The sequence below is a fragment of the Erpetoichthys calabaricus genome, chromosome 11 (genome assembly GCF_900747795.2).
Source record: "Erpetoichthys calabaricus chromosome 11, fErpCal1.3, whole genome shotgun sequence".
NCBI lineage: Eukaryota > Metazoa > Chordata > Cladistia > Polypteriformes > Polypteridae > Erpetoichthys > Erpetoichthys calabaricus.
The window spans coordinates 31,782,989-32,306,898 of record NC_041404.2 but is presented as its reverse complement, the minus strand read 5'-3'; the positions used below and the strand labels follow the sequence as shown (position 1 = coordinate 32,306,898).

At 39.5% G+C, this 523,910-nt stretch overlaps 3 protein-coding genes across 8 annotated transcripts; 2 read left to right on the top strand and 1 right to left on the bottom strand.

Annotated features, from left to right (window-relative positions):
- The first annotated feature begins 161,824 nt into the window (after positions 1-161,824).
- On the top strand, positions 161,825-376,723 carry ppargc1b (peroxisome proliferator-activated receptor gamma, coactivator 1 beta). Its single transcript, XM_028812910.2, has 12 exons — positions 161,825-161,921; positions 323,681-323,863; positions 329,317-329,511; positions 338,009-338,131; positions 338,280-339,234; positions 339,582-339,627; positions 346,404-346,468; positions 352,354-352,924; positions 353,190-353,241; positions 356,549-356,667; positions 358,202-358,338; positions 367,311-376,723. The coding sequence occupies exons 1-12, from the start codon at positions 161,844-161,846 to the stop codon at positions 367,400-367,402; spliced, it is 2,616 nt and encodes an 871-aa protein (XP_028668743.1). The 5' UTR covers positions 161,825-161,843; the 3' UTR covers positions 367,403-376,723.
- An 11,909-nt stretch (positions 376,724-388,632) lies between these two features.
- pde6a (phosphodiesterase 6A, cGMP-specific, rod, alpha) lies at positions 388,633-490,313 on the bottom strand. 4 transcript variants are annotated; one of them, XM_051933837.1, is made up of 23 exons: positions 490,248-490,313; positions 487,216-487,295; positions 444,003-444,155; positions 443,506-443,595; positions 440,685-440,825; positions 439,257-439,331; positions 431,841-431,905; positions 427,944-428,010; positions 426,566-426,613; positions 426,328-426,477; positions 425,945-426,088; positions 422,940-423,005; positions 422,302-422,448; positions 419,824-419,931; positions 417,818-417,927; positions 413,180-413,267; positions 408,475-408,575; positions 406,424-406,531; positions 405,830-405,893; positions 405,280-405,354; positions 404,095-404,178; positions 393,736-393,904; positions 388,633-388,864 (listed from the first exon to the last, which is right to left on the bottom strand). In XM_051933837.1, exons 3-23 carry the CDS (start codon positions 444,081-444,083, stop codon positions 388,821-388,823), a joined length of 2,025 nt encoding a protein of 674 aa, XP_051789797.1. In that variant the 5' UTR covers positions 444,084-444,155; positions 487,216-487,295; positions 490,248-490,313; the 3' UTR covers positions 388,633-388,820. The 4 variants fall into 4 exon arrangements, with proteins under 4 accessions (XP_051789797.1, XP_051789798.1, XP_028668739.1 ...); XM_051933838.1 differs by lacking the exons at positions 487,216-487,295; positions 490,248-490,313 and adding an exon at positions 462,045-462,291; XM_028812906.2 differs by lacking the exons at positions 487,216-487,295; positions 490,248-490,313 and adding an exon at positions 461,443-462,026.
- On the top strand, positions 489,590-515,697 carry slc26a2 (solute carrier family 26 member 2). Of its 3 annotated transcripts, none has more exons than XM_028812907.2 (4): positions 489,590-489,786; positions 508,064-508,691; positions 509,348-510,087; positions 511,295-515,697. In XM_028812907.2, the coding sequence occupies exons 2-4, from the start codon at positions 508,086-508,088 to the stop codon at positions 512,088-512,090; spliced, it is 2,142 nt and encodes a 713-aa protein (XP_028668740.1). In that variant the 5' UTR covers positions 489,590-489,786; positions 508,064-508,085; the 3' UTR covers positions 512,091-515,697. The 3 variants fall into 3 exon arrangements, with proteins under 3 accessions (XP_028668740.1, XP_028668742.1, XP_028668741.1); XM_028812909.2 differs by having other exon boundaries at positions 489,782-489,912; XM_028812908.2 differs by lacking the exon at positions 489,590-489,786 and adding an exon at positions 490,200-490,331.
- Positions 515,698-523,910: the final 8,213 nt, after the last annotated feature.

The window sequence follows — 523,910 nt, the reverse complement described above, 5'->3', positions numbered from 1 at the left end:
AGATGTAGCCAGTTTACGGGGGGGGGGGGGAGTTTGGGGTGTTGATTTTATCCAGCCTCATGTTTTTCATCAAACTTCACAAATCCAAAGCTCCAGAACTAAACCACCAAGCAGGCTCAGACTTTGCACACCAGTACGTTAATTGGTGTGACGAAATTAAAACATTTAGTCCAGATGACCCTGCATGGTCAAAGCAGCCCCTTGAAATTGACCAAAATTTAATTTGAGTTTTTGGCTTAGCTATGTTTACGCCTCAGAAACACACATTTGTAACCAACGCACACTTTTTGATTTTTTTTCCTTATTCAGATAACTATATAAGCTTTCTGAAAAAGTAATAAACAGAAAAGTAACTGTATCAGGGTTTGAATAGCAGACCTCTCAAATCCAAAAAAGGTGCTACAGTGTCCCTTCTTTCTCAAAACACAAACTTACTTTTCTTCTGCAAATCTTTCAAGTTTTATTTTCCATCCTAAACATAAGCTGAATGTGCCTTGTGTCAATAATGGTAATCATTGAGTTTTCAATCAGTGATTTATCAGAAATTTCAATTTTTTTTTTCATATCAAATGACAATGTTCTATCTCATGTTGCTGAACAGAGAATGTGATTCTTCCCGGCCTAGAATTCCTTTGGGGATTTATTTTTTCCTTTAATTCCATACCCAAGTTAGTGATGAAGAACTTAATAGTTATCATTACTGGCAAATGTGAATATAACCCATGTTTAGAATGGAAAATTAAAATGAAAGATTCACAAACAAAAAATGTAAGACTTGTTTTTTGAGAAAGAATGACCATGTAGGATTCAGGAGAAATTATTTTAAAAATGTCATTCTATAGTGCATTAAGCTGGCCTGAAAATTTGACCCAAAATAATTATTTCATATTTGAGAGGTCTGCTGGTCAAACCCTGATGCAGTTTGTTTGTGTATAACCAGGATGTATAACCCTGTGTAGGTATCTAAACATGGAAACGATTTCAGCAGGTTGTATCAATTAGAAGTATGCTTTCTGAATGCTTAAACATGGCAAAGCCAAAGATGCAAAATATATATATCTGTTGAAGGTCTACTCTTACCAAATGCTGTCATCTGAACCAAATATTTTGCTTTGGTTACAGTCAAAGTAAAAAGTATGTGAACCCTTTGGAATTATCTGGTTTACTGCATGAATTGGTCATAAAAAGTGATCTGATCTTCATCTAAGTCACAGGTACTTGTATACACAATGAGCTTAAGCCAATGACACACAAAAAATTCTACTCTTTCATGTCTTTATTTTACAAATGCATTCAACATTCACAGTAGTACTGGAAAAAGTAAGTGAACCTTGGGATTTAATATCTGGTTGACCCTCCTTTGGCAGCAATAACCTCAACCAGATGCTTCCTGTAACTGCAGATCAGACCTGCACATCGTGCGGGGTAATTTTAGCCCATTCTTCCCTGCAGGACTGCCTTAACTCTTCCATATTCTTTGGTTATCTTCTGTGTATGGCTCTCTTCAAGTCATTCCACAGCATCTCAATAGGATTGAGATCTGGGCTCTGACTGGGCCACTCCAAAGGGCGGAGTTTGTTCTTCTGAAGCCATTGTGCTGTGGATTTGCTGCGGTGTTTGGGGTCATTGTCCTGTTGCATCACACAGCCTCTTTTGAGCTTAAGTTGATGGACAGACACCCTCACATTATCCTGGAGAATTTGTTGATAAACTTGTGATTTCATTTTCCTCTCAGTGATGGCAAGCTGTCCAGGCCCTCACTCCACAAAACATTTTCCCAGTACCGTTGTGGATTGTCCAAGTGCTCTTTCGCAAAATTCAGGCTTTCAGCAATGTTTTTTTTTGATAGCAGTGGCTTCCTTCTTGGTGTCCTGCCATGGACTCCTTTCTTGTTCAATGTTTTGCGTATAGTTGACTCATGAACAGAGATGTTAGCCAGTTCTAATGACTTCTTCAAGTCCTTTGCTGTCACTCTAGGGTTCTTCTTTACCTCATTGCTGACTTTGCGTTGTGCTCTTGGGGTCATCTTGGCAGTATGCCCACTTCTAGGCAGAGTAGTCACAATACCAAATTGTCTCCATTTATAGACAACTTGCCTAACAGTAGACTGATGAATATCTAAAATCTTTGAGATGACTTTGTATCCCTTTCCAGCCTCATGTAGATTAACAATTCTCGATCGTAGTTCTTCAGATAGCTCTTTTGTGTGAGGCATGATTCCCATCTGGATATGCTTCTTGTCAAAAGCTCAAACTCAAACCTCATAGTGTTTTATATCAATCAAAGTAATTCAAGGCCACACCTCTGAACTCGTTTAATTAAATGGACTCCAGGTATGCTAAATTCTGACTGCAATGAGCGTTTTAAAAAGACATTAGCTTAGGGTTCACTTACTTTTTCCAACCTTCAGCTGCACAGTTTGAATGATTTATTCAATATGGTCAAAAATTCTCTGAAAAATCTGTGCATCTTTAGTTATAGGAGATTGTGTTTGTTCATTATTGTGACTGTCATGAAGATGCGACCATGTTTTATATGGGAATTAGACATATAGATAATTCCTAGGGGTCCACATACTTTTTACTTTGACTGTATGTACAATACCTATACAGGTACCAGTATGCAAAATTTCAGCCTGCTAGGTGGTTTAGTTCTTGAGATATGGTCACGTGAAATTGATGAAAAAATAAAGCTGTGTCAAATTTGACACTCCTACCCCCACTAAACTGGCTGTATATTGATCCTACATAAAAATTATTTTACAGGGTGTCACCTGGATAACATGGGTACACTTGGTATTTTTTTGAGACCGAAGAGTTTGGAAAATCGGTTGATTTGAAATGGAATGACCCAAATGTACTTTTTATGGAAGGTCCAACTTGTGGCGAGTCAGTATGGTGGCGTCACGTACACAGTATAGACAATACAATAAAACACAACAAGCCAATCCCTGAAGAGGGGATTGAAAAGCTAAAACTCTGAAAGAGTTACAAGCTACAGCAAAGGAGATTGGAGAAACAGTTGTGTCTTTATGGGAGAGTGACGAAGAGTAAAAAAAAAAAACACACACACACACAGAACATCTCACCACATCACAGAACCTTCTTCCAGCCGATTCCAGAGTCTTCCATGTGTCTTCTGTAGAGATGCCATGTGATTTCCATTAACTTGTATTGGGAACATTTTTGCCAGCGGCAATTGGAGGTGAAAAACATACAAGATGGTGTAACCATTGTCAAGGTAAATCTGAAAAACTAATTCGTAGTTGAAGTTGCACAAAGTGTTTCTCTGTTGTTTAAGATAGACAGATTCGCAAATGTTTTGTAATGGGAGATTTTGAAATTTCAAAACTTTGCTGTGTGCCTGTTTGAGATATGTCAACAAAAACTGAACTGGTTTGATAACTTTCTTTGAAGAACAAGTGGTTCATATTTCAACAAAGTTAGTCCAAGTCGTTTCAGACAGACATGACTACCACGTTATATGCTACTGTACCTTAAAAACAGTAGAAACAGTAAAATATATATTTTTTTGAAACAGTGCTTTTCTCTTTGCCATTCTCTAATAAAGTTAAACAATCTCCCTAATCTTAGCCATTACAGCTTGTCACTCTGAGTTTTCATAGGTCTTTTGGTGGCCTTCCTCATTAGTCTTCTTTTTGCACAATCGCTCAGTTTTTGTTGACAGCCTGCTCTGGGCAGATTTACAACTGTGCCATACTCTTTCATTTATTGATGACTTATTTAACTGGACTCCCAAGATATATTCAGTGACTTTCTTGTCTCCATCGCATGGCTTGTGATTTTCAGTCCCCTTTTCACTTATCTACGTTGTGTGGATGAAGCCACCGTCCCGACTCGCCACAAGTCGGACCTTCCACATAAAATGCACTTGGACTACAATCAGCTGAGACCCCAGACAAGTAATCTCAATTGAACTAATTCTGCGACTTCTAAAACCAACTGGCTGCACTAGGGATGATTTTGGTGTGTCATTTTAAAGGGGTGAATACTTAAGTGATCAATTATTTTGTTTTCACTTTCATATTAAAGAGTGTTTTTATGTTGACCATTGTCAAAAAGGCAAATAAAATCCACTGTGATTCAATGTTGCATAATAGGAAAATATGAAAACTTCCACGAGGGTGAATACTTTTTAGAGGCTCTGTATGTACACATGTAGCATTATGTGCTTCTTTTCAAAGTAGATTCCTGAGAGTACAGAAATAATATTCATATAAAAAAAGATAATGGATAGACAACCCAAGTCACATTTTTTTCTGTTTGTACTCAAAAATATTGTCTATAATAAAAAAAAAATCTTGCATCGATACAAGACATTTTTCCTGCGATGAGACGTGATCTTTTGAAGAGAGACAGAGAGACACTTTCACATCACTTGAGACGGACAAGTGACGTCATACTTACAACCTTTGGAAGCAAGTCCTGTGATACACAAGCAGAGCAGGTTAGAGATAATGGAAGTAGGAAAATTCGAAAGTCTCAAAAAAAAATGAGAGCAAAGATCTCGTTAGCACAAACAAACGGAAAATATTACTTGGTGAAATAACGGAACAGCGAACAGAGATCAAATAGTGTTTGAGGATGTCTGGGGGACAAGAAGGTGCTGTACAGGCTTTTAAACGATTGCAGTGCTGTACGAAATGCAGATCACACGGCACGGCAGCAGCAGCAAGCCAGCAGCTGATCGAGCAAAGGGGAGGTAAAAAAACAACTGTTATTTGTTTCCCATTGTATCACCGTTTAAGAGGGGGTTTCGGAGGAGTGGCCACATCTCCTTGGGGTGTGTTTAGCCCCCCTCTTCACAACGGTGCAAAGCGCAGGCGGGGGGGAATGGGTTGGCGAGTGAAGCAAGCAGGGGGCAAAGCCCCCTAGTTATTAATATTCTAATCCCTACATAATCCTCAATCAACCTCACTTCTTACAGGTTTCCTCCCTTTCATAATTAACTAATGTTGCTTCTGTTTTAATGGCTATATAATTATTTTGTGACAGTTTGAGCTGTTTGAATTTCACAAAGCAAACCAAATGTTGTCTTAAACCACTTTTTATGATTTACTTAATTGTCCGTCAATGTGTCCAGCAGGGGCCATAACGTTATTATTCTTTTATTAAACTACCAGCCTGGGCTTGTCAAAGGAGAGATCACCTAATGGGTTTTGATAGAGTGGTACTAATTCACACAGGGTCCTGGAAAATCTCCAGTTGCTTATTACTTAAGACTTTCACTTCGTGTTGGTTTCAGTCCCAGAGGCCACACTTCATAATGAACATTTGCGCATTTTATTCCTTTCTTGCAGAAAAAACTGTCATCTGTTAGAGAAAACAATTGATCCAAAATCCAGTAAACCTCTTCCTGCTCTTTAAGTAGGCGATTGCTTGGCAAAGTCACCATTTGCATGTGCAATACTAATATAAACAAGTTGAAAATTATGCAGGGCATAGCATTCAGATGTCTCTGAGGACTGTGCAGGCACTGTAGTCCTTGATGGACTGAATACAGTAGAATGCTTCTAGAACCTTCTCAATCCATTTCAGGGTTGCAGGGGCCAAAAGCTTTCTCATCTGGGCTGGGCAGAACTGTAGCTCACCACAAAGACAACTCTTGCTAACACACCCCACATTCACGCACAGTGACAATTTGCAATTAACATAACCTAATTAAAAAAAATGTAATTAACTCTTCTTTGTTTGAGCATGTCAAGCTGTGGTAATTTTCATATAATGAGACTTACAAAGCTATTCAGTTATGACAAATGTTAGGGAATAATAGAAGTGAAAGGCAAACTTTAGTAAACCAATGGCCATTATGGATATCGGGTGAATGTGGAAGCTCTGATCATAAATTATAGTGTCTGTGAAACAGTGAATCATTATAATCTTTACATTAACGTTGCTGGGAGATTGCAGTTTAGTGCAGGGATCTCATACTCCAGTCCTGGAGGGCCGCAGTGGCCAGGGCTGTCTTAACGCATGGGCACACTGAGCAGTTGCCTGGTGGCACCATGCTAATCTATGTATGTTGTGACTTGTTGATTAATCTTTGCTGTATAGCATGTTTTTTAATGTTTAAACACTGATTTTGTTGGAAGTACCAATACAATACTGTAAATATGTTTAATTTTATTGACCATTTACATTTTTATTCCTGTGAGTGGTTGTGTAGGTAGGGGCCCCAGTGCACAGCTTTGCCCAGAGGCCTATAATGCTGTTAAGACGACCCCGGCAGTGGCTGCAGGTTTTCATTCTAAGCCTTTTCTTAATTACTGACCTGTTTTTGCTGCTAATTAACTTCTTTTGAATTAATTATAGTTGACTTGTTTTTTAAGATTTGTTCTCTGGAATTATTTTCATCGTTCCTCTGAATTACTTCATTTCTTTCCTTAAACAGAAATGAAATGTGAAGTGAGTGAGCCAACAGAAGACCAACTAAGTCAGGGCCTCAAACTCCAACCAGTTGCTTAATTAGGCACCGATGCTTGTTGTTAATTAAACCCGTTCTTTAATTCCATGACTTGTTGCTGCTCTCTTTGTGCAATTGCAAAATTGCTGATTTTTTCTTTAGTTTTATAAGAGCTCTGTTAAAATGTTTTGGGGACCTGAGCAAATCAACATTCCTGAGACCTTCCCCTTTCTTTATTTTCAGATATTGTATGATGGGCACAGTTTGCTGGTCAGGTTTTGGTTCACTTTGTATCTCATTATTATTTTGCTGCGAATTATGGAAAAAGAAACAATTATTGGGTCTGACTCTTCATGAGCAAGTCAATTAAATTAATTCAAAAGAAGTTAATTGGCAGCAAAAACAGGTCACTAATAATAATTATTATTATTTGCATTTATATAGCGCTTTTCTCACTACTCGAAGCGCTCAGTAATTGCTAATGAAGAAAAGGGTAAGAATGAAAACCTGCAGCCACTGCGGTCCTCCAGGACTGGAGTTTGAGATCCCTGGTTTTGTGTAAAGTTAATCCTGAGTGAATGTTGATTTGCTCTGTGCGCATAACGGCTTACACGCCACAAGTGTGCTTCATTTCTAACCATTTTGTTTTCCTTGCTTGCTTTTTATATTTTTTACAGTTAAGAAGATCATGTAACTTACCTGTTATGACATTATGCATTGGTTGGAATGGGATGTGTTGCAACGGCTGTCATCCGTTTACGCTCAAGCTGCTGGGCGGACTTTATGAAGGAGAAATAAGCTGATGATGCTGACGTTTCCACGCGCGTCGAGCTTGACTGGCAGAAGCAGGATAGTGAGCGCGTGCGTGTGTGTGTGTGTGCGCGCGCGCGCGCGCAAGCATGCGGAAATAATTCGTGACTTCAACTTCCTGCCCGCGCACGCAGTCCGCTGGAGTTTCATTAACTTGGGCTGGAAACCTGTTTGCCGTTAATAGCGGCAATCGGAGCTGTAAAATATACAAGTTGGTATAGTCGTTATCAGGGTAAAATTGAAAAAGTAAACTAATTTGTGGTTGAAGTGGCACGAAGTGTTTCTCTGTTTTTTTAAGATGGACGGGTTTGCAGAATGGCCACTGTTTTTCATTTGGGGATTGTCAAAACTTTGTAGGTTATCTGTTTGGAATATCTCAACAAATATTGAACTCTCTTTACAATTTTTTTTTGAAGAACAAGTGGTCCACATTTCAACAAAATTGGTCCAAGGCTTGTCATACGGACAGACAGACCTGGCTACTGCAATAGGTGGTTCCCGCATTATATGCGAACGCATCTAGAAAACAGAGTTCAAACAACAAAATATTCACAGAAAGATTTCTAAATCCGGTGTATTCTATGTAATAACTGCAAGACTTGACTCTTATTAATTATAAAGATAACTGTACACGAAGGGGCATGGTGGTGCAGTGGATCTAGTGTCTTTGGCTCAAGTCCCACACTTGGAAGTTGTCTGTGTGTACTTTGCACATTCTCCCTGTGCTGTCCTCTTACATCCCCAAAGATGTGCTGGTTAAGCTGATGTCCCATTACATGACTTCTCATTAGAGGGGATTTAAAACTTGACAACAGCAGTTACTGGTCTCAGTGCTGCAGGATATCAGATTACAGGGCATGACAAATTAGATGACTGCATGAAGACTTTCCAGTTTCACAACTTCACATTTCCAAAGTCTCGTGCTTATTCCTGGAGCCGGTGCCCATATACAGGCTTTACAGGTATGGTGAGTTCACTCACGATCTCTACCATTTTTTCTTTTTTACATTCTGTTGTGGTATGTAAATCATGTTACATCAGACAGACCAGTCGGACTTCTGTCGTTATGGTCCAAAACACTCCGTATTCCTCATAGCTGCATTATATGCATTATGTTTCTGGCTGTGATTGCCTCACACGCACACAGACCTACAGCTATGATTTAAGACAGAAGCAGACTGATTAGACCGAATCGCTGGGTATGTCAGACTACAGGATGGGAGATTATGGACTGTGCCCCAACAGCCTTTATCTCGCTAATATTGTGTAAATGAAGTTTAGGACTGAAAATTGCCAGAAAAGTTTTGTAGTGTGACATTTCCTGAAGATTGACTGGCAATTCAAAATATCCCAGTGTGATTGTGGATTCATTTATAAGTAGGCTTTTTGATAGACTTGCTGTTTCCTGCCTTTAGCTGGGTGCTGCTAGGCCCCATGCCACCAGAGACCATGAATTGGATTAATTATTATTTAGAATTTTGTATTGTTTTCTTCATTTCTATTTCAGATTAGAGGTGTGTCTTACCAGGGAGGTAGGCCAAAAGTTATTGAAAATGTCACTGAATGTGTAGGCTATTTAATCGTGAAAAGTTCATTTAGCAGCAGAGCACCCTGCAATGTGTGTTGTGTTCAAAGCCTAATGCACTCAATTACTGTACTTACAACAGAGTATCAGTTGACATGGAGTGTTCAGGTAATGAACGGTGCTGTTGGGATTGTGTTTGAGGTCAAAGTCCCCAAGGTGAGCCTCCTGGACAAAGTCTGAAAAAATCTTTGATGTGAAATATCATATTCATAAATAGTTATCAAATATTGTTATGCATTCAGTTATTCCAAGAATCATTGTAGTGAATTTTTAAATTAAATTCCACATTGCTGTAGATATGATGGAATGTGGTAGCTGCCCTCCTATAGTTAATATGTTGGCAACATTTAGTACCAGAAAGTAACCAACCCTGAATGGCATCCCGGTCTGATATCCTCTCAGTTTAGAGATCCTCATTAAAGTGATGTATGTGTTTAAGTTGTGAGGAGCATTAGGGGAAAATCCACAAAACACAGGGAGAGCATGCAGACAGTAGCAGGTAACAGATATTTCATTCAAAACTACAGTATAATGAAGTTCCTAGCTTCTGCAGTCTCCCATTTACAAGCCTTCTATATTTCTAAAGCACTGGTAGTGTTTTTTTTGGTATATTTTGGGTGATGGTGCTGGTACTCCTGCTTCACCGATCCAGCATCTTGGGTTCAAATCCTGTGCCTGGTCATTTTCAGTGTGGTGTTTGCCTGTTCTTTCAATGTCAGTGTGGGGTTCCTCCAGTTATCTTCACACATCCCAAGCCATTTGGGTTTCTATGTCTCCTCTAAATTGGCCCCAGTATGTGTGAGTGTTGTCTTGATGCGCCCCTGAGATGGATTAATTGTGTTTGATAATGTATGAGTACACATTAAGCCCACCAGGTTGCCCAAATATTAACAGAAGTTTGTTTAACCATGTAGTAAACATAATGGCGCACTGCACGATAATGTGCAGGGAATACACTTGACTTGAGCATTCCTAGTTGTCATCCTCTTTCTCTGTACGTTTAGCATTTGTTTGCTCAGAGGTTGATGCGCTTGCTGCTTCCTAAGCAGCTCTTCTTTTCTCCACCCTAGCAGCCCGCTTCTTCTCTTCTTTTTCTGTTAATACTGATTAAATCAGTGTTTGTGTTGCAATTATTTAGTACGTTTTCTTTAATTTTTCACTTAAGCTGGCACTTAAGTCTTCAATCTGCCTCAAGAATGATTTAAGATATGAAGAGGTAGGAGAAGTGATGGAGAAGGTGGCAGGGATGAGAACGGCGCCCATACGCATTCGCCGCACGGCCACCCTGTTGGCTGCTGCCGAGAGTTGATTCTACAATAAAAAAAAATAAAAAGAGGAATAACGTTGGAGGTCAATCATCACCCCAAAAGCGGATAGTAGACGTCGCATAGTATATGTATACCAAATTTTAGGTCAATAGTTCAAACGGTTTGCGAGCTACAGGTGATTTAAAATCCTGGACAGACAAATGTAGCATATTGTATAAGAAGATCGGCATACCATTGGCACACTTCTGGTTAGTACGTCTGCCTCCAGCTCCAAGGATTTGGGTTTTGTTCCCACCTGGTCACTGGAGGTGGTTGTTGAAAGCCGGAGATTGTGCATCCATTATTTATAGGATTACAATTCAAGTTTGGTGGCTTGTTGGTTAAGTGGCCTCATAGCTTTTCTGACTTCTGTTCAATTCCAGGCCCAGTGCATTTATATGCACCTCAGTAACTCAGCTAGTCACAGAAATAAAATGCTATGTAAACCCTTAATTCCAGTTCGAGAACCTGGGTTAACAGATGTAGATTTCTCAGGGAATAACCCAGTTATGCGGCCATGTAAACCCTTAACCGAGTCACTGTTACGGATTTTGTAGTTTGCACATATCAGTTGAACTCTGTCAGTCTGCGCATGTATTTGTTTCACATACACTTTCAGCAGCCATGGAGAGATGCATCTTCAAAATAAATTTCCTTAGGTAAATGCACCAGCAGTTGTATTATTCCTTCTCCCAGCTGAAATAATCTGTTTTAGTGTTTCAGAAATCGTACATTAATATTGATGAGCTGTGCTAAACTCCGCAGCATAATATTGAGATTATTAGTGTAACATGTTAAAAAGTAATGTGTGTTACATTGTCCAGTAAATTTATAAAGTAACAAGTAATCTAACACAATACAGTACTTATTTTATTTAAATAAAAATATATATGTTACTATTATTCCATCAGTACTGGGTGTAAGTTCAAGAAGCCCACATACTGGTATGCTGGCCTTTTGCAGGGCTCATTTGCACAGACAAGCAGAAAAGAGTGTGCTCTGCGTAATTGGGTAACAGAAACCTAAAAATAACGCATTCATGGTAAAATATATAATATATATAAAACGTAAGACAATGATCACACTTGTTCTGCTTATTTTTGGAGTCACTGTGGCTGCTGCTGGTTTTTAACTGTTTTCTTTGCGCATTTTAATGATGTCGGTGCGTTTTGACAAAGGAGAACTCCTGAAGATTACTTGCCCATGTAAATGTGCATTTTTAAGAGGCCATGTTTCTAGCTTAACTTGGTTATGTGTGTATATGTAAACGCACTTACTGTTTTTATGAAGTTGGCACATCTTCCCAGTATTTTTGCTTGGGTTTTCCCAAAGTAATGTTAATTGATGTCAATAAACTGTACGTCTGTGCCCCGTGCTGGCCTAGTGCCCTGTCCAAAGATGGCTCCGGCTTGTGCTTAGTTACCTGTATTCTGTTTTCTTCATACGCATGATGGTGCCATCTGGATGTCATTTACCTTTCTAGTGGTACAAAAGGTGTTAAGGAAAGCATCACACATTCAGTCTGAAGTTACTATAATATCCTACTGATTATCTAATTAATCCTAGTACCTAAGGATGGCCAGATAGATAGATACTTTATTAATCCCAAGGGGAAATTCACATACTCCAGCAGCAGCATACTGATACAAAAAAAAAAAAATTAAAGAGTACTGTAATAAAAATGCAGGTATACAGACAGACAATAACTTTGAATAATGTTAACGTTTACCCACCCCCACCCCCCCCACGAGTGGAATTGAAGAATCGCATAGTTTGGGGGAGGAACGATCTCCTCAGTCTTGCAGTGGAGCAGGACAGTGACAGCAGTCTGTCGCTGAAGCTGCTCTTCTGTCTGGAGATAACATTGTTTGGTGGATGCAGTGGATTCTCCATGATTGATAGGAGCCTGCTGAGCGCCCGTCGCTCTGCCACGGATGTCAAACTGTCTAGCTCCATGCCTACAATACAGCCTGCCTTCCTCACCAGTTTGTCCAAGTGTGAGGCGTCCTTCTTCTTTATGCTGCCTCCCCAGCACACCACCGCGTAGAAGAGGGCACTCGCCACAACCGTCTGATAGAACATCTGCAGCATCTTATTGCAGATGTTGAAAGACGCCAGTCTTCTAAGGAAGTATAGCCAGCTCTGTCCTCTTGCACAGAGCATCAGTATTGGCAGTCCAGTCCAATTTATCATCCAGCTGCACTCCCAGTTATTTATAGGTTTGCACCCTCTGCACACAGTCACCTCTGGTGATCAAGGGGTCCATGAGGGGCCTGGGCCTCCTAAAATCCACCACTAGCTCCTTGGTTTTGCTGGTGTTCAGGTGTAGGTGGTTTGAGTCACACCATTTAACAAAGTCCTTGATGAGTTTTGTGTACTCCTCTTCCTGCCCACTCCTGATGCAGCCCACGATAGCAGTGTCGTCCGCGAACATTTGCACATGGCAGGACTCCGAGTTGTATTGGAAGTCAGATGTATATAGGCTGAACAGGACCGGAGAAAGTACGGTCCCCTGCGGCGCTTCTGTGTTGCTGACCACATTATCAGACCTGCAGTTCCTGAGACGCACATACTGTGGTCTGTTTGTAAGATAGTCCACGAACCATGCCACTAGGTATGAATATACTCCCATCTCTGTCAGCTTGTCCCTAAGGAGCAGAGGTTGGATGGTGTTGAAGGTGCTAGAGAAGTCTAGAAACATAATTCTTACAGCACCACTGCCTCTGTCCAAGTGGGAGAGTGATCGGTGTAGCATATACAGGGTAGATGATGGCATCCTCCGCTCCCTGGTATGCGAACTGCAGAGGGTCGAGGGCGTGGTGTACCTGTGGCCTCAGGTGGTGAAACAGCAGCCGCTCCATAGTCTTCATCACATGTGACGTCAGAGCGACCGCCTGGAAGTCATTCAGCTCACTAGGACGTGATACCTTTGGGACTGGGGTGATACAAGAATAAGAATATGAAGTGGAGAGGGAGTTTACCTCAGGACTTGATTGTGTTGATATCCCTGATCATGTGCAGTAAGTCAGTAATATTATAATAAAAGATAAGAGGGGCCACTGCTTAGGTGAATAACTAGAGTCACTCTTAATAAGCACATTGTCCTCAGGTGTCCAAGACAAAATGATGTCAGTCCTTAAATTTTGTAAATGTCAGTTGTGAAAGCTCTGCAGTTATTGTGTTATGTTTGTCATATACTGTATAATATATGTAGTTCCAGAAATAGTTGCGTTCTTTAATTTATTCTTGCATTCATATACTGTATTTTTAATTATTTACCTCATAGCGCTCATTTAAGATATTATTTTTATTATTATTTATAATTAACCTTGTGTGAACTTTTCACATGTTCATTTGCCATTACTTTGGTCTATTGTATTAATTGAAGACCTACTGTGTGTACATCCATTGTTTGTTTGAGCATTTATTTTGGCATGGTGGTTTTTCTTTTGGGGGGTCGCCAGTGGTGACTCTTGCCTAGGATGCCACATAGGCTTTGACCAGCACTGGGGCTCCCAACCGCCACTTTCAATCTGTAACACAAGAAAATTGGAACAGAAAAAGAAAGGATGCATTTCTGATATGAATCAGTCTGACATTAATATTTATGAAAGATAGCAAAGAAAAAGGCTAAAATATATTCTTTAAAAAATAACCAAACGCGGATGTCGCATCAGTTTATGTGTCCAAGAGCGGTATCTAAGCATGCTGCTCTGAATGTTCAAGGTCTGACAACATCTTTGCCTGAATATCACAGAGCAGGTTAACCAAAGCTGGCATGATGGATTAGTGGTCAGTGCCCCTGCTCTACAGTTCTAGGATTCAAATCCCAGCCTGATCCCTGTCTGTATTGAAATTGCTTGCTTTCCCAGTGACTGTATAGCTTTTCCTCCAGATACTCCAGTCGTCCTCCTACACAAAGCCAGCAGACAGATTAAATTGATTTAATTCAGTCCACTGTGCTCACCATGATGAACTGCCTCTCTGTCTGCACACTTAGAAATATTGTTTCTTTAATACGAGCACTTTACTGGGTCGTGTGGTTCCCTATAGAGCCATTGACTGACGAAGAACCATTTAATTTCTGTAAGGGTTCTTTGCATATGAAATTATGTTCTTTGGGCTTTGTAAAAGTTCATAATATGTGGGCAAAGCAGAAACCCTTAGTGTATATTAGGTGCCCTAGCAAGATCCAGAGAGATCAAGAAAACCTGACCGGATTTGCATTAACCAAATTGTATTTTAGATAGATAGATAACAGATTTGTAAAATATGAATTTCCCCTTGGGATTAATAAAGTATCTATCTATTCATGTCTATTTACAAAACCTGTTATGAATCTAAATAAATAAATAAATAAAAGTTTGATCTGGACCCTTCATGTGGATTGTTCTTTTCGAAATCAAAAATGGTACTTCTGTGTCGTAGTCCTGAAACAGAGCTTTGGCATCTTTAGTCCTTTAGGCCTTGCTCCCAGTTCTGCTTGGGGATAAGTCCTTGTCTCCCTGTTGCCCTAAAATTACGTATTAGATTAAATGGATGGAGGGTAAAAGAAAAAGAGAGCTTGAGATGTGTATGGGCAGTCAGCCTTTAAAAAGTGTGCTTGAAGCATCAGGAGCTAATCTAATGTAATAGAAGTTTGCCCTCAAAGATGATGCAATGAGCAAACCTCAAATTGTTGCTAAGGATGCCATTTACAGCATGACACTGGGACAGCAGGTAGCTGGTGCCAAACTCCGCTCCCAAAACCCCAATTACCCCTCCCTACCACCACCACAGTGGTATGTGGCTATGTGGCAACACTCTTGTGATGTCCTGTGCAGTGGTATGAATCATTGCTACACAGCTACAACAGATCTGTTTTGAAAATCTCAATTTACTTAAATGGAGAAGCTCATTATTATACGAACCATGGATTTTTCACTCTTAGACATTTTTGTTATTTTCCTGGCTCACAGCACAGATGAGTCAAATCATTATCTGCTCAAATCCTCAGCAGTTTGACTCATCACTGCAACTCCAAGACGTCTGACAAATGATTCACTCAGGGACTAAGATGAGGGAGTGCTTTGTCTGTGGAGATAACAAAAAAGAAGTGAAAATCATATTTTTCACAAGTCTTGATTTACAAAACACATTGGCGCCTGCTGCCTGCTCTCCTCTGCTGCTACATTGGGCCAAATGGATAGGCTGTCCGCCCAAGTCATCCCACCAGGAAGATAAGAGTGCATTCTGCTCTTTTTATTTTTTTTCAATAACAGTTAAACTAAAATTTAAGTCAGCACTGCTGCAGGGTATACTGTATGTATAGTAATGAAGTAGAAATACTTTGTTACTGTACTTGTGTATGTTTTGAGAATATTTCTACTTTACCGGAATACAGTATAACATTTTCTGGCTATTTTACTTCACAAACACAAATGACTACTTTTGCTCCAATATATTGTGCTGCACACATTCGTTACCACAATATTAAACCAGATAGCAAAAAGAACTGTGTAAATTTTAAAAAACAGCTAAAGACTTTTATATTTATGGAAGCCTATTAACAAGAGTGCTATAATTATTGTTGTTTTATCTTGCTTTGTCTTTGTTTAAACTTTTTATGTAGCACTTTGAGATTTACTGCTAATGTAAAGTGCCCTATAAATAAAATGCATTATTATTATTATAAATTTGCATAAGGCTTACTCAGTTATTAAGGTAAAATACAGGCTTCTCCCACTTTAGGAAAATTCACGTATACGAAGAATCTTGGGATGATTTTCAAATACGCACCACAGGCACTGAAACCTGGTTATTTCTGCAGTCATTCCAAGTAAGGGTCTAGCTTGTGCTGAACTCTGGAGCTGTGCAAGTCAGCAGGAGCTCAGCTGAACAGCCAATTGGATTGCATGATTATGATATCAGATGTCACATGATTTACACAGTACAAACTCTGAAAAGTGTATGGTGACCCTCGCAGCCTTGCATGATAGTTTCCCTACACAAAACAGAGTTTTACGACATGACATAATAATACAATAATTTATACATCGTTCTGGGGGGATTTTGAGGCCCAGGAATCAAATGTTCATGTTTGTTTTTTATTTCAACACATCTTACTTGGTTTTTTTTTTTTTTTTTTTGTTTATTTTTTTGCAGTTGAGCTTTATTTGCTCACCTTACATAAAGCAGAAAAAGAAACAGGGCGTCACACTAAAAATCAACTCCTCTTTCTAGTCAAGTGTCAGGCTGCCATATCTTTCACTGACATTGACCACAGACAGACCAAACCAGGATTTACTGCATGTGTCATTTATCATTAACTTACTTAGAGACAATAAGCAGAGTGTGCAGAAGTGGGTGCAATGCCTTATTCACTCATTATAAGTCATAAGCATAAATGACCTTAGTTACTAAATGTGTGTAAAGCTGAAGCAAAGGAATTCTGTATAGATGTGGCATTTACCCCAAATTCAACCTGGATGGACAGCAGTGTTTCCTATTGCAGGCTAGACACCAAATGTGCCTAGTGCTCCCATGGTAGGTCTTCTTCCATTTAACAGTGAGCTGGTCATCTTTTTCGGGCAGGTTCCTTTGGCTCCAGTGGCTGGAGTGAAACCCAGACTCTCAATTTACCCTGGTATTTATGTATTTTTCATGCTTCCCTACAGCATTTTTGGGCCAACTGGGCATCCAAGAGTAGAGGCTGACAACCTTCTTATGGTGACCTCTGGCCCCTCGACCAGTCCCTTCCAGGTCCAACCGCTCTTCTCAGCTTTTCCATTAGTCAGTGTTTTATCCATGAGAGCAATCCCACAGTTCCTGCTTTGTAGTTTTTCCGACAATCACCTCAGACACCTCTCATTACTGATTCTAAACCAGTCATTCCCAAAGCCAAGCAACTCGGCACATTCTGTAACAGAGTAATTGCAATGAAACCTCATTTCCGTTTTTCTAGTACATGCTTTCATCACTGTTGTATTATGTTTCTAATCAATACACTCATCAGATATAGAAAACATACAGCACTTAATCATCATAGTCCATTCACATATCAATGTTGTGACGGATGGCCGGGGTCCTTGCCCAGTCGGGACGCCCTTCAGGGGAGAGGACATGTCATCAGCAGTATCTCCCCCGGGACACGAGAGGGGGCAGCCCCCTTAGGTTGCATCGGGGCCACGGGCTTGGTGCTTAGAAGCTCAACCCTGCTGGAGCCCTTGGCCACTGACAGGGGGTGCCTGGACAGCTCCGAAGCCTTGGCATGCAGCACTTCCGCCACCCTCAGAAATGCTGCCGGAAGATCACTATGGAGCACCTGGACCACATCTGGGGCCGCCTCACTCCAGTTGCAGAGCTGGAGTTGGGAGGAAGAGGACGGAGAGGGCTAGAGGCAGCAAAAGAGTTGAGAAGAGTTGAAAGGAAAGAAGGGGCTGTGAGCAATTGTGGCTTTTAAGGCAGGAGGAAAAATAAACGTGTCTGTCTGTGTTTGGGGGCTGAACTTCCACAATGTATAAAGTGTCTGTCTGAGTGCAGAAATGCATTATATAAATCTGTCCCAAATCTACAGTAAATGCAGCAAAAAAACAGTAGATTTTAAAGAGTTAGTCAGCTTTGGAGTAGGAGGTCAAATCCTCTTGCTGTTGGACTGATTTGATGGTGTGCAGTAATGTGTATCACTACAAACATTTTTAATATTTTTAACAATTTGTCTGAATGCTCTCAGTGTTGCTGGAACAGGCTCAAGCTTTTATGAATTAATCAATGGCCCCAGTACACAGTTGTGGAGTGCTAGAGCCCATCCTAAATGGCCACAGTTGTCAAGAGCACTGAGGTAATGATGGTTCACAGGGTCAGGCATAAGTGGAATTTTAATGCTCTTTATTGTGCGCTTGAATACAGAAGGGAGGGCATGCTGGAGTTCTTTACTTGTGTTATGTGGCCAAGGAAAAAAAGCAGATATGAGTGTCTGGAATTCCCTTTAATCCTTGTTCTTTAGTGACACTATGAAGTGGGTCCCTCCTCACAGAGAGGATCTTCATGTTTCACTGTTTATTTTCTAAAAGGAACTTTGCACCAGGTGGCACAGGTTAGCATTACCACCTCACAGGTCCAGATTATTGGGCTCAAGTTCTAGGTTTAGCCTGTGTGGAGTTTTCACATTTTCCCTTACACGTCCCAAAGAAGTGAGGTGTGAATGGCAGTAGAGAACCAGATCGGAACAGGGAGAATAGCTGGGGTATTAATCCAGTAATCCCCATTTAATTGTAACAAAGGGAAAGCAAAAAGGGTTCACAGTCGAATAATATAAAAGTGGCTGACCAGGAAATGAGCCAGCGCACAGTTCTCTGCCTGCATCGTATTTCTTAGCTTCTTGCTTTAGAGCTTGTTCAAACTCGAGTCCTGGTCGTCAGTGAGACACCATCTCCCACCTAATTATAACAGTGCTTTACAAAACTGTCCATCCCTCCATTTTAAGATAATGGAATCTGCAGTGGTCAGTTGATATACTCTATTAAATAAAATGGAGTTCTGAATTTAAATACATTCATGTGTACTATGACACCTGATAGTGATGACTTATTGGTGGTTGGTTGGACATGGAAGTAAGAATTTCAATGTATCCTGTGCACATATGACTACAATTCCAGAATCTTGAAAAGAAACCCATGTCACTGGATGTGTAGGCGGCAGTGCCAACCCTTATGTCACCTCTTGTAAGAATAACTTTCCATCCATAAGTCCAATTTAGAAATCTGTCTTATTCCTATAGACTTGAAGGGAGCTGAGGCTCACATGAACAAAACAGCACAAGACAGGACCCAAGCCACGAGTGGGTACCACGCCATCCCAAAGCATCCACCCATCCATTTTCAAGTTTGCTAAAGTCATTTCAGGTGCAGTTGCAAGGGAGTGTTCAAGGAGTCCACTGCAGGCAATCACAATGCACCCTCAACACAAGCATCTATACTTGTCAGTTTAAAGTTACTGTTTAATTGAACTTGCTTGTCTTTTGGATTTAGGATGAAACTGAAGTACCTGAAGAAAACCTGTATGGATTAGGAAATAAAAATTGCAAACCCCACACTGTTATGACGAAATTCTCAACTTTAATTTTTCTTTACGATTCCTGATAGTCTAAAAATAATTTATACATCGTTTTGGGGGGATTTTAAGGCCCAGAAATCAAATGTTTACATTTATTTTTTATTTCAACACATCTTTACGTGTTTTTGTTATTTTGTTTGCAGTCGAGCTTTATTTTCTCACCTTACATAAAGCAAAAAAAAAAAGAAACAGGGCGTCACACACCTCTTTCTAAATTCCCTTCATCGTTCACCCCACATCTTCCATTTCACAACATGAATATTATAATATAACTATCTACATGGGTGTTCAATAAACCAATTCACTTTACACACAAATCTATTTACATAGATGTAAAGCAAAAAAAAAAAGAATCTGGGGCATCACACAGGAAATCAACTCCTCTCTATAACTCCTACTGCAATAAAAATACAATAGAAATATTTCATATTAAAAATAACACATGATATTAAAATGAAAACTGAGTTCTGTGCCATTTCAATGCACCACAGATGCTGAGACCCCATGGAGCAACAGCTGCGTGTGTTTACCTTCCAAATATTACCTTTAAATATAAAATAAGTACACAACATTAAAACAAAATGCTACGGATTTTAAACACTTATGTCTTTCATTTACAAGAAAAAAACTAAAATACTCCAGTTATGTGAAAAATATAAACAGTTAGAGATGAGAGCTTGGAGCTTTGCATGTCTTACCCCTTCAGTGTTCACACAGCATCTGGCACCTAATGATGGGCAACTCACAAGTGAGCCATTGTTTTTCAACGACTGTTTTGAGTAAATCATATGAATCAAATCACGAGGACATCAGGATTAATTCAAGGAAACTCGATGGGAGTGCTAAAGTTGCATGCATGTCCTATGTGATGTCATCAGCATCTTTTATTTTCGCTAACACTGGTAGAAGTTTAAAGCACATATGCAAGAAGCGCTTGAATCATTAGTCATGAATCGCTTCCATTATGATTCTTCTGAGTTCAAACTATCAATATTGGCAAAGGAAAAACTCCTGTCACTGATGATTCTGTCATTCATCATACAAGTACAATACAGTAACAACACATTTATATTAGAATGTATTAATTCCTTTCTTTTATACAATTAATTATTAAAATTATTTTCACCTGAATATATAAACTATACTAAGATTATTTGTTTATGTCCCTTTGTACATTCAACAAATTAGTCACACAAAACTGAACCTTGTCATAATATTCTAATTTTAACTTCACTTTATCACCCATTTTTTACAGCTCATTGAATGTAGTATACATGCATCAATCTCTGATTCTTTTGAGTTCAAATTCTGTCATTACTTGAGAACTAGTTGTGTGATTCTTGTTCATTTGATTAAATTACTATTAACTTATTACATATTTCTGATGTGATCAGAGGCCCCCCCCCCTTTATATACAGAATGTACTGCGTTTAAACCTAAAAATGAATCACAGGAATCAAATTAATCAAACAAATTGATTCACTTAAATGGGTTGTTTGAAACAATCAATTCAGTCAAGTGAATCGCAATGCCCTTTACTACTGGCACCCTCAATGAAGGAGCCGATGTTGCTGGGGTTCAACATTAATTAATTCCCCATGACAACAAAGAAATGCACTTTATGAATTAACTTTATACATGCAAATTGCTGATTTTGGGAATGTTTGCCAACTATATACATATTAATGAAAATCTAAATAAACACTTGGCTACACTATCTTGCAGCACTGTCTTGTTTTTTTCCATGGGCCTGCCTCTTTGGGACTTTTGATACAGTAGCTGCTGTTTAGTTGTAGGGGGTGACATCAGGGGTCACAGATGATGTAAAATCATTGGTGAAAGATTTTTAAAAAGTTCAGCCTCTTGAACTTCTGATTTGTCCAAGATTGTGGATTATACAGAAAACTCTACCTCAGTTATTGTTTGTTAACATTTATTTATATAGCACATTTTCATACAAATAATGCAGCTCAAAGTGCTTTACATGATGAAGAAAGAGAAAAAAGACAAATAAATAAAAATTAGAATAAGGGAACACTGATTAACATAGAAAAAAAAGCAAGGTCCGATGGCCAGGGAGGACAGAAAAAACATAAAAAACTCCAGACGGCTGGAGAAAAAAATAAAATCTGCAGGCTGTTTGGTTACAAATTAATTTTGGTTGTTACAATTTTTATCTTAGGTTTTGCCTCTGGTTACGTGAACGTTTAGTTACTGATCTTCTCGTGCTGCCTCTTGAATGATTTTTGTTCCACGCTCTGGACCTTATTAATTAGATTTTTTGACTCATGGATACAACCTTGGCTGTTTTTCTTTTCAACCTTTTTCTGTTTTCAATTCTATTTCCTTAAATCATCCCATACAGTTCAAGTACACACACAGACAGTGCCCAGGATGGGACTCTAACCCTGGTCATTGCATCTGTGCTGCCAGTTCTTATCCTGGTGGTCAGACTGAGTCTCACAGTAGTATTTGATACATGGATATACTCATCTGAATGAGCCTGACATACTGCTGCAAGCAGTCTTCTGGCAATAAAATACTGACAGCCCCTAAACAACAAAGCCTGATGGGTGGCATTGCCACCTGTTGCTAATTTCTCATCATTTGTCCCAGGAGAGCCATCCTTCCAGCCTCATCTCCTCTCCACTGTGAGTAGAAGAGGGAGTTTTCAAGCTGGCACCTCTCTCCCAGTGGGAACTGATTCTGCAATATGTTGCTTCTGCTCATTTTATGTCTAATTAAATAGACTAATGATGGGGAATGAATGCCTGATTCCCTTATGCTTTTCAATTTCACCATCTGAGAAGACTCATAGTTTTGATTAATACTGTTGTCCAGATGGCAGGGAGTCTCCAGAACCAATACTTGGAACAGTGTGGCACACTTGGAATGGGAGTGAATGGCTACATGTGAGTGTAGGAAACGGCCACCACTAGGGGGCAGTATGTATGATTGTCCAAGGCTGTCCTAAGTGACCCAGTCACAGGGGACAGATTAGGTGTGAAGTGGGTTGTTAAGAAACCAGAATGCCCCCCTGGATAATTGGGATCAAGTTGCTGTTTTAACACTGGGATCCAGGAAAGACTGTCGGATCCAGTAATCACATTCAGTGCATGATGGTGGCCCCTAAAAAAAAAAAAGACTAGGACTGTTTTCTCTTTTAATTATAGGTAGCCCTTAAACTGAGCAATGAGGCTCTTCACAGGTTTTCTTGGATTTGGGGACACTAAGGGCAACCCTGACCCCAGAAGTGTTTCCTTTGTTTGGCAGGAAAAAAATGCTGGGGAAGATGTAAAGCTGTAACTGTGTAGTCAGTGTTTTATTCAAGTGTGTTTGCTCAAGTGTGTTTTCTTTATATTTAATCTTTTTGTTGTCTTATAAATTAATTATGTTCTTGTTTTCATTATTTCAGCATTTTCAGAATATTTTGGTGTTTATTTTGTGTTTCTGTCTCATACTATTAATGTATATATTTGTTCACAATACAGGATGCCTGTTGTGAGCTGTTGGAGCCAGGGCTGTGGAGTCGGTAGATAAATCCTCTGACTCCGGCTCCTCTGTATTTAATATGCTAATGTATTTTCCATGTTGATTAAAGGAAGGCGACATACACGTCATTTAACCACAGAACTACTGGCTAGGAAGCTGACTCTCACCTGACCAATTTAAACAAAAGAAATGAACCCCTGAACACACATCAGGCCATAGCACACACCTCCACCTACATCATTACACTTGTTACACTCAAAAGAACTTGTTAAACACACTATATCTGAAATAAAATGAAAACACTTTTTGTAATGTACCATAATCCAGATTACAATATGTGAATGTCTGATTGTTGAATAGCTCATCTGAACTTCACACTAGTAGTAACACAACTATGCTCTGGGCTTTATTCTTACATCAGAGAAGTACTTAATTATGACTGTTGTTTGTGAAATGGGACATTTGAACTTGCGGTATTTTTTTTTCATTACAATTTAAATTTATTAGGAGTCTGAGTCGGGACATTTTTGCCGACTCCGACCCCGACTCCAGGTACCCAAAATTGTCCCCGACTCCGACTCCTCGACTCCGATTCTGACTCCACAGCCCTGGTTGGAGCATCTCAGAGCCCCAAACACAGCTACGCAGTCCCAAGTCCTGGGTTCAAGCTATGTTTATTTTATAGGGAATACCTTAAACAAACTTCTTCCTCTTACACAATGTACAATTGCAATATGATTCTTTTCATCTTTTATTTCTTTTCTCCTCTACATTTATTTGCCTGGCAGATGCTTTTATCCAAAGTAACTTACTAAAGTGGTAAACATAACAGAGTGTTAGGTGTGGGCCTGTTTGTTCAGCAAGTGTAGTAGAACAGGTAACAAACGTTGATTGCCACAAGTGAAAAGATGTAATAACCTATGACTGTAAATCTATTAGTTACAATCAATTAATCAATTAAACTTAATTTAACAACAAATTAACCAACAATATAAAATTTCACAGATAAAGTTTTTTTTCCAGTCAATTAGACACATATTCACAGAACAGATGGGTTTCCAATTGCTTCTTGAATACAACAAGGGAGTCAGTAGTACAGATGAAGGTGAGTAGCTTGTTCTACCAACTAGGAACTACACAGGAAAAGAGTCTGGATTGAGACTTGATACTACGCAGAGGCGCCATCACCAGACACTGTTCACTGGCAGACCTGAGTGGGCAAGAAGGAGTATAGGGCTTCACCAATGTGTCCATATACTCAGGTGCTGACCCATTGACTACCCTCTAGGCAAGTATTAGGGATTTTAACTTAATGTGTTCTGCTACAGGGAGACAATGTAGCGACTTGAAGAGAGACTAGTGACATGTGTCTGTCTTGGCTGGTTAAAAACAGAATGGGCCACTTCATTTTCAGGACCATCTGCAGTGTCTTGATAGCACATGCGGCTACTCCTGCCAGAAATGAGTTGCAATAGTCCAGATACGACTGGACTAAGACCAAAGCTTGGACCTCTTCTCCTCCCTAGATGAGTATTGTCCTTCTCCTCTCCTGACTCCAACTCACCTCGGTGTGCTGAAGCAGATTCCCTTATATTACACCCAGGAAGCACTTGCGGATCATGCAGAACCTCCTTAAAACAAGGAATTATCCTCCGTGTAGCTCCCAAGAAACCCAGCAGGGCCAATTACTGTACTGGGACTATAATCCCCATGTAACTCTGTGGGTGTCCACATGCAAGATCCACTAGAGGGATGCTGCCATTTTTTGTGTTAGGGAAACCCATAGTACCAATCTCCATCCATCCTTTCATTATAAAGAGTTCCCGCTTGGGTAAAGAATCATCCAGCCTGGTGTCCTTTATGACACTAGATAAAATGAAAATAAATAAAGATTAATAGTAAATAAAGGTAAATAGTAGTAGATAAATATGAAGATACTGGGAAGAGTCCACAGATTTCCTGACATGAGCTTGGACTTGAATGTAAACAGTAATTGAGCAAAAGTGACATTTTACAGATGGCACCGTTGAGTCAGCATCAGAAGAGGAGCCTTACATGAATATAAAGTGCATATCATAAATTTAAAAGAGAAAGCGGCAGGACTTCAGTCAAGGTTTATATATTATGGTTGATAGAGAGACCTGGGCAGAAACCACATGACAGGACATGGTGTGTTAGGGATCAGAGGTGCTAGCAAAAGTTTGACTGCCTGTCCAGTCTTGAAGTGGCCTTCAGTTCATAATGGATACCTATTAAATCTTTACCTGGATTTTGTAATGCCTATCAGCAACACTAGAGGGTGCTTTGCAGTTGTAGTTGCACTTCTAGGGGTATGCAGACTGTTTCTGAGATACTGAAGTGTGTTCATTCGGCTATAAACGTGAGAAAATTTTCACAGGCATGGTTCTCGAAATATCAGCATTATTTGCCTTTAAAGAAATACTCGACCCAAAAATGGTATGTTTTTTATATGCTACTTACCCCATGAAGTTGTAATGGTACCTGAAAAAAAATTGTAAATCTCATATTTTCGTGAAGAAAGTACATAACAGAAATTCATATTGAACAGGACTGAATAGTAACCAACTTTGGAAAACAGCCAACGATGTAATAAAATGTTAATGAGAGAGAAGAAAAAACCACCTCATATAGCTCATGTTGCATAATTCATACATCCATGATCCATTTGTATTATCACAATATGCAAAATACATGCATTTTTGGCTAATAAACTATTAATAGTTCCAAAAAACTCGGCATTAAAGATAAACAGGAAAGCTACATTCCCATAATACTGTACATCTCATTTATTGTTCAAGAACCGAATGTTCAGTTCAAATGCACAGTATTATGGGAATGGATGTGTACTAAATCTGCATCAGTACAGCAATGGACACTAGACATACCTTCTTTACTGTATTTATGTTGAGATTTTGGTATTTACATGTTACTTGTACATGTAATAATGTTTTTTTTTTGTTGTTGAAAAAAATAAATCAATGTATTTGGCTTATTGTTTCTGGAGTGAACATAATGCAAAGATGGTTAAATATGAATTACATTTTTCATGGGAATAAAGTGCAAAATAAATGTATTAAATTTACTATGCTTAATATGAAATTTTTTCCTCTTGGTTTAAGTTGTTAGTTGCACATTAGATCGCTGCATTTATTATTTTGAGGTCTCTGCATCATTCAAATGAATGTGTCCATATAAATATGTGAAAGTTAAGCAGAAATAGAATGAGTTCATGATTCATCCATTATGCAGAGCTTAAGGCTTTTGAAATCTTTCAATATGCCTTAGGAAACCATAACCCTTGTCGGCAGCAAGCGCTTGGCATTCAAAGAACCCTGGTGAATTCTGGGGGAGGAGATCCTTATCAGGGGGTCCCGGATTGCCTTTTCCTACTTATCATTATAAAATAGATGAATGCATTTAGCAGAATAAAGAAGACGGAAATCGGAAGCCAACCTAAAATGCTGCATCAGTGTAGACTCATAAAAAATTCAATTGTATGGCTCGACCAAGCCGGTTTATTAGGTTTCTCTCTGCATTTCTAATGACCAGTTTGAGAACAAAGCTTCAAGACAGCAAGCACATTCACAGTTCTGTCATGGGGGTGGTGAGGGGTCTCTGAAGTAAAAGAACAGTTGAGTTACTTTTTTAATAATGGGGTTCAAATGAAATCTATCTGTAGGTCCATGAATTATCAAACCTGCTTAATCCAGTTCACGGTCAAAGAGGCTGGAACTGACCCTGAATGTGGTACCAGCTCATCACCTAGCACCTTAGAGAATGAAAACTCTTACAAAAAATTCTTCATGCGGAAAAAATGACAAATACAAAACAAAATTAAATTAACAACACACTGAGAAGCTGCCTCAACTAGCTCCACATTAAGAACTATTATGTCAAAGGAGGAACAAAATCATACAAAACACATTGGCACTGGTTCCAGTAGTAGGTGTCCAAACTATGAAAGTAAAAACTGCAAAATTGAAACCTTTCTCCTTTAGAAATTAAAGTGCCCTCCACTGTAAATTACCCCATAACTACACCAAAATGAAGAAAGGATTGGGCTCGTGCATCAAGTTGCGGAGTACCAGCAGTTGTATTGTCACATGTACACAGTACAGTGAAATTTTAACTTGCATGTCGGACCAACAAGCCACATGTTACCACTCTCCAGTGCCATGATAAACAAGAATGTATTCAAATACAGAGCTTAGCTGCTAAACTCCCAAGACTATGCATCAGAAGAAGAATATAAAAAGACAGTAAACAATAAATACACAACTGTATAAATACTGTATGAATACGTGTTAGATTGTACAATGACAGTATAAATGAATAACTTAATATAAATTAACAATGGGGAATCATGTAGCTCTAGACACTATCTTCATTTAGGTTGTGGATAGACTGATGATACCAGCTCCTCACCAGACTCTCTGAACCGTAGTGTTTCCCTGACCGCAGAAGAGGCCATTGTTGGTATGGCTGGTATCTGTGATGATTTTCTTTGCCCTGGTTTGACATTGCTTATAGATGTACAGTAGATGTATAGAGGAATAGATGTCTTGCATTTAGACAGTGGACACCCGGTGATGTGTTCAGGTGACCTCACCACTTTCTGCACAGCCTTGTGGTTCTGTTGCTTGCTGTTTCCATATCAGGTGATAATACCTTTCAGGATACTTTTTGATGGTGAATATGTAGAAGTTGTTTAGCAACTAGGAGTGAAGCCTAAAATCCCGGAGACATCTAAGGTGGTAAGGACATTGAAATGCCTTCTTCACCAAGCTGTCAGTGTGCTTGGACCAGGTCAGGATCCAGGATGTAGACACTGAGTGTCCATCTGAATGCTTTTAATTCCGAGGGGGTAGTAGTGCCTCTGCTCTTTCCTGTCAAAGTCCACCATCAACTCCTTTGTCCTACTAGTGTGACAGATTCTTCACTTCATCCAGGTAAGCCTGCTGATTGTTGCTAGAGATCAGGCCTACCACAACTATGTCATCAGCAAACTTGACAATGATATTAGAGTCCTGTGCAGCCATGCAGTCAAACATATAGAGGGAGTATAGCAAAGGGCTTGAGTATCTGTGTTGAGAGTGAGGGATGATGAAGTGTGGCCACCCACATGAACCACCTGGGGTTGAAAATTCAGCTGCACAGTGAAGTATTTAGATAACAGGTGCCTGGCAATGAGCTTAGAGGGATTTACTGTGGTAAATGCTGAATATTAGTCTATAATTAGCATTTGCACATAATTTCCTCTCTTGTTGTCCCTGGTTGAGCCAGTACTGTATGTAGGATCAAGGTGATGGCCTCATTCATGGATCTACTGGAGTGATATGCGAACTGTAATGGATCTAATTCTTTGGGCAGTGAAGAGTGTATGTAATTGTTGACTAGCCTCTCAAAAGACTTCATTTTATGGATGTTAGTACAACTGGATGGTAATTGTTCTGGTGGATTGGATGTGATTTCTTAGCTACAATTTTGGATACAAACAGACAGTTCTTGACATACAAGTAAGGAAATCAATAGGACAGCCTGTTTTTATTTGGCTTTTCACTTTATTTAGTGCATCTATAATAAATTTAGATGATTTCTTCTGCAGTACTGCTACTGATAACTTGGGTCACTTTCTCAGACTCATAGTGGAATTTGAACCATCATTCTTACGAGTTACAGTACACTTATTCTCCCACTTTGCTACATTGTCGACACTGTTTATCCGTGTGACCTAAAAAATAACAACCACATGAAGCTAAGTGCAATGGAAACCAAATAAATGGCCTGTTATGAGTATAGTACTTTTAGAAATTGTTTTCATGTAAGTCATACAGTAGTTTAAAATTTAAAGTAAAATACAGAAGTCAAGCAAAGCAAAAATTTACCCAAGAAAAAGTGTCAGTTTGTTCATCAAAATACATAACTGCAGAAGGAGGGAAGGAAGGAACAAAAGTCCCTCACCAGGAACTAACACATATGTAGCCAGCAGAGGGCAGTGCAGACCCCAGACCTGATGTTTTATCTGAAAGGTTCAGCATAAAAACAGGAAAAGAAAAGGAAAGGTAAGTTAACCTTCTTAAGTCTCCAAGAATTAGTCAATAGCATTTTCTTACATTTTCTTAGAGTATGCCACTAAATTAGCATAAGACCTCAGGGAGGCACAGATTATCCATTTTAACAAATCAAAGTAACATAGCATCACATAACATTCCTAAAGCTGCTTAATCCAGTTCAGGGCAGCACTGGGTGCAACTACAGTTGATGAGAGTATACGTTACCCATTCATTACCAAACCTGTTCAACCCAGTTCAGGGTCATGAAGACCAGAATCTGTCCTTAGGCATCAGTCTGTCTCGGAGAATTCATTACAGTACACTTGGGAACAAAAAACTTCAACTGTATTGGTGTCATATTTGTGCTCCTGTGAGTCAATTATTAGGGATTCACTTTTACTGTATTAATAGTCCCATATTAAAACCCAAAGAATCACTCATTCATTCATCTTCTGAAACCACCCGTTGAAAATCAGAGTAGCTGAAGGGCTACATAGAGGCGTCAGGGTAGAATCGACCCTGGACAGCAAAGACCCTAGGTAGTGTAGAAAGTATCCTTCAGAGGTATGGCTGCATGTCTAAGCCATTAAGGCTGTAATAGCACTAAGAAGTCTTATTATAGTTGAATTGCATGAGTAGAGTAGAGTGGGATGGTGCTTAACATGATTAACATGAACAGTGGAGTTTTTGGCATAAAATGTTCAGTGAGGCCACACAGTCCTGGGATGGAGCTGCTGTTAAGAGGGGCAGAACCATCATGAGAGACTGTGCAGACAGTGTGTGAGTGAACCGGACTAAGCCAACAGATGACCAACTAACTGAGGGGTCTCAAACTCAGCTCCTGGGGGGACACTATTTTCGATCCAACCAGTTTCTTAATTAGAAGCCACTTCTTGCTGGTATTGAAACCTGCTGTTTAATTGTATGGTTTCTTAGTGGTCTCCTACTTCCATACAAGACATTTACAAAACAGTTGATTTTCATTATTTTCTGAGGATGCCGTCCAAATGTTTTGTGGACCAAAGCAGATCAATATTTCTTTGAATTTCACTTTGTTTTCTTTTGATGGACTCATAGGTGCAATTGCAGTCAACTTATCTGGTCACTTTGCAACTCAGAACTAAGGAAAACAAAACTAGAGTTCTGAATCTTAAAAAGAAAGTCAATTAAAATGAGAACAAAGGAAGTCTGTTCCATTAGCAACACTAATTGCTGACAATTTAAAAAAGTGGCTGGAATGGAAAATTGCAGCCACTATGGCCCTTCAGGATTAAGTTTGATTCCCCTGTCTTAAGATGTTAGAGGATTTATGGTTTTCTCTTCTGTTTAAGCTGAGGTCACATTTCGCAACTTTGGCATGTCAGATTTGCTAACAGTGGCTATAGCCTCACCGCTGAAACACATCAGTTTAAATGTTTGAAAATCTCTGGGCATGCCAAATTTAACGACCATGTACTAACATTCCAGGACAGTTGTGCTCACCTCTTTTGCTGACAACCATTAGCATGTTGCCTGATGGAGTCTGTGCAGTATGAAGGGTTAACAGGTATGGTGTGTTCAGGCAGACAAGCCTTTCTTCTGTATGTGAGGTGTAAAGCCCTCGTGTTCCTTATTTCACGACACTGCATTATCTGCATTGTACTTCCAGGTGAGCTTTCACTGGTTGTCAGCTCTCATGCACATGAGCTCACCCCTAAAACTAAAGATGAAATCATACCTGTTTGCTTTTATCTGAGTGAGCTGCTGACCATTTGGAGTGAGTTACTTGTTAGGTCAGACTTGGTGACAGGAGGTCAGGGTAGCATGCCGCCAACTGCCCCTGACTCGCTAAAATGATGTAAAAGAAGGCTACAACAGAAAATCAATGGAAAAGTCATCTAACGTGACATGACCATAAGATGCTAATTTGTGTTTTGGCTACCTTTTTCCTTTGCTATCATTTATTTATCTGTTTAAGAAAATATCTATTTTAATATTCCTTGGCCTCCTTGACGTTATTCTTGGCATGAGCCACTACCATAACACCGTCTCCTGGAGAGACAAAATCATTGGTTTTTGACTAAAGACATTTTGCTTGGAAGGCCACAGTGTACTACTTTATGCTGGAAGTGTTTGAAGTGCTTAAAGTATTTACATGCTTAAGTTATAAATGCATCTGCCTGTGATTTAGTATATAAGTAATAATTTCTAGTGAACCAATTATAACTCATTTTATGTTGCATTCAGAAATTTTGTTCAACAACATTTATTTATATAGCAGATTTTCATACAAAAAGTAGCTCAAAGTGCTTTACATAATGAAGAAAAGAAAAATAAAAGACAAAACAAGAAATTAAAATAAGACAACATTAGTTAGCATAGAAAAGGAGTAAGGTCCGATGGCCAGGGTGGACAGAAAAAACAAAAAAAAAACTCCAGAAAGCTGGAGAACAAAATAAAATCTGTAGGGGTTCCAGGCCACTAGAAGTGTTGTAGTATTTGCCATCACGAACTTTGTCAATTAAAATGAAAATCTTTGTATTCACAATCCATAAAGTTAATCGGAAACAGAAAAAGAACATGAAGCTCCAAAGTGCTTGGAGAGGAACAGGGGTGCAGGGCTGTGTAATGAGAGTTTCCTAGTGAATTTTCTGTCTTTCTGTGGAAAACATGCATCATATCCCATTTTCAAAAACTGTACTGCCCTCCTCCATGGCAATGTGAACAAAAGGCATAAATTGAATTGATCACAACTCTTTTTAACGAGTTTTGTGTTGTGTAATTGCAGAATCACCTGCAAAACAAATTTTAGTGTTATTTTTGTGAAACTGTATGTGAATCAGTACTTACCTGTTACACTGGGCCAAATGGGGATTGGCTTCAAAAGTTAAAAAAACATATATATATTCTTCTTCTTTCGGCTGCTCCCGTTAGGGGTTGCCACAGCGGATCATCTTCTTCTATATCTTTCTGTCCTCTGCGTCTTGCTCTGTTACACCCATCACCTGCATGTCCTCTCTCACCACAACCATAAACCTTCGCTTAGGCCTTCCTCTTTTCCTCTTCCCTGGCAGCTCTATTCTTAGCATCCTTCTCCCAATATACTCAGCATCTCTCCTCTGCACATGTCCAAACCAACACAATCTCGCCTCTCTGACTGTCTCCCAACCATCCAACTTGAGCTGACCCTCTAATGTACTCATTTCTAATCCTATCCATCCTCGTCACACCCAATGCAAATCTTAGCATCTTTAACTCTGCTACCTCCAGCTCTGTCTCCTGCTTTCTGGTCAGTGCCACCGTCTCCAACCCATATAACATAGCTGGTCTCACTACCGTCCTGTAGTCCTTCCCTTTCACTCTTGCTGATACCCGTCTGTCACAGATTACTCCTGACACTCTTCTCCACCCATTCCACCCTGCATGCACTCTCTTTTTCACCTCTCTTCCACAATCCCCATTACTCTGTACTGTTGATCCCAAGTATTTAAACTCATCCACCTTCGCCAACTCTACTCCCTGCATTCTCACCAATCCACTGACCTCCCTCTCATTTACACACATGTATTCTGTCTTGTTCCTACTGACCTTCATTCCTCTCCTCTCTAGAGCATATCTCCACCTCTCCTGGGTCTCCTCAATCTGCTCCCTACTATTGCTACAGATTACAATGTCATCAGCAAACATAATAGTCCACGGGGATTCCTGTCTAATATCGTCTGTCAACCTGTCCATCACCATTGCAAATAAGAAAGGGCTCAGAGCCGATCCCTGATGTAATCCCACCTCCAACTTGAATGCCTCCGTCACTCCTACCGCAGACCTCACCACTCTCACACTTCCCTTGTACATATCCTGTACAACTCTTACGTACTTCTCTGCCACTCCCAACTTCCTCATACGATACCACAGCTCCTCTCGAGGCACCTTGTCATATGCTTTCTCCAGGTCCACAAAGACACAGTGCAACTCCTTCTGGCCTTCTCTAAACTTCTCCATCAACATCCTCAGAGCAAACATTGCATCTGTGGTGCTCTTTCTTGGCATGAAACCATAATGCTGCTCACTAATCATCACCTCACTTCTTAACCTAGCTTCCACTATTCTTTCCCATAACTTCATGCTGTGCCTCGTCAATTTTATTCCCCTGTAGTTACTGCAGTCCTGCACATCCCCCTTATTCTTAAATATCGGCACCAGTACACTTCTTCTCCACTCCTCAGGCATCCTCTCACTTTCCAAGATTCCATTAAACAATCTGGTTAAAAACTGCACTGCCATCTCTCCTAAACACCTCCATACTTCCATAGGTATGTCATCGGGACTAACGGCCTTTCCATTTTTCATCCTGTTCATAGCTGTCCTTACTTCCTCCTTGCTAATCCGTTGCACTTCCTGATTCACTATCTCCACATCATCCAACCTCTTCTCTCTCTCGTTCTCTTCATTCATCAGCCTCTCAAAGTACTCTTTCCATCTGCTCAATACACTCTCCTCGCTTGTGAGTATGTTTCCATCTTTATCCTTTATCACCCTAACCTGCTGCACATCTTTCCCAGCTCGGTCCCTTTGTCTAGCCAATCGGTACAGGTCCTTTTCTCCCTCCTTAGTGTCCAAACTCTCATACAACTCATCATACGCCTTTTCTTTAGCCTTCGCCACCTCTCTCTTCACCTTGCGCCTTATCTCCTTGTACTCTTGTCTACTTTCTGCATCTTACTGACTATTCCACTTCTTCTTTGCCATCCTCTTCCTCTGTATACTCTCCTGTATTTCCTCATTCCACCAACAGGTTTCCTTTTCCTCCTTCCTCTTTCCAGATGTCATGCCAAGCTCGCTTCTTGCTGTCACCCATACTACATCTGCTGTAGTTTTCCAGCTGTCTGGTAATTCTTCACTGCCACCCAGTGCCTGTCTCACCTCCTCCCTAAACTCAACCTTGCAGTCTTCCTTTTTCAACTTCCACCATTTGATCCTTGGCTCTGCCCTCACTCTTTTCCTCTTCTTGATCTCCAATGTCATCCTACAGACCACCATCCTATGCTGCTTAACTACACTTTCCCCTGCCACCACTTTGCAGTCTTCAATCTCCTTCAGATCAGCTCTTCTGCATAGGATGTAATCTACCTGTATGCATCTTCCTCCAGTTTTGTACGTCACCCTATGTTCCTCCCTCTTCTTAAAATACATATTCACCACAGCCATGTCCATCCTTTTGGCAAAATCCACTATTCTCTGACCTTCTTCATTCCTCTCCTTGACATCATATCTACCCATCACCTCCTCGTCTCCACTGTTCCCTTCACCAACATGTCCATTGAAATCTACTCCAATCACCACTTTCTGTCCCTTGGGTGCACTGTTCATCACTTCATCCAACTCCCTCCAAAAATCTTCTTTCTCACCCATTGCACACCCAACATTCATCATCACACCTCCAATTTCCAGCTTCATAATCATTACTCTGTCTGACACGCTTTTCACCTCCAAAGCACTCTTGACATACTGTTCCTTCAGAATAAGTCCTACCCCATTTCTCCTCCCATCCACAAAATGATAGAACAATTTGAATCCACCTCTAATCCACCTGGCCTTACTCCCCTTCCATTTAGTCTCTTGCACGCACAATATATCAACATTCCTTCTCTCCATCATATCTGATAACTCTCTCCCCTTACCAGTCATACTGCCAACATTCAAAGTTCCTACCCTCAGTTCCACTCTCTTTACTTTCCTCCTCTCCTCCTGCCTCCGAACACATCTCCCCCCTCTTCTTTTCCTTCTTCTTCGGCCAACAGTAGCCCAATTTCCGCCAACACCCTTTTAGCTAACAGTACTGGTGGCGGTTGTTGTTAACCCGGGGCTCGACCAATCCGGTATGGAAATTTGTATTGTTGTCCACATATTGATTTGGCAAAATTTTACACCGGATCCCCTTCCTGATGTAACCCTCCCCATTTATCTGGGCTTGGGACCGGCACGAAGAATCACACTGGTTTGTGCATCCCCTATGGCTGGGTTTAAAAAACATATATATATATATATTCTGTATATATATAATGTCTCAAAATATACAGTAATCTAAATACCCTCACATGAAAGACGATTACCTTTAACCTCTGACTTATAGAAAGGTGGATGAAACAAGAATCTTTGTAATTGGAAATTTATTAACAAAGGTAAAACAAAATGCTGAAAAGAGTGAAAAATAGGAAAAACAAGTTGTCAACTAGGCAATCCAAAAGCAAACAAGTTCCAGTACAAAATACCAAACTGAAATCCTTAGACAGAAGCAGAAAGACTCAAAAAAACAAAAAAATCCAAAGACAGTAGTAATAACAACAGACCACCCAAGCAAATACAATAAACCGCAAGGAGCTCCACTTCCTAGCCTGCCGTTATAGGCAAAGCAAGGCTATGAACATAGAAACTACATAATAAATAGTAATACTAGGGTGTTGTACCGTGTTAGCCATTATGAATGTAGAGAAAAGCCAAGCAAAATGACACCTTTTATTGGCTAACTAGAAAGATTACAATATGCAAGCTTTCGAGGCAACTCAGGCCCCTTCTTCAGGCAAGATGTACTTTCGAGGCAACTCAGGCCCCTTCTTCAGGCAAGATTACTCTTGCCTGAAGAAGGGGCCTGAGTTGCCTCGAAAGCTTGCATATTGTAATCTTTCTAGTTAGCCAATAAAAGGTGTCATTTTGCTTGGCTTTTCTTAATAAATAGTAAGTAAGTAAAATTTATTTGTAAAGTGCTTTTCTCAGACAGGCGTCAAATAGTGCTGTAATATAAAATAAAATAACAGAAGTTATAATAAAATAAAGTAAAAATATACTAACAAAAACTACCCAAAAGCTTTAAAACTGTGCTTTAAGCTGTTCAACCAATTGTGTCGATCTCAGTACAGGAGGAAGACTGATTGAAATGCTCGATCCCCACATGTCTTCAGCCTGGAGTGGGGGACAGAAAGAAGGCCTTGCTGGCTGGATCTCAGGGCCCGACTAGTGGTGTAATGGTGCAGGAGATCCACAATGCATTGAGGAGCCAGACCAAGCAGGGCTGTATAACTGAGTATGAGAATTTTATATTGCATCCTGAATTCTACTGGAAGCAATGCAAAGAGAGTAAGAGAGGAGTAATTTGAGTCCACTTGTGAGAGCGTGTTAAAAGCCTGGCAGCTGCGTTTTGAATGGTCTGAAGGTGAGTTAAACCAGATTTGCTCATACAAGTATGAAGAGAGCTACAAAAATCAATGTGTGATGAGACAAAAGCATTTCCATCTCATACTTAGAAGCAAAAGTCCTTAATTTGGATAAAAAACAGCAGGAGTAACTAAGGGACCTCACATGGGCATCAAAATTCAGGGATTGATTGAAAACATCACCTAAGTTTTGTAGAGTGACCTGAGAGAAGCTAGAGAGTGATGAAAGCTTTCTGCTAATTGCCGTGTATAGGTCAGGAAGGGGAAAAATTAGAAGCTCTGCTTTCTGAGAGTTTAGGTTTAAGTTGTTGGCTAAGAGCCATTTATTAATCGCCATCAGACAATCGATAAGAAAAGCAAACTTGTATAGTTGTTGACTTGTAAAAGAACAATATAGCTGGATGTCATTGCCATAGAAATGATAAGAACTATCCTTAAAAGAATTGATAATATGAGCTAACAGTAGTATATATGAAGTAAAAAGAAAAGGCCCAAGGACAGAACCCTGAGGACAATGAAGCACTGACTGATGTGAACTCGCCCACACAAACTGAAAAACCCCTATCAGATAAATAAGATGAAAACCAGGCTAAAGCTGAGCCAGTGATACCTACAGAGTGGGACAACCTGTCTAAAAAAATGTTATGGTCAACAGTATCAAAAGCTGAACTAAGATCAAGCAATACTAGAACAGAGGACGTGCCAGCATATGCTGTTAGTAAGTCATTTGAGACTTTTGGTAGGGCTGTCTCTGTGGAATGATTCTTTTGAAACTGTGATGGAAAAGGGTCCAAGATCTTGTTTGTCTCAAGAAAGATGGCCATTTGTTGCTCAAAAACTTTTCTAAAATATTTGAAATGAACGGCAGTTTTGAGATGGGCCTATAGTAGGGAATATAATTAGGCAAAAATGAACAACAATATTAGTGAAAATAATTACGGAAAAAAAGATTGAACAAAAAAGAGATTTAAATATAAGCCATGGAAGGAACCCTGATTAAAATATACCCTCTACCTAGACAATCCATACAGCAGGAGAAAAGCCATGTGTTTTTGTGAATTGCAGATGGAGGTCACGTATGCTGAAATTTCTACCTCATTTGCTATACAAGGATGATAGCACGTGGCATAACTGCTGCTTGTTTCTTTTGTTTTCGGTCTAAACATTGAATGAAATGTGAATCCAGGGATGTTCCCTTGAGCTATTTGCCAACCCCTCTGTGTCTGTAATTTTGTAACTTTATATCTGGGTGTTCCAGAAAAACTGGTAACCAATTTTGGAGCACAGTTTTTTTAAAGTCTGGTTAAAGATGCAACTGGTGACAACTAGTAGGCCGTCTGTGACTGACAGCCATCTGTAGTCAAAGGATTTCTTAGATGTAATTATTAGAAAATGATGAGGCTTTGCAGTTGGCTTTCAGTATTAGAAGAGAAAATGGTGACTGATAGCTGAAAATTACAAATGCAGTTCACAGCACAAGCCAGCTGAGAGCAAGAAATGACCCCAGTTGTTTGTGGTCAGTGTTGGTCCTGGATCATTTGGTTCCTTAGGCGAGACCACACAAGGTGCAAGGCAAGTGCCTTTCATGGACACACAGTATTTTCGCTATTACGATTTGTCTCACAAACTGGCCAAAGTGGTGTGAGGCTTTCAAAAACAGCCATGGAAACAGGATGAATCCCACCAGCCTGCCCAAAGGAGGTACACCAGAAGGCAGTCTAGCTTCCACTAGAGTGGCTGGCTTTGGTCTACACCAGGCCAAAATGAGCCTCAAAATAAGTCTCTCATACATCACTTGTAAAATAAAAGGTGGGTGCTTTTACTAAGATTTTAAGAAGTGTTTTTTGAATGTTGATTGATGAAAAGTGCCCACGCTTTTATTTCACGAATGATGTATGAGAGACTTATTTTTTACTTTTTAGTACCCTTTTTGACTTAATATAAGCGTGGTTTTTAAAAAGTATTATTTATATATATATTATTTTCAACTTTTTAGTCTTGGGTTTGTTTTTAGTATAATTTTGTAATCAATATTTTAACACTTCCTTTAATACAGTAATTCTATCCGTTACTAGCGCCATCTATTGGTGAAATCTTTATTCTTCATTTGAAAATTTTGTTTTCTTAATTAACATGGATTAATTGATCAGTTAGTGAAACTGATATTGATTCATGTATTGTCATCGGAAGCGAGTAAGTGTGCAAAATTTCAAGTCATTTGGACAATAGGATGTGGGTTAAATATTGATTACAAGATTTGTACCAGACAACAAACAGGTGAAGCTAAAAGAAGTGTGGTTAAAAAAAAGAAAAAAAGGACTCCGCTAACCCACAATTCAACACAAACAAGTAGTAATTAAAAAAAAAAAAATCCTAGTAACAGGAAAAAAAATAGTTAGGAGCCAGAGATCAAATCAAAGAAACCACAATGATTACAAATCCCCTCTAAATCTACCAGAGCAAATTCAAAATGAATTGCATCAGACTTCAATTTCCAGCCTGCCTTTAGAGAGCTGGGGGCGGCCCCTTAATTATAATTGGGGGAGTAATTCGACGTTTTCAGGATCCACCCCAATGTACAAGAAACGCAAGAGAAACACAAAACACAGATAGACACCACATAATAACAAAACAGAGAAAAAATTAACAGATAATACAGAGTGGCGCAGGGAAATGGGAAATTTTGGAACTAGGTGTTGGCGACCCTGTGGCATCGACGGTTGTTGGGGACCAATGTGACCTTGTTTAGAACCCCTTGCCATTAGTTATAATGGAGCAGTGGAGTGGTGCGCAAGAAGCGTTCGCTGTATAAGCCTTTTATAACAATGGTGATAGTGTGACTGCTGCGCAAAGGGAATTTCTGTGTCATTACCAGTTAGGACATAATGATCGTGTCCTGTCTGCTCATGTGATTACAATATGGGTACGAAATTTTGAAAAAAGGGGTTCAGCCTTAAAAAAAGAAGTCCCCAGGTGGAGCCACTTTGCATACTGCCTGACAATCGATGGCAGCTATTCTATGATTGTTTGGAAGGTGCGTCATTTCACGCAACGGTGACATTCCATGGCCTCCGAGATCCCCAGATCTCACTGTTAGTGATTTTTTCTGTGGGGACATTTTAAAAACCAAGTGTACCACACACGTCCTGCAACCATTGCTGAACTAAAAAGGAGGATTGAAAAGGAAATTGCTGGCATTCCTCTTGACATCTTACATCGAGCAATGCAGAATTTCCACAACAGGCTGTCAGAATGTGTACAGAAAAATGGACAACACCTTCATGATGTTTTCTTTAAAACATAAAATGGATATTGAATGAATATTGATTACAATCATTAATTGTATATCCTGTACAATACATTTCATCATTAAATGTATTTTATAATGTGTCTATTCGTGTATTGAATGTCAGTTGCCAATCTGTACATTAGTAGATTAATAATAATAATTCTTTGCTTTTATATAGCGCTTTTCTCACTACTCAGAGCACTCAGCAATTGCAGGTTAAAGGCCTTGCTTAAGGGCCCAACAGAGCAGAGTCCCTTTTGGCATTACAGGATTCAAACCAGCAACCTTCTGATTGCCAGTGCAGATCTGTAGCCTCAGAGCCACCACTCCGCTATACTATAATAAATGGATAGAACAATATAATAAAAAAATAATGTAAAATGGTGAACAACAATGAAAGATTAACAAAGAAGATAAAAAGAAGCAATTTCAGCATATGCCTGACCACAACACTCAGGATTGCCAAAACACTGGGTCATTAGCACGCCAGTTTATTGTAAAAAAAATTCTTTCAGGAACAAAAACAAGTGCAAAGTTAGGTAATACATTTGACCCTTTAGACAGCAGTCTCTGTATTTAGTCCTAATATAAATAAAAACAGTAACACTGAAATAGGAAATATCGGACATACAAAATTTTAAAATACAAAAGACAATAAATAAATATATTGAGCACAGTGCCACTGAAATTTGACACTCCTGGTTTTCTGTGATGCAGAGCCTTTCATGACTTCATTATACAACATATGTCTGGCAACCATATGGTTGATGCTAATGACAAGCAAGACCACTGAGGCGATTGTGTGTAATGGTGGACCCAGGTATGTCTTAATGTGCCTGAGCTTAGAGAAGCCCCCCTCTGCTCTTCTCCTGTCACCGGATGCTTCACAGCAAACCTGAAGGCAGTTCATAGGTTTGAATATTTTTTTCCTTTAAGCTGCTTTTAACGTATGAATGTCAGCGGCTCAAGTGATTTCATATTCTTGGATGGCAAACCAGGCAAGTTCTTGAACTTTTGTGATAGCTGTCTGTTAAACTTTCTTGTGAATTACAAAGCATTTGGCCCTCATCTTGAACTAGATCATAATTTAGCTTTATGCCGGTAGACATTAAAATGAAAACTGAGGATTCCTTCTGCTGAATTGGTGACATCAGCATGGAATCACAAACTTAATAGTTTAGCCTTTTTGCTGTACCCTGCAGAAGGCATTTTAAGGTAAAGTTCAGCTATATTATATGGGATAACATCTATAACATTTAATAATATTAATTAACCACTGGTCTAATTCTCATTTAGAACTACCATTTAATTATCCCAAAACCTAACGTAAAAATGTTGATGATGGGGTTGTGACCTGACACCTTCTCTTTCTCTTTAGCTTTTTTCTTATCTTCTGCTTTCTTAGATCCTAAACAAAGTGCCAGATGGCTTTATCCTTTTCTAACTGATTATGACCACATTTACTACTCAGTCAAATTTTTCCATCAATTATAATGGTTATATCACCTAAGCTTTATCACTATAGGATTGCCTGTAACCCAATCAATCAGAGGTAATTTCTTGCTAAAGCTGATATCATATTACACAACTTCTAGTCAGTGGGGACGTCAAACATGACAATTGCCATTGCTGGTCTTGTTGCCTGAGTATCTCAGATTGGATGACTTGATTTGCAGGGGATGTCAAAGTAGATGATTGGGTAACGACTTTCTAGTACAGTTTCACATGTACAAAGTATCGAGAGCTCGACCCCCTTTCTCACTACCAATAATGTATATGACAGAGCTAGTGATTGTGTGAAGTCTTTACAGGTACATCAAGTTTGGTTGCAGTTTCTCTGCATTTTTTGTTTTCCTTTCTTCTTTCTATTGTTTATCAGGTCCAAACCACCCAACTTTCTTATTCCTTTTCGCTGCATTCTATGCATTTAACTTCAATGTAAGTTCTCATTGGTTATCAGCTCTTGCATACACAGAGTCCGCCCCAATGACTTAAGACAAAATGAAATTGGTTTGATTTTGTCGGGGTGAGTTGCAGCCTGGTTGGACTTAGTCGCTGAGGATGTCAGACTACATGAATGGAAATCATGGGAATACACAGCAGAACTTCTTGAGCATTACAGCTGAAGCTTCTGGTTACTCATCTTTACTGCAGCTCAGTTTCCACATCTGGTCAAACTACTCTTGAGCCCCAAATAGAAAAAAGTGAGGAACTGAGAGCAGAATGTGACTGTCTTCCATCCTTAAGACTATTAGTCACAGGTCTGTTCATATTAGAGCTCTTGTCTCGAAGAAGTTCACCTTCCTAAATGGACTCTATTTAAAAATATGAAAATTCCCCATTTCAACAAACAGAACAAGGTTGCAAAATGTTCTTGGCAGGAGGTTGGGGTGTGACAGTTTTTGACTGGCAGGTGGTCAGTTTTCTCCACTTTTGGAGTGAACAGTCATGTCTGCTTTGCTCTGTCAGTAGGTTACTAAGCTTTGCTCTTCTGCACATTTAGTATGGACATGCCAATTAATAACAGACCGCTCAGTCACAAGTGAATCCTGAGTCAGTTAATACTGTCCATCCATTTTCTAAAGCTTTTTCATTATAGTTTTAGAGGGTACTGATGGTTATGCTGGACTGAGGGCCTTTGTGTTACAGGGTACACACCCACACCAGGCTGTCAGTTACTGTAACCTAAGTGCTGGATTGTACAAGGAAAACCTGAGAATACCTGAAAAGAGAGCATGTGGAATCATGGAGAATACAAAAGCTCAACAAGATGCACTAAACACAGTGGGAGCTGCACCCGTGTCACTAAAGCTGTGCAGTGATAGTTCTAGCCACTCTGCAATTGAATGAATCACAAAACATGACATAAGTTCTAGTCTTTAAAGGATATGCTAAATGCAGTACTGTTGGAAAATCACATAAATAAGATAGTCTTAAAAGTATACACAATTAAACACCTGCCAGAACAAAACTTAAAAATGGAGTATAAGCCTCAAAAATCATCAGAGATGAGATCATGAGATGCCCTGAGTTTCTTGAGCCCCAGCACAATTACATCCTGGGCATTTTGTAGTTTATGACAGAGGCAATCAGGGGGGTAGAGATTGACAGACATCGAAAAACATGAAAACTGTTTATTTGATGCAGTGCAAAAAAAAAATCACAGTCCGTCATGGCAATGAATTCTCTGTGAAAACAGCTCAAGTGTAATGATACAATCAAAAACAGGGCTTAGCTGTTGGGGGACTTATGCAAGAAGTCTGTCTGGGGGCCCCTATTTTATAAAACTGCGATGGGGGGAAGTTCAAACCCTTTAAGATGATCCATGGCGATGCATGAATCTGTTACAATTTAAGAAGAAAACAGTCTAGATTTGTAAGTTTAAAATTCAACTTAATGATCTCAAGTTGACCCAAGCAATTTATACCTACAGAAAACTGACAATAAAAGATAAACAATAAGGGTCCTCTATATGTATAAATTCAACAGATGCAGCATTTTCCTCAAACTTTCAATTATGTTACACCAATACAGAAATGTATTTCTTTAAATAAATATAACTAAACATTATGATATACAGTGTTCTTTTAAAGCAAGCACCCAATTTCAAAGTTGTCACTTTCCGACTTCTGCTTTTATCTCTGTAAGGTAATACAAATGAGTAAATTAATGATATAGAATAATATAGAGGGAGGGAATCATTATGATCATAGCGATCAGTAATCAGAGAGAGAGATAGACAGAGAGGTGAGTATCAAGGCATTGCACAGCTTACAATTAATAGACGTACTCATTGCAGAGGTGGCAGAAGTACAGAAATGCATTAATTAAGTACAAGAGCAAGTCCTCATCTTTAAAAATACTCTGGTAAAAGTCAGAAGTCAAAGTATGTGTTAACCATATTTACTCAAGTAAAAGTATAAAAGTACATGTTCTTAAATTTACTTTTGAGTATAAAAGTAGAAATTTCCTTTAGTTGAAAATTGCTCAGATTAAGAATAAGGTATAAGAAAGATGTTTAATATGCAATTATTCATTTCAAGTGGTAAAAGTGAAAAGACATAATGAGAAATACAATTAAAACAAACATGTATTAAGTGCTTCAGTTACAAAAATCTGTCAAGAAATGTTATAAATCTGATAACTAATCTTGAATTAATAATAAGCTTAATTTTAATATTAAAATTAATTGAGCTTAAATTTATCTTATTTCTTTGACGTCCATTCCAGTTAATTATCTCCCCATATCTCTGCCATCTGATATTATTATCAGCATTAGCCTATATACGAGGCGAGACACAAAAAAAAACGGACTGGGCTTGGGGCTTTCCTGGCAAACCGTCTGGAAGTCGGCCGAACGTGAATCTTAGAACTATATCCCTTCCTACACGCTCTCTCAAACTGTCTACCGGCTAGGTATATCCTGTGAATAGCCCAATCAGTATTAGCACGACAATCGCTACACGAGTTGTCATGACAATGTCAGGTGAAAAAAAGTAAACAGCAACACAAGACAAGACAACGCTCCCACACACAATGCTTTTTCCGTAAAGCAGTTTTTGACTGACAAAAACATTTCTGTCCTCGATCATCCTCCCTATTTGCCAAATTTAGCTCCCTGTGATTTTTTACTTGTTCCTGAAAATCAAAAGTGACCTTAAGGGAACACATTTTTCTTCAGTGGATATAATGAAGACAGAAACGGCAAGCCTGTTGAAGAGCCTCAAGCAAGAAGACTTCCAGCACTGTTTCAATCAATGGAAGATATGTATGGAGCGGTGTAGAGATCAGGAGGGGGAGTATATAGAAGATGACAATGTTTAGAATGCTGTAATTCATCAATAAATACTTTTTTTTTTTTTTTTTACCAGTCCAGTTATTTTTGTGTCTCACTTCGTATGTGTGTACAAAACATCTCTCATTCTGTTATTCTGACTGCAAAACATCTCTCATTCTGGCACTAGTGTGGTCCACCAATGTTACTGTATTTTTAGTTTTGGTAAACTTGTTTGTCGTATCATCATTTTCAGAACAGTTTTTAGAAATTGACAGACTAGCACAGAAGAATACACAAAGAGGAAGAAAGATGTATGTTAACAATTAATAATAAAATGCACATACATGACATTTTGGTTTAATGGTATTAATACAATATTAATCAATAGTGGAAAGATTTTGCTAATGTTTGTTTGTTAACGAATGTTCATCAAAAATAAATACAGTAACAGGCTGAACCAAGAAGCAGACTCCAGTAGCCATGAAGCAGACTCAGCCTTTTACATTGACTTGGAACCATCCGTGAGTTATTTTTCTTTGTTTTTTGACAATAAGTTGTATGTATCTTTTGATATGGATTCATATGTAGCTGTATATTTTTCATAGATGTATTGAAAGTCCTTTTTTATTCCATATTAAATCACACTGCTGTTTTTACATGAAAAATAATTCATTAAAAAGCATTTGGCATATACTGTACATGGGAAAAAACAGACCCATACAGAAAACTATCACATTCCCAAATCAATATGGGGTGGGGGTTGAAGAAATACCTGTGCTTAACAATTTAAGAAAAAGGGTAATACTTACATTTTAATTCCTGGAGGTGGTATATCAAGGAAAAATGTTGAGTACCCCAGCCTAGAGATATCACATGATATCTGATCACATATATGTCACTAGTCTGCTAAGTTAAGTATTTGCTGTGAATTAAGTGGTCTGCTGTTGCCCAGAACAATGATGTGGGATTACAGTTAGCAGAAACCAAGATCCAAGATTATGCCCCGCTTTGCAGCATTGGTTTATATATTTAGAAGGGGATTTTGACCAGTTGGTACAACATTTGGGGAACCTTGGCTTAAAAAAATTTGTGAACCCCTGTTTTAGGAAATAGCCATGGGCTTATCAGTGGCTCATTTGTCTTTTCCTTTTATTTACTCACATTGTCATCTTTTGAATTTAATTATGTAATTTATTCATAATTGAATATTATTTTGTTTATTGATTATTCTGTATTTCTGTATGTTTATATCTTTATTTGTTGTATTGTGTCTCCTCTACTTTGAGCATAAGGAGGCAGGGCCTTTTTGTGTGAGTCATTTTGACTACAATTTAAATTGGCCTTTTTTTTTTGTCAGTGTGGTTATAGTGACTCTGTGGCTTTAGCCCTGATAATGTTTCTAACCAGAACTTTTCTCTTCATTTCCTGGTTTATCCCTTATTTGTTCTGGCCGTTTTTGTCGTGACAAAATACCCTCCAAACATTATAATGGATGAGTAACTTGGTTCAGCTTGTCCCGTCAGTAGCCATGTGCTGACACTTGTTGCTCAAAAAATCAACCCATATTCACTCTCTTTTTTTCTGGCACCAGTTCCAAGCACCTTTTGAGGCATCCAGGACTCATGCAAAGTCAAGTTGTAGTGAGGCACAGAGAAGGTCAAGGGTATAAAACCATTTCTAAAGCTTTGAGTGTTCCGGGGAGCACAGTGGTCTCAATAATTGTGAATTGAAAGAAGATTGGAACCTTCAGGACTCTTCCTGGACTTGGCCATCCAGCCAAACTGAATATATGGGCAAGAAGGATTCTTATTCAGGGAGGTGTCAAAGAACCTAATAACCTGTAGTACTCTAAAAGAGCTTCACCCACCAATGGCCCATGTGTTAGGACCGTTCCTGCTACCTCAGATGTTCTGCCTCTCCCCTGGAGATCTCCTGAAGGGCTTCACTGAACCCCCCACCCCATAGTGAAAAAATGGGAAGCACCCTCTTGCCAGATGGACACTCTTTAATAATAATATTAATAAGTAAGTAAATGTATGCAATGCTTTTCTATCATATTGAAAGTGCTATACACTGACAGTAGGGAGCCACTTCAGCCACCACCACTGTGCAACATCTACCTGGAAGATTCAATGGCAGCCATTATTGTGCCAGTACACTCACCACAATTTAACTATTTGGTGGTGAAAGGGTTAGATAGATAGACAGACAAACAGACAGACAGACACAGGGAATTATTTGGGGGCCAGAATGGACAAGGCTGTGGTGGGCAATTTAGCCAGGAATCAGGATGCACCCAACTCTTTTTGAAACATGATCAGGGATCTTTTATGTCAACGGAGAATTAGGACCTTTCTTTATGTCTCATCCAAAGAATGATAGTGTCCTCGTCACTGCACTGGGGCAATGAGATCCAGATACAGACCACTGGGTAAACACCCGGGATATCCACATCAACATCTTTTCCAGCTGCAACCCAAGCTCTTCCTTGATGGCCTCCCATCCAAGTAGTGGCTGGGCCCAAACATGCTTAGCTTCAGGTAGATAACCTGTTCTGAAGTGCAAGAGATAAGGCTATTTAGCATATCATGGTATAACACCAAGACAGTAGTTCATGATTATTCTTAAACAATACTGACAGAGATTGTATATGGTTTTGATATTAACATTAATTAACAGTAACATTAACCAGAACAGATGCAGTGCATGCTGGGTTGTAAAGTAAACTTGCTTCTGGAATAGCAGGTCTCCTTGTTAGATCCTGAACAGGTGTTGTGAACACTTAACATCAAGATGCTGCTTAAGATGGCCTCCACCTTGTATTGAGCATTAGGGAACTGAGTCACAGCATCCATTATGGGTGACCTGCTGGGGCTACTAGCAACATTATTTTTTAATAAGAAACCTTTAAGTGAACTTGTTGTGTCCTGCAATTACTGAAAGTGGTTCTTTATAGAGTCTGTCATGTGTGAGACACTGTTTGCTAGGACAGACTGATGTATCTTGTTGCTGCCATGTTCTGCACGCAGGATTCTGTTCACCTCTTCCTCATCAATTAATTCTATCAGCGTTTCATTCACTAGCCTAATTGCTCAAATCTGCCAATAACCAATAAGAAGGCACCGGTGGAAAACAATAATGCATCCAATCGATAGGCAGCTAATTTATGAACATCATGTGCACACATTACAGTGTCCATTTTGATTACATTCATTTTCATTACAATTTAATCCATTTCAGGGCAGCAAGAAGCTGAAGCCTATCCTGCTATCACTTGTCATAAGGCAAGAACTAATCCTGAATGGAGCACAAACAACATTCATGTACACATTCTCAGAGTTGGAAATGGTTAAATATTTATTTATTTATTTTTATCGATTGGCCACAGTAATTGTGTAGCTTTCTAAAGTGGTGGGCTCACAGTACATTTCACTGTACTGTATGGTATACCAACAATAAATCAAACTGAAGTTATTCACATGGTGTCACTTTAGAGACGTCAAGAACCTGATGTGTATGCCTTTGGAAAGTGTGTGGGAAAACTGGAGAAAATTCTGTTTAAACAAAAGGAGAATATGCAAACCTTACAGAGACAGTGATTTGAACTGATAGCCTTAGGACTGTGAGCGAGCAATGCTAACCAATGTGCCACCCTTATTATAATTGACACAGCACCATCAAACCTCTTTTATCTAACTCAGGCCCACTGGAGGCTAGAGTCTATCTTGGTAGCATCAGGAACAAGATTTGAAACCAAAATATCCATCACAGGGCCCATTCACAAACAAACTCACCCTAACTCCACTGGGGCCAATTCAGAATTGCCTTACTTGCTCTTTTTTTTTTTTGGATGTGAGAGGTAAGATGGAGAAACCCACACAGACTTTAACAGAGCATGCAAGCTTAACCCAGTACTCCTGTGAGGCAGCAATATTGTGTCATCATGAAACGCCTATTAAGATGCCATTGACTAAATTCAAAACAAGCGACAGAGTGAGGCTTTGACCACCAGTTTTGCAAACAAGTTCTTCTGTTTGTGGTGACGATCATCAGACTTGCTTTAACTTTGTAAAAGACAGAGGAAGCAAATGGATACCACACTCAGCACTTTACTGTGTAAGTCTCTACACTGAATTCACACTAAGTTCATAAGCAATCAATGTGGTAGAAGAGAACTGGATGTGATATATTTCGTTGATGTACTTTACTTTCTTAAAATGTCTGAACTATTTTGATGAAGCTTTTTCCTGCATTTCCACCCAATGATTTTCCTCAGAGATTTCTCCGCAAAGCAGACCCCCGTGACCCTGTAGTTAGGATATAGTTGGATGGATGGATGGATGGATGGATGGATGGATGGATGGATGGATGGATGGATTTCTCCACAAGGTTTCTTGAACTAGAACACACAGTGGATTCCGAAAGTTATCAGACCCCTGCACTCTCTGCACATTTTATTGTGTTGTAGATTTAATCTTAAATGGATAAACTTGGCATTTTTTGTCCATCAATCTACACTCAATCACCCATAATGACAAAAACATGGTTTCAGGTTTGAAAATTTATTATAAATCACAAACTGAAATCTCATACTCATATAAGTATTCAGACCATTTACTGCTGCACTCCACATTGTGGTCGGATGCATCCCATGTGCTAAAAGTCAAGGGGTCTGAGTACTTTCAGAATTCACTGTAACTAACCTGAGGTAAGCTGTTCTGTGCTCTCTATCTGGAGAGCGGTGACATGTTGTGGGTTGAATCTAAAACTATAAAGATGACTGTACTCTCTACACGTGACAGTATAAGTACCACTACTCCATTCTTACTGGAGTCTTACAAAATAAACATCTGTTGTGCCAGTAAGTTTTTTTGTTTTAACGCTCTCCTTTTCAAATATTCCTGTACTCTAATAGAGTCTATGGTTAGTGTATAAATTCAGAAGCATCGTCTGGAAGTGGCTACCTAGCATTAAGCAGCTCTCAGAGCTGAACTACTCCTTCCACTTCATTTACCCCCACCATGAAATCACCCCACCTCTCCTCTCTTTATTTTACAGCACAATCATTCAAAGTTTCCTTAATGCTAACCATAGTGTTTCCTGATGCATGTTTCACAATCTTTCACAAAATATTGTGGCTTTACTCTGTCTACGTTTCATGAGTCTTGTCACGTAAGCAAAGCAATCTCAAAAATCCCCACAACTTGCTCAGTTTCAGACTGAAAGTGCGGTGAACACTTAATGGTGCAGATTAAAACATACTGCTATTCTGTTGCTTCTTATTATTCAAATTATGTGACATGACACTATATGTAAGAAAAAAGCATTAACATTTTTTTGACATCCTTTTCATTCTGCTCAGGGCTGCTGAAAGCAACTGTACTGCATCACCCAGCTGCAGTGGGTGCAAGTTAGAATGGGAGAGGAGACACTGCTAAACGAACTGTATTTTGTATAATGCCATCCTTACGCACTTTACTTAGATAACGGCACAAATGGTCATGTATACAGTTACAACACATTTACTATTGTAGCACAGGCTGACTATGTGACCTTCACCAGGTCATGCAGACTCAACGGTGAGGAATTAAACTGCTAGTGTAAGATTTCATAAGATTTAATGGAAATGTTTGGCTTTGCTCCAGTGGATATTATTTCGTATAATCATAGTATACATTAATTTGCCACAGGAAATTATATTATTAAAAGAATACTCCACTCAATATTTTATATGTTAATTACCCCATGCAATTTGTGATAATGGTTGAAAAAAAATCTTAATTTCATTTTTTCATGGAGAATGATGATAATAAAATTTCTGATAGAACAGGCATCTAAGGAGACCAACAACATCAAAAATGCTCCTGTTGCATAGTGTACACGATAAGTCATCCAGCTGCATGCTCACAATGTGAAAAATGCATGCTTTTTTTGCAAAAATCTTGTTAAATAAATACTTTTGGAAAATTAGAGAAGTCAATGAACAGGAAGCTAGTTCAAAGGGGTCAAGCTTTTCAACTGAAGACAGGGCACTTGACCAATGAATGTGGGAGGGAGAAAGATCTTCAGTTCAACAGCTTGATCCCATATGAATATTCTATCATGTACTGCTCTGATTTTCCAGACGCATTTATTAAACAAGATTTTGGGTGGAGACAAGCAGCATTGTTAGTAATTGTTTGCACTTTCCTTTGATTACTGAAAGATATTTTTCTAGAAAGAGAAGGTTAGTATTTTCTTTTTAACTATTTTTTTTTTACCTTTGTTTTTTTCTGACTTTGAACCTGTCTGTTCCTCTTCGTTTGGTGGTTGATCGTTTTGCACTCCATTGCTTTGCCCTATTATAAATCAAGACTACTGTTCTAATTTTTGTGCTAAAATACCTCTACATCACTCGTGTACTTGCATCTCTTCCAGGTTCCCAAAATGAGGAGTTACAGAGTTGCAAGGTAGGATACTACATGAGTCAAACATGTAACAAAAGAAACTTCTTAGTCCAATGAAGTTTGTTTTAAAAAGGTTTAGTGAAAATTTAAAAAAGAAACAAATCACAAAACATTAGAGAAAAATTATTACACATGCAGAAAAATGCAAAAAAAAAGGATAAAAAAGGGTTCTTCTCTGTTTCATTACAATCTTAGCTTTCTTGTGTTAAACTTCAGTTACTTTCTATACTTAAAGGTTGTGTTATTTCTCAATGGCAAACTTACATAGGCTTCACTTAGTACATTCAGTACATTCTGTACATACATTTTGAAAATGACAGATCATAAACTGAAACTAGTCTGTAGTCAGAGGGACAAAAATAATTAGAATGTTCCATTTATAATTTACTTTGTGGGGGTTATAATAGAACCTCCCATTGACTATGCACTAATATATTGGCAAACATTTTAACATAACCTAACTAACTAACAAATGGGTCTTAACAACACAGTTCTTTCAGACTTTCTGATCTGACATTCATGGAGAGATCAAAATGGTTGCAACAAGGTTCAATGACTAAGTAAACAGGCCACAATGGCTGCCCAAATATCGTTTCTCCTCCTTTGGAACTTAAGATTATACAAGGAGAAAGTGGGAATGTGTCATAAACATGCTAAAGACAGTGGGCTGGGAACAGAGTCAGAATCCAAGTGCTATGAGGTGGTAACTCTTCCTGTTGGGTTAGCATGCTGAGTAAGGCTTGAATGTACAGACCCACAGTAGAATTTGCAACTCCTGATCATCCAAGATCTGAGCTTTTAGACAAGCATTTCCATATTCAACAAGGGGCTTGGTGAGAATGCAGCTGCAGGTGGTTGCAAGTAAGCCACAATAAATAGACAGGGTAAGTGTACTGATGTGTCAGGATGCACTGCTGTAGCTTCTGTAAGCTGGAGAGATGTGAAGTGCAGCCACTACTGCCCCAGAGGCCAGCTCCACTTCTCTGTTTCTTACCTTCTTAATAAAGATATCTGGCCTGGTCATCATTTGCTGCTGAGGTTGTCTTGCTGTTCACTATGTGCTCCAAACCTCGTGGTTCACAAACTTGCCAGTGCAATATTCATAACTAGGGGGCTCCGCCCCCTGCTCGCTTCGCTCACCAACCCCTGGTCTTGGGTAACCCGAAATAGATTTGAAAGAGATTATTGTCGGCGTAACCCGAAATACATTGATGAATGTATGCGATATGTGCCTGCATTGCTTGCGGCATTTCAGACGCGCGCTGTAGGCGCCTGCGTTCATTGATTATATCCAGGCGGGCTCGTGTTTGTATCTCCGTCAGTTGTGGTCTTTCGTTTTGAACCCGTGCCTGCTTTGCTTCCGCAGTTTCTGACGCGCGTTGTAGGCGTCTATGTACATTGTATTTGTTCATGCGGAGCTGTTTGGTTTTGGAGCCAAGACAGTTTTGCTTCCGCGGTTTCAGACGCGCTTTGTAGGCGCCTACGTCTATTGTTTTTATCCATGCGTGCTCGCTTTTGTAACTCCGTTAGTTGAGCTGGATCGTTTTGGAGCCGTGACCGTGACTCCATTAGTTATCCGTTGTCTACCGTTAGTAATATGGATAATTGCACTTAACTGTTAATACGGAGCATTTTCTGTGGTTGTACCGTTAATAATGCATCACTGTAATGTGATTCACATATGCTATATGGTTTGGACGTGTCAGGATGCCGTACATTTAATACGGAGAGTTTGTGGCGTGTTGTTGCTTCATGTCCTATTCAGAAGCGCGTTTTGGACGCCTGCGCCTTTCGTACTTTCCCGCGCCTTCCATACTATCTTTGTGGACCTGTGGGGCCTCCGTAGCCTCTTCTGTTTGACTCTGGGGTGCAGCGCAGAATCCTCTTTTTTGTGTGGCTGTGTCGTTAGTTGTTAGCTATGGGCGCGTTGTTGCTTCATTTCTCATTCACGTTAGTTGAGCTCTTTCGTTTTTGTGCCATGACTCCTTCGTTCGCGGTGGATAAGACTTCGCTTGGGGTTTATGAGATGCGCGCTGTGGGCGCCTGCGCAGTACGTCTCATGGTCCCATCGCCGTGTACCTGCGTCCATATCCGGTTCATTCTCGGTTAGTAATATGGATTGTTTGGCTTGGGATTAGAGTCAGGGCCTTATTTAGTGCAGTGGCTTTTGTTGTGTGACGTACTCTGCTATACACATCTGGTCTCAGATGAAGTAACTAGCGGATTAACAAAATGATATTTATTAGCTTCCATCCATTACACCATAATTTTTTAGTAGAATCATTTATGTGGGTATGGGTGTGAATTTGTGGTTTTGTATCCAAAACAACGCCAGTAGTGTTAACAACAGCCTTCTGTCCTCTAATGCAAGAAAACGTATAGTCATTAAATTTTAAAATTTACTGTAGTGTTAGAAAGCTTGAGAACCCTTTAGAATGGTCTCAGTTTCTGCATAAATCTGACCTAAAATATGATCAGATTTTTTTATTTAACCCAATTAAACAAATGACTTTATTGAAAACTGTGATCTAATTTTACATATATGTGTGTGTGAACCTCTTATTATTAGTTCAAGATGTAGTCAAAGACTAAAAAGAGTCAAAAGCCAAAGTCAAATGCATTGTTACCAAAACCAAAAAAAACATAAACAAAATCCAAAATACCAGCATAAGTTGAGTCCAGAGAAAACTTTTACAAAAAGATTTCATTTGAAACAATAACAATTAACACAAAATGTTTTGGAATCTAGCAATTTGGATAGAAAGTGTACTTTGAAAATCATTACATCATTGACAAAGGTTATGACCTCTGAGGACACACCCCTAAAAACGAGCGCACAAATAGTGATGATCATGAAACAACAAAAATGGTAGTGAAATGGCAAAAATAAGTTTATAGAATTGAAACCAAGCCACTAATACACAGACTGATGGTAAATCAAATTTTAGGTATAAATAATTCCCAAAATGAGTTCAAGAAACTCACAGAAAGGTGACAGATTTCATGCAAAAAATTAAAGAAAACTGCTAATTGTAACACACATAATAAAATGATTTACAGTAAACAATGCAAAAACAATGCAAATAAAATAAATTAAAGCCGGGGTGAAGCCCTTGCTGTTCTGCTACCCAGAGTGAAAGCAGATATATTTTTTGAATGAAAGATTGGGAGATAAATCATAGTCAAAAAGCCAGGCCAAATTGGGTACCAAAAAAAAAAAACAGTAAACCAAATTTCTTAGTCAATAAAACACATGCAGAGAATAATTAGCCAGAAAATCAAGAAAAGAAAAACTGTACTGGCAAGTCATTGTAAATGGCATCAGCAGTCTCAATCAGGAAATGTACATGTCATGAGGATAATATTATGATAAAAGAATCCATTTAAAAAAATACTCATTAAACCGGATGTTGTAATTCCTACAGGTCAGAACTAGAATAGATGAAATCTCAGGAAAGACCTGTTAAAAACCATAAAGAAAATAATAGCAATAATGACAACTGGCAAGGTCTGGCCAGCTGTCCTGAGGGAAAACAGGTGGCTGAGATGTCAAGCCAGGAACTGAATGGGGGCTATGTCATGTCTAATTGGTCCAGGAGGTACATCAAGAAAGTCAGACTAGTATAAACTAAGACTAACAAAGCGACAAAATGTCTCTCTCCTGCTTTCTTCAGGCAGAGGGCCATGTTACTCTGTCTGCCATTCTGTCCAAGGGCCATGCTGGGCCTCAGACCAGAGCTCAGTCAACATACTAAGACAGAGAGCCACCTGGTAACCTAATCAAAATGAACTAATTATTATCCAGGTTATAGTGACATTATCACACTAATTTGTACTTTGCTTATATTTGGGGCACAATTGGAAACTTAAGTTAATCTATGGTTGAATAAAAAATATATGTCTGTTCTCTATCTAAATTCCTGGGATCATAGATGTAAAAGAAAAGGGGGAACTATTGAACTACTGCAGCCAACCCTGACAGTGACCACCTTGGTAAGAACAAACATACAAAGGATATAGGTGGGTTTTAGGAAATTCTGTTTAGGTCTACGCAGTAAAGACTCTAAAAGAGAAAAGAGGGCTACCATAGGGCCCTACAAGGACCAAACAGTATGACACTGACTTTTATACCTTTGACCCTGTGATGTCACATGCTGCACACTTCCAGGTGACCTTGCATAACAACGACATATCAATTATCAACAGGAATTCCTGAAAATGGCAAAGCCCACGGGAAAACAAATGGCATCATGGGAGAACTTTAAAAATGTTTTAACATAATGATAGTTAATATGGAACACAAAACAAATATCAGAAATAGAATTCTTTGGCTTCAAAACGCTATTCTGTTTGTGAATCTTTAGGCAAAAAGCCAAGGAAAGCACAAAAGAAAAAAATTAAATAAGCCATAACATGGACAAGACAAAAGTCCAAGCTTATCCCTGGTACAGCAGCAGCATCTTAATTAACAAATTTTCATTTACCGTAATTGGGAGCAATCAAGAATGGCTTGGCTTAATTGTACAGTATTTATTGAAATATTAAGTAAAGTTTTCCGTTAACATAATTGAGATAAATGGAATTTAACAAAACAAGTGGTTAGCAAAACAAAAATAAATAAATAAAATTAAATATTTAAGCTTAATAATTAGAACATAATCAAATAAATATAACATGTCAATTAGCATTATATTCTAAATAAACCAAAATTATTCAATGTTCTCTACTTTGAATTTTTAAACTAAGACTCAAGTAAATCACTTTAAAGCCTTTGAACACTCTGAAGGACACCTCTTAATGACAGCAAAAGAGCAAATTGTAAAACTCAATGATAAATTCAATGCAGAAAAATAAGAACACTGGAGAACTCACAACAGGGAGATCTTTAACAGGAAATGAACCCCAAAACAAAGAGAACCCATTAATTCAGGAGACTAATCTTCAGTGCCTTGATTCAAAAGAGACAACAGGATATCAAGAGAAACATACTTGAGAAACTCAAAGGCTGCACAACACACGCAGAAGAATACTTGGGCAGTTCTTTTTGACCACCTTTTTTGGCACTGATGTTCAGTTTTTCTTTTCTCTTTATTTTGTATTTTTAGCCTTGGCTCATTCCTTATACTAAGGATTCATGGCCTGATCATCTCCAGATGTAAGACTTGTTCTTTCTTTGAATCATAACCAGAAGGGATGTGGACAAGAGGCCTGAATACTGAAGCAAAGTTAATAGGCTAAAAGGGTTATGAAAGAGATTACCACAATGGGCAGAGGCCCAAAGTAAATATCAAACAAAGACATGTTGGAAGAATGCTTAAAGACACCAAAACAGTGGATCACTTAGCAAAGCATGGAACATTGACTGGATGGATGGTTTCAAGTTAATGATAGTAACAACTGGAGGTTGAAGCAATAGGGTCAAGCAGGAGAAGCATCAGTGCTTAACCTCCTTAGCGTTACGTTTTTCTCAAAGAAAATGCAAAAACGGTTACATTTTTTGGCTTGAAAAATATATATTTTTTAAATTTCGTCTTTCTACTGTGAAATATGCAAAACACTAAAAGTACAAAGTCAGAAGTGGAAAACATTTCTTTCAAGACACCATTATGAGGCTAGGCGAAGGTACGTCTACATCATATATTGCTCTGATGCATACTGTATGTAAGAAATGCCTGTACTGTTGCCTGAACGGGGCTAAAGCTATTAGCACTTTTAAAGCCAGAGTAATCCTCGGGTCTAACACTTACATGATACGTGTCTATATAGTTGCTCAAGTGACACTCAGGACTAATGCTTTTAACACTATTTTCAAAGTGACGCTCGGGTCTAACGCTAAGTAGGTTAACTGGTCATAAATAAGTATAAGGCAGCAGGTTAAAACACTGTCAAATGTATATACTGAAGACAAAATCCAAAGAGCAAGTGCTGGCCAAAATAAAATGTGAAAGAAATATAATAAACATGTTATCTATCTATCTATCTATCTATCTATCTATCTATCTATCTATCTATCTATCTATCTATCTATCTATCTATCTATCTATCTATCTATCTATCTATCTATCTATCTATCTATCTATCTATCTAGGAATATTTTTCACAGAATGTGATAGAGCACTCCATAAAGCATTGCTTCAGAAAGCAAATATTTCTTTGGTGTCATATCTTAGATTTACAGAATAACAGCCTTTAGAGTAAAATCATATGTGGTTTTTACAGTTTATTTCTTAGATGTGCTGCTGCAGCCTAAACACTGGTCCGTGTGGAGGTGGCTTTATTTGAGATAACTCTGAAAAGAAATAGACAACTGCAGTGCATACCTTTATTTTAAGGTTTTTAAGTTAGCGATGGTAGACTATTAGTGTTTTTCCAAATGATAATAAAATATGCAGAAAAACCTGATTAAAAACTATATGAAAGAAGTGGCATAGATGAACTGTGGAATATGGCATACCAAAAACAGTAATTTCCCCAAATATGTTGGGTAGCAGTATTCTCCAAAGCTGCCTCCAGTATTGGACACCGACAGGATAACATGGGATGTGTAGTTTGGAAACACAGCCCTATTGGGTTGCTATCTATTTATTGTCAAGCATTGGGACATGTCTCCCGGGTGTCAGGTTGGCTACTATTACAAAGGAAGGATTTATGTGTGACACTGCCACTAAATGAGTTTCTCTTTGCCTTAGAATGGATGAGAACCATCCAGAGGACTGATGAGTTCATTCCCAGTAAAGACAATGACCGACTTGCCTCTTCTCCTTCCGTTGCCACAAAAATATTTCCTGAAAGAGGAAGATGATGTCATTTATGACCAGACTTTCATCAAGAGTGCTACTCGACTGAGGGCTCATCCAACCTTGGAATCGTGACGAGCCCAGCATTTCTTTTCCTTTCTTTAATTTTTTTCTCCAACAAAAATGGACATTAACTGGGGTCACCCCAACTCTTCTTTTTGTCTCCTTTGTCTATCTATCTATATAGAACATGATACACTCAGTTACTGAGCAGTAATCGAAAGTCTGCAGTCTGTGAAAATAATCAGGCTGATGAGGTTGATAGCTGCAGGACACTGCCAGGTAATTACAGTTTCCAGGCAATGGTAATAGCAGGTGTGGCAATGAGCTAATAAATAAAGTTGTTATGGATTTGCATTATGACTTTTCTCAAGTCATATTGGTTAAATTTTTTAAATCATATTTTAGTAATTCTTTGTTATGTATTAATTTTTACATTATGATATTGTGTTCTCCAATATCTGCATCCATTTTGTGACCAAATATTTTTAACATACTGAAAATGAACCCATTTAAAAAGCCAGTGACAAAAATGAATTCTACATATACGGAAATCTGTAATAAGATGAAAAAAACTTTACTGAAATACATAGAATAATCATAGAGGAGTAGTAAAACCGGTCTATACTTATATCAGAAAATAATACTCATTTTTGCAAAATAAATCCCAAAGTGATTGTGACAATTTCAAATTGTTGTTTCAAAATAAATATCTTAATCATTGGCCTAATGAATACATTTGACTGATTAAGTCAGGAATTCTGGATTTGAGTCCGGTCTGAGTCATTCTGCTCTGTGATGCACTGGTATCCCATCTATGGTGGGTTGTGGCCTTAGGCCTGGTGCTACCAAAACAAGCCCAGAAGTGACATGAAACGATAGATTTAAATTTTGATTTTTCAACTGTCCGCACATCCTTTTTCCCCACTGTAGTGATGCAATCCAATGTCATGGGTCTGTGCTTCTTATGTCCTTTACCAATTTGTTTAGAGTTTTGATTCTTGGTTCAATACCTACTGGTGGGTATCGCCCTGGCTATCAGTTTTAAGCTGCAATACTCTGGCTAATGATTTCACTGAATCTGCAGCAGTGTAAGATGACGTGGAATTGAAAAGGATGAAAGACTCTTTAAAATAATTCTAGGTGACCTTTTCACCAATAGACTGTGTATAGTCAGCACAGCTCCTGTATAAATTTAACCAAATGCTAAATGAGAGATTCAGGGGCATTGTGGGATGGGAAGGGGCAATGACAAATCACCATTCCATTAGCTTTATCACTTGTCTTGGACCATTTTCTGTTTCATCTAGTCATAGGAAAAATATTGGATCATGTTGGCCATTGTCCAGCATCTGAGAATTGCTCATTCTAGTGCTACTCCATACATTTCTCTAATGCAACTTAACCTGGACAGGAAAAATGGCTGAAAATACTAGTAATTTCAATAAACTTCTCTAAATTAAAAGTCGATTTTCAAACCTGTGTCAGGCATATTGATGCCACTGTCAAGGAGCTATCTAAATAATTTATTTTAAAGCAAACCTAAGACCTGTTTCTAAATCATTAATGGTCATGCACTTAGGAAAGAAACAAGAAAAAAAGTGCTTGAAGGTGAATACCTTGCAATTTTTACTTCAGGAGAGTCTTGGGACTGAAATATCAATAGCAGTCTAGTTATAGTGTGCTTTCATGTGTCACACAGTTGCCAGTCATATGATGGCCTTTCCACCTGACTTTGGCAGTTATGAAACCCACATGATGGCTCTATGTGGCTGGTTTGAGCATAATGAACCTGGGCTATGATGTGGCAGCAAAGTGAGTGGATTTAGACAAGTAATTAGGATGACCCTTGAGCATCAAAAGGGCTGCATACCAGTCATGGCCTACTTGGTGAAAACCTGGAGCAAACCTTGGGTACACTCAGCTGGCCTTAGAGTATTTGGGAATTCTCCAGGAGGAACTGTTGCTAAGGAGAGAGCAGTCCAATCTGTACATCTCAGCGTGCTGCCTCTGTTTGACCCTCACAAGAAAATGCAGATTAAAAAAAAAGTGAAGAGCTTGAGTGCAATAACAACATGATCAGCCTCTGGGTTTTGGGGTGTGCTTCACAAGGTCAACGTGTCTTGAATGAGGGTTTTTAGTTAGAAACCATGAGACTTACACAGACCAGGTACACGTAAGAGCACCCTCCATCAACCAGACATCAACTTTATTCGGGTTGAATGCAGAATGATTCCCCATTACGCTTGGACAGCATGGCCAGCCAGTATATTTCTTTAATTTTGCAAAACAGTAATAGACTGGCATGTTGCTTGAGAAAGATGTTTTTTTTTTATTTTTGAACCCAGAACTGAACATTAAGAATGCCAGTTCATTGAAACCCAACGAAAGATCATTTATTTGCTTTATTGAGCAAAATAACAGGTTTTAACTGTGCAAACATAATTCTAAAGGTTTCTCTAATAATCAATTAGCATTTAAACATGATTAATTAAGGATTAACTAAGAGAGTTGACCATTAGGAAATTGAAGGAATGGCTGCTGAAAATGAAACTTTAAAGTCAACTGTAAATAATAAACAAATAAAATATTTTTAAACAGTAGTACCTGCAGCATTAGTAAAGTCTTGACTATGTTTTTAATTTTAATGGTATTTTGATAAAAATGTATCTATCAAAAACATGAACATTTCTCTGTGATTAGTCTAAACTTTTTAACTCTAGTATGTAGACAATGCCCAAATCCTGCAAAACATGCCTGCTATTAGACATATAAAGATATTGCAAATTTACATTGCCAAGGCATCCATCTTAAATTTGTTGACACTCTTTGTCTAGACTGCTCAATGTTTTCAAAACTAAAAGATTGAATTTATATGCTTCTCTTTTGGTGGGTTAAACTATGTACTATTAAAAAATCTGTCTAGATTTTCTAACCAACCTGACTGTGCGGTAATCATTTTATGATGAACAAGTGGCTATATTTAGGAATTTTGTGAGTAGAATTGCCTCAGATTTATCATTTAGTCTTTAGCAGGGCCAATGCAATGTGTTTGTTTTTTCTTTTACTGTAAGGAGAAATAGTAGATATTGCTCTTTGTAAAAACATTCTCTATGGAGCATCTATCTATCTATCTATCTATCTATCTATCTATCTATCTATCTATCTATCTATCTATCTATCTATCTATCTATCTATCTATCCAAATTCATATAGTGCTTTTCCTCTTTATCTATTTATCTATAGTGCCTTTCATATCTATCCATCCATCCTAATTCATATAGTGTCTTTCATAACTATTTGAATTCATATAGTGCCAGGCTTTCATATATATCTATTTATCTATCCATACTAATTCACATACTGCCTTTCTTATCTATCTATCTATCTATCTATCTATCTATCTATCTATCTATCTATCTATCTATCTATCTATCTATCTATCTATCTATCTGTCTGTCTGTCTGTCTGTCTGTCTGTCTGTCTGTCTGTCTGTCTGTCTGTCTGTCTGTCTATCTATCTATCTATCTATCTATCTATCTATCTATCTATCTATCTATCTATCTAATCTCATATAGGGAAACAGATGGCTCAGTAAAACAGTGCATTGCAGGCATAAAGGGAGTACTACAGGACAAAACCATGGTCTGACTTGGATTTAATATAAGAAAAGACAAAGCGCAATGGCAATGGGGTACAAAGTATAAGTTAACAGATGTTCCCCAAACCCCATTGTGATAGGATTATGGTCTTTTGATGCATACATGAGCCCCACCTGCATAATATAGGATACTGGCTATGTCAGGAGATACTTGGCCCTTTAAATGATTGCTGTCAATCAGAATTGTTTGAATACCCATATACTTACTTGGGTTGATACAGGATGGTTTTTGAATGATAAGGACCAGGGAATGAAAGTAGTCAGAAACAAGCTAAGTTTAATACTGAAAGTTAAACCCATCTGTCTTCAAATGTAAATTACCAAGCAACAGTCGAAGATCTAAACCGAAAGCTAGAATGTTTTAAAGAGGAAGACAATGATCAAGGATTTTAGTTTGATTTTTAGATCTGTCTATTGGCTATTTTCCAAGTAGACAGAGGCATGTCAAAGGTAGTATATTATAAATAGATGATCTTCCTATGGTATAAAAGTCTTATCCTTTTCATACCCTGTGGTCATTGCAGGTATCTGAGGCTTTACTTTCACTGGCCTGAGAAAGTAAATGAGTTACAAATTAAAAGAATTTAAAACTAGTCACAAATAAAATATAAGACCTAGTCTTTCTTCTGGTTTTATTTTTAGTGTTTGTGCTTATTTAATTTTCACAAGCCAGCATCAATGTTTGTCTTATCTATTTCTAAGGCACCTTAGGGTCTCCAGGAATCAACAGTATGAGTCATGGCTATTGGCAGAGGATATCACAGTCTTTTAGCTGGCAAGACTGTAATGTGTGCAAATGTAACCAGATGCTATTCAATGTAAGCCGACTGTGTTGAAATGACCTTGAGCATTGCTTGAGTACCTAGCATTAAGAATATTAGCATTATGGATACATATACTAGAAACGACAGATTTGTTCCCACATCACTTATGTTCCATTTTATAAATAGTTCCATCCTCTGCAATATAAAGTACACACAGTAAGTAATAAGCAACAGCAAAATGTTTTAATTTGCAAATAGTATGTAATAAACAGCAACAGGAAGTTTTAATAAGTGTTATAAATAAATACATCTATCTATCTATCTATCTATCTATCTATCTATCTATCTATCTATCTATCTATCTATCTATCTATCTATCTATCTATCTATCTATCTATCTATCTATCAGTATTTTTCACAGAATGTGACAGAGCATTCCCTAAAGCATTGCTTCTGAAAGCAAATATTTCTTTGGTGTCATATCTTAGATTTACAGAATAACAGCCTTAACAGTAAAATCATATGTGGTTTTTACAGTTTATTTCTTAGACGTGCTGCTGCAGCCTAAACACTGGTCCATGTGGGGGTGGCTTTAGATAGATAGATAGATAGATAGATAGATAGATAGATAGATAGATAGATAGATAGATAGATAGATAGATAGATAGATAGATAGATAGATAGATAGATAGATAGATAGATAGATAGATAGATAGATAGATAGATAGATAGATAGTTAGAGTACTAGGGTGCTGTACCGTGTTAGCCATTATGAATGTAGAGAAAAGCCAAGCAAAATGACACCTTTTATTGGCTAACTAGAAAGATTACAATATGCAAGCTTTCGAGGCAACTCAGGCCCCTTCTTCAGGCAAGATGTCTTGCCTGAAGAAGGGGCCTGAGTTGCCTTGAAAGCTTGCATATTGTAATCTTTCTAGTTAGCCAATAAAAGGTGTCATTTTGCTTGGCTTTTCGATAGATAGATAGATAGATAGATAGATAGATAGATAGATAGATAGATAGATAGATAGATAGATAGATAGATAGATAGATAGATAGATAGATAGATAGATAGATAGATAGATAGATAGATAGATAGATAGATATTTTATTAATCCCAAGGGGAAATTCACATAATCCAGCAGCAGCATACTGATACAAAAAACAATATTAAATTAAAGAGTAATAAAAATGCAGGTAAAAACAGACAATAACTTTGAATAATGTTAACGTTTACCCCCCCGGGTGGAGTTGAAGAGTCGCATAGTTTGGGGGAGGAACGATCTCCTCAGTCTGTCAGTGGAGCAGGACAGAGATGTCTGGAGATGATACTGTTCAGTGGATGCAGTGGATTCTCCATGACTGACAGGAACCTGCTGAGCGCCCGTCACTCTGCCACAGATGTCAAACTGTCCAGCTCCATGCCTACACTAGAGCCTGCTTTCCTCACCAATTTGTCCAGGCGTGAGGTGTCCTTCTTCTTAATGCTGCCTTCCCAGCACACCACCGCGTAGAAGAGGGCGCGTGCCACACCCGTCTGATAGAACATCTGCAGCATCTTATTGCAGATGTTGAAGGACACCAGTCTTCTAAGGAAGTATAGCCGGCTCTGTCCTCTCTTGCACAGAGAATCAGTATTGATAGTCCAGTCCAATTTATCATCCAGCTGCACTCTCAGGTACAGTATTTATAGGTCTGTACCCTCTGCACACAGTCACCTCTGGTGATCAAGGGGTCCATGAGGGGCCTGGGCCTCCTAAAATCCACCACCAGCTCCTTGGTTTTGCTGGTGTTCAGGTGTAGGTGGTTTGAGTCGTTTATTTGAGACTACTCTGAAAATAAATAGACAACTGCAGTGCATGCCTTTATTTTAAGGTTTTTAAGTTAGCTATGGTATAGATTATTAGTGTTTTTCCAAATGATAATAAAATATGCAAAAAAAACTGATTAAAAACTATATGAAAGAAGTGGCATAGATGGACTGCCGAATATGGTATATCAAACAGTCATTTCCCCAAGTATGTTGGGTGGCAGTGTTCTCCAAAGCTGCCCCCAGTTTTGGACACCCACAGGATTACATGGGATGTGTATTTTGGAAACACAGCCCTATTGGGTTGCTCAGGGTTTCTCCAGGGGACACTGATCGGAAAAAAAGTTTGCTGCTCTGTTTAGCTTCAGCCTGACCCAGTAATTCTATGGCATCAGAAGTATTCCCAGGTCAAGTATAAAAGAGGCCACCTTAACTCACTCAAGAGGTTGGAGCTAGATGGAACAGAACAACACTTGGTGGAGCAGTTAAGGAAGAGGGAAGGACAAAAGTACAGATGATGCTGTGGGTATTTGTTTATAAGAGCCTGTAAAAGAAACTGTTTATAATAATAGCACTCTTGATTTGAACCCTGACCTGAGTTGGTACAATTGAATCTGAGGTTGTATATAGGGTTAGAAGCGATCGCTAACCACCTTTTCCCTCTTTCCCGTCATCTAGAGGATGATTCCCAGGATGCAATGTATTGTCACTTCCAGTACAACTCTGTAGGTCTGGACCATGCTTGTATAGTGTAATGGACTCTGCAGTGGAGAAGCCATTTGAGACTTGACACTTGTAAGGACCTATTCACTTGATAGCTTTACCTGGATGGTTTCCAACCTTTTCAAATATTCTGTTTATTTATTTACACAGCATTACTAAATTACTATATACTAGCCAACCTGCGGAGTAGCATACGCCGCATAATCAGGCCGCTTTTTTAATGATTTTTAAGCACAGGGAAAAAATTAACATTTGAAAAATCCATAATTTAATAAACCAGCAAGAAAAGTAACATTGTAACAATGCACGGTACGAACCAAAATACAATTGTCCGTGACTGAAAACTGGAGGACCGCTGTCGCGCCTTCTCCTCCCAGAGCAAGGGACGGGGGTGGACGGCGCTCGGGCGTGGAGGGTGGAACGGGAGGAGAGGGGAAGGACACCCATTCTGCCCTCTCCGTCATGCTAGTCTGCCGATTTCTCATTCAGTATGTACTGCCTGCTCATGTGCCCACCCCCAACTCGTCACCTGAGTCGTTTTCGTCTTTGCACAGTCTACATGCACCTGTGAGTCACGTTGACTGTTCATTTTCCAAACAGCACCTCATTCGCTTTTGTCTCTGGTACAGTCCAAATGCACCTCTGAGCCACATCGACTTTTCATTGTTCTTTGCGGTTCTGGCTGCTTTTCTATATATAATCCACCAAGTCACCCGACCATGGTAGTAGTGAGGGTGGGGGGGGGGAGGGGTTTGGGGGTGTACAAAGGGCAGGAACGTAATCAGTGCGAGCGTATGACCCGCACTTACTGGGAATTCCTCGTTCGTGGGGAACAATTGCAAGCCCCGGTTTCCATCACAAATGGGGTTCAACGGCTTACCCACGCCTCTCTGTGCCAGGTAGACACACATTGATCCATTCAGTGTAGCACGCGTGCAGTTACCTGATGGAGGAATCTGTATAACATTGAAAGAAGTGTTGTTTCCATGAAAAACATTTGAAGCGGTAGCCATGGAGGGCAAATGAACAGTCAACGTGGCTCACAGCTGGATTTGGACCGCAGCACAGACCAAAGTGAGTATGTGTTTGATGAGATGTTCGAGTTGGCGGGCAGTGCTGTGAGGTGCGTTCCCTATCACGTGGGAGGAGGGGGTAGAGTTTCTGGGCGGGGCTTCGTTGTTCCTTTCCCATGGTTTTTGATGCGTCCGAGTTGGTGGGCATAGCTCTGCAAGTTGTCGTCGTATCCAATGGGCTTAGAGTTGGTGGGCATGGCTGTCTTGCGTGCTTTCCATGGGTGGCTACTTGTCGGCGGCTTAGTGAATTATATATATAGATACTTTGTTGGTTTCTGTGGCATTATTATGGGTAAAGATTTGAGTGTAAACTGCCATTAACTTTTGATCCCTCCATTTCTGCAGAATGGAGGAAGAGAAATTGTCGGACGAATATTGAGGTCACTTCCACCAATATTTAACTGTGGGATCTCGTTATAACGAAGTTCATGGAACAATATAAATATTTTGTTGTAACGGAAATTTCATTCTGATGAATATAGGGCAAATAGGTATACTATTGTGATCAGAGTCACCAGCGATTTGCCTTCTCTAACAGCAGTGTCCCAAGGCCAGCTCTCTAGCTGCTCTGCTGCGCTTGGTAAACAGTTAAACAATGGCAAAGTAATTGGTTGTCCTCTGAAGGATCCGGCTTACCACATAATGTGCTTGTCGCACGATGTTCAGAACATTTAACACCAGACTTTGACCTGCATTTCCACGCACTCTCCTGGTCTGCTACAGCATTGATTCTGAGTTACTGGTGTTCTTCTAATCTGAAGATGGGAGCTAAAGCAGGATCATTGCCCCTGTGTCATGGCTCCTATCTTGTGCGCTTGAGTACTGAAGTAACAGCTCATAGTTTGAGTGAAGTTTTGAGACTGTACCTGCCTTCTCTATAGAGTAATAAAGTACCAGTATTTTATTTTATTTGAAAAAGAGATGTTAGATGTGATTTTGTTTATAGAAATACATGTACGAATATAGAATTAAAATGAGACGTTAGATGTAACTCAGATTTCAGCTATTAGTATGATGTCACTCCTACACTCTTGCAGAGTCTGTTTGAGATGGTAAATTTCGCAACAGACTGTCTTTTTCTTTTGGTCTAACAAGAAAGAGACAACCTGTTTCAGGGTTCCCGAGACTCAGCAGAAAGCGTAGGCATAGCATTAAGTAGTTTTTGCATCACATTATTATCTTCAGTATCTATTTTTGGTCAAATAAAACATACTGAAATTTACATTTAAAAGAAAATCTGTTAAACATGATATTGTATGTACGTTTGTCTGGGCCCGCAAAAAGTATCTGTTATTTTGAAAATTTAATTACTTTGGTATTCACTATATTTGACCTGTATATAGGTTGTACAAGTAACTACATATTTGTTCCCACATCACTCCTGTTCTGCTTTATAAATTCATCTTCTGAACTACACATGTAGGATGTGACATTAATGACTCTCTAAACCTAATAAACGGCAACATGCACTGATAGTAGATATAACAAATACATGCATCTTTCATTCACCTTTACTCTCTTTCCTCTTTTCTTTCAATCAATCTATCTATATATGGAAAGAGTACAAGAAGCACTAGAACTCAAACATAGTCTTCGGGAGGAGCAAAGAATTGGAGAAAGAGAAAGAGAGACTTTGGCAACAGGAAAAATCCAGCACATACCAATGTGGAAATGCATGGGCTGCCATGGGGCAGTATGTAAAGTAAATGTCCACCAAAATACAACAGGAAATTAAAAAAAAAGAAATTAACATATGGCGGTTGGTTGCAGAGGCCGATGAGGTACACCATCAATGGATATTGGGATGGGCAGTCAGCTATTAAGAGCAATAGAGGCCAGGGTCTTAAAGAGAAGAATGAAATAAGGAGAAAATAAGGACCTCGAGGTAAAAAGGAGGGGTTTCATATCGTGCTGTTTTTGCTAAAACGATGTGTTAGACTAACCAGACAGATAGAAGCAGTGGTTTAACTGCAACTAGAACATTAGAACATTACAAAAATACGTGTTGAGAACATGTCATTCAGCCCAACAAAGCTCGCCAGTCTTATCCACTTAATTCTTCCAAAATATCATCAAGTTTAATTTTGAAGGTCCCTAAAATCCTACCATCTACCACACTACTCGGTAACTTATTCCATGTGTCTGTGGTTCTCTGTTTGAATAAAAACTTCCTAATGTTTACTGTTTACATGTTTCCAACCATGCTCCCGCGTTTTCCTTCAGTTCACTGTAGTAATTCGTGTCATTATTTTAAACATTTCTTTTAGGTCACTTCTTAATCTCTGTTTGCTTAAACTGAAAAGGTTCAGCTCCTGTAATCATTCTCATAACTCATTCCCTGCAGTCCTAGAATCAGACTAGTTACTCTTCTCTGGACTTTCTCTAGCTCTGCTATGTCTTTTTTGTAATATGAAGACAAAAAACTGTGTAGAGTACGCCAGATGAGACCTCATCAGTGCATAATAAAACTTAAGCATAACCACCCTTGACTTGTGCTGTACACCATGACATTCTATTAGCCTTCTTAAAGGAAAGGTGCCCTGTCAGTTTTGGTTAATGTTATACTCTCATTTTTATTTAATTTCACGCTCTCACTTTTTATTGTTAATTTTATATTGTCATTTTATAGTTAGTTTCATTGTATTATTTTTATTTTGGGTTTGCACTTTCTGTCACTTTTAGTGCTTGTTTGTGTTTTGCCCTTCAGAGCCACTGTACCCATGCCCCTTTAGCCTGTATTCTAAAGTGCCAGTGAGGGCAAAATATTTTTTAAAATTTATAGAAAATGCTGGACTTTGGAACACATTTCTTATGGCAAATGCACATATACTATGTTTGTGAAGAAATAACTGACTTGAAAAATACCAAACTTATCCTTTATTGGCTTTTGAACACTTCTGAACTTGGGGGCTGACAATGATAAGTCTACTATGAATTCTAAATTTTTCTCATAAGGTGTATTTTTGATTTTCAGACCTCCTATTGTGTATTCAAACCCAACATTTTTACTTCCTACTGTTTGTGTAATACTTTGCATTTACTGACATTAAATTTCATCTGCCACAAATCTGCCCAAGCCTTTATGCTGTCCAAGTCCCTCTGTAATGATTCAACGGATTCTAGATTATCTCAAAATCCACCTAGTTTGGTATCATCTGCAGACTTAACCACATTGTTTTTTATTTTCTTATCCACATAATCTATATGTATAAAAGCCAAATACCACTGACTCACTCATCACGAAATCTTCTGAACCATGAGGACTTGGGACTTGAAATTTGGAATGTAGGTTGCCCTTGGTCCATAGGTGCTCGCTAAGAAATGGTTTTAAAAATTTCGTGGTCCAAGCGCAAAATTTCTTATACTTTTTAGACCCGTTTGTATGTCTGTCTGCTTTTCACGAGAGAATTACTTTTTTTTCTATAATTTGCTTGAACATTCTGTTGATTTCGCGACTTTCTCATCGCGACTTTCTCACTAAGTGTCATAGTTCGCTTGCGGTACTGATTTATTAATGCGAATCCGAGAGAGACTCGTTGGGCTGCGGGGAGGGGGGCGGGGCCCTACTCACTCTCGCGTCTGCCTCAGGGCGTAACCTTAGCTCTGCTTAGTTAGCGAATGAGAGAACTGCATAAGGGATTTAGATCTTTTTTTTTCTATAATTTGCTTGAACATTCTGGCTGATTTTGCGACTTCTTTCATTGAGCTAAGAATCAAAGTTCTCTTGCAGAAGCGATATATTCGTGCTAATCCGAGACAGAAGCTGCGGGCCGAAGGGAGGGGGAAGAGTGACGTCAGGAGTAGAGAGCTGGGCGGGGCCCTCCTCACTCTCCTGTTTCACTACTCTGAGGGCGAAGCCACAGGGGATGGCTAGTTTATGTATATGAAAAAAAGCTGTGTTCAGGGCTGGCTGTAGAATTTTTATTGGAGTTGAACCTTGCATGGAAAACCTGGGAGTTGGTGGCAGGATTCACACATCGGCTACTGTAAAAAACCTCACACTGTAAAGTGTGGTGCTGAGGTGTCACCCATTGCACAGCTGCACTTGGATCTCAATCCGGGTGGTTCGCCGTGTGGTGGATGCTCCCAACCTCCTCCTCCTCCTCCTCTATTGCATCTAAGTATTTGTTAGGTCAAGTCTTTAACTGTTAAAAAATGGCACTTTAGGCAACTGCCTACTTCGCTTACATGGTTGAGCTGGCCCTGGCAGTGCCATAGCACTGACCCTGTTGGACACCACTCTTAACATCACCCAATTCTGGTAAGATTCCTTGCACCATAACTCTCTTCTTCCTCTACATCCTGAGTTTTTGTTAATTGTGTGCCCAGGTGCACCCTGATATCTCACTTCTTTTAGTTTGATGGCCAGCCTCTCATGTGGTTCGATATTAAATGCTTTTTGAAAATCAAGATAAAATTTAGGCAACCCTAAAGAATCTGCACCATTGTGGTTTTCCTGTTTATTTTGTGCTCTGTGCTACTTCCTGTCCGACTTCATATGATTATTCCTGCTTAATAAAGGTGTCATTTTGGTTTGGTTTCCCTGGTATTTTTCTCGGTGTACGGCTGCCTGTAATTATAACATATCCTGCCACAGTCCAAAGACATGCATGTTATTTGGAATGGCAATGCTAAATTGCCCACTACTTGTGTATTTGTGTGAGTGTGTTCACCCTGAAATCAATTGGCGCCCTGTCCAGAAATTATTCCTGCCTTGCACCCAATGCTTTCTGGGAGAAGTTCCAGCTGCCCCATGACCCTGCACAGGAAAAATGGGTTTTGCAATAAATAGATTGTTAAAAGAAAAAATGAAAATATTAGTAAAATGATACATTTTAAATATTGTCCCCTTTACTAATTTATGATGTTTACAAATGTAATTCTCTAATAATTACACAAATCCTTGTTTTTTGCCTGAAACCCTCAAAGATATCCTAACCTTAATTTGCATTCTGATTTGCTGCTTATAAATCACTGCCAAGGTAAAAATGAATATAATGTGAACCTGGAGTTCAGTTTTGTGTTGCTGCTGAAAACACAACAGACAAGATGTTTGGGCCTAATTTACACCGACTGCCTGTTGTAAATAAATGAACACAACTTTCCTCATGGAATCTTTTGGGCCCTTTTCAAATTATGGTGCTGACATGATCCTGAGCCAGAGGCTAATAAATCATTTAAAACCAATTCTATTCTTATCCTTCACCTTTTAACTGAAGTCTTCGCTACCCTAGTGGCTTCAGATTTGTACAGATTTATGCTGTTAGATATTTATAGGTCAAAGGCTGGTGTGAGGACCATCTCAAAGATGTATTTTAATGCTGGGGGGGGGGCTTATCGTAGCTCCCATCTGACAGATTAGCTCTTCTAAGCTCCTATCTGCTGCGTGCCTGTCAGCCTACACTAAGACGAGTACTACACATCCACAGGGTGTGCTGTTACTCACTCCGAATGACATACCTGGTCACTGTATGAAGTGTCAGCGTTGAGCTGCACATCCCTCTGCTTTTAGATGAGTTCTTCTCGCTTACACAGGGCGGACTTGGCAGATGTGCTGACAATTTCTTCACCTGCTGAGCTTTCTCATTCCCAAAGCTGAATTCCATCACTATGATATTAAGAGGCATAAAAGGCCAGCAATGACTCCATCACTAGCCTTACCCTAACACCTTGCCATTTCACGGACAATAAACTGCCGGCCACTGTGCTGAGAATAGCTTAGTTCAACAGAGCAGAGGGGAAGCAGAGGCAGCCACCTGCTAACGGGCAGAATGAGGGATCGTCTTTTAGAATCTCCAAAGCGTACTGCCTGCATGGCTTGGCTACAGATTTGAAATGGGTTTATTAAAGTTAGTCCTAATCTTTCTAGCTGTTGAGAATGAAATTTACTTCAGAGTGATTTATACAGTGATGGAGAAGGGGGGATCATGTTTACTGAGCTGGTCAAGCCAAAGTTCCCAGAAAATATGGACTTAGTTTACCGAGACAGAAAAAAAGCAGTCCCTGTCCAGATGGTGGGAACGTGATGAGAATATGCCTGTGTTTATATTAGACATGTTTGCAGTAAGGCACAGAAGAGTGTAATATATGTAGGTGGTACCACAGGGCCAGAAGATAGATGTCCTGACAAAAAGAAATATTAGTGTAATGTTGGGCATGTGAAATTGTTACTGTAGCTTAATCAGAGGTAAAAGGGATGTTGTTCCCCTTTATAAAGCAATTTATAACACGTGTGCCAGAGGGAACAAGTACATATTTAGGCAACTATTGACAGCAAACACATCTTTGGTCGTAGTGGTGTCAACAGTGAATTTAAGTGATGCGGTTTTTAACAACATTCTGCATGAAAGCTTGCAATGGTATAGTAACAGAGGCAGCCCTGCAGGTTACAGCAAAGCTGTCTGGCCTAGCTAACCATTCTAATTTGAATGATTTACATGCTTATATTTCTGATTAGAAACAGGATTAAAAGTGTGAAGACCAGGGGAACAAACCATAGCAGGTAGTGCAGAATGGGTAGAGACATCCCCATCCAACATTGGCAGCTACAGTTCTGTGAAGTCACACAGGTCTTGCCAGTCCTCATGAGGTGCTGGGAAAGAAAAATTCTCAGAAGCCGACTGCACAACAAATTTTCAGTGAAAATTAGGGAAACCCAGCAAATTCACTGCAGGAAATACTTGGGTGAATTTCACTGGTAACATTGCGCTGACTGAGGTACCTGTCCATGGGAAGGTATGCTAATTTGTAACAGTAGCCAATTATACCAACCTTCATACAGTATATGTGCTATCTGGAAGCAAAGCCAGTGTACCCATTGAAACAAATCAATCAGACATGGGAGGGATAAACAAGCTTTGTAGAATAAAAACAAGTAACTGAGCCAAAATTTGAACTCATGAAGTTGGAGCTCTGAGACAGTAGTGCAAACCACATCATTATAATATACATATAGTTTAAAATTTAAAAAGAAATACCAATAAACTATTGAGAACAATTAACTAGAGCGCTGGGTTACTAATATAGCTCTTGGTGCCATTGCTCCACTTTCAAGAACTGACACGTATTCCAAATTAATGCATAAAAACATTTCCAGACAGGAACTATTTGCCTTCCTTCTTGTGTGAATGGTACGCACAAGAGTACACAGTGCAAGTTTTCAAGTCCTTATACTGGCCTCCAGTTATTCTTAGGGCTGATTTCAAAATCCTCCCTCTAATTTACAAAGCCTTAAATGGCCAAGGCCCTGTTTACTTATCTGAGCTTATCATTACCTACAAACCAGAGTGCACATTAAGATCTCATGATGCCAGATTACTTAAGAGTTCATGGATTAATAAAATAACAGTGGGAGGTCTAGTTTTTAGTTATAGGGCCCTGAAGCCATGAAGTGACCTGTCTGCTAATATGAGAGATGTCCCTTCAACCTCAGCTTTTAAATTCAGGCTGAAGACCCATAACTTTAATCTGAAATACCCTGACTAGAGCTGCTGATTAGCTGTGCATAACATATCTCTGTTTGTTAGTCACTTGTAACATTTCAATAAAGTTCACATTTGACTAAGTCAAGTCTTTATCCTTAGGCTTCATTTAGATGACAACATATAGAGAGTAACAAACTAGCACACTGTAATATAACCTCCTTAAAGCTTTTTAATTCAGTTCAGAATCATTGGGGTCAAAGACTATTCTGGAAGTACAGGTCAAAAGGTAGGAACTAGCCATTATCAGGGTGCCAGTCCACCACAAACCTTGTTAAAATATTAAAGTTGTATTATAAAGTTCACCTTTACCTTGACCTTCGCTGCACCAGGGAAACAGGGACTCTTCAATTCCACCCAGTGGAGTAAACGTTAACATTATACAAAGTTACTGTCTGTTATTCCTGCATTTTTATCAGTCTTTAATTTAATATTGTTTTTTATCAGTATGCTGCTGCTGGAGTATGTGAATTTCCCCTTGGGATTAATAAAGTATCTATCTATCTATCTATCTATCTATCTATCTATCTATCTATCTATCTATCTATCTATCTATCTATCTATCTATCTATCTATCTATCTATCTATCTATCTATCTATCTATCTATCTATCTATCTATCTATCTATCTATCTATCTTACATGACTAATCAGCCGTGATCAGTGACAGAACAAAGTCATCTGAACAACTGAAATTTAGTTCATCACTATGAACCATCTTTTTGTGATTTGCTGGCAATATATAAAATAAAGTTTAATTGACTAAGGCAACATGCATATCTTGTGAACTAAGTTATATATGGTTGCTATAAAAATTGATTAATCATTGTTTATTTCATATATCCTCATTTGGAGCTTATCATCCTCAAGTACTTCACATGAATCAGCCAAACCATCTTTCAGAGAGATGTGTAATATGATCATGGCAGCTCAGGGAGGTTTATTGACATAGGCAGCCAGAATCAGAAATTGGATTTTTGTCTTTTTAAAGACAAGGCAGGGACATTTTTTTTAAATTGACATCCTTTGGATGAACTGACTGAAATGTAAAAATGAGTAAAAGCGTGAAGGGCTCAGTTAAGGGACACAGATACTTAATGTCTGTTTTTGTTGCTGGATACTAAACTAAAAAAGGACAGTTAGCTTGTTAGAGGTGCGTTTGCACAGACTGGAGTAGTAAGCAGAGATCAGTGCCCAGTAGTAGAAAGCTGTAGCACTCGCCATTCTGCCAGGCATTTCTAGCTGAAGCTTGCCAACTCTCTGATACTCTTTTAGACAGATAGACATAAAAGGCACTATATTATAGATAGATAGATAGATTACACTATATTGTTATAGGTTTCATCATAGTATCATGACAACAAAATGCAGTTTTGCAACTAGGCAGAAGTGCAAATAGAAGTTAATTGCAAGTAATCAGATAAATGGACATGAATACAGCAGTGAGAGACTGTAAAGACATGAATGAGTCAAGAGTATATACAGAATGATTAGTGAAAGTTAAAATACAATATGGACAGTATATACAGTAAGTACAGTATAGGCAGAATTGCATAAGTACTGTAAAATATGAAAACAGTTTAAGTTACAGAGCCTGTAGACAGTAGCAGACAGGTATGCAGGTACAAGCACAATAGAGCCCTGATAGTCCTGGGGTAGTAATAGTCCAAGGTTATAGTGCAAACATGATAGACTTGAAGTGGGTTCAGAGTCCCAGGCTGTACATGTATGGTCTTAAGATGAGTTGAGTAAGGTGTATTTTGAGTTCATCAAGGTGTCTTCAGCAGGTTAGATACTGTTCCTGTGCCTGCTGATCCTGGCATGTAGGCTCCTATACTGCTTCCCAGAAGGTTAAATGGTAAATAGATCATGCCAGGGCTGATAGGGGTCCCAAATGATGATATGTGTTCTCCAAGATACTGTTTGCACTGGAGGTCTCAGTGACAAGTAATGAGGTACTATTGTTGTGCTGGGTAATTTTCACCACCTTCTGCAGAGACTTCTGGTCTGAGACTATGCAGTTACCCTACAATACTGTAATACAAATGGTCAGAATGTTCTCAGTGGGGCAGTAGTAGTGCTGCTGCTTTGCAGTAAGGAGATTGTAGGTTCGCTTCTCGGGTCTTCCCTGTGTGGAGAGCGCTTTGAGTAGTGAGAAAAGCGCTATATAAAAATAAAGAATTATTATTATTATTAGAATTTCACAGGAATCTGACTAAACAGTTGGACTTTCCTCAACATTCTTAGAAAGTAAACATGCTTCTGTGCGTTTTTAACCAGGACAGAGGTATTGAGTAACCATGAAATATCCTCTGAAATGCAAATATCTGTTAATGAAGATGGGGGTGTGCCTGCAGAGTAGGGAGCTCAGCACATCACCTGGTGGGACCTCAGAGTTCAGGGTCAGGGTGGAGGAAATGTGGCTGTCTAACCTAATAGACTGTGGCCTGTTGGTCAGGAAATCCAGTTACAGAGGGAGGTACTAATACCAAGCTAATAGATAGATAGATAGATAGATAGATAGATAGATAGATAGATAGATAGATAGATAGATAGATAGATAGATAGATAGATAGATAGATAGATAGATAGATAGATAGATCAGTTTGAATGACACTATATAAAATAGACATGTTGGCTTACTCCATTTATAACATAAAGTCGTACTACGAAATATAAATCAAAGATACGTGCAAACTATTATATACAGAAAGTGAAAGACACTTGTGCCCAGCTTATATTTAATGTATGTGTGTAGTCTAGCAAGTTGTAACTTCCTTGTGTGAAGATGGGCATAATTGTGTGAGGTATTACATATTCAAACTCTTGCTGATGTAAGACCTGCCTAAGTACAGCAACAATATCATGCACAGGCAAATAAGAAGCTGACAAAAGTAAGTTTTCCTCTGGGTATTACTCGCATATTCTTAATTCCTAATTGGCATTGTGTGACTGTAGGAGTATGTAATTGGGCCCTGCAATGGTCTGGCACTTTGTCCAGGGATGTTTTCTGTGTGCTCTCATTGCTGCCAAGATACAGTAAACTTGAACTGGATATGGTTTGAGAATATTATGTAAATAAACTGAAAGGGAGACTGTTGTCCAAATTTAGGATAAAATTTGATATGTGGTTTGTCTTTACATGATAGGATATGACTCCCAAAATTGGATTGCACAGCTTAGAAAATAAATTGATATTTGAATGTTGGGACAACCACATGATCCTCTGCATCCTTTCCCTCATTTACTCTATCTTTGACTCTGCTCAGGCTGTTGTTATTTTCTCTTTCATCTCTTTCATTTATCAGATGGGTCAAAGAGTCAATATTGTGACATGTAGAGGGTACTTAAATTTTCTTATTTGTATGTGGTAATCAATATACAACATGTCACCACTGTCTGGTATCATGATCAGCAAGTATCAATGCCTTACCTTGAAGTTTCTGTTTTCCTTCTTGAATTAATAACAGATATGTCAGGAATATAGAATGCTATCATGTATATAAATGTAAAGAATTATTATTATTATTATTATTATAGCAGGTATACCAATTGAGCATTAGGGCCCATTCACACTTGGCACATTGTATATTTCCAGTGTTTATTTATCACATTCAGGCTTTTTAATGGTGTTTTTCAAGTGTTTATCAGGCTTTTTCAAGTGTTTTAAAGAAGCATTAATAATACGAATAAAATAAAAAAATATAAAAATAATAAAATATGTTTGACATCATTTTCTGTCACCATTTTGTGGGTTGTGAGGTGATCTAGTGTCGTGGTGGTTGCTGTGTTCTACAGAATGTCTTCTATGACTTCTATCCTGGTCATGAAGAGCAAACTGGGCTGATATCACAGTTTCTAATTAGGACTGTGAAGAATCATGTAAGATATATTATAATCTTTAATTTATGTTGAATTTTTTAAACGTATAAAAAGATTTGTCTCTCTCTGTCTTCGAAATCCTCCATGTACATAGTTTTTCTACTGACATGCATGAAGGGAATGTCCTATATGTTCTGATGAGTTTGACTATTTGAAAAGGAGCCCTCAAAAAATGTTCTTTGATTTTATTTTTAATATCATTTTACAAGTGTTATTCATTTCAATGGAACAAGCACATAGCTGAAAGCATCCAAAAACTGCAGCTGAGAGGAGTTTTTTAAACAGTTTCCGGCTAATAAATACGCTTAGATGTGAAAGGTGTCATTAATAATTATGGCAAAATTCTGAATTAGCATAAGCTGCCCTAATTCGGGTGTTATAAGAAATGTAATGATTCACTTCATGAGGAAGAAGTACATAATAAACAAGTTGTATTAAATATTCGAAATATTAAAATGTGTTCTTTTATTTAAATGTTTAATGTCTAAATATTCTTGATTATAACTGAAATTTGTCATATATCACCCTCTAATAGAGGTCCATAGAGGGCTAGATGCCTAGTAAAGGATCAAAAATTAAAAATAATATTATATTTGTAATCACTGACCTTGAAATAGTCTAAGACAATTCCCCACATGCTTATGTTTGAAATTTGTCATTTTCATACTTGTTTGTAGAGGGCTAGGACCACCAGTAAAGAATCAAATAGCAAAAATATCATATCCGTCATCAGCAACCTCAAAGTAGCATAAAATGACACTCCACATGCCTTTATTATCAATCCCCCATTTTTTTGTGAAAAAGAGAAACTTTATAAGGGGTCAGTCCCTGGGGTCAGTTGATGTGACATGTAAAACTTCAAGTACTTCTGGTCATTTTTGCTAAAGATACCTAATGGTTCACTCTTTATCATAAGAAGATGGCCCAAAAATGGCCTAAAAATGATTGTTTGCAGGTCTAGATGGCCAAAAATAAGCAGCAAACCCAAAAGCTCAGTGTTTTACATAACTAGACATCAAGACTAGTTGAACAGTGTACCATTTTTGGGGGTTTTCTCACAGAGGTGAATCAGGAGACAAAAAAACTATAGTGATTCCAAAGCATTCATAAGTAAATCTCATGAACAGAGTAACTTTACACATGGTGTAGAAGCATTCTGGTCTAGCATTTAAATGCTAGAAGAATGTTTAGGTGTAAATGGGCCACTACTCACTTTAAGCAGACATGATGCTTGGTTGATTGTTGCCAAAAAGTGACATATTGTTTTATATTATTGTTATCCTTCACCAAAACACCAATCACACCATCACTTCTGAGTTTTGCTCAACGTTAATGTGAGTGAAAACTCAGCAAGTTTTACATTCAGTGTGTTTTATGAGCTCACATTTCTATTTCAAGCCAGTGTAACTTGTACTTTTCAATGGTTGGTAGGTTGACCAGTTTAATATTTACAGGCTGTTGTGTTATTGGGGGTGTATTGACTTTCATGCTAGTATAGTAAATCCAGTCTAGAACCATTCTTGGGTTGAGTGACATTTGTTTAATTTGTCTTATTCCAAAGGTCATGTACAGGCCAATGTGGGTAGAAAGTGGCTACTTGGGGTTATTAAGCCCTGTACTTCCACAGGGTGGCCCTGAAGGGATTCCTCTGGGGTTATGATTATGATTGAGAGGTACTGCTAAAATGGAGGCATGTCATCAGCATCCTCTCAGTACACACAAATATATACTGTATTTGCTAAGCTGTAACTAACTAAAAGCGGTAGCCCAGAATCTGCTAAAGAGGCCACCAGAGAGTACTTTGATATAAGTACTGTGTGGTTTATTTGACTCTGGGTGGGTGAAGAGGTCCATTTGCATGGGAAGATGGATGGAAAACACAAGAGGCAAACAATTAAATATATTGAAAAAAGGCCTGTGATTTTTCTTTAGTTTCTACTGATGGTACACTCAACATCAAGGGAGCAAAAAGGCTTTTTTGTGGTTTATAATTTAACACTTTTGTGCTTCCTTTGTTTATTTCTCTCCAGCCTTTTCTTAAAAGCATACTCCACCCAAAAGTTATATATTTTATATGTTAATTACTCCATGTAGTTTGTAGCAATGGTTGATAAAAAATGTTGAATCTTATGTCTTCATGGAGAATGAGAATACAAACTTTCTGACAGAATGGCCATCTATGGAGAGCAATGCTGGACCCCAACAAACAATATAAAACATCCATGAAAAAATCTCATATTACTGGTGTCACAAATTCTACTCATCAAGTCATCCAAAGAGCAAAACACATATTTTGCAAAAATATTGCTCAATTAAAAATTTGAGAAAATAAGAGCAGTGTGCACAGCGGAAATGTACCCACATGGGGAGGAGCTTTTGAATTGAAGAGAGGGTAACCAATCAATGAGGGGAAGAGGCGGGTCTTCACTACTATCAGAAACTTTGGTTTCTCCATGAAAACATGAGATTATAATATTTTCTCAGCCATCACTGCAAACTACATAGGGTAGGTAACATAAAAATATAATTTTAGGTGGAGTATTCCTTTAAAATGAAAATGATTATTTTGAAAGTAATTGCATTAGGTGGAGTTAAGTATGTTAGGTTTTGTTCTTACATTGTACAATGTGTCCATTTTTTTTACAGGTTTTCTCTTTCATCTCCTTTCTTAGGTTTTTCAAATAATTAAAATATTTATTTTTGGTCATTTTACATGTTATCTGGCATTTTTACACCTGGCTGGACACCCTCTAGTTGGTGCTTCTAATACATTTCCCTCTGGGATTTTCCTTACTTTCCTTACTTCTTCTCAGAAAATTCATTGCCTTGTGCATTTTATGCTGTGAGCTCTACCACAAGCTTTATCATTGTTTTCATTATTAAATTCACTATAACAAATATTAAATAATTACACTAATTTCTATTAATGCAACCTGGTACTTACAGAATGATTTAAATCACCTTGCAATCCAACATCTGTGGCTTTTCATGCCTGAGCACCAGCAATATAAAACAAATGGCTGGAGGCTTAAATGCTATAGGACAGCAATCACTGTAAAAGGTTCAACATGGACTAAAGCTTGATCGCTGTATAGTTAATTGAACTGAAAAACAAGAAAGTCCTTTGCAAAAATTCCCACCACATACTGTAAAGTTAAGTTACAGAGACACCTGTCAGCAAAGTCATCCAACAGAGGCCGAAAGAGAGAAGACCGAGGTTGTAACCTTGACCTTGGAGGATTAGTCTGTGCATTAATGGCGTCAAGAAGGATTGACACAGTGCAGTGGAAGGCTTTCACAGCCTGCTGTAGCCTTTGTAATCTCTCTAAGTCCAGGGTCATATGGACAAGAGATGTGAGCTTTAGATATCTTGTCGGAATGCTTTATATTGAAGCAGGGCCTTATCCGAGAGCACTGCTGCCACAGTTTAATGAAAGGCTTTCACAACTCTTTTCTTTGGCATGTGACTAGTTAACTATTACACACAGAACAAATAAAGTGGCTTCAGCTCTCCATATGACACTCAAGAGTTGTCTAGGCTAAAGTTTTGAATTATTCAATGTTTGTATTTAATAGTGAAAGTAGTAACGTTTAGTGTATATATCATACTCATTTATCATATGTATGATTTTATGATATACAGTGTATAAATATTTATTTATATATATTTGCTGTATGTACACAGTATACACACACAAGCGTACATGCAAACTCAGTATTTCCATTTGCTATGTGATTTCCCAAAGGAAGGTGACGGAAACCTGTCATGGCACCTCCATTTTATTACACTTGTGACCTTTTGTGACTGATGGATGTATGACTGCAGTTTTGATCCTAAGCATTCCTGTCAGCACTCATCGGCCTTCCATGCCCTTCTGCCAACATGCTTTAGATTTTTGGTATTCAAATGCCATGCCTTCTGCCTTTTGGGTTCTGATCTGAACCAGCAAATAACCTGTCTAGAGATTGAGAAAAATGAAGGGCACACACCTTTGCAATTCAGACAAAAAAAGAGCAGACATTCTATTTTGTAAATAAGTACATAAATGGTCATTTTTGTAACACAAAGAAAGTTTTACTCTGTTGGCCTGGCCTTCTTTCCCATGCATGGTTGATTTAATTCAAACCTAGTTTTGTAAAAAATGAAATAAAGGAAAAAAAGAAAAGGAAGTTTTCTTAAAACGTATTGTCCCTGTCATACTTTTGAAAGTGATAGTTAAGTGATCCCATGGTCTAGATAGATAGATAGATAAATAGATAGATAGATAGACAACTCATTATACAAAATATAAACAGACAGATAGTAGATAGGAAAGGCACTATACAAAATGTAGATAGATAGATAGATAGATAGATAGATAGATAGATAGATAGATAGATAGATAGATAGATAGATAGATAGATAGATAGATAGATAGATAGATAGATAGATAGATAGATAGATAGATAGATAGATAAGGAATTTACACTGTCTGCCTGTTTAATCAGCCTATACTCCAATCTATATAAATACAATGATAATCTGTTTCCATTTGGATGCTTGCTTGTTTGTCTATTTGCTTGTTTGCTAATCACATAAAAATGGCTCAACCGATTTTCACAAAATTTTGCATGTACCTTGTCTTTGATCCAACTTACAATATAGGCAGTATGTAGAATTGGGATGTGTGGTTATAATTGAAGGGGGAGTCTCAAAAAACAGTGCTGACATGTGGACTACAATTCCCATTAGGCAGCATGAGTGCATTGGGGCGAGCATATCATCATCAGCATTCACAAAGTTTTATAGCTGCCAAATCAGAATCTCATCTAAGACCACGTGTACATAAAGTGTTTTATTCACAATTAATTTGGCATTGTCTTGCAGTATTACAGCTTTTGTCTTAGCCTACATGTTTTGTATCATCATGGGTTGTGTTTATCCATATTGAGTTCCCAAAACATAGTTTTTCGTCATTTATTTATACCCAGTAAACACTGGGTATTTTAGCTAGTTGTAAATACTTGTATGTATGTTTAAACCATTGTATTTTAGCTGTTGTAATGAGACAGAAAACAAAGACAAGATAAAGGTTTGGGGAATCACCCTGCATACTTATTATAAAATAGCAATACAAAATGAGTAGTCTCTTAGAACTGAGGGTGAAACAGAGGAGTGGAAATTTGATAGAGGAGAGGTAGGAAGAGGCGTGTCTTCAGTGGTGCACCCGGGAGTGAGGTCAATGATGGGGTTGGATAGGAGGTCTGTAGTGAAACCAGAAGTGAGATCAGTGGTGGAGCTGGAGGAGGAGCTGGATTGGGGTCAGGTGGATTTTCCTTCGGAAGATCTGTGGAGGAAGGAGATGAAGCATTAGTGTGCACTGCCAACTCTTGGTCCAGCATATTAACACATTTAGTCAAGCCCATCGACTGCCTCCCATGTGTGCGTGACACTGTATACATATAAAAAGTCCCTAAGGATAGAGTTGGCTGTACAAAAGTATTTCACAAACTAGTGGTTGCTTATTTTTATTTACTTTGTTTAGTGCCTTTAACGTCTGTTAATCAATTTTTAATCCTGCTTTTCTCAATATATGGACAAATAATGTTAATCAATATCCAAGTACCAATGGGCAGGGTGCTCACAGTGCATTATCTATCTATCTATCTATCTATCTATCTATCTATCTATCTATCTATCTATCTATCTATCTATCTATCTATCTATCTATCTATCTATCTGTCTAATGTGACCCAGTGCACCAACATGCCATATTTTTATTATTACATAATGTATTATTTATTACTTTTCTCAACTGATTTCTAGTTTTTCTTGTTCTGGACCAGAGGTTTCCATTCCCAGTCCTTGTTTGGTTCCAGTCACTGATGTTTTATATTGTGGTAGCCATCTCATATTTATATTGTGAGAGAAGTCCCAGAAGTTTCATGAAATACATCATGAGTACAACAGTTTAAAGACTGGCAGGATGAAACCATAAATATCTGAGATTATAGGATTCCAAATAAACCTTTATGCATATTCTTTACTTAAAAATGCATTGTAAAGATCCCTTGGTTTCTGACTTTTGCTTTATTCTTTTCTACTATGAGTTATGGGTTACTTTTTTGGGGTTTGATGATCTTTCTAGTAGTCTTCTAGTTATACTGTAATTCCTTGCTTCTTTTATGACTTTTCTAATGGTCATCTCATTCATTTTAGTCATATTTTGGTGTCAACATTAACTGGGTAAAATGACACTGAATGCTGAAAGGCTAAAGCTGTTTTGGTGTCAGACCTGCCGTGAGTTTATTAGGAAATAACCTCTTAAATAATTAGAACATAACTGATGATACCGATAAAAAAATTAACTCGTTTATTTTCATATAACAGACATAAATGCTTGCAATAAATTTTAACAAACCCAGTTTTGAAATTTCTAGTTTCATCATTCTGTGTCGTTTGGCCTGGTATCTAATTGCTTTCTATTAACCGCCATCATTAGAATACAACTAAGGGAGCAGAAAATAGGTGAAGTAATATGAAACACACACATGAGAATTAAAAACTTAAAACAAAGGTAACAAATATTTCTACAATTCTTATGAATGCAAATCTCAACCTATGCTGTTTTCTACTTGTAGAATAAGAGAAGAAAAATAAGACCAACTAAGTAATGAATGAAATCAGTTAGAGGAGGTTAAATGAATTGCTGATTATGAAACTGACTAGAGCAAAAACTTGCAGTCACAGGGGGTCCCTCAGGATAAAATTGGAGATGACTGTTTTAGACACATCGGGAGTTAATGTGATACCCTGACAATTACTTTAGATTAGATAATCTTTATTAATACCCAGCCTAAATTTAGATGCATACAGTAGCAAAAACATAAAAAAAACAAAAATACAAACTCACTGGGCAAATAATACAATCATTCAATAGGAGGATAGATTAAAAATAAATACATACAAATAAATAGAAGATTGAATTAAAGTATATTGTTCAGAAAGAGAAAAATGAAGTTAAAATTAATAAGCGTCTAGTCTGGAATGCCAGAAGGAAGCATTGAATTGGCTGATCGCAGTGGGTAGAAAACATCTCTACAGGAGCTTCTTAGCACAACGTGGTGGAATGCTCCTCTACAAGAGAACACCTCCTGGAGGGGATGGAGGGGACTTTTCATTATGGCATCCAATTTTGCTACCACTTGTTTTTCCACAACAGCTTCCAATGTGTCCAGGGTTAGCACTGTAATGGAGCAAGCTTTCCTGATTTGTTCAGACACTGAGCGTCTTTTGAACTCAAGCTGCTACCCCAGGAGACCACAGCATAGAACAACACTCTGGCTAATTTGGACTACTAAAACATCTTATGCAGCTTGCTGCATGCATCAAAAGGTATCAGACTCCTCAGGAAGTACAGTCTGCTCTGACCCTTCTTGTATAGCACCACTTTGCTGTCAGTCTATGTCACTTTGCTCTTTATATGAGCTCCCAGGTAGTTGTAGCTCTACACCATTTCCATGTCCTCCCCCTGAATTGTGTCTGGTCTCAGAGGCCCTTTGGCATTCTGGAAATCCACTACAAACTCTTTTGTCTTGCTTGAGTTGCAGATGTTTCTCCCTGTACCACAGGACGAAATCCTCCACAAGCCTCCTGTACTCCGACTTGTCTCCATTATTAACACAGGATTTAATGGAGGAGTAATCTGAAAATTTCTATAGATGGCAAGCACTGGTATTGCACAGGTAGTCTCTTGTGCAGAGCGTGAACAGGAAGGGAGACAGAGCAGTTCCCTGAGGTGATTCAGTATCACACACCACAATTTCTGACACACAGTCCCTGAACCTAACAAACATCTATTGGTCAGGTAGTCCATGATACAGGAGACTGTGGCGGTATCAAAATGCATAGCCTTGAACCTTTTCTCCAGTCAATGTGGCTGAATGGTGTTAAAAGCACTGGAAAAATCAAAGAACATTATCCTGACTATTGTCCAAGTGAGATTAGACTCTGTGGAGCATGTCAAATAGATCAGATCATCCTCTACACCAAACTGCAGAGGAATAAGATGGTCTGAAACCAAGGTTCAGACCTTTTTCAGGACCAGCCTGGTCTTAATGATGTATGAAGTAAGAGCAATTGTGTTTTAACTCCTTGCAATCACTGGAATGTCCTGTCTTTGGCACAGGGACCACACAGGATGTTTTTCCACAGATGGGAAACCTGCAAACTCAGAGAAAGGCACTGATGGGCATGTTTTGAGCACTCTGGGGCTGATTCCATCCAGTCCTGCAGCCTTATTTGTCCATAGCTTCCCCAGTTCTCACCTCATTTACTCGGCAAAGATGTCAGTCCAGGAAGTTGACTGAAGAACACAGATGTAATGTCATTGTAAGGGAGCGTTGTGCAGGGTAGAGATGGCAATTGTGATTTCAGAAATTTCTCAAGCTTGCACATTGAGGCTAACAGTTTTGGGGAAGGGCTGAACTGACAAGAATGAATAAAACCTGTTGAAGAACGTGTTCAGTTCATTAGCTCTGTTTGCGTTTCCTTCTTCTGTAGGCTTTACAGCCTGATTGATGCCAGTGATAGTTCTCATCCCATTCCACACTTCTATCATGTTGTTCTGCTGTAACTTGTCATCCAGTTTGTCTGTGTAGTGAACTTTCCTCTTCAATTAACCTGCCAGCTTCACTGCTGTAGAAATATAGAAGACATTGTGCCGTCCTGTAGACTGGAAACACCTAAGGATGGAGTTCATTATGAAGGGGTGCTACGACGTAATGTGGAAAGTGCCCACCTAGTGCTACTCCATACTCAAAAATCTGAAAACCTCATATATTCAAAATGATATGTTTTTAGTAATTTATAAAACACTCGGATTTGCACTCTAATGCAAATCACAAAATGCAAAAACGCTGCCAAAAACAAAGCCTGTTGGCTCTTTTGTCTTTTACATAAATAATCACTTATGTCTTCCAGGGAAGCTTGCAGACTTGCCCAATACATCCAGAGTCCTCTTCCTTCTCAGATCTCATGCACATTGTTCTCCTTCCAGTAATGCCTTGGCTCAAATCTGTTTCCTATTCTAGACACATTGAGACCTCTCAGTGTCACATCTGGGCCACTTCTAGGGTCAGGGGTGACTTCTTTGACTACAGAAATAGCTGACTAAAAGTTGATGGCAGGGTCAGTGGCTGGCTAAATGCTGTACTGACAACTGTGAGTGAGGAGGATTTGTGGCCTGTTGCCAACCATCCATACTGCTTTCTCTGTACGTAGACAGTCAATTGCCTGTGACTTCTGATAGATAACTAGCCTTCATGCATCCTGTTTCCCTTCAGGTCGCCCATCTGACCTCTTCCAGGGTACCATACATAAGATTTCCTTTCACTGCCAGAGTAGTCAATGCTTCAATATGTCAATTTTTGTTAATTTTTCTATTCTAAATCATTTTTCTTCTGATATCTAGGGAGCATTTTCTGCGATTTGTAACTTCAGAGAATGTTTTTGATATTAAGGTTTCTTTAGTGTGTTGTGATTTAAGTGAATTTTATTTTTATTCACATTATAATATGAAAATACATGCAAAGCCATTTTGTTTTTGTGATCACCACCATCTTGTTGCTACAACACTATGAGCCATTGGCAGAGGGCATTTCCCAGAAGCCATCCTGTGTGACATCATTAATATGTCAGATTTTAAACTTAACTAGCGCTGTTAGCCTTGGGTTGCCATTTTAGGCAAATTCCTTTTGACTTAGCTGTGATATTTGTCCCTTGCTTGTCGTTTTCTATTCTTCCTTTCATTAACATAAATGCTGTAAGTCCATTACTTAAAAAGATTTTTTATTAGCCAGACTTTTTTTTTGGTTGACCCCCTCTCTTGAAGGTCATTTTTGTATATTTGGGTCATTTGAAATACAGTTTTGAATTTTTAGGCCAGTCCCCCATTTTGGACTTGTGGAGTCCAAAGCCTGCCTGTTGAGTTAGTGGTCAGGCTGCCTAAGTCCAGGTCTGTCTTTAAGCAGGCCAGTGAAGGTCCTGGCCTGGTTTGTGGGTCTTTTTGGAAGTCTTGCATCCTTTTTTCCATGTATGTTCCACCTGTTCACAACACTTAGAGTACCTTTAGAAAGTATTTAGACTTTGTCACTTTTTTTTTACTTTTTATTATGTTGCAGTCTTATGCTAAAGTCCTTTAAATTCACTTTTTACCATCAGTCAACATTCAATATCCCAGAATGACAAAGCGAAAACAGAAGTTTAGAAATGTTTGCAAATTTGTTAAAAAAAAAAAAAAGTATATTACATTGACAAGAATTCAGTCCCTTTGCTATGACACTTGAAATTTCAGATGGATCCCATTCTGTCAATCATCGTTGAGGTGTTTCTATACCTTGTTTGGAGTCCACATGTGGTCAATTCAATTGATTGGACATGATTAGAGAAGGCACATACCTGCCTATAGTAGGTTCCACATTTATCACTGTGTATCAGAGCAAAACCCAAGCCGTGAGGTTGAAGGAATCACCTGCAGAGTTTATGGACAAGATTGTGTCAGCATAGACCTGGTGAAGGCTACAACAAACATCCTGGAGCATTGAATGTTTCCAAGAGCTCAGTGGCCACCATGACTCTTAATTGGAAGCCATCTGTAACAATGGTGACTGTTGCTAGTGCTGACCACTTAGCCAAACTGAGTAATTGTGGGTGAAAACCCATGGTAAGAGAGGTGACTAAGAATCCAGTGGTCACTCTGACTGGGTTCCAGAGAATCTAATTGAAGATGGAAGAAACTTCCAGAAAGACAACCATCACTACAACACTGCACAGATCTCAGCTTTATGACGGAATGGCTAGATAGAAGTCTGTCCTCAGTAAAAGAAACCTGAAAGCCCATTTGGAGTTGGCACCTAAAGGGCTCTCAGAATGTGAGAAAAAAGAGTCTCTTGTCTGATGAAACCAATATTAGCATCATATCTGCAGAATTCAGGCACCCATATAAACTCATCACCTGTGCAGTACAGTACTATTCCAGTGGCGAAGCATGGAGGTGGTAGCACCATGCTGTTGGGTTGGGGACTGGAAGGCTAGACAGGTATGAGAGAAGGCTGAACAGAGATATCCTTAATTAAAACCTGCTCCAGAGCACCTTGGACATCAGACTGAGCTGAAGATTTACAATAGGACAATGACCTTAAGCACAAAGCAAGACAACACAAGAGTGTCTTGGGGACAGGGCCGGATTTTCCTATAGGCTAACTAGGCTTCAGCCTAGGGCCACAAGATCAAGAGGGGCCTACATTCAAATTGTTAGCAAAATTTTATTATCTCTCATGTAATTTACAAACTTAAAAATGGAAGGTGAAAGGGCCTCATAAGTGGAATAGCCTAGGGCCTCTTTTCATATAAATCCGGCCCTGCTTGGGGACAACACTGTGAATGCCAGAGCCTGAACCTGAACCCAGCTGATCATCTCTGGAGAGACTCTACGACAGCTGTCCAGCGACAGTCACCATCCAATCTGAGAGGACTTGAGAAGATCTGCAGAAAAGAATGGCAGAAAATTTCCAAATCCATGTGTGTTGAAGCTTGTTGAGTCGTAGCCAAGAAAACTCCAGGGTGTAGTTGCTGCCAAAGGGTCTTAATATTTGTGTGAATGGGATATTTCAGTTTTTTATTTAATAAATGTGTAGCCATTTCTAAAAATCCTGTGTATGCTTTGTCATTTTGGGATATTAAGTGTTGCTTGATGTGGGAAAAATTTATTTAAATGATGATAGCACAAGGCTGCAACCTAACAAAATGTGAAAAAGTGAAGGGGTCTGATTACTTTGTGAATCCATGGGACAATGTTCTCTTTTGGTATTCTTGTTCTTATTTCAATGTTTTGTAATTAAGTGCTCTAAGCCTGTAGAATTTTCTGCTCTGGATATTCTGAAGGTTCCCCAATTAGCATATCCCCAGAAATTCAGATCTGCTGGGCAACTATTTCTTACCATTATTAAATGGAGACTCAATAGCAATCACCAGTAAGACTCTCAAAAAACATGTTTGCCTTTCCATAAAAAGTTATAGCTACATGTTCATTTTTAAATGTCATGGTTTTCTTTTGAAACTTTATACCAATCTTGCATGTAAACAGAATTTATTGTTCCTGCTGAATTGAGGTTTAACTGTAGTGCAGTGGATAGTATGATGATGTCACAACCTTAGCAGACTGGTCACTGCCTGTGTGGCCTCTGAATGTTCTTCCTGTATGTGTTTCTCCCATTTTGCGGTGCATGTTATCTGAAATTGGGTCGCTTAGAGTTGTGATTCCCAATAGTACTCAATTTGAAAGAGTCACATGCGGTTTGTGGAGTGTCTTGTGATGGGTTATTGGCGATTCTTCAAGTGGAAGTCTGGGATAAGTGTTGGCAACAATTCTCCATAGGGAACCACCCTATAGCCACTGGCGCGTCTGGGTCTTGAAGAAGCAAAAAGGGCAAAATTGGTTTGCAAGGAAAAAATTGTTTAAGAATTGAGAAGTCTGCCCAGAGTGTGTCCTGTGAAGGACAGGGACTGTCACCAAGATTTGTCCTTACATTGTACCCAGTGCTGATGGGATACCCTAAGATTAAAGTGTCTGTTTATTCCACTGTTCAGCATTCCACATCAACATGTATTGGATGGACAAATGTATCTTGCTTTAATGAAACGGGAACTGCGCAAGATGATTACTGAAACTTCAATCACTTGCTTCCCACATGTTATGGAATTAATATGCAGAATAAAACTAAGGTTGCTTCTCAATTTTTCACCCTGTTTATACCCACTCAAGGTACTGACCTCATTCTTTCTACATATTCAGTGCACTCTTTCCATGTTATATTTTGCTTTTTAAAACTTGTAGACAGTAAGGACTACTACATGAAATCCACAGATGTATTCATTCTCAAACCTGCCTGAGTGCAGGAGGTAGATCCTATCTGGGCAGCACTGGACATAAGGCTGCCAGTGTATCCTGAGCAATATAAATGAGCTTATTAAACTGGTAGAATTTTCATAAAACATCAGTATATACAGTAGGGTATTAATCTCTCTGCGTTGTGGCATAATGAGGCCATTTGATATGCTGGTAAAATTACTTGTTAATATGAAGGATTCACAGGTTTTATAATTAAGTATGTAATATCAAAAGAAATAAAAGTAAAGATAAATCCATAAAGCTACCTCTGACCTTTCCAAAGTGAAGTTTTTTCAGTAGGCCATATTAGATAGATGAATAACCACTTTACTGATGCCTTATATGTGTTATTAAGACCCAGAAGCCATTGTTGAGGTATGTTACTTCAGAGTAAATGAGTAATTTTAAACCTAACAGGTGAAAATACTGATTAATAATACCCCCCATGTACTGTCTTTGATTTTCAGGGATGGAATCATGGGAACGCTTACAAGCAAAACACTCTGTTCATGGATCATTATACTGCAGTGCAAGAAATGTTGAAAACTGAAGTAGGTGTCAGGTGTGACAGGCTGCACACTTAGAGGAGTGTGTCCTTAGAAATGAATGGAAGGAAGAGGGGGCGAGAATGATCCACAGCCAACTGGTCAATGGGCAGTGCCCAGAGGCCCACTTGAACTGAACTGTGCAGTGGTGATACTTTATTATTCTATCCTGTTGTTCTCCTCATTGTTCCCCAAACTAGGATTTTTAATGCTTGCCTTAAACACGCATTTCTAGGATTTTGTTTTTTTATTTACAGGCAGAAAGTGTTTATATATAAATGCAATTAAAAGTAGCAACAGAACAGATTATTAAACAGGACCTTAGAGTCATTTGTTATCAAAGCCATTATCTCATCCTGCTAGAGGTTTCAAAAGCAGCAGTTATTAAATTGGGATCAAAAGTTTGTCTTATCTGCAGTGATTCCAGGTAAGCGGTATCCCTAAGGTTACCTAGTAAAATGATACACTCATCATGCTTTTAGTTATTTCAGGGGAAACGCTTATCTGGGCTTCTTTTTTTATCTAAATGGATGCCTGTGCTTTCCCAGGATCTCTGTAATCCTCTCCACCTGACTGAACGAAATGTAATATTTCAATATGACATTTATTCACAACGGGTGACGCAGTGGATAGCATTGCCACCTTTCAACTCTAGTGTCTTGTGTTCAGAATTCATGCCTGGTAGCTGTCCATGTGGAATTTGCACACTCTGCTTGTGTTGGAATGGGTTTTCTTCTGCTGGTTTACCTCTTGCATCCCCATAGATGTGTGTGTTAGGTTAATTCATGGTGTGTGTGAGTGAGGTCAGCAATGCATTGGCGTTCTGTGTGGTGCTGTTTCATGGCTCTCTAAATATGGTCTGACTCTGGCAACCCTAAAATGGATTCAGAATGTTGTATTACTTTCTTAATGCGGTTTCTTAAATGGATACAGCAGTACCTGATGGAAATGTACCAGCTTCCATATGGAAGATAAGAATTCAGCATCAGATGTAAACTGAATGGCCAGATTCTAGTATATTTAAGACAGAATCCAGGAAGTACTTCTTCATGCAGTTGGTCAATGGGATCTGGAGCAAACATTGAGCCATGGAGTTGAAGTTGAAACCTAGACAACTTTTAAAAAGCATCTGGATGAAATTTGGGTTGAGTAATGGACTGAGTGATCTCCTCTTGCTTGCTAACACTTGCGTGTAGTTATGTTGTAATGTTATCAAAATACAATACTTGAAGATAATATTTGAATAATAGTTCTAATTCTGAATGTTTTGTGCGTAGCGTATAAAATAGTGCGGAGCCACATCACAGTTATTGTATACTGGATTCAAATACCAGAGCATATGGAACCTACATGTTGTTCTGAGGCTGTGTGTGTTTATATGGGTGCTCCAGTATCCTCCTGTGTCCAGCATATGTTAAGTTAGCTGTCAGCTTTAAATTCACTCTGCATGACTGAACAGAGGTGTATGTGAGTGTGGCCTATGATCAGATGGGGCTCTTTTCAGAGCTTCGTCTTGTGATGAATTAGCGTGATCAGCAGACTCCCATGACCCTGTGTTAGGATATAGCGGGTTGGAGAATGACTGACTGACTGATGTCCCAGGATAAGTTCCTACCTTGTCCATGATGCTGCTGGGACACCTATGACTGTGAATTGGATTAGGCAAGTTTGAAAGTGTTATATTATATCAGGCAGAATATTCTTTCTCAAAAGAACAGATGACAAGCTTTTAACTTTTTTTTATTTATTGCACATAAGGATACCTCATTAACGTTAATCAGTATCTTCAGTGCTATCTCGTGTGTGTGTGTGGGTGTGGGTGTGTGCACATGTATGAATGGAAATTGCTGCTCTTTCTGGTGTAGGTGGCCACTCTTGATACTCCCAAGCTGTTTTCAGTGTTTACCAAGCTCTTATCGACTTCTCCTCGTAAATCCAGGGACTCTCACTTTTCACTCTGACACCTGAGACGTTCCATACATTCAAAGGGATTTGAGGTTTACTTTTTAATTTGATAAAAATAATGAATGTGTTGGTATAAATCACTGACAAAAATACAGAGGGCTTTATATTGTAGAATGGCCACGGATGATAGGCTTGGGTGCCCCGTTTTCCTGGGTCAGTTAGATTTCCACTTTATCTTCTCCCAAGGACCTTCTACCCTAGTGATTTATTTTCTTCTTGGTCTGTTTAAACTGGAGTTCTGACTTCTATGTTTTACTTGGCAAATGACCTTAGACTATCTTCCCTTATGGCAACTTATTGTAAACACTTTACCCTTGAAAGATCGGAAGAACATCTGAAAAAATTAAGTGTAGTTATAGTATTTATATTAGTGCCCATATACAATGGAGTAAGAAGGACTTCAGAGCTCTTCCCCTTCCAAACACTTTAATGGTCTATAGATGTAGAGAAAAGCCAAGCAAAATGACACCTTTTATTGGCTAACTAAAAAGATTACAATATGCAAGCTTTCGAGGCAACTCAGGCCCCTTCTTCAGGCAAGATGTCATTTTGCTTGGCTTTTCTCTACATTCATAATGGCTAACACGGTACAACACCCTAATACTATGGTCTATAGATTTAATTTTAATTGTATAACTTTACCATTTCTGCTTATCAGACTTCACTCAGTACCTCATAAAGACAAATGAAAACATGTTTTCAGAAAGATTTACAAATTTATTAAAAATCAAAAACTGTCCTCTTGCCTTCTGTCAAGGGAAAGAAAAAAGAGGCTAAGCAGTTGCTGGCAAGAAACCACATTGAGGCTGAAGCCAGGTCACTCCTTTAGGGTCAAAGCTGGGAAGTGTCAGAATTGAAGTGATTTTATTTCATTTATTTTTATTGGTGTTTATTTTGATGGCACTGTTGTTATCACCAGGGTCATTTCAGAGTTCAAACCTTTCTAAGGTTGCGGGAGCACTGCAGGTTTTGAAATCATAACGGCTGGGTTTTTTAAGGTTGAGTTGTGTTCAGTTTAGAATCTGCATTTTGTTTTCAAAAAAAGGAAGGACTAGTCAATGAAATAAGACTACCTTCTTGAGCAACCTAATTATTTTTAGGTTTAGTGGTTTTGTGATCTTCTGCTTGTTATATGACTTATGCATTTGTCAATCTGCATGGTTTGGTTGCAGTTCTTCCTTAATTGTAACAACCCTTGCCTGTCTGACTATTCTTCAGATTCACTCTTAAAATGCGTCTCACCTCTCTGTCAAACATAACTGTCCCAGTCTACGCAATCGCTACACAGATGACTCACCACAGTAGGAGACTAGTGCTATTTTTTGGGGGGGGGGGGGGGGGGGGGGTTTGGGGGTGGTTTTTACCTCTTTAAAAGAAAAAAGATGTAGTCCGAGAGCACAACCCCTTAACGGCTAACCCCTAAATGGATACTACTGACCATCTGAAAGATTTCTTGTCTGGTATGCCTCTAGGCAAAACAGCTGCCTCCCCACGGGTCTCATTTATAAAACTTTGCATTGATTTGCGCGTTAAACTATTTGGTGTCATTTTCTAACCTGTTTAATCCAGACCAGGATCATGGACGGGGACTGGAGCCAAGAACCAGGATATGAACCCAGCATCGTGAGGCAACAGTATTATCACTGTGTCAGCCATAAAAATATGCACAGGCCAAAAAACAGGAACATGCATACGCAAGAAAAGTTATAAAACCTGGTATACGCACATTTCCACCCAATTTACCTTTATATATTACAGTCAGTCATTTTCCAACCCGCAATATCCTAACACAGAGTCACAGGGGTCTGCTGGAGCCAATCCCAGCCAACACAGGGCGCAAGGCAGGAACAAATCCCGGGCAGGGCGCCAGCCCACCACATTATAAATTACAATCATCTAGTAAATGTGTGTACATGAATGTGCCTCTATATCCACCCAGTTGCTACCCTGAAACAACCATATATGGAGCATGCTAATCAACCTCATACATATTATGATGCTGCAGAACTTCATTGGCTGGTAGAGAGGCCATCCTCCTGACACATCAAATTCTAGCTGTGATCCACAACTGAGAACACAAGATCACGTGCAGCATTATAGCGCCTCTCCTCAGCATTCTGGGGGTTGGAGAAAGGCGTAAAGCGCTAGCATCTCAGTGGGTAGCCACTATCACCTGGCACACATAATGTCACAATTGCTGTTAAAATAAATACTACAGGCCATATAAAAACTGAGGGTTCAGCCAGTTAACTTACCAACAAGCTAGCCACCATGTACAGTACCGTCACGTCTGACAACACTACTTTGCCTCAAAATAAATGAATCACCGATTGACCCAGGCTACCGAGCCATGACACTTATCAGTCTCACCTTGCCCTCACAGGTGACTTGTGTATTAATGAAATGTCACTACTTACAGATAACAAAGCAGCTTCACTCTTGCTAGGTGGCCTTATTGCAGTATGAGTGCTGTAAAGTGCACTGATTATGTCAGGAAAACTGGACACTGCTGCAAATTAACGTTTTGGCAAACATAAAAAGACATGTTTTATATATGTACACCCACACCATATGAAAACTGGATGTAGCTTTTTGTCAGTGAGTTAATGGGTTACAGCATAGCTGGCATGATGGAGTGAAGCTTGGCTGAGGTATTCCTGACCTGTTGTCTAGATCGCTAAGAAAGTACAACAGAGAGCCAATTTAAACTGATGAAAAAAACAAAAAAGTTTGCAATACAAAAACATATCATTGACTGTCTTAAAAGGGAGCAAAAATAGAGTCTGTGCATCATATTCATCACTTCTTAGGTTTAATATGTTTGTCATGTCAATGCAAATTGTAATAATGCGTTGGTGATGTGAATTATAATACACTTGACCTGTCATTTAGCTGGTTTGACTGCATTTCCCTACATGATCACAGTTGTCATCATTCATTTTCCACTTTCTGCAAAATGTTGTGTACAGATGGGTCAGAATTGTTGTAAATATACGCAAGTTCTCTGTCATACTTATTTTTATAAATCATGTCTTTTACATGTATACATACATTTCGGGTCTCTTTTTGTGCATACACAAGGTGTACTACTTTTTAGTTGTTTCTTTGTATTATTTTTGTGATAGGCACATCACATTTTTAGTATCTTTAGCTCACTTCCAATTATTCAAACATAATAACAAGCTCTATAATGGGAGTCGGTCCTGTTTAATACAAAAATAAGTAAATTTAAGTTAAATTACTCAATTTAAATAGAAAAACGTAATGTGTGGTATATGAAGGAATTTTTACTATGCGTGTATTTGTATTTTTTTTTAACTGTCGGTATGGTCATTTGTAACACTCATGTAGATCTAACATACAGTATAAAATCAATTCTTGTTATCCACAGGGGCCTATATTTCTGAAAAACCCCATGGTAATGGAAACTGTGGATACTGATTCATTGATCCAATGGGAAAAATAGATTTAGGTTCTGGTGGATCCTATTTACTATGCACTTTTGCTCTGCCAGTGGATGATATCAAATTTCCAGAACAAGCAAGTCAAGCGCACAAATCTTATCAACTAAGCTTATCACAAGGGTTGTTTGTACTTAGAAGTGCTTGGTGAAACACTTTCATTAGCACTATGCTTCAGTGCCATTGTTGAAATTTAATAAATCTGAAAAACGGAAAAATACTGAGAACATGTGAAATGTTATCAGAATGACCTGGAGACTTGTTAACACAACAAGGAGCTATAAGAACAAGACCACAGCTTCATTTTGTTATAATTTCTGTTTTAATTAAATGTTTCTGAGGCTTTCCTGAAGCTATAAAATAGTTCATGATTATTTTCTGGGATTTTCTGATCTAGAGATTAATTTTCTGGAGCCAGTTTTTCATTCAGGGTCTTAATTTAAAAGTTTACAATTTTTTTCCATCTTTGTTGACATCATTTTGCTTTTCTTCTAGGCACTGTTGTGTTGAGGTTTATGCATTGCACTTTATCATTGGAATCCTTCCCACAATGCACTCGGGTTGCACAACAGTGACATAATTGGCACAACTGCATAAAGGTCACCTAGAGCAGCTTCATATTATCTCAGATTAGATTCATTATTTGCAAAATACATGCTTTATTTTGAAAATTTTTGAAAATAATGTAGGTGTTGATTATTGGATTAGTGTTTTAGGTTTTGTCATTTGTCTCTTTGATCTCTAATTTTGACCATTTGCTTCATTTTCTTTCCTAATTTTTCCTTACGGCCTTTTCTCATAAATTGAAGTCAGTACAGTGTTGATTCTGAGTGTACGCCTTTCAGAATTTTTTATACTGCTTCTGGTATGAGTAGACTCTGGGTATCAAGAAATGGCTTAAAGTTTTATAGAAGAGAATAACAGAATCCGCTGGAATTAATTTGCAGATAGTGAGGATTTACTTAAAATTCTGTTCTGTGCATACTCATTCATTCATTCATTTATAATGCATACCTGTTTTTCCATGACAGGGCACACTCACACACAAACACCCACTCTCACTTACATCAGGTGAAGTATAATTAATTCTAAACAGCTTTAAATATTCATTCATTAATTGTGTGACTGTTATGATCTTGCCAAACAAAAGTGTCAAAAAGGGGCGCAAGCCTCAAGAAATACAAAATGCACTTCACTGTAACTTAGGTCTGCACCAAAAGAGCAGACAGCCTCACCTGCTCAGACAGCCTTGTCCCAAACTCAAAAGGCCGGGTTGAGGCCTGCATGTGCCCAAAAACTGGTAAGTAGTTTTTAAATAATTTGATACTCCCCACTGCATAATTAGTGAGTGAAACATAAAGGGGGCAGGCTAGAAAACCCGGAAAACATAAATATAATATGAACATAACACAAAGTTTCTAAGTAATTAAACAATACAATATTAAATAAATTAAACATGGAGCAAAAACAAGAACTGAGCTAATAACACAGCATACAACACAATATCTCGAAGATAACAAACAGATTAAATAAAAAAGAAACACATTTGAGCCAGACATGAGACCCTGGATGGAATATAACACTAATTTTGTGTAGTCTATGAATTAATTACTGAAAGTTTAAAATATTTTTGTCATACTCTTATCATATATTGATGGACTTTTGAATGGAGATTTTAATCTATTAAGAAATAGAGTCAAATTTGTTATGGTCTGCCTATGAATGTTTTATTGATTGGCAGAGACAATAATCCACAAGTACTGCACCAATCTGTTTTTGACTATGTGAACATTTTGAATATTCTATCTTTGCTGTTTTTTCATCCCACTCTGCATTTTAAAGTTCCAAAATTCCAGAAATGCCTCAGAAGAGGGAGAAACTGTGAAAACGCGGTTTGTAGAGATAAACCAAAATGAAGAGTCTTTATAAAAAGAGATTTTATTAAGAAAAATAGAGTGCAAAAACAAAATATACTCATAAAGAGGATGTGCCTAAGAAAGCAGATCATGGCAACTAGTCCAAGGTCATAATCCAACAAGATGGAAGCAACAAATTCAAACACCAGGAAAATCCACAGAAAATTCAAAACTTGTGATACATTCCAGTCGTAACTTGGTGTTCCTCTGCTGGGTTCTCTTTCTAACCACCTTATAAAGCAGCTGAGACATCATGGTGGTCCTGCTTCTTGAGGTTCTACTCACAAAGTACATGGAATGGCTGCACATTTAAAGACATAGTATATAATTAAACTGTAATAACACAGTTAATGGAAATAACATGAGAAATAATAATTCAGGGCGGCACGGTGGTGCAGTGGGTAGCGCTGCTGCCTCACAGTTGGGAGATCTGGGGACCTGGGTTCGCTTCCCGGGTCCTCCCTGCGTGGAGTTTGCATGTTCTCCCCGTGTCTGCGTGGGTTTCCTCCAGGTGCTCCGGTTTCCTCCCAAAGTCCAAAGACATGCAGGTTAGGTGGATTGGCGATTCTAAATTGGCCCTAGTGTGTGCTTGGTGTGTGGGTGTGTTTGTGTGTCCTGCGGTGGGTTGGCACCCTGCCCGGGATTGGTTCCTGCCTTGTGCCCTGTGTTGGCTGGGATTGGCTCCAGCAGACCCCCGTGACCCTGTGTTCGGATTCAGCGGGTTGGATAATGGATGGATGGATGGATGGATAATAATTCAAAACTGACAAAAATGACAATGAAACAGAAAATAAACATAAGCCAGCAAATAAAGCCTAGCTGTAACTTAACAATAGCCCAGGTTTTGTTGCCTGACTTATGTTTATTTTCTGTTTTATTGTTTTTTGTCATTTTGAGGAGCTGTGATATTTTATGAGGAAGTCGGGAGTGGCAGAGAAGGACGTAAGAGTTGTACAGGATATGTACGAGGGAAGTGTGAGAGTGGTGAGGTCTGCGGTAGGAGTGACGGATGCATTCGAGGTGGAGGTGGGATTACATCAGGGATCGGCTCTCAGCCCTTTCTTATTTGCAATGGTGATGGACAGGTTGACAGACGAGATTAGACAGGAGTCTCCGTAGACTATGATGTTTGCTGATGACATTGTGATCTGTAGCGATAATAGGGAGCAGGTTGAGGAGATCCTGGAGAGGTAGAGATATGCTCTAGAGAGAAGAGGAATGAAGGTTAGTAGGAACAAGACAGAATACATGTGTGTAAATGAGAGGGAGGTCAGTGGAATGGTGTGGATGCAGGTAGTAGAGTTGCCGAAGGTAGATGAGTTAAAATACTTGGGATCAACAGTACAGAGTAACGGGGATTGTGGAAGAGAAGTGAAAAAGAGAGTGCAGGCAGGGTGGAATGGGTGGAGAAGAGTGTCAGGAGTGATTTGCGACAGATGGGTATCAGCAAGAATGAAAGGGAAGGTCTACAGGATGGTAGTCAGATCAGCTATATTATATGAATTGGAGACGGTGGCACTGACCAGAAAGCAGGAGACAGAGCTGGAGATGGCTGAGTTAAAGATGCTAAGATTTGCATGGGGTGTGACAAGAATGGATAGGGTTAGAAATGAGTACATTAGAGGGTCAGCTCAAGTTGGACGGTTGGGAGACGGTCAGAGAGGCGAGATTGTGTTGGTTTGGACATGTGCAGAGGAGAGATGCTGGGTATATTGGGAGAAGGATGCTAAGGATAGAGCTGCCAGGCAAGTGCAAAAGAGGAAGGCCTAAGAGAAGATTTATGGATGTGGTAAGAGAGGATATGTAGGTGATGGGTGTGACAGAGCAAGACGCAGAGGACAGAAAGATATGGAAGAAGATGATCTGCTGTGGCAACCCGTAATGGGAGCAGCCGAAAGAAGAAGAAGTCATTTTTATTAATAGTGTTATGTTAACATATTATTTAGTGCTGACGCATTGTATATTGAAGTTGTTGGAATATAAAGTACTCTTTGTGTTTTGTGGATGGAACTGCAAGAGGTGGCTTCATCATGACATCACTACTGTGGGATCACCCACATCATTTACAGTATATAGAGGTTCAAGAGATGGTCCCAAAAGAGTGTCATTGAGGTTGGTGGAAAAAGGATATTTTTTGTGTATTTATTGCTTCAGTTTTTGGATTCTGAGTACTGCATGGGGGATTTGGTATGTTACCCTTGTTTTCCCTTTTATGCACATCCATTATGCCTTGTTTTGCCTTTTTTTCTTCCTTTGTATATTTGATAAACTATTTTGAATTCAAAAAACATTACTTTGGTTTTGTCCTTCAAGCCAGAAAGTTGAGAATCACCCTTTACCCTATTGCCCTTTGGGAGATTTTAAAGTAGTTTTGAGCTTCTTTGTGTATTTGGGACATTTTAAAGCTAGTGGCCTATATTGGATGTTTCTGTTTGTTTTGACAATAGGTGAATTTAGGAATTACTTAGGGTAGGACAAATTTAGCAGTCATATTTGTCGATTATTAACATATTTACAGTAGCTGTGGTCTTAAAATAACTTGATGGAAAAATGCTGTTTATTGGTGATTTATTTAGTAACATAGTGCATTGATTTAAACATTGTCTGTGCCAATTTTTGGGTCTGTGCAGGACGCAAGCTTACCATTTGAGTTTGGAGCTAGTCTGTCTCAGGTGCTGAGGCCTGCTTCTTTGCGGCAGACCTGTGGAGAGAGAAGGCTGGCTCTTGTTTGCTGAGACCTGCAACCCTTTTTGATATTTTAGAGTGTTTGGATCATAACAGTGACAGCTGTGAACAGCTTTGCAATAAGCAAGCAAGCACTTTCCTAGTCTTAAAATCATGAACACCCTGTACCCTTAGGCATCCTGCACACAGCAAATGGTAAACTTGTCCTTGAGCTGTCTACACTGAGAATCCCAGACAGCAGTTGATGACACATTTGGAAGTGAATTGAGCCACACACTCACACACACACACACACACACGCACCCACACGCACACACATATACACACACAACCGAACTAGTAACGTAAAGTATTTTACAACTCTAAGCTTCCTCATTCCTCTTCCTATTCTTTCAAGGTGGCAAGTTGATTTTGCCAAAAAAAGTCTGGCAGTGGTGCACAGTTTTTAACCATCCCACACAAATGAGAAGGTATGTGGCACCATGTGCCTGCTTAGCAGTGAGTGTTGACCTGTTTGCACTCAGTCACCCCTCACAGGGTGGTCCTAATTATAAAAAGATCAAAAGACAAACCTGAGCAGACACAACAAGCTCCATTTTGACTGGTTCGGATTGCTTTCACAAGGAGAAATAAAGTAAACAAGTACAGACTTTGTCTTCATTGGTGAAAATAAATGGAAAATGGGACGAGACGACGAATGTACAAATGAATGGTAACTGCAAGTCATGTTTGAGATCAGCTGAGCTTCCTTGTCATTTTGAGAGTTTATTGCAATATGGGGCAGTACCACATTACAACATTTCAGACCCACCTCCACCACCGCCACACACACAACCTGCTCCACCTTCATTTCCTGGCAGTAATTCCTTTTTTTCATGTTATTTGAATTACACAATTGCTAAAATATCCAAATACTGGCTTTCTGTTCCTTAAGGCATTACAACATCCACTAGCAAATTAAGAGTTTGTTTGTTAAGAAAGCTGTCTTCTGCAGAACAAAAGTGTGTTAACTCCTAGGGAGCCATGTGCATGTCATTGATTTTTAGAAAGAAACGCAAAACGAGGAATACAAACAGCCCAGAGTTTTTTTATAAGGGGCAGCACAGACACAAATGGCTTCTGTTGTGTTGATTTATTCATTCACTTTTTCTCTGAAAAATGGTAACATTACACCCGCCATCTTAGCACATAAATATATCCATTACATTTGTAGTAGGGGGGCACCCGAAGAGCAACCTTTATCGATTTGACCCCAAGCTGCACTTTCCTTAGGACTTTGAAGAAAGTTATTCTGTCTTAGTTTTTAATTATTTTTCAAGAGGGATGAAATCCCACCATGCCTTTAAACTCGGACTAGACAATTTAGAAGCATATTTACCCATCTATTAAATATTGAATTATTGCTCTACACATGTTTTTGAGTTATGTTGTTTTTCTGTACTCTGCTTGATGCAAGGTTGTATAGTAGTGAAGTAGAAATACTTTGTTCTGAGTTTTGAAGAATATTTCTACTTTACTTGAGTATTACATTCTGTGCCTTCTTTCACTTTTACTTCACTATGTTTTCAAACGCAAATGGCTACTTTCTCTATCTTATATTTTTCTAGACACATTTGTTGCTGCATCATTAAACTGAAAAACAAAAGGGCTACACAAATATGTGCAATGTTTTACTCAGTCAGTTATCTAAAATGAAGGCTTCTCTGCTTTCAGAAAATTTGCCTGTGCAATAAATCTTTCAAGTGGGCTTGACTGGAGCATCAGGGCAAAGGCAGGAACCAAGCATGGAAAGAATGAAAGTCCGTAGGATTCTGAATGAATTTATTGACACAATATAAGCTAACTGTGTTTGCCAGTTAGCACACCTCCTGTGATAAGGGTTCGATTAACACCATAGACCCTATTTACCTGTGTTAAGTTTGCACTTTATCCCTCTGTTCACTTGGGGGTTTTCTGGGTACTGCAGTTTCTTCCTACACTACACCTCAAAGATGTGCTTGTTAGATTATTATTCTTGTCCGCAGCTCACTTCCCAGAGGAGAGCCATGTACCCTGCTAGGCACTTTGAGTTGCGTCACTTGCAAATATGTTACCAATAATTCCCTTGTATCTGGTCCCTCTTGTGAATTCAATATTAAACAACTGACCTCTTGTCAGTCTAAAAATCTTCTTTACTGCATTTCTTGTAGGAAGTGTCTAGCCGTCTACACGGGTAGAACAAGAAGATGGCTAGCAGACTGTTTTAGAGTGTACGTCTGAGCTGTTAAAACCAAAAATCTTACAAAGCCTGTTGCACTTCACATCTCTTGATCACAGCTACACTGATCTCTCTGTTTGTGTTCTTTCACAGGACATCAAAAACACTTTTAAAAGAAAATCAGAAGAAGCTAAGCTCGTTCTCAGCCTGGATTCACATATTGTATTTCTCCAGGTTGTAATGACCAAATAACTGTTTAGTCTCTCCCTCCACATTCTCTAATGGCAGCTTTTTCTCACCTTCCCTGACCTTTCCAATTTTCATCTGCCATGGGTTTGTTCCCTGCTTCTGCTCCTGTAGATGCTTCACTTCAGTTTCATACCTGAGAGGCTATGCAGTCCAAACACCATGTCTTTTAACTTTATTCCTTTTCAGCAATGAAATAACCTTAAACTTTTTTTTTCCTTTGAAGATTATTATTATCATTATTACTCTTTACATGGCAGAGGCCTTTTAGCAAGGTGACTTACAAAATCAATATATGTAAAATAAACTTGAGAGATTAGAAAGGACAAAGTTAACAAGCAAAAAAAAAGAATTGATTAAAATAGTGCAGTGCTGTGGTTCATCAAATTCAAATTGGGTAAAGTACAGTGAAATCCTTACTTGCATGTCGCCATACCTGCAAAGAATGTCTGTCAAAGGTTCAGATGAGCTGTTTTATCATTCCTATGGCAGAGATGTTTTAGGGATTAAGCAAAGGCAACGAGAGAGGACATGTTAAATGGTTACAGCCAAGCCATAACCAGAATTCTTCAGAAAATGCAGACTTGTAGCTGTTTCCTTCATTTTGTAACACTACTTTAATCAGATAGCCATCCTATATAGTATGGCCATCCTGTATGTGCATTCTATGCCTAAAAACCGCACAGCACCCACACAAACACATTCATACAAGTTGGCAGCCTTGACAGAAAAACTGTAAAGTTGTAAATAAATGATAACACAAAAATGAAAAATTATACACAGTACCTAATATAAAGTATTCACCCTGGGGAAGTTTTCACATTGTATTATTATAAAACATTGAATCAATGAGGACTTTATTTGGCTTTTTTGATAATGATCAACAGGAAGAAACTACTTAATGTCAGAGTGAAAACAAATCTCTGAAAAGTGATCTAGAAGAAGAAGACATTGCATTATACTGTATAGTGCTTTTCAAGACCCTCAAAGTGCTTTTATAGAAAGGAAGGAGCTACATCACCCACCAGCAACATGATGTGACTGTTACCATTTTTGAGCCAGTGCTCCCACCTCACATTTATGTATTAGGTGGTGAAGAGGTGAGAGAGATATTTTGCCAATCAGAGACGCGGGATGATTAGGAGGCCAGAATGACCAGGCCTTGATGGGCAAATTAGCCACTATATTGGGATATACTGTACCGTTTTTAAAGCAAACTCGAGGATCTTTTATGACCAAAGAGAGTCAGGACCTTTATTTTACATCTAATCCAAAGGATGGGAGCATTTCTGCAGCACATCGTCCCCATCACTGCAATTGGGCATTGGAATCCAAACATAGACCACAAGGTAAGCGTCCCCTGCTGGTCTCGCCGACGCCTCTTCCTGTAGCAACCCAAGTTTTTTTTGGTTTGACTCCCAAACAAGTACTGGCCAGGCCCAAACAAGCTTAGCTTCAGGTGGATCATTTGTTCTAAAGTGCATGTGGTATGGCTACTGGCATAAATGGATCTGTCTAAATTTATTACAAATATAAAGCACAAAATCATTCATTGTATTGGTATTCACTCCCTCTAATTTGACACCCCTAAGTCCTCACTGCTGCAACCAATTGGTGTTAAAAGTCACAGGATTTGTTCAATGGTGATCACCTCTCTGGGATCTCACCTTATTGTGGTATAAATATATACCTTATCTGGAAGGAACAACTGTTGTGATGGTCTGGACAGGGCAACTTTGTCATGAGTCAGTATGGTGGGCTAACCTACATCATGAAGACATGGTAACACTCCATACAACTCAGTGAAAAAGTGATTAAAAAGCACAAGTCAGAAGATGGAGACAAGAAATTATTCAAATTGACTGAACATCTCTTGGTGTCTGGTTAAATCAATTAAGTAATGGAAAGAGTGTGGCACAGCTGGAAATATGACCAGACCAGGCCGTCCACAAAAACTGAGTGATTGTGCAAGAAAAAGACTAATGAGAGAGGCCACTAAGAGACCCTTGTAGCTCAAATGGAGTTACTAGCCACATTCCCTGAGACAGGAGAGACTGTGCAAGAATAACTGTTGGCAGTCACAGCTTTAAGGAAGATGGACAAAGAGAATGTCACCATAAAAAAAAAAAAAAAAAAAACCTCACATAACATCTTGGCCATTGAGCTGTTTGGTCATCAGATTTAATGCCATGTTTGAACCCTGCATATTATCAGAAACCCATCGTCCCCAACGTGAAGTGTGGTGGTGGCAGCATCATGCTGTGGGGATTCTTCTCTGCAGCAGGCCCAGGACGGTGTCTGGGGGTAAAATTAATGCAGTAAAACCAGAGGCGGCCTTAGGAGTACGCGGGGCCTTGGGCGAGTGTCATATGCCGAGAGCCATAAGTGTGGGCTATATACCGTACCACCACGCTCACGGGCTTGTCCGCCTCTAATGCTGTACGCCTTATTATTGTTAAAAAACATGGTGCCTTATGTAGGTAACATTGGCCATTTGATTACATTACGTATTATAATTGTTCTTATATTGGTTTAGTGGCCTTTAACCAACTTAATTAATGATTCAGAAACATTTTGCACGCAAAATTAATAAACTAGATAACAGTCGTTTCTGCCGAACCTGCTGGAGTCGGCAAATTTATTTAATTACAGAGAACCAGAACACTTGTAATAAAACGAACACTTACCAAACAGCTGCTTTGACAGTCACAGACGGAAGTCCACTTTTCTGGCTTTTCGCTGAGCAAAATCGTTGATAAGATCCTCGTAGTCCAATGTTGAGGCAAGTTCCTTTTCGATTGACAAAACAGCTAAACTGCACAGTCTGTTTTGTGACATTGTTGATTAGAATCTCCTATCGCGGGGCCTGGGGCGATTGCCCTAGTCGCCACCCCCAAAGGCCGCCTCTGAGTAAAACACAGCAGATCCTGGAGGAAAATCTGATGCGGTCTGCCAGAAAGCTGCACCCAAGGAGAAGATTTTTTCTAGCAAGACAACTTTTACCTCAAGTATAATAAAGCCAAAGCTACACATCCTGGAATGGCTGAGTCAGAATCCAGATCTGAACTTGACAAAGGCTGTCCACTTGCAATTCCCATGTAGCTTGACAAAGCTTGAGCAGTTTTGCAAAGAAGAATGAGGAAAAATGTCTAGATGTCTAAAGCTGACAAAGATGCACACAGACTCAAGTCTGTCATTGCTGCCAGAGGTGCATCTACCAAATACTGACTTGAAGGGCGTGAATAGATGTGATCAATTATTTTGTGTTTTATATTTGAAATTAACTTAGATCACTTTGCAGAGATTGTTTTCACTTTGACTTTAAACACTCTTTTTTGTTGATCAACACCAAAAATAACAAATTAAATGCTGTATAACAATAAAATATGAAAACTTCCAAGGGGGTGAATCCTCTTTAGAGAGGCACTGTATGTCTAAAGGTGTGATGGAAACTTGTAGTATAACAAAGCCAGACTGGTTAAAGGTTGGTTGTGTCATGTTGACTTAATTGGCCCCCAGTGATTGACTGAGTTTGCCCTGTGAAAGACAGCCATTCTCTCCAGTGTTGGTTCCCACCTTGCACCTAATGGTCCTGGAGTAGGATGAACTTCCTGCAACCCTATAATGATATTCATTTCACAAAATACATCTGCCTAAGCACTTAGGTACCTAATCCATGATGCAACTGGATTAATAGGGTGTTTCTTTTGTCATCAGACCCTGTCACCCATGTGCGCTAGCTTATGTCTAAGTAGCAATTGTCCACAGGTTGCTCCTCCTTAACCATAGTCACCTTAAAGCTCTCTCTCTCTGTTGCCTCTGTCATAATTCTGATGGCTCCCTTCCTTGCATGCATTTGTGACACCTAGAAGATTGAATGGCTTACAGTGGGATCTCCCAGTAAACCTCCAGCATCCCCAGTTCAATGGGCTGACACTGTCCCTGCCATCTCTTCCTGCAGTATTTTCATACCAATTCCTGGTACTCTACATACACAAAAGTATGTTCAGACAATGGATACTTGTAAATCAATGTTTTCTAAGTTCTAACCTTCTCTTCCAGTTTAAAATGACAGGAACCTAATGCCTATCCCAGCAACAATTGGCACAAGGTCTTGACAGAACAAACTCATGCACACCACCACACTCCGTCATACAGACCAGTTTAGGGTTGTAAAATAACAACATTCATGTCTTTGGGGTGTGGGAGGAAAACCAATAGGGGAAAAAAGAAAACATGGAAACTCCACACAAGCAGTACCCGAACTGGATTCTGAACTTGGAATTTTGGAGGTTGGGGCAACAGCACTAACCACTGCATGAAACAGTCAAAAATGAAATGTGATGTCACTACACGCTACCAAAGCTGTTATGTGGAAGATGACTGCTATGATAGACTGCTAGCCAACTAAATTTAACCGACTAAAGGCCATTTTCTATGTCTACAATGTCTGTTGATGTGAATCCACATTGTATCTTCCACCACCTTTCTTAATTTGGACAAGATGTAATTTGATGCCCGAGTGACAGAAACTGTTACATGCTTTATTTACCTAAAATAACAAACAGTGCCCATACAGTCGTGGAGTGCACTTCTTTATGCATTCCTCCATAGACTACAGGCTCTTTTCAGCCTTCTCTTTCTGTACCTGAAACACTATGGATGATGAGTCACATGAGGAAACAGGAGACCTGGCAGGCTGATGACTGTGTGTTCCCTGGAAGGGTGCCAGCCAGCACGATCCCAAGTGCCGTCTGCCTCAGACTTGCTGTGACTGGCCTTGAGTAGAGGAGGCGTGAGCCAGGAATGGCTTCAAGGGAGCAACGTATAGCCAGGGCCACACGGGGGCTTTGTTCTACAGACAAGAGACAGAGATGAAGCCTCTCGGCAGGCATGATGGCACGCACATGCAGTAGGGAAAAGAAAAGATGAGCTTCTTTTCCACTGAAGCACTGCATCTTGCAAGCCTTGATTTTCATTTACGTTCCCCCCATCATATAGCAAAAGCATGAAGAGTGTGACAGTCAGTTATTCACGTATTAAATGCTCTTTGCTTTTCATTAGTTGTGCCGCACGACTGCTTGCTATTTTCATTTCCTTGTCAACTATTTTCACTGCAGTAGTTTCCTCATTACCTGTTTGACAAGACAAGCACATGCTGGAATACGTATGCTCACACTGAAGCTCCCTCTTATTTTTGTGCATCACCAGACATCACTGTCCAAAAAATCTGTGTGGCATGTGAGGAGTGTAAACTTTGCTCCGTTCCTGGCTTGTTTTTGCAAGAGAAAGCGACTTTAAACCCTCGATCATCTGAGCCATTCAGTGAGCTGGTTTGCTTCAATAGGGCAACAAAAAAGATTAGTGCCGCATAATTGAGCAAGTTGTACAAACGGCCAGGGTCACATGTCACAAAGGCATGTGCAATGGCAGCCAGGTGAAGGACTAAATGTTAGTTAAGTAGACTAGAAAAACTTCATTTGATTATGTTCCCCTCATGGTCATGATCATAGCAGCAACAGTAATCTTAGCAACAGTAGGATTATAATATGTACAGAGTACTGAGAAATTCTTACTTACAACACACAGCACATGACCTCCCATGGCTCTTTGATAAACAAGAAGGTATTAAAATATTTTAACTTATTTAGTAGAAAAAACAAATCAAATTACCTGATGTACTCTGTACCTGTTGGCAGCAGTGAAGATTACTAATATTCATTATGTCACTGTGGTCTGTGCATTTAATAAGCTTTGCACTCATATAAATAGCTTGCTTATAAACTATTATTCTTTCATATACAATACACAGTATTGTATACACAGTATTGTGCATATTGTGGAAACACCACTGTCAATACTAAGAACAGACTGCTTGTATCCTAATTAGACAGGTTGCAAGAGGGGCCATTCCACCAAGGAGCCTCTACTTACAATTGTAGACACATTATGGCTGGCTAGAGCAGGTTTCACCAAAACTCTGAAGATGATTCAGAATACAGTGGAATCCATATTACTAACCGAGAATGGTAAACCGGATGGCATGGACCCAGGTACACGGCGGTGGACGCAGGAGACGTACTGTGCAGGCGCCGACAGCGCGCGTTTCATAAACCGCCAGCGAAGTGTGATCCACCGTGCACGAAGGAGTCACCGCTCAAAAACGAAAGAGCTCATGTCGTGAATGAGAAATGAAGCAACAACGCGCCCATACCCACATGGACACACAAAAAAAGAGGATTCTGCGCTGCAGCCCAGATTCAAACGGAAGAGGCTACGGAGGCCCCACAGGTCCATAAAGATAGAACGGAAGGCGCAGGCGTCACCGCCATAATGTGAGTGGCACTACTGCGGAGTGAAGGCGCAGGCGTCACCGCCATATTGTGCGTGGCACTACTGCGGAGTGAACTTAGGAATAATGTGCTGCTTGGGATTGTACAAACCGCTGAATGCTTTACACCAAATTCAAACACAAAACAGCCCAACGATACAAACACGAGCCCGCCTGGATAAGATCAATGAACGCAGGCGCCTACAACGCGCGTCTGACACTGCGGAAGCAAAGCAGGCACGGGTCCAAAACGAACGACCTCGACTGACGGATATACAAACACGAGCCCGCCTGGATAAAATCAATGAACGCAGGTGCCTACAACGCGCGTCTGAAATGCCGCAGGCAAAGCGGGCACGGCTCAAAAACGAATGAGCTCGACTAATGTATTTCAGGATACCCAACGCCGGGGGTAGGCGAGCGAAGCGAGCAGGGGGCGGAGCCCCCTTGTATTTGATGTCTGGCTATGTCACTGCTCCTTTCAGATCACTACATTGACTCTCTGTAGTAGCACATATTAACTTCAAATCCTGGATGCCTGCCTACAGAGTAGTCATTGGGTCAGTAGCTGTATGCATGGAGGCACTTGTGAGGTCCTATGCTCCTTCTTTACCACTCAGGTCTGCTGATGAATGGTATCTGGTGACACCACTTCAGCGTGGCATCAAATCTCAGTCCAGACTTTGTTCAGTTTTTTTTTAGCTCCTAGCTGGTAGAATGAGCTGCCCACCTCCTTTTGAAATTCTGACTTTTCAAAGTGTTTAAGAATCGTTTCAAGGCCCTCTTGTGTAGAGAATTTCTGTCTAATTGATATTAGCTGTTAGGTTTTATAACCTAGGAATTGAAAGTCATTTGTATGTTTGTTCTGAGCTCTTCACTTGTGGTGATCAATTTTATAACCATTTTCTTTAATGTGTGTTCCCAAACAGTCACCCAGACAGATGTTTACTCGATTATGTTGACCTCTTTTGTAATTTGCATTGGATAAATGCATCTGCTAAGCAGATAAATTTAAATAAATGCCTCTGGGTAGGCATAACTTGGAGGGTTGCACCGACCTTTATGTGCTAGGCACTGTTAGGTACTGGGTTGAACTCCTCAGAACCATTATCAGATCTTACGCTGGTGTATTGGGTCCTGGGTTCCTCCTTGTGCAAGATGATGTCCAGCCTCATGTGGCCAGAGTGTGTAAGCAGTTCCTGAATGACGAAGGCACTGATGCCATTAACTGGCCCACACGTTCCCCAGACCTGTATCCAACTGAGAACCTCTGGGACGTTTTGTATCGGTGCATTCTGGTATCTATCTATCTATCTATCTATCTATCTATCTATCTATCTATCTATCTATCTATCTATCTATCTATCTGTCTGTCTGTCTGTCTGTCTGTCTGTCTGTCTGTCTGTCTGTCTGTCTGTCTGTCTGTCTGTCTGTCTGTCTGTCTGTCTGTCTGTCATCTCAGATCTAGTCTATTTATGCCTCTTGCAGTCTCTCCAGTTCTGATGTCACTACGTTGGTTACCTGTGTCATTTAGAATTGACTTTAAAATACTGCTTATAGTTTACAAAGCCTTAAATAATTTCAATCCATCCTATACTTCAGAATGCCTTTCACCTTACACTCCAAATCGTAACCTTAGATCTTCAAATGAGTGTCTGCTTATAATTCCAAGAGCTAAACTTAAAAGAAGTGGTGAGGCGGCCTTCTGCTGTTATGCACCTAAAATCTGGAATAACTTACTGATAGAAATTCACCAGGCTAATACAGTGGAGCATTTTTAAAAAACTGCTAAAAACCCATTATTTGAACATGGCTTTCTCATAGCTTCATTTTAGTTTAATCCTGATACTCTATATATGCATTTAATTATGATTATCAATCCTGGTGGCTCTGTAATCCATACTAACACCTACTTTCTCTGCAGTTGTTTTTTTCTAGTTTTCTGTGGTGGCGATCTGTGCCACCACCACCTGATCAGAGCACCATGCAGTCCTCACATTGATGGATTGAAGGCCAGAGGTCCACATGACCGTCGTCATCAAGTTCTTTCATGTGAAGCCTGAATACCATGAGGACTGATTGAGGTCATTTATGTTAGGTAGAATGCCTAGAGGGGACTGGGTGGTCTTGTGGCCTTGGAACCCTTGCAGATTTTGTTTTTTTTTTCTCCACCCGTTTGGAGTTTTTTTTTGTTTTTTCTGTCCTCCCTGGCCATCGGACCTTACTTTTTATTATATGTTAATTAGTGCTCCCTAATTTCATTTTCATATTTATTTTGTCTTTTTTCTCTTTCTTCATCATGTAAAGCACTTTGAGCTACATTATTTGTATGAAAATGTGCTATATAAATAAATGTTGTTGTTGTTGTTGGATATTTTTCATACAAAGACCCACTAACATGCAATGGCATGCACATTACTATGCTTTTTCCACACGTAAATCTCACTACATGGTAAGCCATCAGCTAGCATGTGGCTTTTCCTTTTTCTTGATGCCTGCACAAGATGTTTTGAATATGAACTGTGAACACTGTGAAACTTCAGGTTTCTTTTCTGCCTCTGCATCTTTATGATTCTAATTGTCAATACTGAAATCATACTGTAACTGACAAAGTGGGGATTGCACTTCCTCAACAAAATACAGTATTTATATGTGTTCTAAAATGATTTCAGTGTTTTTTTTTCACTTGAGATCTTTTTTAATTACTGACAGGCAATATTGAAGAGTGTAAACATTTCCAGACAGGACTAAATACGTTTCTTGTGCCAATGGTACAGATTTTGCTGGAAGCAGGATGCAGTTTGTTTGGCACCTTTTTTGCAAAGCGTACCACAAAATTTTACTGAAATTCAATTTGGTGTGAATTGTTTAGCTCATCACTGAGCAGTACCATCTGATATTCTACTCTCCAATCATCTTCCTCTGTGTAAAGGTAACACAATTTAATTGTTTTTTCCAGTCTAGTGTGTACCACTGTGTAGTGCTGGCCTGTAAGTAGTACAAAACTGGAACATTTAATATAAATATCTCTGAACTTTAACAGCATTTGGACTTTGATTCTGGGCTGGGTTGCCATTTGACAGCTTGCTGCTTGCTTAACCCAGTTCACACTGGGTCTGCTCCTCCTGTTTAGTGCTTTTTACATTTTCATGTATTTTTCTTTATCCAAAGCGAGATACAAAAGAGGTCAGTCTAATCAAGTAAACAACAGTCTGGGGGACTCTTTAGGCCATCACATGTTACAGGATGTGGATACATAATTGATCATCACAAGTAAAAAGCTCAGAACAAAATACAAGATGGTTACATTTCCTAGATTAGAAGAACTTTTCAACGACATTAGTAGTCACTGAGGTGACTGGCCTCATTATTAAATAGTAGTCTGCCTCTAATAGTCTAAGGATAGGAAGATTTTGTCAAGATAGAAAAATGTCAGCATCCACTAAGTGAAAGTAAAGTCACAAAAAGAAGTAGACAAGGACAAGAATAGCAAAAATAAACACAATCAAGGTCAAAACTACTAAGCCTAATCTTTAAGCATCAAAGCACTCAGGAAAGGTGAAAGAACACAGAACATCTCTGACTTAAAAATAATGTCACCCAAATGAAAACAGGAAAGATATGATGACAGAATGTAAGAGTTAAATAATGAGTCAGATAAGCTTAAAATGGGTCAATATATGGCCGGCCATTCCTTCTGGCTGCAAATTGCCCTTGGCCCCATTAAGAACATGTTAGAAAATGGAGAGTGTCCTGAAAAGAGCAGATAGGAAAGAGGAGGAGGAAAACAAGAACTGAACATGAAAGCCAAAGCACAAAGCAGAATCATATTTAAGAAACAAACAACAAGTACTAAAGTCTAAATTCTTTGTGGAAGCACCTTTTATCAACCTCTCTATATGACAAAGAAAGCTAAAGTAAATAATGAGAGAGATCTAAAACGAGCAACAGTAAACAGCATGACTGCAACCGCGTTGAAATAGACACAAAATGCCAGCGAGCTTCAATAAAACAGAACACAAAATGAAGTATTCAGAATAATAATACATAATAACAATAATCACAAAGCTGAAATTAAAGGTGTAAAAAACTTAACAAACAAACAGCTGTGGCAGATGGCTGGGGGTCCTGCCCCGCCAGGACTCCTGGATGGTCCTGGAGAGGAGCAATACCTTCCCTGGGCCACGAGAGGGCAGCCGCCCTGGTGTGCGTTGGGGGTCATGGGAGCAGAGCTCCGAAGCTCAACCCGGTTGGGGCCAGCAGTCACCGCCAGGGGGCGCCCAGATACTTGTGGAGCCCTGGAAGGCAGCACTTCCGCCACACCAGGAAGTGCTGCTGGGAGAAGATCAGGAAGCACCTGGAGCACATCCGGGGAAGGTATAAAAGAGGCCGCCTCACTCCAGAAAGGGGCCGGAGTCAGGTAGAAGTGGACAGAGCTTGCCTGGGAGGAGTTGGAGGGGATAGGGAGAAGAAGGAAAAAAAGGAAGTTTAAAGGACTGTGTTGGTGATTACTGCACTGGGGCTTGGGTTTGTAAATAGGGATTGCAATTAAAGCGCATGTGTTTTAAGACATACTGTGTCTGCCTCTGTGTGTCGGGGCCGAGCCTTTTCCACACAGCGAAAACTCTGAATTATGACTCTCTATGTAATAATTAGAAAAATAAAATGTACAAAACACAAAACATAACACTAAACAAAAATAAGTGGAATATCATGCAATATATACAAATATATACATAAATACAGGGTGGTTTTAAGTCCAAATTGTTGATTTGCTGTTATATGAGAAGTAATGGGCATGGGGGGCAGTAATGGAGAATGATCCTACATTAAGGGCCATATTGGCAGAACCCCACCAAGATGTTGTGCAAAATAATAATAGGCAGACCTCAGTAATTTAATTTTTTATTAAAATGTTTATAACAACCATCAGCTTTGTCGTCTTAAGCTTGTTTTCTAATTTATCATATCATTTATCTATCATAAGGTCATCTTGCTTCTTGTATTATGTACAATTGCATTCAAGCCTATGTTCTTCTGGGCCCTGCAGTGTTCTGTATTCCCTTGGCCATTGTGACAATAGATGGTGCTATACCAGCGCTTGACCCGACACAGACAGACACAGGAGGCACACTAATAAAAACACAAGTTTTTAATTTTCTTTTTTTTCGCCTGTGGGCAACGCGTTCCTGTTCCCCACAGGCATAACAGAGTCCCAACAAACACTAAGCCACACACTATACTTTATCTCCTCCACTCCTCTCTGGCAAGCGTTGTCTCCCTCCTCCCGATTCAGGCTCCCGGAGTGGTGGCTGCTGGCTCCTTTTATAGCCAACCCGGAAGTGTTCCAGGTGTTTGATGACCCATTTCCGGCTGCTCTTCCAGATGTGGCAGAAGAGCCGCACACACGGGCACAGGAACAACTGCAGCGCCCCCTTGCTGCACCCCCGGATCCCAACAGGGTTGTAGAGAACTCCATCTCCCATGGAGCCCTGTGGGAATCTGAGGCACCACTGCCAACGAGGGGGACTGCCATATAGCATCCTGGGGGAGGTACTATTCAGTCCATGCTTGTTCCCCTGGACCATATAAAGAAGAGACTTCCGTCTGCCACAACATATTTGTGTATGCATTTGCAGTGTGAACTGTCCATGTAGCAATGTGGCTTGAAGATCATCACTCGTATTAATATTAGGATTTTCTACTGTTTTTTAGTTTCTTTTTTATACATTTGCACATTCGCACTTTTTTTTCAAGACTTTACATGCTAACATGGTGTAGCACACATAAAGCCCAGTAGCATTTTCTACCTTAAAGGTAGTCACATTAATTTAAAACAAATAATAAAGATCAATATCAGGAATAATTTGAGCACAAGACATTATACCACATCTTGATTTTCACCATTTAAAATCTGATAAAGACACCAAGAAAGCCTACAGGTGGAGTGGTGGCTGTGAGGCTAGGGATCTGCACGGGCAGTCAGAAGGTTGCTGGTTCGAATCCCGTAAATGCCAATAGGGTCTGTGCTCTGTTGGGCCCTTGAGCAAGGCCCTTAACCTGCAATTGCTGAGCTCTTTGAGTAGTGAGAAAAGCGCTATATAAATGCAAAGAATTATTATTATTACATGTATTCCTTCCACTTTGTGGAAAAAAGCCAACATATAATGTTCCTGTTCCAAAAGTGCACAGAATCCTTTTGTGGAAAGAACAGGTACGTATGATTTATAGAAAGTCGCTTTCTCAATTGTTTACTGGCCTCAGTTGACCAGCAAACATCTGAGCACACAGTAGTTAGCGTTGGTGCCAGACATGCAGTGTGCACTTCGAGTCCAGCAGTGTGTGTAGTCCGCGTGTTCTGTCAATGTTACTGCTTCTTGACTTTTATCACATCAAAGCCATTTAATTCTAAACTTGAGGTGTTGCCATTTTATTCTAGGCTGTTTTAATTTTCCTGTGCAGAGGGCGAATACGAGGCTAGCGTTTAAATCTCTGTCTCTGTATTTTATCAGTTCATGACTTTGTCAGGGGGTACCACAATGACCTCATACCAACAGAGACAGACTTGACACTGGCATCCTGCTGTTTGACTGATTTTTTGTGATAAGTATGGTGTGTAAACTTATAAGTCTTGATAGTCATTGGAAAAAGAGGGACAGACATTGTTAATTAGGAAATTTATTTTTCTTGTTAGAGAAGTTTGCACACATGAAAACAAATCTACAAGGGCCCCATCAAAATTTCTGATAGGAACAGCACTGGCCGTGCCCAACACCAAACTAATCAGCAGTTGTGAAAATGGATGGATAAACATTAAGGGCAGTGCACAACACATGGAAATTCAAATGACACTCACATTCTTTAATGAATGTTTATCAAATAGTTTTTGGAGCAGTTTCTGAGCCATGCTGAACTTGAACTCATTAGGTATGTGAAGTGCTCTTGTACACCATTCCTAGAGAATGCATTGATGGAAGTGAAATGAAGACAAACATGTACTACTACACTACACTACACTACACTACACACTACACTACACTACACTACACTACACTACACTACACTACACTACCGTGGTCCACAGTGTATGCTGTTTTTTCTGCCAGACACTTTAAAAGAGTATTCTTTTGAGTGTCCCTTTGTGATTTGTCTTTGTTTTTTGTTTTTTTTTCCCAGAGGTCCATCACTGCCAGATGTGTTGACATTTTCTGTAACTGTTATACTTCCCTGCCTTCACCAAGCTTTACCAGAAGATGCTTTTCATCATAGTAAAGATAAAAACAAGACAGCTGGCTTCATGAACTTTAGTGTGACTGTTCAATCCAGAAACTTGGGGATTTACTGATCAACTGACAAAGCTGTCACTACAGTAGAAGATAACTGTGAGAGCATTTCCACTCTGAAAACTGTCAGATTATGAAAGTTATGCGCAGAAGCTGCTTGAAGATTTTACTTTGCACTAAAGCACTGCACACATTTTCATGATGTTTGAAACAAAAGGCTGTCATATGAGACAGCACAGAGAACTAGATGTGTGTAGATGGCACTGCTTTATCTTCTAGCCATTTATACAGCACACAATATGAAGAGAAAAGGTACTGGAAATTGTGGAACAGTAAGGGGAAAATCTCAAATAAGCAAATCTGTTATCATACATACACATCTGTACCTGCTTACATGCAGGATAGGATCTCACTAGATTTGGCATACCATGCATTTAAGGGAAAACAACCATGGGACACCAAGGTGAACACAGGGAGCAAATGTATCACCTTGGAAGAGACCACAACACCCATGAGATATCGAGGTAAACTAAGGGAGAACACCTGCTTCACCATCATCGTCCCGTAAACCAGGCAGATGAAGGTTTTAGCTGGAGTTCCCTTTTAATAATCAACTAATTTTAATTACTTCATCTAGTTAATTGTCTAAGTAGTTTTATTAATTTAATTGTGTATATTATATTTCATATCACATTTTCTCTGATGTTTTCCTTCCTGTACTGATGCTGCAGACTGAATTCCAGATCTCAGTATCGAGACTCTCCAGCAACTCCTCAAAAGATCCCAAAAAGTTTATTTTGGGTTTCAATGGCCTTCAGCGCTTTGCTCACATGGACTGTAGGTCTTTTCTTCATCCTGTTAATGACACTAATGTAGCACCAGCACCGATGGATTCATGGAATGCTAATGGATTCTTGCTCCTAACATCATTTTTTTTGTATTTATTTACCGTGTCTTTAAATGTGGCCATTCCGTGTACTTTGTGTGTGGTGCCCAAGAGGCAGGATCACCCTGACATCACTGCTGTTGGCCTTTTCCTCTGCCTTTATCTACAGGCTCTATTGAGAGAACCAGCCTGTGGCAGGCTGGCCAAACAGTCAATGAAGTTCAAAAATGTTGATATTCAAATCCCATTAAGTATGGAGGCAGCAGAGGTCATAATTAAAGGTCATGTTTGTGCTCTTTGGCAGAAGTTATGGGACACACAAATAAAGAACAGCCGTTTATATGGGATTCAGAAAACTGTTAAAGCACTTTATAAGGAAGGGAGGCCAAGAAGGGAGGAAGTCATAATCAGTAGCTCAAGTCCGTGCCGCTCGTGGGCGGGATGGTGCTTCAATTTGCCGCCCTTCAACATATCTGAATAAGTTAACCTATTTAAAAAGAAAATTAAAATGATGTATAGGGAAAAATTAAGATAAATTTTGCATAGATTTATTCATATATAGAGAAACTGCAATAATGTTTCACATATAATTATTTATAAGCATCAACTAGACAAGAATATAGTATAGACACACTGATAAGCCGTGTTCTAATTATTAGTTTAATATAATTACACTGCGAAAACCAGAACCAGTGTAGTGTGCAAGTGATAGGTGGAGATGTTTTCTGCGCAGAGCAAGAATGCATTCGGATTGATGACGAAATGAAATTATAAATTGTAGATTAGTTGTTTATCTTCCTGGAAATTATTATTGGTGTAATGTTTATGTTTATTTTTGTTATTGCCTTATAAATTTCAACTGCTGTGTCTGATTCCATCACAGGACAATCTGAAAATGATTTTTGAAGCATTTGTGGATAACAACAACAACAATATTTATTTATATAGCACATTTTCATGCAAATGATGTAGCTCAAAGTGCTTTACATAATGAAGAAAGAGAAAAAGGACAAAACATATTAAAAAATAAAATTAGGTAATATTAATTAACATAGAATAAAAGTAAAGTCCAAAGGCCAGGGAGGACAGAAAAAAACAAAGAAAAACTCCAGACAGCTGGAGAAAAAAATAAAATCTGCAGGGGTTCCGAGGCCACGAGACCACCCAGCCCCCTCTAGGCATTCCACCTAACATAAATGACCTCAATCAGTCCTCATGGTACTTAGGGTTCATGTGGAAGAACTTGATGATGAGGGTCATGTGGACTTCTAGCCTTTAATCCATCAATGTAGGGACATCACGGTGCTTTCATCAGGTGGTGGTGGTGCAGGTTGCCATAGAAAACTGGAAAAAGAACAGCAGAGAAAGTAGGGGTTAGTACGGATTGCGGAGCCACCATGAATGATAATGATAATTAAATGTATATACAGAGTATCAGGATTAAGCTAAAATGAAGCTATGAGAAAGCCATGTTAAAATCCTGTGTTTTTAGCAGTTTTTTAAAGTGCTCCACCGTATTAGCCTGGTGAATTTCTATCGGTAAGCTATACCAGATTATAGGTGAGAATTTTACTTTTTTCATTCATGAGTGATATTTTTCCAAACTCTGCTGCTTACATACGAATTGTAGTGAGCCTTTTGGCCAATCATGCCGCCCCCAAAAATGTGCCGTCTGGGACAGACCGCCCCCTCCGCCCACCCCTAGCTACGCCACTGGTCATAATTACCGGAATCAGGATTGGACAAACTGCTCTGAATACAGCGTTATATAAATGGGTGAGCATGTACCAGAGAGTCAACGTCCAGTGACAGTTTTACATGTATTATTGGAATTTAAAGCTTATGAAAGGTGCTATGTAAATAAAATGTATTATTATTATTATTATTATTAAAAACAGAGAAAGTAGACTATAGGTAATAGATATGGAACACTGGATACTTGGTTGCATATGGTCAAGGATCCCAAAGGAATTGTAAAAAATACTGAAGTACTTAAAGCTTATTGGGTTGTATAAGGCAATGTAATTTAGAACGGGTGGGTGGTAATTCAATTATGTAGGTTGTGCATGGTAAGTGTTGGGTTCACTATCTTGACTCCTCTTCACACTCCAGTTCAGTTAGTGGCTGTAATGCACCTTTACAGTTGGTTTGCCAGCTGCCAGTAAAAAGAAGAAGATGAAGAACCAGCCAGTGGATCATCATGACTTGTAGTCTGAAGAATCTGTAAGTAATTATTGCTTTCTTTTGGTATATCCTAGTTTTGGATTTTTGGTTGTTTTTGGATCTTGGTTTGTGGATTTCATATTGGGACTTGTTTACCTTGGATTATCTTAGTAGAAAAATCGTGTTTTGAGCATTTTGTTATATTTTTCTTTGTTTTTTGCAATCAATAATTTCCTTAATAAACATTCTTTTTTGGACTTGTCTCTTCTACTTAGATGTTTGACATTTTATCACTCTAGCAAGGCATTTTTGTATTTTCTGGGACTTTTATATATATATATATTTTAAATGTTCTAAGCCAGCTGCTCATTTTGGGGGCCTGTTAGTGTCATGATTAGGTGTGATTTTGGGTCCTCAAAAGCTCCCATTGTTCATTTCTGTCGTTAGGTCCACGTCCAGCATTGCTAGGAGTGTGGTATCTGAGGTTGGTATCCCTGCATAATCAAGGCAACGGGTTTAAAGGATGGCTATGAGTTCAAATCCATATCTCAGCTTATGTTCTGTTGGTGAACTGGAAGATAAACTTTTTGAGCAAAAACCGTGAGAGGCGCATAAAAAACACAAAACAAAACAAAAAAAGTCAGAAGCAAAACAAAACCGAAGCTCAATACAAGAGACAATAATTATGACTGAGAGAACAAGAAGGTCAGAACCTAAAACTAAACTAATAATTCTTTTAAAGATTTTTGTTTTGTTTTATTTTTTTTACATGCATGTCACGGTTTTTGCTCAAAATGTTTACTTGCCACTTTACTGACAGAACAATTAGATCGGAAGTTAGCAGGTTGTTTACTGGGCCAGCTGGTCTGAAGTGAGCCTCTTCAGGGCTGACCAGAGAAGGTTCCCAGTTTGTTTTAGGGTAATTTTGGGGGCCTCAAACCCCTTTTTACCATGTTTGTGTCACCATTTCACAACAGTTACTAATTGCTGATACCATCCCCAGGTAGATGTAACTTGTCAGCACTAAAATTGTCAATTATGGAAGTCTGCTGTCTTAGGGCTTCAGGGGTTGTCCCTTGGATAATGCTCAACTCATATTATAAAATGTATAGGAATCAGAGAATGTAATAAAAAAAGTTTCAAATCCATAACCTGAAGGCATCTTATCTCTTTTGGGACACTTTTCATGTTTGGAAACATCTAGATCACAGATAGCCAACATCAGACCTTGACTTAGGCCACAAGTCAAAACAATTCTCATTGAAACAATTTTCACCTTTACTGGAAACCTTCACTATCCAGTGGAAACATGTGAGGAATGTGTAATTCTTAACCATCGCTAACAGAATGGTATGGAAACCATCTACAGTATAAAAGTTACCTGTCTATTCATTATCGAAACTGCATAACCAATGAAAAATTACACAAAATAATTTAAAAGCAGTGTTTTCTCAGTAGTATGAAAATGTACAAAGTTTACACATAATTTTGTGGTAGGACAGGAACACTTTTGAATTTCCCACTACAAATATAACTTCCCCGAAACCAAAACTGGATAAACAGGCTAGAAAATGGTTGGATGGAAGTCAAATTGCAAAAGTCTTAAACAGTTAAAGTATTTGTTTGCCCTAAGGCTTCTTGATACACAGCCATAGAGCTGAACCTACAGTAGAAGTTCACAAACTGACAGCAGCACTTAGGCTATTGTTTATTATTTTTAACAAAGTTCAGGTTAGCCGGTCATAAATTCAATATTCATCCAACAATTCTGAGATGATGCTTTATAGATAATGCTGTTTTACATAAAACAACAGTAGGTTTTTAAATATTTATTTGGAATGGTTACTATGGAGCCATTAAATTCCATAAGTAGAACAATACACCTTTTGTAATACATTGATCTTTATTTTACATGGTACCTTCCCCTGTGGGACTTGATTTTGCCCTGAAATAAGTGATGTTCTGCTAAAGGTACTGTATTACATAACCCCATTCTTTCCCCTTGATTAATGGCACATTAAGTACAAGCACTCCTTTGTGTGCTCAGGACTGTTGTCTACTCACTGCTCTTCATTATTATTTCCCAGCACCTTTACCTTTTTTCAACTATGCAACAAAAAAAGTTGAAATCAATAGCAACACTGTGACGTGGAAGACTATTGCCAGAACAAGAGTGTGGCCATGAACTCATTGCCTGCCATTTAGTTTCATGTAAATGTACTGTACTTGTGTATTGGAATTCAGTTGAAAGTGCAGATTATTTCTCCAGGGAGAATACGCATACACCTAATGGTAAGGAATGAGATATCTGTCTAATGTGTATGGTTAGTAACACATTGCACATGTAAAGATTGTCATACAGAAGGAATATTCAGTGTACTTGAGCTCTGTTATGTGACAACATTTAATAAGAACACAAAGGAGGGCAGTGTCTCCAGCCTGAAGGCTTACTGGTACATCTGTTGTTATATCAGCAAAGGAATGACTCCACTGCTTACAAAACATTGAAAAGGGGCTCCCAGACATTCTGCGTGGGTCTACAATAGTCCAAGAGTCACATTCTGAGACGTACCTGAGGAAGGGAGAAAGAGATTGAAAGAGAAAGAAAAATGTAGAGGAGCCACCAGACCAATATGCTTCTCGGGATTGGCTACATTTTAAGAGGAACTCCCTGCAACAGTGACACAGTTTAAAAGTGACTAACAACACATTTGAAATCCTCTCAATTACCTATGAAATAGGGACATGGGAGTCTTCCCAAATCTTTGTCAGCCTTCAAGTGTGTTCCTGTTAGACATAGTGGATCCATCATTCTGGGTTTGAATCCTTCTCACGCCTGTTCACTGTCCATATGGAGTTGGCAGGTTCTTCTGTGTCTGTGTGTTTTTGCCTCTGGATACTCTGGTTTTTCTCCTGCACTCCCAAAGATGTGTTGTTTAGGCTTGGCTCTGAGTGAGTGGGAGCGTGGGTGTGGGTGTCGTCCTGCCCAAGTTTGATTCTTGCTTTGCACCGAGTGCTACCAGGATACGCGCCATCCCCCAGCAACCTTGAACTGAAGTATGTGTGTTTGAGAGTGTCATTTTATGTTTTACACATATAAATATGTTGTTTTTATTATAATTCCCACACTGCTGTTATGAGGATCAAAAAAAAGGGAACACAGGAAGTGGCATTTGAAAAAGTCACAGTCACTAGTGTAACATGTCTGTCTGCTTCCTTCATAGTCTGGAGGTCAGTAACCCACAAGAAAAATAATCTCAACTCACTAGTTCATCTATAAAAGCAGCCTCCAGTCCATCTAATGGTAGTGTGATAACCCAGAAAGACTAATCATTTCACTACAAATTGTATTGTATATATAACATGTCTGTAACAAGCAAAATTAATTTAATTTGATTAGAAAGCAACTATTAACAGTCTATAAATTGGGAGTGCAGCTGGATGATAAATTGGACTGGACTGCCAATATTGATGCTCTGTGTAAGAAAGGACAGAGCCGACTATACTTCCTTAGAAGGCTTGCGTCCTTCAACATCTGCCATAAGATGCTACAGATGTTCTATCAAATGGTTGTGGTGAGCGCCTTCTTCTACGCGGTGGTGTGCTGGGGAGGCAGCATAAAGAAGAGGGACACCTCACGCCTGGACAAACTGGTGAGGAAGGCAGGCTCTATTGTAGGCACGGAGCTGGACAGTTTGACATCTGTGGTGGAGCAACGGGCGCTGAGCAGACTCCTATCAATCATGGAGAATCCACTGCATCCACTGAACAGTGTCCTCTCCAGACAGAGGAGCAGCTTCAGCGACAGACTGCTGTCAATGTCCTGCTCCACTGACAGACTGAGGAGATCGTTTCTCCCCCAAACTATGCGACTCTTCAATTCCACCCGGGGGATAAACATTAACATTATACAAAGTTATTGTCTGTTTTTACCTGCATTATTATCAATCTTTAAATTAATATTGTTTTTTTTTTATCAGTATGCTGCTGCTGGAGTATGTGAATTTCCCCTTGGGATTAATAAAGTATCTATCTATCTATCTATCTATCTATCTATCTATCTATCTATCTATCTATCTATCTATCTATCTATCTATCTATCTATCTATCTATCTATCTATCTATCTATCTATTATATAGTGCCTTTCATTTCTATCTATCTATCTATCTATCTATCTATCTATCTATCTATCTATCTATCTATCTATCTATCTATCTATCTATTGTACTGACTATGTTAGTAACAATAAATCGTCATTAAAATTAATTATACTCTTAAAATGTGTTAGTGTTATTTTTCATTGTTTATATCATGCTAAAAAGGCTTATATTTTTAAAGCACACATACTTTTAATAGCTGCTTATAATGAATGCCTAAAGTGTTATCGAGAAGTATTTAATGTATACACACACACACACACATACTGCATATAGAATTTAGTGACTGTCCAACTTCTATGACCCTCACCAATGCAAATTTTTTATAATGTTGTGAAATAAAGTATTTTTGTAAGTAAAATGTATTACTCACAATGTAAATGCTGCTTCAGGTGTAATGCAGTATGTTCATAATGGCTTACAATGCCTTTTTGAAAGGAAGGAAAGGAAGGACAAGCTAAACTGTAAAATGAACTAAAAAGTATATCACACACACATATATGTAGTAGAATAAAGCACAAAAAGAGATTGTAAAGAGTTGGGGGCATCACTGGTGACCCAGTACAATTGATGGAAAAAGAAAAAGCAAATAATGTGCAGTTCAAGAGATAATGTTTTTTCAGACAAGGGGTTCTTTTGATGGCCTCCAGAAGGCAGTAGTACTGGTTATGAAGCTGAACAAGCAGAAACGGCGTGTCAAAGAGGCCGGAAAGCGGTGACGCCGGATGTCTTTCGGCCACCAATCTTTAGATCTGCAGAGACAGGAACAGGAGAGTTTGTTAGATACAGCGCCACCCCATGGCTTGGAGTAAAATTACCATCTGAGGTCAGTAATGCAAGTGCATGTGTGTGATTAGGGGGCTTACCCCTGCTCACTTCACTCGCCAACCCCCCTTTTCTGCGCTACACTCCAGCCATTTCACGTCTCTGCCACTCGTGTTGTGAAGAGGGGGGCTGAACGCACCCCAAGGAGACGTGGTCGCTCCCCTGAAAACCCCCTCTTAAACGGTGATACAATGGGAAACAAGTACAGCTGCCGTGCCGCATGATCTGCATCTCGTATGGCGCTTTGAACATTTAAAAGCCTGTACAGCAGCTGTTCTACTCTTTGTCTTTTATTTCCGGCCCCGGCCGTGGTTAAATCTCTTGGCACAAAGTCTCGTCTCGCAGAATGTGAGTTCTTGATATTTTTTAGTTTATAATTTAAAAACGGAATAAGAATCTGAACATCTAACAACATCACATTAAAGTTCGATAAGAATTCTGAAAAGAATGATACCAAACAGATATACAGTGAAATACGTTTGACGCAAAAACGCTTAAGATGAAATATCGGTTAACACGAAATAATACAACGGTCCCGACAAACTACTATGTATTTTCATGCATTTTTTTCTCTTAACACGAAACGAAAATCGCTTAACAAGAAAAGATTTCCCTTCTGGGAATGAACAAAATACAGAAAACACCAGCCGCGCAGGCGAGATTTAAGAGGGGTGTGAAATGAAAGAGAGGTGGTTTCACATGTTTCGTAGAAAGGAGGCTAACTTGGCTTTGAAATACCCTCGGAATAGCCTGTGACACGAGCCAATTTTGTTTATCTAATCTACTTTCACCCTCCACCCATACAAACGCCACACAAAAACATCTCATCTCTCATCAATCAGCTTTGGAATTCGGTGACGAGTACATCGCAGTGTGAGTAAAAATCAGTGAGTTTGGTTTGCGTTTTTTTTTTCTATTTTAGAAGAATTTTTTTTAAGAGCACAATGGCAAAGAGCTCAGGGGGAAAGCAAACTGCTATTTCGCTTAAAATGAAGATGGAGCTTCTTAAGGCTGTTGATCAAAAACAGAAGACGAAAACGGAAATCTGTAAAGATTTTGATATTGCTATCTCTACATTATCAACAATACAGTAATTAAAAAAAAAGAGAGCAAATTACGGAAATGTTTGAACGGAGTAAGTTTGAGCCAGAGCGAAAATGGATGAGAACGGCCAAGCACGAGGATTTAGAGACGGCTTTACTTGTTTGGTTCAAACAAGCGAGATCTCAGAATGCTCCCATTTTTATTAAATACATGCATATATACATATCTATGTAAATAAAATGTACTCTAATAAACTTAATTTTGTTGAATATACTGCATGTTTTTTTTTTTGTAACATCCTTTAACACGAAATTCTTTTAACATGAAAAAATATTTCAGTCCCCTCAGTTTCGTGTTAAACGATTTTCACTGTATATAGGTTTTAAAATAAGCCCGTTTTAAAGCTTGACAAAAAACGTGAGCTAAAATCATTGCACAAAATCATTGCACTTTTAGTCTTAGGATTTTATATCTATTTATATATATATATATATATATATATATATATATATATATATATATATATATATATTGTGACAGATTAAGGGTCTCTGTGACCCCTTGAACCCTCAGACTACACGTCAGACACCAGGTAAAAGTCCAAATATGAATATTTATTAGGACAATAACGTGCACAAAGCACCCTCCTCTCCACAATACTCAATAATAAATCAATAAACAATCAATAATCCTCCACACTCCCAGACGCGTTGCCACCCTTCCACCCAGCTCAGCTCAACGTCTGGGATTTCCCATCGTCCTTTTATATTCCCTGACCCGGAGGTGTTCCTGTCCAACAGTCCACAGTTCCTTTTTCCTTCCGGGTCAGGGTAAACAGTCCTTTTCTTCAACCCGGGAGCACGTCGCTCCTTCCTGTCACGTGACTGTGACGTACTCCCAGGTTATAGGGCACAGTAGAGTCCATGAGCCCCCCTACAGCGACTCCCGGTGGCCCCCAAGGTATCCAGCAGGGCTGTGTATGAAAACTGCATAGTCCATGAGGCCCTGCTGGAACTCGGGGCACGTCCACGCTGCTGGGAGAGCTCCTCCTGGCGGCCTGGGGGTGAGGGCAAACCTTCACAATATATATATATATATATATATATATATATATATATATATATATATATATATATATATATGCTGTATATATATTAAATACATAAATACACACACGCACAAAACGCCGCACAGTGACTGCTGTTTTATCTGTGCTGGTACAATGTCACTTGAGCTTTGTTAAGGGCTTACTTCTCTAAAGGGTTTACAGTGCCTTCTGAAAGTACTCAGGTTCCTTCAGTTTGTTCACATTTTTTTATGTTGCAGTGTTGTGCTGAAATCATTTAAATTTTTTTTTTTCGACATAAAGCAACACTCAATACAGCAGAATGACAAAGCAAAAACAGGATTTTAGTATTTGTTTTTCAAATTTATTAAAAATAAAAAACTGAACTATCCCATTGACACAAGTATTCAGATCCTTTCCTTTGACTCTCAGGTGCATCCCATTCTATTTATCATCATTGAAATGTTTCTGTACCTTGGAGTTCACCTGTGTTCAATTCAGTTTATTGAACATGACTTGCAAAGGCACGCACAGCTGACAATGTGTATCAGAGCAAAATCCAAGCTCTGAATTTGAAGGAATTGCCTTTAAAGCTTAGAAATAGGATTGAGTTACGGTACACATCTGGAGAAGGCTACAACAAATCCTGCACCATTGAAGGTTTCCAAGAGTGCAGTGGCCTCCACAATTCTTAAGTGGAACACATTTGGAAACACCACAACTCTTCCTAGTGCTGGCCACCTGGCCAAAATGAGCAGTCAGCGGAGAAGCATCTCGGTAAGAGAGGTGAACAGGAACCCATTGGTGTCTCTGGCTAAACTCCAGAGAACCTGTGTGGAGAATGGAGAAACTTCCAGAAGGACAACCATCACTGCAATACTTCATCCATTCAGGGCTTTATGACAGAGTGACCAGACCGATGCCTTTCCTTAGTAAAAGACACATTGAAGCCTACTAAGAGGACTCTCAGACTGGGAAAAACAAGATTCTTTTTTTGCGATGAAACCAGTTAAGCATAGTGGTGTGGGGTTATGTTTCAGTGGCAGGGACTGGGAGCGTAGACAGGATAGAGGGGAAGCTCAATGGAGCAGAAATATCCCTAATTAAAACCTGCTGTTAGTACTCTGGACCTCAGATTGGGCTGAATGTTCACCTTCTATTAGAACAATGACCTTTAGCAAAGACAATACAGGAGTGGTTTAGGGACAACTCTGGCAATGTCCTTGAGTTGCCCAATCAGATCTTGGAATTGAACCTAATCGAACATCTTTGGGGAGACCTGAAAACAGCTGTCCACCGATATTCTCATCCAACTTGACAGAGCATGAAAGAATCTGCAGAGAAGAATAGCAGAGAATCCCTAAACCCAGGTGTGTGAAGCCTGTTACGACATATCCAAAAAGACCTCAGCCTGTAATTGCTGCCAAGGGGGCCCATTAACTAAGTATTGAGTAAAGGGTTTGAATAGTTGTGTCTGTGATGTGTCATTTATTTTTTAATAAATTTGCAACAATTTTTAAAATCTAAAATCTGAGGTACTACGTGTTGCTTGATAAGAAAAAATGAATTTAAGTGATTTTAGCACAATGTTGCAACATAACAATATGTGAAAAAAGTAAAGGGGTCTTAATGTTTGTACAGTTATATTGTAACTGTGAGGAGTCAGTGATAGATTGGCCATCTAGCTCTGTAAGCTGCGTTTTGTGTTTTATATTTACCCCATTTTCTGACACCTACTACTTGGAAGGGGTCTTTCTTTGAAATACCCTTTTCAAGATTTATTCCATTTTTATTCCTACAACGTTATTTTTTGGAGTTTTTCTTGTCTTCTTAGAAACTCAAGGCTGGGGTCGGCCAAAATCAGGGCATGTTAAAGCCCATTGAGACATTCCTTGTGTGATTCAGGGCTATACAAGAACTAAATTATTGTTGTTGTTGAAGACTTTCTGTCAAAGCACTGTAAATGTAAAAATAAACAAGTCTTAACTCCATTACCTTATTTTCAGGTATTTCTTGAATTTTATATGCAAACTGATTCCTCAGCAGGTCTGGAATAAATATCTCTGTGTTTGAAAAGGTTCCAGTTTCCGTCTGTGATGAAGCTGCATTTCTTCAGATTAGACAGACAATATACAAGAGATTAGTGTTGTCACTTCCTGTGGAATTTCAACACACACACACACACACACGCACACACACACACACACACACACACACACACGCACACACACACGCACACACTCCCTATATTTAAAGATCTTCCTGGATTTCAAACTGCAGTTTGTTCAATCGAATTAACATTACTAGGTTTTTTTCAATATGGTGCAGTAAAAATGATGAACATGTCAGCACATTAAGCTGTATATGTGAAAACTCGTCAGATCAGCAAACCCATCCTTAACTAGCTATTCTCTTTTTCTTACCAACTACAAGTAGCTTTGTTTTACCCAAAACTGATTTGATAAGGTCAATTGAATTGTTTCAGGAGGCTAATATGAGTCAAACTGGTGTCAACCAGCCCTCATGATTGTGAAAGACTCTGCTTGAGTGCGATTTAGAATGTATAAAACACAACCGCAGGCAAGCATTCATTTTCCCATTGTACTTTTTCTATTACATGATAATAAAATGACCAGAATCTGTCTTCACAGTAACAAGATTCAGACTATGAATGTAGTCAAATGCAGAGTGGATGCGGATTGACAACAATCAGAGCTATTAATGAGGACCAACAAATGGAAACACTTTTCTAAATGGACAGTGCAGCACCATTCGCCTTGTCCACAAGTAGTTTAATGAAATCACAGTGAACTGAAGTATGTTTGAACATGAAGTTTAACGAAACATAAGAAGTTTGACAGACCTGTGGGGATCATTCACTCCATCAGGCTTGCTTGATTATAGCTGACAGCTAAGTTGTCCCAATATCACATCCAGGGTTTTCAAAGTTTCCATAGTTTGTTGTAGATTCAGTACTTTGCCCAAGATTTTCATAATCCTTTGCTTAAAGAAACATGTCCTTAAGTCCATTTTATAAATATAATATCCACCAATTATCCTTGAGTATGAGATTCACGATTTAACTGAAGACGTTTTGTTGGATTGGTTTTATTGATGCTCTTGAATTTTTTGAACGGGTGGTGTTGATCCCCACATAGTCTCCTCTCCTCAAGACTAAAGAGGTTTAATTTCAGCCTGTCACTGTGAAATTAGGTTGTTATTGTTATGGAGATCTACTGTGTGTGTACGTGCATGTGCCATCAGAGGCCCAGTCATGTGGTTTTGACAGCCATCTTATTTAAGACACTAACATTGCAATAAACTTTCATTGCTCTTTGGTACTGTCAGGATGAAATGTTTTGTGTGAATTTGTAAAGTACTTCTAACTGAGACTGTCTGTTGTAAGTGCCATGGTGAATGGAATGGCATCCCAACTGGGATGGAAGGTGGATGCTTGCCTGGCTGGGAAGAAATCACGGAAGGATAACGTGAGAGGGGGCTTAACCTGGCTGGGATGTGGCTTAATTATTATCCCACTTGTGGTGGAAGATTAATGGACGGACTGGGGAAGGTTGTTTGTCAAGAAACGTTCCTTCTCCAGTACGGAAACTGGCACAGTCGGCAGGATTTCCTGGCTATGAATTTGGCTGGGACCTGTATCAAGAATTATTGTCACTAAAATGCTCAGACACTGCCTCACCCAATAGCAGACCAACGTGACTGTTGTACCTCTTGAAATGGAGAGGAAATCCTGCTGACTACGCAAGTTGTGACCTCCAGGGGGTGCCCTTGAGCCCCCAAACCCCCAGACACAACCACACCAAGACAGCCTCAGGTGCAAATACGTTTTTTTCACAAGTCCACACCACAATCTTAAATTCACTATAGCTCCTTCTACTTCTCCAGGTGAGCTTTGCCTTCTGCATCCCGACTCAGACTCCTGGATGAGGTCAAGAGGCACATCCACTGCCATAGCTAAGAATAGCAGAAGCACTTCTGGGTTATGTGGAAGCCTCATGAAACAAGGACTCCTTCTCCCTGCAGCACCCTCTGGTGGCACCCAAGGACCGTGACAGGGTTGTCCCTCAGGACTACATATCCCATGGATCCCTGTGGGTGTCCATACTAGGTCTATGCCAGAGTAGTACTGCCATCTATCATACTTGTAAATTAAGATGGTAATACAATTATTCTCTGTAAATACAAATCAAAACCTGTACACTGGTACTGTGAGTGCTGGGCAGAGTGGAGGCAGAACCTCTGCATTTAACCCAGTTGATTCTGGGGTTCGTCAGGGGTGTGTTCTTGCCCCTACATTGTTCAGTGTTTGTATGGACTGGGTTTTCAGCAGGGTAATGGGGTCCATTGGCTGTGGGGCATCTGTTGGTGAAGAAAGATTCACTGATCTTGACTTTGCTGATGAAGCTGTGATCTTCACAGAGTGAATGGAGGCTCTGATTGAGGCTCTCGAGAGATTGAGCAAGGAGTCTAAGTGTCTGGGGTTACTAGTGTCCTGGATAAAAACCAAGATCCAGGCCTTCAATGACCTCTTGGGCATAGCCATTAGCAGTGTGTCTGTCTGCAGAGACAGTGTCAACCTTGTCAAGAGGTTTACTTACCTTAGCAGTGACATTCATGTCTCTGATGACTCTTCCTATGAAGTCAGTAGACAGATTGGCAGAGCATGGGGGGGTCATGAGGTCGCTGAGAAGGGTTGTGTGGCGCTCCCAATATAGTTGCAAAAGAATGAAGGTTCAAGAGTTTAGAGTCCTGGTGCTTCCTGTTTTACTGTATTGTTGCGAGACATTGACGCTGTCCAGTGACCTGAGACAAAGACTGGACTCCTTCGGTACAGTGTCTCTTCGGAGAATCCTTGGGTACTGCTGGTTTGACTTTGTGTTGAATGAGTGGTTGCTCACGGAGACCCAACTGAGGCACATTACCTGCATTATGAGGGAGCGTCAGTTATGGCACTACGACCATGTGGCACGATTCCCTGAGGGTGATCCGACTCACAGGATCCTCATTGTTGAGGACCTGAGTGGCCTGACCAGGCCAAGGGGATGCCCACGTAACACCTGGCTGTGGTAGATAGAGGGTCATTTCGGGAGGGTGGGACTGGACCGCGTGTCTGCCTGGAGGGTAGCCAACTGGGATCCCAAGCTGTTTCATTGTGTGGTGGGTGCCAGTGCCTGCTCTCCAGTTTGACCACATCTGTAAAATCAATTCTATCCATGCCTCTTCCTCTCTTCCACATCACCTCAGTGGAGTACAGTACTTTTTTTAATATGATAATGTGCATATTTTCCACACCAAAACACACCATTGTGCACATTAGTGAGTGTTTTCAACAGCAAAATTTCATGGAATGTCACCGCAGCTAAACTCCACTCTGTTCTGTTGTTATCCAGGTTGAAGACTTGTGTACTTCCATTGATTTTTTTTCACTAAATAGTAAATGACAAAAAGACATATGTGGAATTAATGCACATAAATGCTTCCAGATAGGAACCAAATGTCTTACATCTTGTGAGAATGGCTCGAATTTCACTGGAAGTGAGACACAATTAATTTGTTTTTATATTTTTTGCAAAGCAAAACACTGAATTTTGCTGTGAATTCAATTCCACGTAAATCATTTTACTCACCACTACTGCCAGCTCTCTTGCCTAGCCCCTTAAAGACATTTTAGTACAGCACTGCCACTCTCTAATACATACTGGTCTAATTGGATTCAGTGTTTTGTCCAGTCATACACATTAGTGAGAAGGTGGACAACCTGAGCTAACTGGTATAGTTATGAAGGTGGCAGGGGCCCCACATGAAGCTGAGGAGTTACTCCTGAAAATGTTGATGTAACAAATGACCAGGTTAGTATTCATTTAAAAGAGAATTGCCAAAGGACATCATGCTAAATGGACTGGAGCAATGGACAATTTGTTAACAAGTCTCTGTGCATACACTGGAGTGAAAGGAACACATCTATCTCAAAAGTCATAAAAAACATTCTGTGGATGTTCTACAAGCCATAGTTGCATTGAATACAGTAAACTTGTCAACATAGTTTTCTGTGATTTAAAGCAATCTTAATACATAAGCACAAAATCATATTAGAAGAAATGCATAGCCCATCGATAGCAGGGCAACAAGATCAATATTAAAAGGCACAGAGAAAGTCGAAAGGGCTTAAACCTAAAGGGCAGATGGTACCAATGGGCAAAATCCTGAACAGACCTCACAGAATGCAGCAAATCCCTTCAATATAACTAAGAGCTGATACCAAATGGGCTGATTCCCGAGGGGAAGACAAATCAAATTGTTTCAAGTCCAAAATGGCGGCCAAATGCTAAGGGACAGACAATACCAAAATCTTAAAATGGTACACAGTACTCTGTTCTTCTTCTTCTTCCTCTTTATCTTTACATCTTGCTTGAGTTGTACTACTAAATACTGAAAAGACCGAAATCTGATAGGGAGAACAGTTCTGAATGGGCAGACAATCCTGTAAGGCTAAAGGACAGATTGTGCCAGGGTCTGACTCTGTAGTTTCACAATGGCTCCCACCGGATGTGACACCTTCTTTTTGTGATGATGTGATAATGCATGTCATGGCATTGCCCACACCAGATGGAATGACAATGTGGCAGCAAGAGTTCTTGCATGGTTTAGATCAGATTGCTGTCATTGGCACATGGCAATGCTAGTCTCAAAGGCTGTTAATTGACTTGTGGTGGTAGCCATATGTATTACACTTGATCCTAATCCCAGGAATCTCAGCATGGGCAGGCGGTGAAGAAAGGAGTTATTGTGAGAAGGAATTTTTTGGCTTTCTCTTGTTTTCTTTAGTGTGTAATCCTATTAACTGTTAAACAATTTTTTTGCTTTGTTTTGAATGGTATCAACATTTTTTTCTGAATTACCAGTGCTAAAAATAGAACTAAATAGAAAAATATACATTTTTGAGATAGAACATTTTTATATAAATGATTTCTTATGAACTGCGGTGGGTTGGCACCCTGCCCAGGATTGGTTCCCTGCCTTGTGCCCTGTGTTGGCTGGGATTGGCTCCAGCAGACCCCCGTGACCCTGTGTTCGGATTCAGCGGGTTGGAAAATGGATGGATGGATTTCTTATGAATGGTTTCTGGAAATTACAGGAAAATGTGAGAAGAAGCACAATGTGAAAATGCCAAAAATCTAAGTTGTAGACACAGCCAACAAATGACAAATATTAAAGTAAAGATACTACGCAATTGGTGAATTCACCAGAATGAGCTCACTACCATTATTCAAATACAGCAAGAAAGAAAGAAAGAAAGAAAGAAAGAAAGAAAGAAAGAAAGAAAGAAAGAAAGAAAGAAAGAAAGAAAGAAAGAGAAAATTACACAAAATATTCTTATAATGTTCTCGCATGAGCCGCAAATAGTCTAATGAATTACATGTCACATCTTACAATATTCATTATAGAGACCTTTGTAGTGGTTCTCAACTTCAAAGTGTTAAGAAAATGTGAAACTCAAGGAACAGCAGTTGTTTTTCTAGAGATAAATTCTTCTTTATACAGAGCCTATACAAAGGATTCGTTGGACGTTTTTACATTTTCTTGTTAAACAACATAACTTCACCGTAAATTCAATTTGGATTTTTGACACTGATAAACAAAAAAAACACTCTTTAATATGAAACTGAAAACAGATTTCTGCAAAGTGGCCTATATTAATTACAGATATGAAGGGTCGCACAGTGGCACAATAGTAGCACTTCTGCCTCGCAACAAGAAGATTGGTATCCTAGGTGCTCCCTGCGTGGGCTTTACAAGTTCTCCCCATGTCCTTGTGGGTTTTCTCCCACAGTCCAAAGACAGCTGAATTGCCATTGCTTATCTGCGCCTAGTGTGTGCTTGTGTGTGAGTGTGTTCACCCTGCGATGGACTGCTACCCTGTCCACAGATTGTTCCTGGCTTGTGCCTGATGCTTTTTGGGATAATCTTCCTTGTGATACAGTGACCCTGTAAGGCAGCGGCACTACCACAGCACCACGGTACAAATGTGCTGGTTAAAATAATACCACCTGTTAATAAGCCATCAGGTGGCTGTCTGTCTTGTTAGTCTTGAGTCTGGCGTTGTCTTTTTTTCAAAGTGGTCCCGCATGGCTCTTGGAAGGAATGGAAGACAGCATGGTCTGTCTGAATATGGCCACTGTGTGGGATGACCGGCATCCTTACCCAGCCGGGATGATTCCTTCATAATGGAAGGACAGGAGGAGATGGCATACACAGAGAATTATCTTCCCTGGAATGCCAGGTGGCATCCTCCCTGGGTTGCAGCAGTGCCCCAAATTCCCAAACGGGACTATGGAAATGGTGTTCTTTTTTCTTGTTTAGTTCTGTAGGTGCCATCAGTGGGTGCTGCTGCTCTACTTTGCGGGGTTCCCACTTTACCCGGAAGTACTCCCGGGTCAAGGCTTTGGGACAGTGGAAGTACTTCTGGGGATCACTTAAATGAAGCCAGCTGCCTCAGCTCAAGGAACCAGAGACAGAAGGTGGAGGGCAATGCTTGCTGGAGGACCGGAGGAGGCAGTGACAGAAAGTGAGAGACAGAGAAGAAGAGAAGAGTATTGCTGTGCTGCTTGTGCTCTTATTTGTATGGTGCTTGGTGCCATGGGAAATGCTTACAAAGAAGAATTTCCCACAATAAAAACTCTTTTTACTTTTACACTTGTGTCCAGAGCCTGTCTGTGTCTGAGAAGCTGGAGTGCCCCCTACTGGCCACACCACTAAGAGAGATGCTCTCCTAAAGACAGAAAATGGCAAAGAGAGATAGAGAGAGAGAGTAAGCCCCTGTATTGGGATTAATATAAAGGAATCTTGTGGTGTCTTAACAATCACATCAATTCCTAATAAAACAGTTAAGGCATAACTCAGCATGTTGTGCGGGTTGAATGCAGGGGTGTCATCAATTTTGCGTTTAATTTTAGCCCACCTGTATTCCCCCCGGCTAGCTGACTAGTCAGTTTTCTAAGATTTTTATCTTTACTGTTTATAATCTGTAGTAAGTACAACAACTGTGTTTTTTTCTAACTACTTATTTTTGTCATAATATTGCACCATGACACCCGGGATTGGTTCCTGCCTTGTGCCCTGTGTTGGCTGGAATTGGCTCCAGCAGACCCCCGTGACCCTGTGTTTGGATTCAGCGGGTTGGAAAATGAATGGATGGATGGATGGACACCTGGCTAATGACATCCATCTATTTCTTTAACCTTGATTTTATTGCATGGTGGTGGGGGTGGCTGAAGTCTATCCCAGTAGCACAGAGCCGAAGGTAGGAACTAACCCTGGACATGATGCCAGTACATCACAGGCCTCTCGCACACATGGAGTAGCTCATACACGTGGGCCTCATTAGCCTAACATGCATTCTTTTACAATTTTAGGGACCAAAAAAATGAACACAGACACAGGTCCCATGTTACACCCGGGTTATTCCCCAGTTTATGTTTGCTTTCTATTTAGTTGTTTTTGAGTTATCATTTTCTCATGCTTTTACTATTGAAAATGTATGTAAATTAAGTTCATATTGTTAAGTTTATTAATTATGTATAACAAATGTATTGTGTACCTAAGCAGTTTCTTTTATGTTTCTTATGTCCTTTAGTTATGTAGTAGATTGAAATTATGTGTATTTTAAGTTTTATTGCTGTCTTTAATTTTAAAAGACTGATTCTCATGCCTTTGTTTTATTTCTGTTGGTTTTATGTGGGATGTTCTGTCCCTATAAACGTTTTTTTTTGTCTCTTTTGTTTTGTGGGGGAGCTCAAAGAGGCGGAGCTACCCTGACATCATCATGTCTGTGCCCCACCCCTGCCTATTTAGGGCAAAGCCAAAGGAGAACTCACACATGGTATGCTGAAGTCTGTTGGAATTGTGAATATTGTTTGTTGTTTGAATTTAGTTTTTGATATCTGGATGACATACTGGGACTTTTAGGCAATTATTTTTTCTTGTTTTTGAGCCTTTGTGGCATTTTTTGCTTTTCCAGTAAATATTTCTGTATTTATGCAGATTCTATGCTCAGTTGGTGTCATCAATGAAAGGTTTTTACAGTTTTCTTTCTTTGAGAAGCACTTGTGATATATGAGGACATTTAAATTATTTTTGAGGCTTAACACATTGACTGCAAGCCTATTTATTACCAGCATGCTGTAGTTTAGGTTTGTGCATGTATGATAAAAATTCTGAACTCTATCAAAACTTGTAAAAAAGTGTTTTAGAAAGCAAAGGTTTTATTATCAACAGTAATTCTGTCAAAAGTCAGAAATGTAAATAAATCCAATGAAAAATAAAAAGAAGCTGTTAATTACTTTATTTTCACCAGCAACTTGACTAAAAGTCTGCATTTGAATGAGTGTCCATGCAGAGTGCAGGCTTAGAATGTATATATCTGCTTCAATATATAAATATAATCATTTCTTTGCATAGCTAATGCTTGTTGCACACACAACATTTGGTAGTTGGTGAATGTTTGCACTCAGTGGATGGCAGAATGTCCATGCAGTGCTGTTGTAACAGTTGTGAGAGGTCAGACAACTTGTGATAAAAAAATGCCTTGGGACAACTGAAACCTCAACTGGTCAATCCTGAGTAGTAATGAGAGAGCAGATTATCTGAAAACAAATCAGAATCGCTATCATTATTAGCAGCTGCAAATGAGGGGTTGAAGACCTCAGTCGCCTCACCTTCTGCATCAGTACCATAGCCTACAGGCAGTGCCGTATGAAACCCATTTGGAGACCTAGGTGGTGCTGATGGACAGTACCCCTCATTTCTATAGCTGGTAGTTGGTATTATTAGACTTCGATGACCAATAGCCCCAACAACACCCCATGGAGCTTATACTGTATAGCAGACAAATGGTTTCCTCTCAGTATCATCAAATTTTACTTTGACGACTGGGTAAGGGGGGGGGGGGGGGGGGTCCCCTTGGTGTCTGAAGTGCCACACCTTTAGAATCACATACGGTGCCCCTTCCTATACATTCCACTCACATTATTATTATACAGGGGCCAGAGTATGCTCTCCTTTCATAAATGGCATCCCTTAGATGATAGAGGCCTAGGCAGCCACCATCAGGTTTCACTTCATCCAAAAGATTGTTGCTACCTTGGTCACTGTCATTATCATGAAAATATTCATCTTGCAACAAATCTAGTTGTTTAAAAACATCAGCAGCTTTACACCTTTTTGCAATGACGTAACTATAGACTATTTATAACACAATTTTTATAACAAGTTGTGTCACCAAAAATTAATTCTATGGCTATCTACTCCATACTGAGTTAACTCGTACTTTGCATTCAAAGTGTTAAATCCCTTTTGGGCCTGCAAGACAAGAAGCAGGCCTGTGTGGTTAGGAGTCAACCCCATTTGGGGTGAGACCTAATCCGGACAGGCAGAGGAGGCCTGGCCTGGCTTTTGGAGGCCTCACACCCATTTTGCTATGGATTATTCAATTCCAGTTCATGATACCTGAGAGGCAGGTCCACCCTGGCGTTACTGCTGTTTGGACCACTCTTATATTCGAGTGGAAGAGTTGGCCCCAGTGGAGGTTAAGTGATTGCCATGGAGGGCATTTTGTTTCTTGCTGTTTGGATTTTGCTGATAGTTTGAGTATTTTGTTTCTGGGTTCTGTTTTTCTTGGATTGCCTTTTTAGGCATATTCTTTTTGCCTTTTTCTCTGTTTGCCATATTTCAATTTTTCAAGATTTGCCTAAAGAGCAATCCACAGCAATCAAGTCCCAGACAGTATACCATTGTTGACTTAAAGTATGCTAAAACAGTCTCGATGGTTGAGTGGTTAGAAGATCAACAGCAGCTTCCCCTTCATCCTTTGGAGAAGTCCTGGGAAATGCTGGGACATTCTGACCACCGCCAGAGTGTTTGCTGTCCAGGACACCTCCTAGGAACTTGAAGGAAGTGACCCTCTCCACCAAGTCCCCGTTGATGTATAGAGGGGCTGGCCATGCTCTGTGCCTCCTGAAGTCAATGACAATCTCTTAACTTTTGCAGGTGTTGAGTGACAGGTTGTTCCTGAAGCACCACACTGACGACTCAGCGAACCTGATGATAGTGTTGCTGGAGTAATCTGATGTACAGTAATAAGTGTAGCTCATGTACTTGAAGTGTCTCATTAAAGGTGGTCATTTTATATACATTACAACTTTAGAATGCTAGAACAATCTAGAGGAGAACAGGCCATTCAACCCAACAAAGCTCGTCAGTCTTATCCACTTAATTCTTCTAAAAAACATCATCTAGTTTTTAAAGTTCATAAAGTCTTACTGTCTACCACACTACTTGGTAGCTTATTCCAAGTGTCTATGTTCTCTGTGTAAAGATAAACTTCCTAATGTGTGTGCGAAATTTACCCTTAACAAGTTTCCAACTCTGCCCCTGTGTTCTTGATGAACTCTGTGTAGTTTGATTTTAAATGAGAGGAGGCATTTTTTTGTATAAAATCCCCACAAATTCTAATTAGACCTCTGCAGAACACAGTTGTTTAAAATTTAGCTTTTGTTGATATAACCACTTGCAATCAAGGAGTTTTAAACATTTAATAGGATATTGTTACCAACAACATTTAAGAGAAAAACAAATAATTTTTACTAAAAATAAAGATTTAGGTAATACCTGAGTGTCATACAGTATGTGTACACACCCTTGTAATGGGAGTAGCCAATCACATTCCAGATTATGCTCAAAGGTAATTGGTCCTCACCCGGCATCAGCTGAGGTTAACTCTAAATAAAATAAAATGTCCATGAAAGTTCTTTATTGCAGAGGGCAGCTTCTCGTCCTCCTCTACAGAGACTAGCAATGGTGTGCATTTTCCTATTAAGTGCACTTCCCCTTTGTTACCACTAGGTGTTCTCAAGAGCAGGTTACAAAGTTAAGCTGGAAGAAATCTGTTGCATGTCATTAGTACTTGGGATTTAGGACATCGGAATTAGGTCCCTAAGAAATCTTCTCAGCTCAGGCCTGAAAAGAATGAGTTCTTGTAGCCTGTCTGAGAAGGTGATCAATTTTTAGCCAGCAAAGCTTCAGATGCAAGAAAAATGCATAACCACACAAGATGAAAGCCTCATTAGTGTATTAGTGGTATAGTGATTAGTGTTTCTACCTCACAGACCTGCATTTTGGATTTAGATCCCATGGCTAGTTCTTGTCTGTGTGGAGTTTACAGGTTCTCCTCATGTATGATATTTAATTCTAAACTGAACCTATGTGGGTATGTGTGAGAATGGGCCTATAATGGACTCTTGGATGGTTTGCTGCTTTGTGTCAAGTGCTGCAGGGATACGCTCTGGACTCCAGAGAACTGGATTAGGCGGGTATGAGGGTGTCATGTACGTGCATTGTATTATTTAAGTACAGTATTATTTGCCGGGATTCATTTTAAATTTCTTTTATATGTGTTTACAGTGCATTCGGAAAGTATTCAGACCCTTTCACTTTTTTCACATTTTGTTATGTTGCAGCTGTGTGCTAAAATCATTTACAGTGTCACACATGGGAGGCAGTTTAAGGGCTTTGGTGATTACCCACCGAACTGGGGTTGGTTCTGTGGTCTAATACCTCCTCTCATCCTTCCTCTGCAGAACAGAAGACTGACAGCCACTCCGGTGCTGACGTTACTTCCGTTGTCCGCCCAACTGGACCCGACCCTTCCTGTCGAGTGACATATAACCCGGGAACTGGCCATCATGTTCTGAGTTCTGTTCTAAACTTGCATCCAGAAAGATGTCTCTGCAAATTACTGAGTGTTGCATTTTTGTGCATTCTTTCAAATTATACAGGGTCACCAAGGTGGTGCCAGAACTCTTTCACTTTGTTATGTCTTCTTTTTTTCCCCACATCAGCAGCACTCAATACCCCAAACTGACAAAGTGAAAACAGAATTTCAGATGTTTTTGTAAATTTATTAAAAGTAAAAATCCGAAATAGTCAATTGACACAAGTATTCAGACCTGTAATAAGCTCCTTTGGTAATGACGACACCCTGAAGTCTTCTTGGGTTTGACACAACAAGCTTTACACAACTGCATTTGGGGATTTCCTGCCATTCTTATCTATCTGTTGATCCTTTGAAGCTCGGTGTGGTTGGATGGACAGATGTTTTCAGGTCTCTCCAGAGATGTTCAGGCTTTGGCTGGGCCACTCAAGGACATTCCCAAAGTTGTCCTTAAAATACACCTTTGTTGTACGTGCTTTGTGCTTAGGGTCATTGTCCAGTTGGAAGGTGAACCTTTGGCCCAGTGTGAAGTCCAGAACATCTCTGAATAGCATGTCATTATTCATAAAGATATCTCTGCCCATTGAGCTTTTCCCTGCCCCTGATTAGTCTCCCAGTCCCCAAAACTGTAGCAGGTTGCTGCCAACATAATGCTTAGACGTTGGAATGGTGTTATGCAGGTGGTGAATAGTGCTTGGTTTCCTACAGTCATGATGGTTAGAATTGTGGTCAGACCGTTTAATCTTAGTTTCTTCTCACAGTCTGAGATTACTCAAGGTACCTTTTTGTAGCAGACGTTCATGTGTCTTTATCTGAGGAGAGGTTTCCATAAATCCCAGATCAGTTGACATTGACATGACACCTTGATTTGGGGATTTCTTGCCATTCTTCTCTGCAAGTCCTCCCAAGCTCTGTGTTGTTGGATGGACAGCAATTTCCAGGCCTCTTCATAGATAGACTCGATTGAGTTCAAGTCTTGGGCACCAGTTGGGCAGCTCAGGGACATTCCCAGTGTTGTCCCTAAGCCACTCCTGTGTTGTCTTTGCTTTGTGCTTAGGGTCGGTGTCCTGTTGGGAGGTGAGCATTCAGCCCAGTATGAAGTCCAGAGCACTATGGAGAAGGCTTTCATTAAGGATATCCCTGCTCCATTGAGCTTTTCCCTTTTCCTATTTAGTCTCCCGGTCCCCAACTCCGTAACAGGATGCTGCCACCACAATACCTCACCTAATCATGTACAATCAATTGAATTGAGAACAGGAGAAGTCCAAAGAAGGTGTAGAAACATCTCAGTGATGATCAATCAAATGGGAGTGAGAGTTCAAGTGTCATACTAAAGAGCCTGAATACTTGTGACCATGTGATATCCATCCATCCATCCATTTTCCAACCCGCTGAATCCGAACACAGGGTCACGGGGGTCTGCTGGAGCCAATCCCAGCCAACACAGGGCACAAGGCAGGAAACAATCCTGGGCAGGGTGCCAACCCACCGCAGGACACAGACAAACACACCCACACACCAAGCACACACTAGGGCCAATTTAGAATCACCAATCCACCTAACCTGCATGTCTTTGGACTGTGGGAGGAAACCGGAGCGCCCGGAGGAAACCCACGCAGACACGGGGAGAACATGCAAACTCCACGCAGGGAGGACCCAAGAAGCGAACCCAGGTCCCCAGATCACCCAACTGCGAGGCAGCAGCGCTACCCACTGCGCCACCATGCTGCCCGACCATGTGATATTTCAGTTTTATTATTTTAATCAGTCTGGGAAAATGTCTAAAATCCAGTTTTAGTTTTGTCATTTGGGGTATTGAGTGTTGCTTAAAAAATGAATTTAAATGATTTTAGCATGACTGCAACTTAAAAAATGTGTAAAAGTGAAAGAAGCGGTCCAAAGACTTTTGGAATGCACTGTATTTAACTAAAACTTCTCTCTGTAGTGGGGTGGTATGATGGCTCTTATCTCTGCACTCCAGGGGACTGGTCTCAGTCCTCAGGCCAGGTGATGCCAGTATGGCGTTTGCATGTTCTTTCTACTGAGTTCAAGTATCCCAAACACATACATGATAATGTGTGTGTGTGTGTGTGTGTGTGTGTGTGTGTGTCTTGTGATGGACTAACATCCAGTCCAGGATTGGTTGCTGTCCACCAACCCTGAAGTGGTAGCACTTGGATGGATTGACAACTATTTACTCCATTTAATTGACTAATAATATAATCTTTCAGTTCATTACCACATTTATTTTCCTGAGAAGAATTTTGTGCTATTATCTTAACATCAAATGACAGATTGAAATATTACTTCAGACTGAAACTAAAACATTTAAGCAAGTAATTCAGTGTTCATTTGTGCATCAGTAAGTGGCCACAGAGAAGGTCTCATGGGTCACCCAGGCAGGAAATTGTGAATTGTCTTCTTTTAGCATCAGGCGATGCCACAACACTATGTGTCAATCTATTTTTTTGGTTTCTCTTCTTTACAGACCTGCCTCTGGACCTGTCCGATCTGTGCAGGGCATGATGAGGAGCTGAGCAGGATACAAGCAGTCAATGTTTACATGTCACCTTTCACAGTTACTACTCCCACCAAGTCTCAATGGCACGCCAGGCAGTTGGAGGGCACACACACACCACATACCCAGAGTGCTTCAGACATTCCCTTGACATGGCTTGGGATTTAAGCGGCTAATTGAAACTAGCTGAACAATTTTTTCTGTGCCCTGTCAGCTGCCAGTGATTTACATTTCCCCAATGTGGGAGAAACTGCAAGCGTGAGAGGGGCAGGGAGTTCAAAATACCCCACTCGCCCTTCAAGTTCTTAGCTCCTTTTTGTGGTAAGTCCTTTTTCAATGCTCAAGTCAGAAGGAATAATTATCTGTTTCTGCGGAAATAGTGGGAGTTGGTTGCAAGATAAGGACATTCATAAAACTTGTAGAAAATGGATCAATAGTCCTACGTCACACAGTAATTGGTCATTCAGAGCAAGTCAGAAATGAAAATGTGGTGTTTAGAATGGAGGTGGTAAGATGGACAGCATGTGATTAAAAAAAGGGCCGCTCTCTCCTGATAAAACTTCTGTGGTTATTATATTTATTGAGTAACTCACATAATGGATTGCAGGGCATAATGCTCTTCATGGGTGGGCATGCTTTTAAGAGGAAAAAAAAATTAAAATGACATTACTGAATGAGTGGTTAAGACTGCTGCTGCCCAGCTGCATGGACCTGAGTGCAATTTCCAGCCCGGTCACCGTCTGTCTGTCTGTCTGTCTGTCTGTCTGCACAATCACCCTGTGCCTGCTTGTGGTTTTATTCCCACATTATGTAGACATTCACTCATGATTAGGAACACCTGTACACCATCTTATCCATGTAATTATCTAATGAGCCAACCATGTGACAGTGGCACAGTGCATAAACTCATGCAGATACAGGTCAGGAGCTTCAGTTAATGTTCACATTAGGCACCAGAATGGGGAAAACGTGATCTTAGTGGCATGATTATTGGTGCCAGACAGGCTTGTTTGAGTATTTGTTGGTCTGTTTTAACAGCTGATGTCCTAGGACTTTTCCTACTCTACCGTTTACCCGGAATGGTGTGAAAAACAAAAACATCCACTGAGAGAAGTTCTGCGGACAGAAACGCCTTGTTGATGAGAAGGCCAGAAGAGAATGACCAGACATAAAGGCAATGGTAACTCATATAACCTTTCTGTACAAGTCTGGTGAGCAGAAAAGCATCTCAGAATGCACAACACGTCAAACCTTGAGGTGGATGGGCTACAACAGCAGAAGACCACATTGGGTTCCACTTCTGTCAGCCAAGAACAGAAAGCTGAGGCTGCAGTGGGTACAGGCTCACCAAAAGTGGGCAGTCGAAGACTGTTAAACATAGCCTTGTCTGGATTTCTGCTGAGGCATATGGATTTTTTGGGTCAGAGATTGCTACTAGCAGCATCTTTCCATGCAACTAACCAGCCTTGTGTCAACAGTCCTGGCTGGTGGTGGTTGTTGTGTAATGGTGTGGGGAATGTTTTTTTGGCACACTTTGGGCCTGTTAATACCAATCAATCATTGCTTGAATGCCATGGACTATTTGAGTGTTGCTGCTGACCGTGTACATCCCTTCATGGTCACAGTTTACCCACCTTTTAATGGCTACGTCCAGCATGATAATGTGCCATGTCACAAAGTAAAAATCATCTCACACTGGTTTCAAGAACATGACGATGAGTTCAGTGGGCTTCAGTGGCCATCCCAGTCATCAGATCTGAATCCAGTTGAACGCCTTTAGGATGTGGTAGAAGGGGAGATGCACAGCATGAATGTGCAGCTGACAAATCTGCAGAAATTGCAAGAGGTAATCATGTCATCATGGACCAGAATCTCAAAGAAGTGTTTCCAACATCTTGTGAAATCTGTGCCATTGAGGAAAAGGAGCCCCTCACCCAGTATTAGTGTAATACTCCTAATAACTTGCTCAGTGAGTGTTTCAGCCTGGTTAATCTACCTTGCCCTGCAATGGACTGCCACCATATCCAAGACTGGTTGCTGCCTTGCATTCAAAGATAATAGTCTGGCTTCATTTGGAATAAGTCGGTTAGAAAAACTGGATTTTGAGTTATTATTAAAGCACGGTTTGGTTTTTTCATTGCTGTTTTTGGCAAACCTCACAATTATATTGCTAATAAAAAGAAAAAAGAAAACCCACCTTGCTCATTTAGCTTTGAGGTTTCATTCCACTGAACTCTGAGTCCTGTCCATGACACTTCATCATTCAAAATATTTAACTGTGCCGGTACTCCCTTTCCCTTTCCATGTCAGATCTGCTGCCCTGTAGGTATTGCAGTCTCTTTTTGCTGTCATCTCTCTACTCACCACACAGACACTGACTTTACTCTGCTGTCTGTCAGGTCTTACTGCTGATCCCCTCCTGCGTACATTCAGTTCGTTCTTTCTCATTCAGGAATTACATTAGGAGGCTCTTCCCAGCATGTGAATATTTCTCAGTACATTATCATTTATTTATGACACGCCACACAGCTGTTTAATCCAACATCTCATGGAATGTCACTTCGTTTTATAATAGCAAACCACACTTTAGCTGATCCTTCCTGAAATGAGGTTACCATCAGGTCTCGGGACTCTAAACCACAGCTCTGCTGGCTCAATCCCTTACTCTAATTTGATCTGGGACCCTGAGCAAATCACTTAACCTGTCTACATTCCAGTTGTAAAAAATGTATATACACAGTATAAACAAATGTAATCTATATAAATAAAATCTCAATATCCTCAGTCTTTCTTTAGAATTATTTGGCTTCATTTGATATTTGTTAAGCATTTTGCACACTAAGGTCCTCATGTCAACCCCTTAAATTGTGTCTTGTCTGTTTGTTTGTCTATTTGTTCCCAACCACACAAAATCGACTGAACAGATTTTCATTACATTTTCCATATATGTTGCCATTGGACAAAATTAAAATATAGGCAGTATATTACTCATTATTCCAAAGTAGCTTAGCTAATATGAATGAAGTTTTGTATTTATAATAAATGTGAACCAACTTAAAAACCAGGCTTCATGGTGTTTCAAAATTTTTATCGGAAAGGGTAGTTAGTTATAATGCGATGAAGGCCAAAAACTGCATCACTCCAAAATGTCTGTGTTAAAGTTCATGAAATTGTGCGTGCATATTACTGTTGATACAATCTAAATTGGTTCCACCGATAAATGGGGTTTTAATGCGGTGTTGTTGCAAAACCATAAAGTCGTCACCACAACAAATTGGTTCAGCCAATGATAAATAATTTGGCAAATTGTTTAGACTTGGCTATACTCACAGTGGAGGCAACATTCCACATCAATGATTTAATGTAAATGATGGTATGGTGTGATGGGGGACAAACAAAAAATATGTATTACTTTATAAGAGCTACTATATGTTTGTATGTCTTCCTAATTTGGGGTGTTCATAAGAAATGTCATGATGTAGAATGATGCATAAAGTAGGATCCATTGAATCATTACTGAGAGACTTGGACAGCATACAGGCTTGGGCAGATTTGTGGCAGATGAAAAGTACTCTAAGTAAATGTAAAGTATTACACATAGGAAGTAAAAATATTAGGTTTGAATAATCAATTGAAAGTCTGAAAATCAAAAGTATCTCATATGAGAAGGAGTTGTAGTGGACTCTACATTATCAACTTCCCGACAGCCCTTAAGAAGGCTAACAGAATGTTAGGTTATATAGCACGATGTGTGGAGTACAAGTCCAAGGAGGTTCTGCTCAACCTTTACAACACACTGGTGAGGCCTCGTCTGGAGTCCTGGTGCAGTTTGGGTCTCCAGGCTACAAAAAGGACATAGTAGCAGTAGAAAAGGTCCAGAGAAGAGCAACTAGGCTGATTCCAGGGCTACAGGGGATGAAGTATGAAGAAAGATTAAAAGAGCTGAGCCTATACAGTTTAATCAAAAGAAGATTAAGAGGTGACACGAATGAAGTGTTTAAAATTATGAAAGGAATTAATAGATTGGATTGAGACTGTTACCTGTAAAGGGTAAATTTTGTACAAGCTTTAGGAAGTTTTTCTTTACACAGAGAACCACAGACACATAGAATAAGCAACCAAGCAGTGTGGTAGGCAATAAGACTTTAAGGACCGGACTGTCAAAACTAGCCTTGATGTTATTTTGGAGGAATTAAGTGGGTAGGATTGGTGGGCTTTTGGGGTCCGAATGGCCTGTTCTTGTCCATAGTATTCTAACGTTCATGATGTAGAAGTACATAATAAATAAGAATAGTTGTGTCAAATATTTGAAATATTAAAATGTGTGATTCAGTTTAAATGATTAAAGTCTAAATATTCTCAAATGTAATTGAAATGTGTTATTTTTCACCTTCCAATAAAGGTCCATGGAGTGTTAGATCCCAAACAAAAGATAAAATATAATCTCATATTCATAATCACCTTGAAAGAGTGCATACCCCACAGGCTTATGTTTGAAATGTGACGTGTTTTAAACTACTAGGAGTTTAGAGGGCTAGGATCACCGCTAAAGAGTCAAATATAAAATATATTGTCATGTTCATGATCGGCAATCTTGAACTAGTATAAAATGACACTCCACATTCCTGTATTACCAAACCCCATTTTTCCAAAGTCTTGTGAAAAAGGAGTAACTGTGAGCCTTCATTTCCCTTTATGAGATGAACCCGGGAGGTCGCTCGATGTGGCACGCACAGCTTCAAGTTCTTCTGATCGTTTTTGCTGAAGACACCCATCGGCTTACTTTTTATCATAAGATTGTAGTTTCCTACACAATATTTTACCCAAAAATGGCCTAAAGGGGATTTCAGGTCTAGAGCATCAAAAATAGGGGGGACTGCAAAAAAGTTGATCTTCTGCATAACTAGACATAAAGTTGAATAGAATGACATATCATACAGTATGTGGGGATTTTCTCATACCAGTGAAAACTGAAGTGATTTCAAAGTGTTTATAAGGAATTCTTATGGATATATTGTGGGCTTCCTGGCATTTCAAGAGTTTCATTGAGGATTCATAATGGGAGGACCAACACTACAAATCACACTTTACTCCAAAACAGCTCAGTGGATGCTCATGAAAGCTTGCAGGTATATTACACTTAACCCAACTTAACATACAGAGTTTAGATTCAACAGTTTCATCGTGACTCAGGGTTTAAGAGAGGGACCAAGACAAAAAAGGTCTTTCGCCCATCTTCCTTGCCTTATCATTAAATCAATTAATCAACAAGCTGTCAAGTTTATTAATGTCGGATTAAATATTGTGACAGACTGCTGTGGCCCTTTCCCAATATATTGGAAAGACCAGGGGAGCAGACGTGCACAGAACACAGCCTCCCCCAGAGCACTAGATGTCAGCCCCACTGGGTTGCAGCGTCACCTTGGATTCCCGCAGAGCTTCATGGGAGTTTGCTGCAGCCCTGCTGCCTTCTGTGGATGGCGCCAGGGGGAGCTGTTGAGGTAGCAGAGCCCTGCTACACTGGGCCTTCACCACATCTGGGGGTGACTCCAGGTCCAGCTAACAAGCCACCTGGAACACTCCCAGGAGCAGCATAAAAGGAGGTGCCTCACTGCAGATCTGGAAGAAAGAGGGATGAAACTTGCCAGTTGAGGAGATGGAAGGACATGATAGAACTGAAAGCAAAGGGTGCTGTGTGCTATATTGTGCTTGGGATTGTGCTTGGTGCTGTGGGGATACATTTATTTGGAAACGCGTCTGCAAAAAGGGCAGAAATAAAAGCCTTGTTTGGTGCAACATTTGTGCCTGTGGCTGGTGTGGGTGTTTGGGGAGCTGGACACCTACCCTGGTGGTCACAATCTGTTGGTAAAATAAAGAAGTAGAGCTCATGAGTCCAGCCTAGCAAGTTACATTCACAGCAATTATGGGATCCTATCATACCCAAGAAGAGCTCATGAGAGCAGACCAAGTGATAGGGAGGATGTGCAGATGACAGATGTGACACTTACATATCAGCCAGCAATGACACAAGAGTCAGCATTTCAAAAACACAGAAAAGCTTAACTTAAATCATTATGCAAAAATACCCAGGCCAGTGTAAGCCACTTAAGTTTAAAAGTATCTGCCAACTACATGATATTAATAATGAAGGACACTCACTCATAACGGGCGCTATATGCACATCTTTGGAATATGGGAGGAAACGGGAGAGACCAGAAAAAAGCCACATGAACACATAGATCAGGACCTCATGCATACTCCACACAAACAATCAAGCCCAAGACCTGAAGTTGTCAGGCAGCAGCACCAGTCCCTTGTGCCAGCTTGCCACATGCTAATCAAGAATCCTTGAAAAAAAATCAATACACAGAGGTTAAAATACACAGAAAGCAAAGAGACATAAATTGAGAATTAGTAGGTGTGGAATTAGGATCATGACTACACCTAAAAATGTTTGCATATACTGTCTTAATTACTGCTACTAACTGAAACACCTAAAATGTTGATGACAAAGTAGATGTTTACCCGACAATTAATTCTATTCAAAGTGAAGAGCTTGACATTATTTAAATTGTCTTGTATCTGATTGTCTTGGTACAGTATGCTGTAAATTTTATTCCTGTGGTCTTTGCTATACCAAATGAAGATTTCTTGTTAGCTTCCATCAGCGCTTCATTCTGGATTAAAGGGTCTTGTAAGCAAGGCCCTTCACTGAGACCTATTTGCTGTTCATTCATTAACAGTTTATAATTGTGAATTTTGAAATTAATTTGTCAAAATGGACATGCGTACTAGTACTAACACTCTCTTCAGGGTTGATTTCTGAACTGCGTCTTACGCTATGAGGATTGTGTCTGATGCCCCCTGAACAAGCATAAACTGCGTGGGTGGGAATAAATATCGCCCTGTCATCTAAGAATGGTTAATTGTGTGCACTCAGTGCTGGTGGGATAGGTACTGGATCATAGAGGCCTCCATCCATCCATCCATTATCCAACCCGCTATATCCTAACTACAGGGTCAGGGGGTCTGCTGGAGCCAGTCCCAGCCAACACAGGGCACAAGGCAGGAAACAAACCCTGGGCAGGGTGCCAGCCCACCGCAGGGCTCATACAGGCCTTTGATTGGTATTGTTATATTTTGGCAAGGATTTCTCTCCTGGCTGGGATTCATGCCCTTATTTTACGTATTTTTATTCTCTATTGGGTCGTTGTTTCATGTTAATGTTGTTTCTGTTATGTTCCATGTGTTTAGTGGGTGGTCCACCAAAATCAACCCCAGGAACTGCCCTCTTCCTTATAAATTAGAATGGTCTCCCACCGTTTCTGGTGGTTCACTTTTGAATGCACTTGAACATGTTTGGTGAGTTCTGTGATTCTTCTGTGCTTGTTGTAATTTTTGGATTTTTAGCCCTGTGTTCTCTTTTTTGACTTTACTTCAGATATACTGGCTTGTTGACCTTCTTTGCTTAGGATTGACTTCCTGCTTCAGGCAAGTCCTTTAGCAGTGGTTTTAACAATGGATGGTAGGGACTACTGAGGGTTCTTGCCTTGTGTTCCATGATTCCCTTTACCTTGAATTGGAATCAGCAGGTAAGTCTGTCTGGTGATCGACTGCTGAGCTGGACTCAGCCTATTTCTTAATGCTGCTGAGATAAGCTCCAGCTTCCTAAGGTTAATAATGGAATCTTGGGTGGAAATGCGATGAGTACATGTGGATTAGAGATAATTTACAGCAAAATTGAGCTCAGTATTTTACTTTGCAAAGAAATTCACTATGGTTCACTTCCAGTGACATTTGTGCGATTGAAACAAAAAATAAAGTTGTATGGATGATTGGAAAGGCACTTGAAATGTCAAGGAAATGTTGGGGTGCAGGCCAGGTCATCCCCTTTAATCCAAAAGTAATTAAATTCAAACAAAAAGAATGCCCAATGGTGTATACAGAAGTAATATAAGGTAAACTAAATAAAGAATTTTTGTGACACCTTTAAAGGGGATCAAATGGGTCATCTTCTGGACCCCCATACTGTTCACAGTTCAGGTCCAATATGAGGTGCCATTATCTGGGGTGTCTGTTCTTTTATAGTCCTCTGGCCAATTGGGGCAGAGTCCCAGCTTCCAAAAATGTCCACTAGAAGAGAAAACTGCCAAACCCGGCTAGTAACGGGGCAAACACATAACTTTATAAAATAAAAACTTTTATTTCCACAAAGATGCTCTAAAACAAAAGCAAGATGCATACAGCACAAAAGGCAAAATGAAGTTTCTTAAAACAAAAGACAATCCAGCTTACGAAGGTCTTCCAGAGCAAGGTCAAAAACAGAGCAAACAGGTTGAAAATCCAATAATTCACAAGTTACAGAAAAGGGCAACAGTAAACTCACTACTCCCAGACACGTTCAAAATGAACCACCAGAAACTGTGGGAGACCCTCTGGATTTATATGGCAGAGGGCAGTTCCTTGTGGTGATTGACAGGTGGCCCTGCCTCTTGGCAGACCACCAACAAAAGACATGGGTTATAACACAGGCAGCACATACATAAACAAAAACAAAGTATAATGAACACAAACAACATAAATTATAGAATCAAAAATGAACAAATGAGACATAAAACACAAATGTGAACGCCAGCCAGAGGACAAACCCTGGCTGAAACATGACAAGTTCCACGTATATATATATAAATATATCTAGTGGGGAAAAAAATCACCAGACTGATTTCCTGTTGTGTTTAGACATTTTGTTCAGCAGCCATTGTTGTTCTGGTAGTATGATGCCCACTTTGCCAATTATAATGGCAGTCTAGGTACTTGAAATCCAAAACCTGCATTGGAGACATCAAAGAAATTCAAAGCTCCACAGTGTTTGGTGAGTGCATGTCCTTAACATCTTCTGCAGAAATTAAGAAACAGAAAACAGTGGCTTAAGGTAATGGGTCGGGGGGCTTCCTGTGTGGTGAGTTTTACCTACAGAGAAAACACAATAATGTGCACAACGGTGTGCTTTGGGGTATCTCCATGTAAAGATTCACATTTTTAACAAATGAACTGCACTTCTCTGTAGTGACGTGAACGAGGGTCATCAATAATGTTGATATTACAGTCGTGCAGGCAATCACCTGCATTGAGCAGCAGCTGAAACGAAACACAAGTAAGCATGCAAATGGGAACAAGACTTTAGGGAGCAACATTCCTTGTTTTACACTCCAGGAAAACCTTAAAATACACAAAAAAGTGAGTTTTGTGATTTGGTATAATGAAATTGCCTGCAAAATAAATTTTGTAAACTGTTTGTGAAACTAAACTTGCCTGTTTCACTAATTACTAATGTGGACTAAAAGTTAATGTAGCTGCTTAGCCAGTTACTCCAGTACAGAATAAGGAAAATTAAGCCTGAAATATAATTAGAAACATTACAGTCATTCTCGAACATATTTTTGATGGAGTATTAAATTGGGTGTGAGATCTTTTTCAGATTCTCATTTAAATAATAGTTTTGGGTGCAGACCAAGTGTAAATCTGCTTTTGCTGCAGGGAGACACTTTCAGCAATCCATAACCTTGAAAAAGAAATTCAGACCAAAGCCAGGATTGTACAAAATGGGAAGAGAAGTGAATTGAACAGTAGAAACAGAAGATCAATGGTGAGAGATCTCAAAAGATGAAAAGATTAAAAAGGAGTCACGTCTCATCCAGAGATCCCTGCCTTGTGACTTATGCTTAATGTAATGTATAAGCTCTGGCTGCATTTCACCCTGAAAATCGTAATTCTAAGTAATCTAGAAAATGGATAGATGGGTGGATAGTGTAAAATAGGACACAAATAACGATAAAGTGTTTGGGCACCACCTTGGTGTCCCCGTAGGTTTGAAAGGCCTAAAGCAAAGAAAAGCAGGCAACAATTAAGGAAAAGTCTTCACAGACGCGAGTTCATAACAGAACTGACTCCAGATGGCCGATTTATGAGTTATGTACGGAGTTCAAGTGGCAGGAAGGGGAGGGTCCAGGCGAACGGACATGGAAGTGATGTCAGAGGTGCAGTGGCTGTCACTCTTCCTTTCTACAGAGGGAAGACAAGAGAAAGCATCGGTAAACAGCGCCAACTGGTGGTCTGGCAGTCCACCAATGCCTTTAAACTGTCTCCTATGTGCACATGCGTGAGAATAGGTAAATGCTGTCCCATCCTGGGATGGCCCCTGCCTTTCCCTTGTAGCTGTTTTAATATACTGTGACTCCCCAACCCTGAATCAGAATAAAGGTGCTTAAAAATAAGAGAAAGAATGAATGATTCTCAATATTAGGAAGATACATACTGTATATATGACTAAAATGAAAATGGTAATGATTGCCTGTACAACAACAAATCGCATCAAAATTGATGCTCCTTTGTTATGGTGTTGATACAAATTTTTGATTTTAATGTCTGAAATATTTTAGATTGCTTTTTGTGAAATTGCCAGGATTTCACAGCATTCAAATTACATTGGTTTACTGCTGACTAGATGCTGACTCTTGTCCAGTATAATGTTACAGACAGAATATTGTTTTTTATGATGGAGAGGAAAAGTACATCCAGTTCTTACAATTTAATAAAAAAAGACAATTAAGGGAACAAATCCAAACTTTTCTTTCTTTCTTTCTTTCTTTCTTTCTTTCTTTCTTTCTTTCTTTCTTTCTTTCTAAGAAAATTCACCTACTCTAACACAAAAAAGCAATTAAATAATGCCAGAGCACTGATTGAAAACTAATAATAATTCAGCTTTATGTTGTTTAGGGCATGGGCACAGCAAATTCACACTATCAAATGTATTATTATTATTATTATTATTATTATTATTATTATTATTATGTATTGTAAAAAAGATGGGACAGACAACATCTGTCCAATCAGGAAACATCATTTTTAGCCAATTGGCAAAAGGTAAGATGTCAAAAAAACATTAGGATTTGCTTGTGGTTTGTGTTTGTTTTATTGTAATGGTCCCTTTTCACAAAATTCAGAAGAGACACATTCACAGGTGAATAATTTTATAGTTCAGGGTTGCATGGAGCCAGAGCTTATCTTGTCAGCGCAGGGCATACGTGAACCACAAAATCTGGAGCAGGCACCAATCCGTCAAAGGTTATGCTTACACACACATGTCCATCAAGCCAAAATAAAGTAACCATTTAAACTGACACTGTCTTACAACATGGGAGAAACCTGGAGAAACTTGCACAAAGGGGTAAGAAATGCTAAATACTTGGATTTCCTGAACTATGTGGTAGCAGAACTTACCACAGTGCCAGTGAACGTCCCATTTGTTATCAAACTAGCAGTTGCAGTAAACCAAAGGATCCAAGATGAGAATGAGTTGTTCCTGCCCAGTTATTGCTTTATTATAATATGTCTCTCTCTCTCTGAATGTAATGGATACGAAAACCAAATTATTTTTAGATAAAATGATAAAACTGCTTTTGACTACAACTATTTATTATTAAAGAAAAGATAGATAGATAGATAGATAGATAGATAGATAGATAGATAGATAGATAGATAGATAGATAGATAGATAGATAGATAGATAGATTATTGAACACTGTATATGCGGCATGCAATGTGATGGATGGCTGGGGCACTTTCCCGGCTGGGAGGCTGTCGTAGAGGAAAGACTGGGGGTTCAGATGTACACAGGGCACTGTCTCCCTCGAAGCGTCAGATGGCAGCACCCCTAGATTGCACCAGCACCCCAGGTCCCTGCAGGGCTGCATGGGAGTTGGAGTCCGGCACAGCCTTGTTTGGTTCCATGGCAGCTGCTGGGTCCCCACTTTGGGCTTTCACCACACCTGGGAGTGATTCCAGACCTCCCTAACGGGCCACATGGAGTACTCCCAGGTGGAGCATAAAAGGAGCCACCTGCCTTCATTTGGGGAGGCGATGCTTGCTGGAAGAGGAGTGGAGGTGCAAAGACTTAGAAAAAGAGAAAGAAGAAAATAAAGTGCTCTTTTATTGTACTGTGTGCTGGGACTGTGCAGGGGGGAACATTTGGCAAATGTTTCCCCAGTAAATAAAAACATGTGTTGTGCTTTGAACTTGTGCCTGGTGTCTGTCTGTGTTGGTTTTGGGTGGCTGGTGTGCCCCCTGCAGGCCACAGCACAGGCCATTGTGTTTTTTTCTCTTGGCACTTTAGAAGTTCATTATTATGCTTTAGATCTCTTTCAACATTGGCTTTTTTCAAATTAAATTGTGACTCCTGTGAAAGAAAAACAGAAACAGGAAATTGAGGGTTGGGGTCTTGGAGGATGCCCTGTTTAATTTTATTGTCCAAAGGAAAAAAGTGAAAGAAAACACCAGCATGCTCATCAAGGTTTGGATTAACACCATTAAATAAAGAGGATTCAGAGGCAGAGCTCTATTCTACTCTGAAGCTGGTCCTACGGTGATCAGCAGCTTCTGGGGGAGGCTCCATTTGTATATGGTTGAGACTGGAAGGGGTGTGGCTTCATAGATGTCGGAAAGTTCTTCATTGGCCTTCCGGTGGTTTCTCTTACTCCATTCTAGACAAAAAAAAACCAAACAAAGTTTAGCGGAAAGGTTACACTCTTTTCCTTCCCCATATTAGTCCAGCATAAGCCTGTAAAGTGATCCTCATGCTCTCGTGTTATTTGGCTCTGACACCCACTGTCAAATTTGGATAGGTGAAGATATGCATGAGGAATCAAACGACCAACCCTCATTCTTATGCACATAGGGAATACACACCATTTACTTACACACCTAAAAATTTGGCCAGCTCTGTGATGAAGCAATAGTGTTGCTGCCTCGCAGTAAGAAAACCCAGGTTGGCGTCCCAGGCGCTCCATACATGGATTTTGCATTCTCTCCCCATGTCTACATAGTTTTCCAATAGTTTCCTTCCACTTTTCAAAGACATCCATGTTAGGTGAACTGGTGACGCTACTGTTAGTTGGTCCTGGTATGTGGGTGGGTGTGTTCACAATGTTGTCCTGTCCAGGGTTTGTTCTGCCCTGTAATCCTATGCTAGCTGGGATAGGAGACCCTGGTCTGGAGTAAGTTGGATAGAAATGACCTGACAGTTTTATTCAACACAAGTTCCATGAATGGTGTCAAGCTAAGCACTGTTAAATTATAAACCTTGGTCAGTTCTGATCTGTGAGTTGACAATTGTTGAACAGATAATTCTAACCACAGTTTTGACCATCAGCTACCACTCTATACTAATACTCAAACATTTATTCAATAATAAATTTCATGACTTAAAAAGAAAATGCAAACTAAAAGGACATGCCAGGGGACTCATAAAGCTGGCATTTAAACGTGGCTTTTATTTAAGTTCCCAACACACCACATTGTCTGCTGATATTGTATAACAGTTATAATAGTTTTTTTTTTCACTGAAGTGGGAAAAGAGTCCCTTGAGAGTGACCATTTTAACAGAGACACGTGGCCCAATAGTATATTCTGCTGCTTCACATTTCAAAGAGTTTCATTGTGAACCTTGGCACAGACTTCAGCTATGTGAATGAAGTTCTCGTCTGGGTGTTTCCTCTTTAAATTATACGCATTAGATTGCCTAGCATGAGCATGCACTGCGTGCACCAGGGACGTGGACAAAGCTAATGCCCTGAATCGATTTTTAAATAGATATTCCCAATTCCACCTTCTTCCAATGACCAGTCTTCCTACACCATCCCTACTATAATAACAATTCCTTAAACATCAACTGGAATGGCCAATGACAAGTCCACCTCACACCATCAATATGGAGACAACTGAGGAAGCTACACACAGGAAAAGCCACTGGACCAGATGGGGTCAGTCCTTGAGTTCTTAAGGCCTGTGCTCACAAACTCTGGGGTGTCCTCTGTCACCTGTTCAGTCTGTCCCTAAGGCTTCAGAAAGTGCCACTGATGTGGAAAACATCCTGCGTGGTTCCTGTTCCAAAGATGGCAGGCACCTCTTCACTTAATAAATAAAGACCAATGGCACTCAGGTCTCACGTTATGAAGACCTTTGAGAGACTGGTCCTGGACTATATGAGTCCTCTTGTGGTAGACCACATCAGACCCACTGTGGTTTCCCTACTGAGCAAAGACTGGAGTGGAGGATGCAATTATCTCTCTGCTCCACAAGGCTTATTCTCAACTAGACAAAACTGGCAGCACTGGGAGGATTATGTTTTATGATTTATCCAGCTCCTTCAATACCATCCAGCAAGCCCTATTAAAGGGTAAACTCAGAGATATGCAGGTGGACAAACCTGTGGTGTCCTGGATAATGGACTATCTGTATGGCAGACCGCAGTTTGTAAGGCTCAAGTACTGTGTGAGCAACACTGGAGCAGCACAAGGAACAGCCCTGTCTCCTTTACACTTTACTCTGTATACCTCAGTGTATAGATACAACAGCAGGTCATGTCACTCGCAGAAATGTTCAGATGATTCTACACTTATGGGGTGTATTGATAAAGGGGGATGAGGCAAAGTATAGGGGTCAGGTGGAGAACTTTGTTTCTTGGTGCAAAAGAATTTTCTGCATCTTAACATCAGCAAAACCAAGAAACTGGTTATTGACTTTCACCACACCAAAGAGCCTCTGTGTCTGGTCTCCATACAGGGAGTGGATGTGGAAGTGGGTGGAGGGGGTCCACATCAATGACAGGTTGGACTGGTCTCACAACACTGAGGATCTATAGAAAAATGGGCAGAGCAGGCTCTTTTTCCTTAGGGGACTGTGTTCCTTTAATGTGGGTAGTGACAACCTTCACATCTTCTATAACTCTATGATGGCCAGTGTGATTTTCTATGCTGTGGTGTACTGAGCTGGTAACAACACTTCCAGAGAGGCCCACCAAATCAAGAAGCTGATTAAAAGGGCAAGCTTAATTATGGGATGGACTCTGGACCCCTGGAGGTCGTAGCAAAGGAGAGAATGAAAACAAAACTGAGTGCCCTTATGAACAATGCTGCACATCCTCTGAGAACTTTCAGTCAATTAATTATTCAACAGAAGTGTGTCAAGCTATTTCAAAATGTAGACTTTAAGTGATGTAAGAATAAAATATGAAATGATGGGTTAGCAAGATAGCATCTGATTGAAAGCTTGGTTGCAATGAACACCTGCTCACAGGGGTTCATATTGTTCACTCCAGATCTCCACACTTCTTCTAGTAAAGAATTGCTTTCTTGCTTCAGTCCTAAATGCACTTCCCCATAATTTCCACTGATGTCCTCAACTACAGGGTTCATCTTTAAGATGAAAGAATTCTGCTCAATCTACTTTATCAATGGTTTTGAGGATTTGAGGTCTGTCACAATATGACTGGTCCTTAAGTCCTGGGATACACTTGGTTGCTCTCCTCTGCACAGTTTCAAGCGCTGCTATGTTTTTCTTGTAGTGTGGTGACCAGAGGAGGTCTCACGAGTGCATTACAATATAGTATAACCTAATATTGTGTTTGCCTTTCTAATCACTTCTAGACATTGCTTAGACAATGAAAACTTTGTATCAACATAAACCCCTTAATCTTTTTCAGACATTGCTTCCTGTTTGACAGGGTCTCACATCTTGTATTTATAACTGATGTTCCTTTTGCCCACTTGCAGCAGTTTGCCCTTTTCTACATTAAACTGCATTTTCCAGGTGTCCGCCCAAGTCCAAGCCTTTTTGAATTCTTTGGCTGCCTCCTCACTGTCTGCCATTGCTCCAATTTTAGTGTCATCAGAAGTTTACTAACTATACCAGATTCAATGTCATTAATATAAATTACAAAAAGTAATGGTCTAAAGCCAGACCCCTGAAGGACTCCAATGATGACTTGACTCCATGTGGCATGTTCTTCTCTTGAGATCCAGTTTTCTAGGTTCCCTCTGATGCTTACAGCTTCTAGTTTCCAAATTAATCTTCATTGTGGTCTGCAGCAAAAGCTTTTTGAAAGTCTAAGTAAATTATGTCATTTGCTTTGTTTTTGTCAACTACTGCAGTTGCCTGTTCAAAAAAAATCTAAAAAGTGGTGTGACGGGATCTTCTTCTCATAAACTCATGCTGACTGTTATTTAGAATATCATTTTCATAGAGGTACTTTTCTACCTTATCCATCCATCCATTATCCAACCCGCTATATCCTAACTACAGGGTCATGGGGGTCTGCTGGAGCCAATCCCAGCCAACACAGGGTGCAAGGCAGGAAACAAACCCCGGGCAGTTTTCTACCTTATTTCTTATTATAATTTCCATAATGCTTTATGACACAGAAGTAAGACGTATTGGTTTGTGTGTACCAGGATTCATTTTGTCTGCCTTCTTGAAGATTGGAGTCGCATTTTCAACTTTCCAGTCCTCAGGTATTTCTCCTTTCTCAAGTGACAGTTGAAATATGAATTGGTAAAATCCCATCAGGTCCATGGGTTTCATTAGTCTTCAATGTATCAAGGGCTTGAAGCGCTCTGATAAGTCACGCCACAAGCACATCTGAATCTTCTATTTTAAAATCTTCGTCCCACGCAGGGGATTTACTTGTGTCAAAAATAAACTGAATAAAATACAACTGGGAGTTTCTGGAATGTTTTAATTTTCTTTCCTTTTTTTTGGCGAAGGGGGATCTTGAATACTGTTGTTCAATTTTTTATTACTTTTGACCAGTCTTTGATTTTAATTATAAGGCAGTTTGATGATTCTTGCCATGAAAGGTGCTATATAAAATGAACGTTGATGTGCATTTGATGACATTTACTAAATTGTACATGTATTGGTTCTCCTCAAATTGTATTATGTTAGGCCTTTGGATGGCACTCTCAAAGAAGGCTGCTGTTTAAGAACTACCTCATGTTTGGTTCTGTTTAAATGGCCTTGCGTTGGAGCTCCAACTCTATGGTTGCTACATAAAATCCAGATTCATTTACCACTTCGTCTAGTAAGACAGCAATCACAGACAATGTAAGGTAATAACCCATCTTTGATTCTCATTTAAGAGTTATAAATTCATGGTGATCAGAAGGGGAGGGGGTGTAATTTAAAAGAACAATAGGTTGACTAACATGGTAACAGTATTTTTTTCTTCTGCTCAATAGCTCCAGGGGATGAGGTTAGAATCCCGGACCCAGTCACTGTCTGTGTGGACACTACACGTTCCCTCTGGTTCTTTGTGGGATTGCCTCCAGGCCTTTAATGATCTCTTAGGCACAGCCATCAGCAGTGTGCCTGTCTGTGAAGAGTTACTTACCTTGACTCTTCCTATGAAGTCAGTAGACGGATTGGGAGAGTATGGGGGGGGGGTTCAGGATGTCAATGGAATGAGGTGTGTGGCGCTCCTGATATCTCTACAAAAGGATGAAGTCCTGGTGCTTCCTTTCTTGCTATATGGGTGTGAGACATGGATGCTATCCAGAGACCTGAGATGAAGACTGGACTCCTTCTGTCCTGTGTCTCTTCGCTGGTTTGACTTTGTGTTGAATGAGCATTTGCTCACTGAGTCCTGAATGAGGCACATTACTGTACCTGCATTGTGAGAGAGTGTCAGTTATGGCACTATGGCCATGTGGCGTGATTCCCTGAGGGTGATCCAGCTCACAGGAACCTCATTGTTGAGGGCCCGAGTGGCTGGACCAGGCAAGGGGACACCCACATAACACCTGGCTGCGGCAGATAGAGGGTCATTTCTGGAGGGTGGGACTGGACTGCGTGTCTGCCCAAGGGAGTTGCCAACCAGGATCCCGAGCTGTTTCATTGTGTTTTGGTTGCAGTAACGAGCTGTAGCAGTGCATGCTCCCCAACCTCACCAGACCTGACCTGACCTTCCACAGGTCAAAGACATACATTCACTAAGCAAATTCTTAGGGCCGCTGATACTGATACTGGGTAGGACCTCTTTTTGCTCTCTTAACAGCCTCAGTTCTTCAAGGCAAGGATTCAACAAGATACTGGAAACATTCCTTTAAGATTCCTGCTTAATGCTGACATGACTGCAGTTTCTACAGATTTGTCAGTTGTACATTCATGCTGTGAATCTCCTGTTCTACCACATCCTAAAGGTGTTCTACTGGATTCAGATCTAGTGACTGGGATGGCTATCATCATGTTCATGAAACCAGTTTGAGATGACTTTTGCTTTGTAACATGGTGCATTATGATGCTGGATATAACTACTGTATTTGAAGATGGGTTAATTGTGGGCATGAACTGACAGAAGGTTCTGCAGCACCTGAGCCAGTTCTGCCAGGCTCTGCAAAAGCTTCTGCTCCTTGGGTGTCTGGACTCTGAACTCTCTGCTGCCCTCAGACCTGCTCCTAGTAGATTATTTATATGCTGTACATTTGTTACATTTTCTGCTGTTTTTTTATGATTATTAGATATTTATTGATTTATTAGTATCTATACATGTATCTACTATTATCTATTTACATTATGGTATAGAATAGTACTTATCTTGATCTTCTCCTGTGTTTATGTATATGTTGGCATACTTTAATTCATGCCACTGTATACTGCAATATAGTATATGGATGGTATGACAATAAAGCCACTTGATTTGACTTGCTTGATCCATCTAATTTGGCCCAGCATGGGTGAACATGGATGTATGCAGACTGGTGCCTGATCCAGGGTGCATTCCTGCCTTGTGCTCCAGGTTTCTGGAATTGGTACTTAAGCCCCAACCCACAAGACTAAAAAAGTGTATGAATAATTACATTTTTGTTAAGTAACCCTTAAATTAATTTTATTGTTCCTTAGCGCGATAGGATTCACGGACGATGCATGATAATTACAAATTCCAATTAGGATTTTGACAGCATTCCTAGTGAAAGATAAAATATCGTGAAATAAAAACTGATCTCATTTACATTTTCTCTTGATATTCCCCAGCAATATACTGACCCCTTGCCTTACTCAAACTGAAAGGCCTTTGATCCTTCACGCAAGTGAAAGGTGCCGTATTAAACTATTACTGATCGATCCTCGTTTTCTCCCAGTAGAGCAGCGTTCACAAATGAGCTAGCAGGAGTTGTTCTCATTCTTTTCCCCCGTACGTTCTTGGCACACCGCGTGCTACGATTCAGCTTCGCCGCGTCTCAAAGTGTCGCGCCCCCTGCCGGAGACGAGAAGGCCAGCTCCCTGTCTGTCTACCCGACTCCCTCAAACTGCCGGCTCTCATTCGCTAGAAGATGGCGGACTGTGCCTCTCTTCTTGATGATGAGCTCTCCTTCTTTTACAAATTCTTGACAGAAAATGACGGGAGTGAGGTAAGGAAAAGGGGTCCCGATGTGCATATCTAGGGTGCAGGTTGCAAGGGGGGCCGGTTGCCGGAGATATGTGTCACGTTTGCTGGAGCGTAAAGAGATAACCTGCGGAAGCCGGTATCCCGGAGCCTCAGCCGGCTTCTTGACGTTGAGCTTGCTTCACGTGGGGGATAAACGAGTAATGTCATTTAAGCTTCAGTTGCGGCGCTGTCACATGTATTGGGCAGCTTTGTGCATCATGTGTGCAGATTAATATAATAATGAAAAAAATAATTTCACTGAATGTATAAATGTTTTTACTTATTTTTTTCTTTACGTAGGCGTTACAAAAAGCCGAAAGGCAACACGCTCCCCGCTTCGGACACGTGGGTGCAACTGCCAGCAGGAGGATCGGGGGGTCTCCAGTTATTTATTTAAACTATCTAGAGTTGTATAATCTTGGTTTATGAAAATATACATATATTTATGAACGAAAAAACTATTAACTTGCGAGTATTTTATCACCGGTTATAAACTAGTAATGAACTTGTGCACATTCCTAGTCGTTAAGACCTTTGCGCCATAATAGCGCCTAATTGTCTATTCTTGCAGATTACAGGATATTATTTTTGAAGATATGCAGTAAGATTACACAAAAATGAAGAGTAAGATCTAAGTTTAATTTGATACGTGGCGGCGGGTTTTGGGGGTGGTGGAGGGTCCCATCAGTTCCTTTATTACTTTAACGGTCCAGTCTTGATATTGCTGCCCGAGTTGGTTCTTTTCGCTTTGAACAGTTGTGTGCCTTCCTGTCGTGTTCTTGTAGTACTGGCGACCAGTTACGTAAGCCAGTTTAACGCTGATGCACTTTGCGCACCGCAGGCACATTATTTCCCGTTTGGACTAAAAGGAAAGACACTGACCCCCTTTGCTGAAAAGAAAAAAAAATCAAAACGACCTTCGTGCATTTATGGAAGACGCCTGGCGGTTCAATGCGTCTTTTCTGGTGCGTTTAATTAAATCAGTTAGCATTGCGAGACTAAAATGAACAGTGCGCCGTTATTAATTTCTGGACAGTTTAAGGCGTTCATTTTAAACAGTCAAGTTTATCAGTATTTTAAACGCCAACTATCTTTGTTTGGTTGGGATATAAAAGAAAGCGAATGTTTAATTAATTTTGGATTTGATATATTTAATGGCATTAGGTATCATTTTAGCCATACGCTAATCGAATCCCGGATTGATAGGTCCCAAAGCCTGCATTATGGATGTTAAGCAACACTCGGTCGCACCAGTAAACGTGATGTGCCGGCTTTCAGTCCAGGTTGGGTTATCCACATGAGTAGCCGGCAAGAATTTAACTGTATGCAAATAAAGTAAAAATGAAGCAGTGTTCGCTTTGGTACGTTAACATCCACGATCTTCTAAAATTAAAGATACGTTTAAAAGACTCGGGGAAGTTAACCGAGTTAAGAAAATCATTTCCACGCTGGCAAATTCATGCCATTAATGCGAATTATCGCGCGTTATTACTGTACGTCCTGACAGGTTTCGGTACTTGATACCAGATCGCCATGCGAATCACGCGCGTGCCGCTCCAATAATGCTGGCGCTGGAGCGAACCTCCTAGGCGTCATGGACTTTCACATGGTACCTCTTCTAAGAACTAAGTAACAGATTCACAAAAAGGGGGCAAAGGTTAACTTTACTGAACAAGCAAAAAAAAAAAAAAAAAGTCTTCCTGATCCCTCCGCCGAGGGCGTGCTCACTGTTGGCGACTCGGAAACAGCTTGCGTAAAGCTGCACGATTGATAGTAAAACCCCGAGTCCAAGACACTGGAAACGTTTTCTTTGTATTGGCAAACCGCCAACACCAATTTTGGCTGGCATTTGTGCAGTCAAACTGACTGGCAAAGTGTGACTTTAACGTGCAAGCGACAGGGTAATGAGAGAGGCTTTTACTGTCATTTTACACTAAAATCGGACTATACTTGAGAGACTCGCGCTCGTATAACATAATGCAGTCGACTTCCTTCGTAACCAGGGCAAAACCTCGTGATTTTCCCAAGCGCTTGCCAGCTCTGCTGCAGTCATGTGCTCGGCCGTAGTACCGTATGCGTAACAGGAGTAAATGGGGCGGCTCCTCTGACGTCGCTTTGACGTCAGACGCACGCCCCTCTACTCTTCCTACCAACCCTCTCCACCGCCCGCCCGGAAAGCGGACTGATTCGGACGTGTTTCATTTTTTTTTTCTTACGCGATAGCCATGTATTTTTTACGGCCGTAATCTTTCCGAAAGTGTCATGTTTCATTAATGGTTTGCTCCCTACTGAATTCCGGTTGAATATCGTTTTACGAAAGAAAAAGTGCCAGAATGCAAGTTAAAAGTAAAATCTGAAAAGGTCAAGCATATGGATCACTTGTTGTTGCCAAGGTTGTATATTAACACAATATGTAATAAGGAAATCAAGAGAAGGATTGCTATCGCAAAAACGGCTTTCATGCAGTTTAAACACATATAAAGATAGGATATCTTAGTTTTAATAATGATAAAGATTCAGAAGTTAGTCGACAGGGAGAGCTACAGAAAAAAGTGGGGAAGTTTAAATACTGTATGTAGGAGAATTAGATGGAAGATGTAGCCCATAGAGTGCTGTGTGGATGAAACAGTTGAAAGGAGATATCAGGAGTATTGTGTGATCAAAGAATTAAGGCGAAGGTAAATGGTGAGGTTTTAAGACAGTGGTAATTCCAGCAATGATGTATGGAGCTGAGGCATGGACAGTAAAGCAAGAGCAGGAGAAGTTAAATGTGGCAGAAATGAGAATATTGAGATGAATTTGTGGAATTACAAAAAAGGAAGAATAAGAAATGAGAGCAGACCCCCGTGACCCTGGGTTAGGATATAGCAGGTTGGAAAATGACTGACTGACTGACAATCAAAGGTGGGCAGCACAGTGACAGTAAGGAGACCAGGGATTGCGTTTAGGATCCTCCCTGTGCCCGCATAGGTTCCCTTTGGGGTGTCTGGCTTCCTCCTATGGTCTAAAGTCATGCAGATTAGGTAGTTTGACCCTAGTGTAGTGTGAGGGTGTTCACCCTGTTGATAGTCTGGTGCCTTGTACCCTGTACTTTCCTGAGATGACTTAATTCTGAGCATTGTTTGGCTAAAGTCATTGCATGTTTTTGTGTACTTGCGCAACTGTCTAATTTGCCTGTCTGGTTTATATGATGTGTTAGTTTATTGTTGCATAGTACTGTACTGCTATGGCACACACCTCTACTATTAACTAGACATTTAAAACATATATTAGAATAAAATACTGGGAAAACTTGGCTAATGGCTCAACAAATTAGTTTGATGGATTTAATGGTCTCTTTGTCATGTATAAATCTTTTCTATTCCTCCTGAATCTTGGAATGGAACCTATCATTAGATGACAGAAATTATACCACCAGAGACAAACTGCTGTGTCAGATGTCATGATACCCCCCCCCCCCCTCCCCCCCCAGTTTTGTTTGCACATCTGAAATCATTGACTAAGGTGAAGTGCCCATTGAGAGGGCTGGATGGTTGTTTGGCACGGGTCAACACAGCTTGGAGTTTTCTGAAACACCGTGAGCTCTCAGGGTTAATCATGAATCCATACAATATATATTTTATACTCTATAATTTGTTTGGTGTATACAGAATCTAAATTATAATTGTTGTAGTGGTTCACAACAAGCATACCATCAATAATCTATATTCATGTGTTTGTGTGTATGTAAATGTGTATACAGTATGTTGTACTGTGTATACAGTATGTTGTACTGTACAGTATATATTTGTGTGTGTTTGTGCGCATGTGTGGATGCATTACTTAATGCATTTAGTTACAGTCATATGAAAAAGTTTGGGAACCCCTCTTAATTCTTTGGATGTTTGTTTATCATTGGCTGAGATTTCAAAGTAGCAACTTCCTTTTAATATATGACATGCCTCATGGAAACAGTAGTATTTCAGCAGTGATAAATTGAGTTTATTGGACTAACAGAAAATATGCAACATGCATCATAACAAAATTAGACAGGTGCATAAACTTGGGCACCCCAACAGAGATATTACATCAATACTTAGTTGAGCCTCCTTTTGCAAATCTAACAGCCTCTAGACGCCTCCTATAGCCTTTGATGAGTGTCTGGATTCTGGATGGAGGTATTTTTGACCATTCTTCCATACAAAATCTCTCCAGTTCAGTTAAATGTGACAGCTGCCGAGCATGGGCAGCCTGCTTCAAATCATCCCATAGATTTTCGATGATATTCAAGTCAGGGGACTGTGACGGCCATTCCAGAACATTGTACTTCTCCCTCTGCACGAATGCCTTTGTAGATTTCCAACTGTGTTTTGGGTCATTGTCTTGTTGGAATATCCAACCCCTGTGTAACTTCAACTTTGTGACTGATGCTTGAACATTATCCTGAAGAATTTGTTCATATTGGGTTGAATTCATCCCACCCTCGACTTTAACAAGGGCCCCAGTTCCTAAACTAGCCACACAGCCCCACAGCATGATGGAACCTCCACCAAATTTGACAGTAGGTAGCAGGTGTTTTTCTTGGAATGTGTTCTTCTGCCCTGCAAAGCGCTTTTTGTTATGACCAAATAACTCAATTTTTGTCTCATCAGTCCAAAGCACTTTGTTCCAAAATGAATCTGCCTTGTCTAAATGAGCATTTGCATACAACAAGTGACTCTGTTTGTGGCGTGAGTGCAGAAAGGGCTTCTTTCTCATCCCCCTGCCATACAGATGTTCTTTGTGCAAATTGCGCTGAATTGTAGAACGATGTACAGATACACCATCTGCAGCAAGATGTTTTTGCAGGTCTTTGGAGGTGATCTATGGGTTGTCTGTAACCATTCTCACAATCCTGCGCATATGCCGCTCGTGTATTTTTCTTGGCCTGCCAGACCTGCTGGGTTTAACAGCAACTGTGCCTGTGGCCTTCCATTTCCTGATTCAATTCCTTACAGTTGAAACTGACAGTTTGAACCTCTGAGATAGCTTTTTGTAGCCTTTCCCTAAACCATGATACTGAACAATCTTTGTTTTCAGATCTTTTGAGAGTTGCTGTGAGGATCCCATGCTGTCACTCTACCTTTTCTTATGATTGGACACACCTGTCTATGAAGTTCAAGGCTTAATGAGCTAATCCAACCAATTTGGTGTTGCAAGTAATCAGCATTGAGCAGTCACATGCATTCAAATCAGCAAAATTACAAGGGGACCAAAATTTTTGCACAGCCACTTTTTCATATTTGATTTCATTTCATACAACTAAATACTGCTTCACTAAAAATCTTTGTTCGGAAAACACCCCAGTACTCAGATGTTCCTAGGAAATGAAAGACATACCACTGTTATCTTTTTTGTTGAAAGTAGAGTCAATTATTATGCAGGCTGAGAGGGGTTCCCAAACTTTTTCATATGACTGAATATTGTATATATTCAAATATATTTGTTTGTGTATACAGTATTTAATACACCAAAACAGTTGTACTGTATATATTCATATGTGTTTGTGCATATGTAAGTGTGTATACATTACTTAATGCACCCACACCGTTGTTCTGTATGTATTCATATGTATTTGTGTGTATATAAATGTGTATACAGTATTTAATGCATCCAGACAGTTGTACTGTATATATTCTCATATGTGACTTTTTCTTTTTTCTGCATGTTTACAATGATGTATACTGTTTGGAATTGCATGTAGTGTGAAGATTTTAAAGCAACCTCTCTGGCATTCATTGACAATGTTAGTGCAAGCTGTGTGAGAAGCAGTAAAAAGTGAGACGTGGCCAGTGAAGGCAGAACAAGAAACAAATTAAGAAAAGACCGATATGGGAACGATCGGATGTCTGTGGAGAATCTGTCTGAGAAAAAGGAAAAATGTGGAAGTGATAAATGTGTGAAAAGGAGAAATGGACTGAGGTGCTTTAGTAATTTCCAGCAAAGGGTGGCTATTGACAAGATGAAACAGTGCAGAGTGATAGGGGGGAGAAGAGGTGAGTTCAAGAGGGTATATTGTGTCTGGTTACCAGTGAATATTCAAAGGGAGAAGAGAGAATGTAGGACAGCACTATAGCAAATGGCAGTGTGCAGTAGAGAGTGTAGTGATATTTGACACTCTGTCTCAGGATTAAGGATAGTGGTCATACGATCAGGTTGCCCCAGTTACTCTTAATTTATATCACTTACAGATAAAAACTGTTGTTGATTGCAGTGGCCTGAGAAGTGCACCCTCTTTTGAATATATCATCAGTGTTTTCAGAGTATGTATGTGCACACATCACTAACATGTTGTGTGTGAACAAAGACTCCTTAAATTCTTATTAATGTGCAATCCCATTTAATGTACAGTATAAGATTACTGATGTGGCCATTACAGAAAGGATGTGTGTACAGCTGGGATCTGAGTACAGCATCATGTGCCACGTGTGAGCTGTGTGTTAAACAGGCCGCTTACTGTGGTCTTCATGCAGAAGGAACTGTGCATCGCACGGCATGCATATAAGCACATTTTAAATCTGTTATAGGCAGAATGCCGAGTTCAGCAGTTATCAGATCTTGCTTGGTGGTTTGCTAAATAGCAAATGTCATATAGTCTGTTTAAAAGATCAGCTCATTGTGTAACATTTTTACCATATTCGTACATTTCAGTCCTGCACTGCTTGCATAATGCTAATAAAGATTTCTGTATCACAAGGGAACAAGAGACTCTGTAATTTTGAACATTTTGAAAGCCTGAGTTGCTGTCACAAAACCAACAACATTAAAACTCAGAAATGTACATAAAAGGCTGTGTTGTGTAGCCCAAAAAAAGCACAACTTTAAATTTATTGGTAAACCACACAAGAGAAAGTTGTGTAATATATAAGGGGATTCTTAATGCATTGATTGAAGTAAAATAAATGTATGCAACTGTTTAAGTGATTACATATTAGATTCTGTATTGTAACAGTTCACAATTAGGCCTTGGCGTACTGAAGGTAAGTCCTCTATGGTAAATAAAAGCAACGGTTGTTAGATAATACCTTATAATAGTAATGTATTAATTTCTGTGCGAGTCAAGTGTCATACACACTTTTGCAGTACGCATCTATTTGTACATGCTGTACGTGACATGGTTCATTTGAAAGAACCTCGGCAAGCACAAAGGACAGCATGACACTATAGGTGCAGTCCTACTACAGGAACGTTTTTCAGGAAAAGGGACTTTTGAGAAATTTAAGAACTTTGGTAGTGTTCCCATAACAGGAACTCGGGCCATTTGTAGTTCCTGGTACTTCTTTTAGCTCCTTCTCTGGGATATGTACTTTTCGTTCAGCCAGGAACTATTGTGGGTTTATGGTACGCCGAAGAATTGTGCTGATTGGTTGACCACAAGAACTGGCATCTTAGAAATATGTTAGTAGTCTGGACTTTTTGGAGACTTCAGTGAAGATGGAGCAGCACTTTGCAACGCATTTCTCTTCATAGCCGCATTGAAACAATAATCCCCCCTGTGAAGCTGCGATTGCTTTAAAGCAGTACAGTGGAGGGGTCCCCTGTGAACTCCTGAATGGGATTCCTTTTGCACCTCATTTTACATAAAGGTTACAGTTTCTATTGTTCAGTTGAAATGCAACACACAAAGTGGCCAGGGATCTCAAGTGGTCCGGGGCCTACAACGTACAGGACCTCATTGATTCCAGCGGTGGAAAAAAAAACCCTTATAGTATTAAAAATAACAATAAAGTAGTCTTCCTCAGTATATTTTTGTTAAAATGTAGCCAGAATGTCTCTGCCAGTCCTTTCCCATTGAACGTTCATGCTCCTGTCTGGCTTCACTCTTTCCTTATCTCCAGATTAAGATCAGCCAGCTGAATTGGTCTTCTGTTTTTCAGGTTCTGACTCTGAACAGCTGCTCAGGTTTTTCTGAGAGTGTGTGTGTCTACGGTGGATATGTATTTATATATTTGTTAATATGTAATATACATGCAATGCACCATCTTTTTTTTTTAAACCTGGCAGGAATTAAGTCTCGATGGGACACCACTTAACAGTTCGGCACACTTACACATAAGCCCAGGTAAACTTGGAGACAGCAGTCAGACTGACCTGTGGGTTTTTGTGATTTTTGGGGAAACTGGTGGTGCCCTCAAACAAAGCAGAATATGGATATGGGATAAACTGGATGGAGACCAGGCTATGAAGCAGCTAGCATGCACCGCGCTATATGTACATATTTGTACATTCAAAATGCGCAGTGTATGTGTTTTTACAGCATACAGTTCGCAGCCTGAGACGTTCAGTGGCCTTGTCATACAAGAACCATTTTAAATTGCTTTTTGTATGCAGTGTGGGTTAAGACAGGTTTGTGTGGAGAACCTTGACAGTTTCCTGCAAGGAAATATAATTGTTTTTTAACTTTAGATGGTTTCAGATACAGCATTGCTGAATAATAGATGTTTGTATATTCTTTTCACTTAGCCACATGTTATTTCTGAGAAACCTGCAAACTTAAGTACTAATTTTTTTTCTTCCCAAGTAAGGGTACAGATAACAATATGAGAAAATGAAAAACCTCAATTTTGTGAGGCTTAACCAATAACTGTTTCTTTTATTGGCCTTTATACCACACAGGCCTTTCCATATAAGCCCCAGGCAGCATTCCCAGGCCTGTTTCTACCTTCTAATAAATATGGATTTCAGAATCTGTTATTGTTTCTGTAAGGCTGCCTTCATGAACACAGCAAGTCATTTTTAAAGTAGGCTTACTGAGTTTCAGATTTATTGGATTATAAGACACAGCCCTTAGATTATGAATATAGAATGAACCGTAGTAGCTTTTGCCCTTAAAAAGGTATGCATTGCCTGCCAGAACTACTGCCAGCCGCTTTCCATATGAGGCATTCAGACGTGCCTTTGTCCAAAGTATAAATGCAAAGACCGACATCTGATCGGATTTGAAGTTATTTAAATGCTTTAAGTGTTACAATTTAAAATGACACTGAAGACAAATGTTTGTTATACAATTTCTAGTTTTTCTTTATATTTTAAAGTAACAGATGACTTGCTGTTGCACGTGGCCTGTTCACATTCATTTTATGTAGTGCCTTTTGCAGTGCATTAGACATTTAATGTGCAGTGACAAGTGAATCAGCAGTCTGTATGTGACAGGAACAAACTGCACAGTCAACAGAAGTCTGCCTCATAGATTATAATGAAGTAGATGCAAGAATAAGAGAGAGAAAAAAATGAAATGGTGGTATACAACAACAATTTATTTTTTGTACAATCCAAAATCACACAAGGAGTGCCTCATTAGGCTTTAACAGGTCCTGCTTTTTGACAGACCCCCAGCCTTGACTCCCTAAGAAGACAAGAAAAAAAACTCCAAAAAAATCCCTTGTAGGGAAAAAAATAGATGAATTCTTGGGAAAGGCAATACAAAGAGAGACCCCTTTCTGGGTAGATGTAATGGGTGTCAAAATATGGGGTAAATACAACACACAAAACAACTCAAGTAATCTTTTTCACAGAGCTACAGTTGATGACCGATTTGTCACTACCACCTCAGGAATACAATACAATAGCAATAGCACAAGCTACAAAGCAAAATGCAAGAGTGGATTATATCACATATGAGGATCCCGTTTTGTTTCGAGTCCTGGAGACCTCAGTCAACAAGCTGTCTCCCCACTACTGACCATTCCACAGCTGAGTCAGTGCTGGGCCAGCCAATCTGATTAAAGAACCCATGCACCCAATGGTTTCAGTGCTCCTCCATCAGAGATGACTTTTCCTTAGGCAGGCAAACACCTTAGTAGTAGGGCAGTGGCACCAAGTGCCACAGTTGAGTACCAAGAAGAGAAACAGAATAGGTGAGAGTTAATAACAAATTATAAATACCATATTATTTATGTTTTAGTATTATTGACTAACAACAGAGATGCAGTATGCACAGTTAATCAGCAGCTCTAGTCAGGGTATGCTAAGTTAAGTAGTGAGTCTTCAGCCGGGATTTGAAGGCTGAGACTGAAGGGGCGTCTCTTATAATAGCAGGCAGACCATTCCACAGTTTAGGGGCCCTGTAACTAAAAGCTGAACCTCGCACTGTTATTTATTAATCCTTGGAATCATAAGCAGTAAGGCATCTTGAGATCTTAATGTGCTTTCGGCTTTGTAAGTCATGATAAGTTCAGATAATTAAGCCAGGCCTTGGCCATTTAAGGCTTTATATGTAAAAATGAGAATTTTGAAATCTGCCCTAAACTTAACTGGGAGCCAGTGTAAGGATGTAAGAACTGGAGTTATGTGTTTATAGTTTCTTGTTCTTGTAATATTTTTTGCAAAATTGGATTGACTGAAAGCTATATAAAGAAAAAATTGAAAATCCAGTGAACACCACATTGCAGTAGTCAATCCTACTAGAAATAAATGTATGAATTAAACCTAATGGATCAAATATATTGCCTGTGAATGAAATAACTATTGTTTATTTTAGATGTTAACTTTTTGTTTTGTGTTCAGTACATAATGCATAATTACACATGCAGGACAGTTAACAAGGCAATCAGTCACATAGTGATAAATTAAAAACCAAAGTTACATTACATTTACTTACTTGGTCCACGCCTTAATCCAAGGTGACTTCCATCATTTATGACACAATTGTAGGGCTGGGCGATTTGGCCTAAAATCAAAATCTCGATTAATTGAACATTTTAACTCGATTACGATTAATGAACGATTATTTTATTTTATTTTATTTTTTTTTTTGCCCTCATAGTTCACTGACAAGTTTTGTACAGTAAATATGCTCACATATTACAAGTGAGAGATTTTTGAATGAAGGGTGCATTACTTGATTTTAAAATAATTGAAGGAAACACACTATCTACTATCTGTGATTATTTATTGAAAATCAATGTTGAACAACTGAAATTAAAGCACACATTGCCTAAAACGAACAGTCACTTTGTTCTTATAAAAAAAGTAAAAATAAATAACTTGCACTTTTGGAAACAAAATAAATTATTTTCAATGTTTTTCTTATTAAAAGTAGAAAATAAGCAGTATCTCTTCTAAATAAAATAACTCTTATATATCCTGTAAATAATATTTTAAACAGTGCATTTCTTGCATCTTCTGTAAACAAATATTTTAATGTTGTAATGAAAATAGAACTCTCTAAACACTGTTGCATGAGGTGATCTTCGCGATCTTGTCATGTCACTATATGAACATGAATTTACTCTAAGTTCTTACTAAGAAACACGAGCATGTTAACCTTTTCAGGTTTCAGGCAGGACCTGAGGCATGTAACAATGTTTCCGCCCGAACTGAAAACCCGCTCTGATGGGGAGCTAGTAGCTGGTATGCAGAGATACTTTTTTGCCACCTTACTTAGAGTGGAAAGTGTACATGATGCTTCCTCCACCAGTCCAGTGGATTTGCCTCACTATCCAGCATGGGGGACACCAAATAGCTGCTCATCTCTGCTTCTAGCGATTGCTGAAGTGACAGAGTGGGTGTAGCTGAACTTGCTGAAGGTGTTGCCTCACTCCCTTTAAAAAAGCTTCCTAATGACCTCTTTTTCTTTTATGCTATTATATTTAATTAAGCTGACGTGTACTTACCAATTGCAAGGTGTAGTCGGTGTCCAAAACACTGCTGCCGTAACCATCCATTAAGCGCAGCAGCTTTGACAACATTAGCACCGTTGTCTGTCGTAATGGCTGAAAGTTTTTCTTCCGCGAGGTCCCATTCAGAAAGCATATCTTTCAGACCTTGCACAATCATATCTGCCGTGTGATCGGCTGGAAAATATGCCGTCTCAAGGCATCTCTGGCGCAGCTTCCAATCGTCATCAATGTAGTGCAAAGTAAGGCTCAAGAATGGGTCCATCGTCCTACTTGACCAGAGATCAGATGTGGCTGCAAAGTGTTGAACATTTTTCAGTTCAGCAGCTACATTTTTACAACATGTCTTGTACATGTCTGGCAGCGCAGTTTTAGAAAAATGTGATCGCGATGGCACAGTGTATCTTCTGTCGAGAGTTTTAACGAGGTGTTTAAACCCGCTTCGCTCCACTGTAACCAAGGGAGTCCTATCCTTTGCGATGTAATAACAAATAGCGTCAGTTATTTCTTTCCATCTTCTTGAACTCTTCTCATACTGTGTGGCATTTGTGAACGCTTGTGTTATCGACATCTGCTTTGCGGAGGCACTTGTTGCTGGGCGCTTGTCAGTCTCTTTTTGTTTTTTTTGAGCCATGCACTGTTCATATTCAGTAATGTGATTGTGTTTCAAGTGTTGAAACAAATTGGTGGTGTTACCTTTGGGCGTCGAAACTGTTTTTCTACAGCGTCTACATCTGACTTCATTTTGTTCGATGTCATCCTTACTGAAGCCAAAATGTGTCCAAATGACGGAGACTGCGTTTTTCTTTGGTACAAGCTGCTCTTGTTGCTCAGTTGTGTCAGTGTTTAAGCTCTCCATGCTCGACATGTCGACAGAATAACGTAACGTAACGGAGCGGGGGTCACGTGACTCCACACGCGGTAGTGTTTTTAAAGGGAAAGTAATCCAAATAATCGACCTGGAAAAATTTGATTGATTATAGGTTCTGAATGTCGATTTCGATTACTTTTCGATTAATTGCCCAGCACTACACAATTGGTTACATTTCTTTTGGTTTTCCAGTTGGAGCCCGGCAGGTGAAGTGACTTGTTCACAGTCACACAGTGTCAATAGCATGATTTGAACCCACAACCTCAGGGTTTGACGTCCAAAGTTTTAACCACTACACCACCTGCCTGTTTGGGATATAAATCCAAGTCCCAGTCCTTGATTGCATTCTGAAGAGATTGCACAGCAGAGCTATAAACTGCCATGAGCTGGACATGCACAAAAATTAGAGTGGTGCTATAAAAACTAAAATAAAAGCAGTGAAAGATAAAAAAAGCAGAGCAACTGTACTTTTATTTTGTGCAGTTGTACACTTCCCAGTGCAGCCTTGAGGATGTGAATGTCTGTTAAGCACCACTTCCTCACCTGCCTTTACTTGTTACTTAAAGTTATAACTGGTTTCTTGTTCATTTTTGAAGCACATCCTTATCATCTGGTCGTGTACAGCTGTTCATTTCTGAGTGCCTTTTGGAAGATTCTAAACTGACATATTTGTCATCGGGTATAAGGCTGTTGCCAGTTCTCGGCTAACGTGCATTCAAGTGATGTTGCCATTTAAAGACCTCCTGAGCTCGGCGCTTCATTATTGAGTATTATGATTCTTGTCACTTGTAATGAAGCAGATAATTTTACCTGCTCATTGGAAGCCAGAAATGAATTACTGTTGCTTCTTAATGTGAAACATATTTGTAGAAAAACAGATGGATACATTCCTGTGAAACTTGGATATGATTTCCAAATTTTAGGTTTCAACCGTTCTCGCTATATCTGTGTAGCACCTTTCACAACTCATATCATGGCAGAGCAGTTCACAGTTCACACAGACATAAATGTGCCCTAAATTGAACACTTCTGTCAGGCCAGTATTATTTTTACATATATATATATTTTTTTATCTTTAGCCTGGTGTTAAATCGACGCCCTTCTTTGTTTTGCAATAATGAGGATGAGACAGGAGAGTTACATCTCCGCAAGCAAGTTTTACTTTCCTGGGGTCAGAACACAAAGGGAGGATTGGTGGAAGGTTCAGGTCATATCAATAAATTGAATTTAAGAAAAATCAGCATGCCGCAATTAAATGTGTAATCTTTCTAGTTGTGTGTTCAGGCCTTTGCCTCCAGTCCACTCTAAAATTAGCTCTGACCCTCAACTTTATTTTCAGAATCCCCTGGTCTTTCTGAAGTATTTCTGCCCTGGGGATCCTAGTTAGCAAATAAACATGTGGGCACTCGTATCATCACACATTTTCATCATAAAGAAATGTTACAACATTATGAAATGTGTTTACATGTTTAGAAATGTCTTCTTCTGTAGAACATAAAGCTCACATTGTCAGAGCACATCCTGTGTTGATCTTTGAGCTAATTTCAGATGATCCTTTCTACATTTTTGACATCATGCAAGTTTCTTAGGATGCTATTTAAAGACTGCTTCTTTAATATAGTATTGCTAATCAGTTTATAAAGTGTTTTAGGTGGTATATTACTGCCTGACTTGAAACTGCATTGTCTCATGGTGAGCCATACTGTGTGATGCTGAGCAAATTCATTGCCTCGTCTGTGTTCCGAGTTTACAAATATGTAATTTCCATTGCTCATGAAGCCAAGTGTTGTGAAGTCTAGGAAAAGTCAATTATAGAGTTAAAGGTTTGATGTTTGACTGAAACATTGTCTTCTTTTTCTTTTACACCATCATAAGACATGGAGGTTGGCACAAATGTTCTCAACCCCCAAACTGACTAAGCTAATGGATGGAGCCATTCTGTCTTGTGTACAGATGCAGAGGGTATGTCACCTCTGTTTATGTAACAGCTCATATTGACATGAATAGGCATAAGGGGGTAGGCTAGATGATGACAGTTAAAGGTAGTGACCTTAGTCCAGATGTTGTCAGGAGTAAATCTCTAGACCAGCAGTAGGCAACTTCGGTCCTGGAGGGCCGCAGTGTCTGCAGGTTTTTGTTTTAACCCTGTTTCTTAATGAGAGGTCAGTTTTTGCTGAAGAAGCACATATTGCTCAAGTGACGTTTTGATGCTTAATTTTAGTAGTCTCGCTTAATTGCTTATTTCAGTCTTAAACAGCTGCATTCACTGTCTTTAATGGCTCCTTATTCGCAACAAAATGCGAATGACAAAGGAGGAGGAAGCAGTTCTCCATCTGACTTCTTTCAGTTTACCCCTGAGTGGATTCATCATGCACTGTTTGGTTTAATAAAACGTCTTCTTCTTCTTCTTTCGGCTGCTCCCATTAGGGTTTGCCACAGTGGATCATCCAAAATTGTTGTCCGCATATTGATTTGGCAGAATTTTACACTGACGTAACGTAACCCTCCTCATTTATCCAGGCGTGGGACCGGCACGAAGAAACACACTGATTTGTGCATCCCCTGTGGCTGGGTTGTTTGGTTTAATAAAACAATTAAGATAAAAATGTGACAAACTGAAAACTATCCATTTTAGGCTTCAAATCATTTGGATGCTATCCCTGGAAAGGCAAAAAAATCTGTGATATAAGAACCTAACATTGCAGACTAACAAGAGTGACAGATGTTTGTGTTTGTGCCGTCATAGTGGAAGGAATGGGGAAGCAGATATACACAGGGCACTGTCTTCCCCGGAGCACTAGATGGCAGCCCTCCTGGGTTGTTGTGGCACTCGGATCTCCACAGGGCTCCATGGGAGTTGAAGTCTGGCACAGCCCTCTTGGGTTCCGTGGTAGCCGCCAGGGGGAGCTGCAGAGCTTTACTTTGGGCGCTCACCACACCTGGGAGTGATTCCAGACCTCCGTAATGAGCCATCTGGAGTACTCCCAGGTGCAGCTTAAAAGACGCCGCCTTCATTCTGGGAGCCAGAGTTGGGAGGAAGAGGACGAAGCTTGCCGGGAGGAGTGGAGGTGGAGGGGAAGACAGAAGAAGAGAAGAGAGAAGACACAGTGCTTGGTGCATTAATTGTGTTTATTGTGCTTTGGACGGTGCACTGTGCTAGCCAGGTGGGAAAGCAAGAGAGGAAAGTGTTTCCCACTAAAAATAAAAGACTTGTGTGTGCTGGACTTGTACCTATGTCTGTTGTGTCAGGTCTTGGGGAGCTGGTGCATCCCCTGGTGGTCACACAAGCAATAAAAATAAATAATGTCTTAGATTGGCAAGGATTGGTTTCTAATTAAGCAACTGGGTTAGAACGAAAACCTGCAGCCAGGACTGACGTTGCCTACCCCTGCTCTAGACTTTGCCCTAGATGTTGACTTTGCTTGTATTTCTTGTTAGTAAAGCCCCATAACCCGGTCACACTTGTCAAGTGTAAAGACCCCTAGATCCAGCCTTCATTTAACAGTAAAGCAGCCTTAAATCTTTGCACGTAATTGCTGAGAGTAAGGCTCTAGGCTTTGCTTTTGTTTTTTGGGGGTAAAACTCTAGATTTTACCAATATTTGCCAGGATCAAATGCCCATAATTGTCAGGTATAGACTTTGCTTGTATTTCTTGGGATTAAAGCCAACCGTATAATACCGGTCATGCGAACACTAGACTTTGCCCGTATTTGTTGGTAGAGCAGTCTTAAAGTCTTATAGTTGTCAGTAGTAATGCTTGGAAAGAAAAAACTAGACTTTGCCTTAATTTGTCGGTCGTAAATCCTTAGACTTTGCTCATTCATTGTCATGAATGTCCTAGACTTTACTTGTAAAGCCGCACTCCTTGTATGTGTTTATCAGGAGTAAAGCCCTCGACTTTGCCTGTAGTTTTCATGAGTAAAGCTATTGACTTTGGCCAACTTTTCGATAGTAAATTCCGAGGTTTTGCTCATTCATTGTCGAGAGAGTCCTAGACTTTGCTCATATAGAATTTATTAATAGCAAAGCTGTAGACCTTGACTGTATTTATCGGGAATAGAGCTGTAGACTTTGCTTTTGTTTGTAAAGAGTAAATCTCCCAAGACCTTCCTTGTATTTCTTGTGAGTAAAGCCTTATGGCCTGGTCATCCTTGTCAGGAGTAAAGCCTTAGAGCTAGCTTTTTATGTGTCAGTAGAGCAGCCTTTAAACTTTGCACACATTTGCAGAGTAAAACTGTAGGCTTTCATTTTTTTGTTTGAGTAAAACTCTACATTTTGCCAATGAATGTTTGTCAGGATCAAAGTCCAAGACCTTGACTGTATTTGTCAGAAGTAAAGCCCTAGACTTTAACTGTGTTTGTTGGGACTAAGGCCCTTGACTTTCCCCATTTTTATTTGTAGATCTGGAAACTGCTGGAGCATTTCTGTAGCAAACCCCTGGGCATGTCTTGTATCTGATTCAGTAAATCCTTAGACCTTACCTTTGCGTGACACTAGTAAAGCTGAACACTTTGCCTGTATTTGTCAGTAGCAAGACCCTAGACTTTGACCGTATCTTGCATTTAGTAAACGCCTGACTTGACTTGTTGGTGCTAAAGTGCTAGACTTTGCCCATATCTGTCAGCGGTTAAGCTCTAGAGCAGACTCTGTCAGTATTTATTTGTAGTAAAGCTTTATTCTTCCATCCATTTAGTACGTGAACCCACTCTTTTGGAACACACTGACATACTGGATATGTATACACATGACAACAACCAACTCAATGGCAGTTTTCTGAGTTTCATTAGGCGAACTGGTTCATACCGGTTTCTTCCTGCTTACATGTTAGGGTTCAGTCTTAGCCCTTTGTGAGTGTCCTGCCATGCAGTAGCAGCCTGTATACAGATTTTTCCTTGCTTTGTGTACAGTTTTGACAAGGTGGTTTATGGCTCCTGTGATAGATGAAGTGTACTGGTTTGGAAAATGTGTGAACAAAAATGCATACCTTACATATATATCATGTAGAAGTTGAGTCTTGAAACCCGAAAAAACGATCATAAAATCAGACCCTGACTTATACTCCCGTTCAAAAATGCGACACATTTTTTTTTTTACATCTTCTTGCCTCCTCCAATCTTGCATCAGTTTCTCAAACGTATCGAATTTTGTTGCAGCAGCGCAGTTACCAATTTCTTTCGCTACTTTAACAACGTTTAATTTAAAACCAGCTTCATATTCTTTTCTGATCAACCACTCCATCGTAGATGAGGGATGCTCTTACGATGAAGGTGTATGAGGGTGTGAGATACAAAAAACAAATCAGTGCAAACGTTGCTTCAGAATAGTTTGGTTATTACCGTGTGGTCACGCAGGCTCAATACATAGAAAATAAAGGCAGTGTGCTCCGTGGTTACTCTCACAGGTGGGCGTTAGCATATCATAATCTCTTGGGCCAATAGCGTGAGTTTCCCACATTCAACTTATACGACTGACATTATAAAATACATGAAATTATACAGTAAAATCAAGTCCCGACTTATCCGCGGAAGAACTTATCCGCGAGTATATACAGTAATTATTTTTTTTTCTGTAAAGCACTTTCTTCTTTTGGATACACTTATTCCAAGGGTGAATTTCTTTAGCCACCCCAAACACAAATCATGTAATGGTTTATGACAGATGGTTGCTGTGCACCAGATGAAGTTGAAGAAGTACCTATATGACATGTCAGTTCTCAATCCACGGGCAGAAGCCATTGCCCATAGCACACTTCCATAGCTCAGTGGGGAGTCCTCTGTGGCTTCATGTCTTTCTTTGACTTTAAGATTTGTTATATAAGACCTGATTTTTTGCTTTGGACTATTTTTTTTTTTACTTATATTTTGCTAGGTGGTGTGTATTTTGCCAGACTGAAGCTGTCAGGATGGCACGCTGGTTCCAATTTTTATAATCTGGGCCACACAGAGGCCTGAAAGTTGTCCGCCAGTAGCATTGGGCTGCTGAGCAGGGCAGTAGAGAAAATGGTGCACTCCATGTCTGGAAAGAGACTGTGAAATGGCGGAGAAGCACACATACTTCGGAGAGCATCTTCAACCTCGGTGGCGGCCAAGTTGAGAAAGCTGATATAGGTTAACTGTGCACGACCTGTTGTCCTTTTGCCTGGCATGAAAACGTTGCTCTTTTCAAAGCGTCCAGCGATTGCCCAAGGGTGTGTTATTTTTGGGCTTCTGCACAGAGCCTTCATCCACTGGGGTTAGCAAGTGGAAAATGGCAGGATTATGCTTTCATATTTCTTTGGTGGTTTAAAAAACATTCAGTCTGGTTACTTCATTTCACAAGTTTGATAAACTAGACCTGATGGTTTTACATTTTTTCACTTTATTTTTCCTTCTCTCTCTGCTGGGAGCATTGTCCTGCTTTATTCTGAACCTCGTGGCTTGGAAAGACTGTGGTCACTGCAAGAGCAGCTGGGTCAGGGATTTTGCTGAGTTCCACTTTAGAAGAAACTGAAACTGGCCTAGTAACCACAAGTTTTCCAAACCCTGGGGCGAAATGCTGGCTTTCTCTGCTACTGCATCAGTTTTAAAGCTTTAGTGGGACACAAGTTAGGAGGAGAGGGCCCCTCTGTCATTTGCTGTCTGGCTTCAGATTCTTTGAGTGAGGGGTTGTGTCCTACTAAATTATGGCCCATACGTGTTCACACTGTCTGCCTTTTGTGGAGTGATGAGGCACTGGCCTAAAGTATGAACGTTGCACATCCTGCATCTTATATCCCTTGACCCTCAAGATTTCAAATTTGGCTGAAGGTCTTGTAAGATTTTGCTTTTGCCTGAGCAATTGTTTTTCTTCAGGTCTTTTGGGTTACAAATTTAAATGTTAGGATAATTGATGTATGTACAATGGCTTTAAGTTTGCATTGTGCAAAAGGTGAATGGAATGAACTCCAAATCCTTGCCAGTTTGCTTATTGAATCTAAGTACACTGAAAAAAGTCATCTTTGTTTGTAGAGTATGTGGTCCTGTCTCAGTGGCTAGCAGCCATCACAAACTGCTCTGAGATGGAGATGCTGAATGTCATTGTCAGTAGCACTGGTTTCCAAACAGTCCCGTAATTTAATAACAGTTGTTTGTCACTACAGGAGATGCAGTAGCCCCCCTCTGCACCCTTTCTTCTGGCACTTATTCCAGGAGCTTGGTTTCTCCTGTGTAGCTTTTAGGTTTAGTGGTGGGCCTGTTCTATGCCAGTAAGACGCCGACTTGCTGTGCCTGCCATTCTTTTTAGCTTAATAATCGAGGTTTGATTTGAGTATTGAATGGCATAATTATTAAAAAAAAAAAAATCTTATTAAAGAGCAGCAGTACATTTGCTTGGTCTGGCTTGTCATCTTTTATAGGTGAGTGGATTTCTATCCCCGATGGCTGTGGATTTGTTGCAGCGTGTGCGTGAGCCATGATACCTCTTACTGAATGCTGCAGTGTACCTGGCTCCACTCCGTCACTACCATCTCCATCATCCAGCACCGCCTTTCCTTGACACCTTGCTGTAATGGTACCAGCATCCCCTTACCTGCAGCTTCTGTCTTGCATTCCCCTACATGCAGGATCTGTTATTACACAATGATAAGTCTCTTATTAAGGGAGAGCTTGGTTTGTGTAAGATTTTGCAATATGGTGACAGAGCAGGAATGAACATGGTGCATTCGTTAGTTTTTTGTATAATTGTTTAAACCCCAGTTTGCAAATGTGCTTGCGGTAAAAGCTACTGTTATGCAGCTGTGCGGTGTTGAATTTGAATTGGTTGATTAAAGGAGAGCATTGACTAGCATGGCAGTCTGGCAGAGAGACTAATAATATGTGACAAGCAGCAAGCCGGGTGCTCGTACCACGCGCACACACACAAAATTCTACAAAATGTAACTAACAGAGATTCGTCCTCTCAACTTGCTCTCCATGAGCCAGAAAAAGTGCTGATAGAAAGTATGCTGCTGGTTCTTACCGGTTCAGCTGCCGTCAGGGAATTCTATTAGGATGGAGGTGAATTAAGAACAGGGACGCAGCGCATGCACTGTCCTTCACCATCGAGTGCCAGTCACTTCTGCCCTCTAGTAGAAGACATGCTGGTGATTTGCGAGGCAGCATGTTGGTTGCATGCTGACACTAGGTACACACGTGTTGCCGTTCTTGAATGTCTCGCTGCCTTTGGGCTGTAAAGGTTGCTCAGGTATGCTGCTCTTTCACCCAGTTTATATAAGAACGTGTGAGAGGAAGCATGGCAAAGCATCCTGGAAGTACTACAAAGCATTTAACTAGAGATGGGTGCCAATAGTGCAGCATTTCAGCTCTTCATTTGTAGTCATGCGTCTGTTGCCACAGGCGGACACAAGTGAGATAGCGCTGTGGCCTTTGTGGATTTGTAATGGATTTTATTAGTCTGTGACGCCTCTGAGTTTACCTTGTAGAGCACATTGCAAATTCAGAAAATCTTGACACCTCCAAGCTTGTGCTGCTCATGTGTTATGCAGACAGTATGGCCTGTAGGCTAAACTATTTAAAAACGCTGTTACTGTCTCCCAGTGTAACCCTGAGCGGTACACAAGTCACTTAACCTGCCTACAAGCTGGCCATGTAAATGGGTGAACAAGTGGGCACTCTGAAGCAGCCTGGGAGGCGCTTTACGGATTAAAGAGACATCGAATTGATTATTAGGAATTGCAAATATAGTTATCGGGATCAATTAACGTTATTACAATGAAAAGGAAAAAATGTAAGAAGTTAGCGTTCAAATCAAGTGCCTTGTCACAGTCTCTGTTTCTTTAAGTCACTTTTTTATTGTATAATTTTATGTATATCTGTAAAAAATAGAATCAGAATACACAATTTATTTATTATGAACGTTTAAAATTTAGAGTCACAGGGGCTTGTGCCCGTCCTAGAAGCATTGGGCTCAAGGCATAAAGTCACACACACAAGGGGCTATTTAGGGCCCACAATCAGTGAACACACACTCAGAGCACCTGTAGAATATTCCAAGCAGACATGGGGAGAGCATTCACAAACACACATCAGTCTCATATCTCTTGAAAATGACATACAATAGCCAGGTTGACTGTGTTGGCTTAGTGGCTGGAGAGGTGGTAACCAGTTCTGTCTTGAGTCTCTGTGTGACCGTGACTGAATCATTGAAACCATTTGAACTGCAGTTGTAAACAACCGTACTGTTGAGTTTGAAGACCACTTTGGATAAAAGTGTCAGAACTGTTGTATCAATTAAAAAGATCTGTCAAAGTGCACTGTTTGAGTATACCAGTGTGTAAAGCAATCAGCAGAAGCGTGTCAAGAAACACTATCTATCTATTATATAGTGCCTTTCATCTATCTATCTATCTATCTATCTATCTATCTATCTATCTATCTATCTATCTATCTATCTATCTATCTATCTATCTATCTATCTATCTATCTATCTATCTATCTATCTATCTATATATCTATCTATTGTGACAGATGACCAGGGAAGCTCCCTGACCAGGACGTTCTGAAGACAGAAGGACCGGGGGAGACAATATATTGGTTGACAACACCTCCCCCAGAACATGAGAGAATGAACCTCTTGGAATAAGTTGGGACCATGGGCTTGGAGCTTAAAAGGTCAGCCCTGCTAGGGCCCATGGTCACCGCCAGGGGGTGCCTGGTCACTTGAGGAGTCCTGGAAGGCTGCACTCCCGCCACACTGGACCTTCCTCTGGCAGCACTTCCAAAAGGAGCCTGGAATTCTTCCAGGTGTCCATGCAGCACGTCCGCCTTAAAAATTAATTGGAGAGAACCCAGAAGAACCCATTCTGGTAGCCGGAGTTGGGTGGTGGAGGACAGAGCGTGAAGGAGAGCAGTGGAGGCAGAAGAAAGGAAAGACAGAAGAAGAGAAAGAGGGAAAATGAAAAGAGAAAGGGACTGAGCAATATTTGTGGGTGATCTGTGCACTGTGTGCTGTATAAGAAAGAGAAGAAAATAAAAGTGTGTGAAAGTGTGTGCTTGGACTTGTGTCAATGTGCCTATCTTTGTCGGGGTTAAACATCCACACTGACTGACTGACTGTCTGTCTGTCTGTCTGTCTGTCTGTTTGTCTGTCTGTCTGTCTGTCTATCTATCTATCTATCTATCTATCTATCTATCTATATGAATGGAATAAATGCACAAGTGATTACAGTCTGTGTGTGTAAAAAATAAACGCTGTGTATGCAAAGTATCTTCATAACACAACTAAGACAATGATAGACTCTGGTGGATGTATTTGTGACATAGTCAGGTATAGCTTAGATAAAAATGATCAGCACTTTAGTGTGTGATTTATTTAGGAATGTAAAATAATGTTGTTTTTTTTTTCTTTTTGAGAGTGACAGGTCATTTTTTAGAAAAACCACCTATCCACCTATTTTTTAGAACCCTTCGTTCCAGTGTAGTGTTCCATGGAGACGGTGACTTTCTCCACTCTGCTCGGACAGAGGCAGGAACCACAAAAGCCACACTAAACACCTACCAGGCCAGTTGTAGTCGTGCGAGGAATAACACATCAGAAAGAGTAAATGTTGGGATGCCAGCCTGGCCGTCCCCGTTTAATTTTGTTGTTTTTTTCTTCAAACATAAACAAAGAGGTACTCTATGGGGCACGATAAAAAAACAAAAAAAACAAATGTTGAGCAGCATCTTTAAGGCTTAACTGAAACATTTTCTGAAAGTGGGTCAAAGGAATGGAGCTTCCTTCTGCATGATGCTGCGATCACAGAATGACACCTTCTTCGGGTCGGCTTGAAATTTTCAGGCTGGGATTTGGAAGGAGCAGAGTCAGTTGCCCTCACTGGCTGTCTTTTCTGCACTGTGGGGGGGAAAGTAAGAGGACATGATTTGCACCAGCGCTCCATCTTGTCCCGTAGTGGTATTACGTACTTTAGATGAGCCTGGCAGTGATTGTAGCATTCAAGAAAAGCGACAAAAGCAAAATATCCATTAAAAAGCAGTCAGTGTTTGCCCTCCAGGATCACCATTTGTGTTGCTACAGATTTTCTTCTATAGACAAACACATTTGTCCGTCACATTTGTTCCCACTTTGTCATATATTCGCTGACTTCCAAACCAGAAGATGAACAGAAAGACATTGCAGGAAATACGTAATTACCAAACTGGTCAAATCAAGAATTGTAGGGTTCATATTGATGTGGCGCGTAGTCACATTTTTGAGGAGGTGTGTGTCAGGTTACGCCATAGGTGACGCGGACTACAGTGTACATGCGGTGTAGGCAGAACTTTAAGCATCAGCATATAGAGAAGAGAGTATGGTTTTTACACTATAACTTTAATACAATATTCAACACCTTTGGGACTGGACAGTTGCTGGATTTTGTTGAATATTAGCATATTGTACCTATTACAGACTATATATAGAGAGAATATGTGTATTTATTCTGCTCAATCAAAACCAAATTAACAATAACAGCTACATTTATCCAAGTGGCAGTAAAAAAAAAAGCAACATATACCTGTACTGTTTTTCTATAGCGCATTTTCATACAAAGCATATAGCTCAACGTGTTTTTCAAAGCTCTCTGCACTTTTGCTAGATCTTCCATTGGTTAGATTCAAACAATTTTCCCTGTTAATAATTTAAAGTGTAATCTAGATGAATATGCATTGCTGGAGTTGTGTATCATATTACCAAATGAAAAAAGCTAAGAAAATTTGAATTATCTGGGAGTTCAGTGACAAGTGATGAAAGAAACCCTGCTGCTTTGTAGTTTGAACAACCCTGGCCGACGCTGCGGCCTCTGGGCCTCCCTTGGCTTCTTAGTCATACCTGCTTCCTTACTTGCCCTTCCTTTTCAAGTTTCTTTCTGAATGCTATCAGTTTCTCCCTACAGTGTAGAGTTTAGTGTCTAATCAACATACGAGTTTCCACTTGCATATTGCAGGCCACCTGAAGATGACTGCCTTTAGTAGTAATAATAATAATAATAACATTTATTTGTATAGCACATTTTCATACAAAAAAGTAGCTCAAAGTTCTTTACATAATGAAGAACAGTAAATAAAAAAAAGTATAACAACATAAGAAATTAAAATAAAACAATACTAGTTAACATAAAAAAAAGAGTAAGGTCCGATGGCCTGGGTGGACAGAAAAAACAACAAAAAAAACTCCAGACGGCTGGAGAAAAAAATAAAGTCTGCACCGGTTCCAGGCCACAAGACCGCCCAGTCCCCTCTGGGCATTCTACCTAACATAAATGAAATAATCCTCTTGTGTCTAGGGTTTTCACGGAAGGACTTGATGATGATGGACATGCAGACTTCTGGCTTTTAATTCTTCACTGTTGGAACATCATGGTGCTTTGAGTAGATGGTGGTGGCAAAAGCCACCACCAGAATAACACCGGAAAAAGTAACAGAAGAGAGAATAGGGGTTAGTACAGATTTTAGAGCTACCATGGATAGTTATTATAATGAATTGGATATACAGAGTATCAGGATTAAATTACAGTGAAATTATGAGAAGGCCATGTTAAAATAATGTGTTTTCAGCAGTTTTTTGAAGTGCTCCACTGTATCGTAGCCCTTAAAAAAAGTCAAAGGAGATTACAAACAAGATAATGGAATCCATCATGTAAGAACCAACATTGCGTTAGGATAACAGGTTGAGAACAGGAGAGAGAAAGGGAGTGTGGGAAAGACAACTAAATGCTCCCACCTGGAGAGTTGTGTAGCACTCTGCTCACTGAATCTGCTTGAATATCATAATAACTAAAGGTCAGTTTGTAGTGATTATGGGTTGGTTTAGGTGGCGAATATTGCAGCTTTCAGTGTTTATATTTTGCTAAAAGGCCTACCTGTTCAGTCTAATATGATTCTTATTTGTCACTTAATTGCCATGTGGTAACAACACTCAGGCGGCAGTCATGACTAAATTGTTCTGAGTGAACTTATAAAGAGGAACCTTCTGCTTTTAAAAAGATCTGTGAAGTGTCGGTAAGTGAGACAGTAAGCAGTTAGCTGGAAGTTCTGTGCGTCCATGTAGAGGGTTGCTGGGAGAGCTGGGTTTGCAACAATCACTACTAGGAGCTCACCAGTGGGAGAGGGGTATCCATTCCATCTGTGCCTGAATATGCTTTGTAATGCATTAAAATGTTCAAGTTTATTGATTTTGCTGATACAGGAAAAATATAAAAGTGGACAAGACGTGTGAGATTGTATGAATGAGAGATGCTGATTTGCTTTAAATTGTTATTTAGTGCTTGATAGCAGTAGAATAAAGAGAGGTGAATGATGGCAGGGCAAAGCCTCCATGGTTTTGAGAGCAAATTGCTCACTTTTATGTAGAGTGTCAAGGACATCTTGACAGAGTGATTAGAGCGTGCTGACAAGAATGTGTGCCGCTGTGTGTGTGTGTGTGTGTGTGTGTGTGTGTGTGTATATTGCCCTTACACAAATACACCCGAGTGGAGGTACATGTGTTGTGGCAGTTTAATGTTGACAGTCGTGGATGCAAAACGCTTTCTCAAGAGATGAATTCAGCATGCTCCACCTGCTATCATTTTTGTACCCATTAGAATTTCCACTCCTAACATTTAAAAAGTCCCATTAATGTGTTTTATTTTGGATGACGTAAGTTTGCTGTTCAAAAGCTTATTTTCAAGTTAATCCAGTAGATGGATTACAATGGCTGTATGCTGTGATATCGTTTGACATACTGTAAGAGGTGTGGGTCTAGGCTTGAACCCTAGATTTCATTCAAAAAGCCGTTTTGGAAGAAATCATGGCCTACTGGAGAAATGTTGATGTTCACAAATTCAGTGCCTTCTGTGAACTTAGCTGTGATATCAGGGACAACTTCAGCTTTTAAGTCATCAGCTCTTTTGGAGCTTCCTCATTTATTAAATTTATAAATCAAAGGTGAATGTTTTACTTGATTTATTGATTGTCAGTTGAAGCAGGAGCTTTTTTGACAATTGGATGGAGAATAAAACACAAAAGGGGCACGTGGTCTTCTTTCAGCATTTTATGGGGAGAGATGGACTTTCAAAATTTCAGGTATTGTGTGGTAGTGAAAAGCTATTGAAAAACATTGATGGCTTTCTTACAAATGCATGCACAGATTTATGCATTTGTCATTTATTGGCCAGACTGTTAATGTTTGTCCAATAGAAATGTGCAAGCATTCATAGTAAATTACTGGTGTCGCACGCTCACATTTGGCCTGATGGCCAGTCGCTGATTTGTTAAGATTTATTGTTACACTTGTGAATTGTGTAGGCAGGCAGGGTGGCGAAATGATCAACGCTTTGGACTTCAAATCCTGAAGTTGTGGGTTCAAATCCCAGTACTGACACAGTGTGACCATGAGCAAGTCACTTTACCTGCCTGAGCTCCAACTAGAACGAGAAAAGAGATGTAACTAATTGTATCTTGAATGTTGTAAGTCGCTTTTAGTCATCAGCCAAATAATCGGCAATAATCATCATTTACAAATGGCATGGAATGTACAGTTTATTACTGTACACTATTACTATTTTCCGAAATGTCCTCATGTATGGCTTTTCTGTTTAATTGCCTTCCCTAAATGAGGGCTCTGTATATGAATACATACTGTATGCACACAGCTTTTTGGTATTTAATTGTAGCTACTGCTAGCCATGATGAGAAGAAGCTTCTAGCATGTGAAAGTAGAAAAGAATCTGTAGGCAATTTTGTAGTACTAGGGTGTTGTACCGTGTTAGCCATTATGAATGTAGAGAAAAGCCAAGCAAAATGACACCTTTTATTGGTTAACTAGAAAGATTACAATATGCAAGCTTTCGAGGCAACTCAGGCCCCTTCTTCAGGCAAGATGAGTTGCCTCGAAAGCTTGCATATTGTAATCTTTCTAGTTAGCCAATAAAAGGTGTCATTTTGCTTGGCTTTTCTAGGCAATTTTGATAATTATAACACTGCTCCATATCTTCAGCAAAAACTTGTAAACCTTTGCTTTTCTTCTTTATATAATTATATATATTATATATATATATAATTTGGTTTTACAGTTATAAAAGATGGTGTTCATTATTTTATTGATTGTTTGAACACCATGTTATGTTCTACAAGTCATTTTTATGAAGATAACTGTTTCCAAAATACCCTTAGATCTCAAAGAAGAGATTGAGAAATATACACTATTGCTAGCCATCTCATTTATTTAAACAAACTTTCTGGTTTAAGGCCAGTTGGAGTAACACATTTTCACAATTATAGATTCCCTTCAAACAAAAAAAAATACATGGACAATTCTAATAAAGTTGTTGAACAGATGACACTTACATGCTTATTAGATAGTTCAAAATGAAATAGCATGATAATGGCAAAAGAAATTCCAACAGGACTTCCATTTTTGAATTATAGGGACTGCTTGTTTCAGTGAAAATGGATCAGCACTGTAGTGCATGTTCTCCCCATGCCTGTATGGATTTCCTGCCACAGTTCAAAGACATGCAGGGTAGGTAAATTGGTGATGCTAAACTGGCCCGTGTGTGTGTTCGCCCTGCGATGGACTGGCGCCTAGTCCAAGGTTTGTTCCTGTGCTGTATGCTTGCTGGGATAGGCTCCAGCAGAACCCCGTGACCCTATTCAGGACTAAGTGGGTTGGAAAATGACTGACTGACTTTAGTGCCTGCAATGTGAGACTTCAGGAACCAAAAAGAAAATGTTGGTCTTGTTGAAAGATGCAAGTAATATTCTGCGCACTGACTGCAGATTACTCATTGACAGCGATTGAATTTTAACCACAAAAGTACAAGTTAAAGTGGCCTCCATATGTAACCACACACGCAAGTAACTGTAGAATACAATCTGTAAGTTTGTTGTTAAAGTCCTTTTAGTAAGTGAAGAGAAAGGATATGCTGAGTTCGCAAGTGCAGAACTATGCTGCATGATTTGGTTATATGGTAGACATGAAATAATTGGTTTTAAAAATGCAGAGACAGTGCCTTTGGGCAAACACAATAATAATAATAATTTATTATTATTAGTTAAGCACAGTTGCTTAAAATATACTTGTTGGTTGTCTGTACTGGTTACCCATCAGCACGAATCAAGTCTTCTTCTGTGAGGGGCATCACTTCATCAGTGGCTATTGTTAGAGCTGCTCCGCCACCTCTCCCTCTGCTAATTCCCCTCTCTGTGCTCCCCAGGGCATATCTGTAGGCAGCCCCTACCATTAAGCCAAGGCATGTTCTATTCCGACTACACAGAATGGCAAATCCCAGAAAATCAGCTGTGTGAACGAGACCTCATTTGGGTTGAGTCCAGCTCATCGATTCACTAGTTTGTTTGTCCCCAGCACGTACATCAGCATTCATGACTTGTTATTGTCTTATTGATGCAAATGATGCATTTATTAGCATTGACTAATTATTGGCTTCTTTATTTATTGATCGTCAAGGGGGGGGAGTCAAAATGGACATGGCTTTACTTTTATCTTGTATTTTTTACCCTGCAGCGTCTGAGGGATTGAGAGTGATCAATGGGTGACTTTACGGAAGAGTGCTCCTCAGATACTGAGAACGAATGCTAACATGACTGTTATGTGTGATCATTTTTGTTATCCAAGCATAGCAAAGAGGGCCAGTCACCTTTGTGTGCCGTGTCCTTAAAGTTCATTTTTGTATATGCTCTTAACAGATTAGGGTGGGATATAGTTAAAAATGATATAGCCCTCTTTTAAAAAAGTAAGATTTTTTTTTGACATTAATTGTATGACTCACTCTTAGATTAATTCTGTGTACTTTTGTCTCGCGCTCTTCACTGACTACTGGAGTACTTTGTTTTTTGGCTATAGAAATAATTAGAACTACTCACCATTTGCATGCAAGTAAACAAAAAATAGGTGGAACAAAGTAAAATGGAACAATTTATATTTAATTACCACAAAAAAAGTCTATTAACAATATAATTGAGATGTTGTCAGTTGACAACAAAGAGAGAAAAAGAAAACTCCTGTCATTAGAATTCAAGGGAATAAAGCCTCTGAGGAGTCCAGGGCTGGTTTTAATAGACAAAGCCACCATAAAATCGAAAGAATGACATAATTGTGTATTAAAGGGGCCAAATTCTGGCAGAGCATGTACTCTGTGCCTGGCAAGACCAGGTCAGGGCCAGACCTCTCACACTTTAACAGATACACTGCCTCATTCTTTCTTGGACCTTCTCATTTTCATCACACACATGAAGCGAGTTCAATCCTGTCACATGTATGTCATTGCAAGAAAGTAATAATTAAGCATATGTTGCACTGAATTCATTCTGGTGTTATTATCATTCCAAATGAGCAAGCTCAAGCATTTAAATTCAGATTTTTCCTCATGAAAATCCATGATGGATTATCCCAAACATGTAACGTTTACAGATTAGCCAGGATGTAACATTCAAAATCCACGTTGCATGTTTGCCAGTGTCACATTGCCTGACGTCTTGTTGGAGGGGATGTCAAGCTTGTTAACTGCTATTGCTGATCTCATTGTAAAAGTGTGTCACATTACACGGTTAGAAATTGCAGAAAAATACCTGACGACTTTCCAACACAGCTTCATATTTCCAAAGTATCGCAAACTCCCCCCTTTTTCTCACAGCTAATAACATGCTATGTAACAGAGTCGCTTACGGTGCAAAGTGTTCACAGGTATGGAAAGTGCAGCAGCAACCTGTGGCCATTTTTTCTTGTCTCTTGTTCTAGTCAACTGATGTATGTAAAACATAAGACATAAAGCAGACAAGCCTCTTTTCTGTTTGTGAGGTCCAAAACTCCCATGTTCCTTATTTCTCTTCACTGCCTTATGAGCGTTGTACTTCTGGGCGAGTGCTCATTGGCTGTCAGCTCTCGCATACATGGAACCTGTCCGTGCAACTTAAGACAAAATCAAACATGGTAGATTTTGTTGGGCAAGTCGCAAACAAGTTGGATGTCACATAACGTGACTGGTGATTAAAGGAAGCACAGCATGACTGCCTTTGATTTGCTGAGATTATGTAAATGAAGTCCACAGCTGACAAGTCATGTAATGGGCCATCTCCTTTATTTATCAAAATCAGTTAGATAACATAAATGTCTCAGTCAAAATGCTTTAAGTGGAAAATTGATATCAAGATAAATCATTTCAAAAAGGAATGGATCGAAACTTAAATCTCTATAACGCAATACAATTTGGTTTTATATAGCACTCTTCACTGAGTGCAGGCATCAAGATCTGTGAGAAATTCTCAAGTATAGATTATAGTAATTACTCCAAGCAGAATTAATATAAGTATTTGTTGTTGATATCGATTTGTTATAACACACAAAACACAAAGTAAAAATCAATTAACATAAATGGAGCCCAGCAATATTTGTTCATTAATTCACTGATGAACTATGGCCAGTTGACAATGGAGAAGGTGAAAATTGTGAGAAAATGAAAGAAAAAGTCACAGTCCTGTAGACCTCGACCAACTGGTTCCCTATGCCTTCCCGGGCATTCTTTATTGGAGTCTGATGATAAGTCTTTCCACCCGGTGATTCCAGTGCTTCTTTATCTGAGATACCTTCTCCATAGGCAGGAGAACAGCTTTGCTATACAGCAGTGTCACCAAGTGCCACATGATACAGAGAAGAGAAACGGAATAGAAGAGGGTTAGGAACTGTTTATAAATGATGTATTAGTGACATTTTTGTACAGATGGCTAACAAACAGAAATTTGTCATGTGCATCCAATCAGCAGCTCTAGACAGGGTAGTCTATAGTAAAGTCATGAGTCTTTAGCTCAGATTTAAAGGCTAATACTATAGGGACACTTCTTATATTAGCAGGCAAACCATTCCAGAGCTTCAGGGCCCTATAACTAATGCTCCATCTCCCCTGTTTTTTTATTAATCCTTGGAATCACGAATAGGCCAGAATTTTATAATCTTAATGTGCCCTCTGGTTTCTAGGGCCTTGGCCATTTATAGTTTTATATGATAAAGGAGGATTTTAAAATCATCCCTAGGTTTAGCTGGGAGCCAGTGCATGGACTTGAGAACTGGAGTTGTGTGTTTGCATTTTCTGGTTTGTGTAATAATTCTTGCAGCAGCATTTTAAATTAGCTGAAAGCTGCGTAAACAATGATTTGAACAGAACAGTCAATAACACATTGCAGTGGCCAGTCCTACTAGAAATAAACACATGAATGAATTTCTCAGTATTTTGCAAACATTAAAATTTCCAACATGTTTAAGAAGAAAAATGTAATCCTGTATAGAAGCTCAGTGGAACTATCTGATCTGCTGAAGATCAAAGAGAGCACAGTATGAGATTCTAGTATCTTCAGAAGCACGGCACTTTCATTGAATCTCATCCAGCACAGTCTGAGGGCAGGAGCAAGTCTTGAAAGCAAGCGATGCTCACAGCAGGACAATACTCACCAACTCAACAAGAACGAGCTAAAAATTGCTTCATTCCAAGCTACCTGGCGAGTGGCTAACCTCAAGAAAAACCTCACTGATGTGGACATTATAAAAAAGAATAAAAATGGAAGTTTTGATCTTTTGATCTGTAAATGAAACCCTAAGCATTCATAAACTGTTATTTTGGGAAGCGATAGATAAACCTTCAAGGAAAAAAGGTTTCCAGTACACCATCTGATGTACTGAACCACACTCGCCTTTTAATGACTGCTGCCTTGGCCAAGAACTGATGTCATCAGGTGGAGCACAGCTTTCCTCAGGTGTTGTGTTGCTCAAACTCTATATCCTCCAGGTGGTGGGCTGAGAGGGGTAGCCAAATCACTGCCCATCAACTTCTGGCTTCCAGCATGCCTCCTCCCTCTTAACCCATAACTAACAAGAGGCCCTTTCTGTTGCCTTCCCCACCAACCATTCTTCTTTCTGCTTGTCTTAGTCCTATTGCTGAAAGAAGGTTCCACACTGACTCAGTAGGGAATCCTCTGTACCCCACTTCCACTGTGAACAGCCATTATCTTCCAGCCTTTATCCTTACAGTCCTGCACAGATACTTGCTGCTTCTTTGTAGCTTTTCTCCCAAGGTATTGTCAGCTACACTTAGGTGGTCTTCTTTTCTTCAGCAGTCCATATGACTACATCTTGACATAACCTATTCAACAGGGATGTTTCAGGGTGCTGTAGCTTCCTCGCCAATTCCACTCTTAGCTCCCATTCCTTGGCTGACTATAGCAAGTTCTGCCTTTCTGAGCTAGGAGCTGTAAGACGGGCTTTTTCTTTGATGAAGGTGATGGTGCTTAATGTTATGGCGCTGGGTTGGTGTTACTTTCTTCCTTCTCTCCCCAAAATGTCTGCGAGGACCAGCAAGTCCTTGTATGGCACCACCTGTTATCTTCCATGGGTTATTGCTGTCTTGTACTTAATTACATCATTGTTAGAATATTAAGTAAAGTAATATTGGAGCTATTGGAAATTCTGGATTGTTGGTGAATTTGATTAGTTCTCCCTTAGCGTCTGAGGAGGTCTCAACTGAAAAACGAGCCCCTTACACGTTCCTACTAATATATTTTTTTGTTTAATTTTTTATTGATTTTTATTGATTTTATTGAAATCACACAACATTCCATACAAATACATCAATTTTACAAGAATAGGAAAACAAATCAACCCCCACCCCTAAGAAAGATAAGCATGGGCAGCAGAATAAAATAAGCAAATAGATAAATTAATAAGTGAATATAGATAAATGGAGAAGAAAAAGAAAAAAAAAAGAGAATAGGGAGAGAATCTGCTTCCTCAGTGCTTTAAAAACTTATTCTAAAATGTTATTGATTAGATCCTGCCAGGTTTGGAAAAATGTCTGCACAGATCCTCTAAGTGAGAATTTTATTTTTTCCAATTTCAAATCTTTATATATAATCTTCATTTGGATCTTGATCTTTGTTTGTCCGCGAATTCCACGTTTTAGTATGTTGTTGTTACTCACGGATGTCAACAATGTGCCGGAATAACGAAAGGGGTGGTGGACAGTGTTACGCTGGTTAGCTCCTGAGGCCTGGTTAGAGAATGAGATTGCCGAAGATAAAAGGTACGAGCCTACGTAACATATGAATGAAAGAAAGACAGTGGGTAAAATGAATGACAACGTAACAGCACGTTCCGGAAATTATTATTGTTACGTTGTAGCCGGTGAGTGCTGCGCGTCTCACAGTTGTACCCTGGCTTGCTCACATGTCAGTGAAGTGATCCCTATTTATGCTTTAAAGAGCCTGGATACCTATGTGTCCCCCTTTTATAACCATTGCTCCGTGTATATTGCCTTACTCTTTGGATTACCAGAAAGCAACCTGCGAGATTGGAGAAAGGTTGAGAAGAGATTGTGAAAGGAAACGACAGCGTCGTGAAAACGAGACGGACTGTGAATGGAGAGAAGCAGAAATGCTCCTACACCACCACATAATTACTATTCGGACAGTGATTCCGAGTAGGCCGTTCCTATCGAATCAATGTCCAAGGGTTTTCTTTTGTAATTTTGTTTCCCTTATAAAAAATCATAATGCTGTGCGACGAAGGGCCCAGTTCACAACTGGCATCCACGTTTAAACAGGGAGCCCTTCACAGACAACACGCACAACGTAGTTGGGCGCACATGGCTAGTAATATATAACTGACTTAAAAGGGGAGAGTTAGGATTCTTCAATATTTTAATCTCTAGGGATATCTGCAGTAGCTACAGTGACTAATCATAGTCCTCAAATTCACCAGATTTCTAGGAGCTACGACTGTCACCATGCTCCTTTTGTAAACTATTTTCTGAAACATCCTCTGTATATTACATTTTTTATATTTTATTTGAAAGGAACACCAAAAATGCATTGTATACTATAATTGAAGAAGGAATGAACCTCTTCTGTTAGCATCCTGACTCCTCAGCACAAAAAATAATCTGGCAGTATGTAAGAACACCATTAGCACAAGGTCTTTACACCAACTGTTTGACTCATTCTGCAGAGAATAAATAAATCAAAATCCAAACAGAGTGCTGTACCTTCTTTTCTGCAGAGTTATTTGTTGTGAAGAGTGATCCGTTTGTCTTTCTTTCTGCTTGCTTTTATGCTGTTGTACTTGCACTCCACAAGCTTGGGCAGTCCTTGAAATTGCATTTCAGTGATTCATGAGGTGGCGTTTTCAGTGGACAATTTGAAACGGTGCAAGCAGACCCCTCATGTCTCTTTTTTGACTTGAAGATGCATGGCTATGTCTGGAAGAGTTTCCATTTTATTTTTTTTAATGTAAATTATGAACCATCAGCAAAATTAGTCTTGAAGTAAGGGGGAAAAAGTCTTACATTCATCTTCAGGTGTTATATTTTACATAGACCGATGGGCCTTTCTACAGAAGAGGTCCCCAGACTTCCAAGGTAAAAAAAATCACGGTGCCGGTGCAAACTGAGCAGGTCAGCAGGTGTGGATGGTAGAATGTGGAAAGTCTGGGAATGGAGAAGTCAGTCTCCCTGTATGTAAATTTCATTTGTGGAACATTACAATTCAGAAAGAAAAATTGCATATGTCTGTACCAGTGACTGACCAGCCTGATTTTACTGTAGTTATTGAGGAAACAAATTAATTTCTATACTGCTTTGAAATTAAATGGAAATACTTTATGCTTTATTGTATTATTCCCCACTTGAACCTTTTCATGCCCACCTGTTTTATCTGTTTGGAACTACTTTAATTGTATTATTGTGTTTGGCTTAATTCTTCTGGGATATTGTCTGACCTCTTGCAACCTAATATTGAAAGATGAAGAGTAGAGCAATGGCTACTAGCACAGCTGTCTCATAACTGTAGAGACCTGGCATGTGCTCTCAGGACAGAAGGCTTTTGCGCATGGAGCTTTTTCTTTGGCCACTCCAGTTTTCTCCCAATTCCAAAAACATGCTATTAGGCCTATTTGGTGACTCTAAACTAGCCCAGTATAAGAGATTATGGGTCTGGATGCACGTCTGTAACGTGGTCAAATTGTGTCCTGTCCAGGGTGTGTCCTGCCTGCTACTTGAAACCTCTGGTTGTGGCTTCAGTCTCCTTTGTCCATATCAAGGAAAAAACTGATAATGCAAAATTATGTGTGGATCAGTTTGTCTTACAGCATCTGGAGAAAATGAATCTGTCATTATTTTATATAGCTTCCTTCTTCATAAGCACTAACCCTCATGCATTTCACAGGAGCATTCATATGGCCATATTTGAAATGGATTACAGTCTAACATGGTGTTATGAGTTTGATTTAGTTAAACAACAAAACAGTTCATCTTCTATGTCACTGGTAACTGACATCCGTAAAATATATTTGAAAATTATTCATCCATTTACTGAACTTGCTTAATCAAGTTGTTGGCTTAGTGAGTGGTATAATCTATTGTTGCTTTTGCCTTGAGAGTTGTGGCGGCATGGTGAGGAGCCCCATGCAAGAACAAAGTACAGTGGTGCCTTGGTTTGCGAGCATAATTCTTTCCGGAAGCGTGCGCGTAATCCAAAGCACTCATATATCAATGCGAATTTCCCCATGAGAAATAATGGAAAATCAGATGATTCGTTCCACAACCGAAAAATGTTCATATAAAAATGATTAATCCAAAATATAAAGTAAAAATACATAAAACAAATTAACCTGCACTTTACCTTTGAAAAGAATCTTGGTTGATGTGAGGGAGATGAGAGAGAGGAGAAGAGGAGGAGGGTTATTGTGTAGGATGACTTTCATCGTAACGAATGGAATCACTGCTATCTGTTGACTCACTGGAATCTTTTTACTTTTTTTGCAAGGAACCTATCCAGTGACAGTTGTTTTTGCCTCCTTTTGAGGATTTCATGGAAATGTGACATTGCATTGTCATTAAACATTCATTGCTTGCACTGCTACAGCGTTACTCGGGTGGTGCTTTTCTACAATATTTTGGAGTCTTTCCCACATTTTACAAATCTCCTTAATCTAGTACCGTTACTAAAGAACAGTCACTACACTTGGGCACAAAATAAAAATGCTTTACGCACACACACGCGGTCACAATGTTATCGTAAGCAGTATTCGCTCATACAGATGTTGACTATAAGAGTGAGGCACACTGACTAGAGACTGAGCATGGGAGACGAATACCCACAATCCCGAAGCGAGAGAGAGAGAGAACCATCGGCTCAGTTGTGATCACATGACGCTTGGCAGACAAAGCGTATATGTACTACTCGTATTGCAAGACCTCGCTCATTTATCAAGTTAAAATTTATTTTAAAATTTTTGCTCGTCTTACAGAACATTTGCAGACCAAGTTACTCGCAAACCAAGGTTTTACTGTAGTTTATATTTTTATATTGTATTTCTCAGGTGGCAGTGACAGATCAGCCATCTAACTCTGTGAAGATTACTTGTGTTCTGTTTTGTGTGTTGTATTTACCCCAGTGTTTGACACCCATTGCACACCAAATCTGCCCGTAAGTGGGGGGTCTATCTGTGAATTGCTTTTCCCAAGATTTCTTCCGGGGGAAGAATGAAAGCTTTAGATTTGTCAAAAATTTTGATCTCCGTTTTTCAATGAATCTCAACATTTTAGGGTCCCCTGATACCGAAAACATTGATATCTCGATGATGGGGTGTGTGTCTGTCTGTGTGTCACAGTTTCTTTAAAGCTAAAATGGCTGGATGGACAAATACCAAACTCGAAACTTAAGCCTGTTATGAGATGACGATGTGCTGATTAGTTTTGAGCCGAATCGTGTAAGAGAAAGAGGCTCTCTAGAGGAACACTCAAATACCGTAATTCTGCAATTGATTATAAATTCTTTTTGTCAATTGTGTCGTAATGACCTATTTTATGATCGGAAAGATCATCATCAGAGCGGTAAATAATTACTGAAATGCTGTAGAATAGATCGGGTAACTTGGTTCCTAGGGTGTAAAGCCTACTAATGCTCACGTCCAAATGTTTTTCCTTACAAGGTTTTTTTTTCTTGTCTTCTTAGGAAGTCAAGGTAGGGGGGCTGTCAAAAAACAGGGCCTGTTAAAGCCCATTGAGGTATTCCTTGTGTGATTTTGGGCTGTATAAGAAATAAATTAGTGTTAGTGTTGTTGGTTATGGGGCTGGAGTTTCTCAAGGCATCATTGGCCACAAGGCAGACACCAACCATAGATGGAGGGCATTTCAGGGCACATTTACTCACACAAGCAACGCACTCATTCACACACATCAGGACAATATAATCAATACAATATACAGTATTTTTTATGTGTATCTATTTATCCTTTACTTGATAGCACTTCACAGAAACTGTTTGCACAGTCTGGACTTTGAACAGTAGTTTGCCTGAGATAAATGCTGTAGTAAACTTACAGACTTTCTTCTGTTTTTATTGCTGCAGCTTCCTTGTGTTCAAAATTCAAGGGCTGCGCCGAGTTCACTCGGTGTCCTAGGGTATGCAAATTTTGATCAGTTATCAGGGCGGTCATTAGTTAGAAGTGACAGCTCGACTTTTGGGATGTAGAATTGGAGCTCAGAGGTAGAAATCATTTTCAATTGTAGCACAGAGCTCAGCTCAATCCTTGGCTTGTGATGCCCTACAGGAGATTTGGTTGGGGCTGAAAAATAGACATCAGACTTTGTGAGTAAGAAAAAGGAAGCTGTAGCAAAACTCTGTGAAAAAGATAAAAAGGAGAAGGAGTTTAATTAAACCCTTATCATCTTATAAACTTTTGTCATATTTACCAAAGAGTGACTTAACCTGCCTTCTCATGCGGGGATGAGTGGAGCAGATTCATCAGTTAAGAGAAGAGAATGAATAATGAATGGCGAACCCTAAAGAGATTTAAAAGGATAAATAAAAAACTGGCCCACCTAGCCTCGCATTTTAATATGTCAAAATAAATAAAACATGTGCAAAGGGCTTTTGTATTTTTTTTAACAAAAAAGCCCTGCTCCCTTTATTTATTTATTTAGCTTATTGGAGAAAGAGCGCAATTCAAAAATCAAATAACAAAGTGTCCCGCAGGGTGGCTTTGTGGCTAAGGAGAAATGAAATGACAAGGTGACAGATTCTGATTGACTGCACCATGAGCTCATCTTTGAACCTGGCTGTACTCTGTTGCATTGTGCTGCTCATTTAAAAAGCTCTAATCTGGTGCTCATGAAGGAAAACTTGGTGTGAAACGGAGCCATTGATCTGGGAGGCATCCGTCGAAGTGTGGACTTCCAGGTTTAGAAAGTTGGAAGTTCAAAATTATGTAATGAAGGTTGGAATGTTTACTGAGTTTGTGTCTTTACCAAGAACAATTTACAAATAGCATAGCACAATTTGTATTTCATCATTTTAAAAAAATGAAGCATGGGTTTGGTTACTTTAACTGTCTTCAGTTCATGGAGTGTTTTTCTATAAAAAAGCCAAATTTCCCTAATCTAATCTAATCTAATCTAACTAATCTAGACATATCTGAAGGAAAGACCTGTATGTGTGTTTGGAGCAGTCAACTCTGCTCACGCTCAACAAAAACCACAAGATGGCGCATGTATGCACCTCGCGTCTCACTACGAAAAACCTGTGTGATGCACAACAACAACATTGTGCTAATGACACAGATGAAGAGACACAATGTTGAAATGAAGCAATCGATGTGGCTCAAAAATGCACAAGTGAAACACCTCAGCAACAAAGGGCTTGGAGTTTTCACTAAAAACATTGTCTATCTGGAGGTATTTTCTCAAGACAAAGATTAATCGGACTCATATGCCAGTGATACAGCTAAGATATGGTATCACCAGTGTCTTCTTACGAAAGCCAGTGGGGCAACAAACACAGGTGGGTCCACGTCCTCTTCCCTGAGTAATTCTTAAGAGTTAGCTGGGAGGGAGTCTGCGTGTTGTTTTTTGTCCCGAAGACCACAGGCAGCTAGTCTAATCTAATCTGCCGCATGAATCACACATTTGGAGCTACATGAGATTGCAGTGGTTAGTGCACTAGCCTCATGGCTCAAGGTATGTTTGTTTGACCCCTGGCTTTATCACTGAGTGCAGTGTGTACATTCTTTGTGGACTTTAAAGTTTCATCCTACATTATAAAGAAATGCAGGTTTGAGTCAGAAGTAAGTCTAAACTGGTCCAGTGTTTGTGTGTATGAAGCCTTTTATGGTCTGTGTTGCTGTTCAGGCTTTGTTCTTGCCTTGTGCCCATGCCAGTGCATAATCCATATATTCTTGAGCAGGGCCCTTAACCTGGAAATTGCTCCAGGGGCGTTGTACAGTGGCTGACCCTGTGCTCTGACCCCAAAAAAGCCACCCGCCCCCACGGAGATTAATAAAGTATATCAAATCCAAAAATCAAATATATCCATCCATAATCTATGTCTGCTTTGTCCAAGATTTTGTTCTCACTTCAGTCATCAGTATATGCAGAATCTATCTCATATCCATATCAACAAAACAATAAAAAAGAAGGAAATAATACATTTCAATATTTATATCAGAATAGCAAATACATAGGAAAGATCGATTAAACTGGACAGGAAACTGAAAATTTTGCCACCAAAAATATTTTGGTAATTAATAAATTTTAGATGGACTATATCACATAGGAATTTGGAGAAACATTAAATTAACTTTTATTGAATGACAGTAACATATTAATTTGAAAATATGAAAATATTTTGCTGCTGAATTTTGTTTGTACTCAGGATCTACTCCTTCTCCCTTCATTGTCCAACAATGGTGAGCCAGCGTTGATGGATTTCACTTGTCTTGACTCTGCTTTTCCATCATGAGAATGTCTTGGTGAAGCCTTACACCACGTCCATCACTGACTGCACCATGATTAGCAGATGAATCTTTAGCGACATGCTGCACTTCATGGTTTTGTATGCTTGATGAATGTTGTTATCTAGCTGGACATAGTTTGGTGCTCTATAGTTGCCAAGAGAATTCTCAGCAGCATTGTTGAATGCCTTTCATGTGATGTCCTTCTGCCTAACTAGCAGATCTTCAGACTTCTTGTCATTGATGACGTGTCTGATTTGTGGACCAACAATCTTGGCATCAGTTATTCATGGAAACATCGGTCTCCAGTATCAAAATCTTTCCCCTTACTTGTTCATCATATTCACAAAATTTTCCATTAGTCTAAGTTTTATATAAAAATGAGTTAGAAATATCTTTGTTGGGCAGACATGTGGTTTATGTACCACATTTTTTTGTCCTGGAACCAAATGCTTATGGAGCAGCCTGTTCTTTTTAATGCAATGAGACTCTTTAGCTAAGTTCTTCCGAAAGTACCTGGTGTATCCGAGCTGCATTCCTAGTTAAGGTAGTTAGTAGTTGTCATACTGTATCCTTAAAACTGGAAAATTTAAATATGATTTTTGTGATCAGCAGGCCAAATCAATAAGATATATAAAAAAACATGTTCAGGAAGCAAAATCTTTGTTTTCCAGTTTTGTCAGTATCTGCCACGAGTTTACATATTGGTGCAACCTTAGCATAACAGCATTCGTAACATTATTGTAAACATCTTTTCCATTAAAGTTTGATTTTTTACAACCATCCCATTTTCTGAACAGTTGAATGCGTTAAGTGATCTCTCCATCCAAACTTTCCGTTTTTCTTATCTGGTTTAACTTAGGAGTTAAAGGAATACAGTATGAGAGCTGGCAGGTGAAGTGACTTGCTCCAGGACATCCACAGTGTAAGTTGTGACTTCGAGGCTGACAGTCTGATGCCTTAGCTTAACTACTTAGTCATGCAACCTAAAAAAAGAATAAAGTTTTTTTTTTAAATCCAGGTATTTCAACACTTTGTGTTAGAATGTTAGCTTCTTAATGCTTACAAGGTTTCTATTTTTGAGTACATTTCACTATTTTCTGCATAGCAGATTTTACTGTAGTGATTTGTATCAGACTAGCACGGTGGTACACAGTAGTTTGGACCAGGATTCGGTTCCTTTCTCAGTTATTTTCTGTGTGGAAGTTGCAAGTTTCCTCTGGAATCTCCTGTTTCATCCCAAAAAGTACATTATAGGTTAATGAGTGACAGTCCTGGTATTAGTTAGTTTGGATATGTGTGTGAGTGTGCCCTGTGATGGACTGGCACCCTGTCTGCGTTCAGTTCCACCATTATGTTAGGTTCCAGTTCCTGATGACCCATTAAGGCAAATGTAGGTTCAGAAAGTAGATAGATGGATGGATTGAGAAGTTCAAATTTTGTTTAAAAGGCACCTTTCCATTTTACTTTCAATGGTCTTGGAAAACTCGGCTAAAACTTCATCTGGCATATGATTATGTGTTGGGCATTATTTTTTTTATACAATGTTTGTATCTTCCCATCCTGCCATTGTTTTTGTAGAATTTGCCTGATCTCTCCGTGTATGTGCTGTTTCCCCAAGGCATTCCGTTGTCCCACATGTTCACGTTAGGTTGTTTGTCAACAATAAGAGTGACTAAGAGAGGGTTTGTGTTCATGCCCTGCAACAGACTGGCATCTCTTTCAGGGTGGACCCTACCTGATGGACAGGGGCCTCAAGGATGGCCCCTGTAATGAACTTCATCAAATGGATGCATGTATGCAAATTTCTGTTTAAAAATAATTTCAATGAATGGATTAGATATGGGGACTAGTTTGATATTTACATCTGTTTCAAATTTAGGCTCTGAAAATTAGTAACAATTAGCACACATAATTAAGGAATACTTCTAGTTGGAGACGCCAACAACAAATTGTCAGTGAGGACAAATCCATGAGCACGATGAGCCAACTGTGGTCACTCATGCTTTTTTTTTTATTGTAATATGAATTAACAAGACTTTGACATAAGTTGAGTGTGGCGTAATCCAGGATGTTCAATTGGCTTGTTTCACTTAAGCAGCAGGATTTAGGCTGGTTCAAGAGTGACATTAGTCAAAAATATCACAGCAATTTAGGCTTCCTTCACTTCTCATCATACTCTGTGTGGAGTCTAATCAGATAAAGATGTCTGTCTAGAGTGTATCGAAGCACAAGAACGGTTTAAAAAAGGCCTCGTGCAATTGATAGTTAAAATTTATGTTTAATGAATGTGCTGTCAGGACCTGACAACACTGCTGCGTCAGGCAAAGCGCATATCCTAAGACACTATTAATTTGTAACCTGGTTCTTCTACCAAATAAGCCTCCTACGCCCTCCTTTTTTTGCAAGTCTGCAATGCCAATAAAGGTATTTAGGCTTCGGCAGACATTTTGTGAAAAAAGAGTTGGGCTTGTAAAGCTTTTTTGTTTATTTATATACAAGTTGTCCCACCTAAGGAGTGTCGGCCAGCACTTCTTTTCAAGATTCTGCCTTTATGAAGTCTTCACTAAAGTGCTGGTGCTTACCCAGCAACTAAGAAGTCTGCCCACTATGCTTGGTTGTAGTTGCTTGTTTTTGTGTTTTCTGAGTCGTGGAAGTTTTAATTTTTATTTAGTGTTGTCTGTTTTCAGTCTGTGCTGCTTTTTTTTGTTTTAGGATTTAAACTGGTTAAACCCTTAGCCTCAGTCTGCTTATATTTGTTTCTGTCTACAGAACCATGTCTTAATATTTGATTCCGGTATTATAAATTGCACACTTTGCTTTTAATTATTCTCTTTAAAAACACAACATAGCATTTCATTCTCTAAACTTTCTTAATCCTTTTATGAAGGTCAGAGCCAATTTCAACAGCATTTGTTGTAAACCAGGGGAAGCAGTCCAATGCAGGACCCACTCAAAAACACACTCATAAGGGTCCCCCTATATAAAATTTAAGGAGAGAAACACTAGTTGGCTGCTAAGTTTCCTAATTTTATTTTCTTACTGGCCTTGCTGTTTGTGCTGCCAAATTTGTGAGAAGTTTGTTTTTTTGTGGAACTTCTTTGGTTTTCTCTTTCAAGTCCTGACACTTAAAATCAACCTTCTTGTCCTTGCACTTTAGAGGGTCTTATCCAATTTAGTGTTGACTTGACTCTTCTGTTTGTATCTGCTCTTATATGTGCACCATACTGTTGGATTTGCCTTGTAGTGCGCGGCACACTTGATTGATTCTGTCTGTCTGTCTGTCTGTCTGTCTGTCTGTCTGTCTGTCTGTCTGTCTGTCTGTCTGTCTGTCTGTCTGTCTGTCTATCTATCTATCTATCTATCTATCTATCTATCTATCTATCTATCTATCTATCTATCTATCTATCTATCTATCTATCTATCTATCTATCTATCCTCTGTGACGACTATGAAAGAGCCATAGATGATTCTGAACACCCTTTATTCCAATACAGAATTCTGCAGTGTGCTGGTGGGTATCTCCTTAGCATTAGGCACAAAACAGGAATCCTGGATGGCCTACCCTTCGATTGCAGCCCAATTCATATCATCCTAATACACATGTCTTTGGGGTATGAGAAGAAACCAGGCTGCCTGGAGAAAACCCAAGCAAACAAAGAGAAGAATGTTCCATATTGGTGGTTTCAACTTGGAGAGGCAGCAGCCTACTAGAGGGACTCATTAAACTTTCATGGGGGCTGAAAGACGATGATGATTCAAAATAGTCAAATCACTCAAAATCAAGCTACAGCAGGACTGTCAAACTTATCTTTTTAAAGTGATGGCTTCATCAATATTTATAATATTGCCGGGTCTCTACTAGAATGCAGAATGGCGGCTGTAAGACACTTGGATCTAGCAAGGAAAGTGTAGAGCAATGCATAGATACTTTATTAATCCCAAGGGGAAATTCACATTCTCCAGCAGCAGCATACTGATACAAAAAAACAATGTTAAATTAAAGATTGATAATAATGCAGGTAAAAACAGACAATAACTTTATATAATGTTAACGTTTACCCCCCCGGGTGGAATTGAAGAGTCGCATAGTGTGGGGGAGGAACGATCTCCTCAGTCTGTCAGTGGAGCAGGACAGTGACAGCAGTCTGTCGCTGAAGCTGCTCCTCTGTCTGGAGATGACACTGTTTAGTGGATGCAGTGGATTCTCCATAATTGATAAGAGCCTGCTTAGCGCCCGTCGCTCTGCCACAGATGTCAAACTGTCCAGCTCCATGCCAACAATAGAGCCTGCCTTCCTCACCAGTTTGTCCAGGCGTGAGGCGTCTTTCTTCTTAGTGCTGCCTCCCCAGCACACCACCGCGTAGAAGAGTGCGCTCGCCTCAACTGTCTGATAGAACATCTGCAGCATCTTATTGCAGATGTTGAAGGACGCCAGCCTTCTAAGGAATATACAAATATACAAAATAATATACAATATACAATATACAAAAGACTGACACTGAGAAGGGGAAAAAAAGGCCTGGCACCGTGATTGGGGGAAATAAAAAGGAAGGGCTGGGCCGGAGTCGGTGTGTAGGGTTGGTGGGTGTGTTAGCCAGATTGAAATGGTGTGCAGTCTGGGTGATTTTTGTCTGTGGTGAAAAGAGCAGTGGGGTGGGGGGGTTCAACTGATGTGGAATCTGCAGTGAGTTGAAAAGTGGAGAGTGAAGAGAGATAATGGAGGGGTGACCTGGGGCCGGACACCAGGCTGAAGACCATAGTGAGCTGTGAATCAGCTAGAAAGTTCTGGACGGTACTTTAGTAGCTAGGTTGTCCCTTATAACCAGAGCAGTGAGAGGATTATAGCTGGATGTAAATAGTTTCCTATTCACTTCCTTTTTTTACTGCCTTACACTCTGTTCATTTTGCTATTTGTAAAATAAATGGCTTATGCCAAGTGAGTACTGAGCAGGTTTTGTTGTTATCCAAAATATCTGAAGTGACAAAGTCTGTGTTTTGATAATTACTGGTTAGTATTTATCCTTACGAAATACGGTACCTGTTCATTTTATGTTGTAATTAAGAAACTCGTACACTAGTGGAATAAATTTTATTCAGTAAGGCTGTTCTTGAAATGGCTTTTCAATTTTGTGTTGCGCTTTAAAATATAAGTGGTGTTATAGCACTAGCAGCAGATATGATTTTGTTAATAAGTCTAAGCTGAAAATCAAGCAAGACAGCAATAGAAGTACAGGAGGGGAAATCTCACGATGGCTGACATGTTCATGGGGTCCACTGTGGGGCTTTGGAGGAAAAAAAGTTGACAACCACTGCTGTAAATACTGTATGAGAACCACAGCAAAGCTGATTGATGCAAGCCATGATGCCTGCTTGTGTCCCGCACCAGTTACTGGAGATGAAGCACTGGAAAATCAGAGCCAGGAAAGTAGCAGGATCTCTATTCAGGCATGTTGAGTTTAATAGGCCAATTATGGGGAAATACAACTTTTATGATTTGGAAGCATTCAGTTCATCCCTTATTTTTAAAATATTAATTTCATGTTTTAGTCACCAGCTCATATCAAGACATAGACTACCTGCTGTGTGTTCTGAAGGTATCATTTGGAAAGTGAAAATGATGATGGGGGCCCTTTTTACACACATTGTGGTGTGCACTGATGTCATTCAACTGGCGCACTATGCAATACAAATCAAAAAAATGCTCGCTGGATGTAGTATTTAAGGAGTGAAAACAGCAACAGGAGTGTTTGGAATGAAATCTCCTGTGCAGAATATGCCAACACGACCAAGACCATCAGTGACCAGGCGGTTGAGAAAGTATCCTTTAGTACTGAGCCACCAGGCCCATGCAGCATGAAGTACATTTTGGTGGAAAGTCTAATCCTGCTAGTGATTTGCCTTTTTTAATATAAAAAATGTTCGGATTTAATTCTTAAACAAAGGTGATTGAATAGTGCACTTTAATGCTTTATGATCACATATTGAATGGGTTTGTTATTTTCCTTAAGATAAATGCGCAGCAGTGTGCACAGTCTGTGATTTATAGTTGCCTGAAATGCATCAGACTGTCTCTTCCTTGATGTAGCTGATTATTTTTTCACTTTGTTAAAAGAGAATCTTTCCATTACAGCTTTTAACTTGCAGACTCCAAGCTGATGTTCCCACTGGACGTGAACATGTTTGGCTTGCAGTCCATATCACTTAAATTTTTCATTCAGACGATAAAAAGGAAGATTTGTTGTGGTTTACTGTCCAGATGAAGAAAAAAAAAACAATCTTACCAGAAAACAATTACTAGTGTTTCTTTCTTTTTTTCTTTTCCATTCACAGCCTTACATCTTTTAATCAATTTCTGTGTTTGCAGCAACCTAACACTGTCCACCCATTTAATAAAGTTCAGGGTCACAGGGTGCTAGAGCCTATCTCATCAGAAGTGGACCCAAGGTGGGAAACAACTCTGGAGAAGAGCCCTGGCACGTCACAGCACACTCATACTTGCCCGGGGCAAATTTACTATCGCATAAATCTCTGGGAATGTGTTGGGAAAAACTGCAAGGGAGAATGTGCACACTCTGCAAGGGTGACAGAGACTGGGTGCAAGATTCAGATGTCACCTAATTGGTCTCCTGCTATCCTTGGGGGATAGTTTAAAATTGAATTAATGATTAACGTCAACAAGTGAAACAGCAAGAAATAGATGTTAGTAGAGCACCCAATTTGGCTTAGTGAATCGTAAAGCTGCTTGTTGAGTGCCCCCCACTCTGCGATACTGAGTGAATCAATTATTCGGACTGTTCTCTTACTGTATAGACAAGAAATAGTGCCTTTTGGTGGTGTTTAGTATTGAAAGGTGCTATGGAACAGTGAAGGGCTGCTGGGCCAATCCCTGTTACTGGCTTCCCGTATGATCTCAACTAACGGCTGAGTCACATCTGATGACTTTTCCAGCGATTTTCAGTTGTGGCTTTCATTTGCATAAATTTAGCGAGTCAGAGGCAGTTGGCGGTGCACTCCTGTGAATCCAGTCATGTAATGTGATATACCCAGCAACTCACTCCAACTAGTGCATGACTTGCTCCAACAACATCAAACAAGTTTGTCTTTAGTCAAGGGGTGTGTTTGCGTGCATGAGAGCTGACAAACTAAGGAATGCTCATCTGGAAGTGCTTGATGGGTGGGATTGTGCTCTTTGGCTTTCACGCTTCACCCTTTTTCCTCCAAACATAACAAACAGTTTGATCTTGGATTTATCAGAGCAGAGGACATTTCTTTAGATTTCTTTGTCCCCATATGCCATTGTAAACTGCAGTCTGGATTTTTAATGGCGGCTTTGTAGCAGTGGCTTCTTCCTTTCTGAGCAGCCTTTCAGGATATGTCGATGTAGAAATGCAGATACATGTCTACCTGTTTCCTCCAGCTTCTTCACAAATTCCTTTGCTGTTATTCTGAGATTGATTTGCACTTTTCATGCCAAAGTATGTCCTTTTCTAGGAGACAGAATGCGTCTCCTTCTTGAACGGCTGTGTTGTCCCATGGTGTTTATACGTGCGTATTATTGTTTGTACAGATGAACGTGAAACCTTCAGACATTTGGAAATCGTTCCCAAGGATGAACAGGATTTGTGGAGGTCCACGATTTTTTTTCCCAAGGTCCTGGTTGATTTCTTTAGTTTGTCGAGCAACGAGGCAGTGAGTTTGATGGAAGGCCTTGACATACATCCACATGTTGACTCCAGTTAGGCTAACTGGCTATCAGAACTAATTGTCTAATTACTTAAAAGCTTGACATCATTTTCTAGAATTTTCCAAGCTGTTTAAAGGCACAGTTAACAAAGTATATGTAAACTTTTGACCCACTGGAATTTTGATACAGTCAGTAAAAAGTGAAATACTCTGAGGTCTGTGAATATTGTTGGAAAAAATGAATTTTGCCCTGCACAAAGTAGACATCTTAAATGATATGCCAAATTTATACTTTGTTAGTATAAAATCTGTGCAGGGATTATCAAGTGAGTGAGTTTTAGAAAATTCACCTGAAGTGCATTGAGACATGTGACTGCATGACAACTGCATATATGTGTGCATGTGTGTGCTGTGGAATATGACCCGGACACAGACCGGCAGACACGTTGTAATCCCCCCACACACATTTATTGAGGTGTTCCATATTTACAAATCAGTACTCACAAGCCCCCAATACCCCACAGTCCAGTCCAATCACAATGCCTTCTCTCTTTCTGTCTTCAGACCGCCTCCTTCTCTCCTCCAGAGACCTTGTCCTTCTTCCACCCGACTCAAGTCGTCCTCTGAAGGGAGGCGGCCCCTTTAAATAAGCACCCGGATGTGCTCCAGGTGTGTCCCCGGCAATCTCCCACCAACATGCCCCAGTGTGGCGGAAGTGCCGGCTGTATCCCCGGAAGCAGTCCGGGTGTCCCCTCTTTTCTTCCCCCCAGCACTTCCGGATGTGGCAGAAGTGCTGAGGTCCAGGGTCCTACTGGTATTTGGGTGCCCCCTGCCGGTGACCACGGGCCCCTACAGGGTTGAGCTTCCCAGCTCTGTACCCGTGGCCCCCAGGGCGGTCACCGCCTCGAGGTCTGAAGGAGGCACGTGTCCTCCTCCGGTCTTCTCGGGCGTCCCGGCTGGGTAAATACCTCCCCTGGACCACGAGGGGGCAACCAACCTCGTCTGCATGGGGGCCATGGGAACGGAGCTGGGAAGCTCATCCCTGTTGGGGCCCGTGGCCACCACCAGGGGATGCCCGGACGATTTTGGAACCCTGGATGGCAGCACTTCCGCCACACTTGGAGGTGCTGCCGGAAGATCGTCACAGAGCACCTGGAGCACATCCGGGTACTGCATAAAAGGGGCCGCCTCACTCCAGTAGACGAACCAGAGTCAGGAGGAGGAAGACAGAGCTTGGGAGGAGAGGAGCAAAGGAGGAAGGAATACGGAGAGTGAAGGAAAGAAGGGACTGAACTTGGGCGGATTAGAGCAGTTGTGTGCAGGACATGTCGTGTAAATAAATAGTGTGTTTTTGGACATTCTCTCTGTCTGTGTCCAGGGGGCTGTCTTATCACACTATATATATATATATATATATATTTATATTTACATATATATATATATATATATATATATATATATATATATACATACAGTGCATATATATAAACAACTGTAGCAAATACTAATACTAATCACCTTGGATAAATGTGTAAGAAAAATATACATTAATAAATAATGAAAAACAGAGAAACACTGTGATTATTGTATTAATTAGAAGAGAGTAGCTGATTTCCCAACACACACAATATGTAGAGTATTAACAAAGTTGTACTCATGAGCAGTGATTTGTAAGAAATGTTTTATAAATGTTTGAGCTAAGTAAATTAATTAAGTAAATTAATACGTTATAAACGTGATATTCTCAAGCCTGCTTAATACACATCAGCCTGGTAATTTTAGCACATGGCAGGACGCCACATTGGGCAAAGTTGATTGCCGGGCACACTTTTGCATATTCTCAGGTGGCACAGTAAAATATGCCAGCTTCAAATGAATAACTGGGCGTGGAATTTCAACCAAGGATGCTGAGCCTATGAAGCAGTAGCTGAAGCCGAGCACTGCACCACCATGCCTCTCCAATAAACAAATTGCTAGAATGCTGACCTTATTGAAAACGAGCGCATGTCCTTATGTGCCCCCTGTTCGTTTACCTACAGATAAGCATAAGCATATTGCCTGAGTGCTGTGGCGTTTCAGAATAGCCTGCTTAGCTATAAACAGGAGGCCATTGCTTCTCTTTTTCAGCTCAGCCTATTGATTTACAAAGTGATGCAGAAGACTAAAGGCAGTCTAGTTTCCTTCAGACCAGTCTTGAAAGCAGGCAGATAATACTTTCATTGATTGGCACCACAGACTTTCTGTCATTCTCTCATATTTCTCATCATTTAGGGAAAAATCTCTGTGGATATTTGATTAATTTATTTTATTTTGGTGTTAATTAGCTAGGTATTAAAGAATGAGGCCACTCAGTGTTTGGGCCCTACTGTGTGAAGTTTATGGGGCACTGGTGCAGAGATGCCTAACCTTAGTTAAAACTGCCTTTCCGTAAATGGGCTGATAATGGCACTGCAGACGGCAGGTTTAGCCTTGAAGCAGCCTCGTGACCTCAGAAGCACTTTGCTGGGATCACTGCACACAATCTACTCTGAATTCCAACAGACTGGTTATGTATAGCTAATAAAATTGGAAGCATGGATCACCCGAGCAAAGTGACAAATCTCAACATGTGTTCAATGAATATACTTTACATTTTAAGCAGTGGTGATGTTTGGTTTTTACTTTTGAAGACCAATGTCCCTGCTGTAATCTTAAAGGTACTGTAGAAGTTACCTCGAGCTTCAGCAGGCCTGTCTTCGAGCGAGCTCTTTTTTAAATCCCTTTTACCGTGCTGATGCAGTACAGTGGATTCCTGCTGATGTTAATTTAATTGTTGGCCTCTCTCTGGAATGGTCTGACCTACTTTTGTTTGAAAATCTAGGCAAACTGCAGCCGGAACTGTGTCCTTCCTCTCATCCAGGGCCTAGAAAGTCATTTGATGCAGGGATGTACTCCTGCCTATCAAATAAAACAAAAAAAGAAAGGGGATAATAGAATACCAGAAAGATGCAGGGGGGCATTGCAGTGTGGTGATGTGGGAGGCTGAAAACGAGTGCAGGAGAGGCGGTTTGTGACCAGATCTTCAGGAGAAAATGTCAATACACTGTATGGTTCATACGGAAGAGAGAGAGAGCGTTGTCCTCTGAAGCTAACCACCTTTATTTTATTACTCAGCGCCTGTATCTTTTAAATCAAAAAAAGGGTTAATAAAACCTTTCCTTACAAAATCAGGCTTTTATTTAACAGGAAAAAAAGATCAGTGGGACAAATAATACACCAAAATAACAAATGCAAGAGCGGCACTGCAAAAGTGTAGCTAAACAGAACACTTGTTCCTGCAAATACTATGGCGGCAATCTTGCTTCTCTCCACATGGTCTAACCTCTCCTAATCTCTTCTTAAACCCGTGACATGACATATTTAATATGAAGAAATGTTTCCTTAGCCTAGGTAACCAAATTAATGTTCTCATGGGAAAAATGAACTAATGAAAAATTTGTGAAATAAATGACAAGGTGAGGAGGCACATTTGAGAGCTGTTTTAATTTAATGTGGATGTGCATTCTGGCAGCATTTGTTGTAGGTCTGGGGTCAGAGAAAATGAATAAAAGAAGCTTTGGTTTTATTTGAGAAACAAGATAAGATGCATTTATTATCTTGCCAACGATATTTGCCTCATTTTATTATATGTGGCTGTTACACTTTTTTTAATGGGGGACAGAAGACAAATAATTATTCTTTCTGTATAACTGTGATACTTTTTCCATCTTATGCACCACACTGGTGTAACTATTTCTAATGCATCTGCTATATTTTTAAAATATTGAAAAAAACATGCTTTTTGCTTCAGTTCTTCAGTTAGTTTATATGATGGCTACTGGACAGAAGTAGCTGGAAGTGCTCAAAACTAATGAGCTCAGCAGATGAGCATGTGAGCCAGCCATGCCAAAACTGATTTGAACTCTCCGGTCTGGTTTGAGTGGTATCGAGGACACATACAGACAAACGTCTTTTACTTATTCCAAGAGTGAAAGAAAAAAAAAACGATGTATAAAATGTTCGATCATCTTTCATGATTTCTTGAGTACAGCCTAGTCACTGCCTGAGGCTAAAGGCATAAACACCTAATAGAAAAAGTTTTATGCTTTTTAAATATTTTGTATTAAAATACCAGCTTTAAGGAATGTTTAATTCATGTATTCTGCACACATTATTTCAAAATATGCATTCATTTTCAAATCTATTTCTTTCATTACTTGGCTGCGTGGGAGCCAGAGACTGGGTTCAAACTGTAGACCAGCCCTGGCCTTGATGCTAGTCCATCAGACATCACATTTATGCTCACCTACTCTCTCTCATACTAAACCTGCCTGTCTGTCTCTGAATGAGCCTAGTCGCTCTCTTTTTTGAACTTTCTCTAGTGCTGCTGTGTCTTTTGGAGACCAAAACTACAAACAGTACTCCAGGTAAGGCCAGATTAAGTTAAGCATAACATCCTTTGGCCTAACATCCATTTCTGTATTCTGTCTTGATGTAGACAGCTATGAGTCCACTACATCTCCTTGGCGTCTTATAAGGTGTATTATAAAGTTTCAGACCACCTATTGTGATTTGTAATATAACATTTTTACTCCGTGTGTGTAATACTTTACATTTACTGACATTAAAATTCATCTGCCACAAATCTTCCAAAGCCCATATGCTTTCCAAATCCTTCTGCAATGATTTGGCAGATTCCACATCATCTACCTGTCCACTTATTTTGGTATCATCTTCAAACTTAACCAGCTTATTGATTATATACAGATTGTTTATGTATATTAAAAAGAGCAGCAGCTCCATCAATGACCCCTGAAAGATCATACTTTTAACTTAAGTTCTTCTCAACCCTTTCCCTCATTTGTTTGAGCCAACATGGTAGTTGCCTACAGACTGCAGCATGAAGGTACATACTGTATGTATATGAATATACTTGCATATTGTGTGTAAGACAGAGAGTATCCACACATTTGTATGTACATTTATTGGAATATATTCTGTAATACATGGAGTATAAAAAGTATTGAATTGTTCATTCCAACAGATGGTGCATCACAAACATTTGCATTGCTTTTATGAATCCCATACCAAATTTCCCCATGATGACAAATAAAGTTTTATCTATCTATCTATCTATCTATCTATCTATCTATCTATCTATCTATCTATCTATCTATCTATCTATCTATCTATCTATCTATCTATCTATCTATCTATCTATCTATCTATCTATCTATCTATCTATCTATTTGAGTGTAGAAGAGAAATGATTGGCTATCTGTGCTCTTATAATTTATGCCAACTCCTGCCATTATCCAGAGTAGAAGAATCACATACAAATATATATATGAAACAACACCACATTTAACACCTTTTGGCCCACTCGTGTGGAGTATGGCCTCATTCAAGCCTGCTGGATGTTGACTTCACAAGCAGTGCCTACTGATATTTTCCTGAGCCGTTCTTCCAAATGTCCTGGAGCTGTTGCAGTTGCCTGTTAATCTGAATTTACCAATCATTAGTATTCATTCCTAGGGTCACATTCAGGGGCTCAACCTTAAACCCTTTGTCAACCCTTTTGATAACTGAAGCCTTACCCTATCCCAGATGGCTGTGCTCTGCTTTACCTATTCCTATAGTTGAAGTTTTGCTCATGTCGCCACTGCAAAGTGTGCTTAGCGAGACATTTCTGTGTAATTGGCCCAAGGAGAAGAGGATAGCCAGCTGGCATACAGAGAGTATCAAAAGGTCAGTTTCTAAAGTTTTGCCTTGAATCTGCTGTCTCTGTAGCACACTAAGCCCAGTCCCCAGATGTAAGAAGTAGGGCTTCTGGCACTAGCACACCACACTTAAAACTTGGTACTTACATCATTCACTTTATTCTAGACAACCGGAAACCCACCTTCTGAGATCTGGTCATGCCCTTTATGCAGTGCACCCCATGAGAAAAATGTTCACTCCTAGTTATAAGTCAGACGTTAATAATTTATCTGGTGGACAGAAAAAGAGCAGTACTTGCACAAAGGCTGAAATACTGTGCCTTAGAAGGCAAGCGGCTCACGTTGGGAGGTTTAGTGGCGGTGTAATGATGGTGTGCTTCTTACAGACAGTGAGTATCTGTTAAGTTTCCCAGAATATAAATTCTTGTTTGTAGAGGCAGTCATGTTTCAAATAAACCAAAAACATATATTTTATGGAATAATTATCTCTAATTATGTTACATTTAGTACTTTGAGAATAAGGAAAAGTTAAACTGACATAATTTCCTTATATCACCTCTCATAAACTGTTTAAAAGTAGTTATAATTATGGGACTAAAGACATAAAAAGGCACAGAAAATACATGAGAGTAGGAGTAATTTCTATGTGTTTTTTTTTTCTTTTTTTAATTTCTTTTAATTTCTGTGGCCAAAAATAAAATTTGCTACAGATTCACCAGGGCTGCTTTCCTGGGATTGTTATGGCTATACTCACAAAAAAAGCCTTTGCAGTGCCAATTAGAACGATAAGCATAGATAATTGTTGCCATTTGAGATAATGAGATTTAGGATTCCGTGGGAACTGCATGGCGACTCGTGGACAATGGTGGTCGGTGGTGTCAGACTCTTTACATAGCTGCTGCTTTCGGTCCAGGCAGTTCAGTGGGTTCCTCTGAGCCTGTTCACCCGCTTCTCTTCACATGAAGCATAGTGCCAGTTTTTCTTAGCACCCCTTTGGAATTCTGCATTCAAGATAAGCAAGATGGAACATGCAAGAAGAACGTGACACAGTAGCCTGCCATTTTTGGATGTTTTTACCCTGCTGCTTTTAAAGGCAGTAACTGAAATTGCCACTGGTGTGGCTTGAAACAATGTGGAAATGTGGGTCAGCGGCTCAAGGCAGAACCATTGTCTGGGAATGAGTAAGGTACTGTGCTTGGTCCGTTTCTATCGTGTTTCATATGGCCCAGTTTACAGGTAACTTAAGGTCCTTTCTTTGATTTCATTCAAACTGAGCTTTTTATCAGAAATCAGTTTGCTTGTTTTTCCAGGTCTGTAGATTGAAAAATTGCCTGCAGTGTTCATACTGAAGATGCTGTAGTATAGTCATTGATCCCTAATCACTTTTACACATAACTTTCTTTTTCATCTCCTCATGAGAAATGTGCTGCTATATGCACCCACTGAGCAGATTATTAGGACCACTATTCTAATCCTGGTAGGTCCTTCTTTTACTTTTGAAACAGCCTTGGTTCTTTGTGCCATGGATTGAAAAAGATGTTAGAAAGATTCCTTTAGATTCTGGTCCACGTTGACATGATTTCATCACACAGTTTCTGCAGATTTCTCAGCTGCACGTTCAGGCTTGGGTGGCACAGCGGTAGCGCTGTTGCCTTGCAGTGAGGAGATCTGGGTTCACATCTTGGGTCCTCCCTGTTTGGAGTTTGCATGTTCTGCCAGTGTCTGTGTGGGTTTCCTCCAGTAGCTCTGGTTTCCTCCCACACATGTGGGTTAGGTGGATTGGTGATACTAAATTGGCCCTAGTGTGTAGTTGGGGTGTGTAAGTGTGTGTTCGCCTCATGATGGACTGGCACCCTATGTAGGCTCCAGCACCTCCTGTGTTCCTATCTACATCCCAAAGATGTTCTATCAGATTCAGATCTGGAGACTGGGAACGGCCAACGAAAAACACTGAACTCATTTTATGTTCATGGAGCCAGTTTCAGATGACTCTTGCTTTATGACATGGTGCATTATCATGCTGGAAATTGCCATTAAAAGATGGGTGAATTGTGGCCATGAAGAAATGCGCATGATCAGCAACAATACTCAGAATGGCTGTGGCACTGGAGTGATGATTAATTGCTGTTAACAGGCCCAAATTGTGCCAAGAAAACATTCCTCACACTGTTAAACCACCAACACCAACCTGGACTGTTGACATTTGCCAGTATGGGTGTAGGGATTCATGCTGTTGGCAACAAATTCTGACCCTTCCACTTGTGCACCTCAGCAGATATCGGAATTCATCAGATCAGGCCATGTTTTTTGTGTCTCCAGCTATCCAGTTTTGGTGAGCCTGTGCCCACTGCAGCTTCATCTTTCTGTTCTTGGCTGATTGGAATGGAACCCGACATGGTCTTCTGCTCTTGTAGGCCTAGTGCATATTACAAAGGAGAATCACAGGCAGTTTTTTATTTTGCTGGTAAAGCTTGTTTACACACACATGTGCCCAAATGTAAAAGGCAGGTTAAAGGAAGTCCATAAAAAGTTTAGATGTAAAAGTGGTAGTCACTCATTGTGGGCATCTTCACTGTAAGGTCAGGCAGCTTTTGTTTATTCATCACACTTCCTCTACATGAACACACTCTGCTTTTCTTCCCTGCTTGTGAGTCTGTACTGTACTGTCTTGCTCCCTTCTGCACCTTGCCAGAAAAGATCAACTTCATTACTCGCATCACATGATTTAAGGGTCAGATGCTACCCCAGAAGTACTGAAGGTTAAAGACATTGATTCGTTTTTTCCTGCCACCATTAAATCAGTAATGACTTCAAGCTAAAGTGTCTTCTCTCTTAACTGCCGAATGCCTTGGGCGCTACACCAGACTGTGTTCATGGCCCTTAATTTTGGTTTATAGTTTAATAGTTGGTAATCAGTTTTAGTACCTGGGGATCAATCTGGCAAATCACCTACCTTCGACTGTTGTTCAAACCGCAAATCCTCCAGTGGGGTGACCACCTGCAGCTTTTTTCAACTGGAAAAGAGTATAGAGTGGCCTCTCTAGTTGGGTTACTAGGTGCTACCTCAAGTTGAGGAGTTTAAATATCTCCCGGTCTTATCAATGAATGAGAGAGAAGGGAGTAGGAGATTGACGGGCGGATTGGAGTGGCATTTACAGTAACACACAGACGTTGTACCAGTCAGTCGTAGTGAAGAATGAGCTAAGCTGCAAGGCAAAGCTGTCGACTGACTACCTGTCCATATACATTCCTACACTCACCTATGGTCATGAGCTTTGGGTAGTGACTGAAAGAAGGAGATCACGGATACAAGCAGCGGAAATGAACTTTCTTTGCAGGGTGTCTGGTCCTAGCCTTGGAGGTAGTGTGAGGAGCTCAGACATTTGGGAAGAGCTCAAAGAGCTGCTACTCTTCCATATCGAGAGGTGCCAGTTGAGGTGGTCTGTGCATCTGATCAGGATGCCCCCTGGAAGCTTCTCTGAGGAGGCGTTTCAGGCATGTCCAACCAGGAGGCGGCCTTGGGGCAGACCCAGAAAACACTGGAGAGATTATATCTCTTGGCTGCCCTGGAAATGCCTTTGAGGAGGTGGCCAAGAAAAGAGATATCTGGATGTCTTTACTTAGACTGCTGCCAACACAATCCTGACCCAGATAAGCAGCAGAATAAGAATGGATGGATGTTGGTAGTCATGAGGATTTCCCCAGAGCACTTTATATGTAAGAACCTACTCCTTTTTACCTTGCTCCCAAAATTTTTGAAATGTTGGAAAACATTGTGCAATTTTTTTGTGAACTCAAACCCAGCAGCACTTTACGATTTGTTACTGAATATATCCCATTAATGCAAGGTTGGGCCTTGCAGGGTGGCAGTAATGATGCTATGTTGTTATCCATCGTATTTCCCATCCTTTGATGAAAAGGAGTTGAAAATATTTCATTTTAAGGCTTGAGTGATCCTTAATCTATTTTATCCAATTTAAGTTGAAAATACACAGTGATCTAATTATAGCTCTATTGTAAAATTGTATTATTAGAATTTGGCAATACTGGCTCACATTTTTACTTTGGGCACACTTTTTCCAGAGTACAGTGATGCTGTCATAATGCTTGGACAGAATTATGTATGAGGACATTAAAAATTAATTCACTGTTTCTTAACATCCTTGCATTTCTGCTGCCTCCTGTTCTTAGTTTGCAATAAAAATCTTTTGGGCCTACCCCGATTCCGAATAGAGCCTGCATTGTTGATATAATCTAATTAGATGATTGCAGCAATGCATATGCTTATGAGTCATGGTGCTTTTAAAAGTCTCCTCAAAGAAAAAGAGACCCTTGCACCCTTCTGAGAGGAGGGCCTGCACTGCTCAGTTCTGTCCTCTAAAACAACAACACATAAAACCATAGGGCCTTACCTATTTGAAGGGAAGAAACATTCCCAAGAGTGAGAGTCAAGTACACTTGTCTTTTGACAGAGAATGTATCGCCTTTGATGTAAGAGTGAAAGTGATTGTAAGACACAAGTGCACTTACTGTTCTGTACCAGATCTCTTAATAGGAGCTTTGAGTTCCCTTCACACTTGGGGGCCTCATTATTTCCAACTGGATTCAGCATTTTTTGTAGTTCTTTCTGATTATGCCAACTTTGCCCATACTGGCAAAGAAACACATTTTGATGTTTTACTCGTGAGATCGGCTGGAGAGGCAGGATGGATTTTTCTCCAGTGACCATTCTTTGCTTTTAGATACAGTAACTTTTTATGTTGTCACTTTTCATTCCTATCTAAATACAAATCTGCTTGGTTAGATTATACTTTATAAACGCATGTTGCTGCTTAAGTAGATGTTATTTCATTCTTGTTAACTGCTGGTACACTATCTTTAGAAAGTTATGAATAATTATACAAATTGTGAATATTGTGAAATGTTATTTTTCCAAGTTTTTTAAACTTTGACAGTACATCCCATGGATGGACTGACCATCGAACTAATGGAACAGCTCTCTGTGGGTCAAGTTGTAGGGCCACAAAAAGTGTGGAAGAATGAAAAGAGGTGGGGTGGAGTGACGTGAGTGGATCACGCTACATCCTCGTCCAATCACGTGATCCTACTAACCTCCAGCCACCCAGTAGCATCCCGGCCTACCTGCAAGTGTTTGGATTCCAGACTTTAAAACTGTGCAGATTTCATTTTTGTACTCGTTTTGCAATCTTTTTTTTTGATTTTTTATAGTTTTATAGTTATTTCCACTTAATTTTACAATGCATTTCGATGAGGTTATTTTCTGTTTTGGTGGCCATCTTGGTTGTGGCTCGAGCAGCTCTTTTGGATGATGTGACTGCCTATCATGTGACTCATAATCTCATCTCTCAGAGGGTATTTAAAGTGATGTCACACTACTCTCTTTGTCCAAGATTCTGGATTCAATACTTAAAGGCCTTGTGGGTGTTAGCTGATGTACTGACTCTATAAGATTAGTTCTAATGTGAGTGTTTAAAGATTCATTTGCATTTTGGTTTCTTAGTTCCTTAATACTTTTTTGGCACTTATCTATTTTTATACCTTTGACCACTTGTTGCTAAATGTCCCTTGACCTTTGTCATTCAATTTTTTTCTCTGCTATTTTCATATGGCAGAACATAGAGACACAGATTGGAGGAATGCTTTGGTAGAGGGAGTTACACTTGAAAACAAACGAAAAGAAAACTTAAAATCACTGCAACGAGGGTGAGAAACGTGTACGAAAATTTACAAGGGAGGGCCTGCAGCCCGGTGAGATTGCAGAAGTGATCATCTTGTAATGAATGTAATGAATGTACCATCAGCCTGCAGTTAGCACGTGATTGAATTAATTAGCAGTACGAGAATGGGGTGTTCCCCATAAGACTCGTGTAGCGCACCTGACTGATACAGGCATAGAATGGGATAAACAGGAGAAGAGAGTTGATATCAAGGAGAGCCACTTACAGAAGGTTGGACCAGAGGGTACAGACTTAAACATGTCTGAATAGCAGCTGTATTACTGCTGATCTTCAAACTGACGATTCAAGTGTTTTTGTCCCCCTTTGTGGTCTTATCATTGAAAGTAAAATCAGAAACTTTACTAAGTTTTATTTTATATTCCACCGCTTTATTCAGAAGAGAGTAGTGGGGGCTAAATATCTTAGCAATTAAGCCTGTATGTCCGTTTCCTCAGCCACATTTGCCAGCTCATGCTGTGGGATTGTACCCACAGGTCATGTACAGTAGGAGATATAATCCTCCCATCAAGCGCTGGGTCTTCCTCAGGGTCTCCTCCCAGTTGGCCGTGACTGTAAAACCTCCACAGGGACTGAACCACCTGAAATGACTCCATTCGATGTGAAGGGTCAGTGGCTCTACTCCAAAATGTATGCAATTCTCACCCTATCTCTAAGGGGAGAGCCCAGCCACTATGTGGAGAAAACTCATTTTGGGCGCTTGTACCTGTGATCTTGTTCTTTCGGTCATTACCCAAAGCTCATGACCATAGGTGAGGGTAGGGATGAAGATTGACTCTTAAAATCAAGAGCTTTGCCTTGATGGAGCTCAAATCCAGTATAGCGACTGCATAACTGTGCTGCCACCCGATTCCGCTGTCAATCTCACCATCTCTTTTTCCCTCACTTGTGAACAAGACCCCAAGGTACCTAAACTCCTCCACTTGAAACATGACAATTTATGTCATTTTACTAAATTGTTGGGTTTTAATGTAAGTGGTGAAAGATAATGATGCAGATGCTTTCAACATTTGCGTGAGGTAATGTCAATTTTGGGGGTTATTTGCATTAAATACCTGTCAGGGTAGTTTTAAGTTTTTATTTCTGTGAAGTGCTTTTAATATTTTTAAATGAGAAGGACTTTATGTTGCAATACTGACAGTAATAAAATAACAAATGAGAATAGAAAGTCATCGAACAAGCCAAAGATCTAAACAAGCAGGCAAAGAGATCTTTCTTTGTTTAAAATGCAGTGAAACAAGGTTTATCCATCAAACTTGGATACCCCAGTGACCTTTTTATCGTTACAAAATTGACACCTCAAACAAGTGCACCCCTAGGGAATTCTGGGAAATATCCCCATGGAGATAGCAGAAACAGAAACCTAACATGATGGCGTCCAAACAGGAACAGAAAGGTTGTTATGGTAAAACACGATTAAACAATGAATTTTTTCAGAACAGGTTCTAGACAAAAGTAAACTCCAAACTGGAATTCTTTGCGTCTGCAAACCCTGTCATCATAATATATATTAATAGTAACTGCACAGGAATTTCACAAGAAAATCGTAACAATTACACGCAGAGAAGCTTGTTTACTGTGGCTAATTACTATGGCGCACAAGTCAGGGCAGTTCATCAGAATTCTCCAATTAATTTTAAATTTTGTAAGTTGTTTTGAATAAAAACATCTGCCAAGTGAATGAATTGAAATGTGAATGAGTTTTTAATCAGAGAACACAGGGGTGAAGGGTAAGTTGAATGTTTAGAAACAATAGTTTTAATGTCATTGCCAGGCAAATGCATTATAGTTAAAATACAAGGAAGAGCCTTCATGAGATGTTGGGACAGCTTAGCTGTCGGGCTTGATGGACTGAATGGTCTCCTCTTGTTTGTCACATTTCTTATGTTCTTAAAAGAACTTTGTTTGGTTTTGTTTCCTTTATTTTAATATCGGACAATCGTCTAAACATGTTTATGCTTTATTTCACAAGTGTGCCAACTTTCTAACACATGTGGAGTGAATATTAGCTAGCAAGCAATGAACAAAAGTTTAGTTAAGACTGAAATCTGACTTTGCCTATGTGTTATACCCTCATACATTCTTAATTTTTTTGTCAAGGTTTGGCCAAGGTGAGCATCAGGAGAGTAGCACAGCTTTGTGGGGTAGAGGGACAAGGACAAAGCAGGGGTAGGATTATCAGTAAGACTCAGGGGGGCACTAAAGCATCTGCATGGCCATTGCTTGTATGTCAGTCACTGTACTGCACTCTTTAACTTACAAAGCAGAAGGGAATGATGTGTGTACATGTGTGCTGAAGGGAGTGCAGGGATCATTAACGTATGGTTGATTGTGGTGGTCCAGTTTGGATAAAATGTTAGGGTCAACTTTTGATTCCAGTCTAACCCTGTTGGAATCATGCCCATTAAAGGTAAGATTCATGGCAGGATATCAAGTCGGGCAACTGTGGTGTCATTTATTGTACACAAGTTTAACCTTACACCACCCTACTAGTTCACCAGATGCACAGAGAGGAAGTAAATTTATGCCATTGCCAACTGTCTGTACTGGGTGTCTCCTGTAATGGGACACTACCAGGGGAAGCCTCGGTTCAGCGGACACATCCATAACCTTGTAGTCAGCGACAGCTGTCTGATGCCCCATGGCATGAAAAAGAGATTGAATTCCTTGGATAAAGACAGCAGCACCACTGAGAAGCAAATGGCTGGATCAGTGTACGCTCACTAACTCAACCTTCATGGTTAACACTGAGCAGGCTAACCCAGTAGCTTTATGTTGCCCAAGTCACTTTGTAAGCCCCTTGAACCGTAAATCACCTTAAATTTTAGATTACATAAGATAATCTTTATTAATACCAAGGGTAAATTCAAATGCATACAGCAGCAGAAATGCAAAAAAACAAGGATACAGACTCATAGGACAGATAATACAACCAATCAATAAATAAATAAATAAACAAGTAAATGTATATTGTGCAGATATTTCAAAATAAACTTAATGAGTACATCAGGTAGAAGCTATAAATTGCCTGATACCATTGGGCAGAAATGACCCATGCTGGAATGAGCCTGAGGCTAAAAGTGTTCCAAGGGAAGCGCCTTTCTTGATGTCATCCCATTTTGCCACTACCCTTTTTTCCACAATAACTTCCTGTGTGTCCAGGATTAGCCCTGTGATGGAACAGGAATTCCTGATAAGTTTGTCCAGGCCTTGTGCTTATTTTGTGCTCAGGTTGATTCCCCAGGCAACTGCGGCATAGATAACCACACTGGATTCTGTGGTGTGGTAGAACATTTCCAGCAGCTTACTGCACACATCAAAAGAGTCTCCTTAGCAAGTTCAGTCTGCTCTGGCCCTTCTTGTACATTGCCACTGTGTTGTCAGCCTAGTCCAGTTTGCTGTTTATGTGAACAACCAGGTACTAATAGCTCTGCACCACTTCCACGTTCTACCCCTGAATGGTGACAGAGGCTCCTTGGCATGCAGGAATTCCACCACCAGCTCTTTTGTCTTGCTGAGGTGCTCCAATATTAGACACCACCATTTCTGACACACAGTCTCTGAGCCACACAAACTGCTGTCTATTGGTCAGGTAGTCCATGATCCAGGAGATTGTGAGGGTATCAACATTTAAAGCATTGAGCGTTTTTCCCCAGATGAGTTTGTGCTTTTCCAACTGCAGCTTCATTAATTTAATGATCTCCGAGCATGGCACTGAGTTGTAATGAAATAGAGTCTTTAAACGAAATCCCATTTCTAATGGTAGTGCTGTCTGAAGGATGAAAAGCCAGGCCTCTCGGGATGGGCAGTCTCTTTGGAAGGCTTGTGCTTTGTTCAGCCAAGTAGTTTAAGCTAACACTTCACACAGAAGGTTTGAGTAACATCTCTCTGAATATTTGGTGTCTCATCTTCTGGGATATACTTCCATCTAACCAGCATGGTGAGTGCATTGTGCCTCCCCAGTCTTATTTCCTTGTATAGTGTGGGTTTCCCCAGTTTGTTTTCCATGGTGTTAGGTAATTTATGCTTGTATAAATGCGGTTCTAAGCTACTTTTTAGGATGCAGACTGCCTTGGTGTTTGACTTGTTTCCTAGTAAGCAATAGTGAAGACTAAACATTCATTGAGAATCAAATAAATACACTGTACAAATGTAAAAACATGACGAGTTGCTGAGATACTGAATTGTTAGCATTCTTGTCATGTCTTGGTATACTTGACTCACTGCTTCTATCTGTTGGTACTCATTCTTTGAAATGTTTAAATATGATTTGTGCAAGCTTTATATTCAGGTTATGAGCGTGATTATAAAAATATATGTGCGTGTCTGTACAGTATATATGCTATGCAATAAAAAAATAATAGGAATTGCCTCTGGATGTCTAGATCCATGAATTAGAATAAGCAACTTTATAAAAGGAATAGGTGGAAAAATATAGTAACTGCCAGACAGTATAAGAATAATGAAAATACCACAGACATGCACAGAATAAAGGCTTCTTGGAGTTCTCGGTTTGTACTCTTCCTTTTATTATAAAGCCAAATGCCCAATCGTTTTTGCCACAAGCCACGTGAGGGCAAAGAAGTGCCAACCGTGGAGTGAAGTTCTTCTGTCCTTTTTCATTGGGCCTGCTGTTTGGGGGACAGGGCTGAACCGGTGGGAGGTGTTTCAAAGTTCTTACGTCATATCAGTTTGACGTGTCATCCTGTTGTATATAAAGGAATGGAAATCAGAATGAAATGTGTATCTTGGCAGTGACTTCCTCTAGCACATCTTAGAGTTGATAGATGATACCTTAAGTAGTATGACCCGTTTTGTTGTTGTATATTGGCTTGAGTATAGAACTTTAAAGAAATACTCCACCCAAAAATGTTTTTTTTATGTTACTTACTCCATGTATTTCATGGTGATGGACAAGAACAATTTTTCATCCCACACTTTCATGGACATAGCAAACATTTCCTGATAAACAATATCAAGACAAACAATATAAACTTGAGGAATACCCTCACATTATCCGTGTCACATAACCCCATGTCAGGCCATCAAGTTGTATGCTCACAATGGGCAAAATGCATGTATTTTATGGTAAATTATTGGTAAATAAATACTTCCGGAACATCAGAGCAGTGCACGCTGAGGAAACACGTTCACATGGAGTCAAGCTTTTGAATGAAGACCTGCCTCTTCCTCTTGTTTGTTGGTCACAAGTTCTGTCTTCAATTCAGTATTTTAGCAACTACTGCAGCCCATTGTTACCATATGACTGGATGACTTGACGTGTGGATTATGTGACACAAGTGACGTGAGATTTTTTTCGTGGACTTGTTTATATTGTTTTCTGTGTGATTGGTCTCCATAGATGGCTGTTCTATCATAAACTTTGCTATCTCTATTCTGCAGGAAGACATAAGATTAAAATATTTTTTCAGCAATCACTACAAATTATATGGGCTAAATAACATATTCAAAAATATTTTTGGGTTGGAGGATTTCTTTAAACAAGACAGTTAATCAGTCCTTGCCTCTGAGATTGCCCTGTAACCATGAGAATGGTGCTTGTGTTCTAAATGTGCTCCCTGTAGTCGAAAAGCCAGATAAGATGGTGTGTTCCAGTTTCCAAATTTCTCATCTTCCCTAGGAAAGACTGGAATGCAGACCTAATAACTGAACCTCTGATTTTGGAGGAACATGATGGATTCCACCCTATCAGTAGAACTGGAGCTGTGTGCAGAAGCAGACCAGCTCTTTGTCCTTGCACAGATATTTGAGGGGTGCTGAGAGATATGTGTGTTTTAGGAACTAAGAGAGAAGGCTTATGACTGAAGTATCCCGTGACGTTTCTACGACAGGTGCTATAAGTGTATGGGGTTCCGGGACGGCTACTGTGCACAATCTGTCTGGTCCCTGTATGCATGCGGTGAAAACTGCGTTTGTACACTTGCAGTTAGGTCGAGAAGTGGGTGTGGAACTCTGCCGGACTTCTTCTCGTCTTCTTTCCTGTTTTTGATTTTAGTGGACAGGGGATCAAAATGCAGTTGAGGTTTTTAGAATATCTGATTTAGGGACAAGACAGCTGTTACCTGATGTGACATGGTTAGGAGGAGAATTAACTTTTCCAAATGTGAGGTCATGGCTCTCATCTAAAAAACAGGATCTTTGCAGGTGAATACTGGAGGTGCATCTGGTGGTGGTGGTGGTGGTGGTGGTGAGTGTGTTTAAGTGTGTTTGCAGAGCGTTTCATTAACCAGTTAGTTTACATCCCCACTATCACATACAGGATGGCCACAAACTCCCAAGTTTATATTGTCCTCTATTTGCTTATAAATGAGACCAAAGAACACTTCGTTGTTTTTTTTTCTGGGATTTATAAAAAGTTTTCTTTTTTCATAAAAATGTGTTTATTTTCTGAGATGTTCTATATGCTTTAGTAACACGGAATGAAAGGTGGAATACAAGAAGACTGGCTGAATCTGAAACCACAGGTTATGACCATTGTGTCACTTTTCTGGGGAGAAGGGTGTCTTGTTCCTCTCATAGCCCTGCTGTAGTGGCACTCAATTAAAAGTGCAGAGTGACTGAAAGCTGGTAATGGGCTGATGTACTGAATGTGGGCCACAGAAGTGTAATGGCTCCTGGGGGACTAGAAACACTTTACTAGCATTTCAATTACTTCCCAAGGAGGCCGAGTTTCGTTGGCTGCAGGCCTCTTGTTACAAGCCCTGGGCAACACAGTTTGTTCTTGTGTGCCAAGCAGTCTACATCAGGATAGTGTTGTTTTCTGTGCAGCAGCGGAGGAAAAAAAAAAATTAGGATGCAATGCATTGCTTGTTGGCAGAATGGCCCCTGTCAGGTCGGTCTTTAAAGTTCTATCTTGCAAAAACAGGACACCGTGTTCCCGCGGAAAGCGTCTACCTCACAGTGCAATTTAGAAGTGCTGATCAGTGAGCCGTGACCGAAGACCTTCATTGTGTGGCTCGTGGGCTTGGAGACAGACACGTAAGGAGATTTCCTGCAGTGCGACGCTCCTGTTGTGTGTTAGCCCCTCTATGGCTGGTGCAGTGCTGAAGCACAAAGAGAAAGTCTTGTGCTTAGCCTAGTTTGCCTGCTGACATCACTTGGAACACTTTGTTCCTCAGCAGCAGCAGACGTGAAGAGGCTTGTGTGCATGCAGATAGTTGGGGGGACGCTGACTGCAGACATCTGCATTTGAGAAGGGAGAAGTTCTTGAGAGCTAGGGGCTGGTCTGACCCTTAGCGTGCACAGATCTTTCATATCTGAGGTGAACCACCTTAGTTGGCACAGGTGACCATCTCTCAAGTTTAATTCTCTTGCCCTGTTTCATCAGTTATCAGGGTTTCAAGGATCTCAGCAGGAAATTAGCTTGGCAAAAAGCATACTCTTAATTATGCATTGGCAAGCAGTCACTAAGGAGTTGGACTGGGCACCACAAAGTGGCCTATTGTTGCCTCACTCCTTAATGGTCATAAATCTTACTGGTGTGCTGCTTGTTAAAACAAACTGCAGTTTTAATGCTGCTTTTATATAAAAGGCAGTGGAAGGCGCCGGAGTGATAAAATATTTAAAAAGCCTAGGTGTACTTTGGATCAGCTTGTCTGTATGAAAAAGAAACGTGACCAGCTTTAAATATACAAACTTCGGTTGTAATTGAACTCTCATTCACCTCTTTTAGGGATTTTTCCCTTTCTACTGTACTTTGTTTTTAAGACTTTTGTTTTTTTTATTTCAGTTTTTCTTTTACTATTTTTAAAGTAATTTGGGTTACACTCTTAATAAAAATGTGCTCTATTATATAAATATTTTTTGTTGTTTTATATAATGTTGTTTGATATCATTCTTAAACCCGTTTAATTAAGTTCAGGTCTCTGGTGGGTGGTAGCCTATATACTAGCAGCTCTCTCGAGCAGTAACAACTTCTTATTAAATCTGAAAAATGAAACGTTGAGGGATGGTGAGACGCGCTGGAAGGGTATTATAGGTAAGAAAATGAACTGTAACACGTCCCAGTGTTATTCGGGTTGTGTCTAAGTCAGCTAATGCAAGAACAAAAGAATAGGGCAAAGATCAGCAACAGATCACAGCAACCGTCAGTCCTCCTTTTGTCAAGAATGACAGAGGAGTCAAGATAAGAAGTAACCTGGAAATAAGGACAATATCATAGGGGTGTGTAAAAGATGACCTCTACCTTAGTTTCGTCACAGAAGGCTGCCAAAAATACCCAGGCAGCCAGTTTAGTTTTTCTGGGCTGCTGTGGCTTCAGTATGCTGTCAGTTCAGTTCTAGGCCTGTTGCCCCATGGTGAGCTGTGTGCCCCTCGAATAATCCCACTCAGGCTGAAGCCCTGCTTTGTTCCCATAAGGTGTATGCATTACTTTTTTTGTTCATTGTAAGGCTGCATTTTGCTTTTTGATTAAATTTTGTTCTCCTAAACACTTTACACAACTAGGCTTGGGGTTGATACATTGAGTTAAAGTGTTGAATATACTGTGACAGATGGCCAGGGCCCATGCCTGGCCGGGACGCCCCTTCACCACATCTGCCAGGGGGACAAAGGTGGGAAGCCCAGTATCTTCCTCTGGACGCCAGATGGCAGTACCCCTGGGTTGCAGCGGTGCCTCGGACTCCCCCAGGGCTTCATGGGGGTTGGAGTTCTGTGCATCTCTGTGGGGTATCACAGGTGCCACCAGGGGGTGCTGCAACAGGAGTGGCTGCCCCCTTTTGGGCACTGGTTTCGCCTCACCCGGAAGTGCAGCCAGATGTCAGCAATCAACCACCTGGAGCACTTCCAGGTGCCTGATAAAAGGGAGCCAGCGACCACCACTCGGTGGCCAGAGTCAGGAGGAGGAGGAGGACTAAGCTTGTGGAGGAGTGGTGGTGGAGGAGAGGATAGTGCTGTTGTGGTTTATTTGTGCTTGGAATTGTGTTTTGGCTTGTGGGATTATGGGGAAGACATGCCCTCACGCTGAAGAAAAATAAGTCTTTTCATTTTATACGTGCCTCCCGTGTCAAGTCTGTGCTGGGTCGGGCGCAATATAGCGCCTTTTATTACAGTACATAATACTTATTTTCATATAATGTTTTGTAGTACTGTATATATACTGTGTGTGTGTGCTTGTGTGTGTATATACAACATATTAGAACATTAGAACAAGTCTAACAAGAACAGGCCATTCAGCCGACAAAACTCATCCATCCAGATTGTCAGAAATAACATGACGTTGAAATTTGAAGGTCTCTAAAGTCCTGCTCTTCACTACACTACTTGATAACTTATTCCATATGTCTATGGTTCTTTGTGTGAAGAAAAACGTTCTAACATTTGTGCTAAATCTGCTTTAACAAATGTCCTACAGTGTCCCTGTGTTCTTGTGGAAGAGTTTATTTTAAAGTAACAGCTGGCATCCACAGCACTAATTACTTTCAGAATTTTAAACACTTCAATCACGCTCCCTGTTAATCTCTGTTTGCTTAAACTAAAAATGTTCAACTTCTTCAGTCTCTCCTCTCCTCCTTGCTCCTCCACTCAATCCTGGAATGAGCCTAGTCGCTCTCCTCTGGACTTTCCCTAGTGCTGCTGTGTCTTTTGGAGACCAAAACTGGACACAGTACTCCAGGCGAGGCCACATTAACTTAAGCATAAACTCTCTTGGCCTAACATCCTCTTAGCCTTCTTCATCTTTTCTTTACTCTGTCTTGATGTAGATACACAGTGATGAGTCCAGTATGTCTCCATAGCGTTGTATAAAGAGTACTTTAATGTTTCAGACCCCCCCATTGTAATTTCAAAGTAACATTTTTACTCCATGTGTGTAATACTTTACATTTACTGACAATAAAATTCATCTGACACAAATCTTCCAAGGCTCTCTGCAATGATTTGGCTGATTCCACATCATCTACCTGTTCACTTGGTTTGATATCATCTGCAAACTTAACCAGCTTATTGGTTATATACAGATTGTTTATGTGTATTAAAAAGAGCAGCAGCTCCAGCAATGACCCCTGAAAGACACCACTTTTAACTTTATCAAATTCTGAAAAAGTTCTACTCAACCCTTTCCCTCCCCCATCTTCGTGGTCACCTACAGACTTCAGTATGAATGTACATATGTATATTGTGTTTATGTATGCCGCTTATGTTCATATATAAAAACATACAATACACTCTTTATACATATGTGTGTGTGTGTGTGTATATATATATATATATATATATATATATATATATATATATATATATATATCATTTATTGGAATATGTTTAGTAGTGCATGAAGTAAAAAATGTATTGCATTTTTTCATTCCAACAGATGGTGCATCACAAACATTTGCACTGCTTTTATGAATCCCATACCAAACTTCTCCTGCTGACAAATAAAGTTCTATCTATCTATCTATCTATCTATCTATCTATCTATCTATCTATCTATCTATCTATCTATCTATCTATCTATCTATCTGTCTGTCTGTCTGTCTGTCTGTCTGTCTGTCTGTCTGTCTATTAATGGTTCATATTATGTGATACTGTATGGCTCTCATTTAGACTTGCAGTTTTCTAGCTATACATTTTTCATAATGCCATTAACCTACAAGACAACAACTTGTGTATTTAACTTCTGTAAATATTTTTCACATTGGTATTTTTTGTCATTGTTTCTGTTTTTTTTCTAGCCTGTTATTTTGTGTTTTATTTTAATTACTAGCTCTAAGACAGGCTGAAATCTAAGTAGTCAATGTAGCAAATTTAGTGTTAACATATGTAGTGCACTGTGAATTGGAATGTATTTTCTAATACATTTAGTATTAAAATGTATTGCATTTTTCATTGCAACAGATGGTGCATCACAAACATTTGCACTGCTTTTACAAATCCCTTACCAAATGGCATATAACAAAAAAGCTAGCGACTGGTCAAACACATAGATTCACAGGCACACACAACATAGACACTTGTTCTTTATTAAGGTGAATAATGTAAATGAAGGTGGATGGATGGATGGATGTAAATTTGTTCAGTACAGTTAACATGTAAATGGAAGTGTACTATATTGTAAGAATGAACTGAAGTTAAATGAAATGCATCTAGATATTCAGATTTATGTAACCTACTGTATAATGGAACAATTTTTAGAACCTTGCCACAATTTGTTTACAGTATTTATTTATTATAAGTCCAGTAGCTCCATACTCTCAGGTCAGGGTTATTTTTTGTAGGGTCACAGGCAGCAGAACTTGTCTGAGGAGGTGGCCATTGTGACAGATTACTGTTGGCCTGTCAGACTAACCTTTCCAGCCACATGACAGCTGTTGTACTAAGCCTCCTCACTGCCATCTGGTGGATTGAGTCAGGAACTGCTATTTACACTGGGTCCTGAAGTAGTCACCTTCATGTAGATATTTATTCACTGCAGTTACTTAGAGTATGATCTGTGCCATGTGTCATCCAGTGCATTTGTTTATTTTTCCTACCATTCATGCCAGCTTCAGGGTGAGCTGCATTGGAGTGAGACAGTGAAATGTGCAGCATGAAGGAACCTAACACAGTGATAGCGAGGTCAAAAGATGTTTTGGAGAGGATTTTCTTGTCCTCTTCATTTCATTCACACTTGCGTTTATAGGTAACTTTGCTTTTGATTGCTTTTTGTTAGCTCTCATTGGAAGGTGCACAATAAAATAAAATGTCCTGCTTAATACTGAAACATTCGTTTACCAAATCAATACTGTACTAACAGTATTTTTGGAAAGGAGGGCTCCAGGGCCAATTCACATCACTGAACCATCTCCAGCTTCCTCCTGTCCATACTGCCTCATGATACACTGGTTTGTTTGGAGCCAGATAAACATACACTTAAACATGTTCACACACAATGTACGCAGAAACTCTTCTGAGCATGAATTTAAAGAAGCAGAGTCCCCATGTTGGATTAACGGACGTGTCCCGCTTAATACTGAAACCTTGAAAAGTGTTGAGACGTGTCTGTTTAAAGTGTGTAAAGTGCTGTGAATTGGCCCCGGAGCCCTCCTTTCCAAAAATACTGTATTTATTTGGTAAACGATTGTTTTGTTATAAGTGCTGTAACTGTCAAAGCTATACGTTAAACTGTAGGTTTTTTCTTTTAGTTTCCATGAAGAGCAACATTACTTTCTTACTTAAAAATATCTCTGAAGTGATTGTTCTGAGTTGTGCACTCGGATTTGCCATCTAAAGCATTCGTTTATCAGCCTGTACTTCGTTCATATTGAAGGTCAGCTGCCTAACAATAAAAGCACAACTTTTTGATATCTACAGATTATTTTTAATATGTAACTTGAGCCTAGGAAGAAAAGAGAAAGAAAAAAAACATAATGGCAGGCTTCCAGCTTCTGGGAAGGTTAAGCAAGTACATGAAGCTATTGAAGGGGGTGCCTCTCTTTATCTTAACGACCCTTACCTTCATAGTTTGGGATGATTAATATGCTGCCTGTGGCTGCACTGCGGTTGAAGTTCACAGTGTATTATGTGTAATCTTCCAGTAGGAGATGAGAAACTGGAGGACAGTTTATTGCACCGTCTCTACTAAGAAACGGGGATTATCAAGAGCCAAGGGAGAGACTTAGGCCTGAGAATAGAAAGTGCCTCTGGGAGAGGTTATCACTGCTAATCTTGTTACTGGCCATGCACCTGGATCATTCGAAGACTGCCGAGACCGAGTTCCATGTCCTTCCAGCGTTATACTGATTTTTAGTTATTTGTGTATTTAATACTACTTATATGTTTAGGGGTAGGCCTAAACAGTACTAGGGCTTATTTAGATTGGTGTGGGATTTTATTGATTTTATGATAAAAGGTGTAGAATTTTTACGTCCAAATATTCTGTTTTTAACAACAAGTTATCTTTCAACCAGGGTTCCTTCCCTGGCCGGGGTCCATTGCGGCTCATTTGAATGCACTTGTTTTTTTTTCTTTCTTTTTTTTAATAGTGCCAGTTCATGACAGACTGATGTACTTCAGTCCCCAAAAACTGTAGCAAAAACTCCAATGAAAGGAAGGAACTGACAAAATTCGGCTTGTGTAGCACAAGGGAAACAGTGATCCTTTTTTTGAATTATATTATTTATTGTTCAAAAATTCCCTGAAAATAATGAAGTTCTGAAGAGCACAAAAGGCACAGCAGGAGTTGGCTGAAACAGTAAATGCAATTTAAGGCAAACCAGACCCAAAGCAAAATCCGAAATTAGGAGTCAAAAAAGGTACAAAAAGGTCACGAAATCCAGGAATCCCCAAATGATTAGGAAGCATTCAGATGAACCGCAAGGCGCACCTTGTTCCCTCAGCCTTCATAGGGTTGACAGCAGTCCACTTTTTGTGGAAGTAGACGGGTGGCCTTGTCTCTTGGGGAAGCACTTGCACAACACAAGGAACATGGCAGAATGTACATAGACCCTAAATGATAAAAGAATGCATAATTATACAAAAACGAGACATAAACAAAAAAAGGAATTTGAACCCCAGCCAGGGAAGGAATCCTGGCTGAAATGTAACACAGTTTTGATTTCTAAAATATCTGTGGTTTCTTTGGAATAACTCACTGCCACAGTTTGTCCACATGTGCAGATTGGTGGCCAGGAAAGGCTTAACGCTGCCAAGATCAAACAAGAAAAGACAAATCTTTCTTTTGATCCTTAAATTAAGTAACAAAAGACAGACTGTTTAGAGTTGCTGCCTAGATACCTGGGTTCAAATCTTAGCATGTTTATATGTTTTTTCTGGGTAGTTCATCCCACAATGACAGACGTCAATACTCAGTTAAATGGGGGCTACTGGCAGCGTGCACTTGGTCAATTCCTGCCTCATGGCTGGTGCTGCTGGATGAGGCTGTGGTCTTAGCCCTCACACCCATTGTGTAGGAATAACTATATTTGGAGAATGGACTGATGGATGGATGAAATGCCTATGAACTGGAGAAGTAGTGAAAGTTATAGCTGGTGCTTTGATGACATGTTAGTGAACTGGAAGTAGCCGGCGAGAATAGCACAGCATTAGTAACTACACCAAAGTATTGAAAAAAAATTTGAAGTCAAAACGTCCATCTCTTATGACAAGCTGTGTATATTAAAGTCTTCACTTTAAAATCGGTGAGCGTATTTACTGTGTTACAGTACTTTTCAGATGTGAATAGTAAACAAGTGTAGGAAGGCTCGTCTTGCAGCAAAATGATAACATAAGTCAAATTTTTGTTTTATTGATGATATTAAAAGAAAAAGATACTTTTGTTAAGTTTGATATGTACCAGTCCGACACACCCCAGGTCCTGTTTCACTGGATGTCTTTAGAGAATAAAAAACTTTTAAAAGTGTACATAAATCCACTAAGAGGCCTGTTAACACAAAGGAGGATATGCTTGCAAAGGATCACTAGAAAATCTAGATAGGATTTATTGTAAATTCAATCATTGAAAGACAACTTTAATTTACAGTATCTGTACTCCACCCAAAAATGGTATATTTTATAAGTTACTTACCACATTTAGTTTTGTTGTGGTGGCTAAGAAAAAAAAATGTAATCTCATGTTTTCATTCATAATAGAGAAAAAGAAGTTTATGACATAACAAAAGCCAATAGTGACCAATAGTGTACAACGGAAAGATGAAGGAAAAGAGCTTGACTGGCCAGGAGGTGCAGAACCAAGTTGTTTGGAGAAGGTTGAACAAGCACATCAACCCCTCAAAAACTACAATATGAAGTGATGTGAAAACCATCAACGGAAAAAAAAGTAAAAGAGATCTCACGTTACTCATGCTGCATAATCCTCATGTCACTTATCCAGATATGTACTCAAAACGTGCAAACTGCCTGCTTTTTTTGCTAAAATAATGTTAAATGTGTACTTGCGGAATGATCAGTGTACATAATAAACAGGAGACTAAATCCTTGTGGGTGTTTTGAATTGAAAACCTGCCTCTCCTCATTAATTGGTCAAGAGTCCTGTCTTCAGTTCAAAAAGTGAGTCCTATGAGGCTTTAGTTTCCTGTTATGATGTGTGCTGATCATTCCACAAGTGCACATTTAAAATTATTTTAGCAAAAAAGCTTGTGTTTTGGATGTTTTGAGCATGCGACTGGATAACTGACTGGTGATTTATACAACTCAAGTAATATGAGATTTTTTCACATTGGTTGCCTTTGTCACTGTTGGCTTCTATCATATTTTTTTTTCTCCCCGTACTGCATTAAAACATAAGATTAAAAAGTTTTCTTTACCACCACTACAAACTACATGAGGTAAGTAACTTATAAAAAATACCATTTTTGGATGGAGTGTTCCTTTAAGTAAAGTTCAAATTATTAATGTCTTCAGTTTTTTTCTTCCATAACTGCCATTCTTGTAATTTGTTTCCTGATGATTCAAATACAATAATAACAATGTTGTATAAAGGAAATAAGTGGAAGCTTAGTCTGAAGAGGTGTGGGAGTTTGATGAAGGGTGAAGCAGAGAAGAGAGGCGGAGAAAGGAAGCTGAAGTTAACACTACTGTTGCATACTTCTAGCTTTTGAGTTCTTGCTTACTGTACATCCTGTGTAATGTTTTTGCTTTTTAAATAATTTTGAAATAAAATAAAAAGACATGTGTTGTCTGTAACTTATCCTGGCCTTGTAGTTGTAGTTAGACCATTCAGAGCAGAGCCATCTCCAGCTTCCTCCTGTCCATACTGCCTCATGACACACTGGTTTGTTTGGAGCCAGATAAACATACATTTAAACATCCATCCATCCATTATCCAACCCGCTATATCCTAACTACAGGGTCATGGGGGTCTGCTGGAGCCAATCCCAGACAACACAGGGCACAAGGCAGGAAACAAACCCCAGGCCGGGCGCCAGCCCACCGCAACACTTAAAAATTGTTCACACACTATATACGCAGAACCTCTTCTTAGCATGGATTTAAAGAAGAAAGAAGCAGAGTCCCCATGTTGGATTAACGGATGTAATAGCTAAATCATTGGCGGTGCTGTCTCTGTCTAATGGTGACTTATGGTGGGAGTGTCATATTGGAAGTATTTGTTTCAACCAGTTTCTTTATTAGAAACCAATTATTAATCCTAATGGAAATCATTATTAAATATGTTCCTGTTCTGCAATCTCAGAAATTACACGTAGTGTTCATTTCACTTTGACCTTTAGAAAGATGTTTACTGTAGGCCCAGCTTTTACAGCTGAGAAGTTTATTCAGATGGAATGCTCTTAGTTTGCCTCACATTAGTTCATTTTCTTGTAAAGATTCTCTTATGTCCCTTCAAGGCCTTATGTTTTTCTTTCCTAACCAATTGCACAAGTTGCCCAGCAGTCAAGCAGCTGTCTTGATACTGTTTACACTAGTTTCTGTTCATATTTAGCTATCCATTTTAAAAGTAATATTGGGGTGGTCGTAAGGATTAAGTTCAGATCTCCCCTGTTGCAGAAAGTGATTTTCACAGAAAAGTCCTTTTGGGAACTTGTAGCATAACTGCATAAGAGCTGGACAAATCCACAAATTTTAATTACTTTCATCCATCCATTCACAAACACTTTTAATCCATCTTTCATTTATACTGAGAATTGGCTTCTAATTAACAAATTGATTTGAATGGAAACCTCCAGCCACTGCCACCCAGCAGGAACTGAGTTTAAGAGCCTAGATTTGTACTAAATGAACAAGTAGGACTAATATGCTAAAAATATTCACACCTCTTCAGTGATTTTACATTTTATTGTGTTACAAAATGGGGGCATAAGCCAATTGGCTCTTTCACACTCCATCCTAGATTATAGCTTGCCTTTTCAACCCAGCTGGTGTTTTATTATTGCACTACAACTTAATTTAATTGCAATAAGAATCTGATGTACTGTACTATCCAGTCTGTAAAAGGTATGAAAGTAGGTAAGCTCTTCATATATTAAAGGGTTTCAGCATGCCAACCAAACACTCTGTGGTTCTTGTCACTACAGGCTGAAAAGTTTTCATTCCATGTGTTGTCTTAAGAAATTTGACAAACAAGAGGAGAGTCCATCAAACCTGTTTGTTTAGCTAATAGCTAAGCTGTCCCAATATCTCATCAGGATCCTTCTTAACAGTTGTCAAGGTTTCTGCTTCAACCTCATATCTCAGTAGTTTGTTCCAGCCTCCCACAACTCTTTGCGTAAAGAAGTGCTTCCCGGATTCAGTCTTAAATGCACTTTAACTTAATTTCCATGGATGTCCTTGAGTACCTGATTCACCCTTAAGCTGAAAAAAATGTTGCTGGATCAACTTTATCAATGACTCCGAGGACCTGGTACTTGGTTTAAGTCATCAGGCAGTCTCCTGTGCTTGAAACTAAACATTTTTAATTCTCTGAGTCTGTCACAGTAGGACGTATCCTTAAGTCCTTGGTTGCTCTCCTCTTCACAGCTTCAACTACTACTATGTCTTTCTTTTAGTGTGGTGACCAGAACTGCACATAACACTGCAGATGTGGTCTCACTAGTTCATTAAATAGTTTGAGCATAATGTTCCTTGATTTAAAAACAGTTTTTATGACATAACTTAACATTTTATTTGCCCTTTTATTGGCCTCTTTGCATTTTTTAGAAAATGAAAATGTTGTGTCAACATAAACCTCTAAATTGTTTTCAGAAGTTACTTTCTGTAGGTCAGTGTCTCCCATCTTGTATTTATGATGGAGGTTGCCGTTGCCCACGTGTAGCACAAGTCCGGTTAAATTTCTTATAAGTGGAAAATGGCTGACTTCAGGTGTACTTAACTCCATCCCGTAAATCAATATTTGGCAGAGAGGCACCTTGAGAAGTTGTACTTTATTTAGTTAATTTACTTAACAATTGACTTAATTGTATGCTAAGGGGTTTTCAGTGATTTGACAAGTTTTGTATGCTCCTCTTCTGATCGATGCTTTCCAAAATCCTTTACTTTTCTTTGGTTTGCTTTCATCAGTCTTTTGTCTTCATTGTGTAGTTTTGTTCGGAGCGGGCTCTGTGGGACTTTCCAGACATGGCGTAGGTGAATTTTACTATGATCTCGTGGGAAACACTTCATTCAGTTAATTATGTGACTTCTAAAGACATCTTGTTATACCTCAGCTTATTTGGGCATGTTGTAATAAAGAAGGGTGATTTTACTTATTTAAATAGTCATTTTCTGTTTATTTATAATTCACATGGAAGGATCAGTCTCTGTAAATTACTGTTTTTAGTTCTCGCATTGCAGATTGTATGCGGTTGACAACAGTAACACAACCAAGTTAGGTATGTTAAGATTTCTTATTTGAACACTGTATAATGTACACAAGTCTTTGATAAGGAGCTTACTGACACTGTAAATGTGTTTATTTACACTGAGATTGCAGTGGAATGAATAAGGAAGCAGTGGTCCACCCTGGGTGGCCATACATTATTATGAGGTAGAGAAGAGCCGTTGTAGTGCAACAGTGAGCAGACACCAGCCCTCCTCTACTCTGACTTCCCAAAAGTTTAACGGGTACAGCGTAAAAGAGAAGTAATTAATGTGAGACACACTGAATTCATAACCTTATCACAGGACAAGAATGGAAAAGTGAAGTGTGAATGAAACTGGAATTGAAGTGTTTCCGATGCATACTATCACGAGTCCTCGCTGTGTAGCTCGCTGCCATTGTATTAGTGCTCATTATTTTATGGTTCTGCTTTTGGACAGTTTGTTTTAATGGCTTAGGTACTGAACTTTAAACCACAAAGGTTGGCAGGTCAGTTCCTATAGTTTTCTAATTGTGTGACCCTGAGCCAGTCACTTAGCCTGCCAGTGGCCCAGTTGTAAATAGTCTTTGTACACATATTGCACCTGCATGAATCCTGTAAGTCACCGTGGAAAAAGAAATCAGGCAAATATACAATATGTGTGATAAGAATAATTTTGGGCACCTGGTTAGGGCCTATCACAGTGTCTGCAATCATATCTCTTTGTGTTTACTTTGTGGTGGCCCAGGGGCTAACTTTGCTGCCTTATAGATCAAAGACCTGGCTTTGAATCTTGACCGGTTTATCCTGTGGAATTTTGCACATTTTCCGCAGGGTGTTTTCCTTGTTTGACATCTGATTTGGTGACTCTACACTGGCCCTGCCTTTGAGTGAGTGTGGGTATGTTTGGTTTCTAGTGGGCTAGCATCCACTCCAGGCCTGGTTCATGCCTGGGCTGCAGCACCCAGTGGGCTTGCATGGCATGGAAAATGGATGAATTCATTTAATTAATGCATATGCTGTAGTAAAGTAAAGTTAGATTATGTAGGTTTCATTAAATAGATGATCGTTATTGTAGTCATAATATAAGATCTAATAAGTTGACAAGTTGTACAGAATTACAGAATGCCATTCCTCTATTTGAATGACCTCAGTGTAGGATGTCCCATACTGTATGCAAGTGTACAAGTATAACCTAAACCTTATTTGTAAACTCTCCATACTGGATTCCTGTCAGATAGTTAAGGTTTTCCATTTTATATTCCACATGAATATATTTGATGATGCTCTCAATTTATACACATATAAAGTGTGCTACTTTAAAGCTCAGGCCAATTGTATAGCTTTGACTTTTTCATCAAATGTACATATACTTGAAGAAAGAACCAATAGTTTGTGAACAGCATGTTTCAAAATTAACTTGTTTTTTTTCCAAGTCTCCATCAATTTCTGAATAAAAATTGCGACCTTTCTTCAAGTTGGGTCTGTAAAAAACAAGAGCTGCAGTCTCCCTTCCAATATGTGTGTAACCTTTATGTACACCTGGGAAAAAAAAATGCTTCCTGAAGAAAGTGTCAAGTTACTTAGAAAGCACGTGAAAGAACCTGAATGCGAATGTCCTGAGATGATATGAGTGCTTGTGCGACTTGGCACTCCTTGGCGGTATCAGTGTCTTCAGCTCCACTAATTACGGATTGCACAAGCCTCTTTCTGTCTAAGTTGCTGCCAAGTGGAATATTTTCAAGGCCATTCAGTGCATGGAGTGCCACACTCCTGGTGTGGAGGGCCTGCTTCTTTAAATAACTCCTGACTCATTTGTGCTTCTGTGACAAGTCCCACTCCATTTCATTCTTCATGTCAGTCTTTACCTGTATGTTGTGCCACTCTGTCTGTATGCTGATGTGTCCGTTATGGGGAAGCCCTTACGTTTGTCCATTGAGGTGTAGCTCAGCTGTAAAAGCATTTCTAAAACTAGACTCTAAATGTGGGGATCTGGAACAAACTACTGACCTGTTTAGTTGGAGCAAAAAACTGGACAACTTTTAAGAAGTATCTGGATGAGCTACTGGGACAGCTTAGCCATTAGCTAAACAAGTGAACTTGATGGACATGGACTTGTGTAAGCTCTAAGGTTTCTTGTTGGGGTGATGTGCAGTTTCCCTATTTTTTCCCCGTTCTTACATCATATAATACTGTGAACCCCATTTTGTAAAAAGTTGATGAAGGGGTTCTGGTTAGATTGGAAGATATCAAGAGATCTGAAGTTTGTATACTTGCAAGTCACACTTATTGGTAAGGAGCATTCTTGATAAATGTAGCACGCCAACCCAGGCTGTGATTTGCTTCTGTCAGTGTACACACTACCCCAGGTTGATATGTTGTTTCAAACTACGTTTTGTGAAAATGAGTAACTTTCCTTTAATTAAAACACTTACATCTGTTTCTCTGTCTATATAATTCACTTTTATTTAACAACTCGCCGACCCTCCCCAACTCCACCCCCGTAGTAGTGAAACAGGACAAGCTTTAAAAATCAATAAAAAACAGTTATTACTAGGTAAGCGGTGGCAAGGTACACTCCGAAATGCAGAGGTAGACAGACTCAAATGGAGGCTGGCGCGTGAGTGAGGAGGGCCCTGCCGGCTCCCTACTCCTGACGTCACGCTCTCCCCTCGACCTGCAGCCTCTGTCTCAGATTAATACAAATATATCGCTCCTGCAAGTGAACTATGATTTTTATCGCCATGAGAGAAGTCGCAAAATCAACCGAAGTGTTCAAGCAAATTATAGAAAAAAACCCAATTTAAATCCATTAAGTAGTTCTCTCGTTTGCTACCTAAGTGGAGGTAAAGTACGTCCCAAGGCTCGGTCCTCTGCGTCTCTCTCGGGTTCGTGCAAATAAATCGATACCGAAACTGAACTATGATACTCAGCGCAGTGAGAGAAGTCGAAAAATTAATGGAAATGTTCAAGCAAATTATAGAAAAAAACCCAATCTAAATCCATTAAGTAGTTCTCGCGTGAAAAGCGGCCAGACAGACAGATAGACAGAGGTTGGATTTTATATATATAGAGATAAGACATATAACCTAGATGAAAAGTAGTTCTCGCGTGAAAAGCGGACAGACAGACAGATAGACAGAAGTTGGATTTTATATATATAGAGATAAGACATATAACCTAGATGAACATAAGCCAGGGAGGATATGGAAGTGGTGCAGAGCTGCGAGTACCTGGGGGCTCACATGAACAACAAACTGGAATGGTCTGACAACACAGTGGCGCTGTACGAGAAGAGCCAGAGCAGACTGAACTTACTAAGGAGGTTCTTTTGATGTGTGCAGTAAACTGCTGGTGTTCTACGCTGCAGTCTTCTGTTGAAGCAACCTGAGCTTAACATAAGCACAAGGCCTGGCCAAACTTATCAGGAAAGCCTACTCCATCACAGGGATAACCCTGGACACACTGGAAGCTGTTGTGGAAAGTGGATGGAGGCAAAATTGGATGCCATCATAAAAAATCCCCACCATCCTCTCCAGCAGATGTTGTCTTGGAGCACTTTTAGCCACTGGCTTATTCCACCTAGGTGGGCTAAGAAGCACATCTAGGGGTCTTTTCTGCCCACTGCTATCAGGCAATTCAGTGCTTCCACCTGATGTACTTATTTATTTAATTACAATTGATTGATTGGCTGTATTATATATCCTGTGAGTCTGTGTTCTTGTTTTTATGCTTCTGCTTCTGTTTGCATTTGAATTTCCCCATGGAATTATTATAGTTTATCTAATCTCATCTAATCTAATATAATCTAATCTAATAAATAACAATATATTGGAGTTTAAATAAATATTCATTTAATGTTTTTCACTGCTGTGTGCGGTTCAGGCCTGTTGTTTAATTTATCAGAAGTAAAAGTAAGAGAAGCACTGTGAGCCACAATTCAGTAGAATGTGACATTTATTAGCCCTGTATGTGACGTGTTCTCCTCTGGTTGCAGTCACTGTGTGTTTTGTGTGTGAGTTTGACCAATTTTGCTATGTAATTTTACTCTTTTGAAGACCCCAGAGTCACAGGGAGATTGGGCTCACTGGGTGTGAGATTCGAACCAAAGGACCCAGGCAGGCTAACCACTGTGTTACTGTGCGACCCAGTTATTAACATAATTCAAGTTGAAGAAAGATGGGGTGCCAAGTTGGCGTTCTTTTCTGAAATTGCCTAACATACTCTGAGTCAAAGAGGGTTGCTGCAGGATGCACCGCAGCATTTTGGCTGTTTTGTCGCCAGTTTCTATTTGTTTTTCAATCACCATAATCTCATAATGTGTGCTTTCTTCAAGAAGACATGGCTGCTTGGTGCTCAGTGTAATTTAATGTGAATGTTGTACAAGTGTGTTTTTTGAATTAAGTTTGGCCGTCTTTTGTCGTGTGCAGTTTATGGAAGAAGTGCAATTGCAGCCAATTCACTGTTTTGTCATATGGTGATGACTAATATCATAATTTATCAGCATGCATAAATGAAGTCTGTGTGGTATTTGGTATTCCATCATACGCAGCGGAGCAGTGCTTATGTTCGGTAGACAAAACTGAATACGTTCCTTTGCTCTATCCATATCTTGAACCCAGTTATTCTGTTAGAGAGTCACTGGAAAAAGCTATGTCAGCTAACTCACATGCAAGGTTTGGGCCAGACCTGGACTGGGAACCAGTCCGTCGCAGCAGGTCACATTCACTGGCTCATGTACAGCAATTTTACGCAGAAAAGTTTATTTTAACAGCACACCTTTAGGATTTGAAAGGAAATTTGAACGCCTGGCAAAAATCGTGCACGTAAACGGGTAATATACAAACTTGAGACAAATTATGAGCGAGTCAGATCCCTAAAGATGTAAATCAATCACACCATCTTTGTGCCTTTCAAAAAATTAACAACCTAAACAGAAATGCAGAAGCTAAGCTCTCATTAGACTTAACAGTCTACTTCATTGGAACAGGCAGTGCCATTAGAACTCCTACGTCAGCACGGAGTATTACGGTCTCATATTTCTAGTAGTTGATTTTGTTCCACCTCACACAGCATAAGGATGTGCAGGCCATTTTAAAATGTTTTCCCTTTTTTTCAAAATTGCAGCAGGCAGTTTTAATGCTCTTTGAGATAGATTGCTTTCGAGACATTTCATTGTGAAACACCAGAAGCTATGTTTCCAGTACCTTCTTACACTTTCCACGTACAGTTGATCAGAGCTTAGCTTATCTCAAGATGGCCTGTTTCCAATTACATGCGGGTGAATTTAATTCTTACTGGCAAGCTGAATTAAGCAACCTTCTTGAATGTGTAAGCCCACTGAATGTAATTTTCATAAATGTGTGTTGCCTCAGTATTTAATCATTGCATTAATGAAACTGAATTGCATTTCTTTTCTCCATAAGACCAGATATTTGTGTATTGTGTTTTCATGTGGGCAATGCGATTTTTCAGAATTATGTGCTTTTAAGCTTTTATGTCAGGATGTCCGTGGTCTGTTTCCTTACAATCTTGCATAGTAGACCTTTTCAACTCCTGAACCTTACACCATGTATCATTTAGAATAAAAACAAATCTATTTTTTGTTTTGATTAATCATTGTTAGCTGCTTACTTGCATCAGAAAAATGTACTATACATATATATAATACTGTGTGTATATATATATATATATATATATATATATATATATATATGGTTGAAATAGTTTACTGTCAAATAATGCAGAGTATGCAACACGTGTTTCGCCCTGACTTGCTGACCAACCACAAGCGTTACCTGGTAGGTAACCACCCATACAATCAGATTGTGACACAGACTATGAATGCAATGAATATATATATATATATATATATATATATACGACTATACTTCCTTAGAAGGCTGGCGATCATTCCTCCCCCACACTATGCGACTCTTCAATTCCACCTGGGGGAGTAAACGTTAACATTATACAGTAATCCCTCGCTACTTTGCAGTTCACTTTTCGCGGATTCACGACTTCGCGGATTTTATATGTAAGCATATCTAAATTCATAACGCGGATTTTTCGCTGCTTCGCGGGTTTCTGCGGACAATGGGTCTTTTTACTTGCTTCTTCAGTTGGTTTGCCCAGTTGATTTCATACAAGAGATGCTATTGGCGGATGGCTGAGAAGCTACCCAATCAGAGCACGCAGTTAAGTTCCTGTGTGCTGCTGATTGGCTCAGCGACGGAGTGTTGCATTAACCAGGAAGTCTCATCTCACTCATTCATCATTAACGTGCTAATGCTTCAGGGGCCGTGTCCAAGCACCAACAGAAGATGCAAATGATTGCAGAAAAGGTAAAAGTTTTGGATATGTTGAAGGAAGGGAACAGCTACACCGCTGCAGGACATCGATTCTTTTTATTTCAAAAGGAGGAAAAGCATATAAGATCTACGGCCGCAGTGTCCTTTAACCAGGGTGCAAAACGAGTTGCAAGTGGACGAGATAAGGCAGTAGTCTGGATGGAATCTGCTTTAGGAATCTTTGCAACAAGGTCGACGAAGTCATGACCGCCTACAAGCTGCTACATGTACTTCGCTATACAGTAAGTGTAAACTTATCTACCGATTTCATATTGCTTAGCAGTTGTCCCTGTTTTTAATAGAGTAAATGGTGGGTTGTAAACAATACAGGAAGGGTTTAAAAACGTCCAAATACACGTTAAATAATTAAATAAATATAGTGTCCCTACTTCGCGGAAATTCAGTTATCGCGGTCGGCCTTGGAACCTATCTCCCGCGATAAGTGAGGGATTACTGTACAGTTATTGTCTGTTATTCCTGCATTTTTATCAGTCTTTAATTTAATATTGTTTTTTTATCAATATGCTGCTGCTGGAGTATGTGAATTTCCCCTTGGGATTAATAAAGTATCTATCTATCTATCTATCTATCTATCTATCTATCTATCTATCTATCTATCTATCTATCTATCTATCTATCTATCTATCTATCTATCTATCTATCTATCTATCTATCTATCTATCTATCTATCACGCATGCCTGCAACCAATCTTTAGGATTCTTACTATTAAAATGTGTTTTCTTATTTGGTGAAGAGAGACGTTAAATTGCACTGTCATCTGCAGTATGCATACATAGCATCGATCCAAACTTATTCTGTGGTGACCCATCGCCCCCAATGGGTGTTTCAGATTCAGCTCTACACCCCATCATAATAGGCCGGTGCATTTCCACATGCGTCTTGATTTTAGAGGAGCCATGATTACATTTACAAACAAAGTTTCACCTCTTCCTGGTGAGTTTGCACATTTCTTTGATGTTAGGTCAAATGCGAGACACGTTAACTCACATTTCTTCATCAAGGACTTATCATCCTATATTTTAATGTTTTTATGCATTGCCATATTTCACGTTTGCCTTTTTTTATTATAATTGCTTTGAATTCACAGTTTTAAAGAGCCTTTTTAATGTCAGCAACACACATTTACCTACTCCTGCTAACGTGTAGTTAAGACTCAGTCTGTGTCTGGTGGCTGCTGGCTTGACATAAAATGCCTAGAACAAAGGCGTAATCGAAAATAAATATCAAGCTCATCTGTGTTATGTTTCCTCTGTAACTGTAAGCGAGCATTTCAGATGTGGTTTAGTTATTCATTGACTGTTGCCTGCAGGACTCAACTGGTGTCCCATTCTGCAAAATATCAACTCGGTCAAGGCTCTGCATTCCTAATCCAAACTGCCTTCGTCTTTTTATTGTATTTAACATACTTGAATGATCATGAGAGGTGTAGTCTGGGTTTTTGTGTGCTAATCATATCTTTGGTTATGTCCCTTTGTGTGTGGAGAATCCTGTTTAATTTCCATCCATCCATCCATTTTCCAACCCGCTGAATCCGAACACAGGGTCACGGGGGTCTGCTGGAGCCAATCCCAGCCAACACAGGGCACAAGGCAGGAACCAATCCTGGACAGGGTGCCAACCCACCACAGGACACACACAAACACACCGAGCATACACTAGGGCCAATTTAGAATCGCCAATCCACCTAACCTGCATGTCTTTGGACTGTGGGAGGAAACCGGAGCGCCCGGAGGAAACCCACGCAGACACGGGGAGAACATGCAAACTCCACACAGGGAGGACCCGGGAAGCGAACCCAGGTCCCCAGATCTCTCAACTGCGAGGCAGCAGCGCTACCCACTGCGCCACCGTGCCGCCCCCTGTTTAATTTGTGGTAGGTTATTATTTATTTGAAGGCTGCACTTCTGCTTGCTTATTTTAAGAAACTGCACCCAAGTCATAAGCACGTGATGCTCTGGGGACGTGCCACAGGCGAAAAAGTAATGATATTAATAAGAACAATGTACATAAAACAGCACATACAGTACAAAGGTATATGTGGCACACAGTATGCTTAAGCAGCGTCTGAATATATTTAAATACATGGCTGTTCTAAACGTAATTTTTTTGTCTAGTTTGACAGCCGTGCTGCAGGATTGTTTGTTCTGTATTGAAAGTCAAAATTGAAATTGAAGATTTAAAACAAATTAGCGCATTTCCTCCACGACAGTCAGTTTGGATGGCTCAGAATTAGCCATTCATCTTGTTGTACCTTATGGATTCTTTTTGACTTCAGCCAAGTTGGTTTGTAAGATGCTGTTATTTATAATTTGACCGTATGTCTATTATTTTGTGTTTAGATAGTAAAAATAGAAATGCAAATTCATTTAATGCTTATACTCCTATTTTTCTGGTGTGCTGGGAGTTGCTTTTGTTTGTCTTTCAGTAAGTGTACATTTTACCTACTAGTTTTACCATTGAGTTTAGTGTTTATGCTAATTACCATTTGTACACTATCAGATTAGTCATTTTATGTTAGTATGTGAATTCACTCATTTTGTTTTATAATTTTCTACAACCCAACAAGCCTCAAAGTGTTATCAAGCAGAGAATATGGCAGCATTTATGTAAATAACCACTACTGGCCTGCTTGTCGTATACCCTCTTCATCGGTGTGACTGATTTTAATTATTTTCAGGTTCCCCATAATTGTTACTTAAAAAGTACAAAAGCCAAGTTGGATGTGTTTGGTGGCAGTGTTGCCTATCAGTAACAATCTATTCTTCTCATGGGGCATAGAGAATGTACTTGAGTCGACATCATAATTTTACTGTTTGGAGGACCTGGCCAGGGAAGCTGTCTGAACTGTGCCCAGGCAACGTTCAAAAGCAGACACATAAGTGCCTTGGGCTCGTGTCATGAGTGGCCACAATGTGATGATAAAGCTGCACAGATAGTCTCTACCTGCTCAAAAGCTTCTCTGGGGCTCATAAAAGCGAGAACAATGAGGAAACATCATAATTGTGTTCTGGTCAAAGTATTTTGTTTCAGACGACACAGTTTAAAAAATATGGAAACTGATATATTGCAAATTACCCACAGACTTCCAATATTAACATCTGTGCCACTTCTAGATTTCCAATAACAGAACTATCACATCTACTGTTGGTCTAGAAACAGAATTATGCATGATATATTTAGAGTCATTTATAGAATGAATGAATTATATTTCAGATTCAATACTAATACAATCAGGTATTTTAAAGTTTATGTACGAGGGTCGTTTGATAAATTTGGTCCATTTCTATGAAATGGCACCATGGTTCATTAGGTGATGACACTGCAATTAAGTGTCAGGCCAAATTACAGTCAGAAGTGACGCGTTGATTACGTTCTACAGACATTTGATGTAATTTTTCTCAAAAAAAAAAAAACGGCCAAAATCAAGAGATGTCAGAAGAAAGATTCTTGATGACTTTGAGTAAAGCAATGATTTTAAAGCCAATTACGAGCAATCTGTAGTCAATCACTCTGCTTTCCAAAAGACCATTTACAAATGTAATAGCCACTGCAAATTTAGCCTATTGGGGTGACTAAAAGAAATGGAGGAAGTCTTGAAAAACCCCAGGATAACATCAAGGGATTGACAGGCAAGTCTGGGGTCAGTCAGCGTCAAAGTGCGTGAATCAGCCATCGAAAGAGACTGTTCCACTTTGTTCTTCATTCGAGATCAGGAAGAAAGAAGCCCCCTGCACTCAGAAAGAATGCTGATGCTCTAGAGATGTTTGCCAGACAACACTTAGGTGAAGAAAAGGACTATTAGAACAAAGTGCTTGGGGAAGATGAGACAAATGTCCAGCTGTTTGGTCACAATGTTAGATGATGTAATGTTTTTATTGATTAATGATTGCAAAGACTAGTTTTCCATATTGTTTCTTAAATGAGACCATCTTTATCTACCATTATTACTGAAATAAAGAAGAAATATTCATTCATGCAAATATATCGAAGAACACACACTTAATTTGTTATAGAACCATATATACATTAATTTCAATGTATCTAAGGACTGCACCATCATGCATTTGCAAAAGCAAATACATCTCCGACCTTCTTTTTAATTCTTTTTGAGCTTTCATCTTTTCCATATATAATATGATATATATATATATATGAAGTACAGCAGTTATATTTGTCATATATAGTACATAAATATTTACATTATGAATGTAAAGTCCTTAAGCTTGACATGCAAAATTGTAGCAGTATAGCACTGTGTTTTCTGGGCATGGGAAATGACTTGCTGCAATATTGTGTGTAATTTTTTATTTATACATTTTTTAAAGATGTGAATAGCCACAGATTAGGGATTCCATAACCATCTGTGTTTCTCATCCTTTGTTATTTTTATTCATCTCCAAAACACTTCATAGTTTTCTGTGGGAATTTCAAAACTGTATGAACATTCCCAGTTAAATCAGTTGTTGTTTTGTGCCTGTCCAGAGTGTACGATACGCTGTACTTGCTGGGTGATTCCTGCTCCCTTGTGCCCTTTCTGCGTTTTCCAGTGAAGTGTTATGTTATATTGTATGTAAGTTGCTTGCTTAACCACATCGTTTTAGTGTTATTGCATTATCTGATCAGTCTTACCAATTTATATGACTTGACACTATAAACCTCTTTTGAATTACTATTAAGTAATTTGTGTACATTTTTTTGTAAGAGTGAAAATGGAGTCATCTGAGGGTATTTTGTTTTTCTCAGCTATATGTTTAGTCTGATGAAGTACACGGTATAAACAACATGTCTTTCTTGTTATTAATCTGAAAGACATCAGGTATTGAACTTTTAAACAGCCGACATTCTGAAATCAGACCCTGACAATTCCTGTTAACTGTAATTGAATAGTAGAATTGCTAATTACAAGGTGAAGAGTTGCCATGTTGAATACAGCAGCATAGAATATATGAAATGAATGAATGGTGGAAAGCTCATTTTTAACCCAAAGATTGCCTGACCTCCTTAATAAGAGGATAAGTGTTTGTGCGTCTGTGTATCAGTGTTTTCTGTCCAGTTGCTATGACTTTGTTATTCCAACAGATGGCATATCACAAACATTAACACTACTTTTATGAATCCCATACAAAATGGCGTATAACAGAGATATATGCACCACACTTGTCATTCCAACACATGGTATACCACAAACATTTGTAGTTCTAAAATGGATTGCATTTGTCATTCCAACAGATGGTATACCACAAACATTTGTAGTTTTAAAATGTATTGCATTTGATATTCCACCTAATGCCACATCACATCATATCTATCTATCTATCACAAACATTCACACTGATTTTATGAAATGGCATACAGTATAACAAAGCAATATGCACTGCACTTGTCATTCTAACACATGGTGCATCACAAACATTTACTTAATTTGCTGAGGCCTTATCCAAGGCGACTAATATTATTTATATACAATTATTTATGATATTTATGATTATTTATGATACAATTGGTTATATTGCTTTTGGTTTTCCAATATCCAATTGGAGATTGGTATAAAGTAACTTGCTCAGAGTCCCACAGTGTAAGTAGCAGGATTTGAACCCACAACCTCAGGATTTGAAGCCCAAAGCTTTAACCACTATGCCACACTGCCTGCCATTTGAGGAAATGCATTTTATTATTACAAATGTTTGTGATGTGCCATCTGTTGGAATAACAGATGCAATGCATTTTTTTCGTACATGCAATACAAAATACATTCCTATCAATGGTGCAACATTAACGCTGCAGTCTGCATTGATTACTTAGATTTCAACATGTCTTAGATGGGTAGCACAGCTAGTTCGGTTTTAAAAAAAAGAAGTTAAATCTGGGAGGACGTTGGGCTGCATATGTAAAAGTCTGATTTTTACAGAACACAAAGGTGATCGTGACTCCCAGCTGAGCTTATTGAGTTTTCAGGACAGTTTAAACCTCAGCAGCATACAGATTAAGACTAAACAAAAGCCTATTTGCTTTTGAATCAGCTGATTCAGTCTTGTACCCAAACTCAGACTCAATTAATGTAAATATCCCTGTTTTGCTCTTATTGTCTACTTGTTAACAAAGCATAATCTATAATATCTTGGAAGCCTAGTGCTTTACATCTGTTGGTGGCATTTGCTTCCCCCTCCAATACATCTGCCAGTTTTCCAGAACAGGATATAATACGTAGGTAAGTTTTGGGTTGTTTTGGGTGCCTGACTGGGTATCTGTATTGTTGTACACAGTAAGGTCAGGCCTTACATTCTGAGGATTCGCAGTGGGCCTTGACTTTTGAAATGTCTGCATCATCTCTGATCTGTGATCTTGAATCCAGTGATTTATCAGTAAATTCCAAGGATAGCCAGCATTTGTAACAGATGAGGTGAGGAACAGAATTTTGGAGCTGTGAATTGTCAGCTGTAACCAGTGCAGCACTGGGTTATACTGTATGTAGTGACAGAGCTGAAATTTATAAATGAAAAAAGCTAAGCATTTTAGATGCTTTTTATTATTGCTTAGAAAGGTTTGTTGTATTTTGATCATAATTAGTCATATAATTCCAGTTCCTGTCTTCCTTTATCTGTATAACTCAACCCTCTCCTGACATTTCAGTGAAAAGTTTGCATCATCTTTATTCTCACCCTAATTTTCTCGCCCTAAACACTGGCAGTACATATTATACTTTTGAGAGATAATTTGCTTCTTTTAATTTCATTTTAAGAGAGAGTAGTTGTTGGCAGTGTAAGGTATCCAAGCATTCCTTCTTTATCTTTCCATTGTTGTTTTCTAATCTCCATGACTCTTTGCACCTTTTTCAAACTAGAAGGTTGTGTTTTGTGTAATTGAATCTTTGGGGACTCCTTTGGGGCAATTAGATGAGCATCCTTGGCAAAATGTCAGCGTTCAAGGGTTTCATGTCCACTTATAACTTGCAATTCTCACTATTTCATCCAGCTTTTAAATGAGACTTCAAAGTCAGTAATACAACAACAGTGAAAACCATTTGTAGTCTCTAGTCCATCTGGAATTCAGTGAATGTGCAGACAGGGTTGATGTGTAGCTTTAGAAACAACAGGCAATGCTGTGATGGAGGAAATGGTGTTTTGGTTCTGTGTTTAAGGTATCCTTCAAATCTCTAGAGGCTCTTTTCTGAGTATTTCATTGAAGGGTGATTCAACAAGAATTGAGCACTTGCTAAGATCATAGAAACATGTAGTTTGAAATCATCTGTCGCAGCTTTTTCCCAGTCTCACAAACTCTCAGTGTGTACCCCTTGGCTCACGTGGCACCCATTAATCCAGTAATCTAATTCATCGCAGACTGTATGTAGCTTGTCACCATAATAGTTGACATAGCAGCCACTATGCAGTCCTTCATTTCCTCAAGCACCAAAATCTGGAAGAAAAAAAATGAAGGGTGCATACCACGTGCTGCCATGATTAAGTAATACTGTACTGTTTGAAAGTGTTCAGTTCTTTTCAGTCATCCTGTATTTGAAGAGTCCAGTGTTTTTTATGTCTTATTTTAACAACTTTTAGACAATTGGAATGCATTTATGACATATGCCATCCCAGTCAGGTTTAAGATCAAGCTTTGTGGGAGCAGCTGCTGTTTAGGCTCAGATTGGCTTTGACTTCTCCACAACCTTAAAAGAGGCCAAATGGAGTGAAAATGGATAGATGAATGAATACATATTGGCATATTTAGCCCCAATCTTGTCTTATCTGGAATATTTTTTTGGCATTTTAATGTTTGTTCAGAATCAACAAATGAAAGATGTTTCATTTTATATAGCACCTTTTTACACTGAACACTAGTCTCACAGATCCTGGAGATTAAGTGCCAGTGAACCACCTTGCAGTTACTGTCTCTCTCTCATTATATACAGTATATATATAAATTCACAGGTCTGAACCTCAAATTGATTATTTGGGTGGTTGATCAACGAGTTGGCATACATCCGCCAAGTCCTCTCAGGTGCGAGAAGCAGATCTGGCGTCCAACCACAAGCATTACCTGGTAGGCAACCATCCAAATAATCAATTTGAGATTCAGATGTATGAATGTGATACTCTGATCTTCCCCCTGTCAAGTTATCGAACCAGCTGCTGTGGTGGAACTTTTGAGGTTTCGCCTCTTATTTTTTAACAACTGGAGCAGGGGCTGATTAAGTGACATGCCTAGGGTCATTCAGTGATTTAGGATAGGGATTGAATCAGAAACCAGTACTTTAAAGTCCAATGGCTTATTATGTAGGCTGCACTGTCAAACCGTGTTTACCACAACTAATAAGCATATGACATCTTCTTCCCCAATTTATCATATTCTTATGCAGCAAACCCAGAGTACTAATCATATTGTACAGTATCTTCTTTTTCTCTTTCTTCTTTTGGCTGTTCCCGTTAGGGGTTGCCACAGCAGATCATCTTCTTCCACATCTTCCTGTCCTCTACATCTTGCTCTGTCACAACCATCACCTGCATGTCCTCTCTCACCACATCCATAAACCTTCTCTTAGGTCTTCATCTATTCCTCTTACCTGACACCTCTATCCTTAGCATCCTTCTCACAATACACCCAGCATCTCTCCCCTGCTCATGTCCAAACCAACGCAAGTAAGTATTTTTTTTAAGTGTATCTCATACTGTACTTAAAAAGGCAACAAAACTCCCAGTTCCCTCCCACCTCTGTGCTTGCTGGTAAATAACTCTAGGATTGTCTAGAATATGTTCAACACCCTGAGTAATTTATTTTCTTGATCATACGGGCTACCAGTTTTTATCTCATTAATGAACTCCATCTTTAAGCACATAAACAAAACACAATTTTATAGAATCTAATGCTTTTTTGGGTATAGACAGGTTAGATAACCTTCTTAGATGTGGCACAGTGGATTGGGGAATTGGGAAATTCAGTCAAGGTCCTTCAATTTTCATGCCTACACTAAGCTACACTAACTGGTTGATCTGTATGGTATACTACAATCTTGTCGTAGCAGTCCCTGTGGGTCCATAGTAAAGTATTTATGCATCTTGTGTGACTGACTTTGAAATTTCACACAAAATAGAAGACACAGTGGCACACATCAAAGAGATAAATAGCTGAGCCACTGACCTCTGCATCCTTAGAAATAAATAAGAAGTTGATAATTTTTTTGTTTTTGTGTCACAACTTACCCACAACAGTGACATCCCCAAAATAGCTCTGGGAAAAATGTGCTTTCCATACCAGTGCTTGGAGTTTTAACAGCATAGCCTGTTTGAGAGGCACACCACACATGAGAATGACCATTCTGAGTCATGCTGTCCACCCCTTCCTCTGCTTCCTTGCCTGAAATATCTGACCTTTCTTCAAAAGTTACTTAATTTGCCTCGGGAAAGGAAACAAAAAGGATTTCAGTGTTGTGCAGATGTGACTTTTCTTCGGGGATATGTAGAGAGTGAGCACTAGCTCACTACTGTAACCGTATTTAGCCACAGATGGCCGGCATCAATCTGAGGGGCCTTAACTGCCAATGCAGATTGATGGTAAGGTGTGGAAACTATCAGCTTACCATAATCCTAACTAAATGTACACATTGTTGAGGAGCAACAAATAGGAAGCAGGGTGGGCGCTTCAGTCTTAGGTGTACTGATCTGTTAAGCAGATTTTAGTGGTGATTCCACCTTTGAAGGTAATCAATGGCTTTGTCTGGAAACTGCCTTACTACTTTTGCAGTAGATGAGGCACCACATTGTCTCTTTTGTACACATGGCTGCATCACTTCAGTTTATCGTCAGCAGGGAAGTGTGTTGCAAATGATTTTTGATTCTCCATGTAGTGCCTTTCATGGCAAGTCTTTTTTAAAAAGAATTCCAAAAGTCATCTGTAATTCAGAGGAGCATTCATCTTCAAACCTGAGGGAGCTGAGAACCAGAATTCAAGGCAAGAACAATCCTGAAGAGTGGTGCTAATTAGTCTTGCCAAACTTAATATTATATAACTAGCTGTGTAAGCCCGTGCTGAAAAAATCCTGAGGTCCAAACTATTGAAATCGTCAGAAAAAAAAATTGAAATGTAGAGATGTCAGGTATGTGAAAAGAACTACTCTGGGCATCTCTCTCCTAGGAAGTTTCGTTTTGCCGACATGCTCGCATCGCTTGTGCATTAGTTGCAGGAGGAAAATTAAAAGGGATACCACTTTGCAGATGTTAGCGGCTAAGCAACTTTGTCTTTCTTCTAAGGTTTCGTTTTACTGACGTGTTGGCCTCGCTTGTGCATTAGTGGCTAAGCAAGTTTAATGTTTCCTCAGAGGTGGAGCCCTTACCTCGACTCCACCTCTCACTTCCCGGCCAGACAGACATACATACTTCCAAGCGTAGACATTTATATATAAGATATTAACACTAATATTGCTTTTTCACCTTAATAAAAGGATAAATGTCTGTGTGTGTGTCCGTCCAGTTGCTATGTCTCTGTCATTCCTCACGATGGTGCATTGCAACCATTTGTAGTAATAAAATGCATTGCATTTGCCATTCCAACAGATGGTGCATCACGAACACTGGTTTTACAAACCCCATATCAAATGGCATATAACAGAGACATAGGCATTGCACGGTGCACTGCAGATGTTACATTGATCATTTAGATTTCAACACATGTTAGATGGGTAGCACTGCTTGTGTTTTTAATAATTGGAGTCACCAGTTTATTCTTTTTAGTGATTAAAGAAATTTGGAGCAGCTTATGTAAGTTCGTTCAATTCACAGTAGTTTGTCTGTCAACATTTATTTTATATACTGTCCTTCACAGAGGAGTTCATTTGTAGGTGCTTCACCAGAAGCTTGTTGGGTTGAATGGCCTGTTCTCATCCTACTGTAATTTTTCTAATAATCTCAAATCAAGTGACATTTCAAATCAAAGTAATCAAATAAAGTCTAATATGACTGATTGCATGATAAAGTGTGTTAATGCAGGTCAGTCTTTCTGTTATAAGGTGTCTGGATGGTGAGCAGTATTACCAAGCATTTCATACTCTATTACCATAAGCATTAGCTTAGGACAAAGTAATCCATTTTTTTAAACTGCACCAACCATAATGAACACCTTTCTATAATACTTTATGTTCAACTACATCATAGTTCACAGAAATACAATTTTGCTAATTTAGCACAAGATGGAGATGGCTTAGTGTCAAGCAGTGAGGCAACTGCAGGGAATTACATTCAAATCCTTAGCTCTGAACAGATAATATATTAACAATTTGGATCTGCTTAAAGTCCAAAGCTTTATATAAGTGCAATCACTTGTGCTTGTATAAAAATATTGATTTCTGGTGACACACTGTTGTTCCATTTAAAAAAAAAAAACTTTTTTTATGTCTGGCAATTTTGTTGAGGTCTAAATGCCTCTCCATAATGAAACTGCAGTTATTGCTCTGCGCCTTTTGAATCTGTAATGTAGGGTTTTAAGAGGAGTGAGTACATACCTCCTCCTGGATACTTATTATTTCTCTGTATTTTACTTGTGGCTTCTGTTTATTATGCTGTGTGAATGGCAGTGTGGAGAAGAGTATAGTTTTTGTGGCACACTCTGATAAGTTCAATTCCTGACTAGTTTGCCTTTTATTCAAAGATAAAGTTTAAATAATGGGGCTTGCAATATTCATCTGACATTCCATTATTCTTCAGGTAAATGGGATGATGTTGGACACTGCACTGTCTGTAGCTGTTCAAGTCGAAGTGGCTTTTAATGAGACACGCTGCTATTTACGCTGCCTTAACTTTGCAATGATCTTATAAAGAGAAACCTCGTTCTTTCTTGCATTGTCCTCAAGTACATCTTAAAAGTGCTGGTTAGGGGCACACCGTTTTGAAAACTGGAGCTCTGTATCCTTCAGTGCTGGCCTGCCACTCTTTCTAAACCACTCTGTTAAGGTGCAACCCCCACATTGAAACTGAAAAAGCACAAATAGTCTTCATTTTATATTTCATGTTGTACATTATAATGGAGCTCATCGTAACAACAGCACGATAGCAGAACAGTTACCATACAGTATGAGGGCGCCTTTTGTTTCTTAATAGTCTGCGAGAGCACAGACGGTGTACTCAGTGACGGCTCCTGTGTAATCCTTTGAATGAAAATTCCTTCCAAAAGCCCCACCCAGGGTGTTGGCCTTGAACTCCTCCACAAACGTTTGATAAAAAGCTTATAGCTCCCAACATGTCTCAAATGGGATTGTGCGGATCAGGAATCCCACGTACTGTAAATACCCAGAAGTACTGTACTCCGTTCTCCTGAACAAACTCTCCCTTCATATTCCACTCCCGGGGATCACTAAGGTGAATCGGCTACATGTCAGGATAGCTTCATGGTTTTGAGTCTGTTTTGCCATCCAATGACATGGCAGTTTTGTTTGATAATTGCTCATTTTACGATGTAAACTGTCACATTTATTAACCAACAGCACGTTCCCACATGCTTTCTCCATTTCATTGTAAATGTTATGCTGAGCAGTGCTTGCAGTATTTTGATAATCCGATACATCTGTCAGTTAGGCAGAAACAATTACGTTCCTGTTCAAAAACTGCTTTTAGTTTATTTTTACTTGTCAGATATTTTATGTTTACATCAAGTTACAGGATACGTGTTGCGTTTGTTAATGCGTCAAGTTAAAAGCCTTGGCTCTTTGCACTTTGATTTCATGTTTGTGAATTGCCAGATAAATAAACGGATTGTTATCTCAGTTTTTTTTTTTTTTTAAATTGGTTGTACAGTCTCTTTTTGTGGCACTCTGAATGACCTAGTAAACTATAGCTTTGAGTCTAGCATGCTGACAGATGGTGATATGGTGAAGCTAATCCTATTCCTGAAATCTTCACTAAAGTCTCTTTCTAGTCTGGATTCCTAATTTATCTCTTTGTTAAATAAGACTGCTATCACCACCCGCTTACTCCATATATAACCCACCCAAGTGAGAGGCACTCTTTACAGCCTATTGTTTTATTTATTTATTGATTGATTTCTGACTGGGGTGGCATGGCAGCTCCGTGGTTAGTGCTACTCCTCAAAGTTCTAGGATTTCAAGTTCAAATCCAATCTCCTTGCAGACTGGACATTCCCCTGGTGTTCAGATGTGTTCACTGCATCCTCCAGTGCCCTCCTACACCCCTGTGACATGCATGTTAAGTTTAAAGTTATCTGTAAACTAACCCGTGTGGCTCAAATTGGACATACGCATACCCCATGGCATTGTGGTGTCCTCTTTAGTCTAGTCCTCTGCATTGAGCCTTAAAAGAATACTCCACCATAACATACATTTTTATACATTACTTCCTCCATATAGTTTTTAACAATGGCTGAGAAAAAAAAACAATTTCATGTTTTCATAGAGAATGAAGAAAACAAACTTTTTGAAACAAATGGGGCATATGGAGACCGATGTTGGACCATAACAAACAATATAAATAAAGTCAGGGAAAAAAAATTGCTCACGTCACATAACCCGCATGTCACATCACCCAGTCGTATGCTCAGAATGTGCAAAACACATACATTTTTGCTAAAATTTTGTTTAATAAATGCATCCAGAAAATCAGAGCAGTGCATGCAGGGAAAACACGTAGACACAGGATCGAGCTTTGGAATTGGAATTGGGACATTGAATGTGAGGAAGAGATGGGTCGCCAAAAACATGAGATTCTAATTTTTTTAAAACGACATGGGACTAAGTAATATATAAAAAATATACATTTTGGATGGAGTATTCCAATGCTAACATAGGCCTTGCCTTCCTTTCCTGTGATGTTGATTTGGATTCACTGAGTTAAAAAAATAGACGTATACTGTGGATAATGGATAATACGGTGGAGCACTCTAAAAAAACTGCTAAAAAACACATTACTTTAACATGGCTTTCTCATAGCTTCATTTTAGTGTAACTCTGATATTATGTACCAGTAACGGCGCACTGCATGATAACGTGCAGTGAATACACTTGACTTGGGCATTCCTAGTTTTCCTACTCTTTCTCTGTATGTTTAGCATTCGTTTGCTCAGAGGTTGATGCGCTTGCTGCTTTCTGAGCTGCTCTTGTTTTCGCCACTCTACCGGCCCGCTTCTTCTCTTCTTTCATTGACATCTTTTCACGTTAAAACTGATTAAGTCAGTGTTTGTGTTGCAATTACAGTTAGGTCCATAAATATTTGGACAGAGACAACTTTTTTCTAATTTTGGTTCGGTACATTACCACAATGAATTTTAAATGAAACAACTCTGGTGCAATTGAAGGGCAGACTTTCAGCTTTAATTCAGTGGGGTGAACAAAACGATTGCATAAAAATGTGAGGCAACTAAAGGATTTTTTTAACACAATCCCTTCATTTCAGGGGCTCAAAAGTAATTAGCAATTGACTCAAAGGCTATTTCATGGGCAGGTGTGTGCAAGTCCGTCGTTATGTCATTATCAATTAAGCAGATAAAAGGCCTGGAGTTGATTTGAGGTGTGGTGCTTGCATGTGGAAGATTTTGCTGTGAACAGACAACATGCGGTCAAAGGAGCTCTCCATGCAGGTGAAAGAAGCCATCCTTAAGCTGCTAAAACAGAAAAAACCCATCGGAGAAATTGCTACAATATTACGAGTGGCAAAATCTACAGTTTGGTACATCCTGAGAAAGAAAGCAAGCACTGGTGAACTCAGCAACGCAAAAAGACCTGGACGTCCACGGAAGACAACAGTGGTGGATGATCGCAGAATCATTTCCATGGTGAAGAGAAACCCCTTCACAACAGCCAACCAAGTGAACAACACTCTCCAGGGGGCAGACGTATCGATATCCAAGTCTACCATAAAGAGAAGACTGCATGAAAGTAAATACAGAGGGTGCACTGCAAGGTGCAAGCCACTCATAAGACTCAAGAATAGAAAGGCTAGATTGGACTTTGCTAAAGAACATCTAAAAAAGCCAGCACAGTTCTGGAAAAACATTCTTTGGACAGATGAAACCAAGATCAACCTCTACCAGAATGATGGCAAGAAAAAAGTATGGAGAAGGCGTGGAACAGCTCATTATCCAAAGCATACCACATCATCTGTAAACACGGTGGAGACAGTGTGATGGCTTGGGCATGCATGGCTGCCAGTGGCACTGGGACACTAGTGTTTATTGATGATGTGACACAGGACAGAAGCAGCTGAATGAATTCTGAGGTGTTCAGAGACATACTGTCTGCTCAAATCCAGCTAAATGCAGTCAAACTGATTGGGCGGCATTTCATGATACAGATGGACAATGACCCAAAACATACAGCCAAAGCAACCCAGGAGTTTATTAAAGCAAAGTAGTGGAAAATTCTTGAATGGCCAAGTCAGTCACCTGATCTTAACCCAATTGAGCATGCATTTCACTTGTTGAAGACTAAACTTCAGACAGAAAGGCCCACAAACAAACAGCAACTGAAAGTCGCTGCAGTAAAGGCCTGGCAGAGCATTAAAAAGGAGGAAACCCAGCATCTGGTGATGTCCATGAGTTCAAGACTTCAGGCTGTCATTATCAGCAAAGGGTTTTCAACCAAGTATTAGAAATTTAACATTTTATTTCCAGTTATTTAATTTGTCGAATTACTTTTGAGCCCCTGAAATGAAGGGATTGTGTTAAAAAAGTGCTTTAGTTGCCTCACATTTTTATGCAATTGTTTTGTTCACCCCACTGAATTAAAGCTGAAAGTCTGCACTTCAACTGCATCTGAGTTGTTTCATTTAAAATTCATTGTGGTAATGTACAGAACCAAAATTAGAAAAAAGTTTTCTGTCCAAATATTTATGGACTTAACTGTACTTAGTACGTTTTCCTTAATTTTTCACTTAACCTGGCACTTGAGGCAGATTGAAGACTTAAGAATGATTTAAGATATGAACAGATAGGGGAAGTGACGGCGAAGGTGGAGAGTTGATTCTACAATAAAATAAAATAAGAATAAAATGAGGAATAACCTTGGAGGTCAATCATCACCACAAAAGCGAATAATAGATGTCACGTAGTATATGTATACCAAATTTCAGGTCAGTAGGTCAAAAGGTTTGCAAGCTACAGGTGATTTAAAATCCTGGATAGACAAATGAACTGCCATGGTAGCGTATTATCGAAGAAGATATGCATTTAATTACCATTTTCATCATGGCTCCACAATCCATACTAACCTCTACTTTCTCTGCTGTTTTTTTTCCGGTTTTCTGTGGTGGCAATCTGTGCCACCACCACCTGATCAAGGCACCACTCAGTCCCCACATTGATGGATTGAAGGTCAGATGTCCACATGACCATCATCGTCTAATTCTTCCACATGAAGCCTGAATATAATGAGGACTGATTGAGATCAGTTATGTTAGGTAGAATAACTAGAGGGAGCTGGGTGGTCTTGTGACCTCAGAACCCCTGCAGATTTTTTTTTCTGTTCTCCTGGCCATACTTTATTCTTTGCTACTTAGTATTGCCTAATCTTATTTTTTTTGGCATCTTGTAAAGCATCTTTGAGCTACATCATTTGTATGAAAACGTGCCATATAAATGAATATTGTTGTTGGATGGTTCAAAAGGTTGATGAGAGAAGCTTGGCACCTTGGTCAGTGTCAGTGTTGTGGTGTTTTATCAATATCTGATTTATTTTCACACTGCACAATGCCCATTTGCACCGCATATGCCATTTAAGTCCGTGTGATATCAGTGAGATTAGGCCTTCTCTCTACTGAGAAACGTCTTTGTGTGTGGTTACTGTGGGCTCTGGTGCTTCATCTCTGCAAAGTTTTTATATGACATGGATTCCAAATGCAAGATCTTCCTCTTCCTCCTTTTAAATTGCATTTCACAATTGACTTACCTGAGTTTAAGAAAAGGCAGACATCCAGTGTATGTGTAGTGGTAGGAAATGAAGATTAATGATGCAGAATGTTGTAATTGTATGAATTATCTCTATCTGCTGATCTTGAGCGTTGCTCTCTCAATTATTTTGCAGGGAGATTTGATATGAATGTTACAATATGAAGATTACTTGATTGATTCACATTAATCAGTTTGATTTAAAATACATAGATGTACTGAATCCTTTTAACTCTGAACGTAAGCAATTGACAGATAACTTTAGTGAGATTATCCTTTTATTTTCTCCACCTTGCTCATTCCCAATTACCTTAGTGATCCTCTTTTTTCCAAGTCTGCTTAGCCACATACAGGTTGGCAGATGGCAGCATGTCATCTTACCAGCATCGGGTGTCGTTGGGGGACATCATATCTGAATTTGACGCCAGTTTATCAGAGGGTACATACTCGCACCTGGCCGGTTCACAGATTCCATTTCACCTATCCTGCAAGTCCTCTAGTGAAGCGTGTAAATAACTGGCAGCTGTATCCACATTTTGACAGACGTGTAATATGTAATTGAGTTTATATCACATGTGCATAATAAAATTAAGTTCTTACTTGCATGTCTCCTCAGAAGAGCTGACAATATTAGAATATCAACAAAAGATAAATGTACTCAAAAAGTGTAAATTGCTTGCAAGATATATATACTGTATTTACAATTATATACAGTGTGTATTTTCAAATATTTTATTTATAAATATATATTTATATGCATGTATACCTACAGGTCATACTCCACACAGTGTTTTTTAAGTTATAATATTTGTTCTTCTGACTGTTCAGTAGTCTTATGGGCAGCCTGTGAGCAGAAAGTGTCCCAGAATCTACTGGTGCAGGTACCAGAGGTCCTGTACCATTTCCCAAAGAGTGAGAGAAGTAACTGTGCAGGATGGCCAGGGTCTTGAATTATACTGTTTCCCCTTTTTAAGCACCAAGTGTTGTGTATGTCCTGAACAAAGGGCAGTTCATTGCTGGTGCCACCTTCGCCATCCTCTGTCAACCTTTATAGTCTCAGCCTGAGCAGGTGCTATACCAGGACGTGATACAACCCATGTGAATGGACACTACTCTGCACTAGTAGAAGTTCATGGGAACAGATGGAGAAATGTGAGCCGTCCTCAGACGTCTGAGGAATTAAGAGGTGCTGGTGAGCCTTTCTGACAAAAGCCGAAATGTGTCAACTTTGGTTCATCAGTGATGGTTTACTACCAAGGAATTTAAAGCTGCTTACCCTATTAAAAGCGTCCCCAATGATGCAGATGGGAATGAGGCCTGCCTTCTGCTTCCTGAAGTCAATGACCAGCTTCTTGAGCTTGGCTGACGTTAAAAAAGTTATCGCTGTTAAACCTTTAAATGTTTCTGAATTAGTAGGTCATGATCACACGTTTGGCTTATCCAGGTGTAAATCTTCTGAGCTGCTATGTGTGTCACTTGTGCTACTGTGAAATCTGTGTGCATAGAAGGGAAAGGGAGAAGCGGCACTCTGGTTTTGTTGGTTCATCTGTCAGCATTGGACAAACATGTCGCTTTAGTTTCTAGGTTAATAAGGGAAGTAACCTGTTAATGCTATTAGGGTGTTTGTTAGCTGAACAGTGCTTAGGGTTAGGTGGGTGACAGGACCGGGCATCACAAACATGACAGTCTCACACTTTGAAATCCCACAAGACGAAGCAGCTCAGAGTGGAGCATGTGGAAAAGCAAAAAAAGTAAACGTTCAGTCAGTGGAAATTTTTGTAGTGTAAAACACATGTGGCTGGATACTGAATTGACCGATGTGTTTGGAGCAGTACTCTTACAGTAATTTCTGCCAGATGTGTATAGAGAATATTGATTTTGAAAAAAATGTTATTGTGGGGAATGTGAAGGCACAGTGCGGCATGCATCTGACCTTCTGGATTCAAATTCCACTTCTGGTTTTATTCTGTGTGGAGACTGTACAGGTGTAGTCTCACTGCGTCTACATGAATTATTCAATGGAAATAAATAACTGCTTTTCTTTAATCATTTCTAAAAAGTATACATTGGATTAAATGGAATTGATATTCTGAAAGTAGGTGTGGGCATGAATGGGCCATGCTATGGGCTGGCACCCTGTCCTGCTTTGTGTCCATTGTTGCCAGGGTAGAAGGCCCTAACAACACCCCTACCAGCTGCCACCTTAAAATGGATTATGCAGGTTTGAGAATGTAATTTTATGTAAAATGCAATTGATGTTTATCTATAGCCAAGAACCATGGCTGTATCATAGTAGTTATGGCAATAATTACGAATAGATTGTTTTTCTTGGAGTAGGCTTTATCCTATTTTTTATTTTAGTGTAATTTTTAAGACAGCCAATGACTAGCTGTTTTTTGTTTGTGTAGCTCTCTTTCCAGATCTTCATTTTTGTTTTGTGTACAGTTCCTCCTCCTCCTTGTCTTGTTCCATTCAATTGCTTCGTTCTCGTTGTGTTCTATGGATTAGTCAAAGTTACGGGAAGAATACTTATGTGCATTAGGCTAGTGAGGGTCATAGTGGTAACATGCTCAACAGATCTGACTTCACTGACACATTTTTTTTACATTTTCTGGGGGCCACCAGAGAGATATAAAACCTCCAGCAAGTCCCACATGTCCTTTTATGGACTCACACCAGATGAGGTTGGTGGACTGAATGATGTCCTCTGTTTTGTTGGACTTTTGATGTTCGTGTGCCCAGTGCACCTTCAGTGGTGTGGTTCTCCTGGTTTCACTGTTAGTCACATGGTAACTACTGCCAGGAGCACAAAGCAGCAGCAACACGCTTCTGGACACTCCTGGGACACAGGCGCCCCTCTATAATATGCTAAAGGTACAATCCTAGGAGACTGTAAAAAGTGTGGTGCTAAGGATGCTTTTTGAAATTGATGAAAAGGATTAAGGAGTTATGTCGCAGTTTACAGAAGAGCTTTGAAGAAACAAATCTCTTTTGCATTAAGTCAAATTAGTCATCCTCATAATATTTGGTTTCCGTGGTATCTAAACTCAGACATTACTTTGAATTATGTAAATTAATAAGTCCTGCTGTGATGCAATTCTGAAAAATAAATTATAGTTTTGCATAAGGAATTTAACAATATTTTTATTTTGGTTTGGTAAAATATACAATGAGGTGGCATTACTCATTATATTAAAGCAGTGTTTGCTCCAACTGTTTTATTCTTTCAGTTAGTACACATAGCCCTTTATGACTGGGATAAGTTCAGATTATTGATAAATAACCATTCACTGTGGTCAGGTTTTGATTTTACAGTGGAAAATTCACACATCTGGTGCACACTTCATCTTTTCAGAGGTGCCAGCCACTATGTACTTACCCCTGATTACGACTGAAGAGAACCTCCTGCCTGTCCTAACCTCACTACATCCTAACTGGCCATACACAACTTTCACAGAAACAATTGACTTTTGAGTATTGCATGCTGATTTGCGTGTCCAAGTAAAAATTTCACTATTATCATTAATATTGAAAACAGAGCAATCAGTTTAATCAGTTTACTGGCTGTGGCAGCTAGTGTTAACAAATGTAATGTATTTGTAAGTGCTGATCTTGTCCTTTGTCTTCGCTTTACGTGATAGCAACATGTCTATACATACCTTGTCTGCATCAGCTACAACACTAAAGCCAACCCTGGATGTGCTGCTTCTCCATCATTGAGCACAGAATCCCATACTATGCCAAATTAAACTCATGTCATCTCATTTTCTAACCCAATTAATAGGGTGCATAGGGTGCAAAGCAGGAACAAACCCTGGATGGGGTGCCAGTGCATTGAAGGGTGAACAAGCACACCGAGCACATATTAGTGTTGCCAGTTTACCTATCCTGCATGTCTTTGGACAGTGAGAGGAAACTAGAGCACCTGAAAGAACATACATAGTTCATTCAAGGAGATGCGAATCCTGGCCTCCTTACTGAGAAGGAGCAGCACTACCACCACTGCACGCCCAATTTAAAGTTGACTATCAGATTAATTTGCAACACACAGACATATGGAGAATCAGAATCCACCCCGGACCCCTGGTGGAATGAGGGGTCATCTCCAGTTCCTGTACCTCCATGACATGCTTTGGGAGATGCCAGGACTCAGAAAATTGCTTCCACCGCATGCACCAAACATTAAAGATTTTGACTTCAGAATGTGATTTGGATTAAAGACTTAAGATGCATATGACAAGAATTTAATTTAAGGCAATGAGAATTACTGCTAGAGTATGAAAGGTTTCTGGGAATAATGGATAAACGAAATAATTAAGGCAGCATTTTTAGAGAGGTCAGGTTATATTTTTCAGCCTTTGTTTGCCCATCCATCCGTCAATAATCTGAATTTCTTTTACTTTGAACTTTGAATAGTTTTAAATTGTTCCTTTATTTACTTAGTAAAGCACCTTGCTATAGTGTATCCTATAAAATAAAGGTTGATTGACTGAATAATAACGAAACATGCCCAACCCAGGGTACAAGGTGTAACTGCACTTAGGAAAAACAATAAAACTAGTGCAGGGTATGTATATGTACAGGTCATTGGAACAGCGACGTTATGTCATAGCCAGGAAAGCTGGTCTGTGAGAAAAGAGATGGAGCAGTGGATCGTGTGGGAAAGCATACTTTCCTGTCAAAACTCCTCAAGACTGCTTTATAAGTGGCTCTCTTTTTCATGTTCTGCTTTTTCCTGTCTAAATTATATGCACTCAGTTTAGGATGGATTTGGATATTTGATAGGTATATTACATCATCCTAACCAAATAACAAGACTGCACGGTCGTGCCCACCTACTTGCTTGCCCTGGGTGACCCTGACCAAGTTGTTTAAACAACCACCATTCATAACTGAGAAATGTTTTTGTATACTTATTGTGAACTATATTGTTAGTAAAAGAGAGATACTGTGTGAAACGACGAATATTTCCCAAGAGATAGACATGCGTGAAAAGTTGTGTACCTTTATTGCAATCCTTTCTTTTCAGTTCATGACATTATTCAATATTTTACAGGCTTCACTCCTATCTGTAGTTGTTTCCAAAGCCAATTCATACTTAAATGTTCTTTAACATCTAAATGTACTCATATTGTTATAAACTTGTATGCATTTCAAAGATGAGATTTTAAATGCTAGAGATTTCTTCCTGTTAATTAGTTCTTGGCTTATGATGGTGATTGTCAATTAACCTATTTAGAAAAATTCTTTTGGTGATGGGGCAGCCACTTGTAGTCTGTGCATGCAATTCTCATCCTATGACAAATCACCATTGCACTAAGGTTCCAGCAGCACCGGTCGGTAGAATTACTAGAATTGCACTTTTTTATTCCCATTACATGTGTTAACATACAACCCATGTGTAAATATTGTTGATGTGTCAGCGGTAAGAACAGATTCCTCAGTTCTTGGGCAGAGATTTACTGAGTGATGTAGTTGCTTCTTAGGAGTGGGTGGAATACCACTTGATCTATTGTACTAGATGACATTCTTCTATTGGTATTAATTTCATAAAAAAACAAAACATTACCAGCATACTAAAAATGATTGGAAAAGAAGAAACTGTGTCTTGTACTGTGTTTGCTTGGCAGCAGCAGCAGTGATAGTTGCAGTAGTATGAGCAAGTAAAACCTGAACTTTTATCAGTGTGAGAGATGTGGATCCCATCTAAGATACAACATCCATTTGGTTAGCAGAGCATTAACAAGTATTTCAAAGTATAAGACGTCCCCGTGTGCGCAATTAATTAGTAGTACAGTTGTTAGTTGTTAAAAAATACATTTTGCCGATATCAAAATTATCAGCATGTTTAATTAATTTGTGCTCAAGATGACGTCACACTATAGAGTTATGTAGTTAAGTGTAACGTCCTTGATTTGCACTCTAAACATTGTGCTCTATAACTTTACATCCAATTAGCCTCCTTAAGTTTTTCTGTATATTGTCTTGGTGTAGAGAGTGAAGACTCCACTGTGACTCCTCTACTAACTCCTCCTAGGTACTTTCAAGTTTCAAACCCCTATTTTATATTCCAATCTAACATTTTCACTTCCCACGTATCATACCTTTTATTTGCATATATTCAGTTTCATCTGCCATAACTTTGCCATAGTCTGAATTCTGTCCAGGTGATGGTGCATCTGTAATAATTTGGCCAATTCTACATTTCCTGCCATTCCACCTACTGTAGTTTGGTGTCATCTACAAACTTAACTAGCCTGTTACTTGTATTCTTATCTATAATAATAAAAGGCAAAGCCCTCACTGACTGACTGACTCACTCACTGACTCACTCATCACTAATTCTCCAACTTCCCGTGTAGGTGGAAGGCTGAAATTTGGCAGGCTCATTCCTTACAGCTTACTTACAAAAGTTAGGCAGGTTTCATTTCGAAATTCAAAGCGTAATGGTCATAACTGGAACATATTTTTTGTCCATACACTGTAATGGAGGAGGCGGAGTCACGTATCGCGTCATCACGCCTCCTACGTAATCACGTGAACTAAAAACAAGGAAGACATTTACAGCACGAGTCACACGCGGGAACGAAGGTAAATTACGTTAATTTTTGACTGTCTTTTAATACTGTGTGAGCATACATATTAACACATGTGCAATTAAACGTGTGCATTTACGGGGTGATTTCTCAGGCTTAAAAGCTCACCTTTTATCAAACGCGGGAAGAAAGGTAACTGACGTTGTTCACTGTCTTTTAATACTGTGTAACCATACATATTAACACATGTCCAATTAAACGTGTGCATTTACGGGGTGATTTCTCAGGCTTAAAAGCTCGCCTTTTACTAAAAAGGTAAATGCAAAACTATTTTCAATCAGTTTATTGAAACGCTCCCGTTAAGGATTGCAATAACATATTCGCGAGATAAAAGAACGAAGTAGGGGGAAATGGAGGAACAGCCGCAAACAGCGAAGAGCAAAAAATTAATTAAACAATTGAGAACGGAGCGAGTTAAGCATACAAGCATGTTCATAAGGGAAACAAAGCACGGTGTAAAACGTAAGTTTAAATTAAGTTAATAGAAACGCTCCCGCTGCGGATTGCAATAACATATTCGCGAGATAAAAGTTTCATGAGAAGACACGAGGTATAAACGAAGCACACGCCGTGGCGCAACGTTAGGGGCAACAGTTTCAACCATTCTATGATCTGCTTCTCGCAACTGAAAGACGGCACATGGCGGATGTTAGCCGACTTGCTGACCGCAACGTTAGGGGCTTCAACTATGCCGCTGACGCAACATCTCAGTGCCAACACTTTGCAGACTGTACTTAAAAGACACGCCCTCCTCACTGGACAGTTAAAAACACCAATCAAACTAACGATGACATCAAGTATTACCCAATCAAAAGTAGGAAAGGAGGCATCTTCATAAAATGCGTGTGGGATGATTTGCATGAGACGCTGCTTTAAAAAAAAAATGATAAAAAAAATACGGGATAAATCCCGTCCAGTATTGATTCAAAACGGGACGCGCAATTTCATTCTCAAACGCGGCACGATTCCGTATTTTAAAGGACGGGTGGCAACCCTACAGTGCCAGGTAACCACCCATACAATCAGATTGTGATTCAGACTAGGAATGCAATGAATGTAATTACCCTGATCTACATACAAGGCGAAAGTCTTGCAACATTCAAAGATGATGGTTTGGGATAATTAGTACTTATTAAGTACAACATTGAACATAAAAGAGCTTATGAAGCCTTGAACCGAAAAAAGCAAGATCTCAGAGATCGTAAAAAAAAAAAAGGAGGTAATGTCGTTTTACTCGCTGTAGATTTTACTCAAACATTACCAGTTATTCCACGAGGGAGACCAGCAGATGAACTCAACGCGTGTTTAAAATCCATGCTTCTCCCACGGTCGGTTATATGTCGCGTGTTCTCGGGTAGGTACACCAAAAAATGTATACATTTAAGCATGTAATGGGCAAAGAAAAAATGAGGTATACCCGAAGGCACTGCAGTAGTACTCAATGTAACTTTACTTCTTAAATGTTAATGTTTTACTGTTTAATAATTTATACGCTTCTTATATATTGTTCAAATTCTTTTATGAAAATACCAGTGACAGCGCAATGCACGATAACATGGAGTGAATACACCATACCCATCTGCCCACGGCCGCCCTGGTTTGCGCAGATAGGAGTTGATTCTAAAATAAAATAAACATAAAAAGAGTAATACATTCATCACCCATAAAGCGGATAGCAGACGTGACGTATTATATGTGTACCACATTTCAAGTCAATACGTGAAACGGTTTGCAAGCTACATGTGATTTAAAATCCTGGACAGACCAACGAAAAGCCACGGTAGCAAATTATTGAAGAACATTTTACTGTTTAATAATTTATATTTATATGAAATGTGCTTCTTATATATTACTTCATATTCTCATATGATAATGATGTTAATGTTGTTTATATTGATTTCTATGTTATTGTAAGTGCATCTATGTGTGTATATGTATGTATGTATGTGTATATATATAATATATATATATATATATAAAAAATATATATATAAAAAATATATATATAAAAAATATATGTGTATATGTATATATAATATATCTGTATATGTGTGTATATGTGTGTGTATATGTGTATATGTATATATATATGACAGCAACACTCATAACAATGACAACACAATTACATTGACAATCATCCATCCATCCATTTTCCAACCCGCTGAATCCGAACACAGGGTCACGGGGGTCTGCTGGAGCCAATCCCAGCCAACAGAGGGCACAAGGCAGGGAACCAATCCCGGGCAGGGTGCCAACCCACCGCAGGACACACACAAACACACCCACACACCAAGCACACACTAGGGCCAATTTAGAATCACCAATCCACCTAACCTGCATGTCTTTGGACTGTGGGAGGAAACTGGAGCGCCCGGAAGAAACCCACGCAGACACGGGGAGAACATGCAAACTCCACGCAGGGTGGACCCGGGAAGCGAACCCGGGTCTCCTAACTGCGAGGCAACAGCGCTACCACTGCGCCACCGTGCCGCCCGTATTGACAATCATGTTACGTTATTTTTAAAATGTTTCTTTTACTTTTTCATAACCTCTTTAACACACTACTTCTCCGCTGCGAAGCGCGGGTATTTTGCTAGTCTATACTAATAAAAGGCAAAGCTCTCACTGATTCACTCGTCACTAATTCTCCAACTTCCCGTGTAGGTAGAAGGCTGAAATTTGGCAGGCTCATTCCTTACAGCTTACTTACAAAAGTTAAGCAGGTTTCATTTTGAAATTCTACACGCAACGGTCATAACGGTCGACAACGTCCACCGTGTTAAACTTTCTTATTTATGGCCCCATCTTCACGAAATTTGGTAGGCGGCTTCCCTGCGCTAACCGAAACCAATGTACGTACTTATTTCGGTGGTATGGCCCCACTGTTGGCCGCCATATTGAACTTTCCAACGGATCTTTGTTACTTATGGGCCCATCTTCAAGAAATTTGGTACGCGGGTTCCCAACGCTAACTGAATCCTACTTACGTACATATATACGTCCATAGCCTACAGCTCAGTCGCCGTGTGAGGCGGCGTTGGGTCCCCCATCCCCACGCCTCCCACGTAGTTGGCTGCCTGCCTGTATAAGGCCGTCCGTCGCTCCGGTCTCTTCATTCCCTTCCTTGCTTCGCCACGGTATTCACGTCTCTCTGCTGATAACTGCAGCCTTTTTATTTAATCCACGGCTTCTCCGCTGTTTTATTGTTCGTTTATTACGATTATAGTTATTGTGTAGGTATTTTACACTTAGTTTACATTGTTCAGGTATCCATTTCCTTTATCGTTCCAATCGTACCCCCATTAACATGTCTATCGAGGTGATCACCATCGATCAAAGAACTGTCACTTACCGAGTGGTTTCCATGCCCGGAGATGGCTACTGCCTTTTCCATTCTCTGTGTTACATATCGCACGGTCATATCAGGCTCACACTTGATATCCGGAGGAACATTGTGGCTTATGTATTGAATGACTGGGACAGGTTCAAGGTGTGGACTGATGACAGTACAGGAGATAATTATACTACACAGGAGCACTATATGAGTGAAATGCTTAAGCCCTTCACCTATGGTTCTGCATGTGAGTTGACGGCTGCCGCTGAATTGTTCGGTTGTCGCTTTCAAGTGTACCGAAATGGCCAAATATTTTACATCTTTGGGCAACTGCCGATGCCTCTTAAACATCTTAGATTCACAGGTGACGATCTGAGTAGTGGTCACTTTGATGTTTATGAATGTTTAAACTCTCAAAAGCTGGATGCGAAGTTATTCGATGAAACCCATTTCAATTCAAACGCCTCCAATTTCCTGTAAGGCTCTGCTTCGCAATGACAATTAATAAATCTCAGGGACAGACCCTACAAAAGGTTGGCATTGATTTGAGGCAAGATTGCTTTTCACATGGCCAACTATACGTTGCATGCTCAAGAGTAAGCTCAGCGCACAGCTTGGTCATATTACAACCGGAGGGCCGAACTGACAACGTGGTATACAAAGAGATCCTTAACAAATAATTATTGGTATATTTTCCCTCAGTTTAAAAAGGTTTACTTTTCTTATTAAAAAAAATTTTAAAGCAGTACTTCGCCGCTGCGAAGCGCGGGTATCTTGCTAGTCAAGAATATTTATGAATATTAGAAAGGGCAGTGGTGATTCATGGAGTATGCCACTTTAATACTGTCTAATTCACAAAAATGTTCCTCACACAATAACCCTTTGCTTCCGGTTTTTAAGACAATTTTTCACCCACCTACAAACTGTACCCTGAGCTTTCCCTTCTTTTGATCACTAGCTTCTCATTTGGGGCTTATCATAATCCTTCTGAAAATTAAGATCAATAAGTTACTGTATATTCTTCTCTTTTGCTTTTGTATCATAAAATTCCTGCATGTTAATATCACTGTTCTTAACACATGTTGCTCAAAATTTTTTTCGGAAGTAAATATCGCACTACACAATTTCAAGTCAGAGATCATATCACTCTTAACAAATGCAGTTGCTTTCAAATTACGCAACTAGGGATCACAGGGGTTGACAGACTTCACAACTCCCTTGTGACTTTTCAGCACAGGTTCAGTTTTCCTGTTGCACTGCATTGCATACATTATTTTGACAGTCTGAGAGTGCCATTGTCTCACTGAATGCTTTTCCAGGCAAGGTGAGTTCAACTTCACTCTCGTCCCACCTTATTTCTTTTTGCATTCTGTTATGGTATGACAAACACGAGACTTCTGACTGACGCAAGACTTCTCTTTGTGCTAAATATAATTCACTTTTTCTTCTTTCCTTGCATTCACAATTTGTCCATTTATCGGTTGTCAAATCTCATACACACACTAGAGCTCGCCCAAATTACACGTCAACTGTTCATGACTTGCTAAGATTATGTTAAAGAAGACTACATCTGAAAATCCCTGGAAACGTAATGTAGTGTGATGGGTGATTTAATGACTGTTTCCATTAATTTATATGTGATATATGTTAAGGCTTACTGGCCTGTAGCAACTTGGGTCAGCTCATTTACCTTTTCTGTGTAATCGCACACCATTTGCTAACTACAATATATACTTGGTAAGCACTCTAGGATAAGTGTTATCTGATCCAAGCAATTTGCTGAATTTTAGCCTTTATAATTTAAGCAGAATTTCAGTCTGTACAATTTTCAAGTCTCTGAGTAACTTCTTAGTAGTTTGTGTGACACCTAGGAGGTTATTAATTAGTTTATTTATGAAAACATAAGAAAAAATAAATTTGAGCACTGTTTCGTTCAATATATTTCAATTCACCTTTACTGTTTTTAATATACTTCATCTTCTCCTTTACCCTTATTTTACTAATAAAATAATCTACAGACAGAATCTGTTTTGGTCATTTTTCACATTTTCCTTATTTCATTATTTCTCTCTAACTGCCTTTTTAATCATTGTTCTTATCAGTTCTGCAGCTAGCACTGAATATACAAAATTATTTACTAAAAATGCAATTATCCGCTCTTTACTGAGGACAGGCTCAGAGCTCTAAACCCAAATGTACAACTGTAGTATGATGACAGTAAAGTAGTAAACCTTACAAAATGTGTATATCCGGTGTAGATGGTCACACATCAATGGTCAAACATTATAAAAATCATTCAAGTTTCTGTCCTATCAACACAGGAATTGAGATTTGGCCATCTGACAGTGGATTAGATCTCGACTTGACAGATTCCAAGAGAAAGTAAGAATGGAGGTTGTGTCTTCCCCATCCACCCTGGACATTTTACATTTTCTTATGCATGAGAAAGTGGGGTTACTATTTCTTCAGTGACCAATGAATAATATGGCCTCATTTGAGGAATAAATGAGAAATGAGCAGTCGACTTTTTACAGATTTAAAACTTACCTTCAACCTGTAGAGAGTGGACCCAGCAGAATTGTGATGTGTAGAGTTCAAGAATGAGGATGGCATATAATCTACGTCTGACAAGTGAAGAAGTTAAAGTTGAAACATATTATTCAACCAGAGACTGATAATTAGTAAATAACTGCACAAGGTAGAAACCACTGGGAAAAACAAAACATTAATTAACAACAAGTGCAAACCAAACAGATTAAAGACACGTAAATAATATCCAGATCTTGTTGCCAGGGCTTTTATTCTGCCTTTTTTGTTTCCTGTTCTTCAAAGGTGAGAAGGGCTCTGCACAGAAGATGACATATTATGGAAGGAAACCTCATCATAGTAAAACAAGAAAAACTGATACTTTATACAGTTCAGGTCAGCCTTCTGGGGGCTTCTCATTTACGATAAAGCAGGCGAATGTTCAGCCCGCTGTGATGTCCCCAATGTGAATCAATGTGAGATGGTAATGATGTTGAGGTTAATGAGAAATAGCCATTAAACCTCCTGCATTATTGCATCTGTGCAGGGCAGCATTAAATTGTCATGAGACAGATTTCCTTTTTTGAATTTTCCATTAATGAATGAGGTGCTTTGTTAGCTACTGATATTTATTTGTTATTGCTATCTTTATGTTTTGATGTTTGTAATTTCCCGCTCTTCTTCCTTTGTACTATAGTAAATATTGTGGTATTTGTCCCTTTTTTGGTTAATTGTACAGTCATGAGCATGTGGAGCCTACCATGGAATACACAGACTCTAGAACAAGACCAATGTAGTTTAATTAAACTGATAGCAGCAGAGTACATAAATAAATAAGTTAAGCAAGTTCCTAATCAAATGTACAGTATAGTATAACTGCTACCCCGTTACTACAACTAGAGCGCTCCCACTGCTGGTCAATGGAGACAATACCAGTGATTTTCATAGTGCTGGAATCTTGTTATGCCTTAGTTATCACACCTTTTAAATGTGCTGGCTTCACCAACAGGAGCAATTCATACTAAACACTGAGCTCTCGGTGTCAGTGATTGCTCCCGTGATTTACTTTTATGTGATGCAGGACAACTGGCTTGACACAGAACCAGATTGGATTTCAGAGACTTACTGTATATTGGGAAGACTACAGAATCAAGAGCATCCTGACAGATAATGATACATCCATCCATTTTCCAACCCGCTGAATCTGAACACAGGGTCACGGGGGTCTGCTGGAGCCAATCCCAGCCAACACAGGGCGCAAGGCAGGGAACCAATCCCGGGCAGGGCGCCAACCCACTGCAGGACACACACACACACACACCCACACACCAAGCACACACTAGGGCCAATTTAGAATCAACAATCGACCTAACCTGCATGTCTTTGGACTGTGGGAGGAAACCCACGCAGACACGGGGAGAACATGCAAACTCCACGCAGGGAGGACCCGGGAAGCAAACCCGGGTCTCCTTACTGCGAGGCAGCACCACTACCACTGCACCACCGTGCCGCCCCCTTAGACCACTCAGCCACCCTGACAGATAATGATACAATATTTTTAATTTAGGAATAAACAATTCTAGGTCTGCTTCACAACAAAGTTGTAATGTGAAAGAGAGATTTGGAATTGTCAAAATCAAAATGAAAAATGGAGAGTTCTTTGCCTACATTATTTCCTTTTAAACCGCACCAAGATGAAAACAGAATGGTGTTTGTCCAATGACTGTTAACTAACAACGAAACGAACAATTAAACTAAAACTTGTGATTGACATGCAGTACAATGCCATGGCCACTAGTCTGCCCTTTCCTTCATTTAGCAGTTTTTTGTGCCAGCAAATTCCAATGGTGGGTCATAGATTAGTTTAGAGTCACCAGAAACACCGGACATCATCCAGAAACCTTCTCAGTCAATGCGAGAGTAGGACACCCCCCCCCCCCCCCCCCCCCCCCCACACACACACCGAACGAGCTGCATTTCAGACCCCTTATTGTGCACTTGTGAGGTAACAGCACTAAGTGCTGTGCTACAGTGCTTCAATCCTTGAAAATTACGTATGGAATTTGTGCAAGATGTTCAGTCCAGTTCATGCAACATTTGGATTGTGTTAAAACTGTATGGAAAAGCAAAATATATTTTGGCTATAGTTTTAATTTGAATTGTATGGGCTGATTACGATAAAATGTTGGTAGTCCTACTTCACTGGCACACAGCGGATTAGTAATCTGTCAAATTTGTGTATTGTGCTCGGCAATTCGGAATTTACTTGCAAATTTCATAAACCGTACCGCACTGGAAGTTGTTTTTCTTTTTCCATAAAAACTTCACGGTACACTCCAAGGTACTATTTACATGGTGGATGGGTGAGGGTCCAGGCAGCAAAAAAGACATGTCCTGAAATTACATACTAATGATACCATATGCTGGACTATTTGTTATAATCCAAGAAATACTTTAGTATATCAGTATGAAATTTGATTTTATTCTAGGAATGCATCTTTTTCTGACATGGAGAAAAAATATTCTACTTGTTATTTTTATTCTTCCTATATTATTGTATTTAGTTAAAAAAAATTACATACAGCAACTTCCCAGCATGTTGAGTTATCAGAAATCAGAAGTGAAGTGTGCTCAGGCCGAGGCCCTCAGTCGCATGTATAATTAAACACCATGCTCACACATCAGAGGTGACACGGGAACTTTATTTGGTTGGTAAGTTGATTTATTTTACAAAGGACCATTAGAAAATTGTCCCTTTGAATGTAGCCATTTGTTTTCAAACTTCCAAGTGGTGGTGTAGTCTTGTCCTACAGCTGACTAACCAAAATGGACTGTAACAATAATCTCAATTGTTATTTAACACTCCTGTTTTTAATGTCATGATGAGATCAATAATCCTTGTACACATATCTCTGCTGTGTTTGTCTTTGGTTCAGGCTGATGTAAATCTGTTCCAGGTTAGCTCTTCAAACAATGATGACCGTGAGTCGATAGGTGAATAATGTTAACAATACAAATTATTGAACATATTCTAGCTGCAGTACCCGTTGAAGACAGGTAATAGAATGATTAAAAAATATTTGCTATCTCTTGCCCTATGTGTACCTTCAGCACCTTTCTTCTGTATTCACATGTTTGCGAACGTCTCTTCACTGGCACTCCTTTTCTCAAGCACATTCCCGTAAAGCCTGCTTCGCAGTCATTATTTTCGAGATGCCTTTCTCGCCTTCAGTTTGGTTGTATTCTTGCCATCTCGGAAGGCGAGTGTCTCACTGTGCCTCATGTGTCTTTACTTCCCTTTGTGTGTTTCACACTTATTGTTCTTCTTTTGTCATGTCGCCAAAGCCAAACTGACCAATCAGATCGCACTGAGAGACTGGGCACACAGACCTTAGTGTTTTATTATGTAGTAGATTAACAGTGTATGACATCATATAGAATAAACAAAGCATGAAAAAGTCACTGATTGTTGGCATAACTAGAATTATAAGGCCTAGGAGGGGAAAAGGAAAGCTACATTTTATTACAATAGTTCCTTTTGTATCATTTTGCTGACCAGCAACTTTGTGAACAGATTGTAGTCTTTCATATTCAGTGCTAAGTATCATTGCAAATAATTTTTTCATGCACATATGGTAATACAAGCCCAGGCAGAAGTATGGAAATGAGTATGCAGTATTTTGTTAGTTAGGCCTGCTCCATGGATTCATGTGAGAATGTATGCTTCTCTTATTCAAGTAGAGAGTTATGAGGTACTGAAGCCTGTCCTCAGAGCAGTAAGTGTAGAGCAGAATCGATCTCTTGGTGGAATGCTAGTTCACTATGAGGCTTTCTTATGCTCACATCTGCACCCATTCTTACTAGGCCAGCTCCGAGTCACAGTTTATATAGTTTATTCTTTAGACTTGTTTATTAGTCTGGGAATACCTGTAAAGATAGTGAATGGACCACAAATCAAATTGTGGGATACCAGTACTAACACTAGTCAACCATACTGTGCTACCCACTTGTATCGTGACATACCACTTTGAATGTGGCATACATTATCTGGTTTCGGTAACTTATTAAATGGGCAAGAGATATTACCTTGAGTGGTCCAGAACTGAGTGTAATGTGCTCTGAGGAAAGACTGAACAAGCTTTTCTTTGTAGCTTAAGCAAACTGGTTAAGCAGTGACATGACCAAAGTGTTTGAAATTATGACAGGAACAGGTAATCAATGAATGTCAGATTTGACTTTAAGATCAGTTCTTCAACAAGAACACAGGGCAGAGATGGAAGCTGGTGCAAAAGAAAGATCCCATAGAGGGCTGGGTAGGTACATTGAGCAAATCGTCAAGATACCCCAAGATATTTTGGAAGTACACCGAAAATACTTCAAAAAGTGCCAAGCAATGCTAGACTGAATGGCCTGTCACAGGAGCGCCACAGGGGACTGTACTTTCTCCGGTCCTGTTCAGCCTATATACATCGGACTTCCAATACAACTCGGAGTCCTGCCATGTGCAAAAGTTCGCTGATGACACTGCTATCGTGGGCTGCATCAGGAATGGGCTGGAGGAGGAGTATAGGGACCTAATCAATGACTTTGTTAAATGGTGCGACTCAAACCACCTACACCTGAACACCAGCAAAACCAAAGAGCTGGTGGTGGATTTTAGGAGGCCCAGACCCCTCATAGACCCAGTGATCATCAAAGGTGACTGTGTGCAGATGGTGCAGACCTATAAATATCTGGGAGTGCAGCTGGATGATAAATTAGACTGGACTGCCAATACTGATGCGCTGTGCAAGAAAGGACAGAGCCGGTTATACTACCTTAGAAGGCTGGCGTCCTTCAACATCTGCAATAAGATGCTGCAGATGTTCTATCAGACAGTTGTGGCGAGCGCCCTCTTCTACGCAGTGGTGTGCTGGGGAGGCAGCATTAAGAGGAAAGGCGCCTCACGTCTGGACAAACTGGTGAGGAAGGCAAGCTCTATTGTTGGCATGGAGCTAGACAGTTTAACATCTGTGGCAGAGCGAAGGGCGCTCAGCAGGCTCCTGTCAATTATGGAGAATCCACTGCATCCACTTAATAGTATCATCTCCAGACAGAAGAGCAGCTTCAGCGACAGACTGCTGTCACTGTCCTGCTCCACTGACAGATTGAGGAGATCGTTCCTCCCCCAAACTATGCGACTCTTTAATTCCATCCGGGGGGTAAACGTTAACATTTAACATTATACATAGTTATTGTCTGTTTTTCACCTGCATTATTATCATTCTTTAATATTATTTATTGTATCAGTATGCTGCTGCTGAAGAATGAGAATTTCCAATTGGGATTAATAAAGTATCTATCTATCTATCTATCTATCTATCTATCTATCTATCTATCTATCTATCTATCTATCTATCTATCTATCTATCTATCTATCTATCTATCTATCTATCTATCTATCTATCTATCTATCTATCTATCTATCTATCTATCTATCTATCTATCTATCTATCTATCTATCTATCTATCATCGAAACTGTTATGACGCCACCATGCAGTAAGTAAATCTTACTGAGGATGTGGTTTCTTAGGATTTAGTCAGCTATTCTGACTCTTCTTCATGTCTTTTTTTCCATGACTTCTTTTTTCATTCTGACAACATAATATTTTTCTGAAATCCTCTAAGCTTGATGTGTGTAAACTTTCAGCTCAAGTACATTCTGTATCTTATCGATCCATGGCATGCAATTCTTCAGTAGTAATCACCTGTCACCTAAATTCTGCATTTGATTTTCCATTTTCTTGTCTGCAGTTTTTAACCCTGTTTCTTGCTTAAGTTAGACCTTCTGGTGTTTGCATTTACAAGCTAACTTGTTTTGCTGCTTCCTTGTCTGCTAACCTCGGTTCTTTTTATAGTTGCTTTCAACTGATCCCATATTTAGAACAGAATTCATTCTGCTTTTGTTCTCTGGCTACTCAATTAATCAGCTACCATCGACTGCTTGAATTGCAAACACTCGCAGAGAGCAGTGGAGGCTCTATCTCCATGCCGGAGCGTGCGTCAGCCATCCTCCCGAGAGACATGTAGTGAGGTGTCATGTGCCTCGAAGGGGGATGCACACAGAGAAGAAAATCGAGATAGGAGCGCCTATTCAGGATTTCCAACAATGGAAGAGCATTACCGCATTCAGGGAAAGAGAGGGTGCCCATCACCTCCGTCATGATGATGACATTTAGGCTTGTTTTTTAAATTTACTCTATTAACCTTTTATAAATTCTGCTTTTCTACCTTGCGGATTTCAAGAAACATCCAAGTATTCATTGCTAAGGGAGGATGCACTCCAAATTTGATTCCAAAAATTCACACAGAACATCCCCATCTTGATTTGGAATATTGTGTTATCCATATTAATATTAAAAACAAAATTAAAGAAATGTAGGGAGGGTAATTTCGAAGTAAAAGAGATGTTTAACAGCAAATAAAAGTAATATGCAAATTCTTTGACTGACTGGGTTTTCTGCTTCTTGAAGGATTCCATAGCAATTCCATAGCAGTGGATGGTGCAAGTCCATGAAGCCGGTTGTGTAGTATGACATGCCCAGCGACTCACTCCAACTAGTCCAAAACTCACCATGACAACGTGTAATCAGTTTGATTTTGTTGTTAGTCATGGGGTGGGCTTGTGAGCATGAGAGCTGACCTTCAGTGCGTTTACATTCACACACAAAAATCAAGCTAAGGTGGCTATAGCAGTTAAAGCAGAAGTCTGGTTTCTTAGTAATCCACGTTTACAAGCGCAGGTAAGAGATCTGCTTTGTTAAAGTGCCTCGACATCATTAAACTGCACAAAAAAAAACAAGTTAAACATCATCATCTGACATTGTGAATCTGAAAGTAAGCATAACACCTGTAATAATTTTCTTTTGTTTTATAAATATGTTTAGTCAAAGTGATGCTATATTAATAAGTTCCTAGTATGGGAGTGCATGAAGTGAACTGTTTCTGCTTGGCTGTGCAGTTGAGTCCTGAAAGACCCCAGTGTGTGTGTGTGTGTACCTCTTGTCTTAAACCCAGTGGTGCCTGAATAATAATAACGCAGGTATTTTTACTTTAATAAGTGCTGCGTTGGGTTACTCGTTAATTTAAAAAGTAATCAGACTACATAAAACACGTTACTTTAAGGTGCTTCCCTGCTGCTCTTGAGATTGTGCTGCTGAATTTAGCAGCGTACATTCAGCTCATCAACATAAATGTAGAGATTTCTGAAATGCTGAGACAGGTTATTTCAGACAGGAGGAAGAGATAATGTGATCACCCGAACATTTGCCTCTGTAAATGTATTTTGTGGATGCTTCTACCCATAACTGCTGAAAGTGAGTGCAAAGCAAAAATCGTACACAGGCTGACAGAGTTAACCAGACATGCATAGACTAGGAAATCCTTAACAGTAACCCAGGTATGGATTTACATGGCCACATAAGCAGATTATTCACTGAGAAATCTAAATTGTTATTCAGATTTCTCAGAGACCAATAACTAGATTTCTCAGAATAAGGGTTTACATATCATTGTAGAAATCAAGTTTCTGTAAATATGTTATTGAAGGGAGCTAAATCAAAGAACTCCAGAAGTCTGGTGCATATAATGCAGCAATGAAGAAGAAGGAACGCGGGTGCTTTGGAACTCACCAACAGAAGAGAGGCTCGTCTGTCTGATGTCTCATGTTTTATGTACCACGACAAAACAGAAAGAAAAAAAAAAAGGTGGAGATTGCATCTGAATTTGACGTATCTGTTAACCCTTCACTGGCCCCCAGTCTGGTGTTCACTCAATTATTTTGACCTGTTTTCTATTTTGCTTCAGGTAAAAGTGTATGTTAAACAAGTAAGTGTTAATGTATTTTATGCTCAGGTTTTCTCTTTCTTTACGCATTATTTATTATATCAGCATCAACATGATTCATCCTAGTAACAAGAATTGAAGGTCAATGCTTGAATAACTCTTTACAAAGTCACTGGATGGTGTGGCCCAGGTGGGCATTAGCTACACTTGTGCCAAGGGGTTCTAAATGTTCTTCATTATCACCCGCTCCAAACAGCAAATACCTCACATGAACAACTTTATAGTTATTATGATTTTTTTCTTGTTTTTAAAATGCATTTTAAGATAATCGTTTCAAAAGAAGTAAAGAGTGCTTTAAAGTAGCTTTAATGCATCCTTTAAGTGGTATCTGCATGAACTCCTTGCTCATCAGCTAAAATAAATAAGTAAATCAATAAACGTCTGAGATTTTCCAAGCATTGTTTTTAATGTTAAGATTCTAATACAATCTGTATTACTTAAAATGCATGTTTTGAATGATCAAGAAACCTAACACCAGCATTCTTTATATTGTCAAAAATGTATTGCTTTTATTTTAATGTATTACTTATATTAGTTTTATCTTACTTCCTGTGTCATAGTCTTCCACATTCATGTAGGGGAAAAATAAGGCTGCCGGTTCAGACTTGGGCACTGGTAACCAATGTGACCCCTTGAGCTTGTTGACCACTTGTGCTTGTCGCCTAACTTGCTGATGATTACAGTAAAGATGTGTAGAAAATTTTCTTCAACAGTGGATTCTGAAACTATTCAGACCCCTTCACTTTCTGCACACTTTATTGTGTTGTAGATTTAATTTTAAATGGATGAATTTATCACTCAAACACCCATAATGACATTGAAAACTTGTTTTCAGAAAGGTTTGCCATTTAATTAAAAATCAAAAGCTGAAATCTCTCGTTTATATAAGTACTCAAACCCTGTGCTGTGGCACTACAAATTGTGCGCGGGTGCATCCTGTTTGCTTTAATTCTCCTTGAGATGTTTCTAGAACTTCAGTCGAGTCCACCTGTGGCAAATTGAATTGATAGGACATCATTCAGAAAAGCACACACCTGTGTATGTGAGGTCTTGCAGTTCATTCTGTATGTCAGTACAAAAAACAAGCCTTGAAGTTGAAAGAACTCTCTGTAGATCTCCGTGGTCAAATTGTGGTGAGGCATAGATCAGGACAAGTGGATAAAACCATTTCTAAAGCTCTGAGTGTTCCCAAGATCACAGTGGCCTCAATAATTCACACATGGATGGAGTTTGGAACCATCAGGACCCCTCCTAGAGTTTTCTATGTGGACAAACTGGGCAAGAAGGGCCATGGCCATGGAGGTGACCTAGGACTCAATGGTCATGCTAACAGAGCTTCAGAAGTCATCTGCTGGGATGGGAGAGCCTGTCAGAAGGACGATCATCTCAGCAAAACTCCCATTATTTAGGCATTTATGGTAGAGTAGCTAAACATTTAAAAGATTCTTATACCATAAGGAAAAGAATTATCTGGTTTGATAAGACAAAAATTTAATTCTTTTGCAGCAGCACTACCCATTGTGCCACCAACTGCCACAAACACTTCCATTTAAATCAATCAACCAATATTTTATTTAGCTCATTTTGTAAAGAGTGCTTTAAAAGCTGTATTCTAATATAACAATAACTCATCATGAAGTAAAATGAATCACACTTTTATCTAATTATCATAACGGCCAATTAGTTTCCGTAGACATAAATCTAATTTTTAATATTGGAGTTTAGGACCCCCTATAAACTAACGCAATATGGAAAAGTTACTGCAGTGCCCAACACATTTTTATTGTGATTATAGTCGAATCAGGATGGCGTCAGCAGAATAAATCACAAAAGTCAGTTTAATGAGGCACAAGAAATGAGGTTTTTTTTTGGTTTTTTTGTGGTAAGGCTCAGAGAAAAGCTGTAAGGAATGGTGATTGGCAGAGATTGGAGTGCACAAAGAAGCCTAAGCATGCAGGCGCCTGGAGATTGCAAAAGGTGCGCAATCAGTCATTTTATGTATAAGAAGTCTTTTGCAACCATAATGACTCCAAGGAATTTTTATAGGATAACAGATTTTCAATAATGTGTGAGCTGAGTATAACCTTAATAAATAATAAACACCTGCAGCATAGAAAGAGATATTTAAATACAAAGCGTTTCTATTAGAATGAAGGATGATTTGACGGTGGTGTGTTGCTCACTGTTGTCTTGGTCAGCAGCAGACTCAACTGTGGTGTCTGATTGTGAAATATTGTAATTAGTTACCGCAGTGAAGTCTCCTACATCCATTCATCTAGAACTTTAAAAACTTCAACTCAAAGAAGCCCAGCAGTTTGATGTTTTGACCATCATTACAATGATCCTCTGCCATCTTGTGATATACAAGGCACTCGGTGGTAGTGCTTGCTATGATAGATACTAGACAGGTAGTGCGGTCAGGTGGTTAAAGCTTTGGACTTCAAACCCTAAGATTGTGGATTCAAATCCCACTACTGACACCATGTGATCATGAACAAGACACTTGACCTGCCTGTGCTCCAATTGGAAAACCAAAAAGACATGTAACCAATTGTATCATAAATGTTGTAAGTTGCCTTGCATGAAGGTGTCAGCCAAATAAGTAACTCTACTAAATTTAAAACAAAAAAGAACTTTGTTAGATTCTGACAGACAGACATATCACAGTGCGAGACATATAGATGATGGCTACAGGTAAATATGGAGCATTCTGTAAATCAGGTAGTTAGAAAAATCTGGACAATCATTTTCATAGACAGTTGTGAAATTCACTAAATATTAGAGACCAGTAACGGCGCACTGCAGTGAATCCACTTGACTTGAGCATTCCTAGTTTAGCATTCATTTTCTCAGAGGTTGATGTGCTTGCTGCTTCCTGAGCAGCTCTTCTTTTCTCCACCCTAGCGGGCCACTTCTTCTCTTCATTTGTTGGCATCTTTTCGCGTTAAAACTGATTAAGTCAGTGTTTATGTTGCAATTACTTAGTACGTTTTCTTTAATTTTTCACTTAAGCTGGCACTTAAGTCTTCAATCTGCTCCAAGAATGATTTAAGATATGAAGAGGTAAGGGAAGTGACGGCGAAGGTGGTAGGGAATGAGAACAGCGCCCATACACATGTGCTACACGTCCACCCTGCTGGCCGCTGCCGAGAGTTGATTCTACAATAAGATAAAATAAAAATAAAAAGAGGAATAACCTTGGAGGTCAATCATCACCCCAAAAGCGGATAATAGAGGTCATGTAGTATATCCACCCATCCATCATCCAACATGCTATATCCTAACTACAGGGTCACGGGGGTCTGCTGGAGTCTGTTGGAGTGCAAGGCAGGAAACAAACCCCGGGCAGGACGCCAGCCTACCGCAGGGCACACACACACACTAAGCACACACCAGGGACAATTTAAAATCGCCAATGCACCTAACCTGCATGTCTTTGGACTGTGGGAGGAAACCGGAGTACCCGGAGGAAACTCATGCAGACACGGGGAGAACATGCAAAGTCCACGCAGGGAGGACCCGGGAAGCGAACCCGGGTCTCCTAACTGCGAGGCAGCAGCCATGCCGCCCCATGTAGTATATGTGAACCAAACTTCAGGTCAATAGGTTGAACGGTTTGCGAGCTACAGGTGTTTTAACATCCTGGACAGACAAACGAACAGCCACGGTAGCGCATTATATATAAAGATGGAGATGTCTGCTAATAAATGATTAGAAAGATTAAGTGAAGCTCACTGCATGAATAACTCGTTACAAAGTCACTAGCTGGTGTGGCCCAGGTGGGCAAAAGATTGTTGTGAAAGATGCTGTATTAGGGAGAGGAAACTTCAAATGCATAGGATGGACTTTAGATATCCATTAAATATGATAGGCAAATATAGGAGATAATTAAAGGATGAATGGATAGATGCATAGATAGGTGGACAGATAGAGGAAATGGACTTGTAGTGGATAGCTAGGCGCAGCTGTACCTGGAGAGATGTGAAAGACACTATATAAGATATCAGAGGGGCTTATAATAGTAGATTAAATAATATCGCTTTCCTGAGTCCTTGCGGGGAGCGAAACTCAATCAGTGTGGGATTATTTCCAAGTAGGCCGCTACGGAATAGCCATAACTCAACCATAGTGCTGTGTGTCACTTACTTTTGTCTCATGAAGAAATTTTAGATTTCATTTACTATTAGGTTTGGCAGAAGGCTAACTATTCTGTAGTTGGTTGGACCCCACTGATCTCACGCTGTGCACCTTTGCATGCTACTGTGCAATTCAAAAAAAAGAAACAAAACCTGAACTTAGGAGAACGTCATGATGATTCTGCACTTTTTCATGTGTGGCTTTTTCATTACTTTCGTGATTTGCGGCTGAGGCATTCCAAACTGTTTCTTTTGTATGATGTTTGTGGTGGATCCTTATAACTGAATCTTGGCCTTTGTTGGTTTTTCTTTGTATTTAACAAGCAGCTCGGTGGTCTGGTTCACCAAGTTTTTATTGGCATTACTTCTCACCCTTACCTTTGGTATCGTAAGAAGGACTAAACTGAAATATGAGTAGTCACAACAGCAACCCTAGTGTCCTTGAAGGAAAGAATGTGGTGAGGTAAAGGTCGATATTAACAACAAAAAAAACAACGAGATTGCTATTGAATTATATAGGACACAAGTGGAGGCTTGTTTAACAGTCTTCTGGCTGCCAGGCTGTTCAAAGGTGACTGCTAACCGGTGTCTTTCTGAAAATTCATGGTGAGAAGGCACTATTTAGGATTTTCAAGTAAAAAGACAGTAATGCCTGCAGTTGCTAATGATGCGTGGGATGGTTGAAACGCTTGTTAAGAGGCTTAGACTTGGGCAGACGTTGCCCTAAATTAATGTGATTTGTTGTTTGCACACTACGTTTGTACTTTTCCTCCTAAATGTTAAGTGACTGCGTCTTGTTTTGAATATGAGAGAACATCAAGCTGGACAAAGGATGTATAGCAGGATGCCCTTTTCTTGACAACAAACATAAACTTAAGAAAGCTTTGGAGTGTAGTAGCAACACATGCAGCACCAGTTAATCTTTTTTCTTTTATAATATAGCATCCTTCACAGTATACAATGTCACAAATCACTTTACAGCAAAAACAAAGCACAAATTTGATTGGCTGTCCCTTAAGTACTTTTTTTTTTTAGCACATAACAATACATTAACTGCCGAGCGAGCGGCATTCACACTCCACAGCTCTACCGTACCGCACAAAGACACACGTCTGTCCTTGGAGAGCTCTTACTGCATAAGTGAACTGCTCACCCCTCTCACGGCTTTGGGTTTAAAGCAAAAAGAAAAAAAAAGAAAAACACGAAACACTCGTAGCATCACTTACCTGAACAGGATCTGTAACAGTAAAATGCACTTCTGTTTATGCCAGACATCTCTAGAGAAACCTCCTCCTGGAACATTGAAGGGCAAATTCTCATGTATCCCCCAAGCCTTTAATTAAAGAGACGGAGTCTGTTTTGGCTTTCAACTCATCATGAGGGGTTTGTGTGCCTACAGAAGAAGGAAAAAAAAACACCTTTGTCCTTATTTTATATAGCGCCTTTGATACAGGCATTTGAACGATATCTTCACGCTTCATCAGTTCTGTGTTTTCACGTGTAAGGATGTGGCGAGCAGTAATCAGTTCCTGCCCATGGCCTAAAATATCGTTTTGGTTCTATGGCTGAAAATGTCGTTGTCCCCTGAAGTTAGATTTCCTTAATTGTAGTACTTGGTGAGGTACATGTTGGTCGGACATACAAGTAATAATTTCACTGCACTCTGAACGTGTAACAATACTCCTGCCACTACAGTTACAGTACGGCTTTATAGGTCACATTTTGGAATCACCTTAAATGAGGGTATACTTTTCACATGACTTTTATTTATGTTGATCTCTAAACAAATCACATTTTAATATAATGATATGAAGGCCAGGGAACAATGAATGAGCTGGCAAAACATTTCAAAAAGCATTCTTCATATCAGCACTGCATCACTTACAGGATCTTAATTCTTAACTTTCACATTTGAGTCCGGGCCTGGCCTTGGCCCATCTTCTATATGGAGATAAGTTGCTGCTTTTTTTTGGTCCGACTAGCTGCTAAAGAAAAGCTTTTATCCAGATATATGAGTGTGGAATTTGGAAATTATTTTTTTTGTAATGGTTGCTGACACCTGCTATGTCCTCTTTGCCCAGAGACCAAACCTGCACACAGTCCACCAGATGAGGCCTCACTAGTGCGTTATAAAGCTTAGCAGAACCTCCTTGGACTTGTACTCCACACATCAGGGCGCTATATAACCTCACATTCTGTTAGCCTACTTAATGGCTTCTGAACACTGTCTGACAGTTGGCACTTCCATCATGTCACCTTTTAATTTCCATTTGCTTAAACTGAAAAGGTTCAGTTCCTTCCATCTCTCGTCAAACCTCATAAATTGCAGTCCTGTAATCAGCTTAGTCGCACTTCTCTGGACTTTCTCTAGTACTGGTAATTTTTTTTTGGTAATATGGACATCAAGCTTTACACAGAACTCCAGGTGAAGTCTTACTAAAGCATTATATACCTTGACTCCTTTGACTTGTACTCCACACATCGGGGCGCTATATAACCTGACATTCTGTTAGCCTTCTTAATGGCTTCTGAACACTGTCTGCTAGTTTATAGTGTCTTCTTCACTACGACTCCAAAGTCTTTCTCGTAAGGTGTAGTTTCAATTCTCAGACCTCCCACTGTAGTGATTCTACTACTGTGACCGTGCTGTTAAGATGGTGTGCCCTCTTGATGAAGGGAGCCCTGGAACTTTTCCTTACGATTGTGGCTGTGATGTTTGCCATTAGCCTTTTGGAGATTTCAGCTGATTCTGCAGGTCAGAAGGCTTATTTTCTGCTGTTTAGTTTGGGTTCCTGCTAACTTGATGTCTTTCTCTTCAGAGTGCCTTTTTGTCTTTTTGCATTTGCCTGTCTCGTTTATTTTCTATAGCACCTTCGGTTTGGCTCACTACTTGTCAATGCTCTGCAGAGCTTGTTAAATTGGAGCACATAAGAAAGCAACCCCATTTAGAATTAAGAAATCATAAAGGATTGAAGTAGTGTATCCTGAGAGGAGCCATATCTGGAAAGAAAAATGCAGGGTTTTTTGTGAAAATTCTCCTTATTCTATTGATGCACACGAAGAAGGAGGAAATGGTCGTCATTTCTTAGTTATGCTTTTAGAAAGAGAAAATGGAGAATACCGAGATGAAAAAGTTTCAGACTTGACTGTAATTTGCTGAAACATATTCCTTAGCATGGCGAAGATGTCAAGAATGAAATGGCCTGCCTGTAAACTTCCATGAACGCTGACCCTGGTCCAGGTAGATCACTTGGTTGAAATTCACGATGACTGTGCAGGTTATGCAATCTCAGGTGCTGCATGCTGGAATGTCCATGTCTTTGTGAGACAAGTTTAAACAGATGTTGCCAGCAAATCACGGTGATTCTGCATTTTTTCTAAAGTAATTTCAGGAGTGGAGTAGTAAGGGAGGGATCAACATCTTGGCTGCACTTGACTTTATATGAATGACTGCAGAAACTCTCTGCTGGTTATACACAATTAAAACGTGCGTTAGAATTTGAAACCCACGCCCAGTCATTGTCTAGTGGAGCCAGAACATCCTCCCCATGTTAAGTGAGCATAAACTGGCCCCATTGCCGTATGCGTGAGAAGGCCCGTAGTAAACTGCTGTCTCATCCAGGCCTGTCATTCTCACTGCTACCCTAATTTGGATTACCGGTAAGTGAGTTTGTTTTAAATCTGTAGTACTGTCAGCACATTTCTTTACATGCTTAAGTTGATTTGACAACTATGTAGGAAACCAAGGCAGCAAAGTTGCTTAGTAGTATTGCTGCTGCCTCACATTAAGGAGACTGGGATTAATATACCAAGTGTTCCCTGTGTGGAGTTTGCATGTTCTTCCAGTGTCTGTGTGGGTTTCTTCCAGATTTTCCAGGTTCCTCCCATAATTCAAAGATGTGCAGATTTGGTGAATGAGTGTTGCTAAATTGGCCCTGGTCTGTGTGTCTGTGGGTTTGTGCTGCAATGAATGGCGTCCTGTCCAGGTGTCGTTCCTTCCTTGTGCCAGATGCTTGCTGGGATAGGCTCCAGCTGCCCTGTGACTCTGTCCTGGATAAGCAGGTTAAGAAGATGAATGTATGGATGGATGACGCATATGGTAGCAACCAAATGTCTAGACACACTGATTTTTTTTTTCTCCTTTCTATAATTTAGAATAACAGTGAAGATATCAAAACTGTGAAATATTATATATGGAATCTTGCAGTAACCAAAAAAGTATTAAACAAACAAAAGCCATCTTGTATTTTAGTTTCTTCAAAATAGATAGTTTAATTTATATAGCACTTTTGTAGATATGCTGAGACCGTAGACAGTCGGAGAGCCACTTCAGCCTCCACTGATGTGTAGCACCCACCTGGATGATGCAACGGCAGCCATTCTTATGCCAGAACCCTAACCACACATTAGCTGTTAGGTAGTGAAGGGGTGGGAGAGAGGGACAGTTAGCCAATTAGAGACTGGAGATGATTAGGGGGCCAGAATGGACAAGGCCGTGATGGGCAGTTTAGCCAGGACATCTCTTTTTTCAAAGAATGCTCAATGATCTGTTATTACCATAGAGAGTCAAGACCTCAGTTTGTCATCTCATCTAATGGACAGCACCATTTTTACAGCACAGGGGCACTGGTACCCACACACAGACCACATGGTAAACACCCCTGCTGTCCTCCTCCAGCAGCATCCCACATTTTCCTAGATGGTCTCCCATCCAAGTACTGGCTTAGCTTCAGGTGGGTTACCTGTTCTGAAATGCAGGTGGTATGGCTTAACTCTTTTATTTGATCACTGCATTGCCCTCTCTTGGCATTCTGAAAATTAGCTTCATGGCGTTCCCACCTGGGATGCTTTTGCAGCCATCTAGAAGGATATCCAGTCCAAGTCCAAGGATATCTCCAGTCCAAGTCACCCGTTATGGCCCCTTACTGGGTTTAGGCAAGGTGATTGTGGAGGCCAGCAGTACTTCATGACTCCTCTTCTTTGGCAGATAGCTCCTACACAGCCTGGAGATATGTTTAGGGTCATTATATGGTGGTAAAACAAAACAGGAACCAAATGAAACAGTGTGGTGTTGGAGAATACTGTGGTAGCCGTGCTGGTTAAGTGAGTCTTCATTTCTTAATAAACTGCCGACAGTGTCACCAGCAAAGCACGCTTGACATTTGACACCTCCTTCTTCATGCTTCATAGAGAGAACCACACAGGCAGATATCATTCCATTCACCTTCTCTGTGCCACACAAAGATCTCAAATATGGACTCATCGGCCTATAGGGTAGGTGTCCACTGCTTGGGTATTTTGTGCCTAGCAAGAAGCCTCATCTCCTTCTACTTTGTCTCATTCAGTTGTGGTTTCACTATAGTTCTACCATGAATGCCTGCGTCACACACTCTCCTCTGAGCAGTTGATGTTGTTCCATGTCAGCTGCTTGAACTTCATGAAGCATTTATTTAGGCCGTAATTTGAGGTGCAGTTAATTGACAATTTCTAAGGCTGGTGACTCTAATAACCTTATCTTCTGCAGCAGAGTCCTCATGCTGGCCAGAATGCCTAATAGTTTTTGCAACAGCACTTAAATAAGCTTTCAAAGTTCTTGACATTTTCATGATTGACCGGCCCTGATTTCTAAAGGTACTGATGGGCTGTCATTTCTGTCTACTAAGTTAAGCTGTTCTTACCATTCACATAATAATAAGGGTGATAGAATTGTGGTTCAATATTTAAGAACTCAAAATGAAAACTACTTGTTTTGGGGTGGTGAGCATTTAAAATATATTTATTATATTTGTTTAAAAAAATCAAACATAGATATCAGGTTCTTTATCTGTATTTACGTATTTAAGTGTAAGCCTTTAGATCAAAATGTCTATAAGTTTGTGAAACCTCTGCATTCAATCAGGTGTGTCCCAGCTTATGGCTGAGTGTCACTTGTGTCCAGAGTCTATCCCAGCAGCACTCTGCCTGAGGCAAGAGACAGCTCTGGACAAGGCCATTGTGTATTTAGTAGATCTAGAGAGAATTCAGAGCCCTTCACTTTCTGTGCACTTTATTGTGTTGTAGATTTAATTTTTATAATAAAAATATTTAAACTTGCCTTTTTTGCCCATCAGTCTACACTCAACAACCCATAATGACAGTGAAAACTTGTTTTCAGAAAGGTTTACAGTTTAATTAAAAATCAAAAACTGAAATGTCTCGTTTATATAAGTACTCAAACTCTGTGCTGTGGCACTACAAATTGTGCTCAGGTGTATCCTGTTTGCTTTAATTCTCCTTGAGATGTTTCCAGAACTTCAGTTGAGTCCACCTGTGGCAAATTGAATTGATAGGACATCATTCAGAAAGGCACACACCTGTGTATGTGAGGTCTTGCAGTTCATACTGTATGGTAGTACAAAAAACAAGTCATGAATTTGAAAGAACTCTTTGTAGATCTCTGTGATCAAATTGTGGTGAGGCATAGATCAGGGCAAGTAGATAAAACCATTTCTAAAGCTCTGAGTGTTCCCAAGATCACAGTGGCCTCAATAATTCTCACATGGATGGAGTTTGGAACCATCAGGACCCCTCTTAGAGTTTTCTATCTGGACAAACTGGGCAAGAAGGGCCATGGCCATGGAGGTGACCTAGGACCCAATGGTAACGCTAACAGAGCTTCAGAAGTCATCTGCTGGGATGGGAGAGCCTGTCAAAAGGACGATCATCTCAGCAAAACTCCCTTCATTTAGGCATTTATGGTAGAGTAGCTAAACATTTAAAAGATTCTTATACCATAAGGAAAAGGCTTATCTGGTCTGATAGGACAAAAATTGAACTCTTTTGCAGCAGCATTACCCATTGTGCCACAATGCCACCAACTGCCACAAACACTTCCATTTAAATCAATCTGAAATCTCCCATTCATGTAAGTATTTAGCCCCCAAATTCATTACTATGTAGAAGCCCCTTTGTCAGTAAATCCAGCTTTGAATCTTCTTGAGTAAATGTCTACAAGCTTTGTGCACCTGGATTTGGGCAGTTTATCCCCTTCTTCCCTGCAGACCCCATCAAGCAAGTTTAGATTGGATGGGAAGCTTCTGGAAACTGCCATCTTCAGGACATTCCACAGATGTACAATGGGGTTTAAGTGTGGGCTTTAGCTGAGCCACTCAAAGACAGTCAGAGACCACTCCAGCTTGGTCTTGACAGTATGTTCGGTGTCATTGTCATGCTGAAAGGTGAACCGTTGTGCCAGTCTGAGGTTGAGTGCACTCTTGAGCAGGTCTGTATTTGACCAGTTTCCCTGCCGCTGAGAAACACCACATGGCATGATGCTGCCAGCACCATGCTACGCCATTGGGATAGCGTTAGATAGGTTGTGAGCAGTGCCTGGTCTTCGTCAGGCAAAGGGCTTAAACTTCTGCCCTGAGTTCAGTTTTGGTCTCATCAAACCAGAGAGTCTTTTACCTTCTGCTCTTAGAGTCCTTTAACAGCTGTTTGCCAAACTCCAAGTGGTCTGTCATAAATGGTTGATTGATGGAGTACTACTGAGAAGGCTTTCCTTCTGACCAGGTCTTACAAAAGTCTGTTAGAATAGCCGTTGGGTTCTTGTTCTCACCTCCCTGACTTCTTAGAAGAGTCCTAGTGGTCTGAAACTTCTTCCATTTCACAATTATTGAGGCCAGTCTGCTCTTAGGAACACTCGGAGCTTTAGAAGTGGTTTTATCCCCTTGTCCTGATTTATGCCTCATTACAGTTTAATCCCAGAGGTTTGACAGAGAATTCCTTGGACTTCATGGTTTTGTTTTTGTCCAGGTATGCAGTGTGAAATGTGGGACCTTATATACACAGGTGTGTGCCTTTCTAAACGATGTCCTGTCAGTTCAGTTTGTCATTGGTGGACTCCAATCAAGTTCTCAAGGAGAATTAAAGCAAACAGGATGCACCTGAGCACAATATGGAGTGTCACAGCTAGGGGTCTGAATGCTTATCTACAATAATGAGAGATTTCAGTTTCTGATTTGGAATAAATGTGCAGACCTTTCTGAAAACGTTTCATCTTTGCCATTTTGGGTTTTTGAGTGTAGATTGATGGGCAAGAATGACAAATGCATTCATTTCAAATTAATTATACAACAGAGTAAAGTGTGCAGAGAGTGAAGGGCTCTGAATACTTTCTGAGTCCTCTGTATACAGTGGAACGTCAGTTCACGAACATCTCTGAACACGTACAAATCGGGTTAAGACCAAAAAGTTCACCAAATTTTTGCATCTGTACATGACCACACACTCGGTATACGAACAAGCCAGTTTCCCTTTCGGTTTGTGCGCGCCGATGATTTCCGCGCGTGGTCAGTCTCTCCCTGTGCATTCCCTATGCAGCGAAAGAGAGAGCGCAAGAGAGAGACACACACGCGCACACACGTGAGAGAGACACACACACACGAGAGGGAGCGAGCGACAGAGAAGGCAGTTAAAGAATGCACCGGGCTTGAGACTGATTCCAGCATTGTTTTCACCTCGTTGTATTTAATGAAGACTTTTTTCTATTGGATTTTAACCTCCACTTCACTTCTGTTTACAGCGATCGGTTCGTAGCGTACATTGTTGCAATGTTACTTTTCTTGGTGGTTTATTAAATTAAGGATTTTTTCAAATGTTCATTTTTTTCTCTGCGCTCAAAACTCATTAAAAAAGTGTTTTTAATGAGCGGTTCCTAGCACTATAGCGCGAACTCTTGCAGTGTTAGTTTTCTCTGTTCAAGGTTTTCTCAGTGTTAATTCAATGTTTTTACATTTAGTTTACTATTACACTGTGCATTCTATAATATAATTAACTATATTTGTGCTTAAAAATCTTTATAAAAATATATTTACATACAGCTCGTACGGTCTGGAACGAATTAATTGTAGTTACGTACAATCCTATGGGGGAAATTACTTCAGGTCACGACCAAATTGGGTTACGACCAGAGTTTTGGAATGAATTACGGTTGTGACCCGAGGTTTCACTGTATATGTATACCGTATGCAGGGCCACCGCCACCATTAAGGTGAATTAGGCATTCTCCTAGGGTGCACATCATAATTGGGTAAAACCCAGCCGCACTGGTTAGCTAGTGAACAGTTGGTTGGCGCACTGCTAAGCTAGGCCTAAGGTGCAAAATAACCTAGCACTGTGTGTTACTTACTGGTAATTGAGCAGAAGTAGAATGGACTATGCAGTTGCATCAAGCTGTAACATAAAAGCATATGCTGTGTGGTATAAATTAGATCTCAGAGCCTTATGGATTAAGAGAGAACACTCTACTCCAGGAGTTTTTTGTAGGGGTGATTGGAAGTTCGTTTTTTGCTTGTTGATATGGGACAGACGTAGGAGGTAGCATCATTGCTGACAGCTTCCATTTTATACTACTCACTATGCACCCTTGCGTTTAAAACAGCACTCATATTGATGAAGCCGTCTAGGGACTTGCTTTATGAATTCTTAGAGTATTTGGTGAGCACAGAGCAAGTGAATTTCATTTAGAAAACTAGAAGTAACACTATCAACTCCCAATTGCATTATTGCTTGGCATTGCCAACAAGCTTTGCATTCATAATAATGTAATAAAAAGAGAGAGATTAAGCTTTGGTGTTAATCCTCTTTCCGCCAAATGACCTCAGGGGTTTGTGCCGTCTACAGTGTGTGTTGCTGCTGTCCACAGGCCTTGATTCAGTTAACTCAAAATGTCAGTTTGTTCTGTGAAGAGTATTTATGACCGAGTACATCCAATATGGACTGTGTGGCCAGCCGACTCAGCCGATGTTTCACTTTAGCATCTAAATTCCAAAGCAGACAACACTGATCCATTTATTGATAGTTCAGACTCATCCCCAGTATGAGCTCCATGTGAAGCACATTCTTGTTTTTATTGTCACTCAGTTGTTTATTGGTGCAATGCTGCTATTCTGATTTTTATACGATTAAATGTAACATCTGTGAGTCACAAAATATATTTTATTGCATGCACAACTTAGAATCCTAAAAAAGCATACATTTTAGCATCTGTTGAAATGGATTTATTGCTATTTTATTATTAAACAATGGCAGTGATTAGATTTTTGCAACCTAGAGAAAGAGAGCCTACAACAAACAATCCCTGTGGTACATTTATTAGGTACATGTGTCACTGACATCTTTGTCTCGGAAAAAGACACTGGAGACCCCATCAGTTCAGAAAAATCCTGCACAGAAGAAACAAGTTCTCTTACTGTAAAGAATTTGCTAGTTACATAAAAAAGAATGCTATTATTTTAACACATTATATACTAAGTGACTTTAAATATGATCAGATTCAGAAGTTAGTCTGCAGGGAGAACTACTGAAAAGAGTGGATACATTTAAACGTCTAGGATCAGTGGTAGCCCAAGATGGAGAATTAGATGTGGAGATAACCCATGGAGTGCTGGGTGGATGAAACAATTACAAGAAGGTATCAGGAGTATTGTGTGATTGAAGAATTAAGAATGACTGTCTTAGAAACAAGCAATGATGTATGGAGCTGAGGCATGGGCGGTAAAGGGAGAGCAGCAGAAGAAATTAGATGTGCAAAGAAATGAGACTGTGGAGATGGACATGTGGAGTTACACAAAAAGGACAGAATAAGAAATGAGATGATCAGAGGTTAAGCAAAAGTGGGAGTGAAATCTAAGAAAGTACATGAAAGTAGGTTGAGGTGGTATGGACATGTGATGAGGAGAGACAATGAATATGTGGAGAAAAGACTGATGGGAATGGAAGTGCAGGGGAAGAGAAAGCGAGGGTGCCAAAACTTAGATGAACGGATAAAGTAAAAGAAGGTCTGAAGGAAAAAGAGTTTCACTGAGGAAGAGCTGCAGGGCTAAGCTGTATGGAGAAGAAAAAAAGAAAAGAGGAAGAAGAAGAAGAATTTACTAAATGACTTGAGAGGGAAGATGTACTAAGTAATTGTACTGTAAACATGATGTGCAGGTGGCTGAGCCTGGGGTGTCCTTCATAATGGACTATGTGTCAGGCAGACCGCAGTTCGTGAGGCTCAAAGACTGTGTGAGCAACACTGGAGCACCACAAGGAATGGCCCTGTCTCCTTCACTGTTCACTCTGAACACCTCCGACTATAAATATAACAGCAGGTTATGTCACTAGTAGAAAGTCTCAGGTGATTCTGCACTTATGGGATGCATTGATAAGGGGGGTGGGTGAGACCGAGTGTAGGAGGCAGGTGGAGAACTTTGTTTCTTAATGCAGAAAGAATTGTCATTAACTTAACATCAACAAAACTAAGGAACTGTTCATTCACATTCGCCACACCAAAGAGCCTCTGTGCCTGGTCACTAATCTTGGGATGGATGTGGAGGTGGCACGCTGTTACAAGTACTTGGGGGGTCCACATCAATAACAGGCTGGGCTGGTCTTGTAACACAGAGGAACTATGGAAGACATGGGAGAGCAGACACTTTTTCCTTAGGAGACTGTGCTCCTTTAATGTGGACAGTGACATCCTTTACATATTCTGCAAATTTGATGGCCAGTGGGATTATCAATGCTGTGGTCTGCTGGGCTGGTAACATCCCTGATTGAGAAGGGCAGGCTCGCTTATGGGAGGCCATTATAAACAACGCTGCACATCCTCTCTCTGACGCAGTAACACTGACGACTTTCAGTCAACGAATTACTCAGCAGAGGTGTGTCAAGAAACGCTACGGGCGCTCCTTTATACCAACAGCAATGTGACTGTGACTGCATTTTATTTTGAGCCACGTCAGAGGTTTTTCTTTCTTATTAGTGTGTTTTTTTCCTTTTAGTTGTTCTGGTGTGTTTTGTGAGGGTTGATTTGTGTTTGTTATGATAAAATTGAGTTATGTGTTTAGTACGCTGCTGTAAAAAGGTGGATTTTCTCCTTTGGACAAACAAAGTGCTCTCTGTCTGTCTGTGTATCTAAAGGAAATGTCATTACTGGATGGCCTGAGCCTACATTGCCAGTGTTTCAGGTTTTCAGATGTCCGGTGACATACTAGCAGTGATGGTGACTGACAGTTATTTAATATTGGATAACACAGTATGATGTGCAAGGCAAAGCAAAAGCAGATTTTCTCACTTTCTACCCTCTTTAGTCTCCCTTATGAATGCTCCTGGGTTTCCTCTTTTGACGGTTCATCTGTCGTTGGCTTACACGATCGCAGCAGGATGTTGCAGTGCTTAGTGCTGATTGGTCACAGCTCTCGAAGTCTGACTCAGATTTGTGCTGTCGCTGTCTTCATTCCTCATTCTCTCTCCATGCCTGCATGGTTTTTGCTTCAAGTATTGTGATTTCCTCCCTCATTCCAAACAGATATATGAGGGACTCTGAATTGTTCAGTTTTGTTTCTGTACATACTACCTGATGGCTTGTCCTCTCTTCTAGAGTTGGGCCCCGATTTCATTTTGATGCTGCTGAAAAAGCCCTTTGTGTCCCATGACTCCATTATGAACAAAGTACATGGATGATTAGCTTAAGAAATGTAGACCTTTTTGCTATTTGAAACAACTGAAGCAAACAGGATTCCCCATATTTTTTTTCCTGTATCTTTTTGTTAAAATGGAACCCACACTTTCAACCAAAAACCAAGACCAATCACACTCTGGTGTACTCACGAAATGGCTAACGGTAATGGGGTTTTGAAGGCTAAATCTGAATATAAATATATTTTCCAGCTAAATCAGCCAATCCCAGTCTCCTTTCTGATGTCAAGTATGCCATTCAAAAACCTTTGTCATCAATTACAATTTGGAATTTTACTATCTTAAAGTGTCATACATTTCTGGATGCACTACATCAAAAAATTTGAAAATCATATCATGAATTATCTTCTTTCAATCAGAATTAACATCTATATGCTGGATAGTCTGTCCATCTATAACACAGTTACTTGGGAACTACTGGTGTTAGAACCTTGATCTTGGTCTTATTTCAATAGCTGATAATGCCCGTGAAATTCAAAATATTTAGGCTGCTGCAACCTGGTGGGTAGGAACGTTTATTGCACTTAAAGCACGGTTTCCACAAGCCTATCTATAGATAATCCCCCGTGACATGATACATATTGCTTATTATTAGGCTGACACCTTTATCCAAAGCGACTTATAACATTTAAGGTACGATTGGTTGCATTCCTTTTGTATTTTTCCCCAATGGAGCCCAGGCAGGTCAAGTGTCTTGCTCATGATCACATGGTGTCAGTAGTGGGATTTAAACCCACCACAAGTCCAAAGCCTTAACCACTACACCCCACTGCCTGCCAATTAAACATATGAACATATATGTTCAGAATTCATAATCAAGTGTAAGTTCTTACGGGTGGAGAGTTTACTGTTGTTCATTTCCAGCCTTTTGTAGCGTTTTATTTTAGGACCGTAGTTCCACATGCTTCACAAGTTACATAATATTTTACCTACAGCAGATTCTAATAACATCTTTCCAGAGTCCTCATGAAACTCTTCTTTTTTTGTCTTTTTCTCATTGCAACTGAGCTTTCATTGACCATGCGCCTGGCTAAAACCTATCATTAATAGAAGGATTTTGCGAGTTCTGGGTGCCATTCCTTATGTCATTCTGGATCTGCCAGATTAGGCCCCAACAAAGTAGAGCAGAGGAGGCCACAGCTTCAGTATGTACAGAACTGTTGCATACACAGCAAAAAACTGCAGATCATATTACTATTTATATACAAATGTAACCAACATTTTGCTGAGACTTATTTTGGTCAAATTCTTTTCTGTACAGGTCCAGATTTTAAAAATATTTTCACAGTAAAACCATAGGAGAGTGTCGAAGGGTTGAGAAGTTAATGGCATTCTCCGCAGAATGGTGTTACTCTTTATTTCTCCTTGAAAATAGGCTTCTATCCCTGGTTGCTTTATGTTAAAATTAATTATCTTCACATTTTAACATTTTCCTCCAAGCCTTTTGTTAATGGATCTGATGACGGCATACGCAGAACGTGGTACAAAAACAGCTCCAGGAAATGTCTCTGTGCGGTTTTGTCGGTTCTTTCTGTGTCCATACGGGGTGGACCTGCAGCTCATCCCAGTTTCGTTTCTGTTTCTTCTGGGGTTGGCTGTGGTTCCCAGACATTCTGTAATGAAATACCCGGTTTAAGACCAGGAATGAATGGAATCATTCATGCCATTATAAGCTCCTTTGCAGTTTAAAATCAGGAGAGGCCGTGGAGACCGTGCTTGTGAAACGGTAACGCTCATTAAAGTGGGCCACTCTGCGTAATGCAGACTAATGAAACTCCTATTTTGATGGACTTTGTGATCCAAAACAGTGCTGGAGATCATTTTATATTTATATCTGTAGACAAGTTCTTTGTTCAATCTAAAACTCATAAATGAATTGACTCAAAAGCAAGTGAAACCATAAAATCCCTAAACCACTTGTACTGTGTGTTACAATATAATTTTCAGCAAATGGTACTTGAGTGAGGCACAGTCTTTGTGAAAGAAAGCCATGGATAGAATAGTACACTACAGATTGAAAGTGCTTGTAGCATACTGTATACAAAAAGAAAAATGAAATGAAACGTGGACCTCACTTTTGACTGCTAGCAGAACCGCAGGCCTGTGGGCTCCTGTAAGTGAGGCTTGTGAAACTGACGTGCAGGACACCTTCATCGGTGTAGACTTGTGAAAGCGACCTTACAGCAAACAATATGGTGAAAGAGAAGCTGGCACTTTTCATATTTATGTGAGAGGAGTCTCTCATTTGTAACCAGTAATCATCACTTCTGCCTGACCTTGTTCTTCCTGCAGAACCTGACCAATAGCAGCCCTTCAGCGGACTTACTCTAGCTTGCATGGTTAATTCCGGCCTTCTCCAGATCAGTGAGCCTTGGTGACAGCCTGCTGTTCTTAAAGGTTAAAGGCAGGACGCCCGTGCGTCTGGTTTTGTCGGCTACTGAGCAGCTTTGGTTGTGTCAAGCAGAATTTGCATGAGACAGTCACTAAATGTCAGGCGACCTCCAGGTCTCTAGTAGCTTATAGTGGAAGCCTTTTACGCAACACTGTATGAATATGAATGACCTGTGGTGCATATTTACGGTAGTTTTCATTATGTAACCAGTGATGCGGCAAAGTTTTTGAATTTCAGGGGTAATTTCACCAGTCCTCTGTGATTTTGGCATCAGTTTGTAGGCATTTTGGAGTTTTTTGGCAGAGTCTCTATGTCATGAGATCATAACAACCTTCTGTCCACCCACCAAATTGTTTAGGAGATAACAGCAGCCTGTCTGCATTGTTCTGTGGGATCACCAACGCTTTTCTGAACACCAGGGTGGCACATGATCACATGATTGTGGATCTCTGGCAGACTTTTGTGTAATGTATAGTAATCGCCACCCGCGGCATATAATTAGGAGAGTATTTTTAGCAGACAGCCCCAGCTCTGAACCTTCTGCTTTGTACAGACTGAGGGGAAGATGGAAAGCACATTTAGTTGGACTCATAATACTTCTGCCATTTTTATTCTTCTTCTTTTATTCAGTTTGCTTACAAAAGTGATACTCATACCCTCGGGGTAGACTGGAACTTGAGCTCATCTACAAAAACTCCACTAATGGATTTCCTATTCATTTTCAAAATCTGACAGAAATGATTAGCAGTAGATAGCAGACTTCCCATCTGCACTGGCCTGGCTGATTTATTAATTTATTTACTACAATATAATCATCTTCAGATGACTTGACCCATTTTCACATATATTTGGTTAGTGTGTTTTTAAAATTCATTTCTTCTTTCTCTGTGCAAATGTTAGGCTTTTAGACGTAGGCCAGTTTAACCTGAAATTAGGTTTATTTTTAAGGGGGTACTGCAGAACAGTGGCTTCCCCTAAATAATCTTTCAAAAGGCCCATATGGTCATGGGGAAAATGTACAGACAACATGTCATACCAGTTGTTAAATCCACAGATAATCTGCTGGACAGCAGTGTGGACAACACCCACCTGCTCTTTTATTTCCAGCAGTCCCTCCAGAATTGCCTTCCATCAAGAGAGAATGTGGCTAACCACTAGGCCGGGTTTGACCAGACTGGGATATGTGCATAGGTCCAGGAAACTGCACTGAAGGTCAGTGCCACAAATCAGAGAAACAGTTGCCAAAACCAAAGACCTAAACCGAGAACACTGGCAAAATGGAGAATAGCAGAAGATGATAACCAAAGTCGATACATTACCAAAACCTACACACAAAGCTGTTAATGAAATTGGAAGGAGAATCGAGTTGACAACCAAATGACGTTCACTACTAAGAACTCGCACGCTCATTCGAGGTTGGAATCCTTAATCTCGGACACTGCATTGAATGCAGTGTGGGGTTATAAAGTGATGGGACGTGGCACATTGTGCCTCCTGGGAGCCAAGTCTCTAGTAATTGTGCAGCGTGTTCTGACAACACAGCTACAAAATGTCTAAACTTACAAAATGGTGACGGAGCCAGTGGCATCACTGGGGGGGATTTCCGGGTTTTCACCCATTAAAAAAAGGATATCTTGCCCGCACTTGTGCTTTACATTGGCTGTATTTGGTACATTTTTAAGCTTTTCCTTACCTGATACCCTCTGTTGTAAAGTGCCAGAGTAGGCAAAATGTTCCTTTTTTCATTTCTATAAAGGGATTAACTTTAGAACGCAATTTCACATGCTAAAAGTATGTATATCATGTTTGTGAAGAAATAACTTTGACTTGAAAAAAAAAACCAAACTTATCTTTAAGTGCGCCTTGCAGGAGACTGATGCCCCATTCAGAACTTTTCTTCATCTTGGATCTGATGATGTCCTTAATCATGTATTAGAAAAGTAAGTTCCAGAAAAATTGATGGAATAAATATTTTTTTCTTCTTCTACTACTTCAAAGAGTGACATCATCAGGCATTTTAAAGAGTCCACCAAAATATTATAGGATAAGAAATGACAGAATTCAAATAATTGTATTGTATTTATTATTTATCCGCATCGAGAGGAGTCAGATGAGGTGGCTCGGGCATCTGATCAGGATGCCTCCTGGACGCCTCCCTGGTGAGGTGTTCCAGGCATGTCCAACCGGGAGGAGGCCCCGGGGAAGACCCAGGACACGCTGGAGGGACTATGTCTCTCGACTGGCCTGGGAACGCCTTGGGATTCTCCCGGAAGAGCTAGAAGAAGTGGCCGGGGAGAGGGAAGTCTGGGCATCTCTGCTCAAGCTGCTGCCCCCGCGACCCGACCTCGGATAAGCGGGAGACAATGGATGGATGGATGGTATTTATTATGGTGAGTGTATTTCGTCCAGCCATCTACAAACATTATTAATTTGCTTTTTTTTATTGCCAAATAATTGAAATCCAAAACTTTACCTGGAAACCATTGTTAATATTGGCAGACACATGACATGTGACAAAGAAATAATAATAATAATTATACCTATACGTACATTTGTGTATGTGTGTGTATATATATATATATATATATATAGTAACAAAGGCGCCTGACCCGACACAGATGGACACGGATGCTCGTATAAAAACCAACAAACTTTTATTGTTCTTCACCTGTGGGGTACGTCTTCCCCGTAATCCTCACAGGCACAACACAGTCCCAAGTGTACAAATAAGCACTTCAAAACACACCACACACCTCTCTCTTCCGGCACCACCACTCCTCCTCTAAGCTTCATCCTCACCCACCCGACTCTGGCCAATGAGTGGTGGTTGCTGGCTCCTTTTATTAGGCACCCGGAAGTGCTCCAGGTGCTTGATTGCCGAGATCTGGCTGCACCTCCAGATGTGGCGAAACCAGTGCCCTAAAGGGGCTAGCAGCACCCCCTGGCGGCGCCTGCAGAACCCAACAGGACTGCACCAAACTCCAACTCTCATGAAGCCCTGCATGAGTCTGAGGCACCGCTGCAACCCAGAGAGGCTGCCATATGGCGTACAGGGGGAGATATTGTGTTTCCCATGCTTGCTCCCCTGGAACATATGCTGCAGGGGCGTCCCGGCCGGGCATGGGCCCAGCCATCCATCACAATCAATATATATATATATATATATATATATATATATATATATATGTGTGTGTGTATATGGGAAGAGGCTTCTTTGCTGTGGCTTTGCAGAGCCATTGTCTGGGGGTGATCAATAATTTAAATATCTGACCATTTCTTCCTTTATAATCATTCTGATGTATCCTTCCTTCCTATCTATCTATCTATCTATCTATCTATCTATCTATCTATCTATCTATCTATCTATCTATCTATCTATCTATCTATCTATCTATCTATCTATCTATCTATCAGTTATTTTCTTTTGTCTTTTTTTCTTCCTTGAATTAATTTGATAGCCTCAAAAACAGGTTGTTGGTTTATTCAAATCAGTAGTACATTCTGTAATTTTAGTGATCAGCCCCCATGTAAACAATATAGAAGCTTATCTTTCAACATCTGCTCCCCAAACTATATGTGTCTGTAATTCGCCACAAATAATTGAAGAGATAAGCTCCATAATTAGCCCTTTTACTGTTAACACCAGGCATGTAGTATGAGGAAGTTTACAGAACTGCTGAAGGCACATACTTGTTCCAGGTGGCTTACTGCTCTCCCCTGTATAATTTATAAAATAAATAATTCACTTGCATAAACCCACCCGCAATAAACAAGATGATATGCACATTTGCAGATTCTCAGCTGCATGCCTCCATAGCCCAGTATCTTACATTAATACATTTACTCTTGATGTAGGTTGCTTGCAGTCTTGCAGTCTTGGAGGAGCGATTGTCATTTACCCTTAACTTTCAGAAGCACCTCTGGTGTGAAAATCAAATTAAATCTAATTGTTATTTTCAAATTCTGAAGGCCAAATATTTACAGAAATATTAAATTTTTTAATTAAGGGTAATCCATTTAGGGCTGGTAACATCACTTCAAGAGAGGCCCACCAAATCGACAAACTAATTAAACAGGCAGGCTCAACTATGGGACACACTCTGGACCCCCTGGAGGTCGTAGCAAAGGAGAGAATTAGAACAAAATTGAGTGCCATTATGAACAATGCCGCACATCCTCTGTCTGACACACCAACATTGAGGACTTTCAGCCAACAAATTGTTTAGCAGAAGTTTGTCTTGGGGCTCCTTTATAATAAAAGCTATATAACTACCTCACTGGGACTGGGACCGCCAAGTTGGAACTTTTTTTCTTATTGATTTTCTTCCTTTTTAGTCATTCTGGTGCTTGTCCAGACCAAGGTTATCTATCTATCTATCTATCTATCTATCTATCTATCTATCTATCTATCTATCTATCTATCTATCTATCTATCTATCTATCTATCTATCTATCTATCTATCTATCTATCTATCTATCTATCCTTTCCCCTTTGGACAAATAAAAGTTCTATGTTATTGGTACAAAACACCCATGATTTAATATTCCCTGAAATTTAAGGGAAAAATGTATTAAGGTGTGCCAATCTGTAAACATTTACACAGAAAATGCAGGCCGGGAATTAAATCCCTGTTCCAGGCCAATTCAGAGTTATGACTTTACAGGAAACTCGGGTTATTAGGCAAAAATGTCCATGGAAATACTGACTTCACTAATTAAAGGTAATCTGAATATTTGGAAATCCAGTGCGTCAAAGTTAGACAACAATACTACTTGCCTGAAACAAAAGCCACCACTAGGTACTCACACTCAGTACTGTCCCGCTGTTTTTCATTTCTGTTCAATTCATTTCTGTAAAGTGCTCTTTACTGACTGAGGGCTCAGAGCGCATGGACAGATCTGCAATGCATGAACAGCAGAATGCTAACCTGTACAACATTTACACACATGAACATACAAACCGTGTTAAGCACACATTAAAGAAAGCAGTTTCTGTTGGATTATCATAAGCCAATAATTACTTTGCACATTTAAAGTTTATCACAGTTAAGATATGCCCAGTTGACAGCGAAGGAGTGAGCGGCATTCCTGTTTGTGTGTATCACTCTGGTTTGTGAGGTTACTGAACAAAAGCTTTCCTCTCTGACTCCAACTCCAAAATGCTTACAAGTAAACTCAGACTCCATCTTTAGTATATGCTAATTCTCGACCTGTAGCTTTTATAGGACACATTACAATTCAGTAATGATTGGCAGGTGAAATGTTTTCATTTGTAGTGTTTGTAAATCATGACACTCTCATCTCTTATAGCATGTGCCGAATGAGGATGTGCATTAGAGGTGTGCACTGGGACTGGGGTCCTGTGAGACTCAATGTAAAAGTCGTGAGTATGGGAGTGCTTCACTGTCACGTGAGAAATGCCTGATGACAAGCTGACTACATTTGGCAGTAAATATCCAGTAAAAATACTGCTTTGAATACAATCAAAAACTATTAATTTTAAAAATATTCTGTCCGGGTGTGTCATTTCTGAGCACCAGATATTTCAAAGTGTATTGATATAATGGACCAGGCAAGAGGCAGTCAAAACCTCAAAACCGACCAGTACAGCATAATAACAACGACATGGGAGTCCGATATTTGGAGCCGCCTTTCATTTGTTTTAAATTTAGACAGAAAGGAACTGAACTACGTGAGCTGTGTTTAATGTTGAAAAAACAAGACGTGCTCCCTGCTAGCTTTAAACAAGAAAAAAAAATAAAGAATTGTGTTGAACTTGTATATGAAGACATTCGTCTCTGTGATTTTGTAGCTCGTAAAGGCTTTGTGCAGCTTTCTCAGTACTTTGCTGACACACCTACAAAATACAGTTTAAAGTAACACTCCTCTGTTAACAGATTGTAAATTACTTTTATCATTTTTTTGACGGCATTCACTAGAAAACAGTGCAGCAGATGGAAGCAGCCGGAGGATCTCTGGGAATGGGTTTGAAGAGCAGTGCCACGTACAGTACATGTCCAGTATGTACTACAAACACACACGTGGAACTGCGCCGGCAGTCAGTGTCACTCCGTAACTTTATGCTCTTGTGTTGCTGATAAATAACGAAGCACCCCCTTCACTACTGCTGCAGCCCAGCTTGGTGTAGGTGTCAACATTGTTAAAATAACTTTAAACCAAATACATTTGCATTTGGGGTATTTTATCAGTGAATTGGCCACTGGGGAACTGACTGATGTCGCAGATGAAGTTGTAGTCCTGCTTATTAAAGCTCTTGAGACCCCCAGTGATGTTACTCGTGTCACATACTCCACATGTCTCTTATTCAGTTGTATGCTCAAAACATCCACAACACATGCATTTTTTGTTAAAATATTAATAGTTACTTCCAAAAAAATAACAGTACCTCAAAAACTGGAAAGGCATTTCCTGTAATACCGTGCTTTTGAATTGAAGACAGGACTCTTGACCAATCAGTGAGGGGGAGAGGCATATCCTCAGATCAAAAAGCACAGTATTATGGGAATGCCTTAACTATTAATGATGAACTGTTAATAATATTTTAGCAAAAAATTCTTTGATTTTTCATGTTTTGAACATACAACGGGATAAGGTATGTGTGGACTATATGAAACCAGTAACGTGAGATTTGTTTTTTTTCTTTTTTCCCATGGAGATTTTTCACATCATTTGCTGTTGTCCAGTGCTCATCACCTTTGGGTTCTGTTGTATCATAGCTCTTTTCTGTTGTTGTGCATGAAAACAGATGTCACACATTTTTCTTAGCTATCATAACACACTATATGTGGTAAGTAACATCCTGTAAAATACTATTTTTGTGTGAAGTGTTCCTTTAAGTTATAATACCATACCATCTTCTAAGCCTACTTAATTCTTATCAGGGTTGTGGGGGTCTGGAGCCAATCCCAGCAAGCATAGGGCACTAGGCAGGATAAATCCCTGGACAAGGCACCAGTCCATCATAGGGGAACACACACACACCCCACATACACAAAAGGCCCAATTTAGCATCTCCAGCCCACCTAACCTGTGGGTGGAAACCCCTGCAGCCTCAGGGAGATACAGGGTGGACCCAGGACGTGAACCTCGCTCCCCTTACAGCGAGGCAGCAGCACTACCACTGCACCACTATGCCACTCTAGTTTATAATTATGAAATATAAACTCAGTTATGAGATAATCACAGTAAAAGTACATCATTATAAATATAAGATTTGTTGGATACAGACTTTCACACTTTTCGTAAACATATATAAATATTTTCATATTTAAGTTTGCCCTCATAATAGTCTCAGTATCTAATAAGCTGTGGCTGTTGCCACTCTAAACACCTTCCAGCACTCCATATCATACATGTCAGAGGGTGCCAGAAAGGTGCCCACTGACCTACCGCGCCCAAGTGGCTAGTCACCTCTCTCTGACCTGTTGACAGAATCCAAAAAGAAATGCTAATGGGAGCTTATGGCGGGAGGATGGCCAGGGAATGTACATATCATGTGTCCCCTTTATTTATTCATCCCTTCCTGGCGTAAGCTGAATGTGGTCAAAATGGCTTCTCTGGCATTAGGCCCAGTGTCTTCTGTGACAAGTCGCTGGCTCCCAGGATTCAGGAGAGATATTAGCGGCAGCTCCCCAGAGAGCAGGCCTGCTCCCTCTGCTGAGAGTGCACACTGGCATTAAGCAGTCCCCTTGCTTCTGATAGCCTTGTGCCGTGTCTCTGGCAAAATGGCACTATAATTAGGAAGCATTACAGCCTGAGACGGAAATTAGATTTGTGGAAAAGGATGCCTGGGAGGGGTGACACAATCACCTGTTACCTAATGCAGTGATTAACCCAATTTTGTCTGCAAATCCTAGCAGATGGAAGGTTTGCTGGTCTCATACACTGGCTGTCACGAGTGTTGTCTTTGGTTTGAGTGGCAGCAAAAGAGAATTTTGACAGATACATTTTTTTTCTATTAATTTGGTATCTTCTACAGTTGATATAGTATGTCTGCTGTTTAGCTTGCAGGATTAATCCAAGATAGCCCCTGTATTGGCTTTGAATTTGTTCTCATACTGGCCCGTGGACAGTCCTAATGGCCACAGATTTTTTATTTAGTCCCCATCTATGTACCTGCCTGTACTGCACTTGCAAGAACAATGCATATAAAAGCAGGTATACTAGAAGGAGAACGGTTTTTAAAGGTTATGCTTTAACTTTGTGGCTTTATATTGTAATATTAGAGATAAAACTTTACACCATTTAGTAAATGAAATGACGGAGCAAGGAGTTTCGACAAATATTTATCTGGTGTTCAGAGGTGGGCAGAGTAGCCAAAAATTGTACTCAAGTAAGAATAGCTTTACTTCAAAATAATATTACTCAAGTAGAAGTAAAAATAGTCATCACGTAAGAGTAATAAAATATTTGGTGAAAAGACTACTCAAGTACTGAGTAACTGTTTGAACATTATAAATGATTTATTTTTTAGAAATGTTGTAATAAGACCGACAAAAATATAAAATAATGTGCAAATTCTGCTATTTCCATATAATAAAATAAAAAATGAGTAAAAATAAATAACATCTTTACAAAATAAAGATGCACAAATAACACAAAGTTCCAAATCTCAGTTTTTCACAACAAAGCTTTTGAAGCCAACGCCTACAGTAGGTAATGTGTGTTTGAGCAGTGCCAGCTACTTACAGTGACGAGATATACTCACTGTACACTGACAGTACCATACTGCATAGTCACTTGCCCTCCAAATAGCACAGCTGATAGAACATAACATTAGAACAAGGCAGCTTGTGCACCTACAACAAGTCTCACTTCACTTTGACTGTCTGTGTCTGTGGATGTTTGGTTAAAACGCACTTGTTGTTCACTCAGTGAGGTGATAGTTAAGCTTCAGCAGAAGTTGGCTCTCGTTTTTCATGTATTCTTTCTTTCCCTGTCCGCTGTCTGTGAGGAGTTTGTGCCGCTATGCTGCTACAGTTTGTTTGTGGTCATGTGACTGCATGGCTATGTCTGATTTGTGAAACAGAGCCATGTGATTATTGTTGGTATGTCTGATTGGTGAAACAGTCATGCAGTTGATCCACTGGTGGCTTCTCTCTGGCAAAAATATAGCGGATATAATGGAAAAAAAGTAACGCTTCGAGTGTTGCCCAATGTAGCGGAGTAAGAGTAGCGTTTCTTCTTCACAAATGTACTCAAGTAAAAGTAAAAATTATGGTGCAGTAAAACTACTCTTAGAAGTACAATTTTTTTAAAAAGTTACTCAAGTAAATGTAACTCGTTACTACCCACCTGTGCTGGTGTCCAACCTTTGGATCATGTAGAGATTCTTTCTCAAGAAGGACTGGTTTTGTTTTAAACAAAGCATAATGGAGAAATGATCATAGTAGAAGACAAGCTAACAAAGGAAACCACTTCACATATGACAGCTTATTGTTCTTGGCCTTCCTTTCACATTGTAACAGGTTTAAAAAAGCAAAGTGTGAATGGTGCTGTCTTGCCAGATGCGTTTAGATGCAAGCACAGGAAAGGGCCGATGTTGACTGTATGTTCTGAGGAGGCTCAGATCCTTTAACATTTGTGCATATGCTCTAACAGTCTGTGGTCACAAGTGCACCCCTTGATGCCATGCTATATTGGGGCAGTAACAGGAGATGCCAACATAATTAACAAGTCAATCCGGAATCCTGGCTCTATTCTGGGCACTCGCCTGGGACCTGTGGAGACAACAGCAGCAGCAAGGATGAACAACGTCTCACACCCTCAGCTTGACATGCTGGTCATCCTGCTCAGTGCCTTCCTAACCAGCTATAGACAAGAGCTGCAAGATTACCTCATTTGTTTTATTTAGAATATTCTCACACGTCATTAACTGTGCCATCTTGGGTGTATTATGTGTAGTTGTTGTCTGTCTTGGAGTCAATAAAATGTCTACCCATCTATCTACAGTGGATTCAAAAAGCATTCAGACCCCTGCACTTTCTGCAGACTTTATTGTGTTGTAGATTTCATTTTAAATAGATACATTTGCCACTTTTGTCCATCAGTCTACACTCTGCAACCTTTAATGCCAAATAGACAACATGTTTTCTGAAAGACTTGCAAACATATTACAAATCAAAAACTGAAATCTCTCATTCATATAAGTATTCAGACCCCTTAATTCTGTACTTTGTAGAAGCCCCTTTGGCAATTACACATGCTAGTCATCTTTAGTAAGTCTTTACAAGCTTCGCACACCTGGATTGTGGCAGTTTATTCCATTCTTCTTGGCAGATCCTCTCAAGCTCCATTATATTTCATGGGTAGCCTCTGTAAGCTGCCATCTTCTGGTCTCTCCACAGATGTTCTGTGAAGTTTAAGTCTGGGCTTTGGCTATGCCATTAAAGGACAGTCATATACTTGTCCTAGAGTCACTTCAGTGTTCTCTTGACTACGTGCTTTGTTTCATTGTCTTGCTGAAAGGTGAATCGTCAGCCGAGTCTGAGGTTGCATGAACTCTGGAGTAGGTTTTCTTCAAGAACCCCTCTGCTTTTGGTTGCCTTTATTATTCCCTCAGTTCTGATAAGTCTTCCTGTCCCTGCCTCTGGGAAGCAGCACACTGCATGATGGTTCTGCCACCATGCTTCATCCTATGGATGGTATTAGGCAGGAGATGAGCAGTACCAGGTCTTCGTCAGACATAGTGCTTGGAGTTCTACCCAAAGAGTTCAGTTTTTGTCTCATCAGATCATAGAATCTTTTTCCATATGCTCTCTGAGTCCTTTAAACCGTCAAATACCTTTTACTCAAAGGTGGCTTCCATTCTGCCTCTCTACCATAAATGCCTGCTTGGAGTGCTGCTGACAGGTTCTCCCATCTCAGCAGAGGACTTTTTTAGTTCTATTAGCTTGATTGTTGGGTTCTTGGTCACCTCATTGATTAAGGCCCTTATTCCCTGCTTACTCAGTTTGACTGCATGGCCAGCTCTAGGAAGAGACCTGCTGCTTCCAGACTTCTGTTTCAAAAATATTGAGGCCACCGTGCATATGGAAACATTTAGAAATGGTCTTGTCCCCTTGCCCTGACATATGCCACACCACAATTAGATCGTTGAGGTCTACAGAGAGTTCTTTGGACTTCATGGCCTGGTTTTTGTCCTGACATGCAGTGTGAATTGTGGACCTCATATACACAGGTGTGTGTGTCTTTCTAAATGATGTCCATCCAATCAATTCAGTTTACTGCAGGTGGACTTCAGTCAAGTTCTGGACACATCTCAAGAAAAATTGAAGCAAACAGGATACACCTGACCACAATGTGGAGTGTCACAGCAAAGCATCTGAATACTTGAGTAAATGAGAGATTTCTGTTTTTGATATTTAATAAATTAGCAAATCTTTCTGAAAACATGTTTTCACTTTCTCATCGTGAGTTATTAAGTGGTGATGGGCAAAAATGGCAAATTTATCCATCTAAAATTAAATCTACAACACAATAAAGCGTGAAGAAAGTGAAGGGTCTCAGTTCCCTTAATACTATCTATCTATCTATCTATCTATCTATCTATCTATCTATCTATCTATCTATCTATCTATCTATCTATCTATCTATCTATCTATCTGTCTGTCTGTCTGTCTGTCTGTCTGTCTGTCTGTCTGTCTGTCTGTCTGTCTGTCTGTCTGTCTGTCTGTCTGTCTACAGTATCTATAATATAGTGCCTTTCATATCTATCTATCTATCTATCTATCTATCTATCTATCTATCTATCTATCTATCTATCTATCTATCTATCTATCTATCTATCTATCTATCTATCTATCTATCTATCTATCTATCTATCTGTAGCACAGAGGAGCAAGCTCTTTTTTCTTAGGAAACTGGCATCCTTTATGAGGGGTCCACCAAATCAACAAGCGAAATAAAAGGGTATGCTCAGTTATGGGATGCACAATAGACACCCTGGAGGTAGCAACAAAGGAGAAAATTAAAACAAAACTGAGTGCCATTATGAATAATGCTGCACATAAATACTGAGGACTTTCAGACAAGTGTGTCAAGAAACACTACAGGGGCTCTATTATACCAGCAGCAATAGGCCTGCATAATGCCTTACTGTAAATGAGACTGCCAAGTCAGAAGTTTTCTTTCTTTTTAATTTTTTTCCATTTAGATGTGTTTTCAGACAGTAGTGTGTCTGTCTGTCTATTTCTTTCTTTCTTTCTTTCTTTCTTTCTTTCTTTCTTTCTTTCTTTCTTTCTTTCTTTCTTTACTTTTATAGTCCTGGTTTTATTATTTGTTGAGGTCTGTGCCACCTTGAAGTACCTTACAATTGTGTATAACACCTTTTTTATTATACAACAGTGTCCATTATTGCAGTTAAAGAAGAACTAAACACTACATAGAAAGAAGTAAAGACAGCAAAACATGCATCCATTATTTATTCACTCTACACTTTCCATGGATAGTACTGTGAGGGAGGAATGGCACATGTATCAGTCGGTGGGGGACAACAAATCAGGGCATGGAGACATGGAGAAGTAAAGAACAGATAAAAGCAATGCATAAGAAACATTAAATTGGCATTGTGACAAAAATGAATTCTTCCATGCTTGTTTTGTGACTTAGGATGAGGCTGAAACTGAATGAGTGTGTGGTTTGGGAACAGCAAAGCCCACGATCGCATGATTCTGCAGCATGAAGTAAGGACAGCTGAGGGGATCGTAGGGTCTCCCTGTCCTCAATCCAGGACATTTTTCACACACTGTGTCTGCGTAGAGCCTCCGCCATTGTGGAAGGCGTCTCTCACCCGTCACACACACTGTTTGACCTCCTCTATCTTCAGGTAGAAGATACCGCAGCATTAGGACCAGCACAGCCAGGTCTTACAAAAGTTTCATTCCCCAGGCTTTCAGATTTCAGAATTCGTACACGTCACCCAGCACCACAGCTATATAACATTCCCCCAACTATGTACTGTCACTTTACACTCTGCACTTTACTACAGATATTGAGCATTGTTGAGTTTTGTAGTTCTGCATTTTTTTTGTCTTCTTACATTGTATTGTTGCACTGGCTTTGGTAATGTTATGGAGTAGTACTGTAGAGTAGGGTGTTGTACCGTGTTAGCCATTATGAATGTAGTGAAAAGTCAAGCAAAATGACACCTTTTATTGGCTAACTGAAAAGATTACAGTATGCAAGTGTTCAAGGCACCTCAGGCCCCTTCTTCAGGCAGTTTGTAATGTAATGTTATGGTGTAAATGTAAATGTGTGTTGATCTGTCTGTGCACCTGTGACTGTAATGATCGAAATTTCTTTCAAGCACATACTACGAATGGTGTGACCCTGACAGTAGAAATACGCAATGTTTGTCTATGTGTAATGCTGCTTGTATTTAATATTGCCTCTAAGAGTAATAAAAGCTACTAGATCAGACTGTAAAAGAAGGAAGAGAACTCGCTTGTTGTTGTTTTTAATGCAAGTGTGTAATTATGTCATCTTATCAGACATAGCAATCCAAAAAATTTTAGGAATGTGCAACTCCTCTTCAGAATGTCATCCTTGAAGTGTGAGACCGTAGTAATGTTTTTAAATCTGGTTTTCCCAGGCCAGTAGTACTAATGACATTTCCCAGACTCCCAAAGACTGAGAGAATAACAACAAGCTAGACAACAAATGATAGGCACAATGGGAGCAATTTGCATTGTAGAAGCACTTAAAGACATGAACAAGCTATGCTGGAGATCTTGCTGTTCTCATTCCAGGTGAACCCTTTAGCAGAAGTTATTTGCAGATGTCTAGCTCTCATTTTATTACAGAGACTGTTTTATCACAATGTCACCCAATGTTAAGCCTCTGTACTTTGTGTTAAGAGTGGACATGTGATGTGCTTTTGGCAACTCAGTGACCCGGTGTTGTGATTGAACCTGCAACATTGAAGTTCCAGGCCAGTGCCCACCGCCTCAGTGTCTTTATCTGGCATGAACTGCTTGGAATGTTAGATAATTCTGAGAAGACCCTAAGTGTTTTATCGCACTGTGCTTCACTTCACTTCCCTCGTTCTGCTGGGAGACTTCAATGCTCACGTGGGCAATGACAGTGAGACCTGGAAGGGCGTGATTGGGAGGAATGGCCCCCCCGATCTGAAACCGAGCGGTGTTTTGTTATTGGACTTCTGTGCTCGTCACGGATTGTCCATAACGAACACCATGTTCAAGCATAGGGGTGTTCATATGTGCACTTGGCACCAGGACACCCTAGGCTTCAGTTCGATGATCGACTTTGTGGTCGTGTCGTCGGACTTGCGGCCACATGTCTTGGACACTCGGGTGAAGAGAGGGGCGGAGCTGTCAACTGATCACCACCTGGTGATGAGTTCGCTTCGATGGTGGGGGAGGATGCTGGTCAGGCGTGGTAGGCCCAAACGTGTTGTGAGGGTCTGCTGGGAATGTCTGGCAGAGCCCCCTGTCAGAAGTAGCTTCAACTCCCACCTCCGGCAGAACTTCGACCACATCCCGAGGGAGGTGGGGGACATTGAGTCCGAATGGGCCATGTTCCGTGCCTCTATTGTTGAGGCAGCTGACCGGAGCTGTGGCCATAAGGTGGTCGGTGCCTGTCGTGGCGGCAATCCCCGAACCCGTTGGTGGACACCGGCAGTGAAGGATGCCGTCAAGCTGAAGAAGGAGTCCTACAGGACCCTTTTGTCCTGTGGGACTCTGGAGGCAGCTGATAGGTACCGGCAGGCCAAGCGGAATGCGGCTTTGGTGGTTGCTGAAGCAAAAACTCGGGCGTGGGAGGAGTTTGGGGAGGCCATGGAGAACGACTTTCGGACGGCTTCGAAGAGATTCTGGTCCACCATCCGGCGTCTCAGGAAGGGGAAGCAGTGCAGTGTCAACACTGTATATGGTGGGGATGGTGCGCTGCTGACCTCGACTCGGGACGTTGTGGGTCGGTGGGGGGAATACTTTGAAGACCTCCTCAATCCCATTAACATGCCTTCCAATGAGGAAGCAGAGCCTGGGGACTCAGAGGTGGGCTCTCCCATCTTTGGGACTGAGGTCACCGAGGTGGTCAAAAAACTCCTTGGTGGCAGGGCCCCGGGGGTGGATGAGATACGCCCGGAGTTCCTCAAGGCTCTGGATGTTGTAGGACTGTCTTGGTTGACACGCCTCTGCAACATCGCATGGACATCAGGGACAGTGCCTCTGGATTGGCAGACCGGGGTGGTGGTCCCCCTCTTTAAGAAGGGGGATCGGAGGGTGTGTTCCAACTACAGAGGGATCACACTCCTCAGCCTCCCTGGAAAAGTCTATTCAGGGGTCCTGGAGAGGAGGGTCCATCGGATAGTCGAGCCTCGGATTCAGGAGGAACTGTGTGGTTTTCGTCCTGGTCGCGGAACAGTGGACCAGCTCTATACCCTTAGCAGGGTCCTGGAGGGTGCATGGGAGTTTGCCCAACCAGTCTACATGTGTTTTGTGGACTTGGAAAAGGCATTCGACCGTGTCCCTCGGGGAATCCTGTGGGGGGTACTCCGAGAGTATGGGGTAACGGCCCCCTGATAAGGGCTGTTCGGTCCCTGTACGATCGGTGCCAGAGCTTGGTCCGCATTGCCGGCAGTAAGTCGAACCCGTTTCCAGTGAGAGTTGGACTCCGCCAGGGCTGCCCTTTGTCACCGATTCTGTTCATAACTTTTATGGACAGAATTTCTAGGTGCAGCCAGGGCGTTGAGGGGGTCCGGTTTGGTGGGCTCAGGATTGGGTCACTGCTTTTTGCAGATGATGTTGTCCTGTTTGCTTCATCAGGCCGTGATCTTCAGCTCTCTCTGGATCGGTTCGCAGCCGAGTGTGAAGCGGCTGGGATGAGAATCAGCACCTCCAAATCCGAGACCATAGTCCTCAGCCGGAAAAGGGTGGAGTGCCCTCTCAGGGTTGGTAGCAAGATCCTGCCCCAAGTGGAGGAGTTCAAGTATCTCGGGGTCTTTTCACGAGTGAGGGAAGAATGGAGCGTGAGATCGACAGGCGGATCGGTGCGGCATCCGCAGTAATGCGGGCGCTGCATCGGTCTGTCGTGGTGAAAAAGGAGCTGAGCCGCAAGGCGAAGCTCTCAATTTACCAGTCGATCTATGTTCCTACCCTCACCTATGGTCATGAGCTATGGGTAGTGACCGAAAGAACGAGATCACGAATACAAGCGGCTGAAATGAGTTTCCTCCGCAGGGTGTCTGGGCTTTCCCTTAAAGATAGGGTGAGAAGCTCAGTCATCCGGGAGGGGCTCAGAGTAGAGCCGCTGCTCCTCCGCATCGAGAGGAGTCAGATGAGGTGGCTCGGGCATCTGATCAGGATGCCTCCTGGACGCCTCCCTGGTGAGGTGTTCCGGGCACGTCTAACCGGGAGTAGGCCCCGGGGTAGACCCAGGACACGCTGGAAGGACTATGTCTCTCGACTGGCCTGGGAACGCCTTGGGATTCTCCTGGAAGAGCTAGAAGAAGTGGCCGGGGAGAGGGAAGTCTGGGCATCTCTGCTCAAGCTGCTGCCCCCGCGACCCAACCTCGGATAAGCGGGAGACAATGGATGGATGGATGCTTCACTAAGCTTCAAAAGCATATAACAGACTTTCTCTTTCTGTTCACACAGCATTGAGAACGCAGCGTTCCTTTTCGTAAATTTGTGGATTAACAGCCCCAATAATTTGAAGAGGTGTATTTTTTACAAGGCAGAATCTTTGGTGTATTAAAAGCAAACATTTTTTGAAACTGAGAATTTCATCGCTGCTTCAGTGTTGTAAGAGATGTCTGCCAAACTATAGCTGATTTCTGACTCGTTTCTCGAACATAAATTGGTTGTTTACGTATATTCAATACGATACCCAGCATTCCAGTCTTATCTTGAATTGGTGTGCCTGTGTTCACTTGCAGTAAGATTGCAGTGTCAACATCCATCCATCCATCCATTTTCCAACCCACTGAATCCGAACACAGGGTCACGGGGGGTCTGCTGGAGCCAATCCCAGCCAACACAGGGCACAAGGCAGGAACCAATCCTGGGCAGGGTGCCAACCCACCGCAGGACACACACAAACACACCCACACACCAAGCACACACTAGGGCCAATTCAGAATCGCCAATCCACCTAACCTGCATATCTTTGGACTGTGGGAGGAAACCGGAGCGCTCGGAGGAAACCCACGCAGACACGGGGAGAACATGCAAACTCCACGCAGGGAGGACCCGGGAAGCGAACCCAGGTCCCTAGGTCTCCCAACTGCGAGGCAGCAGCGCTACCCACTGTGCCACCATGCTGCCCCACAGTGTCAACATATAGTTTTGTATTATTAAACATGCACTTGTTAATGTTTAGTTATGTGAACAAAGAATTAACACCTAGATACTAAAAATGAGAAGGTACTCACATTTCTAAATTCAAAAAAACGGGATCAGTCGATCTTGACATGAATTTGAGGCAGAGGTCAAGTAGTAAATTCTGACAGCTGCCTCCTCATCCTCCGCAGGTCTCCTTAGTGGTCCCATTGTACTTTATGGGCTTTCTAATTCTTTAATCATGTATGAATCACTTTAATCATTTTTATTTTGTTTTACTCCTTCCTCCTAGAGCACAATTTCAATTCATATGTAAAACAATCAAGGACATCACTAGAAATTAATTATTCAGTATGTACTTTTGCAATAAACAAACATCTCCACAAAGCAGTGATCGAGTCCCCTGGCCTTTGGAGTGGTGTAGATATAAGAGTTTGATACATGATTGATACAGGGTGCTCATTAGATGTGGGTGGTTGAATTGCCGTGGACTCGCATCGCAAAGTGTCTCAACTTGAAAGATTAGCACTGTGGTAAGCTGGCAGTGGTCAGCCATGAACCTGCAATGTCTGGCTCCGAAGAGGTCTGCTTACAGTGTGAGCTAAAAGGAGAAACTCCTTTAGTCGGCTGCACAGACGCTGTTTCTGAGCGCTGCGAGCGGTGCGCTTTCTGGTGACGTCAGCTGATCTCTCTCTCTCTGTCAGCCTCTACCTTTTCTGCGCGGCATTGCCACATCACCCCACCTGTCCGCCGTGCAAATCCCATCCTCGTCGCCAAGTGAATTGCAGTGGACTCACACCATGAAGTATCTGTTTTAAACTGCTGGTGGTCAGACGTGAACCTGCAGTGTTCTGGCTCTGAAGTGGTCTCCGTGCTAATACTATTAATCAGTCGTGAAGAGACCGTTTCTGAACACTGTGAGCAGTGCACTTCCTGGTGACATCAGCTGATTTCTCTGGTAGCCCCCATTTTTTCTGCACAGCGTCGCCTCACTAGTCATATACCAAACTTTACTTTATATTAATGATATCCTTTCATTCATAGCTATAGACAATAGCCTAGTCTGCCGTTGTTTTGGTTGCATTGATTTGAAGGTAAATTCTTTGTTGTTATGCTAAGAACAAGTGGTCTTCACATGGAGGTTTGGAAAGTAGCTGGTTATGTGCAGCACTTTATACATTCCGACAGGAGGCTTCGAGAGTATGCTGCTGGTTAGAAAGGAGATTACGATTATGGAAGTTGGCAGCCAAGCCATGTTATGAGCAAGAGATTAGGCTGATGAAGAGAAACGGGTGTGCTTTCCTCATCCGATTCGATTACTTGGAGAGATCTGCACCTCCTTTTGGAACATCATTTCTTAAGAGAGAAGAACCTGCTGAGTGTCTGGCTTACTTACTTACTTACTTTTGGTGTGATGTTATACATGCTTTTCATTTGTTTCAGTATCGTCCATGGCTTCAGTGCTACAGAGCACGGGAAGAAGACTGGAAAGATAGCCAGGGCTAAACTGTATGTTACTGCACTGCACAAAACAACGAGAGTACTCTGTTTATTTGGTATTAAAGTGGTGATGATTTCTTCCACTGACCTTTGAAGCTCATGTCATCGCCAGCATGTGTCGTGACCAATCCAGGCCTAGATGTTCTCCTGTCTGTAATATACAATTCCAGGCATATGTCAGCAGAACAGAAGCAAACAATAAATCAGGTGACCTTGGATTAAGCATTCAATACAGTCAGTAATCATTCAGTGTGTGCACAGCTTTATCTTTACATTTTCACTCATGGTCAAACTAAATAACTTCATAAAAATAAATTCATGACACTATGATGATGAACTTGAAAGATTTTACCATTTTGTGTTTCATAAATCCACTCTGGTTTGACTTTATGTTAAAAAGCCCAGTCAGAGCTCTCACATCCTAAACAAGCTTTACTCTCATTTGTCCCGAATCAGATAACAGTTATTGTACGAACATACAAGATAATAGCGTATGTGTGCTTTTGGTTACTATAGCAAACTAATTGTGATATCAGTTTTAAACCTTCAAGTTGTTGGGGAAAAAATATGTATTTTAAATAAATAAAGAGTAGCTTTCAGCTGACAAAAAATACATTTTGTGTTTAAGTAATATTACTATCATTGGTCATAAAGGTATGTGATATATTTTTCGGCCATATAGGCTGACCCGCTAGTAAAATAGATTTAGTAATAGAATCTAACTATATAAAATTAGCCATGTGCACCCAACTACGTTGCGCGTGTTAAAGTTGTCTGTGAAGGGCTCCCTGTTTAAACGCGGCTGCCAGTCGTGAACTGGGCCCTTCGTCACACAGCATTATGATTTTTTATAAGGGAAACAAAATTTGAAAACAAAACCCTTGGACATTGATTCAATAGGAACGGCCTACTCGGAATCACTGTCCGAATAGTAATTATGTGGTGGTGGAGGAGCATTTCTGCTTCTCTCCGTTCACAGTCCGTCTCGTTTTCATGATGCTGTCGTTTCCTCTCACGATCTCTTCTCAACCTTTCTCCAATCTCGCAGGTTGCTTTGTGGCAATCCAAAGAGTAAGGAAGAAGCAATGCTTCTTTCTTGAACTCCAAACGCTGACTGATGTAAAATCACAGAAGTGTGCCCGACTTATATACTCTGACTGCCGACTCCAAGAAGTGGGTGAACATTCGATTTGGACGAAGTGCTGCCAACGACGGTCGATAGAAACACAAAAAACCACAGTCTCGACAACGAAGCAGGTGTCGACGCCAGATCTAAACACAAAGAGTGCTATCGACAGTGTTTGTAAACAAAAGTAACAACCAAGGTGTTGTGTATTCAGCCAGTACAAACAGCACATAGTCTCCTTTAGTTCAATCATCTTTAATCACCACACTCCAACCTCATCCAACGATCCTCCCCCTCACTTCCTCTCCTCCTCCATCACTACTGCCCTCTACTGAACACAGCAGGAACACCACACAAGGCAGTGAATTCGCGGACAAACAAAGATCAAGATCCAAATGAAGATCATATATAAAGATGGTAATGTCTGACCATCTGTCGCATATCTCTACTACACTCCACCTATGCCGTCCTCATCACCAAGTGAATTGCCGTGGTCTTATGCCACAAAGCCTCTCAGTTCAAAAATATGTGCAGTGGTGAACTGCCGGTGGTGAACACGGAGAAATGCATGTGCTCGTCAGAATTGTCAAGTGCAGGATACAGAAGGAAGTGCGAGTTCTTACGTATGTAAACAACTGGCGGAGAGATTAATGTTTGCTGTGTAACCACAGTTGTCGCACATCCTGCTCCCCAATGTGAAAGGCCCCTTACTTTACTGTCTTCAAACAACATGCTTAGCTTTAAATTGGCTTTAACACTCAAAAAATGCACAGCGACGATCGAGGACATCGTCAAATAGTTGCAACTTCCGACCATATGAAAGTATTGCTTTTACATCCTAACATCAATGTTTCTTTGAAGACCACTACTTAGCAAGTATACATCAGTGACGTGAACAATGCTATGTTGTATTTTGTAGTGTGTTTTGCCAAAATAGATAAGTTTAATTGTCAAATACTTGCAGTGTCCGACCATATACAGGCGTTGCTTTTACATCCTTAGATCAATGATTATTTGAAGAGCACTAATCAGGAAAGTGAGCTCACCAATATGATCACCGTGACGCTGTATTTTTCAAAGGTGGAAACAAAACAATGTTACCAACGTGGAAAATTTCAGCTTGCTTTATATGAACTATTTGATTTCAGAACTGTACTTGTTTCCTTTGTATTTAGTAAAATTCCAAAGTCTTGAGTCATGCATAGAAGCCATTTTGAGGAAGTCTGTCATTTGCTTTTGCCCAGCAAGTGCTTCACTGTAACCCAAACTGTGATGGCGTTTCTAGTCTGATAGTCTGTTACTGTCATTCTGTGTTATGAAGCAAAATGACGTTGTACCACTCTATAAACTGAACTGCAAACTTCAGCAATGACTGAAAATGTGCATTTCACAGCAGAGACAGCAATGCCTCCTGTTCCATGAGCATCTTCTTTCCTGAATACGATGACCCATCTGCATAATTTTCTTTTTCTTTTTCTTGCAGTATGGAGAGGAGGTGGGTGGAGAACACTTGGACACAGATTTCCCAGAAATTGACCTGTCACAGTTAGAGTCGAGTGATTTTGATTCTGTCAACTGTCTTGGAGAGCTGCAGTGGTGCAGTGACCAGTCCGAAATTTCCACGGCTGCCAGCCATTATCCCAAGACCGATTCAGAGCTTTTTGAGGTAAGCAATATGTGACAGAAACCTTCATCTCTTTACGGAGAACTATTATGATTTTGTTTTGACATGATTGCTCTTGTTTTTAGTTATTTTTGAATGGGTATAATGTTAGAGTAAAGCACATATTTTGTTTGCTCCATTTGCTGAAAATTTTTTTATAAATTGACACATAAGTTGAATTATTGTTATCTGCAAAACTATAAGGTTTGTTTTATATCCCATTTTCCATTTTTTTGATTCTACAGGCTTTTGGCTAAACAGCAGGCCAAAAAAATCCCTGGATGTTTTGAGTTATTATATGATAATGGGAACAGAAATAGAAACTTCTCTTTCTTTTTTTTCTTTTTGCCTGGGGTCACCCCTGTGTTGTTGTTCTCCTGATGTCACACAGTAAAACCGTCATGTTTGTTTATTAATTTATGAAAGAAATCATCGGTAAATCATTGTCTTATGGAGTTCTAATAATCCACCGAAAATATGCTGTATCATTCACTCAATTGCATGCAGATTTAACAAGTTTATTTTTTATTGATAGTTGTATCCTTCTACATACAGACTGATTGTTTAAATTAAGCTATTACTAAAGCAAATGTTTCAACAATCAAATGTTTCAACAATTTTTATTTGGGAGTAATACTGTAAAGGAGATTTGGCTTCCCATTTCTTTGTTGCTGCCATGAATTCATTTCTGACTGACGTGTATTTAACTTATTATACTGTGTGATGGATGGCAGCCGGCGCCATTACCTGGCTGGAACGCCTCCGTAATGGAAGGACGGGGGAGATGACTTGTGAAGGGTGCTACCTCTGCTGAACTGGTACTTAGCAGTCCCTGTGGGGTGCAACAGCCCCTACAGTATATGGGACTTGGTATTGGTTGTCTCGGCCCTGTTGGGTTCCAGGGACGCCACCATAGGGAGCTGAAGTGCCCTAATTTGGGCTTCCACCACACCTGGGAGTAATTCCAGACCTCCCTAATGAGCCACCTAGAATTCTCCCGGGTGCGGCGGAAGCCCAAAGTAGGGCACTGCAGCTCCCCCTGACGGCATCCCCAGAATGCAACAGGGCTGAGCTGACCAATGCCAAGTCCCATATAGCCCTGTGGGACTCAGAGGAGCAGCTGCACATAGCAGTTTGGGAGAGATAGCACCCTTCAAAAGTCACCTCTTCCATCTTTCCATTACGGAGGCGTCCTGTCCAGGTAATGGCGCCGGCCACCATCTGTCACAACTGTATTTGTGTTTTTGGGTGTTTTGTCTTCTTTATCCAGAGATCATTCTTACCTTCAGTTGTGTGTTCATTCTCATATACTTTTTATTGTGATCCACTCAAAATGAGAGCCAACAAAGTATTTTGAAACGTAATGTAATTAGATTATATTTCCCTTTTTATTTGTTTCTTTCCTCATCTACCAAGTCTATACACAACCTTGGGTTGGAGATCATTGACCAGCTATCCTCCACCGATCATGTTGCTGTGGTCTGCTGGTCTTGCATATTCATACTGCACAACATCCACAAGATCAGTCTGTAGCTGACAGAGTAGATAGATAGATAGATAGATAGATAGATAGATAGATAGATAGATAGATAGATAGATAGATAGATAGATAGATAGATAGATAGATAGATAGATAGATAGATAGATAGATAGATAGATAGATAGATAGATACTTTATTAATCTATGCAGCACAGTGCCTTGTACAGGTGTTGGTCTTGTCACCACTGGTCTTCTGTAAATCTCTGCTGGCAGGACTACCAGCATGTGCTGCAGAAAATTCAAAATGCAGCAGCATGTCTGATGTCTAATCACCCAAGGCTGGCACATGTCACTCTTCTCAAATTCGTGATGCTTCCCTACAGAGTAGTCAGTGGGCCAACACCTATGTATATGGAGACTCTTCTGAGTTTCAGTGCTCCTAATCACCCACTCAGGTCTGTGATGAATGGTCCATGACGAAGGGCATGTTTTTAAATAAATAAAGTCCAGGCTTGGTGTGGGTGTGGGCAAGACGGCACCACTCTGAGGTTGATTGTGTTAGCTTGGCTGATCACACACACATGTGCAAAAGTGAGCAGATTGGTCAGATGCCGCATTCACGACTTGGACTGTGCGAAGGTTTGCACCTGTGCCCAGTCAGGCCAGTTAGGTAAGATAAAAGGAGCCTGCAGGGGAGAAAAAAGAAACTGAATAGACAGAGAGATGGAGGTTAAAGACTGGGGAGAAGAAAGGCAGGGAGAAGAGTGGAGGCTGGCAGCCAGGAGGAGAACACCTAGGGGACCATAGGGCCGACGCATCGGGGGCTGAGGAGGGCCACTCCAGGTAAGCTAAGTGACCCAGTGTTTGTAGGGACTCCCGCATACGTCTGGGGAAAGGCAGTGGGAGACAAAGGGAGAGACTCTCGACTTATTCTGGGAGCCATGGAAAGTAGGGACCCAAGCCTACAAGAAAAGTTTGGCTGTACCTGTCAGTTGGATGTGCCCTCTGCTGCAAAGCCAGTGCAGGTCAAGCAGAGGAGACTTCGGTTTTAAAGGGATGCACCATGCACTGCATTTTATTTTTAGAATGTTTCCTGCTGTAGAATTTTACCCTTGTTTTAATGGATTATTTATTTGATAGATTTTAACCTCCACAATCACTTGGACGTTTATTGGATTATATACCGTATATACTCGTGTTTAAGTTCTCCCATGGATAAGTTGGGGCTTGATTTTACCGTATAATTTCTGGTATTTTATAATGTCGGTCGTATAAGTCGAATGTGGCAAACTCCTGCTATTGCTCCAAGAGATTATGATATGCTAACGCCCACCTGAGAGAGTAACCACGGAGCACACGGCCTTTATTTCTATTTATTGTGCCTACGTGACCACACGGTAATACCCGGACTATTCCGAAGCAACGTTTGCACTGATTTGTGTTTTTTGTGTCTCACACCCTCATACACATTTATCATAAGAGCATCCCTTATCTACGATGGAGCATTCAGTCAGAAGGAAATATGAAGCTTGTTTTAAATTAAAAGTCGTTGAATTGGTGAAAGAAATTGGTAACTGCGCTGCTGCAACAAAATTCGATGAGTTTGAGAAACTGGTGCGAGATTGGAGGAGGCAAAAAAAAAATGTAAGTGTTGCATTTTTGAACGGGTGTTTAAGTCGGTTCTGATTTTATGATCAATTTTTCAGGTTTCAAGACCCAACTTGTAAGCAAGTATATACGGTATTTATAAAGGATGGAACACTGCAGTATTCATTTGATTACTGTTCGACTTGAATAAAAAGCATGAAGCACTGTTTCACCTACCCATTGCTATATGTTTGTGTGTCCTCGTTTGCCCAGCTCATCTCAGTTGTGACTATCGACAATCTGGATGAAACAGGGAGAGTGGAGCCGTCCCGGACAGTCACTAGGTCTCCCGATGATGCCTCTTGCATGGCACCAAATCCCAATCCAGGCTCTTTTCTTGTGTAGACCATTGCTGATGGCATGAGCTTCCCCTTCCATTCGAAATTCTGACTTCCCTTAATGTGCTCAAGGAGCATTTCAGGAATTTCTTGTTTGTTGAATTTCTGTCTAACTGATATTAAGTTTTTATTAATCTAAGAACTGTAACTCGCTTGCATTTTGTTCAGAGCTCTTCACTTGTGATGATCAATGTTATAACCTTGTCCTGTAACGCTTGTTCCTAAACAGCCCCCTAGATCGGTGTTTGCTTGATTATGTTGACCTTCTTTGCAAATCACTTTACATTAAAGCATCTGTTAAGCAAATAAACGTTAAAGTAAATCTGTCTTTTGAATTTCATTATAGTTGCTTCAATGTCAATAACAGTATTTTATTATTCTATCCCCTTGTCTTAAGCAATTAAAAAATTTTACTGAGCTGCTGTGGTTAGCTTGTTGCTATCATTTTCCTTGGCTAACTAATACAAGTGTGTAGCACTTCCCCTTACAGATCCAAGGAAGCTCCTGTATCTACATGAAGTTCATGAAGTGCAGATATTACACGAATCCTTGAATTTGTGGACCTCCATTTTGAAGAAAAAAAACTCCATAATTTTTGGCCAAGTCGCTTTAGTGCATTAATCTGATAAATTGCCTTTTGCTGGATTAGGACATGTGCCCTTAGTCTTCACCAACTTACAGTAAAATGTATCTGGGTTTTGGTCACGTTTCTTGTTTCATCGTGGTATTCTGAAAATTTGATGTTTGTTTGTGTGTTAAGTTATTGAACAAATTAAAGTAAAACTAATAACAATAGTGTCACAAAGATAGAAACTGTCCTGGGTCTTGTCTACGTAACACTTGAGTCAGACGTCAGGTCTCTGCCGTTACGCCCCACTCATACTGGCACTTTCTTCTGTGTTCGAACTCCACGTATTATGAAAGCACGGACCAGGCTGACAGAAGGTCAGTGGTTGTTGGCGATGCCAGAAAGCTGATTTGGAGCTTGCAGAGGAGATCACATTCTATTCTGAACTGAATATTAGATTTACTTATACAATTGCATTTTCATTTTACACCTGTTGTTAAACTTGTTTTCTATTAAATCAATGACTGCCTGCAACTAAAGGCAAACATCTTTTGAAGATCAACTATCAAAAACTAGTTTTAATTTAGATTCATATAGGCCAAGCATGGTGTTGAATAACTCTTTAAGTTTAGTGTGAATTCTCCTATACCGACCACCATGACAGACCCTGGTCATAGTTTTCTATTTGTTTAGAAATAACATTCTCATACTCGCCTAATGTAATGCAGGCTCTTATGCAGCCAGAGCCAATCCCAGCAGCGCTGGGCTCAGGACAGGAGAGACAGATACCCCCACACTGACCGCTTGTAAAATGTTAGTAAATGCAGCATCAATCCTGTCCCTTGCATTTTTTGGAAATGCCATTTCCCTTCATGCTCCATTTTTGTGAAGGACCTGTCCCTTTTATGGAGCCAAATTCCCCCACTTTTCTGAAGAACACCCCACACCTTCACCTGTCTTCTGTGAGACATGGCAGCATTGAGTATTACACTTCAGCTCACGCTTCGAAAGCACAAGTTCTGCAGATGGCATTTCATGAGATGAATCAACATGGCGATCTCTATCCAGTTTTTGTGGTACAAATTGAGACATATTGTTTCCTGAGAATATAGCAGCACTGCTCTTTGAAAATCTATGTGCAGCTAATTATTCTGTTTGTAAGATTTAGAAATCAAAAGTTGATACCATCGATTGATTTAGGTGGGTAAGCAGGCATCTGTCAGTCTCGAGCGAGATTATGGAGTTGAACGAGGTGTTCAGCTTCTGTTATGATTTAGCGGCCCTGTGCAAGAATGTTTTAAAGATGGTTCAAAGTCCTTTCAAGAATTGCTTAAATTTCAACCTAATGACAGATTAATATTCTCAGGCCTGTTTTGGAAAATTATTTCATCTCTTTTCTTTTTGTTGTGTCTTCTCCTTACAGATAGACGATGATAATGCAGCTCTGCTGGCTGCCCTCACAGAAAGTCTGGACGAGATGGCTGAGGTGGATGAGGTGGGGGGGTCGCCTGTGTTCCCCTCATTGAGTGAGGGGTCTGAGGGGGATGACGAGGAACCCCCCTCAGAAAATGATCCTTTTCCTTCCCCCCCCAGCCCAGAGACAGAAGACCCGTCTCTAGTAAGAACCCTTCCTTCCTGTTTAAGGTGGATTTGGATGGGCCTCTGACTACCCCACAGCATGGGTATGATAGGCAACAAAGGTCTGAATTTTTCTCATTTTGAGCTTTTTGTTTCTCAATAGCTACCATTTTAACAGACCCCTTCTTTCAGGCTTGTTGATCTGTGCTCCTGCTGAAATAATAACACTGCAGTGAGCTGCCTTGACAATGAGCTCCTGATGGAACGTTTCTATAGCGGGTGTCTCCATGCAGTTATGTAGTAACTTCAATTTGGACAATTTGAGTGTGGAGTGGAGAGGAAGTTCTGGAGTTGGTGTCATTTTTGTTTAAGCCTTCATGTGATAACCTTGGGAGGGTTTTCATGTGGTGCAGGTCTCTCTGACATGGGTAGTGGTTTGTTAAGTTATGACATACAGTAAGCACATCAGAGAGTAGTTTGTTTGTTGCATGATGCCCTCACCTTCCTGTACGTACCCAACTCCTGTTCTGCCACTGAACAGTCCTTTAGTCGTCTGCATTCCTGCTGGTTTGAAGATCTCTTCTCAAACATTTCCTTAGTATATTTGAAACCCGGCAGCTAGGATTGTAACCCATGGTTTGCTTTTGATGGCCTGTGTCTGCCTCCCAGCTGAAGGGTTTCAAATGATCTTTTGAAGAAACAGCAGCATCGAAGCCGACTTGAAGAGCACCAGCATTAAACAGAGACCTGTCAGAGGTGATGCATTGTTCAGATAAACACTTCAAGAGAAAATTTATGAAATACAATATATACAACAAAGCAAGGCCCCAGAGACCCAGCAAAAAAGTGTTGAGACCTCCATTTCCGTGCCTAGGTCATGAGATACACGCACCACTCACTTAGCCACACTTGTTTCTGAGCAGGCAGCTACCGCTGCTTTGTGTGGAATTTATAAAGAGTTCTGAGGCCTTCTGTGGCTGGTGATGGATTAGCTGTCGGCTGCACAGCTCAGAATTCAGAGCAAGCTCTTCAAGATCAGTCACAAACCTAGCTTCAGAAACCCATCCTTAAAAACGTGCCACTGCACCAAAGGCTGTTTATTTTGTTTCTTTTCTGATTCTTCCAATTTTCTAATGTGAGATGTGTTTGCTTATTTTATGATACGGCTATTTCAATGTTTGGCATAGGCATACATTTGATTGATAACCTGGCTGCTTATTTATGGCAGGTGCAACGAATAGAAAACTTTGAAATTAAGATTGCAGTCAGAGACTCAGCGGCGTGTTCATAATTGGATAAAACTCACAGTCTGCCACTAGGCAACCATACATTACAGGCGTTACTGTGCCTCTGCAGAGAGATAGGTGATATAGCGCCTTGTACGGGAATCCAAGGCGCCACAGCCTTCTATAACCCTTGTGGGGTCAGAATAGATTCTTTAGATGGTGGCCTTTGGGGTTTTAGGAACATGTATATTTATTATATACTGTAGGCATAAATTTTACATTTTGAGAAAATAAAAATGGGAATTCAACCAGAGTTTATATACATGTATTCTGAAATGTTTTAATAATGATATACTTACAGGATTATCTTTATAAAAATGATCAGTATGATATTGAAATTATTTCTATAAGTATTGCTTTACAGAACTATAGTGAATATATTATTTATCCCTGAAGTGTGCATATGTACCACCTGAGAGTAAGCAAGTGTATGGGGCAGCATAAATTAAATAGATGTACTTGGCAGAATGGCAGCTACTAAACCAAACTTAAAACCAATCCACCAATCCATCTGTTTCATGATTCTATTGTTTCTGTTACAGTACTGTAGGGAGCACATCTTAGCAGCCCTGGGTACAAGACAGACCAGAGCTAGATGGAATGCCAGTCTATCACAGGGTACACACTCATACGCACACACTGGGCCAGTTTAGAGTCTCCAGTTAAACCAATCAACATGTCTTTGGGGTATGCATGGAATCAAAAGTATCCATGCTGTGTTATCTATTAATGTTAAGGAACTGTTAGTGACTTAACACTGCAAGTAAGTCAAAGTGCCAACTGACGCCACCATTGGAGCTATCTCATAACCTGAGATGCTGGCGATGTGTGCACATGGCATCCAGTGGTGGCATTTCCTTTAGACAGACAGACAGATGATTAGGAAAGGCACTACAAGATGGATAGATTGATTGATTTTTTACAGAAGCCCCATGAATACAGTAAATACATACATTTTACAACAACAAGCCACACCAGAATAACTAAAACAAACGAAAAACGTCTGACTTAGCTAAGGATAAAAAGAGCAGTGGGGCATCATAAAGGCGTACTGCCATAGATATGAAGGAGGCCCACTTGTGGTTCTTGACACACTTCTGCTGAATAATTCATTGGCTGAAGTCCTCAATGCTAGTGTGTCAGAAAGAGAATGTACAACATTTTTCATAATGGCCATCAGTTTTATCTTCATTCTCTCCTCCACTACAACCTCAAGCAGGTCGAGAGTGGGCCCCATAGCTGAGCTTGCCTTCATAACAAGCAGCCACTGGCCAGCCTGAGCCCTGAACACGGGTCCTTGGAGCTGTGAAGCAAGAGATGGTACCCTTAGAGGGTAGTCTTACCTATTAAATTAAAAACAAAACTAAGAGTGTTTCTATTAGTTAGTCTCACAGGGCCAGATGTGGTTCTCAAATTAAAAGGCTTTGCACACGAGATTTCTTCCTAAAACCCTTTCCCTGATTTCCTCCAGTCTGTGCATTTTAACTGCTGGGGTTTGCTGTGTCCCATTTCTCCCCATGTATTAGACAACTACATACGATCAGTATGTAAAGATGGAAAGAGAGCAAAAAAAAAAAAAAACTGAACAAAAGAAGTGACTCTGAGAGAAAATGAAAAGGTACAATTACTGTTATCCATTCAAGAGCTCAGTGGCACATGGTAACTGAAGTTGAGTAAGTTGTGTGCATTGAGTTGCTGCCGTGTGACCGACTGATTAGATATTTGTGTTAACCTGATAACGTGACTGGTGAGTGTTAATGTAAAATTCCGGTTCGGCATGCTTGATATTTCATTTAGAAAGTGCTGTTAATTTCCTTTAGTTATTCGTTTAGACGTGCAGTCAGAAGGAGGATGGGATGCTATACAGCCTCATCCTTGGTTCTGCTGGAGTGCTGCCAGTGTCGTTAGGCACATTTACTGTTTTGGGGGAATTGACTGCAGTTGACAGTTGTTGGCATCTCCTTGATATCAGCACACTTAACGGGAGTTAACAATAAATTGGAGGTGACGCCACAAGGTTTACTTCGAACGCATATTTTACACTAAATGTTTTCGTGAACACAAGCTGCTAATTCTTTAAACCTCACACTGACTCTGACTGTAATGTCGAAACACCGAGTGACAGAGACAACATGCATCTTTCACGTTTACTCCCAGCCCAGTGATGTCTTTATATGCTGAAGTATAATCTGGCTTTACAGGACGGTCTTCCCCTTCCAGTTAAGTTATGTTTGTCTTTAACACATGACACCCATTTTTATGTTTACCTGGGGTAATTTAGGAGGCTTTTCATTATAGAACGTTCATCTGTCGTAAGCACAGGTGTGCTGTTGGTTGGACGTTGTTAACAAGCTCACCACTGCTCTTTGCTCCGCCCCTACTTGGAGCTCCGCCTTGCCGAGGCGCTGGATTGGTTTAGAAATGTGACGCTTAGTGAACCGTTTAATTATTCATTCATAGTTGTCTCCAGACGTATGTGTTACATGTCTGGCTCTGCGAGACTATATACTATACTACAAAATATTTCTGTAGTCCTGTGGTATTTGTATGCTAACATTTTCAGAAATCTGTTCTCTAAAATATCCTGAAGTGGGCTATATTGTTCTGTTAAGCTAATTTTAAAGGACAGTGCATTATTGTTGGTTGTAATTGTATAAGGTTATGGTGTCTGTTACGCTGAGAAGCAGTTCTCTGTCTTGTCAGTACAGGCCAGAATGTTTTTTCTTCCTAGGCCCTAAATCAAAGACATTCCTGTCAGATAATTTTGTTATAATAATCCATCTGCAGAGCTCATTTTAGCAAGTACAGTATGTACCAGAGTGGTCAGAGAAAAGAACAGCCGGAATCAAATTGCCTTCAGCAGTGCATGAAGCAGATAATAAGCACACTTTGTTTTTCAGAGTTTGCGTGTTTAAGTGTTCCTCTCAACACAGGCACCACATTTAATATGACGCTCGGTGCCACTCAGCATTTCGGCTGAGGCTGTGCTGAGTAGTCAGGAAATCTAGCAGTTGACTTTGACACAACTCTCGACAAGCCTCTGTTACCAGAAGGCTGCAGGTGACTTCTGTCTCACCCTCCCTAGCCAAGCGCATTTGTTGCTTGCAAAAGTTGTTTGTCATTTGCAAATTTCTTTAATTTACTAATGTTGCAATCTTCTTTTTCATTTCCATTCTTGCACTAATTAATTATTTGACTTTGCAAAAAGATGCATTTGAAATGAGGTTATTTCATGTGTTCACTGAAATGTGATCAGCACAAAGTCATTTTCATGTCGTTTCGGTTATTTTTTCCGTATTATACTAGCCAAAGTACCCGCCGCTGCCCAGGTATAAATAAACAGGGAAAGAAAAACTGTCTTTTGGAAATTCGACGTGGATAAAGCCAGCCCTTGATGAGACAAAAAGATACTCGTACAAAAAAGCTGTAATCTGGTGAGACAATGAAATTGTTATCCAAATTAGTTGAAAAGCAACATACTTTGCCTGTGGTCTTTGAGGTTGCACTTTGACTGCTGCAAAACTTTTCCTGCGTTCCTTTTACCTCGGGAGTCAGATGTCAGAGCTGGGAATGACATCACACCCGAGTTGACCGTATTCCAGTGAAACTTTCAAAAACACAATACGGACGCCTCCAGGAAAACCTTTATTGTGCTTGCTCTTTCAGAATAGAGACAACTACTGAACAATGCATCCAAACACCGTAGCACCATGTCGGCATAAAGAGGCTGGGCAGTACTGTGTGTACGACTGATTTAATGAGACACAATTCGACAGATGTGTTAATAGACATCATAATAATATACTGTAGCTTTCACTAAAGTTTGCAGGGTGTGTAACCATTTTGGATTAATGTTGTAACCTGAAATCCGATAAACTCAGACTTGACATACCAGGCCATAGTAGGAAATCAGAAATTCTGACTTACCAGTTAAAATGAAACACAGCATAAGTGTGTGCTGAAGATGTCTTCCCATCAGCCCTAGTGCCCTCCTTCTGCCTGATGGGAATTGTAGTCCCTGTGTCAGCACTGGATTTTGGGCTTTCCCCCTGCCATAATAATAACATATTGGCTATATTTTAAGTTAGAATAACATTTTGTGTGATTGCTGAACAACAGACAAGCAAACATCCAAACGGCTTATCTATTTATATAGATTACACCCCCTTCCCAAAACTTAACAACCTCTGGTCCAAAGTCTCAGGCTCAGGAATTATTCTTGGTTTAACACATACACCAGTCACCCCCCAACATTAAAACCACTGACAGGTGAAGTGAATAACATTGATTATCTCGTTACAATGGCACCTGTCAAGTGGTAGGATATATTAGGCAGCAAGAGGACAGCCAGTTGTTGAAGGCGATGTGTTGGAAGCAAATAGAATGGACGATTGTAAGGATCTGAGCTACTCTGTCAAGGGCCAAATTGTCTCTCCACCAGCAGATCTTGTAGTTTGTTCCTGATTTGCAGTGTTTAGTACCAACCAAAAGTGGTCCAGAGAAGGACAGTCTGTAAAGCAATGGCAGATTCATAAGTGCCCAAGGATCATTGATGTGTGTGGAGAGCAAAGGCTAGCCCATCTGGTCTGATTCCACAGAAGAGCTGCTGTAACACAAATTGCAAAACTTAATGCTGACCATAAGAGAAAGGTGGCAGAACACACTGTGCATCGCAGTTTGCTGTGTATGGGGCGTAATAACCACAGACCGGTCAAGAATGCCAGTGCTGACCTCTGAGCACCGCTAGAAGTGCCTACAATGAGCAAGTGTGTGTTAGAACTGGACCACCCATCACATAACGAACCCCCTGGACTGGGACCTGAGTGCAGCGGGTGACATAACAGCACTGCACTGGAACAGTGTGAGGTTTTTGATGGTGGCTAGAGTGCCAATCCTGCCACCAACCCCCAAGTTTTCCTTGCTTGCAGGGCTGGATGCAGATTAACGTCATACCCAGGATGAAGCAATTTTTATATATATAATATTTTATATCATGTTGATGGCCGATTGTGTATGTATTGTTTACCTCAGGAAGAGACAGTATCAGGATGTACTATGGGAAGAAGGCAAGCTGATGGTAGCGGTGTGATGCTCTGGGCAGTGTTCTGCTGGGAAACCTTGAGCCCTAGCATTCATGTGGTTTTTACTTTGACAAGGTATCACCTACGTAAAGATTACTGCAGACCACCTGTATCCCTTCATGGCATCGGTATTCCCTGAAGGCAGTGGCCTCTTTCAGCAGGTTAATGCGCCCTGCACACACTGCAAAAATAGTTCAGGAATGGTTTGAGGAACATGACAACAAGTTCAAGGTGTTGTCTTGACTTTCAAATTCCCCAGATCTCAGTCCAATCGAGCATCTATGATACTTGCTGGAAAAACACGTCTGAGCCATGGAGACAACACCTCACAACTTACAGGTTCTAAAGGATCTGCTGCAGACACCACAGGACACCTTCAGAGGTCTCGTGGAGTCTGTGCTTTGACAGATCAGAGATGTTTTGGTGGCACATACAATATTAGGCAGATGGTTTTAATGTTGTGGCTGACTGGTGTATATACTTTATACTGTATATGTGTGTGTGTGTGTGTGTGTGTATACTCCGTATATATGCAGCATAAAGAGTAAAAAAGGTTATAATTATTTTTCATGCTGAACAGGTAAGAATGTAACAGACACAACATATTAGCTTTGTATGTAGCTGAAATATTGAGTGTCTTACCTTCTTTGCTTTCCAGTGTGGAAATAATCATTAAGTTTTTCTTTATTTATAGATGCATTCTGGCACACCCCTTCACTATATACATTAAATATATACAGTGATCCCTCGCTATATCGCGCTTCGCCTTTCGCGGCTTCACTCTATCGCGGATTTTTTATGTAAGCATATTTAAATATATATATCGCGGATTTTTTGCTGGTTCGCGGATTTCTGCGGACAATGGGTCTTTTAATTTCTGGTACATGCTTCCTCAGTTGGTTTGCCCAGTTGATTTCATACAAGGGATATTATTGGCAGATGGCTGAGAAGCTACCCAACTTACTTTTCTCTCTCTCTCTTGCGCTGACTATCTGTGATCCTGACGTAGGGGGTGTGAGCAGGGGGGCTGTTCGCACACCTAGACGATACGGACGCTCGTCTAAAAATGATGAAAGATTATCTTCACGTTGCTACCTTCTGTGCAGCTGCTTCGTGAAGCGACATGCTGCACTGTGCTTCACATACTTAAAAGCTCGAAGGGCACGTATTGATTTTTGATTGAAAAACAAACTCTCCCTCTCTCTCTCTTTGTCTGCTCCTGACGGAGGGGGTGTGAGCTGCCGCCTTCAACAGCTTTGTACCGGCGGTGCTTCGCATACTTAAAAGCCAAACAGCCCTATTGATTTGTTTGCTTTTCTGTCTCTCTCTCTGACATTCTCTGCTCCTGACACGCACTCCTTTGAAGAGGAAGATATGTCTGCATTCTTTTAATTGTGAGACGGAACTGTCATCTCTGTCTTGTCATGGAGCACAGTTTAAACTTTTGAAAAAGAGACAAATGTTTGTTTGCAGTGTTTGAATAACGTTCCTGTCTCTCTACAACCTCCTGTGTTTCTGCGCAAATCTGTGACCCAAGCATGACAATATAAAAATAACCATATAAACATATGGTTTCTACTTGGTGGATTTTCTTATTTCGCGGGTGGCTCTGGAACGCAACCCCCGCGATGGAGGAGGGATTACTGTATAGTACAATATGCATTAAATATACTAGGTATGCAGTGTATGTATAATATATAAGGTACATAATATATACATACGTACAGTATATACATGATATACATGTGCAAATAGAGTCATAAATGAAATTTCTCACAGATTTTTCCCAGCCCTTTACATTACAGACAAATTTTAGTGGCTGTCATTTTGACTTTTTTTGTACTACCTGGCAGTTTTAAAAGCTCCATAACTTGTTAACTTGGGTCCTTGCTAGAAATATCTGTATACCTTAAAATTACACAATGAGGAACTGTACAAATTACAAAATCTAAAAGGGTACAAGTAACTTTACTCAGACCTGATACTGTTACCACCATAGCCATCTTAAGACTGTGGAGCTGCTTACCCTTACTCCGGTTGCCTTTTATCTTCTGTTTTTAAAGGGCTTCTACTAAGCAGTGTAAAAAGCCTAAACTGTTTTATTGAGTTGCTTTCACGTAAATTGTCCATTATGTGTGAATTACAGTTGTTCCCAAAATTCTCTTCACAGCTGAAGAAACTGCTTTTGGCTTCTTTCAATGTGCCTCTCAATTATGATACGCACAGACAAGGCAGCATTCATTGCCATGGCAACAGAAGTGTCAAATCTAGATATTCACGGCCTACAGTAAAGGTGACAGCTTTTCTGTTTTGTCAAATTAACATCCCCCCTTTTTCCCTAATATCTTGTGTTGCCCTCACCTTTGCATCCGTTTGCATTGTTCAGATTCAGTCGCCTTTATTGACAATTCTGCATCCTAATGTGCATTTTGTGTCCACAGTTCAATGGCAGCTACGAGAGAAAGTCCAAAGTCTTCCTGCCACCTAGTCGCCAGTGTACAGAGCTCCACCGACACCTTACTTCCTCGCCTGAGGCTGAAGAGCCGCCCTCGCCATGTAGTGATGGTGCAAGTGATTCTGAGGAGGAGTCCTTGAGTGAGGCCGAGATCCCCCCCTCTCCATGTGGACTGCAGTTTCAGACAGCAGAGGAGCTGGATTCTGTGGTAAATCTGATCAGGTACATGCACCCCTACTGCCTTCCCACCCGCAAACACCCTAACCCCAACAGGAAGGAGGAGCGTGATGGTGCAGCCTTGGCTCAGTCGGATTGCCTTCCCTCCAGGACAACACCAGCAGAACCTACATGGTTGAAGTCGGTTAAGCGTTCAGAAGGCGGTGGCCTTCATCGGACAAGATATGCTCAAATCAGACCAGTTGATTCACATTCTGTCCTCAGGGAGCTTTTAGAGACTGGTACGTCATTTGACGTCTCTAAGCCTTACAGAATCTGCAGCCCTCCCTACGCCACCCCTGGCTCTCCCAAACAGGGTCTACCTCAGCTCACTGTGAGAAGAGAGCAGCTCAGCAAGGCAGAGTCGCAACCAGCAAAAGTAGGCCATGCCAGGGACTCGGTCTTGAGCATAACGGAAGAGGGAGGGGAGCGAGAGGTTCAGAAACAAACTACAGAACCTGGAAAGGAAGCAGAAGGAGATTCCTATTCGGTTAGACGCTCTAGAAGACTGCTGTCCTGTCCTGGACGCTTTGCCAAAAAGCCTCGCAGAGCGTTGGGAAGACTCAAGGGTGATAAAGCCACCACTGGAAATCAAAGGAAGGAGCCGGCGCCAGTGAAGGCCAGCTGTCTGCATTCCAAGGTGCCAGAAGGTCCAAAGCATGGCTCCTTGGTTGAGAAGGAACCTGAAAGCATGGCTCTTAATGACACCTCAGCAATTTTAAGCGGTAAGCGTTACTGGTGTTTTAACATTTCTTTGTATAAAGCGTCAGCTTGATTTAAACCACAATCTTACACTACCTGATATATAGGAGCTAAAGCACACTTTATAATGTTTTCATTTAGCTAAGTAAACCATTTCCACAAATCTATACCATCTTATTCAGAGATTTATTCATGATTTGTCTGTCCACTAAGAATCAGGACTAGAAAATTTAGTGAAGGAAGTTGGCATCATTGAGCAGCACCTCCACGAATGAGCAGATTAAAAATGTCAAAGCACTGCTGAGTAGAATCACATGCTTAGTAACTCATTTAATAACACTTTTCCTTTTTCTGTCTTTCTTGCCTACAGAGAAGCGCGCCTCCTTGACTCTTCCATTGACCTCCAAACATGAGGGGTAGGTGACCTTTTGTATGTCTGTTATCATAAACATGTTCATTTTTTTGTAAAGGTTAGTGATGGCAAGGGCAGGTCTTGACATTTTTTTTCCCCTTCACACTCTTATGAAAATCACGATCTTTACATACAGTCTGGTCTGCCCTTAAGCTACATACCGTGAAGTAATTCTTCCTGTTTTTATTGATATGTTGACAAGTGCTGTTCAGTATCAGTGGCTTCTAATCCTGGCTTGTGGGAGGATCAGTATGGCAGCTAACTTTTATTCTAGCTAATTTGTGAATTAATCTAATGGATTAAATATCAGGAGAACGGTTTGGCTGGCATCCCAGACAGGATGGTTGATGTAACCTTCTCCAGTTTTCATGTCAGAATGACAGAATGGTGGTGTGGAGGCTATGCAAGATATTACCTTAGTAGACTGGCTGGCAGCATCCATCAGGCAGTGCCCCCCTTTGGACACCCACTGGAGCTCCATGGGCTCCTCGTTTGGGTTTCTCAGGGCCGCTGGAGGGAGATACGGTGAAGGGTTTCCCCTGTCATTGTAAAGCTCCTTCTAACCCAGCCGTGCTTCTTTGTTGCACCTCTGGTGGGCCAGAAGACCTCCCAGCCTTTCCACCTCAACCAGGGGAATTGGATTTGGGAGTGTAGGAGGACATCACTCACCTGGGGTCAGATTTATGAAACTTGTGTTTGCTTAAAAAGAGGCTTGAAATGTGCGCACACAGCTTTCCCTGCAAACGTGGGGTTTTATAAAAGAAAACTTGACAAAGGATTTATGTATATTTGTGGAAACTCTGACCCATCCATGTGCAGCATTTTGGGGGAATTGGAAATGATGACACCATGGATCAAATAGGGAGATGCAGCCAAACCAGCGAAACAATTCATATCACTGAGCCTTTGGTACGAAGTGTGTTGACGTGACAAGCATATTAAACCTTAAAAGTGTTGAAAATGACATATAGACTCCATTGTAGTTTCCTGTTAAGACGGCCAATGCCACGTATTTGCACTGAAAAACATTTTTTGGTTATTCATCAGTTTATATCAGCTACCTGTTGCCACTTCTCAGGAAACTGGCCGAGAGGTCAGTCAGCCAAACTCCATCATGCCCACTGTGCCAGAAGCCATTAACTGACCAGAGAAGTGCTACATTCAGTTTTCTTTTGGTGTGGGTTTACATATATAAAACATTAACGGCAATTTTCAGCAGTGTCCAGTTCTCCTAACATAACTGGAGCAATTTACTGCACTCATATTGCAATAAGGGCACCTAGCGAGTTTGAAGCTGCTTTTGTTAACCATAAGTGGGGACATCCCATTAACACACAAGCCATCTGCGATACCAAGATGAGAGTGACAAATGTCATGGCTCGGTGGCCTGGGTCAACCTGTGATTTATTTATTTTAAGGCTAAGTAGCTTTAGAAGACATGATGGTGCTCCACGCACTGGCTGGCTTAATGGTAACGTAACTGCCTGAACCCTCAATGTTTATTATGGCCTTTACTATTCATTGTATCAATAATCATGTCTATAAATGTGCCATTATGTTATGCCATTCCTCGACCCGCAGAACACAGACGAGAGGTCCTGTAGTACTGCGCATGTTCTTGCGTGCTCACTTGTGGAGCACAGCCAGATACTCTTGAATTCAGGTGGTGGGGTCTCAATGCATCGAGAGGGAGGCTGCTCTGTCAGCCAATGGCCTACTGCAGCATCGTGATTGCATATGTATGAGGTTCATTAGCATAGTCCATGTATGGCTGTTTCTGGGTGGCATCCAGCGGAGTTAGAGGTGGGTTCATGCACACGCATTAACAAGATAATTGCAGTTTATAAAGGTAAATTGCCCTGAAATGTGTGTACCCCAGGGTTTATAAATCAGATTTGTATTTTTGGTGGATGCAATTTCCTGTTTTTTGGATGTTTGCATATTTTCACACTCAAATCCATGCAAAATTTTATAAATGAGACCCTTGAAGAGCAGGATGCTTAGGAAGAAGACCAGCATGGTTATTGAGTTTATTATGCTGGCAGTATCTTCTGGTTTTGAAAAGCTATCAAGTCTTTTTGGAGCCGATCTTCTGTGTCTACAAGTAGCAGTTGTGTTTGTGGTGTGGGATGCTGTGTGGTTAATCGGGGTCACAGCAGTGGATTGTTGTACCCTGTGACAGACTGATGTTGGCTTTCAAGGTGTGGGTGTAATTTTAGGATTTGCTGCCATGACAGACTGTGGTTTATCAGTAAATGTGAAGTCATTAAAAAGAGTAATAAATCATTTTCGCCTTTAATTGAATACTTCAGCCAAGGAGCTAATTTTACCTCTTCTTCTGCTGTCACAAGCATGTAGCGTGATGGTTTTTTTAGATAGACTAGTGTACTGCTGCGAGTGTGTCCATGAGTGGGCGGCTGTTCTCTCATGTTCTGCAGCGTTCAAATATGGTGCACTTTTTTTTTTTCCCCGTTAAAGAAGACAATGAATAATTAATTGGTCTGACCATTCACTTTCTGGTATAATGCAAAGGAGAGTAGATGTGCTTCCAAATAAATATTCAAACACAGTACAAGATCTGTAACTGCAGTCACCTTTTCGTTGAGGTTTCTAAAATTCTGCAGCTATTGGAAAGTTTTGAACATTGATATTGACACGGAACACAAATATTCCTCGGTCCACATACTGTATCTTCATTTTGAAGTTTAGTGACATTCAGAACAAAAATTTCTCATTGGTTTCAAGGAATCCTAACCATCAACAGACTCCATTTAAAGTTGTTCACTGACTATATGCCCCCAACTCGTAAATGATATGCATGGGGATTCTCATCTGACCCAAATTGACACTTTTGCTCCCAGAACACCCCAGGTTCATGTATGCATATGTTTTGAGCCTCTTCAATTGTGTTTACTTTTTGTCTGGAGTGTCTTATTTTCTCTCTATTAGCATCCCTGTTGCCTCCCCACATTTCTCTACTTTTAGACTTTCCCTCACTTCATTTTTCGTTTCCAGCAGAGGCTACAGTATTTGCATTACGGACAGTCACTGCCAAAATTGCCCTGGACCCTTTCTGGAAAACTCCTGATTCTTTTTCTTTTTCTGTCTGGAAGACTTCCTTTCTTAACCTGATCATTTTGGAGTTGTCAGCGGTGAAGTTGAATAGGGGATCTTGCTCTTATATTAAAAAACGGGCAGACAGGGTATAGCTGGTCCGAGCACGGGTGGGCTCACGTCCTGGCGGCCACCCTAATCACTGGCTGGGCCTCATGGGCTCCTTTATTCTTTTTGTTGTTGCTATTAATTTTAATGTAGCAGGGTTGGGTCATGTTATATGGTGGTTTTGTAGAGAGTGGGCACCAAGCATGCGGTTCTATTTTATTTTAATATAGACTCTATTTTATATTCAACATAGACTCAGGGAGGAGATGCTGGCACACGCATGTTGCTGCTGCTCCTCGCTGTTAAAACTTTCCATTAAAATTTGCGTTACATTTGCACTTCATATACTTCTTTTGCTTTTTTTTATTTCAATTCCTATCAGAATGGATGATGTTCTCCTTTAAAATATTTGTTTTATATTTCAATAAAAAATTGATCACAAAAAAATTAAAAAGAAAAACAGTTCAAATAAATTGAAAAGAATAATTGATAACACAAAGAAAACATTCTTGTCTGATGTTTCAGTTTCAGGCTTAAATCTTAAGTTTCTTTATAAACATGACATAAGTCAGGAACTACATTAGTAGTTATGCTAGTGCATACGATATAACATACGGCGAGAAACCCTCATGCCTCGACACCTTTCTGTTTGCAAGCAAACGCTCTCATCTGTCTTGTGGCGTGTGAGAATTTAAGCCATGCCAGGAGTGTTCATTACCACGCGAGCTTATAAAACCTTTCATTAGTTATCCAGAAGTAACATTCCGTTAGAATAAAGCAAACACTGATGTGAATTTAACATTATCTTACTAGGATTGGTTCTTTTAATAACAATTATACATAAACAGACAATCACATGTGAATGCAGCGCAGAGTGTTTCAATTCCAGATCACAGGTCCATATCTTTGTATCGGTCTCCAGAGGACTGGGGTAGGCCATCTCAGTACAGCATTACCTCGAATGACCAGCGGGGAAAAGCGCAGGCTGTTCCGCTGTAGTGGGTGTCTTCCTCACAAGCTCTCTTAAGTTTGAGACTTCTTGGCTGTCTGGCGAATGGCTGGCTCAAGACACACAGCACCTTGGGAGCAGCTGACGGACCACTCCAGTTCTTTATTGGTTCTTTTCTTGGAGTCTGAAACAAATATTTGGAGCCGTTGTCTGTAATTTAAAGACTTTGTACTACTTTCAGATTTCCCTGACTGATTGTCTACTGGTATGTATAACTGATATAAATGTTACAGTTCTTAGCATTTTCTTTTTATGCTGTATGATTATTTATTATTAAGCATATCTACTCTCTTTAGCAAGATATCCATAGTTTTTGGGTTCAGATTTGTATTTATTTATTTTTTGAGTAATGGGTATTGTAGTCATTCGGTTTCTGAAACCACCAGTCCATCCATCTACTTGAAAACTGAGCTGAAGCTGTCCTAGTGCTACACTGACCACCTGGTCTCTTTGCCAGCCTAAAGTCCAAGTGTAGGTGCAGAGGATATCATGCAGAGGACCTGTGTGTGTGTGTGACTGGTTTTAAAACGTGTCTCATTTAACCATTTCTTGTATATCTTTACTACATTTGTTAAAGAATACCCCAACCAAATATGCTGTATTATTTATATTACTAACCTGTCTAGAGGCTGAAATCTGTGTTCTTCAAAACTTGTTAGATTGTTTGGATATTTATGTTAATGAATCTTTGATTTATGGCAGGTTTTCTTATTGCTTAAAATCTGTTTTATTTAAAGTACTGCACTAATAAATATATGTTTAACTCTATCAACTATTTAGACTTTAATTCTTGAGAGTAGGTGTGTAGTTTGTGGTAGGCTGGTAGGGGCCCAAGTGCATTACTTTGCCCAGGGGCTCCCGATGCTGTTGTAGTGATGGCCGAGAAAAACTTTTAATCTCATGTTTTCATGCAGAACTGAAAAAAAAAACTTAATCGCTATAACCACATGGGCTAAGTAACATATATAAAAATATGCCATTTTTGGCTTGAGTATTCCTTTAAATAATGAAAACGCAATCAGTAATATGGACACAATCCTAAAGGTGTTCGTGCAGAGTCTTCTAAAAGTTCTTCTACATTCGTGGTTTGTTTGAGTGAAAGGCAGCAGTAGTTTCCCAGCAAGTGGTTAAAGTTAACCCTTCACATGAAATCGTGTGCCTACCCAGCATATGTAACGTCTCTTTAATTAATGTGTTGTGTTTGTGGCGTGCTTTTCATCAGATTTGTTTCAGTGTCTATGTGAACGTGGAAACTGTTGTGAACTAAAGAGTTCCTAAACACAAAGTGGCAGAAATTACTCAAAGTGGCAACACTAGAGGGGTAAGGCCTTGATCAAACCCTGCCTAGAAATGAAAATTCAAGCGTAGAAACTTTATAAATAAAAATATTTATTTTCACGAAAATGCAGTGTTAACAGTGAAGTTCTGAAGAACACAAAAGACAAAAGGAGTTGCTTGCAATATGCAGTCTTGAAGCAATGTCCCAGTATAGACAGTTCCAAAGAATACTCGAAAGAAATGAACAAAAGATTGAAATATAGAAATAGCACAGAAAAAAAACACAAAAGATTAACTTAGTAGTCAATGTGAACTTGGAAGCTATAGTCAACTAGAGAGTTCCTAAACACAAAGTCCCAAAAATTATTTAAAATGCCTACTAGAGGGGAAAAAACTGTCAAACCCTGGCTATCAATGGAAAGGGCATAGAATCTTTATAAATAAAAATATTTATTTAAAAAGAAATGCTCTGTTAACAGTGAAGCTTGGAAGAGCACACAAGGCAAAAGGAGTTGCCTGAAACGGGTAATTTTGAATCAAACAACGTCCTAATAAACAGATCCAGAGAACAGAAGAAAATCTGGAAAATTAATAAAAAGCAAAGACAGAAAAAATCACAAAAGATACTCGCCACGCTCCAGCACGTTCAGTGAACCACAGAGGACTGTGTGATGGGCAGGTGGTCATGTCTTTTGGAGGATCACCCACAAAAGCACATGGCACATTAAAACCAAACACATTGACATACAGAGACTAAATAATCAGCAATGTTAGCATAAAAAATGAATAAAATAGATATAAATGAAACATTTTGAACACAAGCCAAAGGGGAACCCTAGCTGAAACATAACAGTGGTCTTTCACAGCTCCCAAATCCATTCACACACCACAGGCACACTGGCACCATGTTTAATATGTTAGCCCTTGAAGCTCCAGGGCCCTGCGTTCGACTCATGTCATGCTTATGGCTGGTGTGAAGTTTGCACGTGTATTCACATGTATGTTTAGCCATTTTCAAATACGTCTTTAGGGGCGAGCGTGAGTGTGTGCTTGAGAGAGGCCAACTTTCAACTGAGAACCCATTCGTACCTGTCCACTGAAAGACAAGTTCGAAAGAATGATGGATGAATAGAGATCTTTGGGGGTGGCTGCAGGGGGAATAGAGATAGAAGATGAAAAAATAAATCCATTATGCTGTTCTGTATTTCATTTTACAGCTGCTGTTACCTGAAAATATATGCCGTAGAGTAATATCTTAAATTGCCTGTTATATTTTTCATTTATAATGACAGTTAATATTCTGTTTTTGCTTTTTAATCTCCTTCATTTAGAGACACTGCCTTCCCCAGCAAACACTATGAGCAGACACTGAGTGTGGAATTGTGTGGAACAGCTGGTAAGTTGAAGGATGCTTATTTCCTGCTACTAGAAAATGAGCACTTGGCTGTGAACTCGCCTGCTTTTCACTGTCACCCAAACGTAACAGTCGTGCTGCAGAACTGCCTTGGTATTGTTCAACTGAGTCATGGTCTTGAGCTCCTGCTTATTGTAACGTGCCACAATAGACTTTTGTGCCATTGCGGCATTGTGAGACATTTGGAATCCTTTTATAAAAGCCTTTGAATGGCACTCATTTAACAAAGTGCCGACTTAAGGGTGGTCCAGCAGCAGGGCTTACTGAGACTCAGTTAGTAAATGAAGGTGAAAAATTAAGATGTGAACATTTGCCTTTTATATGATCATAGGAAAGATGATATTTGGTTTTGTTAATTGCAATACAAAAGTGGTCGTCCACCTTTTAAAATGATAAACTCTGAAAAGCGGAGAGCTAACGCAGAACAACAATGGTTTTGCTCTTATGAATTTCGGCCTGTTGATCGCAAAAAAGCACCATTAAATGTTCCTAAACCATTATATTGTAATCGCCTATGTTTATGATTTCTTCTCATATTCTAATTATATATACGTAGTACAAAACTACAACTGGAACGTCTGTGGTGATATAAAAGCAATGGCCCTGCAACTCGGATATACCAAGGACTGCTGGGAACAGCCGTGATAAAGAGTCTCATTACATTAAATACAACTAGCAATCCATAAGCATTTGGTTCTGGGGCAGAAAAGTGCAGCCCATAAGCCACTTTTGGACCTAACAAAATCTTGGACTGACGAGTCTGTGAAAGTGATGACCAAGGAAAGTGTTTAAGAGGAATGTTTCCACAAATAACTGATGCCAGGGTTAAGGAAAGCATTTTTGTTGGTCCATAACTCAAACACGTCATCAATGACAAGTAGTTCAAAGATCTGCTACTGGGGCCGGAGGGAGTAGCATGGAAGGCATTCAAAGATGTTGTTGAGAATTTTCTTGCCGAATACAGAGCAGGGGCATAATCAAGATCATAGCCATGCAGTCTCAAACATTGGGTTGTACTGAAGAGCACAGTGACTCTAAACGTGGCACTGTCATAGGATGCCACCTTTGTCACAAATCAGTATGTGAAATTTCTGCTCTGCCATACCTGCCCCGGTCAACTGTAAGGACTATTACTGTGAAGTGGATGCATCTAGGAACAACAAAAGTTCAGCCATGAGGTGGTAGACCATGTAAACACAAGAGCAGGGCCACTGAGTGCTGAAGTGTATAAAAACCGCCTATCCTCTGTTGAATCACTCACAAAACAATTCCAGACTGCCTGTGGAAGCGGCATCAGCAGAAGAACTGTGTGTCGAGAGCTTCATGAAATGGGTTTCCATGGCCGAGTAACTGCACACAAGCCTAAAATCACTATGTGCAATGCCAAGAGTTGGCTGGAGTGGTGTAAAGCACACCGCCATTGGACTGTGGAGTGATGAATCACACTTCACTATCTGGCAGTCAGCTGGATGAATCTGGGTTTGGCAGATGCCTGGAGAACGCTACCTTGTGGACTGCGTAGTCCCTACTGTATTTTTGGTGGAGGATGGATAATGGTTTGGGGCTATGTTTTAGGGTTTGGGTCTGGTCCTTGGGTTCCAGTGAAGGCTACTGGTAAAGCTACAACATACCAAAGCATTTTAGAAATTGTGCACCTCAGTCTACCTGTATGTGGCAGCAATTTGTGGAAGGCCCTCTTCTGTTCCAGTTTGACTGTGCACAGAGCCCTAATCTCCTACACACTTTGGTCATCCAGTGCATATTCTCAGCTTACCCTTGGAATAAAAGCATCAAGTAAGGCAGGGGTTCTCAAACTTTTTCAGTCCTGGGACCCCTTTACAAGCCATACAATATTCGCGGACCCCTGATGCGGCCGGATTTGTCAACCCAAATTATAATAGCATAGCCATAGGCATAAAGTGTAAACTTCTTTTATCTGAAGCCGACTTTATAAAATAAAGCATTCTTTGTAGTCATATCATAACAACACTAACTATTGACAGTCAATGATACAGTGTCACACGACAGTCACAGGACTAAAGCCTGCTTAGCAAAAACAAAAAATGCAAAACAACTACAATATTTAATGCTTAATACTCATACTGCATAACTACAATACAACATTGTTCATTCAATAATGAAGAGTAAGACTATTAATTTTACGGCTCCCTACCAGTGGTAAACGTTTTAATTATTTAATATGTTCAAATGTATTACAAATACAATTACATTAGACTCTAATACTCATAGAAACTAATGAGATGTGTGGGCTTGCTTTTGTCGGCAGAGAAGGTCTATCCTTGGTGAGATTTTTGATAGACACACTCGAATGTCATCTTCCACCTGGAGACGTGATCTAAACTTAGATTTTATCACAGCTAATGCTGAGAATGATGCTTCGCACTGGTAGGTAGTTGCAAATGGGACCAGCACAGTCAATGCTCTCTCAGCTAAAAGCGTATACTCGTTCCTAACGTTGCACCAAAACGCGGTCAGTGTTTGTTCTTGAAATGTAAGTTTGAGACTTCTGTCACTAGACAATTCAGCCAGCTGTTGTTCTTCCTTCCCGGTCAAGTTGGTAAGCTGACAACTGAATGGATTTCTGATCCAGTCATAATCTGCAATGTTATCTGTTGGAAAGTACCTGTCAAAGTATTCTTCCATCGCCGACAAATGGTCAAAGATATCTGTTGCCAAGTTATCAATGGCCATATTGTTTTCATTCAGAAATTCAGTTAACAGTTCAAACATATCACAGCTTTTATTTTGTACTCGTGTCTTCCATATTCTCAACTTTTTCTTGAAGGCAGTTATCTTGTCTGTTGTTTTCAACATGCTTGAATCTCTGCCTTGCAGTGATGTGTTAAGTGCATTAAGTTGACAAAAGATATCAGCCAGGTAAGCCAATTTTGCAAGCCATACATTATCTGAAACAAACTTCACCAGCTCTGAGTTTTTGTCCATCAAAAATGATGCCAGTTCACCGCGAAGCTCGAAGACACGTTGAAGTACCTTTCCGCGTGACAACCAGCGAACCTCTGTGTGTAGCAGCAGATGTCGATGATCTGAGCCGCTTTCTTCGCACAGTGCAGCAAACCGTCGTCCATTCAACGGTCTGCACTTTATCCAATTAACTAGTTTAATGCATGTATTTAGCACTTCACCGAAGGATTCATTTAAATTCTTACTAGCAAGATGAATCATGCAATGTGTGGAAATAATATTCGGAGAAACAGTTCGTACGCGTGCAACAACCCCACTTTTATGACCTGTCATTGCTGCAGCTCCGTCCGTACAAATTCCAATACAGCTGGACCACTCAAGCTTGTTAGCAATGAAGAAATCATTTAGCATTGCAAATAAATCTTCACCTGTCGTTCTAAGTGGCACAGGTTTGCAGAACAGAAAGTCCTCGACCACATCATTGTCAAAGCAATATCGGCAATCCTCCGAATACCGGTCCCAAATTATTTAACAACTGTTTTCCTATGGAGTGAACAATATTTAGGAGCGGGAGCAATATGGTTAGTTATAACCAGCTTACTTATTTAAAAATATCGGTTGCATCATGACATCTGACAAGATAATAATGATGATGTACTTCTGGCTGTATGACATGAAGTCGAAACATGTGATGTTGTTTGAGGGTCTGACCAGCTGGGACACCATAGTGAATTATAATAACTACTTTTACCATTAAGAGACGTTGCAGCTGTTGTGCTGGAATTAATACAAAATATTGGAAATACATATATTTCTTATATATATATATATCAATATACAAATATTGTCTTGCAATAAATATTTTTTCGCGGCTTTCAGTGTAGTATTGTCCACTCGATAGGAAAACAGTTGTTAAATAATTTGGGACCGGTATTTGGAGGATTGCCGCAATATCTAACGTAGACGAGTAACTGCGCTTGGCCTGCAATATCGGTACTTTCGTCCAACTGTATGGCAAATGTACTGCTTTGTAGGCGCTCAACCAATTGTAATTGGATGTCATTGGACATGTCGCAAATTCGCCTTCTGATGGTATCGTTTGATACTGGTATAGACAGTAATTTTCGGCTGCTTTCTTTTCCTAACATTATCTCGCATATTTCTAAAGCCGCTGGCATAATCAAACTCTCCGCAACCGTGTGTGCTTTTTTTGCTCTAAGCTATTCGCATTGCCATAATATACGAAGCCTTAAGAGCTTTTTCATTCACTGTTGTCGCAGTGCTAATAATTTTCTGCTGATTTGCATACACTTCTGCTCGACGTTTGAAGAAATCAACGGGTTTGTCTTTTAGTTCATTATGCTTTGTTACAAGATGGCGCTTCAGTTTAGCAGGTTTCAAACTTTCGTTCGACAGCACGTTTAAACAAATGACACATTGTGGCTGATCACTGTTGTCTTTGTACGGTATAAATCCGAATTGTAAATATTCAGGATCATATTTACGTAATTTTGCCTTACGCGGTGCGGACTCTCTTTCGGCATCATGTCTCAGTTCATCGCCACTATTTCCATTACCCCCATGCTCTTCTTCAGATATCCGCTTACGCTTCAAATATTTATCCATACGTTAGTTGGGCGTACGAAAAACAATTTAACAAGCAAGAATTACCACTGTATAACTTAATAATTAATCATAAACTGTGCCCTGCCTGGGGTTTGTTTCCTGCCTTGCGCCTTGTGTTGGCTGGGATTGGCTCCAGCAGACCCCTGTGACCCTGTGGTTAGGATATAGCGTGTTGGATAATGGATGGATGTGCACGATTACAGGCTGCGTCTCTAATGACGTCATCATAGAATAGTTCGTAATAGACATATATATATATATATATATATATATATATATATATATATATATATATATATATATATATATATATATATATATACTATATATAGAATATCAACAGTAGTGAGGGGCGAGTTGATTATTATTCGCATTATCCGATTGGATAAAATGGTGTTTAGCGAAGAAGTTATTAATTGTAAGCAATTTTCACCCTTTCTGCGGACCCCCTACGGTCGGGGGTCCGCGGACCACAGTTTGAGAACCGCTGAAGTAAGGCATATTTTTGAAGGTGACCAATTAGATGTTACCGAAGAAGAAAGTGAATATATGCAGGAGTGGAGTGTACAATCAAATTAGCATGTGGTTCCTTAAAAATCTCTTCAGAACTGACTGCCATGCCCTGGACAATACATTCTGCTCTTCAGAAGGAACACAGATGATTGTCGGAGGCCCCAGACTGACGTTGTGCTGCTCCATGGGGTTCCTTCAGCTCCTTTTTCAGGAGATTTAAGTTGGCATTGATATAACAAGTCATCAAGACTGGGGAGTGGGGTTTTATACAAGGTGAGTCAAAATTATGTTAACATTTGAATGGCAGAAACATACTTCATATGTGCAAGATGATTTACAGGAATGTCTCAACCTGTTCGCCATCATGATCAACACACAAAAACCAACGAGCAACAAAACCATTTAAAGCCCGGACACACATTATGTGGGGAATAGATGATAACCACAGTCCATATTCTGTCATTCAGGTCACTGATATCATGACCTTTCCTGCTATACATGAGCTCCTTCACCATACATTGAATTGCAACCTTGCCACCACTCTTCTTTGCTCTAGTGTTAATGTGTCAGCCATGGTGTACATCTGTCTGCAGAAGAAACAGAATCCATTAGTGTTAACATAACTTTGACTCACCCTGTGTTTTCAATGGGGTTGCTGTTCTTAAAGAACCCATTCCTAGTCAGCATGCATCTCTACTAGATACATTATATGTTTTATATATATATTTTCTTTGTATTTATATTTTAAAGCATGTGATTTTTTTTCTGTTTTTACTTCTTTTCAGGCCTCACACCACCAACAACTCCACCTCACAAAACAGTAGATGATGACCTTTTTAAACCAGAGGTGAAAAACGACTGCCCTCAAAAAGGTTCTTGGCTGACAGTAGGGAGTGGGTTACGGTCACAGTCAAGGAAGATTCTGGAGCAAACTGAACTGTATGCAGAGCTGTGCCGAACAGGTACGATGTCTGAAAAAGAAGACCAGCGACAAGAAGGCAGTGGCCAGACCGTTCAGCGTATTTTTGGAGATCACGACTACTGCTTGCAGAGTGCAGGGGAGCGACACAAGCGATTGTCTGTTACCACCCTGCCTGGCGGCTGCACACATGAGAATGAGAAAGGCCTTAACAGTGGGCCCCAGTGGCAGTGTAGTCCACTTCCTGAGAAATTGCACCCATGCCAGCCAAGCCTGAGGAATAAGAGCAACAAATTACTGTCCCGCTCAGGATCACCCCTGGCTCTGTCCCTCAGAAACACCAGGGAGCCTTACCTACGATCATCACGGGCACAAGTCTCTGGAAGTTCTACAGTGTGTTGTCAGTCTCGATCTCCAAGTGGTCGACAAGCCTTCAGGTAATGACACATGAGGCACATTTTATGTTTCATGCAAACCTCTCTTCTTAGTCATCTAAGGACATTGCAGTGGCTCAGCTAGTGGTGTATAGTCTCCATTATTAAAGTGTGATCTGTTAGGCTCCAGGCATTTTCATAAAGCTGTGTCTGTTTTGCAGTAGGTGTGCTTAGCATGGGAATATTGTTATTTATAAGTTGATTTATTTTGTTGCTGAAGGTTAAACTCCTAAAATATTAATAACATTTTGCTTTCTAATCTCCTTAGCTGTGAGAATTCAGAGACCTGTCATGTGGAAAAACAAAGAAACAAGACCAATGTAAGTGAAAAAGTAAACCAAATGTGGAAGCAGGGCTGTGTGCCCATGGTGCACTATTACAAGGGCTGTGTGCTTATCTAAATAAGTAGTCTGAACACATGCTGTCAGGTTAATAGACGTGTTTACTGTGTCCTGGACTTTGTCCTATTCTGAAGTGACGTCCTGCCTGTAGCGTGCTGTCGCTAGGATCAGGCTCCAACGCTCCCATCATCTGGCATTAAGACCCAAATGGACAGTTGGGTCATTGGAGTACAGCATGTACAGTAAGCGCCATATAATAAGATCCTGTGTGTTAGAGTCACACCTACCATATTGATTATGAAGCTGCAGTTGCTTCTATGCCGAAATAAAGATTTAAATTTTTTACCGGGTCTGGTGAGAAGTACAAGAGTATGATTCAGTTTGTAAAATTAAATGCTTTTTTAATTGGATTTAAATAAATTTACTACCAGACAATTTAAAACCCAGAGAATAGGTTGGTCCCCCCAAATGTACCCATTGATGCCAGGATAAGCTCTGGCTACCTAAATCGTTGATCTGCATAAACAGGATTACTAATGGATAGATGGAAAATAAAAATTACTGTATGCAGAATGTATAACGATGAAATCAGTCAATATAAGTCAGAGAATGGTAAAAATGGAAAGGATTGTCATATAAATAAATGCACTGTCAGTCACTATATACGGTAGCTACAAATACAGTCAGTTCACATATTCGGCAGAAGTTATGTTCTTGATAAACCCCACGGATACAGAAAACCTGGAGACTGAAGCCCTGATCCTGTGGGAAACGTGGGGTTAGGGTCTGTCGGGGTGTCAGCCGGAGGGGAGCCGGGGTCGGGTCTGCTCTCGCCCCTCAAGGCTCTGTAATGATCATTCCACCGTTTCACCTATAGAAACCCTGTTGCAACCTTTACTTCCCCTTGAGTCCAGTGTGATCATCTTCTAGATGCCACGAGTGACTACAGCAGGGTTGATAACGAGGACCTCACTAAACCATCCAGTCAGTAATAGCAACAGGCAGTGTGTACAACGAGCAGGGACATAATGAGACCTGCACTTACTGGATATTACGCATTCGTGGGGAACAATTACAAGACTTGACCCCAAACATGAATGGGCTTCCACGGCTTACTCGGCCCTCTTGGCACTCGTTGATCAATTCAGTGTACTGTGCATGCAGCCCCAGACATCTAAGGGTAACACAGAAATATTATTATTCGATCTCACATGTCATTCGTGCTCAATAGGACTCTGTGAATTTTTTTTTTCTGCTGCACATGGCTGCAAATACAATCCCATGATTTCCGTCCCCACCTTAACTCGTGGCCCGCAGTGAGGACCTTATCTGCAAATAGGCGAGATGAGACTTCGAGTGCCATGAAACGGGTTACACTTTTATATTAGCGTATAAGCAAATCAGCGGGAGCAGAATCTCTGGCCATTTACTGTACTTGTATATTAAGAAATCTTTGTTGTGGGCATCTAAACACTGACAGGACCCTGGCAGTAGACAGCACTTATTACATTAATATTATACAGTAGACCATAGAAAGCGTCTATAGTAGGGGGCTCCGGGGGGTGTCTGTGTGTGTCTCAAAGATTGCTGCACTTCAAAACAAGTCGCAGTATTCAGTAATGTTATTAAGATGTTTCAAAGGGGATTCATTCAAAGTTGATTTAAAATTGCTACAGATCGCAATGCTGTATTGACATCAAACCCTAAAATTAGATCATCAAATGGATTTGAGTACCAGTAAGAAACATTTCCAGATTAGTTTTACTCACTCAGACACGGCATTCTCAGCCATTCTCTTTCGATCATCTACTGAACAAGGGCTACTCACCATGCCTTATAGAAAAAAAAAAATTGTACTTCATTTTGTTTCATCGTGACTTGGCCTTATTGCATACTTTGTGATTTATTTGACCTTTTTCTCACTATGTTTCTTATGTGTGCAAATGGGGTGTACATTGGCACTGACTCTGTAAAAATGTAAAGCTGTGCTTTGATAGAAAATGTGACGTTATCAGTCCTTTTTAGCCACCCGAATCTCACTCCATACATACCATACTAAAATATAGCATCACAAAATATGATTGGGAGTCGAGGGCAGTTGGTTTCTCTTGGCATACAGTTCTGCGAAATGGACGCTAAAAGGTCTTTGACGTGCAGTTTTTTTTGGAGATAACAGCTTTTTGGGGGCAAAAAGAAAGACAGATTGCTCTTTAAGGGTTTAGCAATGCCGCACACCCCTTTTTCTCAGAAAAGGCTGCAGATGAAAATAAACAGGGGAATAGTGTTTTTTTGGAAATTCAGTATGACTAACGACAAGCCACGATGAGACAAAAAGGCCTACTTGTGCAGACAAGAGGTCATCCAGCACAATATAGCTGGGGAAAAAACTCTCTGCACTTCCCTTTCAAACTTTGTGCACGGCACACTGAGCAGACGGCCTCCCATCAACCCCAGTGCACTTCTGCTGGCTGATGGAAAGTGTGGACCCCTCCTCGGCACCACTACAAGGTTGTATAGAGAGAGGGGAAAAAAACAATATACTTTATATTGGCTCAGCAGCACAACTGGTCACAAAAAGGCAAGTTTCACAATTCTTTTTGCAAAGCAAAACAAATTCAGTCTCGCTCAAATCGCTGGTTCATTATTAATAATAGCCTAAGTAGGGCTGGCACCCTGGTTCTGCATTCCATGCCCTGAACTGAAATGAAAGTTAAAGGAATACTCCACCGTGAAATTATCGTTTTTGTATCTGTTACCTACCCTGTATTATTTGTAGCAATGCCCGAAAAAACATTGAATTTATTCATGGAGAACAGATACCATGGGTTTCAGTGGAGACCCGCCGGGGGGTCAACAGCAAACGATAACATACCGTCCATGAAAAAAATGTTGAATTAGCCGTGTGACATAATTCAGTTGTCGTGTATATAGTCGTAAGCTCACAACGTCTCAAACACGTGTGGGATGACTACAATATTGTAAAAGAAACGACTTCCAGAAAGTACTCTTGTGCTCCAATGGGATCAAATGCTGTGTTTTAATGTGTCTTTAACATCATTGCTTAGATTGTTCTGTTGCTCTTAACACTGAGATATTATGCCTTAATATTTGCCATTGGTCGTTACTGAGAGTCTGTACATTTATTATGGAAACGCATGCAATATAAACAGCATACAACTAGCTCATTCTAACAGTAGGCCTCCCAGTCCATTATTATTTAATTTACTTTTCAAAGCATTTTCTAATTACGACATAGACTTACAGTATCTTCTGTTTTGCTCCTCAGAATGAGCGTCACATGCTCTACGTGCATAACTTGCGAAGCAATGTCAAGGAGTCTGCACTTTGGCATCGATTTGAGGCGCATGGAGAGCCTAAAGAGCGCAAGGTCACTGTGAAAGACAAGTACGTGGTGCTGTTTGTTTTTGTTTTGTTTTTTTTCCTCATTTCTTTCATTTATTTTATCGACATGCTCCATTTTTATACAAGTGTCAGACTGCCTGCAAACTCACTGACCGACTTCTTAAAACATGTTCAATGGCTTTGTACAGAATTTTATATTTTTCTGACATTGTGGCCATTTTATACATAAACCTTCTGTACAACTTAATTTTTATCAGTTTTTCTTTTGACACTCTTAAGACCATAAATTACCAAATGAAGAATACAGTGGAACCTCGGGTCACAACCGTAATTCGTTCCAAAACTCTGGTCGTAACCCGATTTGGTCGTGACCCGAAGTAATTTTCCCCATAAGATTGTATGTAAATACAATTAATCTGTTCCAGACTGTATGAACTGTATGTAAATATATTTTTTTAAAGATTTTTAAGCGCAGATATAGTTAAATATACCATAGAATGCACAGCGTAATAGTAAACTAAATGTAAAAACATTGAATAACAGAGAAAACTAACACTGCAAAAGTCTGTGATATAGCACTATGAACAGCTCGCTAAAAACACTTTTTTTTAATGAGTTTTAAGCACAGGGAAAAAAATGAACATTTGAAAAATCCGTCATTTGATAAACAACCAAAAAAAGTAACCGATCGCTGTAAACAGAAGTGAAGTGGAGGCTAAAATCCAATAGAAAAAGTCTTCATTAAATACAACGAGGTTAAAACAATGCTGGAATCTGTTTACTTTAAAAACAAGCCCTTTAACTGCCTTCTCGGCCTTATGTGGCCAGCCCTCTCTCTCGCGCATGTGTGTGTCTGTCTCGTGTGTGTGTGTGTGTCTGTCTGTTTGTCTCTCTCGCTGCACAGGGAGAGACTGAACACGTGTGGAAATCATTGGTGCACACAAACCGAAAGGGAAACTGGCTTGTTCGTATACCGAATGTGTGGTCGTGAACAGATGCAAAAGTTTGACAAACTTTTTGGACGTAACCCGATTTGTACGTGTTCAGAGACGTTCATGAACCGAGGTTCCACTGTATTCTAGTTTGCTCCGTCACATCATTTTTTCACGCATTTTTCTGCCCACTGCTATCAGGCAATTCAATGTTTCCTCCCGACGTACTCTTTAAGTTAATTTTGAAATATCTGCACAGTATACATTTGTTTATTTTAATTTATGTATCTATTAACTGTTTAAATGATTGTATTATTTGTCACGTGAGTCTGTATTCTTGTTTCTGCTGTTGTATGCATCTGAATTTCCTCATTGGATTAATAGTAGCCAATCAAATCTAATTATTACACATCATCCAAAACGTTAGTTCAGCATCAGTTCACAAATGCAGTCTGTCTGACACTCGTATGAGTTGTTAAATGAACTCACAGTAACCATCTGATAAATTAATATTAAGTATACGGCAGGAGCTGAGGCCCTGGCATTGACGTCTGCTTTTGTTTTATAGAAAGGGCTTCCATCTTGAGAAATAAAAACCAGTGAATAAACTAAACTTGTTTCCTCTCTTTTTCCGACTTCTCCAGAGAGCGATGTCGACAAGCTGGCTCCACGCCCAATGGCACACAAGACTCACAGACACAACAAAAGAAACGGGAAACCCCTTTCCAGATAAGCTTTGGGGGTTTGAGAAAGTTCTGTAGAAAACGCTACATTGACCTGGGTAAGTAGATGCTTCAAAACTGGGGGTTTCTTTTAATTGCATTTGACTCCGTGACTTTTTGCCTATCTATGACCTTCCTGTAAACGCCCCCCACCCAAATTTTAGCCCAATTTAGTAACATTTAACATTATTGTCTTTCTAGACCACCTGCTGCATACATTGCTTGAATAAACGATACATTTCAATTTTATAACGTAACAATGGCTAGTCTTGCAAGACATACACGATGCTCGAATGAGAACACATGTCAGGGGACAACCTGCTTGAAAGGTTTGTAGCGAATATCGATGCTAAAAAGGCTCCGCCCACAGATATTGTTTTTATTTTCCACACATGTGGCCCCCATTTATATGTTTAATTAGGGGTCTTTTTAGGTGGCTTTTTGGCTCTAGACAGTTTATTGTAATCATAACCTTGCTGTCTGTCGGATCAGGTTAACAAGAGCACCTCTACTCTTTGCAGTTCAAAATCACCGCCCCCAATCTGAGTGCCACTTCTATAAGGCATCGGATTGGTTTAGAAATGTGACACTCAGAGAGCCGTCCAGTTGTCCCACCCACTTTTAAGCAAGATGTATTATAGGGCTGGCTCTGTGAGACTAAACATTGGCAAACCCACCCAGTCCAATTCAAGGACCAGGGGGACCAGATCCAGTTGTGGTAGAGTCCTGCATCAGGTCAGGTATCCTCAGGTACCAGCAAAAGAAAAAAAAAAGATTTTTAGGACGTTATGCTTGGGAGGTCTTGGTTGTGATCCAAAATGTAGAAAATGTGGGTCATGTCTGAACAAAACCAATCTAATGACAATATGTCCTTGTTTGTCATGCACTGTTTCATCTCTTTTCACATTTTTCGATGATGCTGAAATCCGTGTGCGGCTTCTTACAGCGCCTATGGGGTGGAGAGTTAAAGGAACGCCCTTCACTGGCTTCTTCAATATCAAAGACACTGTCATATTTGGCTAGGCAATCCCATCTTCATTATAGAAACATATTACCTGATGCTGAAAAGGAGAAATTAGCTTCTGGGAAATACCAAATAATTGATTATCCATCTAGAGTTAAGTAGGACGTGTGAGGACATTGTGTCATTATTGATTGAAAAATAACACATCTGGTAAAAAAGTGATTAAGACTGTCGCTACATTTATACACAGCTAATGGAGTACGACTCAGCATCATAAACATTGCTTTTAACCTTATGTAATTGTAATTAACTTTTATATGTTTTCCTATTACTTTTACAGTTCCATCATTCATAGCACACATCTTTAACGTGGATGCCTGATAACCACTAAAAAGCCAAAATCAATGTCATCCATGATAAGCAATGTAGGATCTCACAGTAATGTGCTGCTTTTTCCATCCTAAATAATATAAAAAGAGAGTACAACCACAGAGAAGGGACTTTATTTGATTAAAAACTAAGTTTGGGAGATGGCAGCTAATGAGCTTGAATGTGCTGTAAGAGAAGGACAAATCAACGATAAAGAGTTGGGGTACCAGCCTGGGAAACCCTGCATAAAACTCATAAACAAAAAACACGCAATAAGTTGTAGAAATGATTTTCAGATGCAAGTTCAGACTGAACTACCAAAGATGGCAGAGCTTCAGGTTTACAGTACTTCCAGGTAGGAAGAGGCGGGTCCAGGTGGATGGACATGGAAGTGACATCAGAGGTGTTATAGCCATCAGTCATCCGGTCTGCGGAAGAAGGAAGAGAAAAGCCCCTGGAGCGGCGGTAAAATTACAGTCCCTAGAGCTCTTCAGCTGTCCCCTATGAACACGTGTGACATCGGACACCAAAAAAAAAATTCAGACGTGACCTTCAGTAGGCTTTGCACCCCAGGAACCAAGTTACCCAAACTATTCTATCACATTTCAGTAATTATTTACTGTTCTGATGTTGATCTTTCTGATCATAAATCAAGTCATTACAACAGCAATTGACAAGAACATAATTAATTGCAGAATTACGGTATTTGAGGTTCTTCTAGAGCAGGGGTCCTCAATCACGGTCCTGGAGGGCTGCAGTGGCTGCAGATTTTTGTTCCAACCCAGTTGCTTAATAAGAAGCACTTACTGCTCAAGTAACACTTCTGCTTCACTTTAGTTGTCTCGCTTATTAAGATTTTGAACTCTCATTGCTTATTTTAGTCAAAAACAGCTGTATTCTTAGTTTTTAATTGCTCCTAATTTGCAATAACATACAAATGACAAAAGAGAGCAGCATTTCTCCATTTAGCTTGTTACCATTTACACCTTTATGTATTTATCATGAACGATTGGATTTAATTAAATACGTGGGAGGAAAGTGAAGAGAAAAAAGTGAAGGACTGAGAATTACTCCTCCATTTTAGCCTTCAATCATGTGGATGATATCCTTAGAAAGGGGAAGAAAATCTAGGATATGAGAATGACCTGACATAGCAGAGTTAAAACACTAACAAGCCATGAAATTAAACTATTGGTAAGAACTGCTTTCTAATTAAACAACCGGGTTTGAACAAAAACCTGCAGCCACTGCGGACCACCAGGACTGTGATTGAGGACCCCTGTTGTAGATTGTCTCTTTCTCTTGCACGATTTGGCTCAAAAACTAATCAGCACATCGTCATCTCATAACAGGATTAAGTTTCGAGTTTAGTATTTTTTCCATCCAGCCATTTTAGCCCAAGAAACTGTGACACACAGACAGACGGACACACACAGACCATCAAAATATCAATGTTTTTGGTATCATGGGTATCAGGAAGTTGAGTTTTGAAAGTCTGTAAAGTTCTACTGTCTACCACACTACTTGGTCGCTTATTGCATGTGTCTTTGGTTTTCAACTGTGTCCCTGTGTTCTTGATGAACTCATTTTAAAATTACAGTCTCTATCCACTGTACTAATTCCCTTCTTAATTTTAAACTCTTCAATCATGTCTCCTCTTAAAGCTTTTCAGTTTAAGGAAAAGAAGACTTTTAATCTTTCTTCATAATTCATCCCTTGTAGCCCTGGACTCAGCCTAGTCGCTCTTCTCTGGACCTTTTCTAGCGCTGGAGACCAAAACTGCACCCAGTACTCCAGATGAGGCCTCACCAGTGTGTTTATAAAGCAGAACCTCTTTGGTCTTGTACTCCACACATCAAGGCGCTATATAATCTAACGTTCTGTTAGTCTTCTTAATGGCTTCTGTCTGTCAGTTGATAGCGTAGAGTCCACTACGACTCCTAAATCCTTCTCATAAGGTGTACTATCGATTTTCAGACCTCCCATTGTGTATTCAAACCTAACATTTTTACTTCCTAAAAAGTTTGCATTTCATTGCTGATTGGTTGCTGATTAAGTAAAAAGGATTATAAATTTTAAGTCAATTAAAATTAAGGCAAGGAATATCCGTTCCATTAGAAGCTCTAATTTCTTACTATTTGACTGCCTCAGTGAAAACAAGTGAATTTGTTCCTGATGCCAAAGAGTAATCAGGGTATTATTTTAATATGCTAAATTTTGTCATTATGCAAAACTCACAATAAAAATTTAGTTTCTCTAAATATATATATATATATTTCAGTTCCATCGCACACAAAACAGAAAATTGTGTATGCCAGCCAACACGATATCTCGGTCAGGTCTAACAAATTAGATTTTGCACAAATCGTTACAATTGAATGTTGCAGTTTTCATATGATACTCATACCGGTGAGATGCTAATTACTGCAAGATATTCAGATAGTTGTGGTTCTACATATTGAAATTATTTCTGTGAAAATAAATGTTGTCTAAAATATAGCTAATAACTGACATTGTTCTGTAATGCCACACTGATTTTTCCTTCTTTTTGTCAGATGCCTGCTGCCCTCTATTTACACGTGTTACCCATAAATGTACTCGTTTTTGTCTGCTAAATATTAGATATTAAATTAAATAATATTATATTTAAATATTATAGATGGACACCACGAGTTACCTCGTAAATTACCGTCGGGGATGTGGTGCCAATGTGTTAAGAAAGTTGTTCGTAGCCACTGTGGGCCTCCAGAGTTTGAGTTTGACATCTCTTGTTTAAGGTGTCGTTTACGTGTATGTGAACCGTTCATTTGAAGGTTTTGAAGAACATCTGAGGTAAATTTCAAGTTTATTGTCATATGGACGCTTCACAGTAAAACTCTTAGCTGCAGTCTCGTTTAGTATAGTAACAATAGTAAAACCGACAATAAACGGTGCATGTTTAATTGTCGCCGAACTTGGTAAGTAATAACAGAGGCAGAGGGCACCGTCATCCGACTGCATGGGGGGCTCGTGAGGAATTATCACTAACCTCACAACTTTAAATTTGCTGCTTATAGAATTGTTATACTAATATTTAAAATGAAGTACACATTTACAAATGGCTGTTCTGGTACTTGGTCACTTGTAATTGTTTCCAATAATAAACATGTGCAGGACCAGGTCAGTTTGACTTGTGGAATCAATCAACATTTATTTTGTGGGCCACAGTTCCGATGTGTTCTTATTATCGTGGGTACGGTCAGTTGTGGTTTTTAAAAGAACCTGAGATGAGGGCCAGAACTGTCCCTGGATGGGCTTCACACACCCTGATTCGTTCAGGTTCCGTTTAGAGCAGGGGCGTCAGAGTCAGAGCCACGGGTTTTTGCACTAGCCATGCTCTCAATCTAATGGCCGCTAACTGCTGCTAATGGAGCACACTGCATTTCCCTTTATTTTCATTAACTTGCCTTTCAAACATAACTGAAGTCTTGATTTTGTGTTTTCTTAACCAGTCGTAACCAAACAATAGTAAGATGCAAAGCAAGCCAAAAGAAGACAGGCACAGCTCCTGGAGGACCACCAATTTAATTTCCCTTTTAGCTGTTGATGAAACACATTGAATTCTCTTGTTCTGCCTCACCAAAATGGTTGTTTTTCTTTTTTATGAGAATTCCACGAAGTGTTTTGTGGGTTTGAGCAGATCAGTATTTCTCAGATCTTCACTTTTTCCCCTTTTATACATTTTATTCAGACAGGTATGATGGACACAAAAGTGCTAAATGAATGAAGTTGGCCTGATCGTCTGTTCACTTGCTTTGCATCTCATTATTGGTTGACAATTTGATAAATAAAAAATAAACAATGAAGACAGAAGTCATTTAACAGCAGGACAACGTAATACGTTCAGTTAACAACAGTAATCGGTGACCCGCCATCATCTCGGTTTGACCCACCTGGTTCAGCTCTCTTAACCTTCAGGAGGTTAGGGGGTAAATCTGTGTGGGCATAAGGAGAACGTGCAGACTCCAGTAACCGCACCATTGGGGTCACCCATTTCAATTTCACTCACTCTTATTAAGGACACTTCCACTTACAGTATGTGCCCAGCGTGCCATACCATAATTTCAAATGGGGCTAAAACAAGTGCAATGAAAACGCAACACGCATGAAGACAATGGCAAAGCAGAACCAGCAGAATTCCTTCAACTTAACGATGAATCGCGTGTTTGAGGACACCAGTGGGAATTGAAGAGAAGTAAGTGCACTTTGGACTGAAGCCAGGAAGCACTTCCTGACACACGGAGTTCTGGGAATGTGGAACAAGCTACCGAGCCATGGAGTTGGAACAGGAACCTTGACAATCTTGAAGAAGTATTTGGGACAGCATTGGAGTTAGCTAAAAAAAAGGAGTTTGATGGACTGAGTTGTCTCCTTTCGTTTGTCACATTTCTTATGTTCCTAAAACAGAACAGTGTGTACACGCTGGAGCTGTGCTTACAGGACCGGCCTGATCTGAGACGTTCCCCTGTTGTCTTGAGTCAGCAGCTCTTCTAGCATTTCAAGATGGGGCCCATAAAGCCTTCTGCTGCTGTCGTGAGCGACCCTTGCTGCAGAGAACATGAAAGGATTGCTGCTGAGGTAGACTTTGTCAGCCACTACTTGTTGCCCATATCAAACACTAGCGTGCTAAAGAAAAATGAAATGGTACTCAGACCAGACTGTTTCGTTTGTGACACCATGTGAAGAGTATTTATGCAATTTTAAATCCATTTCGTACAGATTGGGCCGTTTAGAGTTTACTGCTGCTGCCGCTGTGAGAGACCTCTGGGTGCTTATTAAACTCGGCATCGCCATAAAGCAGGGGGGCACAGTCCTAGTCCTGGAGGGCAGGCAGGCTTTTGTTCCTACCGGTTTCTTAATTTAGTGCCTTATACTGAAATGAACTTCATTTAATCAGACGGCCCAGTCTGGCACTCAGCTCCTAATGTGACTTTTACTTCTCTTCCCTTACTATTGGCAGTGTTGCCACTTTTCTGTTTTTATTTTTTGCTTCATTAAGTTCAGTTGCTCGTCAAGAATTTTAAGTTGTTTATTGTTACTTTTTTATTAGACGGTAGACAATTAACCATGAATCACAAATAACAAGGCAGACTTCAGCTAAATGAGTGTTGTTTCCACTCAATTGCAGACATTTTAAGAGTGTTTTGGACAAACTGCGAGACAGTTTTATTTTTCCCAGTGCATTTTAAATTCCTTAAATTTACTGGGAAAGAAATATGTGGCAGCGTAAAGTGCAAAATATCTAGCCAAAAAAACAAACAAATTTAAAATAAGAAATTGGTTGGAAGGCCTCCCAGGAGCAGGCAAGTCTAGCATGGCGTGTAGGCTGCTCCCCCTGAAAATAGACAAGAGTGAAGTGCTGAAATTGTGAGAACCAGTGGCCTGTAAGGCAACTTAATTACAATTGTTTTTCATTAAAAGTGTCAATGGACCAAATAAATGATATAAATCTTGTAGCACCACTAAAGCCTTGGAATTCTCTGCAGCATTTGTGAAGACTGTTGCTGGAATGGGGCGAGTGTTTGACGGGTGAAGCCAAGTGCGGATATGTGGATCGTGAAATCAGCCCTCCAGTCCGCCACTTATTCAGCATCAAGCAAATTACAGACCCACTGGGGTGTATTTGGATAATGGACAGCAGCGGAAGAGTATAGAATTGCAGATAACTAAGTGTGAGCGCTAATCTGTCACAATTCGGACCCGCAGGAGAATATTTAAGCCGCAGAGCTATGGAATTTCACTCCCCAAAACTGCTGAAATGAAGTGTCTCTCTTTCTCTTATAGCCTCCATTGCATTTTAAAAATTGTTTGATTGTGGTGCCTGCCTTTATCTTACAGTCGGGTAATAAATGAGCAGTATAAAGAAAATTCAGGTAGCTTGCTCTCGGTTGCATGCTCCATTGTTACATTCTCGGTAAACATTGTTAAATCTCTACGCGGTGTTTTAGCTTTGTCACCTGATTAGAAAAATAGTTTGTTTTTTTTAAGAAGTCATCATAAATTGGATCTAAACTACTTTTCTAAGGTTTTTCTTTGCTTTCTGACTTTTAGTAAGTAACCGCCAATTGCTGCTTCTTTTCTTTCTTTTTAGTCTTGTTGATCGGTATTTCTCATATCTTTGATCCGCAGTCCATTTTGTGGCCTTCTCAAGGTCAGCTACTTGTGGGTCGACGTAGAATTCCTCTCATTCGGGTTACCAGTAGGAGGGGGCGCTTCATTTCAATTGTGTATGGGTGCCGATTGAAGGTACTGCCATCAAAGCAGAAACAGGTGGAGAGGAAACATCAATGCATGACCAACATGTGCACTTGGTTAAAGAAGGCCAGTTAACTAGAAAATGCCCCTTATGAAACAGCACAAGTGCAGCCCATGGAGGCCTTCTTCAAGTGGAAGTTGTGGATACAAATGTTGAGAGAGTCAGTGGGATGTCACCCTAGGCATACCAGGAGAGAGTAGCGGTCGCAACGATGCTAAGATTCACACGAAGATAGTGGTTTGTTTATTTTATTATGGGGACCCCAGGAACACACCCAGCCTTGACCCGGTCAGTAAATCAATAAATAGGGTAATAATAAAGTAACTATTAAACAAATAAAGAAGGCATAAATACAATTATTAAACAACTCGACAGCAATAATTATTTACAAACACTGCCTACATGAAACCAAACAAAACAACAGACACTATATAGTAACAATTAACACAGTAAAGTCCAAACAGAGTCTGGTGTGTGGAAAGATAACCCCCTATGAGTGAAATGTAATGTTTTGTCCTACCAGGTTCCTGTTGCAGTGTGAAGATTTGGCGTGATGTCCCCAGACGACGTTGTATTCAACCAAGACGAAATCACATACATTACATGCTGATTAAAACTTTAATTCACGGTGGTTGTAGTTGTAATCCAATAGTGTGTGATGTGTAGGAACAGATATACACGGATGATCGCGAACTCCCCTGCATCTTTTTGACTTCTTTTTAAAGAGGCCACTTAATTATCCCTCTTCCCAGCAATCCCTGCACTCTCTGAATCTGCCCAATGGTGTAATATTACTGGGGCTGCTGGGAGTTGTAGACATGTGCTACAAGTAATGTCTGGGTTATATTCCTCCATCTTGGTAATGTGCAGAAGTTGTAGTAGCCATCTTAGGCCTGCACACAGGAAGTAGTTGGGCTGGAGATTCTCTTATTGTAGTCCCAGATGTGTCTGCTGTCTTGAATAGTGGCAGGTGCCTTGGCTAGACAATGCCACAGTGAGTCTTAGTCTGGTTGGGATTCAGACTGGTCTGAAAGAACAGGTGACAGGTGCAAGAAATAATTCCAAAACTACAACAAAGGAATGGTTTTGTTGGTCTCGAGGTGAGTCAACACTTCAGGGCAGTGCTTCCCAAACTCGGTCCTGGGGACCCCATGTGGTTGCAGATTTTCCAACTAGATTCACAGTCAGTGATAATAACTTATAATATCTGATCTCATTTAATTAGCTGGTTGGCCTTTTTTTTCCTCTTCTCTTATTCTGCTTTCAGAAAAGCTCGGCAGTCAGATTTTAACATTGATAAGATATTGAGAAATATTTTCAAATATTGCCTCGTTGACACTGCTCATGTCCATAAGAATCGTCTTATGTAATAATGGAGTGCTCTTGATGTTGTGTCTCCCCAGATGAAGGTGGACCAGTACCTGTGAAGAGCAAGTATGATGCCATGGACTTTGATTCCCTTCTGAAAGAGGCCCAGAAGAGTCTGCATCGCTGAGGGGCCTTAACAAGAGACAAGCCTCAGTACCTCAACCAGGGCACCTCTCAATGTTTACGTGTTAAAAATCGGGCGGTTCACTTAAATATAGGAAAGAAGCAAAGGACTTTGCCTCTTTTGTGTGAGAAAAGAAAAGGAAAAAAAAGTTTACATTAAACAAAAGCTGCTTCCTACATGTTTGTGAAGTCGTGTCATAGTTGCCCTGTCCCAGCTTCACTGCTATTAAACGGGCACTGCTGCGTAGCGACATTTTTGTTTTGTTTTTTAATTCTCTTATTTTTATTGTTATTGTTATTTTTCTGTTTTTGTCGCTAGTCCCATTCCATGCCACCCAACAGGGTCGTTGTGAAGTGCATATGTGTCAGTTTAGTGTCCGCTGGTGGAGTCACTGCTGAATTTGCCATCTTGATGAGCTGCTTTACTGTTCACTAGAGTCGGATGTTCAACTGTGTGTGTCCATCTTGCATACTAAGCAAGACCACCGAGAAATGGGTTTAAATGTCTAATAATTATGTAGAAATATGAAAAGCAAAACACTTCCTGTTTGTAATTTTTAGTGCTTCCTTGATGTCATCTATGCAGTTGTAATGAGGTGATACACGTTTCCTCTTCCCTTGGTCATTCAGCTTACACGTGCAGTGCTGGCAGTGCTCATTGGGAACTGAGCCTGTGAGGTGATTGTCTGTGAGATTTGAGCAGTCATCTTTTTGCACTTGACGCAGAAGTCGCTCTGGCACTTGTTTTGGTGCAAAAATCGCCTTAAGCCCCATCGCTGTCTCTGCTAAATGAACCAAAAAAGAAAAAAAGCGAGCCTGAGACAACTGTGCGCAGCCCACCGCACAATCGCAACGCCCATCTGTGCCCCGACTGGCTGTCCTCAGTCGATCATTGCAAAGCAATTTGTGATTACTGATGTTGCAGCTCTGCTCTCCTCGAACAGTGGTCTCAAGCCTCCATCAAAATTTGGGGGCTCGAAAGATGGTACGTGAGTACGAACAAAATGCAAAAGCCAGAGTCGGCCTGTGTGTCCCTAAAGAAAAGCGGCGCCGGCTGACCTGAAATGAAATCCGAGCAATGTAACAATTGGGGTCTCGTTCTTTACCAAGGTGTGACTAGGAGGTGCAGATCCCCATATCGCTGTCTTACCAGAGGGAATTTTTCTACCTCATTTACAATCTCTATGTGCGTGTGTGTGTGTGTGTGTGTGTGTGTGTGTGTTTGTTAGCCTCTCTCTCCGTGTCCTCACCAATTATGTTTACTGAGAGGAGAAAGTGTGCAAACCATCCTTCAGCACTTGCCTTGTTACTGAGAATAACTGTTATCTCATCTACCTGTTTAACTTCTAATATACATGAATATACAAATATATATAAAGATAGATACACGCGTATATACATATATAAATATATATACACTCATATACTGTATTTTGTGTGTCTTGTATGTGCGTGTGTGTGTTTGTACGTGTCTGTGTATCTGTATCCTTTTGTGACGTGTCATTTTTCCCGTAGCTCTGTGTACGACTTCATTTTTATTTTTATTTTTTTGTCTTTCTTTTGTTTATTTATTTATTTTTTTTGTAGTAACCAAGCTTGAAACACAGGCCAGCAGGGGTACAAGACTCGACTCCACGTGTTGATTGTGTTCTCTGACAGACGACTCTGTCATTTAACTTTCTCACAAGTTCCGCCCAGTTATACGGTCAGGTGGGTCCTCACTTGTATGAAAATTCATTGACATCTCCCCCTCTTTTTTTTTTTTTTTAATTAATATCCAGTTAAAAGAGAATGGCCCCACAACAACAGAATTAGGTGCTGCAATGAACAAAAGTCTCCATCAGATCAAACTATGTGGGGGTCCGTACTGAAGTTTCAATTCTCACCTTTACTTTTCTGTGAGAAAAATCGGGAGAGGTCTCTCCTACACTTTCTCACAAACTCAGATATGTGGATGGATATTCGAGGAGTAAACCGCAATACAATGATTATATTTTCTACATTGAAGAACTATCAATAGCAAATCAAATCAAATTAATAATATATTGAACAATTATTATAAAAGTAAAGATGAATAAATCAAACTCTGTAGTTGCATTAATAAAAAAGTACCACTTCTGGTTAGCGGAAATCGCTCAAAAGTTGGTAGAAATCTACGTTTTGTACCTAACACTTATATGCAAAATTTAGTTGACCCAAGTGAAAGCATCGTCAAGTTATCATGTTTACACACACAGACAGAATTCCAAAAATGGTATTTTTAGACTCCGAGAGGTCTAAAACGTCGAGATTCATCAATATCTCAAAATTGAATTTTTGGACGATTACAAGACTTTCCCCATACTTCGTATACAAGCAAGTAAAAATGAACGTGTTTACAACTACTTCTCCTTGAGAATGATTAGCTGTGTAAGTACCGGGTGGCAGCAGTACTCCGAAGGCTGTGCCTGTTTGGCGTCCCCAATTGACGGCTCTGGCGGTTATTGTTTATTAGGAAACTGAAGCTCATCGGTTGTGTTACCCTAAAGATCAGGCGGCGCGCCAGCCATGCACTTGTACTTAGGCGTCATACTACTGTACAGTGAGAGAACCTGCAGGTTTACAGTATCTCGGCTACCTAAATGTCGTACTTATGGACTAACTTGAAATGCGTGGCCCACGCTCGCTGTGTCAGTGTCGGTAGAGGACGAATGGCTGCCAGAGAGAAAAAAACGAAAGACTTGGCCTTAGACGTTCATTGGATAGCAGATTGTTGCGAAATGGTGGTGTTGTGAGAGGGATAAAGTACACACACACATCTCCATTGATGAAATGTACGTACACACGCTGCATGAAGCCATCAGACGAAGCTGCTAAAGAGTTCATTTGCCGCCTGGGTGAGCTCTGCTCTTTTACACTTAATTTGTGTGTGTTTTGGATTCTTTTTATCTGCATAAAAATAGATCCTGGTAACAAACCGCTGGCCTCTCTGTGTACCGTCATAGGAGGAGGAATAACGAGTGCGTTGATAGCTCACAATTAAGACAGCGGCTGTACAAAAGAGTTGCACAAGCCAGCATGTTTTCTCAGCTGCATGGTGATAGCTTAGGCGTGACGTGCCCAGCAGCAGTTTGGGGAGCCATGCCATTTCAGATGACGTACAGCTTGGTGACATAACGCTGTGCTCGAATGACACTCGAACCTACACGTCACCATCTTGGTAAATAAATGTATCACCTTTCAGGGTATCCGTTTTAAGTGACGCTGCTTCTCAGTGCTCTCGAGCCACTGGTTTCATTGGTGCCTTGGCTGCAGTGGCCATTTGTGCGTCTCCGTATCTCTAATATACTCATATACTATCGCTTTTAATGCCAGGTTGATCCAGCAGAGTTCTCTCAGTTACATAGTGAGTCCTGTACTTTAGCGTGCTGGGTGGAAATTAGGAGGACGTCTGTCTACAATTTTTAACACAAATGGTCACGAGAATCTGGAATAAATTAACAAAGATGAAGTAGATCCTTAAAAATGTCTGCTCAACATAGTAGGATTACTTGCCTATTATTTGGTAAATGAAGATGGTCGGTTAGGTTTCTTTTCCAAGACTCTTTGCACTTTATTAAAATTGCAATAAGAAAATCACATTTTCTTTGTTCTCTTAGTGGGGTGTCTTTTAAAACAAACCCGTCCTGTCATCCACTTCGATGACGTCTCATGCCAATGTTCCATCACACGACTCCAAGTCAGGCTTGCTGATTGCTGTTGCAGTTCTCGTCGCTGTTCCATGTCAATTTACATAACTGAAAATCACTAGGCATGTCAAATTTAGAGACTTCTTGATTCGCTGGGTCACTTGTGACTGCCTCTTTTTTCACGACCAATAGAGTGCTGTCTGACGGAGCCGGTGCTGTACGAAGAGTTAACAGCTATGGCGATTTCAGTCACAGTCTCTGCCCTTTTCTTACTTGCATTCTGTCGTGGTACATAAAACACGAGACATCAGACAGACGAGTTTCTCTTCTGTTTGTGAGATCCAAAACACCGGATGAGCATTCCTTGGAGGTCAGCTGTCATGCACACAAGGCCCATCCTTACGAGTAAACCGAGTTGGCCAAGTTGGAGTGAGCCATTGGGTTTGTTGGGTCATGTGACTGGCCGTCACAGAAGGATGCCACTGACTGCCCCCGACTCGCTAACATTATGTAAATGAAGGCTACAACTGAACATCACTGGAAACGTCCTCCGTGACATGTGACATGGCCTTTAGAGTCCAGTGAACTGCTCAGCTGGCATTTGACTTTCCCTAATCGATGTTAGCACAACAAATTAATATTTTATAAACTCTAAATCCAATGTAGGGGATTAGAAGTAAAAACATGTTTATTAAAATATACACATTTATTGTTGTACGAGCCAAAGTCACCAGCGTTGCCTGGGCATAAATAAAACAGGGTTATACTTTATTTTGGAAATTTAGCACTTTGAGACAAAAAGACTTTACTTTAGGTAAAACCTCTAACCCTACCAGACGTACCAGACGCTGAATGTACCCGTGGTCTCAGATAAGATTCTTTAGCTGCAACAAATGTTTGTGCGTGCTGATGACGATATCCTCGCCCCAGTGCACTCATGCTGCCTGATGGGAATTGTAGTCCCCACATCAGCACTGTTTTTTGGAGTTATCCCCCTCCCATTATAACCCTCTTCCTAATTCACTACATTTTAAGTGAGATCAACGGCAAGGCATACGCAAAATTTACTGAAAATCAGTTCAGCCATTTATTTCATGATTAGCAAACCAACAAAGACAAAAACGATCCAGACAACATTAATTTATATAGCACATTTTCATACAAAAAAAGTAGCTCCAAGTGCTTTACATAATGAAGAAAAGAAAAATAAAAGACAAAGTAAGAAATTCAAATAAGACAACATTAATTAACATAGAATAAGAGTAAGGTCCGATGGCCAGGGAGGACAGAAAACAGAAGACATCCAAACGGAAACTGCTTACAATTTCATGTATGTTTATTGATGCCTTTTAACACGGCAGGGTGAGGATGAGGCTACGGGACTTGTGTGTTATACAAATGGAGCACAGGCAGGTTAAGTGAACCGCCCACAGTCACACACTGTGCCAACGTACCCTCCTGTGCCACAAAGGGCCCACGCTGAGCAGCAGCGATACGAAGACAGACCAGCCCCAAACCTGTCTAGTCCAGTTCAGGGCCACGGGGGTCCGGAGGCTGTCTTTAATAAGAAGGCCTTAAAGAAGCCATCAGTGGTGACGTCCACCTTCAGCTACTAAGACGTGTTAGTTACGTGAAGCGCGACTTCATCATCTTCAAGTAACCAGCTACATTAGCAAGGCCTGCTTGTTTATTCTAACATAAAAGTTGTCTCCCACTCAAGAGAAACTAAAACTTCTAAAATTGTTAGAAACTTCTTAAACTTCTAAAAATTGCTGTTTCATTTCCATCCAGTTGTCAGATCTCACAAAGTAGCCTGGTGCTGAAAGTGGTACTTTTTACTCCTCACTTGTTGCGCCTCCCAGAACGTCCTCTCGTTTCTGATGAATCCAGCAGGTTCATGAAACATCTTTTTAGAACATTAGACTGTCATTTACGAGAACAAGCCATTCAGTCCAACAAGCTCATCCATTCTATTCACCGTGAATGCCCAAAATAATATGAATTTGAAATTTGAAGGTCCCTAAAGTGTCTGCCACACTACTTGGTCACTGCTTTTACGTACACTTGTGTGAAGTTTACCCCTAACAAGTTTCCACAGGTGCCCCCGTATTCCTGTTGAAGTAACAGCTGGGGTCCACTGTACTAATTCCTTTCATAAATTTCGAAACTTCACTCACGTCCCCTCTTAAACTCTGTTTGCGTACACTGATGAGGTTCAGCTCCTTCCGTCTCTCCTCATCGCTCATACCACTCAGTCCTAATCCGCCTCGTCGCTCTTCGGACTTTCTCTGGTGCTGCTGTGTCTATTTTGGAATATGAAGACCAAAACTGCACACAGCACTCCGGATGGGGCCTCCCCAGTGCGTTCTAAAGCTTAACTTCCCTGACTTGTACCCCAAACGTCGTGACATTCTGTTAGCCTTCTTAATGGCTTCTTGGCGTGAAGTGTGACGTATGTATGTGAGGTCCCCTCCAAGACGTGCACTTTAAAAATTCTTTCATGAATGAATGGGTTCTACCACTAAAACAAAAAAGAAATTTGAAAAATGTCCGTACTCACCAAAGTCTTTGAAAATCTTTCCCACTTCAGTGGCACAGCGTAGCGGACTTTGATGTAATTATGAGCTTGTTGAAGGCTGACACATCATCTGTTTCCGTTGTTTGAGTCAGACTTGAAAGATGTTGAGTTTTCCTTCCCCAGATGTGGCGTGACGTGATGTTGTTCCTACCTAACTTTATACTGGTGCTGTTTTAGCATTAGAGATGCGGCACTAAGCCGGAATTCCGCTACACCCCAACTTAACTTTTAGAGGGCTGAATATTTTTTCCAAAAAACTCACTTTTCTGAGAACCACACACAGCCATAGTTTCACCCATAAATCAACATAAAACATCTGTTGCTGCGTGTTGGTGTCTGCTCAGCTTCTCTGGCAGAAATTCACGGCAGGCCGGGTGCCTGGATGTCTTCTCGTTGCAGGTGGGCATTGGCATTCACAGTGCGACACAATCTGATTGGCACCTCTCGTCATCATAAGTGGCGGTCCTCCCGGGCGAATGTTGCTGTAGGCGCACCAGCTACACAAACGTGTTCAGCACCGCAATCAACTGGGGACCAGTGATGCTGTTACCCCCCTTTCAATTTGATCTCCATCTCCAGACTACTGACAGACAAGTCAGAGTTCGATTCAGCGCAATACACTAAACGTTGTCCATTGAGGATTTTGCTTTGTTTGGTCTCTCGTCAGATGTCGATGCCATTTTAGAGGTTGTTTGCTCTTCGCTACTCAAGCACGTTCAAGGAATCGAGGTCAAATCAGTGAAGCAAAGAGAGTCAAAGTAAAACGTAACGGTGAGCTTTGTCGCCATTTACAGCTGATTACCATCCTCTACCCCTGAATTTCGACAAAAGTCGATATCCGCCCTGAAAGAGTTAATAATCACCGCAACACTTGCATTGATCGGGAGGGATGAGGATGAAAACGAGAGTGGCACATACAGTACTCCCATTGAACATCATTTCTAATTTTCGCACTTATTAGGCGTTGACCCCCTCCACGTTCTTGCTTTTGATAATCACAAATGGGATTCATCTAACCAGCAAGAGAGAACTGACATGGTGACAGCACTGCACTCAAGTCAGATATCCCTGGTGTCAGGGGGTGAGCCTCCCTCACACTGCTGCTGCTGGCGCGTGGACGGGGTTTTCCATGTTGTCCGCACTTTATTGTCCTCGAGTCTTTGACAGATGCATTTAAAGAAGACAGCTTAGTAGGCCGAGAGGCTTTACAGAAGGTTTAGAGCACAAGTCATTTACTCAAAGGCTTCATGGCGAGTAGAGATTGAAGTGGTTTAAAGTCCAATGTCCTAACCACTAGGGGGCAGCACTGCCTGTTGAGCGTATAAAGAAATGCCGCCCCCTTAATTGGCTCCCACCTTATGAACTGGCTTGTGGTGTGCTGTTCAAACACTCGTTGACCTTTAATTCTTCTTTAGTTTTTGTGCCGATTGTTCATTTGAGCCATTCGATGTTTGCTTAGACGTCCCTGAACAACCCCATCATAGTGTCAGGAGGACGGGCGCTCCATCGATGTGTTAAATCAGGCCTGGCTTGGGCTTGTCATGTTGTCTACAGCGCACACTTTGTTATCCCCAAGTATTTATTTAAGACCACTTAAAAGCTCAAGATACGTTACAGTTGGCTTAAGGCAGAAGTCATTTGTGAAAGGTTTCATGGTGATTAATGATTAAACTGACTTAAAGTTTAATGTCCCAACCACTAGGGGGCAGCACTGCCTGTTTAGAGTATGTTAAACTGTCTCCCCCACCACCATCGGCTGGCTTCTCGGACACTCGCCGACCTTTCTGGAAGTAATCCTGACACCTTGACTTCCAGTTTTATTTCCTGTGCAGATTGTTCTTTGGTCCGCTCGATGTTCGCACATCGAGTACGTCGTCCAGCGCAGTACGAGCGTCAGTTCACGTCATTGGGGTGGGCTTGTTCTCGTCGTAGGGCGCGGTGTTTTTTTTTCTTTCCCTCCTGTTACCCGTTAGCGTACTGTGACTTACGAAACGCCACTTTGTAACGCAGCCATAGTCGATGTCGGGTGTGCACACGCATGTGTGTGTTTTTTTTTGTGCACACACACAAACTACTGAATGTGTGTAGAGGTAGCTGACTAATTACGTCCTTTTCTTGTCCAAAGCTTTAATGTTATTTTTCCTTTTTTTTTTTTTTTTTTTCTCACCATCCTGCCTGGGGTTCGACTTCAGGCGTAAGATTTGAGCTCCGTGGACGTGGAGATCTCCTGAGGCTCTTGTGGTTTTCCGTTTCTCCATTTCCCCCAGTTTGATTTGTTTACTTTGAAGATGACCAGTGTGGTGTGATGTAAATTTCTGAGAGCAGAGCAGACGCCTCCATTGTGTCCCGTGGTGGCCCCTCCGTGTCCACACAGTTGTTTGGTCCCACTCTGGATCGCGTTGCGCCCGCGTGTGCTGCTCCTTCCAGACGGACCCGGCAGATTTGGTTTTATTTTTAATTTAATTTTATTTTTTGGTGTCTCTGCTGTGGGGTTATAGATGGGTTGGGTTAAAGTGGTGTATTGAACTTTTTGTTTCCTCCCGGTTTTCGTTTGTTTTATCAGATTTTTTTTTTCCTTTTTCAAACGGGCACTTGATATATATATATATATATTTTTTGTAACTTTAATTTAGTGTATTTTTTGTAACTTTTAGCAGTAAAATTGTATATTTTTATGTATGTGTGCTTTTTTATTATTTATGTTGCATGTAGCTTGAATGTCTTTTAATCACATTCTTTACCCTTTTTTTGGTTTCTTTTCCTCCATATGTCTCTGACGTGTGAAAAAAAAAAAACGCATTTCTGTATTTTTGAACTTTTAAAATTCCTCTAGTTTCATAGATAATTTTACCAAAATAGTTGAAATTATCTGATGGTAAAATAAAAAAAAATCTATTTTAAGTCGTGTAAATAATTTTAAATGAACAATAACTGTCTTTCTTTTAAACTAAAGAAAATTTCTCTGGAGAGATTGTTTACATTATTAAACTGTAGAAATGTTGCGTATAAACTGTAAAATAAAGAAATAAATTTATTCATTGATTTGCCTCCAAGTAATAAAAACCCATGTGGAAAATAAGTTTTTGTTTTCTTTATCATTTAAAGCCAGCGAAATTAAGTCAATTAAAAAGTTTTAAATTGGGAATGAGGGGAGCCCTCGAGTCGGGAAGCAGAGGGCCGAGCCGTCAGCTGAGCTCGCCGGAGTTTCTACGACGTACGGCGGAGTTTGTTATTCGAACGCAGTCTTGTTTATCATGCGATTTGTGACAAAACAAGAGGAGACCATTGAGTCCGTCGAGCTCATTTGTTTGGCCTGCCATTTGGGACCCCTCACTTTAAAAGTCTGTCACTGTGAAGAGTGACAGAGTGTGCAGAAGATGAGCTGATCACCAAAAGACATCGATGACGTGGGACTTTATACAAAATTAGCGTATTGGTTTTGTTTTGTTGCGCTGTGCAAACGTTGGGGCACCCCAAGATATTTGAGGTCAGACTTTGTGACTGACCGCCAGCAGTTCATGACGGTGCAAGTCTTGATGGTGTGAGCCCGCAGCACTTCGCCCCATGACTCCGAACTCGACTGACATTTTTTAATATTTTGTCTCACCTTGTTGCATTTCTTGGCCTCACAGCTCCAAGTTCAGGTTTCATATCCCAGCTCAGTCACTGCTGCTGGTGTAGGCACAACAAGGCCACAACCCTAAACTGAATACGCAGGTTAGCAATGCCACTGTAGCGCCAAAGCCATGGGGGTCTTCAAGATACTGAATCAGCTGGACATATCGGCAGCATTTCCATGAGACGTGGATACAAAGTGTGAATGAGAGGACAAGACGTGGCGAGAAGATGTCTGCACAGCACCCCCCCAGATGTAGGCTTTTGTATTGCTTTTAAATTGTTTAAATTTGGCAGAACTGAGAGCCTAAATCTAATTAACAATAAATACCAAAATGTCCCCCGGAAGGAAGAATGAATGCATGACCTCCATTGCCTTGTCTTGTGTAAAGGTGTCACTTGAGCAGTTGTGCACAGCGTATGAAAAGTTTTAAAAAGTCAGCAATCGGCAGCCCCCGGGTGAAGCAGAAGACAAGGCAGAGTCGGTGATCACCCACCACACAGGAAGAAGACATTAAGTGGCTGTGTGCGTGCAACTCCATTATTAGCAAGAAGAGCAGAGCCGAACAGAAGATCAAAGGCATCCAGGACATGGACAGGCGATCCAGACGTGACAGATGGAACTTCATTACCTCAGGCTGAGTGAATGGAAGGAGATGAAAACGACAGATAAGTGTGTGCGGGGGCTCGGAGCAACACATGGCAGGCAGAGTGTCATCTGGGAGGTGACATTGTGAGAACTGCAGATGTCATCTGATGAGGTCCAAACTGAGACCTGTAGCATTGTGATAACTGCAGATGTGGACTGATGAGGTCCAACGTGAGCCCTGTGACATCATGTGACATGTGGCCTGAACAGGTTCAAAATCAGATCTGTGACATTATGTGGCCTCATGAGGTCCAAACTGAGACCTGTGATATCATGTGACATGTGGCCTGATGAGGTCCAAGCTCAGACCTGTGACATGTGACCTGAACAGGTTCAAAATCAGATCTGTGACATTATGTGGCCTCATGAGGTCCAAACTGAGACCTGTGATATCATGTGACATGTGGCCTGATGAGGTCCAAGCTCAGACCTGTGACATCATGTGACATGTGGCTTGATGAGGTTCAAAATCAGATATGTGGCATTATGTGGGCTCATGAGGTCCAAATTGAGACCTGTGACATTGTGATAACTGCAGATTTGGACTGATGAGGTCCAACGTGAGACCTGTGACATCGTGTGACATGTGGCTTGATGAGGTTCAAAATCAGATCTGTGGCCTCATGCGGTCCAAATTGAGACCTGTGACATTGTGATAACTGCAGATTTGGACTGATGAGGTCCAACGTGAGACCTGTGACATCATGTGACATGTGGCCTGATGAGGTCCAACATGAGACCTGTGACATCATGTGACATGTGGCCTGATGAGGTTCAAAATCAGATCTGTGGCAGTATGTAGCCTCATAAGGTCCAAACGAAGACCTGTGACATTGTGATAACTGCAGATTTGTCCTGACGAGGTCCAACGTGAGACCTGTGACATCATGTGACATGTGGCTTGATGAGGTTCACAGTCAGACCTGTGACATTACGAAAACTGCAGATGTGACCTGATGAGGTCCAAACTCAGATGTGTGACTTGTGAAATGCAGACTGCCATTAAAGACATTGCAGGCTATGAACACCCCAGCGACTGCGGCAGGCTTTGTACAAAACTATCTCGATCAGATATGACATTAGTCAGATGCCACAGCTTACATTAATCAACACCAGAGCAGCCCGTCACCAAAAGCAGCAGAGGCACCATGACAGTTGTGGTCACTCACACACCCCGCAAGGCACAGAAAGATTCCAAAGTAAAATCTCACCCCATATGGAGCTCCCCTCAGTATTCGCTCAGTACAGCCTGGTTAGGGTGGTCCGTACCCAAGTGCTCCACTGTGAGTGAACTCACAACACCTGATTCAGCGAGACTCTGCTTGGTGTCTTCTTTGTGTCTAATGCCACCGCAGGTCCTGCTGCTACTGCAGTGTGGGGACCTTCACGTGTCCTGTCGTGTGATTCAGGCCTTTTCTGATTGTTCGGCCTCATTGTTGTACAGGCTACTGCACATATTCACCGTGCTTTTGGGTTTCCTTTGTCAGGACATGTGATCGTTGTTATGGGCGTGTCCTAAGAGGTCATAACCCGGGTACTGTGAAAAAACAAATATAAAAGGACCTCGGGGGCAATCTTTCCTTATCCAAGCTATCTATGCAGATTAACAAAAAGAACAATTCTATTGCTTGCAAAAACTCCGCGCATCTTGTGTTCGTGTATCGACCTTTTGCTTTTGTCCTTGACTGTTTGTTGCTCTTCATTTTGGCCTTGTCACACAGTTTTCTTTGTTCTCCCAGTTTGGACCTGTTTCTGATTTCACGTCCTTCTCCTGGTTACTTCAAACTTGTCTGCCCTGTGGACGTAACGCTAATATCTGTGATGTCATCAGCTTTACACTTCCACACGAGCTCTTGATGAAGGTAACATTTGGGTGACGTCTGGCTGGGTATGAAATGCAGTCATGGCCTGGGTTTACATGTTCTGTTTGTTTGTGAATCTACAAGTATTTATATTTTATATGAGTGAGTATTCTTTAATCCATTAAAAATCACTCATTAGCAGCCTTTCTGATTGGACAGGCTCGGCCCCCTCAGGCCCACCTGGAATGTATTGATCGGGCTGTTGGTACCAATAAAAGATCAGACCAGCTGGCCATTTGCTCAACACAGTAGCAGAGGTGACCGTGTGACAAGAGTGACACAGTGGCATGTTTTGAACAAAGACACATTTTTCCTTGATTCGGTCCTCTATCAGACATCGCGATCAAAGGACACACTGCAGACTTTCATTTAAGGGGATTTGCAGACATTTCGGTCACAACATGGAGAAATGACAACACTTTATCTACAAGGTTCCCCCATTTCAGGGCTTCATAGTGTTTGGGACAATTGGTGTCCCATGTATTTGTGATTGCTCAGGTGGGTTTCATTGCTTCATAAGATCCCTCGGCTTGTTTCTACCCTTTGGAGTCTGCAGTTGCTGTTGTTCAACGTGAGAAGAAGAGCTGTGCCAGTGAGAATCAAAGAAGCCATTATGAGGCAGGAAAAGAAGAATAAAGCCATTAGAGACATCGGTAACACCTTAAGGTGACCTAAATGAACTGGTTGGAATATCAACAAGAGGAAAGAACAAGCTGGAGAGCTCAGTAATCACAAAGGGACAGGTAGGCCAAGGAAGACGCCCATTGCTGATGCCAGAAGAATGCTCTCTATGGTAAAGAAAAAGCCCCCAACGCCTGTGTGACAGATCAGAGACCGTCTTCGGGGGGCTGATGTGTGTGTGTGTGTGTGTCAGAGATGACAATCGGCAGAAGATGTCATGAACAGAAATACAGAGACCACACTGCAAGATGCAAACCACAGAAACAGGATGGCCAGAATGCAGTTTGTGACGAATGACTTAAAAGAGCCTGAAGATCTCTGGAAAAAAGTCTTGAGGACAAAGGAGACCAAGATGAACCTGAATCAGAGTGATGTCAAGAGAAAAGTGTGGAGATGAAAAGGAACTGCCCAAGATCCAAAGCAGAGCACCTCATCTGTTAAACATGATGGAGGGAGTACCGTACTATGGCTTGGACAGGTATGGCTGCCACAGGTCCTGGTCACTGATGGTGGAACTGCTGACAGCAGTCGCACAGTGAATTCTGAGGTGTAGAGAAACATCTGATCTGCTCAAGGTCTAGTCAATGTCTTCAAACTCTTTGGGCGGCGCTTCATCCTACAACAAGATAATAAGCCAAACATACTGCTGAGGCAACACACAGGAGTTTTTCGAAGCTAAAAAAATGGACAATTCTTAAATGACCAAGCCAGTCAGCCAATTTAAATCAACTGAGCGGGACTTCAGTATACAGAAGAGAAAACTTAAGGGGACAAAACAAGCAGGAGCTGAAGATGGCTGCATTAGGGGCTTGGCAGAGTGTCACCAGAGAAGATCCTCAACACCTGCTGATGTCCACTGTTTGAATCACAGACTTCAATTGCGACAAAGAGCTAAATATGACGGCTTTAATAAGCCTGCCATTGCTGTGTCCCAAACATGCTGGTGCCCTGAAATGGGGGGGCCATGTAAAAAAAAATGTTTCTACACAGTGTGACCAAAATGTCTGCAGATCCCCTTAAATGAAAGTCTGTGGTGGGCTCTTTAATCACGATGTCTGACTTTTTTGAATTGTAGTTATAAACTGTGGAGCAGAGCGGTACATCAAGGAAAAATGTGCCTTTGTCCCAAGAATTATGGAGGGCCATCACTGTGTCCCCGTATGAAGGACCATTTATTTAGCTTTTTACTTTGTTACAATAATTATTGGGCGGCACGGTGGCGCAGTGGGTAGCGCTGCTGCCTCACAGTTGGGAGATCTGGGGACCTGGGTTCGTTTCCCAGGTCCTCCCTGCGTGGAGTTTGCATGTTCTCCCCGTGTCTGCATGGGTTTCCTCCCACAGTCCAAAGACATGCAGGTTAGGTGGATTGGCAATTCTAAATTGGCCCTGGTGTGTGCTTGGTGTGTGGGTGTGTTTGTGTGTGTCCTGCGGTGGGTTGGCACCCTGCCCGGGATTGGTTCCTGCCTTGTGCCGTGTGTTGGCTGGGATTGGCTCCAGCAGACCCCCGTGACCCTGTGTTCGGATTCAGTGGGTTGGAAAATGGATGGATGGATGGATGGACAATAATTATTTCATTCATGCCAGGGTGGCTGTGTTTGAGGTCACAAGTTCAACTCCAGCAGGAGCCCAGCCTGTGGTGGGCACGGCCCGGTCCTCTTACAATAAGAGCTGGACTAAAATGTTTAGGCAGAAGTGAAAACTGACACTTGAACCCGGGCTGCATGTCCACACAGTGTGGAAGTGCCCGAGTATGACTGTAAACCGTTGATGTCTGTCTGAGTTACGTGTGGCACGTAGCCCATCTGCTAACCGCATGTCCCACCTCATCTGGAGCCGAACAAATGGCATCCGTTCTTCATGTGCTGCTGGGGGCTGAGAGCCGCTGTGCTACCCAGTGACTGCTGCTTTTTTGCCCAGCAGGACGAGTGACTCACCGGCTCTTGAAGACGAGCCACAAAAAGCCCCGCCGTGACAAATTCCACAAAGGCCCATGAGTCACCTTCTATATATAACTGCTCTTTGTGCATGCGAACAAAAAGATTTGTTCATATTTAATTTATGCCAAATTTAAAATGCTGCTACTAAAGGTGCTATCGGTTTGCAGTGCAGGTGGAGAACCTTGTGGGCAAGGAAGGATATTGGTAAGGACGATGCCAAGGGGTTGGGGGGGTAACGTGTGGAGTGTCCAATGCAGCATGTGATTGTCATGTGCTTGTCGACGGTCTGAACCCGTGGTACAAAGCACTCGGCCGCTTCACGGCTCCTTAAGGTCCCGTTGAGGGGATTAGCCTGGCAGTTATGAACACCGAAGGACCACCAGGTGGCAGTAGCCTCTCTGCAGGTGTCCATAGAAGGGCAGAGCCTAACAAATAAGGATGTTGGAAAGCCGGCTGTTTATCCTATGGGGGTCTTCATAGTCTCAGGAAAGGGACCTCCCACGTTCTTCATCTGACATGAAATGTTGGCCAACCCACCAAGGACTGTGTGACTCTGGAAGGCCTTAAGTCTGCTTCAGTCTTTTGTGTTACCGCCCACTAACACTTGACTAGACCTCTTTCTTTCTTTCTTTCTTTCTTTCTTTCTTTCTTTCTTTCTTTCTTTCTTTCTTTCTTTCACCATATTCCAGTCTTCCCTCTTCATCCACCCATCCATCCATTTAATGCCCCATATTATTGTAATTTATTATCATTATGCAATGTTAAAGTCTGACGTGGCAGCAGAGGGCACAAAATGCAAACCAACCTTGGACGGGGTGCCAGCTCATCCCAGGGTGTCGTCCACACAGATACTCAAGCTGCTTCAATTTAGTCAGCAGGTCTTTGAGATGTGGAAGGAAACCCGCACAGTGACAGCGTACAGACTTGGAGATGTGACTAGATCATCCTTCTTCAATCAGCCATCAGCTCACTGAAGTTCAGGACTGACCATAAGGCAGAATGAGCTAAAGCTAGATGGGATGTCAGCCCACCACAAAGCCCCTCACAGCCGCTCTCAGGCTCACTTAGTTTGAGTCACCATTCAATGTAGGAGACACACCTTGGGGCTCTCAAATGAGACAACAGGGTCTCTGAACCCCGGACTGTGACTTTAATTTATGGTCAACTTCACCCTTCAACAAAGTGAGGACAAAGTTCATAAATAAGCTCATTAATTCATCCTTTTGTTCTCTTGCTAGTTTAGTCATTCTAGTCGTTTGTTTATCAATGAATCCAACAATCTGTGCATGCAGCAACAAATGTACCTATATGTTCATTTAATTTTCATTCATTCATTTGTTCATTCATCTGTTAATCTGTTCATTCCTTAATCAGTTTGTGCATTTATTCATTCATTTGTTAATCCATTCATCCACCCAGTTCCTCAATTATTTATTTGTTCCCTTCTGCATGCATCTATTTGTTCAGTTAATTTCCATTCATTCTTTTTTTAGCCATCTTCTTCCATCCGTTTTTTTCCAACTATTAATTAATTCCATCCATCCATTAATAATTAATCAATTGGTTATTTCTTCCATCCATCCATGTATTCATTTTACTTTATTTATTTATCATTTGATTTACATCATTATTTATTTATTCACACATGCATTCATCCTATTCTGCCTGTTTGATTCATTCAGTTATTCATTTGTCTGTCCGTTCATCCCATTGTTTCCCTTTGTTTCTTCATCCCTCCATGTATAAACACAATTATCCATTTGTTCATTTAATTTTCATTCGTTTATTCATCCATCCATCCATGAATTTATTGATCAGTTTGTCCATCTGCCCATCCATTCATTAACTAATTAATTGGTTAATTCTTCCATACATCAGTGTATTTATTTTCCTTCATTTAGTCATCCATCCAATTAATTATTTATTTGTTCATGCCTGCCTGCATTCGTCTGTCCGGTTGATCCACTTCAATTATTTATTTATCCATCCTTTTACACATTTATGTTCCTTTGGTCATTCATGCATCCATGCATAAACAAATGATCAGTTTGGTCAATTAATTTTCATTTTTATTCATTAATTCTTTCATACATGAATTAATTTATGTATCTGTCTGTCCATCTATGCATCTGTTCATTAATTTTCTAATGTATTTACTCATTCATCCATCCATTTATTCAATTATTAATTTATTCTCTTATGCATGCATACATTCATTAATTGTTTTACATTTTTCTGTTTATTCTTCGACGGATAATTTATTCAATTATCGATTTTTTCATCTGTCTTGCTGTCCATTAATTAATTAATTAGCTGGTTAATGACTCCATCCATCCCTTTATTAACTTTCCTTCCTTTATTCATCCTTGTATTTATAGCATTTTCATACGTTCATACATGTATGCACTCATTCTGTTCTGTTCATCTGTCTATAAATTCATTCATTAATTTATCAATGTGTTCATCCATTCATGTCCGCTCATTAATACATCCATCTATATTCTCAGTTATTTAATCATTCATTCATTCATGACTGTATCCAACAATCCTTTTATTTGTTTGTTCATATGTTTGATTTTGACATCCATTCATTAATTACATCATTTCTTAGCCCATCCATTGATTCATGCGTTTCTATCTCCATCCATTCCTTTACTGTACTCCTCCATCAGTTGTTTTCTCACTTGTTCACCTGCCTATCTGTGCATTCATTCACTAATTTATCCTTCCACACTCCCTTTGACTTGACTCACTCCTCCTTTCCGGGGTCGCCTGGCAACAGTGGACTCGAGGCTGGAGCTGCACAGTGCACAAAGCCATCCCAAAATATATTAAGTAATTTCCTATTTGCTCAGGTTTGTTGCTGTAACTTAAGTCTCCAGAACTGTAGATGTTGTCTAATACAAGTGGCCAGGAGCCATGTTAGCTTCATCTCTATCTCTTGTTGCTCAGAAGTGCACCCTAAGCAAACCAGACATGTGTGAGCGAAATCTGGGTGGTGTATGGAGGAGGAGGAGGAAGAGGAGGAAGAAAAGTGCTTACCGCCATGGACTGGAGACCCACATGTCATCCCATCGCATTCCTACTTTTTGTATCGAGGAAGCTCACCGCCATGGAATGGAGAACCCAGTGTCACCGCATCTCTCTCTTTCTTACTTTATGTGCTTGGTCAGTATTAAGCAGGTCCTGGCCAGAGGAGGCTTTGTCCCTGTACCCATGTTCCAAAGTGGAAGGGTCAGTCAATCATTTTCGTGTACAGCTACACGAGGCCAGATTTAGCAAACAGGGGCTCATCATTTAGAACTGCTAGGCAAGCATTAGAAGACAAGAAAGGGACAACTACGAAATGGGCATTGTACTGTTTCTGTGTGTCAGAGTCAGCATAACAATGGATCTTCTTTTCCTTGTTTGGAATGGCAGGATTTACCTAAGTGGGGGCCTGCACATGGAGAAAGGGTATAAAACCTTGGGACATTGCCCGGCACACCTTTGAAGCCGACGGACAGATGGGAGATAGCATCATCCAATCCTCAAAATCCTTCCAGCGCAGCAACGAAAATGACAGACTGTATACATCGAGCTCCCACTTCGGAGACAAGTCTTGTCATGGTTTCCTCATTTGTTATGCCGCGTAAATCATCATTAAAGAAAGCTATGTTATTTCTCCTAAGTGATTTCTTACTGCCGTATCACTAAGGGAGGGGTATCGCCTTTTTATATTATCTCTATATAGTTTCCGGTTATGTAACACGCCGCAATTACAAAAGAACTTATTCCAACAAGGGAGCTAGCGCCTCCTGCTGGATAGACCCGCTTAGTCCTGAAGAGGGTCACGGGGGGTCTGCTGGAGCCTATCCCAGCTAGCAAGGGGCGCAAGGCAAGAACAAACCCTAGACAGGGTGCCAGTCTACCACAGGGCGAGCACACACACCAGGGCCAATTTAGCATCGCCAGTCCACCTAACCTGCATGTCGTTGGACTGTTGGAGGAAACACACAAAGATAAGGGGATAACATGCAAACGCCACGCAGGGAGGAGGCAGGACGCACACCCTGATCTCCTTCCTGCAAGGCAGCAGTGGTGCAGCAGTGGAAGGGTCAAGTGACAAAATGTCAGCCCCTGTGTCTTGACTGTGTGCCTGTATGGCAGATTGCTGTGCATTTTGCATTTTCCTGACAGGGGTTATCACTGTGGCATGGCCAGATTTTCAGAGATGACCAGGCTGAAGACTTTAGTGCCACCAAGTGTTCTCTATGCTCTTTTTAGCTTAGCAGCAGACATTTAATGCAGACAACTTGACAGCTGGCTTATCCTGAACTGCATATCCTGGCAATAATGGCCTCAATGCCGGATCCTGCACTGAATGGGATGCCGTCCCATAATTTATTAATTTCCTGTTAGCTGAACTGACAGACATTGTGGGGGGCAATTTGGTGCTGACTGGGCCGTAAAACCATGGGCACTGTGGTTAACATATTGAGTGTAAAGGGCAAGGATGCCTGTTCAATCCCCATGCTCAGTAAGCTCCCACACGATTATGGTGGGACGCACCTGTAAGTTTCCTGCCTAAGATGAGGTCTGGGGTGGCAGCAGACATCGACTGCAATGACAATAGCCTCTCTGTGCTCCTGCTTCAAGTTCTCAACGCTGATCATCTGTTTTCCACACACCTGCCTTGCCTCCCTGTTTGAACAACTCCACTGAGTCAGACTCACCGACTTAATTATTCATATCGATCAAAACAGCAGCCATGACAGTAATGATTGTGTTACCTGTGACGATGCAGCATCTCCAGAGTTTACCTCCCTGAAATCCATTTTTAATGGCGTGATAAGGTCAGCCTGAGTGTGCCACATCAGTGAGTTTGTCTGGAAAAAGAAACGCTGAGTGCAACTGTGCAGGGTTTTTTACTCAAATTAGGCTCTGAGTGGAGCATTCAGCACTCGCTTTGACTTACCAAAAATGACAGCCAAAGAGTTTTTGTTTTTTTCTTAAAATAGAAAGCCCTAAAATGGTGCAGAACACATTAATAACGTGAGTGTCCTGATTGCTGCTCCATTCAGATATGACTGGCGGTAAGGAGGCACTCAGCTAATGCAGGGGCTGCCGTCACAGCTCTTGGTCTCTAAAGGAGTGGAATCTCTTCTAGGGTGAGATCCTGCCTTGCACTTTTTGGCTGTACTGAGTAAATTCAAATACCCCTAGCCCTGTAGTGGGGGGGGGGGTAGACAACAGGGACCATCTTAATAAGAGGAAAAAGATGATTAACTGGCCCAGCTACGTCATCATAAGAACATTTGACAAGCGAGAGGAGACCATTCAGTAAATCAAGTGTGTTTGTTTAGCTAATAGCTAAGCTGTCCCAACATGGGCGGCACGGTGGCGCAGTGGGTTTCCTCCCACAGTCCAAAGACATGCAGGTTAGGTGCATTGGCGATTCTAAATTGTCCCTAGTGTGTGTGCTTGGTGTGTGTGTGTGTGTGTGTGCGCGCCCTGCCCAGGGTTTGTTTCCTGCCTTGCACCCTGTGTTGGCTGGGATTGGCTCCAGCAGACCCCCATGACCTTGTATTAGGATAAGGCGGGTTGGATAATGGATGGATGGATGTCCCAACATCTCATCTAGACACTTCTTCCAGGTTGTCAAGGTTTCTGCTTCAACACCATAACTAGGTAGCTTCTACCAAAATTTCATAACTCTATGTGTGAAGAACTGCTTCCTGCCTTCAGTCCTAAATGCACTTCTCCTTAATTTCCAATGTTTTCCTGGAGTACGTTGAAAGAATTCTGATGCATCTACTTTATCAAGGCTTTTGAGGATTTTAAATCCCTGGATTAGGTCCACACACCATCTCCTCTGACTAAACAGGTATAATCTTAAAGAGTGTGAGACAAAGGCCACAGCTCACTTGTTCAAACACTCCTTGATGGATCATTCACTCACTAACCCTAGCGCTTGAGTACTGAGAAAAGCGCTATATAAATGTAATGAATTATTATTATTATTATTAACCCTGAGCCATCTTGACAGCTGCTCCCTCCACTGTCCTCAAACTGGCGGACCCTTTGATACTGTTAGGAATGTGTCAAGCCATCTGTAGTCAGTATATAGCACAACTCCTAAAGGGCAGTGTCATGTCATTCTAGCTCTCTTCCATGACACTCCACTCCAGCCTTGTGGTCTTTCTTGGCAGCTGGCCCTGGGAGGTTGGATACGTATAAAGAATACGCACAGGCACACACAGCATCAGGAGGCATTAGATTACAGAAATATGCTTTTAATGTTTTCATGGTTACGGATCTTGTTAGCTTCCTTGGAAATGGATCTGCTGACTCTCATAAGAAGACAGTGGATGGACATACGCTGCACCTCAGTGTGTCATCCTACAGAAGAGAAAGCTGCCTGTGCCATGGTTGAGCCTACCAGCATCCTGTCTACACGAGGACACAAGTTTTTGATTGTGTAGATGCTGTGGGAGCTGTAAGAGAAGAAAAATGCACTGTGATTAATCTTCCCAGAAAGGCAGCTGACTGCTCACTCGTAATTATCATAAGGAACTGACAGGTGAAGGCTTCTGTGGCGCCGCTCTCGTGACAGCACCAGGCGCTCACTCAGTGGGCCCTGATCAATAGTGCCAGGCAGCTCTCTCTCCCCATGCTGGCTTTCTTCTTTTCTCATTTTGTTGGTCCGAATGGTCATAATCAGTATTAGCATAATAAGAAATTAGTTACGTGTGGCACTTTGATTCATAACAGAAACAAGATCTTTAATAGTTTAGAAAGCAGCAGATGTGATTAAATGTGACCCAACTGTAATCATGCCAAAGCAATCAGCAGGCACCAGCTTTCACTTGGGTCCACCCTAATGAAGGTCATAGACGAATAAATCTGTTCATGTAACCCACCCAGAACTCCTCCCTCCCTCTATCCATCTGGCCCACACGCTGGCCCACCTCTGCCCTTGGCCTATACAGGACACACTCAAGACCGACATTAATGTGTTCATCTCTTTCCATAAACTGAGCTTGTGCAAAAGAAATTATTAATAGAAGGCAATATTCATTATTTTATGCTTCCTTGTGCCCTTCTTTCTACATTTTATTACAAATCTATTACTCTCATTTTCTGTAAATGTTGTCAATTTGCGGAAAGTGGTTACCTCCATTAAGGTTAGAATGACATGTCAAAATTGTGTATAAAAATTTAACATAAGACAAACTTCAAGTATAGGTAAGCGTTACTTAATAACGACTCGGGTAAAGCACTAGAAACACTAGGCCCAAGCCCCACCACTGGCTCACTGTGTGTCCTTCAGCAAGTTATTTAACTTAAAATTAAGAATAGGTGAGGATATAATGTATAACTGATGTTAAAGCTGAATGTGCGTGTCAGTCTGGTATGCAAATCATCACTCTTGAATTCATCTCCACCAAATTTTAAGCACAAGATTAACCATTTGTACAGGGGTCCATCATAGATGGCCATGTCTTGTTCTGAAATTAAGTTGGCAGGCAGCACAGGGTGCTCATGCTTGAACCCAGCATATGCAGGCTTAAAAAGAAGAACATCCAAATAATAAAAAAGACTTTATGACCAACATCCTCTGAACTCCACCTTATTAACCCCCCTCCCCACCTCCAAATTTGCTATATATTGCCATTAATTCCTGTATGGCTAATCATTTTCCTCTGATGATGACACCTGGTAGGTTGTCACAAGTGTAGGAATAAAAAAAAATTAAGATATGCGATTCATTTTCTCCCTTTATGGATTTCTAGCTACTAATTCAAACTGCATTACCTTCGCTTCCATATATATAAAAATGCAGTGGATTCAGAGCCCTTCACTTTTTTCACATATTCCTGCTGCAGCCTTGTGCTAAAATCATTACTTTTTTCCCAACATCAAGGGATACTCAATACCCCAAAATGAAAAAAACAAGAATATGATTTTATAATTATTTGCAAATGTATTGAAAAAAGTTAATACTTACCTTAGTTGAAGCTCTTTTCTCTGCCAGGTTGGGTGAAGACTGTCAGTGGACAGCTATTTGAAAGTCTGTACAGAGATTTTCAATTGGTTTCATATTAGGGCTCTGGCTTGACCACTCAAGGACATTCCCAGAGTTATCTCTAAACCATTCCTGTGTTGTCTTTTCTTAGTGTTATTGTCATATCCATATTACTAAACGAGAATGGTAAACCGGATATGGACGCAGGGACCTGCCCGTGGACGCAAAAGACAGTGCGCAGGCGCCACACAAAGCAGGTTACAGAACAAAGCCCCCCTCCCCAGAGTAAAACGAGAGAGACTACGAACCGTCTGACATGCCGCAAGCAGGATAAAGCGAGGTCAGAAATAAAACACAGAGTAGGAAACAAAGTAAAACTTTATAAAGGGATTAAAGAACGGGGACGAACACATGGAGAGCGGGTTACAGATGATGAAAACTGGAATGCAACAGCTTCAAAAAAACCTAGGCACGAAACACATGCACACCGAGATACAGAATATAAAGGCAGAAACAACGACAGTTAAATGTCCACACCACACAGCGGAGGCGGACCCGGAAGGTGCAGGCGCCTACATCGAGCGTCGGAAGGCGCGGTAAAGTACAAAAGGCAAAGGCACTTACACAGCATGATAAAAACCGACATAATATGGAAGGCGCAGGCGTCGCCGCCATATTGTGAGTGGCACTAATGCGTGGTGAAGGCGCAGGAGGAGACATAATAAAACAAGAGGAGTCAACGCCCCGCCCCAGAGTGAAACGGGACACACTACGGAGTCCACAAAGGTTCATACATCAATGGTACAGACACGCGTCTGAAACCGCGGAAGCAAAACTGTCTCGGCTCCAAAACCAAACGGCTCAACAACTAACACAGCTTCGACACCAAGCCCGCATGGACAGATCTAATGAACATGGACGCCTACAACGCGCGTCTCAAACTGCGTAGGCAAAGCAGGCACGGATTCAACACGACACAGCTCGAGTGACCGAGATACAAACGCGCCTGCCTGGATATAATTAATGAACGCAGGCGCCTACAACGTGCGTCTGAAATGCCGCAGACCAGGCAGGCACTGCTCCAAAAAGAAAGAGCTCGACTAAACGAGATACGGAGTGAAACGGGAAACACTACAGAGTCCGCAGTGCTCCACAATGCACCGCATAATAGTTCGGAAAGAGCTTCGTAGTAACAGTAGGGAGACCCAGAGTGACACGGGCGAACGCTCCGTATTAAACATACGTCATCCTCAGACGTCCAAACTATACAGCATAGGTGAATCACATTACAGTGATGCATTATTAACAGTACGATAAACATCACAGTATCGCAAACAAATGAAAATTATTACTCGAGAAAGGGAAAATATATTCACCACGGACCAGGTGTCATTGAAACAAAAGCAGAATAAAGCGAGATCAGAAATGAAAGACAGAGTAGAAAGCAAAGTAAAATGTCATAAACAGGTTAAACGAGGGGGCCAAACACATGGACAGCAGGTTACAGATAATGAAGACCGGAATTCTAAATCTTCAAAAACAAAAGCTCGACTGACCGAGATACAAACTGAAACGGGAAACACTACGGGGTCCGCAGTAGTCCACAATGCACCGCATAATAGTACAGACGGAGCTCCGTATTAACAGTAGGGGGCCCCAGAGTGACACGGGCGAACGCTCCGTACTAAACGTGCGTCATCCTCACACGTGGCTGCCCAGCAGGCACGGGTTCAAAACGCCGGGGGTAGGCGAGCGAAGCGAGCAGGGGGCGGAGCCCCCTTGTAGGAAGATAAACCTTTAGCCCAGTCTGAGGCCCAGAGTTCTCTGGAATAAGTTTTCATTAAGGACCTCTCTGTACTTTGCTCCTGTCAGCTTTCTCTTAACCCTGTCTAGTCTCCCAGTCCCTGCCACCATCATGGTTTACCTTTGGAATGGTATTGTTCAGGTGATGAGCAGTGACTTCTTTCTCACTCATTTAGGTGCCTTATTGCAAACTCCAAGTGGGCTTCCACATATCTTTTACTGAGCAGAGGTTTCTGTCTGGCCAGTCTGTCATAAAGCCCAGAACAGTGGAGTCTTGCAGTGGTGGTTATCCTTCTGGAAGTTTCTCCCATCTCCACATAGCTCCTTGGTTTCATGGCCACCTCTTTTAAAAAGGCCCTTTTCCCACAAATGCCCAGTTTGGTCAGGTGACCAACTCTAGGATGAGTCAAGGTTGTTCCAAACTTCTGTTTAAGAATTATGGATGTCACTTTGCCTTGAAAAAGTCCTGTCTCAAAGCTCTGCTGGCAGTACCATTGATATCATGGATTGATTTTTGCTCTGGTACACATTGTCAACTGTGGACCTTTTATAGACAGGTGTATGCCTTTGATAATCATGCTCAATCAATTGAAATCACCATAGTTGGACTTCAAACTAGGTGTAGAAACATCTCAAAGATGATCAATGGAATGGATGAACCTGAGCCAAAATTTAAGTGTCTTAGTGAAAGGTCTGAATACTTGTGTCAATGTGGCATTTCATTTTCTTCATTTTGAATAAATAAGCAAAAATTCCTAAAATTCTGTTTTCACTTTATCATTCTGGGATATTAAGTGTTGTTTGAATTGAAATGTTTTAGTAAAAAGCCACAACACAGCAAAATGTGTAAAATTGAAGTTTTTTAAAAATATTTTCTAGACCCACGTCTATCTATCTATCTATCTATCTATCTATCTATCTATCTATCTATCTATCTATCTATCTATCTATCTATCTGTCTGTCTGTCTGTCTGTCTGTCTGTCTGTCTGTCTGTCTGTCAGCTAGCTAGATGCTATGTACATATAGAGGATTCTCCAAATGTGAAGCTAATCTGTTCCTGAAAAATCCTTTGTAAGGTGAATATTTGCAACTTAAACTCATATTTGCCAATAATTTCATTGGCCAGATAACACCAGGAAGCTTGAAACTTAAATATTAAATCAGTCATCAAAACATGAATCATGGCAGAGGAGGGGTAATGGTGTTTGCCATTGCTAAGGCTGCTTTCCTATTCAGTTTGTTGATTTGGTGGGCCTCTCTTGTTGTGGTGTAACCAGCCTATCACACCACAGCACAGAAAATCATATTGGCTCTGTTCAAGCTCTAAAACACATGCTTTTAGTTTGTTTCAATTAATTTCTCCAGGTTTTACTATAATGTAGAGGACTAATTAATTTCATGCACCCAAGACAGAACCATTAAAAAAAGCCAGGCAAAAATCACTGGCTCCACCAAAATTTATTACAATTTAAATGAATCCCCCTGAATTTTGAACAACTAGCAAATGCACAACCTGACTCTTTGCCTGGACTCACCTTGTTTGGTAATGGCATTCCCACTGCTCAGCTGTTCCTTTTTATTTTTCTCTTCCTCCAAGGCTAACAGTTTGGCTTCATATTCGTCCTGTAGTGCCTTCCATTCTTTCCTGTTGTTGAGTATTCCATTCAGCATTGGTGTTATCTCTTCATGGAAGCGAGAAAACTCCTGAAGAAGAGAAACACAGAAAGTTAGCCCAGTTTTTCTTTATTATTTCATTTGGGTCATACTGTATCATTAATTTTAGCTTATCTGAAAAACAAAAATGTGAATAAGCTGCTGATGAACATTTACACCCCATTTGTGGCTGCAGTAGTGCTTAATAGTAGCTTCCTCTGAATCGAAGGTCACTTGCATGTGCTACATTTAAGAATGCAGACTGCTGATGTCTGACATGGGACACGTAGTAGAGCTTACATTGTCCACCACAAGACAGGATACAGAAGTGATCAAAAGTGACAACTAGAAATATTAACTAGATGCTGTTGTTACTGAATTTGTATGAGGCTGTGACCTTATTTGAGATTGCTTATATTGACAAAGAAAAATGTTTTTGGATGATGTGTAGGACTGGTCATGAGTCCGGTTAAGGGTAGTAGCACAGAAATCAAGAGGATCCAATAATGCACATCAGAATGTAAAGCAAAGCTCATAGTCAAAAGCAAAATAATCACTAATATTTTTTTTCTTTTCTTTTTTAAAGTGCTAATGTGTAAGTGAGTGTGACCAACTTTTATGATAGTGATATGATAACCAATGTGGCTGGTGTCCTGTTGACCTACATGTCTAGCTACAGGAGTTGTTGTCAGCAATATGGTAACAAGAAAAATGGTGGCACAATGACATTACAGAATAAACAATAAAAATGAACAACAAAACTAATAACATTAATAATTATATGAAAAATTAAATAAATTGATACAACACAACAATTAATTATTTTTGGCAGTGATGACTGATTCAGTCTATTCATGAAGAGGACTGAAAAGATCAGAACAAGTGAGGACTTATTCTGGGACAACATCAAGAAGTGTTGTCTGGACAGAAAAGGAGTTAGTTCAGTATTGTATAAGAAACAGGAAACTAAATTAAACTGGGTGAAAGGTAAACGTCAAAAAGTCTTGAAAGAAAATTGCCACTGTAAGCAAAGTTCAGACAGTAATTTCTCAAACATGTAGCAACCATTATCACGTCATGGCAACTGCAACACAAAATGGTTACAAAAATAACACAAAATGCTTTCTAATAACTGAAAACAATTTCTATGATGACAATCAAAACACCCATAATGGGAAATGATAATAGTGTAGCAACAGAGATTAGGAGCTGCTTTACTCCATGCGTTGTCAATGGTACTTCCAAAAGGACCTCTGTCTCTTTCTTCATTTCCAGAAGGCTCTCCACAGCTTTTTCCATGGCTTTCTAAAGGATCATCCCACCAGTTTGGTGACTATTTAAAAATGAGTGTTGTGAAGACTTTGAGTCTGGATGGACCAAGGAGAGCTTACATGTAGGAGGACAGATACTGAGGAGCCATCCATAATTTTCAGGAGGCCAAAATGTCATCAAAATCAACTAGTGTGAAAGTCTACAGGAGCTTCTTTATTGGTGTCTGACAAAATGAAATGAAAGATGACAAAAGAAATGGAGTGAGCCATCCCACCTCATACACAGGGGTTCAACAGAAGGTTAGGCAAATGCAGTGAGGCTTACATTTATCGTTCTGAACATGTTTACATGCAGATTGTGTTTTCTCTGTATTGTCCCCTCAGTATGTTTGTTTTATTAAAATGCAATTTTTGCTAACCTTTTATTTCTTTTGTGTTGTTTTGGGTGTGAGAGCTACCACTTTGACACCCTCCTATCACATTTATTCTTTTGCATTTTACAAAATTTATTTCATACTGCCCCAAAGAGTTAATTTGATATTCATTGTTAGTTTTTTTTCAGTAAGACTATTAATACATATTTATCCTACCACATACCAGCATGAGTGTTTCTGGTACTCAAATTCCTGTTTAATTATGTACACGGTTTCATAAAGATGTCTTAACATGAAACAGAATTTTTGCAATAAATATCACCTCATTATCTGCTAAAAGAAAAACGTTGGGATGGGGGTGGTTGCACAAAAACAGTGCAAACAATTGAATTTCAGAGTTGAAGAGGGTTTGCAGTCAAAAAGGCTAGGAAATGGAAAAGAGATGAAATCATTAACCTAAGACTTCCAGGGGTCATATCCAGGTGGACAAAGGTGTGACAAAGTCCAAAACGTAAACAAAAGAACAAAGTCCACAAACCCTTTTGATCTGGTGCTCTACAAACCTGGACAAGGACTCACATGTGACACTGGCATAAATATCATTGAGCTGATGACATCACACTACTAGGAAGCACAACCGGACAAGACATCCTAGCAGCTGAACTTGCCAAATACAGCACCCATGACAAAAGCAGATTAATATGTGATAAAAGAAAAGTATAATGATAAAATCTAATTGAAATACTGTGTTCACGTGCTATTGATCAGATAGTAATTATGAGATTTTGAGTCGGAAATCCCATGTACTGTAAATGGTCAACGAGCTTCAAGTCGGACCTTTGGAGAAAACAAAAGCTACCAGAATTCTCCAAGCTGTAACATAACACTGACCTCTCACCTTAGTCTAGTTATTGTCTGTTTTTTTCACCTGTATTATTATCATTCTTTAATTTAATATTATTTATTGTATCAGTATGCTGCTGCTGAAGAATGTGAATTTCCCATCGGGATTAATAAAGTATCTATCTATCTATCTATCTATCTATCTATCTATCTATCTATCTATCTATCTATCTATCTATCTATCTATCTAGTCAATTGTGTGCAATAAAACAACTAACCTAGTCAGCCAGAAATGCCATTTTTGAGGTTGAATTGTTTTTGGAGTAAAGGGAAACATAGTAACATGTTTAGTTTGCTCTTTATTTTCATGAAACAGAACTGTTTACCTTCAATTGCTTTTTTTGCAGACCAAGTAACAAATCAACAGTGTCCTCATGTTTCTTCAAAAAGCCCAACCAGAAATTCAGCATGAATGCACTGAAGTGGGGGTTTTGAATGGGAAGTCAGAAGATGGACCTCTGAATAGGACAATAGTACATGAGGGCTACATAACTCCTAATACAAGATGAAACAACAAAATTAAAGTGAAAGTAAAATCATCCCCTAAACCTTAGAAAAAAATATAAAGTCTCAAGGGCAAATGTATTGAACCCAGACAAAAACAACAAAGTTACTTAAAATTATAGCATCAGTGACTGTTCAGAGTAGAACCAAAACTCCACTCTAAGCAAGAAAAGGACGCATTTGACACCCTATGATAAGTTCTTACAGACTTATTTAATTTGATTAACTGCATTAATTGGAAAGGCAGCTAAGGTGCTGGCAGTAAAACCTGGGTGGTTAAGATTCATGGTTTGGCATAAGTCCTGCCAGTCTTCTTGTTGCAAATATAGTGCCTTCCTGACCCTAAAACCTGATTTTGGACAACAACCAAAAGTAACCTCGGGATTTGGTATAAAGCTGCCATGGGGCCAAGGTGTAATGCAAGGGTCAACAACTCCGGTCCTGGAGGGCCTCAGTGGCTGTAGGTTTTCATTCTAACCCTTTTCTTAATTAGTGACCTGTTTTGCTGCCTATTATCTTCTTTTGAATTAATTTTAATTGACTTGCTCTTGAAGACTCAGGTCCCTTAATTGCTTCTTTTTCCTTTATTAACAGCCAAACAATAATGAGATACAAAATGAGCCAAAACATGATCAGCAAACTGTGACCATCATACAATATCTGAAAATAAAGAAAGATGAAGGTCTCAGGAATGCTGATCTGCTCAGGTCCCCAAAACATTTTAACAGAGCTCTTAGAAAAGAGAAAACAATTTCAGAAACGTATGCTATTGAAGAATGAGAGCAGCAACAAGCCATGGAATTAAAGAACGGGTTTAATTAACAACAAGAATTGACGTCTAATTAAGCAACTGGTTGCAGTGAAATTGGTTGGAGTTTGAGGCCCTGACTTAGTTGGTCCTCTGTTGGCTCACTCACTTCACATTTCATTTCTGTTTGAGTGCCATTTAAGGAAAGACAGGAAGCAATTCAGAGAACGATGAAGAAATTCAAGGGAACAAATCTTTAAAAACAATTCAATTAAAATTAATTCAAAAGAAGTTAATTAGCAGAAAAAAACAGGTCACTAATTAAGAAAAGAGTTACAATGAAAACCTGCAGTCACAGCTGCCCTCCAGGACTAGAGTTGGGAATGCCTGGTGTAATGGAATATGGATGCATGAGATAATTAGAGGAAACTATTTCATCTTGGGATGAGGCAAGAAACAAAAAGAAGGTACAATGGGAAGTAAAAGATTTATGGGATGGAACAACAAAGGTTTGTTTGAGAGGTCCTTTTTTGGGTCATTCACCCCAACTAATATCAGGGCTTATCATCAGTAGATGTTAGAACCAGCTGAGCTGTTCTTGTGTTTTGTATTGATGTTCTTTCTAATAATCCCTAATATACATTTGTCTCTGAAGTCCATTTGTTTAATTAATATCTTAGCTATAAATTTGCCTTTAGCATTATTCTGGTTCAGGGTTGGTACAAGTGTCCCTATTGCTCAAAGCACATAGTGCACATATAATGGTAGTAACAGTGGTGGTAGTATTGTCAAGTGTATAGAGTACAGAGAAATTCTTACTTGCATGTCCAACCAGCACGCATCATGTTTTCATGATAAAGATATTTTCAAATTCATTGGTTCATCTTATTAGATATAAACACAAAGCAGCTTACCTGATATAGTCATTACCTGTGTCCATGCTACCTGGTCAGGGACACTAAGTGTAACAGTATGTCACTGTTACACTGAAATAAGAAATGCATAATCACAGATTATGAAAAAAGTTAAAGCGAAGCATATGAGCAATGGTTTAGTGTACTGGTCATTAAGGAGGATACGATAGACTGCTAAAGATTTACTTTGCAACTAGTCTCATAATCAAAATCTAATTCCTGCTTTAAATTGACCCTTTTGAAAACAGACAGTTCATGTGTTTACATTTTAAGTGTCCATTGGAAGTAAGTCTTACTCAATATGCATTATATCATTGTGATTCTCAATATGCACATGTATAGTACAGCTACTCTTTTTTTATTTAATTAGGTGCATTTGCATATACAGTAATGTAAGAAGCACCTACTGCAATAGCCGTGTCTGTTCTTCTGCATGAAACAACTCATCTCCCTGATTTCTTTGAAATTTGACACACTTATTCTTTAAGGAAATTTGTTGGAAAAATGTAATGTTTGCTGGGATATCTCAAACAGAATGCGCTGTTGATATTTTTGAAATTTTAAGCTCTCCCATTAAAATTAAAACTGCAAATTTGTGTAGCTTTAAACCGAAAAAAATTCTACACAACTTCTGTTATGGATAAGCTTACTGTTTGAAATTTACTAAGAGAAAGGTCACTACAACTTGAATATTTTGTAAAATCCTGATAGCAAAACAGATCCTCAATACAAGATAGTCAAATGCCGAGTGTACAACAGCTCACTTTGCCTGCTGCTTAAGGTAAGCTTCACTCTGCAAGCAAAGTGTGAACTTTACATTGGATTATCTGCACTTTATAATGATTCAGTATTTTTCTGACAGTATGATTTATTAGCAAAGCTTCTAAACTGCATTTCATCATGGGCCTCGGTAGCTAACAATTATTCCTTGAGTTTTCTACTGAAATTTTAACTCTTGGGTATGTCTTTCGAAAATGTTATGTTTAAGAAGTTTGAACTACAATTAGTCCCTCCACAACCAGCAACCAACAATAGGACATCAATTAATGTCATTTTTACATCACTAGAATTGGAATCTACTGTTTGTGAAAACAGCTAAATCACTAGTGGTCTATTTCAGCTTGTTTTTAACTAGATGACATTAAAGTACTATTAAAAGATTTGTATTTAATACAGTCTACTAAATCATTGACTAACATTCTATTATTTTTGCACTTTTTGAATATGATATATTGTTACAAAAATATTTTTAAAATGTTCAGATTTTAAATGCTTCAACTTTCAAATCCATAAACTAAGTCCTGAATGCACCTGAATATTACACCATTTTGTACATATGTGACTGAATCCCTTACTTGGCCTATCATCATCCAAAAACTTTTCTTTTTAATCTGTTTCTAAATGATTAAGTTATTTATTATGTTATAAAATTAATGTATATACCTCTCTGTTTCTGTAATAGTCTACCAGTTTTAGATTGCTGCCTATTCGATGATTAATTGATCCACAAATGTTTATATCAATCCCTGCCATCCCCACAGGGATGCAGCCTTCTACTTTAAACCACGAAAACACAAAACTTTACAATAACCTCAACAATATTGTAAGACATTGTAACTTTTTAACCATAAAAGAGAAAAATTAATCGAATGTACGGTTATGGCAGTTTGGAAATTTATATGCACACCTACACGTATTCCTGCCTTGTACAGGGCACTTGAAAAGAAAAGAGCTTTTCAGACACCTCCAGATTAAGTTGCAGCTGTTCTATGATATAATCCTGTTCTTGTGGAGGCAGGAATGTCATTACCTTAACACTCAAAAATGAAAATACTAGAAAAAAGAAGGGAATGAGCTGAGCGATCAGCAGAGTACCTCAAAGCAGGTATGGTTTGTGAAAGCAGACTCCTGTTGTGATTTCCATTGGAGCGAATGTTAGAAAGCAATAAGGTTCCGTGGGGAATATACTAAAGTTGAAATAATAGACTGGAAGCTATCCAATCCTTTGTTTAGTATAAGCCCACACAAATCATCAGAAACTGATGCAAGATGACATTTTGGAGAAACAATAGTATTACATAGCACACTCACCAGTGTCAGATCAAGGTGGCATCCGTAACACTAAATTACCACTTTAAGAGTATTGGATAGATACGCTTTAGAGACACTATAATTCTAGCAAAAGTGACACAACACTGGTGATTTTTCTGTATGTTCTGACAAAGACCTGCATCTCCACTTTCAGGCAAAGTGGGAAGCAATCATCAATGAAAATATATTTAACAGGAACACATTGTCTTATGGAAATTATCTCAATTCTAATATTAATATTAAAAAAATGTACGGATTTGTAGAATGTGTTCCTTAATATTATCCTAAAGGGAATTTTTAAAGAATGTCCAACAAGGTAATTAACATTAAAATAAATCTGCTACAAAATGCCTTACATCCTCTCTCTTAAATAAGAAATGAAGAAATATATGAAAGTACAGCCTGAGTTAAACAAAGAGGTTTTATAACAATTAGCATTCAAAGTCACTAAAATTTATTTCAAAATACAGAAATGCACACAACTCTTTAATCTGTAAATTGATGACAGTAACGCATGTCTTATATATTTCATATGAATTTACAAGCCTTCCTAGGGATCTAGTTAGAATTAAATTATATTTTTAGCATTTTAGTACATTTTTACATTTTAATAATCTGGCATTACACTATATAAGGTAGATAGATAGATAGATAGATAGATAGATAGATAGATAGATAGATAGATAGATAGATAGATAGATAGATAGATAGATAGATAGATAGATACTTTATTAATCCCAATGGGAAATTCACATGTACACATACACATACAGTCATACACGCTGCTGAAAAGGCTAAAAAGATAGAGAGCTAAAAAGATAGATAGATAGATAGATAGATAGATAGATAGATAGATAGATAGATAGATAGATAGATAGATAGATAGATAGATAGATAGATAGATAGATAGATAGATAGATAGATAGATAGATGGTTACTTGCTCACAGAAATACAGAAAAATGATAACCAGAAAGTACAAGCCAGTACACCAATGGAAGACATAACACTATAAACACAATATATCCCAAATACATTTAATGTGCATAAGCATTAGTGCATTAACTGACCAGTGTGTCGTGTCCTTAAAGAGATATTATCACTATGCCATTTATTTTTTATACTTGGTTATAAGTTGACTGGTGCAATAGGAGGTGGCAGTATACAGGTTAATGGCTGTAGGCAACAAAGCGCCCCAGAAGCATCATGAATAAATGAATGGTGGCTTAGGTTGACCTACACCAATAGGGCTTGGTTAATGCTTGTGTGCAGTTTGCCCTTTAACTCAGTGTTTGAGCATTTCTCCCCATAACCCAAGGACGTGTGTTATCTGATATCTCTAAATTGGTTCAATGTGAGTGAGTCAATGGATAGATGACATCATATCTGTCTAATTTCCTTCAACCTTACTTCCTTTCAGCCCTCCAATAGTGAATTAATAAATAAATGAAAATCATAGTGTAATTGAATGTATGCAAGTGTAGAATAGTTATTATCCCTTTCTATCTTAAATGTAACAAAATGCTGTTTCTGTTTGAATGAATGGTGTAACTGCAGTTATACCTTATATGCAAAATTTGACTGATGCACAGATTAATTTAATATATACTGCTCAAAAAAATTCAAGGAACACTTTTTAATCAGGGTACAGCATCAAGTCAATGAAACCTCTGGGATATTGATCTGGTCAGTTAAGTAGCAGAGGGGGTTGTTAATCGGTTTCAGCTGTTTTGGTGTTAATGAATTTAACAACAGGTGCACTAGTGGGGCAAAAATGAGACCATCCTCAAAACAGGAATGGCTTAACAGGTGGAGGCCACTGACATTTTTCTCTCCTCACCTTTTCTGACTATTTTTTCACTAGTTTTGCATTGGCTAAGGTCACTACTGGTAGCATGAGCTGATTCCTGGACCCTACAGAGGTTGCACAATTTCTCCAGGATGGCACATCAATACGTGCTATTGCCCGAAGGTTTGCTGTGTCACCCAGCACAGTTTCAAGGGCGTGGAGGAGATTCTAGGAGACAGGCAGTTACTCTATGAGAGCTGGACAGGGCCGTAGAAGGTAATTAACCCATCAGCAGGACCGGTATCTGCTCCTTTGGACAAGGAGGAACAGGATGAGCACTGCCAGAGCCCTACAAAATGACCTTCAGCAGGCAACTGGTGTGAATGTCTCTGACCAAACAATCAGAAACAGACTTCATGAGGGTGGCCTGAAGTGGCCTCTAGTGGGCCATGTGCTCACTGCCCAGCACAGTGGAGCTCGATTGGCATTTGCCATAGAATACCAGGATTGGCAGGTCCACCACTGGCACCCTGTGCTTTTCACAAATGAGAGCAGGTCCACCCTGAGCACATGTGACAGACGTAAAAGGGTCTGGAGAAGCCATGAAGAACATTATGCTGCCTGTAACATCGTTCAGCATGACCGGTTTGGTGGTGGGTCAGAGATGGTCTGGGGAGGCATATCCACGGAGAGACACACAGATCTCTACAGGCTAGACAATGGCACCTTGACTGCCATTAGGTAACGGGATGGAATCTTTGGACTCATTGTCAGATCCTATGCTGGTGCAGTGGGTCCTGGGTTCCTCCTGGTGCACAACAATGCTTGGCCTCATGTGGCGAGAGTATGCAGGCAGTTCCTGGAGGATGAAGGAATTGACACCATTGACTGGCCCCCATGCTCGCCTGACCTAAATCAAATAGAACACCTCTGGGACATTATGTTTCGGTCCATCCGACGCTGCCAGGTTGCATCTCAGACTGTCCAGGAGCTCAGTGATGCCCTGGTCCAGATCTGGGAGGCGATCCCCCAGGACACCATCCATCATCTCATTAGGAGCATGCCCCGATGTTGTGAGGCATGCATATAAGCATGTGGGGGCCATACAAACTACTGAGTGCAATTCTGAGCTGATGCAATGAAATTTCTGCAAAATGAACTACCCTGCTGCATAATTTTTTCACTTTTATTTTCGGGGTGTCTTTGAATTTAGCCCTCTGTAGGTTGATAATTTTCATTTCCATCAAATGATGTGGCATCCTTTCGCTCCTAACACATTACCCAGTCCATATCAGTATAGATATCCAGCATGATGTTTTTCCCATTGAGATCTGATGTGTTTTCAAAGTGTTCCTTTAATTTTTTGAGCAGTTTATAAAATATACTGTTCAAGCATAAGAGATCTAAAAATTATAATTAGGTAATTAATTAATGCTTCTTATACTTTATAACATATTTGCACTGATACTAATTAAAGAAAAGTATACTATACTGCAAATTTAATAAAATGGCATTCTATATAATTCCATATTCGGCAGAATTGAGTGAATGCTTTTGGTATATAAGTTACTCAGGTTTAACATCAGAGATTTAAAAATTAGCCTCACCACATCCCACAAGGACCCATTTTAGGTAAACAGCAACTGTACCTTATACACGAATGTGCAGACAAAATCTATAAAACCACATTGCAGCTTTGGAAGCTCATCTGCCTTGTTTCTGTCCATCATGGGCTAAAAAGAAAAAAGCAGAACCTATTTTAGATATACAAAATAAAGCAAGAGCTCTAAAGTATATCAGTGTAGCTTGTTACTAAGACAGCTCATCATATCTGTAATATAGTCGCACATACAGTTTGTGCCAGTAGGCACAATCTGTGTATATTCTTAAAATGTGTTATTCATGTTAAGCACAGATGACTGCAAATTGAAAAACAGAATTTATTTCTTTACAAACCCTGACAAATCTGTTTCCATTTTTACCTTATTTATTGTCTCCATTGACTCAATTGATAGTCTTCATATATAACTTAAGTTTGTAATGAACCCAATTCCAGTTTATATGTTCAATAGCTTTAGACTTATTTGAGGATTTAAGTGAACCCAAGGATTTGAGTGCCTGCTGCATGCTGCAAAAATGTTCACAGTTGCTCTCTTGGCATCTACAGGAAGTGAGCCTACTATGTATGTCCTTAGTGTAAGTTGAGGCTATGTGGCAGCTACATACCATATTTAGCTAAGTGTGGAGGAGAAAAGCAGAAGGTTTATTTGCTTAAACTGAACTTTTGTAATTGCCCTAGATTTTGATCCTCAATTTAATTTATTTAATTTTCTAAGCCTCCCAGTTTTTGAGCTTTTCTGTACTTAGTAAGGCACTATTTTAGCACTCTGACATAGTCTTATGTAATAATATAGCATATTATTATTGTTAATAGAGACAATAGGGAACAAGATGGCATAATAGTCAATGCTGCAAATTAATACAGTAGCATTTTGGTTTGAAAACTCTATGTGTAGAGTTTGTATGTTCCCCTTTTCTCTGCATGCGTTTTGCTCTGGTTATTCTGGATTTTCTACCAAAGATGTGTGTGTATGTAATTGGGCATCTCAACCTGACACTATACAAGTTAGTGTGGGCATGTACATGAGTGGGTCAAGAGATAGAATGGTACCCTGTCCAGGGCTGATTCCTTCCCCTATGCCTCATGCTGCTAGGATTGGCTCCAGTCACTCCAACCCTGTGCTGGATTAAATGGGCTTGGTAATGGATAGGTGGATTTATGACAAGACTTCAGAAATCTTTCAGCCCATGGGATTGTCTTAAAAAATACTTACAATAGGATTCTGCTGCAGTACAGTGCGCTCCAGATCACCCTGTTCCCAGAACTCAGCAGCAACAGAAAGGGCTACCTAAAGGTAAAATAGAGAATATAGGTAAGAATGGGATTCATTTTTATTTATTAATACAGCCAGCTTGTTGCACATTGTTTAGTACTGTTATTTTACAGCTCCAGCTTTGATCAATTCCCAACCTGCTCTTCCAAAGTCTGTGTGGAAAATATCTGAATAATCCAGTTTCCTCTCCTATAACAAAGGCACGCATGTTTGGTTTAATGGTGTCTCTAAATTTGCCAAGTAGGACTGTGCATGTGTGTGTATTTGTGTGTGTGTATGTGTGTGTGGCCAGGGTTTTATACCAGTTACTGCCAAGATAAACTTTGCTAAGGAAAAAGAGAGTGCATAAAACTGTTTGATGGATTAATATAAATCTATCTCTATAAATGTAAGAAATGTAGATAGTAGACTAAGGCTTTCACATGCATGTGCAGAATTACACAAACTGGTATTTTGTGTGGGCTTTTGAGTAATGTAAAGACAACTGTACCTTACTCTGTATCTGCCATGGCTTAGCAATGGCAGACAGGTCACAAGCAGTCATCATCATTGCCCTACAAAGAAGATACAAGGGTCAACACACTTGTCTGCCATTTGTAGACTGATGCATAGTACAAAAGATAACAATTTCGATAGTGGGCAGCACTCCATAATCATATTCTGTTTATTTGAATATTTAGTTTTGGTGGAAACAAACATGGAACAAATTTATATGATTTACATGAATGTTGTAATCAACAACATGATTTGTGACTGTAAGCACTCTCTTCTCATATGTAAAATGACATAGCCGTCTCAAACCTGCTTAATCCAATTCAGGGTCCTATGTTAAAGGAACACTGATGCAAGGCAGGGAATACCCATAGACAAGTAGAACACTCAATTGAACCAACACACCAAAATGAAGTACCCAGAAAAGAACTCATCCACACACGTATACGGGTAGAACATGCAGACTCTACATGGACAAGAACGTAATGCAGGATCTGAATCCAAGATGAGGGACTGCACCTAATTTCGTTGTATTTGTTACAATGACAATAAAGATATTCTGATTCTGATTCTGGATGTGAAGGTTACTCACATGACAATCTCTTTTCTTGTTGTCTCTAACATCATGTAATTTGTCCATGCATTCCAATCATCATAGGTTTTAGACTGATCTACAATCTTCTGGAACATAGTTCTTTTCCTGCAAACCACCAAAAATAAAAAAATCAAGAATGCATTATTTTAATATGTGAAGGCAGCACAACCTACTGAGTCTTTACACATGAATGTATCTTCTAAGAATCACTCTATGACTTTAACACATTCTGTAATTTCACCCTCATACCTTATTGCTAAATACTGAAACTAACATGGCACATCTGAAAGAAATGCTCAATGAGTATGTTCTCTGAGCTGTGAGTACAAAAAGATACAGAAAAGTGTGTCCCAGGGTGGTAGTGGTTACATCTGACAAGTTCAAAAGGTGACCCTCTGATGCATATGCGTGACAGTATTTGAATATTACAGTGTTATGGAGCTTGGATTACAGGATATTTTAAGTAGCTTTCACAAAATAACATATAATAGTGCTTCAAAACCACTGCCATCATACCCATGCCGAAGAAGTCCTCTGTCTCTTGTCTTAATGATTGATGCCCTATAGCACTCACTCCTGTCATCATGAAGTGCCTTGTGACGCTACTCTTGGGCTTCTTAAAAGTCAAACTTGCATATCACATGACCCTCTCCAGTTTGCCTATCACATAAATGGTTCCATATCAGCTACTCTTCATTTTGCCCTGTCCCATCTGGATAAAAAGACACTTATTCTAGAATGCTTTTTATTGACAATTCAGCTTTCAAAACCATCATGCCCCAGAAACTCACAGGGAAGCTGGGTCTGCTAGGCTACTATACGTCCCTATGCACCTGGATCTTGAACTTACTGGCAGAGAGACCCCAGACAGTTCGTGTCGGAAACACCCGATCATTAAATTTGCGGATGACATAATAGCAGTGGGTCTAATCAGCAATGGGGATGAGTTAGATTACAGAATGGAGATACAACGATTGATGGAAAGGCGCAAGTGCAAAAATCTGTCTCTTAATGCGGAGAAGAAGAAAGCGATTATTAACTTCAAGAAGGCATCCACCTGAACATCGAGGGCTCTGAGGTCAGGTGGAATTGGTCAAGAGAACAAAATTGATTATTGTGTACCTGGCAGCTGACTTTACTTGGTCAATTAACACCCCCTCCACTGCCAATAAGGTGGAGCAGTGTCTAATTCCTTCAGTGGCCAAGGAAGGCAAGCATTTCCTCTTCCCATTCTCACCACATTCTACAGGGGCACTCTGATCAGCTGCATCACTGTCTGGTTGAGAACTACAGTGTCCCTGACTGTAAGGTCATACAATGGATAGTGCATACAGCAGAAAAGACCATTGGGACCACTCTGCCTTCCATTAAAGTCATCTTTATAAAGTGATGCATCCACAAAGAGCATTGTAAAGGTCTGTTCCCATCCCTCCCACGGTCTCTTTGTCCCAGTTCCATCTGGTTGAAGGTTCTACAGAAACTGAACAAATTCTGCCAGGTTCTGCAACAGCTTGGCTGTCTGGATTCTGAGCTCTGTGCTGCCCTTCTGCCCATAGACCTGCCCCTAGTAGTTTATTTATATGTAGTACATTTGTTACACTTGTTACTACTGTTGTTTTTTATTTTTAGTTGTTATTATTTATTACTATCTATTTCTAATAATTACTATCTATTCACTTACCTATTATTTATTATGTATGTATAGTATAGTACAGTACAATGTAGCTCTTTACTTGTCTCCTACTTGTCCTGTGTTTATATATATGTTGCACCGCAGCCCTGGGGAACATTATTTCGTGACTCTGAATGCAGCAATACTATGTATGGATGGTATGACAATAAAGCCACTTGACTTGACGACACTGTCGAGCTGTCTTAGTTATTGCTGTTCATAACTCACTGGATGTGCCCTAATAGGATGTGACCTAATGATTCATATAAACTTAAGTGACTAAAACATTTTGTAGTTTGTAATTCAACAGCAGAAGTACTCAAAACATGAGCCAACATATACAATGTACATGCATTATCTGTTTCAGTAAACTTACTTGAAATAGAGTGCCAAATCAGTTGCAATGATAGCAATGTCCATTAAGTGCATGACATGCTCATGTTGTCGACGGTTCAGATTTTGGTAAATATTTAAGCTCTGCAAAAACAAAAACATTTTCAATCAAAATGAATTTTTAATTCAACCACTACTTGATATTCAATTAAAATAAACACAGCATTGTCGGAGAAAATATTTTACATGGATGAAGATTTGCAGCTACAACAAATGATTAATTGTCAAAGTATGCATACACTATGTTCAAGTTACACTTTGACACAAATGGCACTGCACATCTCTTCCCTCACCAATGAATCCAGAATAATATTGGAAGTATTCTATTTATCACCCACATAGCTTAATAAATTCTGGGCTCTATGGGATGCTGACTCAATGAGATAAAATTTTTGCCAGTGTCAGGCAAACATCAATCTGGTGATGGCAAAGTATCTGAATCCCTTGACAATGTGTGCTGCTTAAGTATCAGCTTCTAAAGAAAATAGTTAACAATGCAAATAATACCCTAGGATTGGTCCAAAAATTAATTCTATAAAATCAAAAAAAAAAAAAAAAAGAATCCAGTGTTAATTCATTGTTAGTCAAAATCTTTCTTTCTTAAGGCTACAGGAATAATATTTTTAAACAGTATGTACGCATTATTAGATGTGGATGGGCTGCTGCTAACAATTCTGCATCACTAGGCTTGAACCCCAGGTACAATTTTCAGGTGTGGTGCCTTCTGCTTATAGGATACATATGGAAGCCTTTGACCCTGACCAAACTATTTGTGAATAGAATAGCCCTTAGTTACCCTTGGCCTCTGAGTGGATATGGAAGCAAAGAAAAACAGGGGTACTGTATGTATATGAATAGATGTGTGTGTATGTATATATATATATATATATATATATATATATATATATATATATATATATATATATATATATATTATATTGTGAGGGATGGCCGTATATTCCGGCCCACACCTCCAAACCGCCAGGTGGAGCCCTCCCAGCAGTATGGAGGCTCCCCGAATTCCAGCAGGGCCTCATGGACCTTGTAGTTTTTACAAACAGCCCTGCTGGATATCATGGGGACCACCAGGACCCGCTGTAGGGAGGCTTGGGGAGTGCTACGTGCCCTATAACCCGGGATGAAGAAAAGGAATTTTAATCTGACCTGGAAGTGATAACGAATCAGGGACTGCAGGGTTGGAACCACTTCCGGGTCAGGAGATATAAAAGGACCTTGGGAAAGCCCAGACACTGAGCTGAGCTGGGAGGAAGGGTGGCTAAGTGTCTGGGAGAGGAGGAGTAAGAATTGTGTATTATTGTTGATTATCGTGTATTGTATGAGTAGTGTGGAGTGGAAGGTGCTTGGTGCACAATATTACAATAAAAAGAACAAGTCTTGGACTTTTACCTGGTGTTTGGCGTGGTACCTGAGGGTTCAAGAGGACGATAGCGCCCTCTACTGCTACAATATATATACGTGTATATATATATATATATATATATATATATATATATATATATATATACAGTGGTGTGAAAAACTATTTGCCCCCTTCCTGATTTCTTATTCTTTTGCATGTTTGTCACACAAAATGTTTCTGATCATCAAACACATTTAACCATTAGTCAAATATAACACAAGTAAACACAAAATGCAGTTTTTAAATGATGGTTTTTATTATTTAGGGAGAAAAAAAATCCAAACCTACATGGCCCTGTGTGAAAAAGTAATTGCCCCCTTGTTAAAAAATAACCTAACTGTGGTGTATCACACCTGAGTTCAATTTCCGTAGCCACCCCCAGGCCTGATTACTGCCACACCTATTTCAATCAAGAAATCACTTAAATAGGAGCTGCCTGACACAGAGAAGTAGACCAAAAGCACCTCAAAAGCTAGACATCATGCCAAGATTCAAAGAAATTCAGGAACAAATGAGAACAGAAGTAATTGAGATCTATCAGTCTGGTAAAGGTTATAAAGCCATTTCTAAAGCTTTGGGACTCCAGCGAACCACAGTGAGAGCCATTATCCACAAAAGGCAAAAACATGGAACAGTGGTGAACCTTCCCAGGAGTGGCCGGCCGACCAAAATTACCCCAAGAGCGCAGAGACGACTCATCCGAGAGGTCACAAAAGACCCCAGGACAACGTCTAAAGAACTGCAGGCCTCACTTGCCTCAATTAAGGTCAGTGTTCACGACTCCACCATAAGAAAGAGACTGGGCAAAAACGGCCTGCATGGCAGATTTCCAAGACGCAAACCACTGTTAAGCAAAAAGAACATTAGGGCTCGTCTCAATTTTGCTAAGAAACATCTCAATGATTGCCAAGACTTTTGGGAAAATACCTTGTGGACTGATGAGTCAAAAGTTTAACTTTTTGGAAGGCAAATGTCCCGTTACATCTGGCGTAAAAGGAACACAGCATTTCAGAAAAAGAACATCATACCAACAGTAAAATATGGTGGTGGTAGTGTGATGGTCTGGGGTTGTTTTGCTGCTTCAGGACCTGGAAGGCTTGCTGTGATAGATGGAACCATGAATTCTACTGTCTACCAAAAAATCCTGAAGGAGAATGTCCGGCCATCTGTTCGTCAACTCAAGCTGAAGCGATCTTGGGTGCTGCAACAGGACAATGACCCAAAACACACCAGCAAATCCACCTCTGAATGGCTGAAGAAAAACAAAATGAAGACTTTGGAGTGGCCTAGTCAAAGTCCTGACCTGAATCCAATTGAGATGTTATGGCATGACCTTAAAAAGGCGGTTCATGCTAGAAAACCCTCAAATAAAGCTGAATTACAACAATTTTTCAAAGATGAGTGGGCCAAAATTCCTCCAGAGCGCTGTAAAAGACTCATTGCAAGTTATCGCAAACGCTTGATTGCAGTTATTGCTGCTAAGGGTGGCCCAACCAGTTATTAGGTTCAGGGGGCAATTACTTTTTCACACAGGGCCATGTAGGTTTGGATTTTTTAATAAAAACCACCATTTACAAACTGCATTTTGTGTTTACTTGTGTTATATTTGACTAATGGTTAAATGTGTTTGATGATCAGAAACATTTTGTGTGACAAACATGCAAAAGAATAAGAAATCAGGAAGGGGGCAAATAGTTTTTCACACCACTGTATATATATATATATATATATATATATATATATATATATATATATATATATATATATATATATATATATACATACATACACTGTATATCCTTGTGCAAGCACATTTAGAAGAACTGTACATTCATTGTTTTAACTACGATGCAAAAATAAACTGAACTCTGATTTATTAAATGACTATCTATCTATCTATCTATCTATCTATCTATCTATCTATCTATCTATCTATCTATCTTCTTCACTGTGAACATTTATGTGCAGTGGTGTCACTATAGGCAATGCAGGCAGGACAATCACACCTGGGTCAATAGTCTGGGGCTGTGCCATGGCGACTGCCATGGTTGTTGTTCCACAAGGCTTTATTTATTATTAAAATGCTTGCCTACGTAACATTGGAATAAAAAGGTCAATTGTGTTCTCATTGCCACAACTCTATATAAAACATAATTATGACTTTCGACCTTTTATATAGCTTATGTGCTTGATGTATGTCATTGAGAGTAATTATTTTTAATTGGATTTAAATTAATTGCTCATGAGTGGTCCTAATTTATTTTTTGCACTGGAACTCAATCTGTGGTCACACCGCTGTTTATATGTTACTTAATATATTTGTAAAAAGCAATAATACTAAATGACTAATCATTAAAATCAATGTAGAAATTTAAGAAAAATACAGATTGTGTCACTTACCTGAAACGTATCTAACTTCAAATTTTGAAACAACTAGACTTTTTCTTTTATGTGACCCTGAAATGGATTAAGTGTATTAAATACTAGATGGATGGATACTAATTTAGTTCCTATTGAAGTACCTCCAGACATATTGTGCTGTCTGTTACATGTTCTTGTGCCCAGATGAATGAATACTGAGAGGTCATATGACAAATGTCCTCAAGTATTTAATGTATTTTATTTCTCTGTTTCAATGTATAGAAACACATTGACTGATAAAAATCAACTTCTCTGTTTCTGGTAAAACAACTGTTCTAAAACTAACCCATTTGTTTGTACATTGTATTATAGATATAAGTGAAATTAGACATAGTCATTCTTTAATACTTTTTCCCAAATGTGGATTGCATAGATGGATTGGCTTATAGGGTCAGTATTGTGAGATATACAGAGTATACAGTAGTGGCATTTTTACTAGAATGTGCTAATCAACATTCTTTAGGATGGAACTACAAAAAAATGAAATATTAATACAGTATTTTTTGGAAAATAACCCTTGTGTTTTAATATCAGCTCTTTAATGGCTACAACATACAGGGTTTTGAGCATATAAATATATTTGTTATTCACAAGGATTGGATGAATGGATATTCCTGCTCTCAGTTATTGTCTCACTGCTTGACCACTGGTGCCCTGACTTACCCAACAAGCCAAAAGCAGTCTTCTTTGACAGGAAAGCATCAGCTTATATAGTCATTTGTGTTATGAATTTGGGAGGTCAGATGGTGCAAACAATGACTATTACATGATCTCTTTCACCAGAAATATAAAGCAGCTTAAAACACCCGATTGCACTGCAACAGCTGTGCAACGCGTTCTGATTTACCTCATCCTTTAACAAAGTCTTGGCAAATTCCAGATGGTGCCTCTCTAAAATAGATGATCCATGCAGCTTTGCCAGTGGATTTCCAGACCTAAACAGACAACATATTCATTATTTGGATGTGCAACATTAATAACTGGAAACACCTTTGAGACACATAATCTCTATATAGACTTTGTTGCAGCAACTACGAGTTAGCAAGTAATTCTCTCTGCTATGCTCTATAATAAACACAATTGCTTTATAAAGCAAACTGCAGCCAAAACCAATATTAAATACAAGGACAAACAAAATATATTGCTTGAACACTGAGACATTTTTTTAGCCTAGTGTGCTGATAATAATAATAATAATTCTTTGAATTTACATAGCGCTTTTCTCACTACTCAAAGCGCTCAGCAATTGCATGTTAAGGGCCTTGCTCAAGGGCCCAACAGACCAGAGTCCCTACTGGCATTTACGGGATTCGAACCGACAACCTTCCAATTGCCAGTGCAGATCTCTAGCCTCAGATGCTTAAGAAGAGTGAAAAGAACAGCATATGAACTGGATATGTAACCACAGTCCACATTGATTAGTTAAGACCAAGCCATCATAATGCTGTGTGACTCCAGGGGAGACTGACACTCTTTAATGAATATTAAAGGTAATATGCTTATTGAAGGGACTGAGTGGCACTCTGGTTAGTGCTGCTGTTACCTCAAAGTACCAGGGCCATGGTTTTGAATCCCACTTTGGATGCTGTCTTAATGGATTTAACATATTCTCCCTGTGACTCAGTGTGTTTTCCCTTGAGGTACGAAGATGTGCATGGTGACTCGAAACTGGCTCAACATGAATGAATGTGGGTGTGAGTGAATGTGAGTGTGACCTATGCCGGAGGCCTGTCCAGAGTTGGTTCCCACCTTGCATCCAGTGTTGCTAAGACAGGCCATAGTCCCCCATGACCCTGAACTAACTGGCATTTTTAAAAGTAAATGGATGGATCGAAGGGATCATTGGAGACCTAATATACATTACTTCTGTGGCTATTGCAAAAAACCAGCAAAAAATACAGTAAACGCTGCATACTCCTCAGCAAAGATGAAAATAAGAACATTTTTTCAGTTATACTGAAAGATAAAAGATACAGTATAAAATTTAGCATAACTCATCAAGCACAGCCAAAAAGAAGACTTGCCTTGATGAAAGCCTTGAGGTGCTAACTGATGTCTTTCTTTAAAGAGCACAAAGCAGAGGCAAACAGTGGTTTGCTAGAAAAGACCAACAATCTTACTCTGAATGACATGACCCTCAAAACTCAGATTAAGGAAGTGGACGAATTAAATACCAGTAGAAGTGTGGAAGAGTTTACGATAAGAGCTAATAGATGGGTTGTGGGATCTAATGCAGAATATCTATGAACAGGAACAGGAGAAAATACCAAGGGAGTGGAGAGACAGTGTGATTGTACTCATTTATAAGGAGAAGGGAGGAATAAAGCTGATGTCACATTCAATGAACATTTGGGAAAAGGTTATCAAGAGAATGCTTAGGGAAGAGACCACCATTGAGGGGGAGCAGTTTGTCTTTGCATTGAGACAGGTCATAGATAAACATTGACAAAAACAGAAAGGTTTGAATATGGTGTTTATTGATTTAAAGAAGGCTTATTATAGAGTGCCACATGTAGAGGTCTGGAGGACTTGGGTTAAAAGCGTTGTTGGGGTATCACACATTACTGTGCAGCAAGGATCTTCTTTAAATCTATACGTTTATGATCTGGTTAAAAATCTGGTTATAGATGTGGTAACTCTTGGGATAAAAGACCAATCTCCTTGGTTCATGCATTTTACTGATGACACTGCATTGTGTAGCACCAGAAAGGAGTAAATGGAGAACACGTAAGAATGGAGAAGGGCTTTGGAGGTTAGAGGATTAAAGATAAATAGAAAGAAGACAGAATATTTGAGGTTTAATGATAATTAGGATTCAGAGGTTAGAGCTATTGAGAGCTATTGAAAACAGTGGATAGTTTTAAATATCTAAGATCAGTGGTAGCCCAAACTGGAGGATTAGATGTAGAGATAACCCACAGTGTGGATGGAACAATTGTAAGAAAGCATCAGGAGTATTGTATGATCAAACTATTAAGGTGAAGTTTAAAGGTAAGGTTTTAAAGAAAGTGGTAAGACCAGCAATAATGTATGGACCTGACAAATGGGCAGAAAAAAAGCATGGCAGAAGAAGTTGGATGTGAAATGAGAATGTTGAGATGGATGTGTGATGTTACAAAAAAGGACAGAAAAATGAGGCAGTCAGAGGTACAACAAAAGTAGGAGAAATATCTAAGAGAGTATAGGAAAGTAGGCTGAAGTGGTATGGACAAGTGATATGGAGAGACAATGCATATATGGGCAAAGAGATGATGAAAATTGAAGTAAAGGGGAAGAGAAAGTGAGAGGCTGAAGCAGAAGTGAATGGAAAAAGTAAAAGAAGATTTGAAGAAAAAGTGTAGGAGGTGCACGACCGAGCTGTATAAACAAAGCTGATCAAGCACATCGACCACACATAGAAGAGGGAAAAGGTAAAGAAGAAGGAAAATAAGACATAGCTTAAAGTCTTTCAAGAAGTGGATGGATGTTGATAGTTGTAGTAGTCCTCATAGTAGTAGTTAAACTTGTAGCAGTAGTAGTAGTATTGTCACATGCACAGAGGAGAGTGAAATTCTTACTTGCACATTCAACCAACATGTAATATGTCATCACTCTCTGGGACCATAATAAACAAGTATGTATTAAAACACAAAACTTCACTTTACAGTATATATTAGAAAGTACAAACCAGGCTAACTGTAGTCTTTGCCCCTGCTTTTTGTTTTCTTGTAACTTCACAGATACACAAAGAGACGAGAAGTCTCGAGTACCAAAACTGGATACAAGTGCAATAGTACTTAACAATAAAACATTGAATGGATAAATGGGTTAGAAAAGTTATGGATGAATTAAGAAACTTTAATATGATGGCCTTTCTTCTAGTAGCCCTGGTCTGAGAATATGAATTCAGTGATAGACATTTGCAACCCTAAATTGAAAAATAATTCCCAGTCTGCAGAATCAACTGGAGTGTGAATAGTTCAGATCACAAAGTGCTGACAAGTCAGATAAGGTGCCACTTGCCATATAATGTTCTTGTGCATAATCAGAAAGACATAGTGGTAAGCTAGAAGGCTGCTCTTGACAAATGCTAGATATATCATAATTAGTCAAAATATATTGTTATCTTTATAAGTTTATTGTGATTTGCTGGTACTTGCTGTTCCCTTTTTTGTGTTCATAATAGTCCAAGAAAACCACCATATATGACATACTGTTCATTTTGTCTTGGTGTCCAGTTATGCAACATATCCAGATTTTGGGGTACCCACAATTTTTGGCCATCTAGACCCAATAAAAATTCATTTTTAGGCTATTTTTAAACCATATCTTGTGCAGCAAATTACACCTTTATGATAAAGAGTAAACCATTTAATGTGTTCAGCAAAATGATCATGGGGGTCAAGGTTACTCCTTTTCAGAAAACAATAGAGAGATGGGGATTGCTAATATAAGCATGAGGGGTGTTATTTTATTTTACTTCAACATTGCTGATCATGAATATGATAATATTTTTTATGTTTGATTCTTTAACAGTGGTCTAAACCCTCTAAGAGACAGAGCAAGAAGGTTAAAAATGACAAATTTCAAAGCAAGTGGGGTATCATTTTAGACTATTTCAAAATCTGTGATTATGATCTTATTTTTATTTTTATTTTTTTTTTAGTTTTCTCCAGACACTCCTCTTAGTGTACTGCCAGGAAGAGTTATTGTAAGTATTAAAACACAGTACTTGGGTGTAGAACTACTGCTTCACAGATACAGAATCCTAAGTTGCAGTCTCTTACCTATTCATTGCCTGTATAGAATTTGATTATTCTCCTATGAGTTTTCTTGGGATGTTCTGATTTTTATTCTAAACATAAGGGCTAATTGGTGATTTCAAATTAAATGAACCCACACATAACTTGTGCACTCAGTCTTAACAACATTTCAGTGTCTCCATAAACAGGAGGAATAATTTAAAAAAATGCCAACGGAGACTAAATTAGTTCTAACTTGAATTTGTCTTTTTCTGAAAGAATGAGGCTTCAGATTTTACTGATCTTGCATATTTTAATGAAGTCACTTGCATGAATTTGTGGGGAAGGCATTGTAATATCTTTCCAGCCACTTGTATGTTTGCCTCTCTCTTACGTGAGATCATTAGTCTATCCTTTTAAGAATGTGTACAAAGCAAAACCCCACCGTTCTTCACAGGACACAACCACTTTTATTAACCCAGGGCTGATTAACAAAAAATATGAGCATTGGGCCCAAACTCTTAAGCTGTAGCAGAGCTCTCTGAAATCATGCTATGCTTTTGAAACTGAAAATATAAATTCCTGTCATGACTGGAAAGATGTCTTTCCTAATGAACAGCATGAATCCCTCTACTCCTGAACTTCAAGATCAATCCAGCCTAGTTTTCAGACCCCAGTAAAGAAAAATAAATGAGATTTTGCTTTCAGGAGTATATACAGACAGCTTGCAGTTTTACATTGTTGCAATGGAAGTTAAGCCTTACTTCATTTGGTACAGGTTGTTTGTCCCACGGTGGTCAATATCATGACAAAATGCAGCTGTGACCATAGCCATCGCCTCCAGGTCAGTGTAGTAACGCTTTAAATCTCCTGTCTGAAGAAAAACAACAGAGTAAGGGGAACTGAACATAGTATATGAGTAAAGAGAACAAACTCAAATTGTACAGTAAATCCTTATTGCTTAGGACACTGTCAAATAAAATTGACTCTGCAATTAAATCTGGTTTTTTTTAGTGTATATATCATTAAACAATATTATACAACATAACATTCTGGGCCAGAGTGACAGATGAAAGAGATATGCAGCATGGGGCACAACAAAGGAGCAGTCAATCGCAGGATCTGTTCATATGCACACCATCATCACACTCATACAGGGCCAATTTGAAATTGACAATTAATTGAACCCAAAAATATTTGGGAATTTGGGAAGAAAACCAGAGAACCAAGAGGAAAATCCATGCAGATGTGGGGGAGAACCTGCAAAACCCACATAGATAAAGACCAAGGACACTTAAACCTGTGATACAGCAGCACAAAAATTGTGCCACAATACATCCACATCAGAGAAAGTGACTTTCATGGCATTCACCATCATAAAGAACTTTATTGATTAGATAATAGTATCAAATTAAAACAATGAAGAGTGCATTCCAAAAAATGTAACATTCTTATGGTATACCTCTCAAATCATGTTTTAATAATATTAAATTGTAAAAAATAACTGTCTGTTATGTACACATTGCCATCGACACCATTAAGTAACTACATTATTTTCCCTGTTGCTAACTGATTTCACCACTTGATATTGATATGTTTTGCTAGCCTGACAGTTAGCATCCAATTCAGTTCTGCCGGAAACCAGAGCTGATCCCAATCACATTGGGCTCAAGGCAGGGACAAATCTCATAGATGGAACAACACTCCATTTCTCCATTCAACTGAATACAAGCAAACTGGATTACAGTGAAGGAATTAGTAACACACACACAGAGAAGGAAAACATGAAGTCTCCACATGACCTAACTATAAGGGGACTCCAACTCTGTACTGAAACTTTGAATCAGGTGCCAAACATATACACTATTGTGTCACCTAATATATTTTCTATAGATATAAATGTGACTGTTCAATAAACCTTTTGAGATGGGTAAAACAATGTCTCTTACATAAACAGTGTTCATCAGGGAAGAATGATGTGGAAGGATTAAAGTGTGACAAAGCTGGTCTGATTTCCTTTAGAGTGGAAGAGGCAAAAACAGATGTCACTTTCTCCACATCACCTGAAGTCACACCACTATTGGTCCTTCTGGTATCTAGAGAACTTGCAGACTGAAAGTCATCATTCTTTTTCGACCCTGCTTCAGTACAGGATGGATCATCCAAAGAAGGACAGCAATTTGTTCCCTGTGTGCTTACCAGACTGCTGATCCCATTTTTCTGTCTCATTTTGTTCAGAAAGCCTCCCAGATTGAAATGAGTACCAGGTTGGCTCACCAACACTTTTATATTAATAAATAATAAACAAAGATGGCTGAACAGCTTCAGAGTCCTGAGTTCATGCATAGTCATTTTCTGTGGGGAGTTTACATGTTTTCCCCATGTATGCATGTTTTTTTTCCTACATGTATTCTGTTTTTTCTTCCCATTTTCCCAGGTTAGGTTAACTACAATATGTCTTGGTGTGTAAGTGTACATATGATAGGCTGGCACCTTATTTAAGGTCTGTTCTCACAGTCAGCACAATGCTAGAATAGTCTCTGGTTCCTATTATTTTGAATTTAAAAAGTGGACTAAACACTTAATGGGTGGATATAGACAATACTAACAAATAAAAACAAATAAGCAAAGAGTTTTTACTCTCTCTTATTATGGAAAAATCACTGAATTATTTGAAAAACCTTTATTGGACAAATTTACATGTTACAGTTTTCTGTATTAATTATTGAATATGCAGTTTTTTGTGGTTAGATCAAAAAAACATTTTTACCATAAGCAAGGAGAACATAGTTTGTCCAACATTAAATCCATGTCTCCAGTTGTGGTATGTGATCTTCCTGTAGCCTTTACAAACAGAGTACATGAAGCGAACAAGTACCTGTAAAACACAGGTGAGCACTGTTAGGTATTACATTCAGACTGACCAGTACTTTCTCAGTTACAAAATACATGGCATGCCATTGTGCCCAGTCTTCTGCTGGCTAGTATGAACATTATACAAAGTTCCCCATATTATTTCTTTTTACCAGTTCTTTTCTGTACAATGCTCAAAATGTTCAATTTATTGCACTGACCGTGTAAATGTGCAGCATGTAAATGGCAATGCTATATGTAACAAGTTAAAGTAAACCACAATTCATCATAAAAAGTATATTTATAACCAAAATTACTGCTATTCATACTAATTATCTGCTTTATTTTAAAAGAACTAGGGGGCTTTGCCCCCTGCTCGCTTTGCTCGCCAACCCCTGTGTTTGGTTAATCGGATATACAATTTAAAATTTTTTTTCTTTGGAATTGCTTCAATTTCATTATTTGCACTTTTACTTTAAAGCTTCATTGAAAACAATATTTTTTGGAGACACATTGTGGCAACGCAATGTATAACAGCCTGTGAGTGAATATTGTTTCTGTTTCTCTAATAAATAATCCAACTTTTCTAATGTTTGTCCCTGTGATTTATTGATTGTCATAGCAAATGCTATTCTCACGGTAAACTGTAAACATTTTAATACAAATGGCATATCACGATCTCCTTTGGTGTGTAATGTTATTCGCGGAACATATACATTACCTTTCTTTTTGCCTGTTAAAATTTGCATCGCTTCTCCGTGATCATCAATATACACCTGACCGAATTGTGTATTCTTTGAAACTTAACTTGTCGTTGCCTTAACTGTTCCAGGACCACAGATCCTCATAGCGTATGGTCCATTATTGTGTAAATCCACGTTTTGTGCATTGAATGATGCGAATGCGAAAAGACTTTGTTATTTAATCTTTGCCTTTTATTTCTGACCTTGATTTGTCCTACTATTTTTTCAATTACACCTGGTTCTGATGATTAATCACCTTTTGTTTGCGGTAATGCAATCTTTTCTATCTTTTCTTTGATACTGTAGCGACTGACATGATAAAGTGTCGCAAAAGTTTTACTTGAACAATCGCCGACTTCCTAACCCCAAACACAACTTTATAGCACACTCTCCAACGCCCCCTGTTACCGCATCAATCAATTTCCCGCTATCAGTCTTCCATGCTGTACTCTGCCCTCCCTCAATCGGACCTAACAGTCACTTAAAACCAAAAAGCCCTCAACCTGGCTGGGACGCTACAATAATTTCAAATTTTACTGCTTTCATATTCTGTACCTTTGTCTGCATGTGTATCGCGCCATCGTTTGTTTGAGCCTTTCGAATTCCACTGCTTTCATAATCTCTTACAGTATCTGCCTTTTTTTCTCTCCAACGCCTTTGGGTCTCTATACTCCTTATTGTCCATGTGCTGAGAGCACATGATCGTGTGTGTACTACACGACTGAGTATTTTTTGATGGGTGAGCTCTTATATTATATCTTTTGTAAGTAGGGCGTGTCTTGCAAGAATCTAATGTTCCACGTCCCTGCAAGACGGCCCTGGGACAATCTCTTGGCACCAAGTTTCATGTTTACGGTCCCCGCGATAGCTCCATGGCAAGTCTCTTTTGTCTCACGGGTCTTTTAAATGTCTTCCGAGAACTTCCGAGAAGATCACGTATCGCAGCCTTGCTTTTGCTTTCCAGGATTTTTTTTTATAATAGAGAGATAGTTTCCTCTGTCTATCTATCTAACTATCTAATTTGTAATACAACAACATTATCCACTATGCCACCATGACAGAATAAATAGAAATTAAAAGATAAGTGAGGTCAGCTTTGCTAAGGACAAATAAGAAATGCTTTTGTTGCCACAAACCCATCACTCTCTATTAATCTCTATTAATATTAATTGATCAAACTAAATGGGCCCCATTATGCGTGTGGGTGAGTAGGCAAGTGTTTTCAGTGATAGAATGGTGCCTTGCTCAATGCCGGCTCCTGTCTTGCCTTAAATGCTTCCAGGGTGCAGCTTCTGTGAACTAAATTAAGCAGGTTTCATGATGAATGAACGATTAAAAAAAATTGCAAGTAAATTATTTAATATTAAGATGATATCCTCAAAACCACTTAAGCCAATTCAGGCATTGAGGAAATGCTGCCAGAGAGGGGAAGTGGCGAGGCCAAGAGGAAAACAGCCCATCAAAACAGACTATAATAATCAGGAAATTGCTTCAGAGATTGTGACTGTCTTAAAGGAATGCAAACTGTTTCACTAGAATAAGAGACATTTCAAAAGACCTTACAACTTTTGACATGTCAAACTTTCCTTAATAGTCTTACCTAGAAGGAGTATTACAAGCAATGGGAAGATATGATTTTATTAAGTTCTTACCTCCTGAGGTATGTGAAACTTATCCACCACCCCCAGCTCATAATACATCAGGATACCACATTTCACCAAGTTCAGTTCAGAATGATCAAAGTCACAGAAGTGGAACTCATAAATTTCTGATTCCTCAGGGTCTGGCAGCTCCTGTTCCTGCAAAGCAGAAATCCTATTAGAGCACAATGGAGCACCAATTTGCAAAATCATAGAACTTGATGTCTGATTATACCCAGTACAAAATTTAAATAAAAGATTGTAAGTACTGCTACTCCTATACAATGCACAATGTAAATCCTATAGCATTAAAATTCTTATGATATAGACACTGGACCTCACAGGAGCACATAGTCTGACAAATATTAATAGCTCACTTGACTTTTCCATTAAAATGGTAAAAAACTGCAGTTACAGCATTAATAATCTAAAAAATGCATTTGAGGGAAAAAGCTCAATTTCACAGTTGCCATGAATTTTCAGTCAGCACATACTGCTTCCACAGCTACACAGACAGAAGGCATCAACATTTCTTGTATGTGCATGAGAGGGAGAAGGCGCTAAATGCTGCATCATGAGTTTCCAAGGAAACACAAAGTAAAAACCCATAACATCCTGAAATAGTCATACTTCAGTCTGCTTCTACTCACAATGATCTCATAGAGCTCCTCTTCTTCACATTCCCATGGCTCCTTTCCAAAAACCTCTCTTGTTTTCTGAAATCATGATAGATTAGGCAGTGATTTCACAAAGTTATATAATTTCCATTTGAGTGATAGCAAATTAAAATAATGTTACTAAGTCTGACTGGTGCCATCTCTAGCATTATTTCCTGAATTGTGCTCATTGCTGACAGGATAGGCACTAGATCATCTTTTGAATCTGAATTGGAGTAAGTGGGTTTGAAAATGTTATGTTATATAACATAAATAAGCTGCATTATCACGACTGTTTATTTTGAAAAGCAACATCAATTAGCCTGCTGTTGATGGGTAAACATTTCTCTTGTTATTCAACAGGTAAAAAATGGCGGAATCATGAAAGAAGAACTTCTGCAGGGCTCCACTGTGTTCAAATTCCAAAGAAAAACATTCTTGCCAGAGTTTCAACAGTTTTCTCAGTGAAGTGAAGAAAATGGAGTGAGTTTTTTATATGCTATGGCAGCCTTTGTTTACAGCCAACACTTCCAATCTCAGGAGTACATAGATTTTACACACTGCCTGTTGTTGCTGAACCTTTTCTAGATAGAAAAACTTTGTGTAGTACTGACACAAGAATCTGCTTTTGAAAGGGCAATCGTTTGTCTCAGAGTTAATATGTGAGAACTAGCCCTGGTGGAAAACAGCAGAGCAGATAATTTATCAGTGGAACCAGTGTCCATGGCACCTGCTCCTGGACAGTATATACAACCTAACCTAACTGCAATGTTTATAAAACAATTTTTTTCTGACAAACAATGTGAACCATATGTTTAAATGCTGCATGTGAATTATGTTTGTTTTATGGCAGGAACTTTTGCAAATAATATCAAGATAAATGGTTGCTAGATAAACTTGCATAATATATGACTATTTTATAAGATTGCAGATAGTTTATCCAGTTTATTCTATAATATAAATGACATACTGTATGTTGAAAAAGAGACATAAAAATATGATTGATGAAACATTAGCACACTGGCATAAGAAAATTAACAAATTTACCTTGGTAATTATAAAGGACTTTCTCCAAAAACATTTTTAGCCTTTGTCCAGTTTTGATGATATTGATGTGTTGTTATGCTTTTTTAGTGCTTTCATCAATACCTCTAGATTGCAAAAACTGATTATTGGAAGTAAAAGTAGTGTGTACTGTTGGCTAACTAATAGGAAGTAGATTTATCCATTAGTTGCTGCTGAATTTTGTGAGAATGGCTAATTGTATTGTTGACAATGGTGACTTTGCATTTAGGGCAAATGAGTCATTGCCTCATCTCTCAGCAGATGGCACTGTTGTGCAAAAATTGAATATTTTGTAAACTTTTCTTAGGTGTTAAAATGTATAAACCAAACTCAACTTCATCTTCATAATCAAAATTTCTCCATTTTCCATTATATGCTTATTTCGATTTCTTCAAAAATATTTGTTAGGCAAAAATTTCTTCATGAAGAAAAACTGTTGAAGAGGAAAACAGTACTTGATGTGGAGAGTTTAGAGTGGACTGTGGTGATTTTACAAAACTGAAAACATTAAGTAGTAGTGAGGCTGAGAGAGAGTAAACCTGCTGTTGTGTAAAAAAACATTTTCATAACTGAAAGCCAAATTGGCCACTGTAACAAAGGGACCTTATCCAACTGCCCATTTTGAGAAGGGTCATTCTGTAATCTCAAGGCCTTAACTTTGCATCCTACAGCTGCATCAGTAAGAATGAATGAATTCCTTAGCAGAAACACATCTACTGACTAGAGCAGACTCATTTAGTTTATTATGAAGGAAGTTTGCTTTCAATTAAAAGGAGTCAACCATCTGTGTCATTAGTCAGCAGTCTGAGTACTACATGTACTAACCATGTAAAGATCTATGCAAGGAACGCTATATTGCAAATCAATGTGTAAAGGGTTCTCATGCTTCAAAAAACAAACTCAACCTATCCATTCATCATTTATTTTCTGGCGTCTACATCTGCTTTACCTGAATCAGGGCTGTCGAGAGCCAAAACCTGACTTGGCTACAATAGGCTCAATGCAGAAGAATATTTAGTTAAAAAAATCTTTGAATTTATTATGAAATGACAAGTCCATGTTTGTATGTAGTAACCATCGTTGTTTCTTCATGGCCAATAAGTAGCTTCCACAATGTCCAATGTTTTAATACTAAAATTAAGGTGCTGTTCAACAGACTCTAAGCCAGTAGCTGCAAAATGCTAGTGTTGTTTTGTGCATTGTTATAGAGAAACCACACTACAATGTATGTTAAGTCTTAATACCTCAAGTAATCAACAAACAAAGGGTTTATAGTTGATGGAAGAAGAAAGGCAGAGAGACATACAAAACGATAGGAAATCTGAGAAGACATCAAGAGAAATGTCTGCCAGGATCAGGCTGAATTTGCTTTGAGAGGTCAGTTGTTTGCTGTTGCCTTTATTGCTGCCTGGGGAGAACACCTGACTTTGACTTGCTGCAGTCACTCTGAAAGTGAACTGGTTCTGCTGTCAATCACCCAAGTTGTAGTGCACGTTTGATTCTCCCTGCTTCTGCTGCCCTATGGGACAAGTTGCTTTGGTGACTGGTGTGAAAACTAGTTTGTAATATTTTTTGGAAAAATACAACAATCTACACCACCAAGAAAAGGTTGCTGCTTTGGACCCACTGGTTAGACCAGTTCTACTAACTGAGCTCCTGGATTTTTCCTAAGTATAAGTTCAAAGTCAGCAATGAAGGACTGCTGAATAATGTACGTTTTATCAGTTACTGTACTGAGACATTTATGTTGTCATTTTGTGAAATGTAAAGGCTATTAAGTGAATTATATATTTGTTTACTTTAATAAGGACAAGCTGAACAAAAATAATTTAATCCTTTAATGGTGTACTGAAGTATAGAATCTAAATTAAATAAATGAAATATTCAACTAGAAACAATGACACACAAAATCTAAAATTGGTAAATTTGCCTACCAGAATATCTTGAATTTCATCATTGCGGCACTTGACATGATAATTGACCATGTCTTGGTAGATGTCTTTTCTGTTTTCCAGTTTATTCATCTTGTCACAGCTGTCAGTGTTGAGAACTGACCAACCAAGGAACTGAGTCAATGACTGCACCAAAGAAAGACAAGCTCAATACAATAAACAAACTGCAGTTGATGACAGAAAGACAGGTCATAAAGAACATGCACACTTTCAATGAACAGAAATGAGTGCAGAGGAAGTAACAATATTCATAAAATACTGGTTTATTTTACCAACTTGGAGCACAATAATAACCATGTTTTGCAAGTAAAATTAGTATCTAAATGAAAGAGAGTAATATGTCAATAATGTTATATACAGAGTACCTCCATAAGTGTTTCATCCATTTCATCAAAAGGTTTTCCATCCTTACGATTGTAAAAGGTTGCTACACCCAGAATTTCCTCCTTTTTATTGACAATTGGCATGGACAGCACATTTTTAATAACCCAGCCAGAGTCATCCACAGGACCTTTCTGAGGATTGTAAATGTACCATTTAAATGTTTTTTTTCCCAAAATATGAATACAATTATAAAAATTTGAAATATAATAGATATAGTACCTGGAAATCAAAAAAGTCATCAACACTTGCATTCATTATGTTGCAAATCTATAAAAGACCAAATATTATTAAGTAGCTGAAAATACCTGTTTGTGAAAACAATACAAAAATATGTGAATTGCAATGATCTAAAAGATAGTTCTATGAACAATAGTGCCTCCTCTGGCAGGAATACGCACAACACAGATTAAAATGATGAATACTGCATATACACTCACTAAGAAAATTATTAGGAACACTATACAATAGTGGATAGGGCCCTCAAAACAGCCTATATCTTCTTCAGATTCCACAATAGATTAGAAACGCTCCTTTGAGATTCTGGTCCATGTTGACATGACTGCATCATGCACTTTCTACACATCTTTCAGCTGCACATTCATGCTGCCAACCTCCCATTCTACCAGCCTGTCTGTCACAACAACCATACTACGATTGAAATCACATTTTCTCCCTATACTGCTGTTTGATGTGAACATTAGCTGAAGCTTCTGACCTGTCTCTGCTTTATTTTATGCATTGAGCTACTGCCACATGATTGGCTGATTAGATATTTGTACAGATAAGCAGAAGTACAGGTGTTCCAGATAATTTGGTCAGGTAGTGCATAATGCACTAATATTCATCAAACCTGTTTATCCAGAGCAGGGTTATGGGGAAGCTGAAGCATATCTCAACAAGCTTTGGGTGCAAGACAACAATCCCTCCCACAGGGTGCCAGTCCATCACTGGGTGAACACACACACACACACAACGACACAAGGTCAGTTTAGCTTTGCCAAACCACCTAACTTGCATGTCTTTGGACTGTGGGAGGAAACCATTGCAAACATGGAGAGAACATGCAGACTACACACAAACAACACTCTGGGTTTGAACCCCAATCTCTTTGTTGATTCTACTCTGTCAGAGTGCCACTTTACTAAAACACTCTCTTCTACAATCTCTGAAAATTTGCTTAAGTGATTAAAATGGAGTAGTTCAAAACACTGAAGACTTGTAGACTTAGTACTTGGTGACTGATTGCCAGTTATGTGAATGAAAACATAATGGCCTTTCTGATGAGTGGTTGTCCAGCTAAGAGACAGGTTTTGGACCCACAGAGGTCACAGACTGACCTTTACTCACTAGCATTAAAATCAAGATGACTTCCACTCTTCTGTGACAACTATGCTGTTTTTCCAGCCCACTCTACTATTTTCTTTTTCACTTATGCATACGTCATGTTACACTGTAACTGCAATATGTAACTGAAAGGTGTAACTTAATTCTTAATTTTCATGTAAAGCATTTTGTGATGGTAAACTGTATAAAGAGTGCTACATAACATAATGATTGATAAACTGATTGATGACAGGCCTAAATGAAAAGTTCTTACCAATCCAGTTTCAGCAACATAAGTAGGCAGCCTGCTAACCAGAGCCCAATGGTCAGATGCAGGATTTCTGTGAAAATGAAACAGAATCGTCCATATGAATGTGGTCAGCAGAGAGTGAAATCTCATTACCATTATATTTAAGCTTTAACACATGTCAAAGTCAGGTTGTCTTTGGACATATACAGTATGTAAAGAGTCATGGGAATTTGTCTATCTTGTCATTACATATTTTGTGGAATTTGTAAAAACCTATGACTGTGTACCCCACAGCATCCTGTGGCATGTACTTCTAGAATCTGTGGCTACTGCTGTATGTATGCAGTCTCTGCAATTGCATTTACATTTACATTTTCTTACTTAGCAGATGCTTTTGTCCAAAGAAATTTGCAAAAGAGGTCAACATAATCAGATAAAATCAGTCTGGGGGACTGTATGGGAACAAGTGTTACAGGACAAGATTATAAAATTGGTCATCACAAGTGAAGAGCTCAGAAGAAAATAAAAGCTTATTTCACTTAGTTACACAAAGCTAACAACTAATATCATTTAGTTTGGCAAAGGCCTGGGGCTGGGAAAGAGACTCAGCTTTCAGCAAAAAAATTATACTATCATCAAGGCAAAAACAACAATGTAGGAGCAAACCAAAACAGTGTGAAGGTGCAGCTCTGAATTCAAAAGAACATTTGTGGGAAGATTTGACTACATTCCACAGATGGTCTCAAGGAAGAATTAAACTATTCAGCTATACTAACAAAAAGAAACCAAAAAATTGCACTATTGAGCCAATATGGTATAAAGTAATCCAATATGATTTCTGATTGTTACTCCTTCCATAAAATACAGCATTATGTCAAGAAGACCTGTGCATTGAAGATTATATTTGTATTCTTAATCACTTTCAGAATATATGGATAACTGTTCTTCCATATGCAAAGTGTATAATAAAATGTGTAAATGAATGAAACAATTTTATTGGATTCTGAACTTTATTTTCAGACATTAAAATAGAGTATAAAGGTATTATTGTGTATCATATATATTATAGAAATAAGTGTCCTTGTTACCCACATATACTGTGGTATACTGTAGTATAAACTTTTAATTTGTCATATAGGTGGAAGAATGCATAATGATATGCATATTACAGTCACCCTAATATACTCACCTAATCCAGTTCAGAGTTGTGGGGTGTTCTCAATATCTTAGACTGGTTATTCCTTGCTTTTCAGAATTAATGTTCATTGAATTTCTAATAATTATCATAACATGGTAAGATGGGCAGTATGACTTCATGCATTCAGCAGCCTGGGTTCAAATTCTGTACCCAGTCACTACCTGAACAGAGTTTACACAATCTCTCCATTTCTGTGTGGGTATTTCTCTGGTTACTCTTGTTTTTCCACAAACTTGTAAATTAGGTTAATTCTACACAGTTCTACACTGCTCAATTAAGAATGTGTGTGTGAATGAGCCCTGAGATTTACCAATACTCTGTACAGGGTTAGTTCTTGCCTTTTTTCCATTGATGTGACTCTCAACATGTTGTGGTATACTAGTAAAATATCCATCGAGAAATGATGGGCTAAAAGAAACAACAATAAAAGGCACTGAGCTTTTAATCTGAATGACTTTGGTTATATGGATGTGGACAATTTCATTCTTTCTGCTTCTTGTGATAACCACCTTTGCAAAGCAACTAGTTCTGATGCTGCTGCTAACACTTCTTTACTGTGACTGTCTGGTGAAATGCCCTTACCCTTCCAGAATTTTGAAACTGATGCTCTTTTGCATTTTCTTGTGTTTCACTTTTTTATCTTTCTTGGTACATTGCTTTTTGCTATCAGAGCTTTTTATTGCTGAGATGATGGGCCATACCACCAGCTGCACTCATTTCAACTGATGTACAATACATATACAATAAAATATTCTTTTGACATCAACATTAAATCTTTCCCTTTATGTACTTTATGAACATACTCTCACATCCATTCTTCAGTGACACCTTCTGTCTGAAATAAGAAATACAAGTAACACACAGATGGAATCGCTCAGACATATGAAACAAAATATATATAAGGTGCTGATAAAAGGTATTCACTCCACTTGGTTTTCATATTTTATCATAATATAACATAATATTACATTGAGTCACAGTGGATTTAATATGGCTTTTTTGACATTCATCAACAGAAAAAAGAAATATTAATGTGAAAGTTAAAACAGATCTTTGCAAAATGGCTTAAATTAATTACAAATATAAAACACAAAATATTTACTTCCTTCAAAGCCAGTATTTAGTAGATATACCTTTGGAAATATTGAGTCTGTATGCATTTTTTCCATTCTTCTTTGTACAGACTGTCAAACCTTGTCAGGCTGCATGGAGATAATGAGTGAACAGCTTTTGTCAAGTCCAGCCACAAATTATCATTTGGATTGAGATCTGTACTCTAACCCAACCACTCCAGGACATTGACTTTGTTGCTTTGAATCTATTCTGGTGTAGCTTTGGGTTTATGCTTAGGTTTGTTGTCTTTCTTGAAGTTAAATCTTCTCCCAAGATGCAGATTTCTTAAGATTTTCCTGCAGGATTTCCCAATATTTTGCTGAATTTAGTATACCCTCTATCATCACAAGCCTTCCAGGGCCTCCTGCAGAGAAGCATTCTCAAAGCATGATGCTACCACCACCATGCTTCACAGTGAGGATGGTGTGTTTTAATAACACATAGTGTATATGTCCAACATTATCCCAACTGACTTTAGAGACTCCCAGTATTGTGTCTTCTGGCAATCTCGATCCAAGATATCATACGGTATGTGATTTTTTTTTCACAGTGGTTTTCTCTTTGCCACTCTCTCACAAAGCTGCGAGTAGTGGTGGTGAAGCACTTAGGGAAGGGTTGTCTGCACATTCTCTCCAGTCTCTAAACTGTAGCTTGTAACTCCTTTAGAGTTATCATCGATCTTTTGGTGGCCTCCCTCACTCAATGTCTTGCACAATTTCTTAGCATTTTGGTGACAACCTTCTCAAGGAAGATTTATAGCTAGCCATGCTGTATGCTTTCGATTTCTTAATGACTGATTTAAACTGGATTCCAAGGGATATTCAGTGACTTAGATATTTTCTTGTCTCAATCTTCAGACTTGTGCTTTTCAATCACATTTTCAGGGGGTTGTTTGGAGTGTTCTATTGTCTTCATTGTGTAGGTTAGGCCACCATTCTGACTCACCACAAGCTGAACCTTCCAGATCCAGGAGTATTTATACTACAATCAATGGAAACCCCAAACAGGTGATCTCCATTGAACATTATTCTGTACATCATTTTGAGGACTGGGGTGAATACTGATGTAAGCAGTTTTTTGGTGTTTCATATTTGTATTTAATTTAGACCAGTTTGCAGATATCTATTTTCACTTTGACACTAAACAACCTTTTTTCTGTTGATTACGGTCAAAAGAGGCAAAAATAAAATGTGAACAATTTTATGGGGGGAGAATACTGTTTACAGGCACTGTATATGATATTCGTCCTTCAGTGATTCTATACCAGAAAATAACTTGATCCCAGAAAATGGAGCAGGTGAAAAGTAGAGAAAATGGGCTACTTATATCAGTACATTTTTTCCAGTTAGTTTTGCTAGTTATCAGCCTATTAATTTATAAACTATATCATCCATGGCACCATAATGATATTCCACTTTTAAAACTACATTAATGAGAGACTCATGTAATCCATTTTTTTTGTAAACTAAAACTCCCCTTTAAGTATATTACAAAATAAACAAATAAACTTTAGCAATTGCATATTGAGGTAGAAATAGGTATGTGGATATTTCTTCACTAACTAATTAAAAGAAAGTCAGTTGATAAAGCCACTTTTTTTGAAGACTTACGGAATAACTTTGATCTCTTCTTTGCCATGAAGTATGTAATCAATAACTTTGTAGAATATAATTTCCTACAATAAAAAGAGAATACATGACTCATAGAGAAATGTAGTGTTGTTTAAACTAGTAATTATACAGTATCTTATTACTTGGATGACACCTTTATTCAAGGCAATTTACAACATTTGAGATACACTTTGTTGCATTTCTTTTGTTTTTCTAATTGAAGCACAGGTAGGTAATGGGACTTGCTCCTGGTCACACAGTGTCTGTAGTGGCATTTGAATCCACAGCCTCGGGGTTATGAGGTTCAAAGTCTTAACAATTCTGCCACACATACATAGTCTGCTTTGTACCATCAAAGAAGAAAAAGTAACAAAGTCGTCTGTCCACATTGCTTCACTTCAGCAGCTATTAGATTTCCATCTTTTTGTAACACAAGGCTCTGTCTCTTTCATAAACCTTTTTAATGTTTTTCTGTTTACCATACACATCCAAGTTTACTGCTCTCCATATACTCTTTCTTCATATGACTCTCTGAATTACGTAATGTGATTCATTTGCTAGATGTAGTGTCCAAGGAGCAGAGCCGTCTCTCAATTTATATTTTACTTCAGCTCACCTCTCCACTGAGATTATTTTGTTTCATATTCCTGCTATAGATCCTGCACACATTCATTTCAATCTTACTCTGTTGACTGGATTTGTGCCAGTGTCCCTTGTCACAGGGTATACATCACATTTCATTTCAGAAATAATATATTTTACTGTTGCTTGGCCACCCCTGAATAATCTAGGTTGTTTTATAATGTGCCCATCATAGTCTGGGCGGAACACAGAAAAAAAATCAAACAAATAAGCTTATCATATACAATCCTTGTGGATGCTTACTTAACAATAGATTTTGTGTCACGATGGGAGAAAGTGTCATTAAAAATAGTAGCTATCCAAGGGCTGACATCACTCATCTTATTAGATAAATAAATTCTTCATGGCTGATTCAGTAGTTTCTTGGATGTCCTAATTTACACCAGCCTCTTAGGGCCTAGGCCTGTCAGTTAAATAATAATTTTATTTGATCGCTTTACTTAATGTTTAAGACAGAAATCACTTCAGAAGCAAACCATTATGATTATTTTCAAAGTGTGTATAAAGAATATTTTGCCTTGTCTCAATTAATATCCAAAACATTCTGGACATTTAGATAGTTTAATCACATTTATAATCATAAGTGCCTGAGCAGGTCTCAAATGTAATTTTTGCTACTTTGAACATTTATTGGGGTGGCAGAGTAGCACTACATAGTGATGCTGCCTTGCAGACTCAGAGACCTGAGTTTTATTCCACACTATCTGTGTGAAATTTGCACATTCTGTTTGACTATATGCTAGCTGGGGACTCTGGCTTCCATTCACATCCCAAAAATGCTGTTCCTAAACTGGCCAAATATAGTGTGAAGTGGGTATCTGCAGCAATGTGCCCTGTAATAGACTGCTGTTCTGTTCGGACTTGAATTCTTGCTCCTAATGCTGATGAAACAGACTTCAGTTAGGATACTGTCACCTTATAATAAGTAAAGCACATTCAAAAAATGGACGTGTGATTGAACATTTATGGGAGTGAAAAGTACTAAGCACACATATGCATGATTTACACAGGAAACATTGCTGAAACACTTTCAGAGATTTGATGCATAAAGGAGGATTCTTCCTGTATCCTGAGAAAAAGAATACAGCTAGAATTTAATAACTGTTCCAACAAAACACAACATAAAAATGCCTAAGTTGCCTAATTGCACTTCTGAGCCACATGAGGCCAATTATTGAAAAACCTCATCATACAAAATAGCATTCATCTGCTGGGTTCACATACACGCAAACACAGATACACACACACACACACACACACACACACACACACACACACACACACACACACACACACACACATATATATATATATATATATATATATATATATTGCCAAGCACACATGAACTGGGCAAATCTTCAAGGTTCTGGACAGGCACACTTATGTGCTCGTTATTTTCCACCTATTTTTCATTCATCATGATTAAATGGTGGTCTGCTGGTTCACCAACCCTTTCTATTGTTTACAGAAGCATTTTTATTTGACATTATATATAAATCTATAAAATATACATACACATATATACCATATGTCATTTTGATTCATATAATTTTCTGCAACCTTATCAGTACAGAGAGAACTAGACCAAACATTGGATTCAAAACAAATTTTTTCTACGTTTGCAAAGATGAATTCAAGAAAAAAGCATTTTTTTTAATAACGGTGAGTTCTATTTTTAGGTGTAGTCATATATCATGCTCAAAGCATCTATTGTGAAAGCCCCATGTCTGTCTGGATGTCTGTCCACATTAAAAAACTCAACTCCCCAAGAACCAATTTTGCTGAGATGTTGCATTCTTATTCTTCAATGAAATTTGATGAGAGTGTTCAATTTTTATTCAGATATTACAAACAGATTGCATTATAAGAAGTTTTAAAATTTCAAAATGTCCCTTTGAAAAGAACTGGGCAATTTGTGAACTTGTCTAAACAGAGGAACATTCTGTGCAACTTCAACTAGCGTTTAGTTTACTGTTTCAGTTTCACCTCGACTGCGGTTGCTTAAATGTGTATATTTTCTTTTTTTCCTCTTTCACTTGTCTGACAGCTGCTTGGATGTTCAATGCAAATCAGTCAAACACCAGGCAGAGCATGTGTGCAAACGGCTCACACAGTAGTGCCCTTCTCCTGCTGTTTTAGGTAAGTTAACCATTAGAGTACAAAAAATAAGTCTCTTCTCTAGGAATAAATGGAAACGGAAAGCAATTATGTAGGCATACATTATATAAGACTGAATTGATTGAACAATACTGTCTTCAGATTCTTATTATTAAGATCTAGTGTTATCAGCCTGCAGCTACTGTAAATGGTGTTTGAACTAATTAATAACACAGGAAAGGTGCATCTGCCAAAACTGATATAAACATGATGGGTTTAAAAATGGGCAGAAGCATGAGGAGGTGGGAGGCATCAGTGGCTTAAGCCCATGATCTCTGGCACCCACCACCTGATCTTTCATTCCCCAATAAACACGAGTAATTATGGCAAGCCCCTGACCTGCTTGCTTATTGTGCACCATTCGTATTACCATTATACAGTAAATCAGTTCCTTTCCAGGTTCTTACTTATTTATAATTTAATATATACTTTGAATTTTCTATGTTTTAAGTAATATTACTAGCAAGATGGAAAACATATTTCAGTTCCTTTTCTCTTTTACAAGGTAATATTGATACAAGTTTTATACTATTATTGGTAATTTTTCATTAATATCCATCCATTTTCCAACCCACTGAATCCGAACACAGGGCCACGGGGGTCTGCTGGAGCCAATCCCAGCCAACACAGGGCACAAGGCAGGAACCAATCCCAGGCAGGGTGCCAACCTACCGCAGAACACACACAAACACACCCACACACCAAGCACACACTAGGGCCAATTTAGAATTGCCAATCCACCTAACCTGCATGTCTTTGGACTGTGGGAGGAAACCCACGCAGACACGGGGAGAACATGCAAACTCCACACAGGGAGGACCCGGGAAGCGAACCCAGGTCTCCTAACTGCAAGGCAGCAGCGCTACCACTGCACCACTGTGCCGCCCTTTTTCATTAATAGATATTTTTCAATTACTGTACTAATTATTTTATACTACTCTATTGGTTATACTTTCCAAAATGTTATGTTTAAGAAAACTGAACAACAGTTAGTCATAGACCCTCCACCACTAACACATTTCAATTGATGCCATTTTTAGATCACCTGAATTGGACTCTGCTGCATATGAAAGCTATTGAACCTACACAAACCTGTTTGTGCTCTGTTTTTAATTCCATTGTAAGTATATTATATTAAATTAAATATATAGGTATATATTTAATGTAATCTAACATGCGTAATTACATTTGTTTTTCACTATCACCTTTTCAATATCACTCTTTGTTACAAAACTATTCAATAAGCAAAAATGTAATAACTGACTCTTAGATGAAGGAATAAAAAATGTGAAATGCTCCCCCAACTTTTATATCAGTTCACTTAGTCGCTGAATGCACCTGAATGTTATGCCATGTATACATTGTCTAACTTGTTATAATTGTTAAGAACTTTAATAGGGTGTTGCACCTTTTACAACTCCACCTGGTGCAGCAAAGATGCTAGAGCCAACCATGTAGGCACAACGCTAACCACTGCAACTTTATCCTCACTTCAAAGAAAGCAATGATCAATCTTTCTTCAATTAACTCAAAATCTGCTTAGTAATGTGTCAAACAAGCTATTAGTTAAATAACTATGTTCTGTACAAGGAGATAATGGATTGAACCAATAAATCTTCAAAGCATATCAGGTGATGTTTATAAATCTCAATTTCCTGCATTGTATGAGTAACAATACTCACTTAATGCCACACCACATTTTCCATCACCTAAATCATTATTGTTTAATTTCTTGGTGTGCACATCTGGAAAAAAACTGTGTTTACTACAAAATAATGAAAACATTGCAAAGTACACAATGCATCATTTAAAGCTATTAGAGAGGTTTCATTAAAATGGACCAAATAATATTAAACAGAACATGAACTTTCTTATTTTATTTATTCTAATGAGGCTTTCAGGTTCAATTTTTCAGGTTAATGTTACTCAAACTTTAAGCTAAACAGTATTAATATTTACGAATCAATGTGTATTGACTTTTAGTACTACCTAACTCATTTCAGTCACTTGGATGTATGAATTATTTATTCCAGGCTACATGATATCTTTATAAATCTTTAAGTACTATGATAGTGAAATTGACTTCTGAAAACAGTGATAACATACTGTATTTCATACTGCTTTCTTGCACCCCTGGAAGTTATACAGCATTACACAATGAAACCCTGGAGCTAAACAGAAAGGCTAGAATGATCCCCTGTCTAATGACCTGAATTAACTACTGTAGGGTGGCTATTTATAAGACTTGACTCATTCATGACATCTGATGGAATGAACAAGACTGGATAAAATGAATGATTTTTTTCCTCCTGTTTAGTAAAGCAGTATTAGAAGTCTGTCAACCAATTCCACTGATCTCTTCACTAAGAGAGGTAATATTTATGGTCATCAAAATTATTGTTATTGTTTGACTATTTCAGCTTATTTGAATTCATCATACTCACATACACAAAACAGAAGTGTACTATGAAAGAACTTTGACTGTTTATGCAGTACTCTCACAAGGAAGTTTAAAGAGGAAGTCTCATTCTGGATTATTAATATGCATTAATGTGGAGAGGCAGAAGACGGTTAAGAATAAAGTGTAGTTTATACACCTCTTCCTATATCTAGCAGTCAATACTGTGTAATTAGGTAGGCTCTGTTGCCATATGATGAAGATAAATACTATTAAACAATAATATTATACATTCACGTCCCATTCCTTGCGAAAGTCATTTTGCTCTCAATTCTCACATTTCTCAGATAAGTGTGTTACACTGCACTCTATATAATAAACATATTGAGTTTCTCCAGTTTCTGATGGTTGTCAGTGTGCAAAACAAAGGAAAGACCTTTGGCTATCAGGAAAGAGACAATCTGGATGTCTCAGTTACACTTTACAACATGGATCTGATTGAGATGCCAGCCACTCTATTTTATGTTGTAAATATGATTCCAATCTCTCATAAGTCAAGCATATTATTTGATATAAAATATTAATGGATGCCATTTTATATTAGATTTTGCTTTCATTATTTAGTGCTATGCAGGTTCCCAGACCAGATCATTATGATAAGTGACTTTCACTCCATCTTATCTTTCTACCTTGAAAGACCAATTAGTCATCAAACATCACAGAGCATTTGTTAAACATGTAAACAAATGTTAGGGCCATATGCCCATTTTCCTATGCACTCTACAGAATTAATCATTTAAAATATACTATCTAGCACATTCACCAGATACTGGCCTCATTATAATCTTCTTTTACATTAAATGATAAAATATAACATGGGCAGAACTGTGGTGCACTAGTTAGTAATGCTTTATCAGACCTGTAGGGATCAACACCAGCTTGATTGTTGTCCATGTAGATTTTTCCAGTTTTCTCCCTGTTAATTAATGGGTTGTCACTGGGTGCTCTTGTTTCTTCCCACATTGCAAATATTTGCACATTAAAGTAGACTGGTGTTACTGAGGTGTTAAGTGTGTGTGAGTATCTCCATTGTTGGACTGGTGCCCCTATTCAGGGCTGGTCCCTTTCTTGCATTTAATATTTCAGGGATATGCTATGACTCACCATATCTTAGTAACAGAATAAGTAGGTTTAGAACATAACATAACATAATTTCATTATTAAACCAGCTTAGGCCATCTCATGGTCACAGAGGCTGCAACGTATCCTGGATGCACTTGGCACAAACAAGAGCCAGCCTTAGACAGAACACCAGTCCATTGCAAGGTCCAATAATCTCATCTAATTTAGTAACATACTGTAGTGGTGCACAAAATGCACATTAAGTGCTTTGAAATCAGTTTGTACTCACATGGGTTTCCCATTATAGGGTCCTGCTTAGCCTCATAGCTTAAAAACAAGCTTGTAGGTAAATTTGGAAATGAAAACTGACCTATAATGTGCAAGCATAAGTATGGGTGTGTAAAAGTGTATGTCTGTGATGGGCTGGTGTTTAATCCAGGCTTGGTTTTTGGTTTGTGTTCATCACTATAAGTGACTTTAGAACTATAATCTATATATATATGCTAAGGTCTGTCCATCTGTCACATGATTACTCACAAACTACTGCAGTAGAACCCTGAAAAAAGCTTATGACCTGATACGTTGTGGTAGTTCAAAACATTTCAGGTAGTGAGAAACTCAGCAAACTGACTTATGCTTGTGTGTTTCTTACAAGGAATTAATAGGCAAAAGAACTGACATTGCAGAAAGATATAGCAGACCAGTGCCATCTGTTGGGTGACAAGCAAATAGCAAAGGCTGATGATGTTCCAAGGACTACCATAATAGGAAGAAAAAGGAGAAGAGGAGAAGCACCATCCTCTAAGTGTCAAGTGTGGGATACTGAATAAAAGAACGACAAAGATGGAGAAACAGATGCAACCAGAGGTACACATGTTTCACTTGCAGAACAGAATAGAATATTATTAACGTGTAATTTCACAATCATTAACAAACCACACAAATACTATTAAACAAGTACTCCTTCAGCTCAGTTGCAGAAGTTATTTAATTTTCCATTATGAAATACAATTCATGACACTATGACATAATCCTGATTTTAAATTCAACCAGAGAATATTTAGTCTTGTATAATACAATAAAGTGATACTTACTCGTCCATCTGGAGTTTTAGGACCTTCATAGGGTGGGACTTCACCCATTAAGACTGGCCACATGTCAAAAAATTCCTGTAATCACAAACAGTAAATTTTACCTTTGTTTCATATAGGTTAAACAGATCACTTACATTTCAACAAAATAACTACTGAAAAATTCCTTAGAATGAACTATACCACTTAAAACTGAAAATTTAGCTGTACATTGTAGTTGGGGCATTATTTATGACAGGAATTCTAGTCTAGTCCCATCTTTAAACTATGTTTTTCTATAGTTGTTGTGGACTTCTGAGTGGCGCTCAAGAGACACATTTAGTCCAGAGAACCAAAGAACCCAAAGAGCAGCAGAAAAGGGGAATTTATTAACCAGAAAAAAGGAACAAAACAGAATAGGATAAAACAATGAAAGCCTAAGCTGATAGGGCCTAACTGAGCAAAGGAGGCTCCTTCTCCAGTCGATGCCTGGTCCACTTACCCACAACTGTGTGTTTTTCCCCTTTTCCTCTCTGGGTTTACTTCCTTCAGTTGGATGAACCCTGGTTCAACTGTCACCTCCCAACTAAACACTCACAGAACTGAGAGAAGGTTTTTAAGATGTAGCCCATATTACTTTCAATTTCCCCACAGTAAGTACTTCCTGGGTCCTGAATGACTTCATCAACTCCTTATGTCCTAACTTCCGAACCAATCCACCATAAAAGGTATTTTTGCAGGTTCCCCTCACAATAAACAGAGAGGAGAGAGGTAGGAGCACGTGCTGATACAGCGCATTGCCACACCCACCACACGACAAACTAACTCAGGATCCAGATTAGGACCCGAGTGCAGCCATGCAACGGGTGACACCTCAGCACCACACTAGTTCAGAGGGAGTGGAACCAGTGTGAGGTTTTTTTATGGTGGCTGGAGTGCCAATTCTGCCACCAACCCCCAAGTTTTTCCCTGCAGGTTGGAGGGCCTACATGCAGGGCTGGATGCAGATTAACTTCATACCCAGGACGGAGAAATTGCAGGTTAAGGGCATTGCTCAAGGGCCCAACAGAGCAGAGTCCCTTTTGGCATTTACAGGATTCAAATCCGCAACCTTCAGATTGCCAGTGCAGATCCCTAGCCTCAGAGCCACCACTCCGCCCTCACCATAAAGATGTAAAGGAAAGGATCAGATTGGCTGTCCTCCCCAGTCAATAACTATGTGAGACAACAAAATATTGCTTTCTAGTGACCTTGAAACCTCAGACACTTTAATAGAAATTTTCCTGTTGACCATAAGGTGTTTAGAGCTTCCTGCTATGAGGGTAACATCCTCTATTGTTCAATAAGTATATTGCTACCCAGATTAGTTTTATATAACATATAAAATTGAAAACATACATGGTAATAAGCAAATGCAATAGCTGCTCCTGGGACAACTGAACATCATAATACCTTGGTTTTAGTCATGTCCAACAGGCCCACGGAATATCTGTCACAGTTGAGGAAGGCTCGGACTGTATACAGAGCTTTGTGAAACTGTCTCTCAATATCAGTCAGCTCTTCAAACACCTTGCTGGCAGACCAAAGCAGTACCTGCAAGACAATGTTATGCAGAGGCAATACATAGTAATTCAGAAAAAGAGTAAGTGCACTTTGTCACTACAGATTTAATTCAGAAGTCAGTAAAGTAGAAAAACAGGCAAATCCAAGGCAAAAGTTTAATTAGCTGCTCTATTATGTGCTTTACAGAACGAATTTTACATAAAGGGTAGCACTGTTGTTTGTACCAAGGTTCAAGGCTATAGAGTAAGTCACAGAGATTTTTTAGCATGCAAAAAAGCAATTTCATTGATATAACGATCCTTATGATCCTTAGTTATGAAGCTTCCCATCTACAGTACAGTTTTATGTTATTATGTTACTAGCACATCTGCTGTTTTCAACTTTCTTCTTTTTAATTGTATTTAGTATTACTTTCCTCACTAAAACTATTCCAGTACATTAATTTTCTCTGAGTATATTTTCGAAATCTGCAAAAACTACCCTTATCCTTGATAATTTAAATATTCTTATCCTCTGGTTTAAACTCTTTTTTTTCCTCTGATTGACACTTGTAGGCTCATTCAGTGTTGCTTGTCCAGAATAATGCTGCTAATACTTATTCTCCTAGTCTTTTGGGACATTACTCTATGATAATGTCAAAAAGATGACTAAAGCTTATAAATTTCTTGCTCTTTCAAGAAATCTTTCTCATATTTAACATCAGAGATTATGATTTCATTTTCATTTCTTATTATTAATATACAGTAATTATTCGCCATTTTGCCACAAAATCATTTTGAACTGTCATCAATAAGACATAATAACTATTTGTGAGAAGTCCTGCCATTTTGACATTTCTAACTGCAATGGTATTTAACACCCCCACACACACACCAAGTGTCTGTATGGTCATCTGAATTTATAAAACCAAAAAATCTTTCCTATATTTTGCTTCCAACTTGAATTTCCCTGTTTATGGCCTCATTCTCTGTTTACTAGATTCTTGGTTCTTCCTTTGGCTTTGGCATCTTTCTCAGAACTATCTTTATGGTTGTTGTCTTTTTTGTTTTCCTGACTCTGCATATTTTTTTCCCATTCTGACACTGACAGTGTTGCCTACTGTGAGACAACCCCATCATGGCTGATTGTGTTCTTATCTTTAATTATCATACACTGCTTTTTCCACCCTTTTTGTTTTACACCGCCATCTCCAAAGCCACTATGACTCTACACTTCTACACTATGACTCTACACTTCTTCATATTTCAGCACCCATTATGATCCTGTCAGTTTGGCAGACAATCAGCCCTTAGTTTCATTGCAGATGCAGTTTGCATCAAATTTGGGAACTTTTAGTGAAACACTGAATGGCTAGGAAATCTATACCAATGTACTTCCAGATCTGCGTCACACCAGATGTACCAGCTAGGCCACTGTGGTGTTGTGAATTCCTGACTTTATAAAATTACCAGCCGTCAGCAATTTTTTTCTCATGGGATTTCTGACTAAATTCCACATTTTTGCAAATGAAGATTTAAAATATTTTTGATTTGTGTTTTGAATTAGTGTTGTGGACAGCTAAAAATAAGTTTTGTTTATTTTGATTTTACTGTGATACCATTTTGTTTTTGTTAGGGTGCCGTCATTTTGCATATGGATCAGTTGCTAGGTAACAGACCCTGCAAGCCATATCAAGTGACGACATTTTATAACCTGGTGAAACAGTACATTCACTTTTCAAGCATGACTTCTTCCTAGTGTGATATAAAGTGTTCCAGGCAACAAACTTATGATTGTGTACTGACTTAGATGATATTCAGTGTTTGGACTTTTCCACTAAACTTGTTTTTCCACTTATGGTTCATCTTATGACCCAGTTTCATTTTCCTCTAGTTGCCTGCCATTTTCCACCTCTTTGGCGAACATATAAGTTAGTATTCACTGGTTGTTAAGAAAAGTAATGATGTTATTACTATGAAGCACCCAATGTCCTACTGAACTAATTACTCAGACCTTGTGGTGCAATGACCTCCTCAAAACAAGGAGAACTGCTGACTGCATCAATTTATGGCAAGTACTATTACCTTCAGACTTTATCTGTGAAGTGTGACATCCAAATGCCTGTAAAGTGACTGCTGTGATTATCAGTTCCCTTGTCTTTTCTTTTTTGTTGTAGATGCTTTCATTTATTATATTCTCTGTAATGGATGTGGGTAAGCAATATTACTGCTGCTGGTACTCTGACAAATTTAGTGTGACTAAGGCACTCGTTTTATTGGAAAGGAAGATTGTCTGGCCTTGTGTTTTATAGCTAGAGATGGTGAACTGAGCACTGCAAGAATGAACTTTGCAGTTGCCAAGTTAAGACACTTTTTAAAAGAATTTAGAATCCAGGACACAGGATCAGTGAGGCAGTGAGGCAGCAGTGCCAGCCTTCATGCCCCTACACTACTTTTTATTATATTATATTACATGAGAGCCACTGGAACCAACCAGACATTCAAAACATCTCTAAGAAGTCATGATTACCAGCAACATTTCCATAAATGCTGTGATTTCTAAGTGGAAAAGTATTATATATATATATATATATATATATATATATATATATATATATATATATATATATATATATACACTGTATATATATATATATATATATATATATATATATATATATATATATATATATATATATATATATAAATTTATATATACATAATTCACTCACCTGTCCTCTTCTTGTCTCACAATTGTGAAGGTAGCTTAGATGGAAGACTTTCAAAACCAGATTTGCAAAATGGAGGTATTTCATTAAAATCTGAAATATATTCATATTTATGAACACAGCTGTGCAACACAAAACATACCACATATTTTACATTATACAGGTGTAGTATAGGTGATGGTTTGACTTTGGACAAAACACAGTGAGAAAACTAGGGAGACTTCCTTAAATTAACTGTTTGACAGACTGCAATGTTTAATATGGATAAACTTGTTACAGATACTGTAGGTGCCTTGCATGCACAGTTTGGAGTGAAAGAAGCATTGCATTTGGAAGGCTAAATTAATCACTGTTAAAGTAATTATTTAATTAATTTCATTCTAAATTAATATAGTTCAGCACAATTGTTGTGAAGTTGACATAAGTGTCTGACATTTTCACTTCTTTTCCTGGTGAGATACATATTTTACAAAAAGTAACTTTTAAAAGGTTGGTCTTACCCCTTCATCTTGAGCAGTAAAGTGTGGTGCTCCAATTTTGTTGACGGCCATAATCACAGCAACAACATCTTTACCATTCATGATAGGAGTGGCCAAAAGGTTGCGGGTCTGGCATTCAGTGAGTTGATCCACAAAGTCACTAAATCGACTGTCCTACAGAGAACAGAATAACAAAACAAACACATGAGTGCAGTATTTAACATGAACTACTGGCAACAAATTTAGTGCATTACCTGCAATTTGTGCAACACCATGAAAAAATAACATGGCTGCTTTAGAATTTCTAAAGCTAAACTAAGTAAAGATATAACTTGACAAACGTGCATTTTAATGAACTCTTCCTTACTGTCAGGGCAGAAGGCTTAAAATATGGCAACAAGCGTGAGGAAGTGCCAGCAGGCTCTGATCTTAATCTTACATAATTTGTCTATTCTTTAGATCATTGCTATTGGAATAAAGGAGACCCCATAGTGTTTCTTGTCACACTTCTTCAGAATACTTTGTTGATTGAAAGTCCTCAGTGTTAGCGTGTCACAGAGAGGATGTGCAGCATTGTTCATAATGGCAATCCATTTTATTTTAAATCTCTCCTTCACTACTAGGTCCAGAGTGCGTCTAATAACTGTATGACAATATTTGAGCTAGCTCTTCACTGATACACTTTGCCCAAAATTGTGGAAAACAAAAACCTTTTAATTACCATTTCTTTGATGCTTTGGAAGTTCTGATTCAAGAATTCCTGCTCTAGTTAGTGACTTTGATTTAATTTTAGCATTTTGGTTTTCATTACATGCTTATTGTTATTATTCTTGGCTTACTTTTAACCACAATTCATCACCTGATTCCTTATCCCAGTATTAATGCTGCAATCTCTGTGCAGTTACAGTAATACATAGTCATTCAGTGATCACAGAATCAGTCCACTGCTTCTGAAATCAACTGCTAATAATGTGCACTTTCGATCAAATTACAAGTATTTAGGGCAAATGAAGCAGGAATCCATATCTTTCTGAGAAAGTGATTTAAGGACAGAAAAAAATATCACGAACACTGCTAAGACCACGTCCATTTTTCTGCAAGCAACTGAGAGACCGCTTCATGCAAAATATGTTACACCTACTCCACATCCAAATGCTAAGTTGTCAAGAATTTGATGAATAATGACTTCCCACATTCTTCTACTGCTCAGGGGAACATTACCCAAAAGCACCATATGGCTGAGAACACTCTGAACTCCATCTTAAGATCAATTGTTAATTTATGGGTGTTTCTCACATTAGCAGGGAGAATTTACATTGTCAAGAGGAACATCCTTCCTAAGCTTCTATTTCTATTTAAAAGCATCCCTATATAAATCATACTTTAAGAATCTAGACTTAATTATAATTTAAATTCTGAAATTCAAGACACACACACATTCAAAAGGCAACTTTACAAAGACCTAAAGCAGAAGGTGGCATTGCACTACCTAACTTTAAAGTTTATTAGTGGGAAGTGAATATACAAGCTATAAAGACATGGAAATTGACACAAAGTAATGAACGTACACCAGCCTGCTCAGCAATGAAAATAAAATCTTGCAGTACTTCTTTATATGGCCTTCTTTGTGACCCAGTAAATACTAATTATTGTCATTATACCAATAATCTAACTGTCCACCAATCACTGAGAATATGAAACCAATGCAGGAAGCACTTCAAGGCAGAGAGGCCTGTATCTGTTGCACCTCTACATGATAATCACCATTTTCAACCCTCTCAAATCAACTCAGTATTTAATCTTTGGAAAAGGTTCAGGATTTGGACACTTAGAAAACTGCATATAGATAATGTATTTGCATCCTATGAACAATTACACGTCAAATGTAACTTCCCAGAAAGACAATTTTTCCACTACTTTTAAATCAGAAGCTTTGCTAAAAGAAAAATATCCAATTTCCCACATCTTCTACCCATTCTATTCCAGAAGAAATACTGATCAGTCTTGAAGCCTCAGACAGCATCTCAAAAATACAGGTGCTGGTCATAAAATTAGAATATCATGACAAAGTTGATTTATTTCAGTAATTCCATTCAAAAAGTGAAACTTGTATATTAGATTCATTCGTTACACACAGACTGATGTATTTCAAATGTTTACTTCTTTTAATGTTGATGATTATAACTGACAACTAATGAAAGTCCCAAATTCAGTATCTCGGAAAATTAGAATATCAATTAAGACCAATGCAAAAAAGGGATTTTTAGAAATGTTGGCCAACTGAAAGGTATGAACATGAAAAGTATGAGCATGTACAGTACTCAATATTTAGTTGGGGCTCCTTTGGCCTGGATTACTGCAGCAATGCGGTGTGGCATGGAGTCGATCAGTCTGTGGCACTGCTCAGGTGTTATGAGAGCCCATGTTGCTCTGATAGTGGCCTTCAGATCTTCTGAATTGTTGGGTCTGGCGTATTGCATCTTCCTCTTCACAATACCCCATAGATTTTCTATGGGGTTAAGGTCAGGCGAGTTTGCTGGCCAATCAAGAACAGGGATACCATGGTCCTTAAACCAGGTACTGGTAGCTTTGGCACTGTGTGCAGGTGCCAGGTCCTGTTGGAAAATGAAATCTGCATCTCCATAAAGTTCGCCAGCAGCAGGAAGCACGAAGTGCTCTAAAACTTCCTGGTAGACGGCTGCGTTGACCTTGGACCTCAGAAAACACAATGGACCAACACCAGCAGATGACATGGCACCCCAAACCATCACTGACTGTGGAAACTTTACACTGGACCTCACGCAACGTGGATTCTGTGCCTCTCCTCTCTTCCTCCAGACTCTGGGACCTTGATTTCCAAAGGAAATGCAAAATTTACTTTCATCAGAGAACATAACTTTGGACCACTCAGCAGCAGTCCAGTCCTTTTTTTCTTTAGCCCAGGCGAGACGCTTCTGACGCTGTCTCTTGTTCAAGAGTGGCTTGACACAACAAATGCGACAGCTGAAACCCATGTCTTGCATACGTCTGTGCGTGGTGGTTCTTGAAGCAATGACTCCAGCTGCAGTCCACTCTTTGTGAATCTCCCCCACATTTTTGAATGGGTTTTGTTTCACAATCCTCTCCAGGGTGCGGTTATCCCTATTGCTTGTACAATTTTTCTACCACATCTTGTCCTTCCCTTCACCTCTCTATTAATGTGCTAGGACACAGAGCTCTGTGAACAGCCAGCCTCTTTAGCAATGACCTTTTGTGTCTTGCCCTCCTTGTGCAAGGTGTCAGTGGTCGTCTTTTGGACAACTGTCAAGTCAGCAGTCTTCCCCATGATTGTGTAGCCTACAGAACTAGACTGAGAGACCATTTAAAGGCTTTTGCAGGTGTTTTGAGTTAATTAGCTGATTAGAGTGTGGCACCAGGTGTCTTCAATATTGAACCTTTTCACAATATTCTAATTTTCTGAGATACTGAATTTGGGACTTTCATTAGTTGTCAGTTGTAATCATCAACATTAAAAGAAATAAACATTTGAAATACATCAGTCTGTGTGTAATGAATGAATCTAATATACAAGTTTCACTTTTTGAATGAAATTACTGAAATAAATCAACTTTGTCATGATATTCTAATTTTATGACCAACGCCTGTATATAAAAATATCTCAAAGAATCTTCCCTTGAACAATCCTAGGGTATGGGGGGAAAAGGACCTTCCAATTAACATCACAGATAAAGTGGGGAACTCAGTGAAGCACTCAAAAATTCAACTTAAAACCTTCTATCAATCACACTTATCTCATTTTCAAAATTTAGTCCAAAATGCATCCAGACCAAGGTACAACAAGTGAGTATTGCAATCTACAGTAGCTCCAGCCACACTGGGCCGTATGTTTTGAGAGAGCACCAAATTAACATTATTTTGGGCAAAAATATTTAAATTCATATCAGACAGCCTTGGTGTCACAATCACTCCTAACCCATTAACAGCTGCGTTTGGTGTACTTTCAGTCAGTCAATCATTTTCTAATCCACTTAGTTCTGATTATGGTCAATGGGTTCTGCAAGAGCCTATCCCAGCTAGCATAGGGTGCAAGGCAGGAACAAACCCTGGACAGGGTGCCAGTCCAGTGCAGGGCGAACTTACACACACACATACATACCCTCACACACGTGCAGACACCCCATCCACACACTAGGACCAATTTACCTAACATGCATGTCTTTGGGCTGTGGGAGCAAACTGGAGCACCCAGATCAAACCTACACAGATACAACCTACACAGACACAGGGAGAACATAATGGGCTTAAAGGGCAAAGGGACAAATTGATTGTAATTGCCTATACTACACTACTAACATGCAGACTTAATATGCTTAACTGAAAGAATCCCAACCTATTTTTGAAAAGTCACTGGGGTAACTGACATTTTGTATTATTTGAAATTGGAAAAAATCCAATTCTCCCTTAGAATATCTGTCCAAAACTGTTTTAATACATTGCAAGACTTAATTAAAAAACATAATAAGCATTCATTTAATTATTAAACTTGCTCAGTCTTACTCTAACTGTAGCCACAGTCAGTGGTTATAGTACAAACTGCATCAAATATACCTCATATCAATTTTAAACAGCAAAATGTATACTTGACTAGGTGAGACTATATATATCATTTACATTAATACATTTTTAATTTCATTAAATAATTTTGACTGTTAATAATTACAGATGTACAAGTTTATAATATTTTTATGCTATGATCTTTAAAATTTTTGAAAAATCTATACTTTAAGGCCGTAGCTAGCTCACTTAGAAATGTTTTCTGAACTGCAGTTGATTGTAGAATGTCCTAAAGAAACAATATCTCCATTTTGCAACTGCAGACATAAGCCATGTTGAATTGTTGCTGAACTCTGGAACTTTATTCACAGACGTTTCATTCAGAAACAGACTCTATTTAATAGTGTAGTTTATTATCCTTTGTACTTTGTCTCAGTTTATTAGTATTTCTCAGGGTAGAACTCTCATTTTATTTTTCTTTGGAATGACTGTTCAGTCTATAACTCAGATGGGAGTAACTATTCCCAAGGGAACTGGATACCAAATACATAAACACCCTTGCCAAGATAAAAATGTTTTGTATGTACTTTTATGATCAATATTTTGGCACAATCTGTCCATCATCAGAATAGTTAGCTAATTATCTGAGTGTAACATCACAAGGTCTGGAATCTTATGTGGTGCTATTCATTTAATAGATGGACCACCAGAAGGTGAGAGAGAGAGAGAGGCAGAGAAAGAACCTTCTACCTGAATGTTGAAGACACCCATCTATGTATCTGCCTGACTTCTAAGTCAAGAAGAGCTGCATTAAAGACAAGCTCTTGGTCTCTGTTTTTCTCTAACTCTCCTGCAGAAAGGTTTTCTCTGGCAACTTCCATATCCTTGAGAAAAGTATTATTTAAGCTTTTTGACTTTGTAACATGGGTGTATTTAGGGTTGTATCTAGACTTTGATATTATTATCATTATTTAATATATATCTAATTTTTCTGCTATTAATACTCTTATTCTATTTTAATAAATATTGCTTTGTTTAAAATGTCTTCTATTGCCTTCACATCTTGGGTGATTCAGATAAATGGGGCATCGGGTGTGGGTAAACGTCCTCAGGGTTAGCAGCTAAGGAGTGATGCTTAACAACAGTCAGCCATACAGAAAGGAGACAGATAGACCAGGACCTGTTGCAATTGGTGTTTTGCGTATTATATGCAAACTCAAGTAAAAGGGGTAGCGCAAGAATTATGTTTTGGTAGGTTTGGGGAGTGATAGTACAGCTTCAAGAAGGAAACTCTCCTTAGTAAAATATCCACTGAATTCTATGTGTGTGTCCAAGACCACCAGGAAAAACAGCAACCCTTACATATGTCAAAGTTAATTCATTGGACTGTACTCAACACCCGTTCATAGTCCTAGCCCCTGGGTATACCCGCTGTAAAGGCTCTCAATCTCACTTTTTCCTCCCTCTGCAGAATCCTCCTCAGCCTCATCTGAAACATCTGTTTCTGAGTACACATCCAGCTCAGTTCCTAGTCTAAGTGCTGTTTACTTCACAGTTGAAACACTGTAACTCATTCCCAGGAGCACTCCTACAACATCAAACTGCTTCCTGTCATTTAGAATACGTCTTTCAATGATGATTTTTCTGGAGCTGCAGTCAGCCTCCAATGATTATCTGATGCTGCCTTAACTGTGGCTGGAAATCTGTTACTTGTTGCTTACTAGCCTTGCAGGGTGGCATTCTCCTTTTAACAGTCCATTTTTGTCTCTGAGATGAACTAAAACACAACTCTTCAAGCTGTATTTAACTTCTGTAGCCTGACAATCTAATGCCTCTAAAGTAAATACTCAAGTTACCCATTTCTTAAATTATTTCTTCCAGTTGGGAAATGTCAGGTGCCTCATTCCTAATCTGAATTTTTACCTCTTTTTTGTCTAGCACTAAAAACATTTCTTCAGTTTAATGTTTTCTGTGATTTTAGGGTATATTCATGCATCTTGGCATAATACATCTGTTTAATAAATAAATGTCATTGTACGAGTTGTCACACACATGTAATTAGGTGACAACTAAAGGGCCTGAATAATACTAATTCCATGCCTGGCCAGGTGGCAGCAGGGTGCACTAATTGTCTCTCTCATTCTCTTACAGACCATTCTCAGGAAATCCCGCCCGGTTCTGGTGCCGGTCGATGACGTCACTTCCAGTTCCGGTGCTACCAATGACGTCTGTTGTATCAGAAATAGCGACTAATGCTTAAGTATCATTTCTTTATTAACATCCACACCAACAACCAATACTTCCGTTTTACTCCTACAACCCCCCACATCCGCTTCTGCACAGACATCACAATGTCACTTCTTTTTCCGGCCCTGACTACATCACTTCCTCTGCTTGTATTTAAAAGCCGCCATTTTAAGGCAGCAATTCAGTTCTGTTTTGGACTCATACTTGTGAACATGTTCAACCTCTGCTCAATTTAATCAATTTTGCAGCCAGGAAACATTATACGGGTGGCTTTCCCAAACCTTTGCAATGATTCTTTGCCGTTCTTGTGACAGAGTATAACCCTTGATACCGCTTACATAGCTACCTACAGTACCTTTCCTGATAATCTAGTTGACCTTTACACTTTAAATAGTGCCTTTCATGGCAAATAGCAGTATTTCATGAAATAAACTGAGGAAAAACTTCATAATAGTCCTTCAATAAACACAGTATAGAGATAGAGTCATCAAATCCACCACCCACCCTTTTGCAAACCTGCCTGATCCAAATATACAAAACCTGATAGTCATATTTGGATTGAAGTTGACTACAAAATAAAATATAAGTAAGATAAAGTGGAATAAATAAAAGCAAATAAACACAAAAATTAGTAAATATGACACAAAAGACAATGTCATGGCCAAAGATAATAATTGCATCTTCTAGTCTGTTATTGATAGTGAAAACTAAAGAAGCTTGCTACAAACATAGACTCAGAATTTCAGAGAACAGTGAAAGAAGATGTCTGAATATTAGAAAAACAGTCCCTGAACAACCTAAGTGCAAACAGTTTGAAGTGTAAATTCTTGTGCATTGATTGCCTCATATATGTATATTGAAAAGATGTGTAGGTGAGCCAGATCTGTGGTAACATGGTCATGATGTCTAATGATGTGTTTAAGAAAAAGCCATTGAGCAAAGTGATTCAGTTGTTCAGTAAAATGTTAAGTAATAAATGTAAGGTACAGTAAATTAGCTTGTAAAAGACTCAACTACCAATTTATTTATGAAGCACTCAGGCGTATTGGTGTCATATAATGCATAATAAGATATACTGTACATTTCTGGAAGGCTAGACTGTTTCATAATTCAGCCATTGATTACTATTCATGATAATAAAACTACTTTAAAAAAAACTATAGAAAATCCTGTAAAGGAAAGTTGTTTTAAATAGTTTTGCTGACAGGTAAATATCTAGGCAACCCCTGTGTGTGACCTCCAAAATAATCCTGAGGTGATCTCATTAAATCAAGATTATAGACTTCAAATCCGATTTTGCTGCATAAACACTCTGCTTCTTAGCATGCAAAAAATGGGCACACTTATGATCCTGGTTTGTTCATTCAGCTGTAGGCAAAATCAAAAATGGCACCAACATTTTAAAAAGTTACTGCCAAATGTAAAGCTTTACAAAAATAACAAACAAGTTAGAAAATGTACTCACATTTAGGTATGTTCAGGGACTTGTTTAGTGAGTTGGAGCATTATTATGTTTTTAGCAGCTTCATCAAAGAGTTTGTTGGTATAACTTTGTTCATTACATATTTTATTACAGTGAGTCATACTCAAAAATAACAGTGATAATATAATTACATGTATTAGTAGTGTACATAAAATATGACTTTAATACCATTTTATAATATCATGTGGCTAAAATTGCTTTCATATACAGCAGATTCCAGGCTAAGTGATGTAGAAATCCATGTGCTATTGTTAGTTTGTTGGATGAGGTGGGCCTGTGGCTTACTGTTGTTCAAATTTCTTAAACATAAAATATTTCAAAGAAGTACTCAATGGAGATTAAAAATCTTTCCTGAAGTCTTTGTCTTCATTGAAACATGACAGATTGGGGATCATTGTAGTATTTTCCTGATAAATTAGTGTCAGAGAAATACTAAATCATTATAATCTTGAGATAATGCAGCCATGAATTTAAACAGAAAATACAATAACATTTCTAACAAGTTAAATACTAATTGAACACCAGTTTCTAGGTTTAGTTTTAATTTTTGTCTTGTACATTCAAAACATAACATTTGAATTTATAATGCTGGAGACTGACCTAGCTAAGAAGATGAGCGGGAAGGTCACAATTAATACCACTGCCTGACCACATACAGTCTGAAGTAAGTCAGGTAAGATGCCATTATAACAGAAACAAATAATAATAAAAACTAGTATAGTTCTTCAATAGTGCCTTTCTCCTAGTCAGACAAATAAATTCAGGATTCTGCTGTGAATGATGCTATAAAAATTAAAGAATGAATGACTACAAATAGTACTTAACATACTGTAGTTTATACGTTAAAAATTCACTTTAAAAAGCACCAAATATAGTTAACATGTCTTTTTTTTCCTTTCCTGACCATTGGATGTATGAACATTAACTTTTACTTTTTATTACTCTTGAGATAATGCAGCCATGAAGTTGTGGACACTAAATCTACAACCTTTTGCTTTCATGCAGCTCCTTTCTAGTGAAAAAAACTAAGGTGCTTTAAACATATCATACATTTGTAAGCAAATTTTTAAAAAGTGTGATAAAAGACTAACTAAAAGACTAACTCAGACTTACAGAGTGAAGCAGTATTAGACTATGTTCACACTACTATATTTTCATTTAAAAATGTCATTTTTAAACCAAAAAGATATCCATCCACACTAGAATCTCCAACTACACTAAAATAACCGAAAATGCATATGACATTGATGTTCACCTGCACTGGGCATTGTGCATCTGTGTAAAAATCCTTAAAGAGGTGGTAACACTGCCAGCCACAGGATTTTTTGTAAAATTGTAGTAACCACTAATTTTTTGACTATTTTGCATGTTGTAGCAGTCAAAATGTACAAGATGCAATTTAGAGGCATATACAGGTAAACAACACAACAAGCACCATGGAAATAACTCTTCTCTGTTCGCTATGTTGGAATATGTTTTTCTTCCGTGAAGGGTGACCAGTCAGGGAATGAGACATTGTACTCATCAGGATTTAATCAGGGAAGGGCCACTTAATAAGCATTAACAAATCAGAGCATAAATAGAGTCTGCGTTTTCAAAAATACAGAGTTTTTCCCATCCACATTGCAATGCCAAACCGGCATTTTCAGAAGTATATAACACTGGAGAGCTTTTTTTTTTTTTTAATCTTTATTTTCAGGGGTTGAAAATGCTGAGATATGTTGACAAAAAGTGAAAACAATGACTGATATTTGCATTTTTCAATGAAAATGTAGTGGTGTGGATGGGGGCCTTAGAGACTGACCTAGCACTGCTATTTACAGTCCAGTGCCTCGGCTACTAAGCCATGTTGTGACACAGTTATTATTACAAGGCTTTGGGCATGATAGCCTTCAGTTAAAAGATGGCTAAAGTCATGTCATGACAGTTACTCAAAAGTAAGGCACTGATATTGCTAAAAGAGCTTGAACAGTAGACTGCTAAGAAAAGAACGTTAAGTGGTAGTTAAGGTAAGTTGTAAATAAGCTTGTTCTGCATTTTTACTGAATCAATATTGAGTAATGTCTCTGCTGTAAGGATTTTAAGTGAAGTTGTTTGAAAATCTTCCATAAGATATCTAGCCTATGAAGTAATGTGCCTTTGATTAATTAATCAGAAATGCTTGTCAAATTGTCATGGCTCCTTGGTGTGTTTCTTCAATAAATATTAATTAACCTCACACTAATTCCTGTTCTTTAAGAATGGTGAATTGCCTCCACAACTTCCACTACTAGAATGTAATGTCTGGTATACAGCATACTCAAGTTTTATGGGCATTTAGACACTGGCACTGAAAGATATTTAGAATCCTTCTAGATATCAGAGTCCTTTGAGAATGAAACAGAAATAGTATAAACTAAAACTGCAGTTTAATTTTGGCACAGAGAAAAATACCAGGAACGCACACAGAACATCTTATATCTGGAATCAACACACATGTAGAGGATAATATTGAAGTAAAATGAATGTCTGCAATAACACAATGTGTCTGTTCCACTGCCCAGATAAGAAGACAGAACAGAATGAGAATAGAACAGAAAAACTAAAATAATAAAGGAAAGAAGGAAGCAAATTAGTAAATGCTATGTTAAAAGATATTGACTGAATATGAACATATTCAGTGTAACTAATATAATATTTACTTGGTTTGATTGTTATGATAGGGTGAAGTCTAACAGATCATAACAATAATTGGCTACATAAGAGCTTTACAAAAAACTGCCTTGGGTTTCATTAAGAAATTACAAGATTACGATTTTAACAGTTTTCTTGTGAAAGATATAACAGGTTTGGAAAAACAACAAAACGTTTAATGTATACCTCAAAGGCTGACTCAGCACATAAACAAACAAGTGAAACAGAAGCCTGTTTGCACAGATATTAATGGACCTATAACTAAGAAAAATAAAAACAAATGGACTCTTGTGATAACTTTTTTAATACTAAAAAATTAGCAGTGAGAAACTACAGGCCTTATCAAAACTGACAGCACTAATGGGTGATGGGCTGTATCACTTTTTTAAGTTCATTGCACTTCTGTATATTGAAAATGGAATTTAAACAGGTACAATACATTTTCTAATAAGCTAAATACTAACTGAACATCAATTCCTAGATTTAGTTTTAACTTTTGCTTTGTACATTCAAAATATTTGAATTTATAGCTATAGGGACTGGGTGGCACGGCGGTGCAGTTCACTTCCTGTGTCCTCCCTGCATGGAGTTTTCATGATCTTCCAGAGTCTGTGTGGGTTTCCTCCAGGTGCTCCGGTTTCCTCCCACAGCCCAAAGACATGCAGTTTAGATAGACTGGAGATACTAAATTGGCCCTAGTGTGTGACTGTTTATGTGTGTTCAACCTGCAGTGGATACTCCCTGTCCAGTGTTTGTTCCTGCCTTGTGCCCAATGGTTGTTGGAATAGGCTGCAGCAACGGCAAAAAACCCTGTTCAGGACTAAGTGCGTTAGAGAGTGACTGACTCTCTATGGCAACTGACCTAGTGTCTAAGAAGATGAGCCAGAAGGTCACAATTAATACCACTGCCTCTTAATATAGTTTAAAGATAGTAAGGTAAAGTGCCATTATAAGAGAAAAACATAGTAATAAAAACTAGTATAGCTGATCTGTAGTGTGTTTCTCCTAGACATAGAAATTACTTTAGGGTTCTGTTGTGAATGATGCTATAAAATTAAAGATTGAATGACTACAAATAGTACTTAACATACTTTAGTTTATATGTTGAAAATGCTCTTTAAAAAAATATAGTTAACGTTAATTTCTTTTGTTTTCTGACCATTGGATGTATGAACATCAGCTGTTCAGAGTTCAGACCCTTTAGAATTTAGAGTTCAAACCCTTTCTCAGATTGGGGATAGTGCAGCAATCTGTCAAATTTCAGACTTTTCATAAAATCTGTGTAATCAACTGATATTCAATATATTACATATTTACCTATTTAAAAAATGCAGAATTGATGCAAAATACTTACTTAAGTAATAATAATTTATTTTACAAAGGCAAGTTTTTTTGTTGCCTGGGTTGTTTATGAAAATTATTGAAATGTCCTCACTTAGCTGAATCAGGGCAATTCAGCACATCTGAGACTGTTAAAATTTAAGGCTCTTGAGATTCATAACCTTGATTTTATGAAGAACAGCATTTTTACTGATTAAGCCATGTGGGAGCCTTCTTATAGTCGTGATCCTTTTCAATTTTATAATTGAATCGTGTTATTTTCTTAATATTCATCTAAGCCTCTGACTTCCATTTTTGACCAACAAATGCAGTTTTATTTTTACACAGATATTGCACTCATATAACTTCCTTCCATAAAACATCCTTCCATCACTCCCTGCAGGTGAGCTTTGTCCAGCTCCTCTCTTCTCTAATTCCCAAAGTGAGGTGAGGTGGCTCCCATTATGCCAGACACAGGAGTACCTCTGGAGCCACAAAACTGCATGGAGGAAGCACTTCTGGGCCCTGCAGAAGCCCCTCAAAGTAGGGATACCTGCTTTCGGCAGCTTCCTCAGGAGGCACCTATGGCCCCTCACAGGATTGCCTAACGAGACATGGCCAGGGGCGTGGATGATCTAGTAAAGGGAGGCTGACACCTAGGGCATTAGTGGAGTCCTTATCCTGATAGGTAGTCTCTCCCGGGCCTGAAATTACATGGGTCTTGTCTTGTGCCATTCTGGCAGTCTTTCCAACCCCATCTGCACTATCTATCTATCTATCTATCTATCTATCTATCTATCTATCTATCTATCTATCTATCTATCTATCTATCTATCTATCTATCTATCTATCTATCTATCTATCTATCTATCTATCTATCTATCTATCACATTTCACTTTACCTTTACATGTAAAACATGCTGGGTGCACATATTAAAACACTACATGTCTTACAGTTTGTTCTTCAGTCTTTTCAGTAAAGATTTAACTTTATTTTTCCCAAGCTGTAAATTAAGCTTTATTAGAAACCCAAGAAGTGTTATAACAAACAACAACAAACTCCTCGAATTGGCTAACAATAAGAAAGCAATGACAGTGAGGCATTATAAAGGTGCATTGCTAAGGCATAATGGAGCCCCAGTAACATTTCTTGACACAATCCTGCTGAATAATTTGTTGGCTGAAATAAGAATGATTAATTTTTGAAGGTGACTGTCATCTTAGGAATAATTATAAGATAAAGTTTGCTCAAAACAACAAGCACTTCCTATCTGCATTCAATTTCTAGAATGCCTGAGAAAAACCCCACTTCGTTGGTTTTATTTGTGATAAGAAAAAACACTTAAGCAATTTATGCATTTTAGATATTGTGGAGTGCATAGTCAGTGGTACCACTGCATTTCCAGCCAAGGATCCTGAACAAGAAGTGATAGGAGACCCTCCTAGCACAAGGATCTGTGTTGAGAGAATTACCTTTGTCAGAGGTGAGATACAGTATCTGACTCCTTTATAAAGATTAGATATCATCCCACCCAGTGGAGACAGATTTTTCCACATGCTGGTGGGATGCTGATGGAATTAAGACGGTCTGGAAGCACAAAACCCCTTAAGCCATTTTTCCTAGTGGCAGATGAGGCAACAGTGTAGATACCTTTAAAAGCATAAACAATTACTTGAAGTTACAATGTAAATTTGCAGCAGAGGAAAGGAGAAAGTATATGAAAAAATTAGAAGGGACAAATAAAGTATTTTAAACAGTTTAAAGAGGCTGAGGCATGATTAGGGTATAAAATGATTGTTTTCTGGTCAGCATCAGACACACTGACTTTTCCATTTATTACTGTCTTCTCTTCCTGTTTTAAAACTAACATTCTATTAACTAAATAGCAGAATATACTGTATATGTGTTTGATAGGCTATTGATATAACAGTCATAAAGTAACAGTCAAAGAATTGTGTATTTCCTAAGCATTGCTTATATTAAATTCAGTGAACCTGATATAAAATGAAAATCCTCTCACAAATTACTCTGTGCAGTAAATCCTGGTAAGTTTCTGTAACGAAATGCACACCATAGTTTTTCTAATACAGCAAAATCAATATATCATTTTCCATGATTCATTTCATATATAACAGAAAAATAACAAGAAAAATATGTTACAATAATTTTTGAAGAGTTTAGGCTTAAAGATAAGGCTAAAATGAATATAAGGGAAACAAGTGAGCTTTCATTTAAGTGCTAACAGAAGCACTTAAAACATACTGTACATGCCACTGGTCACAGTGTTAATGGGAACAGAAAAGCACAGAGAACCCTCATGTAAAGCTGTTGCATTATCCTAATGAGATCTCTCTGTTAATAACTGTTTTGCATGAAGAAATTAATTTAGAGAACTGCAATTTTGGTTTAGTGTTGAACAAAAGGGCATTTGTTTAATGGCAAAGTGTTCTGTTCTAAAGTGCGCATTAGAACACAGAGTTTTTCTGTTCTGGTGTAAACTCCATTTGGTTTAACATTTTGAAAAATTAACCATTGCAGAAGACTTATATGAAATATTTTTCAAATCAGTACCCTTTCTGGCAGTAAACAAAACTAATCAGCTATTAATGTACTTGTTTATAACGCCTCTAAAGTCTTGTACTTTACAAATGTACATTACACACATACATCCATCCATTACAGAACCAACATATTAAAGTTAAAGGTGGCAGGGGCTTCAGCATATTAGAATGAAGCTGGAATCAGCCCTAGATGTGGTGCCGGGACATACTTAATGTAATAATGTATAAATAAAATAAAAGTGAAATATGATAGGAAAAGGGAACAGCAGGTAGTGTTACTACTTTGGAGACCTAGCCGGAGTTATCTATGTGTTTCATTTTTCTTCCACAGGCCAAAGAAATGATGTTAAGTTAGAGAATGACCCTAAATTGGCTTAGTGTACGTTTTTCCTGTGAAAAACGTACATCCCACTCTAGACAAGCTAGTAGGCACTAGACAAAAAAAGAATGTAAAATTGGACAAATCTAAAACTAAATTTTTGAAAATGAATTAAAGGAAATAAAATAAATGCAATAAAATGAATCATTTCACACTTAAGACAGAATATTACACTAGCTTTCTTCCTACATCTCAAAGATGTGTGTTAGGTTAATCAATGACTAGTGATGAGTGAAACAGCAAAAATCTGTGTTTCACTTTATAAAAAATTTAGCAAAATAAAGTGTATTTTGCTCCCAGTGAATTTCATGTCATTCACATAAGAAAAAAAGTCTTTAATTCCTGTCTTGAAGCAATTTCATGCATTAATGCATCTACTTGTCATTTAGTAGCTAAATAAATGTCTCTTTTGAAAATAGGCATCCTCCTTAACAAGGATAAGGAGGTTTCCAGGTAATGGTGGTGGATGAGGTTTTGGCAGAAGCCACCTTCTGTATTTTGTGGTTTCCTCTGGAGAAAACACAGTGATGTGCACTGTGTTAAGTTTTTGTATGTAATATATTATATACAGCATGTCACATTTTTTTAAAAAGTACTGCACTACTCTGCAGCAATGTGAACAAGAGCCATAAATAGAATTCATTTTTCATGTATGGTATGGGAAGCATGGAAGCAAGAACATGGCTTTAAACAACAGTATTCCATGTTCTCCACTAAATATATCCCATTGAAACCCCAAACAACTCTTTAATGAGTTTTGTGTTTTGCAATTGTGAAATTGACTGTGAAACAAATTTTATTGTCAGTTTCACAAAACTGTATGCAAATGAAGACTTGCCTGTTTCATTCATCACTAGTAATTATCCTACATTGCCCCAGTATACAGTATGTGAATAAGAGTGTGTATTATTGCGCCCAACAATGGACTAGTGTCTCATCAGGGACTAGTTCCTACCTTGTGCCCAGAACTGGATAAACACATTAGAAAAGGTATCTTGCAGTTTTGAAGGTCTGAACTTCCATGTCAAGAGTAAATGAAGACCGTATGGATCATAAAGACGCAATTAATCATGTTAAATTTCTGATTCAATCCTTCAATTGTGGTTCATTCATCATAGGGGAAAAGATATAAAAAATACTTTACATACAAGACAATCTCTGGGAGTCTTTAAGTAATAAATTAAATTAAACCTTGAAAGTTCCCTGTCATCTTCCACAACTTTATTAAACTGACACAAGTACCACTAGCTTTAGAAATTAGCAAGTTGTAAAATCTGAGTCTTCAAATTGTCTGTATTGTTAATTTAGTAGTATGAGTCTAAAATGTAGCAACAACAGAAATAAAATCAAACAAATATGCTACTATACAGAAAACATTAAATTCCACTTCCAGGAAAGACAGTTTTCTTTTGAAAAGTGAATGTTCAAGGATTTTTGAGGAAAGAGAGAAAAGGCCATTTATGGAGACAAAATTACTTCTTGAAAGCTGTTTTTGAAACTAATAGAAAATAATTTTGTCAGAAGTAGCCATTCACATTAAAAAATAATGTCCTCCTAGACCATGACACTAAAAATGATTGATCGTACCAGAATTCTCATGTGTTGCTTTTGTTTCCTTAGTAGAGTCGGGCATAAACAACCCCATTAGTTTTGTGAAAACTTGACACACATCATTATTCAGCTGAAATGATAAACACAAAGCTTGTTATGTCCTCTGCAAAAAATATATGGTGATAATGGTTAACACTGCTGCTTTATGATTCTAGAAACCTGTAATCAATTCTGTTTTGTGTGTGAAAGTTGCATGGTTGCCCTGTATTTGTACTAGTTTTATAAATATGCTTTAGTTTCCTTTCACATCTGTTATTTATGTATGCAAGGTTAATTTCCATCTCACATTTGATCTTTAAAAATGGGTGTATATGAGTTGGTCCTGGAAGGGACTAGTATCCATGCTTGGTGTATGATGCTGTTGGTAGAGGCATGGACTTCTTCCGGCCCAGTACTGGAATGAAAGGACCAGTAGAATTTATTAATTATCACTTAGCAACATTTTTATCATTCACAGTGAAAAAGCATGGGTTACAAACCATTTCATGACAGACTAGATACTGATGATCCTTAAAAGCAGACTTACTGTCACACAGTAACATACAATATACATATCAGTATACTTACTTTTCAGAAATCAAAGAGATTAATAAAAATTTCAGCAAACATTTTTTAAAAATAAAATCTATTACCTGAGAGACATCAGGTACATTGGCAGTCTTTTTCATGGTGGCCACACTGCCCAAAATGCCAGTGTCTAGAGGAAAAACAATTTCACAATCAGGGTGCACCAAACACTCCTCCAGGGTGGCATCCTTGTGAACGTTGAAGAGGCGTGTTGCAAGCTCACCGGTGCCATTGCGCATACGATACATGAAAAGGCTCATGTGTTCAGCCCGAAGCAAGAAACTAAGCCATCGCAACAGAGTGAAGATACAGCGCTCCATCTGCAGATTGTCTTGAATGCCACGAATCAAGTCAAAAAAGATCTCACTCTCTTCCAACTGGTTAACATCATGAAAGCTGGTAAAATCCACTTCTGCCTCTTTTTTTTCCAACATAGCAGAAATTACACCCGATCGAAATTTGGAGTCATAGTATTGTTTAGCAAACTTTGGATTAGTGTCCAAAAATTTCTCTGCCACTTCTGAAGTGATGGCAGCCATTTTTCAATGTTGTTAGCTATGATAAAACTGTTGAAAATATTCTTTTAAAAATTCAGCACGTGATATGGCAAAAACACTTTCCCCTTTTGTATTCAGCTATGATAAAAATATAAAAAATATTTACTTACAAGACTCAGAATGTGATATGATAAAAACTCTTGCCTCTTTTGCAAGTAATTTTCAGTATTCTTTTTTAAATTATGACCCAGTATAGTAGCCCATAGTCTCTTCTGATCTACCTGTAATCAGATGTCAACATGGCAGAAATAAATTTTACAAAGGCATGCAGCTCCAAAGAACAGATCAAGTTGGTATTACCAAGTTATCCAAATCATAATGCTTATCTTAGTTAAGTATGTCAACTGTGACTCCCTGGGCTATTGGATGAGGAGTGAAAATTAGGATTAACAGATTGTGTTTAATTTACCATGTGACCATCCCTTATCTAATATCCAATAAAAAGACTGAATTATAAATTGAAATAAATATTATACTGTGTTTTACATCATTATTGAAAATATCAACACATTAATACTAATTGTAAAATATTATTAGGGGGGACATTTAGATAATATATAATATACTTGTATCATTAAGTACATGCTTTTGGGGAGACTCACCATTAACTATCCCATTCACCACTTTGTACATGTATGAGTTGTTGTTGTTCTTATTGCCTTTCTCATTTTTAAACAACTTCCTTTTTTGCAATAAGAGTATGCTAAAATCAAAAATAACAAGGAAACATATATTTTAACTGACAGCCATTTACAAGATTTAACAATACAAACTCAATGTTCAAAGTGAACCTAGGTCTGTGGCTTACTGACTAAGGTGATGGTTCAAACCACATCATATATATATATATAGTATTCATTGTGTGACCCTCAGCATGTCAACTAACATGCAAGTAGTTTGTTTGTAAACATATAAATCAATGATGTGATGTACAAGTTGCTTTAGATAAAAGGGTTAGCTTGGTAAGTATATGTAAATATTTTAAGCAAGTTAGTGATAAATTAATTTTGTTTAGGCGTCTTTGGTTGTAGTGCTCACTTTTACATATTTCCTTTCCTCCCTAAAATACATAATTTAACACAACATAACAATGCATAGCATAGCATAACTGGAAGAAGGGGTGAAAAAAAACCCAGATGGATCGATGTGGGTAAATATATAATAGTATAACATTCTCAAGCCATTGTAATCCATTTCAAGGTGATTGAGGACCTGCACCTTTTATGGAAGCATATTTTCATCTTACTGTGGAATCTTTGTCCATCACCAAGGTGTATGTTTAGTAATTCTGATGATATAGTCCTTCTCCAGTTATTGCCTTCACTGAGTAGGTCTTATTGGCAAACAACCTAAACATTTGGCTTTGGAGAATCAGCACAAAGTTCATGATACACAATCCTGGAAAAAAAATCCACAAAAAATGTGAAATAAAAAATGCATTCAGTTATCTTACAGTCAACAATTTCATTTTCCAAAAGATGCTCCTTACTTACAACATTCTCTTTGTGCTATTGGCACATAATATAGTAATATTATGAGAAGCTGACAAATCCAAAAATACAGCAGCCACACATGCTAATTACTGTGCCACCACACTTCCTATATGTGTGGAAAGGTTTATGATATCATATAGGTCTTTCATACACTAACTACCTTCAGCTTCTTTGTTTGTGGTGCTTACATTTCCCTTACCACTCCTAAGTAAATAAATATATAATCCTAATTCTCTAGCCCACTTAATTTATTTGAGGGCTGAGGAAGACAGAGCCTATCCCAGCAGTATAGTGCAAAAAAGAAACCACAAGGTAGGAGCCCACTGATATGTGCATTGACAAAGGACTAATATCATGTAATTGAAGTACCTTGAGGACAAGCACATATTGGGAAAACATGCAGACTCTATACAAACAAAAATTGAACATATGATTTAAAATTCAATTCTGGTTCCAAGGAGCAACAGTGCTAAATACCATGTATATAGTATAATATATATAGTATTATATATGTGTGTGTATGTGTGTGACTGACTAGGGCCCTTTCCAGGCCAGGAGGCCGTCATAGTGGAAGGACTGGGGGTGCAGATGTACACAGGGCACTGCCTCCCCCAGACCACTAGATGGCAGCCCCCCCTGGGTTGCAGCAGCACCTCGCATCCACACAGGGCACCATGGGAGATGGGAGTCTGGCACAGCCCTGGTGGGTTCCATGGCAGCCACCAAGGGGAGCTGCAGAGCCCTACATTGGGCTCTCTAGGTTTAATTTGGGTGGAACCCAACCCTTGAAAATATATGGATTATGCACTCATTTAAGTTTGAGCAGCAGGGTTCAAGGCCATGTGAAAGCAGACCTTCTGTTTTCATTATTCTAAGTCCATTTAAGCAGGCGGCTTAGTCTGACAAAGCTACAACAGAATGGCTGTTACACAAGCATATCCAAGCACTGTAAGTTCTTACAGTAGCCTAAAGCTCTGACGCTGTAAAGCTGAAGACAAAGATAATGAAATAGCTAGGTTTTTCAAGATAAACAAATAAAAGCTACTGTACATATAAGTTTTCAGTTTACTAAAAATATAATTAATTGACCATTTATTAAAGCAAATATGAATATATTGATCCATTAATATATGAATCAGTAAAACAACTAAGAAAAGTACTTAAATGCTTACTAAACCACTGACCTCAATGACCAGTCTTATAATTTGATAGGACAGAACATCCATCCATCCATTTTCCAACCCGCTGAATCCGAACACAGGGTCACGGGGGTCTGCTGGAGCCAATCCCAGCCAACACAGGGCAGGAACCAATCCCGGGTAGGGTGCCAACCCACCACAGGACACACACAAACACCAAGCACACACTAGGGCCAATTTAGAATCGCCAGTCCACCTAACCTGCATGTCTTTGGACTGTGGGAGGAAACCAGAGCGCCTGGAGGAAACCCACGCAGACACAGGGAGAACATGCAAACTCCACGCAGGGAGGACCCGGGAAGCGAACCCGGGTCTCCTAACTGCAAGGCAGCAGCGCTACCACTGTGCCACCGTGCCGCCCAGGACTGAACATGTTAACATAAATCTACTACTATTTTTGTATGGTTATCCAGCTTGATATTTGGTTTTATCATTTTATATACAGTGCAGCTGGAAACCATTGTGGCATAATTGGCATTTAGAACATTGGCACATTTGTGACTAGAACAGACCATGGAGCCCAACATGTTTGTCCATCTTTTTTACTGAAATGTCCAAAATAACATCAAGTTGAGATTTAAAGAACAGTACAGTCTTAATCTGCACCACAGTATCTGGTAATTTATTCCAAGCGTCTCTGGTACTTTGCATGAAGATAAACTTCCCAACATTTGTGTAAACCTGTCCTTAACAATTTTCTAACTGATTCCCACCATGTTGTTGTTGTTGAAGAATTTATTATAAAGTAATTGTAAATTTAATATAGTGATGCAATAGTTAAAATGACAGAAAGATATTGTAGCAGACAGAGGCAAACGTGCAGAGTCCAGTAGCTGTGTTGGTCTACGTGTGTGTGTTTGTGTGTCTGTCTGTCTGTCTCGACTGTCTTGTTACAATGTGCAAACTAATTATTAAGCTTCAGTTACTTTGCGCTACTGAGATCCTGAATGGTAAAAATGTATCAAGTCTTTTGTTCATCATCTTTTGCTCCCTCTCTAATAACCCAGCAGTGTTTCAAAATGGACAGACAGAAGGAATTGGGGGAAACTGATTTAGGAAGAAGCCCTGTGGGTGTAGCATTTGCTGCACAGTATTTTGCTGCTATTCACTACACAGTTTTTAACAGGCTGTCCCAAGACATGTATTCTTATTATAAAACAATCGTGTCTGGCCCAGCAAGACTAATGTTCTGGTTGCACAAGACTATAAAAGAAAAAATAGTTGGTTAGTTTTGTACCCTTTTTTTCAAAGGTCTGGGTTTTCTGTTAAATGGCATTTTGGTCCATCAGAGGTGAATCACTGTAAAATGACAAAATAAAAAAGCAAAGCATTTTTTGCAACAGAAAAGGACATCGTTGACAGAGCAAGCATTAACACATCACACAGTGTTTACTTTTAATTTGTTATTGGACAAAGAAAACAGTATTTACTAGGTAAACTGTATACTATACCATACTAGACAGGTCATCTAGTGTGATCAACTGGATCCTTGAGAGTGCAGGAGAATAGGGCCATGATTAGTGCTGCATGTTAGTGTCTCAGTTTAATGCCTAGGAGTTTTGTGCAGTGTTCTCTGTAGGGTTGGGTTCATTCCATTTTGCATGATAATATTGCATTCTGCTGCAAAAAAGTGCAGCCTTATAATGGATGAAATGGGTTCAGAAAATTAATAGAAGAGATCCTGAGGAAGTAAGGATTCATTTTTACTACAATAAGAGTTACTTTCATTTTATTTTCACTTTTTACCTCATTCTCACCAAAATGTTCCAGAAGTCACCAAATGTGGTTGAGAGGTCATCCTTGATTAATAATTTGAATTTAAGTGTTGACTGTAAAATTTGTTAAATCTAACTTTTGAAAATTGAGGCAGTGGTTAAAGTAGATCCACATTGAGACAGAAGTGAAAAGTTCATGTTATCTCCACTAGAGGGAGGGATACTACAGAAATATAACTGATGAGTTCAACTAGTTTCTTTTTTCAGGTTACAGTTTGCTTTTATATTAGATTTATGTTGATTTTTAATTTCTGATCTGATTCTAAGTCAATAATAACTCTCAATGTGTAATTGTCTTTTGTAAGAAATGAAGAATAGCAAGCATTGCTGTCTCCTCATTCTGTTAAGTCTGTACAGGAAATTCTAACAATTTGCAGACAAAATGTATTTATGCTATTTATTCACTTTCCATAAAACATAATTGTTGTATTGTTAATTGACATATTTAACTGTTTCTAAATACACACATACAGTTTCTGCATGCACACATACATTTTCCTCTTAGTATATTGTACTGTTAGTGAAAAGCTATCTAAACGGTATTAGGCACAAAGTAGGCCTATTTGATTAAAGGATAACTGCTAATGCAAAAAAGTAACACCTATATTTGCTTCTAAATACATACATTTTTGGAGCCCTCTTAGTATATTCTACTGTTATGGGGAGGGCAAGCCTTTCCTAACAATATCTGGCATAATGCAGAACCAAACTCTGGACTGGATACCAGTGCATAGCACTTCACTCTACCTACCATGCTCACACTCTTTCTGATGGTGACAATTTTGTTTTACCCAATATGTCTAACACACACATATTTAGGATAGGGAGAGAAACCAGAGAAAGTACAGAAAACTTCAATGGACATAAGGGAAAACACTTACTCCACATAGAGTGTATTTAGAAAAGAAATGCAGCTGAAGACCATGTATGTGTGAAGAACAGTCACTAATCACTGTGAGAAAGAGTTGCCCTTCTCTACAGACATATGAAAAAGTAAGTACACCTTCTTGTGGGGGCAAAACAAGCTAGTAGAGCCAAGGGTGTATTTACATTGTCTACAAACAGAAATGGCTTTTGTTCAATTTCAGGTCAGTTCAGTCTGGGGAGCATGCCACCAAACAACAAAAACAGCCTGGAATCCTGGTATGCAACACCCAAGCAGACATGTGGTCCAGTCTCACCCCCTGGAAATGACCATCTATCTGCCGCAGCCAGGTGTTATGTGGGTGTCTCTTTGACCTGGTCCAGCTGCTTGGGTCCTCAACAATGAGGATCCTGTGAGCCAGATCAACATCTTAGGTCACTGGATAGCATCAATGTCTCACAACCATATAGCAAAACAGGAAGCACCAGGACTTTACAGACCTGGACCTTTGCCCTTGGAGTGCCACACACCCCTTTTCAGCTACTTCATGACCCCCCATGTTCTCCCAATCCATCTACTGACCTCATAGGAAGAGTCACCACAGACATGAATGTCACTGCTGAGGTAAGTAAACCTCTTGAAGAGGTCGACATTCTCTCCACAGAGAGACACACTACTGATGACTGTGCCCAAGAAGTCATTAAAGGCCTGGTTCTTGGTTTTTATCCAGGACACTTACAAGCCCAGACACTCAGACTACTTGCTAAGTCTCTCGAGCACCCCAATCAGAGCCTCCATTGACTCCAGCTCCGTTGACAAAGTCAAGATTAGTGAATCTTTCTTCACCAACAGATGCCCCACAGCCGCTGGACCCCACGACCTTGCCCAACACCCAGTCCAGGCAAGGACTGAACAGATGAGGAGCAAGAACACACCCCTGATGAACTTCAGAATCAACTGGGAAAAATGCAGAGGTTCTGCCTCCACTCTGCAGAGCACTCACAGTACCAGTGCACAGGACAATCATCCAGCAACTTTGGGGGGATCCCACAAAGTCTCAGGATGTCCCACGGGGCAACTCGATCTACTAAGTCAAATGCTTTACGCAAATCAATAAAGGCTGCAAAGAAACTCTGATGAAATTTCCGTTTGCGCTCCATGAGAACCTATAGTGCCAGGATGCATTCGATAGTAGACTTCTTAGGTGTAAAACCAGACTGCTCTGGTTGCTGGAAGGCAAGCAAGTGATCATGGATCCTATTGAGGATGACCCTAGCAAATACATTACCTGGCACCGACAGCAGTGTTATCCCCCTGTAGTTGCTGCAATCCAGGTGATCACTCTTCCCTTACCAGACAGGGTCGACAAGTTCTGTTTTCCAGTCAGTTGGGATGACACCCATTTCCCAAATGTAAGCAAAGATTGCTTGCAATGCAAAGAGGACAGCCTTACCACCAGCCTGGATACCACTGATTCCTCCAGCCTTCCCTACCCTCAGCTGGTTCACCACCTGTGCAATTTCAGTGAGACTGTGTGGTTCACAGGTAATTGGAGGATCAGCCTCAGATACCATAGACCCAGAGATGTCTAACGTTCTAGCCGGAGGATCAGCTTTAAACATCCGTTCAAGTTAGGTAGCCCAGCAGGTCACAATTTCAGTGTCATTCGTAAGGACTACTCCATCATCCACTCTGACTGCGACTCTCTGAGGAACAGATTTGGATGTGCTGTTCAATTTGCATTGGATAAATTATTGCAAAGTGAAATTTTCATTGTTTTTTAAATTATATCCCCTTTATGTAAAGATAATTTTAAATGAAGATCATATATTTATATATCCACATCTTAAAAAAGAAAAACATTTCATGAGATGCACTTACTTTTTCATTAGACTTTACATAACAAGTAATAATCACTGGGAACAAAACAAGAGCATTTCATTTTACTCTTCTGTTCTTACTGAAAAGATTTAATTATTTTCTAATAAACATGAACGCTAATGCATAGAAGCAGGCTCTAAAAACTTTAAATTCTTTATTAAAAAATAATTTTAAAAACATCTGAAACATCTTTCTCCAAAGTATAGAAACATCCATCCATCCATTGTCTCCCGCTTATCTGGTCGGGTCGCGGGGGCAGCAGCTTGAGCAGAGATGCCCAGACTTCCCTCTCCCCTGCCACTTCTTCTAGCTCTTCCGGGAGAATCCCAAGGCATTCCCAGGCCAGTCAAGAGACATAGTCCCTCCAGCGTGTCCCGGGTCTTCCCCAGGGCCTCCTCCCGGTTAGACGTGCCCGGAACACCTCACCAGGGAGGCGTCCAGGAGGCATTCTGATCAGATGCCCGAGCCACCTCATCTGACTCCTCTCGATGCGGAGGAGCAGCGGCTCTACTCTGAGCCCCTCCCGGATGACTGAGCTTCTCACCCTATCTTTAAGGGAAAGCCCAGACACCCTGCGGAGGAAACTCATTTCAGCCGCTTGTGTTCGCAATCTCGTTCTTTCGGTCACTACCCATAGCTCATGACCATAGGTGAGGGTAGGAACATAGATCGACTGATAAATTGAGAGTTTCGGCTTGCGGCTCAGCTCCTTTTTCACCACGACAGACCGATGCAGCGCCCGCATTACTGCGGATGCCGCACTGATCCGCCTGTCGATCTCACGCTCCATTCTTCCCTCACTCGTGAACAAGACCCCGAGATACTTGAACTCCTCCACTTGGGGCAGGATCTCGCTACCAACCCTGAGAGGGCACTCCACCCTTTTCCGGCTGAGGACCATGGTCTCGGATTTGGAGGTGCTGATTCTCATCCCAGCCGCTTCACACTCGGCTGCGAACCGATCCAGAGAGAGCTGAAGATCACGGCCTGATGAAGCAAACAGGACAACATCATCTGCAAAAAGCAGTGACTCAATCCTGAGCCCACCAAACCGGACCCCTCAACGCCCTGGCTGCGCCTAGAAATTCTGTCCATAAAAGTTATGAACAGAATCGGTGACAAAGGGCAGCCCTGGCGGAGTCCAACTCTCACTGGAAATGGGTTCGACTTACCGCCGGCAATGCGGACCAAGCTCTGGCACCGATCGTACAGGGACTGAACAGCCCTTATCAGGGGGGCCGGTACCCCATACTCTCGGAGTACCCCCCACAGGATTCCCCAAGGGACACGGTCGAATGCCTTTTCCAAGTCCACAAAACACATGTAGACTGGTTGGGCAAACTGCCATGCACCCTCCAGGACCCTGCTAAGGGTATAGAGCTGGTCAACTGTTCCGCGACCAGGACGAAAACCACACTGTTCCTCCTGGATCCGAGGCTCGACTATCCGACGGACCCTCCTGTCCAGGACCCCTGAATAGACTTTTCCAGGGAGGCTGAGGAGTGTGATCCCTCGGAGGGTGTGTTCCAACTACAGAGGGATCACAGTATAGAAACAAAGAATTAAAAATATGAACACTTTCCTGCTGAATATATTACTTCATTCTTTGGTGTGGGCATAGTTTAAAACTTTTATCCGGGGTGCATAAGCATGAGGAGAATGAAGGAGGTGCTACTATATTAAACAACTCTCACAATAAATTGCATATATCCCCTTATTACATGAAAATTTTCACTGCACACAGAAAATAAGTGGTTACTGCACATTTCAGACCTATTTTAAAAATAAACTAAACTGATGTGGGTATCATTAACTCTGCAAGGAACTCTTAGTCCCTGAATAGGGTGACAGCCCACTGCAGGGTGAAAACATACATACACATATTTCAAGGGCCAATTTATCATCACCAGGCCACCTGACCTGCATGTCTCTGGACTATGTAAGAAAACTGGATGTCCAGAGGAAATCCACATGTACATGGAGAGAACATACAAACTGCACAAAAGGAGCATCCAGGATTCAAACCCCAGTCTCTTTGTTGAAGGGCACCAATTGTACCACTACACCACCTTGATGCCCTGCCCCAAATATAATATAATATAATATAATATAATATAATATAATATAATATAATATAATATCCCTGCGGTGGGTTGGCACCCTGCCCAGGATTGTTTCCTGCCTTGTGCCCTGTGTTGGCTGGGATTGGCTCCAGCAGACCCCCGTGACCCTGTGTTCGGATTCAGCGGGTTGGAAAATGGATGGATGGATGGATAATATAATATAATATAATATACAGTGCATCCGGAAAATATTCACAGCGCATCACTTTTTCCACATTTTGTTATGTTACAGCCTTATTCCAAAATGGATTAAATTCATTTTTTTCCTCAGAATTCTACACACACCACCCCATAATGACAACATGAAAAAAGTTTACTTGAGGTTTTTGCAAATTTATTAAAAATAAAAAAACTGAGAAATCACATGTACATAAGTATTCACAGCCTTTGCTCAATACTTTGTCGATGCACCTTTGGCAGCAATTCCAGCCTCAAGTCTTTTTGAATATGATGCCACAAGCTTGGCACACCTATCCTTGGCCAGTTTCACCCATTCCTCTTTGCAGCACCTCTCAAGCTCCATCAGGTTGGATGGGAAGCGTCGGTGCACAGCCATTTTAAGATCTCTCCAGAGATGTTCAATCGGATTCAAGTCTGGGCTCTGGCTGGGCCACTCAAGGACATTCACAGAGTTGTCCTGAAGCCACTCCTTTGATATCTTGGCTGTGTGCTTAGGGTCGTTGTCCTGCTGAAAGATGAACCGTCGCCCCAGTCTGAGGTCAAGAGCGCTCTGGAGCAGGTTTTCATCCAGGATGTCTCTGTACATTGCTGCAGTCATCTTTCCCTTTATCCTGACTAGTCTCCCAGTTCCTGCCACCGAAAAACATCCCCACAGCATGATGCTGCCACCACCATGCTTCACTGTAGGGATGGTATTGGCCTGGTGATGAGCGGTGCCTGGTTTCCTCCAAACGTGACGCCTGGCATTCACACCAAAGAGTTCAATCTTTGTCTCATCAGACCAGAGAATTTCTCATGGTATGAGAGTCCTTCAGGTGCCTTTTGGCAAACTCCAGGCAGGCTGCCATGTGCCTTTTACTAAGGAGTGGCTTCCGTCTGGCCACTCTACCATACAGGCCTGATTGTTGGATTGCTGCAGAGATGGTTGTCCTTCTGGAAGGTTCTCCTCTCTCCACAGCGGAACTCTGGAGCTCTGAAAGAGTGACCATCGGGTTCTTGGTCACCTCCCTGACTAAGGCCCTTCTCCCCCGATCGCTCAGTTTAGATGGCCGGCCAGCTCTAGGAAGAGTCCTGGTGGTTTCGAACTTCTTCCACTTACGGATGATGGAGGCCACTGTGCTCATTGGGACCTTCAAAGCAGCAGAAATTTTTCTGTAACCTTCCCCAGATTTGTGCCTTTGAGACAATCCTGTCTCGGAGGTCTACAGACAATTCCTTTGACTTCATGCTTGGTTTGTGCTCTGACATGAACTGTCAACTGTGGGACCTTATATAGACAGGTGTGTGCCTTTCCAAATCATGTCCAATCAACTGAATTTACCACAGGTGGACTCCAATCAGGGGAAACAGGATGCACCTGAGCTCAATTTCGAGCCTCATGGCAAAGGCTGTGAATACTTATGTACATGTGATTTCTCAGTTTTTTTTATTTTTAATAAATTTGAAAAAATCTTAAGTAAACTTTTTTCACGTTGTCATTATGGGGTGTTGTGTGTAGAATTCTGAGGAAAAAAAAATTATTTAATCCATTTTGGAATAAGGCTGTAACATAACAAAATGTGGAAAAAGTGATGCGCTGTGAATACTTTCCGGATGCACTGTAATATTCTCAGACTTATTTAATTCAATAATTCATATTGTGGGTACTATCATGGCAGAATCTGGTAGAAGGAAGGAACCAACTGTGTATGTGATAACAATCCTGTGGGACCTACAGAATCACTAGTTAATCTAACACACAAAATTTCAAGATGTGGGAAAAAAACTGTGTACATGTAGGAAAACATATGGTGAGAACTCTGCATAGGCAGTGCTCAGGCATTGGCTTTGAACTTCAAGCCTTGTGTTTGTAAGCACAGCAGTGAAAACCGTTTAACTGTTATAATTAAGTGAAATAGAAAGGTATATTTTATCACCGTGTAATTTTTCAGATTACATATGTTCTCTCTCCATAATATGAACCAAATTCGTTACGAAAGGGCTGGGTAATTTCAGTATTCTATGTAATCTTGGCTAACCTGGGACTTCCATTATGCAAGATTAGCTGACATTATGCCACTAACCAAAGGAAGGCAACTGTGGCCATTATTCACATGTTTTGCTTCACTTCAGGTCACTTTTCTGTTGACTTCTTAACTCTTTCCTATCCCGTAACTAATGGTCAATTAAAAATGAGGTACAAATAAAAATATAAACAAAAGCAGACCATTGACCTCTGGATCATTTTAATTTGTCAGTAATAATAATCCACCATTGTCCAAAGAATGTATTTTATTTTACTCAGGAAAGTTAAATCTACACTAAGAGGAACTGATGATGATAATGAAATTATTATCAAGTTACCTATTAAAGTGCACACTACATTAAAAGCAAGAAAGGCACTGTTTAAATCAAAGCAAAAACCTGCTTATTTTATCATAAAGTATTCATTTACAGCTGTTTTAAGGCTGCTTAAATGACTTTTTAATAACTGTGGCAATCACTGGAATGTTCTGTTAAAAAAACATGTTTTCTTCTCTTCAAAGTGTCCTACAGTGGCACTTGACATTGTATCTATACATACCCTGTACATTAATTAAATTATCCCTCCTGGCCTGGAAATGAGACCTCAGAGAGGATAGGAAATGTTATTGTCAGTAATGACAGACACAGTGACAAACTCCACCAAAGTCATGTACGTTAGCTTTCACCATAGTATTCGGAGTGCATAACTGGAACCAGTCCTGGATACTGCACTCTACTGGTTGAGCACACTAAAGCCCACACACCAACTCACTAACAATGGACTAAACTAGAATGACCACATAACTTATCAGCACAACGTTTGGGTTGTGGGGACAGAAACTGTCATCATAGGACACAATTTTAACAGACTAGACATAGTCTATTAGACTATGGCCAACTAGCTTTCCACCAGTATTAAATAATTGATTAAATTGATAGTAATATAAAATTACAGCCACAGTGTCATTTTTAAAATAAAACTGGCATCTTATTTGTGCAGTCAATTTCTTTAAAGAATTTAATAAAGACATTTTGAAGGTTTGATGAACTAGTCCCCTTTAGCCAATTACATAAAGGAATTGGATGCTAATTAAAAAGAGAACACTGGTCACAGCAGTTATCTAAAATGAAGCTTGGACAGCCGCGTCCTAGGCTACAACTATGGTATATTTTTGACATGTGCCCATCAGCTTATTACATGGCCCAATGTAGTTAATCATCCTCCAAAAACAAATGCAGATATGTTAAAATGAACCACCTTTTAACAATAAAGTTAACATCATGGAAAACAATCATTCATTTTATCTCCCCTGAATGTAAGGGATACAAGGCAGTAACAAACCTTATGTGGCACCACTTCATTGTAAGGCACAAAAAAACATAAGAAAATTGACAAATGAGAGGAGACCATTGTTTGTTTAGCTAATAGCTAAGCTGTCCTAATACCTCATACAGATACTTTTTAAAAGTTGTCAGGGTTTCTGCTTCAACTACATGTCTCAGTAGTTTGGTCCATATTCCCACAACTCTTTAAGTAAATAAATGCTTCCTGGCTTCAGTCTTAAATACACTTCCCCTGAATTTCCACTGGTGTCCATGTGCACATGACTTGCCATTTAATCAAAAGAATTTGGCCTGATCTACTTTATCCTTTACGCCTTTGAGAATTTTCATGATCTGCATTAGGTCTCCATACAGTTTTTTCTACTCAAGACAAAAAGGTTTCATTTAGTGACTATGCTGGAGCAGGACATGTCCTTAAGTTCTGGGATGCACCTGGTTGCTCTCCTGTGCATGCAGCTTCAGGTGCTGCTGTGTCTTTCTTGTTGCATGGTGACCAGAACTGCACACAATGTACCAGCTGTGGACTCACTAGTGCATCATATAGTCTAAGTATATTGTCACTTTATTTGTATTTAACCATTTTTACAATATAACCTAAAGTTTTATTTGTCTTTTGAACTGCTTTTACACAGTGCTTAGAAATCAGAATGTTGTGTTAAAATAAAATCTGAAATGCTTTTTCAGAGATTGCTTTTTTGAAGGACAGTGTCTCCCATCTGGTATTTATAAATGACATTCCTTTTGACCATGTGTAGCACTTTGCACTTTTCTAATTCAAAATACATTTTCCAGGTATTGGCCCAGTTTTGAAGAAAAATCCTGATGAATTCAGTACAAGAAAAGGATAAGTTGAAGGACCGTGCTAAAAAACAATGTGTAGCAGTAACAACCTGGACAGGAGACCGCTTGGATTATTCTTTATTAGTTTTTTTGCATATAAAAAATTAAATCTGTCACCCATGACTCACAGAAATGTTTTATTCAACCATAATAGGGTACAGACCTATAAATGCTTGGGAGTGTAGCTGGATGATAAACTGGACTGGACTGCCAATACTGATGCTCTGTGCAAGAAAGGACAGAGCCAACTATACTTCCTTAGAAGGCTGGCATCCTTCAACATCTGTAATAAGATTCTGCAGATGTTCTACCAGACGGTTGTGGCGAGCGCCCTCTTCTACACGGTGGTGTGCTGGGGAGGCAGCATAAAGAAGAGGGATGCCTCACGTCTGGACAAACTGGTGAGGAAGGCAGGCTCTATTGTAGGCACGGAGCTGGACAGTTTGACATCTGTGGCGGAGAGACAGGTGCTGAGCAGGTTCCTGTCAATCATGGAGAATCCACTGCATCCACTGAACAGCATCATTTCCAGATAGAGGAGCAACTTCAGCAACAGACTGCTGTCACTGTCCTGCTCCACTGACAGACTGAGGAGATTGTTCCTCCCCCACACTATGCGACTCTTCAATTCCACGGGGGTAAACGTTAACACTATACAATGTTATTGACTGTTATACCTGCCTCTCCACCTTGCATTTTTTAACTTGCACTGCATTTTTATCACTCTTTAATTAATATTGTTTTTATCAGTATGATGCTGCTGGGGTATGTGAATTTCCCCTTGGGGATTAATAAAGTATCTATCTATCTATCTATCTATCTATCTATCTATCTATCTATCTATCTATCTATCTATCTATCTATCTATCTATCTATCTATCTATTAACACAAAAAACAAAGCTATTCTCAGTGGCATATTTATTGCTTTTCGATAATGGCGCCACAACAGATGATCAGTTCCAAATAACAAAAATACATTAAAACACATATGTTTAAGCACTAATATAGAAGTATATATTTATTGAACCATGTGGAAAATCTGTCTGTTTTCAGATCTTACCTTTTATACTCTTGGTTCCTCTTAATCTATGCTTTTACTGCAAGATTAACCAGTTGTATGTTCATATAATTATTGTTTCCACTACATTTGCTGTAGTCAAACAAATTATGTCATCTGCATACTGATATCACTGAGATTTACATCTGGTGTGTTTTACAGATACTTTATTCCTAGAAATATTCCTTTTTTTTACTGGCCTTTGCCATGTTTAATCAACTGTTGTGAAAAATGGTATACAGACAAAAATGCAATGTCTTCAATCACTTATAGCTTGCTCTTATCTTTTATTCATATAATGTAATGAACAGAATCTCTGCTTCTGTTGTACACCATAACTTCTGCCTATTTGTTACTTTAAATTGCATTTCAGCATATAATATGCAGCCATTTTGTCTATCTGGCCAAACAGTTTAAGAGCTAAAATGTAACCAATTGAACTGAATAAACGAAATAAAAAGAGCACAGCTTGTTATCAGCACAAAGACAGCTGGGAAAGACACTGAAATAAACAATACTTAAATCTAAGTTGTAATATTGTAATTATGCTGTTTAATGCTTTAACTAATTTACTAATTTCAAATAAACATACACAAATCTAATACCAGTAATAATACAGTCTTGAACTTTCAAATCTGTTTTTCCTAATTTAAAACTACACAAAAGACATCTCTGCCCTTTGGTATAATTTCTCATAGCATGGCTGTGCCATTTGTTTATTCTTCCATCCATTAACTGATCCCCATTTTTCTATGAGCACATGTATTTTTTTATTTTGTATTCATTAATTGCAAATATGCATTTTTTTCTCATGGGTTTTACTCAGTGATGCAAACTCAAACAGACATATTGCTGTGAATAGTTCACACAGCATTTACAGATTTTATTACTTGCACAAATACTTTATACTGAACGTTCTACAATATTTTTCTTGATATTTAAAGTGTTCTCTGTGCAATTATGTACTTCATTACTCTTAAATGTGTTGCTTTTAGTACACAACTATTGCTAGTATTGAAAAGCTACATTGTAAATAATACACTTTTGGTTTTTTCTTCTGGTGCAAAGAATCACAAATTGCAATAAATATGTCCGGACAAAATGAATTGGGGCTGTGACAAAAACATTGAGGGCGAAATGTTTCATTAAAGACAAAGTAAAATGTAAGGGGCAGGAATCAAAACAGGGACTCACCTCAGATATGCCTACCATCACATCACAATCACAACCTGCATGGTGTCGTTTCTTTATTGATGAACTGTACTCTAGCATATCATATGACTTACTATTTTGAAACTGTACCCTTGTTTCCAGCTTTTGTCAGGTTATCGTTAACAAACTTCACTGTAAATTTGAAGTGTGAAAAAATATTAATGTGTTTAGTTTAAATACAACTGGTGACATCAGTTTTTAATGATTTGTGGGTTTATGATTACTTACACCAAACCAAAGCTGTCTCCTAAAGGTGACAGTGGGGCAATGCCTAAACTTATATGTCAAAAACGTAACTTATGAAGCTTCACATACAACAGAAAAACAGTTTCAGGGAAGTTATGATGGCCATGCTTACAAACACAAATTGCAATAAAAACTCTATAGAAAACGTGGTCCCAACCCTTGGCAGCTTGCAGTCATTGAAAAACAGTGAGGGGAATCATTGATTAAAGAAAAATTAAATGTAATGGGTGTGAATCAAACACGGATGCCTTAGTTGAAACACAAGAGTACTAACAGTCACATCACTATCACAACCCACTTTTTATCTGTCAATAGAATCACACTGTAATATTTCTTGCTACTAGCACTAGCAGGATTTGCCAAGTCCTTACCAATTTATAGTCCAAGGACAACTCAAAAATTGTGTAGCTGCCTAAAAAACTACCCCAATATCTGACGCAGACAAAGTGACAGTGTTGGATTAGGTTTATTCTATTGAAGAGACGGTGTGTGGTCCCATTTGGATATTTGAGAATGATAGAAGAAGTATATACTATTAAAGGGGTGGAGTGGTGTTCGACCCCCCCTCTGAGATTTTTGAATGACAAAGTAGGTATAAATATATACTGACGTATGAAAAATGTAGGAATTAGGAGGAAGAGAAGGGTTGAAAAATAGACTAAAACAGTGTGTTAATATTTCAATAATTCAAGAATGCAGTATGGGTTCATAAAAAATAACATCTGGGTGATGGAATAATCTTCATTAATTCAAACATGAAACATAATGAATTTTTAAAAAAAAGAAAAACTAAGCCATGCTTTGTAATAGGTCCATTCTTTCATCCATTTTGAAACCCACTTAATTCAGTTCAAGTAACCAGTTAGATAGAACAGATTGAAATACCAACATGAAGTACATTCGTTTGAATATTTACTTGAAAGTACAATTTGTATCGCTATGAGATATTTAGTTAACTCTATACCAGTAAGAATCCAGACCAGTAAGAATCCAGTAAGAATACATGAATATTCTGCACGTATTTAGAGTAAGATTCTACCAATTTTTTAAAATTTTAGTAACATCTCAAAAAGATCAGTACAATTGACTGCTTTGGAATTGTGTTTTCTATTAGATGCTTCATTAAAGAGTGGCACAGTGGCTCAAAAATTAGCTTTGTTGTCTCAGAGCTCCAGAGACAGGAGTTCAATTTTAGACACTGTCACTATCTGAAAAGTTTGAATTCTCTTCCTCTATGTGTATAGGATTTCTTCTTGTACTCAAGATTCCACACAAGCTCATGTAATGCACCTCTAAACTGACCTACTTTAAGTGTATGTTTTTTTTTTGTTTTTGTCCAAAAGTGACTTATCTGATTTGGGACACTTATGTCTATCTGTTTAGCTAATGGGCAGAACAGTGTTACTGTGGTAAGCATTGCTGCCTAACAAATCTAGAGATTAGAGCTTGAATGCTGGCCAAGATACTGTCAGAACAGAGTGTGCATGTTATTCCCACGGTTATGTGAATTTTCTCAAGGTTGTCTGATGTTTCTCCCTCATTTAAAAGACATGCATAAGATTAATAGGCAATTCTAATTAGACAAGGTTCAAGTGAGTGTGAGTGTATGTGTGCTTTTCTCCCTATGCTTTACAGACTAGCCCTAAACTGCTGGGATAGCCTGTGCCTTTCTACGACTGTGTAATGCAAACAACTGGATCAGAAAATGGATAGATGGATAGATGTTCAGTAAAAATGATTAATATGCAAACTGTCTTTGTTCCATTATTACATGAAAAATTTAAAATAACTCGTTTTTTATCTTTAACCTATGTTTCATTCAAATGCTATCTACCATATTTTACTGTTAATTTAGTTTACCGTTTTTCAGTTTCAATTTTTTATTTTAACATTAACTTGTGACTACTGTAAAATGACCAAAGAAAACAAATAAAAAGCCCTTGACATATTCATAGTTTTGCCATAAATCTTTCTTTCTTAACAGCAAAATACACATAGCTTATCTTAATTGATTACCTTTCTGTGTTCAGCCTATTTAAAAAAGGACATGTTATAAAACAATTCCAGCCAAACAGTTAATTATTTACTACATCAGGAGAGTTATTATGGTTGTAATGTTATATGCATTTCCTCTGAATCACTGTACCAGGGAATTAAGACACAGTGCAAACAGTACATATAGATGTAAAATTAACAGTACAACTACAAAATACTAGTTACATCATTTTGACTGGAATCTAATGAATATATTTTAAACATCCATCCATCCATTTTCCAACCCGCTGAATCCGAACACAGGGTCACGGGGGTCTGCTGGAGCCAATCCCAGCCAACACAGGGCACAAGGCAGGAACCAATCCTGGGCAGGGTGCCAACCCACCGCAGGACACACACACAAACACACCCACACACCAAGCACACACTAGGGCCAATTTAGAATCTCCAATCCACCTAACCTGCATGTCTTTGGACTGTGGGAGGAAACCGGAGCGCCCGGAGGAAACCCACGCAGACACGGGGAGAACATGCAAACTCCACGCAGGGAGGACCCGGGAATCGAACCCAGGTCCCCAGGTGTCCCAACTGCGAGGCAGCAGCGCTACCCACTGCGCCACCGTGCCACCCATTTTAAACATTAACGGATAAAAAGATATATTAAATAAAGCCATTGGAAGATTCAGAATAGAAACATTAGTACATCAGGTAAACCGATTTACTATTTATTAAAACAAAGTGATATATTTTACCAGATACTTCTTGATCATTGCACCACAGAGCAGTGACATGTTGTACACTTATTGAAAAGGCAAGTAAGGATTTCACTGTATACATGATAATACTACTACAATTAGTAACTGTTATAAATGATTATTGTGAAAAAAATAATCCAATTATGACAGCAGAGTTGAAAAATACACTTTACAAATTTGTTCTTAGAGGTAGATTGGATTCTCCTGTGATTGCAGTGTGTTCTGTTAACACCATACATGCATAAGAGTAGGGCTATATCTTTATTCTTAGATCTGATTAATATTACAGTGCTTTTTAAATTACTGTTCTGCCAATATGTACCAAGAAGACACTTTCACAACCACACAACACTTAACTGAAGAGGTTTTTAGACTACAATTTTGAATAGATATGATATACAAAATAAACTTCTTTCTAGTATGCAGTTTTAAGGTGTTTGATGTGAAGCCTTTCCCATGGACACTAGTATTAATTTAATTAACTGGACCCAAAAAAGTATATTAAAAATTGTAATATTGTATAGTGGAATGGTGTGGCATTTTATTATTAAATGATAGCTAAAATGGTGTGCAGGAATTTCATAACTGTCCTGCAATAATCATAACTAGGACTATAAGGTGCAAACATATAACTCCTCTTCTTACATTTGTACACTGACTTACTGTTCTCGGCCAGTTTCAAACACCACCTTCTTAGGTATAAAGCTATCAACTGTGCCAGCTTTTACACTGTAGAACCAATTAATGTTCATATTCCAAAGCATACTGTAAACATCAACCAAGATGCGATTCTTCCTCGTTGCCATTTTCATCATTCACTTTAAATAAGAAAGATTCCTCTCAGTTTAGCTTGTGATACTTTAGATGATTGAGAACTCCAGTCCTTGAGCCACAAATTTTGGGACTGCAAGGGCAGTAGACTTCCACAGATCTGGGTTCTCTTACTCATTTTGCCCCAGGTTTTGTGGAAGGTAGCCTAAACTAAGGAGTTCAAGATACTGTATAATGAATTGCTATGATAATAATACAAATAATAAAAATCACAGCAGCTTACGAAATATGTGGGCTGTTTGAGGAGGGCGATTTTCTGAAACCTTAGCTGCATTTGCTTTTTCAGGCAATTCATCACGGTGTTTCTGAAGGATGCTTCCAATAGTTCCAAGAGCTCCAGTCATGACTGAAATCACACAATCCTTACACATACAGTAAATGAAGCCTCTGTCTCTAGGTTTTTTGTATTTGTTTAGCTTTTCTACATGCTTAAGAACTAGGGTGTTGCACCGTGTTAGGCATTACGAAGGTAGTGAGAAGTCAAGCAAAATGACACCTTCTACTGGCTAACTAAAAATATTACAATATGCAAGCTTTCGAAGCAACTCAGGCTCCTTCTTCAGTTGCCTCAAAAGCTTGCATATTGTAATAATTTTAGTTAGCCAATAAAAGGGGTCATTTTGCTTGACTTCTCACTACATGCTTAAGAGAAACTCTTTTGTTATCTGGAATAGCAGGCTTGACATTAGGCATAGATTAGTATAATAATAGAGTATAGCAATTGGTCAATTCACTCTGGTGGCATGATCAATGTTCATGGTCAAGTTGAGCATGATGGTGATGTTTTCTGTCTCAATATTTTTTTCAGGCTGGTAATAATATCTGTAGTCAAGCACTGGCAGGTTAGGCTCTCCAAGCATTGACTAGAGCAGGAAGCTAGCTATCCATCTGTACCAATGTGTGTATTTTTTCATTGCTGACCACCAATCAATAACATGACTAACTTGACTATATATATATATATATACAGTAATCCCTCCTCCATCGCGGGGTTTGCGTTCCAGAGCCACCCGCGAAATAAGAAAATCCGCGAAGTAGAAACCATATGTTTATATGGTTATTTTTATATTGTCATGCTTGGGTCACAGATTTGCGCAGAAACACAGGAGGTTGTAGAGAGACAGGAACGTTATTCAAACACTGCAAACAAACATTTGTCTCTTTTTCAAAAGTTTAAACTGTGCTCCATGACAAGACAGAGATGACAGTTCTGTCTCACAATTAAAAGAATGCAAACATATCTTCCTCTTCAAAGGAGTGCGTGTCAGGAGCACAGAATGTCACATAGATAGAGAAAACAATCTCTAACAAACAAATCAATAGGGCTGTTTGGCTTTTAAGTATGCGAAGCACCGAGGCACAAAGCTGTTGAAGGCAGCAGCTCACACCCCCTCCGTCAGGAGCAGGGAGAGAGAGAGAGAGAGACAGAGAGACAGAGTTTGTTTTTCAGTCAAAAATCAATACGTGCCCTTCGAGCTTTTAAGTATGCGAAGCACCGTGCAGCATGTCACTTCAGGAAGCAGCTGCACAAAAGATAGCAACGTGAAGATAATCTTTCAACATTTTTAGACGAGCGTCCGTATCGTCTAGGTGTGCGAACAGCCCCCCTGCTCAATCCCCATACGTCAGGATCAGAGAAAGTCAGAGCAAGAGAGAGAGAAGAGTAAGCAATCTAGCTTCTCAGCCATCTGCCAATAGCATCCCTTGTATGAAATCAACTGGGCAAACCAACTGAGGAAGCATGTACCAGAAATTAAAAGACCCATTGTCCGCAGAAATCCGCGAACCAGCAAAAAATCCGCGATATATATTTAAATATGCTTACATATAAAATCCGCAATGGAGTGAAGCCGCGAAAGGCGAACCGATCATGCTGAATGATCTCACAGGCAGCATAATGTTCTCCATGGCTTCTCCAGACCCTTTCAAGTCTGTCACATGTGCTCAGGGTGAACCTGCTCTAATCTGTGAAAAGCACAGGGTACCAGTGGTGGACCTGTCAATTCTGGTATTCTATGGCAAATGTCAATCGAGCTCCACGGTCCCTGGCAGTGATCACAGGGCCCACTAGAGGATGTCGGACCCTCAGGCCACCCTCATGAAGTCTGTTTCTGATTGTTTGGTCAGGGACATTCACACCAGTGGCCTGCTGGACGTCATTCTGTTGGGCTCTGGCAGTGCTCATCCTGTTCCTCCTTGCCCAAAGGAGCAGATACCGGTCCTGCTGATGGGTTAAAGACCTTCTATGGCCCTGTCCAGCTCTCCTAGAGTAAATGCCTGTCTCCTGGAATCCATGCCCTTGAGACTGTGCTGGGAGAAACAACAAACCTTCGGGCAATGGCACGTACTGATGTGCCATCCTGGAGAAGTTGGACTGTGCAACCTCTGTAGGGTCCAGGTATTGCCTCATGCTACCAGTAGTGACACTGACTGTAGCCAAATGCAAAACCAGTGAAAAAAACAGTCAGAAAAGATGAGGAAGGAAAATGTCAGTGGCCTCCACCTGTTAAACCATTCCTGTTTTGGGGGTTGTTGCCCCTCTAGTGCACCTATTGTTAACTTCATTAACACCAAAGCAGCTCAAACTGATTAACAACCCCCTCGGCTACTTAACTGACCAGATCAATAGCCCAGAAGTTTCATTGACCTGATGCTATATTCTGATTAAAAAGTGTTCCTTTAATTTTTTTGAGCAATTTCTATATATATATATAAAATGAAGTTATTGTAGGGCTGGTTATTTCCACACTGAAAAGGTGGAAGCTATTTTATGAGCAATTACCTGTCATTTAGGTGTTTGATGACAATGTCTCCTTAAGCAGGCAAACAATGATGAAATGTGTAATATAAGTAATAACTGTTTAAAGTGGTGGCATGCTACTGATCTTTAGGTAGCAATAATTATAAATCTGAGTACAGTACTGTTTTTCTTCTTGGAAAAATGTTTTGCCATATAAAATGGTATGCTTACTGTATGTTATTGTTAAATATAAACCAGGATGTTAAGCACCTTGACTCAAAGACAGGTTATTGTTAATCTGTCCAAATATAATTATCAAAGAATAATGTCATATTGATAACACTGAATACAGTTATATCTAACAAACCTGATATAATGTAAAATTTACCCCTGGACATTTTTATAGAAGTTTAATTTTTGGCACCTTTTTCAGAAATAACATTTTTTCCAAAAAAATAATAATTTTATAGAAATCATGACCATAGCCGGCAGGGAATCAGACAGGGAACAGGCGCAGGAAGCAGGCAGGGAAGCTGAACATAATAATGTTGACAGCTCAAATTGTACTGAACAGTTCATTTTTGATAATGGTGCTTGAAAATGAGAAAAAACAAAGATAAAACTGGTAACAGTTCTTCTCTAATCTTCAGTAACAATTGTGAAAGAAAATTTAATTGCTTGCAAGCTACTAAGGACTAAAAGCTGTCTAATTATAATGGCAGGTTATTCATATAGGCGTCTGTCATAAGATAAGGTGAAGTAAGCTGAACTTGGGTAACTTCCTTTTTTAGGAACTTGTCTGTTAGACACAGGAAAGATGACCTTTCCTTCTTTGGGGGCCCCTCTTGACACGTACACAAAAAAGAAACGGTTGGCCGATTTGATGAAATGCTTAGATGTTGTTTCATAAGTAAGGTGGAGGGAGGAAAATGAATATTAAAAGCCGATTGAAACCAGGAAACTTGGCTCTTCCGTTTTGCAAAGCATGAATCCATGTACTACTCATCTGTGACTGAATAAATACTGATTGACTGAACTATTCCTGTCTTCCTTGGGGGTTGCTTCCACACCATCATGATAAAGGATTAAAACCACATTCATTTAGCACTGCACACAAACACAACCACTTATACATACTGTATTAAAGTCTGTCATTTTTCTTCTAGATTAATTATGGCAACCTTCTACTAGGGCGTTTCCATTTTCTCCATTCAATTATAGTCTAATGTTATTATTGTTCTCCCCTGGGATGGATGGAGACCTTGTATTAGGAAACAATGGCATCAATAGAAACAAACTCTAGTATTAGACCACCAATTAATTCTGCCACATTAATGCACACCAGCATTAACGCAATGAAGAATGTCAGTGGAAAAGTAAAGTGGTCAGTTGGCTTAGGACAAGAAATCATTGACTTTGCATCTTTCCAAAGAAGGAAACCCTCAGATTTTTAATTTACTTATTGTTGTTTTATTTTGCTACTTTGTATTGCCAGCTGATGTTACCTTATCTTATGTGAATGCTCGGGTGCCTCAAGAACTTGTAAGTAAGACTACAAGAACCTATAGCATCTATAATTGTCTATGTACACAATGTACAGATATGTAAAGTTTGTAAAGAATTATTAACATGCAATTTTTGCTCTACTGTAACAGTATTATGTTTACAAATGTATGAAGTGATCTATGTAAGAACAGATCATTTAAAACTGAATAACATGAAGAGGCAAGTAAGAAATTAATTGTACATGTGACAATGCTACTGCTAATAATAATAATTACAGTATAATGAATAAAACATGTACATTTACTTCTCTTTACTTTATCAAACTTAAATAGACCTTTGACACATAATCTCTACAATAAATAGCATTACCACAATATTCCAGAATTGTTAAATCATGTACAAGCAAATGATGGCTGCACCATTATTTTATTTTATTACAGTATACTTCTGCTTCAGCACAATGGCACAGCGGTTAATATCACCTGCTCACAGCTCAAAGAGACTTGACTAAACCTTAACCTGATTAACTGTCAGAATTAATCTTATATACTCATCATGTGCCCACATTTGCTGTCTGTGCTGTAGGACTTCAGTTTTCCTCCCACATCCCAAAGACGTCCAAGTTAAGTTGATTAGTAATTTCTATAACAGCATGTGTGCTGTCAGAAAGGTCTCTGCTTGCTAGTGATGATATATTGGAATGTGCTGCTTAAAGAAAGGACTGAGTAACTCAGAATGCAACATTTTACAGTAATATTTATAGGTAAGGGTCATTTAGAGTTTATCCCGCATCATACAGATTCATACTGCATGTTAGAGTAATTGACAATTCTAAAAGGGCCCCATGTGGGTGTTAATGTTGGCAGAACTGCAACGGACTGGTGCCTAGTCTAGAGTTCATTTCAGCCTTGTATGAGATGCTGCTAGGAAAAGGTTTGGCCTCAAGTGACAGAATCGCATTAAGCTATATTCAGAATGTTATGGTACTTTTTAAAGTGCAGGCACAAGAAGCAGGCAGGGAAGTTGAACATAATAATGTTGACAGCTCAAACTGTTCTGAGACAGTTCATATTTGATAACGGTGCTTGAAAATGAGAAAAAAAAAGATTAAAGGTGTAAAAATTATATTTTACATTAGTCAAAATCATAGTGATAAACAAAGGATAGGACACTATAATTTTAAAAGTAAACTTACATGTGTTTTCAATAAAATCAGCAGAGCTGCTTCACTCACATCTTGTCAGGAGCTCATTGATACCTTGCTTGTGTTGCCGTCTGGAAAAGTGTACCCACTCCCCAAGACAGTGAATGAGACTGGAAAAGACAATAAAACAAAGTTAGACTGTGAAAAATATGTAAGTTTATCTGTTTGTAGCTAAAATCCAAATCTTATATCATTAACAGGTATTTTTTCCAGGATTTGAACACTTATGTCACTTGGCAGCATTCTCTTGTAAATCCAAATACTATAAATTTTAAGTCCTTTTAAAATGTTTCTTGTCCTATTTTTCTTCACTTTTTTGGTTTCTACTATTTTTATGCCTTTAGACATGCTTTGAACCTTGTCTGTCCCTTAACAGGTTAAACTGTAATTTTTTTAAATCTGCAAATTCATTTTTTACCCCAACTTTTATAACAGTAATTTTTACCTCTTTCTTTCTACACCATCCATCATTTTGTGAACCTATTTTTTCACAGGTCTTAATCTCATAAAAATAATTTTAATCATTAATAGATATTTTATTTGCATTCAAGAATAAAATAAAAATATAATTGTAATGTTTACATCAAAGAATATTTAATTACAAACTTGAAAAGAAATATAATTAAAATTTAACAAATTACAAAATGTATTCATGTATATTGTACAATAATGTTCTAAATCATTTTAACATGAAAAAGTTTAGTTAATCTAACAATTTCAAACATACAGTTTATGTAAAGAAAAAATACACATTCATTAAAGTGTCTGTCATTTAATAATTTGTTTGATCCAAAACTTTGTTTGGTGGCCCATCATTTGTACACTTTCTCTTGTGCATGTCTATGAATCATCCTGGAGTATTATGGCATCACAATGACATCCTATTGTCTCTGGTAGATTCTTTACCTGTTCTAGATATCCTCATGAAATCTTTCACCCTGCTGTTCAGGGTAAAATTCCACTTGCGAATCCAAAAATTGAACTTCCTTAAACTTTATAATTTGATTCTTTATTGTTACCTAAAAACTTACATATTACTTACAGCATTTAAATGATATTCAAGCCTCATTTTCAAGGTTGTTTATCACACCATCATATTTAGCATCAGAAATCACTTTTCTAATATCAGGTCTGGCAAAAATGCTCTCTTTAATTTAGCTTCACACAAACCCATAAACTATTATTACAAATGCATAAAACAGGCTCCATTTTAGATAGGGCTTTGAGAAACTGATTCTTTAAACCAACCTTAATATGAAGCAGTGGTGGCAGCATTTTATCAGGATCCATCATGCTAAATCTGATAATATTTTTGCACCAAGCTGTAGGTTTCTTCAAGCTGGGCATTCCTTCTGAACCAAAAGAAAATTCTTGGCTATGCTATCCCACTCAATCCCAATTTTGGAAGACCTGACTGTCCCGACATAGAAATCAAAGTTGCTTATTGTAGTTAATTACTGCTAAGAAAATAACTTTTCCTTCAAACATAGACTTTAATATTAAAGAATTTAAAATTCAAACAAGTTAACACCAAAATAAAACATTGTTTAATTAATGAAAGAAAAAAAATACAACAAAGAATAATTGACAGGAAAAAATACATTTTGAAAAAAAATGTTACTTGACTTGACTTGAATTCAATGTCCAAAATATATAAAAATCAAACAAAATAATCAAAACATTTTATAAAAAATGTTTTCCTATGTTACTGGTTCATTGGGGGCAAAGTTTCCTATCAATAAAACAGTGGAAACCTGCCCTGGAGGGAATGCCAACAGAATGCAGGGCACACTTGTTCCTTCCCACAGGTGCATGAACAATTGGGAGGTGCTAATTAACCTAACATACCTATAAACATGTAGAAGAAATCACAGAAATTGGAAAACTAACACGAGAAGAACATGCCAGCCGCACAAAGACTCTGGTCATTGGTATATAGTGCTAACCTAGCACTCACACCTGCACTAGTCACTTATTATATCCAACAACTTTACATCAGAACAAACTCATTTAGGCAGTTTTATTTCCTGGATATCTTTACACACAGGACTATTATTTTTCCCGGGTTACACTTCTTTTTCAAGCACCAATTGTCTTATTTTAGGTGTTTCTCAGTGTCTGGAAAACGAAGGTTGTTTGACGTAATTAACTGGTACCTGTAAAGATGCTAGTATCGTTAAGTATACGACACTTTTTCGTTTCCCCAAACAGGATGCTTATTTTAGCGGTGCTGCCATATTATGTGTCATACTGAAAAGGGTCACTTCATCGTGATAAAATAGAGAAATCATTCGCACTTGAGCGAATTTAAAAGGCAGCGTGACATAGCCAGCACATGCTGGAGCCGTTGCTGTAGTCAATGCAAACGTCCGAGTGTTAAGGATGTGGGCGCGCGCACCAGTGTCACGTGATGGAGGCGCACCATGGCTGCCCCGACCAAATATGCAAATCGCCGAGTCAGTGACATTTCCCCTTGAACTGGGACTCGCTCAAGTTTCATTTGTATGAACTAGGGCTAGAAGTGAAGTGCATGCGTGCGCGAGGACCGTTGTTTATGCAAATGACATACGGCATCTACCTAAAAGAGTAACGGAGGCGGGGGTAAGTTTTTTGCTCCTTCGTCCAGTACAATGCTATTTGTTAACAAATGTTTTTTCTTGTTACTTAGAAACAAGCAACAAATACGTCTTGACGTTTCCTGCTTAACAATGAAGGAAGTTTCACGCCGTAAGTGTCTCCAGAGTTTACTTTATAGTTTCGCCTCCCTCTTTAGTTCGAAGATATTTCACGAAGCAGTAGCAAGTTGTTTAATTCGAGTTCTAAGTAGCTTTAATAGATTATGTCACCATGTGTGACACGTTACACGTTGCAGTTCGTCGCTGATCCCCAGTGTGGGAGACCAGTGTGTACACTCAATGCAATTAATGTGTACTCCCGCGCATTAATCAAGGCACCACGCTAGTAAAGAAAAATGGTTTAGTGCCACATTATCAGTGTATAACGGGTGTTTTTGACAACTGTCAAACATCAGTGAAAGATAAAGAAATGTTTTCTTGTCTAACCGTGAACTTGAGACGAAGCAAGCGGATTTCGCAAACCTCAGCCGAGCCGAACCGAAGCGAGCAGGAAAACCCCGGCATCCGCATGTAAGTCCAATGAATGCGCGCGCCACCGCTTACTGGGCTGGGTCTGCTGAACGTGAGGGCGCCACGACTACGGCGGACGAATATGCGCGGATTATGCTGTGTCGGGTGGGGGGGGGGGGTTCAATTCATATACAGAAGTATAAAAAGTATTGGTTGCTCTTGTACTTCGATCATGCTCAGCAAACAACGCTCACAGAAATACTAGCGGTGGCCGTTACAGTCTTTGCCGGTGTAGCATGTGGGCGACGTTAACCTTAAACTGTTTTGACAGAAGGCCAAATAGTTGACGGAGTTCACAAATACAGACATTTTCGTGGTCTTGTATGTTTAATGTATGTAATCGAAACAGGAGCAAGTACAAAATGCCAAAAGCAATTATGCCTGAACATATATATATTAAATAACAGTTTTAATATTGTTTTAAGTGTAGTGCAGTGGGTAGCGCTGCTGTTTCATAAATCCAGGGACCGGGGTCCAGTCGTGAGACATGTGAAGTGCTGCCTCTGTGTGCTTGGCTCTTCTACTTATTTGACTGGCGATTTTAGATTGATCCAATGGGAGTGGGCTGCTAAGAGTTTTTTGTCTTGCTCCCAATGCTGTCAGCAAACCTAAACTTAATAAAGAGGCTTTGAGAATGTTATATTGCTCCATCCATTCAGTGATGCAAGTCCAGTTTCCAGCAATATGGAGTTTTAAAAATTTGTACCCATTTTCTCTGAGCACAATGATGTTCCACAACATTCCAGAGATAGTTACTGTAAATTGACCCACTTATGAGACACAAGTGTCCACATGTGTGAGTGTGACCTACAATGTGCTGGCATTCCAAGGAGACGTGATTCCAGCCTAGCTTCCAAGAATAGTCTTTCACTCCCTATGACCTTGTTATAGAAAAGAAATGTTAGAAAATGGATGGATGGTTTAAAGAAAGCTATCAAACAGTCATTCATCCTTCCAGTACCTGTATCTGTTTAATTGAATGCAAAGTGGCAGCAACTGGATCCTATTTTAGTTGCACTGGGCACAAAGATTCAACCAACACTAGAATCATAAACAGGTATATTTTCATTTTGTTTGAAGAGAAAAGCCAAGCAAAATGACACCTTTTATTGGCTAACTAGAAAGATTACAATATGCAAGCTTTCGAGGCAACTCAGGCCCCTTCTTCAGGCAAGATGTAATCTTCTCAGGCCCCTTCTTCAGGCAAGATGTAATCTTCTTGCCTGAAGAAGGGGCCTGAGTTGCCTCGAAAGCTTGCATATTGTAATCTTTCTAGTTAGCCAATAAAAGGTGTCATTTTGCTTGGCTTTTCTCTACATTCATAATGGCTAACACGGTACAACACCCTAGTACTACATTTTGTTTGACAAATTTATAAAGTCATACTCTTATGAAAGGCCATTTTTAGGGAAAAATTACAGCTCTAAAAATCAGTATTCAACGACAGTAATCTAGTTTTACTTGTGTGTTTCTCATATCTTATCCATTTAACAATGTTACTTCTTTTTTCCAAGAATTACTAGGTGTTAAAGTAAGTGATTCTTTCCTTTTCTAAACCTAATCATTTTAATAATTAAGTATGACAAATGTTATGTTAAATCTGAAAGAAATGTTCTGTTTCTCTTATTTTTTATAATTTACAGCTCAGAGTACTAGAACTCATATACACATCACCTATTTCCTTATATTTAATTTAGAGATAGGTTTGTTAAGTAAAGATTATAAAGTTTGCTCATTCTTTTCATAGTGACATGTGAAAGGTGTAGTATGGTGTAATGTCCGGAATGCCAGAGAGAGTTGAACAAATTGCACAATTTTAGGTCACTTTTCCATGACTTCATTGTCCTTAATTATCGACATGTATCTTTTTAACCTTGTACATATTAAATGAATCATATTTTCAACATGTACTTCCCTTGAAGACCTCTCTTGTTTTCCAGGGTATTTCTTCCCACTTTGATTTTTGAGTTTCATCCTTAAGACAGCTTTGTATTTTGCTGTGAATTGCATTTTTTTTCATCAAAAATAGACAGGATACAGTGTACTAAAATAACAACAGCAACATTTATTTGTACAACATATCTTCATAAATGAATGTAGCTCAAAGTACTTTACAACAATATCAGCTTAGTTAAGCGAGCTAAACAACAGAAAATCAGTCATTTTTTAATCTGCTTATTTCTGAACAGGGTAGAGAGGGGTGCTGTAGCCCATCCCTGCTAGCACAGGGCGCAAGGCAGGAACAATTCTCTGGACAGGGCACCAGTCCATTGCAGGGCAAACACATACACACACCCACCAGGGCCAATTTAGTGTTGCTATTTCACCTAACCTGCATGTCTTTGGACTGTGGGAGGAAACTGGAATACCTAGAAAATAATCACACAGACATTGGGAACCTGATGTGGCAAGGTGCAAAAATGTGATTTTTTTGTGTAACATCTAATATATGACAGTAGTCCGCTTACAAAAATGGTCTAAGTGTTCAGGGAAGTTTTTGAGATAATAGAGCCTGACAGGTCAGAGTAAACATTGAATATTGTCATATGCATGATACAGTTTTAAATATTATTAACACATTACGTTTTCCTTTTACTCATAACAAGTTACAATACATGAAATTACTGTTCATATACTGTATATATATTGTGGGAAGCAGCCCAGACACAGACAGGCAGACATCATTTTGTCACCCAACACACGTTTATTTACAAGCTATTTGCAAATGTTATGGAACACAACCCAGTGCCGCAGCACCAATCACCCCACCAGTCCAGGCCCCTTCATAATGCCTTTCCTCTCTTCAGGCCGCCTCCTTGACTCCTCCAGAGATCTCGTCCTCTTCCACCCGACTCTACCCTTGAATGAAGGGAGGCGGCCCCTTTTATAGTCCCCCAGATGTGCTCCAGGTGTGTTCCGGCCGCATCCCCGGAAGCACTCCGAGTGTCCCTCCTCCTCTTTCCCCCCAGCACTTCCTTGTGTGGCGGAAGTACTGAGGTCCAGTGCTCTCCAGGCATTGGGGCGCCCCCTGGCGGTGACCTCGGGCCCCTACAGGGTTGAGCTTCAAAGCTCTTTACCGTGGTCCCCACAGCAACCAGGGTGGTCGCCCCCCTCGTGGTCTGGAGGAGGCGTGAGCCCTCCTCTGGTCCTCCTAGGCGTCCCGGCTGGGTACCACCCCCAGCCACGTGCCACAATATATATATATATATATATATATATATACTTTAGATTTTTTAAAAGTGAAAGTGTTTGCTTTGGCAAATGAAGAGAAGCAAGATTTCATTCTTGAGATTTTCATCCATTTTGCATACTTGCCAAAAACCTGAAGTACAGAACTTGAACGGGGTCCAAACATAGTATTCAGGCATTTAGGGGGTTTCAGTTAACAGCCATATATGTACATATTAGGATTTTAAAGTAGAATCTGAAAGAAAATATGCTATTCATTTTGTGCTAGCTAATAGGTTGGTGGTCATTATATATGAGGAAAGAAGAGGTAAGAACACTAACAACAGCATTGTAGTCAGTCATGAAGGATACACTTATTTATAAGATAGAGTAGAACAAACAAGTTTTTGTTCCTCTAAGATAGAGTAGAACAAACAAGTTTTTGGCCCTTATATTTTTTTTTGAATAGAATGTTTATGACACTATTCACAAATTGTCAGCCATTCATTTTTTAAACCTTTCCCTATATGATTTTCTGCTTTATTGCATTTATTATGCTGAATTTAGTCATAGCTATCCACAGACTGTAGTATGGCAGTATTTACAGGACAATTTAAAGGGAAGAAATACACCCAAACATAGTCATTCTTTAATTTTTTTGGCATTCAAGACAATCAAACATGCCATCTCCATTTCTCGAAATGTACTCATTATTATTAGGATCACCTGTCTGAATACTAGCAAACAGGTAGCAAACAGTCCTGATTTAGGTCACCTTTGCTCAATATAAATTTGGCTAACTTAGCCATTTAGTACCAGAATGAAATTGTTAGCATATGGGTTCTAAAGACACATCATACCTTGCTGAAAACAATGTTTAAAAACTTGCAAAAAATAAAAATTTTAGCCAGGCTGAAAGAGAGTGGTTGTTCTGCTAGAATAATTGCTACTTCATCACATCATATTTTCTATTGAGTCTCAAGGAAGCACTAGATCTAGAGATCCTCTTGACTCCTCTATCAGTAATAAATTGGATAAAAGCAGGACTTGGACAGAGTACTGAGGTATAAACCACTGCTCACTAATAAGGGCAGAAGTGTTCACCTCAGGTTTGTCAAAGTAGACCTTGGTGACCTTCAAGAGTTCTTGAAAAAACAAATAAACAGCTAAAAGGTGAACATTTTTTACAGTATGCCTCGAGGAAAGCTAACACATATTTAACAGTAAGAATCTTATATCATCAGTGAAACATAGTGGGAGTAGTATCATTGTTTAAGGACGCTTTGTTGTCTTCAGGACCTAAACAGCTCCTATACAACAATGAATTTTACTCTGTATCAGAAAATTCTTATGAATAATGTTAGTCCAGCTGTCCATTAGTTAAGGATAAATAGTATTTAGGTCTGTAATCCAGAAAAAAAAAACTAAAACACATGTACATCAGAATGCTTGAGGGAAAAGAACTGTTGAATTTTGCAATGGCCTAGTCAAAGTTCAGACCTCCTGGCAGGATTTAAAATGAGCAGATCATGCTCACCATTCTCAAAAATACACAAAACTCACAAAGCTGAAGCAGCTCTTAAATGCTGTAAGTACTGATTTTTTTATAATGTGTGTCCTCCAGCCACCGTAAAAAAAAAAAAACCTCGCACTGTTCCATTGTGGTGCTGAGGCGTCACCCACTACACTCAGGTCCCAGATGGTTTGTCGTGTGGTAGGTGTTCAGCGCATGCTTATAACCTGCCCCCCCCCCCTTTTATTTTAAATTAGGCTTTGGTTGGAGATCTAAATATATTTACTAAGAAAACATGCAACAATAAAGAAAATGAATCAATGGACAAGTAATTTTCTTATTGTGTAATATTTTATATTGTTCAAGTGTCTCTCTGTATACAGTATTATTCAAACTCTTGTATGATTTACACATACTTGAGATGCATTGTGGCACATGGAAGACTTGGGTAATGCGCTAAAGAATGTATAGGTTTATAGGGTCCTTATTGTCATATGTACAGATTTCAGTGAAATTTTTACTTGTATGTGTTGTAGTCCGATTGACAAAATTGGGCCATTAGCATAAAAGATTGGCAGTTGCCTTAAAGTTAGTTTTCTTACGGCATCTAAATCAAAACGGGGCAGGCTTTGGGAGAGCTACAGTCTCTTGGCTGCTCTGGTCCAAAAATTAGACACTACCTCATGGGGATGCCCGCTTTTATACCATCTGGACCAGGAGGGACAGGGCTTCTCTGAGTTAGTTGACCTCATTGGGCGTCTTCCCGGCCCTGTGAGGGACAGAGTAGACTAGACTGTCAGCAACAGTGCTCTGTCGTCTTCTGGAGTGGTACTGCATACCTCAGGTGAACCTGAGTTGGAGTTGGTGCATCCAGGTCAGTTCGTCTCCCACTATGATAGATGGCAGTGCTCCAATGGTGTGGACCTAGTAAGGACGGCTGCAGAGATTTATTGGAGTTGTAGTCCTGAGGGACCTTGGGTTCTTAAGAGTGCTGCCAGAGGACCCAGCAGGGGGAAGGACTCCCTGCTTCAGGAGACTTCCATCAGTCCTGGAAGTGCTTCCGTTAGGCTATGTCCTGGTCCCGGAAATACTTCTGGATCTGAGATCAAAGCAAGCCATCTAGGAAAAGGAAAGGGAAGGGAAGAGGAAAGGGAGGATTGAGGATTGTGGATTGCCTGTGTTTGAGGTATTTTGTGAAAATAAAACCATTTATTTTACACTTGGGACTGTTTATTTTGGGGTTTTGCCTGTCTTTTACACCATATTAGGGTCTCCTATGTATGCTTTCACTGTTATGCTCTGCATTAACATCTTTATGTTTTATAGTTGTGGCTATAATTTCTGTTTCCCCTGTGTAAAACCAGAATCACATTGAACTCTTCCTTAGGTTCCATTGTTTTCTTTCACTCTAGTTATCTCGGAATACGATAACAATGATGATAGTTTTTAAAATGAGGAAGTAAAAAATACCCTAAATTATTCCCATGTAACATGCATACAGTAAATGTTTGCTTCATTCTAATAAAAATTACCAGTCCAAGCTTTGTAATTTCTTGATGGACACTAAAATGTGCAAACAGGGAAATAACAGCTTGCTTAACTAATGACAGAAAACAGTTGAAAGCAGAAGTTCATTATGAGAAAAATATGTAGCCATACATCCTCTGTGACCAAATCTGAGAATCACTGACATAGTACGTCTAAGTGTTATATGATTGTTCAGATGCAGCATAAGCCTAAATTGTCTAAAATCAGTACTGCACCTTCAACACTTCCTAATGAACATGATGGAATTAAATCTGTCTAATATGGTGGCACTTCCATTCTGACAATATTGTGCGGCACATGCTACAAGATGAGTTTCTTCCAGGCTCTAACCTATGACCTGCATTAAAAAGCAGTATGTTCTGCTGGACTGAGCTTTACCTCCTCAGCTCTGTTCAACAAGTTCTGAATGCAGCATAGTACACACTTTAGATGGTAGAGTTGTCATTCTCCTGTATTCAATCTAACATGATAAACAACAACAACATTTATTTATATAGCACATTTTCAACAAAAAAGTAGCTCAAAGTGCTTCACATAATGAAGAAAATAAAAATGAAAGCCAAAGTAAGAAATTAAAATAAGACAACATTAATTAACATAGAATAAGAGTAAGGTCCGATGGCCAGGGAGGACAGAAAAAACAAAAAAAAGCTCCAGATGGCTGGAGAAAAAAATAAAATCTACAGGGGTTCCAGGTCATGAGACCGCCCAGTCCCTTCTGGGCATTCTACCTAACATAAATGAAACAAACAAATTATACATCTGGAATTAATGCAGAAAATATTATAACTGTAATAATGATAAAAAAAAACATTTTTGAGCTGAGATCGAGTTTGTTGCTAGATACTTTATAGTACAATTATTTCTGTATTTCTGCAGTTGAAGTCTTAATTGCTTAGGGCCACATAGTAAACCAGTGATGAAGATGGATGTGGCCACCTAGTGATTTTACAGTTGTGTGCATGGTAGGTCCATCAGATAAGCCAGAAATGAAGATTTGAACATATATTTATTTTTGAACATATATATTTGAACATATACAGTATATGAAGATATTGGAGGTTAGGCTAATAATTCTGGGTGCCACATTTACTTTTATTCCTTACATATTTATTTATATCTTTATCATGTTATTTTTACCTGTTGCACATGGAGCATCTATAACAAAAGTGCTTAATGACTTGTGCACTTTTCTTAAAAGATACAGGAGAAAAACTGCAGCTTTCAAAAAATGTGTCACTTGAAAACACTGCCATTATAATAAAAAAATTATAAATGCACAAAAAGTGAGAAAGAAATCAAAGAGAAAGCTGGCCTGTAATACAGTTAAGAAATCCATCCAAAGTTCCCTGTTAATGATCAGACACAATATGCAGTCATTATTTATTTTCCCCTGTTAAGCTGATTATTGCTCCTAGAGGTCTATTGACCTAATATACATACCCAATGAATTTACTAAATGTTGTATTATAATGATTTATTGTGAAGATGATTTTATTTACAGCAGCTTCATAAATTCTATAACCCATCCACAGGGGATGCACAAACCAGAGTGTTTATTCGTGCCGGTCCCAAGCCCGGATAAATGGGGAGGGTTACGTCAGGAAGGGCATCCGGTGTAAAATTTTGCCAAATCAATATGCGGACAACAATAGATGATCCGCTGTGGCAACGGGAGCAGCCGAAAGAAGAAGAAGCAGCTTCATAAATTCTATACAGGTGATTTTGAGTGTTTATCAGGAAACAAGCAGTATAGAGCAAATTTTTAAAGGAAAGTAGAAGATGCGCAAGTTATAATTATTTAAAAACTAAACAAAACACAGCTGGTCAGTGGTACAAGAGTTGTGTGTGGTAACTGATTTTTGACAGCACACGACTGCATTTAATTGATATGGGAAGGAAAGCAGGTGGTCAAGGAACAATATGGGACTAAACTAAACCGAGTCTCTCTTTCTTAATACTTTTTTCATTAAATCCTTATTGTTTTAGGTAGTGTGCTTTAAGTCAGCTGTCAAAGAAGATACAGACCAGCTGAGGTAGCGAAAATGAGGGGTGGGTTGAATTGAATTTAGTTTTGTCAAGTTTTCCTTGCTTGCATGGCATGTTCCTTGCTTTTAATAAATTAAATAAACTAGAAAAAATAGCATTGCTGACATTGAAAGACTTACTATAACAAAAGGAAAGTGAAAATATGGCAGCTATTTTTCATTGGCTTTAATAGATAGATAGATAGATAGATAGATAGATAGATAGATAGATAGATAGATAGATAGATAGATAGATAGATAGATAGATAGATAGATAGATAGATAGATAGATAGATAGATACTTTATTAATCCCAAGGGGAAATACACATACTCCAGCATACTCATAAAAACAATATTAGTTAAACAGTGATAAAAATGCAGTGCAAGTTACAAAATGCAAAGTGGAGAGTGCGAGGCAGGTATAATGGTCAATAACATTGTATAATGTTACCGTTTACCCGCCCGGGTGGAATTGAAGAGTCTCATAGTGTGGGGGAGGAACGATCTCCTCAGTCTGTCAGTGGAGCAGGACAGTGACAGCAGTCTGTCGCTGAAGCTGCTTCTCTGTCTGGAGATGATACTGTTCAGTGGATGCAGCGGATTCTCCATGATTGACAGGAACCTGCTCAGCACCCGTTGCTCCGCCACAGATGTCAAACTGTCCAGCTCCATGCCTACAATAGAGCCTGTCTTCCTCACCAGTTTGTCCAGGCATGAGGCGTCTCTCTTCTTTATGCTGCCTCCCTAGTACACCACCACGTAGAAGAGGGCGCTCGCCACAACCGTCTGATAGAACATCTGCAGCATCTTATTGCAGATGTTGAAGGACGCCAGCCTTCTAAGGAAGTATAGTCGGTTCTGTCCTGTCTTGCACAGAGCATCAGTATTGGCAGTCCAGTCCAATTTATCATCCTCAAGAGAATGCACTCCCAGGCATTTATAGGTCTGCACTCTCTGCACACAGTAACCTCTGATGATCACAGGGTCTGTGAGGGGCCTGGGCCTCCTAAAATCCACCACCAGTTCCTTGGTTTTTCTGGTTTTCAGTTGTAGGTGGTTTGAGTCGCACCATTTAACAAAGTCCTTGATTAGGTTCCTATACTCCTCCTCCTGCCCACTCCTGATGCAGCCCACGATAGCAGTGTCATCATGAGAAAGAAATCCAGATTTTCTTGTTGTGATGGGTGTTTAATAGTTTAAGTTTAAAACAATGGTAAGTCAGGGATCTTAGATTCAAAAGTGGAATGGAATAAGATCAGAGTGATACTTTTGCAGCACTGGAAAAGCAATTAAAATCTTTACTTAGAACTATAGGTCCAAGACCAGAGCAGTGAGGTTATTAATATCTGTGCAGAAATCTGTTGTGAAGGAGTGTTTTTACTAATGGCAACACAAGGTAACCGTGTAAAATACAAAAAGGCTAATTGCAGAAGGGATTTGTAAAAACATATGTATAGAATACTGCAGTGTTGCACAGAATGCTTTAGGTAACACAGTGCTAAAGTTAATTTAAAGTAAAAAAAATGGTTTGTTTAAATTTGATTATTAATTTTTGTCTGAAATGAAGACTTTTTAAATAGTGAGAAATAGTGACTACAGTTCAATCTGGCACTCATAGTTTGTAGGCTACTAAACTAAGCTAATCTTAGGACGTTTGGTCTTCAGAAATCTGATCCATCAGAAATTCATTTTGAGTTTAGGTACTTGTTTTTGCATGAAATGAATCCTCCTTGTATAACTGATTGAATGAAAAAGACAAGTAGGCACAGGATAGAGGCCTGGTGACCGATGACTCATTTGAAACACTTGGCAAAGGGAGAGAAGAGGGAACAGAAAGAGTGAATGAGCATGACAGCTGTCTTTCCATCACTTGTAAATATTAGGTAAAATCCATCTATAATCAGCCCTGCTTTATTCAGGCAAGGGTCACAAGGGAGTCTGCACTGTGGGTGTAAGGCAGGGAACAGCATTTGATGGATTATCTAGCATAGGTTATGCTCATCCATACAACAGTAGCCTCACCAGTTAAACCAATATAATTTTTTTGTTATGTGGAAAAAAAACCGACTCAAACACATGAAGAATGTACAATCACACACTGAGGGTGACAGGCCTGGGATCTTTGTTAATTCTTCTGGAGCCATGAGGCAGAAACACTAACCATTGTGGCAAAATATAGAAGATGTCCAAATTTAAGGTAAACTTATACAAAACACATGTGACGCAGCTTCTTGTAAGTTGTTTCAGTATTAAGGAAAGGAAGTATATTTTGAAATACAACCTGCTATGCTGTTCCTTACATAAGTACTTTTTGCTACTAGTGTGAAAAACTTTATAGAAGCTAATATTAAATAACATTCTGAAACCCACTTAACGCAACATAGCCAGAAACTTGCAAAATGAAGTAATCTGGGACAGGTTACAAGTCCATTATGGGACCAATGTGAGGAGAAAATTTAGAATCACCAGTTAACATAAAATGGGCATTTTCTGGGATGAAAACAATGTACCTGGAGAAAAAATCTGCAGAGACAGTGACTGGCCATGGATCAATAAACCCTCAGCTCTAAACACTGCACACTATGCTGATCAGACTACAGAAACTGGTTTATAAAAATGTATAGCTTGTGCACTTCATCCATCCAGTTATACGAGAGCATTAATAAAATCCCTGTTAAAAGCACTGTGAACACTGGCAAATTTGAACAGGCTGCATGCTCTACAAGAATAAATAAAGGGGCTAAAAACAAAAAACTAATAGCAGTAAAACTTTAGTGATATACACTACTGTAGTATTCAGTCATCCATGCCTTTAATTCCTTTAAGCACTTATTCCATTTTAAGTTATGCAACAATTGAATATACACATATTTAAAGGTGAAAATGAATTTCATACTATACATAAAAAGAAAGTTAATCCATGTTTATATTGTCCTATTTATGACACACTGTTCCTGGTCGCGCAAAGAGAAAAAGACTCAAGGAATCTGACCCTTGATCAATAGTGAAATTCATATTCATATGATTTCAGCTCTTCTTCTCAGAATATGACATGTATATGAATGCTGAAATCGGATTTTTAAACATGAAGCCATTTTTTTCATGTCACTCTCTGTCTGTCATAGTTCATGAATGATATTAGTTGTTTCTAAACAGAACAATGATGAGTGAAAGTGATTAAGAACACAGTTTTCTGGTGCTTCACGGATATGGCATAGTTAATTTGACTTTGTTGGAAAATGCTTCTGCCCAGGCAAAACTACTTTGACTCTACAACTATAGTTATATCTAGTAGTACATCTGAACATTTTATTATCATGGGGAAAACCTGTTTGCCTAATGACCTCAGTTTCTGTTTTCCTTTGTAAAAAGTATTCAGAAATTTACATAAGTGAAATATGAAGAAGGCTGGCTAATCATTTGAAGGAGCACAACAGGATTAAAGACATCTCCGGTGACCAGTTTCACTGTACTTAATCAAACTCACAATGACTAGTCTGAGTTGTGTCACAAAAGGCATTCATCCAAAAAAATATAATTTTCACCCATTCTTCCTTTTTTGTAGATGTTTCTGAACACAACTCTTCTATACCTTGTATGTATATATATATATATACATTCATATACATAAGTATATGAGAGGAAATGGCCATTGCACAATTTTCTGTATCTAAGATCTAAAGTTATTTGAAAGAAGTAGATCTGTGAAATTTTTTTTAACATTTTTTAACATGTGAACATATCAGCGCTACCCATTGCGCCACCGTGCCGCCCCATTTTGTCATCTATAGTATAATTTCAATAAACAAATGTACATTTTGCACATGGAAAAAGTAAAAAAAAAACTACTTTTATCACTCCCTCAAGTACCTAACATTAGAATCATCTGTGTCAGATCAGGTGTGAGTAATTAGAACATCAATAGAAAAGACCTCTGCTGAACAGGAACCTGTGTTATTTAAACTTCGTAAATTTAATTTGGTTTGCTTTTTGTTATGTGTATTATCATAATACCTAGATTGAAGGAGTCCTCTGAGGCCTTCACAAAGAAATTTATGGATGCCTGCGAGTCTGGGAAGGGATTTAAAAATACCTCTAAACAGTGCAAAATCACCCATTCACTATAAGTGGAGATTTCAAACAACTGCAGACTTGTCCAGGCCAGGCATTCCATGCAGGTTTGGCCCAAGAACAGAATGAAAAGTGCTGAATGAAGTCTCTAAGAACCCCAAAATTTCATTATAGACCCTTTAGGTAGCTCTTGCTACTGTAGATGTCAAAGTGAATGAGTCTAATATTAGAAAGAGACAGCTTAAACATGATCCATGTGAGTAGTATGACGCAAGGAAACCTGTGCTGTCCAGAAAGAACATCAGGGCAAGTCTAAAGTTTGACTATAAACATCTAGGTAAAGTCCAAGACTTTCTGAAACGATGTGCTCTGGATAGAGCAAAGAGAGTTATTTGGACACAGTAAAGTATACAGATTTGGCAAAAATCAAAGACAGCATTTGACCAGAAGAACCTGATACCAACTGTAAAACATAGTGGTGAAAATGCTCTGGTTTGAGGCAACTTTGTTGCATCAGTCCCTGGACTCCAATAAGAATTCTTCATTATACCAGAGGATACTGCATAATAATCAGAAAACTGAAGCTCAACCAAAAGTAGACTATGCAACATGACAATGACCTTAAACATACCACTGTATCGACCAAGGAATGGCTGAAAAGAAGAAATGATTCTAAGATGTCCAAGTCAGTGTTTGAATCCGAATCCCATAGGAATGCAGTGGGGGGATTTGAAATAGCCTGTGCATGCAAGACACTCCAACTGAAAGTTGTGCTGGGCGGTTATATCGGTTCATACCGAAAACCGTTTTTTAATTTTTGTTATGATATGGATTTTTCTTAATACCGCAATACCAGTTTAAATTGCCTAAACAACGTTCAGAATGTGGCGCAACAGGAAACTGTTTAAGGGGGGACCTTTTTCACTGCTACACCGCTAAACACATACAACGGATTACATGCGTTAGTGGAGGTGTTGCGCGGGAGCTCTTTTTCACTGCTAAATAGGCATGCAACGGAGTACATGCGGTAGTGGAGGTATTGCGTGGTGAAACTGGACAGAGAACATTCCGAAACTGAAGCTGTAGCAGACGATAAAGTTGAACATGATAACATAGAAGAACTTTTGCCGAAGAAAAGGAGTCACGTCCGTTGCCTGGAGATACTTTGGTTTTAAAAGGTCGGATGTGGACTATTATGTTCAAATCTGTGAATACTGTTTCTATACTACTGGATAATACTGCAAGCCAAGTTGTACTTGTTTTATTTTTTTTCAATACAGTGTAATGTACCTGGGTACTGTGTAATACTGAGACGACATGTTGACTTTATTCTCGAAATTTGTCGTTAAAGTAGAACATCGTAAACTAAATTTCATTGTAAAATGAATAATTTACTAGATTTTCTCAAACTCCGTCATAAGGTACATAGCACATTAAATGCTTTGTATTAAGTGTTCCCCGAGTCATGTTAAATTGGTACGTGCTTCTTAAACTGACTTCTTATACTGAGGAGGCGCCGGCAGCGATTGCCGCACAGAATACATTCATTTCATGATATTTCTGCTCCCTGAACATTTACAATGCTAAGATAAATACTTGATATAATTTTCATGATGAAATGCATTAAAGCATGTATTAATCATGTGGGGGCACGGTGCCGTGGAGGTTGTACTGCTGCCTCACAGCAAGGGGGTCTCGGGTGTACTCTGCCTTGAATTTGGATGTTTTTCTGGTGGGTTTACTCGGCATGCTTTCGTTTCCTTTCAAAGTCATGTAGGATGGCAGCTTTTGTTATGCTATATAGACCCTGCTACTGTATGTTTTGCTTGTATTCACCCTGCGACGTGCTGGCGTTCAGGATTTGCTCCTGCCTCGCACACAATGCTTGCTGGGATGGGCGCAGCCCTGAATGGATGGCACAATTAAACATGTATAACGAAGATTTTTTTAAAGTTCTGAACACTCTGCGGTCTAAGTTTATAACTTGTTTTAATTTCACAAAGACGTTTATCGTGTGGTGATTGGTGAGGTGGAGAAAGAAAAAGGAAGGATAGGAGCTGAGGGTTTAGTACATCAGACAGAGACAGCATACGTGCAATAAAGAAAGCCCACTCAGAAGAACATCCATTGAATTCTGTGTTCATGTCTCCGACCACCAGATCACAAACCCAACATTTACACAATATTTAAGTTAAACCTGTGCGATACCCATTCATACATCCAGTTTTTTGGAGCCTCGTCACACCTGCCATAAAGTTCTCTACACTGAACTTACACCTGGGGACACCCTTACTGCAAGGGAGCAGCACTACCGTGCTTGTTTAATACCTGCTTTAATGCATTTCATCCTGAAAATGATATCAAGTATATATCTTAGCATTCTAAATTTTCAGAGAGCAGGAATATCATGATGTGAATGTATTCTGTGCGGTGATCTCTGCTGGCACCTCCTCTTAGTGCAGAGGAAGTTAGTTTAAGAAGTGCGTAGCGATTAACAACTGGGTCAGGGAACACAACACAAATCATTTAATGTGCTACATTAACTTATGACGAGGTTTGAGAAAATCTAGTAAATTAAACATTGATTTTAGGATGAAGTTTAGTTTACGACATTCTATTTTAATTATAAAATAAACTATGAGAATAAAGTGGAAATGTCGACTTTAATCTCGACATAAGCATCAAGATTAAAGTGGAAATGTCGAGAATAAAGTTAACATGTCGACTTTATTCTTGAGATATAGTTGTTTTTTTCTTCCCTGTGTCCGTATTTTTTTTCTTCACCTAATACGATTCCATAGGGCTATACCACAAATAGCATTATAAATGCAAGTTGCAGTTTTATTATTTATGTATATAGCTTAGCTTGAAGCAAGGTCCATATTAATGCAATTTGCCTAAATGATGATTCAGTTGGTAAAGATGTCATCACCAAGTTGCACTTGTTTTATTTTATTTTTATTTGGTGAATACTGTGTAATGCACCTGGGCTTGAAGTCTTGAAGTAATAGTATTATTACTGGAAGTTGCACTATTATTTATTTTATTGTTATTATTTATTAGTTTAAATATTATGTGGTTTAATAATGGTAAAGTTGTTTAAAAAGTCACTTTAAAGTGTCAGTGGACACTTTAACATTAACAGAAAGTGTAGTTGGTTTACAAAAAATATTTACTATTTATTCTTTTTCTAAGACATGCTCAGTGCAATACAACTTTTGGCAAGCACCTCTGGATATTTTATTAAGTCTAAATGCCTCTTTGGATGGTTGAAAATATGTTGTCAAAATTTTAGTTTAAGTTGTTTGCAAAATTTGTTCAATAAAAAGGTTCTATATTTTGACTGCAACTGTCATGCAATGTACTGTAATTCCTTCTCTTCATTAGTGCCACCCCCTTGAAAACTATCACTTTATGGGGCACATTAAAATGTTTTTTTTGCACAATGTACAATTCTCATGACAGTGGAATAGGTTGTTCTTAGCCAGTCTACTGCAGTAATTGCAGTGGAAAATATGGTTAACATCCACTCATGCATGGGGAAAAAAAATACTGTTGAATACCGTGAAACCGGTATAATTTTGAAAAATACCGTGATATAGAATTTTGGTCATACCGCCCAGCACTAACTGAAATAATTCTACTCGGAGGATTGGAAAAGCTTTGGCCCAGTTGATGTCAGAGACTAACTGAGGTCGTTTCTGCCAAAGGGGCAACACCAGCAATTAGAGCTAAGGGTTGTACTTACTTTTTCAACAGACAGAATCTCTTTTCATTTTTCATTGCAAAGTTAAAAGTTTTTTTTTCTATTTATGTAACCTGTATGTAAAGATAGTGTTAATATGAAGATCAAATTTTGATATGTCCAGGTTTGTTAAAAATGAATACACATTTCATGGGATACACTTACGTTTTCATGTGACTGTAAGTTGTTTTGTTACAGAAAGTGGGGGTTCATACTGCACAGTATTTAATTTCAGCTACCATCTGTAGTAGTTAATTTCATTGACTCATTCTGTGCAGTTCAATTTTATAATCACAGGGAGCCAGAGTCAGTCCTTGCAAAATCAGGAGCAAAGTAGGAATAAGACACCAGGCTTTGACCTAAATTGCACTTCTTTTGAAGTTGGATGGAAGTCTAGTGTGACTGGAGAAAACCCACACAGAACTTGGGCAGCACAAAAACTACACAAAGACAGTGACTTCACTGCACAGTCTATAATCTGATTTAAAGAATTAGCAAGTTCTGTTAGAAATAAACAGGCATAGAAATGTTGGTCATCCACCCTTTATTTTTAGTTCTCTTTTCCTTAGAGAATGCAAAGTGAAACTGGTACTTTAGTGGGTGAAAGGTAAAAATTAGTTTTAAGTGGAAGTTGCCCACTTAGGGAAACATGTTAACAGATTTAATCACCCAGCAGTATATTTTTTTCCATTACTGCATACACGAAGGTGAGGTTTATAGTGATTGAAGTTAATGCTAACAGCCGTATAAATCTTCGGATTTTTAATGCAATATACAAAAGTATTTCAGTAAAAACTGCATCATAAATGCTAGGTAGAAACAATGGCCAAAAAACTCTCCAGACTACAGTATATAAGCGGACATTCATGATGAGATCAGTTACAGATATTCATTCAAAGTCCTTCAAACAGGTCCAACAAGGTACTTGTATTGCTCATTCATCATTGTTTCAGTTCTCCTTATCTACTAGAGTTACACTTTGCAACATGAGTAATGGTGAAAGTTAGATCAGTTGTTCTGAAAAAATGGAGTCTGAAACAAATGAGAAAATTGCTCTGGTTTATCTAAGAGATTTAAAGAGCAATAAAGAAAAGAAATTAGTAACAACTGCTTGCCTGAGTCTGAAGATTGTATCATTTGTGTGTTATTACCCTACTAAATACACTGTTGTTGACATTTGGTTGTATTTTTACTCCATTTAAACTGCACACAATTTTAGAATAAGCTTCTTTGCTGTCATTTGGTCACGTGTTTTTCAAGCTGAATTACACAAAGTAAAGTGTTGATTGTTATAAAGGTAAGAAATTTCATATTAGAAAAATATAATATCCATGTCTCCACTTTCTAGCCCATCTCTAAATGGTCCCCATATGGATGTGCTGCATGGCCTACTGTGACTCCCAAGTTTCTGAATGTTATGTCATGTTACCATGTTAAATGTGCCCTTTCTTTAATAACTGGCCAGATATATATGATTTTATATCAAGGCTGGAAATAAACTTTTCTATATATTTACATCAGAACTTTTTTAGCATTGCTTGTGTGACCGACAAAAATGATTTTCCTGTTAACACCTTATTAATATGCATTATAATGATAATATGCTACATGATGTAGAACTAGATGGAAATGTTGCTAATAGCATTTATTGTTTTATAGAACGTGAGTAGAAGTGGGGAAGATGATGGCCGATGAAGTTAATGAAAACAGCCCAGATCAGCTGACCTCCTTGACCTTACCTTCTGAAAAGAAGCCATATAAACCAATAGTTTTAGAAAAAATCCAGAAAGAGGATGAAGACCTAAAATCTGCAATTATCAAGAAGCTACGTTTGTTCTGTGCATGTAGTCCAGTGAAAACAAAAAAAGCAGTTTTTGATTTTTTTCCAATTTTAAATTGGCTGCCCCACTATGAATTGAAGAAGTGGCTTTTGGGAGACATAATGTCAGGGCTTATTGTGGGCATCCTTCTGGTACCCCAGTCTATTGCTTACTCACTTTTGGCGGGGCAGGACCCCATCTACGGTCTGTACACTTCTTTCTTCTCCTGCATTATTTATGCTGTACTGGGTACATCACGTCATGTTTCAGTTGGAATATTTGGAGTACTGTCTCTTCTTATTGGGCAAGTTGTGGACAGAGAACTGCAAAATGTTGACTTTTTCATACAGAAATCTGTAAACCAGACCGGAATCAGTAAAGACAGCAACTACAATGTAACTTGTGACCGAGGATGCTATGCTATTGTAGTGGGCTCCACTGTAACGTTTATGGCAGGAGTTTATCAGGTACGTAAAATAAACAGAAAAAAACAAAATCAAACATTGTAAAATAGGCTTAGGTACACCTTAGTACATAATATATTAATAATTCAAAGTATGAACAACTTTTCCAACATTTTCACTTATTTTATGCAATCATGGTATTGCAGTGATTTTTAATCAGCATTATTTATTATATGGTGAAGCCAGCATTCATCTGATAAAAACTACTCTGCCGACACCAAACTCCACAAGTGTGTGTGTGTATGCAAAGTAGAACATAAATGATACAAACCCACAACACATGAAAAAGTTAATGTTTTTGCTGTAGAGAGTTAAGGGACAGATGGGCACCTCCTGTAAAGTCATATTCATAAAATATTATATATACTGTATTCTCTAAAATATTAAATATACTGTATTTTAAAGTAAAATAAGATATTTAAAGTTAATTTGCAAGTTTCAGATCTCTCCACTCAGCTTCACATTGCTTCAAACACAGTTAGGTGGCAGTGCAGGATGTTTTAGGTAGTCTTTTTTTAGATTGCCTATATCTGCACCACATTTCCAGGAACAACCTACTGGTATTTTTGGATGGGTAGTATCTATTATCATTGGTGAAACGTTGCAATTTTAACTTTCTTGAATTTTAAAATCTTTTTAATGTTTTACTTTCTGTCTAGATTTTAATGGGCCTCTTTCAAATTGGGTTTGTCTCAGTTTACCTGTCAGATGCTCTTCTGAGTGGTTTTGCAACTGGAGCCTCTCTAACTATTCTTACCTCTCAAATTAAATATCTTCTGGGACTTAGACTGCCAAGGGCAAATGGCATAGGCTCACTCATTCGCACTTGGATCTATCTATTCCAGAACTTGCATGACACTAACCTATGTGATCTCATCACCAGTCTGCTCTGTTTGCTGGTGCTAGTGCCAACCAAAGAATTAAATGAACACTTCAAGTCAAAGATGAAAGTGCCTTTTCCAATGGAACTACTTGTAGTCATTGTCGCAACCTTGGCATCTCATTTCGGACATTTCAAAGATCGTTTTGGTTCAAGTGTGGCTGAAACTATTCCAACAGGATTCCTCCCTCCACAGATGCCTAACTGGTCACTAATACCAAATATTGCCCTGGATGCTCTTTCAATCGCAATCATTGGCTTTGCTATTACAGTATCACTTTCTGAGATGTTTGCAAAAAAACATGGTTATACCGTAGATGCAAATCAAGAGATGTATGCCATTGGATTCTGTAATATCATTCCTGCCTTCTTCCATTGCTTCACTACCAGTGCTGCTCTTACCAAGACCTTAGTCAAAGAGTCCACAGGGTGCCATTCCCAGCTTTCTGGACTAGTCACAGCCTTGGTCCTGCTCTTAGTTTTGCTTGTTATTGCCCCTGTGTTCTATTCTTTGCAGAAGTAAGTATATTTTTTGTTAAATAGTTACTTTTTAACACTTCTTGTAGTGTCTTCTTTAATTTCTACATTCTACATCATAATGTTATTTAAAAAAATGCATTTGTGTCCTGTTAGTAAATGGAAAATGAACAGTAGTAAAGAACAGAAAAAGAACTATGAGACGTTTTTTTACAGAGGAGAATACTATACTGTCACTACTACTAAAATTTGATAGAGAAAAACTAGATTTTACTGTAAAGGTAAGTTCAACATAAAGATTTTTGTGACCTTCCTCAGGAGGTAATTTAAAAAAAATGAATATCAAGTATTCTGAATTTCTGGTCTAGTTCATGAGGCAGCATAGTGGAACAATGACACTGTAATCAGCACTGCTGCCTCACATTTTCATAGTTCTGTGCATCATGTTTGGCGTGTGCAAGACTGTTTAAAAAGGGAAACAGGAACAATTCAGAGGAACTGGATTAATTAAATAATAAAGATTAAGATAGATCACTTACTGGGTAGAATTTTAGCACAGTGCTTACAACCTTAAGTACCAGCTGAGCTCGTGTATTTGCCTTATTGCCTTTTATCCACCTACTCAGGTTTTCTCCCCTTTTCTTAAAGATATGCATATTTGCTTCATGGGCAGTTCTAAATTTGTCTATCATATGAAGATATCGGTATGTACACAAGTGTGCATTGCAAAAGGCCAACACTCCATCTAGAATTTGTTGCTGCTGGGAAAGGCACTGGCTCTCAATGACTCTAGACTTAAGTATTTAAGGAAATGGAAGAAAAGTGGGCTAAGCAGAAGCCAAACCTGGGCCCGGTACAGATCTATTGAAGGGTCTACTTATGCATATCCATATTTGCATTCATATTGGGCAAATGTTTGGAAACCTGTAAACTTCACACAGATAACAGCAACCATGCAGAGGATTCATACCCAAGACGCTGGATCTGTAAGGCAGCAGTATTAATCACTGGATGATAATAAAGCAAAAGAATCATTCCTAATTGCATTAGTAAGAAGATGTAGTTAACAACGCTGTTTGTTCTACTGAATAGCTGTAAACGCAGACTTACCGATAAATCCATTCATATCAGTAAAATGTAGTCAGATATGCAAATTGTTAAAGTGACAATAACAGAACACAGAATGTGGAAATGTTATTATTACAACATTCTACTTGTTAACTAAATACTTTTTCTTTCCATACTGTAGGTGTGTCTTAGCAGTTATCATCATTGTTAACCTCAGAGGAGCACTTCGTAAGTTTGGGGAGCTGCCTCAGATGTGGAGGGTGAATCGCATTGACGCAATTATTTGGTTAGTTACAATGTCTACTTCAGCATTCCTCAATACAGAGCTTGGTCTTCTTATTGGTGTTGTGTTTTCTGCACTATGTGTTCTGGTGCGTACACAGGTGGCAAGGGCTGTTCAGCTGGGGCGTGCAGGTGATCTTGAGCTTTACGAAGATTTGAATTCTTACAACTCATTGCATGTTGAATCTGGCATCTTCATTATGCGTTTTGAGGCACCTGTCTATTATGCTAACCAGTCTCTTTTTAAAAAAGCTGTGTATCGCTGTACTGGATTTGAGCCTGGCAAAGAAACAATCCTCAGGAAAAAGCAACAGAAGGCAAAAGTAAAAAAACATGTAGAAACTAACATTGCTGTTGAAAATGACCATGAAATAGCTACAGCAGTTCAGCAATTTATGCCTGAGGAACCCCACTTAAACACCCTGATTATAGACTGTGCCCCTATGTTTTTTCTAGACACCACTGGAGTAAATGCTTTAAAAGAGTTGTATGTGGATTATAAAAATTTTGGAGTTCAAGTACTTTTAGCCCAATGCAATAGCTCAGTCTTGGATTCTCTTCGCAGAGGTGGCTACCTACAACAAAAGGGGCAGGAATTTACAGAGCGTGTGTTTTTTACTATCGGTGAAGCAGTAAGGTTTGCTAAAACCTTGCATATGGAGAACGGAGTAAATGAAACTCTCAGCTCTTGCTGACACTCATCAATGAACAATAACAAAATGATCAAATATTTTATTTATATTTGCACTCTTATACACTTTATATTCTTTGCAAATGATTTATTGTTAAAACTGTGCCTTATTTAATACAGTTCTATATTTATACACTGAAGTTCAACAGTATTGCTATTCTGTGTGTATTATGATATAGAAAAAAAATTGAAGAAAGTTCTATGCTGCTTTGTATATGAATGTTTATATTACCACCTGGTCTTCATTCTGGTTTGTTTGCCTGAATGGGGACAGGGTTTGCCTTTAAGGAAATATTATGCAAGATGTTTTCAGAAAGCCTGAGAACTTTGTGTAGCAGAACTCCAAATTATATTAGGAAGTATTAAGGTTTCATCTAACCTGGGTTCTATGGGTTAAAGCCATATTAATGAAAACCTATCAATATAGAGAAATTACAATATTTTTTTGCAGCTCTAAAACATATATAGAAAGCACTTAGCAATAAAATCATGTTTGGTACTTATGTAAGTACAGTGGAACCTCGGTTTGCGAGCATAATTCGTTCCAGAAATGTGCTCGCAGTCCAAAGCACTCGTATATCAAAGTGAATTTCCCCATAAGAAATAATGGAAACTCAGATGATTCGTTCCACAACCCAAAACTATTCATATAAAAATGATTAATACAAAATGTAAAGTAAAAATACATAAAACAAATTAACTTGCACTTTACCTTTGAAAAGAATCATGGCTGGTGTGAGTGAGTTTCTAAACTCTTGTGGGATTCCACCCAAAGGGATGACACGCGGAAGAGCGTCCCAAAGCAATCGCAGTCTCCCAGCGCTGTAGCAGTTCTCCGTAAAAGCGAATCCGAAAAGATTGCAGACATGCTAAAAGCGCCTGCCGTCGATGGGTGATACAAGGAACATTATAATTGCGCAGTGTCTGTGTATAGGAGAGTGGCAGATCTCGCTACAATAAATAACCACGCTGTTCTGTTTCAAGCTGAATAATGCTGGTGTCGCTAAAGTACTGAGACTCAGCTTCGTGTTTTGGGGTGCAAGATGGGGACTCGCACGTCACAGCACACACACGCACGAGCACACACACACAATGCTGTAGTAAGCAGTATACGCTCGTACGGATGTTGACTATATGAGTGAGGCACGCCGACTCAGACGGAGAATAGGAGACAATTGCCCACAATCCTGCCGAGAAAGAGAAGAACCATCAGCTCAGTTGTGATCACATGAAGTTCAGCAGACAAAGCATATACATACTACTCGTATTGCAAGACCTCGCTCGTTTATCAAGTCAAAATTTATAAAAAATTTTAGCTCGTCTTGCAAAACACTCGTAAACCAAGTTACTCGCAAACCAAGGTTCCACTGTATACACTTCACAATATGTAACTTGGTTTAAATTGTTGGCATAAAATTTGAGTTTTAAATTAGCACATAAATAAGTTCTTCAGAGTACTGAACACAAAGTTTAATTGTTATGGATGGTTAAATGATTATAGCCAGTGCCCTAGATAGATAAAGTGTCATGAAAAGGTATTTACCCCTTTCTGATTTCTTTTATTATTGCAGATTTTTAAACTGAATGTTTTCAAGTGTTCAGCTACAATGTGATTTTAGAAACAAGAGACCCGAGTGAACAGATAACATGTTTTGTTTTCCTTATGTTATTTATTGAATGAATGAAGGTATCCAACTCCATATGGCAGTGTGTTAAAAAAATATTGGTATCACCTACAACGTAAGATCTGGATGTTCCAACATCATAGAAGGATCCAGACACTTTTTGTAATTCAATGTCAGCTTTGCACATGGATTACTGGAAATTATGATGAAAAATGTTCTAATGTAGTGCAGAATACACAGTTCTTCGCTTATAGAAAGTTATACAGATCCTTGGGAAGCAAAGCATTCCAATACTATCACATCTCCTTGCCCATGTTTGACTGTTGGCGTTATGATCTAGAGTTTTTTTTTATGTTTTTTAAAGAGTACAATATGGTGAGGACACCAAAAAGAAGCTAGGTAGCAGGCCAGAAACCTAACTAGTCTGCCCAGCAGAACTAACCTTAACTTCTGCCAGGCTCCAAGGCAACCTGATGGCTTCAGTTGGAGCATGCCCAATGAGGAGCTGGCAAAACTACTATAATAACTTCAGAAAAGATCACAAAAGCCCTACAAGTGGAAGGATGACTGTGAATGTTTGGCTTGTTATTAAAGGGCAAATAAAAAATTTTATAAGCATTTTTTTATAATATATAAATACTTTTAGCAAATAAGACCTCAAAAAAGCACAGACGGACTTGCCTATGAATCAGCAATCCAGAAGTAAACAGTGTCCCAATATAATCTGATAGAGAGCTCAAAAAACAGAGCACAGAAGGCAAAAATCCAGTAATTCAAAATAAGAAATAGCGATAACACAAAGAGCCCATGTTGAAGACCCAAAAAGCTCAACAGAATCAAGGAGGACATGTATTGACTCAGATGACGCCGTAGATCGGAAGAAGTAGTGGAAAGCATCAAAAGCAGTGGACCCTGTGTTAGCAAGGGACAAATGCTAGGAAAGAGAGGGTAACACAAAGAGCCCTGACCAACACTTCACAATGTATGCAATTAAACTACTTGTCTCCAAAGCCTTTATAAGGCTGGAGACAGTTCTTAGATCGAGATACATAGGTGGTCCTGCCTCTTGGGGAACCACCCACAAAACACAAAGAACATAACAGATTCTTCCACAAAGAAACAAAATCACATTAAACTGAAATATTATAAACATAAAATAAATAACTATCATGAACATATAAAAACACTCTACATTAAACAGAAAACACATAGAAAGAAGCATAAACAAAATACAGAAAATGAACTAGTGATGAACATGAACTGGAGATTATGGCACAGGTTTAGAATTGGCTTTGCAGGTTTTTGCTTGCTGATAGGTACCTACAGTTTTTTTTTAATCTCTTTAGGAAGTTCCTTTGTTCTTGGTATTATGAACTTGTTGTTTCTCAGTGCTAGCAACTTAACTATGATGGTAAAGGTCAAAATAAGTGAAGTTTAATAAGCATATCTACCCCGCCTTATTAAGTCAGCCGACTCTAATTAACCTGTAAATTTAGTAGATTTAACTGGGGGGCAGTTACTTACAGATCCAGTCAGTGCTTGATAACCTTTTTCATTAGATAAATACATTTTATTTATGCAATAAGATTCTGTTTTTCTAATATTAGAATTTGGTTGAAGACTTCATAACAGTCGTCAAAAATATCAAAATAAACAAAATCAGGGAGGGATCAAATATTAATTTCTGGCAATATATTTGAAATATCACAGATAATGGAATTCTGTGAGTTTAGTTTATAAGTATTGCTTCAACTAAGTGCCTTATTTCATTGCTTATTTAAATAGGATGGGTAGTATTAATTGAACACTGATTACAGTACTACTGTGTATTATTCTTGGAAAAATAAGTGAGGGGAAAAACAAAACAAAAAAGCAAGATTTCATCTTGTCATGTGTTTTTGATGTATACTTATACTGTTTAAATAGATATAAAAAGAGAAATACATGTTCTTTATATATGCACAATAAAGTTTTTTCAAACAGTGACTATGTGTTTTTAAAGATCATGTCAATGTTTGTGGGACAAGCTCCGCTACTCTAAACTGGCTGGGCAGGTGGACCTAGAGCATAGTTCATCTTTTATTTCAGGTAAGAAGAGTTTTGTCTTTCTCATTGGCACTTGATTATTTTTCATGTTTCCGTTTACAGAGATTATGTTACTACACAGTAGTGTTCATCAGCAAATTTCACCAAAGTGTTATTCACAGCACTGCATTTGCTTTCGCTCTTTTTTGTTGAATTATTTACTAATAATTCGGCCAGTTTAGGAGAACTTTTTTCCCCAGCACCCCGTAATGCTTTGCAAGGCCAACACGACATCCCCCGGAGCTGTAACAGCCATCATTGGATGGTATTGCTCCCCGGGTATAGAATGCAGATCATTTGCATTGCTGACTCTGTAGAACTTAGTGGTAGAACAGATTTGTAAATAATGAGGTTCTCAAAATTTTATCTGTATGAAACATATACAGCATAAATGACAAATTATCTCGGCTTCTCACCAAATGTGCAGGTTGAGTTTCATGTCGATATAAGAGAAGGAGATGTGTGCCTTATACATGTATAATTAGCCATGTGGAGATTAAAAACAAAACTTTAAGGAGCTTGACAACCTTGCCCCGCCCCCCCCCCCCCCCCCAACATGGGAGACTCTATGAAATAATAATAACAAAGATTTATTACAATTCACAAGGTGTTTATATGTTTTTGGTAGAAGAGAAAATGCAAAGCATCAGCACAGACAGTTTTGAGACCCTTCAGTGCGACTTCAAAAAATAGAACAAGCGAGCGGCTTCAATCAAGACACGTCACTTTGATTTTTCTACATTTATAAGGCCTACATATTTTTTTTTTCTAACTTTTGACTACAATTTCATCATTTCCATTTTGTTCTGACAAAATGTATGATTGTGTGTCTCTGACTGCGTTCTTTCTTCTTTGATCTCATGGAGGCACGGTGGTGCAGTGGTTGACACTGCTCACCTTTTTGACCATTATAATTGGTCCATTACAATTGGCAGACATTTCCCTCGCCCTCAGGGTCACTTTAAGGATGATTGCACCATTATAATTCAGACAAATTTAGTTCAATTAGTCCTTCCCCATGACTTCAATGCATTTCGTCAAGTTTGGCGAAATTTGAGAACACTTCCATCATTTCTCTGAAATCGAGGTGAAGCAAACACCGTGGAGTTCGCTCATCACTACTCCCCAGGTGCTTTTGTTTATGATAAATACCATATATAATTGTCACATTATTAGCCTCTGGATCTGTGACTTTTGTAATTAAATTCCTGAGTTTTGTATTAGTACAATTTTAGGGTCTGTAAATTCTATGCAATATATTTCACTATATTTGTCTTGTTTATCTTAGTCCTGGAGAGTGGCAACATGTTATGTTGGGTGGACATGCAATTAAGAATTTCACTGTAATCTGTACAGGTGACAATGTTACTACACCTCTATTTTATGCTATTGATTAAATGTAAATTGGTTATATTGGATATATCATTTTGGGTTTTGCTCATTGTTTTTACTTTTTTGCATCATGTCTATGTGCAATTTTTATTCTTTGTTGCCATTGGAGTAAGTAGCTGTATTATTGTGGAGTAAATGGGGCTCACTAAGTTAGTTGTAAATTGGCTTACTGTCTCCCATCCTAAGTCTAGTACGCACAGACCCTCACTACTCCCAGTTAAGCACCAATTTGTGCTGCTTACACAGCCTATCGCTCCTCAGCACTCCTAGCTCTGGCTTGAATAGATAGATAGATACTTTATTAATCCCAAATTCATAATAGACCAGACAACTGTCCCTGGGTGTATTATAGACACTGGAGGCTGATAATGGTGTACTGCTTCTTGACATGCTGCTCACTGTTTGAAGTGTCCATCTTCAGCTGCTAACCCTGAGGGAAAGAAGTGGCTATACACTCACACCAGGTGCCCTATATTTACCTCAGTCACCTAAGATGTATGAACAAAGTGTAGAATTTTAAAGTAAAGCAATATTATTAAATTAGGACAATAGCAGTAGCACTTTCTGAAGCCTTAGAGACAGACTAACACAATGTTGGTCAGCACAGGCCCTTAAGAACTCAAGCACTGACACCATCTGGTCCAGCGCCTTTTCTTATGTGTAGCTTCCTCAGTTGTCTTCTCACTTGGTCTTCAGTTATGGACAGGCCATACTAATGATTATTATTAATTATTAGGCCATACTAATGGTCAGAGGTGGACTTGTCACTGGCCATTCCAGTTGATGTGGTAGAAGCTGTTGATTTAGTAGGGATTGAGTGGGGGGACTGGTCATTGGAAGAAGGTGACACTATCATGGAACATCTATTAAAAAAAATCAGTTCAGGGCATTAACTTTGTCCACATCCCCTGCTAGCACCTGAGCCCTGGATTGCTCGAGTCCTGTAGTTATGCCCAGTCCTTTACAGACATCCTTCATGTTATTCTGAGTGAGTTTGTTTTCTGTTTTACCTTTGTTAGCTTCCTTTCCTTCACTCAGCTGTTTCTTTAGGACACACTGTACATCCTTCAGAGCCTCTTTGCCACCAGATTTGAATGCTCTCTTTTTCACATTTAGGAGACTTTTTAGCTCCTTAGTTATCCAGGGTTTTTTATTTGGAAAGCGGTGTTGTGTCTCTGAGGGTACTACACAAAAGTTAAATTAATAGTCTGTAATGCAGTGACTGAGCTCTTCGATATCATCCACATGTGACTCGCACATTATTTTCCAGTCTGTCTTTTGGAAGCAGTCATTCAGGGGCATTTCAACCTCCAAACTCCATTTCTTCACTATTCTGGTGGTAACAGCTTGCCATCTAATAACATGTGCAGCTGGGAATAAGAACTTAATATACTTAAATGCATCCTTAATATTTGACTAGCTTGATATTTCCTTGAGTTGAACATGACCCAAACTAATGAACATTTGTCATAGTTCCTTCCAAAGTCACATGGTTGAAGTCACCATATATTGTAACTGCAGGGTCAGAATGATTTATCATTAAAATGTTGGTTACAGAATGAACCATTTATGTCGCTAAATCCCCATTTGCAGATATTTCCACTGTACTTGTGTTCGCCATTACCTGCTATAAGAGCAGAATGTTCATCTTATTTGAGAGTGTTCGAACATTGCCTATTACGATGGATGGTTGAACAGTTCTAAGTCCTTTTGTAAAGCACATTGCCTTCTCTGTCTTCGCATAATCGGCACTTACAATACAGTAAAACTTAGGTCCTCATGACCGTAGCGCAAGTAGCTGATTATAAGAGTATTTAATACATCACACTTTTATATTCTGTGTCTCTTACTTTTGCAGGTGTTGCAGACATAAGGTAGCATCCTGGTTCTCTACATGACACCCCCTCAAATTCATAGCCTGTTTGTAGGGTGGTCTAGACTAGGCTGGGTTTACATTGAGTGCAGATCGATAAATTTAAAATCCATTTATTCAATTTATAGTGGCTAATATCAGTGACAAGCCAGAAGCCAGATCAAACCTAATTTTAATCAAGACTAGTAACTAGTAAAACAAGTTCAGAAACAAAAAAAAACAGAGACCACAGAGCTCCTGTAAAAGGCTGCTGCCTGCACAGTGCTCTGACGTGTTTGTGACTTGTGGCAACGCACCATTTGCTCCACAAGACAAAGCTTTGGAAATTCAAGTGTAAAATAATCATTTTGCTAATCACTACTGGCAGATACCTGCACCAGAAGACATACCGAGGCAAAAAAAATATGAACGTGTGGGGCCTAAACACTATGCAAGCAAAACAATGTCGTTTATCTGACAAGTAACTCATTTGTGTTGTAGACATGGTAAAGGGGGGAGGCAGGGGGAGGGAGTTATTCAAAGTGCTACAGAAAACAGCCCAAGAACTTCACTGTCCTGTCTAAATGTAACCTCACCCCTAGGCAGCCAGCCCCCAAACATTTCCTATAGGCTTCAGCCTCACAGCCCAAAAAAATGTGAAGCTGGCTTTAATAGTTTATATATATATATATATATATATATATATACAGTAATCCCTCCTCCATCGCGGGGGTTGCGTTCCAGACCCCCCGCAAAAGGTGAAAATCCGCGAAGTAGAAACCATATGTTTATATGGTTATTTTTATATTGTCATGCTTGGGTCACAGATTTGCGCAGAAACACAGGAGGTTGTAGAGAGACAGGAACGTTATTCAAACACTGCAAACAAACATTTGTCTCTTTTTCGAAAGTTTAAACTGTCCTCCATGACAAGACAGAGATGACAGTTCCGTCTCACAATTAAAAGAATGCAAACATAACTTCCTCTTCAAAGGAGTGCACGTCAGAGAGAGAGAGAGAGAAAAAAGCAAACAGTCAAAAATCAAAAGGGCTGTTTGGCTTTTAAGTATGCGAAGCACCGCCGGACAAAGTAGCTGCAAGGAAGGGAGCAAGCATTTTTCAGCATTTTTTAGAGGAGCGTCCGTATCCTCTATGCCAGTATGCATACAGCCCCTCTGCTCACACCCCCTCCGTCAGAGCGAGAGAGAGAGAGAGAGAAAGCAAACAATCAAAAATCAATACGTGCTGTTTGATTTTAAGTATGCGAAGCACCATGCGGGAAGCATATCGCTTGCAAAGCAGCCACATGTAAGCCCAGCAAAGAAGGGAGCACTGTGAAGGTAATCTTTCAGCGTTTTTTGAGGAATGGCCGTATCCTCTAGGGGTGCGAACAGCCCCCGTTCTCACAATATATTTGAGGAGTTTTATTTAATACGTAATACGCGCTGTGGTTGGGTAGCTTCTCAGCCATCTGCCAATAGCGTCCCTTGTATGAAATCAACTGGGCAAACCAACTGAGGAAGCATGTACCAGAAATTAAAAGACCCATTGTCCGCAGAAATCCGCAAACCAAAAAATCCGCGATATATATTTAAATATGCTTACATATAAAATCCGCGATAGAGTGAAGCCGCGAAAGTCGAAGCGCGATATAGCGAGGGATTACTGTATATATATATATATAAGATTTTATATATATATATAAGATTTTATATATATATATATATATATATATATATAGTAAAAGATAGCCCCAGACACAGAGAGACATGGCACCAGATGTCCACAATACACACATTTATTTTCATTTCCTGCATACACAGTACACAAACCAGTACCATAAACTCAGTTCTTATCTTTTACGTCTTTCTTTTCTTCACCGCCGCCACTCTTCTCCTGCAAGCTCTGTCCTCTTCCACCCGACTCCGGCTCCCTGAATGGAGTGAGGCAGCTCCTTTTATAATGCACACGGATGTGCTTCAGGTGCTCCCTGATGATCTCCCTGCAGCACTTCCTGGTGTGGTGGAAGTGCTGCATGGGCCCCGGAAGCACTCCAGGTGTACCTGCTTCCTGGTTCGGCAGCACTTCCTGGTGTGGCGGAAGTGCTGCGGTCCAAGCCTCCTTAGTTCTTCGGGGGCCTCCTAGCGGTGTCCACAGATCCCCACAGGGTTGAGCCTTCCAGTTCCGTGGCTCCTACACAATCCAGGATGGCTGCCCTCTTGCGTCCTGGGGAAGGAATTGTCCTTCTCCCGATCCCCTGCTTCTCCAGGCTTCCCGGTGGGGCAAGGTCCCCAGCCGTCTATCATACTGCCCCTCAGTATTCTCCTATAAAACAGAAATATGGCACAGAGATGCTGTGCTGACGCCACCTCCAGGCATCCTCTGCAACCCGATGCGGACAGCATCTCCATGTATGGTCAGTCCCGTGGCACTCATAACACTGACGTGCTTCTTTCACTTGCGTCCCTTGATGAATGGAAACAAGCGGGGTATCTGCACTCCGCCTCGTTCCCAGCCAGGTTCGAATTTTCTCTCTGCCCTTTCAGAGAGCACTATTTTATAGTGCGTGCGTACTCTGACTTACGCTGCTTCCTTTAGGGAGACTGTCCCTTTCTCTGGGGTATCCCTTTACTCTGGGGTGATACAACAGCTGGGATCCCTTTATGACACAATACATATATATATTAAAAATATGTCATACAAGGGAGATAAACCACAAAACTCTGACTTGTAAAGACAATTTCAATATTTATAAAGGAGTTATTAACAAAATTAGAAAAATAAGGAAAAAAGCACAAAAGGGCAATAGGATTTGCCTAAAGACAATCTAAGGCAAACAAGGCCAAAAACATAATCTGAGGAGAATCCAGAAACACAATTTAAGAATCCAGAAACCAGAAATAACAGATGAAACTCACAACTACTCCAACGCAAGCTGACTCAATATATAGCCAGAGAGTGACATAAGGGTACATCCCCCACCTCCACCTTGGAGTTCCACTCACAGAATACAAGGAATGGGTGTACATTTAAGCACATAAATATTAAATCATAAACAAATATAACAGTACTGTAATTACATAAAGGAAAATGATAATCCAAAATTAAGTCAACAAACACATTAGAAACAGACATCTACAGTTCCATAAATACCAGATTGTTGGAGTGCTGCTCAGATGGTTGTCCCTCTGGCAGGTTCTTTCTGAAGCACTGCTTGAGTGACCATTGGGATCTTGGTTGCTTCCCTGACCAATGCCCATTTTGACTGATTATTCAGTTTGGTTGGAAGGCCACCTCTAGGAAGAATTCTGGTGGCTCTCAACCTCTTCCATTTCACAGTTATTGAGGCCACTGTACTTCTGGAAGAACACAAAGCTTTAGAAGGTTTTTTTTTACCCTTGCTCTGATCTACACTTCACCACCATTTGATCACAGAGGTCTACAGAGTCCTTTGGACTTCATGGCTTGGTTTTTGTCAGTGTAAATTGTGGGACCTTAAATACATAGGTGTGTGCCTTTCTAAACTGTCCAATCAATTCAGATTGCCACATGTGGACTCCTGTCATGTTCTGGACAAATCCCGAAGAGCAGACAGGATGCACCTAACCACAATTTGGGTCTTGAATCAGTTTTTGATTTTTAATAAATTTGCAAACATGTTTTAAATTTGTCATTATGGGTTATTGACTGTAGGTTGATGGGCAAAAATGGTCACATTCATCCACGTAAAATTAAATCTACAACACAATAAATTGTGGAGAACATGAAGAAGTCTGAACACTTCTGGAATCCACTGTACATACATGCAGCATCCGGTACTTTCACACATATGCATCTGAGGGACACCGTCAGAGCTCAGCCAAGGTATGTGATACCCCACCGGAGCGAGAGGGGGAGCCTCCACTGACAGTGTTGTTCTTTTTCTCTGCTTTAGCAGCAAGAAGACACCAGTCGAGGGCAATTTACCCCAACCTTTTTAATCTGGACTGTTATAAAAGCCCGACGCTCCCAGAGGAGGGAGTCTCATTTTGACCCAGGCAAACCTAAAGTTACTTACCTGCTCACAAGAACCATTGCATTGAAAAGCCATAAGGGGTACTTTATGTTAACAGTTTGCACCCTCAAGCTCTTGTTTTGTTGTTCACTGCCTTAAAATGAAAAGGAGCAACCCGGCTGGCACCCCAACGCTTTTCTATGGGTTCCTGTACTCCCACCCGTCCACAGTATATATACAGTACCGGTATGTATTTGTCTTCATCGGAGGTCACTACTAATTAAGGATATTAATGCACCATTCTGTTAAAAACATGATACTGTTGACCTCGGGCAGTGACAGTATCTTAACTTGTAAACAGGTAAGTTGACGGAAGCAAATGAAACAGAAAAGACAAAACAGCAGCCCGGAGCAGGCAGGTTCACAGACAGTCAGCACAAGATTAGACAAGGGAGAGCTTGTTTCATTAATATGCTGGAATTTTAAGAGAAAACAACAAGGCTATTCAATAACAGGAAAGTTCATGGTGCTATCAACGGTGACTCTGCAAAAGTATTTGGAAAGGTAAAGGAACATCAAATTACCTCAGGCTGTGTTTGGGGACAGGCTAAAACAGAGGGCACTAGGGACGCAAATGTTTAATCACCAAACACATCAGGCCTACTCAAAACAGACATCACCTGACCAATCAAAACTGCGAGCTTTAAACATCGCTGGTCCGGTTTGTGTCAGTCCACTCAATATCTAGTGTTCAATTATATACTCATCTCATTCTTTTCTGGTCTGTTAAATGTATGATTGAAGTACAACTCCATTCATTTATCTGTCCCACTCTTACCTATTCAGGGAGGTACGGTGATGCTGTGCTTTGTGCTG

What these genes read in the sequence shown, in the direction of transcription:
- ppargc1b (XM_028812910.2), top strand. Translation starts at nt 161,844, where the DNA reads ATGGCGGACTGTGCCTCTCTTCTTGATGATGAGCTCTCCTTCTTTTAC. An exon ending in CAGAAAATGACGGGAGTGAG is followed by an intron (nt 161,922 to 323,680) that starts GTAAGGAAAAGG and finishes TTTTTCTTGCAG; the next exon opens with TATGGAGAGGAGGTGGGTGG. An exon ending in AGACAGAAGACCCGTCTCTA is followed by an intron (nt 329,512 to 338,008) that starts GTAAGAACCCTT and finishes TTCTCTTCACAG; the next exon opens with CTGAAGAAACTGCTTTTGGC.
- pde6a (XM_028812906.2), bottom strand. Translation starts at nt 461,916, where the DNA reads ATGGCTGCCATCACTTCAGAAGTGGCAGAGAAATTTTTGGACACTAAT. An exon ending in TGGATGAAACACTTATGGAG is followed by an intron (nt 426,089 to 426,327) that starts GTACTCTGTATA and finishes TCTTTGGTGCAG; the next exon opens with TCATTGACTCAGTTCCTTGG. An exon ending in AACAACCTGTACCAAATGAA is followed by an intron (nt 413,268 to 417,817) that starts GTAAGGCTTAAC and finishes TTGTCTGTTTAG; the next exon opens with GTCTGGAAATCCACTGGCAA.
- slc26a2 (XM_028812907.2), top strand. Translation starts at nt 508,086, where the DNA reads ATGATGGCCGATGAAGTTAATGAAAACAGCCCAGATCAGCTGACCTCC. An exon ending in TTATGGCAGGAGTTTATCAG is followed by an intron (nt 508,692 to 509,347) that starts GTACGTAAAATA and finishes CTTTCTGTCTAG; the next exon opens with ATTTTAATGGGCCTCTTTCA. An exon ending in GTGTTCTATTCTTTGCAGAA is followed by an intron (nt 510,088 to 511,294) that starts GTAAGTATATTT and finishes TCCATACTGTAG; the next exon opens with GTGTGTCTTAGCAGTTATCA.